The 550,883-nt window shown below is 41.5% G+C and overlaps 11 protein-coding genes across 18 annotated transcripts; 5 read left to right on the forward strand and 6 right to left on the reverse strand.

Moving 5' to 3' along the window:
* The first annotated feature begins 265 nt into the window (after positions 1–265).
* On the forward strand, positions 266–24,131 carry AMMECR1L (AMMECR1 like). Its single transcript, XM_060241925.1, has 8 exons — positions 266–708; positions 2,239–2,350; positions 4,528–4,972; positions 13,827–13,937; positions 14,791–14,905; positions 15,556–15,646; positions 16,976–17,072; positions 20,137–24,131. The coding sequence occupies exons 3-8, from the start codon at positions 4,566–4,568 to the stop codon at positions 20,246–20,248; spliced, it is 933 nt and encodes a 310-aa protein (XP_060097908.1). The 5' UTR covers positions 266–708; positions 2,239–2,350; positions 4,528–4,565; the 3' UTR covers positions 20,249–24,131.
* A 19,955-nt stretch (positions 24,132–44,086) lies between these two features.
* POLR2D (RNA polymerase II subunit D) lies at positions 44,087–49,842 on the forward strand. Its single transcript, XM_060241926.1, has 4 exons — positions 44,087–44,285; positions 46,717–46,897; positions 48,033–48,128; positions 49,129–49,842. The coding sequence occupies exons 1-4, from the start codon at positions 44,213–44,215 to the stop codon at positions 49,205–49,207; spliced, it is 429 nt and encodes a 142-aa protein (XP_060097909.1). The 5' UTR covers positions 44,087–44,212; the 3' UTR covers positions 49,208–49,842.
* A 16,063-nt stretch (positions 49,843–65,905) lies between these two features.
* WDR33 (WD repeat domain 33) lies at positions 65,906–163,329 on the forward strand. Its single transcript, XM_060241938.1, has 23 exons — positions 65,906–66,046; positions 71,021–71,129; positions 85,292–85,513; positions 86,529–86,597; positions 87,043–87,147; positions 87,439–87,534; positions 88,713–88,864; positions 90,555–90,652; positions 123,802–123,928; positions 131,438–131,592; positions 135,330–135,408; positions 136,024–136,134; positions 136,738–136,832; positions 139,074–139,160; positions 139,624–139,763; positions 142,097–142,249; positions 143,218–144,219; positions 146,053–146,155; positions 151,025–151,487; positions 157,876–158,042; positions 158,175–158,255; positions 159,427–159,615; positions 162,689–163,329. Exons 2-23 carry the CDS (start codon positions 71,043–71,045, stop codon positions 162,916–162,918), a joined length of 4,011 nt encoding a protein of 1,336 aa, XP_060097921.1. The 5' UTR covers positions 65,906–66,046; positions 71,021–71,042; the 3' UTR covers positions 162,919–163,329.
* An 8,463-nt stretch (positions 163,330–171,792) lies between these two features.
* Positions 171,793–209,056, forward strand: LIMS2 (LIM zinc finger domain containing 2). Of its 2 annotated transcripts, none has more exons than XM_060241928.1 (10): positions 171,793–171,862; positions 193,609–193,768; positions 194,402–194,468; positions 194,913–195,033; positions 203,246–203,395; positions 204,069–204,219; positions 204,659–204,751; positions 205,450–205,498; positions 205,624–205,699; positions 208,653–209,056. In XM_060241928.1, exons 1-10 carry the CDS (start codon positions 171,852–171,854, stop codon positions 208,798–208,800), a joined length of 1,026 nt encoding a protein of 341 aa, XP_060097911.1. In that variant the 5' UTR covers positions 171,793–171,851; the 3' UTR covers positions 208,801–209,056. The 2 variants fall into 2 exon arrangements, with proteins under 2 accessions (XP_060097911.1, XP_060097910.1); XM_060241927.1 differs by lacking the exon at positions 171,793–171,862 and adding an exon at positions 187,403–187,554.
* Positions 196,977–202,688, reverse strand: GPR17 (G protein-coupled receptor 17). Its single transcript, XM_060241929.1, has 2 exons — positions 201,920–202,688; positions 196,977–198,031 (listed from the first exon to the last, which is right to left on the reverse strand). Exon 2 carries the CDS (start codon positions 198,003–198,005, stop codon positions 196,986–196,988), a length of 1,020 nt encoding a protein of 339 aa, XP_060097912.1. The 5' UTR covers positions 198,006–198,031; positions 201,920–202,688; the 3' UTR covers positions 196,977–196,985.
* A 7,835-nt stretch (positions 209,057–216,891) lies between the features above and the next one.
* On the reverse strand, positions 216,892–309,977 carry MYO7B (myosin VIIB). Its single transcript, XM_060242684.1, has 47 exons — positions 309,816–309,977; positions 308,694–308,878; positions 305,838–305,959; positions 303,627–303,769; positions 303,422–303,535; positions 301,329–301,482; positions 300,575–300,651; positions 298,981–299,100; positions 295,434–295,576; positions 294,360–294,570; positions 293,297–293,432; positions 292,838–293,004; positions 283,730–283,867; positions 281,166–281,318; positions 273,520–273,618; positions 272,870–272,964; positions 270,021–270,105; positions 267,829–268,047; positions 266,592–266,690; positions 266,131–266,139; positions 264,382–264,564; positions 261,864–262,076; positions 260,781–260,942; positions 248,961–249,041; positions 246,111–246,238; positions 244,812–244,938; positions 243,707–243,826; positions 242,312–242,485; positions 239,958–240,189; positions 239,520–239,683; positions 237,781–237,898; positions 237,560–237,686; positions 236,554–236,723; positions 235,854–236,035; positions 234,669–234,796; positions 232,186–232,343; positions 231,286–231,439; positions 230,867–231,022; positions 229,388–229,493; positions 228,664–228,777; positions 228,286–228,373; positions 225,744–225,850; positions 224,590–224,772; positions 220,438–220,554; positions 219,350–219,433; positions 218,488–218,607; positions 216,892–217,328 (listed from the first exon to the last, which is right to left on the reverse strand). Exons 1-47 carry the CDS (start codon positions 309,975–309,977, stop codon positions 217,239–217,241), a joined length of 6,417 nt encoding a protein of 2,138 aa, XP_060098667.1. The 3' UTR covers positions 216,892–217,238.
* Positions 309,978–334,925: 24,948 nt separating this feature from the next.
* Positions 334,926–354,387, forward strand: IWS1 (interacts with SUPT6H, CTD assembly factor 1). Of its 5 annotated transcripts, none has more exons than XM_060241934.1 (15): positions 334,926–334,988; positions 337,146–337,194; positions 338,371–338,486; positions 340,262–341,048; positions 343,100–343,298; positions 343,482–343,539; positions 343,861–343,955; positions 344,922–345,072; positions 345,975–346,057; positions 346,964–347,093; positions 348,029–348,146; positions 348,888–348,999; positions 349,351–349,407; positions 349,565–349,676; positions 353,974–354,387. In XM_060241934.1, exons 2-15 carry the CDS (start codon positions 337,182–337,184, stop codon positions 354,103–354,105), a joined length of 2,163 nt encoding a protein of 720 aa, XP_060097917.1. In that variant the 5' UTR covers positions 334,926–334,988; positions 337,146–337,181; the 3' UTR covers positions 354,106–354,387. The 5 variants fall into 5 exon arrangements, with proteins under 5 accessions (XP_060097917.1, XP_060097918.1, XP_060097913.1 ...); XM_060241935.1 differs by having other exon boundaries at positions 334,968–334,988; positions 337,149–337,194; XM_060241931.1 differs by lacking the exon at positions 334,926–334,988 and adding an exon at positions 335,212–335,370.
* A 773-nt stretch (positions 354,388–355,160) lies between these two features.
* On the reverse strand, positions 355,161–365,999 carry LOC132573950 (coagulation factor VII-like). Its single transcript, XM_060241936.1, has 9 exons — positions 365,683–365,999; positions 365,007–365,131; positions 364,543–364,703; positions 363,734–363,758; positions 363,252–363,365; positions 360,980–361,114; positions 359,074–359,423; positions 358,014–358,131; positions 355,161–356,278 (listed from the first exon to the last, which is right to left on the reverse strand). The coding sequence occupies exons 2-9, from the start codon at positions 365,083–365,085 to the stop codon at positions 355,701–355,703; spliced, it is 1,560 nt and encodes a 519-aa protein (XP_060097919.1). The 5' UTR covers positions 365,086–365,131; positions 365,683–365,999; the 3' UTR covers positions 355,161–355,700.
* Positions 366,000–378,673: 12,674 nt separating this feature from the next.
* Positions 378,674–402,181, reverse strand: PROC (protein C, inactivator of coagulation factors Va and VIIIa). The gene is made up of 9 exons (XM_060241937.1): positions 402,114–402,181; positions 401,329–401,414; positions 398,510–398,670; positions 397,589–397,613; positions 397,010–397,120; positions 385,845–385,985; positions 383,465–383,571; positions 381,697–381,814; positions 378,674–379,333 (listed from the first exon to the last, which is right to left on the reverse strand). Exons 2-9 carry the CDS (start codon positions 401,396–401,398, stop codon positions 378,771–378,773), a joined length of 1,296 nt encoding a protein of 431 aa, XP_060097920.1. The 5' UTR covers positions 401,399–401,414; positions 402,114–402,181; the 3' UTR covers positions 378,674–378,770.
* Positions 402,182–411,144: 8,963 nt separating this feature from the next.
* Positions 411,145–509,368, reverse strand: DGKD (diacylglycerol kinase delta). Of its 3 annotated transcripts, XM_060241939.1 has the most exons (30): positions 509,171–509,367; positions 491,638–491,748; positions 489,286–489,366; positions 468,655–468,759; positions 466,654–466,786; positions 465,554–465,660; positions 459,876–460,001; positions 447,500–447,602; positions 446,434–446,596; positions 443,053–443,161; positions 441,877–442,016; positions 440,773–440,857; positions 440,267–440,361; positions 440,065–440,164; positions 439,708–439,981; positions 437,901–438,062; positions 436,240–436,368; positions 434,800–434,896; positions 433,829–433,939; positions 429,702–429,798; positions 426,999–427,106; positions 425,714–425,827; positions 425,244–425,378; positions 424,931–425,082; positions 424,717–424,828; positions 424,503–424,595; positions 415,054–415,173; positions 414,636–414,753; positions 412,731–412,861; positions 411,145–411,459 (listed from the first exon to the last, which is right to left on the reverse strand). In XM_060241939.1, the coding sequence occupies exons 1-30, from the start codon at positions 509,339–509,341 to the stop codon at positions 411,370–411,372; spliced, it is 3,672 nt and encodes a 1,223-aa protein (XP_060097922.1). In that variant the 5' UTR covers positions 509,342–509,367; the 3' UTR covers positions 411,145–411,369. The 3 variants fall into 3 exon arrangements, with proteins under 3 accessions (XP_060097922.1, XP_060097923.1, XP_060097924.1); XM_060241940.1 differs by lacking the exon at positions 412,731–412,861 and having other exon boundaries at positions 509,171–509,368; XM_060241941.1 differs by lacking the exons at positions 489,286–489,366; positions 491,638–491,748; positions 509,171–509,367 and adding an exon at positions 478,994–479,115.
* A 3,915-nt stretch (positions 509,369–513,283) lies between these two features.
* SAG (S-antigen visual arrestin) lies at positions 513,284–544,278 on the reverse strand. The gene is made up of 15 exons (XM_060240857.1): positions 544,258–544,278; positions 540,799–540,946; positions 540,114–540,174; positions 539,962–540,006; positions 536,973–537,166; positions 535,167–535,226; positions 534,720–534,787; positions 532,783–532,918; positions 532,424–532,508; positions 531,421–531,493; positions 530,940–531,077; positions 528,457–528,534; positions 527,615–527,638; positions 526,453–526,517; positions 513,284–513,444 (listed from the first exon to the last, which is right to left on the reverse strand). Exons 2-15 carry the CDS (start codon positions 540,907–540,909, stop codon positions 513,431–513,433), a joined length of 1,152 nt encoding a protein of 383 aa, XP_060096840.1. The 5' UTR covers positions 540,910–540,946; positions 544,258–544,278; the 3' UTR covers positions 513,284–513,430.
* Positions 544,279–550,883: the final 6,605 nt, after the last annotated feature.

Consider the following 550,883-nt stretch of genomic DNA (forward strand, 5'->3'; position numbering starts at 1 on the left):
CATCCTCTTTAGCTCAGCCTACTAAGGAAACCGCATCAGAAAAAGACAAAAATAAGCTAATTACCAAGAAAGCCCCTCTTCCACTAGCTTTGGTCCTGCCTCTACGAACATCCCGATAACAGGTACGCCAGAATCATGTGACGCGAAAAGCATTTCCCCCCCCCCCCGTGGAAAAAGGAGTCGCTCTTAGAGCCGTCTCTATGTCACGTGACCGCCTTCAACTACTGACGCGCGCCGGGGGGTAGGGCGGAAGTCTCGCTCTTCCGAAGATCTATGGTTTTCCTGTAGAGAGCCTGTTCTCGTTCCCAGTCTATGCTCTTCACAGGGCCGATGGGCGGTCGGTGCAAACATTCCACCTCCATTACCTCACCCTCAGCGAAGGGGCCGCTGGGATAGTGGAGGACTCGGGCTTTTCAGCCTTGCTTCAGCTCTCTATTTAGCCGGCGGCGAGGCTGGGATTGTTCGCCCGGTGTCACTGTGTAGTTTCCCTCCACAGCCTGCCTTGCTTCGCTTCGCCCCGCCCTGCTGGGTCTACTTCTTCGGTGCTCCCCCGCCCCGGCCCATGGCTCCATGAAGCGCGGGGCGGTAGAGGTGGCGGCGGCAGAGGTGGTGGCGGCGGGGAGGCAAGAGCAGAAGCGGCGGCGACGGTGGTTGGGCTGAAAAAGTGACTGGGGCAGAGAGCCGTCTCCGGGGCCAGGAAAAGAGAAGGTGGGGATTTTCTCTCTCGCTCTCCCTCCGTCTGGACAGCGGCGTCGCTGCACTGGGGGAGGGGAAGCAAATGCCCCTGCAGACCTCCCTTCCCCGCCGCTCCCCCGACCCTTCCTATCTTCAGTGCTGGAGCCTCAGCCCTAATCCTTCCACTGCCTGTCGCTTCTAGTCTCTAGGGCATGGAGCCGTTTTCTGCCCCCCTCCCACCGAAATACCCCTGTGGGTCCTCTTACCAGGCCGCCAAGTCCTCCCCGTCTACTTCCCTCCCACGCTCTCTCATGCCCCCTCACGTTTCGTTCTCCTTGTACCTACTCTTCTGGTTTCCAGTTATCTTAATTCCTGTTTTAATGTAGTGGGTTTACTTTGGATCGCAGAATTGGGGGTCGGATAAGGCACATTCTGGGCTGAAAACATACAATGAAGTAAGACCAATTGCTTCTTCATTTTACTTTTAGTGTTTTCATACAGGTTTTCTTTTTCTTTCTTTGCCATGCATTGGCTGTAGCCCTAAACAACGCTCAGCTAGCAAGTAAATTGCCCTAAACTCTGTGGTACTGACTTTAGTGGAAGCATAGTTAGAATTTCTGTGACAGACAGCCTAGTTATCTGAAATCATCTACTACAGGCTTTATTTTTTAATGCAACCTTTGTATTTCTATGCAGGCGCACTTTTTTTTCTGGAAAAAGGGGTGCCGGGACTCTCATAAGGGAAATGAAGGAGAAACCCATGTGTGCCCCTCATGAACTTTTAATTTTGTTTTTAGAATTTTGTTTCCACGAAAAGGTTCTGGAACTCCATTCCACTGCGTTCCCCTGGGGGGGCAGAGCCCTGCTTATTTAACTTGTTCAGTGCTCAAAGTGTTCCATGTGAATTATTTTAATGTATCCTTTTAAGACAGGTCAGCAATATTATTCCCATTTACTATTCTGTGTCAGCACTGATAATCCTTTGAACAATATAATCTTTGTCCACACCTGATTAGTTGTCTTCTTGTAATTGCAGCCGTCATATGTCTGAAAATATTTGGTGCCCCATTTCGCCCTCTTATCAGTGTTTCCATTTTACTTAAGCACCACCACTTCTCTGTGTGTGCATTCTCTACCATACCATAAAGTGATTTTGTGTATAGCTCAGTTACTGAGTTGAAGTTAAAATGATTGTGTAGCAGTAAGTTTTCTCTGAGTGTGTTCTAATGGGAACATTATTAGACTAGTAATATAGGAGTATATTTGCAGAATATAGGAGGGTGAAGCCCATCAAAAGAGTATCATATATAGTCAGATTTTATACATGTTTACTGGAAATTAAGTCCATAATATTCAGTATTTCACAAGCTGTTGTTTGTAATACTTATATACACTTTGTGTTGCCTAGTAAACTTTTCTGTCTGATTTACAGGTGCATTCACAAGGATGCCTTGGGTTATTTTGTCCAATGACTTGAGCATTTATTTAGTTTTATTGTTCACTTTGTTTTTGTCTAGATATGACTGTATAGTAAATTATTCCTAAAGTGCTTTTCCCCCCCAGGTTTGGGGAACAGGAATGGGCCGTGAGAAAAGAAAATTCATTCCAGATATAAAATAATTTCCCCTTCCACCTACCCACGACCCCCTTGGCAATAACAAGGTGTCTGCTTTCAGTAAGTATTACCTTAGATTTAGAAGCATGTTTGTAAAATAGAGGGAGAACAGTACAACTGAGAATGTGACCTGCTGAAGTGGAGAGATCGTCATCCAGTTATATGATTCCTGACCCTTACTGCCCTGCATGCTTCAGCTGCTTGCATGCTTTTCTCCTAGCTTCAAACCCAAGTTTGATCATTGCAACTGCCCTTTTGCTCAAATGCTGTGCTAATATGTTGACGCCTCCCTAGTACTCAAATTGAGCTTGAAAAACTAACCAAACTAGTGATGAGTAAAGCAATACAGTTTTTCAATTTAAAGCTTTAAACTGCTGCTGTTTGTAGAACCTTGTTCTTTTTTCATCTGCTGAGACTATTGCAGTTAGGTGATTGTAAGGCAGGAGCGCATTAATCCTCATTAATCCTTAGACAAAGAAGTATTGTTCTTTTCTATTTGCTGATGTCCATAAAGTTTTAGCATCTGTCATAGTTTCATCTGTGTTCACAGAGCTTTGCAAATAATCTCTTGTGTGCACATCATAAGCTTACAGTTACACTTTGATTACAATCTTGGGTATACATATTTAGGACTGATTTGTTAGATAAACCTGTGTAGAATTGGGCTGTGTGTCCCATTAATAACTTATTTTTATTTTTAATTGTACTTAATACATTCCTGCTTTCCTCCCCACTGATGGTCCAAAGTACCTTACATCATTCTCCTGTCCTTCATTTTATACTTACAACAACCCTGTGAGGTTGGTTAGGCTGAGTGTGTGACTGGCCAAAGATACACTAGGCTTCACATACACAGACACAGTTGTGCAGTCCTGCTTCACTCTTTCATTGTTGTATGGCTTTCCAAGAATGAAAGGCAATTGGTTTGAAGATTATGTTTGCCAGAAAAACTAAAGGGGAACATTTTCTTGTCTGGTGTATTTGAAATAAGCTAGTGAAATAGCATCTGTCCAGTAAGAGATTTAGATCTTGACCCTTCAGTATTGAAATTTTAATCTGTGGTATTGCTATTTGGGACAAATATCCTCACTAAAACTCTTTGGTGCATGCCTGCATCCTTGTTTCATTAGACAAATTATGCTGACTTTTGGGATAGAATGGCAATGCCCAGTCACCTTCCAGGATATCTTGAAAGGCTGCTGCTAGGAAGATTTATCTTCTTGGTCCTATCAGGTTAGGGAGGAAAGATACCTTCCCAGTCCTAAACCTTTATGACTGAGATACATTTACTAGTTCTCTTGCTCCATTGTGTTACTGTCTCCTGCTGTCTGATTGGATTTTTATGGATGAGACCTGGCTTGTGTTAGCACTTTCTTATTAGGCTTTCATTAGATACAAATGCGTGAAGCTTTTAATAAAGTAGGAGGAATCTCATGTAACTAACAATTAACTGAAGAACACTGAAATACGTACAGCCTTTTATTTTCTTTTGGAAAAAAACAAGAAGGGGCAACTTTAGTACAGGTCATATTTTCAGTGGCTGAAGATTATGAATGATCCCCATATTTTGACGCCCCCCCCTAGTACTCAAATGGAGATTAAAAAGCTGTTAATATTTTAGAAGTCCACTAAACTTCTGTTGAACCCATTTCATGAACAGTAGCATTGGTCATTGCATTATAGACTGAGACATCTAGAAAATCCCAGAATAAAATTTTACCATTATGCACAAAATTTGCTTCCACTTTCTCTGTTGAGATTAGAAAGGCTCTACTGAAATGTTGGTGTTGTGTTTCTCTAGTTGTAGTTTATTCTGCCTGAGTCCAATGAGAAAGACAGAGAGCTTAACTACATGGGTATTATCAGATAAGAGGGTAAACTGTAGATAGAATGTGCAGGTGGCATGTAGCTCTGGGATTACATGTTGATCTTGTATTGGGAAACACCTTTCTACATCCTGAAGAGTCAATGGCAGACAATACTGACTTCATAGAGAAATACTGTTCCATGAATAAAGTGCTCATGACCCGTGTAAAAGATGTAATGTCTTGATGTGTTACACATTGAAGTTTGGTTTCTATATAGTTTTTCATCAGTCTTGTATGTGAATTTTCTTCTGAAATTCACAGATGTTAACGTGACAGATGCTGCTTTCTTAGTGTGGAAAAAATGCATCCCTATAATTTGCTTTTCATGTAGTATAATGTCCTGTGTTGCATGTCATGTGTTTTTGCCAGGGTTCTACAGTGCTCCAGACAGCAAGTGCTGAATCAGGATGGGAAAAAGACGCTGTGTTCCTCCACTTGAGCCCAAGTTGGCAGCAGGCTGTTGTGGGGTAAAGAAACCCAAATTGTCTGGAAGTGGAACACACAGTCACGGGAATCAAGCCACAACTGTGCCAGTCTCTAGTTCAGGTCCTCTTCAGAACCACCAGCATGCAGATGGGGGCAATGGAAGGGAAAACGTATCAGATTTGACTTTGTGCCCTGGAAACACTCCAATTACTCGAATGAATCCCACTTCAGGAGCTTTGAGCCCACTCGCCCAGCCTAATGGAACTGCCAACAGCACCAAGAACCTAGTGGTGACAGCGGAGATGTGCTGCTACTGCTTTGATGTACTCTACTGTCATCTTTATGGTTTCCCTCAGCCACGACTTCCTCGGTTTACCAATGACCCCTAGTGAGTAAACCCATGGGCATGGGAGGGAAACTGAAAATCCATCATCCAAGGTTCTATAATTGTGGGGTAAAAGGGATAAGGTAAGGGTTGTTTGGAACACAGGTATACTTTAATGGAGGAATCTACAATATTATTCTAATGTTTGTAAGGTTGCTTAAAATTTGAAATGAAACTCTACACTGTAAAACAGTAAACTTGAATAGGTTGACTGTTATAAGGTAGAACTTTATTATTATTTGCATGTGTGTTTTTAGAAGGAGAAGGAACCATGCTTTGTGTGCAGAAAGTCTTCAGTTCAGTCTTTGCTATCTTCAGATTTCAGGTACTGAGTATTGGGAAACACCTTTCTACATCCTGAAGAGTCAATGGCAGACAATACTGACCTAGACTGACGAGGAAATTTCATGTTTGATATTTGTTCATATGCCTTAGCACTTTATGTTTAAAGGTCTGTGCTGATGTCATAAGAAATTAAGTTAGTTATGGTTTAGGAATATGTGATGTAGGCCTTAACCATTGTTAGTAGTAATTGAGCTTTGTTATTAACCAGTGGCTTGAGGTCAAACTGGTATACACCAGTTCTCAAAAGAGGAGCCAGATTCAAGAGTACTATTCTTTCAAGTGTTGTGTGTAGTTTGATAAGCTGTATCTATGCAGTGTATCTTTTTTTACTGTGAATACAAGTTTATTATCTTAACTGTAATTAGAATTTTCATGCTGCAGGAACATAACTGGCAACAGCATAAACACAACATAAGTTGTACTTGGTAAAATGTTATGCTTGGTAAGGAAGATAAAAAACAGAGGAATTAAAAATCAAGAAAACAATGTTTTTAGAAGTTTTAAATGAGGTGGTATGTTGGAAGAGAGAGGTGAAGAAATGGATAAATTTATAACTTAGTTCAGTAAGAAATATCCTTCACGCTTCTAAAATGGTGCCTAAAAGGATGTTATGAACTAAGAAGTTGCTCCTCCCGAACCTCTGATCTTGAACTATATCTTTGGTATGAGAAATACATTTGTTGAGGGAGTAATATCACTGTTCCCAACATGGGGGAAATACATTTCTAAGCTATAAGGGGCTGAAAATGAGGCATATGTATCATTTTAAAAGTTGAATTGTTGTGGGGCAGCTGGATCTTAGTGTGGTAGCCATCTCAGCATTTCTTCACACTGCTTTCAGAAATTATAGTTATGCTCTGTAGATTTCTTAAGATTTTTTTTTTTTAAAGCATGGCTTGGTACCATTTCAGGTTCAATAAACGCTTATAAGAAGGCTGTGTCAGGCAAGATTCCCTGCTTCCACAAAGACAGGATTTTGAGCTCTCAAGGACAATACAAGGTACAGGCCAGGCACAAGTGGTTCTGTGTGACCAGAGTTGGGTCAGTTCATGACTAAATCTAAGCATTTCCAGAGAAAGAGTCCTGAGATGACAAGCTGACTTGAGTTGATCCAAAATCACATCTTCAGGAAAAAAGCTTGATCATTTGGATTATATGCCAACTTTCATGTTGGAAAAATAGCATTGATTAGTCTTATTCCCTGCACTATTTTCCATATAGGCAGTGTGATTCTGAGATATCCATCTATCTAGGTGCTTGTGTGTGTTTTCATTTCCTTTAAGCTGCCTACAACTGAGGCCGAAAAGTCCTCAAATATACTGATTTGTGTTTTCTAAAATATTTCTATAAGTAGTGGCTTAGCCTGGCAACACCTGTGTGGTGATATAAGGGGAGAGACTTTCCAGCAGCCCTTAGCTGACTTGAATTAGTTCACATCCTGCCCCAGGACTACAGTGTTGTGATTCACAAATCAATAGGCACACTAGGATTAGTATATTTTACCTGTGATTTATGTGAACTAGTTCAGACAAATTGACTTGAAAAATCTGAGTCATGTAGTATTCTAAAAGTTCAGTGGTGCCCAAGGACCTTACTTCTTTATCCCTTATTTGTACTGGTCCGACATCTTAATTTTTGGATATTACTTATAGGAACTTGCAAGATTTTTCTAGACTTGTCAAAATATTAGGTTGTAGGTGTGTAAGCTGTAGAGGAAGGCAAACTAAAGATGAAGTCCTGTGCTGCCTTTAAGCATTTATTCCAGCATGAGCTTTCATGAGTCATAGCTCACTTCTCCATATCCTAGAGAGCAAAGCATTGAATTCAGGGGGGATTGCTTATGAATAAACATGCCAGGGGCCATCCGGTATGTCCTGGATTTTTGGCTAGGTGGTTCAAGTAGTATTTAGCTCTAGATTTCCCTCCCTCCCCCCCCCCCCCAGTGTTACCTGGCTAAGAAATTTGTTTCTTTGAGCCACCCCTCATGGCTCCCCTGATTTGCCCTCCCTTCTCTTCCACAGATTTTTGCCTGTGGAATTAGCACAGGAACTGAAAGTGGATGTGGCCATGCTATCTTTCATATTTACTTTCTTGTGTGCGCAGCTTAGCTGTGCATACCCTCACCTTTGGGGGAGGGAAAGCTTTGAAGTTGTGTGTCAGATAGCAACACAAGACCTAAAATGGTCGTCATGAGGAAATGGCATCTTAAAGATCAGAAATTACCACAAGGTGGGTAACAGTACTTCTTATCGGCTAATATATGCATTTACTGATAGTCAAATTGGGAGGGGGCAGTTAAGGAGGAGCTTGATAACATCTTCACATAACCTTTCTCTTATCCTTCCCAGTGTACATTTTTCTGAAAACAAAATAAATTACTCTGACCTGATTCTTGGGCAGGTTTTAAACATTTGTTAAATAGATACTGCTAGAGTGCTTTCCCCCAGACTACTGGGTAAGTAGTCTCTGAACTGACATGCTCTATCCAAAAGAAGGCATGGTCCAGTAGTGCCCTCTATTGCATCTTCTGATTAATCTAAAAACTGACTGATACAAGAGCCAATCCTTCTCCCCAAGGCAGGAATCTGAATGCAAAGCCTATCCCATGTCAACAGATTCCAGCATCCAAGGTCCAACAGAAGATGATATGCTGCTGCTGCAATGTTAAGTTGCTTTTCGTTTCATAGGCCTGGTGTCCGTTAAGGGAAAACAGTCATAGTTGTGGGTGTGCCCCTTTCTCTAGCTACAAATGAAGTTGCCTTAGTATTGACTTATATTTGACATAGTGAGTTAAGTACACTTGCAGTTCAGCTCCCCTCCCACATAAAAGAGAGTAAATGCCAAATAAAGCAACAATTGCTGTTCAGGTGTTTACCAAGCTTCCGATGTGGCAAATTGACAAGACTGTAAATTAACATGTTTAAATGGTAAATAACTAAGTCTGCCTACTTAGGTGATTACCAATGGAGGATCTTTGAAAGTACTTTATATATATTAACTAAGTCACAAGAGACTTGCGGGATAAAGATAACCAGGTTATACTCAAGAAAGTGCGGATGTCAGTAGAGAATGGAAGGTTCAGTCAGGGCTGGACTGATTTCAGTCAGGGCAAAAAAACCTGGTGGTATCAAGTTTCCAATTTTGTAATTTCTGCATTTTGTGGGAAAGTATGTATGTTTTAGTTGCTATAAGATTTAAAACATTGACTCAGTTTATTGAAAGCCAAACTAAAAAACTGTGATAGTGCAGCTCCAAGTTTCTTAGCATTGAAGAATTTTTTCTACTTAGACAAGTATGCATTTGTGAATTTAATGGATTTCATTTGGTGCACATGAAGGTTCTTCAGACTTTTTCTTTATGCCTGGAATTGTGCAGAAAGGGCTGGTGCCTGCAGAATAGTAAAGTGTTTCTGGGAATACAGTCAAAGGTAAATATCTATCTGTCTTGTTTAGTTAGCAGAATCATAAATATCATGACTCTGGCTAATTAGCAGGATATAAGACAGAAATTGACAGTCATCTTGGTGGAATAGTGAATGGTCTCTTGGATTCTGGTGCATACCAGGCTGTGAGTCCAAAAGACTCCCACAATATAAAAAATACATAATACTTTTACAGTGATTGGCCCTAAATATGGTTTGTCCCTTTATGTACAGATCAGACATTAAAGTTCAAAATTTATTTAAATACAAGATCAGTAATAATAAGGATAAAGATAAAATGTAAAATAAAATGGGTGGCACATGCAGTGCAACAGTCTCAGTAAGTGCTGATTGTGGGGGAACAGAGAAATGATGCCTTCCTCTGATGGTCATTATTAAGACTCAGTCAGCCGCTTGCGTATCCTAATACCCAAAGGCAAAATTTAGCTACTTTATTAGTTATCTGTTGGGAGGAATCTGCAAGAAGGAGGGAGACATAAAGTTGGGTTTAAATGCTCACTGTGCTGTTTACCCACAAATCAGATGTGAATTCATTTTGCTTAATAAAAGGTCAGTTTGCGATTATAGGTGTAGATTTATGGCAGGGGTGGCCAAAGTTGCTTAATGTAGGAGCTGCAAAGAATAAACGTCAGATGTTTGAGAGCCGCAAGACATGTCAGATGTTGGAGGAAGGAAGGAAGATTGGGGAGGGAGAAGGAGGGCAACTTTAAATTTAAATGAAAGCAGCTTTAACTTTAAATGCATTTTCCAAGCTGCCAACTGGCTTGACAAAGTGATTTAAAGGCCGGTAGGGCCTTCGAGAGCCATGCAATATGTGTGAAAGAGCCACATGTGGCTCCCAAGCCGCAGTTTGGCCACCTCTGGTTTATGGTGTTTATACTGTTGATTTTAAAAAACAACATTGACTATAATTGAAAATTTTATTTCAGTCATTGCTGGTATTTTCCCTGCAGCCAGTATTTTTTGTTGTTTTAAGATATGTATTTTATATGGAACATAAAAAATATTTTTTTAAATTACAGAACCAAAAATCACACACATGAGCACACAAAGCTGCCTTAAACTAAGTCAGGTTCAAACTAGAAGTTACCTCTGACATGAGTCAGGTTGAGGGTTTTTGTTCTTTTTACAGTCAGATATGATGTTGGAAAACTGTTGTGCCCAAGTGCATCGGGGATCAACTCAGCCAAGGTCAGTATTGTCTATTCTGTCCTGTTGCAGAATCTTTATTAGACATTTGTTGTAGACACTACACAATCTAAAACGCAACATAACCAGTTAGCACAAATCAGAAAACACACTGGTAAATGATTATAAAATTAAATAAAATAGAGATAAAATTATTCATAATCATTAACAACCAACCCACAGAGCCTCATAGCGGCTCAGAAATACCTAGCAATTTGATTGGTAATGTATCCAGTCAGATAAAAGGTTTAATACCAGCCACTCATCTGGGTAGCCCTGAAATCTAGATATATTTATTCCTGCAGTCTGTTGACTTTTAAGTACATCATAACTTTTTACTGCTTACCCAAATGTCTGCTGTGTCATTTGAAGTACCATGCTCAAAAGTCCTTTCTTTATTTGGAAAGATTTCCTTGAGTTGCAGCCATGGATCTCAGGTAGAAAACTTAAGTGTCCAGGTAGCCCAGTGTGCAACAACTCTTAATGGCTTAGCATACTTGATTTATCCTGGATAACAAACGGAGTTTTGCCTTTCAACACACTCAGTATTTCAGAACAATTCTTCAGTCAAAGCAGTGGGTAGATCTTGCCTTTTGGTGGTAGAGCTAGTCCCAGAGGCTTATGCCATATGAGTTTTGCAATAATCCTGTCAAGTGAAGTCAGCTGTATTTGCATATGTCAGGGCTTTTTTGGAGCAGGAATGCAGTTCTGGCTAGCTTGGTGTCAGGAGTGTGGCCTAATATGCAAATGAGTTCCTGCTGGGCTTTTTCTACAAAAAAAAACATGTGAAACAATGGTGGCATCAGGGGGTATGGCCTGATATGCAAATGAGTACCTGCTGGGCTTTTTCCTGTAAAAAAGCCCTGTATATAGTTATGTTTGTGCCTTCCCTGTGAACTATATGAATATCTGTTCTGCAAACGAAACAGCATCTGAAGCAACTATCCACTCTTTCCCTGCCTTGAATTTATTTATTTATTTATTTATTTACATTTATATCCCGCCCTCTCCGCAAGCGGAGCAGTGGGGCAAGAATACTGTACTGAGTTTATGGCTTGAATCCAGTGCAATGTTTCCATAGGTGAAACCAGGGCTTTTTTTGTGGAGAAAGCCCAGCAGGAACTCATTTGCATATTAGGCCACACCCCCTGATGCCAAGACAGCCAGAACTGTTCCTGCAAAAAAAAAAAAGCCCTGGGTGGAACAATTTCTACCCACACAATGTGACTTTCTCACCTCTACTAACTGATTCAGAACATAATTGTTCCCAGAATACTATTCCTGTATAGTCTCTGTCCTGTGAGAGAGTGGTGAGAAAGACAAGAGGCATTCCAGAAAAATTATTTAGTTTAACGAATACAGAAGGCAAGAAGAGACATTATTCCTCCCCTTCCCCTCTTGATGTGTCAATTCCTCCCCCTCTCCCAGTCTCTATTTTTCTTGTTCTTTGCTTTTCACCTTTTCTTATGGTGTAATGAGACTATGAGAATGGGATGGGAACAATTATGTTTTATGAAGATGTTTTATGAACATATTTGTATGCTAAAGTAAGAAAATCACTGAATAGGAAGGCAATGCAATGGTGTAAGTATTCTGTTATTATACCATTTGCACTTATGTTGGTTTCATGATGTTTATGGACTTTAAGTCAAAAGTGAGGAAGAAAAAATTAACTCTAAATATTAGAAAGAAAGAGGTCTGGATGAATGATCTTAGACTGAAGCTACTAGCTTGCTTGCTGTGACTTGTGGTGTGATATACTTTCTTAGATTTTCTTGCTTGCCAGTATATACTGTGGGACATTTTACTTGTTTTCTCCCCCAGTCTGTGAAACTGAAGACATGATTTGGAACACAAAAATATTTTTGGGGAAATGATCTGTGCATGTGGACAGAACTTGCTTTCCAGGGGAAAAAGTGAACATACAGGCAGTTTCATTCTGTTAATTCATGCTGGTGAATTCATCTAAGCAGTAATAACAGCAAAAAGCTGACTCCATACTCAATTGCCATGTATTTTTGAAAAATGAAACTGCCTCTATGTTCACTTTTTCCCCTGGAAAGCAAGTTCTCTCCTAGGTTTGAAAAATTATCAGAGATACAACTAGGTAACTAACAAGTGGCTTCCATAATTAGGCATTATTTAAGAATTTATGGAAAATGAATCAACTCCTGAATCAACTTTTTCTACGGACAATAGCAAATTATATAATACTGAGCCTGTTTACTGAATGATGTTATTAAAACAAATTTTAAAACAATTTGTAAACATCTGTTAGAAAATTGGATAGATGGCTTGTTAATGCAAATTAAAAACAAATCTTGTCTAGTTTTGATATGTTTAATAGGAAAGCAAAGAGAAATAGGCTGACAGGAAATCCACATGTATCTGATGAACTGGGCTCAAGTTCCTACCATAATCAACCTATCAGTCTTTAAGTTTCACATGACATATTATTTTTGGTGACCTAGAGAAATGGAGATAAAATCATTGTGCATTGCATTCAGTGGGTTCTTTTGCTGTAGTATAGGCTAATAATGTGAACTTCAAAAATGTTATTTGTGAATCAGTATGTATTCTTACCATGTAAGCTTTATGTAGTCTAGTGTCTTGAAACTCTGCCCCACATTGCTTTATAAGATTGAGTATGGTTGATGGGCCAACTACTTGCTGGGCATTCTCAGCTACCAAACTCTTACTTACGCGTCATGCCATTCTTCACGCTGCCTGCCTGTGGCCTATGCAGTTTCTGGATTGACGGAGTATTTTGATCTATCTATATAAGTTGCCTAAGGAAGATTTTAAGATGGCATATGAAGATTCATGTATTATCATAGTCAGCTAGAAAAATTTCCTGGAGATAAGGGCTGAATCCCAGAATCAGTTAATGAATTTTCCAGTCCATGATCTCCACAGTTAAGCCCAGTATATAACTTAGTGTGGTATAATGCTTGACCTCAAAAGGCAGGTACCTTTCCTGTGGCTCAATATTTCAGTTGGAAAAACACACATAACAGTGTCCATAGTCTGTCACTTCTAGGTGTAGTTAAACCAACTGAAATCTTCAAAGGCTTTAAGCACATGACAAATGCTAGATTGATAGAGGAGGAGGGATTCAGGTTGAAGAGATAATGGCATGGATTCTTTTAAAAATCCATGAATGGTAGGAATGTTTGCCACTTCCTAGCTCAAGCCATCTGAGTCCCCTGAAGATCTGTTGTTGTGAATCTGCATCTTCTGTGTGCTGAACTGGCCACCACCTTATGAGACCTTTGTTTCATTTAGGCAAGATCTCACAAGAATGGGGAGGCAATTCCACCTTCAGATATTGCCCTCCACCACTATGTCTTCCTCATTCCTGAGATTTTCCCAGTAATTAAGAACAGCTTTTTCTATTCTATTAGAAGAGAAGGGTGGAAAGTATCTTCCCTGGAGTCTCCTCAGTTCACAGCTTTTGAGATTAAAACATTAAGAATTCAATATTTTTTAATTCAGATTTCATTGTAAACAAAACTTTTTTAAAAGAGAAAGTTACTAGAATCCAGTCTGTTTAAAAATCAAGTTTAAGTTTAAAATCTGCTTTAATTGTTTTAACCACCCTGGAGGATTGTGAATGCCAAACAGACGAAAGAAACATAACTAATATTTGAGGGGTAATATATAAAAACAGTGGGAGTGTTTAATGAAGGTTAATGAAAGGTGATGTGAATGGGATCAAAAATGGTAGCTTGCAAAGGTTTAGCTAAATAAAAGGAAGCAAGTTCTGACTAGATATATTTGGCTTCTCATTATAAGTGTGTTTGTATCCTTTTCATGCTTAAATTGGCTTCTCCCACAGCATGAATTATTTGAAGCTGGAGTTTTTGTGTTATGCATTTTCAGTCCTCTCTTTGTGACGTGGAAGACAGGGCGAGACAAGCGACTTCGGGGCTGCATTGGAACTTTCTCTGCCATGAATCTTCACTCAGGACTCAGGGAATACACATTAACCAGGTAAAGACAAGAAACTGGATATAGGGGCATAAGTGTTGTAAATATATCTTATCATGAGGGGTATGCCAGAATAGTGCCCTTTGGTCTAATCACAACCCAGGAACATCCAGCTTAGCTGATCATCCAGTACATTATACTGTTGTCTGCAGGCAGACAAGTGAACTGTCATGGTCCATATGGGACTGGAAGACAATCTGCTGGAGGTTATGGCATGTATGCCAAGTAGCTAGTTTCAGCTGCAAGTACAGTATATTAGAGCTCAAAGGATCACACTGCCTTCCTAGAATCTTGCAGGCACAATATCAGGTATTGCTTATCTTGTTTTGTTTCTGTACAAAACCTGTTAATGTATTCATATATTCCTTGATTTTCTAAGAACAAAATCAGCTCTGGAGATATAGGACATTTTAAAGGGTGATCCATCTGATCTATGGTGTTTTCCTGTAGTCACAAATAATACAGTCAGACAGTATATATTTAAGAAGCCATTCACGGAACCCCCCAATACAGTGAAGGCATTTTAATGTATCCTCTGTCAGTACTTCATGGCTATCAAATACTATTTCTGTGTGGGATTACCAGAAAATGAGCACTTTGGTAAGCATTGCAGTGTCTTCCCACTTCTTCATTTTAATACTCTTGTGTAGAAATCAGTAGCACATCTGTAGCTTTGGTATATGTGGTGTTCTGTTTTGATGGTATTCCATTTTGCACATAGTACGTATGAAAGCAGTTCTAAAGTAATATTCCATAGCCTAAGCCTGTAGGATAATGTTAGTAATGTTTTACTAAATATTTGATTAAGCATCACAGGGTTTTGTTTTCAGTTGTGTTTCTTCTTTTCTCACTCCAGTGCACTTAAGGACAGCAGATTTCCACCCCTGACTCGTGAAGAGCTGCCTAAACTTTTCTGCTCTGTCTCCCTCCTCACTAATTTTGAGGATGCCACTGACTATTTGGACTGGGAGGTGAGAACAGTTGCATTTGGGAATCTGCATCACTGTTGCATATCATTTGCATATCAGTTCAGTATTTATTCTAAGCTTCATAATAAGGGCAGTTATAAGCAATGTTCCTTCTGAGCTGTGGAGTTTTGTGAGCAAAAGTTCTACTTTGTGAGCTACTAGCATTAAAGTTGTGAGCTACTGAATAAATTCGTTTGCTCTGGGCCATTTTTCCTGAGCTAAGACAAGAATGTGTGAGCCAGAGGCTAAAAAACTGTGAGCTATCTCACATTAACTCAGCTAGAGGGAACACTGGTTATAAGAAGGAGGGAAAACAGAGAAGCTGGATAAATGGGTACTTCAGTAACACTGGATCAGTGATGGTAGAAAGTTAAATGCAAGAAGAGAGGAGATTATGATTAGATTTATGATGTCATATATTTTTAGTTTTTCATTAGCAAGACTTGCTCAGACAATGGCTGATACAGTATGCCATATTTATTCCTCTTCATGGCAATACCTAATGGCATCACCACAAGAAAGGAAGCTTATGGTATACTAGTGTAAGAAAGTAAGGCAAGGTTGGCCCCCCGAGTGAATGCATGGCAATGAGAAATGTTTGGTACATTGTCGTGGAAAGTACCTCTCAGCTGGCTTTATATTTCCATTGTCAGGTGGGAATCCATGGAATCAGAATTGAGTTCATCAATGAGAAAGGTGTCAAACGCACAGCCACATACTTACCTGAGGTTGCTAAGGAACAAGGTGGGTTTGAGATAAACTGAATTTCCCCACTGAGCAAAAGTATTCTGAATGTAAAGATTTGGATTGTGGATATGGCTTTTGCAGAAGTTATGAAAGCCATCTAAAGTCGTTTATCTGTGGCTAAACCATTCAGAAATATTTCCTTTATGCTAGTTACACACTCAGTATGTTTTTTCCAAGACTGACTGTGGTCTGACTGATATCTCCCCCGTGTAACTGTTTGGGCATTGCTTCCCATCCCCCAGTAATAGAGTAAAAATGAAGCACCTAGTTAAATTCACTGATTGAATCCAAGGCTTTGCCATTCTGAAATTTTCCATCAGTCTTCAGCCTCACCTCATCACACACACACAGTTCCAGACGACCCCTTTGTCCTTCCACAGTGTAAAGCACATTACCACATATGTGTCAACAGCTTGGCCTTCTTTGAAGAGCACTGCAGCACCCATCACAGTAATCATACAAAATATTTATTCTGTTCAGGGAGGTATATTTGTTCCTTTTGGAAACAAGTCAGAGAATCAAAATACGGTGTGCTATATCAGGTCTCCAGCATGTTAACACATTGCTCTGTTACCAAGATTCTCAGGGGATTTTAATCTACATTCCATTTGTCTCTTATGTAAAATTTCAGTTTGCAACACTGGATTGGCTAAGGCTTGTGCAGGAGTGGCCAAACTGTGGCTCAGGAGCCACATGAGGCTCTTTCACACATTGTGTGGCTCTCGAAGCCCCCACCATCCCACTAGCCAGCTTGGGGAAGACATTTCTCTCTCTAAATCACTTCTCCAAGTGATTTAAATGCATTGGAGAATGCATTTAAAGTTAAAATTGTTTTCTTTCCCCCTCTCTCTCCCTCTCCCTCATCTTCCTAACTTCCTTCCTTCTTTCTCACCTTGCGGCTCTCATTTATACTTTTTGGCTCTTACATGAAGCAAATTTGACCACCCCTGATATCTAGTGGATTAAGTCCAAAGGTGCTATTCTACTAGTTGTTACATTGGGGAGATTATACTTCTCTTGGGAGACGAGGGAAGAGCAGTTTCTGTCAATGCACCCATTCCCCTCCCCCCATTCTGTTCTGAAGACCCTTGATTTAAGGAGTAGTATTTCATAGAGCTGCAGGGGAGAAGAGTGCAGGGAAATCCCTCTCTGCCAGCTTTATTTTGGTGATAGTCCTTTGTATCCACTCATTGTAAGATAGCAAATAATTAGATTCTTTTATCAGTGTTTGTGATCTTCTAGACTTGTTTATTTCCCTTCTAAGACACTATCTCTTTTTCTTTAAAATGAACGTGTATTTAGCTCTCTGCTGCTGTTTTTGAACAGATTGGGATCAGATTCAAACAATAGACTCCTTACTCAGGAAAGGTGGTTTCAAAGCTCCAATTACCAATGACTTTAGAAAAACTATTAAACTCACCAGGTAAGATGTATATTTTATTCTTGTAACATTTAGCTACTTAATTGCTACTGCTACCATTTAAATGGTAGAGCATGTTCATGAAGGTTGATACTTTTGATACTTCTGAGATTTAAAGTTAGATGGACATTTGCTCCTATTCTCTGTGTGGTATAGTCTGCTCAGGTTGAAGGCTGTTCTATCTCTGTTTTCATGTTTCAGTTTCTATCTCAGTTTTCATGCTTTTATTGTACAATACTTTGCATACTAGAGTAGAAGGTTAACTTTAGAAAATTAAATATGCATCTGCCATCAAGGCTGTTCTTAATTTTCAGGGCTTCAGACAAGAATAAGACATGGGGAGGAGGAGGGGCAGCTGAAATGGCTGGTTGGGGTTTACTTTTCTTTCTTTCCCAATTCCAGCAACAAGAGCTCAAGCTGCCATTTCTAGCTTCCTTTTTAAATTCTTCCTCTTTGGACCCAATGACTGTGAGAAGGAATGGCAGCTTGCATGTGTGTGTGCTCTCTTTCTGCCCAATGGGATTAGGGTGAACAACAGCTATGAGGAAGTGCCCACTGCCAGCCTATTAATCCCAGAGGGGGGCAGAGCACATGAACAAGGGGAGGAATGCTCTTTATAGCCGCTAGTGGAATGGGCTGAAGATAAATGGGAGAAGGTGTTTGCAGTCAGAATGTGAAACTGCTGTTGCAGAGTGTTCTGAAAAATGGTGGTGCTTATCAGTTGCCTAATGATGTTGAACTATTAGCAGTGAACCTCTCCACTCTTTGAATTGTGGCAGTCTGAGGGAAAGATTCTTTATTTGGAGTGACTCAGACCCAACCATAGAGGTGCCTACAGATATGCAAGCCTGAAAAAATTCAGGGGAGAAAGTTCTTTTGCTTTGTTTTTTATTTTCTTCTCAGCCTTTTGGCTAAGGATTTAAACATTCTCTAAGTAAATCTGCCTTGAATATGAGGAAGAAAGACAGATTGTAAGTAAAGTCAATAGAATTATAAAATGAGGACTTCTTTCATTTTTCCAGAGGGAGAATTAGGAACTTTTTGTGAAGGTTAAAAAAAATAATTAAGCATGGAAGTTATGCAAGTCAACCTGTGTATACCGTTGATGTACATATTTTTATTATATGTTTATATGTGAATAATTTTGGCAACAAATAATGGGCTGTAATGTGTTTGATAATACATTATTAGAGTTAATTGATTTCAGTGTTACGAAATTTAACTTATAACCAGATGCTGGTACTCATGTTGTGGCTGTGCATTTTTGCCAAATAATAAATTTTGTTTTGTTTACTACAAAATTTGTTTTCAATTTTATTTTTCCTGCCTTTCAGGAGGCAAAAATTTATAAATGCTAAAGTGGCATAGAGTACAGCAGTTTGCAACTATATTTAAAGTGTTTGCAGTTTTGCTTGTAAAAAAAAAAATTAAGGCATTTCTAGTTTTAAATTCCATAAAAATGCCAAATAGTACAATTTTGTATGTTATCTATGTCATAAATAAGGTATTTTTAGATCGGTATAATAAGATTAGATTAAATTTGACAGGCAAGTAAGTATTGCATACTTTTCAATTTAGCCCAGAATTTCTAGGGGTTTTTTTTTTCTCTTCTAGTGCTTCAAAATTTCTGGTAATCTTTTATTTCCCCAAAAAATTTTTTGGTAATCTTATATCATTATCTGGTGAAAGTCACTCCTAAAGTTCTTCAGAGTTTTGGAAGTAGTAGATGGTACAAGGGAACTGCTTTTTTGGAAAGTTCTAGGGATTTAGAGGTTTGACCACAAGCATAGTTCGCATTGTTCAGCATGGCCATAAAGATGTTCAGGCTCAAATAGATATACAGAATGTTGTGAAACAGTGTATTGTATCATAAATGTTGGTTGCTTTCAATCAACATGTTGCTGAACAATGCTAAATGAAGCACTACAGTTGTATGTTAAGCGTATTTGACAAATGGTTGTGGAGAGAGGGGTACAGAATTCTCCAGTTCATTGGTAGCTGCCTAGTATTGCCTATGTTGTGGTGCTTTAAAGTCTGAACAGTTAGGTGGTGTTAAAATGGGGAAGTGTCTCTGTATCTTCAAATCTGGACAGTTATTTAGAGAAAAATGCATTTACCTTTTAAAAAATTCAAAGTGTTATAATATTTGCATACCCTTTCCTTATAATTTGCAAATGGTACAGTTGTAAAAACAACTTTTCCAGAAATATGACAAAATCTAAATCAGAAGCATTTCAAATATAAGATGCTAAGGCCACCTCAGGTAGACTTTGTTAATTGTGACCTAGAAAAAAAATATATAAATAAATGTTACATATGCATTTGAACTTGCAGAGAACATTTTACTTAGGATATAATTAAATTCAGACAATAAGTTAAATGAGAGAATTTGGAACATATGCGTCCCACCATCCATTTTTGTCACTGAGACATAATAGCTTTAAAAATCTGTGCCAGTTGTACAGGCTTGTAAATAGCTACTAATTTGTTGGAGGATAGGCATTTCCTCCAGACCACTGGAGAAGGAAGCTTAACAAAAGTATTTTTTTTCTTTTTGTGCCACAATTCTTTGCATAAATATGTGGATGGATAAGCCTGTAAAAAAAAATATTGTTCAACACATTTCTATGGACATATCTCTAAAGTAGTGATAAATATCTTACGTCACTTAAGGATTGTACAGTTCTTTGATACTGGAACAGAAACTATTGGCCGGAATGTGCTTGTGTATGGCACACATGCCCCAAATTGTTGTTTTTTATTTTTATTCGTTCTTGAACTCATGGAGATAGTATATAAGTTGGACAGCTTTTAGTAGTGAATGAGTCAGACGTGGAAGACACCCATTAGTGACTTGCTTGGAACGTTTTGGGAAGCCCTTATAATGAATTATTTTAATTTGCTGAAACTGTCTCCTACCATCAAACCAAAAGGCTAAGTAACATTTAAATCATAAAACTGTGTCTTTTAATCTTAAGAGTTGTGTTGCTACAAATATTTGTCTTTACCTATAGAGCTGTGGGTAACTAGATATGTTCTTTAATATATTTTTCAATACCTTTTTTAGGTATCGCAGTGAGAAGGTGACAATCAGTTATGCAGAATACATGGCTTCTCGTCAGCATTGTTTCCAGAATGGCACTCTTCATGCCCCGCCCCTCTACAATCATTACTCCTGACACAAGGCTGCATGACCAGTCCCGCCCCCCAGCTGCCACTAACAGCTATGACATCATTGGAGCAGATGCTTCCTCTTCCTGGTCCAGTTACTTCTATTACTGCACCATTTTATGATGCTAGCTTCCGTTGCCAAGTCTGCCTTCCAGCTGACTGAGGGGTTGGGGGATACCAGTGAGTGCAACTGAACTCCTGGGGGGCCAAGCCTTACCTCTTCCTTGCTTCAGAATGAAGGTCCAGTTGGGTTGAGGCTCCAAGACTAGCAGTTGCAGTTAGGTAGAAAGAACCTTGAGGAATGGCAGTACCACTTCAGATTGCTGTCTGTGTTAAATTGCACTGTGTTTATTTGAATTGTTAATTATGACAGCCTCCTTGGATCAAGTTGGAGAGTTCTCATGGCAGTCTGGGCAACGGAGTCCAACAAAAGATTTTTAGGTTATTTTTTTTTAACCTCTGATATTTACCTACCATGAGCTGATCCTAACACATCCCAGGCAAGCAGATGACATGACATGTTGCAAGGAGGGTATGTCTGCAGGGATTCTTCCTCCTCCTTGCAGAAGATGGCAATTGCTTGACACCTTGAAGGGGAAAAACAATTTACTGCAGATAAAATAATTGTGTATACATATTCAAGAGATTTCAGTTCATGCATCTGGCTACCTTTGCTTTTGACAGTGAAGAAAAGTAGCCCTCTAGACATGGACCCATAATACATGCATGAAGGTGTACTGGTTGTTTGTGGGAGTGGCTTAGGTTTCCTTTTCTCTCTGGAGTATGATCACTTTTTTCTTTGGGGCTGCTCTGGGTTTCTAACCTAAACATTAGCAGCAGGGTCTGCAGTTGGATTGGGGCAGGTCTGTTCCCCACAAAGCCATTATTATAGTTCTAGAGGGAAAGTGTGAAAGTTGACAAAAGGAAGTATCCATTGGGGACTGTGTATAACAGGCAGCAGCTTTCTCTGTCAAAATCTGATATCCAGATAATGAAATATGATAAATACTGGCCTTTAAGTGGCTATCTAATACAGCTGTATTGGTGATTCGGCCCTAAATCCATATACCTGGAAATAAAATCGGTTTAAATTGAACTTGCTTCTAAGAAAATATGCTTAGAATTGGAATCTGAGAAATGTTTGGCTGCCAAACTAGGTCTGTTAAATCAGATTCACTTTTTACTATCTTACAGATTTGTTTCCTTTCCCATTATTGCTTAAAAATACCCAAAACACTAAGTAGTAAATGAATTCCATCCTTTTCTGTTCACCATCCCGGGTCTCTTGTATGAGTTCCTGAATGATGTCATGAATGCAGCTGGCATTATGACACTTATTAAATGAATCCACAGGAGCTATGGAATGGTAATGTCTAAATATCTTTATGATTATCTCTGATGGGCAAAGAAAATCCAGAAAAAAAGAAGCATAGTATAATGGATTTAATGCCATGTATGTAGTAAAACTGGCTTTATAGATGGCTGATTGGAAGGCATTTATTGAGAATTCTCAATATAGATACATATCTTCAATCTTTAGGTTGAATGAACATTACCCTAGGAAGGGACAAATGGCTCCTGTCTTTAAGAAAGCGTCAAGAGTTGCCTGAACAGATGTTGAATTTATTCAAGTATAAACAGACATTAATAGCCCATAATATTAAACAGTATTTGTCATTACGTGGCTTGGCTGCGCAAAGAAAAAGGGAAGACTGCAATTTGATACCATCTTATTTGCAATAGGACAGTTCACAATCTAGGAAGTCTCTAAAAGTGCCAGCCTAAGTGGAGTTGCACCCTTTTAAGCTTGTTGATGTCAGTGGACAAGAAGGATGTAATTCTGCATAGGATGGCACAGAAAATCACAACTTTTAGCACTACTGTTCCTTATGTTGCCCCAGAAGAAGATGCAACCTTGAATTTTATTTGCCAATGAAAATTTACCTAGTTTTAAAATGTGAAAAGGCACTCCTCCCAGATATCTGCAGTACCAACAGCTTTAGACTTGTACTTTGTGTGGATTGCCACTTTCCCCTTCTGATGATGTTGAACTGTGTTTGGATATGAAGGGACTGTTTCATGATTTTCTGCTTCTGAGAATAAATTAGCCTTGTTACAAATTAGAGTGATTTTTTTTGCAGTTACTCTCCCAGACGCCCTGCCTGAACTGATAGGAAACTGTAAAGGGGAGAGGTGGGTTCAGCTCTGGTCATACCATTCATCTCGGCTCTCAGTATTGAAACATAGGGCTACACTACTTAATATTCAAGTGTTCTATGTTAGAATTTAAATTGTAAAGATTTTTTTAAAAGCAAAAAGGGGAAAAAAATGGTGCTAAACTTTCACCCCTGAGCACATTCGGTGAGACTGGTCATGCAGGCATATAGTGCCAGGCTATTCAATCCTGCTTTTTCCTTTTCAGATGTTTGCCCTGTTATGTGTCTTCAGCAGTGTAATAGTGTTAATCAATTTCATTTTAATGGTGGGGGGAGGGAGTTTAGGAGCCAGGTGGGGAGGGAGTTTTGCTGCCAATCTAAAGACCAGACTTTTAGGAGTGACTTGACCTACTTGGTTTAATTTTACCATTACACCAAAGTAAGTTAAATTGGTTTTGGAGTGAGAGGTGGTCTCATTCCCTGCCCCTGTTTCCATTCCAACCTACCATCCCAGTGTCAATGGAAATGCCTCTGTTAAAGTTGGATTGTGGTGTTTTCTTGTAGTAAGCAGCACAGCAACCAGGCCATGAAGCACTAATCAGCCCTCTGAGGAAAAGGGCCTATTTAACATTGGTCTCACACAGAATCCTGTTACAGTGCAGCTGAAGAAGAGGTTAGGTGTTCCTGCAAAATGTGTAGGGAGGGAGATGGGCTGTACACAAAGAGAGCTTGCCTTCTGTATCATACATAGCAGTAATGTATGGAATGGAGCCCAAACTGAAATGCACTAATACGCGGTTTGACAATATGTGGGAACCAACAAAATAGCCAATAGAGAGCTATCTTTTCTAGAGTCCTAGTCCGTTGTTTTCCTCAGCTGAATAGTGAGTAATCCGATCATGTCAAGACCTTAGCAATAGCCTTCTGGTCTGACTGGGAACTGGCTCATCCTTAGCTACAAGTAAGTGCCTTTTGGTCTTGATGAGTTTATTTCTGGATAACTGTGGCTGGGAATTTCCCTTACTACAGAGCCATGTATGTTTAGGGCTTTTTGGGGGGTGGGGGGAGGATTTCTCAGTTACATTCCCTATTGGGAATGTCTTTGATCACTGTAGTCTATTCATTATTTGGATGTTTCCCTTGGTGGTATTTCTTTTTTACAGCCAATCTCAATAGAGGCATTTCAGTCTGAAAGATTTTAAGGCCAAACTATCATATCAGCAGATACCAGGTTGGCTCATACAGATCTATTCTGTTAACCATAGCACCTTCTTCTGCTGCAAGGTGCCTTTCTCTTATACAAGAGCCTCTTTCAGTAGCCACTTTTGTCAGAGAAAGTATTTGTGCTAGAGAAATGTGCTGCCATTAGCAGTGGTTCTGCAGGACCCAATCCATCACATCTGCTGATAAGGGCAAAGTATTCTATAAATTTTAATATTCAGGGTTTATTAGATTTCACATTTGTTTTCTCTAATTCATCTTGACATCACAGTCTTCATTTGACTGCTTTCTGTTCTGTTCTGTTTTATTTTTCAGAGGCAAAATGGTTAAGGTTTGGTTAACTTGAGTTTATTTCCTTTTAAAGCAAGGAACCTCCTTTGACCTTCATTGCAGAGATGTCAGACCAATACTTTGTTATTACACTTGGTTGCCTCCTAGCTATATAACTTCTGAGTGTAAATCATTGAACTTTACCCTCTAATGAAGTATTGTAGAAAATAAATTGTAATGGATACATTTTTATCTTGTCCCTTTTTTATTGGTGTCTGTTTGTTTTCAAGAGTAGTGGTCATTACACATTTAAATATTTTTTTTTATCATTTCTGAAAGCAACATTTGAAGTCTAAAGGCAAGCAATAAGGCAGAACCGGTACAAACTGGACATAGTGCCATATTAAAAATAAAAGATCAGAAGTAGTGAGATTAGCTTCTTAAAACAAAATAGTAATAAAAGCCTTCATTTCATAATCCTGTAGTGTTTGTCTCCTGGTCTGTATATGAGTTTAAGTGATATGTTATGCTGGACTTTTAGCATGAGATGAGTTTGTTGGTTATTTTATAAATTAATCAAAGAACTGCCTTTTCTAAATGTGGTTAATGTTGAAAGGGGAAATTGAGACAGTGGATCTGAAGTAACTACTCATCCAAAACAATGCATAAACTGCCACATAAAAAACTAAGTAACACTTTAATTTGTGCCTAATTTCAGTTTAATGTCAGTGAATGTCAAGTGTATTCAAAGAAAAATGGATAAATATGCCTGTTTATTATTCAGTGGCTAGTAAAAGCCAGCTCTGGAATTTGGGGGAAGGTATAATTCAGAGTCAGGTATAATTAGAGCCCTGTGGTGCAGAGTGGTAAAGTTGTAGTATTGCAGTCCTGAGCTCTGCTCATGACCTGAGTTCAATCCCAGCAGAAGCTGGGTTCAGGTAGTCAGCTCAAGGTTGACTCAGCCTTCTATCCTTCCAAGGTCGGTGAAATGAGTACCCAACTGGGGGGAAAGTGTAGATGACTGGAAAAGGCAATGGCAAACCACCCCATAAAAAGTCTTTCATGAAAATGTGAAAGCAATGTCATGTGAAAATGTGAAAGCAACATCTTTCATGAAAATGTGAAAGCTAATCTTACTACTTCTGATCTTTTTTTTTTAATATGGCATTATGTCCAGTTTGTACCGGTTCTGCCTTATTGCTTGCCTTTAGACTTCTAATGTTGCTTTCAGAAATGATAAAAAAAGCTGGAAACGACTGGTGCTTGCACTGGGGACATTTTCTTTCTCTCTGTGTGTGTGTGTGTGTGTGTGTGTGTGTGTATAAAATTCAGTAATAGAATGTGTACTTTGCTTACAAAACATCTCTGGATTAAACCCTTCCATCTTCATTTAAAAGTGTCTCAGGCGTCAGATGGTAAAAGGAATTCCTGGAGAGCTCACTTCCAGTCAGTGCAGATGGTATTTCAGGGTGTCCAACTTTTTTTATACTGGGCACAATAGCTGCTATGAGAGAAAGGATACTCCCAAAATGTTGGCAGTTTTCAAGCCAGGCATTCTTTTACAGTGGAGGCAATAGCATTTTCAACTGCCTCATTTGTACTACTACCACACCCAGGAGCCAGAGCACCCTAAAGCAGAGTTATGTGCAGTGCACTCATTACCTTTTGCTTGAATCATAAACCTCTATTTCTTCTTTCATCTACCCTATTGAAATGGATTAAATACAACTTTAATAAGTCTTTGTTCATTTTTTATACACTAAAGTCTTATTAAAATTGTATTTTAGTAGGATAATCATACAGCTATTTTGAAAATGGGAAACAAAACAGCTCATCTGAACCATTGTGGCAGAAAAAGAAAGGTGACAAGTTTCACTCCAGCACAAGACACATTTGTCAGTACAAGAGCAAAGGCGAAGTGAAATAGAGCTCTCTCTGCACCTGTTTGTGTTCTTATCAATCTATAAGTTTCCTAACTACCATTGATTTATATAGATAGAACACGTTCCCAAATAGGTGTGCAAAGGATAGCAGCTCTACTAGGATATTACCATCTCAGTCTCAAATAGAGTCAGGCTGCAATCCTAGGCATATGCTAAAGTTGGACGGATTTTTTTCCAGTCAGCAACAGACCTATATATTTGTCATCATGGTACATATTTCATTCTTGACTTTTGCTGACTTGTAGTTAATTTTCTCATTTTTCAATTGGATATGCATCTTGCTATGTGGCAGACCTGATATTTTGAATTAATGTGCTCCATGCTTCCCTAAGCATAGCACAGTATTAGAAGTATGTCATGGAGGTGCTTTAACTGCCTACGTTTTGTATCTCTTTGTAACATTGGTTGCCAAGTATCCCTCCTAATGCATGCACAAAGTTTCAAACACTGTCACCACTTTGGGCCTTAGTCATGGGGCAACCAGGACAGCTGCCCGGGGCTCCATGCTGGGGGGTGGGGTTGCTGGAGTGCAGCTGTCCTGCCTGGCCTCTCTGCGGCCACAGTAGGAATTTGAGAGACAAGGACAGAGGCTGGAGGTCTCCCAAATTACCATGCCCTTGCAGCTGCCCTGGCACACAGCAACTAAGTCAAGGGAAGAGTCAGTGCTATACAGCAACCATCCAATTACATGTCCATTGAGCCAAGCAGGCAAGCTGGCTGATGAGTGAGCACCATTCAGTATATCTTCTTCAGTACCACCAGAGAAGGCTGTGTTTCCAGCTGTACTCACAGATGCAGGGGAAGGAGGCAGCACACATGCATGCTTCTTATGGCTTGTACAACAGCCATCCTCACCCTGTGCACTACCTTCTGCCATAGCACCAAACAGCTCACAAGTGACTGAGGTATGCGATGGTGGAATAAAGACTGAGGGGGCATCCTTGACTTTTGCCCAGGGCTCTGAAATCACTAAGACCATCCTGACTATATCACTTCTCCCTCCACATGATACTCATTCTCTTCCCCTTACATTTGCCACATAGGAGTTGCTGTGAACTGCTGGTTTTTGGTTTGTTCAATAAAAGTTTTTGCTGATTGAGTCTTGAACCTTTCAATGCAGGGAACAGCATTCTAGACTGCATTCAACCTGCTGAATGTATGTGAAGTGCTGCACCATCAGTCGCTTAGTCCCCATGCAGTCTTCCCATACATGAGCCTTCTCCTATGATATCTTGTTCGTCATTCTAATCCAATGCTAACGAATCTGCATTTCCTCCATACCAGGCTGTACTTCTAATAAATTGATATATGTTGTTATGTGAACATATGACAGTGACCGCTGCTTTCTCTGAGCATCTAATGCACAGCTGAAGGCTCCTTTTACAATTCTGTCATTTTATCATTTCAGTTATGGTAGGTTTTTCTCCACTGGTATTAACCTCTCCATGTCCTAGGAAACAAGATAATGTATCCTGAACTGAATCTCCTACTGTAAGCAATCCAACACTCTGAACCAGTTTCAGGGAGAGTGGGTTATAAATCAAATAAATAAACTATTGCTGGGAAAAGGTGGGAAAGAAAAATATGGTAAGGACTCAGTAGAATATATGTATGCATGTTTTCTCTGCTCCCCAAAATAATGCCTTAACCTGTGTGCATTTCTGTCTTTATTAATTCTTTGTGTGTTCACTGACCTTGGTGACAGAAATTAATTGTAAACCCTTTACCCATTGGTCTATCCCTACCTGATTATATGGTATGTGTTTTTCATCTATAATAGTTATGCATTCCAACTTTAGACAATGTTCAACAGTATGGTGTTTCAGGTATGTCTATTGCATGAGGATACCTGTGATTCAACCTGCTTTTGAAAAGAGGTGGGGAGAAAGTCTTGTTATGTATATTGCTCCCTTAAAATTATTCTCTCATATACATTGGCAGCACAGTCCTGGGGAGGGAAGCCCAAAAGCACCCAGGAAAACAGCCAGTGTACCTCAGAGAGACAATAGCATATCTCCAAGACATGCTGGTGTAGCTCCCCACCACACCCGCTGCCATTGTGCCATGGCTGGGCACTCGTACAACAATTCCATACACCCCTTGCAAAGCACCATGGGTGCAAGATGTGCACTGGCAGGAGTAAGGATAGGGTGTAGCAGGTTTTAGTTCCATAGGCCTCCCCAGCCTGGGAATGCTTCCCAGAACTGATATAAAATTACATCTATAAAACTGGTTCAGCCATAGGTGCCCACATAAAGAAGGCCAAGTGCTACCCCGCAGCTGAGGTCCCACCCACAATTCGGTGTAGCTTAGGATGCCAACTAGAGTGCATCCAATCACCGCCCCCCAGCAGCTACATACATCCTCCTGCACACCCAATCATGCCCCCCCAGTGCTATGTAAACCCCAACTGGTACACTCAGAATTCAGATGTTAGAATGTGTAGCATGGGGCTTTGCCTCCAGGCCCCTGATGTGTACACCTTGATTGTGGGAAAACCACAGGAGGACACTTAACACTAACACCTAAGGGAAAGAGCAAACACTGTAGTTTGACTAATACGTTTCTCTGTCCAGAACCTGTACAGGTACCTCATCACTGCAGACATACACTGAACAAGAGGACCTAACACTACAGGTCTGACAGATGAGCAGGGGCAGAGATCTGGTAGCCTCAGATTGGGAGTCTACACCCACCATTCCCTTTCCCCACAGGCCCATAGTCATAAAATTTTAGGTGGGGGGGGGCAGGGGATAAAATTTTAGGTGGGGAGCCGTGGGGTCCAAAATGACACTTGACACATCACAGAGCCTGAAGGGTGTCCAGACAGGGACAGGAGGAATCTATGGCAGGCAGGCCAGGGAGAGAGATATGTACCACAATTACTCTCAGAATGTAAATGGGAGGAAAGTGGTTTTAATGCCATAAACTAAGCCTAACACACACACACAGGTCTCCCCATGTACGCACCATGTGTTCAGAGTGGCGGTGAGTGGTGGTGATCAAAGGAGGCAGATTGGAGGCTCTCCAATGGAAAGCCATACGGATGGAAGGGGGGTTTGAATGGAGTGGCCTGCCCCCCGGGCCCCACTGCAGCTACGGGCCTGTTTCCACACCCTATGTGCCACCCTAACAATGTGGGCTTCTGCACCTGAGGTGAACAGTGTGGAAATATGAGGGCAACCTGAGGCAGGTTACTCACCAGTATGCCCCATGACATGCAATGGAGCATACATCTAGGAAAGTCTGCCTAGGAGTGCTGTCTGTTGGAGAGGGGGCATGGCGAGGGTGCTGACAGCCCTATATCAGTCCTCAGTACTTTCTTTTGCCAGGGCACCCCCTCCAGACAGGGCACTGCCTACAGCTGGTGCCTGGGGTGATTGGCAGCTGGGCCTTGTGAAACTGCTGGCCAAACACTCATGACACTTATTTCCTTGCAGGATAGGAGCACTATGCAGTACTACCTGTGGATGGAGTAGAGACAGTTGAAGTGACACTCCATATAGGGTAAGTGTCAGTGCCACTGAAGGGGTATCCAGGCAAATGGAGCCTTCCTCCATCCTGGTGGGGGAACTGCAAGCCTTGCTGCTGTTCCACAGACATGGCTAAGTAAGGCATTATTTTATATTATTTTATGCTTAAGTCTATTGCTGTATGAGCAGTACTAGTCAGACACATAGATGAATAGATAGAGAGATATGGCTGTTGTTGGTGCCCACTGTTATCATTGCCCACGTTTCTGTTCAGCATTTATGCAGGTGGTGATTTGATAGGGAGGAGACCTGGGAGGATGATTTTCAGAGTGCTGTAGGGACTGGTGTCAGCACTGCTGCCACCATCTCATTGGTTCCAGCCCAGCTCCTGCACTGTTCAGGATGTTCAGACAGCCATCTGTCTGGCATATCCACCTCACCTATAGGCATGCTGTGATATATAGGACTCACCCTGTCTCCTTATGGCTTGCTGGAACAACTTGAAAAAGCTGCAGGGGCTGTACTGGACAGAGGGAGCACTACCTTGCTCATTGGATCTTGTTAATGTTTCCCCACAATTGTTCAATAATGTCTGGAGTGTTCAAAAGCAGTATCACTGTTTGGTGTTGGACAACTTAGGCTTGGCCTAACCTCTCCCACCCTCACCCTCTCATGCCACACTACTCTGTGACCCAGGTCTTCCCACCCTACTGGTGAATTCCCAACTGGATTTCTCCAGATAATTTCTTCTTTACACATCTGATGGAGCAGGCTTTGATTCACAAAAGGCTCATGCTGGAATGCATTTTGTTAGTCTGCATAATGCTACTGGACTTCTGTGGTATTCAGCTACAATAGGCTGGTATAGACTGAGGTGGTGGGGAAGACTCTGAGGCAACTGCTCACTGGACGGAAGAATGTCCAGTCTCCCACTCTGGCTTCTCCTATAGATTCTTTAAACCCCAGCCACCCCACAATCAAATAAAAAGTGGGACACAAGGTTTGATTAAAGGGCTGTTACTGTGCAAGCTATGTTCTCCCTAAGGGGGTCTCATTTGGGAACCTGCCGTATTTGTGAGGTAAATAGAAATAACTTTTTCCTAGATATTTAACTAGATATATAAGACTTATTTAACAGGAAATGAAATATTTAATAAGGTAAATGCTATGTATTGATTGCTTCAATATATAGTGAAATTGGCTCTCAACTTCACCTTCCAAAGTTACAACCTTTCTCCTAATGAGAGTAGCTAATTTGTAGCTGAGCCTCAAATAAAATGTATAAACCCTGAAAGGAGATTTTATTCCCTTTCTCCAGACAGATTATCTCAACAGGTTCAAGGCTGCTCTTTTACAGGTTTTTTTTCCCACAGAACATGTATGCATAAGTTAGGAATGCAGGGCCTTTAGGAGGATGCTTATTTGTTGCAATGAAACAAGCTTTCTTCCCTAAGCTGACTACCAAAACCCTAACTAAATGCCAAATAAAAGCCTGGCTAAACTGATGCTCTTATCCAGAGCTATGAAATCTCTGTCTGAGAAAATAAGTTTTTCTTCACCCTTCTTAAACCATTGTTGAGGTTACAAGTGGGAAGACATGATTACCCTCACAAATGGATGTCATGGCAGCAGCTGGCCCTTCTATATGGTACAGAGGAGTTGTGAAAGGGTTTGTCAGCCACAATGTTAATCCCAGAGGCTCATCGGCTGGATTGTCCCCTCCTCTTTTTTCTTAGCAAATGTAGGGGAGCAAAATATTTCCTGCCTTCTTCCATTGTGGGCATCAAATCAAGAGCCTTGGGCTATGTTTTTCCACTGGGTTGTACCTGTCTTTGTAATATTCCCGCTTGGCTCCAAATGGTTAGTGATGACATCACAGCTGCAGTGGAAGGCCTAATGCTTGATGGTGTTCTTCCTTTCCAGATGTCTGCTTGGTCCAGTAGTTAGGATACTCTGTCTTGTGTTTTGCTGGTAATTTGGCTATGCTGTGACCCAGATGATTGTCTGTTTACTCCATGGAGGGAAGGAGCAGCAGCATGGCATCTAGGAACTGCAGCTGCATTTGAGGATGCTGGTTGGCTGTGCCCATTTGTGTCACTCAGAGGGGCATCATTGGCTGCTGCCCCATGATAGGTAGGTATAGGGATTCTGGGCTGCTTGCTATGGGTTTGTGCCTGGTGGAGGTGGTGCCTATGTTGTTCCCCCCGCCCTGCAACACACACAGACACATAATGTCCATAAGGAGCCAACCAGTGGCACTGCTATTACACTGGCAGCTGCCCACCACTGCCATAGTAGACCTTAAGATTGCAGTATTGAATGTATCCCTTCACAAGCATCAGTGCTGGAATGGGCATTCAGGGGAATTTCCTGGTGGTATGCAGCCAGAAAGGGTGGCCAGTAGCTGAGCCCCAGTAATTCTGCCAGCACTTCAGGGACCACTTGGCCCCTTGAACACTCTTCATTCACCAATTGTCTCCTCCTGCACTTGTGGGATGAGACATAGTGTGAGCCAATGCCCGTTGTTGGCACTACTGAGTTCAGTAACCCCTGAAGTGCTGGCTTGTGGTACCTCAAGGACTTCTCATCTGGGCTTGTTTTTACTTTCCATTCTGCTCCTGATGGGCATTGTGGTTGGCAAACATCAGTTGACCACTCATACTAGCAGCACCATTGTGTACTCTGCTAGAAGAGTGACAGTGCTTAATGCTTTGTATTGTAAAGAAAGGATCAGTTCCAGCATCGTTGAGAGCTAACACGATAAAAACTACAGCTAGCCATTCTGGTCTGTTAGAGGAAAACTTTCAGAAGCAACAGCACTGTGATATCTTTTTTTTTTTTTAAGTGCAAATGATTAAAACAGCACAAGCTAGCAAGCAACATTGAATTCCCCAGTACTCTTCATGCTAGGAGTTGGGGGGGAGGCGGAAGAGAGGGGAGATGTTTTAGGCTTTTCCACAATGCCCTGACAGTCTGCAACTTGTAAACTCCTTAAGATGGAGTTAAGGAAATGCTATACTGACTTCACATCAAAGGCTAATCTGGAATTTGGCTTCCCAACCGCCCCGCCCTGGCGGAGGACCCCCATATTTGCAGCCTCCTCCCCCGTTCTCCAAAAATCCAGAAGCAAGGGGGGGGGGGAACCGCCAATTTTAGTTCCACTCTTCCCCATTGAGTTTCCCAGTTAGGTTCTTCTGCTTTCCAAGGCTGCTTCTCGCGCCCAGTCAGCTGGCCAGAGGGGGAAGCCCTGCCCCCAGAAGATCATGTGCCTTTCTACCTCTGGAGGCTTCAGTCTCCGATTGAAAGGCTTCAACTCTGGTGTGTCTGTGTTGCTGTAAAGAAGCTGGCAGCAACTTGTGAGTAGAGAGGCCAGATTCGCCAGAAACCGGGCGGGTGGGGGGGGGGGAAGGAGAGGGAAACGTCTTCATTATTCCCTATGTGGAGATTGCTTCTCATAGGGTATAATGGGGAATTGATCTGGAGGTTTCGGGGGCTCTGGGGGAGCTGTTTTTTGAGGTAGAGGCACCAGATTTTCAGTATAGTATCTAGTGCCTCTTCCCAAAGTACCCCCCAAGTTTCAAAATGATTGGACCAGGGGGTCCAATTCTATGAGCCACAAAAGAAGGTGCCCCTATCCTTCATTATTTCCTATGGAAGGAAGGCATTTAAAAAGGTGTGCTGTCCCTTTAAATGTGATGGCCAGAACTCTCTTGGAGTTCAATTATGCTTGTCATACCCTTGTTCCTGGCTCCGCCCCCAATGTCTCCTGGCTCCACCCCCAAAGTCCCCAGATATTTCTTGAATTGGACTTGGCAACCCTATCAGGAACAGAGGAACTAGAAATTGTTTGTTTTCTTTGAAAAAAGAAACACCACAAATAATTTTGGTCTACTGCTTATGATGACCCCTGTGGGAGGTATGTAATCCAAACAAAACAGTAAATTATGAGGTGGAGGAAGGAGCAGCTGCTGGGCTAGTTGTTTACCCTGGCCTTGCTGCTGCTGGTGCTGCTCGCCTGAGCCCAGGCCAGCCACATAGACCTCTCTACCAGTAGGCTTCCCAACCCCAAAGCCCTGCCGGGGGGACCCCTGGATTAGCAGCCTAATCCCCCGCTCTCTAAAAATCTGGAAGTGGGGGTGGGGTGGGGGTGGAACGGCGCTGTGTCTCTTTCCCTTCCTGGCTTCAGGCTTCTCCCTTCCTCCGGGTCACAAAGACCCGCCCACCGCTGGCCTGCTATTCGCTCCAGTCCGGCCTCCCTTCGCGAGGTGCATGCTGGGACTCGTAGTCCTTGCATCCTCTCCGGCTGCCGGGTGGCGTCTCTTCGGGGAGTCTGTGTTGGAACTCAGTCCTAAAATGGCTGACTGACTCCATCTTAGTAATAGTAATGTTGTTTCTGCAATGTCATGCTGAGTCATGCTGCATCATGATCCAGCTGTTACCTGTTACTGAGGTAAGGTGGGATGACCTCACCTGTAATTAGGCTTTGTGCTGACTCACAGAGCTGATGCAACCCTGATGATTGGTACGTGTACTTAGGGAAGCTCAGTGAGCCTGCTCAGTCTGCCTGTAAGGATTGTGGGTTCTGTGAGGCCCGCTATCTGGGTGGCAGCGATCACTGCTGGTGTTGGATCCTATGCTACTGTGCTTGGATCGTGCTGTGTATACTTACTGCTGTATACTGTTATCTACTGAAGTGTGTACTGATTACTGTGTATGACCTTGGCCTGGCAACGACTCTGAATATTGGATACTATTCCTGGTAAATATATCTACCATTGAATACAGCTGTTTCTCTTGTCTATTAATTCCTGTGTTTTGCCTGTCCCTCTCCTTCAGCTCTTCTGCTGCGTGCAAAATACTCTAACAGTCTGGCCGGCGGGAGGGGAGCTCTGCCCCCGGACGACCATGTGCGTTTCTACCTCTGGAGGCTTCAGTCGCTGATTCAAAGGCTTCCTCTTGGGATGGTGTGTCTGTGTTACTTTGAAGAAGTTGGCAGCAACTCTTGAGTAGAAAGGCCAATCCCCTTCAGAGTTGCCAGAAATGGGGGGAGACACGTCTGCTGAGCATTATTCTCTATGTGGAGATTGATTCTCATAGGGTATAATGGGGAATTGATCTGGAGGTTTCAGAGGCTCTGGGGGAGCTGTTTTTTGAGGTAGAGGCACCAAATTTTCAGTATAGTATCTAGTGACTCTCCCCAAAGTATCTCCCAAGTTTCAAAACGATTGGACCAGGGGGTCCCATTCTATGAGCCCCAAACGAAGGTGCCCCTATCCTTCATTATTTCCTATGGAAGGAAGACATTTAAAAAGGTGTGCGGTTCCTTTAAATGGGATGGCCAGAACTCCCTTGGAGTTCAGTTATGCTTGTCACACCCTTGTTCCTGGCTCCGCCCCGATGTCTCCTGGCTCCACCCCCAAAGTCCCCAGATATTTCTTGAATTGGACTTGGCAACCCTATCCACCAGTGAGTCGCAGCAGGGAGCTTGGAACTCTCCAGGGCCTGTCTTAGGTGGGGAGTGCACTGTGGCGCTTGGTGAGGCCAGACAGCACCCTGCCAAGGGTAAGGAGAGGCTGGATTGGGGCGGGGGGGGGGGAGGAGGGTAGAGGAGAAAGAGTGATCACAACCTCTCTGCAAACAGGCAAGACCCAGCACCACTTCCCCAACCAGCAGACAGGCAGGCTGACCCATCACAACAGCAGCAGCCATAACAGCAACGACAGCAAACCACCACTTGTTCCCACCTACCCGCTTTCCTGTCATGCCCACCTTTCCTTTCAATGTGAAGTGGAGAGGTGCTAGGACCCAGTGTGGCACTGGGCCTGCAATGTTTCTTCAGCACCTGCTGCTAATAGGGATGGTGGGGGGAAGTGAGAAGGTGGAGAAGCAAAGATGCCACATCAAGCGGTTTCAAGGGCACCATCGAGGAGCTTTGGTGTGTGCTGCATGTGTTCCAGCAGCCCTTGAGTGTACAGGCGGAATGGTGCTTTGCACCATCTCAGAAGCGCGCTCTGTGTTGCAGCATCACATATTTGCAGTAAGGAACTCTGGCCACGGGGGAGGGTGGGGACAAACAACAACAGTTTTTTGGAGCTAAATTAAAAACAGAGTTTAGAGACGCCTTAAAGGCTAACAACGTTTATTCCAGTAGAAAAGAGCAAGAGAAGAGCCCAGTAGCCCTTTAAAGACTAACAACATTTGTGGCAGGGAACATGTGTCAACAGCCCACCAAACTATTTTGCTTAACACCCAGGGCCAGATCTCTGCCAAAGCAGCCAATGCATTCACAGCACTACTGTGGCCAGCAGGGCAAGAGAAGGCAACTAACATGGCTTATACCATGATTGCCCATTAGACCACCACAGCCACCAACCGATTTCACCCTCACTCTCCAGCATGTCTAACCCAGCCCTAAGCACACAAACACTGTGTTGGATCCAAACTGATTCTTCTGCTAGTGGAAAGCACTTCTGTCAGCACAACAGAACTTGCCATTTATTACTGCAGTGCTTTGATCTCCCCAAAACGTTGCTCCTGGAGGTTCGGATCTTCCAGAATGGCATCAGAGGCAAACTGGGGATCTTCAATAGGATTATATAATTAGTAGAAATTACCTTCCGTTTCTGTGAGCAGAAATTTTATTTTAGATCGAACTAAATGCGTGTCAGAAACTATCAACAGGAGGTGTAGTATGGAAAAGGAGGTATATGCTATGTTCACTCCGAGACACTGTAACCAAATCTCTAGGGAAGAAGGGTGCACTACTTTTTTTTTTCTACAATTCCAAGCATTAATTTTATCCACAGTTCCTTGTTAATTGAACTTTTAAACAGATGGCAGAAGAAGTGACAGGCAGGTATATTATCCAAAAGAAGCAGAAAAAACAACCAAACCTTCCTGCAAAATCTCTCACCTAACAGACAAATGCCATATAACACCTTTTATTAAAACTGACCAAAATAGTGCCTTCAGAAATGATCAAAAGTCTTAATCAGGCTGGATGTTAAGAAACAAAAGGAGAGGGGAAGGATCTTGACTCATATTATCTTATGGCTTCTTTGTCTTTCCTGTATTTCTTTTCATTCGACCCAGCCCCCACCAGCCTGATGAAAAGTCCCAGGACATTTATAAGCTTACATTTCTTGTTGTTGTTTTAAATTGGGGAGGGGGGAACAAGCAGGTAGTCTCACCTAGGGCACCAAACAGCCTGGCACTGGCCCTGGATCCTTGCTTTGGAACCATGTTTTTGCACAGTTGTGGTACCACGAATCTGTGGAGGCATGATTTATAGGGACAGGGTAAAAGCTGGAATGGGCCGGAACGGTCATAAAACAACGTAGACTGTCACAAAAAACACTGGGATGCATTCACATATACTCCAGAACAATATTCTAGAACAGAAAAAGCGGAACTCACATGTCCTTATTATCCTGTTCTGGGCCAAAATGCCTCCGGAAGACCCTGGAACTTGCTGGAACGGGCATCAAACAACCTGGGCTGCCACAAAAAACACTGGCACTCCAGAACAGACACTCCAGAACAATATTCTAGAACAGAAAAAGGGGAACTCACATGTCCTTCTTACCACGTTTCAGGCCAAAATGCCTCTGGAACACCCTGGAACTGGCCGGAACGGGCATCAAGCAACCTGGCCTGCCACAGAAAACGCTGCGTGCATCACAGACACTCCAGAACAATATTATAGAACAGAAAAGGCGGAACTCACATGTCCTTATTACACTGTTCCGGGCCAAAATTCCTCCGGAAGACCCTGGAACTTGCCAGAACGGGCATCAAACAAACTGGGCTGCCACAAAAAATGCTGGCATGTATCACAGACACTCCAGAACAATATTCTAGAACAGAAAAAGCGGAACTCACACATCTTTATTACCGCATTCCAGGCCAAAATGTCTCTGGAACACATACAACACAAAAAACACAAAAAACACTGGCATGAATCACAGAAATGTGCAAGCAATATTCTAGAACAGAAAAGGCAGGACTCACACTTCCTTATTACCTCGTTCCAGGTCAAAATGTCTCCGGAACACATACAACAGGCCGGAACAGGCATCAAACAACCTGGGCTGCCACAAAAAACACTGGCATGAATCACAGAAAATCGCGAGCAATATTTTAGAACAGAGAAAGTGGAACTCACACATCCTTATTACTCCGTTCGGGGCCAAAATGCCTCTGGAACACCCTGGAACTGGTCGGAACAGGTACATCAAGTTACATCAAGTAACCAGGGCTGCCACAAAGAACATTGGCATGAATCACAGACACTCGAGAACAATATTCTAGAACAGAAAAAGGGGAACTCACGTGTCCTTATTACCCCGTTCCGGGCCAAAATGCTGGATCAGGCATCAAACAACCTGCACTACCACAAAAAACACTGGCATGCATCACAGACACTCGAGAACAATATTCTAAAACAGAAAAAGCAGAATTTACATGTCCTTATTGCCCCATTCCGGGCCAAAATCCCTCCAAAACACCCGGAACTGGCTGGAACGGGCATAAAACAACGTAGACTGTCACAAAAAACACTGGGATGCGTCACAGACACTCCAGAACATGTCTTTATTACCCCATCCCGGATCAAAATGCCTCCGGAATACCCTGGAACAGTCCAGAACGGGCATCAAACAACCTGGGCTGCTACAAAAAACACTGGGATGCATCACAGACACTCCAGAACAACCACTGATGGACCTCTGCTCCATATTTTTATCTAACCCCCTTTTGAAGCTGGCTATGCTTGTAGCCGCCACCACCTCCTGTGGCAGTGAATTCCACATGTTAATCACCCTTTGGGTGAAGAAGTACCTCCTTTTATCCGTTCTAACCCGACTGCTCAGCAATTTCATTGAATGCCCACGAGTTCTTGTATTGTGAGAAAGGAAGAAAAGTACTTCTTTCTCTACCTTCTCCATCCCATGCATAATCTTGTAAACCTCTATCATGTCCCCCTGCAGTTGACGTTTCTCCAAGCTAAAGAGCCCCAAGCGTTTTAACCTTTCTTCATAAGAAAAGTGTTCCAAACCTGTAATCATTCTAGTTGCCCTTTTCTGCACTTTTTCCAATGCTATAATATCCTTTTTGAGGTGCAGTGACCAGAACTGCACACAGTATTCCAAATGAGACCGCACCATCAATTTATACAGGGGCATTATGATACTGGCTGATTTGTTTTCAATTCCCTTCCTAATAATACCCAGCATGGCGTTGGCCTTTTTTATTGCAATCGCACACTGTCTTGACATTTTCAGTGAGTTATCTACCACGACCCCAAGATCTCTCTCTTGGTCAGTCTCTGCCAGTTCACACCCCATCAACTTGTATTTGCACCTGGGATTCTTGGCCCCAATGTGCATTACTTTGCACTTGGCCACATTGAACCTCATCTGCCACGTTGACGCCCACTCACCCAGCCTCAACAGATCCCTTTGGAGTTCCTCACAATCCTCTCTGGTTCTTACCACCCTGAACAATTTAGTGTCATCCGCAAACTTGGCCACTTCACTGCTTACTCTCAACTCCAAATAATTTATGAACAAGTTAAAGAGCATGGGACCCAGTACTGAGCCCTGCGGCACTCCACTGCTTACCATCCTCCACTGCGAAGACTGCCCATTTATACTCACTCTCTGCTTCCTATTACTCAGCCAGTTTTTGATCCTTTTACTCCATTGCTCTCAAGCTTACTAAAGAGCCTTTGATGAGGAACTTTATCAAAACCTTTCTGGAAGTCAAGGTAAACAATATCTATCGGGTCTCCTTTGTCCACATGTTTGTTCACCCCCTCAAAGAAATGTAACAGATTGGTGAGGCAAGATCTTACCTTACAGAACCCATGCTGAGTCTTCCTCAATAACTCGTGTTCATCAATGTGCCTACTCATTCTGTCCTTGATAATGGTTTCTACCAACTTTCCCAGTATTGAAGTCAGACTGACTGGCCTGTAGTTACCCGGATCTTCTCTGGAACCCTTTATAAAGATGGGGGGTGACATTTGCTACCTTCCAGTCCTCAGGAACGGAGGCAGATTTCAATGAAAGATTACATATTTTTGTCAAAAGATCCACAAGTTCAACTTTGAGTTCTTCAGAACTCTTTGATGTATGCCATCTGGACCTGGTGACTTATTAGTTTTTAATTCGTCCATCAGTTGTAGGACCTCCTCTCTTGTCACCTCAATCTGGCTCAGGTCTTTCAACACCCCTTCCAAAAGAAGTGGTTCCGGAGCAGGCAAACACTTCTCATCTTCCACAGTGAATGCGGAGGAAAAAAATTCATTTAGCTTCTCAGCCATTTCCCTATCTTCCTTCAGTAATCCTTTGACCCCTTGGTCATCCAAGGGCCCCACTGCCTCCCTGGCTGGTTTCCTGCTTCTAATATATTTGAAGAAATTTTTATTGTTGGTCTTTGTTTTTTGCAATATGCTCCTCATAGTTCCTTTTTGCCTGCCTGATCACAGTCTTGCATTTTATTTGCCATTGCCTGTGTTCCCTTTTATTAATTTCACTTGGACTAGCTTTCCACCGCTTAAAGGAGTCCTTCTTACCTTTTACAGCTTCCATTACTTTGTTTGTTAACCATGCAGGCCTTCTCTTATAGCTGTTTGTACCTTTCCTAACTTGTGATATATATTTTATCTGTGCTTCTAGGATTGTAGTTTTAAATAGCCTTCAAGCTTCCCCAAGGGTTTTGACTATATTTACCTTTCCTTTCAGTTTCCTCTTCACATGCCTCCACATTTCAGAGAATTTACCCCTTTTAAAGTTAAACGTGGTTGTGCTGGTCTTTTGGGGAACTTCCTATTTATACAAATAGTGAAATCAATAACGTTATGGTCACTGCTCCCAAGCGGTGCGATCACTTTTACATCTCTCACCAGGTCTTGGGCATTGCTTAGGACCAAATCCAGGATCACCCCACCCCTGGTAGGTTCTGTGACCATCTGCTCCATAGCACAGTCATTGAGAGCATCTAGAAACTCAGTCTCTTTCTCTCGACCAGAACACATATTGACCCAATCAATCTGCGGGTAGTTAAAATCACCTATGACGACACAGTCTTTTCGTCTAGCCACCATCTTTAAGCCTTCCATCATATTATAGTCGTCCTCTGTCTTTTGATTTGGTGGGCAATAACAAACTCCCATAGTTAAATTGCCTTTTGGGCCCTCTATTTCAACCCAAAGCATTTCTATAAGGGAGTCTAATTCTCTGACCTCAGTCTTACAGGACCGTATGCCCTCTCTGACATACAGAGCCACCCCACCCTTCCCTCCCTATCCTTCCGGTATAACTTATATCCAGGAATCAACGTGTCCCACAGATTCTCCTCATTCCACCAAGTTTCTGAAATTCCCACAATGTCTATGTTTTCTCTCAACACTAAACATCCCAACTCACCAATTTTACTTTGAAGACTTCTAGCATTTGCGTACAAACATCTATAATTTCCTAGGCAAGCTAGGCCCACTGCCGCCTCGAGACTCTGGCAGGCAGTCCATTCTGTTTGTCACCGTCTCAGTGGACAACTCTGTTCCATTACCTGGTAGAAAAGTATCAGCTAAACCTTCATCTCTTTGAGATGAGTCTTCCCGAACCGGAGACATTTCATCTCCTGTCGGCTTTCCCCCTAGACTTAATTTAAAAACTGCTCTGCCACCTTTTTGATTTTAAGCGCCAGCAGCCTAGTTTGATCCGGGGACAATATTCTAGAATGGAAAAAGTGGAACTCCAACGTCCTTATAACCCTGTTCCGAGCCAAAATCCCTCTGAAAACACCCAGAACAGGCCGGAGCGGGCATCAAACTACCTGGGCTGCCACAAAAAACACTGGCGTGCATCACAGTCACTCCAGAACAATATTCTAGAATTGATAAAGTGGAACTCACAAGTCTTTATTAGGACATTTAGGGCCAAAATAATTCCAGAACAGGGTGGAACAGGCATTAGAGAAATAATAGTACTGTGAAAAACAGTGAGATGTTTTGACTGCACTGTAGAGTACCACTTTGGAAATCCAGATACAAAAATATTGTTTTCCAGACCAATACACTCCTGGAGCACCCCAGATCAGGCAGAAGGGTCATTCAACAAATAACAGTATAAAAAAAAACAGTGGGATGCATTATAGGCACTTTAGAGGAATATTTTGAAAATCCAAATGCAGAAATGTCATGTACTTATTAATCTGTTTTGGGCAATAATGCCTCCAGAACACAATGGGATGGGCATTCAAGAAATAATAGCATCACTGAAAAAGGTGGGATGCATTACAGGCTCTCCATAACAAAATTTTGGGGAAAAACACAAAAAGAGTACACTATTATTAACCCTTCCTGTCTTCAGGTAACAATGCTTTATTTAACTTTCCAACCATTCAAAGCTAGCCTTTACTGGTTTTGTTCACATTAATTAATCCACAGTGCACTAGGGATATCCCCCCCCATTGCTTTACTATTTTGATCCTCTGTGTAGATTAAAATGGATTAAGGTGGTCCTGCAGAAGTGGTATAGTACAGTGGTTGAGAATACCACAGAAGGTTAACTTTTTGTCATGTTCAGTTAAAGAAGAATCTCTGCAAACCAGCCTAGAAAACTTGTTCTGTTAGAAAACCTGGGACAACCACACTAGTCTGAATAGATGCGACTGGCTATGTGGAGTGATAGCGCATAAACCGTACGACATCTCTGTTTGATTGTTAGTTGGCTAAATACTGCGCCAGGTCTTGTGGAATTCAACCACGGTACTATACCACTTCTGCAGGACCACCATAATCCATCTTAATCCAAGCAGTGTAAAGACTGGTTTTGAATGGTTGGAAAATTAAATGAGGTACTGTTACCTGAAGACAGGAAGGGTTAATAAAAGTGTACTCTTTCTGTGTTTTGTTTTCCAAAATTTTGTTCTGGAGTACCTGTAATGTGGCAGCCCAGGTAGTTTGATGCCCTTTCCGGCCTGTTCTGGGTGTTCCAGAAGCATTTTGGCCCAGAGTGGGGTAATATGGATGTGTGAGTTCTGCTTTTTGATTTCTAAAATATTGTTCTGGAGTGTGTGTGATGCGTGCCAGTGTGTTTTATGGCAGCCCAGGTTGCTTGATGCCCGTTCCGGCCTGTTCTGGGGTGTTCCAGAGGAATTTTGACCTGGAACAGTGTAATAAGGATGTGTGAGTTCTGCTTTTTCTGCTCTATAATATTGTTCTGGAGTATCTGTGATGCATCCCAGTGTTTTTTGTGACAGTCTACGTTGTTTTATGCCCATTCCGGCCTGTTCTGGGGTGTTCCTCAGGGATTTTGGCCCGGAACGGGGCAATAAGGACGTGTGAGTTCCGCTTTTTCTGTTCTAGAATATTGTTCTTGAGTGTCTGTGATGTATGCCAGTATTTTCTATGGCAGGCCAGGTTGCTTGATGCCCGTTCTGGCCAGTTCCAGGGTGTTCCGGAGACATTTTGGTCCTGAACGGGGCAATAAGGACGTATGAGTCCCACTTTTTCTGCTCTAAAATATTGTTCTCGAGTGTCTGTGATGCATCCCAGTGTTTTCTGTGGCAGCCCAGGTTGCTTGATGCCCATTCTGGCCTGTTCTGGGTGTTCCGGCAGCATTTTGGCCGGGAACAAGGCAATAAGGATGTGTGAGTTCTGCTTTTTCTGTTCTAGAATATTGTTCTTGAGTGTCTGTGATGCATGCCAGTGTTTTTTGTGGCAGCCCAGGTTGCTTGATGCCTGTTCCGGCCTATTCCATGGTGTTCCGGAGACATTTTGACCCAGGACGGGGTGATAAGGACATGTGAGTTCCGCTTTTTCTGTTCTAGAATATTGTTCTCGAGTGTCTGTGATGCATCCCAGTGGTTTTTGTGGCAGCCCAGGTTGTTTGATGCTTGCTCTGGTCTGTTCTGGGTGTTCCGGCAGTATTTTGGCCCGGAACGGGGCAATAAGGATGTGTGAGTTCTGCTTTTTCTGTTCTAGAATATTGTTCTCGGGTTTCTGTGATGCATGCCAGTGTTTTTTGTGGTAGTGCAAGTTGTTTGATGCCTGTTCTTGGGTGTTCCGGAGGCATTTTGGCCCAGAATGGGGCAATAAGGATGTGTGAGTTCTGTTTTTTTTCTGTTCTAGAATATTGTTCTGGAGTGTCTGTGATGCATCCCAGTGTTTTTTGTGACAGTCTAACTTGTTGTTTTATGCCCGTTCCGGGCTGTTCCGGTTTTTACCCTATCCCTGATTTTTATTGCGCTGCCTAAAGAGTAAGACGTCTTCTACAGTATGATGGTGGTTTTATATCGTTTCAATGTAAAATCATATAAATTCATGTTGATTCGTGTAGATCAGACTTTTACTCTCCCCTCCCCCTCCACAAGCTGCCCAGTAGCAGAGTTCTGCTTTCTGACCTAGAAATCTGCAATGTTTCTTCGGCGGTACTAAGACTGCGTGTATTTATTTGGCCCTAAACGATTGGTGGTGGCTGTTCCCAATTAAAATAGTGCACAGAATCGCTTATGTTAGAAACACGTTTCTTGTTTCGCTACATATTGCACCCTTCTTAAATCTTCGTTCGCGAAGCCAAGCCGAGAGAGACATTCCTCGGAAATGGCCAAAGACAGTGAAAAGCCCTTTCGGACTGATGCGTCCGTTTTCTTTCTGACATTTATATCCCGCTTTAGTGCCAAGTGCGCTCTCTGAAGCGGCTCACGCCGACCCAACACCGCCGGGTTTCGGAAACACCGACTAAAAGCTGACAGCGTAGCTGCAGAACGCTGACAAGTCTTTCCCGCAAGTCTACGAGGGGACCCGGGCCAAGCAGTCTCCACAAGAGGGCGCCTGTGCCATCCGCTTGGCTTTCCTTTCCGCCCTCCCTTTCCGCCCGGGTTTCCGGGACTGGGTTGAGGCGATGGCGGCAGGAGGGAGCGATCCACACACCGTGGATGTGGAAGAGGATGCTTCTCAGCTTGTCTTTCCGAAGGGTGAGCTCTGCGCCCTGCGAAGAGCGTGAGGAGTGTCGGGGAGAGAATGTCAGACATCAGTGGAGGGAACATGGAGGATGCCGTAATTGGCGGGAGGGAGCCGAAGCCGGAGATACTTCAGCTAGTCTCCTGTTGATCAAGGGCTCGTGCGTTGTCAGATCGCACGAGCAGTCTTGTGGGCCGGTGCCCGGGTGGTAGACAGCCCGGCTATCGTGCGTGGGCCTTGCACGGAGGTCCACGGAGGGAAGGAAATACATTAATATAAAGGGTCATAATAAAATTAATTTCCATGGAACAGCAAGCAAGCAATTTGTGTAGCCTCTTCTGACGAAGAGGACTGTATCTCATGAAAGTTGATAAAACGTGTTAGTCTTTACGGTGTCACAGTATTCTTGTTAAACTTCGCTGCAACAGACTACCATGGTTATTATTTTGGAAAGGCATAACATGTGGTAATGACTTTAATCCTGTTGTGACACTTCTAAATTCTCTGGTATAAATGATTTATAGATTATAATTTAATAGTTTAAAGCTAGTAAGTATCCTCTATACTTCTGTGGGGAGGTTATGTATCTCACTGGCTAGCTGAAGATAACACATCAGGCATGTGAGGAAATGAGCTCTAAGATCCAGCTCCCAAAACCTTCTACAAATCCCTGGGCCAAAAGAGGCCAGACTTAAGATAACCCGGGAGCAAGCCTTTTCACTAATGGCCCCTCGTTGGTGGAACCAACTCCCAGAGATGGTGCGAGCCCTGCGGGATCTGAATCAGTTCCGCAGGGCTTGCAAAACCCATCTTTTTCAGCTCTCATTTGGAACAGGACCTGACCAAACTGACTAACTATCGTAATTTTAGCCACTTTATGTTGAAATTGGAACTGATGTATGACAATATGTAAACTATGACCGACAGAAATATAGCACCTATTTCTACCTACTTTATATTTTTATATCTTTTAATCTCCTATTCTCTTATTTTTATATTTTTAAACTTTATTAATTCATGTAATTGTATTATTTAAACCATTGCTGTCTATTTTAACCGAATCATGCCTGTCATGTCTGTGAGCCGCCCTGAGCCCGCCTTCTGGTGGGGGAGGGCGGGATATAAAAATAAAATTTGCTTTGCTTTGCTTTGCTTAGACTATGAAAACTTATGCTACAATAAATCTGTTGGTCTGTAATGTGTACAAAGGAAAGAGTCAGGGGGAGACACCTCTGAAAACTGGAAAAGAAGTACACTGCATCAGATGTTACCAAACCCCACCCCCCACACAAAGAGCCATTTGTATTGATAATGGCTACTACAAAAAAATCCAGACAGTTTGTAAATAAAAGATGACTTGTGTGAAAAAATCCCAAAACAGAAAGTGTAAACAGACTAAATAGGTCAGTGCATAAACAATATATGCAGTCAGACAGTATAAATAATGAAACAGTCCAAAACAGTCAATGTATGAACAGTATAAGGAGTAGATGGTTTGCTGGCTGATTGTCCCTAATTGTCTTTAATATGTTTCAGGACTCTTTGAGCCAGATGCAACCTACTACCTACAGAGTAAGATGGGCTTTTCTCCTACACTACTTCTGCAGTCCTCTGAGCCATCTGAAATTCTGCTCCTGGCGGTAAAGAGACTGTCAGGAATAGTGTGGGGGGATGGCAAGTGGCATCAGCAGTGGAGGAGGTGATAAGTAAAAGTTGTATGTTCTTTTTGCTGCAACAGACTAATACAGTTATCATGCTGGAAGTTATCATTAAAATCTCATTGTCTGTTTAGCAAAAGCATTAATCTACTCACTAGTTTTGTAGCATAACTAGTATACATCCTTCAACTACTGATGCATTGCAAACATTAAATTTATCTGTGTGGCTCTGTATTCCAAGGCATTGCTGTTGCTGGGAATAATCCACATTCAGATAGTCTGAAACAATCTGGAAAACAGAAATGTGTGATCTTAACATTGTTCATCAGTGTGAAGACTGGAGATGAGAACTGTTCTATGAGATTCTATTAAGAGTGGTGAGCCTACTGCAAATGTGGTAGGGTGGCCCTGAAGACATATATTTATGCGTGATTGAAGTAAAGATGTCGTATCCCCTAAGATCTTGGGTATGCACGCCATAGAAGTGGTATAGTGTACTATATCTCTGCGAATTACATGCAGGGATAATCTTTCAAATAGTCTCCTGAGTAGTGCAAATCTGAACAGCAAAGCAAGTGCTTTCTCCTGATGTGCTTGGCAGGAGTGTTTTTAACACTGGTGGGGGCGTTTACAAATATTCTCTATCTGATTGTGATACAATCTGTTCTTAGGGTTCTGCTTTCTCTTCCTGTTTCATGGGTAGGCCAGGCCTAAGATAACACCAGTAAAGATCTATATTCTGTATATTTTGGGTTTTCTTAAAAATTGTAACCATCTGTACATACAGAATTTGAGACTGCTGAGACCCTTTTGAATTCAGAAGTACATATGCTTCTTGAGCATCGGAAACAGCAGAATGAGAGTGCAGAAGATGAACAGGAGCTCTCAGAAGTCTTCATGAAAACACTGAACTATACTGCTCGCTTCAGCCGCTTCAAAAACCGGGAGACTATAGCTAGTGTTCGTAGGTGAGTAATTTAACCAGTGGTGGAAAAAAAACTTATTTGAAAATGTGTATGCCAAAATGGAAGAGTATGCCTAACACATCTAAAATGAAAAGGAACAATTTTGCTGTATGCATTTGCGGTGTTTTATTTTTTGCAAATAAACTTTGTTTCACAATTCTAAAGAAAATTCATATAAAGAATGTAGAACATAGCTAAATAGATCACTGTGACAGCTGTTTATATGTGGTAAGCTATCTTTTTTTTTTTTGCAAACAACTGGAAAGTAGTCCACGGTGCTATAAACAATGTACCCTCTGCAGAGTCTTGTGAGCAAAAATTCTCCTTTGTGAGCTACTGGCATTAAAGTTGTGAGCTACTGGCATTAAAGTTGTGAGCTATGGTGTAAATTAGTTTGTTCTGGGGCCATTTTTCCTGAGCTAAGATAAAAATGTGTGAGCTGGGGGCTAAAAATCTGTGAGCAAGCTCACACTAACTCAGCTTAGAGGGAACACTGGCTATAAAATGTCATTCCTAATGTATGCTCATACAGTTGCTTATTAAGTAATTTCTGGATTGGAGATTCCATGGTTTATAACAAGAGTTCTCAGAAGTCTTCATGAAAACACTGAACTGTACTGCTTCTGGGAGCTTATATGAGCCATATTTAGAGACTGGTTGGATCTTGGAAAATTTGTTGAGGCACATATCCTTTTGGCTGAAGGACTAGGTACTGTGTTGGCTCTTCCTCTTTCCTGTAAAACTGATACTTGGTAAAATATTCCCGCTAAGGCCTAACAAATAGATAAAACACAACATCTAAATCTTGATACAAAGACAACTATTTTATTAATATGTTTTTATGCGTGCATTGTGATCTGGTTTCTAATGTCTTATTTCTTCCTTCAAGTGTATTTATTTTGGTATCTTAATGCTACAAAGTGTGTGTAATATTTTCCTTTCAATGTATATGATGCCTCTGTGTTGTGTGTATTAAAATGTATAAAATGAATGGCTGAGGAGACTGTATTTTTAAAAAATTGCAAAAGAAATGCATTTTTAAAGCCCCACTGAATCCTTAACATGCTTCATTAAACCTTTTGATTATTTTACTGAAGGCTTCTATTTTTCCACTATGATTTGCTTCCCACCCCTGCAGTTTGTTACTCCAGAAGAAGCTTCATAAATTTGAACTGGCATGTTTGGCTAATCTGTGTCCTGAGACAGCCGAGGAAGCCAAAGCTTTAATTCCCAGGTAAGTCATTCTTGAGGAGTCAAGGTGCTGTTTAGGATGGATGAACAACATGTATATCAGGATAGTGACATTCCCATCCATCTGGTTCTAAGTTTGGATTGGTATGATATTCTGTGATATGGTAGTACTATGTGATATGGTAGTACTACGTGGCTTCACACCCTTCCTCCAAAATTACAGGGCAAGCCTGTCATATTCATATTTTCTTCAAGAGGCAAAACTATAACTCTCACATGAAACCTCCAACATTACAAAAGCTGATTGCTTGGAGGCAGCTCTTACAGAAGATCGAGTAAGTTATCAGTTCTATCCCTGCTGTATATACAGCATCAATTAAGAACAGGAGCCTTTACTATGTTTACTTCAAATGATCAGTGGAAAGGCTAAGAGAGGACAGAATCTTAAAAACTAACTATAGCTGGTGTTCATTAACCAAGAGTGACTGGGAGATGCTGAGTAATAAGAAGATAGTTGGTATTAAACTACTGGGCCCCTCCTAACTTACCTTACAGGGTTGTTGCAAGGATAAAATGGAGGAGATGACAATTATGTAACTCACCTTGGGTCTCAATTGGAGAGAAATTTAAAACATAAAAAAAGTTTAAGAAATAAATGAAGAATATAAATGGAGAACATAATTCACTTACAAAATGCAATTATAAATCAAATATTCACAATGTTGAGCAAGCAGTAAAATCAACTAATAACAAAATACATGATAACTACAACAGTCATTATCAAAAACAAATTTAAAAACAGTTTCCGTATCTAGTAACCTAGTATGTGGACTGTGATTTGATTTGTAATGTGCTTTTTGTGGGAGGACTCATGAAGACAGAGCAGAAATTTCAACTAGTGCAGAATGCTGCTGCTTGCCTCCTGATGAATGTAATACAAATGTGCCTTTCCACCCAGCTGAGTAAGCACAGCTGACTCTCTTAGTATCTCTCCCATGTGTGTATTAATTTTTCTAAATTAACCACTACTAATTATTTTTCAGCTTAGAGGGTCGGTTTGAAGATGAAGAGTTGCAGCAGATTCTTGACGACATTCAGACCAAAAGAAGCTTTCAATATTAGACAGAATTACCAGATTCTTCTGTAATCTGAACACTGAGCAAGAAACATCATTTGTTTGTATGCAGACTTGAACCAATCCTGAAACTTACAGGATAGAGTCAAAAATATATATTTGGACTTGTTGAATATTGATGTAGTTGTAAAAATTCATGTGGTATAAATGGCAGAGTTCTTTGGAGTTTGATTTCATTAGTTTAGTACTTGTTTCTAAACTTCCTGTATTCAGGGAGGGAACAAACATTGGGGCATTTTGGGGTGTAAAATAAATGAGGGCATAGGTCCCTTTCTGAATATTTGTTATCCAAGAGAATTGTATTTTCCTATTTCTTGAAAACTAATAACAGTGGAATCAGGTCTGATAAATTTCAGTGTATTCTCAATGAGTTTGATCAAAAGAAAGTTCTTACCTCAGGACTAATTTTAAACTTTGTGTGGGAAAGCCTTTATACTAAGGGCACATGGTTTGTGAAATTATCCACTCATTTTTATGTAGCTCCTTTTGACTTAAAAAAGGAAACATGTTACTGGGGTGATGGGAAAATGGTGTAAATTGGAAAGAATTTATTAAATTGAATGTTTTTTCTATATGTTGGTGTGTTGATATAATATATTAAAAGCTGTTGTGTTTCATTATATACATATGTTGTTATAAATACCAGTTGTCTACAAGTCTGTGTTTTAGAGAGAGAAAAACTAACACTTCTGTGTTCCTGGAACTGAAAACTGATGCTAATGTTGAAAGGTCAAGCTGTGTGCTTGAGTTACCAAAAGTAGTAGTTTTTAGTTTCACGGGACTTGCTGTTCTAGAAAATTATGAAATGAGTTTTGTTAAGATTCTTGCTAGTGGTATAATGGAACTATACAACATAATGCAATCTGTGATGTATGCTGAGTAGAGTACACTACAGCTATACCAGTTTATTTATTATTTTTTTTTTTAACATTTAAATTTTTTTATTATAAAATATATATAATACACCCAACATAACCAAAACATTAACTATAATTATCGCTATCCTGCTATATTTACATCATAAAAAAAATCTCAATAATATACAAAATTAACATATTTTTCTGGTATTTTGCATAAGTCACTTTGGTATTTTTGAGTATAATTGAAGAAAGGGAACCATTTTTCTATAAAATTATTTTTGTTTTCAGCTTCTTTGGTTTCTGATTGTTGCAAATTATTTGCAATTTTATCCATGGTCATAATATCCCATATTTTTAAGAACCATTGTCTTTTAGTTGGCAAAGAATTTGATTTCCAAAGTTTTGCAATTAGAGTTTTTGCAGCCAATAAGAGCAAAGACGTGATTTCTGTTTTATATTTTGGCACTTCTTCCTTTTTCCAAAGATTTAACAGAATCGATTCAGGAGAGAATGGAATTTTGTGGTTTATAATTTGTTCAATTGTAGGTACAATAAGTTTCCAAAAATTCTGAATTGAAGGACAACTCCACCAGCAATGGATGAAAGAAGCTAAGTTGTTACAACCTCTCCAGCAATTTGCATTGTTTGATCTCTTTGCATAAAATAATTGTACTGGTGTCAAGTACCATCTTGAAAATAATTTAAAATTTTGTAGTCTTAGGTTCAATAAAGGAGTATGATACAATTTTGATGACCAAATATAAGACCAATTTTCTAACGTTATTTGTTTGCCACAACCCTTACTCCAGGCTTTTTGTTGGGAGTTTTCTATGTTTGAATTATCCTGGTTAAGTGTTTTATAGATAATAGCTGTTTTTCCCTTAATTTTAGGATTTGATTCTGTTAGTATTTCTTCTAAAGCATTTAATGGTCTATTGATTTGAGCTATGATATTAGGATTATGCAATAGGTGATAAACTTGGTTGTATTGCAACCAATTTGCAACTAATTGATATTTTCTTTCTAGATTTTTGTTTGTTCTCATTAGGTTATTAATAATTAAGTGTTTAAATCTAAAAACTCCTTTGTCTCCAGTTTTGAAAGTTAGCCTTATCTTTAGCAGCAGGAAACCAATCCTGACCTAAAAACACAGTTACAGGAGAAGGAGCTAACTTAGTTCTGTATTTATCCCACACATTCAAGGTAAGTGTTAAAAAAGGATTGAAACAAATATTAGGATTGCAAGATTTAGGAAAATTCCAAATTGTTTCATGAAGTAAATCCGTCTCAATATACGTTTCCGCTATTTGGATCCAGTCTTTTTCTCTTACAGGTGAAGAATAAAGAATAATATATTTTAACTGAGCAGCCAAATAGTATTTTTCCAGGTCTGGCAGAGCCAGTCCTCCATGATTTAAAGGTTTAGTTAGCACAGAGTAAGCTATTGTATGTTTCTTTCCTGCCCAGATATAATTTAAAATTAAAGATTTCCATTTATTAAAGGTCTCTAATTTGATTTGCACAGGAAGGTTTTGAAATAAAAATATAAACTTTGGCAAAATAAAAACTTTAGTTTGTTCAATTTTTTTCTAATAAATTTAGTGGTAACTTCCCCCACTCTTTAAAATTAGCCATTAATGAATTTATCAGAGGCTCAAAGTTAGCCTTAAATAAATTCTGTAAATTTAGAGGAATCATTATCCCTAAATGCCTAAAAGCTGTTTTTACCCATTTAAAAGGAAATTTATTTTTTATCTCAGCTTCTGAATTTGGTGACAACCAAATAGGGTAAATTTCAGATTTACTAAAGTTTATAGTGAAGCCTGCCACCTTTCCAAACTCTTTAACTAAGACCATTAATTTAGATAGGGAAGCCATAGGATTTGTACAGTATATTATAGCATCATCCGCAAATAAACTCCATTTATAGGACACTTTTGAAGGGCCAATTGTTACACCAGTAATTTGAGAATCAGAACGTATAGCCTGTGCTAGTGGTTCAAGTGATAATGCAAATAAAATTGGTGATAGTGGACATCCTTGTCTGGTTCCTCTTGTCAATGTCCAAGTTCGGGAATTACAGTTATTTATTGAGAGATGGGCTTTAGGTTCTGTGTAAATTGCTTCTATTGATCTCATAAAATTTGGACCAAATCCCATATGATTGAGTATTGCCTTAAGAAAAGGAATTTCTACCTTATCAAAGGCTTTTTCAGCATCTAAAGAGAGCATGATTGCCTCTATTTTTTTATGTCTACAGTAATTTATAATATTTAGAGACTTTCTTATATTATCCGTAATGGATCTATCTAGTATAAATCCTGCTTGGTCTTTATGTATATAATTTTGTATAATCTTATTTAATCTAGCCGCTAAAATTGACAAAAATATTTTAAAATCATGATTTAAAATAGAAATTGGTCTATATGACCCTATATTCAATTTATCTTTGTCTGGTTTTGGAAGGATTATTACTCTGGCTTCTTTCCATGACTCAGGAATTGAGCCTTTCACTAAGACTGAATTGCATGTATCCAGTAGAGGGTTTAATAAGTTGGGAAAAATCTTTTAATAAAATTCTATTACCAAACCATCGTTTCCTGGAGCTTTGTTGTTTTTCATGTTCTTAATAATTTTTTGCAGTTCAATATTACTAATCGGTTCTTCTAATAATTTTAGATGTTCTCTGAAATTTTATTTTTAAATTCAGTTTTTTTTTAAGAAATGCTTTAATATTGGCTTTTTGTGGATTACTTGATGTATATAAATTTTTAAAATGTTCTAAAAATTGAGTAATAATTTCTTTAGTTTTTAAATGAATAGAACTCTGTGGTGATCTAATGGCATGAATTAATTATGATGATTTTTTTTCATAACCCTATGTTTTAACAATTTTAAATATTTAGGAGATTTACTTACAAACTTTTGCTTTAAATAAAGAAATTGCTTCCGTATTTGGGTAGTTTCAAGAATATCTAATTTTTTATGTTCAAAATTTAATTTTCGTAGCGTTTTTTTTCCTCCAAATCTCATGCGTCTTAGTTCTAGATTTTTAATATTGTTTTACAATTCCCTTAACTTTTTGTTTTTCTTTCTTGTAGTGTGCTGACAAAGACAGGAGGTTGCCTCTAGTAACCGCTTTAAATGCATCCCAAACAATTTCCTGATTTACATCACAAGAGGCATTGTAGAGAAAATATTCATCTATCTGTTTTGCAGTTGTGTCACAAAAACTCTGATCTTGTAGCAATAAAGTATTTACCGACCAAGTATGACTACTGTCTTATAAGTTATTTAGTTCTGTAGTGGCTGAAACAGTATAATGGTCAGAAATAGATTGAGAACCTATATCAGCCTCGATTGTTTGTTATACTATATTATTAGACATGAGTATATAATCAATCCATGAGTATGTATCGTGCACCGCCCAAAAATAAGTGTATTGTCTTACCCCAGGGTTTCGCAGTCTCCAGACATCTTGGAGGCCAAATTTAGAAAATAAAGATTGTAATTTTGACCCATGGTTTTTATTTTTCATTAAGGTCTTATGTTTATATGTCTTATCTATATTAGGATCTACTATCATGTTGAAATCTCCCCCTAACACAATTTCAACTGGTTTAAATTCATTTAATTTTATCAGGACGCTTTCTATGAATTCTATTTGATTATTATTTGGGGCATATAATGTCGCTATTGTTATTGGGATACCTTCCATATCTCCTTGGATGAAAAGAAATCTACCTTGTGGATCAACTAGAGATTTTTGACATTGGAAAGGAGTACATTTTGAAATTAGAATGGCCACACCCCACACCTTGGAAGAGCCTGGGGCTTGGAAATTTTGAGAAAACCACTTTGTTTTTAGAAGAGGATCATATGTTTTTTTTAAGATGGGTTTCTTGCAAACATAGAATGTTTATTTTCTTGTACATTTGGCTTGAGATTCTTCTAACCTTTATAGGATTCCCTAACCCTCTGCAATTCCATGAAGTTATTTTAATAAGTTTAGACATTTTTATTACTAATTTTGTGTCTAATTATTTGTGAGCAATCTAGCAGGATAGTTTACTAATATCATTTAACAAATAAGATAACTTCTTTGTAAACTACTAACTATATAACAATCCTCAACTAGTGGGACACAGTTCCACTCCTCAAAAGAATAAGAGGCTTAGGAGAGATTAATTAAAATACTCTCTTTAAGGAACTATAACTAACTAACAAATTATTACAAATACCAGTATTTATGTGAGGGCCGTTTTATTAAATTTAGCTTAGTTACAATAACCACTCTTCCCTCCATCTTCAAGTTGTATTTTACTATGAATAACTCTTAGCATTATAAAGAATGTTATATTAGATTATTTCTTTGATCTACATTATATTCCATCTTTAATATCAATCGTTTCCTATATTATCATTATTGTTATTGGTTTTTTTCCTTTAAACTTAAAGATCCTATACTAGAAACAAGATCTAGTTAGGAAAAATATTTGATTGTCAAAACTGAATCTATTTCTCAAACAAAATCAATATTTAGGTTATATATCGATATGCCCTTAGAAATGGTGTGACTTTCAGGTGATTAGTCAATAAGAATCTATAAACAGAATTTAGCATTAGAAAATCAAAAGATATCTACCAAATATCACTTGTTTCACAATTAATACATATTATCTTTAAAAATAATAGGTCTATTATTCATTAACAATAAGCCTTCTGTAAGTTTGTAAACAAATATTTTCCACCTTAATATGCAGTACAACATTGTATTTAAAATTATACTCTGCCTAGTTATAGGTTAGAAATATATCTAAACATCACAATCTAAATCCTAAGCTATAATGATTCAATATCACACTATGTAAATACAAAAAAAAGTAATATTGTTTTCCTTACAATAATTACAAATAAGAACAGGCTCATTAAATTATTCCACAAAGTATTACCTACAAAACAAACACCTATTATCATAAATTAACTTTGAATTAATAATGATATATACACACACGTGTGTGTGTGTGTATATATATATATAAATATTACCAAATTTATTTTACTTTTTCCCCTCAAATTTTTTTTTCTTCTTTTCTCTTTCTCCCCCACCCTTTCCTTTGTTGGTCTTCCGTGTTTAGTGAGAGAGGTCCCTGAAGATGCAAAGGAATCCAGTCTTGTACACAGCTGCGATTAGACTAGCTATATACATTTATTTACAACTATAATACAGACTAGCAAAATGCTCCACACACAATTCCCTATCCAACCTCCAACAAGAAGCAGAGTACTACTGTACATTTATACATGTCCTCTAGGTAAGTGACCAATCAGGTTTAGTGCTGAGTCATGGTCACATCACTCTGGCTGATGCAATCTGGCTGTCTTCCAGATGCCCCTGTCAGCCAGATCATCTAATGTCAATTAGATCCTTTGCTGTCAGCAGTGGTCTGTCGCCTGCACATACACTGACATCCCTCCTCAGGTGCAGATCACTAGTTTCAGCATATTCCTTAGTGTTACAAACTTTTCCACAGTGACATTTTTAGTGAATACATCAGCAACATTACATTCAGATTTACAATGCGTCAACGTCATTCCTTTACATTTCTGTTCTCATTGTCATTGTGGTAGCCCACATGCGTAGTGCAGCAGTTTAGTTCTGTAGCAGCCAGCATTGCTTTTCTTTAAACACCATCTTCTACTAGGCAACTTAGTTTATTTGTCTTCTCATAGCCCATTACATTCATTCTTGCTGGCAGCTCTACAGGCATGAACACTTTATTGTTTATTTGAGAGTCACATCTCTTTTGCTTAACATTCTGCCTGCCAGCCATCATGCTTCCCCATAGTCTAAATCTAGTACACTCTGATAGCATCGAGGCTCCGTGGCGGGCACATAATTTATAGCTGTGTCAAACCCATACCTCTTTGGAAGCACTCCCTTCTTTATTCTGGTTGACACTCTGATTTCAGGCTGAGTGCTCTGTGAATCATCAGAGCTTTCATGTTTTACATCATCTGAACTGTCAGAGCTTTGAGTTCTCTGCCGCTCCTCTGTTGAGGAAGTCTCTTGTTTAATATTCACATGCCCCTCCTCACTCTGCTGAGGCACCGGTAACTTTACACCACTAGGCAATTCATTTGCATGTACCCTGCTCCAACTTTCGTCTTCACAGAATGAGGCAGACCTGCTAAATTGCAGCATATTATGCGAATCTGCGAATCTGTACGCCTTCATTCTGTTTTGGTATCCCAAGAATAGCAATTTCCTTGCTCTGGCACCCCCTTTTCGTCTTTTATCTAATGGTACATTGACCCAAGCCTCGGAGCCAAAGATTCTAAGGAAATCTAAGCATGGTTTCTTCCCATACAGCACCCTGTATGGAATGTCATTTATTGCTTGAGTCCATAACCTGTTTATTATAAAGCACGCTGTCTTCAGTGCTTCTCCCCAGTGAGTTATTTTTAGCTCGCTATCCTTCAACATAGCGTGAAGCATTGTCTGAAATACTCCTCCTTTTCTCTCTGTCACCCCATTTTCTGCTGGGGCAGAAACATTAGCAATCCTGTGTTGTATTCCCTGATCTCTGAGCCAGGAGGCAAATTGTTTTCATACAAACTCTCCCCCCATATCCATCTGCAAAGCACTTATCTTGCAATTTAACTGCCTTTGCACACAATTAGCCCAGTATCTGAATGTTGAACACACTTCTTACTTTTGTTTCATGGCATACACCCAAGTAAAACGACTGTGGTCGTCAACCAAGATTAAAGCATATTTGTTTTTAGATACACTGGGGGCATAAGGGCCGATCACGTCGGCATGAATTAGCTGTAGGGGCTTCTCAGAGACTCTGTTGCTTACTTTGGCCACCGGGTAGGCCTTAGATTTTGCCTGCTTACACACATTACGATCAAGATAGGCACTGCAGGACTCGACCTTTTCACCTTGTAGAATGGCCAGGGTCTTATTAATAGGGTTGTAACTTGCATCCTTCTATGCAACCTACAAATACATTTGTGATGAGGCTGCTTGTTACATACAGCTTGTGCTTTCACTCCTTTCTGATCCAGCACGTACACATTGTCTCTCAACATACCTCTGGCCAATAGTTCACATGCCTTAAATATTTTACAGTTACTTACATCAAAGGATACAGTAAAGCCTGCCTTTGCCAATGCTGAGACACTTAGTAGGCTTGTCTCTAGACTAGGCACACAAAGCACATTCACAAATTTGTGCTTTAGTTCAGGAAAGTACACAGTTCCTTGGCAGAGGACCTCAGCCTTTCTGCCATCAGCTAGACTCACGAACCGAAGACTTGCAGGCTCAGTGTCTTCTTGCAGTCTCTCCTCACAGCAGAACATCTGGGTGGCCCTGGAGTCGATAATCCACGGTGCTCTCTGCAGACCCGAGTCAGTCCTCACCAGTGTCGCTTGCTGGTTCTGCGAAGACTTCTGCCTGCCTCTCTGTAGCTCAGGGCAACTCCTCAGATGTTTTCCGCTACCACAAAAGAAATTTTTTTCTTTACTTGCAACACTCCTTCGGTGACTTCTGCCAGCTGGAGGTACCTCCCACACTCTCAGGCTCTGGCTTCTGCTGGCTTTGACAAGCGTGGGCTGCCTGCTCTCTGCACTCTTGCTGCCTTTGGTCTTCTGCCAGGAGCTTCCCAGTTATGTAACTTAAAGTAAGTTTACCAGCGTCCTGGCCCTCGAACGACATCAGCAACATATCAAATCTCTCGTGCAGAGAGCTCAGGATTATATACACCTTATCTTCTTCCGGGATTGTTTTACCTCACTGTTCTAGCTCTTGGAAGCATGCAGATAAGCTGTTGAGATGGTCTCTCACTGTCTCCCCGGCCAGCATTCTCTTCTAATACAGCTTCCTCATTAGTGCTATCAGCAAGCCAGCTGTTGTCTGCATGTAGACGGCCTTGAGCGCGTCCCAGGCTTCTTTCGCCTTCTGTTTTCCTCTGACGTGCACCAATTTAAATCCTGGAACCAAAGAAAATCTTATGAAGTTCACATCAGCATAAACACCCCTGTAGATTCAGTGGCAGCAAAGGAACTTCTCTTATCCATTCCGAATCCTTATTTGTCGCCGGTCTCTATAACGGAACGAAAGCAGATTAATATAGTATTTGTTACAGTCTAAAGATCCTCGTTGGGCACAACGTCATGAAAACATTTTAACTAAGCTAATTTTCCTGCTGAGAGTTAGACATCAGCATTTCTTCCTCTTCCTGGGTGATTGGAACGTTAAGAGCTGTCAGTAGCGCTTTGCCTGTGATACCGTCTGAAGCCTGGAAAAGCGCGCCATTTTTGAAAACCAAGATGTCTGACACCGGACTCCACCGAAATCTAATTCTCTTTTCAAAGAGTTTTGAAGATACAACTTTGAGTAAACACCTCTTCTTTAATGTCTCAGGTGATAAGTCAGTAAGGAATAAAACTTTTTTCCCTTTAAATTTAAAGTCATATTTTTGCGCCTCCCGCAGAACTGCATCTCGAAGCTCCACTGAGTCAAATTGCAAGAGGATATCTCTGGGTTTGTTTCTCCCAATAAGGGCTTTCGACCCTATTCTATATGCTTTACTAATGGCATTAGGTGAAAAACTCTCAAGATCTACAGTCTTTTCAAGCCATTCATTCATTAGTTTTGTTATTGTTTTATTATCTTCTGCGCCCTCCTCAACCCCCCTTACTTTCAGATTTCGCTCACGCCAACGATTTTCTAACACCATAATTCTCTCCGTCACCCTTATCTCAAAGCTTTGAAAGGCCTTTATTTCATCTTGCGCTGCATAAATCATCTCCGTGGCATTTTCAGCCACTTTAGAGGTTTCTTTCAATTCTACCTCAAGGGAATCAAGTTTGACGTTAACTGGTTGCAATAAGTTGGTCATCAAGTTCGTGAAGAACATACAAAGCTCATCTTTAAAAGTAGCTATGACTTTTTTTGTAATAGGAGCTCCATCATTCTCCTCATTGGAATCAGAATGGGGGGAGTTAGTAACGGGCGCCATTTTTCCACTCTGTGAAGGGCCGTTATCACCCAGGGATTTTTTGTTATAAGTAGAGGGGAAAAAAACTTTCTACCAGTTTAGCTGCCTTTTTAACTGATCCAGAATTCTTTCTTGCACCTCTCTTCATTTTTCGGAACGACTGAAGCTATTCATAGTGTCTTTAACGCAGGTAAGGAGGGAAAGAGATCAGAGCTAGTTTAAAATGCATCCGCCATTAATCAGTGACCCCCCCGCCCCCTCCCAGTTTATTTTTTAGGAGTTACTGGACATCAGCTCATTTCTAATGCCATGCTCCTCATTCTGCTTACTAAAGATAACAATGATGAGAGGGTTCTGTTTTCCTGTCCCTTTCTTTAAGTTCACTTCTAAGATGATGAAATGGCTGTCTTTTAAAATTAATATCCCTTGCAATGTCATCAATATCTCTCTGCTAGACATTAGTCCTCACTCAGAAGGTATACTGGAGGAATTATAGCATGGAAAAGTGTTAACTGATCAAACTGTAATATATAGGTACCAGTGTCTGATTAACACCTCCCCCATAATCAACAGGTGTGCAGTGAAATAAAAATGGGCCCCATACAATGTTTAATCCATCTGTAAATCATATTTTGGGGTCATTTCCTTAGAGATCATGTTTCAAAGTATGCATGCAATCCTACTGTTTAGTATTTAAGAACTGCTCTTGTGCTTTTCTAACACTGCCATTCAGTAGTCTGAATTCTATCTTAAACTAAATGTGTAGCCTTTATAAAGTTATATATGGTGTGTAGAAAGTGGGTATAATTTTTCTTCCTTGTAACATTGAAACTTCTGTTCGCCACATTTAATTGACCAATTTAGACCATACAGAAGATACTGTTTCGTGCAGTATGCAATTAAGTTATGGAACTCACTGCCCAAGTACAGTGATAACCACTGGCTAGAAGAAAATTAGACAGTTTTATGGATAATAGATCTATTAACTGCTGTAAACCATGACAGCTAAATTAAACTTCCTTGTTCAGGGGCAATATGTTTGTGGATCCTTCTAGAGCCCAAATATTTTATTATTTATTCTAAAATTTTCTGTGCCACCTTCCACTTAACTTAAGGCCACCAGGACAGTGAACAATCAAAACCACCAAGACAAACTTTTAAAAATGCAAATTATAAAAACACAATACATAAAGAAGAAGGAAGATCTGTGAGGGAACACCAAATGGAACAGATGACTTTCTGGCAGAAGACGATGAAGGGGACAGAAAAATCTCTCTTTGGTGAGATTGTCATCATTTTGGTTCCACAACCAATAAGGTCCTTTCTCAGGTTGCCACACATTTAAACTAAGATGGCCAGAGCACGCAAAAAAGGCCCTTGAAGATGACCATGGTGATTTGGCAAGTTCATGTCTAAGTAGGTGATCCTTAAGGTATGTTGGTGTCAAGCCTAATGATTTTAAAGGTTAATACAGGCAGCTTGAATTGGCCGTGGAAGCACACTGGGACCTGGTGTAGATGAAGTAAGACTGGAGTGCTGCTGCATTCTGGACCAATTGTAGCTTTCAAACACTTCAAGGGCAGCCCTGTCTAGAGCTCCTTGTCGTAATCTGATTTACGTGTTACCAGGGCATGTACCACAGTGACCAGATCTTTTTTGCCTGGGAAAAGCTGCAGTTGGCTCACCAGCCAAAGCTGATGAAAGGAGCCTCTGGCAACTGTCACTGCATGCTTAACAAAGGCTCAGGTCCAGCTGTCGGAGCGGGAGTAGCAGAGTGAGGGAGATGACTTGCCCGACACAGGGCTTCAGGAAAGAAAATCAGGCAGACACGTGCAACTAGTGCCAAAAGGTGTATTAACATATATACACGACAAGTGCTCTCTTGTGCAGTCTATACAATATCACCTCCACGGACAAAGTGCTTCGCCTAACCACCATCTCACAGGGAGAGACCTGTGTGATGCACACACAGATCATATATAGTCCAAGCAGCCAATCCTGGCCATGCTGACTCAGCAGATTGCATCACTTGGCTTCTGCCGGCTCAAGCCGGTCTGCTGATCAGGTCACTGTGACCTAGCCTGGCAGCTAGATCACCAGCTGTCATACTGTAGCTGTCAGACTGGGTTTATGTAGATTCTTGCTCCAACACACCTCCTAATCTATTTAAACCCAGTGCACCAAAACACTTTACACAGTTTACATACATGTCCACCAGCAACATTACAGTTCATATTTACGTAGCTCGGAACCCTTTCCGGAATTCGTTCAGGAACTCATCATGATTGTAAAACACATCATCGTGTTCCTGTTCAGCCAGCTCTTTCAGACGCTTGGCTTCAGCCTTCTTCTCCCTTGCCTCGCACTCTGCCACCCAGGCTTTCCATTTCTTAGCCTTTTCTTTTAACATTTCCTCAAATCCGGGTGGGTCTGGATTGACAGTCAGAGTGACATAGGGACACTTGTACCTAGCGGGACGTTGGCCTTTGGTGGACCTGGCAGACACCCGTGGCCCTGTGCTTGGACCAGCTTTGTCTTCTTCGGGTTGCTCTGTTCCCACCTCCTGGGCTGGTTGCTCTGCCCCTGTAATTGGGTGTTGAACCTCCTGACTCTCACACTTTACCTCCAGTTCCTGCATTTGAGGCTCTGCCTCCTGACTCTGCTCGTCAGGCTCTGTGCCAGCATTCGGCTCACCTTCTCCAGCCCCACTGGGTGCCACCTCCTGGGCTGGAGTTCTGGGCTGCGCTCCAACATCGTTATCGCTACTTGGCAGCAGGACAAATTGTTTCTGCAAGGAGTGCAGCCTTGGCCAGCTGCTTTCTTCATTGAACTGGGCACTCTTGCTAAGTGTTATCTTGCTTTTGCTATTGCAGAAACGATAACACCTGGCCCTTGGCTTGTAGCCCAGAAAAATTAGGCTCTCTGCCCGGACATCCCCCTCCCCGCTACTCGTGGAGTGGATGCCAACCCGAGCCCGTGACCCAAAGACTTTTAAAGAACTCAAATCTGGGGTCTTGTTCAACAGTAACCTGTAAGGCACATTTTTCACAGTATTACACCAAACCCTATTTTGCAAAAAAACAGCTGCATGTATGGTTTCTGCCCAATAGGTCATTGGCAGTTGTGCATCCTCTAACATGCAATACATCACATTCTGCAATACAGCCCCATGCCCATTTTCTCGGGGCGTTGCCGGGTTCGTCAGACGGTGGGCGATGCCCTTGTTCTCCAGCCAACGTTTCATCTGGTTAGATAAGAATTCCCCCCCTCTGTCGGTTTGTACAGCCAGGAGATTAACCCCTAATTGTCTCTCCACTGCTTTGACCCACTTGGTGAATGTCCTATACACCTCAGACTTATGCACCATGGTGAAAACCCACGCGTACCTCGTGTGGTCGTCGGTGGCCACCAAGCAGTATCTCCTCCCCGACAGACTCTTTGGCAATGGGCCAATAACGTCTAAATGGACTAGTTCCAGGGCTCGTGTGCTTTCCCTTGAGCTTTCTTTAGCAACAGCACACGCCTTGCTTTTGGTCTTCTTGCAGACCTGGCAATCCAAGTAACATTTGCAAGGATTTACTTTCAAACTAGGCACAAGCTCCAGGGTTTTCTTTAACGCCCTAAATCCGCAGTGCCCGAGTCTCCTATGGAGCAAATGTATACAATTATTGTGCACAGGCTCATTCGACACCTGAGCCACCTGGGCACAATCACTCTGGACCACATACAGTTTACCTTCCCTCTTTCCTGTCACAAGCAACTTTCCCCCACCTCCCAGGATTTTGCAGCAGGTTTTCTCAAATCTCACCTGGTATCCCTGGTCAAACAGTGTGCTAACACTCAACAGGTTAGACTGCAGTGAGGGTACATACAACACATTTTGCAACATACATTTCAGTGCAGGAAATTCCACATTGCCTGAGCAAACAGAATTGGCAGTGGTCCCATCAGCCAATCTCACATACTTATGCTCAGGACTGTCAATGTTTTTCAACAACTCCTTCTCGCAGCAGAGATGGCTCGTTGCCCCGGAGTCTAAAATCCAAGCAGACCCTGTGCTCTCTACTGCAGACGTGACCAGCCGGGTTGCTTCCTCACACGGGCTGGCGGTCCTCCGCTCTCGCCGCACACGCCCCCGCCTCTTCTCCCTCTCAGGGCAAGCTCGGAGCAGGTGCTGCGACGACCCGCATCCATAGCAGCGACGGACTGCAAACGCAGTCGGCTCCACTTCCTCCACCTTCGGACGCCTGCCAGCAGCAAAAGCTGGCTCATTCTTGGCTGTCTTCCCGGACACACCGATAACAGCACGCTGCCTGGCCGACACCCCCGGACAGCTCACGGCCGCAATTCTCTCTTGGAAGTCAAGCAGGTGGGCACAGACGTATTCCATGGTCAGGGTCGCTACGTCCACCGTCTCCAGAGAAGTTATCAGGGGAGTGTACTCAGGTGGCAACGACGACAGCAAAATGTACACTCTGTCGTCTGGAGCTACAGTCTTGCCTCTTGCCTCCAGCTCAACGAAACAGTCCGTTAGCCGTTTGATGTGATCTTTCACACACCCTCCAGCCGGCATAACGGTGCGGAACATCCTCCTTGTCAAGGCCATGAGGGAACCAGCAGTGGTGCTAACATGCACCGCACTCAACGCGTCCCAGGCAGCCTTGGGAGTGTCCTTCCCTCGCACATAAACCAGCTGGTCATCTCCTATAGATAGCACTATGTTGGCCAGTGCCTTATCCGACAACACAGTCTCGGCAGGAGATAAGTCAGCAGGGGGGTTACTCACGAACAGCCATTGCCCTTCACGCTTGAGGTAGTGTTGCATTCTCAGGCTCCACACCGCGTAGTTGGCTGAGGTGAGCTTCTCAACGGCTACTCCAAGCTGTTGCTGAGCCATCGTGCCGACTCCTCCTCACGGCTGGCTGCCGACGTCCCTCTGGCTCTCAAACAGAGAACGGTGGTGCTTCTGTGTCCTTCACCGGCGTTCCTCGCCTCCGGCTCTTTCCAAACTCACAGTCAGCTCAACTCTCAACTCTCTCCTCCGCGCAGCGGAACCGCCCTGGGCCCATAACCCTGTCGGAGCGGGAGTAGCAGAGTGAGGGAGATGACTTGCCCGACACAGGGCTTCAGGAAAGAAAATCAGGCAGACACGTGCAACTAGTGCCAAAAGGTGTATTAACATATATACACGACAAGTGCTCTCTTGTGCAGTCTATACAATATCACCTCCACGGACAAAGTGCTTCGCCTAACCACCATCTCACAGGGAGAGACCTGTGTGATGCACACACAGATCATATATAGTCCAAGCAGCCAATCCTGGCCATGCTGACTCAGCAGATTGCATCACTTGGCTTCTGCCGGCTCAAGCCGGTCTGCTGATCAGGTCACTGTGACCTAGCCTGGCAGCTAGATCACCAGCTGTCATACTGTAGCTGTCAGACTGGGTTTATGTAGATTCTTGCTCCAACACCAGCAACACCCATAAACTGCAGATCTGCTCCTTTATGGGGAGTGCAGCCCTAGTCAACATAATTTGTGGGGCAGCCCTTCCCATCCATAACACTTCCATTCTGTCAGGATGAAGTTTCAATTTGTCAGCCCTCATCCATCCCAAAATTGCCTCCAAGTACTAGTTCATAGTTGCCATAACCTCCATGAATCTGGAAGTGTCAAATAGAGCCGAGTATAAACCCAGCCCAAATCTCTTAACCATTTCCAGCTGTTTAATGTACATGTTAAAAAGCATGGGTGAAAATGTGTAGGTCCAAGCAGCAGTTCCCCAGCATCACCATCTGAAACCTACCTTCCAGGTAGGACCAAAAACACTACAGCCCTTTCTGTCCCAACCCTGAAAGGCAATCTAGAAGGATACCATGACTGATGGCACTGAAAGCTGCTGAGAGGTTCGGGAGGATCAACAGAGCTGTGCTCTCCCTGTCTTCCAGAGTAGGTCATCAAGCCAAGGCAGTTCATTCCCATGGCCAGGCCCAAACCAGAAGAAGACTCATTTGCATATTAGGCCATATCCCTCATGCCAAGCCACCCAGAATTGCATTCCTGCTCAAAAAAGCAATATCTATCCATCTATCTTCTATCATCTATCTACCTATTATCTATCTACTATCTATCATCAATCTATCTATCAATCAATCTATCCATCATCTCTCTCTCTCTCATCTTCATCTTCATCATCATGATCATTTCATCACCACCAATCCTCTGTGTATTTATTTTATGTACTTTTACAACGCTTTTCTTCTGAAATGGGATCAAAATGGTTAGCCTTTACGGTGGCACAAGATTAGTGTTAATTGCCTTTAGCAGCCTTTCACCTGAACTAATTATGTCCAAATGGGTAGCCGTGTTGGTCTAGCATAGCAAAATTACACTAGCGTTTAGTATTTTAAGGACTTTATTTCCGCAATGCACAAGTTTTCGTGGGTCAGCACTAATTTTTTCGGATGCATGAAGTGTACAGCTACAGGGGGCCTGATTTTATATACACCGTATTTGGCGGGGGTGAGGCGTTGTATAGAACTCCCCCTCATCTAAAGGCGAGTTCTTCTGACCCCAAAGCTTATGCCAAAATAAATGTCGCTAGATGATGCTTCACTCTTGTGTACTGACACTGAGCGGGAACCGGAAACCATGGCTTTGCTGACAGTCGCAACAGTTGGATCTTCTGACCCTCAAGTTCAGGAACTACCCAAAGCCTTCATTCCGAAGGCGCATGCGCACAGCGGAAAGCTTTTGCTCTCTCTCCTTCTCATAGCCTCCCTTTGGTTTTACTCCGCCGCTCGCGTGCGCGATGACGTTGATCGTGTGCACCGCCTCTGGTCGCTGGTTGGGAAGATGGCGGATGCTGGCGGCGGCGGCTCGTGAGGTAGCAGCTTCCGGGACTGGAGAGCGGTGGGCGTCGGAGCCCCACGTACGGGGCTCCGTGTGCGGCTGTTTTGTGAGTGTCTCTCATCAGGAGGGCTGGGTGGCTCGGGAGTGGTGGGAAGACGCTCGGCAAGCCGGAAGGCCGTCGCTGCTCCGCCATCTTTAGGCCTCGAGGGCAGCTCTTGGTGAGGGATTGGGGTATGCCGGCATAAGAGCACGTTGAATCTGAAAATAAGAGATGCTGGCGTGGGGTTCGACGGGAGAGGCTTGCATAGAGCGAAAAAGATCTCTTTTCTGGTCCTGTAGGCATAAGAAATGTGCCTTCAAGTCGGCAGGGGAATGAGCTGGATATATTCTTTCCGACGTGAAGATTTTTTATTACGACTAAATAAATGGCTACAGTCTGATCTTAAAGGTACCAGCGCTTTTAGCGTAGGAGAGTGGCTGTGAGTATGATCTGGGAAGTCTTCCATTCAAGCCTTACCTCAGCTGCTAACTCACCAGGTGAATCACTGACTTAGTAGGTTCTACTCCTCTAATATGAAGAAGTTGGTGATCATAATACTGGGCTCCATGACAGGAGTGTTTTGAGAATTAATAATTTATTGCTGAAATATTCCTCTATTTATATAAGAGATACATATAAGCAATCATTCTTTGGAATTAATGTGTTTGTGGAACAACGTGCAGAAATTTGTGATCCATTTGCTAGGTAGAAAATGTAGGAAACAAGGAAAAGAGTTATTAGCAATGTAAATATTTTACTGTGCAAGCCTAAGTAACAGTAGATCTTTCCAAGGCCATTGACTTCATTGCTCAGTTCTGCTTAGGATTGTGCTGTCAGTCACACATGTATATTTGGTGTAATCACAAATATGATTTCTTAGTAATGTATATATTTAAATTACTTTAATGCTGTGAATGCTTTAATGAGTCTTATTGGGAGAATATTTATACTGTAATTTTTACAGTACAATTAATATTTCAGCAGAATAGTTAGAAAGTGTGCTTAGGATCACAGCTTGTGTTGGTGAATCTTTGGCTGCTTAGTTTCAGTTTTTGTAAGACAAGAGTGCCAGTTTTAAAGTTTTATTTTTATTTTGTTAAGATATAAAGTAGTATTGTAGTTGCTGTGTGTAAGAAGACTGTATTCAGAATTTATTCTTGTTGTATAATTAACATACTGTTATAGGTTTATCTTGTACACTTTTAAGAAGCCTTGTCATTGCATAGTAGTAATGATTTATTCTTAATATCCAAATGTTTATGGCAGTATATTTTAATATGCTATATTTTTCACTAAGAGCTGTCATGTATTTAAGAATCCTTTATTGTGTTTTAAGCCATTATGGGGACCTTTCCTGAATAGGAAAGTGAGATGCAAGCATTGAAATGAACAAATGGTACATGTTCAGCAATAAGGGTTTGGTTATTTTCAAATAAAAGTTCATTGAACTGATAAAATAACATCATTTAATTTCTAATGCTTGCTTTAGAAAGTAACTTGTCTGCTTCAAAATAGCCTATAATTCTGTTTGAACTTCAGAAACCTGAAACCATAGCATCTCTATAATATGCAGTGTGAAGTATTTTCAACTTTTTAAAGGTGAAATTAGTTTCAAACAGTCACATGAAATCTCTAAATTAAAATGTTTTTTGCATAAGAAATAAATCTAGCTTCTTGTTATCTTGTGTTTTTATTTTTCTGTCTGTAATTTTGTATGTCATGCTAGTGTATATTCATTTTCTTGAATCATTCCCAGTGGTGATGTATACAGAAGCCATTTAGGAGATGAATGCACAATCTTAACTTGCTGCGATTGAAATATTCACTCCTTTATCATAACTGATTTGGGAATCTTAGTGTGTAAACATCTTTATTTAAAATGTGCACAAGAGTTAATAGCATTACTTTAAAATCTGCAAAGTAATTATAGAGACCTTATTCTAAATTTGTGAAGAGTTGCCTTCATTTTTCTAAAAACGTCATTATTGTATTTGTGCTATATTTTTCTTTCTGTGCTTTGTCTGCAGTATTACCATAAATGGAGAAATAATCTTAATAGTGTAATTTTTCTAAGAATGAACGCTGGCACACTCTCTCTCCTTAAGTGCCAGGTCCTGCTTTTTTCTGGATTTTTAAAGTGCTGCCATTCTTAAACTTCATTGTGTTGTCCACTTCTGCTCTAGTTTGCTTGGTCTTAGGAGGTCATTGCATTTTCTTACATTATGGTCGCTCGTAGGAAGACTGCTTTGAATGAAATTAAGTCCAAGTCCTCTTGCAACTTGTGGAGTGAAGGGAAGGAGGAAGGAATAGAAACAATGCATATTGTGTCAGTGAGAATTTTGCCAGCTGGGGATTGGTGCTGTTCTAAATATCATGTGAAAACCTTTACTACTGGCTTCCACCTGTACATTCAGTACAAATGCATTGGAACTGAAGGAGCAGAGTATTTATTTGGTGTTTGCTATTCTTAGCTCTGAAGAATGACTGACATCTTATTATTTGAATTGTGTTGATCACCTTAAAGTAGCCTGCAGAGGAATCACAATATTTGCTAATTATAATTCATATAATTGAAGAGTCCATTGATTACAAAGATATTTGCTTCTAAATACACATACCAGAGACATAGCCCTTGTTTAGTTAAAAAAAGGAGTTAGCTAGCAGTCGAGAAATGGTGCGTTGGATAGGGTGAATGTTTGAGATGTTCCAGTCTCCCTGAAAACCAGATGACTTTGAGATTTCTGCACTGAAAGTCTTTCACAATATTGTATAGAAAAGACAGACTAAACCAGGATGTCCACAGATAGTTTGATTTTATCATAATCATTCTATTTTTGTTGAATGCTAGGATTAAAAGAACAATATTTTTGAGCAAATTTTCTTGCTGGAATTAGTAACTACAACTATGACTTTTGTGGAGAAGCTGGCTTCCTAGTAAAACCAAAGAAGCTATGGGAGTGGCTGTCCCTAGAGACTGGGGATAGCATTGGTTCTAATTGTAAATTGTCAGTCTCTGGGGAAGCTGCTTGGTGAGCTTCATTATTTTCCATTTAGTTATGCAGATATTTTTGAGAGATTTAGCTTGCTTAATTGCAAAGTTGCTTTTTGCACCCTGGGAAGGATACATGAAGTCACATGTGTTAAAGTACATTTGGGTTATGTTTACTAGACCACAATATTTCCAAGTTTTGCAGACTTTTTAACTAAGAAGGCACAGGATTCGAACTGCATGTGTACTGTTGAGTTATTTAGCTTCTAACACTTGCCTGCAAGATACATTTAGACTCACTTCTGGACTTAATATTCTAGATAAATATGCCATAACTAGAAATGAAGGATAACTTAATTGACAAGAATTATACATGATAGTGATTGGTGGTCCTCCAGTATTGATAAAAAAAATTGCAGTGTGGAACCATCTAGAGCCAGGCTATGGGTTTCTGCAAATTGAGTTATTCCTTAGGTTTGCAAAACAGTATAACTAGTTAAAATATGTATATAAGACCTTAAAATTCCCCCTCCCCAAAAGTGTACTGCCATGTTGGTACATGTGCAGATGCTTCTTAAACATTTTGAGTGGGGGAAAAGTGGAGCATATCCAGGGGATTCAGCCTGCGAGGAGGAAGAGGAAAGAAAATGGGTGATTGGGTTGGGGGCAAAGCAAAATGTGCAATTTAGAAGAGCAGATGGGGAAGAAACATGGTTCAAAAGGGTCTGTGGATAGGTTTTCCCATCCGCCATGTTTTTGTGGTGTTTTTTTTTTTTTTTTTGCCTTGTCTAACTTGCTTTTGTGCAAAGATGTAGAATATGTTAACTTCTGGCTCAGAGAAAAGTAGCAGGCATGTGGAGTTATGTCATCTACATATGTAGCCAGGTTTCTGTGGCATATAACACACCATCCTAAGTGTTTTCATCCGTGCTCCACTTAATGTGTATGTGATTTATGTGCTATATATCTCTCACTTTTTGACCGTGAAGTCCTCAAGGAAATAAGCAAGTCTGTAAAATGGCATTCCACTCTCTGTGATCAGTTGGTTGTAGTTATCCTTTTTGAACTTGCTATTACTTGTGGTATACCTAAGCCTATATTATCCAAAATTGCAATAATGTATTCTGATGGATTTTTAAATGTGTCATTAGAATCAATTTACATCATGGTTGAAAGAGTATACTTGGTTGATTCTGCAACTGAATGAAGACATAGGCTTTAAGAAGTCAGTGTTGCCCCTTATGTACTTTTTAAAAATGAGTGTGTTCAGAACTGTTAAATATGTGATGGGAAGGTTGATTTATATTTTTAAAATAGTACTTTATTTTTTTTTCTGGAAATCTGACACATCCTTAAATTTAGTGTGTTGGCATTTTCCATCTACATTGTCAAGCTACCAGCATCCTGATGAAAGTTGTGGGAAATTGAGTGAGAAGCTGCATGGGTTGTTATTCAGAGTTCTCATTGTCATTCCAAATGATCCCGTAATCTGGGTGGGAAGGAGTAAGTGTTTTAACTGAACACTGGTCTTTGATTATGTATTTAATTTACAGGTACGTAGCCATGTGAGGAAAAGCTATCATAAATTAAGCTTTGTGGGAAATCACTGCAGTGATCAAATCAATTGGAAAACAAGTAGCTACTGTGACTTTTGGAAGTTGTTAAAGTTGATTTCATTCACATTAGAGATAAGCTAGTGTAGCCTTTTATGTCCAGTGGCTGTTCATCCTCTGCTTATTTGCCTCCCAGTCTGGCTTCCTGTGCCATGCTACTTGGTGCAGCCTATATTAATCCTTTTTTTCTGAATTACACCATTTATGATTCTGTCCTCCAGCTAACAGAGAAGCAAGTGGAACATAAGCTGGAATATTTCAGTGGCAGTGTATAAATATAAAGCCAGTGTAATATGCTCACTTATGACAATGGCTGCATTTACCATCCTGGGTGAAATGCACACTGCACCATTCAGCTAATATATTACTTCACTTTGGAAATATATTTAAATATATATTGTTTAAACAGTGAGTAACAGGCATTCTCCTCCCCCACAGACTCTAGGTGCTTCTCTGCTCCATGAATGTCTGCTGGAATTCTGAACAAAACAACTATCTGGAACAAAATTTCCATGTGTTAAAGAGACTGGAAGTTTCTGCTCTACAGGTATTTAAAATTCATTTGCATTCAATTAAATTGTGAAGCCATACCTGAATTTTGTATTTTGTTAATACATGAGAAGATTCATATATTTGCCAGTTGGAAATTGCTTTTGTGCCCTTGCTAGTCAAATGTAGAGTGGCTTCTAATAATCTCAAGCCATTGCAGAAACACTTAAAATCAGAAAACACCAGAAATCACTTTAAAATTGTTCTTTGGGCTGCTTTTTTTTTAATGAAGTATTTTTCTGAAGACCAGGCTTACTGTAAATGGTTTATGAAGGTACAGAGTGGATTTGATTTAAATCACTAGTCAGTAAGACTCAATTTAAATAATGGTTTTCTACGTAAAGGCTAATTCTTGATGATCAATATTTACAACCCGGATGAAGGGTTAATTTTAGTATAATAACTTTTCAGGTTAGTTCAGGGCTTTTTTTGTAGCAGGAACTCCTTTGCATATTAGGCTATACCCTCCATGATGTAGCCAATCCTCCAAGAACTTATAGTAGGCCCTGTAAGAAGAGCCCTGTAAGCTTTTGTAGCCAAATATCCAAAGAAGTTCTTGTAACAAAAAAGCCCTAGTTATATAGATAATTATGAAATCAGTGCAAGGTGAACTAGCTCCAGTTTAATAGGTTTACCATTCATATTTGGACAATCTTTCTGCTTACTTTATTGGAATGATAAAAATAATAATTAACAGTAAGCATCTAAATTTAAAGCCATAACGTATAGCGCATATATATTCTTGTATTTGCTTACACTTCCATGAGGATATACTCCTAAAGATCTCAAGGTTTCTGGACTATTCTACTCAAAAAGTTTCACTTTCACTTGTATTGCTCACCTCTCCCTCCTCACACTTAGCTTTTAACATCTCCTCCTTATCTCGACCTATTCCACCAAGACAATCATATTCATTGAACTTCTTGAAACTTAGCACCTAAGAGATAAGAGGCTTTCTGTGTGCATAGATTTACAGAGGACCAATAGGACTAAGGAGGAGTGGTGTAGAGTGGTAAGCTGCAGTACTGCAGTCCAAGCTCTATTCACGACCTGAGTTCAATCCTGGAGGAAGCTGTATTCAGGTAGCTGGCTCAAGGTTGACTCAGCCTTCCATTCTTCCAAGGTCTGTAAAATGAGGTAAAAGGTAAAACAAGTTGTAGTTTAAGAATGTGAACTGTAAATCTCTGCCAGTATTCTTGCATGCAGCACCATTATTTTGTGGAAGATACAGTTAAATGTTCATCATGGCTGCAGAAAAATTCCAGTGTAGCCTTTTGCTAAGTTTGGTCATTCGTAAGTTATTTTGAAGAAAGGAAGAAACGGTGCTTGCACTAACTAACCAAAGCATGTTGGAAAACAGAGCACAAGGTACACAACCCTTCACATGCGCAAACAAAGCCCTACGGCTGTAGATGAACCAGATGCACATACTATGTGCATTTGTATTACAACGCCAGGACACATGTACTTGTATGATTAGGTATGCTATAGGTGAAAAGAACTGCAATGGGAGAGAGATTCTGTGCCCTCAACCAAGCACCCATCTCTGAAAATCCCAGAAAACTTAAACACAAAGCTTGTTTTACTTGGACAACTTGAGGTAGCTGGCTGGAAAAAACAGTAAGAGCAATGGGCAGGCTGGGAGGATGAGAACTCCCCAATAATCCTTAGAAGAACCAGGTAGAAGAAGGCAGAATGGTCAGTTTTCCTGAATCCTGTGGACACTGGTTCCAGAGTGTGCTACTCTAGCTGGTTCTTTCCACTTCCTTCCAATCTTGGTAAGTAAAGAGAGCCTTGAAATGGGGATGAGGGGACATGCACAACTTGAGTGGGCCCACTCTATCTATGTCCAGTGATGCTCCATGACACCCCCCCCCCCAATAATAAGGAATGAATGTGGCCACTGATGGTACATGATTACTGTGAGTTGCCCAGTATTTTTTGCACTAAACTAGAAAGTCCTAACCATTTAAACCATTTTCATTATAGAAGTGGTTAAAATACAAATCAGTAAGCTTTAATGTATTACTGATAAATCACTATAACAAGATTCACAAATATGTGTTCACTGTGTGACTTGAAACAGCATATAATAAATCCATACATTGACTCCCTCAAGAGTAGTTTAAAGTTTATGCTAACCTTTTGTTGTAGGTAAGTACAGCTCTAGTATAGTATTATCAACTTGAGACTTGCCTCATGTGAGGTAATTATTGTATTATTTTATACATGAAGAGCTTTCCCTAGAGTGTGAGTGTGATCAATTAGAAATAATTGTAAGTGTCTCATAAGGGAGAGCAAGCCTATTATGGAAAATTATCCTATTAATTTCAGGGTTGCACTCTGAAGAACAATTTAAAGCATTAAGAATCAAGGAATGAAGTAGCACTAGATTAAACAAATGTAACGTTTTTACTGCAATATCAGATGTGTCTGTGCCTGGCCCCTCAATAGCTTTTATTAATAGAAACACGTGCTCAGATTATGCACATTTAGCCTTTTGTTTCCTCCTCCTTAGCAGTTCTTTCCAAACCTAGGAAGGTTTATTCCCAGGGTTGTAGGACCCACATGGGGCAGGAGGCTTCAGTGGAGAAGGGAACAAAATCAGTCTTTCCTTCTCTTGTTCTGTTTGTGGAAGAGGCAGGAAGGAATGATTTCACCTGCTTCATGCTCCTCCCTGCTGCAGCCTCCTGATTTGCATGGCTATTAATCTGTGTGGGTCCTGCAAAGATAACAATACATTTTCCTATAGGTGGTAAAGGGAGAGAAAAACTGGAAGGATCTGTGAGAGTGCCTAAAGCTGATTATTTCTGGATCCAGTCCCTTGATTATAAATCAGGAGATATTAAAACAACATATTCAGATTCTTACAGCTTAAATTCTATATGTGAGGTAATGGCAGAAGACTCTAATCTCAAGCTATCTTTAAGAGCCACTTATTTTGATTTTGGCATTCAGTTCGGCTGCAGGCCTAACTTAGGGTTGCCAGGTCCTACCTGTCCTCCTGCAGTCCACTCCTGGGTTCTTCCCAGGGTCTCCTTCTGCACACACTTTGTGATGACATCACCTGAAGAGATGTTGCTGTCGTCAGGGGTAACGTTCTAGTGTTTGGGCAAACTCTGCGGGTTTTTTGTCCTTCAAAACCATAGAATTTGCCCCAAAAAACTAGAGCACCCCTCCCCCAGCAGCAGTGACACAGTGATGTCACTTTTTGGTGATGTCATTGTGTTGGGGACATTCCTGGCAACATCCCTGTTTTAGCTGACTGGCAGTAAAAGCCCTGAAAAGTGGGAGGAACCCTTGCTGTGACCTGGAGATTGGGAACCCTAGCCTAACTTGGATAAAAATGTTGATAAGGTCCCCTATGCATCCCTGGAAAGGGCACACTGGGTAAAAGATGTCCCTTATCCTTCACCTCCAGATCTCTCAGTGTAGAAGTGCCAGCCATGCCTGGTTTAGGAGTGGGCCAGAGTGGGGCCTAGAAGTGTACACTGCAACCAAGATGGAGTATGGCTAAACAAAATAGTTCTGGCAGCAAAAGGACAAGTCTGACATGTTGTTTTGGGAGGTGCCTGTAGGGTATCTGTCAGTCTAATGGTTTCCCCCCCAGCTAAAAGAGACATTTTTCTGTGTTATGGAGCCCACAGGAAAGAAGAGATTCCTCTTGGTTCCTCCCTTCCTGACCATATCACCCTAATCAGCGGGCTGTTCACCCAACTGGGCATCCTTTTCTCTCTAGCCACCATGGGTCATCAGCAAACATTAACAAAACCTGCCTTCTTGGCAACAGTGCATGAAGAGACATTAAAAATTCCTGTTTACATCCAGAAACCCATCTTTTTACACAGATGCAAATATGACGTCTCTCTCTCTTTTTACTGGGAACTTCATTCAGTATTTCCCAGCAGATTGCTTTGCCTCCAGTTAATCCCATCAGTGTATTGTTTTAATGTGCAGGTACATCAGCATGCCCTCAAGTAACATTTTTGCATATATCTGGAGTAGTATTTCCCCATTTGGGGCATGACTTAGCTTCAGTGCTCAGTTTACTAACCACCCCCTCCCTCCATTCCCTGAATCTCTGTTCTCCAGGATAGATAACATATCACTCCAATTTCATCTGTTCCTATAAACCTGTTGTTGCCTTTTATCCCCAATATCTTGTATGTGTGGTCTATGCTGTATGTTTTGAACTACTGTTAATTTTAAAAATCGTTTTTAAAAACATTGGTAGCCAGATCCCCGCTAATTACCCTACCTCTCACTAAAACTCTGCCTTCTTGCTAATTCTCTCCAATAATTCAAGGCAGACTGCTTCCTTGTTGACTGAAGTTTTTGAAAAAAATAATCGAAAAATGATCTAAAGCTATCCAGAGTAACATTGGATAAATTTTTCTGTTTTAAGTAGTTGGTCTCATCAAATAATATGAGGTCAGGTACATGTCAACTGAGGTACTTGGTACAATGATTATAGTGTCAATATGATATCTGGAAAACCTTAGTTTGAATCTTGCTCAGCTGTGACATAACCATGTCCCAGACGTCAGATGCCTTAAACAGAGACTCTAATGCAATGGAAATTGGTCAGTGGGACTACAGGAATTTCTAAGTCCCTGAGCTGACCCGCGGTTCAGACAGAGGTATTGAGGCTACCGATGTGGAGAGAATTTAGCACTGTAGTATTTCTTTGAAACCAGAAGTTCAGATATCTCAAACAAGAAACCAGAATTCACATATTCATTACAGTTTCAGTTGCCACAAACTTCAGAGTCCTGGTCCCTTCCTGCAGGTTAAGATGGCATAGCTTGACACCACACAGAGTGCCAGTCTTCAAGGTGTCATTTCTTTAGAGTCTTGCTACTTTTCAGCTGGTATAGGGCTTGGACACTTGGAAGTGCCATTTCAAGGAAAACTATGCAAGCTATGGCTGACCCAAGGCCATTCCAGCAGCTGCAAGTGGAGGACTGGGGATCAAACCTGGTTCTCCTAGAGAAGAGTCTGCACACTTAACCACCACACCAAACTAATAGAAATAAAGTGCGCAATTGTATCATCCTGAAATCATCGCCTCCTCCCCCTAGTCCGTAGAAAAATTGTCTTCCACAAAACTGATCCCTGGTGCTGGTTTATAGGATATGACAACACTTGAATCTTAACATCAAAGATCCCTAGTATGACAAAATACTGTAATTAGGCTGGGATTGTAGAAGGGGGAGCAGAACAATGCATGGAAACATATATGTTTAATGCAACAAAATATGTGTAGGAAATACTTTATCCCAATTAATTCAACTTCTGGGCTGAATCATTACACTGCAGCTTTGTACCCAAAGTTGTGGTTGGATGGTTCATAGCGAAGTAGGTTTTTAGCTTTGCTTTCTCAATGCTACATAGGGCTTTAAAGACTCATACCACCCTTTGAATTCGGTATGGAATTGATTTGGGAGCCAGTGGAAGTCAGAAAAGATTGGAATTATATGGTCTCTACGTCTCACTCCAGTCAGAAATATTCTGTACTAATTGTAGTTTCTGAATACTTTGCAGGGGCAGCCCACATGAATGTATTGCAGTCATCTAATCTATGTGCTACCAGGGCATGCACCACGGTGGCAAGATCTCATTTGCCTAGGAAAGGCTGCAACTAGCCTACCAGTTGAAGTTGGTGAAAGGTGCTTCTGGCTATCGCATGCTTATCCAACAGGAGTCTCAGGTCCATCAGCACCCCTAAGTTATGCAGTTCTTTTTTAGAGGGAGTGCAATCCCATCTAGAATAAGAGTCACATCAACTTTTTCCCAACAGTAGCTTCTCCATTTTATCAATTCAGTTTCAGCTTAACCCTCATTTTCCAGGTTCTGGTTGATTATTGCATCCTCCTTGGGACCTGCTGGAAGTTTGAGATAGAGCAAAGTATAATCTGAATACTGATGACAACCCAGCCCAAATCTGTGTGACCTTTCCCAGTGGCTCTATGTGAATGTTAAAAAAATATGAGGGGACAAGATTGGCCCCTTGCCTACAAGATCCTGAAAGATTCAATCAGCAGTCCCCCAGTACCTTCTTCTGGAACTTACCTTCCAGGAAGGACTGAAAGCAGCACAGAATTGTGCCTCCCATTCTTAACCTTGAACCGGTGGTAGAGAAGGATGCCATGAGCTATGAACCAAAAGGCTCTGAGAGGTCCAGGAGAGCCACCAGAATGGTACTCCTGCTATCCATCTCCTGGCATGCAATCATAATGACCATTTCAACATGTTGTTTATATAATATATACGGGAATTATCACTATCAAAAAAGTCATGGAGTATTTTCTGTAAGGGAATGAGGTGACAGAACTTATGGTGGTCACATAATTTCTTGGCTCCTCAACACTGCTCCCTCCTGTGCTAAAATATCAGTAAGAACTACTTCATAACTCTTTGAAATATGTGCAACAACGAGGCAACTACTGCTTTATGAAAACTGGCTCCAAAAACTCCACTAGCTTTTTTCTCTTTGAAGGAACCAAGATCTGACTTGAAGGCTAGTATTCTGTACTAATTGTAGATGACTCGGGTACAGAGAAGACAATAATGGCAGATGAAGCATCCATCACACAACTATTAGAGTCTGTGCCGAGTAAACAAGATCTACCATCTTTATTTGAAAAAATGGAACTGAGTATCAGAGACCAAATGCTTCAAATAATTTAGCCAGTAGACCAACTAGAAGGAATATAAGTCTTTCTAACACAGACCTCACAAACAGCAGAGACTACTTTCAATATGGGGATGATGATGAAGGAAGATGTGAAAAACTTACAACTGATTGAAGAGCAGACCTGGTGTTGATTAACCATTTTAGAAGCTCAGAGCAAGCAATTGAATTTGAAATTTAGAGGTCTCCCTGAGGAAATGGAAGATTCTTCAAATATTGTATGCTTTCTTTCACAATGGCTTTCTGTGTCCTTGAGTCTTGAACACAAAGCAATTTTGGCCATTTTATATGCTTACAGGATTGGTCATCCAAATAATCAAAGGAGGAGAGGGCCCAGAGGCTTATTAGTGCAATTCAAGGACAGATGACTGAAACAAAAAATACTAGAGCAAGCCTCCTGGCAAATTTTATATAAGGACTTAGAAATACTAGGCTTTCCAGATGGTCCCCAGGAAGCCCTCCATATTCGAAGGGCCTTGAAGCATGTTACAGCACATCTCCAACAAGCCAACATTAGCTATAAATGCCTGCCCTCAGGAAGCTGCAAGTCTACTATTATGGAGCTACCTTCCAAGCCATGAATAAAGATTCTAGTTGATCTTCTGCAAGCCCTCAAAATCTCAGATGATTCAGAACTATTCTGACACTCGCAAAAAAGAAAAATACAATTCCCATAATCCCCTGGGAGGACGACCAAGATGGCAGCATGTAACACCTTTCCTAAATTAGAAACTGACGTGCGGTTCCCCTGATCTGCCTTGTGATCTGCTGTATAGTTTAACAATATTGCCCAGTGCATTCTTACAGGTTTTTGCTGTGACTATATAGATAAGTTAAACATTCGTAATTTCATAGCCTTTAGTGTTCAGTGGTTTATTAGGGAGGAAGGAGGGGAAAGAACTTGAGCCAGTTGGTGTAGTGGTTAAGCGTGCAGACTCTTATCTGGGAGAACCGGGTTTGATTCCCCACTCCTCTACTTGCAGTTGCTGGAATGGCCTTGGGTCAGCCATAGCTTATGTAGGAGTTTTCCTTGAAAGGACAGCTGCTGTAAGAGCTCTCTCAGCCCCTCCTACCTCACAGGGTGTCTGTTGTGTGTATGGGGGGAAGGTAAAGGAGACTGCTCTGAGATTCATAGTATAGGGCAGGATATAAATTCAAAATCATCATCTTATTGTTCATGTATTTTAGAGGCTGTACTTGGAGATCACCTAGAAAGTGACAGTGGTTATAGGAGAGAGGCTATCGCTGTTGTTCCCTTACTGCCCTTACAATTTCTGTAGTTCATAGCATATAAGTTATCTTATTAGCTAAGTTTTATTGCACATAATACATTGGACTGTTCTGTTTCCTTTTCATTGTATTTACTTGACTGTGGCATTTCACCGTATTGAAATCAATTGCCATATTTTAGGTGTTTTGGAGGGGGGAATTTTAACTGATCAACTACTGTTTTTTGTTACTGTAATTCATTGGGACATATAATACATTGTAAATTGGTTGCACTACTTGATGGAAATATTAATTCTATTTTAAACGAAGGGGGGAATAATAAAAAGGGGAAACAAAAACAAGAATGACACTTTTTATTACCTATTGTAGCCTTAGCACATTCCTCTTTGTGTATTTCACAACATTATTCAGGATTCCTAAGTGATTGATACATACTATTCAACTGCTTAATTAATTGCCTTCTGATGTGGTATTTTAAAGTAATGTTAATTAATTGCATTCCGCTTATTTAACTCCATTTTGATTTGGTATTTTAAGGTTATTCTAGCCCAAGATTATACAGTTTCAATAATACTGCCAATCTCTTGTACTTTGTTTTGATATTTTTAAGTAATTCTAATTAATTGCATTCTGCTTAAGTAATTGCACTTTGATTTAGTAGTTCAAGATAATTCTAATTCAAGGTTATACAACTTTAATAATTACTGCCAGTCTCTAATCCTTTAAAAATTGTTCTTTTGCTAACTTTCTGCTTAAGTCTACTATTTTTGTGACTTAAACATAAGGTAACTCTGTTAGATATCACAATGGTAGGGAATATTGAAGTACATTCTGTTAACATTAGGAATTTTAAATTTGGTAAAGTTAAAAAAAGTGTTAAAACATCTCAAAAAATTCTGCCCTGACATATTATTCCGCCAAGAAATGCACCTCCTTTCTGTCACCTGTCGAGTCTTCAAGACACTACTATTTCCAACACAGTTCCAAGCCCCTTACTCCTCCAAAGCCAGGGGTGTAGAATCTTGCTATCTAAAAATATAAACTTTGTGCAGGAAGGATCAGTGGTGGATCCCAGAGGATACTTTCTTTTTATTACAAGCACATGGGATAGGTGTAAAGTTACCTTGGCCTCCTTGTATGCCCCACATCAGGACCAAATACCCTTCTTTGATTATTTTTTCAACTGCAGGCCTTTCAGGAGGGAGATCTTACTGCTGGAGGTGACCTTAACTTTTAATTATCTCATCAGCCTCATTTGATTCATTCAGCCACTAAACTGTCTTAAATTATTTACTAAATATCAGTTGCATGCAATGTTCCCTCTAAGCTGCAGAGTCTTGTGAGCAAAAATTCTACTTTGTGATCTACTGGCATTACAGTTGTGAGCTACTGCATAAATTAGTGTGCTCTGGGGCCATTTTTCCTGAGCTAAGACAAAAATGTGTGAGCTGGAGGCTAAAAATCTGTGAGCTAGTTCACGCTAACTCAGTTTAGAGGGAACACTGGTTGCATGACATTTGGAGAGCTTTGCATCCTGAAGAATGGGACTTATTTTTCTACTAGGCACAATAGATTTACCAGGACTTATTGATGTCTTAGACCTTGGTTTAATCTCTTTTCTCTGCAAGCATTGGTCCTAGACATCTGATGGACCACACGTGGTTGGATTGCCAGCTACTCTTTCCCCAGATGAATATACAGGCAGGCACTGGATGATGGATAAAAATGTTTTATTACAACAATTGGTAAGAGAAAAACTGGGATTGGACAACCAGATGTTTAAAAAAGAACATTTTTCCCCCGGAACCTTTTCGTCAATGCGCTGGGATGCAATGAATTTGGTATAAGGGGATTTATGATTTTTTGTCAACATTATGCCTGAGAAAAGAGAAACAGAATCATGGAAGGGATGTTATGTAGAGGTGCACTTTTGGAGGTGAAACACAAACACAGAGAAAGTTTACACCAAATTACTAGCTGAGGGGAAACTCCTGGAAAATCTGGAGCTTTCACAGAGTAAAAAAAAAAGCACCAGGAATTGATAGAGTATTTTCAGAGTTTTATAAAACCTTTTCTCCTTTATTGGCATATCATCTTCTCTCAGTTTGTAATGATACCCTTCAGTCTGGACATTTATGTCCTTCTTGGTTAGATTCCTATATTGTATTCATCCCCAAGTAAAACAACGGTACTTTAGATCCTGCCTCATATCACCCAATAACCCTTCTTAGCAATGATGCAAAGATTTTTACCTCCATTCTGGCTAATAGGCTCAAATAAATTATACATGAGTATACATAGACCAGACTGGTTTTATTCCACATTGAAAAATCACAGGTGATATTTGTTGCACTCTTAATGTCACAAACCATGGCAGAAGTTCAGAAGATTCTCTTATTCCGACACTTGACTTTGAAAAAGCCTTTGACTCTCTGGAAACCACCTACATGCTCTCACTTGTTAAAACATTGGACTTTGGTAATAACTTTCAGAGAACATTATTATCTCTTTATGTCCGAGTCAGTGGCCACAACTCCTCTACTTTTCGTCCTTCTCGGGGCATCAAGCAAGGCTGCCTCCTTTAGCCACTTATTTGCACTCGCTATTGAGCCATTGGCTGAGGATCTTAATAGACAAAATGACTTTACAGGCATCTCCACTTGCGGTGTGGAGCATAAAGTAAACCTGTTTGTGGATGACATGACTACATGTTTTTGACCTGGTGAGATCATATCTGCCATCATGGCACACTTTCTAAATTTGGATGCATCTCAGGTTTTCGGATACAGCTGTCAGAATCAGAAATATACCCAATTCACCTTACTCCTGAAATAAGTTCTGTGTTACAACAAAATTTCCCTTTCAAATGGTCGGTTACTTTGTGGAGACGCCTGGAAGTCCATATTCCTGTGGATTTGAACAATCTGCTAGCCTGCAATTTTCATTGACTGTATAAATATGTCCAATTACAATTTCAGGACTGGAATTCTTCACAGTTATCCTTAACAGATTGGTTACATATTATTAAAAGCTTTATTTCCTCAATTTCTCCACCTCTTTCAAGCCTTCCCTATTCCTGTACAGGAAAAATACCTTGTAAAATGGCAGCTCACCCTGTCCTCTTTCATTTGGGCTTTTTAAAAGTGTAGACTGAACCACAATCTGTTGTACAGACCTCTTTCTTTAGGAGGGCTGGACCTACCACTCTTATAGGCTTATTTCCACGCTTCTATTGTCTCCAATATTTTATGGATGCAACACATGGATTCTCTTCCAAGATTGATGACTATTGAGCAATCTTACATCACCTCAGTAACTTTCCATGAGATATTCTGGCTGCCTCTTCTGTAATGTCCTAAAATCTTTTTAAAAACTGCTTTCTAACTGCTATGATGAAAATCTGGGACTGCTGGAGAAAGCTGTTGGCTCCTGGTGTATCACCTCTCTCCACTGATACACATTAGAACTGGTTTGCTCCAGGTATGGACCCTTATGATTTTGCAGACTAGACCTTGGCTGGCCTCACATGTCTTTTGGACTTGGTAAAACACAGCAAAGTAAGAGAGAAACTTTTTTTTTGCAACCTTGTGGGAAAACTCACTCTACCTACAATCTGGTACCTACAATTAAGGAGCATGGGGACTTATATCAAGTCCATACTGGCTCCCACAAAGTTTAAACTTGTCCTTACCTGGACTCCTCTGCTACAATATATGGCAGATCAGGATCTCCTACCATCTAATACCAACTGTCATAAATAACCTTTAAAGCACCCTCTGACCTGTTGACTGTTGAGACCTTTATAAGTTAACAAGTTCCCTGCACATTTTTAATTTCAATGTCCACTTTTTATTTCAATTGCATGTGTGCTTTTCTAAGGGTAATGCTTAGTCTGAATTACCTATAAAATACTTCAAAATATTAAGTTTCCTTCTCTCAAAGATAGCATAGTTCCGTGCAGGCCTCGGATTCAGTTGGACACAGCTTCTGAGCCTTTCTGAGAGTTCCTCCTCCTCCTTCTGAGAGTTCACCTCCTTGTCCATTGAATAGTATGTGCAGCTGCATAACAATCCCTGGATGAGTTCCACCACCTACTTTTCTACAAAATGACCCCTGGTTCCATGTCCCTAATCATAGAATCAAATCATGGAATTAGAAAAGACCTCCAGGGTAATCTAGTCCAGCCCTCTGCACAATGAAGAAATTCATAAATACTTCCCCCTAAATTCACAGAATCAGCATTGCAATCAAATGCCTATCTGTTTAATACCTCTGTTTAAAAATGTCCGAAGGAGGAGAGCCTGCCACCTCCGTAGAAAGCATATTACACCGAGGAAATGCTCTGTCAGGAAGTTCTTCCTAACGTTTTGCTGAAAACTCGTGATTTAATTTCAACCAGTTGGTTCTGGTCTGACCTTCTGGGGCAACAGAAAACAACACTACACCATCCTCTATATGACAGCCCTTTAAGTACTTGAAAATGGTTATCAAATCACCTCTGTCATTTCTTCTCCAGAGTAAGCATACCCAGCTCCTTTAGCCTTTCCTCATAGGTAATTTAGTTGGCAGATAAATTACTGTATCACATATGCCTTTATTACCTACTGCCTTTGTTTTTGTTTGGGTATGCCACTATAATTTCTGTATGTAATTCAATACTGCTATAATAAAATTTGGAAAATTGAAAAAGAGTATGTGAGAATCTCCATGAGACATAGTCTGAGTTACCATAACTTGGTTTTAAAAAGCATTTTTACTCATTCCAAAAGGACAAATAAAGTGCTCCCCAGTTTTTCAGTTAGAAATATGAAAAATTGTTTTTCCGGGGGGAACTGTGGTGTTCGCTCCACTTTTATGTGTGTGTGTTTTCTGGGGCTTCTCATCTCTACTATAAACAATTCTTAGTGAAATATAGTGAAATCCATAAATGCTAACAGCTTCTTAGGTGGTTGGTTTAGGACATGGGCCTGTGAGTGGAGGTGTATTCAGATTTCCCAGTTGCTTTATGATCTTGGGCCAGTCATATTTCACACTCTTTCATCCCAACTGTGAAGGTAAAATCGAGGTAAAAACCTTGTATATACCACCATGAGTTCTTTGTGAAAGGAAAGGATGCAAATGTAATAGGTTGGTTTATTAATCAATAAGCACAGCAGGTTGTTCGCTTAAATTCATGTATTTATTTTCATTTATACTCTGCCTTTCTCTGCAGCAGGCCAAAGCATTACATTGTTCTCGTCTCCATTTTATATGTTCCAATAAAAACAAGCAACTGTAGAGTTGTCCCATTTTCATATTGTTTCCGTAGTGGTAAAGTACATAATTTTGCTTTCAATGCTACTGATAACTGCTATCATAGCTGTGCAGTACTGAAGGGAAAGCTGGAGTTTGGACACTTGAAATAGTTGAATTGTTGAGACAAGTGTAACTAGGGGTGTGGGGAAAATTCTCTTTTTTTCGGTTTGGGTGCATTGAACTAAAAAAAAAATCCCATTTCCCAAAAATTCCCAGATCCCATACCGGTGCAGTTTTCAGATCCAGGATTTTTCAGAAATCCTGAATTTTTCAGGTTCAATAGACCGGAAAAGGCGGGGAAATTGCCCACCAGAAGCTATGCCTCCAGGGAGAGGTCTGCTGCCTGCAGGCACAGCTGATCCTGGCTGACTTCTCTTGCAACTGATTTCTCTGGGATTTTCTCAGGATCTCTCCCCCCCCCCCCTGTTTTCTTGAGAAAACCTTGATACATTTGTGATGCTAAAATATATCCAAAATAGGTATATATGCCCCCCCCAAGGTATTTTGGGGGTATATTTTCAGCTTAAGTGGATCTGAATGTACAACCCTAAATGTAACATTGGTTTGTAATTTTTAAAGTTTGGAGGAGACATGGAGGCAGGGTGTTTATGTAGATGCATTCAGACCAGTGCATAACAAGCGAGAGGAGGGAGGAAAGGTATAGTAGAAGGATTGGGGGGGCGGGATCCTGATCAGTTGATAGTGAGGATGATATAGATGTCAACAGCATTAGAAGCCAGTTGCCAGCTAATCACAGCATGTTAGTGGAGACTTGAAGCAAGGAAGAAAAATGGTTTTTTAGAAATTCTAAAAGATGGTAGACATATTGTTCTGAGACAAAGAAGCAAACTTTTGAATATTGCCTTATTTATACGTACTGTACAGATTTTCTTTGTTCAGCATTTCTGACTTTTTTGCTTTTGCTGTCATTTTTTCTAGAGCTTTCAAAGAAGGTCACCATGGCCACAGAGATTGGCTCACCACCACGGTTTTTCCATATGCCAAGGTTTCAGCACCAGGCACCTCGGCAACTATTCTATAAAAGGCCTGATTTTGCCCAGCAACAGGCAATGCAGCAACTTACCTTTGATGGGAAACGCATGAGAAAAGCTGTGAATCGAAAAACTATAGATTATAATCCTTCTGTAATCAAATATTTGGAGGTATGTTTGTAATCTCTATACTGAATTAAAACAAAGTTTGAGTCCAGTGGCACCTTTAAGACCAACAAAGTTATTCAAGGTATGAGCTTTCATTTGCATGCACACTTCCTCAGATCTTTGTATCTGTGCTACTGGATTCAAACTTGTTCTGCTGCTTCAAACCAACATGGCTACCCACCTGGATCTATACTTAGTTTAGAATCCAGAAGTGTACATAAGTATTTGTGTTTTGTCTTGTCTGTCTAAAATGTTACTGGTTAAAAAATACATGCAGCTCATTAGAGCTTTGAGAAGTGTTGCTTGATGTTAGATTTTAGATAAACTTTGAGGCCAAATAAGCCTGTGCTTCTAGCTTATGGGTATCTAACTAAATGCTGTTAAGGTATTTTTCAGTTCTGAGGTGGAAAAAGCCTAGCTTGTACAAGTAATACAGGTAACTGACTGTGGGAAAAGTAAGGGATTGTACTACTGAGTGAGAGCCATGTGTGACACACTCTTGTACATCTATATTTCACAGAAAAAGTACCATGGAAAGGGGGAGGGGCAACTTCTTGCTTAATGTAATAGTAGCACAGGATCAAAGCACCAGCCCTTTTCACCTCAGGCAGCTTGAAGCCGGGGGTGATATTTTTCTTTGTCTTACCAGTGAAAGGCTAAGACCAGTTTTCTTCACATACCAGTTGGATAAGAAAGACTGATAGGATAGATCAGGATTTAACTATTATTTCCTGAAGGCTCTAGTTTTTTAGTTGGAGCTTCATTTACTCAGAGCCTACATCAGAGTAGTTGGTTAGTTTGATGAGGAAAGGATTAATGGGTCTCTGAGGGCACTGTGCTTCAGCTTAGAGCTACTTGAAAGTAAAAAAACTACCAGATGATCCTTCCCTGCTTTTCTGTTTATTTGGAAAATGAAATATTGAGTTGAGTAACAGCGTAGGTACATTTGTTTTTTGTTCAAAAGTATCTAGGATTGTATAACTGATTAGTATTAATCAGGTTTTTTTTTTCTTTTCAGAATAGAGTATGGCAAAGAGACCAACGGGATATGCGGGCAATTCAACCTGATGCAGGATATTATAATGATGTGAGTACACATTTTTTGTCCTCTTGATGTTCATGGACAATAAAGCATTCTTCCTAACAGACTGAAAAATTCAGAATAAACTGCATTTCTCCATTTATAATAATAATAATAATAATAATAATAACAACAACTTTATTTTTATATCCCCCCCTCCCCCGCCGAAGCGGGCTCAGGGCGGCTGATGATTTATTGGGAGATGTTGATATTTATGTTAATCACTTATGAGACACCCCTAGGTGAAATGAAGTACTGAAACAGAGTCATTGGATCCAAGCCCTAGTATAGAATATTTAGAATTTGGATAATGTTTTGTGTGCTTGAGATCCCAAGAATACTATGCAGTGTCTCCACAAAATTAGTCTTGATTGTCTTGCTCCAGTGGGAGCAAAGTCTTGCAAATCAATTTATTAAATGCAGGAATAAAAGTACTTTTTTCCCCTTCCAGCTGGTTCCACCCATAGGAATGTTGAATAATCCTATGAATGCTGTAACAACAAAATTTGTCAGGACGTCTACCAATAAAGTAAAATGTCCAGTGTTCGTTGTTAGGGTAAGTATGGTGTTATAATTTACATGGTATTGAATATCTCAGTAACTTTGTGACCCAGTGATAGTGCAAAGGATTGTGCACAATGGGCAGAATATAAATCTCATAGTGCTCAAAGCACTGGGAGGTTATTGGCCAAAAGAAAAGACCAGCATATGTTGGGCAGGTGTGTTTGCGTACAGTTAACTACAGTTCAGCTGTATGGCAACTACTTTTTGTTCATTCCTGTATTCAGTTGTAGTACGGTAGCAAATTATGCTCTGAAAGATTATTAATGCACGTTTGCTCTTGCAGTGGACTCCTGAAGGGAGGCGTTTGGTCACTGGAGCTTCTAGTGGAGAGTTCACCTTATGGAATGGGCTTACTTTTAACTTTGAAACAATATTACAAGTAAGTATAGATAGAAACCTGTATAATTAATAGGTGTTTTAATGTTGTCTGCTTTCTGACCACAAAAAATTGACAGCAATATTGAAAACTATAAGTATCTTCAAGATATTTTCCTCTTTTAAATTTGGCTATTGAGATTTTGGGCTGTTCACTTAATCTGGTGCATGCCATAACAGTTCTACTTGCAGAACTATTGACATTCATAAAATTGTATTTGTAGACAAATCTCTAATTCATGGATAAGTAATATAATTTGATAATAGTCCCTGTCAAAAGTATACGTGAATATACAGTGTTTAGCATTTTTTTAAATGTTCCTATCATGCTGTTCGTTCTTTGTTCGATTTTAACATGGTCAACAACCAGCACAATTTACAAAAACTAAAAAACAAAGCTAAAATACTTTCAAAATATTCAAATATTGCGTAAGATAACAGTAAGAAATAGGGTATATAAAATAGCAATCAAAATTTGACTTCAGAACTTAATATATCTTTGCGAACGTTAGATGCACTTGAAAAGAACCTTGCGCAAGGATCTGTATTCTGTGGTTTCACTCCCATTAGAAACTTCCTAGTGACCTCAAAATTAGAAAGACTGGAATGGCCCTGAAATCTACTTATTAAGGGACTAATTAACCTTGCTCATATCTCCTGGTAAAATTGGCATGAGAGGAGAACATGTTCAACAGTTTCGATGACCCCTGCAACACAAGGGCAGACCCTCGCATTTGTTGGGATCTTTCTATATCTTCGCTCTAAAACTGCAGAGGGGAGTGCATGCCATCTAGCTAGGGAAAAGGCTCTACGATGAACAGGATTCCAGGGATGAGAGATACGCTGCTGGTGCTACAATGAATTTAGAATTATCTGGTGCCAGAAAATTTGGCACTTCACTGAGATCTTGTTGCCATTCAGTATCAAGCACCCTCTCTCTGATGATGGCTTTTGCATGGTCCAAACCTATATGTAGACGAGAGTGTGGGGAAAGACCTAGGTTCATCAATTTATGGTAGACCGTTGTTAATCAAGAAGATCGAAAGCCATCCTAAAGGACTAATGATGGAAATCCTTGGAGGCAATATTATGCTGTTCAGAGTTTTTAGTTTTAGTAGGTTAACTGTACATGACTGATTTGAACTTGTTAACTAGAAATCCTGTTTTTTTCTGACTCTGCAGGCTCATGACAGCCCAGTAAGGGCTATGACTTGGTCACACAATGATATGTGGATGTTGACAGCAGACCATGGGGGATATGTGAAGTACTGGCAGTCCAACATGAACAACGTCAAGATGTTCCAGGCACATAAGGAGGCGATTAGAGAGGCCAGGTTTATACACAATATACCATTTTATGTAGTTCCTATTTCCATGATTAGACTGTTCTATAAGTGTATTCTGGATGCAGGCATGCATGGGTGCTGTCAGATTCTGGGAAATGTCCTGCATCGTATAAACATATTTTCTTTTGTTTCCACGATTTCATGGATTTGCTGGCATTTCTCTGAAATAGTGTTATCCCAGTATCTGCCTCTGCAATATGTTAGAGATGTATTTGTCTGCCACATTTTGCACTGGTATTGGTATCTTTTATATATGGCTGCAATGTGTATTAGTTATTCTTTTTTATACTGTGTAAGATGACAATTTCATTCCAAATAAAGAATTCAGTATTTAATAATATAATTGAATAAAATATAATCCAGAAATAAAACAGCTGCATAGTTCTCACAACATAAAAAAACTAAATAAAGTGAAGAACTGCTTGGCTTGGGAAGGCCAAGAAGTCCAGTAGCCTGAAGGCCCCACACAGATTTCCACATCCAGAAGTCACGCTTAATGTTGAATGGGTTCTTCAGTTACAGAATCTGATGAGATAACTTTAGGACGTCTTCATGGTTCAGTATTGAGTCTCCAATTGTGCAATTGTAAATATAAAAATGCAGAGATACTCCCTTGCTAAGATGTATGTGAAGAATGTTTATAGTCTTTTGGCAAAGGATGTAAATAGAGGAAACTTACTTGATTAAAGTGTGCCTGAAGAGAAGTTGCAGAACCAAATTAAACCTACAGCAGCCGTTCCTCAGTTTTTGGTCCTGCCTGTTGGGAAAGAAGATTCACTACCACAAATGCATTTTCCATTCAGTTTGCCATTTTCTCTCACAATTTAAGATTTTCCTCACAAACTCTTTCAAGGAGTGTTTTACTGGTTATAAAGTTTTACAGTATTGTAACTGTGTGCTGGATTTCTCCAAACTAAGTTCTTGTCATATATAAAGATCCAGGAGTTTCAGGGGGACTACAGCTGAAAAGAAACTTCCTTGGTTCTTCACTGCATCAGAAAGGAAGTGGCTGCCCATCCATAACTGGAGAACGTCCAATCAAAGCATAATAGAGCTGCTGCCATGTCATTCCTCCAAATTTTATGAGGAGCTTCACAACTTCTGAAGCCTCTCTAATGGTGCTTGTATTTCATGGGAATGGCAAATCTTCTCTCATGATCTTTTTTTTTTTTTTGGATACATAGGCTATTGGTGATTTTTTAAAATAAACTACTACTTTTAGCAGTTCCCTATTTTCCCAACCAGTTTTTGCTTCCCTTATTACAAGAAGTCTGTGGATGAAGAAGGATCTATTATGGACTTTCCTGGGACTGTTATTTCCACACCTCTTTCAAAAAAAAAGTCTTCCTCTTGTCAATTTCACATTTGTACTGATATTGCAGAAAAAGGAGTAATTGTTCGCACAATAGGTGGAACAGGGCTAACAGGAAATTTTGCTGAAGCTTTCTCCATTTGATTGGAGAACAAAATTCAGAAATAAGTACTTAGGAGAATTCCATTATTCAAATTGACTGGGAATGTGAACATCTTGGGACAAGGTATGACTTCTCTGGCAGGATGTATTCAGGTGCCTTCATCAGTTTATTAGCACTTAAGTTAAATTTTGCCCTATCTGAGAAGTTTAGATAACCTGTTAAATGCTGACTTCTTTCCCCTGCTGTGTGTCTTCATGTAACAGTTTCTCACCCACGGATAATAAATTTGCTACATGCTCTGATGACGGCACTGTTAGAATCTGGGACTTTCTACGTTGCCATGAGGAGAGAATTCTTCGAGGTATGTGTACAAAAAGAACTGGTTGAGATATGTCAGAAAGGGAAAATTCTTTGTAACAATCCAAGTTAAACAAACAGTTCTCCACTTTGGCATTCTGGCCTTAATTCTTCAAGCAACTGTATCACAAAGATTTCAGAATTCTGTTGGTGGTTAGAGTTTACCTGTTTAGATTACTTACAGTATTGGAGCAGTGTACTATGATTTCCCTGCTCCTTGGAGTTACAAACATCTGTGTAGGAAGGAAAGCCAAATGCCTAATCTCACATTCTCATTCCAGCATATGATGGTTGCAACAAGTTGGGGTAGAAACACTCAAACAAAATGGGCTTTCCCCCATAAAATGTATGTTAAAGCCATTTGTATGTCAGATCATACGTTACCTGTCTACTACATTTTGTCCAGCCCTTCACCTAAGGAACTTGTATATGGTTTTCCCTACAGCTGTTCTTATAGAAATTATAACTTTTCAACAAGTAAGTACTAGTAACCACGTAAACACAGCATACTTGGAATACCTTGATTTTCCAATCTGTGGAATCACTATACAAGTTTAGGGATAATATCTTCCATTAATATCTGCTTTTATCCCACTTTTTTCCCAGACTGAGGATGCAAAGTGGCTTTACAAAGTAAAAGATACATATTCTTTTAAACAAGAACAGGCAACCCAGCAGGGCCTCAGACTAACCTAAAATAGGTAATGAGCCAGGAGGACGTCCTGGGCTGGTGCTGGTTCTGCCAGCATCTCTCAGTGCAGGGTTGCAGGATCATGCCTCTGGTAAATACCAGTCTTTAAGTCCCCTGCAAACAGACAAACTGGTTCACATGTCCACAATTCTAACCCTTCCTTGGACTACTTCTGACAACTTGGCACAATACATCTCCTATAGGTATGGTTCTTAGAACATCTTTTTAGGCTTTCAGATATATAAAATAGAAGGAGGGTTTTAGAAGCACTGTTCTCATTTTCATAATATCACATGAATGTTAGCATTGAATTAGTTTGCATTGAAAAGTATATTTGAAATAGAGCTCCCAGCCTATCTTCTGTGGCCTGATTTGACTTTTGTAAATACAGAAGGTTCTGAAAAAAACTCTGGTTTTGGGTTTTGGGTTTGATTCTTGTTGCAACATGCACCAAATAGCTTAACTGCAAAGTTAAAAATGGTATTGCTTAGGCTTCCTGAAATTACTTCCCACATTTATTTGGGTAATAGAAACCATTTTCAAGCAATGTTACTCCTGCAGCCCCTCAACATGTTTAAGTTAAGTCTGGAAAATGTTTCACAGACACACCTGTTGAAATCCAGGTGGGTAGCCATGTTGGTCTGAAGCAGAAGAACAAAGTTTGAGTCCAGTGACACGTTTAAGACCAACAAAATTTTATTCAAGGTATGAGTTTTTGGGTGTGCCAGGGCTTTTTTTGTAGCAGGAATTACTTTGCATATTAGGCCACACACTCCTGATGTAAGCAATTCTCAAAGAGCTTACAGTTTGTCCTGTAAGAAGAGCCCTGTTAGCTCTTGGAGGATTGGCTACATTGGGGGTGTAACCTAATATGCAAAGGAGTTCCTGGTACAAAAAAAGCCCTGGTGTGCACACACTTCCTTCAGATATAATGAAATGGAATAAAATGGTTCAAACTTAGACAGGCTGAACAGCAAATTAGTGTAACACGATGGAAAGGAAACTGCAAGTTATTGCAACACTCAGAATAAGCACACACACACACGAACTTAACAGGGATATTGGTTTCTTATCACATATGCTAAACTTATTCTCACCCAAAAGGACTATAAATTTTTATGCCTTTCTTTTTTTGGAATAATATATTGGAATAGTGTTTGTAATGTGATAGATTTTTCTGACATGACACATTCAAAGAACAATATATCGGTATATAGAACAACATAACACCCCACCGCAACAAAAGAAAAAAATGCTGTTTATTATCGTCACGCTTGAGAGGAGATAAATGGGGCATCACAAAGGAGTCTCAGTTAACTTCCCACATTTAGAAAGGACTCTTTTACACATTTCTCTCCTATCTTGACCTATTTATTGCTCTAACTGGTGTTCCCCCTTAATTAAATCCATACTGCTGTTGACCCTATACACTTGTTGTTCCTGTTTTGTTTCTGCATATCTTAAAATATCTTCATCATATGCTAATTTGCTGTTCAGCCTCTGTATATAAGTTTGAACATTTTTTCCCATTTCATTATATCCAAAGAAGTGTGTGTACACTTGTAAGCTCATACCTTGAATAAAACTTCATTGGTCTTAAAGGTGTCACTGGACTCTAACTTCATTCTGTTGAAATCCAGGCGCTCAGCTATGGTTTTCTGTCTACATACCACACTTGCACTGCCTTCATTTGGAGTAAACAGAGTAAGTTGAGGATATATGCTTGTCCTACTCAGTTATAGTTCTATGAAGCACTTGTTTTCATACTTGAAAACTTTAGGGCAGTATACAAAGGGATTATACAAATGGGTTTCTTAACTAACTGACATTTGAATCATAGAGTTGGAAGGGACCTCCAGGGTCATCTAGTCCAGCTCCCCCCCCCCCCGCACAGTGCAGTGCTATGCAGTGATTAATACACACACACACTTTTTTTTGAGGCTGTATTCTATTATAAACTGGATTACAAATGATCTCTAAAGGCTTGATCTGATGTATTTGTACTCACTGAAGAGATTAAGAATTGGATCATATTAAAGGTTCACTGACAGAAACAATCCTTGCTTGCCAGTGGGCACTCAGTGACCCCCTCCCCTTGTGGTAATCCTGAGGGCTGGAAAGCCAAATAGGCTGAGGGGAGGAGTTAGACCGGTACCCTTGTTTGTAAGTAGAATGTTAGTGGCATTCAGCTGTAGGGTTGGACACTTCATTTTCTATTACATGCAGCTATTTCTGTTTTTCTTACTCTTAAAAGTTATTTATGTCATTTGGCTTAAGATCCATTAAATCATGTTAGACCGCATCGAAAACCTTTTGCTTATGGGGAAAAACTTCTGGTAAAACAACCTGGATTTGTTGCAGTCTGTTCATGTTTCAGTGGGACAGAACTACTGTGTTAATTAGAATTGCGGATGCCTAGGTATTGCAACCTTAGAATTCTTTGGTATTCATGGTTTGACGTACTGATTAACACAGAGAGAGAGAGAATCATAGAGTTGGAAGGGACCATACATGTCATCTAGTTCAACCCCAGCTGAATGCAGGATCAGCCTAGAGCATTCCTGACAAGTGTTTGTCCAGCTGCTGCTTAAAGACTGCCAGTGAGGGGGAGCTCACCACCTCCCTCGATAGCTGATTCCACCATTGAACAACTCTTACTGTTAAAAAGTTTTCCCTGATATCCAGCTGGTACCTTTCAACCCTTAATTTAAATACACTATTGCAAGTCCTATTCTCTGCTGCCAACAAGAACAGCACCCTGCCCTCCTTGAAGTTACAGCCCTTCAGTTACTTAAAGAGAGCAATCATGTCCCTCTCTCAACCTCCTCTTCTCCAGACTGAACATTCCCAAGTCAATGAGCCTTTCCTCATAGGGCTTGGTGTCCGGGCCCCTGATCATCCTTGTTCTCCTCTGCACCTGCTCCATTATGTCCACATCCTTTTTGAATTGAGGCCTCCAGAACTGCACACAATACTCCAGGTGCGGCCTGACCAATGCAGCGTACAGCGGGACTATGACATCTTGTGACACACATACACACTTCATTTTTCTACTTTTCTCTTGTTGCTGGGAATTTCAGATTTTGATAAAGGTCTTAATTCTGAGAATTCAGTCCTTTAAATACTGTTTAGGAATGTTTGTGAGATTTAATTAACTGCCTTCAAACACAATCTTCCATCATCCCAACACCTTGAAAGGTACAAGTGTTAGAAGTAAAGGTTTAATTAAATGTAGATCAGACCTTAATGGGAGGGAGAACTCAACAGACATACATTTTATTATGTGAGCAGTAGCGATGTTCTGTCACAGACCTCTTTTCTAACTGTTTTAGCCAATGCTTAAGCCATTGAAATCCACCATTCTGCGTTACAGAATTTACAATACAAGGTTTTATCATAATTGGTAGTTATATTAAAATAATTTCTTGATGCCTATATCTGTTCTGTTCAGAATATAAATATTACTTGAGGTCGTTGAATGAAAAACAACAAAAACACCTCCAATTGAATCTGTTAACATAAAAGATGTATGTTACAGCTCTCTGATGTAATCCATAGGATTCTACCCAGTACTACTTGCATGAAATTCCCAGCATCTAGTTCAAGGTTCCTTTATGGATCTGGTTTGCCTGCACTTCAGAGCTAAAGAAATGGATACCTGCAAGTGAATAATCTTAAGATTTAGCCCAAGGTTACACCGGTTAGAAGGAGCACCCTTTGAAGGAATATGTTCCTTTGTTATAACTTCTGTTCTGTAGGACATGTACTAGAATGTTATGAGTTGAACATAAAGTTGAAGAATGGGAAGTTAAGGTGCATGGAAACAAGAACAAAATAAAACTGAAAGTTATAATGTTGAATGAGGTCAGAAAGTTTTGGTCATCCTGGCTTCCTCAAGGATAATACCTGTTTATGAAATTAATGCTTCAAATTAATATATTCCTGTTTTTGTCGAACTGAGATATTTTATTTTTTTAAAAAATCGTGTTTCTCCTTTTCCCTTCAAGCTATTTTTCTAGTGATACATCCTCACTCACCCCCTCACCTCCCACACCTGACTTGAATAGCCCAGCCTAGCTCAGTCTCATCAGACCTTAGACGTTAAGCAGGGTTGTCCCTGGCAAGTACTTGGCTGCAAGGAATACTGGGGTCATGACATGGAGGCAGGCATTGGCAAGGCACCTCTGAACCTCTCTTGCCTTGAAAAGCCTATAGGGTTGCCATAAGTCAGCTGTGACTTGATGGCAAAAAATAACACATATACCGCCCCTTGTAGAATATAGAATTCTCCAGTATTCCTGTTAAAAATTATCCTAGAACTTTTTTCACCTCAGCTTTGAAGAACTATTAATATTATAAAGACAGCTTAGAAAAATCAATTAAATTTAATTTTGCTTATAAGAGGAGTGAATTTCTGTGGCAATATACCTCAAGTAAATGGTGCAAATACTATATAAAAGGCCAGGGATGTTGGCAGGTTTCTTCATGTAACAAATTTCTTTACTTTGTTTGGAGATCGAAAACTGGATTGGATCCAGACTTTCATGACTGGAGCAGAGCTTAAATAAGAGATATTTTCTGCTGTCCTCTTTCTTATGGAACAGAGTGGGAAATCTGCAGAAATATGCCTCATCCTGTGTAGGAGTTTAAACAAACATATGGATAGGGGATTACACCAATGCCCCCTTCTCAGTGCAACCGTATGTTCTGTGTCATATACCGTTTGCTATGAGGGGACAAAGGGAAGGATGCAAAGATCTCTTCCACAAAATTGCATCCCTGTAATAGGAATCCCTTACTGCTGTTGATTTAAGATTTTCAAATTATACACTAAAAATGTTGGTGTTCCTCAATTAAAAGCTCAGTAGTGGTATAGAAACTTCCATGAAAGTTAGCTTATCTATTACAGGCCTGTCATGTGCTTCACATGAAGTATGGCTTCCTAAGTCTTGCCAGCACCTTGCATGAATTGAGTTTGTGCATTATTACTCAGAATCTCCTGCAACATTCACTGGTAAATGAATGTAAATAAGCTGATGTGGGATATGTTTCTTGAAGCTAAAAAAAATTCCTTTACATGCAGGAGGTCCCAGGTTTAAATCATGATATCTTCAGTTAAAGGAACTTGGATAACAGGTGTTGGGAAAGATGTTTCTCTGAATGGGGAGCCTGTTTTCAGAGTAAGCAATACGGAGCTGGACTTTATGTTGGACCTGAAAAATATTTTCGCAAAGTCTAAATTTGAAGCTAACAGAATTTGAATCAAAAATTGTACAAGATATTGGGGTATACAGTGATTCTGCTTTCATGTGCCTTCTATGATATTTACCCAGACAACTGGGGGAAGGGGGGGGGGAAATATGGTAAGCCTTGAATTATTAGTCCTTAGTCTCATCCTGTTAGCAGCTGATATGAATTCTGAGACACTGGTTTAAATATGTAACCTAGCAACTTTTTTTTTTGCTTTTAGTGGTGTCTGAAATGCTGTACAGTGAAATTGTTTCGAATGGGGAATAGTTTTGAAAACTTCATGTTGACTGTGAGATATATTCTGTGATCCACTAGTTTGAATTTGAGGAGAAAATCCCCTCATCTTTGTTCTCTGTGTGTTCCAGAGTAGATGGTGAGCATTGAGCATTATGCGCAACTTGTAGCAAGTTGGCAGTGGCAGTTAACTGGAGGATGTAGAGGCAGTTAAAAGCAATCTTCCTCTGATACAAAAAGATGCCAAGCAATCTTAAGTTTGTAATTTTCTGACTGGTGTTCAAGGAGTCATCTCCCAGCTCAGTACTCTGTATCCAGTTTGCCCTTTTACTGATATGAAATAAACTTGATTTTTTTTTTTAACATTTCTGTTTGTTTTCCAAATAGATTTGGTACGTTATTATAGCCTGCATTTGAAAGATGAAGTAGCCAATTGTATCCTATGTTGCATTGTTCTGAGCATTCAAACCCACTGATGAGAGAACAATGTGACTGCTGAATCAGGACTGTACTTTACAAGTAGTTCTTGTTTCTGGTAGGGAAATTGCAGAATGGAAGACAGGGTGCTTTCACATGGCGACTATTTGTAAGTGGATTTTGCTGTTCTTACACAGTACAAATCCAGTTGTGGTGTGTGTGAACTCACCCATACTTTCTTTGGGACCTTTTAAATAGGGTCTGTATCCTCTTCTAAACACTCAGGCTTACAACCTGAAGTACTGCTTCATTCCCAGGAATGAAGGAACACTTACCACTGTGAGAAGAAGGTTCATTTGTTGACAGGAAATGCCAGAATGGTTTAGGATAGATATGTGAACTGGCAGTTGTTCCTGCCTCCGAGGTTGATGAAATTTCTCATTCAAATTATTCTGGATGTACAAAAACCAAAGATACAAAACTGTCCCATAAGATAATTGATAATTACTCTAAACACCGAGGATAGCTTAAATTAGAAATCTAAGGGGTGACGATCTCACTTGTTATGAGGGCCAGATCTGACACAAATCAGACCTTGTCAGGCTGGACGACGTGTCATAAAATGTAATGGCAAATAGCAGAGATACAAACTTTATAAAGGACACAGACAAACACAGGGATTTAAAAAAAAACTTAAAATAAACATGCTTAAAACATTAGCACTCATTGGTCTTAAAGGTACTTTCTTTGTATCTTTCCTATGGGATCCAGGGAACTGGGAAAAGGAAGCTCTGGCTCGTTCCTGCCCCAGAGGACCAGGAGGGGGAGAAGCCTCAGCCAATAGAAGGAAGAGAGACTTGGCTCAGTAGGTCTGCTGTGTGATTGAGAGCTTGGCAGAGCAAGCTCTCTCTTCCTTCCTCCCCAAAGGTTCTAAAATAGAGGTTTTGCTCTGTAGCTGTTATGCGATTGAGAAAGCCTGGCAAAGCAAGCTGTGATGCAGAAGGAAAAAAGAGAGGGAGAAGGAAGCAAACAACGGCCAGTTGCTCAGGGGCCAGATAGAAGCCCTCCAGGGGCCTGATTTGGCCCCCAAGGCCACATGTTTGACACCCCAGATTAGTTCTCCATATATGAACATTTGGAAAAACTGGTATCAATGTGAGTACTATTTTCCCTATGCTTTCATAATCACAAAGCTGTTCTAATTAATAGAACTGCAGACATAGGAGTACTGCACCCCGAGAACTTTTTCAGTTTATCATATGCTAATCCATCTTCTTGCCAAGATATATCTTCAAATTTCATATGCCACTGATAACTGATTTGTGGAAGGGATGGACATTTTACTTGTTCTACTCAAATACTGATGGATTCATAATTGAATTGGCACAGTAACGGCAGTCCCTTATAACTGACACAAAACCAAAGTTGGATGCTTTCTGTAGCTGGTGCATTTTGGTCCAGTGATTTACTCCTGCACATTTAAAGTACAGCACTTAATATATCTAACAAGTTGATGAAACAGATTTTTAAAGCTGTTTAAAATAATGACTTCCTCTTTGTATCTGTAGAGATATGAGATCAACAAGAAGTGCCAGAGGAAATTGTTTCTTTGTTATACTTAATCACTGTACAGGTATCTTCACAATGTATGGGAAAGGACGAAGCTTCTTCCAAACATATACTGTAGTTCAGTACAAAATAGCTATATCATGAGTTTCTCTGCACTTGCTGTAAAACATAGAATCTGCAGATAACGCATTACAGGATCATGTCATATTTTAGCACTCTGCTATCCATAGGTTTGGATCCTATGGTTTTGGAAACAGAGATACTCACAAGGTAGATCTTCTTTGCTTTCTCCTTCTTTCTGACTGCTCTTCTTTAAAAAATGGCTTTCAGAAATTAAAGTAAGGGAGAAGAATCAGGTGAAATTGCCCCCACCTCACTGTTAAGCCAATGGAATATTTACTCCACTGCATTTCATCTACCAGCAGAAAAGTAACGTGGGAGCAATATCATTTAATTCCTCCTTCTCTGTAGCCCCCCTGCCTGGTGGTATGTCCATGGAGAATCTTAAAGAAGCTACAGTAAATGGCATAAAAGATCCAGCTACTGATTTGGGTGTCTCTTCTGTTCCTTTAGTCTCCAGGATGGGTGTTGGTAAAGACATTTATCATGGTAATTGATCTCTGAATGAAGTTTTGAACTATCGTTTGCCTATAAACTCCTTCATCACTTCCTCCTCTGCAGTGCTATGCTATCCTTGAATGTTCACAAACATTCTTACTGCTTGGGAATAACATGTGAGCAAAGGACTGGGATGTTGGGGCTTATATTGGCAAGATTCATTTTTCATAGTTCCCCTCTGCTTCCTCAGGTGTATGTTTGTTTGTTTTTATTATTCTCTACACTGTCTTTATTCTTCACTCCTAAAATTCAGTTGGACATGTTTTGCACAGATTCTGGAAGATGTTTAGTCATGGGTTTTAGTTAGTCTCCTTGGAAGAAAATTCCTTAATTGGGACAGAGCCACTAAGAGTGCTTCTCTGTGTTCCCTTGCACACTTGATTTGATGTCTAGATTATATACTTAGGACATGGTGAAATTTAGATGTAGTGGTGGTCTTAGATCTGTTGGGACCAGGGCAATTATCTGTACTAATTCCTACTCTGAATTACGCTTAGAAGATAATTTGAAGCCAGTGCAGACAGTGCGAGCACTGGTGTCATGTCAGTTCAACCTACCTCTTCAGAAGTCTGACTAGCATTCTGTACCAGCTGATATCTCTGAAGAGCCGTTAAAGCAACCCCATATTTAGTGCATTAATTTTTTTAGTCTTGAAGTTATGAAGGAATAAGTTAGTATTTAGAAATAAATTAGTATTTAAGTTTTCATATTGTATATGCCATAGCTTTTTCATCAAATAAGTTGGAAGATCATAACCACTGCACTCATGGAACCCAGGAATATAATTAAATTGAGTCTGAATTGCGGAAGGGGTCCGGATCTCATCCACAAGAGGAGTCCTAATGCCAATCCAGCCTGCAAGGTTGCTGTTCATTATCATGTCTCAGTTTAAGGCCACAGCCAGACACTGGAAGAGTGCAGAGATGATTGGACCTAGGCCAAATGAAAGGAGAGGAGAGTGAGACCATTGTATTATCAACATACTAATTCCATCACATACCATGTCCCTGCATGGTCTTACTTAGTAACCTCATATACATATCGAGTAGAGAAGAGGGCAAAGTAGAATTCCATTTGGGACATTCTGGTGCGATAAAGAATAGTTACCCACAATTATCCTCTATGACATTTCTATTGAGAATTTGAAAGTATTTTTTTTAAAATGTATTTGTTAACTATTTCCCCTGAAGAAAAGTAGTTTGTTCAAAATTCATTGGAAGCTAGAATTGCTTCAGTAAATTCATATTCCTAAAAAAAATGTTGTTCCGTTATAAAAGCTATCTGTTTCTTAATAGTGTTTCCCCAGTACAGTTACTTTTGAATGTAGACAGAATTGAGCAGATGATTTGGAAACCTTTCACATGTCTTTACATTTCATATAAGAAAACATAATGGTTGTCAAAGCACAAGTGAATCAAAATAGTCCAGTTCAAGAACATTTAAAAATCACTGGACTGTATTGCGTGCATATAAATTAATTTATTTTAAATTCTGGCTTAAGAACTATTTTTAGTATTCCATTTGTTGTTAGACCAATGGTAAAGAACATGCGATTGATAAAAAGTATATAAAGAAAAATCATTTGAAATGTATATTTAGATAATTAAATATGAAGGTGTAAGATTTCTTTGATAAGATGATACAAATGTTCACATCAAAGAAATCTTATTTGATTAATTTTATAGCCTTTAATCAATTAGTTTGCATGTGAAAAAGAAAATATCCTGGTTTTGTTTTAAATGATGCCCTCATGTGTCATATTGTTCATTCTAATTTGATTTTCCATATGAATCAGTTTTTCAAAAAGTACTAATTAAAAATAAGGTTTTGTTTTCATTTACTAAATTGATCTGAGGCATTTTTGAAACTTTAACCAATTGTCCTACTATTCGATTCCTAGAAAGATGACATGCCATAACTGCTGATATAATCTATGTTAAATAAGCTGTATTTTAAAACCTTGAAATTATTTTCTCAGACCAAAAGAATTATTTTATGCTACTACTAGACTACCGATATAGGAGCTAAAACTCTTTGCAAAATGTTTGTCTTGTTGAATTATTTGTTTTTGGTCAAAAGAAAAGAGATAAGGCCAATTCCTGCTGTACTTGCAGAATATTTATTTGTTTGTTTATTTGTGATCCACCCTATTCTGCAAGTGGACTCTGGGCGGCTCACAACACATAATGAAATATCAACCATTTAATTAATCCAATAAATATTTCAGTACATAATTTCTGACGGCAGCTAATAAGTGTCTGCCTATGGTGGATGCAGAAACAATATTGGGGGGGAGGCATATTTCTCTCAACTATAGGCAGTAGAGTTGAGGCAGATTATGCAGGAAAGGCCAATGTCCTGTGGAAATGGTAATTATGTCAAAAGAAAAATTAAAAAAAAAAATCAAGCTCTTTAACAAGGAAACCAAAAAATTTTGCCATTAAAATAAATTCTAAGCCAATGTGCATTTTTCTTAATTTTGAAAGTTCCATATATCTTTAAAAAGAAGAAAGACAGTTTAACTAAATATAGACCAAAGATTGTGGTGGTCAGACTTAACAGCATATGGAAGGCCATTGTCTGAACTGCTCTGATATTGCAACACACTATCTTGAATAGGTTTGTGGAGAAGAAATGGCAGCGGGCCTGAAGAATAATGGGAAATGGGAACGATGACAGAAAAAGTTGGAAGGCTTGCAGACAGTTGTGTGTTGAGGCATCAGGCCAAGGAAAACCATAGCATAAAATAGTTGTCCATGGGGATAAATGCCAAAAGGAGTGGTCCAAGGGAAGTGATTATATTTGGCCTTAGATCTGCAATGTGCTGATATTGAAAGTAGTACTGTGAATAATCATATAGTGTGGCAGTTGTATAGAACAGTGGTTTCTGGACTGTTTGAGGTAGTCTTGGAGTTCCTTGAAGAATTTCTGGAAATTATTCAATTAGATTATCAGTAACTACACACAAGTGTCCCTCAGAAGCATCTTCCACTATCTTTCCAATGCGCAACTACAGAAGACTCATGGCAGGGGGCTCACTAGTTGGCCTATATGGACCACTTGTATGCCCTAGAATATGCCAACATGTTCAGCAACATGTTGGATGTCCTGTACCAGTGGCTCCCAACCCCTTTGGCACCAGGGACTGGTTTCATGGAAGACAATTTTTGCATGGACCAATGGAGGGAGGGGTGATGCTGGTGTTTTTGCCAGCCTGGGATCGAGGTGGATGAAAGAGGCAGTGTGGCCTCACTCTGCAGGGGAGGAAGCTTTGGAGCGAGGCCACGCTGCCTCTTTTGTCTCCCTGGGTTCCAGGCCAGTAGAAGGAATGGTGGGGCTGCTTTTCCTTGCAAGGGGAGACAGCCTCGGAGCAAGACCATGCTGTCTTTTTCGTCCACCCAAATCCTGGGCCGGCAAAAGGGGCAGCGGGGATGCTCTACCTCACTCCGAGGCTGCCTCCCTTTGGAGCGAGGCCGTGCTGCCTCTTTCGGCCACCCGAACAGGTCCTGAACAGGGTGCGGTGCCTCTGCCTTACTCCACGGACCGGTTGTCCTTTACAAACCTGAAAGGATGGGAAAAGATCTTTAAAGACACGACATTCGAAAACCATTAATGCATGATAGTTATTAAAATACGGATACAGTCAAAAGTTTTGCACAAAGGAAGGCTGAGCTCTACTACATTTTCAAAGAAACTCAACTTCTATGTATGCAGATAAAGTAAGTGTGGATATGCAGAATCTATGGACTTTATTCTGAAATTGTAATAAAGACAATATGGAATTAGTAATTTTTAAACATTTGATTTTCAAGGAGTTAGAAGTTTTCTAGGAAAATAAAAGGTTAAATAGTGGGCAGTTGAGAGTTTATCAGGGAGGAGCTGGGGGTCATGCAGGGCATAGAAACCTAATTGCTATTTGGAACCATTTGTTTATAAGATTGGAATGAAATTAAATACAAACTTGATTACAATGTTCTCTCTGCCTGAAGAATTATATCTTGTCATCTAATGCATAGCAAACAAGATATTCATCCCCAGCAGAAAATCTGAAGTCCTTACATGTGCTTCACTGTGTCTTTTACTAGACTAGTTGTGCTAAATGCTTTTGACACTAATGATGGATCATGGAATTATATTCAGTTAACCTTATAGTTGCCCTGCAACCATATGTGTTGCACCAGTGTTATCTTTGTGTATCTCAGTTAACTCAAGCAAAGAGCCATTATTTCCCCTGATTCTTTTCCCATGGATTACAAGCTATCTTGAGTCCATAAGACATCCACTTTACACCAACCAATAAGGTTCTGTAACTTATACTTGGATGCTGTGTTCTGTAATTTTTCCAGCTCTTCTGGACATGGGTGACCAGAACTGCACATAATGTATTCCATAGTATACCTCTTGTCATAAATCTAGATTGATTTAATAGTAAAGCAAGAATAATGTTTCTGGCCTAAGTAAGTTTGACTCATGCAGTTCCTAAATCTACATTCAGGAAAAGTAGATGTCTTTGCACCATAGTTTGATGGAATCCTTGCAGCATGTCTGACTGAATTGAGAAGGGATGTGCATATAGGAAATACTAGCACTGGAAACCCAGACAAGCTTCTCAGACTTGCAGTTGCTCTCCAGGGTCTCAGGCTGATGTCTTTCATATCACTAACTGATCCTAATGAGATGCTGGAGATTGAACCTGGGGCCTTCTGTGTGCAAAACAGATACTCAGCCACTGAGCCACACACCTTCCCAGATGGCTGCTTTCCTTGATGAGAAATGACATAGAGCAGAGGCGGCCAACGGTAGCTCTCTCAACTCCCATCAGCCCCAGCCAGCATGGCCAATGGCTAGGGCTGATGGAAGTTGTAGGCAAAAAACATCTGGAGAGCTACCGTTGGCCACCCCTGATATAGAGATTAGGAGCTTCCCCTGATGTTGCTTCCTTATGCTGATATGCCTCTAAAGGCGAAGGTTCCCCTTAGTCATCATGGCTAATAGCCATTGATTGAGTTATCTTTGAAGAAACTGTCTAATCATCTTTTAAAGCCACTTGCGCTAGTCACTTTACACACCTCCTGGAGCTCTTTGAAATCTGCCATGGTTTTCATCATTCTGAGTAATTTGGTATCATTCTTATACTTGATGACTACTACACTACTAACTGCAGTTGTAGGTACAGGATTTTCATGGGATTGAGGTCCTTATACCTGAATTTAAAGGAATCTTGTGTAGAATTGACATTTCAGTGATGAAATGCACATTTGTGATGGCATTCTGTATACCCACTCTTAAGAAGAAGTTCAGAGCATATCCTTCCTAAAAGTTTAAACTGGTTTAATGATGTATATATCTACCAAAGCCGTGGGGATTGTTGTTCATTGCACTTGTGGTTATATCAAAGATGGTGCTGTTTGAGCAGAAGGTACAATCCAGAGGGGATACCATTTCCCCCCAGCTTGTCTATAGGGACCCACCAAAGGAAACCTGGGCTGGAGAGTTCCCCAACCTCCTGATGCTAGTTTGTCAGGTGTTGGCATGAATGGGGATCTGCAGCATCTCTTGAGTGAGAAGTCTGCAGCACAATCAGAAGGAACTGAGATTAGATACATAGCTTCATGGGCATGGTATTTAGTCTACTTTCACAAGAACATACAAGAATGTTTGGCTTGCAGTGTAATTTTTGGTGAGTAAAATGTTCAGTGCTGCCTTGAACTTTAAATTATAATTTTTCAATACAGTGACTATAAAGTTTGAATTAATTATTTCATAAGGTTCTTACTGTGATATGAACAGATGTGCTGTTTAGTATTATTGTTTAATAATTCCCATCTTTGCAACGACCATTGTATTCACCAGTGGTATGGCCAATCCCACATTATAAAAACTGGTGTGAAAGTTCTACGAAAAAAGTTAATAGCTGAACATTTGTACTTTGGTTCCCATTTGATGGGAAATTCAGAAATTGATTTGTAGTGTGAAAGTAGTTAGCAGACCCAACTCTTCAGTTGTTGCTGTGCAAGTAGAATGGTGTATTTGCAGGTTATATGGCTCCAAAATTCTTTATTACTAACAGTTGGAGGCACGATGATAGAGAGGACTATTATACAAGAAGCTGTTGGTTCTTCTTTTCTCCCAGATCTCAGAAGAGCCCCTTTGCATCACAGTTGGCTTTTTGACTAGTTATGTTTATAACTTTCACTGTATCAGAAACAGACATTCCCTATATCCTGCTGCCACCTGAAATGTCTGTTTTGGTAAAAGGAGAAGCAATTTAAGATAGCAAGCAACAACTTTTCAGAGAATTTCAGAAACTTTAAAAGCAATATTTTAGAAGCATTGTTTCAATATGTGTGGTATGCACTTTTTTGTTCATAACTCCTCCATGGGGTTTACAGTTTGATTTTTCAGGGTGTTCTGGCAGTAAGTGGAAAAGGCTAAAATGAAACCTCCCAAAAGTACATTGCTATAGCAGTAAATACAAATACAGTTATTACTGGTACTTATTGGAGCCTGTAATATAACTAACAATGTGTGGTGTTCTTCCCTCTTCCCATTTCTCTCCCATGTCTTGCTAATTTTAAAGTGCTACTGTAAAGGCATCTTTATGAGAGCCAATTTGGTGTAGTGGTTAAGTGTGTGGACTCTTATCTGGGAGAACCAGGTTTGATTCCCCACTCCTCCACTTGCACCTGCTGGAATAGCCTTAGGTCAGCCATAGCTCTCATAGGAGTTGTCCTTGAAAGGGCAGCTGCTGTTAGAGCTCTCTCAGCTCCACCTACTTCACAGGGTGCCTGTGGGGGGGGGGAAGGTAAAGGAGATTGTGACCGCTCAGATTCAGAGTATAGAGTGGGATACCAATCCAATATCTTTATCATCATCTTATAATTTAGTAGAATGCTGAGGCAAATGAACTTATTCCATAGGGTCCCCTTCCATTTGCAGGCTCCTGCAAAAGGTATGAAATAGCCAGAGGATAGAAAGGATATTTTAAGATAAGATAATACTTCCCGTTGCTTGGTATTCTGCTACGATTTATTTTATTTATTTATAGATAGACTTTTAGGCTGCCCTTCTTTGCGAGCAGGGCCCAGGGTGGCTTTCATCAAGATACAACACAACAGTTTGCATCAATTAAGTTAAATTAATGGTAAAACACAGTGCTGGAATATGTTGCTGGTTATTATGTCAATCTGTTGTCAGGGCAACCCCACAATGCTCCCTGGCTTGCCATGCTGTGTGGCAGCAGTTTCACTGCAACAGAACTTGGTAGATAGGAGGTAGTTAGGAGAGCCAGTTTGGTGTAGTGGTTAAGTGTGCGGACTCTTATCTGGGAGAACCAGGTTTGATCCCCACTCCGCCACTTGCATCTGCTGGAATGGCCTTGGGTCAGCCATAGCTCTGGCAGAGGTTGTCCTTGAAAGGGCAGCTGCTGTGAGAGCCCTCTCCAGCCCCACCCACCTCACAGAGTGTCTGTTGTGGGGGAGAAAGGTAAAGGAGATTGTGAGCCGCTCTGAGACTCTTCAGAGTGGAGCGCAGGATATAAATCCAATATCTTCTTCACCTGCTTACTTTGGTAATAGACCAGTGTGTTGTTTCTACCTAATTTCAGATTGATGGAGGTGTAAGAACCTCATTTGCTCTCTTTGCCACATAGCCAGATCTGAATGATTATATGGCCCTGTGATGATACTACTGCCGCTCTGAGCCTGCCTGTGGTGGGGGAGGGCGGGATATAAAAATAAACTTATTATTATTATTATTATACTACTGCTGCTGCTGCTGCTGCTGTTATTATTTAAACTTGATGAATCGCCCCATCTCAACTAGTGCCAGGCTCTGGGCAATGTACATTAAAATAGAGTACATATATTAATATCAAAATCAGTTACATTAAAAATACTAGTACAAAAAACCCTGCTTCAGTACAGTTAGAGATATCCACTACACCAGCTCAGACATTATCCTATCAGTTGCTATAAAACTACCTATAACATTCGTAAGTCTTCTATAACAGGGATCCCCAGCCCCCAGTCCGCAAACCGGTGGCGGACTGGGGTTTGCACAACACTGCTCCTGCCGGCCTCAGCGCCCCCCAATGATGTCCTGGCCCTCTGACTCCATTTCCCAGCGTGCATCACAGGTCAGCACAGGGTGGCAGCATGTGTGGGCTGAGGCTTGTAGTGCCCCTGCAACTCACTTTCCCAGCAGTGCTTTCGCTGGCGGCAATGCCCCCTGATAACGTCCTGGCCCTCTGGCTCCATTTCACAGCATGTGCTGTGGGTCACCGCAGGGTGGTGACGCCAGTGGGCTGGAGCTTGTAGTGCCCCTATGACTTTCCTTCCCAGCAGCGCTCCCGCTGGCCAAGGAGCCCCCTGATGACATCCTGGCCTGCTGGCTCGGCTCCAGAGAGGGCAGAGGAGTGGGCGCACGCAGCAGTTGTTTATGGTGAGAAAGTGGCCCCAAGTTGCTCTGTTCAGCTCTGGCCAGTAGTAATGAAGACAATCACAACCTTCTGCACCACCAGCAGCCAAGTCTGAGCCCTTGGCTTGGATCTGGGTGCTGCTAGAAAGGAAGGAGATGCTAGATGCGCCTACATTCTCTGTTGTTTGTATTGGACCACTTAACCACCCAGTTTGCTTGCAGCAGTAGATAAAAGTGGATCAGGCTATACTCTTCCAGATAAGATTTCCTCAGTAGTATAACAATAATGAGACTTGCACTTTCTGAATAGAGACTGCCTTTTCCCTTCGCTGTATGTGAGCTAGGTCTATCATTAGGGCAGCATTCCCTAATCTAGTTGCAGGGAAACAAGCTCAGGGCTCCCACTGATTCTGCATTATGATATAATTATTTCATTATTTATTACATTGTAATAATAGAAAGAAAGTGCACAATTGTAACCATCCCCCCCCCCCCCCCCAGCCCCAGTCTGTGGAAAAATTGTCTTCCACGAAACCAATCCCTGGTGCTAAAAAGGTTGGGGACCAATGTTCTATAAGAACAAAGTTTTGCCATCATAGGAAGATGAGACCACATCAACCACTCTTTACACTGCGTAAAACTAGTGACATCTGTGCCCCAACTCATGCTGAACCCCGCCCCCCTCAATTTCACAGTAGCTTTTCTGGAATACTGGCAGGGCAATCCACCTCAACACATATGGATGGCTCTCAGTGTTGTAACAAGAGGACATGGTTTATTTTATGCCGTAGAGTATAGGGTTTAGCTGTTTCTTTAATAGAAAATTGAGTAATTAATCCATTTTTAAAACACCAGAAAAAAGGGTTATCACCTCTGAAAATGTGTTTTCAGATCTAGAATGCACTCCAAATATCGAATATAATTTACTGTGTGATTATAACGTAGAGATAGACCTGTTAGTATAACAAACATACTGTGGAAGTATGTTACTGTGGGAGTATAAAACATGCATTTCTAATTATGGACGAGAAGAGAGAAGAATTTTCCCATGTTCCATTTACTTATGTGACACACATGAAATGTGTGAGCAATAAATGCTTTTGAAGGAATATTACTTTCCAAAAATTATACTGTTATATAGAACTAGTTGGTATAAAGAGAAATAATACTGATTTTGTAAACACTGACAGCTTATGAAGTACTTGTTTTAATCATACTAACTCCGCAGATAAAATATAACATTTCTGAAATATTGAAACAATGGGGGAAAAACCCTTTCTCCCTGGTTACTACCTCATCCTGGAAATGTTGGGGAAAATTGAAATATATGCAATACATACTTCTCTGTCTAAACTACGTTTGTTTGTTTATTTAAGTTTATATCCCGCCCTCTCCGCAAGCGGACTCAGGGCGGCTCACAACATCACATTACTTCCATTAAAAGCCAATAAAACATAATTACATATTTAAATTATTTAAAACATTTCATGGTGCTGTATTTCCAATTTAACAATATAAAATGCATCATATAACTGATCTGGCATATCAAATTGTATCATTAAGCATATTTATAGAATTTAGAATTCTGAATGTCTTTGTTTTTTAAAAAATATGGCAAGTATACCAATAGAGGAAGTTGCAAACCGCTGCACCCTAACCTGCCATAACACATGTATGTTAATTTTAGCCATTCTGGTAGGTAGGAAAAATAAAAGTTGGAAGATAGAAAACAAATTTGGTAGTAAGCAAAAGAGAGTGTGTGGTAAGCAAAAGAAAGTGTATTTGGACAAAAACATGCTCATATAGTCGCAATGCCAGCATATTTGGATGTTAAGTTAAACTTTATAATATTCAAAATACTAAACTGTTTTACACATTATGGCATATTGTTCCCAAAACTGTTGACATTTAAACAACCAAAAAAAGAAAGAAAAGAAAGTGTCTATGTCTGTGGTATACACAAGAATTATCATTACCACTAGATTAATATAAAAACTTTCATATTTTGCATAAAACTTTGTGTTTCATTTCACTCACAGGGAAAAAAATCATAGCATTTTTCAGTGTTTCCCCAAATTCTCACTTTTCTCATTGGGAAAAAATTAAAAGAAAGTTCAGGGGAGGGGAGGAATTTGTGTTTTTCTGAATTTTTCTACATTTCCCCCCCTGAGCCTTCACATTTCTTTCCATGGATCAGACTGATCGTATCTGAAGACCCACTTTATATGTTACCTTGAACAGCCTCCCTTTCCATGGATGCTCATGTGCTGCTTCAGGGTAATGTGTATCTATCTTGTCCATGTGATTAAGAGTAGATTACATAGTACTTTGGCAACGTCTGACTGACAAGCCATCCCCATCATAGCTAATGTTAAGCAGTTATGGGTTTAGATTATTAATATCTAATACATGTTTATGCTTACATCCGTGGAACTCCATACATGCTCTGCCTGTCCCCATATTATCCTCACAACAGTTGTGTCAGGTAGGCTAGGCTGAGACACCCAATGAGTTTCATGTCTGAGTAGATATTTGAAGCAAGGCCACCCAGATTTGACATGCTCATCACTGCACACTTGCTCATGGAGCAAAATGACTACTCACCTCTGTGGCCTGCCTAATTTATCTCTTACTGAAACACATAGAATATATTCATTGCCTCAGTGAGAGAGCTGGGAATCCTGTGTATACGATCTTGGGTTATTAGGTGGGGAAAAGCCAGGATATAACTGAAATAATAAATGAGGCACTTTGACTGCAAAGAAAGAAAAAAAGGAATTCAGAGTGTATTTAGCAACACTTTCATTTGCATAAGTAACTGTTAGTACTGTCCTTTGTCAGAGTAGCTCATAAAAACCAATGTCTTGCTTAAAAAAAAAAGTCCTTAATTTTTAAAAGACAGAAATATTCTGCATGGAGTAAAATATATATTCTATGTGTTTCAGTAAGAGATAAATTAGGCAGGCCACAGAGGTGAGTGGTCATTTTGCTCCATGAGCAAGGGAAGAATTCTTACTCAGGTTTTGCCCAAGCAGTAAATAGCACTCAAAATCTGTTGCTTATTATTCATACTATATATATTTTTACTGACATGAAATCATAAAGCTGTTTCAGTATTTTAGTCCTGTGAGAATGCTTAAGATATATGCTCTCTATTCTGTGTGTGTGTGTGTGTAAAATCTAGCAGAGTGTATAGGAAGTCTATTAAATGCTAAATTGCTTTATTACAGTATGCATTTTAAAACTATGAGCTTAAGTAAAAAAAATCCATCTTTTCTTTAAAATAAAATTCCTAACCAACTGAACTCAATTACAGTGTTTAGGACAAACTTTCCATTTTAAAATTAGGGATATTAGATTCTGATTTGTTAAAAGCATAAGATAGAATCCAAAGCTGCCCTTCATTCTATACAAGGCAATTTTCAGTCACTGAAAGTGTTTTATATCATGCTCTGGAATGTTTCATTGTATCTGAAGACCCAGTTTATACAGCATAAAGCTAAATCCACAAAATATGTACCAAATTACCACCATAACCTTTAGTGCTAAGCAGAGTGCATTTGGATCTTCATTTTGGTATCACTAAATTCTTTTAGCAGATAAGCAGACCATTTTGAAATGCTTTTGCTAAAGCTTTTGTCCTTTTAAAAGGTCACATTTTGCACAGATATCTATTTAGCAGTTGTGCATTTTTTTCTGCCTGATTTTTAGCAGAGGCAACTTCAATGCTTATGCTTTGGCCAACCAGCATTTTCGCATACAAGCTGTATATGTGACCATATATATTTTTTTAAAAGCACTGATATGAGTAGCATAGTTATCACATGAAGAAGTAACATATTACTGTATATTTGTATATTGCATTTCAAGTAGGTAGTTCACAAGCTGATAGTGGAAAGTGCTGTCAAGTTGTAGCTGATTTATGGCGACCCTGTGAGATTTTCAGTGCAAGAGATGTTTGGAAATAGTTTGCCATTCTCACCTCTGCATAGAACCCTGGAGTTGTCTTCCATCTAAATGCTAACAACACACTCCATTTATAGCATTACGCTTTCAGGCAATGCCAACAAAACTGCTCACTGGACATCTGTGTTTGTGGAAATTCTGTGGAAGATCTTTTTCATTATGTTATGGTCTGCCCATTGTACTCTGACCCTAAAAATAATTTTTTGACTAGGATAACAGATCAATTGTACAATTTATCTGACATACACTAATATTTTACTGTCAGATGTGGACCCCTTTGATCTTCTTCGTGGTCTCTGTGCAGTCCCACACATGGGTCTTGCCGCAGGCAATGAATCCATTCCTCGGAGTTCCAATAGCTCGCCTATAGCGCTTTTGGCGCGCTCCCCTCCCGCCCTGGGGAGCAGGCAGCGACCGCGCATGCCTGGAGCGGGGGGGGAGCGCCCATTCCACTCAGTTTCTTCCTTTCCGCCGCCCGGACAACACCTTCCTCGCTGCGCTCTTCCTTAGCTCGTCTCCTCAGCTCGTCTTCTCCTTGGCCTTACTTTCTGCTTCATCTGGTATCGTTTTCTCTTTTCTCTTCCTGTCCAACCCGTCCCCCCCCTCCCTTCCCCCCCCCCACCGTCCGGGGCGTATGGAAGGGAAGGTTACTTTCAAAAAGTGTAGGCACTGTGGGGCTAAAATCCCCACCACAGACGGCCACAGTCACTGTCTTTTCTGCCTCGGGGAAGGACATCGAGTCGACGCTTGCCCGCATTGTGCGAACTTCGGCAAGCAGGCACGCAAGAACCGCGCCGCACGACTACAGGCTTTCCTCTTAGAACGGTCCTTGCGGGCTATGCCCACTTCCGACTCGCCGCCTCCCCCACTCCGAGCGGGAGATTCGGCTTCCCAGGCCGCGCCTCAGTCTCAAAAGACGCACAAGTCCGGGAAACGACCTTCGAAGCACGCCGAAACCGGCCACAAGTCTTCGAAAAAACTGCGTCATTCCGAGTCGGAGTCGGCGCCTAAGAAGCCTCGACACTCGGATTCGGCGCCTAAGAAACCTCACCATTCCGAATCGGCCCTGCATTCCGAATCGGCGGACTCGGCGCCCATAAAGCCCCGTAACACCATGGCCTCGACTGCTCAATCGAGTTCAGCTCAACCACTCCTGCCGCCCGAATTGTCGACCCCGGTTGACGTCATCACCGACATGCCTCGGCTTACACCTCACACCTCCACGGCCGTGGAGGTGATTCCGATTCGATCTCGATCGCCCTCAGTCCACAGCGTGGTACCGTCTGAGATCCTTGAACCCGACCGTACCACCGACCCGACACAGGCCTACCTACGTTCATCTCTACGACCTGACTCCTTCCACGATGTTGCAGTCTCTCCGCTGTATCGTGAATCGGCAACTCAAGTCTCCTCCCATCGGATTCGAATCCGATCGCGCTCGCCGCGTAGCCGCCACGACTCCGGTTCCTCCGTCTATTTTGAACAGCAAGATTATTACACCAGACGGCGATATGAATACTCTCCTCTCTCCAGATCGCCCTCACCTAGACAGGGCCGGGCTCGTCACCATTCCGGTTCCCACTCCGATTGGGACGTCCATCATAGATACCAGGAGTCAGACTCTTACTTCCATCGTGATGCCGCTACTCCACGAATCCGTTATGGAGGTTCGCCTCGGCCTCGTTACGCGCGCTCAACCCGACGCGAAGACTCACCTCACCTCCATTTCGACCGCCCTTCTCGACTCCGTGACCCTCGAAGCCATTTCGAGTACTCACCCAGACTCCTTAACCGCCTCCTATCATCGGAGCAAGAGGCTGGCCCCTCGCATCAACGCCGGGAGCACCCTCGGTACCGAGACGCGGCAAAACCTCGTACTACTTCTGCCACTGTATCCGTGGCCCCGGATTCTCGACTTCGGTCTCCTCCCAAGACTTCGGAGCCTACAGCTCCCATCTCGGAACCGATCATTCATCCACCCTCTCCCTCCACGGCGGCCTCTTCTTCGGGCAGGGAGTCCCCAGACTCTTCGGATTCGGAAGACCATTCTCCATCTCTTCCTTCCGACCCTGCGCAACAGCTCCGGCTCTCTCCTTCGGATGCATCCAAGGCGTACCTCAACCTAATTACTTCTATGGCGGAGGCACTAAAAATACCGCTCCAGGCGGACTCCCCCAAGGTGTCGGACATGGTACATGACTTGGTGCAGTCAGACTTTCCGCCCGGGTCCTTGCTTCCTATGCTACCTGTGCACTTGGAGGGTCTTCAGGAGGCTTGGGACAAACCTGCCTCAGTACCCCCCACTTCAAAGAGGCTGGACTCCCTCTATCGAGTCCATGCCCCCGATGCTAAGTTCCTAGCCTCACATCCGGCTCCGAACTCTATTATTGTTCATTCGGCCATGAAGACCAAACCCTCCAGACATCCCACGCCTCCGGATCGTGAGGGAAGAAAACTAGACACATTGGCACGGAAAATCTTCACACTAGCCTCCACCAACTCGAAGCTGAACAATTACCTAGCTTACTTCGCTGCTTATACTTTTAATCTGGCGAACCAATTCACACCACTGATACCTTCGCTTCCTGATTCCTCTCAGAGAACAGCCTCAACCCTGGTTTCTGAACTCTCAAGGGTCTCCAAACAACAAATCAATTCAATTCGCCATGCGGTCTCCTGTTCCTCCCGCGTCTTCGCCTCCTCAGTTGCCTTGCGTCGTCATGCTTGGCTAAGATCCACCAATCTTCAACCCGACATCAAGCAGAAGATAGAGGATCTTCCCTTCGACGGCCTGGGCCTCTTTCATGCCTCTACTGATGAGGTCTTGTCTTCCGTTGACGACGGTCGTAAAAGGGCCAAGCGCCTAGGAGTATCCCAACCAGCTTCGCAACCGTTCATTCGCAAACAACCTTGGAAACCATCTTTCCAAAGACGCCAACGTTCTCCTAAGCAGACCGAATATTGGAAGAGAAGACCTGCACAACAAAAGCCTTCTTTCCATCAAAGGCAGCGCTCTCAACAGCCCAAAAAAGCATCCCCCCCTAACAAGCAGTCTCTTTGACTTCCCCATACAGTCACCCTACCCCACGCGTCTCTCCCCATTCTACAGGACTTGGAGTTCAATTACAACCGACTCCTGGGTACTCACCATCGTACGCCTGGGGTACGCACTCGAGTTCGCTTCACTACCTCGCCACCACTACTTTGTCACTACCCCTCCATCCCACCACCTCCATCAGGAGATTCTGGACTTGCTCCAGAAAAAGGCCATAGAACCTGTTCCCCCCCAACATCGGGGAACGGGGTTCTACTCAAGGTACTTCCTGGTCCCCAAGAGGGATGGAGGCAAGCGTCCTATTCTAGATCTTCGGAAGCTAAACAAATTTATCCAGTACAGGAAATTCAGAATGATCTCGCTGCAGTCCATCTTGCCCTTGATTCCAAAGAATTCCTGGATGGCTTCCCTAGATCTTCAGGACGCTTACTTCCATGTGACTATCCGACCTCAACATCGCAGATATCTCCGGTTTGCGATGGGCCAACATCATTACCAGTATGTTTCTCTACCATTCGGCCTCTCCACTGCACCCAGGGTTTTCACCAAGTGCATGGCGGTGGTGGCAGCTGCTCTACGGATCCGAAACATCACAGTCTTCCCTTACATAGACGACTGGCTCCTCATTGCACCAACACCAAATCAGCTCGAGTCCAATCTCCACGCAGCACTTCTCCTCCTGTCTTCTCTCGGCTTGAGGGTGAATGTCACCAAATCGCACTTCACCCCCACTCAGCATCTCAGCTTCATAGGGGCCCATCTCCACACCTCTATACACCGTGCCTTCCTCCCAGAGGACCGCGCTCTGACAATCATCAGCCTTGCCAGGCTGGTCCAGCTACAACCCATCCAACCGGCCCTAACTATTCAGCGCCTTCTAGGTCTCATGGCCGCTACTACAGCAGTCCTCCGCTTCGCAAGGTTACGAATGAGACCACTTCAGCTCTGGTTCGTACGTGCCTACCGTCCTCATGTGCAACCTCAGAGCACCCTGCTCACCGTCCCCAGGAGAGTCCTTCTCTCTCTCACTTGGTGGACCGTCCTCGACAACCTCCTCGAGGGCATGCCGTTCCTACCAACTACTCCAACGGCTACCGTGACAACAGATGCCTCCATGTGGGGATGGGGAGCCCACTTAGAAGGCAAGACTGTCAGAGGTCTCTGGACTCCTCAGGAGAGGACCTTGCACATAAACTGTTTAGAACTGATTGCTGTACACAGAGCTCTCCAATCCTTCCTCCCTCTCATCGGGGGTCGCCACATCCAGATCTCCACAGACAATATGGCAACAGTCTTCTATGTGAACAAGCAGGGAGGCACCAGATCTCTTCGACTGTGCCGCATAGCTATACTGCTCTGGGAATGGTGTATCAAACACAACATCCACATGACTGCCATCCACCTCCCAGGGGTCGAGAATGTGCTGGCCGACTCACTAAGCAGACTACGCATAGACGACCACGAATGGTCCATCAATCTGACCTACCTTCGTCGGATCTTCAGGTGCTTCGGCACTCCCAAAGTGGACGTCTTTGCCTCCAGGGACAATGCCAAATGTCATCGCTTCTACTGCAGGAAGGGCAACGATGCCTTCCTACATCTCTGGAGGGGTCCCCTCCACTACATTTTTCCACCAACCCCCCTACTGACACGGGTGTTGACAAAGGTTGCACGGGATGGCACGGACTGCATCCTTATCGCACCGTGGTGGCCGCGGCAACCGTGGTTCACCAGACTTCTGCAAATGTCACAACACACTTACCGCCGCCTCCCGATCGTGGGAGACCTCCTATCGCAGGCGAACGGCCAGATACTTCATCACAACCCTCGGGTTCTGGCCCTCACTGCCTGGAGGATACACTCGCCTGCTTTTCCACCGAAGTAACCAATATCCTTCTCAATGCAAGAAAGCCTTCCACCAGACTTTCGTACCAACGCAAATGGAAGCGCTTCTGCTCCTTCGTCGCATCCTATCATCTAACACCTGAAGTAACACCTCTAAACCTGATTCTAGATTATCTCCTATCCCTGCAGAAATCAGGCCTGTGCTACTCTTCACTTAAAGTGCACCTCTCTGCCATCTCGGCATTCCATGACACCATTGATGGCAAGACGGTTTTTTCTCACCCCTTATCCAAATCCTTCCTCAAGGGAATGCTGCACCTACATCCACCTGTTAAACCGTTCGTCCCAACGTGGAGTTTATCCCTTGTTCTTTCCTGTCTAATGAAGGCCCCCTTTGAACCCATGGCGACAATACAGCTCAACCTTCTTTCCTGGAAGACAGCATTGCTAATAGCCCTTACCTCTGGTAAGCGGGCAAGTGACTTATGTGCCTTCCGACATGACCCTCCCTACACCATCTTTCACAGGGACAAGGTTGTCTTGCGACCGGATCCTACATTCCTCCCTAAAGTTGTCTCCAAGTTTCATTTGTCTACTTCAACTTCGCTACCAACGTTTTTCCCTAACCCATCGGACCAGGGGCAGCGAGCGCTGCATTCTCTGGATGTCAGAAGGGCGTTAGCCTTCTATCTCAATCGCACACAACCTTTCCGTAAGGACCCTAACCTGTTTGTGGCCTACGGCAAACCTCGCAAGGGACACAAAATTTCTACCCAGAGACTATCCAAATGGGTAGTTAGTGCCATCAGGTTGTGTTACGAACTGGCTAAACAGCCTCCTCCCGAAGGCCTTAAGGCTCACTCTACTAGAGCGGTCTCGACGTCTTCGGCCTTTCTACAAGGCGTCTCTCTAGAGGACATCTGTGCGGCTGCATCGTGGTCCTCTCCTTCCACGTTCGTCTCCCATTATGCTTTGGACGTTCGTGCGAGACGGGACGCCTCCTTCGGCCAAGCAGTCCTCCGGTCCATCTTCCACTGAAGTATGGTGAGTGTTTTTGGCTCCTGCCTCTAGGTCTTGGATTATGATGTGTTTTCTTATGTGACTAACTATCTTCTTTTACCAGCACCCTCCTCCAGGTTACTCAGCTGGCTAGTCACCCATGTGTGGGACTGCACAGAGACCACGAAGAAGATAAACAGGTTGCTTACCTGTAACTGATGATCTTCGAGTGGTCATCTGTGCAGTCACACACGCCCACCCAGCCTTCCCCGCTGCTGGCCTCTTGTAATTGTTGCTTAACCTTGTATAGTGTCAGTGCCAACGGCGGCTGGAAGAAACTGAGTGGAATGGGCGCTCCCCCCCCGCTCCAGGCATGCGCGGTCGCTGCCTGCTCCCCAGGGCGGGAGGGGAGCGCGCCAAAAGCGCTATAGGCGAGCTATTGGAACTCCGAGGAATGGATTCATTGCCTGCGGCAAGACCCATGTGTGTGACTGCACAGATGACCACTCGAAGATCATCAGTTACAGGTAAGCAACCTGTTTTTTCTAACAAGGTGGCACTTTTTGCATTAGCAGCTAGGAAAGTCAGACCAAAGGTGGTTCTCATGAAAGCAGCTAAATGAAATGTAAAGTCCTGATGTGTAATTTCTATTTCTTGAACTTGCCTGTGAATTTCTGAAGTTGGAGATGGATGCGTGTATTTTAAAAGTTTAAGGTAACTAGTATACATGTGTGAAAGTTAATACTTAAAAATATTTTATTTTAATTTTTTAGAAATCTTTTCTAACTTTTTGGTATGTTTTGACTTGTAATAACCAATGGCCACATACAGTAAACTTGACCGCCTGACCATAAATACTGACCAGGGCTGACATTGCTTAGCTTCTGAAATCTGATGAGATCAGTCCAGGCTGCAGCATTGAGGACATTAACTATTCAGTCCACAAGTATAAAAATGCAAAAATATAAAACAAGCAAATGGAATCAATAAATGCAGTCAGCTTAATAAACAGAAATCAGAAGGTCTGAGCTACAGAGTACCTGTAAAACTTGCTAGCAGTTTATATGTTGCTGCATGCAAGGCTGTGGAGAAGCTGTGGCTTAGTGGTATTGCATGTGCTTTGCATGCAGAAATCCTTGCCATCTTCGCTTAAAAAGTATCCAGTAGTAGGTGATGTGATTTTTATCTAAGATTCTTGAGAGCTGCTTCCAGACTGGGTGGAACATGCTGACTTTGATAGACCAGTGGTCTGATTCAGTATAAGACCGCTTTATGTGCCCATGTGTTCTAAATAACATACGGGGGGGGCACCCACTAATCATTACGATACAGATTTGCCACCTAGCATGCAAGATACACTTTTCTGTTTATATTAATACCAAAGAAAGCTTCTCCTTATACATTTGTTTCCTGTTTTGGGAATTTCTTAAGAGTACAGGAGCTCCATTGGAATAAAGTTCCCCTTTCTTTAAGTAGAGCCCCACTTATTTCAACAAAGTCAACAGATCATGTATATAGTTCATCACTTCTATTTATCTGCTGTCTCCATATGCATAGGATACCTATTTATTTGTTTGTTTATATCATTGATGTCTATTTTCTATAAGGTACATCTAAGTGACTTACAATTAAAACATATTCATAAAACTGTGTTCTGAAAAATAATAAAAACATTTAACATTTAACAGGCATTATGTATTTTATAAAAATCGTCTATATATCCTTGGACACAATATGTTATTTGATTACAATCATTGTGAGTTGGAAGCCACTCATTTTTTGAGTATGCCTCTTCACTGTGATAGGCTTTGGACCTTAAAGAGCCATTTTAATTAAATCCAAGATCTTGGGCATACCAAGTGAGATTTTTTATTTCCCCCCCGCTCCCCGTCTTGAACAAAACACACATGCCATATCGTTAACTTCAGTGGCTGTCCAGTGATGTTCAAAAAAGGTGTTGCAGAGATGAACCTGCAGTAAGATTTGTTGTTATTCTTGTAGTCATGAATACTAGCATCTACAGAGAACATCATGCTGATTCAGTATCTTTACAGCGTGGATGGGGTTCTCCCTCTTCACTCATATACAGCTTTGTTGTTGCTCAAAAATGGCAGCTAGGAATTGCCATGCACATATACTGCTCTCTATATACTGCATAGAGATTCCCACTATATACTATATACATATACTGCATATAACCAAAGCAGCTTTAGTCATGTCGATGTGCAGACAAAGCTGGCCCATGTTCAGTAGTATGACTGTTCTGCTGTTGCTTGAAATGGTTGGTTGAAATGAAATGGTTGAAATATTGCTACCATTCATAATTTTTAATTATGAATGGTAGCAATATTATGACCACATGCCAAATGTTGGTAGTGAACATTTGCTTGCAAAATGATTTTTGGGTTAAACAGCAGCCATTGTCTGCATTCTGACTAAAAACACCAATCTGAACTTTAGTAGAAGTCAAAGTTTATACCATAAATAATCTAAAAGGGCAGTGTTTCTTTCTATGTTGGATGGACTGGGTGAAGGATATCCTTTAGATGGACTCTGGCAGAAGGATCAAATTGTTGGGTAGCATATGGGCTTGATTCATACATTTAATGATTTGAACCCTAAAATATTACTGCTGTGTTCTGTTAGGATGGTGTCTGCCATGCTTTTTTACATAGAGATTCCCATTTAAATACAATTCTGGGGAAGTTAATGGACAAAACTCTCCTTTTCTTCCTGCCTTCAGAACATTCTGACACGTTTGATTATTTAGTTCCCACAAAATACATAAGTGGTCATGCTTTTTGATATGCATGCATTATTTCAAAGAGCCCTCAGTTCCTTTGTTGCACTTGTAAAATATCTGAAATTGTCAAGATGCTGCATTTTACTGTACATCAGAATTTTGTTCCCTTTATTTTAAGCCTTAATCCTTCATTTTTGTGAAGTCTGCAATAGACTAAAGTTGAAAGACACAGTGCAAGAACCTTGTGATCCATGATCCTCCTGGTTCTCTCCTCTCCACAGCAGCTGTCTGATCCTGGGACAATTTGTTCCTGGGGTGTACTAACCATGTGGGTTGGAAGGTTGCAGTGGGGAGGGGGAAGGGGATAGATACTTTGCACCCTTTCAATCTTTGTGCAAGTCCTGTGATACAGGAATAAACTTTCTCAGAGTCAAAAATAGCTACAGGAAAGCCAGGAAGACCCATGGCTATCAGTACTCTCTACTGACAGACTACAGGGTCTACACCTCCCCCCCATACAAATGGGGAGTTTAAGGATTTGCTTGGTTGTGATTGGGCCTTGACCTGGATAGCCCAGGCTAGTCTTATTTTGTCAGATCTTGGAAGCTAAACAGGATCAGCACTAGCTAGTAGATGCTGGGAGACCTCCAAGGAATACCAGGGTCATGACTTGGAGGCAGGCAATGGCAAACCACCTCTGAACATCTCTTGCCTTGAAAATCCTTTGGGGTCGCCATAAGTCAGTTGTGACTAGATGGCAAACAATGACAACAACTATGGTTGCAGGCTGATTACATATAGTTCAGTGTTCTGTAGGTACTCAGTGGACATAATTTTGTTGAATGTGCAGAACAAATGTTCAAGATGGTGTTTATATTTTAAAAATGTAGCAGAAGGTAACAGTCCTTTTATCAAGGAATAGGATTGTGGTATTTTGCAACTTTTGTTGTATGTATCACTTTGATTTTACTGTATTGTCTTTTACCTTTGTGACATACTTTTTGCATAATGGTATGTCATGCTATAGACAGGTTTGTTTGTTTGCATTATTTTATGACTCTCTGTTCCTAGTACCATTGCATTATTTATTTAAGGTCTTGAAACATTTTCTTTGGTTTTGCTATCTACCCCAAAAATTTAGGAACCAGACTTATTTTTCAGCTTTCAGAGTTTTATATTCTAATGACCATACTTTCTAATTACTGACACCATAAAATCTAATCCTAAATTAATCCCATTTTCTTGTAATTTTTAAGCTATAACAGAAATGTTATATATAAATAAATATGGGGTAATGGTGGTTGTTATCATAACAAAAAGCTAACCTGTAGAAGCTTTATACTTCTACTGAGAATCATGAAGCGGCACTTACAGTATATAACTGCTGAAAATACTCGGTGCCACAATAAAATTTCTAGGTGCCATTGCACTTTGGCATCTTGGATATGTGATTCCCTGGTTTATAGGGTGTCTAATGTTGTCTGATTAAATTATTTGTATTTTGTAGTCTGCCTTACGTTTCCATGAGTAAGGCAGGCTATAAATGAAGTAAATAAATAAATAGTGTTTCCAGAAAGGATGGATTCTTTCATTCAGTGCAGTGTGGACAGCTCCATGCATGTAATTGGTCTGTGCACAAGAAGCTGTTCCCGTTATTGATCTGAATGAGGAAATATTTGAGTGCATATGAATTCCTTGTATTCTTTAGAGTCTATGTATAAGCAGTACCTTGAATAAAGGCTTATGGTTTTTGTACAGATTTTAGTAGCTTCATAATAGTTTTGAGACTAGGGTTTCTTAAAAAGCAATTCATACCTGCAAATCCATTTCAAAAACATCTTGCTAGGTTTTGCTAAAAACCTAGAAAACAAAGAGGATCTCTGTAGGAGCACCAGTGACAAGATAGGATATGCAGAACAGTTTTAGGATTCTGCCATAGCTCAAATCATGTTTTCCAGACCTGGCATTTCTCATGACAGCCAGTGTCTTTTATTAGTTTGTGTTAAAGTAGGAGTTTGGGGACCTGAGTTCAGATCCCCATTCTGCCATGAAGAGCTCACCGAATGTTTTTGGGCTAGTCACTCCATCTCAACCTCAGCGACCTCATAGGGTCATTATGAGGATAAAGTGAAGATGGGATGGGAGAGTCATGTATGTTATCCTTAGCTCTTTGTAGAGAAGGCAGCATAATAACATAACTGACAGATTTTGGGGAAGGGTGAGCACTAATCCTCCTTCCTCATTTTCTGACGAACAATCTAAGCACAAGAATTTTGGTCTACGTATTTGTTTCTTTGGATTGCCTTTACTGATTGTTAAGACTACCAAAACCCCCTCAACATAAAATAATAATTTTCAGAAACAAATTTCAAAAATTTTGATAGAAAGGAGAAAAAAATGCTCATGTCTCAGACCACACATGACTTGGTATAGTGTAGTAGCTAAGGGACTGAGCTATGATCCAGGAAGTCATCAATTCTAGTCTTATCTCAGTCACAAACTCAGTGTAATCATAAACACAGTAGCACTCTTCTAAATCCATTGAAGTCAGAGGGATTAGAAAAGTGTAGCTCTGCTTAGAATGGCTCTGGAGTTCATCTAGCTTCAGTCTGTCATGTTATATCTCCACACCCAAATAACACCAGCCTTCCCTGCCCAATCTACTTAGTCTATTAATTTGCCTCAGCTTCCTTAGGGTACTGCCTTTACCACCTGGGTGCCAGTATCAGTTGATCCTGATTACTCTGAGAGAAACATGGCGCCTCCCCTGACACTCGCAACATTTCACTTTAGTTAGGAATTTTAACCTGCCATTAGGTATTAGTGTATTCTATTTTGATGAAGTGCTATGATGTTTTTATTGACTACTGTTTATTGTTTTACTATACCACCCTGAGCTTGCTTGCAGAGTAGGGCAGGATACAAGTATAATAAAATAAACAAGATGCTTTTGTTTTAAATTTAAAATGTTTTTTTTATTATTCAAGTCTTGTTGCAGAGTTCTGATTAGTTGTGTCATTTTCTGTCAGCGTGTGCTCATATGCATTATTAGAACTGAGGATGGCCAAATACATGATCATATAGCCTTCCAGATGATTTTAAATGTAAACCAGTACACAGTGAAAATTTACTACCATAGTGGTAAAACTTTAGAAAGAATTTTTGTATGAATTTGGTAAGTTTGAAGTAAGCTATTTCAATTGGCTTCAAAGGTGCAGTATATTTAAGATGAATCATGGTGCATTTTGTGGGGGGTTTTGTATTGTTTCATAGTATGGATATATTGTTTCACTATCATTTCAATTTTTATGTAAAATAGTTTAAACAATATTTTTGTGCTTTCAACAGGCCATGGTGCTGATGTCAAGTGTGTTGACTGGCATCCAACAAAGGGGCTGGTGGTCTCTGGAAGTAAAGATAGTCAACAGCCAATCAAGTTCTGGGATCCAAAGACCGGCCAGAGTCTTGCCACACTGTAAGTGGGGTTATGGTTGTGTCTGTACTCTTATAAACAAACATTTTAATGGTTTAAACCAGTGTTTCCCAACCTGTAGGTCAGGACCCAGACATGGGCAGCAAAGCCTCCGAATGTGGGTCAGAGGCCAGCCCTCCCTGATGGCCGCTCCTTTCCTGTGCATTGCTTTATTGTATTTTGGAAGCCAAGATCTGACCCTGGAAATGGTATCTTCCATGCCACACATTAGTTACTGTTTTTTATGTACTACACATACTTGTTGATCAAGTAAAATGTGTCCTGATGGTTACTATAGTGAGTTTCCTAGAATCTTAGAGGGTATTAAAATGAGTAACAGAGAAGGTGGTCAGAGGTGGAAATCTAATCTCCATATGCTAAGGCTGTGTATATCAGAATGCCACTTGCTAGGAGTTCATAGTGGGAGCAGCTGCACACTTTCTGTGATGTGTGCTGGTTTCTCAAAAATATCTGGTTAGCCACTGTGGAAAATGGAATGCTGAACTAGATGCCAAGGGTATAGCTTGCCAAGGGTGCTATAAAACCTTAGGCAAGCCTTGGATAGTTCATCATACCAAGAAAATTTGGGCTTGTGGGTCAGCATACCAAAAAGGTAGGGAACCACTGGGTTAAACCTTTTTTGGAATTACTACGTACTGGTTTTACCCTTTAAAATTTTTTTCATCTTGATAGCAAGTCTTTAGGCAACAAAATGGTATAAGACTTCAGATAAGTTTTACTTCTGCATTATATGAAATCTGTATTTTACAGGAATTTGTTTTATTGGTTTGAGTAGGCCTAACATAGATACATAGTATGGTGCTTTGGAGATGGAGAGAAGTCCTATTTCTTGATTATTTGCTTTTCCTGTTCTTCTGCATTTGCTTAAATTGTTACAAGTTTTAAAAAGATTTAGGATTTGGTGTGAGATGTTTCAAGAATACTATTGGCTGGACATGTCCAAGGTCCAATTTTTTTAAAAAAACAGCATTTTGAAAACATGAAATGTAGCTTGAGGTATTCCATGGCATTAAAGAAAAAGATCTTTAATGCTATCATTTCCTCTTTCACTGTTTCCTAGTGCAGATAGATCTTTCTGGAGACCTAGGAAGAAATGAGGGGAAAATTTGTGGGGGAGGAGAAATCCCATCTTTACCTTATTTAATGCTTCCACCCTCTCCCCCAGCCATGGGTTCTCTTCTACCACCAGTAGACCTCCTCCTGACGCCCAACTCTGTTCTCCCCTCATTGCTACTAAACAGTGGGTTTAAAACACTGGGTTTTGCCAGTGTTCATTTCCTGGGTTGGGTTGGTACAATTCCCAAATTCTAGTTCTTTTTCAGTGATCAACACATACACAGATTTGTTACCAACCTTTGATGGTTGATTTACCCCTGCCCCCCCCCCCCCAGTTAAGGTTGGTTTGTTTATTTGTTTTTTGGATTAAATCAGGTTTTTCTGCAAACGTCGTATTTTTCCCAGATTGACAGAACTCCTATTAATATCTTTGGTTGGCCCCATTGGATAGATTTGGCTTTTGGATATAGGGACTTTGCAGAAGTGTTAAGGTCTGTAGAATGCTTGTCTGCTATTGAGAAAGGACTGCAGGTTAATGTTGACTAGTGTTGGCCGATACTGATTACCTCTAAGAAGTACTTTATATGAGAGTTTGAGTTTAGTGGCACCTTTTAGACCAACAAAGTTTTTATTCAAGGCATGAGCTTTCATGTCACGTGCACACTTTCTCAGATATATTGAAATAGAAAGTAACAGTTTACTGATATAAATAGAGGGTGAACATCGAATCAGTACACAATGCAATGACAATGTTTAGATCTTCTTCGTGGTCTCTGTGCTTCACCCTCATGGGATATAGCACCTGCGCCGATCCCCCGAATCGGTACCTAAAAATCGGCCCGGGATTTTTTCACGCTCGGCACCAGTGGGCATGCGCGGGCGTCCCAGCACGCATGCTCACTGGCGCCAGCGCGCGGATCCCGCCAGTTCCTTTTTGACCGCTGCGCGAAGAGGATCTCCTTTCATTTCTCCGGTCAGTACTGTAATCCTTTGGATTGTTTCTTATTGTTTTATATAGCCCATTTATTGTTTTCTTAGTTAGTTAGTTGTTAAGATAGTTATTGTTTAAAAAAAATTGTTGGACTTTCCCTCTCGGGGCTTTGTTTTTCCCCCTTTTCTCTCAGAAATCTTCTGTGTGGTTTTTGCTTTGACGCCTATGGAAAGGCGTTGGGGTTTTTTTAAGAGGTGCCGCTCGTGTGGTAAGAATATCGCCCCTCCTGACGGTCACTCCCTCTGCATATTGTGTCTGGGCGAGGGACACCGAGTTGATTCGTGCCTGCACTGCTTAGCCTTCTCTAAGCAAACCCGCAAAAACTGTGCAGTGAGACTATCTGCGGCACTTGTGGAATCAGCTCTTCGCCCACCAAAAATGGCAACGGGCCCGTCGGTACCAATGGAAGAGGCTGCATCGACCCTGATGGTTACATCGGTCGAGCCATCGCTCGTGCAGACCAATTTGCCGGCCGAGAGAGGCTGACCCACTAAACGACCCTCTGAAGGGTCAGTGGCGACTCCAGCCAGGAAGCGTAGGGACTATTCGGAGACCCGATCGCCCCCCCCCCCCGAAGAAGTCGAGAAGAGAAAGACCAGACTCTCCCACACTCCTACTTCTCAGGACGCTTTGGTGTTGACTCAAGCTGCTCCATCCCGAAAGATCCTGGCGTCTCCACGTCCGAGGAGTCTTTCGACATCGAGAGGCAGAGTGTCACAGCAGCTCCGTCTGTCGGGATCGGAGCACGAAATTGATCTGACCCAGCGGGACACATCGACGACCGTTGCGTTGGCTGTAACAAAAGTCATCCTACAGGCAGTGAAGGAGCCTTGGGCGAAGCCAGTGTTCACCCCTATTTCCTCGAGAAGATTGGATCATATGTATCAGGTCCAGGAGGCTGGTGCTGAGTTTCTGTTTGCGCACCCCATACCCAACTCAGTGGTATTCTCGTCATCCAAGGCCCGCAAGACCCATTCTTCGCCACCTGACAAGGAGGGCAAGAAATTGGACAGTGCTGGTCGCAAGTTTTATTCAGCGGGAGCTCTAGGAGTAAAGGTATCTAATTATGCTGCTTGCATGGCTAGATACCAATACTCAGTTTGGGAACAGCTCACCCCCTTTTGTCCTCCCTGAGCGAGGAAAAGAGATCTGCGTTCCGGAAGTTACAGAAGGAGGGCTTTGCTGTAGCCAAGCAACAACTGACTGCAGCAAAGCACATGGTTGACATATCAGCCAAAACCATCACATCTGCTGTCTCCCTGTGCTGTCACTCTTGGCTGAGGTCTACAGCTCTCCAGCCTCACACCAGGGCCTTCGTAGAAGATCTACCCTTTGAGGGTGAAGGTCTCTTCAGCTCAACCACAGACAGTGTCCTCCAGGAGATGAACAAGAGCATAAAGACCTCAAGGAACCTGGGTGTCCCGGCCTCATCTAAGACAGCTAGGCCAAAGCAGTGGCACAAATCCTGGCCTAAGCAGCCCTACCAAAAATTCTCCCCTGAGCCGCAATGGAGATCTCGATCTTCCCAACCAGAAAATAGGCCTCCTTACAGGGGAGATAACCGAAACAGGTTTGCTTCAGCACAAACCACTGGCAAATCTAAGGGTGCTCACCCACAAAAGCAGGGCCTTTGACTTTCCAGTAGCACGCATTGCTGGCCCTACTTCATCTACCATCCGCCTTCGTCCATACCTTCTGGCTTGGGAGTCCATCTCCACAGACAGGTGGGCTCTTTCCATCATAGCAGAAGGGTACAAGATAGACTTCGTTCAGGTTCCGACTCAGTCGGTGATTGTCACCACACCTCCTTCCCCACCTCTGCTGGCGGAGGTGAGCAACCTCTTACAGAAACAAGCCATAGAACCGGTCCCAGTAGAGGCCAGAATGGGAGGCTTCTACTCTCGTTATTTCCTGGTTCCCAAACGGGATGGGGGATTGAGGCCAATTATGGACCTTCGGAATCTGAACAAGTTTATCGTGTACCAGAAATTTAGAATGTCCACTCTGCAAACAATCCTTCCCCTCATCAACCAAGGGGACTGGATGGCAACGTTGGATCTCAGGGATGCCTACTTCCACGTCAGCATTCATCCTGCATACAGCCATTTCCTTCGGTTTGCAGTAGGCTCCAACCACTTCCAGTACAAAGCCCTTCTGTTCGGTCCACTGCACCTTGGGTGTTCACCAAGATGATGAGTGTGGTGGCCGCACATCTCCGGCTTCAAGGTATAGTCATCTTTTCATACATCGACGATTGGCTCCTTGTGGCAGAGCCATATTACCACCACTCTTCGTCTTCTTCACACCTTAGGTCTGCAGGTCAACATGGAAAAGTCTCATCTTACTCCATCACAGACAGTTCAGTTCATAGGGGCTTTGCTGGACACAAACCTTCACCGCGCCTTTCTGCCTCAGCAGAGAGCGATGGACATCATCAATCTTGTCAATCTTTTAGAGTCAGAAATGGGGCACAGCACAACAGCTGCAGCGGATGCTGGGGCTGATGGCGGCGACTACAAGCGTGCTGCTGTTTGCAAAATTGAGAATGAGAGGTCTTCAACTGTGGTTTCTCAGACAGTTTTGGCCTTTCAGGGACTCACCTCGGAAGAGGTTTATGATTCCACCCTTGACCCTCCAGACCCTGCAATGGTGGAAATCCAGAGGCAATATTTGTCAGGGAGCTCCCTTCCACCTACCTGCAACAACTGTGACCATCACCACAGATGTGTCTCTGTGGGGCTGGGGTGCTCACATGGACTCTGTGGGGCTGGGGTGCCCTTGGCCTCCTCGATTGACTCATTGCCACATAAACTACCTGGAACTGTTGGCAGTTCATTTCGCCCTTCTGTCCCATAGTGGCTGGGAAGGCGGTGGCCCTTTTGACGGACAACACTACAGCCCTGTGTTATATCAACAGGCAGGGCGGGACAGTCTCTCGACAATTCTGCGCACTAGCACTAGAGCTGTGGATGGAGTGCCTGGAGCACGACATCTTTGTAAGGGCTGCACACCTTTCAGGGGTGTTCAATCTGTAGGCAGACTCGTTGAGCAGAGGAGCAGCATCCCCACACGAGTGGGAGATACAGTGGCGCTTCCTTCAACATGTGTTTCAGCTCTAGGGTATCCTCAAGTGGGTGTGTTTGCCACAGCCTGGAACCAGAAGTGCCTTCTGTTTTGTTCCAGGGGGGGCACAGATCCAGAGTCATTGGGAGACGGCCTGATGTTCCCGTGGAACGATTGGTTCCTGTACCTGTTTCCGCCTCTGCCATTGCTGACAAGAGTTGTCAACAAAATTGCAAGAGAAAGGCCATGCTGCATCCTAGTGACACCATGGTGGCCTCGGCAGAACTGGTTCCCGATCTTGCTTCAACTAGCGAGGGGGGTTTTCTACCAGTTTCCGGTGGAACTGGACTTTCTGTCAGCCGAGGATGGACATGTATTCCATCACAACGTGCCTCACCTGAAGCTGACAGCGTGGTTCATCAACCCTGTGGGTTCTCCAGTAGATTCCAGCACGTCTTCCTAAATAGTAGGAAGTTGTCTACTCGTGCTTCCTATGATAGGAAGTGGCGAAAGTTTCTTCAGTTCTTAACTGAGCCTACAGTCTCACCCCAACAGGTGGGGCTATTGGTGATTTTTGATTTTTTGTTATCTCTGGTGGATGCTGGCCTTGTTTTTTCGTCAGTTAAAGTTTATTTAGCAGCGATTTCAGCGTACCATGAGCCTCTTGAGGGGCATTCAGTTTTTGCACACCCTCATTCTAAGAGGTTTCTAAAAGGTCTGCTCAGGTTTCATCCTCCATCGAGGTCACCCCCACAGCTCTGGGACTTGACTTTAGTTTTGGACAGGGTGACTCGGTGTCCCTTTGAGCCAATGGCCACATGTTCTTTACAGCTTCTGTCCTGGAAGACTACTTTTTTGATAGCAATCACATCGGCACGCCATGCAGGGGAGCTCATGGCTATGCATTGTGACTACCTATACCTAGTTTTTCAGGAGTCTGGAGTGTCGTTGGCTCCTGATGTTTCTTTTCTTCCCAAGGTGGTTCCCCAGTTTCACCTTAAGTTGGAAGTTTGGTTACCCACGTTTTATCCTATGCCTTCCTCGGATGAGGAACATAGGTGGCATGCTCTGGATGTTAAGCGTGCCTTATTGTTTTATTTGAGTCATTCTACGAGTTTTTGCCAGGACCAGCATCTTTTTGTTTCCTATGCTGCTCCTAAGTTGAGCTCCAGAATCTCATCTCAGCGACTTTCCAAGTGGCTCACTGAGACTATTAAACTGTGCTACTTGCTGGCAAAGAAGCCGTTGCCTGGGCCCATTCGTGGACACTCTACTAGAGCAATGGCGACGTCGGTAGTGTTCCTGAAAGGTGTTTCGACAGATGTGTGCAAGGCTGCCACCTGGTCCTCTCCGCATGCTTTCATGAAGCACTACGCTCTGGATGTGCAAGCTCAGCAGAGGACTCATCTTGGAGCTGTGGTGCTGCAAGCTGTCTCTTCTGGTTGACCATCTTCCCGCCTCCAGGTATGTCTTGCTTGCTAATCTCCCATGAGTGTGAAGCACAGAGACCATGAAGAAGATAGACAGGTTGCTTACCTGTAATTGTAGATCTTCGAGTGGTCATCTGTGCATTCACACTACCCGCCCTCCTTCCCCACTGCTGACGGTCTCCCTATGTTAGGGGGCTTCCAGCGGTCAAGAAGGAACTGGCAGGATCTGCGAACTGGCGCCGGTGAGCATGCGTGCTGGGACACCCACACATGCCCACTGGTGCCAAGTGTGAAAAAATCCCGGGCTTTTTAGGTACCGATTCAGGGGATCAGCACAGGCGCTATATCCCATGAGTGTGAATGCAGAGATGACCACTCGAAGATCTACAGTTACAGGTAAGCAACCTGTCTTTTTTGCATCAGTTAAAATAACAAGTTAAGTTTATATGGTATAGTCACAATTTGTTTGGATTCAATTATGGGGAACACAGTAAATATGACAAAATGGGAAACTGATTGTATAAAAGGATTCTTCTTAATTGTGGAATGTAAGAAGAATCAACTGAGAGTATGCCTCAGTGCTCCACTTGCTCCAGTGCTCCATGCCAAGCATGATGGTAATTAACAGCATCTTTTTCTTCAAGGTGGGGTGTATGTCTCCTCTGTCACCAGATCAGGGAACTACATTCCAATATACCTTGCATTATATTACAGTCACTACTCAAATATATTATTCTAAAAAAGAAATTCACTAAAAGAGAATGTAGTTCCCTTCTTGGTGAAAATACATATGTAAGAATTAAATGGCTTCTATCATTTTTTTAAAAAATGCTTTGTTTAATTCCCAGAGTCTTCTTAAGAATAGTGATAATTATATTAGGATTTCTGTTGGTTTGTTATAGTTGCTTATATATTAATTTTGTACAATTACTGTCTTTAAATCTCTCCCAGACATGCTCATAAAAACACTGTGATGGAGGTCAAATTGAACCTGAATGGCAATTGGCTACTTACAGCATCCCGTGATCATCTCTGCAAACTCTTTGATATCCGAAATCTGAAAGAAGAGCTTCAGGTCTTCCGGGGTCATAAAAAAGAGGCCACAGGTTTAAAACTAATTACTTTCCTTGTAATTTTTTCTTAGAATCATAGAGTAGGAAGGGACTTCCAGGACAATCTAGTCCACCCCCCTGCACAATTCAGGGAAGTCACAAATACCTTCCCACACAAAAATACATCCCCAGTGACCCCTGCTCCATGGCCAGAAGATGGCAAAAACCTCCAGGATCCCTTGTCAAACTAGCTTGGAGGAAAATTACTGACTGACCTAACTGTCAGGAAGTTCTTCCTAATGTTTAGCCGGAAACATTTGATTAATTTCAGCTATTGGTTCTGGTCTGACCTTCTGGGGCAACAGAAAACAATTGTGCACCATCCTCTATATGACAGCCCTTCACATACTTTGAAGATGGTGATCACACTAGGGATGTGCAAAAAAAAAAATTTGGTTTTACACGGATTCGGAAGTATACGGGGGGAAAAAATTCGGAATCCCCGTATACTCCTGAATACCGCATTCGGAATAGCCGCATATACGGTAGATGCGCGGCTATTACCGAATATACGGCCCTATTATACCCTATGGGCCATTGAAATCAGTGGCAAATAGGGTATATTTGAAGCCGCATGGAGGGGAGAGGGTTTGAGGGAGAGCCCTCAAATTTGCAGGGGACCTGCAGGGGACTCTCCCCTCCAACCCCCCCAAGTCCCAAAAAGATTGGGCCAGGGGATCCCATTCCAGGGGCACCCAAAGAGGGTGCCCCTATTCCATCATTATACCCTATGGGCCATTGAAATCAATGGCAACATAGGGCATAATTAGAGGCTACTGGGGGGCAGGGGGTTTGAAGGAGAGCCCCCAAATTTGCAGGGGACCTGCAGGGGACTCTCCCCTCCAACCCCCCCAAGTCCCAAAAAGATTGGGCCAGGGGGTCCCTGTCTTTGGGCTCCCCAAAAGGCCCATTGCCAACGATGGGGAAAGCCCAATTAGCCACTTCCTCACTGTAATTGTCGTGGGAAAAGTGGCTCTGGGGAGCAGGGGGTTTTGAGGAGAGCCCCCCGAACTGCTGTGCAGCTTCAGGGCACTGTCCCACACAAAACCCACAAGGCCAAAAAAAATTGGACCAGGGGGTCCAATTCCTGGGGCACCCAAAGCCAAACCTAACCACATCTCTCACCCAGGTGCCAGCTTCCCTGCCACAGAACACACAATCTACAGATGCCAGCTCTCCAGCCCTGCCCCAAACAACACGGGGAGAGCTGGCCAACCACAACAAGCCTGCTGGTTCTGGGTCTCTCACCCAGGTGCCAGCTTCCCTGCCACAGAACACACAATCTACAGATGCCAGCTCTCCATCCCTGCCCCAAACAACACGGGGAGAGCTGGCCAACCACAACAAGCCTGCTGGTTCTGGGTCTCTCACCCAGGTGCCAGCTTCCCTGCCACAGAACACACAATCTACTCTATAAAAACAAGAAAGTGACCCAGCCCACACACACCCTCGCCAACCCCCACACCAACCAGAGGTAATTTAAAAAAAACAAAACAAAACCAGCAGAATCACAAAAGGCCAAGTGTTAAAAAAGTGGCCTTTTCACCAACAAAAAAGCTCAGGCCAAATAAGTCAACAACACCCCCACCCCCAAACCAAGAAAAGGGACAACAGGAGAAAAGGCCAAGCAACTCAAGTGTTAAAAAATGGCCTTTTCACCAGTAAGAAAGCTCAGGCCAAATTAGTCAACAACACTCCCCCCCTAAAACCAGAACCAGGAAAAGGGGGACAAAAGTGGCCTTTTAAACAATGGAAATTAGGCCAAACAGCACCCCCCCCCCAAGAACCCGAAGATAAGAGTAACAGCAGCAGCACAACACAGCAGCAACAAATCAAACACTGAATACTTTTAAAACAGTAAAAAAATTAACTTTTAACAATACAGGAACTTTGCCAACCCCTCCCCCCCAAAAAACCCCTTCACCCTAACCCCAAGAAATCCAAGCCACCCAAATCAGGAGAAGTAAAAGGACACTGCACTTTTAAAAGTCCTCTCACTAAATTAAGATATGGGCAAATTGGCAACCCCCACCCCACCCCAGGCCCCCTCCCCAAGCAGAAACCCCTAACCCCAAATAAGCTACCCCACCACCACCCAAATCTGGATAAGTAAAGGGACTCTAAGTCTTAAAAAGTCCTTTTACCAACAATAAATAAAAACAAGAACCCCAAGACTGTCTTACCTTGTCTTCTCTAGTCCAGGGAAGTCTTGTAAGGCTGAGTGAGAGAGCAGCAGGCAGCAGCTGAAGCCAAGGGCCAGCCAGCAGCAGCACAATCTCTCACACACAGCAGCAATGGAGGAGTCCAGCCAGGAAGGAAGACTCCTTAAAAAGCCCTGCAAAGCATGCATTTGCAATGCATTTTGCAAATGCATGCTTTGGATTGGCTGCTGGGGCTCCTCTTCCCCCTCCCCCCCCTCCCTGATCCCAGGGAGGCTATGGGAGAGGCGGGAAAAAGCAACTAAAGGCGGGAAAGTAGGCAAGCAGCTCCTTTGAGGCTGCAGAAGATACTTTCCCGCCTTTTGAATTGACAGCCGTATACTTTCGAATAGCCATTCGTAAGTATACGGCGAGCCGTATTCGGCTGCTGTATAATGGGCGCCTATGGGGATCGGCTGCAGCCTATTCCGTATACAACCGAATCAGTGGTGATTCGGCTGTAAATACAGTTCGGCCGAACCGAATGCACATCCCTAGATCACACCACCTCTCAGTTGTCTCCTCTTCAGGCTAAACATACCCAGCTCTTTCAACCTTTCCTCATAGGACTTGGTCTCCAGATCCCTCACTATCTTTGTTGCCCTCCTCTGGACACATTCCAGCTTTTCTATAACCTTCTTAACTTATGGTGCCCCATACTGAACACAGTACTCTAGGTGAGGTCTAACCACATCAGAGTAAAGTGTACCATCATTTCACGTGCTCTGGACACAATACTTCTGTTGATACAGCCAAAATTGCATTTGCCTTTTTGGCCACCATGTAACACTACTGACTCATATTCAGTGTGCAATCCACTAAGACCCCTAGATCCTTTTCACACATACTACTGCCAAGTCTCCCCCATCCTATAATGATGCATTGGATTTTTCGTCCCTAAATGCAGAACTTTACATTTATCCCTATTAAAATTCATTTTGTTGGTTTTAGCCCAGTTCTCCAGCCTGTCAAGATCATCCTGTGTCCTGGCTCTGTCTCCTACTGTATTTGTGATCTCTCTTAATATCATTTGCAAATGTAATAAGCATTACCTCTATTCCTTCATCCAACTCATTTATAAAGATGTTGAACAAAACAGGTCCCAGGACAGATCCTTGAGGCGGTCCACATCACCTCACCAAGAGGATTATAGAACCATTTATGAATAAGATAACTGCTTGAAGAAATATGCAACAGCTGTCACCTGAAAAAAAATAGCTGGACCTTATGATTGACTGCTAGGGTAGCTTCTCCATTCATTAAAGCATTTTCTTCTCCTCCAAGTCCTCCTATGAGACCTCCTCCTTTAACAGGTTACTCTGAACTAGTATACCAAAGTTCCCTTTCTTGCACTGATGCTTGGCTCCCCATACTGCTAATTTTAATCCCTGACCTCTTATTTTCTTCATCTCCTGCAAGCTGTTCAGTTGAATGGAAGACTTAAGCTGTGTGTATACATTGTAGTGTGAGCCATGTTTGAGAACATGGTAAAATGTAACTGTATAGTAATAGTTTTGAATGTCTACATTACAGCTGTTGCCTGGCATCCTGTTCATGAAGGTCTTTTTGCCAGCGGAGGATCTGATGGCTCTTTGCTGTTCTGGCATGTTGGGTATGTATCTCAGTCACAGGCCTAATTGCAGATTATAGCTGAGAAGCTCCATTTTTCTCTTTAGTCGTTTTACTAATTTTTAAAATATTTTTGTCTGATACTTTATAATTATGTATTATTATCCATCTTGGGTACTTCTAGTGGGAAGAAAGATATTCATCTACATGAATTACATAAATAATCTCTCTCCTTTAGGTAATACTTGATTGTTTTCATACTAAGCTTAGTTTTTCATATACCAGTAGAGGAAATCTAAGAAAATAAGGATCAGTCAAACTCTGTGGAATAAGAGATTACTTTTTCTACATAAATTAGGGTTTTTCTTGAAAATGAAATGAAAATAAAAGTGATTTCTTTGCATTGACACACATGAAAATAACATACGTTTGATTTCTGCTGTGTGTCACTGTCCAGATGCCTTCTGGAAAGAAAAAGACTACATGTAATTTTTTTTCCTAAGATGTATTATTAAGAATTTATACTATTTATAGTGCCAGAACTGCATCCACATTATAGTAAGGAACTTACATTGACCATCATTGTAAGTCTTCTGTCATCGAAAAAGGAATGGTCCCTTGTTCATTTGTTTAATTTACTGTTTTTAATATATTTCAGGGTGGAAAAGGAGGTAGGTGGTATGGAAATGGCACATGAAGGAATGATCTGGAGTCTAGCTTGGCATCCTCTAGGACACATTCTGTGCTCAGGATCAAATGATCACACCAGGTATTTTGTTAAATAGATAATTTGGAATGTTTTAACTTAAGGAGCATTTTACTTTTATTTGGCAGTTCTAAATCTGGAGTTGTCCTCAGCATTCATGTGCATGCATCCACACAAATCCTTTCTGTAGGCGGTTGCAAGATGTGAAGTCAAGCAACTCTGTCATGACAAAAGAAATCTCAACTTTGTCTGCAAGAGAACTGGTTTTGCCACTTTCATGATTGGTGGGTGAGGGGTGGTGACCTCTTGTTACTATTGAATATCATGACACAAATTTTACATCCTGTAGTCCTGGGGTAATGATAACCTCCCATTACTGCCTTTGGTGCAGAACAAATGGCCCTTTTCTGTTGTAAAACAGCTTATGATTTAAGCCATGGTCCTATTCGTGAGTGTCCTCCCACTTCATTGACAATCATAGCTTATCAGTGCAATCCTAATGAGTTCTACACAGAATCTTACTGAATTATACTCAGTGGGGCTTACTCCCAGGAAAGTGGGAGTTATTTTACCTTTACGTAAAGTTAGAAGGTTACAAGCTCCAAAAGATCAAAGTTCAGCATACAAATCAACGAAAGATACTATCTCTTATTTTTATTCTGACAGCAAATTCTGGACCCGTAATCGTCCTGGAGATAAAATGAGAGATCGTTACAACCTGAATCTTCTTCCAGGAATGTCAGAGGATGGTGTGGAATATGGTATATATACAAGATTTATCCAATACAGCCATATATATATAAATAATGAAAGACTGATTAGACAAACCTAAGCAGGCAGTCATCTCAGAGTTCCTGTATCTTACAAATGCGTAGCTCTCTTATCAATGTGATGGTGTCTACTGTTTGTATTTTCAGTTCAGCTCGTCATTCTAATAAATACATGATTGTTTCCAAGTCAGTTAAGGGACTGAAACTGCATTACTGCACTGACTGACCAGTCACTAGAACAGAGACAGAGGGAGTGTGACCCTCCTGATACTCACTGGACCTCTCAGTGGTTTTCAGTATCATTCGCTATGGTATCCTTCTGTGCTTCCTTAACTAAAATTAACTACTGTAATCTTTGTCTAGGATCTTTAAAATGTATTCATTTGTGTTAAAAATGTATGTCCCATCTTTCAGGTACACTCTCAAGGTAATGTAGAATTTTAAAAATGAAAACAACTAGCTCTTGTCAAAATCTTAAAAGCACAAAATACATTTTTAATTACAAACTTTTGTTCTTTTATTTTTATCACTGTGAGGCCAGAGGCTACCTTTGTCATGTAGGAATTTTGATGACAAGCCATTTGTTATCACTTCTTAGTTATTAGATGAGTTTTCTTTTTTCAAATCCTTGCAGTCCAGTAAATGAGTAACTTGTAAAATAGATGGTGTTGTGAGAAATTAATATTCATATTTGCAATCAGTAGGACGCCAGGATCAGGTCGTTACTTGTGGTCTATATTAGTGCAGTTTGTTGGAGTAATGACAGTTGTTGCAGCCTGATGGACAAATTCTCTGGGCAAGTTCATCTTACCACACAATTGTTGGATCCTTGCCAGTTCAGGCTTATGATATCTTGCTGAACAGGATTGCCTGGGTGGGTTCAGAAGGAGGGAACAGCTCTTTTTAGCCCATTGAAGGAGACAGATATAAACCTCCTCCTGGAGGTATTCTTCAATCCATTTCTGTTCCTTCAAGGGGAGAGCAGCTTCATCCAAAACAGACTGACTCCTAATGATGTCAGAAGGGTACCATAGTGAATGATGCTGAAAACCACTGAGAGGTCCAGTGAGTATCAGATGGGTCGCACTCCCTCTGTCTCTGTTCTAGTGACTGGTCAGTCAGTGCAGTAATGCAGTTTCAGTTCCTTAACTGACTTGGAAACAAATGGGTCCATCTCATCCAAAAACCAGGAGTTGCAAAGCTATCACATGTTTGGCTTGTATTCATTTTTATACCTTTATATTATTTATTTATTCATTCATTCTATTTACTGAATCGCCCCATCCTGACCAAAGCTGGGCTCTGGGTGATGTACAACAAATAAAAACAGTATATTAATTAAAATAGTACAATAATACAAATTGAAATGGTAAATTTCTAAAACCATGATGGCATCCTAGCAATTTTGTCCTTCAGCCAGATCATTGGAGCATATGTTGGGGGGGGGACTTTGGGAGGGGGAGAAAAGGAGCTGGGGATATTTAGCCTGGAGAGGAGGCGGCTGAGAGGTGATATGATCACCATATTCAAGTACTTGAAGGGCTGTCATATAGAGGATGGTGTGGAATTATTTTCTGTGGACCCAGAAGGTAGGACCACAAGCAGTGGGTTGAAATTAAATCAAAAGAGGTTCTGGCTCAACATTAGGAAGATCGTGACAGCGATTCCTCAGTGGAACAGGCTTCCTTGGGAGGTGGTGGGCTCTCCTTCCTTGGAGGTTTTTAAACAGAGGCTAGATGGCCATCTGAAAGCAATGAAGATCCTGTGAATTTAGGGGGAGGTGTTTACGAGTTTCCTTCATTGTGCAGGGGGTTGGACTAGATGACCCTGGAGGTCCCTTCCAACTCTATGATTCTATGAAAAGAAAGGTGCTAGCCATTAGTATCTTGTTAGTTTTAATTAACTGACTACCTTTCATTACTTGCTCATTGCTCAAAGCATTTTCAATAAAAACAGACTGTTTAAAAATCAGCCCATAATTCTGTCATATTCAAATACTTAACACAATTGAAACCAAATCAGGAAAATCCCAGCTGAACCATACAGCCTACTCTGTCACCTGAAGTGGGTGAGAGGAACAGAAGCTCTCCTAATGTGCTTTTATCAGCATTTTAGTGATTATTTGGAAGCTGAGAGTATGTAGGGTGTAAACGTCAAGTAAAAATGTTAAATTACCCAAGAATGTCTTAAGAAATGTAGACTAGTAATCATCAGTGTATTTTCCATTTCCAGATGACCTAGAACCTAATAGTCTTGCAGTGATTCCAGGGATGGGAATACCTGAGCAACTGAAGCTAGCCATGGAACAAGAGCAAATGGGTAACAACAACATTTATATTTAGAAGTTCATTTTCATGTACTATAAAGACATTGGGTGAATTTGTCCTGTGCCTTGTGTTTTGATGTCATTTTTAGCTGCAAAAATCAATGGATTAAGGGCATTAAGACATTTGAACAAATGGCATATAGATAGCAATTGCATATGGACTTATTTTTAGATATTTGCAAGTTTCTAGAAACTTGCATGTAGTTCCACCACCACTGTTGTGATTTTTTTCTTTATGTATCTTTCTTTTATTTTCTTTTAAAATCTTATTTAGCTATTGGAGTTTAAGCTCTTTTCAGTTCTTTTTTCCTGTTTCTTGAAATAAATGTTTAAAATTACAAACTTTCTGCAAAATGTTTTTCTCTGATACAAAGTGGGAATGGAATTTTCTGATGGTTTTACTTGTGGTAGTAGTTTCTTCACTGCACTCAATAATACTGATTATTCTTGTTGAAGGGAAAGACGAGGCAAATGAAATTGAGATGACTATCCCAGGATTGGACTGGGGAATGGAAGAGGTGATGCAAAAGGACCAAAAGAAAGTACCACAAAAAAAAGTTCCCTATGCAAAGCCAATCCCAGCACAGTTTCAACAGGTTAGTAATATGTAATGGGTCTAGAAAAGAAAACTGTCCATTACATTGCCTTATTTGAATTATTATATTGCCTTACTAGAAAACAGAATGCTAAATCCATTCTCATTAATGAACTGCTGTAGATCAAAGATACACAGCTTTGAAAATATAGAGAGTCTTGTGGATTCTATTTTCATGAAGTCTCTAAATAGACAATAACAGTTGTAATGTAAACATAATTAAATTGTTATTGATCAAGAAATCAAACTGTTTAAATAGTTTAATTGTTTAAACAGGAGAAGTATCAGGGCACACTTACATGAATGAATAAATCCAGTTACTTTCAAACTTGTACTCACAACAGAACATGTTTTTAAGTAGTGTAGAAAGTAAAGGTAGTCCATACTTAAACATGTTTATGTGAATTTTATAAGCTGATAACATTTTCCTTAACTCTCAGAGGGTGCCAACTTTATTAGATACATTGGTCATCGATGAAATCAGTTTGCATGGCAAAGTGTAGAATGCACATTGCTTGCTGAGTTGTGTGACATCTAAGAGAACAGACACTGACTAGAGCACCTCCAGTGCGCATTGCAAGAGACAATGTCTTTTGGACAGATTAACTGCTATGAACATTCTTCCATCTGAGAAACTTTTAATAAACTTATGATGAACTCCCAAACATTCTGAAAAGTACAGTTTTAAACACAGAGTTGTGCCCTTCTTAACCCCCTGACTTCAGTAAATTTATAAGGGCATAATTCTGCTTAGGAATGTACTGCAAAGCTCCCTATTACAAAATTCTCTTTGGCACCCAGCAATATTTCATCAAAAGAATGGTACAGTGGGCTGGATCCAAACTACAGGGATTATTTGCTTCATATATTTATATCTGCTGTACTGTCCAACAGATCAAGATGGGTTACAAATAAAAACAAAACCAGTTAGAACAGATTATCAGATAGCACTACATGGGGCCAAAATGACAATTCTCAAATTAGGGATTGGATATATTTTTCAGATGTGTTGCTAGAACATTCTCTAATCCTAAAATCTAAAGTAGCCCCCTGATTCAAACTAATCAGATTTCATCATCTGAGATTCCCATACCTGGTTAATATCTCCAGATTTAACATCAGAACATCCTTCACAGCTCTCCGCTTTCAGACTATGCAAACAACTCTGTTAACTGGTCGATATTCCCACATTCCAACAGAACAATGTTTTTTGCATTTGTGGTTCATCTATGATAGAGAACCTCCCCCATTATATTCTATCCTGTCCACTCTACAACACCCCAGAATTTAATTTCTGTCTGGAGTACTAACCTTAAAAGCACGTTCAGAAACTGAAAAGATTATATTTCTGTTACCTGACAATGATGCTCATGTGTCCTGTAGAGTCTGTTTGTTTGCCCTTGCAGCTGAGAAGATAAAAGCAAGAATAATATCAAATGCTGTAACTTCTTGAGGTTGGCCTTTCTGGGGAACTTTTAAGGTGTTAATTGGAAACTTTGTTGTTTGGGTTCTGTTTTGTAACGGCCAATGGCTATACACAATAAATTTTTGACTGATAGCACTACATTAGGATTTAGAGAGCAACACAAAAGCATGATATTACAAGCCCACTTTTAAGCCAAAAATATCATAATGATAATCACTAGCTTCTAGTGACACCAATAAAAGCTCGTAAAAGAGCCATAATAAATTCAAAATACAATAACTGGCAGCCATAATAAAAAACATAATAGCAACAGCGGTTATTACAATTCAAAAGCTTAATCACCAATAGCAGCAAAAGATGGCGGGTTTTATTTATTTATTTATAATTTATATACTGCCCTTCCCTGAGTTCACAGGGCTCAGGATGATTAACAAGAACAAAAAGTACAATATAAAACCAGATTTTTAAAAAGTAAGTTAAAATTAAAGTGCATTGGATGGCACTAGATAATTACAGTATGGATTACTGTCCCACAAGTGGGAGGAAAGCAAAGTGGCGGTTGGGGAGGGCATGCCAGATATGGTGATACCCACTGCTGTCCTCAATCAAAAGCCTAGCAGAACATCTCTCCTTACATGCCTTGTAACTGTTTCAACCAGACTCTCTCAGTAATGCCCAGAAACATCCTCAGCACACTTTAAAACTAATAGTTTGCAAATACTTTGAACAAAAGTAATTTAGCCTGGTGTCAAAAGGTTACTAGGTTTGGTGCCAGAGGAAGGGTGTGCTTAGGAAGTTGGATCTAAATATGTTGTTTTGTCAGAGGAAAGGCTCCATCCTTGAATGGATCTATCCCATTGTATTTTGTCAATAATACTTCTGCCATATGGTTCTATTATCATCCTTAGGCTTGGATGCAGAATAAAGTTCCCATCCCTACACCTGCTGAGCCATTGAATGACAGAAAGGAAGATCTTAAACTAGAAGAGAAAAAGAAGTCACAGGCAGAGATTGAACAGGAAATGGCAGCTCTTCAGTATACTAACCCACAGCTTCTGGAGGTATGTAACAAGGCCAGCATCAGCATACCCTGACATGAGGACAGCTGCTGAGGCCCTGGGCTTCCAATGGGACCCATTGTCTCTTCTCTTAGTGCCAGCCCACGTGCCCTTCTCCACCTGCTGACATGTGAGCACACAGTGCACAGGACTGTCAGTGGAAAGTGTGCAGGTGGTGTGTGCATTAAGAGTTCTTTGGATGAAGAGCAGGTTGCGAGGTTTGTGCCATTATAGATGTATTCTAAATATAGTCATTTATAATGAATAAATGATGTCACCAAACATTGTGGAAAAGGTTTCTCTGCTTCTGATAAATCTCTAATTGACATATGTACAGTCATGATATGGTAAAAGTTCTTGATATAGAATTGTATCACTTCCTAGCCATATTTTTCAGTTGGAACTCTATAGATTAAAAATCTGAATTCACAGTCAGTGTATTTCAATTTCCAAAGTTCCTAAACAGTGTTTGTAGCCAGTTTGGTGTAGTGGTTAAGTGTGCGGACTCTTCTCTGGGAGAACCAGGTTTGATTCCCCACTCCTCCACTTGCACCTTATAGCATGGCCTTGGGTCAGCCATAGCTGTGGCGGAGGTTGTCTTTGAAAGGGCAGCTGCTGTGAGAGCCCTCTCAGCCCCACCCACCTCACAGGGTGTCTGTTGTGGCGAGGAGAAGATATAGGAGATTGTAAGCCTCTCTGATTCAGACAGAAGGGCAGGGTATAAATCTGCAGTCGTCTTCTGTTATCCAAAGGTCCACAAGTAACTGCATGGGAAGACTTTAAACTATCTCCAGATAGATTTAAACTATCTCCAGAGCTATACTAATAGTAGTAGTAGTGGTATGACTACTATTTTATTCGGCTTATTAATCACCCCATCCTAACTAGTGCCAAGCTCTGGGCAGTATATATCAGTAATAAAAATACAGAAACAATTAATAAAACACTGTCCCTGTTTGATTGTTTTGCAGCAACTGAAGATTGAGAGGCTTGCACAAAAACAAGCTGAGCAGGGTCAGCCACAGCCTCCTGCAGGAGGACCTGTTCATGGACCCCAGCATTTCCCAGGTCAAGGTCCAATGTCTCAGGTGCCTCAAGGCTTTCAGCAGGCCCATCCACCTCAGCAGATGCCAATGAATATGCCTCAAATGGGACCACCAGGGCCACAGGGACAGTTCAGACCTCCAGGACCTCAAGGACAAATGGGGCCACAAGGTCCTCCTTTGCACCAAGGAGGTAGTGGCCCACAGGGATTTGGGCCACAAGGACCTCCACAAGGACTGCCTAGGCCTCAAGAGCTTCATGGACATCAAGGAATGCAGAGACATCCTGGTCCTCATGGGCCAGTGGGGCCTCCAGGACCACCTGGTCCACAGAGTAGTTCTGGCCCTCAAGGACACTTAGGCCCACAAGGCCCACCTGGCCCTCAGAGTCATATAGGACAACAAGGACCACCAGGGCCACAAGGCCACTTAGGTCCTCAAGGACCACCTGCAGGTCAAGGACCACCTGGCCCAAGAGGGATGCAAGGTCCTCATGGAGTGCAAGGAGTTCAAGGGATGCAGGGTCCTGTATCTCAAGGGCCCTTGATGGGACTTAATCCAAGAGGCATGCAGGGACCTCCAGGGCCACGAGAGAACCAAGGGCCTGGTCCACAAGGAATGATGATGGGTCATCCATCACAAGAAATGAGAGGGCCTCATGGTTTACTGGGACATGGTCCACAGGAGATGAGGGGTCCTCCACCTCAGGGTTCAATGATGGGACCTCCACAAGAATTGCGTGGGCCACCAGGTACACAGGGACAGCAGGGACCTCCGCAAGGCACTATGGTAGGACCTCAAGCAAACATGCCAGGGCCTCAAGGACAGCAGAATCCTTCAAGGGGGCCACATCCTTCCCAGGGCCCTCCACCTTTCCCTCAGCAGAAAACTCCCTTGCTTGGTGATGGTCCTCGGACCCCATTCAATCAGGTATGATTGCTAAAGATGGATCTCCATGGTTATATGTTCCTAGCAGGACAATAATATCTTTTAAAAATACGTGATTATTTAAAGTGTATAAGCACAGAATTTCCAGAGTTGCTAATAATCCCAGTGCAAAATAGATTAGATGAAGTTTGGATTGTACAGTGTGTTGTTTGCTGTGGAATATGGCAATATGATTTATAATTAATAAAGTATTAAAGTTAATCTGAAGCCTTGAAGAATATAAAATAGCAGTACAGCATCAAAGATTACAAGAATGTTTTTAATGTAAATTTTTTTTCTGGTAGCCCCTATTAATAGACACAATTCAGAGTGCCATGAAGCAAGCTCCTGCCAGCTAGACTTGTGAGCTTTTTTTATTCCCAAGTGTATCATTTTTCCTGCATCACTACAATGGCTACTTTTTAAGGCTGGAATATTTGAAAAGCAGTTTTTGGTGTGAGGACTTTCAAGCTATCCCTTGCACTCATCTCAAGTAATATTGAGATCATAGCCCATGTGGTTCAAATGTTAAGATCACGTATATGTTGCTAGGTTTTAGTTTTACTAGGTTTTTATAACTCAGTTGTGCAACAAAATATTTTCACATTTGTTTTCATTCTGGAGTCATATCTTTATCTAGACAGATGATTGCAAAACACACGAAAACAGAATTATAGTTGCATTATATTATATTAGAGAACATTCTACTTAAGAATAGTGAGATGTTTGTTGAGAGCTGATTGAATGAGAAGTGAATGAGGAAGTTGTCAGTGGGGGAATCCATGAAGAAATAACAGATGAGTGCACTAGGCTGTAGCTCTGCCCACGTTATGTTGTGATAGTGTGTGGCATGGACTGCAGTGGGGCTGTTGCGAATGTTTCCTTGTGCACGTTCACACCTCTTGCAAGGTATTGTGGTGCGTTCCTTATTCTAACCCTTTGTAAAGTGATAGTGTCACAAGACTCCTACTACTCACTCTGATTATTGGAATTAGCAAAGTTATTGTGATTCCCTGGGTTGTTGTTTTTTTTTGAGGGAGACTGAATTCTTTTAAGTCCATGTGATTTCTTTGTCAGTCCAAGCTCTGTGGCATTGCCAGGCAGGAGTGGAGAACCACAGAATGTTCTAGGATTCTCTAGATTTGCCTTTTTGGAGTTGTGTATAGAATGACCAGATGCAAGGAAGAAAAGTGTTCCACTGCTTTTCCAGAAGTCAGAAACCTCAGATTCTCTGCAGGGCTACTTAGGGCCTATCTGTTCTGGGATCCACCCTAGGTCCTTGCTGTGGAACAGGATACAGCCTACTCTCCTCCTTCTAGATGAGAAAGACCAATTGAACTTACTGTGAATGTCCCTTCTGTCTTAACAGGTAGGCAGGCAACCAAACTCAGGAGTAGATCAGGATGTACACTTAGGGGTGAGGGGCAAGGTCCTGGATCTGTGGTTTTGTGCTAGAGTAGGCAACAACGAGGCCTGCTTAGGCTTTCCTGGATTGTTTGATTTGGAAATGGAAGTCAACTCAACTCTGGAAGGGGATACAAAATTGTTTGGCAGTGCCTTAGCCAATTTGATGTAGTGGTTAAGTGTGGACTCTTATCTGGAAGATAAGATAAGATAGGGTGTCTGTTGTGGGGAGGGGGAGAGAAAGAAGATTGCAAGTCACTCTGAGACTCATTTGGATAGTGAAGGGCAGAATATAAATCCAATCTCTTCTTCTCTTCTTAGTCCAAAGAGGACTCTTGCTATCCTTCTTGCTGTCCTACCTGCTAGGAAAGATTTTTCATGATAAGCTGAACTTTCTGTTTCATTAACTCCTCTTTTATATTGAATTTACAGGAAGGACAGAATCCAGGCCCACCTCCATTAATACCAGGTTTGGGACAGCATGGAGGGCCTGGCCGTCATGGCCCTCATAACCAAGGACCTGGTCCTAATAAAGGTAATTAAGCATGCTGCTTGCTTTGAATAAAAACCCTTAAGCTCCATGTAATTGCTGAGCAAGCCTTGTCAATAAATAAATCTTCAGAGCTGTATTGGGGAGATAGTGCATAGGTGATATAAGGTAATGTATGTGTTTGGTTTGAATTGTACGTTGTCTTTTGGCCATCAGTCATCAAAGAAGTCACATAAATATTATACAAAGGTTGGAACTAATAAAACGATAAAACACACACACAGATAACATGCTAACATCTTGCAGAAGTAAGGAATAATTTAGTTTATTAATTCCTTTGGTCTCTCAGAGCCTATAAATAAAACTCTGGCACTTGTGTTCTGAGACGCTTTGGGCCCAGGTTTGAATTGTGATAGAATCAGACCAGTAACTAATCCACACTTTCAGTAGTAGAGTTGTATATTACAGGTACATAGTTCTTACCAGTAGTCTGGGATATGAATTCTGAGCCAGCATTCTGAGCCAGCTGTAGTTCCCCAATTCATCTTCAAGCACAGCCTTTCATAAAGGGCATTATCAGAATTCTCTCTGGAAGTTATCTTGACATGTTAAGAGATGGTAGCAAAATGCTGGTCTGGTAAACTGGTAAAAAACACCCCTAGCTGAAATTTAACTTTGCAGACATCGAATGCATGCTACATTGGTTGACATAAATAGATTAATGTATGAAAAGACACCCAGATAAAATTTCAGATTTGAATAAAGAATGAAATTACATCTGCTAAAACAACAGGAAGGCAAGGAATATATACAAGGTCCAGACTGAACAGTATAATAAAAGAACAAAATGTGATTTTAAAATAGCCTTTGCTCTAACACAGGGGTGTCAGACATGTGGTCTAGGGGATGGATCAACCCCCAGAGGGGTCCTATCAGGCTCACAAGCAAATGGCTGTTGTCTGCTTCCTTTTCCCTCTCCCTTGCTTCTTTCTGCAACACAGCTTGCTTTGCTAGGCTTGCTCAATCACACGGGAGCTACAGAGCAAAGAACTGTCCTGAGTACTACTGGGTTTGCCTCCCCCTTTTCACTGTATTCGAGTCTTTATGATCCAGTCTTTCTCAGTAGGAAAGAAATGTGAACTATTTAGAAGAGAAATAATAAGTCAGTGATGTGGATGAGACTGAGAGTGTGTGTCCAAACTAAGTTCACCCAGCACATTTGCTTTGTAGAATGGGGATTTTTAACCTAGGCTTCCCAGATGAGTAGGCTGATCCTGACCACTATACATGGCTGTCTCTATTCTTGCACTGTCTCATAGGAGTTGATTTTTCTGGGAAGACTATAGTTTTGTAGACACACATAGCCCTCACTTTGTGTCATGATGCCTCCACATGTTCTTGGCCAGTACACAAAACAGTTTATGTACAAAAGCTCACAATACTCAGCCATTTCTCCTGGGTGTTAGGCTCAAAGCTTTGTCCATGAGATTTCTGTAATTAATTTCAGTAGATCAAAAGTAGGTTTGCAGCTAAAAGATACACACCTGAACAACATCTGAACAGCCTACTGAACTGCAGGCTGGGCATTGGAGCATCCTCGGCTTATAGTCCTGGGTGACTTCAGTGTCCATGCCGAGGACGCGGCTTCCACTCGGGCGATGGACCTAGAGTTTTCCATGGCAGCACTGGGACTCTCCCAATATATAACAGTGCCCACGCATCGGACCGGACACACATTAGACCTGATCTTTGCGGTGGGAGTTGTAGTGGATCAGATTTCTGCCGAGGCAGTGCCATGGTCTGACTACTATGCCCTGAGGGCCCGTGTGGATAATCCACCCCAACCCAGTTTAGGCGGTGAGCAAGTTTTAGCTCGCCCACGAAGCAAGATGGACCCTCTGCGGCTTCAAATGACTTTACGTGATATCTGGCTCTCTGGTGACTTGTTGGATGAGCTGGTAGAGATCTGGAATAACCAGCTCTCTACAGCCATCGATGAGATCCTCGACGTCCTCTTCTTCTTCGTTCACGATCTGCTCCATGGTATACCCTGGAGCTGCAATTGAGACGACTAGCGAGACAATGGTGACGCACTCGCAGCAAAGCTACGAGAACATCTTATAGGTCATTTATGCAGACCTGTGAGATGGAAGTCTGGGCCACAAATAAGACTTACTTTGCGTCCCGGATTGCATCTGCAACCTTGCACCCAGCACAATTGTTTAGTATAATTCAGTCACTAACAACTTTACTGCAAGGTAAACCAAACGTTAGAGAATTGGAAATTGGCTGTGAGGCTTTTGCGAATTTCGCAGGTAAGGTCTCATCGCTCCAACGCGACCTTTTCGCCATAATTGATACAGTGAAAGAACTTGGGGCACCAAGCACGTCTTCTGGTCCAATTCTAGATTCCTTCAATCCACTCAGCCTGGAGGAAGTCGACAGGATCCTTTTTGCTGTACGCCCTACAACCCGTGGGTTGGACCCATGCCCGTCCTGGCTTATAAAAGCTAGCCAGGCGTTGCTATGTGAGCCACTACAAGGTATTGTCAATAGATCCCTGGTAGAAGGGATTTTTCCCACACCTCTTAAAGAGGCTGTGGTCCGTCCCCTCTTGAAAAAACCATCTGCAGATTAGGGAGGGATTGTGGCTCAGTGGTGGAGCATCTGCTTGGGAAGCAGAAGGTCCCAGGTTCAATCCCTGGCATCTCCAAAAAAGGGTCCAGGCAAATATGTGTGAAAAACCTCAGCTTGAGACCCTGGAGAGCCGCTGCCAGTCTGAGAAGACAATACTGACTTTGATGGACCAAAAGGTCTGATTCAGTATAAGGCAGCTTCAAATGTTCATATATGACCATATTGGTGAACTATCGACTGGTATCAAACCTTCCCTTTTTGGGTAAGGTTATAGAGTGGGCGGTGGCAACTCAGCTACAGGGATTCCTGGATGACACTTCCGCACTGAATCCATTCCAGTCCGGCTTTCGAACAGGTCACGGGACAGAGACAGCTCTGGTCGCCCTCATACATGACCTCATGCGACATCTGGATCGGGACGGCTCAGCAGTGCTAAGATCTAAGTCAGTTGCATTTGGTATGGTTGACCATCAGCTACTGACTAGCTGCCTTGCCGATGTGGGGATTCAGGGGTCCGCCTTACAGTGGTTGGCCTCCTTTCTCCTAGATCGGGGACAAAGGGTGGTGATAGGGGAGGAATCATCCCAAAGGCACCCACTTATATGTGGTTTGCCACAGGGTGTGGTTCTGTCCCTGATGTTATTTAACATCTATATGCACCCCGTTGCCCAGATTGTCAGGAGGTATGGGCTGGGATGTCACCAATATGCAGATGACACCCAGCTCTATCTATTGATGGGTGGCCAGTCTGACTGTACCCTGGAAAATCTAGACCTGGCTCTTCAAGCTGTAGCATCTTGGCTCAGGCTGAGTCGGTTGAAGCTGAATCTGATGAAGACGGAGGTTCTCTACCTGAGCTGGGGTGGTCCAGGGGGGGAGATCCTTCTGCTGGCTGTTGACGGGGTGTCACTAATACTGGCCCCTATGGTCAAGAGCTCGGGTGTGCTCCTTGAGTCCTCTCTTAGAATGGAGGCCCAGGTAGCAGCCACTACCAGATCCGCCTTTTTTTCATCTCCGGCGGGTGCGGCAATTGGCCCCTTTCCTGGAGCATGATGACTTAGCAATGGTGATCCATGCCACAGTCACCTCAAGAATAGATCACTGTAATGCTCTCTACATGAGGCTACCCTTGTCGCTGACTCGGAAACTACAGCTAGTGCAGAATGCTGCAGAACGGCTGTTAATGGGGCTCCCCCAATGGGAGCACATTTGGCCATTGCTGAAAGAGCTGCACTGGCTACCTATTGTGTTCCAAGTCCATTTCAAGGTGTTGGTATTGACCTTTAAAGCCCTCTGTGGTCAGGAGCCTATCTGCGGGACTGCCTTTCTTCACATGTTCCCCAGAGAGCACTGTGTTCAGGAACAAAAAATCTATTGTCCATCTCTGGCCCAAAGGAGGCTAGGTTGCGTTTGATGTGAGCTAGGGCCTTCTCGGTGGCAGCACCAGAATTGTGGAATGCTCTCCCGGAGGCCATAAGGGCCCTGCGGGATCTTTCTACTCTGTAAGACCCAATTGTTCCGACAGGCCTTTGATATCTAACCAGGAGAGAACTGCCACCCTACATCATTATAGAGTACTATGTGATCACCGTCAGAAAAGAACAACTCGCTTATATTGTAGTGATACAGCGCCACGAAATGGTTTTAAAATCTTAAACTGTAATTATGTTTTATTGGTTTTTATTGGTTTTAACTTGTGAATATGAATGCTGTCAGCTGCCCTGAGTCTGCTTGCGGGGAGGGCGGGATAGAAATTTAAAGTAATAGATAAATAATAAATAAATAAAAGTCTTCCAGATTACTACAGAAGTGTCTTCAGATTTTGATGCAATAATTCAGAGGAAGAGGTGTCCGTTATCAGATTGTTAGATAAACACAGTGTTGGAAGAGTGCTAATCTTTTAAGCGTGTTTTAAAGTTTTTTTAAAAAATTGTGTTTGTGTCCTTTATAAAATTTCTATCTCTGCTACCTGGCATTGCATTTTATGACATATGACCTGGCCCAACAAGGTCTCATTTATGTCAGATCCAGTCCTCATAAATAAGTTTGACACCTCTGCTCTAATAAAGTTTTGCAGTGGAATGCAAATAAAAATCTCTCAGGGAAGCAGTGAGAATGAAAACTCAAATGATGGCCTAAATTATAATAAACTACACTATGGGAAAAAAGCTAACTTTCAATATAGACTTTATTGCAGAAAATTAGCACATTCTAAAATAGTTAATGAATTATTTTTAAATATTTTTTACTAATAGAAATTTTTGTGCATTTGTTAAGGTGATTCTCGTGGTCCACCAAACCATCACATGGGCCCTCTCTCAGAAAGAAGGCATGATCAAAACAGTGGCCCTGATCATGGCCCTGAGAGGGGTCCCTTTCGAGGTGGCCAAGACTGGGGTGAGGGTAGAGACAGCAGAGGCATGCAAGAGAGACGAGGACCTCATCCAGATTTCCATGATGATTTTGACCGACCAGATGAATTTCGTGATGACTTCCATCCAGACAAGCGATTTGGCCACCGTTTACGTGAATTTGAGGGACGGGGAGGCCCGCTCCAAGAAGACAAATGGAGACGTGGTGGTCCAGGCCCGCCTTTTCCTCCTGACCACAGAGAATTTAACGAAGGAGAGGGACGTGGCCCAAATCGTGGACCTGGACCTTGGGATGGACGAAGACCTTCAGATGAGCGATTTCCTCATGATTCTGAAGATGCACGGTACCGGGGAAGAAGAGATGAAAGGTAAGATTAGTTTTTATTAATTTAAAATTAACTAAAATTAACTAAAATATCTCTAGTTGAACATATTATAGCAAATATAATTGATTTTGGATAGATGAATATTTATATATGGAAAAAATTACTTACAAGTCTATCGAATGGCCCATTATTAAAAAAATATTTTTGAAAAACCATACTGTACAGACAACAGTTCTGTTCTCTGAGGACATAAAAAGAACAGAAAAACTCAATTAACAAGAATTGCAAATTCGGTGTGTATGTGAAGTTGCAACTGACTTCTGGCAACCCCATAGGGTTCTCAAGGCAATAGACTAACAGAAGTGGTTTGCCATTGTCTTCCCCTGTATAATGATGCTGGAATTCCTTGGTGGTCTCCCATCCAAATACTAACTAGGGTCAACTTTGCTTAGCTTCCAAAATCTGAAGACATTAGTCTAGCCTGGGCCATCCAGGTCAGGGCAAGAATGTTCAGGTTATACTGACATAGACTAGAATACCTTTTGAAGCAGGGATGTCAAACTCATTTGTTATGAGGGCTGGACCTGGGATAAATGAGACCTTGTTGGGCTGGGCTGTGTCAGGCCAGGCCATGTGTGTACCTATTTACCATTAGGTAGCAGAGATATAAACTTTTTAAAGGACACAAACATAACTAAAGATGTTTTTTAAAAAAAAAAAAATAAATAAAACATGCTTAAAACATTAGCACTTGTTGGTCTTAAAGGTGCTTTCTTTGTATTTTTCCCATGGGATCCAGAGAACTTGGAAGCTCTGTGTCTTTCTCTCCCTCCCCAAGGGACCAGGAGGGGGACAAGCCTCAACCAGTGGAGAAAATTGAGGTTTTGCTCTGTAGCTCCTATGTGATTGCAAAGCAAGTTGAGATGCAGAAGGAAGCAAGAGAGAGGGAGAAGGAAGCAGGCAACAGGCAGTTGCTTGGGGGCCTGATAGGAGCCCTCAGGGGGCCTGATTCAGCCTCCCGGCCGCATGTTTGACACCCCTGTTTTAAAGAATACATTAAAATAGATAATGAATGGGGTTTTTGTTTTGCTTAATAACGCACACAGAGAGACAGACAAGTAGCATCTGTTGAAGCACTTTAGGACTGTTACAATTTATCCAGCCAATTTGATTTGAACTTTAAATGTGGATGCTCTGTGTGTGCATGCGCACGAGAGGTGTAATGCTACAACTTTCTGTCCCTTTCTCCCATTTTCTTCTTTCTGTTATACGTGTTAGTAGGCCTGCCAATCTAAAATGTTAATTAAAGCAGCTAATAAGATTAAATTGCATTAAATGGCTGCTTGGACTAGTATAATACTTTTTACTGAAATTTGCAACATTAATAATAAGCAGCAGATCTTATTAGAGGTCAGTACACTTAATTAAATGATACTGCGTAATATCTGTTCATGAAGAGCCTCTTCACTACATATTTGGCTCATTTTGATCCTTGTAAAATACTTCTGGGTCTGTGCACAACACTTCCTTCAGCTGCTGCATATCAATCCTATAATTCTTCTCTCAACTCTTCTTTTTTATATTGCTTATGTTTTCCAGAATGGATTACAGCAATAAAGAACCACAGTTTCAGATACAGGAAAAAATAGCAAACTGTGTAGCACCATAATAGCAATTATATTGTAACAACAACAAAAACCTTAAAGGGAAACATCCATATCCAACTAGAGATACATTTCAACTTGCTGCATAAAGAGTCTCATTACAAAGGTTGTCTTCTTCTGTCACGATGTAAATAAGCCCAATAGAAGAATCAAGTCAATTCAAGGGACCGGTTTCAGTTTCAAAAACCTTCATCAGCCAAGGCTTTAGATTTGCAGTTTAGTACATCATGGCTTCAAGCCACACACACACAAAAAAGATAACTTGCTATTTGAAAAGTTTTGTTATTTTCTGGCTGGTAATTTCTCAAGAGAAGCAGTTACCAGCCAGAAAATAACAGAACTTTTGTCCTAAACAGGAAGGACTGGTGCTTCAAATAGCAAGTTATCTTTTTTTTTTTAATGTGGCGTGAAGCCATGATGTATTAAACTTCAAAGCTAAAGTCCTGGCTGATGGAGGTTTTTGAAACCGTAACCGGTCCCTTGAATTGACTTGATTCTTCTATTGGGCTTATTTACATCATGACAGAAGAAGACAACCTGTGTGCTTTTAAAGTTTTATTAAGTTTTCATATAAGCAGAAATAAGGGGCAAAGGGGCTAAAAGGGTATAGAAAAGAAATAGTACATACATAGAAAAGTTGTCCATTCTGCAAGACCATATGTTCACCATACAAAAGACTATAATATCTTTCCATGGGGGGGGCGGAGCGTCGCGATATAATGGCGGACGCAGTTTAAGCTAGCTCCGGTCGCCTCCTTCCCCAAACCCTTCAGAATTCAACAAAATAAACTCTGATGTCTACAAAAACAAAAGGAAAAGCCGTCCGAAGTAAGAAAAAGCAAGATTCTAAAAAAGAAACCTTGGTATCAGCATTCTTCTTGCCTGAAAACGCGCTAAAGGTGAGTGGCCCGGTCGCGTGCTCCCCAGACAGCCTTAACATGGCGCCCAGCCCGACTTCTCCTAAGCCTGCTGACGCTTCCCATACTGACAGCGTAGCAGAAAGACCAACCACTACGAAAGACTTAGATCTATTAAGAATGGACATTCATAAGTACTTCAATGAAGCCATTATAGACCATATTAAGCCTCTGAAAGAAAAGATTGGTGAGCTCTCAGAAGACCTCAATACTACAGCAAGCATAGCTGAACGCTCAGCGGAGCTAGGCTTGTCGTTAAAGGGGGAAGTTGCCATCTTAAAAGAAAACGAACATAAACTACAAAGCAGGCTGGCAATATTGGAACATAAATGGCGGGCCCTAAATATTAAGCTCCGCGGATTTGAGGAGGGAGCGGAAGAGAAGAAGGACCTATTGCTATTTGTGGCAGACTGGCTGCGGGAGACATTTTCCCTGCCTGACAACGTGGCTGCTAATATAGTGAGAGTTCAAAGATTGGGCGCCATTTCCTTGCAACGTCGCAATTTTCCTAGGGACATATTAGTTCAATTTACTAACTCACGACTAAAGGACCTTGTACTACAGAAATCAAGACAAATGGATGATGTCACACACAGGGGGAAGAAAATCCTGCTCCTGCTTGATCTTTCGCCAGAAACGCTTGATAAAAGAAGGAAATTAAAGATCGTTTCCAACAAGCTCCATGAAAGTAAGCTCAGATTCAGATGGAGCCCGACTTCGGATCTCTTGTTGTTTAAAAATGGCGCCTTTTACAAGATCCACGATGCGCAATCAGGAATTACGGCGTTGAATGCTCTTGCTATCAAATACACAGAAGAAGAGGAAAAAGAGCTACGAAAAAATTTCAAAACGCCTGGAGACAACCAGCCACCTGAAGATGGGGTTTAAATTCCTATAACTCTAAACAAACTCCATTTTAGCTAACAGAATACTAACTGGTCCCAGCAGCCCCGTAGGGCTTTCACCTTCAAGAAACCGTTATGAAGTTGTTATATAATATCTTTCCATATTTTCAGCATAAAACCTCAATGCTTAATGTTATATATGTATCGTTAACTCTTGCTCCAACTTTCTTAATTTGGATCATAGCCTCAATATACATACAATACCGCATAATAGTAGTAAGTGAAAAAAAAATAAGACAACCTGATTACAAATAATAGTAGTGAGTAAAAAAAATAAATAAGACAACCTCATTACAAAGACAACCTTTGTAATGAGACTCTTTATGCAGCAAGACAAAATGTATCTCTAATTGGATATGGACATTTCCCTTCAAGTGCTTTGTTGTTGTTACAATATAATTGCTATTATAGTGCTACACGGTTTGCTATTTTTTCCTGTGTTTTCCAGAAAGCAATCACCAAAGGTGTCATAAATATTGTAAAACTAAGTTTTGAAATATATTAACGTTATGATTCCTGTAAAAATAATATCTAAATTTGTAAAAAGGTAAATGATGCTACTAAATAAAAATATCTACATTTTGCTTGCAATAGGATTGCATTCTGTCTTTAATGATTTGGGAGATGTGGTGTCTCACAGAGTCCTAAACTATTCCAGCACAACCCTAGTCAGTGAGGAGACTCATTTGGAGACTAGAGAAAGTATTTGAAGTAGAAGTAGTAAATGAAAGATCAAGACGGAAATGCTTTAGGGTTCTTTTTAAAATGTTATTTGATCAGGCAATCAATTGAATTTCCCAAGACTTGTTTTGAGCAGAAACGCACAGGAACACAGTTCCGGCTGGCTTGGCCAGTGTTCTAGCTCAAAAATAGCCCTGGAAGGCAGCCACGGGCTCCTCCCTTCCCTGGCCTCTCTGCTCACAGCAGGCACGAAGTGCCAGTGAGGAAGGGAAGAAAGAAGGGAAAGAGGCAATAGCAACTGGGTGACCAGCGAGAAAGGAGGGGAAGGGTTGCTGCTGATGACATCAGTGAGTGTGGCCTAATATGCTAATGAGCTCCTGCTGGGCTTTTTCTACCAAAAAAAGCCCTGGAATTGTCTATCAGTGTCAGGAATACAAATGTGAAACTGATCTGGTATGAGAAACTTGAACATGGTATTTTGCAAATATTCAGAGTGTGTAAACCAGCACTCTAAGTATAAAAATGAGTTTGTTTAACCTTGACTTCTGGGTGCCAAAAACCTGTTGATAACATGGAGGCACTGTTCTGCAGAAGGAAATTCTGAGCTGACTTGCCTTTGGATTTATTTCAGCTGTGTTTTTCAAGTGGTCAGGATCTTTTCTTCAGCAGGAAATACAACTCATAATCTGATTATTAATAACTGAACAAGACTGAACAAAGGGAATTTGTCCCTTTGTTCAATCACAAAATGGCTGCCAAGGGGGAAAATTGCTAAATGTTGGAAGATTCTAAACCTTTCTATGATAGAGGCAGCTATTTCCAAATTTACATTCCTTGCAGGCTCAGAAGTGAAGCCTCCTAGAATCCTCCAAAGCATCTCCTGCTTCAGCAAGGTACAGGATAGCCAGGATTGGCTCTTAGGAAGAGGTATTCTGGGAAGAAATAAGTGGTTGCCAGGAAACACACTGATGGGCACCATGTCACCCAGGGGAAGCATGTTGGGGAACACAGGCCTCAAGCCTCCATTGTTTCAGTTGCTCTTTCAGCTATTGACATTTTTTCGCTGTACAATTAACCATTTTTGAGAATCTCTCTAGCCTGAGGATGCCATTTGCTAAATTTGCAAACTCTTTGGAATGATCAATACTAAGTACCAGTACTATGTAAACATAAGCCAAATTGAGTTTCAGGGACTGGAAAATGTTGTATTATTAAATTTCATTTTAGCTTGGGAAAGGTGCATTACTAAATCATGTTACCAAACATATCACATTAGAATTTAGAAGGCTGGAATTTTTTTGTTTATAAATTGGAAAAGAATATGATATAACTGTCATTCAAATGACTAAATATATGGATGTGGTCATTACAGCAGCACATTTACAGCTGTCATGGAGTCAGAACTATCACTGAATCAATCACATTTGCTGTGGGAAAGCAAGACTTCCATATGATCTGGCATTATGTTTTCAGGAGGGTTTGCGCTTTGGCATTTTTTAGAGAAGATATTTCCCCCCTATATGAATTAGCATAGTTACTGTTCTAATGGCCAGGTAGATTTCTTTTATTTACAAGTTAAAGGGCAACTCTGATTACATATAAAGGGGCCCACATTCTTTAACACCAAGTATTAGGCAGGGCCAACCCTACTAAGCTTCTGAGATCTGAAGAGATCATGCTAGCCTGGACTACCCAGGTCAGGTATATGCGACGTTAACTTGGGATCATTTGCCTCAGTACACATTGCTTTACACTTGCTTTCACTGAATTTCATTTGCTATTTTATGGACAAGATAAACCATAATTTATAGTCATGTCCAAACTGTGTGGTTTGACAAATTGCAGTTCATTCTAAACCATCTCGGTACCTATTTGAGGAGAAAGGGAGCAAACATGTGAACTCAAGAACTTCCTATTTTCATTATCAATAAACTATGACTAGTCATGGTATCTGAATGCAACAACAGTCTTCCACCTCCATGAGTCAAAAATACTAACAGTGTCTTTGTTCGTTTCTACAGTTAGTTTTTCTGTAATAATAACAGATGATTAATTTAAAAACCTGTTAACTGACTGAAAGTCCTGGGTTTTTAGTTTGACAGAGCAGACTTAATACCATCCAGTTGTAACAATTGCTAGTGTTATTTTTTAAATGGGTAAACACTATTTTTAAAGTGTTTTTTTTTTTTTAATTTGAGCCATGGCCTTCTAAGCATGGAGTTCTATATAACCTGGGTATTTGGACCTTTTTTCTTTGGTGCAGTTTCAGGAGAGGCACACCCTCAAGACATGAGAGCCGTGGACCCAGGGGGAGGGACAGTTTTCCTGGGCCTGATGATTTTGTACCAGAAGATAACTTTGACTCATCAGAGGAGAATACAAGAGGAAGAGATCATGGTGTCCGGGCACGAGGTCGGGGTACTCCAAGAGGTAAGGCAACATTGTTTCTTGCTAGAGATCTAAAATTTCATGTCCAATTGAGGTGGATGCTTCAAGTGGAATTTTTATTGGTATACCTGTGTTGCTCAAGTACCTTCACATTCTATATCTGTTGTTATGCAGGGGGTCGTAAAGGTCTGCTTCCCACTCCAGATGAGTTTCCACACTTTGAAGGAAGTCGAATGGATGGAAATCGAGACCCAGGTGAAATTTGATTGATTTATGCAAGAATGGCCATTCTCTAATGTCTAATATCAGTCATTCTCTCCCATTTGCATCTGAGTAACTGCTTTCACTTTTCAATTTGCCTTTCTAAATACACTAGATGACTTAGTGGTCATGACTGGGAAGAAAGGCAGGATATAAATGTTGTAAATAAATAAATATAAAAACAACATTTTTCTGAATACTAGATTTTTTTTAAAAGTAGCAGCAGGGGTAATTTTGTAGACAAAGAAGTGCTGGAGCTCATTAGCACAACTCATGCCATCATGATATCACCGGAAAGTGTACTAAATTATATCAGCTCAGCATCTACCTTAAAATGCTTCTTGAATTACAGTTGTCGTCATAAAACCTTACTCCCATCATACTTTTAAAATTACTTTCTCCTATGTGGTCACAGTGACATGATGAAGATTTCCATAAGAAAGAAAGAGCACAATAGAATTTAGAGGTTCCAGAGCTCCACTCCAGTGAGCTCCTGCCCAAATTGAGGCCTGAGTAGCAGTATAGACTATCATAGCCTGTGGCTCCCCTCCTTCTTGCTTTTTTTGTAACTTGTGTGTGTGTGAGAGAGAAAGAGAGAGAGAGAAACTACAGATCCTAAACCTGGCTTGCTTGTTCTGTCTTAGTCCAGCAACAGACCATCTGTGTTAGATCCCTCCAAGAAACTTCTCCAACATCCCTTCCAAGACTCTCTCAGCCCTTGTTACTGCATCCGCTTCCCTGTACCATGAGTCTGACAGCCATTTCATCCCACCTTTCTGAGAAATTGTGAGCCCTCTGTAATATGCAATATGTTTTACTCACCTTTCTCCCATCCTTGCCCAAATATTGTTAGTTTGGATTCTCAGTGCATGGTGTTTTAATACCCTTGCCATAGAAAAACATGCTCACATTCTTAATCTCCTTCCAAGATCTAGAACTTATTGCAAGCGCTGCTATTCTTTTTCCTGTCCTTTAAAAGGTATGTCTACAGTCTTTTATCTCTGATGCTTTCTAATGAAGGCAGAGAAGACAGCCTTACTTGAACAGGAGGTAGGGAATATTTGGAACAGCGTGCACTGTGAAATTTTATTTCCTCTCAAAGGATTCTGCCTGTCTAATAATATATTTTAATAGTAAATCTTTATGTGTATTGCAACACTGTCAGGTCCACGCCAGGATCACCCTCCTCATGATGGTCACTCTCCTGCAAGTCGAGAACGTTCTTCCTCAATCCAGGGAATGGACATGGCCTCATTGCCACCTCGCAAGCGTCCTTGGCATGATGGACCAGGAACCTCTGACCATCGAGATATGGACCATATCCAAGGAGGGCCTCCAGAGGAGAGAGGAAAGGGTAAGATTCATTCCTTGAAAAACAAGACAGTTTCCTCTAGAAAAATAGCCTTTCAATCATAAGAGGAAAGGTCAGTTCAAATTATATTATCTATATAATGCACCTACACTAGGCATTGTACAATGTGATGTAATGGTCAGAGTGTCAGACTAAGACCTGGGTTCATATCCCATCTCAGACATGGAGGTTACTGTGGGTGACATAACATAAGAGAAGCCATGTTGGATCAGGCTAGTGGCCCATCCAGTCCAACACTCTGTGTCACACAGTGGCCAAAAAAAAATAGGTGCCATCATGAGGTCCATCAGTGCAGCCAGGACACTAAAAGCTCTCCCACTGTTGCCTGCCCCCCCCCCCCAGCACCAAGCATACAGAACATCACTGCTGCAGACAGAGTTCCATCAATACACTGTGGCTAATAGCCACTCATGGACCTCTACTCTACTCCATATGTTTATCCAATCCCCCCTTGAGTCAGTCACTTTCTCTCTTTCAGCATCACCTGCCTTGCAGGGCTGTTAGAATAAAATGGAGAGGACAATGATGTGTGCCACACTGAGTTCTTTGGAGAAAAGATGGGATAAAATATATTAAATAAATATATATATTTGAAAGACTTGTTCTGAATGCAGTTTTAGTTTTTATCATTCATAATTGAAGCATTACTGAGTGTGGTTACTAATTTTCCCTGCTAATTTTTCTAATTTATATTTGCATTTTGCATCAAAGAACCTGCATTTTCCATCAAAGAACACTTCCTTGTTTATTGAAATGCTCATGAAACCACACTAAAGGCAATCCATTCTAATTCCCAAATTTTGACTTGTCCTGGTAGCTAGCTGCTATTTGTGGGCAGCCAGTAACCCTGCCTCTCTCCCAAATCCTTTGGCTTTCATTTACAAGAGGAATTTGTTCCCCAGCTGTGCACTCAGCTTGTGAGCATGGTCTTCTAGGAGAGGGAAACCAGAACACCAGGCAGTGGGAATGCAAGCTATTAATACCTAGGTGAAGATGTTATGAAGGTGAGTAAAATATGTTGCAGAGATCTTGCAAGAAGATTAAAAAGTTGAGAGAGAGGTTAGAACACATCTATAAACAGAAACCATCTAACCTTGGGGGGGGGGGCATAAAATATTTGACCCATGGGCCAGAACCAGCTTTAATCAGGCTCACAGCGCTTTCCCCCCTCCTGTCCTGGCCCTTTAAAGCTCCAAGGCTGCCAAAGTTCCCAAGCTCCTTCCTTGTCTTTGCTGGCTGCAGCAGGAAGCTCTTCTGGGCTTGCAAAGCTGCAAGGAAAATGTGAAAGGGTGTATCAGGACCCAGAGACCCTAATGGAAAATCCATTCCACATTTTTCTTGCAACTTTGTCTGTGCTGCAATGTATTTAAATGGAGTAGACCTCAGTTTCAATTTCCAGCGTCCCTAAAGCCAGCTGAAGCTGTTGCTTCCTGGAGTTGTGTCCTTGCAAATAAAGGGTTGATGCTTTGAGCTAGCTTCTGTCTACTGACTGGACCTGAGAACTGGTGCCCAGTAAGTACTCTTAACCTGGGAACCCAAAGCCAAAGGGGGATATTACACTGGAGAGCCATTGCCAATCTGAGCAATGTCCCATCATTTCATGTTGACCTAGACTCAGAGGATTTTTTATTTTTACTTTCTGCTGTGATCCTTGTGCTTTTTCTTCATGTTTTATTTTTAAAAATGCATTGCCAAATCCCTGTATTCTTCCACTTTTCCATATTAAACAAAATATTGCAAGAGTTTTAAGCATATTTGTATTTTAAGTAAAAACAATTACTTCTTAGGAAACAATTACAGTCAAACTTTTACTCTCAGAATTGCAATGCTTTAAATTACAATTGTAAACAATTGCTGTTCTACAAGAGGGGACCCCTCCTCAGGATACTGCTGGCTGTCAGTTTGCCTTTCCACCTCTCAGCCATCTCTCTGTGGCATGCTCCTGTACAATATCTGGCAGACAGACAGCTGGTGGTTGCAAAACTGGATATGGTTGCTCTTATAGCTTCCTTTGTAGAATCTTGTTTATTCTTTCTATCAGAATACATCATTTGGAATGTTCAGCCAATATCGTTCATTTATCAACAGTGCTTCTACTACTTTTGATTGTGATACTGTAAATATTATTTTCAAATATTAGGAAGATTTCCTCACCATATAGTAAGTTTGCACTGGTCACCTAGAGCAAATAAAAATTATATTCAGGCAACCATGAGAGTCCTGTGTACAGCTTCCAGTTTGATGCTCTCATTCCCTTCCTTGAAGAAAAAAGAAACAATCTAGCAGGCACTCCCCAGTAGAACTCTGTTTAAGGTCACTATAGTCTGAATGCAGACTACAGCACTGTTTATCTCCCTTCCTTCTTGCTGGGCTGTCTCACTGCTGCTAGGAGAAAGTGGGACATTCCCACATGCTTCCTCCAAATGAGAGCTCTGCTTTAAATGGAGTTCAGTTATAACACAGTGTATTGACTGATGAAACATAACGTTTTGCTTTGTCCTTCAGAAAGGAACAGAAAATCAGACCCACTAATTCTTCTCAATAATATAGAAAGCAAGTTCTAGTGTAATGATTTGCTGCTGTGTTTCATTCTATTTCTTATTGTGCAGTGGGTTAGAAATAAGTCAGGAGTTCCATCAGCGCTCTGTGTTTCCTCAGCTGGCGAGTACGGGCTGACTACTTCTGCCTTCTCCTGTGCAAAAGAGGGAATGAAGCTTACAGTCAGCCTCCAGAGTAATTTTATGGGAAGGCTGGGGCTGGTAGATCATGATAGGCAACCAGCCATCCCCTGCAAAACTGTAATATACAAACATAGCTATATCTTACACTCACAGTGAAAGAACCTAGCTTTTAATAGCATGTTTTGCTTCTCCAAACAGTAGGATTTGACCAAGTAACTATTATATTTTTTCTTTTCAGTAATGATTAATTGCACAAGTGTTTTTATTTGCCAGTGTGGGGACATTTCATCAAAGCTATACTTTGTATATGTCACAGTCTTTTAAGAAACTCTGCAAAGCAGAAGAAAATATAATGCCCTCTGTTTTTGTTCTAGGGCGTGGGAAATCAGGACCTTCACAGAGAATGTCAAAATCTGGGAGATCCAGTTCTTTAGATGGAGAGCACCATGATGGATACCATAGAGAAGAATCTTTTGGCGGACCTTCAGGAGTCAATAATCCTTCCAGAGGAGGGAGGAGTGGAAGTAACTGGGGAAGAGGAAGTAATATGAACTCGAGCCAGTCAAGGCGAGGAGCTTCTAGAGGTGGTGGAAGGGGTCGATAGAAGAGGTTATGACTGGGCAAGACCCAGTTTCTCTAGGACAGTATTTAAAACATCTGTTGCAGAATTACCAAGAAAGTAATTCTGCAATCCCACATACCTGGACTCTCATCGGAGATAAATGAATGTGCATTAGTTCCTAAAAAAGTCTTTTCAAAGATTAAATGCCACCTAGTAATGCTATCACAACTGGCTTTGTTTCATTCTCCTCTCCATCCTAACCCAACTCTTCCATATTTCCTGCATTGATTTTTGAAGATAAAAGCTGGAATTTTTAGTGTTGTGAGACATGGAGCACCTCCACAGATTTCAGTTCATCTCCAGAAGAACTTGTTTCTATATGTACAGTTGTCAGGAAAAAGTTAAGTTGTTTTTGTATGAATACAGAATGCAATTTGTCCAAAAATTAACAAATGAATTGAGTGTGTGATTTTTGTTTGTACTTGTTTTCATATCTCACTAGAGAAAGCATCTTTCACTTAGAATCTCCATATGGTAATATAGAATACATTAAGCCCCAGAACTAACTTTTAGTTCTGTTTAGATACAGAATCATTTCAGCCTCAGAGATCCTGTTGATATACTGAAAGATTACACAGATTTTCCTGGCCCTAGTTGACAATTTTAAAGACTGATGGAAGGAAGTTCCCTCCTGTAGAAGGATAAACAGCTAGAATTTGCATGTACAGATTCCCTCAGCATGTAAACCCATCCATTGTCTGAGTTTACATAAAGTTATGAAAGTATCTACTAGTACCTGTCAGTTCCACATACTAGTTATTACCTAATGTTTGATAAGGAGACTGTGATCACTTACAATTCATCAATATTCTGCCTTCCCTCTACCAACGATGGTTTAAGAACCAGAAAAGCAATGAAAGAACTACATTAAACCATTAAAATATGACAAAGCCTTAACAAAGACTGTTAGCAGCCAGCTTTTATTTTAGAGAAGCAATCTGTATTCTTCTAGATTGAATGGTTGCAAAAAGGTTTCTAAAACTTTGGTTTCCAAAAAGTAGTAATTTAACCAGTCATTCTAAAAGGATATTTTATAATTCGTTGTTCCTTCAGTAAAACCTTCAGTACTCACTGTCAAGAAAGTAGTGGGTAATTACAATCTGGTACATTCTTAATATTTAGCCAACAATAGAGAACTTAAAACTTTTTCCATAAGTTCAGTAGTTTCATTCCCTTTCAGTGTTTTGTCTGTTTATTACCTTTAATTTTGCAATAAAATGTTCTCAGATGAGGTGTTTGTCATCCACCATTCTACTGTTGAGACAGTTGGACTTTTCCCATCAGTGCAACTCAGTCCTTTCCATGTATATTTGGAGCTAATTCCCAAGTAAGTATGCATAGGATTGTGGCCTAAGTACTTCTAGATTGTCTCTGTGGCTACCAAATCTTAAGAGTTTATTGTTGGAATATCAAGCAGAATCACTGGTTTTCAGGAAATACTGGTTTGGAAACTAAGCATCTAGCACAGACAGAAAAGTATATTAGGGACTGTATCTTTGAATAAAGAGTAATAAATCTTTATAAAATCAGTACTCCAGGGGAACATTTAAAAAAAGGTTATTCTTTGTTTTAATTCAGTTAACATATATATAAAAACCATCCTCATTTAGTCTTTAAAGGAACAGCATAGTGTTCCTTGTGCAACATTCAATTTGAATAATATTGTAATGTTATTTTCTAACCCAAAAATAACATTTAAGGAGGGGAGATTTGATGCCAGCAGGATCTCTTTAGGAAAATATAAGTTCGCTGAAACAACAGTAGCTGGAATTTTCAGAATTAACAACAATTTTAACAAAATGTGTTTCATATGGACTTTCTGATTTAAATTTCTGCTATACCGATAAAGAGCACTGCAGCTTTACAGACTGCCACAACCCCTTGGCTCTATGCTTCCGATTAATGTATCAGATTCAGAAAGTTGTTGGGGAGACATCACTGCATATAACTATAAACCAAGACAAGTCCAGAGAAAAAAGCATTTCTACATTCCTCATTAGAGGACACTGTATCCCAATAATGAAGACAGCTAATTTTAGAGAAAAGACACTTGCCGTGAATTAACATCCAAAGGTTTATATGTTCTGCCTGAAATTTTATTAAATCTTTGTAGGCAAATTCCTCAGTTGTAGGAATAGCAGAGCTTCTTCCATTTATACAGATAGTTTTCACAGTATAACTATACAGATAGTTATCTTGCTGAGACTCGTGGTTGTTTATACATTTATAAAACAATGCAGTCAAATAGCATGAGGTATCCAATAATGCATTGGGGGTAGGATTACAGACATTAGAAACAATGCAAAAAGTATCAGAATGCAGAAAATGGAATTACAAAAGTTTAAAACAATTAAGTAAAATAAAAATAATATGTATAATTATTGCAAAAATTGAATTTAGCACATGCCAAGCTGCATGTTTAGAGACAGAATAAGAACACTTCTGAAGAGTGTAGATTAGTATTTTACTACAAAATATTTTGTACATTTACTTAAATTGGGTTCTACAAATGACAAGTGAATTAACTTTAAAATAATCCAACTAAAAGAGTGTATAGGATAGTTTTTGCTGTGCAGTAATAGTACTCATTTTGACTTGATTTACCATTGTATATATATAATGGATATTAAGAGATCTACAAATTTAAACCAATAGCAATAAAAAGTGGCTTTATATAGTCATGCATGCACGGATATTGATTTTCCCATATTCCTCTCAATTCCTGCAGCCACTTTTGACTTCGGCCACCAGCAAGATCATTTCTGGTGACCCCAAATATGCTTAAGTGACCCCAAATATGCTTAAAGGTGTTTATATATTGCTCTTGTAAAATTAATATATCTAATTTTCAACATGGCCAAGTCTGTTTTTGCTCAGATCCAGAGAGTGAAGCTGTGAACAGACAGGTCAGTACTTTCTACAGACCTAAAAAACACTTAAGGTTTGCAGACAAATCTGATATATATATATATACCTAACCCAAATAATAGAAGCAGCACCTGTAACTTTAAGAAAGAAATGCCCTAAGTAACCATTGCTAGACAACTATAATGGTATTGGTAGCCATCCATCCTTAGTTTCTGTCAGTAAAGGCCAGGAGTGGAGAAGCAGTAGGTCCTTTGCCAGGGCAATTCGGGCCTTTGAGGAAGGACTCATCAGAGCTAGGCCCACCATCAACCACCAGGCAACCTACCACACGCTTGACTCACCCAGGATTTGTTGTTTGTTCAACAGCAGTTTCCCCTCCCCCCGCCAAAGCCAGCATGCAAAGGGATTGGAGTTTGAGACTAGGATCTGTGAGATCCAGGTTTAAATCGTCACTCTGCTGTGGAAGCTCACTAGGCAGGTCCCATACTCTCAGCCTAATGTCAGCTCCTGGAGTGTCCTCAATAATCAAGCCTTTATGGTATGTAGTAAAGGTACATTTTATTGGTAGACACATTCACAGTAGTATGACTCTGTGTCATCTGGCCATTACAGTTGGAGCCAGATCTATATATCCTTCCCTGGGCTGTTGTGAGCCCACCAAAATTCACAGTAAAAAGCCTGTGCAAAGCAAAAGTGAGCCTTTCTCACTCAACCCCCCATTGGGTGTTAGCAGATGCCAAAACAGTCTGTGGAAAAGAGATAGTATGTCCTTGAAAACCAGACATAGGCCTCTCCACCAGGGTAGAACTATTACTTTGTAAGGTACAGACTGAAGCAAAGCAAGCAAGGCAAAATAGAGTATAACCCCCATACATTCCCAGTGCAGTTACAGAGATTCACAGAAACATAAAACAGCATCACTCATGGCAAGGCCCCTTGACACCTAACATACATCACTAGAGTTGTTGTGAGGATACAATGGAGGAGGGGAAAATGGGATAAGCTGCTTTGGCCCTCCACTGCAGAGAAGAATGTGATATAAATTAAGTAAATATAACCAATAATGGCAGGCAGATAAAGAGGTCAATTGATTGATGAGTAGGAAGGAGAGAAAGAAGCAGGGAAAGGTAGCACTATGGGGGTTGGCAGGAGGATGAAATGAAGGAAGCAGTGAGGATGGGGATAGAGGAGGAAGTCAAGTGAAGTCAAGTGCAGTGCAGGTTCCCCACCATGCAACGGCTTGAAGGCTGTCACTGTGAACTGGACCATACCTTTCCCAGGCAGAGGCTGCTGGAGTTACTGAAGATTGGGAGCAGAAACGAATAGGGTGGCTGATGTCTTTGTGTTCCACCTGAATCAGGAAAAGGGTCCGATTATGGGAGCTGCTAGGGAAGGGAAAGAAGAAATAGAGAGGGAAACTGAGTTATACCCTTTTAATTCCATTGAAGTCAATGAGAGGGTTTGGGATTACACTGCTAGCTAGGTTAAATGTGCTTTAAATTACCTTGCTTTCATTACTAATTCCAAAGGTATAACCATATTAGTCTGTTACAAAAACAAGCAGAAGTCGCACAGTGGAGTCCGACTGTTTGCGACCCCATGGACAAAGTCACATCAGGCCCCCCTGTCTTCCACCATCCTCCAAAGTCTGCTCAAATTTGTGTTTGTTACATCAGTAACGCTGTCCAGACATCTCACCTTTTGCCGTCCTCTTCTTCTTTTGCCATCTGGCTTTTCCAGCATCAGGATTTTCTCCAATGAGTGCTCCCTCATTTGGTGGCCAAAGTATTTCAGCTTCAGCATCTGACCTTCCAGGGAGCAGTCTGGGTTGATTTCCCTTAGGACTGACTGATTTGATCTTCTTGCAGTCCAAGGGACGCAAGAGTCTTCTCCAGCACCACATCTCAAAAGGATCTGTTCTTCTATGCTCGGCCTTCCTTATGGTCCAACTCTCACAGCCATACATTACTACTGGGAATACCATTGCTTTGACTAAACGAACTTTCGTTGGCAGGGTGATGTCTCTACTTTTTATTATACTGCCCAGGTTCACCATAGCTGTCCTCCCAAGGAGCAAATGTCTTTTAATTTCATGGCTACAGTCACCATCTGCAGTAATCTTGGATCCCAGGAATGTGCAGTTTGTCACTACTTCCATGTCTTCCCCTTCTATATGCCAAGGTGTGATGGGGCCAGGTGCCATGATCTTAGTTTTTTTTATGTTGAGTTTCATGCCTACTTTTGTGCTCTCCTCTTTCACCCTCAACAAGAGATTCTTTAGGTCCTCCTCACTTTCTGCCATTAGAGTGGGATCATCTGCATATCTGAGGTTGTTGATGTTTTTCCTGGCAATCTTAATTCCAGTTGTGCTTCATCCAGGCCAGCATTCCTCATGATGTACTCTGAATATAAATTAAATAAGCAGGGTGACAATGTACATCCTTGTCGAACTCCTTTTCGTATTCTAAACCAATCAGTTGTTCCATATCCTGTTCTGACAGTTGCTTCTTGACCCTTATACAAGTTTCTCAGGAGACATGTTAGGTGGTCTGGTACTCCTATCTCTTTAAGGACTTGCCATTTTGTTGTGATCCACACAATCAAAGGCTTTAGAGTAGTCAATGAAACAGAAATAGACATTTTTCTGATACTCCCTTCTTTTCTTCATAATCCAGTGAATGTTGGCAATTTGATCTCTAGTTCCTCTACCTCTCCAAAACCCAGCTTGAACTTCTGGTAGTTCCCAATCTACATACTGCTAAAGCCTAGCAGGAATCTGGCAGTACCTTAAATAATTAACAAACACTGTTTTCTGTGGACCAGAGTCCAGTTCTTCAGCTAGCAGACATATATGTCATAGAGAGGAAAAAGTTTTAAACAAAGATAAAGGGGGAACAAAACTCAAACTAAAATATACTAAAGATGCTACATTATGTAGTGTACACAATAGGAAAGGGCCTGAATATCTGCTGCATTAAGAATCAGATCAAGCTTTATATAAACTGCAATAATTCCCCAGACACAGTTGATGAACATTTGAGATAACCAACACCAGACCATATCCATTTCAGCCTTCCTTAGTGGTCAATGATACACACTTTTACGGAAGAAAATCAGAAAATACTATATGTCAATTCTGACCAGATGCTATCTAGAAATACAAATGGAAAAAAAAGAAATTGTGGTAGTAGGAATTGCCACTATTATACAGTATTAAACAATTTTTAAAAAAATTTCAGTCAAATATAAAAACGTTTCTACGTCAATTCAGAAGCTTCTAGAGCTAGATCTGAAGCATGACATTTTTCTCCCTTGCATTGCAGTCTTTACTTGCATGTTTGGAAGAACTGAGTGGGAAGTTACAGCTTCCTGCTCAATTCTTCCAAAAAAAGTTACACAACCTAAGAACAAAAGAGAAGCCATGTTGGATCAGGCCAATGGCCCATCCAGTCCAACACTGTGTCGCACAGTGGCCAAAAACCCCCCAAGTGCCATCAGGAGGTCCACCAGTGGGGCCAGGACACTAGAAGCCTTCCCATTGTGCCCCCCCCCCCCCAATCATCCAGAATACAGAGCATCACTGTTCCAGACAGAGAGTTCCAACGATAAGCTTTGGCTAATAGCCACTGATGGGCCTCTGCTCCATAATCTTATCCAATCCCCTCTTGAAGCTGTCTATGCTTGTAGCCGCCAACACCTCCTGTGGCAGTGAATTCCATGTGTTAATCACCCTTTGGGTGAAGAAGTACTTCCTTTTATCAGTTCTAACCCGACTGCTCAGCAATGTCCACGAGTTCTCGTATTGTGAGAAAGGGAGAAAAGTCTTTATCTACCTTCTCTATCCCATGCATAATCTTGACTTTGACATTTATAGTGTAGTACCCTGCAAAGGTGAAAAAGCTGCCCAAGTTACTGATCTGCAGAATTTAGGAAGACGGGTGCCTCTTTAAAAATTGAAGATGTGATGACTGCTCTTGTGGAATGAAGTGCCTTATGGAGCAGCTCATAGCAAACCTTCACTGTAACTGTGACATACTGACTGAACTACTGAAAAGATACTGTAACTTTCTTTGGGACTCAGTAGGCTTACATACTTTCTGGAAAAGGCAGTCCTGTCCAAATAGATAATGCCCAATACAGGGGTCCTCTCTTTATCAATTGTTGGGAAAGTTAGCAGGGAGGCATAGGTCCTGATTCAGATGAAACACAAAGACGACTTGGGCAGGAAGAGGATATCTGGAAGCAAAATTGCTTTATCTCTGAGAAGTTTAAAATCCAGCAGAGTCTGAGTGCAGAGTTCTTTGGAATTACTGAATAGACTGCAACCAGGAAGGCAACCTTGAAGGTAGATAGTCTTAAGTTTCTGGTAGCATGAAGTCTGAGGAGTTTCCCCATTTACTGGATGAGTACCAGCTATGAGTCTGATGATGATGTAATTGGACAGTGGTAAGGCCCTTCACCAGTGGCTGAATATACAGAGCAGCTCTATACTAGCAGATACATGGAAAAGACTACCGAATTCTCTCTCTTGTAAGCTGTGAGCTAAGCAAGTTGTTACAAAGGCAATGTCTCCTTGTTTACTTATGTAGTATTTTGTGGCCATGTTGTCTCTAGCTACTTGCACTACTTTTCCCTCCAGTGTGGGAAGACATGTGTGACAAGACTTGAAGGCAGCGAGGAGCTCCAGGTAGTTTAATAAGGCATTGTCTCCCCTGCATGACCAAGGCTGAATGATGGGAGGAATTGTTAAAGGGAGTTGCAAACAGTCCCATAGCCAGAAAATTTTGGGTGGAGGGGGCCTGGAGAAAAAAAGAATTGGTTTGGGGTGGGGGGGGGGGTCACAGGGTTTGGCTGCTCCTTCCCTCCAGAGGCCAGCTCACCCAGCCCCAGATTTTCTCGCACACTCTCTCTCGATGCCATTCTTCCCAAGCAGAGTTGGTTTGCCAGCCCCAGAACACTTGTGCTATTCCCAGAGGCTGGTGATCCGGTTCCAGAACACTTGTGCTGGTCCCAGGGGTTGAGCATCCAGTCCCAGAACACCTATAGTAGTCCCAGAGGCTGGCAATCCACCCTGCCCCCTGGCAATGCAGTCCCAGAACACCTGCGGCAGTCTCAGGAGCTCACAATCCAGTGCCAGAACACCTTGAGCAGTCCCAGAGGTTGGTGATCCAGTCCCAGAACACTTGTGCTGGTCCCAGGAACTGGCAAGCCACCCTGCCCCCTGGGGATCCAGTCCCAGAACACTTGTAGGTTATCTGGGCTTTGAGGCTTTCTTGGAAAATCCACCCTGCATTTTGTTAGCAACCGTTTTTGTGCTGCAATGTATTTCAGTGGAGCACATGCAAGTCAATTGACAATCTTGGCTCCTATTATATCCAAGTCAATTGACAATCTTGGCTCCTATTATATCCAATGGGAAATCCAGCCTTTCCCATTGTTTCCAATGGCCAATCCTGTCATTCGTTTTAGTATGTCCCAATTCACTTTCATGGGTTGGATTGCCCCTAACTCCATACGATCAAACTCAGATAGGGACATCTTTTGTTCCCCAAAAGCTCTTCGTTTGTTCAGGTAGCTCCCACAATGTGCTCCTCCATTCAGCAGCCGCTCAAGAGCAGTATCGGCAGGCAGAGGAAATGTCGCAGGAGCTTCATTCAGATCTGCAGAACAGCTGAGCTGACTCCCGCCTGCAATTCCATACAAGTCCGTCATCTCTTCCCCTGCAGAGTTTTGGCTTCTCCCAGCAAGGCCCACCCGCCCTCGCCATTTCATTATTTATTATTTCTTTCCCTTTCTAGGAAAAGTATGTGCTAGCTAGGCCGAGGGGCGGGAGGAGGAGGAGGCCGCCTGTCTTGAGCCATGGGGGCGGCCCGCAACCGCAGCCAGCCAACACAGGGCGGAGAAGCGAGAGCCTGGCTGGCCGGGCGCTGCCTGGACCTCGAGCGCTGGCGGATCTGTCTCTTCAGCTCCGGCTTTTAAACAGCTTGAAAGGCCCTCTGACGGTGTAGCCGCCACTGCCGCCGCCTCAGCGCGGACTAAGAGTCATCATGACGGGCAGGTAGGAAACGGAGACTGCCAGGCTATTACCTGAGATTTCGCTTGGCCGCCTGCTGGGACTGAGCAGCGGAAACCCTTGAAGTTCCGCTCCCAGGACTAGCGAGAATAGTCGCACTGCGGCCTCTACTGGAGAGAGGCGTGCAGCCTTGGTCCCACTTGGGAGGCCTCCAGGCTTCAGCCCTCTCTTGGCGCAAGGAGGACTCCTTGGCGCTCTGGGGAATGTGGGACCCTCCCGGTGGCAGGCCAGGGAGCTGGCGAATCCTCTCCTGCACACATTTCAAAATCTTTACGTTAGGACCAGGACAGCAAAGTAAAAATGCTCTAGTTTTCTAATCAAATGTTTCTAATCAAATCTTTAATTAAGGCTTTCCTAGGAGAGAAAGGAGCCACCAGGAATAACATGTGTCAGGGCTTTGATGCAAGAAACACTTGAAACAAACAAACAAAAAATCTGAGCATCTGGTTCTTGAAGTGAACGAACAAGAGACTCAAAATATCGCATTACGAATTCATTGTAGCTTGAGTTTTGTATATCACAGATTTTCCATGCCATTTTGACCCCACTGTTTACATCTTTTTTTTCTGTATGATTGATATACCAGGCAGCCTCAGTAAACACAGTGGATTCTTATCATACTAAAGTGCCACTAAACTCATCTTTTGTTTTGGAACAAGGGAATGCATGGCTATCAAGTTTTATTTCAACGAATTTGTAATTGTGACTTATTAAATGCTAGAAAATGCCTCTGAGCCCATGGATAGTAAATTTCTCTCAACAAGTGACTTCAAAACAACTATCACAAAGTGGAATGAGGGAAAGGGGGTTTTAATGGATAAATCTCCTGTGGAGTACTTAAACCCTGACATCTCTCTTTTTTATAAGCTAGGTAGTATAAATTGCTAGTGTTATGAAATACAACAGCAGCAAGTATTCAAGCAGTAAAAGTAAATGTTACTGTTGATTTCGGCTATTTTATAAAAAGAGTGAGTTATCTCTCCTGAAATTTGTGAGGCTAGTGGGAAAAATAGTCTGATTCTCTGCATGGTTACTCAGAATTTGGTTCAATAGGGCTTGTTAGCAAGCATAGAGCTGAAGCTTAACATTCTACTCTTAAACACATCTACTTAGAAGGAAACTTAATTTACTGAAATATAATATTTCCAGATAAATGTAACAGTTTTGTAAATGTTCTAACCATAGATTTATTTATTTATTTTCTATCCCACCCTCCCCACGAATGGACTCATATGATCATATTAAAACATTTAAAATACCTGTACCGATAATAGTTCTGTTTTACAGACCCTGCAGAATTGTAAAAGATCCTACAGGGCCCTGATCCCTATCCTGAGCTCATTTCACCAGGTCAGAGACAGGGTTGAAAAAAACCTTTTGGGCTGGGGATATCAAATGTAAGGCCCTTTGGGGGATAAGGGGAAAGATGGTCCCACAGCTATGTTGGTCCTTGGCAGGTATGGGTAGAAGTTGGATCTTCATGAATTCATGATTTTTACATTGAAATGAAATAAAACCAGTATTATTCTGTAGATCCTGTCTTAGACTATAAGCAGGACTACAAAAATCATGCCTCCACAAATTCATGGCGCCTCAGCAGTGCAAAAACAGGGTTCCAAAGCACGGATCCTCATGAATGATTTTTATGATGAAATGAAATCAAACCAACATCATGTTGTAGATCCTCTTAGACTATAGGCAGCACCAGAAAAATCAAACCTCCACGAATTTATGGCACCACAGCACTGAAAAAATATGTTTCCAAACCACGGATCCTAATGGATCCTCGTGATTTTTGCCTTAGATCCCCCCCAGCCTCACCATCCAATTGCATATTATGTCCATGGCCAGAGTTTGCACCATAGAAATCATGGTTCCACAGCTTTGTGGCAGCACCATGGACCAAAAACTTGGTTTTGGACCACGGATCCTCTTGGATCCACATGATTTTTCCTTTGAATCCCCCCCAAGCTCACCATCCAATCACATATCACATCCATGGGCAGAATTTGCACCACAGAGATCATGAATCCACAGCTTTGTGGCAGCGGCAGGGACCAAAAAATTGGTTTTGAACCACAGATCCTCTTGGATCCACATGATTTTTGCCTTGGATTCCCCCAAGATCACCATCCAGTCAAATGTCATGCCCATGGGCAAAGTTTGCACCACAGAAATCGTGGATCCACGGCTTCGTGGCAGTGCCATGGACCAAAAACTTGGTTTTGAAACACGGATCTTCATGGATTCACACGATTTTTGCTTCAGATCCCCCCAGCCTCACCATCTATTCTTATATCATGTCCATGGGCAGAATTTCCACCACAGAAATTGTGGATCCACAGCTTCGTGGCAGTGCCAGGGACCAAAAACTTGGTTTTGAACCACGGATCCTCTTGGATCCACATGATTTTTGCCTTGGATTCCCCCAAGATCACCATCCAGTCACATATCATGTCCATGGGCAGAGTTTCCACCACAGAAATTGTGGATCCACGGCTTCGTGGCAGCGCCAGGTACCAAAAACTTGGTTTTGAACTACGGATCCTCATTGATCCTCGTGATTTTTGCTTCAGATCCCCCAAAGCTCACCATCCAATCACATATTATGTCCATGGGCAGAGTTTCACCACAGAAATCATATATCTACGGCTTCATGGCAGCACCATGGACCAAAAACTTGGTTTTGGACCACGGATCCTCTTGGATCCACATGATTTTTTGCCTTGGATTCCCCCAAGATCACCATCCAGTCACATATCATGTCTACGAGCAGAGTTTGCACACAGAAATCGTGGATCCACATCTTCGTGTTAGCGCCAGGGACCAAAAACTTAGACCACGGATCCTCTTGCATCCACATGATTTCTGCTTTTGATTCCCCCAAGATCACCATCCAGTCACATATCATGTCCACGGGCAGAGTTTCCATGGATTTACAGCTTCGTGGCAGCACCATGGACCAAAAACTTGGTTTTGAACCACGGATCCTCATGGATTTTCATGATTTTTGCCTTGGATCCCCCCAGCCTCACCATCCAATTGCATATCATGTCCATGGGCAGAGTTTGCAGCTCAGAAATGATGGATCCACAGCTTCGTGGCAGCACCATGGACCAAAAACTTGGTTTTGGACCACGGATCCTCTTGGATCCACATGATTTTTGCCTTGGATTTCCCCAAGATCAACATTCCCTTGTGCCACCCTTTGTCCTCGTCTGTGGAGAAAAGAGGAGAGCCATTGTAAGGCCAAGCCACGTATTCCCATGTCATCAAGGTGGTGAGTTAACAAATCATAGTCGGCTGTATCAAACGCTGCTGTGAGATCCAATAATAACAGCAGTGCCAATCCGCCTTGATCCAGCTGCATTCAGAGGTTATCTGATTAGAGCAACCAGAACATCTCATTCCTGTGACCAGGGTGGAAACCCAACTGGAATGGATCTAGCACCGATGTGTCCTCCAGGAAGCCCTGGAGCTGCTCAGCTACTGCTCTCTCAATTACCTTTCCCAGAAACGATAGATTTGATACTGAGCGGTAACTGGCCAGATCCACAGGATCTAACGATGGCTTCTTTAAGAGTGGTATAACCACTACTTCCTTTAGGCCCTCTGGAAACATCCTAGTTTCTAGGGACAGGTTGATAATTTCCTTCATGGCCCTGGATCCTCACATCACCAGTCCTAACCAGCCACAAGGGACATGGGTCTAGTAAGCAAGTGGTAGGTCTAACAGCTCCCAGGACCCTGTCAACATCGGCAGAAGAGAGCAAGTTGAAAGAGTCACAAACTGAACCCAAAGACGGCCAAAGGGCCTCCAGTTCATTCACTGTATCGAAATTGGCAGGTAGGTCATTGCGGAGCAACAAGACTTTATCTGTGAAAAAGCTCATGAACACCTCAGAACTAATAGCCAAATTATTTCCTCTGTTTGAGCCTCTAGTTGTGAGGGATCTTAGTGACCAAATTATTTTAAACATTTGAGCTTGGTGTGAGTAGGTCTGCCAACCTCCCATGGGGAGCGGGGGATCCCCCAGCCTGGAAGGCCCCAACTCGGCTGCATGAAGCAGGTCGCTGGAGGGATCCCTGCACCCAAAGAGCCCTGTCATCATGTGCTGTCCCTGGCATGATGACATCACCCAGAAGTTATGTCATCAAGCCGGGGACATTGCACTAGGGACCCTCTAGGAGTCACAGTGAAAACTATAGCACCATAGTGTTTTACCGCAAATTCTAGAGCGTTTCCAGTGAGACTCTTTCTGGTTTCTGGCTGAGACTCTTTCAACTTGCTCTAGGTACCATAGAGTTTTACCACAACTCCTAGAGCGTCCCCAGAGCGACACCCCCAGCACAATGATGTCACTGCCAGCGGCAGAGTGGATACGATGGAGGCTGAATAGAACTCCCTCTTCGCAGCCTTAACTGCCATCTAATAGGACTTCACCCAACATCCTGAGTTGTTCAAGCTGTCTTGTCACCAGTACGCTGTCAAACTCACTCTAGTTGTCGGTGCTCCTGTTTCATCCCCTGGATTTCCTCTGTATACCAGGAGGATAATTTTGCACAGGAGCACAGAGAACATCGGGGTGCAGTCTCTTCGATGGCTTCAGTGAGATGGGAATTCCAGTCCCCTACCAGCTCATTTGAGGAGGTGCAGGAGGGCTGTGGATCCTGCAGAGTGTTCTGGAACCCAATAGGGTCCATAAGTCTCCACAGGCAAGCAAAAACCAGCTTGTCACCCAGCTAGGGAAGAGCAGAAATGTCCAGCCAGGCCTTCAAAACCAAATAGTCTGACCATGGCACATCTTCCTTTGACACTAGGTCCACATTCAACCCCATACTAAAGATCAAATCCAAATGTGTGGCATGCCTGATGTGTGTGGCCTGAGATGATTTTTTTGAGTCCCAGTGCTGCCATGGAAGACATTAGTTCCGTAGCTTGAACAGAAGTGGCAGGCTTTTCTGCATGGACATTGAAGTTTCCCAAGATCAATAGCCGTGGGAACTCCAAGGCCAACCCGGCCACCATCTCCAGCAGGCTCAGAAGGCTATCCGCTGGTGAGCTAGGCAATTGGTACACCACACAGATGGCCAGAATCACCTCTGACTCCCACACCAGGCCAGCACATTCAATTCCAGTGATTTTCGGGATGGGGAGTGGTTGGAAGGAAAAAACCTCATGGATGAGTAAAGCCACCTGCCCCCTGTGCTCGAGACTGATGCAAGACTGAAAAACCTGGTGGGGCAAGCTCTTTCAGGGCAACTTTTTCCCCTTCCTGAACCCAGGTCTTGGTCACACAAGCCTGGTCTACTTTCTGAGCTACAAGGTAGACTTATAGAGGTCTTCTTATTGATAGACCTGGCATTGCATAGCATCAGTGTTAAAGGGGAGTATATAACCTATGCCCTCCCACCAAAGTTTTGAGGGATGTGACAAAGGTTGGAAGGAGACGGAGCATGTCCATATCTCTGTTTCCTTCCATGCCAAGACCTTCTCCCACCGCTATACTTCCTTCTGCCCTGGATAACTGGAATCCCCAGTCCAGAGCTGGCACTTTACATGATGTTCTCAATATGCATGCTGTTCTCCATATAGTATCATAGAGTTGGAGGGGACCTCCAGGTTCAGCTAATCCAAGCCCCTGCACAATGCAGGAAATTCACAGATACCTCCCCGTAAATTCACAGGATCTTCATCGCTGTCAGCTGGCATCTAGCCTGTGTTTAAAAACCTCCAAGGAAGGAGAGGTTACTACCTCCCAAGGAAGCCTGTTCCACTGAGGAAGCGCTCTAATGGTCAGGAAGCTCTTCCTAATGTTGAGCTGAAAACTTTTCTGATTTAATTTCAACCCACTGGTTCTGGTCCTACCTTCTGGGGCCACAGAAAACAATTCCACACCATCCTCTATATGACAGCCCTTCAAGTACTTGAAGATGGTGATCATATCACCTCTCAGCTGCTGCCTCTCCAGGCTAAAAATGCCCAGCTCCTTCAACCTTTCCTCATAGGACTTGGGTCTCCAGATCCCTCACCATCTTCATCGCCCTCTCCTGGACCCGTTCCAGCTTGTCTATATCCTTCTTAAAATGTGGTGCCCAAAACTGAGGTGTTACCAGAGCAGAGTAAAGCGATATCACCTCATGTGCTCTGGACACTATACTTCTGTTGGTACAGCCCAAAATTGCATTAGCCTTTTTAGCCACCCAATCACACTGTTGACTCATGTTCTGCATATAGTCCACTAAGACCCCTAGATCATTTTCCCTCATACTACTGCTAAGACTAGTCTCCCCCATCCTATAGCCATGCATTGGATGTTTCCTACCTAAATGCAGAACTTTACATTTATCCCTGTTATAATTCATTTTATTCATTCATTTATTTATTTTATTGGATTTATATCCCGCCCTCCACACCGAAGCAGACTCAGGGCAGCTCACAAAAGTTAAAACATTTACAGATACGGTATGAAACAATAACTAATTAACAACCTTAAACAATATAACAATTAAAACATTTTAAAAACAATTTGGTGCCAATAATACATTCCAGTGATTTCAGTAATTTTATTGGTTCTAGCCCAGTTTTCCAGCCTGTCAAGGTCATCCTGTATCCTGTTTCTGTCTTCTAATGTATTTGCAACCCCTCCCAATTTAGTATCATCTGCAAATTTAATAAGCATTTCCTCGATTCCTTCATCCAAATCATTTATAAAGATGTTGAGCAAAACAGGTCCCAGGACAGATCCTTGAGGCGCTCCACTTGTCACTTCTCTCCAAGAGGATGAGGAACCACTCACAAGCACTTTTTGGGTGCAATCTGTCAACCAGTTAGAGATCCACTTAAAGGTAAAAGGATCCAAACCATATTTTACCAACTTGTCAACATGGATAGCATGTGGAACCTTATCAAAAGCCTTTCTGAAGTCAATATAAACTGTGTCTACAGCGTTCCACTGATCCAGCAAGGTAGTCACTTGTTCAACAAAGGAGATCAGGTTAGTCTGACATGACTTGTTCTTGAGAAATTCATGCTGGTTCTTAATAATCACAGCCATCCTTTCTTAATGTTCCAGGACTTACTGATCTGTTCTAAAACCTTTGCAGGTATAGACATCAAGCTGACAAGTCGGGAGGTAGCCGGATCCTCCTATTTCCTCTTCTTGAAGATGGAGACAACATTTGCTCACCTCCAATTTTCTGGCATCTCTCCAAGAATTCTCAAAAATAGTCGCCAGAGGCTCAGAAATTACATCCGCAAGCTCTTTTAGAACCCTTGGATGCAGTTCATCTGGTCCTGAGGACTTCGTTTCATTTAAAGAAACGAGGTGTTCACGTACTACCCCTATGCTGATCATAGGTTGGAACTTCATACCCTCATCATATGTTCTGTTTTTGCCATGTTGAGCACTGTTTCCCTCAGAAGAGGAGGAAAAGTAGGAATTGAGCAATTCTGCCCTCTCTTCATTACCTGTTACAATTTAACTTTCCTGCCCTCGCAATAGGCGTACCATGTCCTTGGTCTTTTTACCGTGAACATGAGAAAAGGCTCCATTTATGTTGTTTTTAGCATCTTTGGCCAGCGTAAGCGCATACTGAGCTTTAACTTGCCTAACTTTTTCTCTACAAGCACTGGTGATTTGTTTATATTCATCCTTGGTTATAGACTCCTTCTAATTCCTAAGGGAGTCTTTTTTATTTCTCAAGTCTTAAGAAAGCTGTTTATGGAGCCAGCTTGGCTTCTTCCATTTTTTCTTCTCATAAGAATCGTCTCTGATTGCGCCTTCAGTATTTCACTTTTAAGATATTCCCACCCCTCTTGAACCCCCTTCTTCAATAGTATTTCTGACCATGGGATTTTACCCAGCATAGTTCTAAGTTACACTGTTTGCCTGCAATGTTTCCTCTAAGTTGCAGAGTCTTGTGAGCAAAAATTCTACTTTGTGAGCTACTGGCCTTAAAGTTGTGAGCTACTGGCATTAAAGTTGTGAGGTACTGCATATATTAGTGTGCTCAGGGGTCATCCTTCCTGAGCTAAGACAAAAATGTGTGAGCTGGAGGCTAAAAATCTGTGAGCTAGCTCAAACTAACTCAGCTTAAAGAGAACACTGCTTGCCTGCGACATTCCAGATTCATTTTAAGGTGCTGGTCATAACCTTTAAAACCCTATATGGCCTGGGACCTATCTACCTTCAGGACTGCCTCTCCTCATATGTGCCCCAAAGAGCACAACATTCAGGGTCCCAAAATCTTCTTCAGATTCATGGACTGAAAGAAGTTTGATTTTCCATCACTAGAGCCAGAGCATTTTCGACAATAGCCCCTACTCTGTGGAATGCCGTTCCCAAAAACATCAGGAACCTCCGGGACCTGCCACAGTTCCGCCGGGCCTGTAAGATCGAAGTATAGTTTCCAGATCATGTGATGCGATGGTATCGCTTTACTCTGCTCTGGTAAGACCTCACCCGGAGTACTCTGTTCAGTTTTTGGCACCACATTTTAAGAAGGATATAGACAAGCTGGAATGGGTCCAGAAGACGGTGGTGAAGATGGTGAGGGGTCTGGAGACCAAGTCCTTTGAGGAAAGGTTGAAGGAGCTGGGGATGTTTAGCCTGGAGAGGAAGCGGCTGAGAGGGGATATGATCACCATCTTCAAGTACTTGAAGTGCTGTCTTATAGAGGATGGTGTGGAATTGTTTTCTGTGGCCCCGGAAGGTAGGACCAGAACCAATGGATTGAAATTAAATCAATAGAGTTTCCAGCTCAACATTAGGAAGAACTTCCTGACCGTTAGAGCAATTCCTCAGTGGAACAGGCTTCCTCCGGGGGGGGAAGGCCTGGATATAAATTTGATAAAATAAATACGTTTTTCAAAGTTTGCCTTTCTGAAGTCCAACCTGTAAGTCTGAGTATGTATAGCTGTTCCCTTCCCTAAGACTGTAAATTCCAAATTCACATGGTCACTACTGCCCAGGGTGGCCACTATTTCCACTTCTTCAATGGATTCTTCCTTGTTGTTGAGAATCAAGTCCCCTTGTTTCTTTCTTCACTTTCCGAAAAAGGAAGTAGACAGCAAGACAAGTCAGGAATCTATTTGACTTTTCATTTTTAGCAGAGTTGAACTTCCAACAGATGTCTGGGTAATTGAAATCTCCCATGATCACTATGTCCCTTTTCTTGGAGAACTTTGCAATCTGTTGAAGGAGTATCTCATCCAAGTCTTCTGCCTGGCTTGGTGGTCTATTGCAGACCCCCACCATAATATCACTGTTTTTTTCTTACTCTTTTTATTTTTACCCAGAGACTCTCAACTGAGCTGCCATTTCAGATTCACATATTTTCTCACAAGTATATACCTCCTTCACATATAACACTGTGTCTCTGCCCTTTCTTATTTGTCTGTCCCTTTTAAATAAGTTGTACCCCTGAATACTAATTTTCCAGTTTTGAGTGTCATCCCACCAAGTTTCAGTAAGGCCTATTATGTCAAAGTCTACTTCTTGTATTAGGTCTTCCAGTTCCTCCTGTTTGTTTCCCATGCTCTGTGCATTAGTGTAGAGACATCGGAATCCACGTTTTATGCATCCCGAGGGTTTATTTTCCATACAAACCTGCAAGTTCACATCACCTAGTGTATGCGCCACTCTCTGCAAATCTTTAATGTTCTTATCCCCAGTTTCTGGCATCATATGAGGCTTTGAATTATTGTCTCGTTCCCCCATACAATTTAGTTTAAAGCCCTCCTTATTAGGTTAGCAAGGTTGTTACCAAACAGCCTTTCCCCTATCATCGTAAGGTGCAAACCATCTCCCGATAGATGACCCTGGAGGTCCCTTTCAACTCTATGATTCTAATAGGCCAATTTGATTAATAAAAGAATAATATAAAGATAATTCAGTCAATCAATCCAAATCCATAATGTAATCAAGAGGTATTCAATTAATTAATTCACTATCTCCTATATAGAATTAAAATACAATTTGGGGGGCCACTATGTGATTTAATGGTGTATTTCTTCTGAACCAGTGCAAACATCATAAGGATCCATGAGGGTTCGTGGTCTGGAACCATGCATTTGTTCCATAGTGTTGTCGCTAAGCCGTAGAGCAAGCTATGCCCATGGTCATCATATTTTATGGCATGTTTGGGTGACTGAATGCAAAGACTTTGAGGATCCAAGAGGATTTGTGCTTTAGTACCATCTTTTGGCAGAATGGTGTCATCATGATATGTGATATGATGGGGGGGGGGGGTCATCCAACGCAAAAACCCCAAAGATCAATGAGAATCCATGGTAAAACATGTTTTTACAGCATGGCTTCTCAGTGTGGATGTATGATTTTTATGGTGCAAGTTGTGCCATGGATATGATGCGAGATTTGATGGTGATGTTGTGGTGACTCCAAGTAAAATCCCAGAGGATCCATGGGGATCCATGTTTCAAAACCATATTTTGGCTCCATGATGTTGACGAGAAGCTGTGGATCCATGAATTCTGTGGTGCAAACCCTGCCCATGGACATGATATGTGACTGGATGGTGATCCTGGGGGAATCCAAGGCAAAAATCATGTGGATCCAAGAGGATCCGTGGTTCAAAACCAAGTTTTTGGTTCCTGGTGCTGCCACGAAGCAGTGGATCCATTATTTTTGTGTGTAAACTTTGCCCATGGATATGTGATAGGATGATATGTGATAGGATGGTGAGGCTGGGGGGATCCAAAGCAAAAATCACAAGGATCCAAGAGGATCCGTGGTTCAAAACCAAACTTTGGTTCCTGGCGCTGCCATGAAGCTGTAGATCCATGATTTCTGTGGTGCACACTCTGCCCATGCACATGATATGCGATTGGATGGTGCGCTTCGTGGGATGCAAAGCAAAAATTGTGTGGATCCATGAGGATCCGTGGTCCAAAACCAAATTTTTGGTCCCTGGCGCTGCCATGAAGCCGTGGATCCATGATTTATGTGGTGCACACTCTGCCCATGCATATGATATGCGATTGGATGGTGCGCTTCGTGGGATGCAAAGCAAAAATTGTGTGGATCCATGAGGATCCGTGGTCCAAAACCAAATTTTTGGTCCCTGGCGCTGCCATGAAGCCGTGGATCCATGATTTATGTGGTGCAAACTCTGCCCATGCACATGATATGCGATTGGATGGTGAGGCTGGGAGGGATCCAAGGCAAAAATCATGAGGATCCATGGTCCAAAACCAAGTTTTTGGTTCCTGGCGCTGCCACGAAGCTGTGGATTCATGATTTCTGTGGTGCAAACTCTGCCCATGGACATGATATAAGAATAGATGGTGAGGCTGGGGGGATCCAAAGCAAAAACCATGTGGATCCATGAGGATCCGTGGTCCAAAACCAAGTTTTTGGTCCCTGGCATTGCCACGAAGCCGTGGATCCACGATTTCTGTGGTGCAAACTCTGCCCATGGCCATGATATGTGACTGGATGGTGACCTTGGGGGAATCCAAGGCAAAAATTGTGTGGATCCAAGAGGATCCGTAGTTCAAAACCAAGTTTTTGGTCCCTGGCGCTTCCACGAAGCTGTGGATCCATGATTTCTCTGGTGCAAACTGTGCCCATGGACATGATATAAGAACTGATGGTGAGCTTCGGGGGATCTCAAGCAAAAATCATGAGGATCCATGATTTGGAAACATGTTTTTTCAGTGCTGTGGCGCCACAAATTCATGGAGGCATGATTTTTCTGGTGCTGCCTATAGTCTAAGAGAGGATCTACAACATGATGTTGGTTTGATTTCATTTCACCATAAACATCATATGAATTCATGAGGATCCATGCCTTGGAACCCTGTTTTTGCACTAGTGAAACGCCACAAATCCGTGGAAGCATGATTTTTGTGGTCCTGCCTATAGTCTAAGACAGGATCTATAGAATTACAGTGGTTTGATTTCATTTCAATCTAAAAATCATATGAATTCATGAAGATCCGTGTAGATCCAACTTTTACCCTTTTCCGTCCTTGGCTGCTTAGGGCCTTAAAGGTTAAAACCAACACCTTGAAATGGATCTAGAACTCTATAGATAGCCAGTGCAGCTTGCACAGCACCGGCTGAATGCGTACTCGCAAAGGCGTTGCAGATCCAACTATGGCTATAATTTTGGTAGAGCGTTATTTTCGCAGAAACTCAAAACACTTCTAAGACAGGGGTGGCCAAACTTGCTTAACGTAAGAACCACATAGAGTAAGTGTCAGATTTTTGAGAGCCGCAAAATATGAACATCAGATGTGTAAGAGCCACAAGGAAGGAAGGAGGAAAAGCATATGGAGGAAGGGAGAGAGAGGTGGAAAGAAGGCAACTTTAACTTTAATGCATTCTCCAAGCTGCTGGTTGGCTTGGCTTGGAGAAATTATTTAAAGAGATAAGTGCCTTCTCCAAGCTGGCCAACAGTGGTGGGGGCTTCGAGAGCCACACAATATGTGTGAAAGAGCCACATGTGGTTCCCGAGCCACAGTCTGGCCACCCCTGTTCTAAGATCTCCTTTTACATTTTTGTTTAATACAACTGCACTGCTTCTTTAACCACAGAAAAAAACATTTTGGATACAATTCTAACTATGTTGTATTTATTCAGTTATCTGTTGACACCCTTTTCCTGTTTATGCCCCATAGCATGCTCTCTCCTTTCTTGCTGCACCAGAATGTCTGTCCACAGGTTTCTCTGAATGCCTGACTTTAAAAAAATTACATCCCAAAATATGCATTATCTACTTTCTGTACCACCAAAGGTCTGTGTTCCCCTTCGTTTCAGAAAAGGGATAGTGTTATTTGCTGTTATCATTTTTCAGCATCTCTCCACCTTAGGGTTGCCAAGTCTGGCTTCAGGGCTTTTTTTTTAGCAGGAATGCACAGGAACGCAGTTCCGGCTGGCTTGGTATCAGGGGGTGTGGCCTAATATGCAAATAAGTTCCTGCTGGGCCTTTTCTTTTTTAAAAAAGCCCTGTCTGGCTCAATAAATATCTGGGGACTTTGGGGGTGGAGCCAGATTACTTTGGGTGTGGAGCCAGGAGCAAGGGTGTGACAAGTACAATTGAACTCCAAAGGGAGTTCTGGCCATCACATTTAAAGGGACTACACTCCTTTTAAATGCTTTCCCTCCATTTGAAAGAATGAAGGATAGAAGCACCTTCTTTTGGAACTCATAGAAGAAGATGAAGATATTGAATTTATATCCTGCCCTCCACTCCAAATCTCAGAGCAGCTCACAGTCTCCTTTATCTTCCTCATACACAACAGACACCCTGTGAGGTGGGTGGGGCTGAGAGGGCTCTCACAGCAGCTGCTCTTTCAAGGGCAACCTCTGCCAGAGCTAAGGTTGACCCAAGGCCATTCCAGCAGGTGCAAACCCAGTTCTCCCAGATAAGAGTCAGCACACTTAACCATTACACTAAACTGGCTCTAGAACTGGACCCCCTAGTCTAATCTTTTTGAAATTTGGTATTTTGAGGAGAAGCATCAGATGCTATGCTGAACATTTGGTGCCTCTACCTCAAAAAACACACCCCCCCCCAGCCCCAGTTACCCATAGATCAATTTTCCGTTATACCCTAGGAAATGGTCTCCATAGGGAATAATGGAGTGCCCAGCAGACATTCCCCCCCCCATTTTCTGATGATCCTAAAGCAGGGGGAGGCCCTCCAAACCAGGGGATCCCCTGCCTCCACCTGGGGATTGGCAGCCCTACTCCACTTTTACTTCGGTTTCTCCTCTCTGCATCTCTCTCTGCATCCTGTGTTATTCCCCTTTTCCTTTATGTAGCCCTCAATAAACCAAAAGCAAGAAAAGTTATTGTAGAACTGGGGAGAGGAACATCTCTGCCAGCAAGTGAGATCTGGGCTGGTCTTCTGTTTCCTTTCTTGTTACAGGCATTTAAGCCTAGGGTGGCCAGTGCCTCTAGTGAGCCAGCCTGTGGATCCAGGACTAGCCCAGAATGCTGGAGTTGTGTTGGATATTTGTGTTTAATTGTCTAAATTATGTTCCTTCACAAGCTACTGCTATTTCCAGTGGGGAGAAAAGTAGGGTAGAAATAGTAAATAAAATTTTTTAAAGGAGTGCTGCGTTTATACAGAGAGATTGTAAATGTGATCATGTATCCCAAAATTACATTTTTATATCTTAGTTTAAGTTCATTGTATGCCTCTGAAGTCAGTTTAAAGTGAGGGGAGAATCCAGAAAATAAAACAATCTAGAACACTGGAGTAAATGACAGTTATGTTTATGTTCCCATCATTGCCTCTATGCCCTGAACATGCATGGGCAAGATGTGAAGTGGCTGCAAGTCCAAAGGCTTATGTGTAGGGAGTATTTGCATATGTGTGCCTGCTTGATGGGAAGTAGCCTGTAATAGTTTGGATGGGGAATGGAAGCTGTTCTTCCAGGGTTAAAGAATATTTCACAATACACTGTCCTTTCCATGTGTTTTGGGCTTCTTCCTGCCATTGCATATGAAAATGGTAGAACTAAAGGATCATATATGGGAATATGTAGATGGGAAAGAGATGGCAGCTGGGGATATCTCCCTTCCACAGCCACCTGCCTTCTGCTGTGTACTATTCCCTTTGGGATTGTAATGTTGGATTTGTAATTTCTTAAGGCACTTCTGAGCACATTGTGTGTAGTTTGGAATGCTTGGAAAGCCCTGTTGCTTCTGTGCACTTCTTATTTAAGCAATTAAATTTCTATTTGTATAAATAATGACATTAAATTATAACAAAGCTATAGAGAAAGAGAAGGGGAAAGGGCCAACATAAAAAACAGTGTGGTTCCAACTTATGTAATGTGATCCTCTTTCTAGGGTAGGCGTGGAGAGGGAGCTGTGTAAAAAGGCAGCTTGAGCCTATAACAATTGAGCTGTGCCAGAGTGAATGTAGTGGGAAATAGAATGTAAAGTATGTTTATTTGCTCAGCTTCTTAATGTTGTGATAGAATGTGACTTTTGCAGACTTTTGTGCCTTTTGGACTGAGCCTGAAAGACAGATGTTTATCAATTTTTCAGCACTTTTATAAGTGTTTCAGCATTTTTGCCTAAGTAGCATAAAGAACAGTGGAAAGCGCAGGACTATGGTGGAACTGGTGGAAGAAGACTGACATAGAGGATGTTTCTGCAAGTAGCCTGTAGATGTTTGTTTATTATTACTTCATTGCCTAAAATATATTACTAAAAGAGTTCAGTCATTTTTCCAGAGGTGCCCACTTAGGTTCACTGTTTGTGTGGTTTTAGTGAATGAGTTAAATTACCTAAAGAATAAGATTTTGACAGTCAGTTCTTGTTCAGATGTCTCTGGAAAAGTGGCACTAAATCCAAATTCACATTATTATTAACAAAAGGGCATAGCAAAGAAAAAAGTGTTTATGTTTGAAATAGCTACAGAATATAAAGTTCTGCATGAGACTTCATTCTAATTTGTGTTTCAGAAAAGTACAGTTCTCCAGAAGAAACAGAGTCTTTGGGAATTAGTATTGTTTGTGAAAAGCTCTTTGATAATCCTCATATAGTTGTCTTTCCAGAGGTAATGAGGTCCATGGCTGGTGTGAGACTTCGGGAAATGACATCTTCTAAACTTTATCAACGCCGGCAAGATCGTCTGAGTGGCACAGGGTCACTATGGAATGATGGGAAAGAGAGGGCAGCTGGTATATTTGGGTAGGTTATTTGGATAGTGCAGTCATGATCAAGGATTAATGGCAAGTTTTCCTAGGCTTCTTTTGAGGCAGGAAGTAAAGAAAACTAGACAGGTCAAAATTGCTATGTTTTAATTTCCACTCTTTGTTTGAGGAAAAAGGTTTCCTTTAATTTCTGCACAATAGCAGGAAAACAGCCATGGAAACTTTTATCTTTAGTGATACTGAGCTGACTAATACAGAGCTGTAAGCACTGTATAAACAAAATCTGGTATTATAAATTATATTCTACTCAAACTTTGATAAGCATCTGGAACTGATCAGTAGGGATTTAAAATAAGGTATTGGAATATGCATAGTTTCTAAATAAGTTATTGGTTGCCTGCTCTTCAAAGTTTTTAAAAGGGAAAATAGTCATATCCTTTTCAGAATATGATCATGTACAGTTTCGATTAAGCACACATACTCATGCCTATCTAGAGAATGCCTTATAGGATACACAACTATGTAGCAAAACTTTTAAAATCTATCACCAGATAGTAGTATCTCCTGCCTTACATGTTGTTTTGAGCTCTAAACAGGTTTTTAAAAACAGGTTTTAAAAACAGCTTGCATGCTATTTGCTAAGTGAATTTAAAAGTGCAGAAGGATTTGGAAAGCAATATGTTCATATACAATGGAGCTCAGTAGACTGGAGCAATTATAGTTAACAGCATTTGCACTGAAGTAAGCATAAAGGCAGATGGTCCTAATGTAGAAATTGGTCAGTAGGTGTTGGGAGACCTAAAGCTATCAGAGATAGTTTCAGAGTTGGTCTGCATTTGACCATAGACCATGTTGGTCTGCATTTGAACTGCATAGAATGGAGCTGATTAAAGGAGCATTGACAAAAGTTCTACCTCCCAAATCTTGTTGGTCTGTAAGGATTAAAATCTAGCTGTTCTAAAGCTACCAAAGCACAGGAGCTTGGTCTTCCTTTAATTCTGAAGAATGGGTTCCTGTACTTTGACAGCTTTATCTAATCGGCCTCCCTGAACTGACTGCATCCTGTGTCTCAACCTGTCAATGATGTTTATACCACTGAAGCTGCCTCATTTCATTTTTTATTTAATTGTTTTAACTGTTTAATTTTTAACTGTTTTATTGTGTGATTTTAATTGTTTTATTGTGTTGGAATCCGCCCTGAGTCCATCTTGGGAAAAGGTGGACTATAAATTCGCAAAAATAAAATAAATAAAAGGAATTTTGGCTACTGAAGCATCCATGAGAAGAATGGGAAAAGCTGACCCTGACAGAATTTTTTTGTTCTGTAATTGGCCAAAGAGCATGCTAGGACCAAATCCTTCAACTTCTTCCATTTAAAAGAAAAATTCCTAGATAACATGAATGTGAAGCTTGTGTAACTTGTTTTCACCAAGCTAAACACACACAACACCCTTGTACGTGGACCTTCCAAGTATTCACCAGACCTTCTGTTTGCAGTATCAGGCAAGTAGCAAAAAGTAGTTTGTCAAACTCCTGGTAGCTGAATTTAGGTCATAAATTATGCAAGTCCAATTGAAAAGCTGCTTAATCATTTGGTCAGTGTCTGCTTAAAATTTCACTAGTTTTATGTTTTTGTCTCAGAAAGTGCCTTTTCACTATTTGTAAACTGACACAAACTATTTTATTCATTTCTAGTTGAGAAACTTTGAATATCTGATGTTGGCAGTATGAGCAACAAAATGTTTACTGGAATGTTGTGGCAACAGTATTTTATGAAAGGAAACAGAGTATTTTTCCCTTTTAGAACCAATTAAGATTCAAAATTTCAGATATTGGTAACTACAGGCTACCAAAACTAGATAGTAGTTTGAAAGAATACCTGGTACCTTTTCTTTTATTCTGAGTTCATAAGGTATACTTTGATTCGATTGTAAGTTGTGTGTCTTAATCTAACTCATGCTCTTTTGGTTGTTCTGATTCGTTTAGGTCCTCTATAAAAAGCTTCATGTTGTGGGTTTTGGGAAGTATCACATAATAAGGAAAGTTATACAATGGAAACCCTGAGATAGTTTAGAACGGCAAGAATTGCTGGTAAAGTGAAAGGTGCAGAGCAGTGGTTTCAAATTGTGTTGCAATAAATTGCCTGAGGCGTTTGTATTAATTCTCAAATGCAACAGAGTCAGTAATTCTGGCTGGTTTTCCAGGCAATTTGAGAGTGAACCATATACTACAATCCAGATTCTTCTACAATTTCTTGGCAGATAAATGTTGGCCATACCTAACCGTCTTCAGAGGCTGGTCTCTGTATGCCTTCACCGCATGAACTAATAATGGACAGCCAAAGGAGATGGTCTTTCTAAGTGTGGAACTCCCTGTCAAGAGAGATTTGCCCAGCCTTTCTTTATCTGTGTTCTGCCATCTGTTGAATACTGTGGGTGTGTTCATGCTACACTAAATAATACATTTTGCAACTCAATTTTTACTGTGTAAGAATGGCAAAAATCCAGTTGCAAGATGCATTATTTAGTGTAGTGTGAATGCACCTTTTGATTTTTAAGAAAACATTTGAATTTTAAACACTGGTTTTATTTCTGTGTTTTGGTCTGGAAGTCGTTTTTGCATGAAGATGGTGACTGGTTCTTATGCTCTTGTCTTTGTTGTGCAGTTGTACAGTTCTCTTGGCATTTGTTTCTATAATTTGTTTTAATATCTGTTACAAGCACTTGCCTTGACCTGGTTAGCCCAGACTAGCCCAAGATCTTTGAAGCTAAACAGGGTGGACCCTGGTTAGTATTTGGAAGACCAACAAAGAGTACCAAGGTCGCTATGCAGAGGCAGGCAATGGCAAACCACCTGTGAACATCTCTTGCCTTTAAAAATGTATGAGTTCACCGTAACTTGATGGCAAAAAAGAGAGGGAGCACTTGGTGGTATAGAATGGAAGGGCCAAGTAGAAATGTTTTCGTAAGTAAAACAAATCAATGTCAAAAGTTTCTTGAAGTGAGGAAGTTTGGGAGCCACTGATACAGGGACAAAGTAATGAGAAGTAAAACTCCCTAAGGAATTAGAAATATTTTTGGGGGAGGAAATAAGCATTGAATAGAACAGGAACAAATATACTGTGGTCTACAATGATCGGAAAGAAAGGGAAGTGAACCCAAGCTATGGAGGTCAGAAATGTGGAACAAGAAAGCATGGGGTATACATTTTGAACATTTGGAATGCCAATGTTATTAAACAAAAAGTTGTACTTAGATACTGAATATAATAATTACTGTCAGGTTAATCCTAAGAAACTATTATTGTAACCACAGAACTCTCTTAAGTCTCCTTTTTGTTGTTGTTCTGTATAAATTCAAAATTAATCTGACACTGAACCAACAGTAGTTTATGGTAAAAGCATGGGATCTTGATGCCTCTCTTTCATACATATTGGGGTGTGCAATTATATAAATAACAATAGCAGTATTACTTCTGGAACACAGAATTTATTGACATGCAAAGTTCAATTAATGCTAGGATAGTGAGCAAGTATGTATGATTGGAAGGTTAATTTATTTATCTGTATGAAAGGGAATCTTTTTGGTGTATTTCTCAGGATTTAAGACACTTTTATGTTATTAAAAATTAATGTCAACTGATATGGCTCTACCGTCTTTAGGATTTTTTCTTCCTTCTGACAGGGATGCTTGGATAGTTGGGCTTTTGTAACTTCAGTGTTAAATATGGTAAATCTTTCACATTTGACATTTTTAGCCTTCTGTATGTGGGTAGATGGGTGGAATGAATGCATTTAAGAGCTGCTAGAATCCAGAAATATTTCTGAGGTCAAAGGGAACTACATAAAAAACCATTACCCCACAGAGAAGCAGAAAATTTGACTGTGGGAGCTAACTTCTCTAGGTTGAATCTTATGGTAACTTCAATTGAAAGAGAAAATATAAGTAGATCTTTCCCTACCTTCTCTCCCTTTAAACGCTCCGAAAAAACTATTGTAGAAATAGGGGAAATCATTGTGAACAAAATGTACCACTGCACAGGGAACTGTAATGAGAAAAGGAATTGAGTAAAATCACTTCCCATTTTCCTCTTGTATGAATTAAAAGCTCCAGCAGCTAGAGGGTGGGGACTCTGTTTTGCTCAGTTCCTCTTTCTTACTGCAGAACCTCATGCAGTGGTGCATTTTGCTTATGAGGATTCTCAACCCTGAGCAGTGGGTTTTTAGGGCATGCCATGGGAAAGCAGAGATCTGTCTTCACAACCTCCTTTGACTCAAATATTGTATACAAGTCTCTGTCAAGGCCCAGTAGCTAAGTCTTTAAATAAGCAATTCTTCAGTACTTGTTCCGCAAATAAAATCCCTATCACAAAGCTCACTGTCCTGTAATCTGTAGGAATTCATGCAGTTTTTGTTATGAAAGACGTTATTTAATGTTTAACACTCAATAGCATGATGTGACTAAGTCATTTACACTTTGTTCCTGTGCCTTCTCTCTCCCATCATGTGACATAACTGTGCCAAGGTAAAGGTATGGGTCTTCGGGTTGTGTGGAAGAAGCACTGTGTTGGCAAATGTGGGGTCAGTGTGATGGTGCTACCTCTGGGATCCTAACATCTGATCTGAGTTGTGTTCACTTCACGCCAGTGTTCCCTCTAAGCTGAGTTAATGTGAGCTAGCTCACAGTTTTTTAGCCTCTGGCTCACACATTTTTGTCTTAGCTCAGGCTGCTCAGGATGGATGGCCCCGGAGACACTAATTTATGCTGTTAGCTCACAACTTTAATGCCAGTAGCTCACAAAGCAGATTTTTTGCTCACAAGACTCCACAGCTTAGAGGGAACATTGCAAGTTCATACCATGATTTGTAGTATTGGTCTGCAAATTAATGTGCTTCTCATGAAGTCTGTTGTGGATGCACAACTCTGTTACAAATTGTATCTATACATCATTTGCATAACTAGTCATACTTAAGGTATAGCTTCGCATTTGAAAAGGCAAGAGTGTGTTTACTAGTTTGTCTGTAGAAAAATAATCAAGGGCCTCACTGAAGAGTGAGGTCCTTTTGAATTTTGATTTACAGGAGTGTTATTGACTAATAATATCCAGTTGTGCCGCTCATTTGTTTTTGTAAGTCCCGGTTGATGTGAAGCAGAGATTTAGCTGAATATGAGAATAGTAAAGTACAGGAAATTCTTCTCCTGGTATCCAGTAACCATGGACTGGTGCTGTTCATTTTTTAAGATGTAGTGCAGGAGTTCAGGAAAACTGAAGAGCTTGTTTTCTCAATGTTCCTAATTTTAATAAATATTGAAACAGATGATACTGCAAGTGGGCAACAGGTAATATCTTAATGTAATTAAGTGGTACCACTATTTCAGTTTCACATTGTGTTATAGTGAATTTTTGTGAAGTTTGATTTTTGCTGCAAAAAATATTATTTTGGGAGTGGGGAGCAAAACTATTCACAACATCCCTGCCTTTCACGTGTATAATAAACACTTGGTAGTGTGCCAGAACATAAATAAATCCATATTGGTTATAATTTGGTTATCCAAAGTTATTTTGTACTCAGGAACCTACAGAAAGCTATCATTGTAATACAAGTAATACTCATATTTTCAATAAAATGATATTCATGTTTTCTTAATCCATAAAACAACTACACAATTATTTCTTACCTTTTGCTTCTCATCTACTACTTGTCATATTTCATTATTCTATATATATTTTAATATACAGGGCTTTTTGTAGAAAAAGCCCAACAGGAACTCATTTGCATATTAGGTCACACATCCCGGATGCCACCATTGTTTTGTGCAGGGCTTTTTTGAAAGAAAAAAAAGCCCAGCAGGACCTCATTTGCATATTAGGCCACACACCCTGACACCAAGCCATCTGGAACTGTGTTCCTGTGTGTTCCTTTTCAAAAAAAGCCCTGTTAATATGTAAATTGAATCAGCATAAATAAAACATTTAAATGTGAGAAAATGTTCTCTTGATTTTGTTGATTATCCACAAAGGAATTGAAAATGAGAGCAAACTTATTCTTTACTGTGCGGTGACTATGGTGATTTTTTGTTTTGATTCCTAGTAACATGTCAGACGCTCTTGCAAATGCTGTTTGTGAGCGCTGTCATTCTCGCTTTGATCCCACTGAACGAATTGTGAACAGCAATGGAGAGCTGTATCATGAAAACTGCTTTGTCTGTGCTCAGTGCTTCCGTCAGTTTCCAGATGGACTTTTTTATGAGGTAAGATTCCTATGAGGTAATACAGAGAAAGTTACTTGGTGCTTTCCTGTGAAGATTAATGGTACTGGTTTTTTTTAATGGAGCTTCTGATGGGTGTGGATTCTTCAGGCCCTGCTTTCCTAAACAAGTGAACAGAGTAGTTTAGCTATAAAAGTTGTAAAGAAAGTCTAGGCCACCAAAAACCTTCTTAATTTGCTTTAACATTCTCATTGATTTCATGGAAGCATAGGTCAGAAACATACTTTTGGTCATGACACTCTAAACAGATTAACCAGTATTATTCAGATTAGAGAGAGTTGCAAGGCGAGTATCAGCAGAAGAGTTGCTTAGGATAAGGCATAAAGTACTAAAACAAAGGCATCCATCCCAAGTTGTGTTAGAGTTACTGTGTTTCCTATTGGGTACAGTAACATTAAGAGCCCCATGGCTATGTTTTTTACAGTAACATAGTGTAAAGTAACATTAAAAATAAAAGGAACTGAAAAATATTGTGAAATACAGTTTGCAAAAGCAGAGAGAGTTGTATGAGGCTCCCATGTACAGGAAAGAAAGATGTTGTACTGCATATACTATACGGCAGTGTAGTTTAATAGTGAGCATTATGTAAGGATATGTTCTACATCTGTCTTACAGTTTGAAGGGAGAAAGTATTGCGAACATGACTTCCAGATGCTCTTTGCACCCTGTTGTGGGGAATGTGGTAAGACCCCTGATTGCAAATAGTTCTGCCTTCTCTTTTTTGGGGGAGAGATATTGAGATGAAGCAGGATGGGGTTAATGATAGATGCTTATTTCTTGGGGTTCCTGGATGAGAGCAGAAAAATGTAATGAAGAAGCAAAGAATTGGTTACGCTGCCTTGTATTTCTATGTCATGGTTCTTGAGACTGAGAAAACTTTTGTAGTTTAGTGACACTCTTAAACCTGGCTTTGATTGCCTGGGTTGCCTTAGTTTGTCATCTAAAAAAATGGGGATAACATCAGTTGCATGGTGGTTTTGAGACTGAGCAAGCTAGTTGTAAAATACTGTGAACATTAAAAGTGCTCCGTAAATAATAAATGATGAGATTTTGAAAGAATCTTGATGGGGACAGAGATGATTTTCCTACAGTAAATGGCCTCTTTAAGTCATGTATCTTTTCTAAGGTGAGTTCATCATTGGCCGTGTTATCAAGGCAATGAACAACAACTGGCACCCAGAATGCTTTCGTTGTGAGATCTGTGATGTGGTTCTTGCTGATTTGGGCTTTGTGAAGAATGCTGGCAGGTAAGAAGGGGCAGAAGGCATGGGCATGAGAGAATTTGTAAGATGATGAAGAATGGTGTGCGATACAATTTGAGTCTGCAGTACGATGTTAATTAGATGCAAGAGCTGCTTCAATCACAGTAAGATGACATGAGGGAAGGGATCAGCAGTCATTATTTCTTAAAGATATTTATGCACTGACAAGAAGATCTGAAAATCTTTGGCACAATATTTCTTTCAAAGCAAACCATCTTCCTTGTGTTGAAGTTGTATGTGCTTAATATTATATGTCAGGAGGTTTACAGAGGAACAGCAAAGTGTCTGTAGACTCAAACTGTTACATGCCATATGTAGAGAAGAAGTAATGGGATAGGGGAGATATTGACAAATCACAAATAGTGGGATGCAGGTAAGATCAGGGAATCATCTTCAAAATTGTGGGCATATTCCTTTGGGTAAAGAGCCAAATAATACAAGGATACTTTGGATCCTCTGAACTGGATACTTACCAACAGCAAGTTGAAGAACAGAGTATTGCTCAATGTAAGACCTTCTTTTCTCTTTGAATTCTAACTTTTTTCATGTTTGACTAGTATAAACAAGTTTATAAAATAAGATAAAGGAATAAAAATAGACATACTCAGAATTCTTCAAAGGACATACCCATCTCAACCTAGTAATTAATGCATTATGCAGCAATTAAAAGAGAACTTCAGGTTTTCCTGCATCTGATATATTGGAAAATTCCCTTGAGTTCCTCAGGTGGAACTAAGTGACAACAGCTATGGAAACGTGTTTGCATAACATAACAGCCTCACGTCATATGCCAGGTGCAGTGCTTTAACATTGCAGCAGATGGATGAAATGGTGTAGTTACTCAGTACTGATGATCTCTGTGCTGCTTAAGTGGATATGATAGGTGATAAGATATGATAGTAATGGCAACTGCATCAGCATGGGTAGCATCACTTATTGTTAAAATGAACTAAGTTAGCAATTTGTATCAAGCTACTGGAAATCTTTTAGCTCCTATGCAATTCATTAATCATACACATTCAGATAGAAGCCACATAAAGCTGCATAGCATTGTTCTAATTCTGTTTTTGTAAACAGTATTCTACAAACAAGGCCCCGTCAAAAAGTATTAAGTGCTAGTGTGATATTTATAATCTGCTCATCATACTGCATAGCCAAAAGGTGGATACTGAGTACAGTATTTTTTGCACCATAAGACTCACTTTTCCCCCCCAAAAAAGTGGAGGGAAAAGTGTGTGCGTCTTAAGGAGTGAATACTGCAAAAAATTCACACAAATGCCTCTAAATTCACACAAACGGCTCTAAAAACTAGGTGCGTCTTATGCTCAGGTGCGTCTTATGGAGCGAAAAATACGGTACTTGTTTGAACTTTCTACAAATGTTCTTTCTTTGTTGAAATTGTGATAAAGTTGCAGATTTCCTTTAGTACATAATATTCCATATTTGCAGTCTTCACAAAGGTCCTAGACAGAACACCATAATGAATTTTCCCAGTTTTGAACTGGATGGCTGGCTTTTCTTTGGTCCTTTGGAGAATATTTCCAGCATGCACAGCATGAAATTGCAAGAAAAGCTGTGTGTGTCAGGTTTCTTGAAATTTAGCTGATATGTGCGACAATCCATATTAGCTTCCGTTGTCTTTTAGTGTTGTTGTTTTTTTAATGGAGTAACTGTGCTTATTAAGCATCTGCTTCTTTCCCAGATCCTCAGTTATTCAGGAATTATAATTATGTGCAGTAACACATAATTTCGATAGGTTGAAATTGCACAGGGAATTAGCTCTGCCTGGTGGCAGCTATGTGACATTGCTAGGTTTTATTCCTTGGTATTCAAGAGTGAAGCGTGAGCTGTGGCTTTGATCGTGGCGAAACGCTGCTGTGCTAGCTAGGGAATGTCACTGTAATGGTTAGGAAAATATGCAAAAGAAGTTGTTATATTTACAGCTCAGATTTAGCACTTAAAGAGCTGTCATTTGTTTTTCCATCACAACTTGAAGGTAGCCTGGCAGATTTTTTGCTGCAAAATAAACCACGTAAAGCTTCGCGGAACTTCTCTGCTACGAAGAAATACATTACTGGATCTAGGGCACCATTTAAGCTGGTGAGGCAGGAAGTGATGCGATTGCCAAGAGCCAGGATCCGTTGCATTTCACAGGAAGTCTTCATGCCATCATAACTGAGGATATAAATGTAACGGTTGATGTGATAGGGCACAAAGCAGATCAGGAAGATCATAAGAACCATGATGATCATTTTGATGGCTTTTTCCTTGAGATGTTTCTCAACCCTGTTGCCACTCTTCAGACTGCGTATAATCAATAAGTAGCAAGTAACTGTGGTAAAAAATGGAAGTGTAAATGCTACAGCTAGGGACACAAGAGCATGGCGTGATGCTTTTTCTCTGTAAAGCTGAAGGCAGACAGTAGTGTTGTTTACCTCAGCAGTCTGCACACTGATCAAAAGAGGTGCCATTGCCACAGCAACTATAACCCACAGGAAGGCACAGGCCAAATGGGCATAGAGTGACCTGCGGAGTTTGATGGACTTTACAGGGTGCACAATAGCTAGGAAGCGATCTATACTGATGCACATAAGGAAGTAGATGCTGGCATACATGTTGAGGTAGAAAAGAAAGCCTGTGAGTCGGCATGGGATCTCTCCAAATGGCCAGTGATTGCCTGAAAAGTGATATACCAGTCGAGTTGGTAAGACTAGCACAAAAGACAGGTCGGCTACAGCAAGGTGCATCAGAAAAATGTTGGCTGGTGTGTCTGACTTTTGGTCCCGGATAAAAAGCCAGAGAGCCAGAGCATTGCCGACAAAGGCTAAGATGAAATCCAGTAAATAGAAAGTAGCAAAAAGGATGTTCTCCATATGGGTCTCTTTGCCACATTGCTCTGAACGTTCCAGAGAAGTGTTGAATAGCACATCCAAATAAGAGTCTGCTAGGCTGTTCATTCCTTACTGTAGATCTTGATGTAAACCTGAAATAATAAAAAAGAAAAAAATTAGAGACTTATAATCTAAGGAAGCAATCTAGAAGCCAAACATGCTGTATTGCTTAAATTTGTACCAGTCACAGGCCAGGTACTACAGGGGCTTTTCAGATTCGTACTGTGTACAGTAGTAGCCCTTCATACCCTCTAAAAGGGCCTCCAAACAGAGCCGGACCCTCTGGTGCACAAGTTCAAGTCACTGCTTCTGATAGTAAGAATGAGCTGGCCACTGTGCACACATTGTCCTCTCTAGAGCCTGGACACTCTTTTTATAATAACCTATACATTCCTTTCATTAAAAGTATACTTGCCATTACTGTTTCACAATATATATTTTAAACATTTTTGCAGTATAATAAATTGAACACTGCACTTTTCATTTGTACAGTACACTATTCTCCCCTCATAGCCAGTTCCCCTCAAGGTAGTATTACTGTGGATTTATGTAGTATATAGTGGAAGACAGGAGGGCATGGCGTGACTTTGTCCCATGGGGTTGCAAAGAGTTGGACTTGACTGTGCGACTGAACAATAAATGTAGTATATCATCCATTTTATTTATTTATTTATTTTAATTTGTACCCCATTTATTTATTTGTTAATTTGTACCCCATCTCTCCCACAAACGGCTCAGGGCAGCTTCCAACATTGCTTGATAGTTTCACTTTCTGATTGATGATAATTTGTTTATTTACTTTATTTTGATAGTTCACCTTTCTCACTGAGACTTAGCTAGATTAGCACAAGTCAATTCAGTCAATAGGATGAGACATATAATAAGTAATTGGATTAGGATTGCACAAATCTGAAACTATGCAGACATCTGAGCAGAATATAACTATTTAACATGACATGTTAAGCAAACAGTAAATGGTAAAGTTCTTTGAATTGTATTTCACTAACAAGAAGCAAGAATTCAAGTATGAAGTTAAAATGCACAATGACCCATTAAAAAATCCAAACAGCAACAAGAGAATACCTTTTATTAGGATTAACTAAAAAGTCACAAAATAATTAACAATTTTTCAAGTTCATGGGAACTTTTTTCAAGATGATATTAAGTAAGAGGTAAAGAAAAGTGGCGTGAAAGAAAATGTTACTGAGTATAGTGAAAAGCTCAACCTACAGAAGACTTTACATGGAGTGGAGGAGACTTAATTAGATGATACCACAACTGGTCTCAAAACATTTCCGTTCACAACAAATAAATAAAGTGCAATTCTTCCATATGACCACAGAGTGGTTCCGTGCACACCATTTTACAAAGAGAAAAATGTAAGAGCTTTTCAATCTTGAGTCAACCTTTTATTTTTCTCCTGTTAATTCCAAAGGAACTTGAGAAGTCAAAACATATTATTAATTGTTTGTTTATACTTAAAGAGAACAAAGTATCAGGCTGTACAGAATCATAAAGATCAGTATGCCAAGGTTCTGTAAACAAAATCAAGTTTTTAACAGATGAGAGCTCCTTTTTCCTCTTACAAGAAGTTATTTTTTAAAGAGAATGCCATGCTCTGGATCTGGATCCTCTTACACCAGTCCATTTATAATGGTGGAGTGCTTAATTACTTCGAGACTGCAGTACATATTTTTGAAACAGGCACATTTTCTGGTGTACTGTGAAAACTGCAGATGCACAAAATTGTTTAATTTTTTAAATTCTGTTTGTATGTTAACTTAAGAGTAAAAACCTTGCAATGAATATAGGACAGTGGAATTTCAACATCAGATACAATTTTAGAAATCCAAAGTTCTGGGTTTTCTCAGCAGTGCTTCTATAGGTCTATCATGTTTCATAGGGTAAACCACACATGGCATTGGCCATCTGTGATAGTATCCCCCAATGTGCATTATGGGTACAAAAACAACTGTTGAGGGTGAGAAGATTGGAATCATGGCTATAGTGTTGGGAAGAGAAAGTTTAACTGCTTGTCTCTGGGATGTTCCCAATCAGAACTGCTAAGTCCCGGGGGGGGGGGGGGGAGAGAAAAGTACATATATTGGGCTGTCTTTTTTCTCTACTTGGGCTTAAAGCACCTGTGGGGCGAGGATAGGGGAAATTGCATGGCAGCAAATACTTCTCCCTCTCCAGCACCTTGACCATGATCTATAGTGGGGAGCCCTCACAGCTGTTTATTTTGCAACTAAAATACACATCTGTTGCTCCAGTCACAAGTCTGCATTGTCATCACATTTGACTAGTTGCCTTGAAAAGTAAGGAACAAAGTATGCAAACAAGTATGTCGTTTTAACTCAGCCACATGTAATTGATTAACATTAGACTTTTGGAATAGGATTGCTGCCTTCATGGTGTTAGTATAGCTTTATATGAAATGACTTCCGGGTAATTCACCTGTAAATATTGTTATTGTACAGGTTTGGAATCAATACATATCACTTTCTTACAGACTACATTGCTATAGACTGTTGTGAGAGATCTAGATATTGTTTAATTATGCATGTTACTTCCATTGTTCTGGAGAGCTGCTGTAATTTCCACACGAAGAATGCTGATTTTTAAAGGTATTATAAGTGCTAGTCCCATTAGAAAAATTAATCTACTGTTATGATTTCTGCAGCATACATAATTATAACAGCTTTACCAACCACCTCTCTTTCTGGCCACAGTCACATGAACCATGATCACTTCCAGAGTAGGTAATTATAATGTGCTGTGTATAGAGCTACCTTTTAAAAATTCTCAGAAAAATCAGTTGTTTCACAAACCAACCACCTAGTTGTCCAGGGCAAGTCACACTGAACATATTGCATCACTTTTGCTCAACTTCATGGGCTTGCGTTTCTAAGCTCAGTTCAAAGTCCTGGGTTTTACTTTTAAGCCAGTTAACAGATTGGTACCAGATACCTGAAGGTCTGCCTACTGTGTCCATGTACTAAGGTCATCTGACTAGGTTCTGCTTTTTGTGCCACTGCCATCAGACATTCCAAAAGTGGCCACATATTATAGGATCTTTTTGGTAGTGCCACTGATATTATAGAATTCCCTCTTTCACAAAGTGCATCCAACTTTTTTTTTTCCAGACTTAACTGACACTGAGTTGGATTTGTAGTTATTTTGACTTTGCATATTATCTGTATTCAGCTGGTTTCTGTTGAATATTTTATTCTATTTTACTCTGTTCTGTGGTTATTGGATGATTGTTCTTGTTCTCTTCATGAGTGTGATGTTAAGAAAAATTATTTTTAATCATATTGCATTTTATTGTAATCTACTTTGGGGATATTTCATATCAGGATAAATGCTGATAATAGATAAAATAAAATGAAATATCTAAATTATTTTGCAGTAAAACTCAGCTGATAAGATTTCATTATTTCCTCCTGGAACTAAGGGCATTCTTTTCTCAGAGAAAACAGAATGATTTTTAAAACCACCATGTTAGGAACACAAGAGGGTATATTAACTGTAAAAATTCTTGTGTTGAGATTATTTTACAATACTAGCTATCTGTTTTTGTGACTTGGAGAGATGCAAATACATTCAAGAAGTTTTTACGAGACTACATAGTTGTTTAAGTATAGCTTCTGGTTCTTAGACCATTTCCACACAACTTCTAAAAGTGCTTTTGAATAATCTCTTGCACTGTATGTTACATGTGAAAAGTTATTCAAGAAAGATAAAATGCAGAAGAAACATAAAATGCACATATAGGCTTTAGATTTGCTTTACAAATAAAACTCAGGTTTCTTTGTGAAAATGCCTTTGCATTATGCACAGGACTGCTTTTTGTACTTTATCTTCCAGCTCCTATAATTTGCAGACACCACAAAACTATCTATTGCTGTAAGTGGGAAACTGATGTTTTTCGCACAAAACAAAGAGATCTTCCTCCCCATTGGAACCAAAACTCTTACCTCTTGCAGCCCTGTGGAGGTGATGGACAAAGATGTGATTCAGATGCCGGCAAATGAAGGAAAGAGAACACAGCTGAAAAAACTGTGGTGATCCTGAAGACCTGCTCAGTGAGAGAGGAAGAGGGAACCCCACTATATAGAGCCTTGCTAATGATGATAGTCCATTATCATCTGGCTTGCATAAGAGTAGGGTAGATAACACATTTGCTGAAAAAGACAGTTTTTATTTCAGCAGATCTCTTAGAAGGGGGAGTTGCTGTTGCACTTATGAATATTCCAGTGTTTGTTCTTCTGTCTTTGACTCTCTCTGAACTACTGCTTTTTAGACAAAGTCTTTGGAGCCCTCTGACCATTTTTAGAGGGCTTGGAAAGAGTTACAGAAAGGGAGGGGAAATTTGGTGTTGCAGACACAACAGGACATTTCAGAAGGGGATAATTCCATAATGGTAGGAGTGGGGGAGAGTAGAACGGCTGCCATAGTAACGGCTCTGTGATTCCAAGACCTCCCTTTGCCTGCAGTGGAGGAGGGTCTATAGGGTGGCAGAGCAGGGCTCCTGAATGAGCAGGGGTGATAATGGTTTGTCAGTGGAAAGGGTTGAAGGCCCCTTATTCAGTTGAATGAGAGGGATCTCTCTTTAGGACATTTGCTATAGGGTCTTAGTGTCCTGCCCTGTATAATTAGTCTCCATTCCACAGTGTGGAATAAAATTGATGCCTTTATGCTGAGATGAACACAGCTGCACACTCCCTTTTCTAAAGGCATGCTGTCTGCTTTCTTTCTAGGGACTGTGGCTCTTGTCTGGATTTACAGTATCTTTGACTCAAGGGAGGGAGAGAGGACTTGTGAAGAGGGGGTGTTAATAACATTCCTTTCCACTTATGCTCACAGGGACTTTCTGTTTGAGGCTTGTAAAAATACAAAGCCACACAACAACTTTGTGGCATTGAGGGTTATTATTAGCTCCATTTTCTGACAGGGACCTGGAGGCTAAATGACCTGCCTGCATCTCTCAGGAAGCCTGCAAGACAGCCTGGAATAAGACCTTAGGGTTCTGGCTCATTAATATTTCTTATAAACATACTGCCAACATCTATGTTGATTGACAGATAAGCAAAGCTGGCCATATCATGAGACTTCCATATATGGGGGCAAAATTGTGTGCAGTGGGTTTGGAATTGGAATTGCACACACTTGCATGTTATGTGTACATGCAGCAGGTTACTGCATTTCTACTGCTTTTTGTCACACTAGCATTAAGAAATAAAGTATAACAAATGATGGATGATGCCTCCAAGTTTTTTGCTTTCTTTGCGTTTGCACTCTAGGCACCTCTGTAGACCTTGCCATAATCGTGAGAAAGCCAAGGGCCTGGGCAAATATATTTGCCAGAAATGCCACTTGATAATTGATGAGCAGCCTCTAATGTTCAGGAATGACTCCTATCATCCGGATCACTTCAGCTGCACTCACTGTGGGTATGTCAACCATCTCCTGTCCCAGTTACAAATAAGGAACAAGTGAAAAGGGATAGAATGGGCAATTGTGCTGTTGCGTTCAAGGATGGGTAATCTTCAGACCAAATGTGCTGCCTTTAAGCAGACTGACAAACAGTTTGTTTTATATGTGAAAGATTAAAAAGTTGTTGAACCAGAAAACCAGACGAGCTGTAGTCATTGTGCTGAACTTCCATAAACTTCCCCTTACACAATAATTTTTCCCAGTGTGATCTATTTTGATAGAGCATAAAAACTGTTTTAAAGAAGTCTGTTGAGAAAATTCTCTTTTATTGAAACATAGCTAAGTAAGGTTTCCTTGAACACCATAGTTTATAATGGTTTAGATTTCCTCTCATTCCTAACAGAGCTTAATTATCTACTGTTTGAAACTCTATTACCCAGACTCAAACTACCATTATAAAATGACTTTACACAGTGTATTTCATAATGTTATTATTAGTCATGGAGTGGAGAGGTCAAGGTAAGGACCTTTGTTTTTAATATTTTGTCTTGAGACATTTATCCTTGTTTGGCTGGAGGCTCAGAAGAATACTGGGACTTAGTCATCAAGTAACTGTTAGCTTGTAGCAAAACATAATTAAGTTGTTCTCAAAGTTCCTTATGATTTTTTTGGGGGGGGGCGTGTTTGCAGGAAGGAACTGACAGCTGATGCCAGGGAGCTGAAGGGGGAGCTCTACTGCCTGCCATGCCATGATAAGATGGGCATACCTATCTGTGGAGCCTGTCGCAGGCCAATTGAGGGTCGAGTGGTCAATGCTCTAGGGAAGCAGTGGCATGTGGAGGTGAGAATGTTTCCATTGTGCTGCTTCCTGTGGAATGCATGTTGCAGCATGGCTGCTGATAGAGGCTGTTAGGTATCAGAACTAATGGCCAACAATTCCACTGTCAGTGTGAAGTTATAAGTGCATGTCAATGATTGAATGTACGCTTATTCATATCTCTAGTGTTCCTTATTCCAAATGAACTGGGACAGGAAACAATGTTTAGAAGTTATTAACAGTAATAACATAACTAGAAATGATCAACACAAAAAAGCCCCACCTGTCTAAGCTCATTGACTGTGATGAACTTAGAATTGTATCATTCTGCTTCGGATTGCTTTAATGGTGATAAAAGATTTAATGTTGCTACATTTTCTACTGGTTTGATCCAGGCTGTTTCCTGATCTAATGTTATCTCCAAAATAGACTCCAGGACCTAACATACTCCTTAATTTTACAGCATTTTGTTTGTGCCAAGTGTGAGAAGCCATTCTTAGGACACCGGCACTATGAGAAAAAAGGTCTGGCATACTGTGAGACTCACTATAACCAGGTAAAGTCTGCAAAATTTTGTATTATGTACATTTCTTTCTGATGAAGAGCTAGAAGAAAGTTGCCAGTGGAGAATTGTTCATTTGTCATCTGAAACAGTCTGAAAGGTATAAAAATATACAATATTACAGTCACTACATGAACTAATATATGCCCTTCTCAGACCAGCAGAAAGTAGAAAGTATAACAAAATATATTTGAGATACTGTAGGAACATCCTGTAGCCTCCAGATGAGTTCTTATAAAGAAGGAAACATTCTGTGATGTTAATTATTCATGCTTGAATATGTCTGGTGAAATAACTAATCTGAATACTGTAGCTAGATTTCTGCTTTCTCCATTGGGTTATTTGCCTGTCTTTCTTGAGCAAAACAGACACAGAGCAAGACATATTTAGAAAAATTCCAGAATCCTGTCTTATTGGATCAGTTATCTAGTTTTAAAAATGATTTTTTTTGTCTTGATATTTGTTTACTGATATAAAAGGGTGTGTATTGCCTCTGTGAAAGGTACCAGAATCAACCTTCAGTGACTAACAATTTAAATGTGATTGATAGAAAACAAGTGTGTAGATGTGTGAGACAAGATGAAATGTGTTGTAGCTTGGGGCATTATTGCATTGCATATAATTAATTAGTGCTGAAGATTCCACTAGTAAAAAGCCTCTCTCTCTCTCTCTCTCTCTCTCTCTCACTACAGCTCTTTGGAGATGTCTGTTATAACTGCAGTCATGTGATTGAGGGGGATGGTAAGTTTGGGACTGTTAGTGCAGCTGTTGCAGTCCTGCACGGACAAGGCATCAGTGATTCCTTTTACATTTGGCCACACTGACTCTGCAGTTTGATACTCTCCTTGTTTGATATTTCTCACTAGTGGTATCAGCTCTCAACAAAGCTTGGTGTGTGAACTGCTTCTCCTGTTCCACCTGCAACATCAAGCTCACACTGAAGTAAGTATCAACCCAAGAGGGTTACTGCAGAGACCATGGTGATACTGCATTGTGCTGAGAGGCAGCTGGCCAATGGAACTGATTCAAATTAGGGATGTTCTTGACTTATATATGTATGGAACAGGAGAAACTCCTGGCAATCTAAGGAAGCCAACTTTTATATAAGGGTTAATCAAAACTATCAAAACCATTGTTGAACACTGTCACTTCTTAATGGTATAGCAAGATCAGCATTAGGTATGCCTTCACCAGCAGGGTCTTTCATGTTTCTTTCTGGGGCAAGGAGGTCTGAACTGAATTTCTCCTTGTCTCAGAATGTTCATGCACTGCTGTTTATGCATTTTTCGATTGCAGTGTTCTTAGGTAAGTCAGACAGCAGCATACTGTTTCAAACATTAGGGTGAGAATCTTGCTTAAAAGTAGATCTTCTTGGGAGGCAGTAAAGGTAGGGTGGGGGTTGCAGGTATATCAGCTTCTATGGATATAAATGATCCCTGGGTCAATCCCAGATTCAGTCTTTGGTATCTCCAATTAAAGGGAATAGGTAGCAGGTGATATGAAAGACCTCTGTCTGAAACCTTGGAGACCAGTTGCCAGTCAGAATAGACAATACTGTGTTCAACAGACAAATACTTTGACTCAGCATCATGTGTTAAGCAGACTACTGTATAAGAACACAGACTGGCACACCTACTCACCACCAAATCAGCTTGGGTTGGTGTACACATCCAATAGAATGAGGTAGAAATGAGGTAGTACATTATGTTGACATAATGTAAACTGTTAAGAATGTGTGTTCAGATATTTCTGCTCCAAATGTATATCTGAAAAATACATTATTGGTATTTTCCAGATATAGTCAGGTGTCCAGATGGTATTTGGGATTCTCCAGGATGCTGGTGAAGGGGTCCTGAAAAGTTCAAGAAATATTCAGGAGTAACCAGGAATATAAGGAATCAGTGTTTTAAGATTCCGAGACCTATTTTTTCTTTAATTTTGCTGTGTGTCAGTGTTCTCTAGGCAGGGCTTGGTATCAGGTTGTCAGGATGCTTTGGTTTGGTTCTGTGCTTTGAAATTAGTTCTGTGGGTCTTGCAAGTTGCAACATTGTTTTCTTTGCTCAAGTTGGTTTGGGTTGGATTTGTGTGTTTGATGTTGGTTTGGATTCTCTGGTTTGATGTTGGCAGGGATTCTCTGATTTGGCACATTGGGCTTGTAACAGCTCTCCTTAACTCGGTTTGGCATAGATTTTCCGGTTTGGCATTTGTTGTGTTAAGCTTGCCAAATTGTCCTGTACTTCTGCTGGGATTCCCTGGTTCTACATTGATTCATGGGGGGTTTTGTGTATGCTTGCTTTTGGAGGCTTTTGGTCAGTGGCTGCTTTGCTTCATCTTGAGTGGTTACTGTTTGCCCTGGAGAAAGCTTGGAATTCCCCCCCTCCCCATAGGAAACAATGAAGAATAGCTGGGGCCACCTTATTCAGTACCCAATTCACTTGAAACTTGGGAGTTGTTTAGTAGACAGGTACCAGCAGTTCTGCTGCAACTTTGGTGGATTTTGCTTAAAAACAGTCCTTCCAGCCCCCTGAATAGATTATATGTAGGAAACAATGGAGCCAAATAGTTTAAGAATCCTGGAAGAGAAATGGATCCAAATACCAAACTGCTATTGGGACCTGAATAACAACTTTTTTCAGCTTCTTGATATCTGAAGTCCATCAGATGTCAATCAGTGGCTATTAGCCACAGCGTATTGTTGGAACTCTCTGTCTGGGGCAGTGATGCCCTGTATTCTTGGTGCTTGGTGGAGCAACAGTGGGAGGACTTCTAGACCAATTTCGCACTAGACCTTTTAATCCTGGTTTAGCCTTATCCCCAAACTGACATTCTGCAGTAGAATAATAGAATCAGAGAAACTAACTCTATGACTCTATAATTTTATGATTTTATTGTAGAATGTCAGCTTGAGGACAGGGCCAAACCAAAATTAAAGGTCTAGTGCGAAATTGGTCCTAGTGTCCTGGCCTCACTGATGGACCTCTTGATGGCATCTGGTTTTTTTGGCCACTGTGTGACACAGAGTGTTGAACTGGATGATCCAACATGGCTTCTCTTATGTTCTTATGAATCTATACCATTTCAAATGAGAGATCACATTTTTAAAGTTTCCCTGCATTAATTTCCTGTAATTAGAATATTAACACTTCATGAGAGACTAACCTAGAAATTTTTCTCTGATGTGTTGCTTTTTTAATTTGCAGGGAGTATTTACATGGGGAAGCATTAAAATACCTTCTCACACCTGCAGTCTGAAATGGTACCACCCATTCTGTACCATTTTTGACGTCTCATTTGGCTTCAGGTGTACATCTGGTCCAAAGGCAAGCTGAAATGAGTAGCTAAGAGCAGGTCTCATCATGAATAAGCGCCCTTGCTTGCCTTGTCAAGTGGCAATATTCTTGTGATGTCTACATACATGTGGAAAATGCAACACAGCCCAGGACCTTAACTTAGTATTGAATTATGTGGTTTATTCTTGCAGATTTGTTTTAAAAACATATTTTTATTCAAGATTACAGTCTTCCTGGAAAGCCGTTGTAGTTAATATTCTTTTTCTTCCAAGGTAATTGTCTTGGGACTCCTTTCTTATAAGGGTCTGTATCAGACAGACATGAGAGACAGAAGTGAGAAATGTTGCACCTAACATTGTCTGTCCAGGCAAGCAGTGGCTGTTTGAGCTTCCAGGAAGAGGGCTTTCTCAGCCTCAGTCTTGTAACTAGAGATGCTGAACACTAAACATGGAACCATCTTCTTTCATAGCATGTTCTCATGAAGATGGAAAGAATTTTTATTATAGACAATAGTTTTTTAAAAAAAACCCCACTGAAGTTATACATCACTTAAATATGTAATAATTTTGTCAATGAATTTTAATGACTATATATTTCTTTGAAAGGAATAAGTTTGTGGAATTTGACATGAAGCCAGTGTGCAAGAAATGCTATGAGAAATTCCCTTTGGAGCTGAAGAAACGACTGAAAAAGCTGTCTGAGCTGGCCACTAAGAAAACTCACTCTAAAGCTCTGGATTTAAACTCTGCTTAAACATTTCAGTGGTTTTTGCTGACTACAGTTATGTTAACCAACTGCAAAAGAAAACTGTAAGAATGGCTTAAAGGATACAAGGCAAGCAAATACCTACCAGTAATATATTGCACCCTGTAATTTTTTCACATTTGAAGTATAATGTGGACACTGTGCTCTCCTTAGCAGCTGGAAGAGTTTGTACTAGCCTTTGTACAAAGTTATGTCTTAAGCTTTGCACCATTTGTCTCTTGTTTTTAATTGAGGTTCAGGTTCAAAATATTAGTTTCCTCCTCCTCTTATTTTTCCTTTCAGCCAAGAAAAATCAAGAGCAGCTTGAGCAAAATTGAGTCAGAGCAGTAAAAGGGTGGACTGAAAAAGGTATCCAGTCACCTTTCTCAAGCTGTTTTTCTTCTCACAGGGGAAAAAATACAGGATAATGTGTAGTGTTTTTCACCTGTAGGTAAAAAGCAGCTTGGGGCAAGTGGCTTAAACTGAAAATTGGATGTAGAAGGATTAACCAGCCTTTCTCTTTCCACCTTTCATTCACCAACTTTCAACTTGCCCTGGCTATTTAAAACAAACACAGAAGAAATTAATATAGAGCTCCATGCAACCATAGCTGGTTCCTTTTTATCTTAAAAATTGCGGGTGACTAATGCATAGGGCCAATGAGACTAAGTAGTAATTTCCTTAGAACATTTACAAATTAATTTATTAGAATTTTTATATTGTTCAAAACAAATTTACATTATTGACTGTTTCTACTTACTATAGCAGCTTAGCTGCTGATGATTACTTTTTTATACTAATGAAATGTCAGCTGCTGGAAAAATTAATGATGTTTAATCTTCCCTCCTCTGCTTTCTCAAATATATGAACCAGGAACAGAGGATCTGAATGGACCAAAGAAATTACCAGAAAACCTATAATTTTAGACAGAGGGAGTGAGTTATGTGATTTTTTTTTGAGCCTGCGTTTATAGTATTTGTGGGGAGAGTTGTTTTTAAGCTTTTACACATTTGCTCCTAGTTCTGCTTCTTCACTTATATTGTGGGCATCAGTGAGTGTTCTAATATGAACAAGGGATTAAGAAAATCTCTGGGATGATTTACCTTACAACTCACCTTCATTTTAGTGTTGGCTATAATGTGATCCTGCTTAGCTGCTCTAGAGCTAGAACTATGTGCTACCTTAGCAAATCCCAAACCCTAGGAAAGGTATGCTTACTTTGACTGCCCCCATTCCATAACAAGACCTCCCCCTTCCTCAGCCAATTTCCCATAAATTGGACATTTACCATCTGAGGCAGGACTGGGAGGGAGATTGTTGAAGGAAAAAGCAGTAAGTGGATGACTGATTTTTCCACCCAGTGATTTTTTTTTCAAATGTCTAGCATTACTAGGCAAACTGCCTTTAAAAAAGTAAAGGTAGTCTCCTGTGCAAGCACCAGTCGTTTTCGACTCAGGGGTGATGTTGCTTTCACAATATTTTCACGGCAGATTTTTTACGGGCTGGTTTGCCATTGCCTTCCCCAGTCATCTACACTTTCTTCCCAGCAAGCTGGGGACTCATTTTACCAACCTTGGAAGGATGGAAGGCTGAGTCAACCTGGAGCTGGCTACCTGAACCAGCTTCCGCTGGGATCGAACTCAGGTCATGAGCAGAAGGCTCTGACTGCAGTACTGCAGCTTTACCTCTGCACCACGGGGCTCTCTAAACCGCCTTTAGGAAGCTCTTATTTGCTAATTTGTGTGTAGTTTCAGCCCAAGTGGCATTGTTGTTACCAATTTCTGTGATAGTCAAACTGAACTATTTACATTCCTATGGTAGAAAGAAATAGGAGGAAAAACCAGCTACTATGTAATTGTAGTTTAAAGCATGATTTTGCCTTCACTGATACCTTTGCTATAGCAACTGAGCATTTCGCGCTGTATTGTGTTTCACAGGAAGATCCATTTTTATATGTTCCTTAGCATTTAGGCTATGGCAGCACATCTAATAGCACAAGTTGATTGTTTTTCTTGAGAATAATCTTTTGAATAGAAACACAAGGAGTAGCATACATTCCTGGGTATGTCAGGATATGCTCACTGATTTCACTGTCCTCGTTCAGAACTCTCTGTGTGCTCTGATCAACACATGGAACTTTTGTGCATTTGTGCTGTCATATTAATTTCATTTCAGTTGGGAGAACATTATGCGTATTTGTTAATTCCGTTGAAAGGAATGGGGCAGTGCTGGTGGGTGGGGAAGCTTTGTAGTAGTGCCCTAAAGCACTGGTGGATGCAACTTTCTACAGTGCAGCTGAAAGAACAAAGCACAAACACTTTTGTCCAGAATCCAAGGCTCAGTTCATGTTGAGTCTTCCATTCTTGGAAAATGTGAAGTGTACCTGTATCCTCTTCTGACAAACACAGCTCTTGTTCTGTGATCCAGTTTTATGTGAAAAACTGGTATTAATAATTAGTTAAACCAGACAGTGGATGGGCAATGCATCTTATTGAGCATCTCTTATTAAGTAATTAATGTGGGCAAACAACATACACACACAGATTTATGCCTGATATTCCAGAAAGTGATACTCATCTGCTTAACTGGATTTGGGTGTTTGCCACCAGACACTGGGATGCTTATGTCCTGCCTCACAACCCTGCCCTTCCCAGGGTGGCAAAGGCAGCCCCCTCCTACAGGTGTCGGTGGGGACTGCTGTCAGGAGAGCCATGTTGCTTGAGCAATTTTAATGTGGTGATATGTGGAATCACTGATTTTATGGTACCCTTCTTCCCTCATAACACTATACAAAGACTGGGTTCCACTTCAGACAGATTTTTCAAGCCAGCTGTAATATTTTATGAATTATGAGCTATGTTTTCAAAATAAAATAACGTACTGGGGAACTGCTGCAATAAACTATGATCAATTATTTCCTATTATAAAGAGGGTAATCTTTGAAATTTTGTATCTCATTCTGGCTTCTGTGGAATTGCAAAAGAGTAAATGGCTTGATAATTACAGTCCCGCTCTGCACAGTTTACTAATGTGAAGACTCAAACCCCTTAAAGTGCCTTCTACTGGACTTTTGTTTGCTCAGGTCTTGCAACACTATGTTAACAGTATCTTCCAAATACATAATCTCTTTGTTTGTGGGGGGGGACCCTGATAGATATACTGGAAATTAATTTTCCTTCCATGTCCCATTTCTGGAAAGAGTAAGTGGTAAACCACTACTCTTGGTCAGCTTGGCAAAAAGACCAATAGACTGGAGCCTAATCAGGTGGTGAGGCTTTGTGGACAATGAATTCAGTTATTTTGGGGATGGAGGTAAACTCAGAGATCAGTAAATGTTCATCGAAGAGGGGAGGGAACACCTCATTGTAAAGAAACCTTACCACTGTGACACAGAAAGTTAGCATGAATATGCATTAGAATATTGTATGTTGGAAATGGAACATGTTTGCATTGGAATATATGTTCCAATAAAATGTTGCTGTAGCTAGAGCCACTTATTGGTAAATTCTGATTAGTTTCATAACATCAACATGTTCAATATTGGCAGGAAATCGTGTAAGAGAAAGAAATCACATTAATAATGGTGCTGGAGGCCTGATTGGGAAACCATGGTTATGAATGTATGAGAAACAATGCAGAGAGTGGGAGGAAGGATTTTTTTGAGTGCTTTCTTTCCCCTCTTGAAGGCATGCCTTTTTTCCCTTTTAAAATGGTTGAGGTGGGTGGGAATTTAAGTGCAGCTCTGACCATAAAAACTGTTGCATCATAAAAGAAATTAAAAGCAATCTCTCAGTGTCAAAAAGAGTAGGTAAATGGCAAGTCAAATTAATATTGTTATCCTTTCACTGCATTGCACTAAATGTGGAATTATTTGCTTACAATATACTGTTAAACTATACAAGTTTAGTGTTAATGTCTTTTATGGATATACGCATCACTTAAGCTCATAGGTTACCCGTGAAAATATCAAATACTTCCAGGAAGCATTATCTTTCTAATTGCAAATCACTAACCTTTGCAATATAATTGCACTTTCTGTTATCAAGGGGGTAAGGTGCTAGAGTTGCCAAATATTGCCACATGGCTAAACCATACTGAAAATGCTTAGCTGTGAGCATAAAAGCATCTTAATGTATAAAAGAAACTGACTTATTTCATATGAAGTCACAGTAAACCATCAATATATGGTGTGCCTTTCTTTTTACTTATGGAAGTTGCTTGAAGTGCTTTGCTTTTGGAGCTTATGATGACACCCAGTTAAATTAACATATTACATTATTTCATTTTCATGTGTGTTTTTCAAATGACAGTTCACTGCCATGTATCTGTAAATTCTTCACAGTAAAGCTTGTTTTAAAAGTTGCAATGTTGAATTGCTTTTTTCTGTATTTGAATTACTTGTAAATTGCAGTTCCAACTGTTTTTTTCAGGAATAAATTACACTGGATATGTGCTGCTATGATGCAACTTCCTAAGTTAAATTTGTTTTATCTGTAATATTCAGGAGTCAACTCCATGTTTTATTATAGTTCTAGGGCTCCAGAATCTGGTGCATTTGCAGATCAGTCTTTATTGTTTTTCTACAAGCTTGTGCAAGGCATGCTGCTGTGAAGGACTTTGGTAAACCTCTCTTACATCGTGTTCCGAATATTTATCTTTAAAAAAGTCTATGCCACCGTTCTATTCAAATAGTGTCCCCAAAGTGTTTATCTGAGAAGACGCTCAGCATATTCCTGAGTGACAGCATCTTACTGTAACATTTGATTGATTCATTCACCCCATTTATAAACCACCCTCACCTGGAGGGCTCAGGGTGGTGTACAACATATGCCAGTACATCAATATATTTAAATAATTAACAGTAAAAACTGTTAAAACAGTATAATACAACATAGAAACTCATCCAAGGCATTTGATATCAGTTTTAGCTTCCTCATGGGGGGAAGGGTGAGAGATAGAGGCCAGGCTAGATGGTAAATTTACAGAGAAGGAAGGAAGGAAGGTTATCTTGTCTCCTCACTGCTGCTCTTATGGCTTTTTGTCTGTGGGTTCCTGAAGCCAGCAATAACATCTCAGGGGGCTATGGGGACTGCTGGGAGGACAGCAAAACAAGGAAAAAATTGTCATAGATACACACAACAAATTGCTAAGATACATTTAACTGGTAAAAATGTATATTTTCACAGAATATGTGCAGGGATTTGTTGCAGTAAACACTTTATAGCAGGGGTGGCCAACGGTAGCTCTCCAGATGTTTTTTGCCTGCAACTCCCATTGGCCATGCTGGCTGGGGCTGATGGGAGTTGTAGGCAAAAAACATCTGGAGAGCTACGGTTGGCCACCCCTGCTTTATAGGGAAAAATGTATAATTACCTTTGAAGAGGTCTGAATAATTACCATTGAAGAGTAAAGGTATTTGACATGGTGACTTAGATCAGACTATTGTTTCCACTGGTTCAGAGGCTTTTGCCTGCAGAATAAAGTTTTCCTGCCTTCCCCTTCTTATGGCAACCCAAAATACACCAACAGTGGATTGCTGTGTGCATATGTGTGTGTGGTGGGAATTGTCCTAGTTTTTAGATGGAAGCTCTTGTACCTGTGGAAGCTTTAGGCTTGATCCAGCCTGGTAGTTTGCAGTTTTTTAAAATCACATTTATTCATTTACATATTCTTTCATTCGTTTATTCTAAGCCTGGAATGGTCAAGAAGGTACAGCAGCCCCTCAGATCATTTGGCTGGCCCTGATGGAACATCTGAGGTTTCAGTCATAAAATATTTCCCAACAATGTATAAAAAAAATCAAAGACAGTTTTATGTTATACGAAACAGAGGTATTCTAGACTATAACATTGCATCTGTTTTTTGCATTCTATGTGGAACATGTAAATACACATATTCATCAGTAACATAAAGCCTGGGTGTACTTGCTCCATAGCTGTGAAACTTGTGAGATGTCTCTTGATTCCCTGATGCCCAGAAATGGTCACAAACTGCAAATATGCAGTTTGGTTTGTGGTTTGTAGTGTGCCTGGTTTGCAAACCACGATCCATCACAAACCAGTTCAGTTCATAACAGAGTAGAATGCCGTCCCCCCTGCATGCTAGAGACACCAGTGCCCTCCAAGTCCCCTTCCCACTGATTTGAAGTTCAGTAAACATTAAGATTGAGTGGAGTCAGTCTGTCTGGAAATGTATCAGTTCTCAAACTGGAATGAACCTCCACCAGCAGCTTGAAAGTTCTTTAAGTTTGTTGAGCTGTTATGAACTTCACTTCATAAACCACGAACTGGCCAAAATTCATTATGTACTTTAGTTTGTGAGCAGGTTCATACCCATCCCTGCTGATGGCCAACCAGCTGTGCACTGTGTCTTAGTTTATATCCCAAAATATACTTCAGCCCGCCAAGAATACAAAACTTGGCCATACTGCTTTATAGAAAATAGAATGGTTTCTTTTATCAAGTAGGAATGGAGTCACAACTGCTGTTGGTATCTTGACATATAGTAAGGATTTATTTGTGCCAGACTGCAACATTTATGCTAATCTAAGATTGTGGCTTTAAGGTTTTTCAGTTTATTGATTTATACTTTTAGTACAGTGTATACTTCTGGAAGGAAGTTAACAGCAGCACTCTGACCATTCTGCATTTTTTAAAGTGTTAATAGTTTTGATGTTATTAGTATTAGTACCATTAAGACAGCAAGCCGAATTTAAGAATTCAGGAATATACCACATTCATAGTCACCTGGATCCAATTAGTTTCAAACATTCCACTGCCAGCAGTGGCTGCTAAATGCAGAATAGCTGGCTGCTGGATTGCAAGAGGTCAAGGATTCTGAAAACTGTGGCAACTCATATAGCTGTGCAGAGACAGTGACACTAATCTCCCATCAAACACACATGCAAAAAGCCTGTTTGCAAGAACTTCACACCCTCTTCTAGGGACAACAGATAACTACTTTGGCAGATAACAGATGGGAAACTAATAGAGTTGGTTTTCTATAGCTGCTGAAAAGTCCCTAATGGAATCGCATGTAAATACACTACAGCATATGAAGTATCTGAGGCCATCTTTCCTTTTACAGTGAAATATAGCTTTCTAGTTTTTATTTATAGGAACATTTTATTATAAGAAGGATCTTGTTAACTAAAAAGTTTGTGACAAAGATAAAACCCATATACTGAGTAGATTCAAAACCTGCTGAATTGCTGAAATTATCAGACACAAAGCAAGCAGGGGAAATGTCAAATGTGTGTGTGTGTAAAGGTAGTCCCTATGCAAACACCAGTTGTTTCTGACTGTGGGGTAACATCACATCATGACATTTTCATGGCAGACTTTTTACTGGGGGGTTTGCCATTGCCTTCCCCAGTCAACTACATTTTACCCTCCAGCAAGCTGCATACCCATTTTACTGACCTCAGAAGGACCTTGTGCCGGCTACATGAACCCAGCTTCCGCAGAGCTTATGAGCAGAGCTTGGACTGCAGTACTGCAGCTTACTACTCTGCACCACAGGGTGTGAATATCTTCTCTGCATATATAAGCAGTTCTGTTAACTGCTATTGTTTTGTCTCTGATTAAATATAAAAGACTTAAGAAAATTACACTTCAAAGGATGCTTTTTCTTTAGAGAAGATATTCACACTTTATATAAGTGTGAAACTCCAGCAGAGAGGCACACATTTGGGGCCAGTTGTCTTGCTAGCCAGTTTCAAGGTGGGAAAGACAAGCTGGTAGACAAATGTACACTATTAGGTGGTGCAGAAACACTTTTGTAAACTTCAGTAAGCATATGCTAAGGCAATGTTCACAGGGAAGCCGGAAGCCTGACTTTGGGGAGTCTGCTTCTTTTCAATGTGGTTCCTCTGCAAATAAAAGGTAGCAAACCACCCTTTTTTGCTGCAGATTGGAGAGGTTCATACTGATAGAGAAGAGCAAGATGTACTTCTTACCTACTGAGGCAGTAGGGTGCATGTAAAGTTAGTAAGCCAGGATGGTATGGGTTCAAGTGCCAGACTAGGATGGCCAAGACCTGGGTTCAAATAGTCAGTAATGAAGCTTATAACATGACTTTGGACTTTGTTTCACCCTATGACATGGAGTTTATGTTAGGATAAAATACAGGAAGGGAAAACACTGTACATTTTGTAGGAGACAGATGAACCACAATAGGCTGTCATCCAGGAATGGAGAATACCATTATTGAACCCCCCTCACTCCAAGAGGCTGCTTTGGAATACAAGCCAGCTATGTTGAAATCCTTGAATTGGTACATCAAGCCAAGAGTGATTACACTGTGCAGTCAGCATAAATACACACGAGGCTGTGCTGCTTCAGCAGCATAATATGCCATTAGAGCTGACAGATGCAAACTTATTTCTTCTAGGCTATGACTGGTAATTTGGCAAAGCTGTGAAAGAGAAACTGTTGTCACTGTCATTCTCAGGCAGGAACACTGAAATTTTTCTGTTTGTTAACAGCATTCATTAACAGGTGTACATATGATGTCAACAAGTCATCCATTTTGTATCCCTAGAGGAAAAATAAAATACATATAACTATCACTCTGGGAAAGGGTTGCACAGATACAAGACAGCTTGGCAGCTCATGGAACAGTTCCTTACCACCAACTGTCCTGGCAAGCAGTCAACCTACTAATTTATTCGTCATAATAAAACATCCAGTTTCCCAAACTCACCTGTGCACTTATGTACTAATCTATCCCTTACTTGCCAGTTTCTCAGTTGCAATGATGTTCTCCTTTCCTCTCTCCTTGTCTACAATGCATCCAGGGCAAGGTGGGGAAATATAAACATCCCCTTCTAGATGATCTGGGATAAGAAAAGTCTTGACCCAAGAATGGCCAAGGAAAAATGGAGGGCAGGAACTGACATTGCAGAACTTTCTCTCACACATTCCAAAGAACTACTAACCAGATTTTTTTTGTCTGCTTGCAAGAATTGCTTTGAATGACTTCATTTGTTACTCCCACAGAGAAGCAAGTTCAGTTAAAAGTTAGACATGACTTTCTTGGGAACAGTTTCCCAAGGGCATACTTTCTTCCACAAAAAAACTGCAGTTAAAGCTACTTTTTTTTAAGCAAATGAAAGTGGCAAGAAGAACATTTTGGGCACTGTTCTTGCACAGAATTGTACCTAGAGGTGCATAGAGCCCCTCTGTGGTACAGCAGCTAAAGTTCAGTTGAAAACTGCCTCACACCAAGTAAGCACCCTCCTCCTGCTCCCTGGCCATACAGCATTAGAAGGCTTGAAACATATTTTCCTGAAAAGATAAGCAGACTTCAATAAGGGGGGAGACAGGTGAAATCTTATTGGAGCTTTCATGCCTTGGAAGAAGATCACAATCCTCCTGATCCCCTTGAGGGAAAAATCCCTTTTAGAAAGCAGGTTCGATGTTTACAAATCACTCCGTGCAGAGGAAGTTGGCCATACCATGGGCACTACTGCATCTCTGGCTGAAGCCATTTTAGTAGCAATTCCCATGCACACAGCAACACATTTATCCTCTGCCAATTTTACACAAGTAACTGCTGCATGATGGTCAAGTGTTACTTTCACAGTACAGCTGTTGGCTGCTCTCTGGGGATCAATTTGTAAATGTCTGAGATCACCCTCTGAGGATCATCTTCAATGAATAGTCTTAACCACATCTGAAATCACGTTATTCTTACCAATGATGTTTCACAAAGAAGCCGACTACCTCGTATCAGGTTCCCTATGGTCATATGGAAATATGTGCTGCCACTGCTCCAGTTGGAGATTTTATTGAAGGGGTGAACTGTCAAGATCTCCTGCAAGTCAACGTAAGCATCACATTTTCTGAATGAAAAGACCTTTATTGCACAAAACAGACAACACCAGGGGCCAATTTATACCTTTCTATACAGCTTGTGAATTTCCAGAAGACAGTTCAGTGCAGACACTAATTGGGATTAGCCTTCTCTCCATCACATATAGCCATTGGTTTAAATGGAACTGTTTTTAGTAAGGATTGCCTGAGACTCCCTTAGGTCCAGCTCTCCTCGTCCTTGAATGTTATCACATGTCATCTCTTTTCCAAAATGTATTTGAACTCTGACTGGGGGAAGTTTATTCTGGAACAAATTTTTGTTAATATTTAAGGTGCCTCTGGACTTCTGCTTTATTTTGTTATCTCTTAGCCAAGCTTTTACTGATTTGCCGTCTGACAACTTATCATCCTACCAGGAAGCTGGTACATGATGGTATTCATTTTGCAAGATGCTTTTCCCTGAGCACACAGATTTCATGCTTATCACTTTTTAATATAATTGCTTTTAATTTTTCTGATGATTATATTATTTGCAACACCAAATAGAGAAATGGCTGAAATCAGAACAAGCTGCTTTGGCCATTATGAAGACTATCAGCAACAGAAGCAGAACTGTTGCAAGTCAGGGTGATGGTGGCATCTCTTTATGTTTTTACTCTAAGGAACTTTTTACTGACCTTACTAGCATACATCAGGTTATGTGGGTGTTTTCCAGAGGCCTTGCAGCAAAAATGAACTCTTACCTTAGTCTTTGGATGTATTAAAGATACTCCTTGCTTGTTGATAGCAATCAAGACAATGTCTGGAAAACCTGGTTCTGAGGTTTGCTAGAGAAGAGAAACAAAAAAAGGGGTGGCTACTGGTAAGGAGCTATTTCTGAACACAGACATTCTCAATATCCACTAACTGTCATTCACCTCATATTAGTGCTACTTGTTATTTACACACTAAAATCTACCCTTTCTAAAATTAAAACTGACAGATAAAGCAGTGCTTAAATGCCCCTTCCCACCTGCCTTCTCTTTACTCCAAATGCCTTTGGTATCCACAGGGTTTAAAATGTACATTTGCCTTCATAAACAGGCTTGAGACCCTGCATGAGGGAAAAGTAACATAAGAGGAGTCATCTGGATCATGAAAACGGTTGTCCACAAGAGACTGAAGTGTTCTTCTCCAATTGCCTCCTGAATCAGATTTTCATAAGGTGTGGGGGAAAGATCTATCATGTCACAGGGTTGTAAGTAACACATAGTATAATGTAACACATACACAGCCTTATCTAGATTCCCTTCTGTACTGAGTTTTTTTTAATTAACAATTTTTATAAATAATGAAGTGGATCAGGTAGTCTTTCTCTATCCTACTAGACCTTCTTCCAACAGATGAACCACTCAAGGTAAAAGAAGCCTTCAAACTTAAGCCAAAAGGAAAGGTGGGGTATATATCTAAATAAATAAATTTTGCTCAGCAAAGTGTTATGATGGAGTAGGAGCCACTCTGTTAACAGCAGCAATAATATCACAGTATATGAAAAACACAAACAGAACAATAAAGGACAAGTAATGACAATAACAATCCATTTGTTTATACACTATTCTACATCAGCGAACTGTAAGCAGAAAGGCAGATAGTGACACAGAATATGGTACCTGATTCTGGAATTTAGCAAGAACAGAGGATGCCAAATCAGAATTGATCATAAGAATGAAATGGCATTTTACCAAAGAGGATAAACAAGCTTAGAAGAAACATCAAGGTGAAAGGCGCTTCCATTCTGTAGAAAGTTTTAAATATGGTGGCTGCCAGAAAATGTGAAAATTTTGAAACTTACCTTCACTTCAAAGAAGGCTGAGCCAAATGTTGGCCAATGACAGATGTACTTCAAGAAGGCAATTTTGGCCTCTTCCTCAGTTTCCTGTTCATGTTTAACGCAGGCAGAAATAATGCTCTGTATAAAACATAAACATGTGAGTCAAAACCGTAGGCAGCTTATCTCTGGTCATCGTTTTGGATTTGCTGATTGAGCAAGTTCCCTAGTATTTGCTGAGGCACTTCCCCATCCTCAGATTCAAACAAATCTGGGAGCAGCCATCCCATTATCCCTGTTTTTGCTTCCTTTCCTGTCCCCCCACTTATTCTCTCACTCTCTCTCACCATCACTATTTTTCTTGTTCTCCCCCCCACACACTTCCTGTCCACACTTTTTCTCTCTTTCTACCCCCAATACCTGTCAGTCTTTTGTCCCCAACAGCTGCTGTCACTGATTCTCTCTTTTGCTGTCTTTCTCTCTCTCCCTAGTTCATACAGTAACACTTCCTCCCTAGTTCATACAGTTACAATTCTTTCACTCTCTCTCCCTCCCTGACTACAGTAGTTCCCCGCCCCCCCCCCCCAACCTGGAGTGTTGCTGTCAGAGAAGTAGTAAATGTGGGCCTAGGTGTCACAACAATTCTGTTCTTTTCAACTCCCCAGACCACCTGTCTGGCAGCTTACGTCTCTCCCCCATCCCATCATTAACATGACACTTGGCTGTTTCTCCCCTCCCATCGCCCATGTGGTGCTCACCTGCCTTCCCCCCTCCTCTTTTGGCAGTTCCTACTTCCTGCTTTGCTCCTGCAATCTCTGCATCCCACAACACTGCTAGTTGTGTTGTCTGTACTTGCACTCTTTTTTTTTTTGGGGGGGGGGTGTTTAAACTCTCCATTGATTTTTAAAAAAGTTTTCAGATTTTTCTGCACACCCGGGGGGGGGGTCCCCCAAGTTCAAAGAAACATCTGTTTTCAGTTAGTGTGGCCCATATCCACATATTTAAGTACCCACAGATTGGGGTACGCTTGACAATTAAAAATATGATAAAGGAGGGAATGTTAAGAGTACAACAGTGACAGAACAGTCCTACTCTGGCCTGCTGGCCCTGTTTCATCCTGCCCTCTTGGATTTTCTCAACACCTGGAGGGGCTTTTCTCCTTCTCAGTTTAACTGCTGCTACCACCTGACCTTTGTAGGAATTACCTACTGGGAGAGTCAGGACTCCCAGTTTCCCTTCCATGTTCCAAGGCCTTGCCTCTGTGCCTCCCGCTAGTCATCAGGGACAGCTTGCTGCCTTATGCACCACTAGGGTCAGGGCCGGCGTGTGGGAGTAGGCGGGGTAGGTGGTGACCTGGGGTGCTACCCCGCCTGGGGGTGCCACCAGGCACCCCCTTACCCACGCAGAGCACTCCTACGACCCTGCCTTGAAGGCAGGATCAGAGGAGCGCTTTCCTCCTGCAGTAAATTCAGCGTAGGCTTCCCAATCCCCAGGTCCCAGTGGGGGATCCCTAGGCTTCCCAACCCTCCCGCCCTGGCGGGGGACCCCAGGATTTCCACCCTCTTCCCCCGCTCCCCCAAACAATGGAAGCGGGTGGAGAAGGGGGAAACGGCGCCGAGCCGCCCGATCCTGGAGCTGGCGAGGCCGCCGCGCCGCTGCCGCCTCCTCCCCGCCCACCGCAGTTGCTCCTCCGAGATGGGCCCAGGCTGAGCTCATCTCGGAGGAGCAGCCAAGAGGCGGCAGCAGCGAATCCGGGCCCTTCTAGGACCTGGACTTGTGGCTCGCCACGCTCCTGGCCCGCCTCCACCCCCACCTCTGCTTCCATCCCAGAGGCGGAGCGGGCGAGGCCGCCCCGCCGCTGCCGCCTCTTCTCTGCTCGCCGTGGCTGCTCCTCCGAGATGGGCTCAGGCTGAGCCCATCTCAGAGGAGCAGCCACGGCGAGTGGAGAAGATGCGGCAGCTGCGGGGCGGCTCGCCACGCTCCCCCGCACCATTTTCCCCCTCCCCCTAGCTCCACCCCAGTGTCTCCTGGCTCCACCCCCAAAGTCTCCTGGCTCCACCCCCAAAGTCCCCAGATATTTCTGGGGTTAGACTTGGCAACCCTAGGGATCCCCCGGTTTAACAGGCGTCTCCCCACCCCCAGCCAGCTGGCCAGTGGGGGAAGCCCCGCCCCCACAGTCACCATGTACTTCTAGAACTCCGGCAGGTTTAGAAACCTGCAAACAGGTCCATTTTTAAAATGTGTGCCTTTAAAGTTGAGCAGGAAGCAGAAAACAGGAAGCACTTCATGGGGAAGGGTTAGCAGCAGTTTTGTCAGAGCACAGACCCTCCGTTTGTTTTGCTTTCGTTTTCAGAGCAAGTAAAGTTGTGGAGGAACCAGACCCAGTAAGTGTGTGTGTGAAAGAGAGGGGGGGAGGGGGCAGGGGATTCCCCGGTTTGGAGGCCCTCCCCCTGCTTTAGAAAGTGGGGGGGGGGAGGGAAATGTCTACTGGGCACTCTATTATTTCCTATGGAGAACGATTCCCATAGGGAATAATGAGGAATTGATCCGCGGGTATCTGGGGCTCTGGGGGGGGGGATGTTCTTTATTTATTTATTTATTTATTTATTTATTTTATTCGATTTATATCCCGCCCTCCCCACCGAGGCGGGCTCAGGGCAGCTTACAACAGAAAAAAGCTAACGAAGATCAATTTAAATACATTAATAATTATACAATAAAATACATAAAAACCTAAAAATACATAAAACTCACATTGATATGCACTATGCTACGTTTCCTTAAGTCAGTCTTTCAATTTTTCCAGTATTCAATAATCTGATGTTCGAGATTTAATATTCAGGCACTCCGATCACAATTAATTATATGCCAACCGGAAGAGGGTTGTTTTACAGGCCCTGCGGAACTGTTCAAGGTTCTGCAGGGGCCTCACCTCCTCTGGGAGCTGATTCCACCAACAGGGAGCTACCTTTGAGGTAGAGGCACTAAATTTGCAGCACAGCATCTGATGCCTTTCCTCAAAACACCCTCCCAAAGAAGGTGCCCATATCCTTCATTATTTCTAATGGAGGGAAGGCATTGAAAAGGTGTGCAGTCCCTTTCAATGTGATGGCCAGAACTCCCTTTGGAATTCAATTGTACTTGTTCCAACCTTGCTCATGACAATGCAATTCCTCTGTCCCTCCCTCTATACATACTGTATCTGATGTTAAATATAAGTCGAGCTCTTTAGCCTAGAAAGTTACCAGAAGTTTACAGGATTACCATTACTTTCAAGCCTCCTTCATGCCAGCACATGGCAATGGCCACCTCATCCAGACATCAGTTAAGAGTTCTGTCTGCTTTGACCAAGAGACCTTCTCTCCTTGCTCCAAGGGGTTCCATCCTTTCTCTTTCCCCACTCACTGACCAAGTCAGGCTGGGTCAAAGAAGCTTTTCCTGAAGTCTCCAGATGTTTCCTCCTGAAGTCCTTCTAGTACTTAATATCTGCAGATCTAATTATTTTCTCAAAATGGGTCAATAAATACCCTCATACATTAGCTCAGTGGCAATCAAAACTCTGGGAGTATTTTATAATGAGCAAGCTATCATATAAGGCTTCAAATACCCCAATAGATCAATATGAATCTAAAATAATTGCAATATGGTTCTATTAAGTTATATGGCTGAAGATGACATTATACCAGAGAATCCTTACTACAAATCTATGATACACTTTTAAGCAACTGATGTAAACTACATTTAGAGAATTAAAGTATTGTTGAAATGTCTAAGAAAGCAACCAACTGTTGTATTAGAAATAACTTTGTTAATGTTAGCAATGTTAAATTCCGTGCATTTTAAATTTAAAAAAAAAAATACCTCCGAAACTATGTTCCCTGATGTGGGGTGGGAGAACGTGACCATCCTATTGTCTAGCCCTATTAGCATTTGTATGAAGGTGGGCTGAGTTAAGTCTAGAAAGCAGTGGAGCTGGCTTCCACCCTTTCCTGTCTGTTCTCTGCCCAGAGAAAGAGAGAAAACTTTTAAAACTCTTGACTGAAGGTCTTGCTCATCTCAAATCTCCAAAGAAAAAATTTATTTCTTCACACCAGCTATAGCAGACAGACAACATACACCATGATATATTCCTTGAATCTCCAGGATAGAATTCTGGACTAATCAATGGACTCTTACCCTTTTCCATTCCTCTGGAGATGTTGTTCGGATCATGTTCTCAGGCACTAGTTCCTTCAACATTTTGGGGATTATCGCCTGCATTTGAGAATTCTTAAAGTGAATTTTGAATATCAGACCACCTAGCTGGATTGCATCCTCTTTTGAGCACTTATGATAGCCTCTTAGATACTTGGGCAGTTCCTGAAAAATACAAATAAACATTCTACATTTTGAGGCAATGAACCCCCTGCAGTTTTGCTGAGGCATGTATGTATGTCAAGGAAAGTTTGCATTGGTTTCATGACATTATCACAAGCTCAATATATTTGTCCCTATAAAATCAAGCCATTGCTTATGATTTGATGAGAACAGTATTGAAGTGCCTTAGTTTTAAAGCAAAGGTCTAAGAGACCACAGGGGATCTTGAGAATCTATTTTATTGGCTTGGTGGTAGATATACCTGCAGTCACAGACAGATCAGGTTGGAGGATCTTCCATTCTCAATAATAAAGGGGAGTATCATAAACACTTAGTTCTTGGAGTATCATAAAACACTTAGTCGACATACCTGTGAATCTTCAACCCAATCTGGCTTACTGCCCTGGATGTTATTACTTGTTACAGAAAGGCAAGGCAAAAATCTCTGGTGAAAATGTGATTTCATACACCATCGCATTAGCAGCATGACCACCATGGAAAACCACCCTGGTTTGGAAGGAACCATGTTCACACAATTCCCTCTCAACTAGAATGGAGTTGTTCAACTTCTTGTTGAACCCTATTTTAGAAGGTTTCTTTTCAACTTCCAGTTTAACACAATGTGCCAAATTGGAGATAGGACAGATTTCTGTGCCAAAAGAATCTTGAGGCAGGCAGATATTTGACTGCCTCCTTAGCCTACCATACTTCCAGTAGGAATAAATGTTGCCTATAATTCAGTTACAGAATCAGCCCTGAAGTAAATTCCTTTAGTTCTAGGCACTGCCCTTATGGTAAGCCTTGCCCAGCAACATTTTTACTGCCAAATTTTAGAGCTCCTGGACTTAGTCACACATATATCCCATAGATGTCCTCCTAGTTCCCAGTAGTTGCCCTGGATAAGCAGTTCTTATACCAAGCAAAATGCCTCATCATCACCCTCGGTGGCATGCTACTGCCATCACCCCAGTTACCTGGTGATAATGAAAGATGCAGTCAGCCTTCAGGTCTTTCCCAGGAGTCACATTTAGCCATAATTTTCTCATGAAATATACCTGGTAATTCACAGTCACAGGAACCACTGAAAAAACACAGTTATAGAGATTTCAGGAGAGGACTATAGCCTTTTCATTTATTTATTTACTGAGTCAATGGGACTCAAAATTGATTACACAAAGTGAGTCAATACAACTAGAAGGATGTGACATTCACTAAACCAGGGGTATCAAACTCATTTTGTTATGAGGGACGAATCTGACATAAATGAGACCTTGTCAGGCCAGGCCATGTCAGGCCAGGCCTTGTGTGTACCTATTTAAGATCAGGTAGCAGAGATATAAACTTTATAAAGGACACAGACAAACATAATTAATTTTAAAAAAGCTTAAAAGATGCTTAAAACTTTAGCACTTATTGGTCTTAAAAGTGCTTTCTTTGTATTTATCCCATGGGATCCAGGGAACTGGGCAAAGGAAGCACTAGCTCGCTCACTTGCTCCTTCCTTCCTCCCCCCCCCCAAGGAGGGAGAGAAGGCTCAGCCAATAGAAGGAAGATAGGGTTGCTCAATAGCTCTGCAATTGAGAGAGTCTTGCAAAGCAAGCAGTAATGCAGAAGGAAGCAAGAGAGAGGGCGAAGGAAGCAGATGACAGCCAGTCATTTGGGAGCCTGATAGGAGCCCTCCGGGGGCCTGATTCGGCCCCTGGGCTGCATGTTTGACACCCCTGCACTAAAGCATGCAATAGGATTAGGACTGTAGGACTCCGGAGCCAAACAGAAACCTAAAAACAACAGAAGCTAAGCATAAGAATTAACACTACATGTTAAATGATATAAAATTACATAGTAGGACCCTACTTACTGCAAGCTACACAGTATACATGGTAATAAAGATCACAGCTCCCAATCATTTATCCAAATAACATTGTGAGCCATTTTGTAAAGTGCAATCCTATTACCTGTGCAGAAAAGCCCTCTTGAATTTCAGTTTTGCATAGTTTGTGGAAAGCCAGGAGACTCTATAAGCTTCCTGACCTCCTCAGGCAGGCCATTCCATAAGGTGGGACACAAAGGAGAAGGCATGTGTATGGGCAGTTGTTGATTTTGCCATCTGGAGAAGGTCCTGCTCATATGAGTGAAGCACAGCATAGGGGACAAGGCCATGGAAGGCTTTGTTTGTGACAGCCAGTAGTTTAAATTGAACCCAGTAACTGATGGACAGTCAATGGAGTGTCTGCAGAACTGGAGTAATATGCATGCTTCATCTGGCTCCAGTAATAGTCAAACTGCAGCATTCTGCATCAACTGCAATTTCCAAGTTGATTTGATACAGCACATTACAGTAGCCTGGACTTAACGCTACTGTGATGAATAATGTTACTTATCCTTCCCTATCATGCTTCCTCCCCAGCACTCCAAGAATGGTTATGTTTAGGGCTTTCATATTTATTTTTCAATCAAATGCAAATGTCTCTTATATAGTCCTTTGCAACCCCTGTAATTTCTCATTTCGAAGGTATGTAGAGGAACACAGCAGTTATATCCAATGAAAAACAGAGGAAGAGCTTGCCTGCATTCATCCTATCATTTATTGTTATTTAATGTTCCTTTTTCCACCCAAAAGAGAACCCTTTACCCTGTAGTGACAAGGCACAGAAATGTTTGTTGAATGTAGTCTGCCTCTATGTTAGGTCAGTGTCCAGCAAGTCTGTTCTGCCAGCATAGATTTCACTAACTCCAAATGGGGCTTAGGGCTGGTCAGAACAAAATTTAAGCTTCAGGCATTGCAAATTGTTCTCATAAATGATTGCGAGTTTTGAAAAATGACACCTCTAGCCCCATCAAGTGGTATGAAATCCAAATTTAGAACCTGACATTTACAAGTAAAGGAAGATTTTTCTAAATCCAATACACCAAGATTATGTGGCTTCAAAACCGAGTTTCACAAAATAAAGAAAAATTATGTAGAAATTTTATGACAATTGGCAAACATCTGCAAGGTTGCTACCAAAAGTAAACCAAAATGTTCACTTTGTTTAAATGTTCACCTTAGTAAATAGAACCTGTGTGGTATAGTGGTGGGTGACCTTGGGCCCGTAATTCTTTCTCAGCCTAACCTACCTCACAGGGTTGTTGTGAAGGTAAAATGGAGGATGGAAGATGGAAGAGCTCCTTGGAGGATAGGAGAGACAAAAGGAATGAAAGGATGCCATATTTAAAAGAGCAGGGGAGGATCACATTCCACATATCAATGTGGATTGCTTCCATAGAAATCGCACAACCACTTTAGAGGAGCAAATCAGCAGTAAAATATTAAGAAGGATCTCAGTCTCCTGTCAAGTATCCTAGGTGCAGAAACAGCACCTTGGCAGCAGGCCCTCAAACCAGAAGATATCAGAAAAGAGAACGTTTAAAAACAACACACCCAGAAAAAGGTGTTTAATCCTAAAGTCACAAGCAGTCACAGCTTTCCTCACAAGCCCCAGGTTAAGTTCCAGATCCACCCACTTCTAGCCATACCCTCTTTGCCAGGCTTGTTCTTCCTCATCCAGTCTGTCACTTGTCTCAAGGAGTCAAAAAAGTAATCAGCTTCATTCTGACTGATCACCTAGAAGACACAGGAATGGGAGGCCAAGTTAGAACACATAGAGTTGGGTCTCACCCCATGTATCCAACTGCAGGAATGTCCAAGCATAAAGATCTAACTTGACATGTCGGCAGCGTGATTCATGGTTTAGAACATAAATAACGCTGAACAGAAATTAAGCAAAAGCAGCAAATGGCAACATATGCCCTTAGTTAGTTAGCTGAAATGTGGTTTATGATCAGAGTAGGGATGAAGCCAAGGGAAGCTAGAAACCAAGTCTGTCTCATACTGTTGCACTCTAAGCCAATTACCTTGTCTGCTATCTTGACAAAGAGGCTGAATCCTTCCCAGGAATTCAGTTCCAGCTTGGAGGCAATTGTCTGACACAGTGTCCTTACTTTTGTGTGTGTCCCTAGTTCAAATACCTGGAACACAACAGTGGAAACCAAAGTGAGAAGGAAGGAAAACAGACTTTCATTGGTTTGATGAAGGGCTGCTAAGAGCTGATCACCTGCCTCCTTGGCAATGAGCAACAGCAGACAGTAGTGAAGCAAAAGTTGTAATTCCATATCAGAAGAAAGCTGATTGCCAGTTGCTGGGAAGAAGTAATAAGAGATGTCTATCAATATCATACTGTTTGTGCAATCCACTCAGGGACTATCCGTTTGGCTACTGGTACAGAGAAAGCTAGGGTGTTTTCGCACTCACGTTTTACTGGCGTCGCACTCACGTTTTACTGGCGTCGCTAAGCCAGCGCAAACGTTTTCCTGCATCTTTGCGATTTCCGTTTGCGCTGGCTTAGCGACGGAAGTAGCCGGCGCTTCTGGGTGCGCCGGCGCTTCTGGTGCGAAATCCATGCAGATTCGCCGGCGTGAGGAGGGTCGTGGCGCCAGTAAAACGTGAGTGCGAAAACGGCCCTAGTCTACATGGATTTTGGTTTAATCCAACAAGGCATGTCTTATGTTCACATAATATGAAAAGCAGCCTCTTACAATAAATTTAACACACAAGTGCAGATAAGAGAGCAATTCTCACCTGCTCTGTATCATTTGGAAAGTAAACCTTGTGCAACATCTTTGTGATGTTCTTCTGGATTGCCTCCACTTCCACACTGTGGGGGGCCCACTTCCGAGAACCACTCCTGGGAAAAAGTTCATCCACACAGACATCTCAGAAGTAGGCATAGCATAAGCTCACTTGGGGATGCATAGCCTTTTAAATCTGAATATCAGGTAACTTACTCTAAACCCTGCCTAATAAATAAATGCTATGCAGATATCACAGATATGAAACGCCTGACCAGATGAAACTGGGGCATCCTTGTGTTTTTATTCACTTAGTAACGCTCCATTGCTTTAAACAGTTTTTTCCTGGCCAACTTCCTAATTCGGGGAGTTGAACTGGAAGAAAAATGTTTCAAATAATGGAGCACAATGAGATAAGAAGGGACAGGGTTTTATAATTCTAACTTGTTCTTGCCATTTTACATTAAAAAATTATCCTTACACCCTGCTTTACAGGGTGAATAAAAATTGGATGTCCTCATCATGTCTAATCTAGCCCTAAAACACTGAGGAGCTGAGACTATGAATGTACTGTGTACCAGCTTCTTTATTGAATTAAAAAATAGACAAAAATGAAGATGCTGCCACAGGCCCTACAGCTAACCCCCATGCTGCCTGAGACTTGGGGAGCGATCAACTCTAGGGCAACTGGCTCCTCAGACTTCCAGCTAATCATCCTCCCACTCTGCCTAAGTGATGATGGGTCATCACCAAGATCCCCTGAATCCAAATTTCATCAAACACAGGATTTGAAATAGCTTCAAAATCAAACCATGACCAGCAGCTTGTTTTCTATTTATTAATGCATATGTTTATTCTTATGTGTTGAGTATATGAAAAGAATAGCACTGGAAATAGGGATTATACAAATTATACAAAGCTGCTTTAAAGAAGGATCTACTAGTTTTATGACCAGAACAGACAAGGAAAGAGTGATAAAGGCACATAAGTTTTAAAAATATGTTATTTATGCCTAGACAGGCATACTCATGCATGAAGCACATACAGAGGATATACAAATGAGCCTCTAGAGAAAGACTATGCTCAGTTCTCTAAATGGTGCTTCTGTAATAATGTGCTTGGAGGGAATAAATATATATTTAAATCTTATTTATCATCATGTGCTTGTACTTTCCCATCATTTTGTTTCTCAAGTAATTTTAGAAAAAATACTATTTGTTCCTGTGGCATTTTCTACACAGAAACTGCAGATAAACCTCAAGTTCGGAGGAATAGATTCTATTTAGTGCAAGTAGCACAGGGCTCAAAGTTCATGTTTAGTTTACTCCTCTTATGGAAGGAATTCCCAGGCTTTCAATTTTTTAAAAAATTATGATACACCTTATACATTAGAACTACCATTCCTATGAGTATGAACTACTGACACTGGAGTCTTACTAAACAGGGGCATGGGGAATCAAAACAGGACTAGAAAGCACATATAAAGTACCTCATCACCCTCTGGATTCTACGTCTGCAATCTAAAGCCAGGTTCTCCTTCAAACGAGTCTCTATGAACTTCTGAGCATGTTTCAGGAGAGATTTACTAGGAGGGAAAAGGCCTGTGCAGAGCCAGAGTAACTGCCAGCCGTTGTTCATGCTGTACCTGTAGTTTTGAAAATAATTTCAAAGCTTTACTGTATATACAGGATTTATGTAAAAGGCGATTTACCTATCTCAGAAGCACTTCAGACTTAGAACAAAGTAGGAGGCTAGTAGCACCTTTAAGACCAACAAAGTTTTATTCAGAATTTAAGCTTTCATATGCATGCATACTTCATCAGACAATGGAATGGGGTACAGTGAGCAGAGCTACATATAGTTGGTTGCAGTGGTTAAAAATGCAAAGTGTTTATTGTGTCTTGTTACCTGTTGCTGTTCTCTGTGAGCTGCTTCATGATCTGACAGTAGATCTCATCACGCAAAACTTCCTCCTGAATAGCCACTACAAATATCTGGTCAGTGAGCTCCACAGGAGATTTCTCTTGCTTCGAAGGGTAATCTCCCATGTATTTCATGATAGGTGAGCAAATAGATAAGGGAAAATTCATGGAGAAGGTGCACAATTAAAATCAATTCCAAGCTAATTTTAGAGGCTGCATATCCCTCCTTTTTTAATGATCAGCTAAGCCATCTGATAAATACTGTGAACATGATGTCCACTACTTACCAATTTATTCTACTCTCTGTTACTTTTACACACTCTCTCAGTTTTCTTCTTAGCATGATCTTCATCATAAAGAAATTATAGAAGCTGTCCCAATCACTATATTGATAGAGAAATGTCAGTATGTTTCTCCCCTGGAATTATTGAACATCACTGAATAGACTGGCAGGTTACCAGGAACTGGGTACATTAACCTGACACCAAATGGTGACACCCACCCCCTCTTCCTCCTGCCAAAATCAAAACTGGTCCTACTTTCAGCAAATTATAAAAGACAGCATAATCCCATTTCACTTTTTATGAGAAACATACAGAGTGTATTATAGTGATTAGAATGTTAGATAAGGACACGAGAGAACCAGGTTCAGATCCTCATTCTGCCCTGAAGCTCTCTGAGAGATCTTGGGCTGGCCAGTTTGTCTTAGGCTTGATATAAATATAAAATGGAGGGAAGAATGCCCTGAGCTGCTTAGAGGAAGGGTGGGATAAAATTGTGACAGATAGATATCTGGAAAAGTAACACAAAAGCCAGTTCTTGAGGAAGAATTCCTTTTAAGTGCTTAATAAATAAATCATCCTGAGTATAACTGCTGAAAGGATATCAATGAATGTCTGGCAAGCAGAATCCCAAAGATCTGGATTAATGTATACCTTCTTCAGTAAAGGCTGTTTCAGAGGCTCCCGAGAGTGAGCCCACAGGGGACTCCGTCCACGGGACTTATATAAGACAGCCCTGCTGACAGATTCCTTCTCAGGAACCCTGGACAAATACAGAAGAGCAGCATTGTCTCAAAGTACTGGCTCATCTCTGGCAGCAGAGTGCTCACACTTCTGCCATTCTAATCTAGATTTGCTTACAACAGAAGGAACCAACTAATTGGGTTTGACCTTGAATTCTGTGGTACCACTGCCCACCAAATTTTTAGGCGTGATTTACACACTACAGAGTTGCTAAATGGCAGGAATCAACACTGCTCTGATAACATCTGCAGGAAAGAATCTTGTGAGTTAACATTCCAGGTGATTCTATCCTATAGCTATTATTGAAGTAGTGTGCAATGTGCTAGAGTGGGGCTTGTCTCCTAGTGAACACATGTCCAAAAAGAAATCTAGGCTTACTGATCTACTAGCCTGCCTCACAGCTTGCCCAGTGAGCAAGCAACTATGACATAGTGGAGGATTAAGCCATGTGGAAGCCAGACTCTGATTATATACTACTTAGTGTTTAAAGCAGGTTGTATATTACATGTTAAGTCATATATGGCAGTGGGTACATTGAGAGAAGTCTAGGCAACTTCCCATTCTACTTTAGAGTAGGGCATCTGGCCCTTGTTCCTCCAAATCTGTAGTACTCTAGATTACAGCACACAGGTAAGTAAGCAGAATATGCAAAACTGCAGAGACTAAGCACAAAATGTTTAACAGTGCTACTTTTGCAGATATTTTAATTAAGCAGTTATTATATATTCAATATCTGAGAAGAGATAAGAATAAAAACATATAACTAAGGCATTTTAAGACCACCTTTTGGCAAGCAACAATTATCTGTATCGTATAGAAAACCTGTGTTGTCCAGGCAATCCCACTTTGTTTCCTGAAGATGATGTGCATCACATGGTAAAGAGGATTACTGAATAGAATAAAACTGCAGATCTTGACCAAGGCTAGCAAAAGATGAAAACAAGAACTGGCATAACCATCATAACAATTTGTGCTAGCGTATCTGTTGGCATACATTTTCTTCTTGGATACCCTGCAAAAAGTGTCTGCAAAGTCAATTTTAAGATAATGTCCTATGGCTTTAAGCAGAGAGAGCTGTTGAAACAGACTACACTAAGCATGTTAGAGCATTAGGACATTAGCTTTCTCCCCACTTTGTAAAGAGGAGCTTTACAGCTTGGGTGACTATAGAGAAACAACTAGCTAGAAGAGTGCAGCATACGTCTGATTTACCTATTCTGTATTCTAGGGCTGTGCATTTGGTTTGGCTGAACCAAACACAACCCCAAAAAACAGCTGATTTGACTGTAGTTTAGCCATATACAGCCGAATCAGATTCTCTCTGATCTGATTCAGCTGTTGAATACAGCAGCCATGAATAGCCACCGAAATTTAGTGGCTATTCGGCTACATTATACCTAATGGGCCATTGAAATCAATGACAAAATAGGGTAAAATGAATTGCAGCTGGGGGAGATGGGGTTTGAGATAGATGCTCCAATTTTGCAGGGCAGCTGCAGGAGCCTCTTCCACACAGAACCTTCAAGTTCCAAAATGATTGGACCAGGGGTTCCCATTTTATGGGACCCCAAAGTAGTTGCCCTTCCTTTCCCATTATCTCCTATCATGGGAAAAACTTGCAAACACAGGCAGCAGATTCTCCTAGAGAATCTCAGCAATGGAAAGTTAACTGTGTTGAGGATGCTTGTTTGCAAGTGCTATGTGCCCAGCAGGACAAGTGCTAATGCGGCAGTGCAAGGGCCATACACAGGATCTTAGTTCAAATCCAATAATCTCTCTGAATAATGAACCTAAGGGGGTGCTTTCTGCAAGGACAACAGCACAGAAACAGTGCATTGAATGCACTGGTGCTAAGCAGCAGACCCTGTGCCAATCTAACAGTGACCAGCCCAGTGGCACAACCCTCCCAACTACTGCCCAGTTGCTGAACCCAGTGCCCTTGTGGCCTGAGTATACTGAGAGATGAATGGACACAAATCTGAAATCAAGATTCACAAACTGAGCAACCTGTTTTACTGCAACATGATTCCAGAAACAGGCTGGAATCTCCTATGAACCCTGTCTTCCTCTTCAGCTCCAATCTGTTTCCTCCATTTTTTTTAGCCCAAATACCCCTGAAGCAGATTTTTTTTTTAATTCTTTTGGATACCCCTACTATATTCTACTGCTTGCAGACAGGGAATATCAATAGGGATGACATTCCACCTCAAGTGGAATTTCCATCACCTAGAAGACACAGTGAAAGCTGCAGCTAAGTTGTTAATTCATTTTCAATTATACTCAGAAAGTTGTGTATGACAAATTCTGAAAGAAACAGAGTACAAAGTTCTGCACGTATGTATACCTGAAGTGCTCATAAGAGAATTCCTCAAGAGTATATGGTTTCACCTTCAATTCCTCTTCCTCAGGCTCCTCAGTGCGAGAGTTTAATGATGCCAATCGCCGTTGTTCAGGTGACATCATCAGTAAACTCTGAAAATATATGGCAAATAATTCATGCTAATTGCCATGGAGGCGACATAATGTCAGAATTGGCCATTCATGTACTTATATGTAATGTAATGTAATGTAAAATTTTATTTATATCCCGCCCTCCCCCGCCGAAGCAGGCTCAGGGCGGCTTACAACATTTAAAATGAACAATACAATAATAAGATTCTACAATTATAGATTCTGCTCAGTAAAAACTACACGAAGTACCTAGCCTAACAATATTTCCCAAATGTATGCCAATATGGATGCATTTATGGGGAAATGCCATAAATGTAGGATCACTACAGAAAAAAATCAGATAGATGTTGAGCCTAATCTCACTTCTGAGGAAAGTGACACTGCCTTTCTCAGTATCATTACTATACCTCTTAAATCAGAAAGGTACATATGGTTCAAGGTCTCCCAGAGGAAATTGGACCAGAAACAATTTACTTCTTACTTCCTGATGTTATATGCCAATACCTGCACTATATCTGGTTGCCACATTCTAGACCAACAGAAGATTCTGAGCTGTCTTCAACGGCAGGGCACTGCAGTAGACTAGTCTAGACATTAGCATAGCATACTCAACAATGTCAAAGAAGAGATGGAGCAGGCTATTACTGTGCAGCCCTCCAGTTAAGGTTCTCATCTCAAGTATTACTTCTGGTGTTCCTGCCCACATATACGAGATAGGAAGCTTGTGATGGAAACGCCTTGCTGATAGCACCCCACCTGTGGAACTCCATCCCTTTTGAAGTTTGCCTGGTAACTATATTATTGGCATTTAGTCACCAGGCCAAAAGGTTTTTTGGGGTTTTTTACTCAGGATTTATCCAGCTGAGACATTTCCATAATTTCTGTGGTTCTATGACCACAAGCTACTCTTGTTTTTCAATGCTAGCCACAATGAACACATGAACAAGAGGACATATTGCAGCATGTCCTGAACCAAGCATTTTAATATTTTTTCTGGGTATCAATATATCAGTAATATCAAAAGAGTGAGGAATGGTAACCACTTTTTCAGTCAGAGGCTGCATCAATTGCTCCTTACCAGTATTTGACTAGAAGGTTTTGTAACAGAAGGGATGATGTAGATAGACTCTTCTGAGACAAGCCCAGATTTGTTGGTTCGTTCATTTTGAGCATGGACCCAGTCTTGACTTTCGTCTAGTCCTCTTTCTTGGTTTAGAATAAGCAAATCCCCCTTTTTAAAAGCCAGGATTGTTAAGTCCTCTGATGTGCAAAAAGACAAAGCATGATAGTCAGACCTTACTTTCAAAGATAAAAATCTAAGGAGGGAGACATCAAGATATCATCAGCTGACAAGAGCTGCGGGAGGGGTCATAATTAACCAACATTCCATCAATAATTTCTGCTGCTGACAAAGAAGAACATGAATTAACATAACCCAGCCCAAACCTATCATCCCCTGCTCACCACTATCCCCCCCCCCCCCCCCCAGCAATCAATCAGGATTCAAAATAAGAACTTCAAAGGGAAGGTATCACAGAGATGTGACAGGTTTTTTTATTGGCTTTGTATCACAAAGTTGTGTGATGTATGCTATTCGGGCCAGCAGCTATCAGCATGAGAATTGACAAAGTCAGACATACTGATGCAGAATACCTAACATGGTAAGCATCTGCTTATTATGGTACTTCCTTCTACTGGAATAGTGTCACACCAGACCTTTTGTTTTGCTTCCTGACACATTGGAGATTGTTCTACAAGAACAACCATCCTGCAGTTACCTTGCTGCCTGCTCTCCTGCACTGCTATAGCATATTGTGATCTCTTCTTCAATCCTTCCAGAAACATGACCACTAGTTCTGCAATGACAACACTGTTGACTGATGTCAAGACAAATTCTTCTGAACGCAGTGTGGTAAGAGTACAGCTTTGCCCAAATGTCTTTACTGCCCTGTGGATCACAAAACAATACAGCTTATAGAGACACAGGAATGTGAATCTCTGCATACAGCCCCCTCCCAAGAGCTTGCACTATATTCAGCTAAACACATGTGGCAGAGTGTCTTAACATACATTAGAAGCGAGAGGGTAGGAAGATATAGATCTGATGATATTTAATCTGGAAACAGAATTATCTTGTCCAGGAGGAGATCATATTTCATTTCCGCTTCTCCATGTTTCTTATAACAGTAATTCCCAGTCTGGAGGTGTATAATGCTAAACAGTGTTACTGAAGCATAAGCTGCAAGAGGATGGAGCTCCACACCTACTCTTTTGTGCAGAGGGTGCTCTCTAAACCTAGAAATTTAAAACTTCCTCCTTCTTACCTCTTCCTCCCTTTGCAGTTGTGGTGACAGGAAAATAGAGGAATGAAGTGTGGGCAATACTATAAACAGGAAATGGCTAGTCTGCTTCCAGGGATGCTTTATGTGGGGACTGCACTACTGTGCTGCATGTAATGTAAGCATAAAGTAGACACACAAAGATCAAAGTACAGTGCAGTATCTTGAATGGTGCATTGGATACCACAGGTATCATCCCACTCCTGCTACAGAAGATTTTCAGTCAGACCTCTACCACTACTGGTTTTACCATAAATAAGGAACATCTTTCCTAACTCTTTAAATGGATATCAACTAATTATTTATATAGTTTCCCCCTCATTGGAATTTGACATCAAGGTTTCCTGAATCAGTCCTATAATGAAAAGCACACACACATACAAAAATCCTTTGTTGAATTTTGGCAGAGATGCAGCCACTCTATATCTGGGCCAAGCAGACTTACCTGCTGGTATGAATGCCAGTAATTTCTGGGAAAGAAAGATCTAGAAGTCTCTTTTCTGAATCATCTAGAAAGCAAATACCTTTCCAGTTAATTGCCACTATGAAATGGTTCTTCGGCAGGCTGGGCCCTGCAAATAAAATTAAAAGTACTGTAAAAATGTACTGTTGACTCAAGTATTCCTCCCTCAGTTCTCTCACCCACATTCAACCTGTTGCCATTACCTGAAAATTTGGTAACTTCAAAGAACCTAGAAAAGAGTAGGGGCCACTGAAACCGGGCAAAATCCACCAGCTGTTCCTTCACACTCTGAGGTGAATGCCTGTCCTGCGTGTACAGGGCCTGCAATAAATTAGCAACATATTGGATTCCTTTTTGCACAATACTCTCAGGATACCAAGAGAAGGCCCTAGCCCTCCTAAAGTGTTTTTGAGGTCCTTCAGCTAACACTGACATTAAAACAAGCAAAGCTCAGCAATTTGCAGGGTAGCTTGAACCTCATCATTAAAAAATAAAATAAAGCTGATCCATGATCATGTTCCATAAAACACCCAGAAAATGTGATTTATAAATGTGATGACAACCCTGCTTATTTATTTTCAAAATTTATACCCTGCTCTAGCCCATAGCCATGGCAAAGCATCTCATAGCCATGCTCCCCAACTTTCCATCCATGTCCCACAAGTTTTCATTTGGGCCCTTGACCTGCTGGTAGAGATACCTCTTAGCTGGGAGTGGGAAGACATAAAGAGAAATGGGAATGAGATGAGAAGGGCGCTTTCCTTCAGCCTGCCCTCCCAGTCACCTCTCCACCTCTAAAGGCTTCCAGCAGGTTCCTGCCAAAAGACAAGCTGCTCTGTGAGGTGACTTAGCCACACATCCACTTGCTTCCCTGGGGCTGCTACCTAGTGGTATCTGCCGGCCAGTCCCCCCCACCTTTGTAGTGTCATCAGATGCCACCCCTCCATCCTGCCCCTCTACTTCTCAGCTCAGCTGAGGTGTGAATGTGTTTGAAGGGGAGGAACCACTTTGACTGCCTAGTGATCAACAGCTGGGAGGAGGACACTGTTGCTGCTGTGACAGCATCCATGTGTGGCGCTTGAGCCATTAGTCAGCAGGCCAGCAGCCAGCTCCTCTCCAGAGCTGGAGCACCAGTGCAATGCCCAGGAGGAGTGAGCACCTTTAACAAATTCTGTTGCTGCTCCTGTGCAGCAGGAGAGGAGGAGAATGCAGGAAGGCATTGGCATGGGAAAAGTGGCAATATGTGTGGATCTAGCACAGGAAGAGCGGCAGTTCAAAGCAGCTGGGTGAGTGAGTCCTTTTTTATTGTGTTTTTTGTGTTTTTATTGTGTTTTTTTAATGTTGTGACATCATGCCCCACCAGTTTTCCCAGTGACCCCCCACTGAAAATTGCCTGGCCATAGGCCAGGCATGATCCCTGCTTGTCAAAAATATATCCAAAGCAGCATACAATAGACAATTACAAAGCATAAAAGTTTTAAATAGCATTATAAAAGTTTTAAATAGCAATTTAAAAACAGTACAAAACATTACAAACTCTGATGTTATTTTTAAAGATGGGAATAGAAGCCTTCTCAATTTCTTCTGAATCTCCACATTTAAAAGAACATGTGGATTTAAGATATGTAAAAGCTGTTTGGGAAAGAGAGGCAGTGTTTAGTTTGAATGTAGAAAACTCAAATTCAGATCCCTTAGCTATTATACACCCCATTTATGTTTCCAAAATAATCAGAAAGTAGGGATGTGAGGAAATTCAATTCAGATGTAGCATGCTCCACCTGCAGATGCATCTATATCTCTTGGAACACCACCTTCTATTCCACAAGACAACATGGAAGGAACACATCATAAAGAAATCTAACAGAAGAAAAGCTAAGCTGATCTTTTATTTGATGAGAAGCTAAAGTTAAAGTCAGTCCCTTTACCTGCTGAGTGTGCTTACCTTGGCATGAGCATATGTGATGAGACTCACCCACTTCTCCTGGGGTTTGGACCTCAGTAGCTTTGCTGGGATACACTCCTGTAGTATGTTCCGAACCAAGTCATTCTGGATTGATTCTCCAAACTTGACATAGCAATACTTGGCTCCTATCTCCACCAAGTCTTCTTCCTGTAACAAAGAGGTTAGCAGATTTGCTGGGGAAAGTCTTAAACCTAATCTTTGTCATTTTTCAGTACTGCATTGCTGACAAGTTAGAGAGTAATCTTTTTTCATAAGGGTTGATGTGAGAATCTGTACATCACAGTGCATATGAATTGTACAAACAGCATTGAACAGGCCATTCAAATGGATGGTAAAGAAAAACTCACATGGCAAGAAGTGGGCTTTAGGAGGAATTATTATATATGCCATTCCTTTATCACTGGATAAAATACAAACCCACCTTCTCACAACGATATTCTCCAAACCGGATCCCACGTATGATTTGATGATAGATGAGCTCAGTACTGACTGGATCTTCTTTAGAGTTGTGCCAAGGAGAGAAGATCTCTTTCCTAAAGTAAAGACGCCAGGGAGTATAGCGCTCATGGCTGCCCTTCTCCCTTTCCAGTTGTTCACACTGGGAAATGGCATCCATGATGTGATCTCGTCCGCTGCCTAGTGACCAAACCTAACAACATGTCATGTGGTAAGTATAAATATGCTATTAATTGTTTGTTCATCAGCATGGGAAATTCCTCTAGAAGTCATTTTATTTATTGGGGAAATTAAGAAGGGGGATTAATAAATACACACCAGCAAAAGTAGCAGCAGAAAGAAAAGTATGTTGTATCAGGAAAATTTGCAACATGGTATTAAACTATCTACTTATGGAGTAGCTGGAGAACAGGAGTGGCCTTATTTTATACCTCGTAAGTTGTTTGTTTTTTGTTTCTTCAGCTCTGCCTGAGGAGCATGTGACAGAACCCCCAGTAAATTGTATATTACAGTCTTCACTAATATTTTACCATGTAATAGTATATAATGATATCAAACAGAATTTTGGAGAGCAGTTTTGATTTAAGGAAGTATGGACTTGGGAGTGTGTTTGTATATTTTTGTTGTGTGTTATTTCTAATTGTACTATTGAAAGTTCATTTCTTACTGTGTATTTTGATATTGCATGAGAGATGTCTGTTTGATATTATATACTATACATGGTAAAGTATTCATGAAGACTGTAATGTAATATTTACTGGGGGTTTCCTTTGCTTGAACTTGATTACCCCCAGGATCCCGTGTGTTTGCTTTTGAGGAGCATGTGAAGCACTGAATATTTTTGTACATTGTAATACATTTTGTCACAAGGCACCTAAGAATTCAGGATAAGCCAGGTATAAATTCTTAAATAAATAAAATAAATAAATGTATTGCCACATGTGAACTACACTGAAATGCAAGACAGAAGCCAACAGTCTATTTCAATATTTTGAAACCAGGAGAAATGGTATATTGAACATATGAACGTATGAAGCTGCCTTATTCTGAATCAGACCCTCAGTCCATCAAAGTCAGAATTGTCTACTCAGACTGGCAGAGGCTCTCCAGGGTCTCAAGCTGAGGTTTTTCATGCCTATTTGCCTGGACCCTTTTTAGTTGGAGATGCTGGGGATTGAACCTGGGACCTTCTGCTTACCAAGCAGATGCTCTACTACTGAGCCACCATCCCTCCCCAATGGAGCTTTCATTTGAGCTTTCATCATTTGAATATCTAACAATCAGAGTGAATATGCATATGTGAATCATGTTGGAAGTGAAGGTGCTGTCTCCTGTATCAGCCTCCAGATGTTGTGGCAACAGAGTAGATAAGCTAGATAGTCACACTGATCCTGCCTTCCTACACATATACTCTTTTGCCTCTATCCCTCTGAAGTGTAGATTGTTTTCTCAGGGAAACTTCCTTCCATCCACCCTTTCTCACACAATGTTTATGTCCTTTTCCCTGCACACACCAGGAGAGACAACATGCTGTCTGCTCCTGGCACCATGAGGCAGATGGCTCTCTTGCCATCTGCTTCCATCCTTAGCTAATAAATTAGTAATCTATCCTGTCTCTACTCTTCCTTATCCAAAGTGAACTCTCTAATAAAGAGAAGAGTTTTTTCCCCCTTTTAAACCTGCAACATGGCTCTGTGTAACTCTGTAAGCTAAGTAACCTGGTTAAGTGACACTCCTGCATTTGTAGCTTTATTTAAGCACTCTGCTAACTAGTGGGAACAGGCCTAACAATACCAGTTCATTCCAGCAAATCAGACACATGAATAGCATGCCATGACCATTAAATGAGCAGAAAGTGTGATGAACTGAGTCAGAAAACATATACATATCATGCAAAACATAAACATGAAGGCAATTCTGTTCTCACACAATACAGATAACTTGTCCAAGATAACTAGAAGCAAATTCCATCCAAGATAGAGAAAATATTTTTAAAAGCTCAGATTGTACTTCTGTGGCCTTGAGTTCCAGACTATTATTTCCTTGCTACAGTTGTAAGATGATAGGTAATTCAGGCTTGGACTCATGACATTACCAAATGAAGAGTAAAATACAGGAAATTGGATTCCACTGGATATGCTTAGTGTGCTATGATGGTTAAAGGAAGGGGAAAGCAGAGGATACTAACAGAGTGCTGTGGAAACAGAACTTTCCATCAAGGGATGGAAAAATATAGCCACCAGAAAAATCTAAATTTTAGGAGAGTTATGCAAACAGAGCTCTGGACATAGTTAATTACAAGTTATATCCTTCACCTTGTCATACAAAGCAATGTAGAGGGAGAACCCGAAGGTGTCCTTGAGCTTCATTTTATCAGCGATCATTTGACAGATCTCCTTTGCAGTAGAGGCTGAATCTGCAGAGACTGTGATGCTGCTTCCATTCATCAGGGTAACACTGAGGATGATGGGCATCTTACTCTTTGTTGCCTGCAAGGCGGAGTTAAACAAATTTAGAGTTGCACAGCATCTTTCTCCTTGCACCCTTTATCATGCAACCACAAAAAAGAGTGTCTGTAACTACAAGTATGATGCAGAAACCTGACCTATTCAAGAAGCTGGTGGCTATTTCAGTCTATAGCAAAATCCAAAACCAAAATCCATGTAACACCTTTTATTAAAACCAACAATGATAACACAACCCATTGTGTGAGCTTCTGAGTTTTCCAGAACATTTCAGCAGGCTGGATGTGTGTATTATGTGTACTATTTAAGGAGACAAATTTATAACAAGAAGCAGTTCAAAACATTATATATAAATGTATGCTAATGAGCAGTGCTTTTTTTGTAGAAAAAAACCAAGCAGGAGCTCACTTGCTCACTTGCATATAACGCCACACCACCTGGCCTGGGAGCATGCGGCTGCTGCATGGCAGGTCAGGCCAGCCTGTGGGCTCCTGCAGAAAAAAAAGCCCTGCTAATGAGGCAGAAGTAGAATAAAAATCTGTTTTAAAAGTAATATCCTGAAAATACATGTATGCAAAGAAGTGGACTTCAGGGAGAGCATCTTTGCAAAAATTAACAGCAAATTTGTAATAATGATATAGTTGCAAAATAGACACATAGTTAGGAAGTTTTAAATTTTAAGATGTTGATTATAAATGTACCCCAAAAGAAGTAAGGATGATTATATTTTACAGATAACTGAAGAAGACTGCAGATTTATACCCCGCCCTTCTCTCTGAATCAGAGACTCAGAGGGGCTTACAATCTTGTAGATCTTATACCCCCCACAACAGACAACCTGTGGTGGGGCTGAGAGGGTTCTCACAGTAGCTGCCCTTTCAAGGACAACTCCTGCGATACCTATGGCTAGCCCAAGGCCATTCCAGCAGCTGCAAATGGAGGAGTAGGGAATCAAACCCGGTTCTCCCAGATAAGAGTCCGCACACTTAACCACTACACCAAACTGGCTCTCCATAAACATAATGAAGGGGATGTTGGAGTTAAATACTTTCTGTTTCATACACACTATGAAATATTATTTTCTCAATATGCTATAATTATGTTGTACAATCCCCTTTTTCCTTTCTGTATTCCTTCTCTACTAATATTATTCTGGTGGGGGTTTTTTAAAGTAAAAATACATATTTTATAAAATGTTCTCCAGTACAAAGAGAGAAGAGAAAACAGAATATAGACAATAGCCACCTGAAGCTCCAGCCAACTAGGTGGCTCAGACCGTGCTCCGTTGATATATGTGCGCTTCAGCCTTTCAGCACAATATGCTGCATACAATAATGGTCCACTTCGGATGAAATTCAACAGGAACTGAAAGTAAAAAGCATGAAAGAGGCATAAAGACCTAACATAAAACACAGATGTTCGTTAGGATTTGGGGGTCTTCTATCTGTCTGTCTGTCTGTCTAAGATTTGATTGATCGCTCCATCCTGGCCAAGGCTGGGCTGTGAGTGATATACAACAGCAATAACAACATACCGTACATACGTTTAAAACAATAAAACATTCCAGATAAAATACATTATATCTTATGCACTTCCCAATAGCATCTTATCTAGAATTAATTAATATTTAGTATTGCTTCAACATCTCTCTGTGTATGAAAGTTTCTTCCAAGGTGGTAAAATGGTTCTAGAATATCCAATAAGATTTTTCTATGGCAGTGTCATCTCCAGGTAGCATATCTATAGTGAGGCTGATGGAAGGGAGGAGGAGGAAGATGGGAAAGGACAGTTAGGGGAACAGTAGGTATGGATTTTAGAACTGTATACTCTAAAGTTTTTATATACACTGTTCAGCTACCAACTAAGGGCTGATGGTCACTGTCCTGGTATTATGCAGTCTGCTTTATATGTTAGAATCTAAAGGTCAGCTGAAGATCTGAAAAAGCCTACGGAGAACAGGAGAGTTTTCAAATGCCAAAATTCACTATGGGAATCTATTTCTGAGAACATATAACACCAAGATCAAAATAAGATTTCTCATGATAATCTCAAGGATGTTAGTAGATAGGGAATGAACAAGGAGAAAAAGAAAGCGAGGCAGGGCAAAATAACTACCGGATTTTCCTTCCTCCATTCCTCATTATATGAATGCCTCAAGTTCTGCCATTTGGAGGTCAATCTAGCCAATATATGCAAACAACTTTGAAGCAGATATTCATGCAGCTGCACTGTACTGACTTTAAGCAAATCTGCCTCAGATGTTGACGGCATTGTTAATAAACAAGGGTACTACCCTTGTTTGGTATGGGAATGGTAAACAAGGGTACTACCACCATTGTACAATAAATACCTTCACAAATTTTTCTGAAGGAGGGAAAGAACCAAGACAGAGAGACAGCAGTATCCAGCCTCTTAGATAGCTGGTTTTATTGTTATTCTCAGTAAGCTGCTTGCAGATCTGGCAGTAAATTTCATCCCTGTGAAAAAATATAAGCAAGATGATCCTCATCCCAAGGACAGGCATGTAATTTTCCCTGCCACAAGTGGATATCACTGTGTGTCTGTGTGTCTTAATAACTGTTTTGTTTACAGTACTTTTTTGTTTTATATAAAATGTTGCACCTCAGCACCTCATACTGTGTATGCCACAGATCTACATGCTAGCTCTTTCCATACTTCAATTTTGGCACTCAAGGAGCATGCACAACCTGTGATCTTCTTGATATATGTGGTTGCCATTTAGTGTCAGTGGGTCAGAGCACGTATTTTTCATGTACGTGCAACTTCCAGTCAGTTATACCACTGGAAGCTTGGAAACTGACTTGACACTGCAGTTCTGCTCTCCTGGCCCCTGCACTTCTCTTCAGTTCCTTGTGAAACTGACTAGAAGCCTGGGGGGCAGCTGGGCAGCGCAGAGGCATCTGGTCAGTTTCACTGGAAACTGACTAGAAGTGCAGGGGGCAGGGGAGAGCAGAGTTGCTGCTCCTAGTTAGTTTCACTGGAAATTAACTAGAAGTGCACATGACGGTGCCAGGCTGCCTGGAAAAACAAAGCAAACACTAACCAAACAACACACCAAGATAAAAAGCATGTTCATTTTGTGTTCTGGTATGGCAGGATAAGATGAATCAGTTCAGAATGAACCATGAATTGGTCATTTTTAGAATGAATAATGATTCATGGTTCGGTTCATGCCCATACCTACTTGTGACAATTACTGTAGTTTGAGAACTGGGAAGCCATGATATAGCTATAACACTACCTAGATAAACAAATCTGGATTACCTAGAGAAATTAGTAACAAGAGTGTTTACCATTCAAAAATAGTTGCATTAAAAGAGCTTGTCAACTAGCACTCTTGCACTGACCACTATCACTCTCTAGAGGTGTTTGTGCAGATACATAGAGTGCTTGATTCAAATGGGGGCATGAAACTAAGCAAGGCATGTTACTGCAAAGGTGCTCCCTCTGCCATTAACATCCTTGTTCCTTCAAAAATATCTGCTAATGCATCTAAATACTGAACAAAATACATGAAATAAAACCTGAACCAAACTACTAGATAATTACACTATAATCTGGAAATAGTGATACCGGGTGTTGCACAATTCAATTACATGGAGAGCTAGCCCAGATATGGTTTTCATACCTGATGGCAGGACGCAGGATAGCATTGCCAATAATGAAGTGCACCTTTTCAAGGTTAGACATAGATCTCTCAGATGCAGTGCTCTCTTCTCGAAGTATTTCTTCCCCATTGGCAAAGTGGCTTGCCACCTAAATTATAGCAGAAGACCATTTTCCTCCTTTGAATGAAGGGATCCTAAAGATATTCTGCAGCAATGCTCCCTCTAAGCTGCAGTCTTGCAAGCAAAAATTCTATTTGGTGAGCTACTGAGATTAAAATTGTGAGCTATTGGGATTAAAGTTGTGAGCTCCTGCATAAATTATTGTGCTCTGGGGTCATCTTTCCTGAGTTAAGACAAAATGTGTGAGCTGGAGGCTAAAAATCTGTGAGCTAGCTCACGCTAACTCAGCTTAGAGGGAACACTGCTCTGGAGCAATACTGTCATGGCTGATTACTATCTTCTAAGGAACTAACTACTAACCACTTTCTAACACAAGTCTACTAGATGCAGTTCAATTCAAACTGTGTGTATGTATAAAGTGCTGTCAACTACCCAACTCATGGTGTCTCTATGGGGTTTTCAAGGCAAGTGAATAAACAGCGGGGGTTTGTCACTGCCTTCCTCTACAAAGTCTTCCTTGGTGGTCTCCCATCTAAGTCCCAACTCAGTTTAGCTTCCAAGATCTGATGAGACTGGGCTAGACTATATATAACATTCACATCTCTTTAGTTCCAATTAAGCAGTCTTAATTCTTTCAATATTTTGCTCTCAGTGCAAGTCCTAAATCCACTACCATGACTGCCTTCATTCATCTTGATACCATTTTATATTACTCTGACAATTCTTTCTGTTAATATTTAATCTGCAAGTGTAGTTTTTTTCTGCAGTTAAACTAATAGGCTTGTAATTGCCTGAAGTATTCTCTTTGTTAAACAGAAATCCAATGTTAATTAATACGCATTTGGTACCCCTTCCAGAGTGGATTGATTAAAACTGCTATTGGATATATGACTTTTAAATAATTTAGGCGGTGATTATCTGCTTCTTGATTTGCATACACTAAGAGCTTTAATATTTTATTTAAAGTAAACTGAAATGGCCTCCCTTTCCACACTATTCCATCATTAATCAGGCCTACTGATGAGTTACTGGTCTCAGCATGCAATAGTATGAAATTTAAAATCTGATTAACTGTCTTTTGCTCTATTTAATGGTTTTATTGTAATTTTATTGATTTTAATTATTTGAATTTGTTGTACTCCACCCTGAGCCTGTTTGCAGAGGAGGGCAGAATATAAAGCAACCTAAATAAATAAATATTTACAACCTTGCTTTAGGCTCTGTTAACCAACACCAGTCCACTTCTGCCTCCTCTTCCATTATATGAAGCCTTGTGCTAGAACTGGGTATTTAGGTCATGCTCAAATGACCTTTGCAGTCTAGTCAAATGCATGTCTGCTTGGAGGTTAAGTCCCACTATCCAGACAATTAGGTTGATGAATCATAATTAGCCTTGGTGGGCTTGCTCCCAGGGCTTTCAGACCCTCTGCACTTAGTTTTGTCTGTGATTGCATCCTCTTTTTGAAAATTTATTTTTAAAAAGCTTTCAAATACTACTTCTACTTATTTTATTTTAGGTATCAGTTTGGTTTATTTTGATGTGTTTTATGTCTGCTGTTTTAATTGTCTGTCTATTGTTGATGTTTTATTAATTTTTTAAACATTGTTATTTTTCCATTTGTTTTATAAGTGACCTTATATTTTAACACAAAGAAAGTCAGGGCAAAACTATTTTAAAGAAATGTGTAGAGCATTGCAACCTTGATCTCCTTTCCTTTCTAAAGATATTATTGCTCCTTCTCCCATATTTGTCCTTTCTAATAATAATATACTTCCTAATACTCATATTTCTGTTTGTCTTTTGTGTTCAGCAAGGAACTGAATTTCCACATTACTTTTTATCATAAATATTTTCTTTATAATTTGACTGCTAGTTTGGGCACTTGACTCTGGGCCAAACCAGATGTGATTATGGGAATTGCATGAATGAGCTCTTCAATAGTTTCCTCCCTCTTAAAAAGCAGGTATAGATCAGAACTGAGTCTTCCACACTGCGCAGTTTTTTGAACTTGAACTGAAATGGCCTTGTAGAGCTGCTGTTTTCTTTGTTGGGGCAATCATACAGACCCTGATTGGTTTAACCTACTGAGTAAAATGCCAGCTCTTTGGGACCATTTCAGGTTGGGTATGGGAAGGAGGTGCTGATTTGGATTAGGACCCCATGTGCCTGCTTTTTAAAAGGACAAAACACTTGAGAGCTCATTCACTTAACTCTCAGCATCACTTCTGGGTTCTATATCTTTATGGTACACTAAAGCCCATTCTGAATAGATACAGTTTTACATGAAATAGAATTTCTCATGATGCAGAAATTTATGTTAATTTGCAAGTAAAAACAAAAGGACAGAGGGGAAATAAGACTTTAAGGAGTTTAACAATTAGATGTGTTCATACATTTACTTTGTGGAAATCCTGTACAAAGAGTGGGGTTGCACCTTCTCCTAATTTGTGATGAAGATAGTACATACATACAGCCATATGTACAAAGCCTGAACTTTCATGACCCTTTCAACTATTTTTTTGAGATAGACTAACAGTGAGAATTGGAAATATACATATACATCTCAGGCTACATATTATATCATAGATGTGGTAGGGGACAAACTTGTGCAGGCTTTCTAGCCTATGACACACATGAAAAAAATTGAAGTCAGTCTGCAATAAGCTACAAATAAGGACATTTTGCCTGGGAAGTCACATTTATGGGAAAGCGACAGGATATTGAGGAAACCAAAACAACACAAACCTACCTTTCCAGTTATCTTGGAATTGAGTTTTAGCTTCACAGAGGAAGTTACCTTGGAGAGCTTGTTATCCTTCCTGTTGTCTCTCTAAAATCAACAAATACTCATTGTAAAGTTTGATCCCCCAAAAGACATGGAAATCACTGATTAAAGAAAGTGATCCAGAAAGTAAACACGGACCTAGACAAAGTGAACAACTGTGGGTTGAAGCCCCTTATCTGCAGTCTTGAGAACTTTTGCCTGTGAACTTTTTGATCCTACAGTACAGGAATATTGGCCTGCTCCCATGTTCATGTAAAACTGCATCAGTTGATGGTGGATACTGCTAACCAAGTTGAATCACATTCTACAGGAGTACATAGATGCAATTATATTCCTTGTTAAACTAACTAGTTTTGAGACATTTTGCAAATGTTCAGATTATACATTTTTATATAGCATGGGCAGTCACAACAGAAACATAAAATATAGTTTGTACCATGTCCTCCTGAGTGATGGCTCTCTGCTCCACCCATGTATCCTCAGAATAGCAAGAAGACATCATTGCACCATAGCAGCATAGCTGACTTTTGGGGATAATGGCACAGCCAAGAATATTGCTCAGCTTTCTGAATGTACAACAGGTTCCAGTAAATTCAGCACCATTCAAGATAGAATAAGAATATCCTAGATCATAAATGGGAAGGCCTTTGAAGGACTTGCAAACAAAAAAATCTGGTTGCTGCAAACCAGTTTTTTTTGGAGGTGATCTGAGACATAGTCTCTGCACCCATTCCAGAAAGCAAAGCAGGATGAGGGTCATGCTGAGAGATTAAAAACAACAACTCCAGACTATCTTTCTTCCAGTGCTATAAAATGTGTAGTGAGCAATGTAATTGGAATGTAGCACTTTCTTTTCACAGAGCCCTAATGAACTATGACCCAATTTTCTGGCAAAATCAAAATGCTTTACAACTAACAATGGTACATTTACTGACAGGCTAGACTGTCCCTATTAATTATATTGATTCAAGTTTGCCAGCACTAATTGCAGGAAGTTAAGCAACTCTCAGCTAAACCATGGCCTAATTATCTATTCATTTAATCTTCACTGATCAAATTCATAGCCCCTTGTCCATAATAGCTATGTAATATGGCCCCACTAAGTGCTAGATGAATCCCTTATTTTTGGAACCAACTCATAGACCTCAATACTTAGTGAATGTGTCATGCATCTTCAGGGTGATGTATTCAACAGATGTACTTTAATTCTAATAAATCATACTGTGTGCCTGTACAAAATAAAACGCAGACTTTTGGTTCTCCAATGACCACTGAGACATTTGCCCTGGCTGGTTGCCAATCCCCAGGTGGGGGCAGAGGATCCCCTGGTTTGGAGGCCCTCCCCCCCTCACTTCAGAATCATCAGAAAGTGGGGGGGGGGATGTCTGCTGGGCACTCTATTATTCCCTATGGAGACCGATTCCTATAGCGTATAATGGAGAATTGATCTGTGGGTACCTGGGGCTCTGGGGGAGGCTGTTTTTTGAGGCAGAGGAACCAAATTTTCAGCATAGCATCCAGCAGCTCTCCTCAAAACACCCCCCAAGTTTCAAAAAGACGGGACAAGGAGGTCCAATTTTATGAGCCCCAAAAGAAGGTGCCCCTATCCTTCATTATTTCCAATGCAGGTAAGGCATTTAAAAGGTGTGCGGTCCCTCATTTCTTGTCTGAAGAAGTGTGCATGAACACGAAAGCTTATGCTCTGAATAAAACTAAGTTGGTCTTAAGGGTGCAATTGACTCCTATTTTGGTCCCTTTAAATGTAAGAACATAAGAGAAGCCATGTTGGATCAGGCCAATGGCCCATCCAGTCCAACACTGTGTCACACAGTGGCTAAAAAAACCAGGTGTCATCAGGAGGTCCATCAGTGGGGCCAGGACACTAGAAGTCCTTCCAAGCACCAATGGAATGGAAAGGCAACAAAGGAATGGATCCTGCCCAACTCCCAGACTCTGAACCCTTCCATCAGCAGACCGGTGAGTTATCTGGAGGGGTCAGAAATTATCTCATAGAAGAGGTTGCTGAAGGAGGCCAGAAATGTGATGGCTAGAACTCTCTTTGGAGTTTAATTATGCTTGTCACAACCTTGTTCCTGGCTGCACCCCAAAGTCTCCTAGCTCTACTTCCAAAGTCCCCAGATCTTTCTTGAATTGGACATGGCACCCCTAGTCCTGGCCCCAGTAGGTAAGAGAAACAAAAGCAGTAGGAACCTTTGCCAAGTGGTTCTTTCTCCCCCACCCCCAAAATACACTGCCCTAGTTGCTTATGTATGATATACTTGTGTCCATTAGCTTATTTATCACAAATCAGTGTTACTCATAATCAGATTAATCACACATGAGCTAAACAGAATATTTTATCTGGAGCTCTTCTATCATGCTTTCAGTAGCCCAGAAGTGAAGGTTGCAGCTTCCTCAATTTTATCTGTTTTCTGCTAGTGTGAAGTTGTAGTTGTTTTCAAATTTATATAAGACACTTTGAGTCTCATTGATCAAGAGAAAGGCAGGATATAAATATTTTAAATAAATAGACAGATCACCATTAAGTTCTCATTTGTCTACATTTTCTGGAGGCAGACTTTACCATTTTAAAAGTTTTATTAGTTTCAAGGAATTAGGAATAGGGAGTAGGAAAGGATAAGAAATAAAGATTACAAATCAGTCTTAATCTGCATAAAAATACTTTCTTAAAATACAAGTCTACATCTGCAATACTTTCTTAAAATACATAAATTGTCACATATTGTCTCTAAACTATGCATTTTGATATTTTATATTAAAAATCTTTTTGTTAAAATATCTATTAAAATTGACATTTCCAATAAAGGCAATCTTGTAATACAGAATACAGGAAAAAGGAGATATAAGTTCACACCAGAGAATCTTAAGAGTCTTGAGTATTTAGCCAGGCATAACATTTCATCCAATATTTTCTTGCTTCTTCCTTAGATTTCCCAGCCAACACATGGGATAAAAAGTCCAGCTCTGCTGTTTCCGGAATTTTTCTCAAGTCCATTCTAATGGGAATTTCCTGAGATTTCCATCTCTGCTCCAATAGAATCCTGGTTGTATTGAAATGTGCCAACAAATGTCTCATTTCTTTAGAATAGTATTCAGGAAATATATTCAATAAAAATAGTTCTGGTTTGAATTGAATCTGTGTCGTCATAATCTTTTAAAGTAGTTTGTGAGCCATTTTCCAGTAGTCCTTCACCATCTCACATGTCCACCACGTATGATAAAAAGAACCAACCTGTTTAGCACATTTCCAACATTTGTTAGACATATTAGTATAAATCTTACACAATTTCTGTGGAGTCAAGTACCATCTATAAAACATCTTATACAAGTTTTCTTTAAAAGTTACTGACCTAGTTAATTTAATATTGAACTTCCACAATCTCTCCCATTCTTCTAATGTAATGTTATGACCCAAGTTTTTTGCCCTTTGGACTATACAATCTTTTACAACTTCATCTTGTGTCTTCATCTATAGTAGATATGCATATAATTTAGAGATTAGCTTTTCTTGAGGGCCTAGGAAAATTTTATCAAATGGGTATTGTTCTGTGTTAAAGCCTGTTGTCTTGTCTTTGACATACCTAGATTTGACTTGCATTCTCAATCACCAATTCATTTTAATGTCCATGTTTTCCAACTCCTCTCTGGTTTTCAGTTGATTGTCTTTTCCCAACAGGTCATCATATCTATAACTCTGATTAGGTTTTAAGAGATTTGGATGCGTAAATGCTTCCACTGGAGATACCCATCTTGGAATTTTTTGGTAAATTCTTGTTTTTAACCATGACCATATATGATACAAAGATTTCCAAAACCAATGGTTCTTAAAATAGGAATGTTCTTCAAGTCTTTGATACCATAGATATGCATGCCAACCCATTGTGAGATCATGTCCCTCTAACAGCAGTTGTCTCTTGTCATTCAATAGTATCCAGTCTCTTACCCACAAAAGCACAGAAGCTTTGCAATACAATTGCCAGTCTGGGAGGTCTATACCTGCTCTCAGTTTAGAGTCATAAGAACATAAGAGAAGCCATGTTGGATCAGGCCAACGGCCCATCAAGTCCAACACTCTGTGTCACACAGTGGCAAAAAATTCTATATACACACATACACTGTGGCTAATAGCCACTGATGGACCTGTGCTCCATATTTTTATCTAAACCCTTCTTGAAGGTGGCTATACTTGTGGCCGCCACCACCTCCTGTGGCAGTGAATTCCACATGTTAATCACCCTTTGGGTGAAGAAGTACTTCCTTTTATCCGAGTCTTGCAATATTTTTAGTTTGATTCTAGGTTTTTTGCCTTGCCAAACATACTTGGAGACCATCTTATTCAATTCGTGAAAAAAACCACTATTTAAAAATACTGGAATAGTTTGAAATAAAAATAATAACCTTGGGAAGATATTCATCTTTATTGAGGCTATTCTTCCCATTAAGGATAAATTCAAATCATGCCATTTTTCCAAATCTTTTTAAATTTAAAGTAGTTTATCATAATTGTCCATTTTTAAACTGCTGCATTTATTTGAGATAAATACACCTAGATATTTGATTTTTTTCTCATACAAAACCCCTGATTTTTGTTGAAGAGATTGGATTTGTTCCATTGTCGTATTCTTTGTCAAAAATTTTGTTTTGTGGTAATTGATCTTCAGTCGTGCCCAGTAATCAAATTGAGTGATCTTGTTTATAAGACAGTCTATTGAGTCTATTGGCTGCTCTAATATAAAAACTAGATCATCTGCGAAGGCTCTCAGTTTGTATTGTTCACCTTTTATCACCGCTCCCTTGATTTTTGTGTCTTCTCTTATTTGATAATTCAATATAGAGATAGAATAAAAAGTAGTGGTGACAGTGGACAGCCTTGTCTTGTATCCTTTTGAATATTGCTTCTGTTAATTCACCATTCACTGTCAGCCTTGCTCTTTGAAAAGAATATATTGCTTCTACTGCTCTCAAAAAATTTTCACCACATTCCATACCTTTCAGTTGCTGTAACATAAATTGCCAACGAACATTATCGAAGGCCTTCTCAGCATCCAAGCAGATTAATGCCAGTTGTTTCTCTGGATGAGTCTCATAATATTCCAAGATATTACAAACTGTTCTGACATTATCTTTCAAGTAGCTTCTAGGAAGGAATCCAGCCTGGTCTTGATGTATTGTAGACTGTAGAACTTTCTTCAGACGTTGCGCAAATATTGCAGCAAAGATTTTATAAGCCACATTTAAAAGAGAAATTGAACAATAATTTTTTATATCTTTTAAATCTGCACCTTCTTTTGGGATTAAGGATATTGTAGCTTCTTGGCAAGAAGTTGGTATTTGGCCTTCATTTTGAATCTTTTCAAGGAGACGCTTAAATGGTAACAATAAAGACTCTTCATAAGCTTTGCAGAATTCCGCAGGCAGTCCATCTGGGCCCGGGGCTTTGCCATTCTTTTGAGATGCCATTACATCTCCAAGTTCTCTTATTGTTATTGGTTCATTTAAAACTTTTTGCTGTTCTTCTGTAAATTTGTTAAGACTATTTTGGTTAATGTAATCTTCTAAATCTGTCTTGTGAACTTGTTTATCTTCATATAGTTTTTTATAAAATTGTTCCACAATTTGACATATGTCCTGTTTTTGAGCTTTCTCTTCATTATTCTCATCTTTCAAGACCGATATTATTCTTTTGGCATTCTCTTTTCTCATCCTATAGGCCAACCACCTTCCAGGTTTATTGGCATGCTCAAAACAATTTCGTCTGGCATATCTCAATTTATATCTCCAGCTCCTCCATGAATAACAAGTTCAATTGGTGTTGTATTTCTTTCACCTTATTTTGAAACTCCTGTCTTGTCAGTTGTTTTTTTAAATTCTTTTCAGCTTCTCAGCTTGTGATATTAGTTTTTGAAAATTTTCAGTTCTTTCTTACTTTTTCTTGACACTATATCTAATTGCAAGGCCCCTAAAGAATGCTTTACAGTATCCCAAACTACTTGCATCTTTACATCTTCTGTTATGTTCTGTTTGAAAAAGGATTCCATTACAACCTTAGATTCTTTAAGAAAATCTTTATATTTCAGAATTGAAATATTTAACCTCCATGATCTTCTAATTCGTGTACCTTTGAACTTTATCATTACAGGACTATGGTCTGAGATAACTCTTGTTTGAATTTCTGTCTCAACTAAATCTTTGACCAAATTTGTAGAAAGCAACATATATCAATTCTTGACCATGTTTGGTGACTAGGAGAGTAATAGGTAAAGTCTTTAGAATTTGGATATCTTGTTCTCCATATGTCAACCATATCCAATTCTTCTGCTAGCTTATTGGCAATTAGCAAAAACTTATTGGCAATTGAAGACTTTTACTTTTAATCTGTTTATGTGGTTTTTTTGTCCAGTTGTCTATCAGAAACTGCATTAAAATCTCCTATTAAATAGTATTCCACATATTCCAAATTTGATAGTTTAAGATGTAAATCTTGAAAAAATTTCTCTTGTTGATCGTTTGGGGCATAAATATTTGCCAATAGGATTTTTTTATTGTCCACTGTAATTTCTATTAATAGGGTTCTTCCAGCTTCAGAGGCATAGGGCAATTGTGGGTTGAATTTATCAATATATATTGCCACTCTCCTTTTCTTTGTATTCATATCTGTTGCTGTGAATAAGCTACCAAGTTTGTTATTTTTCAAAAGATATTGGCCTTTAGTTAAAATATGAGTTTCTTGTAAACAAATTATATCCATTTCCAATTTTGTCAAATATCTAAAGGTCTTCCTCCTTTTAACAGGAGAATTGAGTTAATTCACATTAATAGAAATTATTGAAGCCATTATGGATTTTTCTTATCATTATCCTTTTAATCTTTTTTAGGCTGCTGTCTTGTCGGGTATCTCCGTGGTTCATTTGGGTTCTCTTCACCAGAGCTTTCTTCTTCCTCTTCATTGTCCTTCTTTTTGTTCCCCTCTTTTTCCTTCACTCTATCCAGAAAGTTCTGGGCTTTGAAAATGGAGTTTATCCTATACCTATTCTCCTGATAAGTAAAAAGACGGCCTTCAGGCATTAGCCATGTATAGGTATTTCTCTTTCTCTCAGGAAGCCTGTTAAAGCTTGGTATTCTCTCCTCTTTTGTCTCATCGGCCATGGTACCTCTCTTAAAATTTTCACCATATTTCCAGCTATCATCATAGGTTTGTCTCTTGCTTGCTTCAAAATGTCATCTCTGGTCCTCTTTCTTGTAAGCTTCAAGTGGACTTCACTGGGTAGTTTATTCCAACTTGTGAACCTTGATGGCACTCGTCTAACTTGATCAAACTCTTCTTCCACCCTTTGAGGAGTCACCTGTAGAATTTCAGCCAAGGCTTCTGCAAATCTGCTGTCTGTTTACTGTTCTCCAAAAGTTTTTATTTGATCTCTGCTATCTGTTCTCCAATATTATCTACTTTACTAGTCAGCTGTGCTATGGCAGTTAATAGAGAATTTTGCATCTCTTTCATATCTTCATGCATGGTCGTAAATTTCCCTGGTCCAGATATGGAGCTAGGTGAAAGAATTGGTGGTTTTCTTTCTCCATTTTTTTTTTTTTACTATTTCTTTAAAGTCAATCGCAGCTTAATTTTCCATCCTTATTAAAGTAAATGCACTCACAACCACCAGGTCTGTATGCTGCCTCTTCAGAGTTTGTTTTGGAACTTAGTGTTCCGTTTATGACAGATAAGCTAATTTCTACCAGGCAGTGTTGTTATTATGGAATGATTTTAAAAAGAAAACAGCTTTCTAGTTTCTATCAACAATTTGCCGTACCCAAAACAATAATAAAACTAGTAATAAACAACGTTTTTTTAGGACAACATCCTTAGTACCACTTAGCCAAAACAATTCAACTCACTAAAACAAAAACAATTCATTATAGCAAGTCTTCTACCAATGGTAATTCAATTGAAATCCAAGTCACTACAGGATCATCCAACTGCTTCAAGGTATAAATTTGTAATCCAGGGCTGAATGCCCTATTTATAATCCACAGGTGAGATCAAAGATTAAAAATTAAACAAATAACCCAAGGAAAAAAAATAAAAAACACAAGTTGGACCAGATACTCCCAAAAGAAAAATAATAGCAAAAATAAGGAAGACTCCAAATTTGATAAATAGAAAGAGGAAAAGTGTGAAAATAAATCCAAAGCCAAAAATATTCAAACCATATCAAAAGCATTCAAACCATGGATAAAAAATAAATAAAAGCAAAATTAAAGGGTTATATCCATAACATCCACCATCAGAAAATTATAATCCACTTTAGAAATTGGCACAGGTATTCTTCCTTCAACCAAGAATGTTGTTTTATAATCCAATATACGATGCCCACTAGGATTCAAGAGTCTGGTTAGAGCTCATATAAATTTGTTCAGAGCACTTCAGCCTAAACTTCAAATTACTTGTTAAGCCAACTGTTCTTCACATCCATACATGCTTGCAAAATAAACATAAATACATAAAAATTTTGGTGCTATGATTTTAACCATTTCCAAATTTGTAATTCTCTGTACAACAGATCTTAGTTATCCTCTCTGCAGCTGCTGTACAGCAGATTGTTTGTGGTGGTTCATGTGTTGCATTAAGCTATAGTGGCCAGCAACCTAGTTCACAAATGCCTGGTGGAAGAGTGCCGTCTTACAGGCCCTGCGGAACTGTATGAGCTCCCGCATGGTCCTGACCTCTTCCAGCAACTCATTACACCAGTATGGGGCCACTACAGAGAAGGCTCTGGCTCTAGTTGTCATGAGCCTGGCCTCCTTGGGGCCGGGGATTATAAGTAGATTTTGCGAACCAGACCAACGTGCTCTCCGGGGAACATGTGGAGAAAGGCAGTCCCTCAGGTATGCAGGCCCCTGGCCATATAAATGCACTCACATATGCAAAGAGGTTTAAATAATAGTTTGCCCAAAAACCAGACCATCCCTCTCATGTCCTCGACACAGTGACATCACTTCCAGGTGACATTATCATGTTGGGTGAAATGTCCCTGTTTAGGGTAGGCCTTTCCCTCACTGGCCTGCTGGTCTGCAGCAGGGAGAAGCCTCCAAAACCAAGCGATTTCCAGTTGGGACCTGGGTGCTGGCAACCTCAGTTTCTCCCCCTCTTCTCTGGTATTACAAAGAGGTAAGAAATCTCTCTCTCGGCTTGACTTCGCGAACGAAGATTTAAGAAGGGTGTAGTAGTCCACGTCTGCTGCAGGCTCGCTGGTGGCTGACAAGACCAATGCGGGACAGGCAGATCCGGCCACAGTGGCTGCAGGGAAAAGTCTGATTTGGGGTTGGTGCTGTAGCAGTATGATTCTTCCTCAATCTCCTTTTGTCCTCAAGACCACCTATGCGTGCTTTCTCAAAGGAAGAAACAGCCTAGTGGATGGTGTGCCTCCATGCTTTGCGATCTGAGGCTAGGTCAGACCACTGGTGATGGTTGATGCGACAGGTGCCAAGGGATTTCTTCAAGGAGTCCTTGTACCTCTTCTTTGGTGCCCCTCTATTTCGATGGCCGGTGGAAAGTTCGCCATACAGAGCAATCTTGGGAAGGTGGTGGTTTTCCATCCTAGAAATATGCCCTGCCCAGCGCAGCTGCGTCTTCAACAGCAGTGCCTCAATGCTTGTAACCTCCGCCCTCTTGAGGACTTCAGTGTTGGTCACAAAGTCACTCCAGTGGATGTTGAGGATGGTGTGAAGGCAGCGCTGATGAAAGCGCTCAAGGAGTCGCAGGTGATGACGGTATAAAACCCACGATTCGGAGCCGTAGATGAGGGTTGTCATCACAACCGCTTTGTAAACATTGATCTTTGTGCCTTTTTTCAGATGTTTGTTGCTCCACACTCTTTTGTGCAGTCGGCCAAATGCACGGTTTGCCTTTGCCAGCCTGTTGTCAATCTCCTTGTCGATCTTGGCATCTGAGGAGATGATGCACCCCAGGTAGCTGAACTGCTGGTCTGTCTTCAGAACTGATTCACCCACAGTGATGCAGGGAGGGTGATAATCTTCCTGGGGTGCAGGCTGGTGGAGAACTTCTGTCTTCTTCAGACTAACTTCTAGGCCGAATAGCTTGGCAGTCTCTGCAAAGCAGGACGTCATATGCTGCAGAGCTGATACCGAGTGGGAGACGAGTGCAGCATCATCAGCAAACAGTAGCTCTCGGATAAGTTTTTCCATTGTCTTGGAGCGAGCCTTTAGTTGCCTCAGGTTGAACAGGCTGCCATCGGTGCGATAGCAGATGTAGACACCATCGTCATCATCTAGATCTACTGCGGCTCTTTGAAGCATCATGCTAAAGAAGATTGTAAAGAGAGTTGGCGCGAGAACGCAGCCTTGCTTTACACCTGTGCCTATTGGGAAGGGCTCCGAGAGGTCGTTGCAGTGTCTGACTTGGCCTCGCTGGTCTTCATGTAGCTGGATGATCATGCTGAGGAACCTTGGGGGACATCCTAAACGTTCCAAGATTTGCCACAGGCCTTTCCTGCTAACGGTATCAAAAGCTTTGGTAAGGTCGACAAAAGTCACATATAGACCCTTGTTCTGTTCCCTGCATTTCTCTTGGAGCTGCCTGAGAACAAATACCATGTCAGTGGTGCTCCTGTTAGCTCTGAAGCCGCACTGGCTCTCTGGGAGGAGTTCTTCTGCAATGGTGGGCACCAGTCTGTTCAGGAGTATTCTGGCAAGGATTTTGCCTGTGATGAAGAGCAGGGTTATCCCCCGGTAGTTGCAGCAGTCTGACTTTTCCCCTTTGTTCTTGTGTAGAGTGATGATGATTGCATTGCGAAAGTCCTGTGGTAGTTTGCCTTGTTCCCAGCAGGTGACAAGTACTTTGTGAAGTGTGCTATGTAGTACTGTGCCCCCATGCTTCCAGATCTCTGGTGGGATTCCATCAACTCCCGCTGCCTTGCCACTTTTCAGTTGCTTGATGGCTTTAACAGTCTCTTCTAGGGTGGGGATCTCATCCAACTCTGTTTCACTGGTTGAAGTGGGCTGAGGTGGATTGCTGAATCTTGAACTACGCGGTTGGCACTGAAGAGAACCTGAAAATACTCCGACCACCGGTTCAGTAAGAAATAAAGAAATAATAAATGCCAAAAAGTCACAGGCAAATGCACTCACATATGCAAAGGGGCAGCCCAGTTACAAAAGCGCAAACCAAACTGTAGACATAAATACATCACATATATGAAAAGTAAGTCCAGATGATGCAAAACAACTGTTCTTTAAAGAAGAAGAAGAAGAAATTGGATTTATATCCCGCCCCCCACTCCGAAGAGTCTCAGAGCGGCTCACAATCTCCTTTACCTTCCTCCCCCACAATAGACATCCTGTGAGGTGGGTGGGGCTGGAGAGGGCTCTCACAGCAGCTGCCCTTTCAAGGACAACCTCTGCCAGAGCTATGGCTGACCCAAGGCCATGCTAGCAGGTGCAAGTGGAGGAGTGGGAAATCAAACCCGCTTCTGCCAGATAAGAGTCCGCACACTTAACCACTACTCCAAACTGGCTCTCCTAAACACTTTAAACCAATGAAAACCAAAACCACACAAACCAGAGCTGGAATATCTGGTACCTCATTCACAATTTATAGTCCAATCCCATGCAATGTTATGTTAAATCTATTGTAGTCAATGGGTTTAGAAGAATGTAAATCTGCTAAGCATTGCACTATTATTACATGGAAGCAGTAAACACACTGAAGTCTGCCAATCATAGTCTTGTTTTAATATACCACTAGCTTACCAGATCGGGACTGGTGTTGATAGTGGGTGGAAGATGGCTTTTGTTGCTATGGCTGTCATAGATCTGAGTCACCTCAGAACTGCTCTTGCTGTTGATGTTCTTTGTTGGTTCTGGTAAATCACCCATGAATTGCAAGATGACAGTCCAAACAGCTAGAGATGCCTAATGAAGACAGAACACACTGTCCGATAGTTTCCAGTTATAATTAGTCAGAATCCATGTGACAGGCCCTACACAAAACACATGTAGCTGATTGGTGCTGTTTTTGGCCAAAAGGAAAGCTTTGCATTCTTGCCAGTGCCTCATTTGGTGAAATTCAAACCCATGACTTCCGTTTGCCACATGAGTGGTTTTCCCAGGTGAGCTGCTGAGGATGGTTTCTGTGAATATGTAAAAGTGTGCTCTCTTGCTGCTGCCCTAGTGCTGGTAAATGCTGGTATCTCTCACCTTCACCCATCAACACCAATACCACAATTACAGGTCTTGAACTTTCTATTAGCTAGAGAGCTGCAGAGCTATCAGGGTGTGTGGTTAAAGTAGCCAGGATTTCATGTCTGTGTGTCCACCACATAAGGACATGATTGCAGCAGAGGAATCAAACCTGCATCTGTTGAGCTCCCTGAACATTTCAAAGTTACCACTGCCAGATGCCATGGTCAGCTCTATAGTGGGGTATGTGGGTGCATGGGTGGCAGCAGAATGTCAGGAAGGCATTCTGATATTAATGTGCATTGATTGGCTGCTTTCATGTATGGTTGTCATAATGGCATCATCAACATGCTGTTCCATGATTGGTGTGTTATGGATAGTCTAGCATAATTGCTATGTTCTTAGCTCCTTGGAGTTGGGTCTTTTCGTCCCTTCTCCCTGGCAAGTATAGAACACTATCAGCACCAGCACTATAAGGTGCCAAGTCTCAGGCTCAAGTTTGTGCTCCCAGTGTTGCAGCTCTACATTTATGCTCTGCTGTGAATTTTTTTAAAATAGTAAAAAAACCCTGCTGCCTGCATGAAAACAACAACAAAAAACAACCAAGGCTGCTATCACAGTTGTCAGCACTCTTTATAAGAATATTTATATTACCAGAACATCATCCTTCTCATCATGGTAGAGCAGTGGGTGGCGCACTGTTCGCCGAATGTGTGTGTGTGTAGAGGATCCCTGGAAGTAAGTGGTTGCAAATTTGGGGAATGTGTACTCTCCTAGGTTATCGGACTCCTCTTCCTCCAACTCCATGGTCATCGGGACTGCATCCAGGTCCACCTCATTCAGCTTGGGTATTTTTGTCTCCAAGTCCTACAATACACACAGACAGGTGTTCACAGTAAGGACTCACAAATCAGAACATGCTCACAAGCACAATAAACATACAAGGGAGTCCACAGAGTGACTCCTGCAAAACTTGCTCATGCAGGCATTTCTTAAAGGTTCCACAAAGAATTATTTCAAAATACTCACATCAAGCAATTTTTTCAAAATACATCAAGCAAATATTTCAAAAGTCAGTCCTTCAATAGAACACTGGCGTGTAAAGAGAAAAGTCTATTCATACAATGCCAGTCCACATAAAACCAGTATGATGTGTTTTGTTGCCTTTCTCAAGCTCATTCTTTGTATAGATGGAAGCGGTAACAAAATTTTTAGGTAAAGTAGTAAGCAGCATTTCCCAGCGTTGTCTTTTTTGGAGTTCTACTTTAACACGGAGTTTCCTCTTCCCCCCACCACAGAATGACAATAGCTGGTGAATGACAATAGCTGGTGAATGACAATAGCAGGCATGGTTGTATTAGGTGTTATATGCAGAGGGGTGGTAGGCATGGAGATATCAGCATTGGTAATGAGATAGGAAACCTTTGGCAACACCACACTAGACCTATATATATATAGAATGCTTCTATCACTGAGCCCAAGCTGAAATAGTCAAAAAAACACAGCTCAATATTCATTCTCAGGCACTGAGAAGAATGCCATAAGCAGCCTGAAAAAGAATCCAGATATAATAAAACACGCTGACAAGGGAGTAGTCTGCCTTGTCCTCCCTTGTCATAACGACAAAATAAACTATACATGAGAAACTGAGAGACAACTCTCAAACACCAGTTTCTACAGGCCACTATCCTCAGTCCCTACACATGAGTACCAGTAACAACTCAACAAAATAATTATGAAATTACTAACTCATATACATGAACAAATTTATATGGCTACACTCTAACCAGGCACTTTCTACCTCATGCCAAAGATACATAAACCTGGTGACCCTGGATACCCCAAGCATAGGCACCATCACTGTAGAAGTATTAGGGTATAGGGACCCTGTCCTGAGGCAATATGTTATTAATATTCCCAGCTATATTGCGATACCAGACTTCCTGAGGAAACTGCAGTCCATTGACAATCTCCCAGAAAACAACATTCTAGCCACCATGGATGTTGAATCTCTGAACACCAAAATCCTTGATCAAGACAGACTACAAGCCATTACTCATTTCTCCCTGCCCACTAGCTATCTACATATCACACCTAATTCAATCACTCCTGCTGTTGTCATTGGCCTGCTATTGTCATCTGGAACAACCATATCGTCTCTTATCACAGCACTTATTGAATACCAGAAGGTTGATTTTAATTCACTGTCCTATCTGGAATATGGAAAATCTCACTCAGAACCCTCTGGAGTTCCATTTTATTTTGTCTTCGTTTTTTTGTTGAAGTCACTCTATTAGATAATGTTCAATATAGTAGTCGCTTGAGAAAATGACATTTTGAAATGAAGTAGATAGATGGAACAATAACAAACTACTTCATTACACTTTCTAGTGAGTCTTCAGAATGAGACAGCCACAAGATCATGCAGCTGCCCTAGGGGTCTATCTCTTTAAAAAACTGCCAAAGCAACAACGCATTAGCTGCAGCCAGCTCCCTACTTAGAAGGAAAAAAGAGAAACAGCCAGGAGGCATGTACAACTTGTCATGCTGCCTTTAACAGGGATGAGAAGACTGAGGTGGAATTATCTGGCTACCATCTATAGGTTCTGAAAGAGGCAGCAGGCAGGAGAAGCAAAGTACTAGCGAATCAGGGCTAACCTAACCTAACCAATGGCAATGGGGTAGGAATGGACCAGAGAATCTGGTTAAACTGCTCATGCCTGCCCCATCTCGCAAGCTTGTGGTGGGTACTCATGCCTTCCCTGTCTGGGACTTGGGCACCTCGCTTCAGTAGCAGCTACCACCCACCCACCTTGGTGAAGGCTGTCCTGTGCTTGGCCTCATCCTGGACCTCCTTTCTAATAACAAAAACAATGGGGGCACTGGGAGGTGGGCTTCAACCCTCCCTTTAGACTGATAGTCAATGGAGTGCTTATTTATACAGGATGGGTATGTTGGGAAAAGTTTGTAATTGAGATTCCAGTGAGAACTGTCCAGAAACAATGTCAAACATCAATATCAAATGCCATGACCATTAAGATATTTATATTTTACATTCCAATCTCTTTTATCAGTTCAGTTTACATTTAGTTTTTAAAAATTGTCAATTTGAATTTTAGTAACACTTCCCTGGGAATGTACAGGCTTCTAGTTTATTTATGACTGTTTTTACCTCAAAGCCCATGGGAGCTTGTCCTTCTTGGCCTCCAATTAAAGAAGGCAAGAAACCAAACACTCTGTCCACCATTTCCTGGTCACTGATAACATCATATAGTGCATGGTGTATGCTGTCACCAGCATCCTGTTTTTTTTCCTTGTCAGAGACTTTTTCAGGCTTCACAGCTTTTCGGCACTCCTGTAAATACACATTAGAAATCCACTGATCAGAAACTAGGAGCTTCACACGTGTCCACATTTCACAGAGACTAATCTTTCTGAAGACACCTCCGAAAGCTTGGATTTACTGGCAAAATCAGGGTTACTATATTAGACAATAAATACATGTAGGAAGCAGAACACAATGCAGAATCCAATAGAGAGTGTAAAGCTGAATGTCTGGAGGTAATGACATTTTATAAAACACTATGAGTGAATGGATGAGGCCATGTACACACTTTCAAACCAATAAAACTGGGTGATTGGCAGCATTCATTTTTTCAAAAAGAGAAATAAGTATACTAGCAGCTAATTGTTTAGGCAAACCATTCTGAGAATGGGTTCCAGGTGCTTGCAAAGTTGCTAAAGCTTGTCTTCTTCTATAAGCAACCCATTTCTCTAAGTAAAATTTATAATTTCTGCTCTCCAGGACTAGATTTTTAGGGGAGTTCTGTGGCTCTACCAAACTCTTGGTACCTGATATTTGGCAATAAATACAGTATGTTGAAATCAAGCTTGCTGACAGCTCACTCTTGGAATGTAGCCAATGATTAAGTTTGTACAGTCCAAGCAACAAGAAATACTCATGGTGAAATTGTTACTTGATCACTTTTGACTGAAATGTTTGGATGAAACATTTGAATCAAATGAGCCTTACTATGAGAAAATTATGGCAGTAGATACAGGGCACTGTCCACAGTATACCATGCCTTAGGCACTTTGTTGTTCATATTGCAAAGAGCAGCTATGTTAATCTCTCACAGCAAAACAGAACAAAAGTCAGTGGTATCTAAGACTAACTTTTATTTCAATATGAGCTTTTATAAGTCACAGCCCACTTCATATTGTCTTTGATTTTGTACTACTGCATTGTTTGTTATGCTTATGCTGTTCATATAGGGTTCAGGACCTATCCGGCTGCCGGCAGGGGGACTTGGAGCTCTAGAGTTTTATACAAAAATGCTAGCGTGTCACCGAGTGATGTGCCCGATGCAATCATATCACTTTCAGGTGACATCATTGCACTGAGTATGTCAGACATCTTCAGAATTCTTCAGGGGAGGGGACGTAGGTTGAAGGCCCCAAGACTGGCGGAACTCCACCCACAGGGAACCCAACTAACATTGTGCAAATATGTACTTTTTAAATCTGTAACCCACCTTTAGTGAGAAAGGCAATTATAAACAAACAAATGAAATCAAATTTGTTGTGTATTACCTCTTTTCTGAGTGCATACTTATAAATAGGGCTTTCAATCTTTTGGGGGCAGGGGGATTTAGAAACATGATGACCATTAACTGATCTCTTTGGGGAGGTATCTCCTTCCTGTATGTCACATGAGAGCTTTCCATTTATCCCCAACAAATCAGGATGTGCTGAGCAAAAGCCAACTGTGCAGAGTGCCATTTGACTGATCTTTGTGACAATTATTAAACCACTTAGTCCCCCAGTTCCTATCAGTGCAGACAGAGTGCTGATTCCTGACAATCCCAAATTGTGCCCGCTCTCCACAGCAGTGCTTAAAGTAAAAAAAAAAAAAAAGTACCTTGAAAACCTGAAAACGACTGGTGGTTGTTGTGTGTGTGTGTGTTTAAAAATGCCAAATAAATGTTTAGCCACTTTAACAGGCCAAGGACATGAAATCCTGTTTTTAAACAAAGCCAACCTGAAGCATAAGAGCATAGACAGTCCAAACAAAAGGAGGGAATCAGAACTAGGCTCAGAGTCATTAATGTCCATGGGGTAAGCCGAAACAAAGCCAGAAATTCACACCAGGCTAGGGTTGCCAAAGCTGACCTAGGAAATTCCTGGAGATTTGGGGGTGGTCCCTGGGGAGGTCTGGGGAAGAGAGAGAACTCAGCCAGGGTATAATGCCATACAGTCCATTCTCCAAAGCAGCCATTTCTCCAGGGAACGGATCTCTGTTGTCTGGAGATCACTTGTAATCCCAGGCCCCACCTGGAGGCTGACACCAGCTCATGTAAATCAGTGTATCAGAGAGCTTACCCTTCTTATTTCTTCCTTTACTTTCCTGGCTCCAGGTATTAGAATGAGATGCTTTTTGTCCTCCAAATGTAGCTTTCTGCCTCCAAGTAGGCTTTGCTGCTGCAGGTAACAGAAACTGTGGTTGCTTTCAGCCAGCTTTATCACTTTGTATTCCCTCTTTTCAACATGAATCCCACCCTGACATTCACACAACAGCTGTCAAGGCAAAGCTTGCACTGAAGACTACTGTTAAAACCAAACTGCAAATTTGTGTCCTTATATTTTTATGGTAGACAAAACCTTCAAAAATGCTAAATTCCTTCAGCATTTTGCCCTCATTAAGCCCTTAAAAATGTTTAAGAAACTGCTTCTTTCTTTTAAAATGAACCTGTGTCATTTTGAGTATGACACATATTTTATTTTTACAAGCCTTTAAGACAAATAGAATATATCTAAACATATACAATATGTCTATGCCAGTGGCTTGGGTATAAACAGCAAACTACCATTTGCTAGATCCAGGTGGGCAGCCATGTTGGTCTGAAGCAGTAGAACAGATTTGGAGACCAATAGCACCTTTAAGGCCAACAAAAGTTTATTCAAGGTATGAGCTTTCATGTGCACGCAAACTTCTCCAGACCCATAGAAATGGAAGCTGACATTTCACATATATAGGCAGATCCCTCTACATAAGTGATCAGCAAATTAGCATACAACTTAATCTTCATTAAGAAGTGTGTGTGGGGTGGGGGGAGAGTTTTCATGCTTCTAGGCTACTAGATAGACTAGGTGACCCTGGAGGTCCGATTCCATGATTCTATGATTCTACCTTTGCCTCTCATGTGTTGACTGGTAATTTTTTACTTTCATGGCAAACTGTTGTTGCCATTACATCCAAATAGGTTGGACTTGTGCATTCCCTAAAAACAGAATTCCAAAGCAGGTTTCCATGCATCATAGTCAGTTTGCTGTAGTGGTTAAGTGTGTGGACTCTTATCTGGGAGAACTGGGTTTGATTCCCCCCTCCTCCCCTTGCAGCTGCTGGAATGGATCAGCCATAGCTTTCACAGGAATTGTCCTTGAAAGGGCAACTGCTGTGAGAGCCCTCTCAGCCCCACCCACCTCACAGGGTGTCTGTTGGCGGGGGGGAGGTAAAGGAGATTGTGACCGCTCTGAGACTCTGAGATTCAGAGTATAAGGTGGGATATATAAATCCAATATCAATATCTAGTATCATGCAGTCCCTATCCAACCATACCTCTATCTTCATTCTTTGGAAACTCCTACGGGCGAACATTCCTCTGGCATAAGCCTGAATGACACATACAGCTTTCAGCTGTTCAGCTTTTTTCTGACGCATCAGGTAACCTCTACACAAGGCTTGGAACTTAATCACACTTGCCCGGGCTGTTTCGTACTGTTTGGCAAGTTGTCTACTCCGGAAAACAGCTTGAAGGCGCTCAAACCCCAGCATGATCTACCACAAAAGAGAAGAAAAAGATCAAAAGGAAGGTTCAGGCCTGATTGAAATAAAAGTGGGGATGAGTACAGCAAGACAAATGGGGTTTTGGAAAAAATAAAGGAAATGAAATATAGGAATGGAAGAAATAAAGCCAGGATATAATAAAAATGAAGGAGATTAGCTATGAAACCAATGTGCAAAGTTATAACACTGGGATAGGCAATGCACAGTATCTATGTGACATGCCAGAGTATTTTGCTTGGCATGGCAGCTCCATTAATGCACATTAATACACTGATTTACATGAGCTCCATTAATCCAAAACAGGGATATTGTTGAGTTGGGATGGACTCAAGTCATGTCTGGGAAGCTGAAGGGAAGGCTGGAAGCCAGCAGCACCCTGAGGAGGGGGTCCCCTCGTGCACAACAGCAATCATTTCCAATTATAATTTAGGATATGGTAGTTCTGAAAGTGAAAGTGTGAGTGGGAATTCTCCCACTTGCACCCCACCAGAACTCTGCTCAAAAAGCCCTTTTAGAACCAGACATTGCCTTATTATTTTCACTCACTGCAATGAATCCACACTGGAGAATAGTCCCTGTGTGGAAATAACCTTTGCTATAGTTAGAAAACAAAATCACTCAGGGTACTTTAGTTTTTCTATCAGGAACAGCTCTATCTGTTGGTGGGTAGCCAGTCTGACTCCTCCCCGGAAGATCTGTCCATGGCACTTCATGCTGTGGCAGGGTGGCTCAGGCAGAGTCAACTGAAATTGAATCCAATGAAGATGGAGGTCCTGTAAGTCACGGCGGTCTGGGATCTGAGGTCCTACTACCAACCTTCAATGGAGTGCCACTTACACCGGTGCCCAAGATTAAAAGCTTAGGGATACTCCTGGATCCCTCTTTAACTATGGAGGCTAGATCAGCCTTTTATCATCTTCAGCTGGTAAGACAGTTGGTCCCCTACCTCGAACGCAATTACTTAGCAACAGTGATCCACGCCACAGTCACCTCGAGATTGAATTACTGCAATGCCGTCTACATGGGGCTACCCTTGTCTCAAACCCAGAAGCTCCAACTAGTGCAGAATGCTGCAGCCAGGTTCTTAACGGGTCGTCCCCTACGGGAGCACATCCAACCTGTGCTGAAAGCGCTGTACTGGTTGCCCATCACATACCGGGTTTGTTTCAAGGTGCTGGTTCTTACCTTTAAAGCCCTATATGGCCAGGGACCTGCATATCTTAAGGACCGCCTTTCCCCACATGTTCCCCGGAGAGCACTTCGGTCTGGGTCTAAAAACCTGCTTTCAATCCCTGGACTTAAAGAGGCAAGGCTCACAACAACTAGAGCTAGGGCCTTTTCTGTAGTAGCCCCACACTGTTGGAATGAACTCCCTGAGGAGGTCAGGGCCCTGTAAGACGGCAGTGCCTGTAAGACGGCACTCTTTTACCAGGCATTCACAATTTAGACCGCTGGGTATTACAGTCTCCGAAAATATCTGGATCATCTCTTGCAATCTGCTCTATATAGAACATCTGGACCACTAAGATTTGCTTTGCTGAGAACACCTAGCTGGAATAGCAAGGCAACTTAATTTAAGATCATGGCATCTGAAATGTTAATTTCTATGTTCTATGTTTTAAATTGTTTTATTGTTTTTATGTTTTATTATATGTTTATACTCATGTATACGCATGAGCATATGTGAGCCGCCCTGAGCCTGCCTTGGCAGGGAAGGTGGGATACAAATCGAAAGAAAGAAAGAAAGAAAGAAAGAAAGAAAGAAAGAAAGAAAGAAAGAAAGAAAGAAAGAAAGAAAGAAAGAAAGAAAGAAAGAAAGAAAGAAAGAAAGAAAGAAAGAAAGAAAGAAAGAAAGAAAGAAAGAAAGAAAGAAAGACTGTTGCCATCTCTCACATAAGCAACCACTCTGAATGCTATACCTATCTCTGCAAAACCCTGTATAATGTTTGTGCTTTTTTTTTTACCATCTTGAAGTTCTTCCGACAGTAATAGCCCCTCCAGGCTGTCTGAATAACCACAGCACAGTGCCTCTGCTTCAGAAACTGTTTCCTACAAGTGGGAGAAATGAGGGAATAGCTTATTTTAGACAAAGTTTACAGAAATAATATACGAATACAAATTCCCCAAGCAGTATCCCCAGGGCCACCTGTTTGTTAGGGTTGCCAATCCCCAGTTAGGGGCAGAGGATCCTCCAGCTTGGAGGCCCTCCCCCTACTTCAGTGTAATCAGAAAGTTGGGGGATGGGCTGAATGTTCACTGGGCACTCCATTATGCCCTATGGAGACTGGTTCTCCATAGGGTAGAATGGAGAATTTATCTATAGGTATCTAAATATATATATATATATTTTAAAAAATGGATCAGGGGGTCCCATTTTATGAGTCCCAAAAGAAAGCGCCCCCATTGTCCTTAATTGCCAATGAAGGGAAGGCATTTAAAAGGAGTGCAGTTCTTTAATTGTGGTGATGAAGAAGAAGAGGAGGAGACTGGATTTATACCCTGCCCTTTTTACATCTCCAAAGGGGCCAAATTCTTGCCTGCAGCACTAAGGCTGCATACTGCAAAGACCAGGGTCCAGTTGCTCTATGGTGCTGAAATTGCCCCTTATTCAACCACCAAGCCATTGGAGATAGTACAAACTAAACTCTTGCGCAAGCTTCTGTCTGTTCCCAGTTGTGTGCCAAACACTGCCATCAGGTTGGAATCTGGCATCCCAAGCATCGAGACATCTATGTGGTTAAACAACCTTTGTTACTTTTTGAGGGTTCTCTCAAAGCCAGGTGGCCTTCCCCATCTGATTTTTTTCGACTCTTTTGTGGGAACTTGGGAGAAAAGGTGTCTAGATCATTTTAGACTCTGTGATCTCTCCCCTGAGTCCCTAGCAATGATGGAACTGAGGGATGCGAAAGAACTTTTGCGCCTGAGGTTGGTTGAGCTTGAACTGAGATCTGCTGGAGCTAGTCTTTCTGCGCACATTTTCTTAGGGAAGCAAGCCGAAGTACTGTCCCCAGCCAGGTATCTTTTCAACATCACTATCCCAAAATATCGGATAGCTTTCTCAAAAGCACGACTCAACGCACTTTTCTCTTCGGTGCTTTTGGGACGTTACGCTGGGTACCCATATCTGGAAAGATTGTGCCCCTGTAATTGCAATGAGGTCGAAACAACTCTCCACATCGTTTTGCGGTGCCCTAATTACAATGACTTGAGGGCAAGATTAATCTCTCCAATTCTCGGGTCCTTGGCGGGCAGGCCGGAGGATGAGCAGATTGCCTTCCTCCTGTCTGACGCTCATTCTGATGTTTCATCTAAGATTGCCCGTTTCTGTTTTGTTGCTCAGTTGGAAAGGAGGGAAATTGAGAGTGTAAATCTTGGTTATGAGTTTTAACAATATGTGCAATAGTTGGCGTCAGGAATTTTGTGTAAGAGGTGATGGGTTTGTTTTTATGATTTTGTTTTTGTTTGTATTAAGCTGGTCGGATGACCGTGAATAAAGTACTACTACTACTACCCTGCCCTTCACTACCTGAAGGGGGCTCAGAGTGGCTTACAATCTCCTTTTCCCTTCCCCTCCCCACAACAGACACCTGTGAGGTAGGTGGGGCTGAGAGAGTTCTCCCAGAACTGTTCTTGAGCAGAACAGCTCTGAGAGAGTTATGGCTGACCCAAGATCACGCCAGCAGTTGCATGTGGAGGAGTGGGGAATCAAACCCAGTTCTGCCAAATAAGAGTCCGTGTACTTAACCACTACACCAAACTGACTCTCCCTTTGGAGTTCAAAACCTTGCTCCTGGCTCCACACCCAAAGTCCCCAGATATTTCCTAAGCCAGTCTTGGCAACCCTATCTGCTTCTTCAGATTTTCCCTTCTCTTTATGTTGTAGTTGTAATGTTCAGCATTTATTGGTGATATTATACTTGCAGTCACAAATTAGGCACCCAGTTCTCTCTCTCTCTTTCCCTCCCCCCACATGTAGCACATTAATTACGCCATACAAGAAAAAAAATCAAAGAGAATTCCAGGAAGGGTTCAAGGAAAGCAGGCATTGTCAATCAGCAAGCCCCAGTGGACCTGTTATTTGTTTTAAAATTGCTATTTATTTCAGCTGTATCCCACTCTCCCTCCCCACCCTCCAGTTTTCTTTTCCCCCTTCTGCCAGCATGGCTTGTCTGTCTGTCTACTGCTAGCTACTATTTAATGTGATCAGACAGCAACTCCCATGGCTCCTGTTTATATTGTTGGTAGCAGAGGCAGTCTTAGTAATTCTGGACCTCCAGGCAAACTGCAAGAATGGGACCCTGTAATCACTTAAGCAGAGAAGAGAGCAATCAGCTGTAGGGTGGTGCCCACCAACCACTCTGCAGGTGATAGCTCTCTTCCCACCTCAATTCCAGGCAGCTCTGGCAATCAGTGTTGACTCTGCAGTAGGAGGGGCTTCAGGGCAACTGGCTACAGGCTGGTAGAGGCTCCCAGGTACAGGCAAGAATCTGAGAGACAAAGTGACTTTATTCCCACTGCTCATCCTAGATTTGGGTGAATGAGCGATGGGAAGATAGGAATTTATGTATTTATGTAACAATTTTAAATACTGTTTTAAAGTATTTGTACGTACATTAAGATTTACCAAGCAATAATACAATAAACCATGAACAATATAAAATTTATATTTTGTATCCTGCTTCTCATCCTGAAACAGTTCTCAAAGTAGCTGTTTTCTGTTTCCTTCACTCTGCCTACTCCAGCATATAAAGGAGATGGATCATCTGTTTTTGTTTACTACTTTTAAGAGCACAGCTTTTGTTTACTTCCTTACCTGTCTTTGAATCCTCTTAGCACTTTCTGAATAAGAATTGCTTTCTCTGTGAGTGCTCTGTCTCGTTGCACCTCTAGTACTGTGTCATGATAGTCCTATTGAAGAATATTAAAGAAATCCTCATGTATGGCCATAACATAACATAACCAGAGAACATGCTGCATACAGAACAGTGCTGGAGTTCATTCCTCTTTGGAATGAAGTGCATTTGTGTGTTAAGTGCCATTAAGTTGCTTTCAACTTAGGGCAACCATATGAATTAATGACCTCCCAAATGTCCTATCATTAGCAGCCTTGCTCAGGTCAGTAATGGAAGAAAACATCTGTTCTGTTATTCCGTACTTAACACCACATGACTTATGCAAGAGTTATCAAGAGCAGCAAACATGAAATCCATACATGATGAAGTGGCACAGATTCATTGACACTCTCAAGGAATTAGACTTTGTGATAAAGATGGCAGGCCACACAAGCTCTTGAGTAATTTGCAATCCTATGCAAGGTTACTGCAGTCAAAGTCAATTTATTTCTTGACCCCTCATAGGACGCTGCTATCCATACTTGTGGCGGGGTGGAATGGGCCACTTTGGTATGTATGCATGTGTTGTTTATGTACAATGCAGAACTATTAGAAGACCCTTGCAACTTACTTTCAGGAAAACTTTGCTTTTTCCAATTTTCCATTCATTGTCTTTTCCCATCACTGTCTCACATATGTAAATACAGCACTGGCAAGCATCATTCTTTACCTGGAATGCAAATTCATTTGACTTGGGCAGGAAAAACAGAGAGACTGCTTGAGAAAATTCAATACAAATGTTACTTCAAAGTAATAGTGAAATGGTCATGCTTTGGAGGTGCCTTCTTACATGAACACTATTTTGATATGCTCCTTTTTCTTAATCATTAATTGCAATCCTTAACACGGGAATTAAACAGATCACAGGCAACACTCTCATTTTAAAAATTACAAGTGAGTAGCCCTGTGTGGACCAAGATGCGCAATATGCCCAACATGAGTTAGGTCACAAGTGCACAATTAGACTCACCATTAGATGGAGCTCACCTTAAACAGTGCTCATTTGCTCAGTACTTTAAACTGGGTGAAGGACTTTCTAGTTTCCTTGTGTCATTTTTGCCAACATAAAAACACTGCATTAGTCTGATGAAAAACAGGTTTCTTACCTGTAACTGATGATCTTCGAGTGGTCACCTGTGCAGTCACACACATGGGTTATCCGCCAGGATCAATCCCGACCTTGGAGAATTCAAAGCAATCTTGGAGCATTAATTTTGGCATGCACTTCCTCTCGTCCTGGGGATGAGGCGTCCACTGCGCATGCCTAGACGAGAGGCAGAGGCTTCACCCACCCAGTTTCTTCCCGCTGCCGTATAGGAGGAAAATTTTCGAATTAGGAACAAGGAACCAGCAGCGGGGAAGGTTGGGCGGGTGTGTGTGAATGCACAGATGACCACTCGAAGATCATCAGTTACAGGTAAGAAACTTGTTTATCTTCATCGTGGTCTCTGTGGAGTCCCACACATGGGTGACTGGCAAGCTAATCTGTCCGGAGGCGGGTGCTGGATCTGTAACCAAAGGACAAAGTTAGTTATGCATATAAGAAGCAATATTGTACTTACAGTGTAGCCGACTGGAGACATCAGTCGAAAATGGATCGTAGCACAGCCTGCCCAAAGGACGCATCATGCCGAGCACGGACGTCTAAAGCGTAGTGCGAGACAAATGTAGATGGAGACGACCAGACCGCAGCGGCACAGATTTCTTCCATCAGAATGCCCTTACAGAAGGCTGATGAAGTGGCAACGGCTCTGGTAGAATGAGCTCGTAAATGTTCAGGTATAGGCTGTTTAGCCAATCGATAGCATAAAGTAATAGCAGCCACAATCCATTTTGAAAATCTCTGTGTTGAGATTTTAGTGCCTTGGTTGTGGGTTGCATATGCTACAAAGAGTATAGTGTCTTTTCGAAATGGACGTGTCCTCTCAATGTAAAAAGCAAGGGCCCTACGTACGTCCAGGTTGCATAACGTTCGTTGACCTGTGTCGGCAGGGCGTTGAAAAAAGGCAGGTAAAGTAGACGACTTTCCTAGATGAAACGGTGAGACTACTTTGGGTAAAAAGGAAGGGTCAGGCTGTAAAACAACTCTGTCATGATGGAAAATAGTGTATAGGGGGTCTGCTCTGAAAGCGCAGATGTCGCTGGCTCTTCTGCCAGAAGTAAGCGCTACCAGTAAAGCTGTCTTCCAGGACAGGAGATGCATAGGAATGGATGCCATGGGCTCAAAAGGTGGCTTCATTAATTGGCTCAGCACAAGAGACAAGCTCCAGGTGGGGTGAAGCTGACGGATTAGAGGATGAAGCTGGAGGATCCCCTTCATGAAGGCTTTGGTAGCATAGTGGGAGAAAACAGTGCACCCTTCGATGTGTGGATGGAATGCAGAGATGGCCGCTAAGTGGACCTTCAGAGAAGAGTACAACAGTCCTGCGTTAGAAAGGGATAAGGTGTAGGTCAGGATCTGAGCTATAGTGGAGAGTTCAGGCTTGAAATTATGTAGAACAGCATACGCTGAAAAACGTTTCCACTTTGAAGAATAAGATTTTCTGGTGGCAGATTTTTTGGCATTGAGTAGGACATGACGAACATCTGAAGGAAAATTCAGAAACTGATTTTCCAGGCAGTCAGTTGTAGAAGTCCCGGATTGTGGTGCAGAACCTTGCCTTCTTGTTGGGAAATCCTGAACTTGAGGAAGTGGGAGGAACATGCTGTCCGAGAGGAGGAGAAGAGTGATGAACCAGGGTTGATGGGGCCACCATGGTGTAATCAGGATGCAATTGGTCCAATCTAGCTTTATCTTTTGCAATACTCTCATGATGAAAGGGATTGGTGGAAATAGATAATGTAGTATCCCAGACCATTGATGGAGGAAGTTATCCCCCGCAGACAGTGGGGATTGAGGACCCCGGGTGTAAAAGTGCGGACACTGGGCGTTGTCTGGAGATGCAAATACATCTATTTTCAGAACTCTGAAAGTCTCGAACACTGTGTGCAGGTAACGACGGTTGAAGGCCCATTCATGGTCATTGACTAGATGTGTCTGCTTGGACGTTTTGGACTCCTGGTAGATGCATCGCTGTCAAGAAAATGCCGTGAATGAAACTCCAGTGCCATAAGTATAGGGCTCATTTGCACAAGTGAAAAGAGGCTGTGCCTCCCTGACGATTGATGTAGAAAACAGTGGCTACATTGTCAGAGGTGACCTGAATGTGGCGATTGTGAAGAGACGGTATAAAAGATCTCAGAGCTCTGTGGACCGCCAGGAGCTCTAGGCAATTGATGTGAAGGGATCTCTCGTACTCGGTCCACTGTCCCTGAACTGTCAACGTTCCCAAGTGGGCTCCCTATCACCACTTGGAGGCATCGGTCGTGACAATCACAGAGGGCGGTGTTTGTACGAATGGCATTCCTGCTAGGAGATGACAATCCATCGTCCACCATTTTAGAGATGGGATAATGTGAGATGGGACTGTAAATAAGGTCATTTGGTGTTGCCAATGTGGATGAAATGTCCGACAAACCACAATTGCAGAGGGCGCATATGAAGTCTTGCAAAACAGAGGACGGCGGTGGTGGCCGCCATGAGACCTAACATCCGCTGGAAGACGAAGGCTGTTTGGGTATGGTGCGTGATTATGGTATTGGCCAAGGACTGGATATGATGCACTCTGTCTGCTGGAAGGTAGGCCTTGTGTGATATCGTCGACAGACGTGCCCCTATAAATTGTATGTTCTGATTGGGATTCAGGTTGGATTTTGCATGATTGACCTGAAGACCTAGTGCAGACAGGAGGGACAGAGTAGACAAGATGTCCTTCTGAAGCTGTTCTTTTGTTTGAGATACGACCAGACAATCATCTATATAAGGTAAATGGAGATCTGTTGTTGCCGGAGTACGGCTGCCACCATTGCCATACATTTCGTGAAAACTCTCGGTGCTGTCGAAAGACCAAAGGGGAGAGCACGGAATTGATAGTGTTGATCTCCAATAGCAAACCTGAGGAATCTTCTGTGATGGTGATTGATGGTGAGATGGAAGTAAGCATCTTGTAGGTCTATTGACGCCATCCAGGCCTGCTTTGGAATCAGTGGTAGGATAGATTGCAGAGTAATCATGCAGAATTTTTTGTAGTGAATATGGAGATTGAGTTTTCAAAGATCCAGTATAGGGCGCTGTCCCCATCCCTTTTTGGAACCAGAAAATAGCGGGAGTAAAATCCTGTGTGATGGAACTGTGGTGGAACTGGTTCTATAGCTCCCTTTTCCAGCAAGGTGGCGATTTCTGTTTGAAGTGGAACAGATGGGGGTGTAGGTATGAATCTGTGGAGTTTTGGAGTCTAATCAAACTCTATGATGTAGCCCCTGTGGATGATCGCCAGGACCCATGAATCCGATGTTATGGATTCCCACATGGGGTAGAATGGTCGTAGTCTGGTGGTGTCTGAATGGTGCTGATTGAGAGGTAGAAGAAAGGAGTCAAAGAGATTGCTTTGGAGCCGTTGTTGTCTTCTTTGAGGTTTGTGGACATGCTCTTTGCTGAAATGGTTGTTTTGCCAGAGGAGCCTTTCGTTTCCAGAATTCAGCTTGTCAGGGGGATCGGGAACGTTTGTAGTATGACGGTTTCCAGGTTCTCTGCCGATTAGGTTGGAGAGCCAGTTTGGTGTAGTGGTTAAGTGTGCAGACTCTTATCTGGGAGAACCGAGTTTGATTCCCCACTCTTCCACTTACACCTGCTAGCATGGCCTTGGGTCAGCCATAGCTCTGGCAGAGGTTGTCCTTGAAAGGGCAGCTGCTGTGAGAGCCCTCTCCAGCCCCACCCACCTCACAGGGTGTCTGTTGTAGGGGAGGAAGGTAAAGGAGATTGTGAGCCGCTCTGAGACTCTTCGGAGTGGAGGGCAGGATATAAATCCAATATCTTCTTCTTCTAGGTTGGGACTGCTGTTGAGAAACTCCCAATCTTTTGGCCCTTTTCCTACTGTCATCAACAGTGGTTAAAATATCATCTGTGGTGGCATTAAAGAGACCCTGTCCATCAAAAGGTAAGTCCTCTATCTTGAATTCGATGTCAGGTTGCAGTGACGCGGACCTGAGCCAGGCATGACGGCAAAGAGCAATCGATGTAGCCATAGTCCTAGATGAGCATGCCACAGCATGACGTACTGTATTAATTTGCTGCTTGCTGATACGAGAGAGCTCCTGAAGGATGTGCGAAGCCTGCTTCTGTGCTGCATCCGGAAGGGAGGGGACCAAGGTGGTAAATTGGGAGGTCAGATTGAAAGTATATGCCAAAAAAATAGGCCAAATAATTGTGAATTTTGGAAGTAGCAGTGGTAAGAGAATAGATCTTTCTTCCTAAAGTGTCCAATTTCTTCCCTTTCTTTTCAGGTGGAACTGGGTGTCGTGTTTGTTTGGATTTTGAGGACGAATGCACGATCATGGAATTTGGTGCCAGATGATTGAAGAGAAATTTTGATTCAGGAGCATGAATTTTGTAGAGGGATTCAACTCATTTAGATGTCGGTGGCACTGAAGCGAGTTTGTCCCATGCCTCTTTCAAGGCTTCCAAGTGAACTGGAAGCATCGGGAGAAAAGAGCCTGCCGGTAGGTCTGCATGTACTAAATCGTGGACTACATCCGAAACTCTAGGTGCATCAGTAGTCAGTTTAATATTAAGTGAATTTGCCATGTTGGACAGCAAATCTAGGTAAGATTTAGAACCCTCTGAGGGTGATAGGTCAGCAGGTTTGATGATGTCGGAGGCTGGTGAAGGAGGAGCTGAGGCTGTAGAATGGGAGGAATTCGATTGTTCCGCTTCAGATTCTTCCTGAGTTTCAATGGGTGTATCAATGGGCTTGGTAGGCATCGATATTTGTTTGGTCAGCAGGAGAGGCTGTTCCAGCTGTTGTTTAGGGGAGACCGAGCACACTGAAGTCGATCTAGCTGGAGACAATGGTTTTGATACCATAGTGTAATGCTTAGGGCGTCGATAGGGACTCTCATGGGGTTGATAAGACACGTCCTCACAGTACCGAGGACGATCCTCATGGTATACGTGCTCCCGATGTGGATGATAAAGCACCTCACGGTATCGAGAGTCCTCACGGTACCGATGGGAATCTGAGGAAGGTGATCTGTAACATCGTTGGTACCTATGAGGAGATGGTGATCAGGACCGTGATGGGCTATAATAGTAATAGCATTCTCTATGATGACTTAAGAGATCTCTCGGCTTGGACTCGAGTGGATGGCTCTCTCGGTGTCAAGGGTTCTCTTATGAGTGGAGATGCGGGTGTCGCTATCTGTTGTTTGCTAGGCGTCTGTCTACTAGGCATCGAAACTTCCTGAAAGGAGTGTGCGCCAAGAAGGTTAGCACACTGACTTCTGTGTGAATCTGGAGATTCGGTGTCGAGGATATTTTCTGGCAAAGACCCACGAAGTGATGGGGACCGAGAATGGATATGTATGACCTAGAGAGGTACAGTATTGATGGGCGCCGAGACCTCCGATGAAGTTGGTGCTGTCTGTACCGAGGCCACGGTGTCGACAGTTGGGTGCGATGTAGAAGTCATGGTGGGAGACTTCGAATCCGAGGACCTATGGCCTGTCTTAGATTTTGTTTTCGGTGATGTCGAAATCGAAGGATCTTTAGAAGCCGATTCTGTGCGATGTTTCTTTCTAGAATCAGACTTTTCTGAGTGCTTCCTGGACTTAAGCTTGCTGGGAACCGAAGCCATGGAAGCTGCCAGTCGAGCCACTCCCTTTTGAGTAGATAGGGAAAATGGCGAGGTTTGGGATCCCGAAGTATGGAACATAGTAGGGCGCAGTGACGACTCTAACAAATGACTTCTGAGTCTAGCCACGCGTTTTTTTCTTGCTTGCTTTCCAAACTGACTACAATGCAGGCAAGTGTCAGTACGATGGGCCTCACCCAGACAAAAAAGGCATAAAGAATGTTCTTCTGTGGATGGGATTTTTGAGGCGCACCGAACACACTTCTTGAAAGTGATTTTGTCTTTCCCTTCCATCCGTCCAGGGGAGGGGGGGAGGGGGAAGAAAAGGGATGAAGGTAGAAAGAGGGTAGAAAGATAATAACATTTTTTTAATATAACGATACCGGTGAAGTTGAAGAAGGAGACGAAGACAAACGGTGAGGAGAAAGTGCAGGAAAACAGATGAAGATCGCAGTGAATAGAGGAGACTCAGCGAGGTAGGTGTATCCCGGGCAGTGGTAAAGAAGAAACTGGGTGGGTGAAGCGCCTCCCTCTCGTCTAGGCATGCGCAGTGGATGCCTCCTCCCCAGGACGAGAGGAAGTGCGCGCCAAAGTTAACGCTCCAGGATTGCTTTGAATTCTCCGAGGTCGGGATCGATCTTGGCGGATAACCCATGTGTGGGACTGCACAGAGACCACGATGAAGATGGCAGCTTTGACTCTTGAGAGCTTACATGCTGAAACGCTTGTTGGTCAGCAAGGTGCGTCTGGACTCAAATCCAACTATACCTTTTTACTCTAACCATGATGCTAAATGCTACTTCAGAGGTATTATTTACATAACAATGGCATGGGAGGAAATGTTAAACACTTCCCCCTCAGTGACTAGTCTCTGATGTCCAGTGCAGCTCCCCGTGGATGTTAATTAGCTTTCAAAAACTATAGGAGATTTTAGGTGTGGAACTGTAACATCACATGTATTTTGGCCCTAAAAACAATGTACTGAATTTTAACCTGTAGATATGCAAACAGAAAAAAAGAAATATTTTTAGATCTACGGATCAACAAATTTATTGTCACAATTAGGGCCAAACTAGACATTATGTTTAACATATAACCAATATGGGGACTTACAGTCAGATGATAGTAAGTTTCCCTTGAGAATTGAATTCCCAAGTGTATGGATCCTTGATTTGGACTAGAATCACAGTGTGTGGGAGGGAAAAGATTTCAGCCTTCTCCCCTGCATCACTTTCTCAACTTGAAACAGCTCTGGGAATTCCTATTTGTCCTTTTGGGGGTCTACATGTGTATTGATGGGCTAGATGTTACATTAAACACATGACACTTCAAAGGAGCTTGCAGTCAGATAGGAAATAGGGCAAATAGGAATTCCCAGAGCTGTTTCAGGTTGAGAAAGTGATGCAGGGGAGAAGGCTGAAACTTTTTCTCTCCCACACACTGTGATTCTAGTCCAAATTGCAATAAATCACTCTTCCTTCTTACATACCTTTTCTTGAGCAGATACTGGCTGCAGGACTCGATATCTCTCAAAAAACTCAGCAAAACTGTAACGAATTGGATAACCAGCCTTCCTAATGCGAATGGTTTCCATCATCCCAGAATAGCGCAACTGTCGGATGCAGAGTTCTCGATCAAACAACTGAAATTAAAGGAAACAGCAAAATTTACCATATAAACAAACTGTGCATGTATCACAGACAAGAGTGCTCCTGCCTGTTTTTTCATTCAATCTCTCCCCATATGTGCCCTGGAGAGCACTGTACTCTGCAGAACAACATCTCCTGGCAGTCTCCAGTCCAAAAGACGTCCGCTTAGCCTCTACCAGGGTGAGGACCTCTTCTGCTCCGACTCCAGCCTGGTAGAACATGCTCCCATTTGAAATTAGAGTCCTGCAGGACTTATTACAATTCCACAGGTTCTGTAAAATCAAGCTATTCTACCAGGCCTTTGGTTGAGGTGGCAGACGTCCAACCTTCTTGGCTTTCCCTGATCACCCAGCTCGCAGTACTTACAGTGCCTGTTAGAATTTGCCCTTCCCAACAGAAGCCAACAGAGCTTCAGCAGCAGGGTTTGAGTTCAGCAGGAGCTCACAGGAGCACAGCTCCTAAACCTCCAACCAGGGTCTACATGCAGGGGGGGAGTTCTTTCCCTGCTGCACACAGATCCTGGGGCGTATGCAAATGAGATATGCTACTGAGCTCCTGCACCTTTTTTTTCTACAAAACAACCCCTGATTGTCAGAATAACTGATTGCTATTAATTACCATCTATGTTAACACTGTATATAGAGTTGCCAGACCCCTCGTCAGGGCATGAGTTCCCCCTAATTTGGGGGTTCCAATCTGGCCAGTGGGAGAAGCCCCACCTCCAAACAGCCCCTCCCAAGTCAACGTCATCACTGCTACATCACACTGAAGTGACGTCATTACACTAAGTGCATCACGTGGCCACACTCTACCATTTTAGCCAAAACTTGCTCTGCCCTTGTGTGTGTGTAGATCTGTGATGATCTGACTGAAAACAGCCAAACCATCTTCATATGGATGTGTTATAAATTCCTACCCACATACATCATTGGTGGAAACTATCAACAGGGAAACCGTACAAGCTGTCCCTATGTGGAAAACACCTATGTATGAGCTGAATCTGATAAATATCTTCATTATGTTGCATGCTAATTTACTGCCTATATGTATGGACTGGTAAATTCCATTTCATTGGCTCTGAGGTAGTGTGTGTGTACATTAAAGCTCATATATTGAATAAAGCTTTGTTGGTCTTAAAGGTGCCACTGGACTCAAGTTTGGTACTGTTGCTGTTTCTCCAACATGCTCCTGGTATGTTCCCCCATTCTCCAGAACCAACTAAGTTAATGACATAAACTATTACTCTAAGCTTCTATGCCTGTAGGGATTATCTTCCTTGCTTCTAGCAAGATTAAAATTCAGTGACGTGTTGATTAAAACACAGACAACAATTTCAACAAGGAATGGGCCATATGCCAATCAAGCCCCAATTCAAATTATGTGACTTGAAGAAGAAGAAGATGATATTGGATTTATATCCCACCCTCCACTCCGAAGAGTCTCAGAGCGGCTCACAATCTCCTTTACCTTCCTCCCCCACAACAGACACCCTGTGAGGTGGGTGGGGCTGGAGAGGACTCTCACAGCAGCTGCCCTTTCAAGGACAACCTCTGCCAGAGCTATGGCTGACCCAAGGCCATCTCAGCAGGTGCAAGTGGAGGAGTGGGGAATCAAACCCGGTTCTCCCAGATCCGTTTGATGCCAGTGTTCCCCCTAAACTGAGTTAGTGTGAGCTAGCTCACACTTTTTTAGCTTCCGGCTCACACATTTTTGTCTTAGCTCAGGAAAAATGGCCCCAGAGCAAGCTACTGTATGCAGTAACTCACAACTTTAATGCCAGTAGCTCACAAAGCAGAATTTTTGCTCACAAGACTCCATAGCTTAGAGGGAGTACTGCTTGATGCCTATCTGCCAGTGACACCTCCAAACCCCACCCCAAACGCTAAGCATTTTTTACTTGTTGCTATAAAGTTCTTACTAAGAATGCTGGAATGGATGTTGATGGCTTGAATGTTTTTGTACATGCCAAATCCAGTATTTACATAGTTAAATTCAAGATATGGTGAGATTTTGCCACTCAATGGATCACTGATTGGCAATGAGGAGGGAGAATGGAACTAGTTGCATATACATAGTCTACGTGAACACAGCCATCTGGCATGGACAGAGGTCTCCAGAACATGCTGTGAGATGATTATTGGAAACAACCAAGCAAGGTACAAATTCAGAATGAACTAAGGGACCATTCTCATCTGTCCCTACATACTTCACTTATTTTAATTTGCTTGTTTGTTATTACATCTATGTTCATATATTTTTATATACCTGGATTGGACAAAACGTCAGAATTTAAACAAATAACATAATTAACTAATTATATGCACTCCTAAAAATGAGTCACCTCCTCCCCAAACTGGAAGACACTGCAGAAAAGAGTGGTCTACGTATTTTAATAGAATATTACCATTGGCTTCTTGTGGTCATTGGGCTTGAGACAGCGAATAAAATATGGCTGGCACATACTCAAGATTTTCATTAGCTGCTCCAGGGATTGTTTGAACTGACCTCCTAATGTAGAAAGGCGTTTGATAGTATCTGCTCCCTGTGTCAAATAAACAGAAGTGGCTTGAATACTAGTTTAACATCCATAAGTCTCTTAATAACAGTGCTATCTGGAAAGAGAAACAGAGATGGCAGCTTTCCCACATTTTTACTGCCATAATCCCCACCTTTCAGGGCGGTGGTGGTGCTGGTAGTTCGGAAGCTTTTAAAAAAATGGAAATGGACATACCATTATGCCTACACGCCCCAGCTGATTTTTAAAAAACCCTCAAAAAGCTCCCTGGTGGCATATGGGGAGGGGGAGAATTGCTATCATATGAACTGAAGCAAAGAAAACATGTAGGGACATGTTATGTAGGGACAACTGGAAAAATCCAGAAATCCTGCCCACACAACAGCCAGCCTCACATTGCTCTGATCTTTTCCAAAACAATGTATTAAAGCAGAATCGAGAAAGTTTGCAGAAAATGATGCTGCAAGAAAGCAGGAAAACCCCAGAGTTCCCAACAGAATCAAAGCTAGGAGAAATCTCCCATGAGGAAACAGCCTCTGCAACATGTAACTATTACCCCTCCTCCCATGTATATATAGAATCATATCTACAATTAAAATATTACAGCATTTACAGCATCAAAGACTTGATGGACAAATGGAAATATCAGCAACTGCATAAAGTGTAAATTAGCCTTTAGCCTTTCTCAACTGATAACTTAATATCACTAAATCTATTGGTTTGTATATGAAGTACTACTGCCCTCCTATGGCCCTGAAACACACAGAAAAATTAGATGATCCTTTTACAGGACCTGCTAATCTAATTTCATAGAGCTTGCATATATGTCTATGCTGGACTTAGTCTTGTAGTAAAGTAGATGTTTGAAATTCTTTAAACACAGAGCAGAAAGATAATCTGAGTTACAAATCAACATTTAATATAATACAGTCAACATCGTCACAGCATAACACTGAAGGCTGACAGAATTGTGGGATGTCTATCCAGTTTGTCATAAAAGTTAAAAATAACATTACATAGATGATGGTCCCCACCTCAGCTCTAAGGGAAGGAAGCTATTATTGAAGACTTCATCGGAGATAATTTTTTGTGCTAAAGATATCCTCTGAAAAATATTGTTTGTTTAATCAAAGAGAGCAGTTATATTTGTGACTGCTTCTTGTAAACAACTTCAGTTTTACATTGTCTTGCCTCTGGAGCAAGTAACAGGAGAAACCCTTTCCAGCAACACATAAATCAGCAGTTCTAATTCTGTGAATTCATGTCCCTTACTACATTTTTATAATTGTTCCATACAGTTCCTCTTTGTTCTGAAGACATTCTTTGTACATATGCATTCCTGTACATATGCATGAATGATAGGATTGTGTTTCAGGTTTAAAAATTAGACATGGATGGGCACAGTGATGTACTACTTGAGGGAAGAAAGACAGTGCTGTCCACAGACTCCAAGGGACAAATCAGTGCCCCTTGGGTCAGCCACATACTCTCAAATTGATCGAACTCACAGAGTTGTTGTGACTATAAAATGGAGGACAAGAGAATGATGTAAGATACTTTGGGTTTCCATTGGGAAGGAAGGTAGAGTATAAAGGAAGTAAGGAAGCATGCAGTACAGAATGTGTAAGCTTGCCAGAGTCCTAGGATCCTCAACTAATTTGTCTCTTAAGGGAATTCTTCTCCCTCATATTTAGGGATGCTGCCTGAAAGCGCATGCATGTTTCTCAATAACTCCACAACCACAAAAGACAACAACATGAGAGCCCTGGTTGGTAGGGGGCCACAACAGAAAATGTACATGTACAGGCAGTTCATCTTGCCCATTTGTAGGGTGGCACTCACAGAATGCCCTGCTCAGATGAGCAAAGCTATTATGATAGAACAGCACCAAAGGTGGTCTTGTAGATATAAGGGTCCAAGGCCATGAAGGACTTTGTATGGGATAACTAATACCTTAAATGGAACCTAGTAACCGATGGGCAGCCAATGGAGTGACTGCAGAACTGTACTTGTTTAGTACCTGACAATAACTAAGATGGCATTCCGTACCCACTAGAATCTCTAAGCTGACTTTGGAGGAGACTTCTGTAGCATGCATTACAGTAGTCTAGTGTCAATGTTACCATGATGTGGGTTCAGGGGACCAGATTGGCCAAGGTACAGGTCCATCTTTCAGGCTAAATTAAGTTGTAAGAAAATGGGTTTTTGGAGCTACATTAACTTCCTTCTTCAGCAGTAAGGTAAATTTATTTTTGTATCCCGCCCTCCCCCGCCAAAGGCAGGCTCAGGGCGGCTCACAGACATGGGACAACCATGATTTCAATAAAATACAATCGAGACAAAGGCAGATTAAAATACAATTAAGTTACCGTTATAGATTAAATTAAAATAGATAAAACAGTTGTTATAAGTTAATAGTTAAGGTGCTACAGTTCACGGTCATGTATAAGATGGCTAGGTGGCTACAAGTCAATTTAGCCGGGTTCTATCTTAAAAGCAAGCTGAAAGAGGATGGTTTTGCAAGCCCTGCGGAACTGATTCAAGTCCCGCAGGGCTCGCACCACCTCTGGGAGTTGATTCCACCATCAGGGGGCCATTGCTGAAAAGGCTTGCTCCCTCGTTGTTTTCAATCTAGCCTCTCTTGGCCCAGGGATTTTTAAAAGGTTTTGAGAACTAGATCTCAGTGCGCTCTGGGGAACATATGGGGAGAGGCAGTCCCTAAGGTTGGACCCCAGTAAAGTTGGACCCCTAGGCTCTTAACCAAATCAGCAGGGGTCAATTGAACCCCACTGCAGGTGAGAACCATAATATCCTTCCCAACCAGCATTACTTCTGTCTTGTCAGGATTTATTTCAATTTTTTAACATAAGAGAAGCCATGTTGGATCAGGCCAATGGCCATTCCAGTCCAACAGTCTGTATCACACAGTGTCCAAAAAAACAAGTGTCATCAGGAGGTCCACCAGTGAAGCCAGGACACTAGAAGCCCTCCCACTGTTGCCCCCTCCACCACCAAGAATACAGAGCATCACTGCCCCAGACAGAGAGTTCCATCAATATGCTGTGGTTAGTAGCCACTGATGGACCTCTGCTCCATATGTTTATCCAATCCCTCTTGAAGATGTCTATGCTGGCAGCCGTCACCACCTCCTGTGGCAGTGAATTCCACATGTTAATCACCCTTTGGGTGAAGTAGTACTTCCTTCCTTCAGTTCTAATCTGACTGCTCAGCAATTTAATTGAATGTCCACGAGTTCTCATATTGTGAGAAAGGGAGAAAAGTACTTCTTTCTCTACCTTCTCTAACTCATGCATAATCTTGTAAACATCTATCATGTCATCCCCTCAGTTGACATTTCTCCAAACTAAAGACCCCAAGAATTTTAACCTTTCTTCATAGGGAATCATTCTAGTTGCCCTTTCCTGGACTTTTTCCAAAGCTATATTATCTTTTATGAGGTGCAGTGACCAGAACTGTACACAGTACTCCAAATGAGGCTGCACCATCAATTTATACAGGGGCATTATGATACTGGCTGATTTGTTTTCAATGCCCTTAATAATTCCTAGCGTGTTGGCCTTTTTTATTGCAGTTGCACACTGTCTCGACATTTTCAGTTAGTTATCTACTACAACCCCAAGATCTCTTTCTTGGATCTACTCCCATCAACAGAAACTTGGAGACTCCTGTTGATGCAGAATATCACAGCTTGGCTATTTAATTCTAGTGAACAGGCAGCAACTCAGGACCTCTACTAAATCACCAAGAGATTTGGACAAGCAGATATAGAACTGGGTGTTATAAGAATATTGTTGACAGCCAAGTGTAAAACTATGAATGATTTGTCCTATGGGCTTTACAGAGAGATTGAATAAATTCCAGTACCTCTCCTGTTCTCCAAGAATTCTCAAAAATAATAGCCAGAGGCTCCACCCTGTGGAACTCCACAGGACAGGTCTTACACTGATAGCAACTGGTCTCCAATGGCAAGCCTTTGAGTCTGATATGTGAAGAATGATTTGAATCAGTCCATAGCTCATCCTTTGAAACCTACTTCTGTCTCCAAATGTCTCAAAAAGATGGTGCAGCCCACTGTATTAAAGGCTGCAGTTAAACTCAGTAGGAGCAACAAACAGGCATGGCCTTTGTCTATGTTCAGATGGAAGTCATCAGCTAAAGTTGTCTCTGTCCAATAGCCTAACCTGAAGACAAACAGAAAAGGGTCCAGAGCAGAGGAGTTATACAAGAAGGTCTGGAGTTGGTCTACATGAAGAAATACATTTTTCTTTGGAGGTTTGGGAGCTTGAGTCTTTAATCTGCAAGGCTCATCCTTGCCCGAGGGCTCTTGGCCTGGGGGTTCTGTATGAAGGTGGGTAGTTCCTCATGAGTAGTGTCAAGGGGCAGTTGGTGGTGGAATTTACAGAGAAGTCGATAAAGAGAATTTTGAAATGGATTGCAGCAGCATGGCTAGTGAGGGAGCAGAGGCAGTGTCTAAAAGAGCTTGTGGGTATAATTTCTGAACCTCTGGCTATTATTTTTGAGAATTCTTGGAGAACAGGAGAGGTGCCGGAAGATTGGAGGCTGGCAAATGTTGTCCCCATCTTCAAGAAGGGGAAAAAGGAGGATCTAGGTAAATACTGACCCATCAGCTTGACATCTATACCGGGAAATGTTTTAGAACAAATCATCAAACAGTCAGTCCTGGAACATTTAGAAAGGGTGGCTGTGATTACTAAGAGCTAGCATGGGTTACTCAAGAACAAGTCATGTCAGACTAACCCAATCTCTTTTTTTGAGAAAGTGACTACCTTGCTGGATCGGGGGAATGCTGTAGACATCATTTATCTTGATTTCAATAAGGCTTCTGATAAGGTTCCACATACTGTTCTTTTTGACAAGTTGGTAAAATGTGGTTTGGATCCTGTTACCATTAGGTGGATCTGTAACTGGTTGACAGATCGCACTCAAAGAGTGCTTGTGAATGGTTCCTCATCCTCTTGGAGAGGAGTGACAAGTAGAGTGCTTCAAGGATCTATCCTGGGACCTGTTTTGTTCAACATGTTTGTAAATGATTTGGATGAAGGAATAGAAGGAATGCTTATTAAATCTGCCAATGATACTAAATTGGGAGAGGTTGCAAATACAGCAGAAGACAGAAACAGGATACAGGACGACCTTGACAGGCTGGAAAACTGGGCTAAAACCAATAAAATGAATTTTAACAGGGATAAATGTAAATTTAAGCATTTAGGTAGGAAAAATCCAATGCATGGCTATAGGATGGGGGAGACTTATCTTAGCAATAGTATGTGTGAAATGGATCTAGGGGTCTTAGTGGATCATACACTGAACAGGAGTCAACAGTGTGATGTGGTGGCTCAAAAGGCAAATGCAATTTTGGGCTGCATCAACAGAAGTACAGTGTCCAGATCACATGAAGTGATGGTATCGCTTTATTTTGCTCTGGTAAGACCTTACCTGAAGAATTGTGTTCAGTTTTGGGCACCACATTTTAAGAAGGATATAGACAAGCTGGAACGGGTCCCGAGGAGGGCGATGAAAATGGTGAGGGGTCTGGAGACCAAGTCCTAGGAAGAAAGGTTGAAGGAGCTTGGCATGTTTAGCCTGGAGAGGCGGTGGCTGAGAGGTGATATGATCACCATCTTCAAGTACTTGAAGGGCTGTCATATAGAGGATGGTGTGGAATTGTTTTCTGTGGCCCCAGAAGGTAGGATCAGAACCAATGGGTGGAAATTAAATCAAAACAGTTTCTGGCTCAACATTAAGAAGAACTTCCTGACAGTTAGAGTGGTTCCTCAGTGGAACAAGCTTCCTTGGGAGGTGGTGGGCTCTCCTTCCTTGGAGGTTTTTAAACAGAGGCTAGATGGTCATCTGACAGCAACAAAAATCCTGTGGATTTAGGGGGAGGTATTTGTGAGTTTCCTGCATTGTACAGGGGGTTGGACTAGATGGCCCTGGAGGTCCCTTTCAACTCTATGATTCTATAAACCTCAGGGGAGCAAGGAGGAAGTTCTCTCCTTTGTGCTGGGCCCATGAGAGCAAACAGAACTCTTAAATGAGGCACCCATTTAATCATATGCTTGCCTGAAGAGCTGGAGCTGTAAGGCAATGATAACTCTGTAGAGATTTGTAACTTTCTATGATAAAGGAGTCTGTTTTATCCTATATTTTAACAACTGATAAGGCATGTATAGAGAGAGGAACAGAAGATTTGCTTTTCATTCATTTCTTTTAATCCCTTGCTCAATCTGGTGCCATGCTAAAAGTAGGCTTGTGAACATTTTCTTTTTAATAAATACTTTATAACTTTTGATGCTGGTAATAATTCCCTGTACCACATAGACCTCCACCATTTTGGAAATGCTATTTTAAAAAGAGAAGGCCAGTAGTTGGCAAGCGGCTATTCCTCCAGGGGTGCACAAGGAAGTAAACAGTCTGTTGAGCTGGTTCCTCTCTAGGCCACTTACCTGCCAAAAGCAGGAGGTGCTGGGCAATGGGAGACACAGAACTTGGAAGGGAAGCTGGCAGCCCTGGCCCTTCCAGTGGGTAATCCCTTACAATGGTTAGGTGGTGGTGGCAGGCTAGAAGAAAGAAATAAAAGCCTCTCCAAGAGTTTGGAAAGTTTGGAAAGTTTGAAGAGTTTGGTGGCACCCAAGAAAGAAATAAAAGCCTCTCCAAGAGTTTGGAAAACTCTGGAAAGCAGGGTGAAACAGGGCCTGCGGCCAGAGCACCTCAGTGCTCATTTCACCCCAGTCTGCTATTGCTGTCTCAATCTCTTTGCCGAGAAAGGGCAGATTACAAACTAAGCAGTAATTGGCCACACCACTTTTCTGTAGGGACTTTTAAAAATTAGTAGATGAATAATTGCTTATTTGAGTGGCTGAGGAGACGTGAGTTAGTGATTGATTTATGACAGACACCAAGAGCTCATTGATGTGCTCCTTATGGACTTCAGCAACTAGGATGGGCAAAAATCCAGGGCACAAGTAGTGGCCTTCATAGATACCAGGATCCTGACAATGTCCATCATGATAATGGGGTCAAAATGGTCTATAAACAGACCAGACAATGCATAGACATTTCTTCTGACAGATCTGTGTTACAACTGGCATCAAGATCAGAGTGTATTTACAATCTATTATTAGCAAAAAACTTAGCAAAATATTACAACTAATTATTTGTTCCTGAGACAGAAACAGGTGCGGTAGCTGTATTGGTCTGAAGCAGAAGAACAAAGTTCGAGTCCAGTGGCACCTTGAGGACCAACAAAGTTTTATTCAAGGTATAAGCTTTTGTGTGCACACACACTTCAGATTCTTAAAGGTGCCACTGGTCTCAAATTGTGTTCTGTTCCCAAGACCATCAGAGTTCAGCAGCAGCTGCACAGTTTTTTGCACTTGTGGAATGCTTACCCCCATAAATATATGTCCTTTGCTTTTGTTCAGCCTTTTTGTATTGTATCCCCACATTTTCTCTGCAGTTTACTTTAAAAGTATGTAATATTTTTGGAATATCAGATTAATACTGTTACATTTCACCAAATATATAATACACGTTCTCATATTCTCAATTTATTGTTGTTGGGTTCACCATTTTCTTTTCTATATTTTTGGTGGTATTTCCCCACCCCCGCCACTTTGTGTGTTAAAGGGACATGAACAATCTTAAGGTTGCTCCTTGGCAAGATATAAATGGTTAGAAGTTTTTCAACAGTTAGTACAACCCAACAGAAGCTGGAATATGGACACTGAAATAAATAGGAGCCACACAAAATGACAGATGTTACAGAAATAGTTAGAGCCAGTTGGTGAAAACTGTATAAAAGCCATTGCAGAAGGTCTTTAGAGGTGATCCCATGGTCTGTTGTGGTAGTACTTCCCTAGACCACTTACCTGCCCAAAAGCAGGAGGTAATGTTCTGGATTGCACAATACCACAGCGGGACAATGACTGATGGCAAAAGGATAGCAGAGGATAGGATTGTGAAAGAACAAAGAGTGAAATGAGCAAACAGATAAAAGGAAATGCAGCAAGTTAATTCTTCATGAGCTGCGCAAAAGTACAGAACATTGCTCTTACTGGTGCTGAATCAAAACTAATGCATATATGGTACTAATGGGGATTTTTTTTTAATCTGGGAAAAAAAACAGATTATGTTGTATTCACAGAACAGCATCATTTTATGTCAAATCCCAGTCCTAAACATCACACCAGTGTAACACTAGGGTAATGTCCCTACAATACCAGTTTCATTGCAATGCTACAGGGTGTTCTACCTGGCACAGTTGGAGGTGATCCCGCAGCCATCCTGTGACATTAGGCTAAGAGATGATGACTGCTTTAGGATCACCCCATAGGATTTGAAGCCAGATCTCTCTGATCCAACCCCGAACTATATTTAATATACCAAATTGGCTCAAGGTTTATATACCCTCTGTTCTGATTTGCCAGGGTTGTAGCATCTGCACTGTCTGGACCCTTCCTCCTCAGCCAATGTTTGACAGTAGTAGTCAAGAATCACACTTACCTCTCAACTATAACATCTTAGAGGTCCAGCATATACTCCCACATGGGCTAAGTGTGATGGCAATTGTCAGATAAGCTATTTATTTCCCCTTTGTATATTTATAAGCAGAGCGATGTCATTGAATTTGGCAACCCAGAGTAGTGTGCCAAGGTAGGCCAACTCGTATATTTGAATGAATAGTGCTTTTTCTGTCTTAATAATGACCCCAAAGATATATTCTTTCAGGTATCACTGTTATGAGGTAACACTGCAATCACTAACAGATGCCACCACCACCTCCAGCAACAAGGCAAAGTAGTGAACATAACCTGCTTGGGAATTATTATTATTAAAAATGTATATAGCATCTGAACTATAGTGATTTAAGATGCAGGAGACAAATTATAGCTAGAATCCGTATGAGACTGGAAAGGGATCAATTACTTTTCAAACAAGCATAAAAAGACTGACCTTGAAGGTGGGATCAACTCCAAGGTGCCTGATGCTGCCACGCCCAAAGGAAGCAACATTCGCTGCTGCATCTACCTGGAAGATTTGCCTGAGGAATTTGTTTCTGGATGAATGAACCAATTGCATTACATCAGAACTAAGCATGTCACGATTTTTTTCAAGAAATCCTATGAATAAAAAACAAGAGAAGTTAATATTTTCCACCAGATACTGACTCCAGTTTAATGCTCAGCTCATGTCCTCTCAGTTCATAATGTCACATATTCTCTTCACACCAATAACTTCCTTTTCTACTTCATGTAAATTGATAATCTACAGAATAGAGCTTTAGTTAAGTAATGGAACAGCTGTTTGTAATATATTACAAGTACATTACTAGTAATCAGCAGGGTACATAACAACCCTTGGAAAGGAACAATCTTTGAATTGAAGGATGACAAGCAGCTCTTACCACCTTACCTTTAGACTGATAATAAACAATACCAGCAAAGTGACTGATTCCAAAGACTGTGTCGTGGACATTTTTAGGTGCAATATAGATTTTGCTTCTGCCATGATGAGAGTTAATTTTGTTTAACATGGTAGTGTCAGTGCCCTGGAAACAGACACAACATGCAATGAAATAAATTTACTCTTTCTCATGTGCTCTAGGAAGTTCCAGGCACAGAATCTGGGAGACTGGTTGAGAAGACTGGGACAAATGTGGGGGACATATGGATTTTGTAATGTGTACTTATGAACGTATGGGATACAGCATGTGACTGTCACTTGAGCAGGAAATTTGTAAAAACTTAAGCAGCAAATTTGCAGAAATTTGTGGATACTTCTCCTTTGGTAGTGTAAAATCAAAGCCAATTTATGACAATTCCATAGGGTTTTCAAAGTGAGAGACATTCGGAGGTGGTTTGCCATTGCCTGTTTCTGCTTTGTGATCCTGGACTTCCTTGATGGTCTCTCATCCAAATACTATTCAGTGCCAGCCCTGCTTAGCTTCTAAGGCCTAGGCTATAAAGATCAGGGCATTCCTCTACTTATACAAGCAGAACTGCTTCTGCTCATGCAAGGGTTTCTTAGAAAAATATAAGAACAGCCTGCTGAATCAGACCAGTGGTCCATCGTCCAGCATACTGTTTCACAAAATGGCCAACCAGTTGTTCTAAAGGACCAAACAAATAGAGCACAGAGGTCAAGGCCCTCCCCTGCTGCTGCCTCCCAGCACTGGTACTGGAGATTTGCTGCCTCTATAAATGGAGGCTCCCTTCAGTCACCATGGCTAGTAGCCACTGATGGACCTCTCCTCCATTAATCTGTCTAATCCCCTTTTAAAGATACTTATACTTTTAGCCATCACTACCTCCACTGCTAGTGAATTTCATAGTTTAATTACTCATTGAGTAAACATTTAATTTTGTCCCTCCTGGACCTATTTTCCACGTCTGCCTCCAGATGGCAGTGGATTTGTAGATTCAAAGGACCCACAAAAATCCCTGTGGGAGCCCAGAAAAAAAAAGATGATGCTCACCTTAGGGAACCTGCTTTCCTCATCAATGAGTGACAGAATATTCATGGGTTTGAGTGCAATCACTTCTAAGGCTGTATAGTTATCAGTGAAATCAATGTGGTTCCAGGATATGTGCTCAGCCAAATATTCTTCCTGCTCCAACTTGAAGACATGTTGTACAAAGAACTGCTGGAGATGCTCATTGGCAAAGTTGATACACAGCTGTTCAAAACTGTAGGGAACATTGGACAATTTTTGATAATGATTAAGTTTTAGAAAAAAGAAGAATATTAATTTTTGTTTTTATTAGTTAAGGGTACCTTTAAATATTAGTATTTTAAGTAAATAACACCGGCGGGGATCAAGTAACGGGGGGAGGAGTGGGTAGAAAGTAATAAATGGGATAGATAAAAGAAGTTATTAATGCAAGAAATATAATTTGTTACCATATGTTACCAAATAAAATTGTTTTAACAGAAAAAAAAACCTGTAGGCAACCATCAACCACAAACATCGCTGTTATGTTAGTGTTATACAGGATCATTAATGTTCTCATTAAAGTCTAGATAGTGCCAGTTTGTACTCAGCTTTTCAAAATGGTATAATTTGTGACAATGACCACTGTGTAAACTAAGGCTGTGATCATTTATACTAAGTATTGCCCTTTCAATCCACTTTCAATGCACTTTCCAACTGGATTTTACTGTGTGAAATGGCAAAATCCAGTTGGAAAGTGCATTGAAAGTGGATTGAAAGAGCATTATTTGGTGTGTGTGATCACAGCCTCAAAGTGACAATGTAAGATCAAGTCAATGCTCAAAAACTAGCAATTGCTAGAGTCAAGGTAGTCTTGGCAGTTGTGGATTAATTTATTCCTTTACAGATTTTAAAGAACCACTAATGATTCCAGGAACTTGCCCAATTCAAATTTATATTTCAGTATGATGATTAATCAGTATAAATCAACATGTATCATCCTCAGTGTAGAGATTTATTCCCTGAATAATTCCTAACAATAGTAGTGGCTAAAATCTCCTGCCACTTAGAAGGATGCAGTTAACATTCCCCAGAAAAATTAACTAGGAGTGACCATACCTGTTGGTATTAAAATTTTCAAAGCCAAAAATGTCTAGTAGTCCAATGGACCTGCAGATTTTCTTGTTGTCTTGTGAGGGTGGCTTGTAGATTGCAGCATTGATCTTATTCACTATCCACAAGAAGAGGTATCCATAAATCCCCTGGAGAAGGGTTCAAAAGCTCTTTAGAAAACTAATCATTCCACTATCAATATATGAATGTCTGATATACTGGGGAGGGGGTTGTTCATTGGGCCTTGCCTGGGCTTCCAAGTTTTGGCCTCTGCTGAACAAATGGTGCCTCAGTATGGGGATAGCATAAGGGTTGGGCTGATCTACCCACAAAGCCTTCTCCTGTCCTTCTCTTAAGCTACTGCCTCTTAAACCTCAGAGATACACAGCCACCTATCTCCCACTTGCTGGTCTTTTATGGACGCAGCCTGGGATTCAACCAGGCTCACAACCCCACCCCAACTCATCACAAAGGAGGGCTGTCTTTGCAAGGAAAAACTCTACCTCCCTCTTAAAGTCCAATGGACCTGCAGATTTTCTTGTTGTCTTGTGAGGGTGGCTTGTAGATTGCAGCATTGATCTTATTCACTATCCACAAGAAGAGGTATCTATAAATCCCCTGGAGAAGGGTTCAAAAGCTCTTTAGAAAACTAATCATTCCACTATCAATATATGAATGTCTGATATACTGGGGAGGGGGTTGTTCATTGGGCCTTGCCTGGGCTTCCAAGTTTTGGCCTCTGCTGAACAAATGGTGCCTCAGTATGGGGATAGCATAAGGGTTGGGCTGATCTACCCACAAAGCCTTCTCCTGTCCTTCTCTTAAGCTACTGCCTCTTAAACCTCAGAGATACACAGCCACCTATCTCCCACTTGCTGGTCTTTTATGGACGCAGCCTGGGATTCAACCAGGCTCACAACCCCACCCCAACTCATCACAAAGGAGGGCTGTCTTTGCAAGGAAAAACTCTACCTCCCTCTTAAAGGGGCCTCCAGCCCCCTCCCACCTCACAGTGGAAACACTCATCAGGTGAAGCAATCATGGCCATCGGGCCTGGGGCAAGGTCCATTCCTGCCAATGGCCTTGGGCTTACTCCAGGGGCCATGCTATTGCTGTGGAATCCTTTGGGATGTTGTAGTAGAATCCTGCAGGCCCAGTGGTCTAGGGCAGGGTTTCCCAAACCTTTCTTTCCTGTGGCCCAGCTATTTTTACACTTCTCCTTCGTGGTCCACTAAAATTTGGGGGTGGGGCCAAGAGACTTTGGGGGTGGAGCCAGAAGACAGGAATTATATAATTTCCTGTAGTGTCAAGGGCCAAATGATGTCACTTTCGGGGCACACTGAACCAAAACTCCACCTTTTCCTGTGATGTCGCTTTCAGAGCACTCCCCCAAACCTGCCTCTTCTTCTGAAGTAATTTCATTTTCAGAAAAATCTCTCTGAAACTCATGCTGAGCCAAAATGGGGGTGGAAAGTGGACGGTCCTCTCTTTCCACTCCCACACCTGCACGCACCTATCTGTTTGTGTGTTCTTCTCCAGCTTGTAAGCACTCCTAATGCCCATGTTCAATCACCTGCACCACCTACACACCCCTTCCTCAACAGCACTGGCCAGTGTATGCAGTTGGGAGTGCTGTTGCCATTGCCATCAGGAATGAAAGCACTGTGTATCACCCACACTGGGCCCTGGCAGCTGCTCTACCTCAAAATATGCTGAAACATTTAGTAGGCTCTTCCTTCAGCTGCTACTACTGGAACCTTGACTCAAGCTATAACCAAGCTTGCTTGGTTTCAAGAAAATCTTTTGACAGCTATTTTTCATACTTTTCTTTGGTTGAAACACTGGGAAATTGCTGTGAAAGGTAGCAGAGAATTGTACTGCAATTAATGAATTAATTTCCAGTTATATGAAGTTCATACAAGCTTTTCTGTAGTTATCCCCAAAAGGATATTTATGAGGGGCCTGCAGCTTTTTACTGGCTGTGTTTCCCATGCCTTTAAAAGCAACCTTTTTTGCAGATATTTAGCCAGTGAACTTCTTTCATCCTTTTTAATATCTACAGGAAGAGTTTAAAAGCAGGACCAGTAAAATGGTGCCAAATTCATAGTACCATCACTTCCAGTGCTGTTGATATATACTGCAGTAATCTCCAATATCTTTCTGCCCCACACCTTTCATACTCACTCACTCACACAGAAATCTCATAGAAAGGCCAGCTGGCTACAACTGGGTGTGCCAACTTTTCATTGGCAGAGCTCCTATGTCTGCAAAAACAGTATGATGAACAGAAGCTTCATCCAGTAAAAATAGAAGGAAAGAAAGAAAGGGAAAGAATGAAATGGAAGGAGAGAAAAAGAAGACATGGAAAGAAAGAACATAAGAGGAGCTATGTTGGATCAGGCCAGTGGACTATCCAGTCCAAAATTCTCTCATACAATGCCCAAAAAGCACCAGAATGTCCACCAGCGGGGCCAGGGCACTAGAAGCCCTCCCACTGTTGCTTCCCCCCCTCCCACCACCAAGAATACAGACAGAGCATCACTTGCAGAGAAAGAGGGGGGGGGAGGAGGAAAAAAAGCCTTTCTCACCATCAGATGACCCCAGCCAGCAACAATTCTGCCCAGGGGTTGTTTGGTAAAAATAAATAGCTACTGGAATGCCCACTCCCCGCCCCTCCCTGCTGAAAAAAACACACACACCCTTCTTTGCTGCCCAGGCCTCCCAGGGAAATCTCCCCAAAAGAGCATACTGCAAGTCACATGAAAGTTCATACCTTGAAGAACGCTTCATGGGTCTAAAGTGCCAGTGGACTCCAGCTTTTCTCTTAAACACTGGGAGGGGGGGAGAAGGAAGGAGAGGCAGCCCAGCTCCTCTCAGCACAACACAGAGATGAGGGAAGGAAGGAAGCCAACAGAGCTCAGGCTTTGCAGTCTGTGTCAGACTTCAAGGCTAGCTTTTTTCTGCACAACAGAGACGGGGGTAGGAAGGAAGCCAATGGAGCGCAGGCTTTGCAGCCTGTGTCAGTCTTCAAGGCTATCAGAGCAGAGGTCATGCTTTGCTGGAGGTGGGGCTAGCTTTGGCTTTTCTTGTGACCCGGTAGTGAGGCTTCTGTGGCCCGGTACCAGGTCACGACCCTGCAAATGAGAAACATTGGTCTAGGGCTTCTAAACTTGGGGGAGGACCTCCACCGCTTGACAAGGAGTTGTCTAGGGGGCACTGGATGGGTGTGGGTAAATCCAGGACCACAGGGCAGGGTCCAGACACGGTATTTAAAAAGTGACATGAACTATGAAGGCCTGAGTCATGGATAGAAAGAACTAAGAAATGTATTCTTCTTGATCTTACATCCCTGTAAATAAATTACTTAAGACTTTTTTATCAGATCGAACAAAGAAGCAAATAGGACATTGTTTGCATGTTTATATCTTTAAACAACTATTACTGGTGCTAAGATTGTTATAATTAATACATTTATTAGGCTTAAAAAGCATTCACAACTCTTAGTGACCATAACTGAAAAACACACACAGAGAGAGTAGTTGAGTTCCTTTACCTTCACAAAGGCATCTCTCACATCAGCAGCTTGGGCAACATTTAAGGGCATGGAAACACTTTCCCCTCGAATGATGATGGAATGATTTGTAAGACTATTGTGGAGTTCCCTAGAAGCCACCTAAAGAAATTAATATTAAATTGGGTCACTTAACACAAGTGATGCATGGGGGGAAGGAGTGCTATCTGATTCAGAAGAACAGATATTAAGAGACAAGAGAAGGCAACAAAACAAAACTATCATCATGAGAATGATCTTTGTCAATGATAACACAACAAACCACCTATCAAAACTACTAGACATTTTTGCATTAAAGTTTTTTCATAGTCCAACATCCTATTTCCCCCCAGAGGCCAACCACATGCTCCAAGAAGGTTCATAGACAGGTCATGGATGACTATTGTGTCTCCCAGCACTGGTATTCAGAATGTTACTGTCTGTGAACATGAAGCTTCCATTTAACCATCACGGCTCTCTTCCATGAGTCTGTCTAATCCCCTAAAGTACACTAAATTAGTAGCCCTCACTACCTCCTGTAGCAGAGAATGCCACAAATTAATTATGCTTTAGATGAGTGATTATTCTATATCAATGCCTATGAATTCTAGTATTATGGGAGAGAAAGAAGTATTCTAAATGAGTCCATATCATAGATTTATAAAACAGCATTAAGATATGGGCCATTTTGCTTTTGATCTCTTTCCTAATAATCTCTAGATCAGAATTTGCTTCCCCCACCCCCCAACACATAGTGAGAACATTTTCATCAGGGTATTCATGATGACCCCTACATTTCTTTTCTGGCACCCTAAGTTAGAATCGACACCATGTAAATTAGGATTTTTTGCCAAGTCTAACTCAGAAAATATCTGGGGACTTTGGGGGTGGAGCCAGGAGACTTTCCTATTCCCAAAATAAATACATAAAAATACAGCAGTGCAGTTCCCCTGAATACAGCCTTCATTTCCTCATACCCAAGCAGCCCATATCCCTGTACACAAACTCTCTCTCTCACACACACACACAAAGAGAAAGAGAGAGCAACCAAAATAAACAGTCTACAATCCCACACTTGTGTGGTCTCACTGGGGCAATTTACTCATGAGTTGCTGAAGTTCCAAGTTCTATCAGACTAACACAGGGAAAGCAAAGGTTCTAGTTCCTCCTTTACTATGCAAACGACTTCTAAGAGGATTGTGAAACAAACGGAGGGTCTCTGGACTGCTACAGCTTCACAGCTAACTGGAAGCAGCCATCTTACTCTGCCAGCTCACCCAACCCCCATTCAACCTGGCTGGGTTCTATTTAAAGGCACAGACACATCATACAGAACACAAGCCTTTCCAAAGTTCCTCTAGTTCTAAAGTGGAAAGGCAGGTGCTGGCTGTGGGGGCAGGACTCCCCCCCCCCCGCTGGCCAGCTGACTGGGGGCGGGAAAGAGTCTGCAAAACTGGGGGATCCCCTGCTGGGACCTGGGGATTGGCAAACCTAACCAGTGTACATAATTTTACACTTATTTATCTAAACTATACACTTATTTATCTAAACTCTTGCACAGCCAGAAAACCGGTAACAAGCAGGATAAAGCCAATACCTCAAATAATTTGGTTGCAATGGAAAAGTGTGCAGAATCAAGCACAGCAGAACAGTCCAAATTATCATACACAGCAGCTACAAAAGAAAGAGTAAGCCTTAGTAAATATATGTAACATTTGAAAAATAGTATGATTTTCCTTACACTATAGCAACTGTAAAGCAAGAACAAATATGAGAATGACAATGTATCATTTTTATAAAACATCACTGTGGCCCTGCTTTAAAATAACACAATATTTCTGGTTGAAAATAGAGGACTCTTAGCATGGTACTCCAACCAAATGTAAAGAGACAGAATACACACTTTAAGAAGCAGTAGAAGTGACATAACAACAGTGGTGAATGGCATCATTAATAAGATGCTTATTTATCTCTTCCCCAGACTACAGCTCCTCATCATTATTCCAAAAATGCTGATTCCTATAAATGGCTACAATTTTATTCAGTGCTCTCCCCCATATATGGCTATGTAACCCTATTTTAATACCTCTGTGACACAAACAGCTTTGAACTACTAGATTCTGTAACAAAATGTCTTTTTATCCCATTATATATAAAAATGCACTTAGGGAAATGATGCATATAATGAGGAATATAAGTAGGTCTCTAGATGAATACCTTTTATCTACTACTGGAGCCATATTTCTGCTTCATTTACCTTTTCCAGAAAATTGTTTTCTGCTCAGGATGTAGCTTCATAGCCCCCCCAAACCCATAATTTTATCTTTCTTTTTTTTTGGACTCTAGCTCACCTTCAAACTCTATATTCCCCAGGTGCAAAACAGCTGCCAGCAGTTTGCTTATTTCCCAGTGCTCAGAACCAGAGAACATGAGGATCTTCATAGCAGAGCAGATATGAGCATATTCCTTGGCATCATTACGGCCTTCACAGGAAGTACAGTCACCCTGCAAGGCAATACAAATGCAAAGCAATCCCCAAACCAGTCCCCAAACAGCAAGTTCAGTACAAGGGTCTCTGTTGCTTTAACAACCTAGAAAACCATTAGGGAGGATTTCCCATTTCACATCCATGCTGTTTTGACCTAAAAATCCCTATTTTAATTTTACTTTTCCTTCATTTGAATGGAACCTGTACCTCTTTATTTTTGTATCATTTTTTCTTTTCTCATATATAAAAAAATCCCCATGAAATGTATGTATTTTAACGCTATTTGTGTGTCACTAAATTAGGATTATATGTCATCTATATAAATCATGCAATTGAACATATAAATACCATATATATTACCATATAAACTAGGGGTGTGCACACACACACCAGTATTTTTCAGGTTCTGGTATATTGAACCTGAAAAATACTGGCATTTCCCAATATTCCCATATCCCAATATTGGTATGTTATTCAGATTTGGTAAATATTTGAGATTTCCACATTTTTAAAAGCTTCTTTATACCCTATGGGGATCATTATAGTCAGTTATAGAATGAATCTGGGGATATCTAGAGCTTTGGTGGGGGGCTGTTTTTAGAGGTAGAGGCACCAGATTTGTAGCATAGCTGCTGATGCCTCCCCTCAGAAAACCCCACGTTTCAAAAAGATTGGACAGGGATCCAATTCTATGGGCTTCCAAAGAAGGTGCCCCATCTTCCATTGTTCTTAATGAAGAAAAAATGTTTACAGGGATCACTGTCCCTTAAAATGCTTTCTCCAAGCAGCAAGACTCCACAAGTGAACTCCAAAGGCATTTAAAGGGCTCATAGTCCCTTTAAACATCTCCAAGTGACAAGTTCACCCAGAAGGCATTTAAAGAGACTGCAATCCCCTTAAATGCCCTTTTTAACTCTGACTATTTGGCAGTCCCAAAAATATTTGGCATCTTTGGGGCTTGGCCATTACGGATAGCTGGAAAATAGCCAAATCTATGTTCAGCTGAAAGAATATATGGAAAATACCAATAAGGTATTTTTCAGATTTTTTTTTGCTCCAATTTAGCCAAATACATACCCCTATTATAAACTATAGTACATACAAATGCAATTTAAATTAATAAAAAACAAAATCACAGACAAAAATGTTAGCTATTTTTAGAAAATTTAAAAAGTAATACTACTAAAAGTCATGTGGCAGGAGGGGGAAGACACACATTTTATTATTGGTTCTATGAAACTAGGCAAAATTCCACAGCTAGCAGAAGAGTGATGAGTTCTCTCTTATTATACCAACATCCTCAAACATTAATGGGTGCTGTGAAACAGACTCAATAGGCAAGTGGATTTTACACATCCATTAAGTGTAAATAAACCACACGTTTTAATGCTTTCCTCCAGTTTGCAAAAGGATTTTCTCCCTGAAAAAAGACATCTCCATCTGTTATTCCACCTAGTTTTACCACTGACCTTTCTGCTTTTACTGTGATGAATGATTTTAGGTAGTACAATTTTAAGGATTAGTTTATGTTCTCATTGAATTGTTCCATTAGTGATTACTAATAGCCAAGCATATGGAGAGACAACATATAAATGAACAAAACAGGTGAATGCCAATGGCAAAATCAATATTCAGGTGTTTGTTTCTCATAACAGCATCATGGGTAGACACTAAGTCAAAAGAGAAGGTGCATGAAGTTCAAACTACAAATTATATAAAAATGCATGGAACTGTAGCCTGACCGCCTTGCTTTCAACTCTTTATAAGCAGTATTTGTTGATTCCTCTTCCCACTGCAAATCTCAAATCAGACCCACCATTGTTCCCAAGGAACCTCTGAATCCCAGGTGTAGCTCTTTCAGGGGCACAGCAGGTTGCACTGGAGGGGAAAGACCCACTCTGCAAGCAGAGGTTCACTGGATACAGCTCAATGAATAAACTGGTTGCAACTACTTACCATAGTGAGATAGGTGTACTCAGAAGCTGTGCCCAGATTCAGCTTCTTTTTCTGTTCTGGATTCATCCCCATTAACATGCAATAGAAGATATGATAGTTCCTTTCCTCTGGAGCCTAGAACAGTAAAAAAGATCTCACAAACATAACTGCTGGCACATTTAAATCAAGAACACTGTTAATATGTACACTAAAAATATGCCTTTACCTGGCGACAAACCCGTGACTTCTCAAGAAGGAATTGTTCTATCCTGGCTCCTTCAATCACCCCATTTTGAGTGAAGTGAATTTCAAGATATTTTCCAAAGCGGCTTGAATTGTCATTTCTAATTGTCTTGGCATTTCCAAAAGCTATAGAGAATGAGATAGTATTCTGAAACAGCCTGACCATGTAGAGTTTTTTATAAGCAGGATCATTGAAATTACTTTGCAGTTTCCTTTACAAACAGGAGGCATTTTTTTTTCACTTTGCATTAAACCAAGCTGGGACAGCCGGCATCTTTTTTTTTTGGGGGGGGGGAGGTATTTTTACATTTTTATGTGCATGTATGTGTCTATATATGTGCTATAGTGACTGGGGTCACTTATCTTGATTTGTAGTTGGCAACTTTAGACCCTGGGTTAAGTGTTTACAGCAGCCTGGCCTTCAGTTGGAGTCCCTGAAGCTAGCAGGCTATCTGTGAGCTGTTTAAGATCAGGTGTAACTGATTAAGGTTTATGGTTCCCCCCTAAAATATGGGAAGTTTCTATTATGCTGAGCTGAGGTTTTTGCTGAAGGAAATGCTGAGGCTTACCTTGGAACTTACTCTGATTGAGAAGGCTTGGATTTTAAATGTTCAGGACTGGAATGTTGTTTTGCCTAAGGGCTGACATAATCAACATACCTGCTGTACTGCATTTTTAATTTGTATTGATGGCTGGTGAGACTATCAGGGTAACTGGATTAAAGGAACTTGCATTCCAATAAATCTTAAGAAAAGACCTTTTGGATTGGTCTCTTTGTCAAGGCTTGGCAGAAGCTTCCAGTTGTCTTAGACCCTGCTTATAGAGGACTTACTGTGGGGCTTTGAATTTGGCCAAGGAGCCTGTTTACTGTTGTATTGCCAGAGAAGCAGAGTAGAATAGAATACAATTCGAGAGAGGTCACTATAATGGGTAATACAACAAAAATTGCAAGCTAGTGACCCATTTACTAAGAAATATATAGAAATCAGTCCAAATGTCCAAAACATGTATATTCAAGTCCCAAAGTAGTGTGGTGGCAAGCCAATTGATTAAGTACTTGCTTCTTTACAGTCTTCATCAGACCTGGGACCACTAACAAAAGAAAATATTATACAAAAATATCAGAAGGACATTCAGACACCACCAACCCTCTTCCAGTGAAAAAATATATCATACTTACATATTGGTCACTAGCTTGCATTTTTTGTTGTGTTATCCATTATAGTGACCTCTCTCGGATTGTATTCTATTCCATTTTGGAGAGTTATGGCACAATATGCCAGACATTGGAGATGCTAAATAGAGTTCACCACAGATTGGGGGCAGTTTTTTAATGCCCAGAAGAAAATAAGCAGATTGCAACTACATGCTCTTTTCCTTTCTGAGTACTGTAGAAATAATAGAATTCCAAGAGGCCTCAGGGTGCACAAACCTCCAGCTATGTTTGCAGAAGATGTAGATTTCAGGAATAAATGGGCTGCTATTTTGAATAAGTGCTCTACAGATTTGATGCTATTACTCATTGAAAAATCCAAAGCTGGAATGCAGACAAACAAAAGTGAAATGAAGTAAGCTAAAAGTTAGCCTGATGGTGCCACTAGACTTCAGCTGTATTTTGCTACAACAGACTAACAGAACTGACCCTCTGGAAGTGCTAATGTGCACGCATTGGATGGGTTCATCTGGTAAAACCCTTTAAAAAATTTACAGGCTCCATGTATGCTGCTCTGATTTTCTTTGAGGAAGGGCAGGATAAAAGTGTTCTAGATAGACTCACATAGGGGATCACAACAGTTAAATATAGGAGTAGCCAAACTGTGGTTCAAAAGCCACAAGTGGCTCTTCCACTCATATTGTGTGGCTCTTGAAGCCCCCACCATGCTATCGACCAGCTTGGAGAAGGCATTTCTCTCTTAAATCAATTCTCCAAGACAAGCCAGCCAGCAGTTTGGAGAATGCATTTTAAGTTGTTATCTTTCCACCTCTACCTCCCCCTCCCTCCCCATCTATTTGCTTTCCTTCCTTCCTTCCTTCCTTCCTTCCTTCCTTCCTTCCTTCCTTCCTTCCTTCCTTCCTTCCTTCCTTCCTTCCTTCCTTCCAACAGAAGCTAAGCCACTCATAGCCACCTCCAAAAAGAAAAACAAGGGAAGGAAAAGAAAAACTGCATTTTTGAGCATTGCCACTAGATACCTACCTTCTAGAATGGGATTGGCCTCTAGAATCTGCTGCTCAATCCAAGAATGTTGACCACTGACAGAAGCCAAAAACTGCAATATCAGCTTTGTGCTTTCAGTCTTCCCAGCTCCAGATTCTCCACTGTAAGAAAATTAAAAATCTGAAAACAAACCAACAATTGGCTCTTTTGACCAATCAGAATAAGAAGTGATTTCTATTTTCCTTGCTTCTGAAAAAATTTGATTAAATGTTTGAGGAAATCAATTTCACTTTCTAGAATCATACTTCCTATCAGGGTTTTTTTTTTTTTTTAAGCAGGAATGCAGTTCCGGCTGGCTTAGCATCAGGAGTGTGGCCTAATATGCAAATGAGTTCCTGCTGAACTTTTTCTACAAAAAGTCGTGTGAAACAATGGTGATGTCAGGGGGCGTGGCCTGATATTCAAATAAGTTCCTGCTGAGCTTTTCCTACAAAAAGCCCTGCTTCCCACGATTGCCCAGTATCAGAAACTGACAAGCCAAGCTTTAAGTAAGTTGACAAACAATTTTGCTAAATGGTTTCTAAACAATGGGTTAAATTCACCCCTTTCTCCCAAAAAACTGTTAGTTATCAAATCTTCTCAGTTATATAAAGTGACACATACTCTAAAGTGGGGATTACTGGGTGGAGGTGTGGAATGAAGCCTTCTCAGTCTTATATGCAGTCAGGGCCATAGCCAGAATATGGAAGGTTGGGGGGCCTCTAAATTTTTCGGGGGGGCACTCAGCAGCCCCACCCCATAGACTTCTCTCCCACTCCCTTTGCATCAACCGGCGGCTGCTTCTGCTGCCCACCCCACGTGCAGTTTGGGAAAGGGAGGGCAGCAACGACAAGAGCGCCACTCAAACAGTGTGTGGGGCTGGCAGCAGAACCAGCCCCCAACCTCCCCCTGTGAGTTGAGTGACAGGGAAGGGAGGGCAGTGGGGAGGAGAGTGGCAAGGAGAGAAAAGACTCTTGTCGCTGTTGCCCTCCCTTCCCCATCATCCAAATCCTGCAGGGTGGATGGCAGAAGCAGCCCCTGGCTGGCCAGTTAAAGGGCCTGTTGATCAGTTGATCCTCAGGCCCTTTAACTGGCATAAGAGCATAAAAAAGTTGAAGACTGACAATTTTAGCAGCTAAATGGCATTTTTTTAAAAAGACATCAAACAAGTTGCTGTAGTTTGGAGATAAACTGTCATTCCAGGGGATCCGTAAATCCCACCTTGAGAGAAAGAGTGCGTGTGAGTGTGTCTGGGGTTGGGGCTGAAGTGCGTCCCGCCCAGCCCTGCAACCCCTGCTCACATGCGCTGAGGGGGGAGGTTGGAGGGGGCGGGCTGGGGGCAGAGCCTGGGCCAGCCTGCGAGGTGGAAGTGAGGGGGGTGCTCCCAGGAAGTAGGGTGGCGGGTGGTTGGAAGGAAAGCTCCGAAGTGCCAGCCACCCAGCCAGGAGGACTAGGAGAAGTCCTCGGGGACTGGAGAGTCACCCAGGTGGGGAGGGGGAGGTGAGCTTGACCCCTTGGGGGTTGCAAAGCCCCCTCTTCTTGTGTTCTACTCAGTCCAGGGAGCAGAGGACAGCTGCCTGGGTGGGGAAAAAAAGCAAGAAAGTCTGTCTGGTTTTCTGGCAGAGGGATGCAAAAGCCGGAGCCTGCCTTCTGCCAGCGGGGAGGAGGAGGGGCCTGGTGGTGCGCAGGGGGAAGGGATCCAACAAACACCAGCCTTTCAATCTTGGCACCTTTACTTTCCCCCAAAAGTCCATGTCAAGTCCACTGGGGAAGGTGACTGCATCCAGCCTGGCAGCAGACAAAGAAACTGCTCCCCCTGTGATTTGCCCCACCCCACCCCGGTGGAGCTGGCTTCAGCTACCTGGCACTGGCTGGCCAGCAGTAAGAACAGAGGTATCCCTTTAGGTGGCGGCACAGTCCATAGTGGCCGCAGATGTGACTCCAGCCTGGGCAGCCATGTGACTGGATGTCCCTTGCCTCCCCGCGCCTGATGGCCATGCCTGGGTGAAGTATGGGCCTTGGGTGACTCTTCTGGGGGACGCTGCTGCTGCTCCTTGCCTTCTGGCTCGGAGACAGTGCCCTCCTTTCCCACCACTCAAATAGTGCGAGGGATCGGCCGGCCCGCAGCAGAAGCAGTCCCGGCCTTCCACGCCATTTAAAGGGCCTGACAATCAGCTGATCGGTGGGCCCTTTAACTGGCAGCCAGAGGCTTCTGCTGCCCACCTCAAGCAGGATTTGGGTGACAGGGAAGGGAGGGCAGTGGGAAGGAGCTGATGGGGGGCTCAAAGTCAGGGGGCCTCACCCAGAAGTCAGGGGACTATGCCCCAACAGGCCCCCTTGTAGCTATGGGCCTGCATGCAGTTGATAACACAACATGTATGTTTTCAAAGAGTAAGTGGCAGCTACTCAGAGCCATTTTAGATTGCATAGCTCAAATTCTCTTTTATGGTTGCACATCAAGGCAATGTACACTATTTCAAAATTAATTTTTTTGTTAAAATTAACCAATTAATCCCTGTTGTAAATTCACTAGAGTATACCTCCACTTTCATACCTTTTTCTCTATCAGAGGTCCTCTTTCTTTGTTTAACTTTGATCAATTTAGACTCTTAGTCCTTTGGGGCTAGGACATATTTTTATTTTAAGTCAATCTGCCATGTCTAATACTTTATACACAAACAACCTGTTAGTCTATAATTTACTGATGACGGGAATGGTTGTAGCAGAAGGTGTCACAAGAAACAGTTCTTGATCTCAGTTTTATTTAAGTCAGTCTTTAGTCATCTTTCCCAAACTATTTAAATATTTTCTCTTCAGCACAGCATCAGGCTTCCTCTGCTACTCCTTGCCCATTACCTGATGACACAGCACTGATCTCTCTTATTTCTCTTCATGTTGAAATAACAGTTGTCAGCGATGGCAAAGACATGAGGAGGCAATTCCCCAATCCTTTTATTACAGTAGAGTCTGATTTGTTCCATAGTATACAATGGTAACTCTTGGTATGGATTCACTGCTACTAAGATAGAGCCTGTATAGGTCTAAAATGTGAAGACACGGTTGGCATGAATTCTAACAAAGAACAGAAGGAAAACAAACAGCTGAAACTATAAGAGGAACTGTATATGACTCTGCCTTAAGAAGCAGTAATGAATGAACAGGAGTTAGTACTGAACATATTCACATGAAGTACAACACTGTTTGCTTAATTACTTTCATGTAATAAGGACACCAGGTTCACATTTAATTCGAGAATTATGTCATCTCCAGAATGAATACAAAACAACTGAGGTGCAGCTCATTAAATATTATAAAAATCCCATTGAATTTAATGGACTAAAGTTGTTCACTTAATTCTTTGAGTAAATATGACAAGAGGAAAACTTTTTTGACATATATATTTTTTTGAAAATGTATTCAATTAACTTTTAGGTATACCAACTTGAAAAAATGCTTATTTCTTCAAAAGTATATAATTTTTCAATCATTTAAAATGACTTAAAATATAGAGAAACTGAACAAAATAATTATGAGCATAGATTGTAAAAATAAAAAGAAGTCTAATGCTGTACACATGGATGAAATGGTTATAGTTTTAAATTATTGGAGATGCATGAAGATAAGGAATGGAAGCTAATATTTTATAGAATGTGGTGTATTTCATAAAAATGAAAAATGTGTGATTGAATTTTACTTCATTGTAGAATATAAAAATATATAGTTTTGCAGTTTCCTGAAGAAAAGCATGTAGAGGCTCAAAGTGTGTCGAACATTTTTAGAGAAAGTGTATTAAAATATTTACAATAATGGTTAAGCTGTATTGTGTTCCCTCTATGTTGCTTTGTGGAATTAACTGCAACAAAGGGGAAAGCAAAATTATATTTTCCATTATAACCTGGGGAAAAGCTCTGTCAATCCAGGAGACCTTATGATTAGACAAAACATAAGCATTTTAACAATAAAATGTAACCTCCTTACATAGATTTTATGCTCCTTATAGCGAAAAAGGAGATTGCGCACCATGCCAGCTTCATTGAGGTCTCCGAGGCATATCATGTCTTCAACTCCTTGGACAGAGGTGGGATGCATTGGCCGCACGGCACTGATGTTCCGAGGAGTGATCCAGTGTTCCTTAAACATAACTGCTTTTAACAAATCACCTTGGATTTTTATATACTACCTCAGTCCATTCAGTAGGAAAACACATTATTAAACAACATTAGATGTAGAGCCATAGATCACAGTGTTTTTAGGTGTGCATGTATTTATTTATTTATTAGATTTGATTTAGAACTGCCCTCCCCAAAGGACAGGGCTCAGGGTCATGTACAACATTATACATAAATACATCATAAATGCATCAATAAAAACCAGATTAAAATCAGCAACACAGTAAAAAACAAACAAACCTAAAGATGGCACTAAAAGTTCCAACAGTGCCACTGTCTCACAAGAAGCTCTACTCATTATTGGGCATTCCAATAATGGAGTTTTGACTGATCTACTACATCACAAAATCGTAGAGTTGGAAGGGACTCTAGGGTCATCTAGTCCAACCCCCTGAACAATGCAGGAAATTCACCTTACCCACAACCTCAGTGACACCTGCTCCATGCCCAGAAGATGGCAAAAAAACCTCCAGAATCCCTGGCCAAACTGGCCATCATACAACACGTATCTAGTTCAGAGCAGAATTATTTCCAGAGCTCTACAAATCCAAGGATATTGGAACCTTGGCTGATATTGGGACCCATTTCTAGTATAACACATCTTGACCTACTAGATAACATTTTGCATACCCTACCTTGCCTTCATCGTCCTCTATTAAAAACCGCCCTGATTCAGAAATCTTCACAACTGCCCCAATGGGCACATTGTATTCACTGCTTGAAGGTGGTTCTATCCATATGTGATCACCCTGAAGAGAGAAGAAGTGTAGCAATCAGCTTCACAGCCTCAAGCCCACATATCTAAAGGACCCTCTCCCCCCCCACAAGCACCAACTATGGTCTTCAGGCTACCACTTGTTGGCTGTTCCCCTACTTAAGACAGTCCATTTGGCATCAACCAGAACCTGAGCCTTTTCAACTGTAGCTTCTGCTTTGTGGCACTGGCTCCCTGAGAAGGTTAAGGGGTGCTGTCTTGAGAAATTTTCAGGAAGGACTGCCTGCATGGTTTTTACCAGGGCTTTTCAGGGTTTTCAAAGATGACTGCAGGCATCTTTTGCTGAGAGGGAAATTATTTTGTATGTTTTAATTGTGATGCTTTTCATTGTGTTTTGTGATCTACTTTGAATCACAAGGAAAGGCAATATTAATATTTTATTTATTAAATAAATATAACATATTTCGTTATGGGCATACTCCATTTCTTTTAGTGTTATTAGATGGGCTGCCTGTAATTACTTGATCAAGCTGTAGGAACTTTTGTTACTGATTTTTGGAGAATTTATCCTTGACATTTGTTCTTCTAATTTGTATAAAGTGGCATCAAATCACAGGCAACTGATGGTGACCCCAGCAAGGGGCTTTCAATGCAAGAGATTAAGCAGAGGTGGACTGCCATTGCCCTCCTCTGCAGAGTCCTCCTCGGTGGCCTTCCTGCCAAGTACCAACCCTGTTTAACTTCTGAGCTCTGACAAGATCAGGCTATATCATTCCACACCTCTCTTCATCTAATCTAATAATAACACATCACACCAAGATTATGTATGCAGTGACATGGATCCTCTTGACTACGGGGGAGGGGGGCATTTCACTGATTCTCCCCTCCCACAGGAGACCTCTGATTCCTCCCTTAAGCAATTCCCGGAGCCCGCCATCCTTCAGGAGCAGCATTTCAAGGGGCCTTTTGGGATGTCACAGATAGGGCAAATTGGAAACCCACACACCCTTTGTGCTCATGGATATCTAAGCAGAATACAACCCAAATGTTCTCAACCTTTAATCCAGTAGCACTCACCAAGTACTCATCATTGTCATCAAATCCCCCCAAACACAAAAAAACAGCACTCCAAACACAATAACTTTATCTATATAAGTATATTTATTATATGTGTATGATAAGCTTTCAGGCATAAATTCAATTCATTCTAGGGTTGCCAGGTCCTCCCTGGCCACCTACAAAGGATGGGAGGGTAGGTATTTGGATCTAGGTTGGGAAACTCCTGGGGATGACAGGGACCTCAGTAAGGTACAATTCCACAGAGTCCCCCCTCCAAAGAATCCATTTTATCCAGGAGAACTAATCTCTGCAGTATGGAGATGAACTGTAATTCTGGGAGATCCCCAAGTTCCATCTGGAGCTGGCATCCCTAACTAATTCTCATCTTAAGTAGAAAACTACAACTCTCACTGATCAAACATTACCTGAGCATTCTGGAATAGTAAGCCAGCAGCCTATCCCTCCCCAGTCCTGGTTTTCTTAGACATGATGAACAGTGATATGCAAGATTTGTCAGATCCCATGGGATTCTCACACACTGTTCCTATTAAAGTTTCCTGATACTGGCCCACCTGACGCTCACCTCTGTCCACCCTGGAGAGCTAGCCCATTTCATTACCACTTTATCTTTCCAGAACACTATGTCTGTCAAATATTCTCTTAATATTTTTAATATAACATTATTACCATATGACAGTTTACTAGCAGTCGTTATTTCTACACCATCTTTAAGTATCTAATTAAACTACTGTCAAATTTTGAAAAGGAAAAAAAATAGGAGCCACAATAATCACAGGAGTTCAACAAATACCACATATGAAGCTAGCTGCCTTATACTGAATCAGACCTTCAAGTCCATCAGTCCATCAAGGTCACTATTGCCTAGTCAGACTGGCAGTGCATATCCAGGGTCTTGGGTGGAAGACTTTCACATCACCTACTACAAGATCCTCTTAAATTAAAGTTCCAGTGACTGATAGGGTTGCCAATTCCCAGTTGGGGGCAGGGGATCCCCCAATTTGGAGACCCTTCCCCCACTTCAGGGTTAGCAGAAAGCTGAAGACAAATTTCCATAGGGTATAATGGAGAATTGATCTGTGGGTATCTGGGGCTCTAGGGGGCCTGAGGTAGAGGCACCATATTTTTAGCATAGCATTCAGCAGCTTTCCTCAAAACACCCAAGTTTTAAAAAGATGGGACCAGGAGGTCCAATTTTATGAGCCCTAAAAGAAGGTGCCCCTATCCTTCATTATTTCCAGTGGAGGGAAGGCATTTAAAAGGTGTGCAGTTGGGGGGGGGGCGAGGCGTCGCTGAGCAATGGTGGATGCGTTTAAGTGAAGCTCTGACTCTTCCCCTTCTAAATCTGGACGCTTCGGCTACAACGTGGACTTAGAATCGAATTTTAGATGGGAAAACCTCTCAAATCTAAAGTGAAATCTAAAACCAAGACCAAAACCAAAGGGAAAGCTGCTGCAGAAGCATCTCAATCGGTAAGAGATTTTTTCTCACCAGGATCTCCCCTTGTTCAAACGGGTCGTTCTCCCCCTACGGATCCTAAAATGGCGCCTGGGCAACACGCGCCTGGGCAACACGCTACCGGTAGCTCACAAGATGATGGGGAAGATGCTCCAATTTGTTGAAGAGATCTAAACATGTTGCATGAGGACATACATACTTATTTTACAAAAACTGTGGAGGGCTTATTGGCACCCATTAATAAACGTATTGATGAAGTGGCTAGTGACCTAGAAATCACATCTAAAATGGTGGAACGCTCTGCTGAAATACCTTTATCTTTGTAAGCAGAATTAAAACATCTAAAGGCAAAAGAATCTCTGCTCAACACTCAAATAATAACCTTGGAAAATCTCTGGAAAGCCCTGAATTTAAAATTTAGGGGGAATCAGAGAGGGCACGGAGAATATGGATATTGCTACTTTCCTATCACAATGCCCGGGTCTTTAAACAGGAAGGTGGTGCGTCTCCAGTCATTGCTAAAGCAATGAGATTTGAACCACTGGTGATTGCGCGCAAAGAAAAACCGCGGGATATACTGGCGCAGTTTATCTACCCCAAGACAACTGCCTTTGATTTAGACGTGCCTACCCCAAGACAAGAGAAACGATACTGAGGGAAGCCCGCCTGCAAGGCTCTTTTATGTTTGGTCAGAAAGTAATTGTGCTGCTGGATCTACCAAAAGAGGCATTAGAAAAACGAAAAAGCCTAGTTTTCTGTTTCAAAATTGTACCATGCTAACATAAAGTTTTGTTGGAGCCCCATCTCTGATATCTTGGGGTACAAAGGAGGCACACTGTTTAAAGCTTTGAACGTCACTACAGGGAAGTTGCTTCTTCAAAATTTGAACATAAGTCTATCAAGAAGTGAAGAAGACGAGCTGAGTGCTTATACCCCCATATCAGAAGAACCACGCATACCTGAAGCTACTTGAACTCTCAGCTTTATAATTCTGTAGTCCAGTATTACTGTTTGAACTCATGTATATGAGACTGCTGAGTTACCACAGCACTGACAACTGAGCTTATGCATTCATTGTTTAAGATCTTTTATAAGACAAGGCAGTATTACAGAAAGGGAGGGGGGAAAGGGGTGCTTAGTTGTTTGTTCTCACTCAGGTGGATTGAGCCTCCCTGGAGGTAGAGGAAGGTTTCAAATTAGGGAAAATAGCTTGGCTTCTACCTTTAAGTAAGCAGATTGGAACGTTTTTGGAACCTTAGCCCTCATTGGGGCTTGAGTGGTAGAGGTTGGTCTCTACTTTTTGTTTTGTGTTCACTTGTTAGTGTATTTTGTACTTATTTTATTTATTGGGGGTTTTTTATTTGTCTTAGTCAAAACTTGTTCTCAGGAATTCTAAGCCAATATCTCAGCAGTACAGGTTTATAACTTGGAATTGCAAAGGCCTTAGTAATCAAATTAAGTGCTGGCGTATAACCGACTTATTATATATAGAAAGAACTAACATTGTTTTTCTGCAGGAAACCCACCAAAAGTCCAAAGCCAAACAACTTTTGAAAACCTCATGGTTCACCAAACATTCCAGGCCTTAGGCACGTCTAAATCAAAGGCAGTTGCGATTCTCATCTCAAAGAATACACCATTCCAGTGCCAATCAACAAAGGTAGATCCTTTTGGACGCTACATATTCGTGCAAGGTATGCTAAATGATACCCCAGTTACACTTGCATCAATTTATGTGCCTAACAAATCCCAAACTGATTTCATCAAAGCCACTCTAGACGAATTAAATTCTTTTCAAAAAGGGGAAGTCATCGTCAGAGGTGATTTCAATATCATTTCGGACCTGGTTTACGACAAAACACACAAAAAGGGGAAGGTAAATCGCTCTATCTTGAAACCAACAGATCTACAAAATGTTCTAGATATTTACAACATGATAGATATTTGGCGTACCTTAAACCCTGGTTCCAGAGAGTACATCTATTTTTCTCCTGTACACGAAGTATACTCCAGAAGTGATTTTTTAATTACTTCAAAAAATTTAGTGGGCAAATTTTCTAATGCACAGATTGGTTCTATAAAGATCTCTGACCATGCTGTGGTCATGCTGCGATTTATTTTTTCATAACTCTGATGGAAAAGGTCTTAGATGGACATTAAATAAATTGCTACTAACAAATTCTGTCATTTCAAAAGGGATACAGCAGCACAGTAAAGAGTACTTTTCTCATAATGCCACTTGTGGGGTTTCCCAAGACTATGTCTGGGATGCTTTCAAGGTAGTGATAAGGGGTAAGTTAATTTCTATAGCTGCCAAATGTAAAAAAGAAAGACAGAAGAACATACTTGACATACAAACAAAAATATCTGCTTTGGAGAAAAGACATGAAATATGGTGGCAAAAAAACTCCTAAGAAACTAACCCAAGAGAGGAAAAAATTAGAGCTCTTGGAAGTCTCCAAGGCTCAAAAGGATATGATGCATTTGCATCAGAAATATGCAACTAGGTCATCAAAGTCACTTAAACTATTGAAACACAGAGTCTCTCGCCAAAAAGCTAGTTCTTTAATCCATGCCATTAAATCATCTGCTGGTCAGGTGGTGACTAACTCAAAAGATATCGCTGCTTCCTTTTTTCAATTCTATAAAAACTTATTCACCACATCTAATCCAAATGTGAACTTAATTTCTGACTATTTAAAATCTATTAATTTCTGTGGAGAAACGCCATCTTAGTCAATGTTGGTGCTTCTTTGGGAAGGATCACTAAACTGCCAAGCAGGCTTCGGCCTAGCCTTCCCCTCACTCCCCCCCCCTTCCAGAGCCAAACCAACAACTCTAGGAGGAAAGTCTCCTAGAGAGGCAGGAAGTGCTTTTGTTCTTTGCATGTGAGTTAAGCAGGAAGAGTTTTTCAGTTTGCAGCTGGCGCTCTGGAAGAGAGGTTGCTTGCCTGTGGGCTCCTGCCTGTGGGGGAGGCCTGCTCAGGAAAATGAGGCCTCCAGGCAGTAAGACCAAGTAAGTCATCCAAAAAGGCAGGGCGTGTCTAGATCAGGGACAGGAGGATGCGTTTATAACCCATTTTCTTTGTCATGCTGTGCGGGTGCTGTGCTGTGCTAACTTTTTAAATGCAACTGTTTTTGTTTTGTTCTTCTTTTCTTTTCTTTTTCTCTTTTAAATAAATATATTTTTACTGTTTGGAATGCTGGCAGTCAATCTCTGTACCACATAGATCCCCGACCGCTCAGACCACGCTGCGTTAAGAAGGGGGCCCCGGGGAAGGGGGAAGGCATGCAGTTGGATAAGGTGCCAATCCTCCAGGGGTGCCCCAAAGAAGTGCTGAGGTCTCTGTGAAACCCAAGTGCAGGGTGGCAGAGGACCTTGAGGCCTGGCCTCATAGCTGGAGAGGGGGATTGGGAGTCCTGTTCCTCTCAATCGGAACCCCTAGACTGAGCAGGTGGTGGCAGCGAGCCCAAGGGGCAGGAGGAGAAATAGCTCCCTCCAGGAGTTGGCGACTCAACAGGGAGCTGACGGGACCGGGTCTGAAGGCAGAATCGGGCCGGTTCCGCCACACTTTCAATACTGTCTTAACGCAGGAGCACTCTTCTTTTTTATACAAACCGATTTCTTTGTATGAATTGAATTTGGCCATTGCTAAAATTAAAAATAATAAGGTTGTTGGGAGGGATGTCTTCCCAATTGAATTTTATAAGCATTTTAAGGTGCAAATTGCAGAGCATCTTCTGAGTACCTGTAACTTTATTATGTCCTCTGGTATCCTACCTAGCACTTGGAAAGCAGCAAAGGTTATTGCAATTCATAAGGCAGGAAAAGATAAACTGAGTCTGTCCTCATACCGACCAATATCTATTTTGAATCACGATTTTAAAGGTTTTTTTCCTACTATTCTAGCTGAAAGATTAAATAAGATCATATCAGATTACATTAGTAATGACCAATCTGGCTTCATCCTGGGTCGATCTAGTAATGATAATGTTTGTAGAACTCTCAATTTAATTCACTACTGCAAGACATCTAAGATCCCCTCACTAATTCTTTCACTAGACGCTGAAAAAGCATTTGACAAATTGGAAATCCCCTTTTTGAAATCAGTATTAAATTCTATGCAATTTGGTCCCAACTTTGTGCATTCTATAGATGCCATATATAATGCGCCAAATTTCTATTAATCAATTCAGAACTGATAATTTAACTCTAAGTAGAGGCACTAGACAGGGATGCCCTTTGTCCCCAATTGTATCTGTGCTGTCATTAGAGCCGCTGGGCTATGCAGTCAGAGAAGATCCAGGAGTGGAAGGCATTGTTCTAAAGGATAGGACACATAAAATTAGTCTTTTTGCTGATACCCTTTTTTATCTTAGTAATCCTCTTGTCTCTCTAAAAAAGTTAAAAACAATAATAGACCAATAATAGACCAAATACCAAAAACAATAATAGACCAATTCTGGATTTACTGTTAATTTTTTAAAATTGGAAATGTACCCTGTGGTAATTACACCCATGGTGAAACAAAACAAAACTCACTTTACTTATAAGTGGGTGGAAAAATCTTGGCAGTATCTGGGGATTAATATACCACTGAACCGTAAAGATCTAGCACAAGTAAATTATTCTCCCCTTTTTCTTTCAGTTAAGAATTCGTTATTTGAGTGGTCCAGAGGTACTTTCTAACTGCTTGAAAAAATTGATCTTTTAAAATCTGTTTTGTTACCAAAATTTCTATATCTATTTCAGAATTTGCCTATTCCAATTGATAGAAGAGACTTACAAAGATGGCAAAAAGCCTTTTGGATTTCTTGTGGAACTATAAATGCCATAGACTCTCCCTTTCTATGGTATCAAAACCCACAGCGCTAGGAGGTTTGGGTGTCCCCCTCTTAGAAAAATACTACTTAGCTTCTCAATTAAAGTACATCCTTTTATATGCGAATCCAAACTATGATGCCTCTTGGCTTAGTATTGAAAAGGCCTCTCTAGGCGAGGCTATTTTACATGAGGTCATTTGGCTTGGGAAATTTGAAAAACCAAAAATGGTTTTAAGCAACCCATTTCTAGAACATACATTCAGGCTTTGGAATAAGTGTAGAGAGACTTTAACACCTGCCACCTCCCCTTTTATGGCTTTTCTTGGACAAACCTCGTTTTTACCAGGTAAAAGTTTGAATGATTTTAAACTATGGTGTGACAAGAATATTTTTCGACTAATAGACATTACAACCAATGGTAAAATTAGTACGATAGCTCAATTAGAAGCAAACTATAAAATCAAAATCCCCTGATGCAAAGTACATGATACTTTGCACAAAATTATACCTCTTACATGTGCAAACAGACCTTTAAACACCTTTGAAATTCGATTAAAGACTGGCTCTACAGCTGTTAGATGTGTAATTTCAAATATTTATTAGTTACTAAACTTAAAGACCTGGGTGCAATGCACTTCGTGTCATGGGTGCTGGGGACCCTGCAGAGGAAGACGAGTCTGCCAAGGAAACTGTACCCCTGCCACCTGCACCAGTACCCCTGCCTCCTGCTGAAGAAGATCCCAGCCCCCCTGCCTCGCCCTCTCGGGTGGCTCGTGTGCGTGACCGCCTCCGTCAGGACCTCAGGGATAGGAGGAGGGCGGCACGCTCACAAGCAAGACGCTCTCTGAGTCCTGAGTTTTGAGAGGATTCTGGCCCTCCTAAGAGCAAGGATGCTTGAGTTGTAACAGGATCCTGGCTGCCTCCCAGAGCCAGCAATTAGCCCAAATGGGCAACAGCCAGCAGAGGGCTATATAGCTGTGGGCTTTGGGAGGAGGCTTTGTGGAAGCAACTAGTCATCTCCCTGACGTTCTAGCATCCACTCTGGCTTGACTTTGGTTCCTGACTCCCTGACTTTGGCTTTTGACTTCTGGACTCCCTGACCTCGGCTTCTGGACCTCGGACCTGCGATACTTGCACAGCGATTTGGATTTGGCACCTCGGACGCTCCTGCTTGCTGGCTACAGACCTCGGCCTGCCTCTGGACTTTGCCTGACCCGGCCCCAGCCGTGACACTTCGCAACAAAATCATTGGCAAAAAGACTCTGAGAAGGTTTTCTCGGAAGAACAATGGAATTCAGTATGGAAAAGCTCTTTATTTAACTCAAGGTCCTCTTATATTAGAATGCAAAACTTTAAAGTCTGGCCTAGGTGGTATTACACGCCGTACAATATGTTTTGTAGTAAACTCATTCCAAATCCAAGTTGTTGGAAAGGATGTGGGGAAATAGGAACGCTAAAACGTAGTTGGTGGGATTGTCCCACAATAAAATCATTTTGGAAATCAGTGCTAAAGATTGCTATGGAAATAATTGGCTGTGATATCCCTTTCTTACCTGAGTCGATCCTTCTGAACATGTGGAATAAGAAACCGTGTTCTAATTTGAAGTTAGAACTACTCTCTATTTTATTAATGGCGGCTAAAATTAATGTGGCACAATGTTGAAAATCCTAGTATTTGTCAATGGTTTGATAAAATCTGGGATCTCTTGATTCAAGACAAATTGTCATCATGCATTAGGAAATATGAAAACCCATTATTAGCAGATACCTTTGTCGAAAAATGATTTGGTTTTTTTGCATACATAAATGAAAAACCATCGTCCAGTTCATCTATTCCAACTAAATATCTGGACTATATTCTGTATTAATTGGATCTTCAAATATGTTGTTAATATGTAACCTGAGTTAATGTTTTCTGTATGTAATTTTTGTTTCTGTTTTTGCACTTTCTCAGTATGTTTTATAACTATAAGTGATGTTATTTTTATATACTCAGTATTGGTTTTACTGTGCTAAAAATAATAAAAATGTGAGTTATAAAAAAAAAGATGTGCAGTCCCTTTAAACGTGATGGCCGTAACTCCCTTTGGAGTTCAATCATGCTTGTCACAACCTTGCTCCTGGCTCCACCCATAAAGTCTCCTGGCTCCACCCCCAAAGTCCCCAGATATTTCTTGAGTTGGACTTGGCAACCCTGACTGAACCTGCAACCTTCTGCATGCAAAGCAGGGACTCTACCACTAAGCCCTGGCCCCTTCCCATGGCCCCTATTATTAAGGTAAAGGTAAAGATAATCCCCTGTGCAAGCACCAGTAATTTCTGACTCTGGGGTGATGTTGTTTTCATGGCAGACTTTTTATGGGGTGGTTTGTCATTGCCTTCCCCAGTCATTTACATTTTACCCCCAGCAAGCTGGATACTCATTTTACCTACCTCGGAAGGATGGAAGGCTAAGTCAAACATGAGCCAGCTACTGAACCCAGCTTCCACCAGGATCGAACTCAGGTCGTGAGCAGAGCTTGGACTGCAGTACTGCAGCTTACCACTCTGCACCACAAGGCTCATCTGTATTATTAAACCACAGAACAAATTGCCAAAGTTGATTTGAACATACCTCTCACTGTTTTAAGAAACCACATAACTATTCATCAGGGATTGTTTAGGCATAATTTTTCCTGCCTTTGTAAATAGGGAAATCTGTTAAATGATGAAATGATTATGGACTGTGGGGGAAATTTGATGACGCTGACCAGATAAACTAAGGGCCACTTCACACAATACACAAAAGACACTTGCAGCAAGCTCACTGCATGTCTTCATGACAAATATTATAATACTGGAAAGGGAGATGTATGACTACAAAGCTTAGAGAATACACGTGCTTCGAACTCCCATGGCAAGCTCTTCTTTTTTAAACTGCATGAAGTGATCCTTATGAATACTGTGCCTAGCTTATGTCAAAGATGGCTTCAAGCATTTTGGATGCCTAGGCAAAGTATTCCAATCCTCCATGGTGCTAATAATTCAGTCTTCGTATCTGTACCAACTAATCAACCTTCATGATACCCCCTTGGACCTGCCAGGTCACCACTACTCAATCATCCAGTGCTCATTCTCACCAGACCCTGGCTCCCTGTCCTCCCCTTCCAGCAGACAAAATACTTAGATTTCTCCTTCTAACCTGTATTTGCCCCATTCATTTCTGAAGCAGCAGAAGCATATGCACTAAATAAGCACCAGGAAGATAACTCTGATCAGCAAATGCTCTGCCCTTCCTCAGCCTAATGCTGCTACAGACAAACACCTACAGCTTTTTAATGATAACGTTAGTCCTGGCTTCAATAGCAAGAGAACAGAAGAAGTATGTGCTTCTCAAAGGAGACAGCATCACAGTTGGGCCTGAAAATACAGAACATTTGAACAGACTATAAAAATTAACTGATCACTTTTATTGCTGACGTATTAGGCCTCATGGAGACACATGTAATTGTGTGTCATCTTTCTTCTCAAAGTTCATTTTTTAAATCTGACATAGTGTCAGGAGACTGCAAAATTAGGCAGAGGAACAATGGGGGTATATGTGTGCTAGGAAAGGAAAGGTCCCCTGTGCAAGTACCAGTCATTTCCGACTCTGGGGTGATGTTGTTTTAATGTTTTCACGGCAGACTTTTTATGCGATGGTTTGCCATTGCCTTCCCCAGTCTTTTACACTTTCCTCCCAGCAAGCTGGGTACTCATTTTACCAACATCGGAAGTATGGAAGGCTGAGTCAACCTTGGGCTGGCTACCTGAATCCAGCTTCCGCCGGAATCCAACTCAGGTCGTGAGCAGAGAGTTCAGATCACAATACTGCAGTACTGCTGCGTTACCACTCTGTGCCACAGGGCCGCTATATGTGTGCTAAGGATATGATTAATCTTTCCCCTCAATTTTTCTGCTTGTATCTTTCCTCCACAGGAACAAACTCTTCAGAGAGATTCTGCAGGAAACTGTTGAATGGCAAAGAGTAAATAAGACCTTTCTTCTGCTGGTTCCCTACTTAAATTCATAGACTCTCCAGGCTGCTATTGTTTATTTATTTTTATTTATTTTAGGCAATTTATAGTCTGCCCTTTCCCAAGGATGGGCTCAGGGCGGATCACAACATTCTAAAAACAGTATAAAAACAACAGTTAAAACCAGAGCGATGTGGACAATACACTTTGACAGATCATAACAAATTATAAATGGCGGCTCAGTTGGGCACATATTAAATGATCTGAAGACAGTAAATAAAATACGTTTATGCTATTGAATTTCTTTTAAAAATCAGAAAAAATATACAGGAGAATGAATATCTAGTTCAGGCCTTACTGTACGACTGCCTAAATGCATTTCATCAAGGCCAACAACTGGACTCACTTTTCTGAGAATCACCATCCTCCTTCAAAGCGACACACAAATCCGTGTTCTGAAAGAAACAAACACAACCGAGCAAACAAAAAGGTAATCATTTTCAACAAAATGGGTGGGGGAAATCCAATAACAGTTACAATGTTAAGAGATACGGCAGGTATAAATTCTTCATTTAGGAGACATAAGGTGGGTGTGTAAGATGGTAGGACTGAACCAAATACTAGAAAATGTAAAGCAGTTTTGGGTAGATTATCACAATAATGTTTTATATAAATGTATATGCTAACTTTAATGGCCCGCCAGAGCTGATAGAATTCTGTGAGGCTCTACTAGACTTTCCAGGCACCAAACTAGGTTTCAGCTTCCATGTTGCAAGTCATTGCCTAAACAGAATCATAGAACTGGGGCATTAAAGATAAACAGGTACAATCTGATGTTGTTCTAATGTAAGCTCAGTTTTTAATAGTAGATATAGCACAGTATAACCACACAATTGACCCAAATCTAAATACAAACTGTTTAGCATTTCTACTATATTATTAAATGTTAGACGGATTTCAATTTAAGACTCTTGGATACATAGTAATATTTTTCCTATATCATAGTGTGGCAACAGATACCTTAAAAGCTCCATGGCAAACTTCTCAACACACACTCAAAGGATAAGAATCTTTTAGACAAGAAAGCTATTATTTGCTCTATAGCACAGCTTCAAATATTGAGTAAATATCTACAAAAATAAATATTTTTGCTTGCAACTTTTAACTCTTGTACATTTCTGATATAGGAGGCATCCACTTGATCCCATCTATGTTTATTAAGAAGCTAGTCCTACTGTGTTCTATCTGACTCTTTCAAACAAATGTTATTGATTGACAAGTGAGCATTAGCATTGATACAAGGTATGAAGTAAGAGGAATAAAGACCCAGTCTCACAAGGAACAACTGCAAACTGTTCAGATGGATTTGTTATAATACATGTATTTGTCTTCATCCCAAATGAATTTATTTCTCTAATAAATTATTGTATTCCACAAAACAGAGAAAGCATATTACCTGTACAGAAGAATGGTCGTGAAATCTGGCTTCCACTTTCCTCATGCAAACAAATAGCTTAAGAAGAAAGGAGGGAGCACTGCAGAAAGTGGTAAAACAGACAGTGGTAAAACCAGTGAAGAACTCTGTCCCCTGTTCCAAGAGGAAGGAGGAAATTACTGAAGCTCCTTTCACAGTTATTTATTATAGGACTTTGGCCCCAGTTCAGAATATTCTCCATTTCTGTAGCTGGCATAGTTAGGTGAGGTCAATTACTGGCTTCGTGGTGCATAATAAATGTTCCTTAAATGTTAAAACACAGAATCCAACGGCACCTAACAACTCCATTATGACAAAAGTTTTCATGACAGGTGCATAAAGTGGTAGGCTCAGCTGGAAAATATATATATGAAGAGAAAAACCATGAACCCAAAGGAGGACACCAACAATGGCTTCTAGTTCTGTCAGGATGGATGATGAAAGAGCCATTGAGGCAGTCTTATTCTGGGGACCTCCGATAACAGCAAGGCCCTGGGTAGATCCAACGATTCATCAGTGGAAGGTGCTGATGGACAAAAATCTTTCCCACTTTGTTCTCCCCTACGCAGACCAATTCAACCCTGGGAAAGTTGGTTCAGGTCCAACTACCAGGTCTCCTTAGCCACCAGCAGGGGATGGGGATAGGATTGCCAGATCCAGGTTGGGAAACTCCTGGAGATTTGGGGATGGAGCCTGGAGAGGACAGAGACCTCAGGTGGCATACAGTCAGTGCCGTAGAGTCCAGCCTCCAAAGCATCTATTTTTTCAGGGGAACTGATCTCTGTAGCCTGGGGATAAACTGTAATTCCAAGGGGATCCCTAGGTCCTGCCTGGAGGATGGCATTCCTAGGCGTCATAGCCACGTGAGTAGGAAGCTGCAATGTGTAGGCAGAAGGAGATGAAAGTGCCCTTCTTGCCTCTTCCATCAGCAGAGTTGTGCTGAAGGAGAGATTTTGGACCTTTCCTCCTCAGCAGCCCTCACAGGAATCAACATTCCCCAGCTCAGAAAGGGCTGAAGGCCTGGGAGGAAAGAAATGTGGAAATCCTTGCACTCACAGATTGCATCATCAATCTCCTATATTTATTAATTTAAATTTTAATATCCTGCCTTCCCTCTCTATACATAGCTTAAAGAAGCTTACAATCGGCATGAACATAAGATAGGAAGGAAAGGTTCGCTGTGCAAGCATCGGTCGTTTCCGACTCTGGGGTGACGTTGCTTTCACAACGTTTTCATGGCAGACTTTTTATGGGGTGGTTTGCCATTGCCTTCCCCAGTCTTTTACACTTCCCCCCCAGCAAGCTGGGTACTCATTTTACCGACCTCGGAAGGATGGAAGGCTGAGTCAACCTTGGGCCAGTTACCTGAATCCAGCTTCTGCTGGAATCGAACTCTGGTCGTGAACAGAGAGTTCAGACCACAGTACTGCAGTACTACTGCTTTACCACTCTGCACCATGTTTTATTTATTTATTTTTATTTATTTAGAATTTATATCCCGCCCTTCCCACAAGTGGCTCAGGGCAGCTTCCAACAGTAAATAAAAATTAAACAATATTTAAATATGAAAGAATTAAACATTTAAAACAGATAAAACCTTAAAAATTAATAAATATTCTAAATATAAAAGAGGAAAACTGGCAAGTTGCATTAAATTCTCAAGCTAGGTATAAGCTAGCCGGAAGAGGGTTGTCTTACAGGCCCTGCGGAACTGAACAAGGTCCCGCAGGGCCCTCACCTCCTCCGGCAGCTGATTCCACCATGTAGGGGCCATAACAGAGAAGGCCCTTTCTCTGGTGGCTTTCAAGCGGGCTTCTTTTGGGGACGCTTACAATTGGCATGAACATAAGATAGGCACAGTACAAAAATCAATAAAAACAAACACTAGAACAACAATTTTGAACCATTTATATATCAGAAATATAAGTTGCATTCAAAGAACAATATTGTTTTGCTGAGTTTTTTTTTAAACTGCTGATTCTTTTAAATTGCTGCTTCCTGACCTCTTGCTATAATAGGCTATCGGACAAGAATGGCACCCACACTGAAAAATGCACCAAACCTAAATATGTGGCATTAATACATGGCACTTTCCCCCAGCAATATCAATGCACATATAACTCTAACCTTGTGCAGAAATACTGGAACAACAGCACTATGATTATCTACTCTCACATGGGGAAAAATCAGTCTATTTAGTGAGCAATTTTGTAGATCAGTTAGCACACAGACATATTAGAAGGTGTATGGGGGAAGGTGTAAAAGAAAGTCAATGTATGTTGCGGGCAATTTACAGGATGAACAAATGTATCAAATGTGCACCTTGATCTTTGTAATGCTAGCTGACATTAATCATGCTATTCATGTAGAGTCAAAGTCCAACATAAGAGCATACACTGACAGAATAACTCAGTAGCTTCTTAATTAACAGTCTGCCATCCAGATCAAAGGATTTAAATAGCACCTGGCTTTTGCACTGGTCTGCTTTAAGAAAATTCATAATAGTATTGTTACTTGTATGTTGTACACATTGAATACATTCACATAAATCCAAATTAACTAGACATTAGCCTATGGTTTCTGTATTCCCCAACACATCCCATAGCTGAATACTAGCTTCACAGTATATATCATATGTATCATTTGCTTTCAACTTCCTGTTAACAGCCCTAAGCAGCTTTGCATTGCTAAGTCACTGAAGGCTGCAGTTAGATTTAAAAAGCACATAGCACAGAATAAAGCCAAATGGAAAAACTGAAATACTTACCAACAACTAATCACATTATTTCCCCAAATTTCTTCAGCAAGTTAATTTTAACTAGATTTATTTCCTTCCAGTTTTTCAGAATGCAGTGAAAATAAAATCAGTATTACTCTAGGGTACATCATATTTCACCTATGCTTCTTGCTTAGTTGTTACCAGATAGGTCATTCTTCCTTGCTGTGCAATCTCATTAGGATCTACGTGTCATCCATCCTCCACTTTGGGAGCCAGCCAACTAAGTATTAAACACTGACTATTTTGTGCCAAGATCTGGTTCATCAAATACAAGTTGATGATGCATACACAACAAACATAAACAGATGCCCCAATAAAAACCATATACTTGCAACACTGGTCTCTAGAATAAAATAATTATTTTAGAATGACTATTCTGATAAATAATGATTGCAATGTAGCCTCATTAAAACAATGCATACCAATCTCACTAATTTATATGACACACATAAACCATGGTTGTACAAAGTGTAATAGTGTGGGTGTGTTGCATTCTATATATATAGGTGTGTGTGTGTATATGTATGCATGTGTATGTATGTGATGCTGAACATATAAAGAACAGGTTACTTTTAAATATTCTTCTAGGAGGTGTACAATCATGTGAATACCATGGCAAGTGTTGCACCACAAAAGGCAAATAACCACTGCCTATTAGTTTTTTATTTTATTTAAAATATTTGTAACCCACCTTTCCACCCAAATAGGGTCCCCCAAGGCAGCAAACATCAAGGGATTAAAACAGCACATCAATTGTATACATAAATATTGACCCATACAATAAAATTTACAGACATACAAACAAACACTACCAGGGAGGAAGGTCAATAAGAACTTAATGGGGGTATGCCAAATGAAACAAAAAAGTCTTTTGCTTGATCGAGGATCTAATATCAGTGTCTTATACTGGTCCAGGCCCATTGACAGAATCTTTGCAGCAATGTTGCTTTAAACATCTAGTTTGTCAGCAAAAAGTGTGTGGAAGAAGAGGTACCCTGTCTAGATTTACAGGGGTGTTGAACTCATTTGTTATGAGGGCTGAATCTGCTATAAATGAGACCTTGTTGGGCCGGGCCATGTCAGGTTGTGCCAGGCCATGTAGGGCCAGGCCATGTGTATACCTATTTAAGATTAGGTAGCAGAGATATAAAGGAAACAAACACAATAAAATATTGTTTAAAGAACTTAAAACGTTAGCACTTTTTGGTCTTAAAGGTGCTTTCTTTGTATTTCTTCCATGGGATCCTGGGAATGGGGCAAAGGAAGTTGTGGCTCTTTCCTTACTTTCCCAGGGGAGCCTCAGCCAATAGAAGGAAGAGAGACTTGTCTCAGTGGCTCCGCTGTGTGTTTGAGAGAGCGTGGAAAAACAAGCTCTGCCTTCCCCCCTCTCCCCAAGGGAGGAGGCTCAGCCAATGGAGAAAATAGAGGTTTTGCTCTGTAGCTCCTGTGCAATTGAGCAAGCTGTTATGTGCAATTGAAAAGCAAGCTGTTATGCAGAAGTAAGCAAGAGATAGGGAGAAGGAAGCAGATGACATCCAGTTGCTCAGGGGCCTGATTCAGCCCCAAGGCCACATGTTTGACATCCCTGGTCTAGAAGATACTCAGTAGGCTGTTAGATATGCATGTGCCTATGTTCCACTCCCCATGGACCGTAAGAAAGAGCAAACATTTATATATGTTTAGCAGTTGTGGTAAGAGCCCCATGGTGCAGAGTGGTAAAGCTGCAGTACTGCAGTCCAAACTCTTTGCTCACAACCTGAATTCGATCCCAGCGGAAGCTGGGTTCAAATAGCCGGCTCAAGGTTGACTCAGCCTTCCATCCTTCCGAGGTCGGTAAAATGAGTACCCAGCTTGCTGGGGGTTGGGAACCGTAGATGACTGGGGGAGGCAATGGCAAACCACTCCATAAAAAGTCTGTTGTGAAAATGTAGTGATGCGACGTCACCCCAGAGTCGGAAACGACTGGTGCTTGCACAGGGGACTACCTTTACGTTTTTTAGCAGTTGTGGTGCTTTGTCTGGCATTTGATAGGCTTATCCTAAACCTAAGTTTTAGAATGTGGCATACACATTTCAGCCTTCTTTCCCCCTACCCTCCCCATACACATCTTCAGTAAATATACTTCTAACATCAGGGCTTGGTTGCCAGTTACCTGGAGAAAAAAATGTCCTTACCCTTTCATAGAGGTTTGATAGGATATTATCTACATGCTATAAAATGTTTCATCTGCTTATTTCCATGCATTAAACATCTGATAAAGGACTGTATGTCTTTCTCCAGGTCTGTTGGCAACCCTTCCAGGGGGAAAATTGCTAAATGCTTTGTAATGCCTGTATGTACACACTGTACTAAAATTAAGAGTTGTGAGTCAGGTTTGAGGAATCTCAGAATTAACTAACTTCCATCATTTTGTTTTTATTTAAGGTTCACTGTAGTTGGCTGTAGATAATTTTTATTAATAAGGTTTCCAAAAAGAAAAAATGGTTTGTATTGTGCCAGTTTGGTGTACTGGTTAAGTGTGTGGACTCTTATCTGGGAGAACCAGGTTTGATTCCCCACTCCTCCACTTATAGCTGCTGGAATGGCCTTGGGTTAGCCATAGCTCTTGCAAGAGTTGTCCTTGAAAGGGCTTCTAGGAGAGCTCTCTCAGCCCCACCTACCTCACAGGGTGTTTGTTGTGGGGGAGGAAGATAAAGGAGATTCTGAGCTGCCCTGAGACTCTGCGGTTCAGAGTGAATGGTGGGATATAAATACAATATCATCATCTTCTTCCTTATCGCCCTTCACATATATGTGACTTTTTACTAATAACTAAAAACTTCAAATCTGGGACATGACCAGTTGTAATTACTGCATAGTAAAGCTCAGTAAGATCTGGCAGCACATTTTAAACACTTTTTTAAATAACAAGAACACTAGACTATGACAGGTATTAGGAGTAGCATTAAGTTTGGCTGTAGCAACAAAACCAAGACACTCTTGCAGCTTCTTATAGTGGCTCTTCTCTCCATATCCCCATCTTCTGAAGGGAAATGAGAGAATACAGTCAGCACTTTCTGTGTGTGGGCATGCTATCCCATGTACTCTCAGTAGCAGTTTTAAAAAGTAATATAAATCCTGAAAATAACTTAAGCCAGTACAGTACTGTTTTTAAACTACTGTATAATTTAATTGTTGTTTTAATTTACCTTATATTGTATAATTTTATTGAACTGTTGTTAGCCGCCCTGAGCCTGCCTAGGCGGGGAGGGCGGGATATAAATAAAATTTATTATTATTATTATTATTATTAATTGATGCCTAGACTGCTTTCTTTTAAGTGCCAGGGAAAATATTTTCATCTCCCTGGGTTTCTTGCAACCCCCTCCCCCTTCCTACTCTGAGAGGCGTGCTACTTTTTTACTGTACTGGCTTAAGTTATTTTCAGGATTTATATTACTTTTTAAAACTGCTATTTTCTTTCCACAGGTTTCATTTTGATTGTTATGGTTTTATTATACTGTATATTGTTTTTACAAATTATAGAAGATGCCTCAGGAATCTTTGTACAATAAAGTTGACACAGCAGCTGAAGATAAATGGTTTAAAAATTTGGTGCTTTTGCAATGCATTTTGCAGATAAAATCACTCACATCCACCTTAAATAAGATTCCACAACTGGTACAGTTCAATCTCAGGATGCCATTGGATTTTAGTCTGGTCCTAGTTATATGGATGTCAGTTGACGGCACCTGATGAAGTGGATAAGCTGCTCAGAAATGTGCAGTCCACAACATTCAAACTTTACCTTTACTCCATGTGGTTAATGAGATCAAGTTGGGCTGGGCTGGTCAAATGGGTGCAGAAAGTAATAACCACCTCTCATGAGAGGATGCAGTTCTGACTATCTTGAAAAGGGTGATTGTGCAATGCCCACTGAAGAAGACATTCCTGGAGCCTACTGATCTACCGCTTGGTGGCCAACATTTCATTTTCGGACAAAGTACTTGAGCAGGTGGTGGCCATGCAGCTTCAAGAAATTGATTGAGATCCATTTCAGTCTGGATTCAGGCCTGGGTTTGGGACAGAAACAGCATTGGTCACCCTGATGGTTGATCTTCACCAGGACAGTGACAGGGGAATTGCATTCCTGTTGCTTCTCCTGGACCTCTCTGCAGTGTTTCCTACCATCAGTCATGGCTGGTTGAGTTAGACATGGTGGGTTCCATGCTGATGGTTCTGCTCTTACTTCACTCACCATTTCTAGAAGGTGTTGCTTAGAGGACTGCTGCTTGGTTACATGTCATTTATGCTATGAAATCTCACAAGGTTATATCTTCTACCTCAAGCTGTTTAACTTATACATGAAACTACTGTGAAAGGTCATCTGGGGATTTGAATAATGTGCTACCAATATATAGATAACACCAGGGCTTTTTTTTGTAGAAGGAACTTATTTGCATATTAGGCCACATACCTATGATGTAGCCAATCCCCCAAGAAACTTACAGGACTCTTAGTATAGGACCTCCTGTAACCTCCAGGATTTGGCTACATCAGGGGTGTGTGGCCTAATATGCAAGGGAGTTCCTGCTACAAAAAAAGCCCTGGATGACACCCGGTTCTACTTCTTAACAGCTGAGTCAGGTGGGTCTGTGGAAGCATCTGAACAGGTGCCTAAAGACATTAACAGGTTAGATCAGGGGTAGCCAACGGTAGCTCTTCAGATGTTTTTTGCCTACAACTCCCATCAGCCCCAGCCATTAGCCATGCTGGCTGGGACTGATGGGAGTTGTAGGCAAAAAACATCTGGAGAGCTACTGTTGGCCACCCCTGGGTTAGATGATGGCCAACATATTAAAGTCCAATCCAGACAACAATGAGGTGGTACTGGGTCAATGACAAAGCTGCTGAAGGATTGAGGAGTCAGGATGTTCCAGCGCGAAATTAGAAAGAGGGAGACTTAGATAGAGCCAATTGGACCTAAGATTTTCCCACCAATGATACCGACCCATCAGTTTGACATCTATATCTGGAAAAGTTTTAGAACAAATCAGTCAGTCAGTCTTGGAACATTTAGAAAGGATGGCTGTGATTACTAAGAGCTAGCATGGGTTACTCAAGAACAAGTCATGTCAGACTAACCTGATCTCTTTTTTTGAGAAAGTTATCACTACCCTTCCAGGAAGCCCCACCAAACAATGGGCACATCCACAAACCAATTGCCCTTTCATCACACCCCCTCCAGCCTAGAAATAGCAGCTCTCCAGCAGCCCTGGCCCCACTCAATGCACAGCAGCCAAGAAGGTCTGAGCGCCTGCTCCGGCTGCAACGCCACTGATGTTCTCCGCAGCTGAGAATGAAACGTCTGGAAGGAAAACTTTCTCCAGTAGAACACGGCACTTGATCCCGAAAGACTCTGCAAACCCTAATGATGTTACCAGCCGTGAAAACCTGAAATTGCTGTAGATATTATCTTGATTTCAGTAAGGCTTCTGATAAGGTTCCACATACTATCCTTGTTGACAAGTTGGTAAAATGTGGTTTGGATCTTGTTACCGTTAGGTGGATCTGTAACTGGTTGGCAGATCGCACCCAGAGTGTGCTTGTGAATAGTTCCTCATCCTCTTGGAGAGAAGTGACAAGTGGAGTGCCTCAAGGATCCGTCCTGGGACCTGTTTTGTTCAACATCTTTATAAATTATTTGGATGAAGGAATAGAAGGCTTATTAAATTTGCCAATGATACTAAATTGGGAGGGGTTGCAAATACAGTAAAAGACAGAAACAGGATACAGGATGACCTTGACTGGCTGGAAAACTGGGCTAAAACCAATAAAATGAATTTTAACAGGGATAAATGTAAAGCTCTGCATTTAGGTAGGAAAATGGTTATAGGATGGGGGAGACTTATCTTAGTAGTATGTGCAAAAAGGATCTATGGGTCTTAGTGGATCATAAGCTAAACATGAGTCAACAGTGTGATGTGGTGGCTCAAAAGGCAAATGCAATTTTGGGCTGTATCAACAGAAGTATAGTGTCCAGATCACGTGAAGTGATGGTAAGACCTTACCTGGAGTATTGTGTTCAGTTTTGGGCACCACATTTGAAGAAGTATATAGACAAGCTGCAACGGGTCCAGAGGAGGGCGATGAAGATGGTGAGGGGTCTAGAGACCAAGTCCTATGAAGAAAGGTTGAAGGAGTTGGGCATGTTTAGCCTGAAGAGGAGGTGGCTGAGAGGTGATATGATCACCATCTTCAAGTACCTGAAGGGCTGTCATATAGAGGATGGTGTTTTCTGTGGCCCCAGAAGGTAGGATCAGAACCAATGGGTTGAAATTACATCAAAAGAGGTTCCAGCTCAACATTAAGAACTTCCTGACCATTAGAGTGGTTCCTCAGTGGAACAGGCTTCCTTGGGAGGTGGTGGGCTTTCCTTCCTTGGAGGTTTTTAAACAGAGGCTAGACGGCCATCTGACAGCAATGAAGATCCTGTGAATTTAGGGGGAGGTATTTGTGAGTTTCCTGCATTGTGCAGGGGGTTGGACTAGATGATCCTGGAGGTACCTTCCAACTCTATGATTCCATAATTCCAGGTTTCAGGAAAAAAGACTCCAGAGCAAATATATTTTAAAATGTTTACTATAAAAATATGTAAGAAATACAAACACATGCACACACAATACAAAACACACAATCAAGAGCTATGAAAAATAAAGAGGATTGATAGGGATTTTTAGGGATTGAAGAGTGTGATGTTACCTGTTCCAGTTGTGGAGATGTCCATTTAGACATTAAAGATGGAGACAAGCACTGCCACTGTGCTGCATCTGAGGGGCCCCTTACTTAAGAGTAATGGGGGGAACAACCCATCTATGTGTGGTCAGATTGAACAGGGAGGTGTGGTTTGCTCTCAGTTTAAATAATCTTTGGAGGGGTGGAGCCCCTTCCAGAATTATGATGGCTTTTAATGGTTGCTGATGGGTTTTTCCGTGGGTTTCTGAATAGGGTCCAAGCTCAAAACAAGAGAATGACTCTAAAGGTCTGCCAGGATGGGCCAGGTTGAACTTAATGTCTGGCACTGATTTGGTTTCAATACTAAGGAGGTGTCAGAGTGGAAAACAAAAGATTTAGCAGCATGGTCCATATTAGCATAGAAGTAAACAAAAGAGAAGCTGAGTTGTATCAGGAAGGCAGGGAGATGGGCCATTAGCATCTGGCTGGTGATTAGATTGTAATATTTTACCTGAAGACTCCATTGTTCTTATGCATTCCTTTTGGAAGAGAGAGCCAGACCAGGAGGATGCCTATGTTATAACTGCTATACAGTCAGAACAAGCTCAGACATATTTTCTCTGGCCCTTTGCAGTGAGTGGCTTCACTTGGCCTGTTTTTCAGACAAGCGTCCTCCACCTTGTGTACAGTCCTGGGGACCTCACTCATTGTGAAGTGCTCCCAAAAAGGCAGGCAGTGTCTCCTGGCTCCACAGTCTGATTACAACCAGATGTGATCACAAAAATGCACAGTATGTGGGGCTGCATCTGAAAACCATCCAAAAACTTGAGCTCATCCAAAGTGCAGCAACCCAGGTATTGCCAGGCCTCAGATACAGGGATCATATCACTCTAGTGCTAAAAGAGCTGTGCTGGCATCCCATTGGGTTGCCAACCACCAGGTGGCCCCTGGATATTTGCTGGTATTATAATTGATATTACTAATATCCTGGTAGCATAGAATGGCAGTAATAGTTCCCCTGAAGAACACTGTCAGCTTTGGCAGCAGACTTTATGGCATTATATCCTACCAAAGTCCCTAACCTCCCCAAACTCTACCCCACAAAATCTCTAGGTATTTCCCAAGCCAAGAGTCGGCAACATTAAACTTCCAAGCACAATTCAAAGTGCTTCTTACCTTTAAAGTCCTAAATAGCTTGGGGCCAGGGTTCTCCAAGGCCTCTCCCCACATTGTTCAGCAAGCTAATAAAAATCTGCTTCACAAGACGTTCTCTGCGCCCCACCCTCAGGTATACAATGCCCTTCTGCTCAAGGTTTGCCAGCACTATCTTGCTTTCGTTTAGTCGCCAGGCCAAAACATTTCTTTTCACCCAGGCTTTTAATTAAGGGATTGTTTTTTTTAACAGTACTTTATTCTGGAAACTGATATTTTAAACTGTCAATTATTCGCTTTTGTGATCCAAGTTTTAATGCTGGATTGGTTTTTAATGCTGGATTTTGAGTAATATCTTGTTTTAATTCTGTGAGCTGCCTCGGGCAGTTTTCTGGAGATACTATAAATTCTACATAAATAATAAAGCACAATGAGCTTTTAGCCTTCTGATAGCATTTTAAAAACGCCACAAAGCTATTTTTCCTCAGACTGTGCAGCAGACGCACTTGTAGCACCCACCTCCCACAGACCAGTCTGCGCAGTATCAGTGCTTGCCCTACCAAAGGCATATGAAAAGCCAGCCCATCCTCCGGAAACCATCACGGAGACGACAAAGGAAAGTGCAACAGGCCCTCCAATCCAGGCCTCGTGAGTTATTTTTTACTCTCGCGAGAACATATAACTACTTTCGTTCTCAAGTTACGCGATATTTGTTGTCATAGCCCACATTGGCCGGGAAAGATTAGAATGGCAGCGTCAGAATTTCCGATAAGCAATTGAAAGCCATGTTTCTCGGTGGGTGAAGCATGGCGTCGACCTAAGCTTTACCTCCCAGCTGAAAACTGTGTCCGTGGAGCTCTCTGTGCGAGACAGCACAGACACCGTGCTCACACCATTGCGATAATGGGAGTAATACATTGCGCATGCGTGAATGACTGAGTTCCGTGCTTGGCGTCATTTCCGATTTGCGAAAGTTCCTTGCTATGGAGCGGGGGTGCATGGGAAATTGTAGGCATTGTTGCTTCCGGTTCGGAACCTGGAAGTTGATCTCCTTCCATCTCGAGCTCTTTTCTCTCCAGTTCCCGGTGCGAAAATCCAAGCCCCGCCCCCTCTGCTCGGGCCCCGGTAGTGGGAGGCGGGGCTATGGAAACGGAGTATTACGGCGAGGAGCAATCAGGTAAAAGCGGCGCGGTTGGGAGTGTGTTCCGTTAGCCTTGCTAAAATGACAAACGGAGAGTGTTTATGAGAAAGGATGTTACGTGCAGGAGGATCACGGGATGGGCCGCTCACGTATAGAAGGCGGGGTAAACCGGCTGCCAGGAAAAGAGTGTGTCAGAAAGTTAATGCTTCTTGGGTATTAATCTTAATAAGATTGTTTCATTTTATTCAAATAGGGGTGTGTGTGTGTTACAGACTTCGATCGTTTCATGGGATGGGGAACGGAATCTTTGTGGTGTTTTCATCTTGATAGTCTTCAAATTAATACAACATGATGATGGGTTGCCTACATCTGTTACCAGCTATATGTATCTGATAGATCAAGTTCAAATTAGCCATAATACATACCTAAGGTTCCTCTAGAATCACAGCAGAAGGAGCCAAAAACTCCTTCGGATTCCTTCTGTTTGCTGTCTGTGAAATTTAGTCTGCCCTGAACAGAATGCTTAGCCCAATTTCGTCCCATCTCAGAAGCTAAGCAAAGTCACTACAGGTTATTACTCGTGTAAGAGAACTCTAAGGAAGTACAGGGTTGAGACACAGAGGCAGGCAATCACAAACTATCTCTGTTCATCTCTTGACTTAAAAACCCTATGGTAGGGGTGGTCAAACTTGTTTAATGTAAGAGCCACATAGAATAAACATCAGATGTTTGAGAGCCACAAGACATAAACATCAGGTGTTTGAGAGCTGTCAGGAAGGAAAGAAAGAAAATAAATAGTGGTGAGGGAGAGGTGGAAAGAAAGCAACTTTAATTTCAGATGCATTCTACAAGCCACCAGCTGGCTTTGAGAAATGATTTGCCTTCTCCAAGCTAGCAGACACAGGGTGGTGGAAGCTTCAAGAGCCACACAATATATGTGAAAGAGTCTCATGTGGCTCCCAACCCCTGTGGGATCAGCATAATTTGGCTGCCACTTGACAACAATTTCCACAACCACCAAGCTTAGTCAGACCTCTTTATAGCTTTTGGAGCTTGACTGTGAAAGCACTGTCTTAAGCCCAGATGCTCATCCCTTTTATTTGGCATGCTATCCCCTGTTCATCTTGGAAAGGGGCAAAACTTGTATTTGCTAACAAGGTGCAGCAGTAGTAGTATTACCACCATCACATTCTAGTACTGTTAGCTCAGTAGTTCGGCTTGTTTTCTGCTTAATCACTTTTGTTAGATGGCATAGGGTGTGGGGTTCAGTAAACATGAGTCCTAGCTGTACTTAAAATCTGAACTTGTCAGCCTCAGGTATATTTGTCTAATTTGCTTATTTGTGGTAGGATCCACTTAGCTGGGTTTTGTAAAAAAAAATCCCTCTTGTCTCCTGTTTGCATCAACACTTTTTCTTTGCTTTACAGCAGCATAAAGAACTAATTCCAACAATTTTTTTATTCATTCAGTCATTTATTCTATTTTTCTGCAAAAATTGACTCCCAAAGTGGCTCACAGGAATCAAAATATAGTATAAACTTTTGTGTTCCATGGACAGTTCTTAGCTGAACTGGCTTCAAGCATGATGGAGGGGTATCTGACTGCTGCCTCCCCTCCCTATGTGATGGCCTCAACACTGGCAGGAGAGAGGGGGCCTTCAACTGGATCTGAATCCAAGCACCGTGGAGGGGGGTACCTGCTTCCTCTTGACATATTGTTATTGGTTATTCTTTCCAAGTTAAAAAAGCATGCAAACTTCCTCAAGTGTGAATGATATATTTGCATATAAAATTTAATTCATGTCTCCTCAGAAGTAGTGACAAAGAAAGGATTGAGACCTTGCCCCTATGGATTTTAAAGGTATGTGTGCATCTCACTTCAAGCAAAATTTCTTTCTGTTGAGTGCACACTGATAGAGCCATCCTAAGCAGAGTTACATTCTTCTCAGTCCATTGGAGTTAATGGGTTTAGAAGGAAGTACCGCTATTTAGGATTGCACTGTAAGTTTCTGACAAGTATAACAGATGCTGTTGAAATAGTGATACCACATCATGTTTATTTATGGCATTGTATTTCCGCTAGTTTGTAGAGAATGATGTAGCTTACATTTTTTTAAAAAACAGTTACAAGATTACAGTCTACTGAAGTGCAATTATATTATGAAAGCAATAGTTTGTCAACAAAAAAGGTGTGGTACTTGTAGTTGATATTGTTTAATTTGACTGAAGTCTTACTTCCAAAGAAAGCAGAGCACGGGAGTTGTAGGCTCTGCAAATATCCATTTTTCAGATATCTGTGTCCAGACGTTGGTTTCATTGACATTAGATCTTAACATTTGATTATTTTGTCCGGATGGCAAATTCCAGCCAGGCAATAGAGCATAGATTTAAAAATCTACAAAAGAGAGCCTGAGACAGACAGAAGATTCCTCTAAAATCCTGAAGGAAGCTCTAGGTTTGCAGAAAAATCTGAAATCTAAAACAGTAGATTCTTTAAGGAATCTAAAACAAGAACATTCTTTAAGAAAAGAATTTCCATCGAGATTGCATTCTGAAGTCTCAGGGCCATTTTTTGGAGTTGCTAGGCAACCACAGCTGTATAGCCCAGCCTTCAAAACTTTTGTTTCTGTGATGCAAAGTTTCAGGGATAGACATGGAGGCAAAAACAGCCCTGAAAAAGTCCTTGTCTTCTCTTCCCCCCACCAAGTGGGCTGGTGGTGGCCATTGCACAATTTTGCTGGCCTTTTCTCATATTAAAGAAAGGAAAACTGAAGGGGGGAAGTTAAATGTAGATTGGCTTGTGGTTAGGAAGCAGGAAAGGGAGAAAGGCTATGGGGGTTGCAAAAAGAGGAAATAGTGGGGAGGGGATACAGTGGAAAATGAGGTGCTCCCACAGATCCTTGGGGATCCCCGCTTGTACTTTTCTAATTCTGAATCTGGATGTCTAACTTCAGCTATCTTGGCAGTCAAAATAACTAGCTGTTTCTAAGAACTGAAATAAATTTTTAAGGTTAATTCTTCTTAAACATTTTTGCAGATGATGGTGGAGCCACTCCAGTGCAGGATGAACGTGATTCAGGATCAGACATGGAAGAAAATGGAAACGAACAGCACTCTGGATCAGAAAATGAAAGCATAGGACAACATTCAGAGGTAGTTCCAGATCATCAAATGGGAAGTCACCATATGTAAAGGATGAAAGGTGTTATTGGGAATTTAGAGATGATAGATCCTGAAGAGTGAGTTTTCAGAACAGCCCTAAGCACTTTTCTTAGTTAGGTTACAGCACTTGCCTTTGTTACTTTTCTTAATAAAATGTGAAAGGAAAGGAAATATAGATAGTAACCATTCTTGATAGCTCTGCATCAGTCTCTAAAAGGCCTTCACATAGATTCTATTGTGTACTATGGTGGCAAAATGTGTGGTTTTTTTCCCTCTAAGATGACTTGGTTACTTTTGTATTTTGTTTTACATATTATCTATTGATTGTTGATTAGTTCCATAATTGAATTGTATGTGATGAATGGTCTCAGGCATCTTTCTGTGTAGCCCTCTCTTCTGGTCCTTTTCAAAATGACTCTTTCTTTTCTTTCTTTAAACAAATTTCTTTTCCACTTCCCAACACTTGTATTCAAAGCCATATTTCTTACCTTTCTATTTAGCAGAATTACTTATTTGAATTATTTGTATATTAGCTCTATACAGGCAAAAAAGTTGTTGATGTAGTGGGAAAAAATACTTCATGGCTCCTACATATTTTGTCTGTGCTTCCTTAAGGGGATCTGTAAAATATATATAAATATAGACAAGTCTCAAAAACATTGTATCTGTTGATAACGAAGAAGTATTATACATTTGAGTACAGGTAACCTGAACAGTAAGTGATGAACAGGGTTAACTCCGGAGCAGAGTATGTTTGCAAAAATTATAGTTTATACAAAGTGCAACATCTTGAATTTGGATTATATAAATTAGCATATTTGTTGCATGCTGGAAACTAAATAGGATGGGCATTGGAGATGAATGATTTAGATCCCACGTCAATTTTGGAACACTAAGATCCTGTGACTACAGTTACAGTTTGCATATTGCAATACTGTTTTTTAAAAAAAGGCTTTATGGGCATTCTTTTTAAAACCTTATCTCTCTGTTTCCTTTGGGCTGCTGATAACCAAAGTGCTATTTTAGGCAACACTGATGGCTTGAATTAGCCCAGTAGGTTTTAAAAGTTTTTGTTGTTGAACAAAAAAATCGACTGTGTTAGGGGTGTGGGTGTATAATAAACATACAACCATTATAAGAGAACTCTGGAACTATAATCTTTATTCAGAGTGTTCCTGTGCTCCAGTTGACTTTAATGCCAGTACAGTGTTCCTTGGTGCATATACAGAATATTAGTATATCTACCATACTACACTGGAAGGATATCAGTGCGTAAACATCCTATGCCGACAGTTTGTTTTTATCTTTTTGAGCCACTTGGTTGACTGTAGTACAGAAGACAATATTTGAGATTAAAAAGATAAAGGTGTGCAAGCCCTGAGTCATTACCAAAGCATGGGGTGATGTTGCATCACGACAATTTCATGGCAGACTTTTTACGGGGTGGTTTGCCATTGCCTTCCCCAGTCATCTACATTTTACCCCCAGCAAGCTGGGTACTCATTTTACCGACCTTGGAAAGATGGAAGGCTGAGTCAACCTTGAACTGGCTACGTGAACCCAGATTCTGCTGGGATCGAGCTAGATCATGAGCAGAGCTTGGACTGCAGTACTGTAGCTTACCACTCTGCACCTTGAAGCTCCTTGATATTTGAGATACCAAGAAGCTAATTCCTATTTTCTTTGTGAAGTAGTTTTAATTGTAATTCTTGATACAACTTATCTTTTTGTGCCTTGCCTGGAACTTTTCTTTTCCCTCTCCCCAGAATGAACTCAGCGATGAAGAAGATGATGGACAAACTAGGGGCCATCCTGTGACAGACTCTGAAAATGAAGATACACCAAGGCAAAAACATAGTGATTCAGAAAATGAGGATGCCCCAATTCACAACGCCAGTGACTCAGAAAATGAAGGGGCTCATGTAGGTAAAGACACTGATTCTGATAATGAGGATCACCCCATTCACCGTGCCAGTGACTCTGAGAATGAGGATGCTATAAATCCTCAAGCCAGTGATTCTGAGCATGATGAACCTCCTAAAGGCCATGACAGTGATTCTGAAAATGAGGAACCTCAAAAGCTCATGGCCAGTGACTCTGAAAATGAAGGCTCACACAAAGATCACACCAGTGACTTAGAAAATGAGGAGCCCCAGAAACACCCAACTAGTGACTCAGAGAATGAAGAGCATCCAAAAACTCAAAACAGTGATTCAGAGAATGAGGTGGTTCCAAAACCTCTTGCCAGTGACTCTGAAAACGAGGAGCCGAAGACTCAGCCGAGTGACTCTGAAACTGAAGATAACCATGAAAGCAAGCAAAGAACAGAGTCAGGTGACAATGATAAGAAGGAGGAGGAAACGGAGAATGGTGCTCACCTTTCAGACACAGATCAACCAAGCAAAAGATCTCATGGCTCTGATAGTGAGGAAGAAGAGGGCCCTAAAAAACGGAAGATAGCAGATAGTGATGAGGAAGAAGGGGGAGAGGAGGAAAAATCAGCAAAGAGGAAAACTGCTGTACTCTCTGATAGTGAAGATGAGGATAAAGCACGTAAGGAAATGCAGATTTTTACCTAGTTCATGTACATCCTTTATTTGCCACTTTATGAGCAGGATGTAACTGAATGTGTGAAATTAATTCATTGAAATGCACAGAAATAGTTTTTCTTTTGGTATTTGATCTGTAATGGCTAGAGATGTAAAATTCCTGGAAATTTTGAAGCTTGGGGAAAACCCCCAGTTTTTTTCCATTTTTTTTCCTAGAAAAAAATGGGGAAAAAATGCTATATTAGCACTTCTTTTTTCTTTTCCAGATTGAAAGTCATTCTGTTACTTTAGGAACATAAAATATGACTATGGACAATTTTACTTGATATGAAATTATCACAACTAGCATATTAAAATATAGTGTACCCAAACAATTATTACAAACAGAATATACTTTAAAAATAATATTTGTAATTGTAACAAATGGAGCAAAAATCTCCTGAACTGTTTACTAGTTTATGTGGAACAGACAAAAAAACCTCCACAAAGCAAGTTTTAAAAATCCAGAAGTAACAGTTATTCATATTTCCTCTCCATAGTATTAAATAAAAATAAAAAACTCATTGTCATAAAAATAATTGAAGAGGGGGGAAGTGTATAGAAGGGAGTGTAAAACTAAGTTTCAGTGAATGGGCATGACCTAGGACTTGCTTGTCCTCAGTGCACAGAAATTAGAAAAATCTGATACCATTCATATTTTTTAGAAATGATTTGGAAAATATTTGAACATCTTGTCTTAAAATGTTTTATTCATCATGTTAAAATAAAACATTCCATAATCATTTTTTTTCTTCAATTTTTCAGAAAAAAACAAAAGGCTTCAGTAAAAAAACAGAAAAAAACCAGGTTTTCCCCAAATTTTTCCAGTTTTTTCTTGGGCCTTCACATCTCTAGTAATGGCTCATTCACACCTGCAGATCATCATTTGCTTCTTCAAGTAGTGGGTGTGCAGATGTGCACCGACCCTCTGTTAGTATTCAGTGTTCCAGTACAGGGAACTATGATGAACTATGATTTAGTCTACAATGTCAGTTGTAGGTACCGCTTGATCAACTAGGGTGAAAGTATCAGTGTTCTTTTCTAACCTCTTAGAAAGGGTAGTTCTGAGGGCCTCACTGAAAGTCTAAACTTATATACTGTTGCCAAAACTGAATCAAGGGCAGATTGATATGTGAAATCATCTTCTGCCCCTTTTTCCTGATAGGATCAAGGAGGGTAACACCGAGCAACTGCTTTCTTGTTACAACCTGCCTTTACGTGAGAGAATCTATGACCAGCTCTATTACATCTGCAGCCAATCTAGCTTTGAATGAATTTGATCCACAGTTTTTGAATGAATTTGATCCACAGTTTTTGCACTATGACATTTTTGTGTTTTGTTTCTTATTTTCCTTTTGTACTTTGGAGCAAAAAATAAATAGGCATTGAGGGTAGTCATTTGTCTTGGTTAGTTGTTTGCCCTGCCTGAATCCAATAAGAGAGGGAAATAGGAGGGAGATACCAAGGTACATTGTGTAAGCTTCCTTGGATATTTGCATATATAATCATGTGTGCCTTAAGGTTCATCCAAAAAACTGTGCTTTGTGTTTATTTTTTAATGTCTGACTTTTCCAAGAGTGCATGAGTCTAAAACTGTTATTGGTGACTGGATTCAAAATGAACTTGCAGAAATCTTTGTTTATTATATGACTCTTTGTTAGTAGGTAACAGCTTTGTGCTGTTCCATGGGCCCAGGTCACATTAGAGTTAATGTACTGCATAACTGCTATTGTTCTTTACTGTACTAAGTGTCTTGTCATTTTTGATTGACAGTCTTATTTAGAAAATATTTAGGGAGGAATATTTAGAAATTTGTCATAATTTGATGTGAGACTTGGTGCACAAATAATTATCTTCTGCAAAGTTTAGCTGAGTAAAAGGCTATTTGATTTGTTTGTTCATGGTTTCTGTTCGTCCTCTTTGTAATGTTTATTGGAGGATCTTCTATCTAGCAGTTGTTGACTGCTTGTATCCAAGCTGACTCAGTTACTTACTGGCTCATTGGTTAATCTACAGCTGTGAAAAAGGGGCCCCTGATCTCTGATGGTGAAGAATCAGATAGTGATGCTGCATCAGAGAAGTATGAGAAGCAAAAGAAACGTATAGCATCAGATAGCGAGGATCAGGAAGATGATGACAAGGCCGATGATGCTGGGAAGAAGAAGGAAGAGAAAGATCTCTTTGGGAGTGACAGTGAATCAGGAAATGAGCAAGAGTAAGTGCTTCTCATTTAAGAAAGGTGCTAGTGTGTGGGCTGGACATGTCATTGCAATGGGGAGGAGGACATGAATTATCTGTGTTGGTGAGAAATTGCTGGCACCCCGATGTTAGACTTATAGTTCTGTTAGAAATCTGTCAGCATGTGATACTTTTCAATGTAATGTCATATTTTCTGCAGAAACCTCATTGCAGACATATTTGGAGAATCTGGAGATGAAGAGGAGGAAGAGTTCACAGTAAGTGTGTTGTGAGCCTGTTTTTTCCTTCTCTTTCCCAGTGACTTCTCTGGGGGGGGTGGGGGGTGAGGGAAAGAAAGAGAGAGAGACACTATGTATATCCTTTTTTCCTGGATTTGGATAACATTTCAGCTGGGTTTATTATGGGAGTTTCTAAATGCAGTCAGTCCCACTGTGTGGCAGATGCCTTGTAGGTATCCCTTAACAGGCTGGAAACTGGTGGCCTGGAGTCAAGGCTAGCATGAATCTTGAGGACTATTGAAAGGATGTCTATGTGCTGTGTCAGGGCTATCCATTGACTTGTGTTATCTTTACCCCAAGGGGTTCAACCAAGAGGATTTGGAAGAAGAGAAAGGAGAACAGAAGGAAACAGCAGATGATTCAGACTCTGATGATAATATCAAACGAGGAAAACAGTGAGTCTTCATTGTGATTGCTGCAACAGACCAACTTTTCTTTGAGTCAGAAACTCCTATTCTTTGACATGTTATCAGTATGCAGCTTCAGAAAATAGGCTACTCAGGAATAAGGAGTTCTTTCAGCTTTCTTCTTTTCATTCTTATTACATTTCTGTGCTTATTCCCATCCCTACAATAGTGAACACTAATTTACCGGAATTCTACCAGAGCTTGAGTGAGCCGTGCTGGTTTTAGGAGCAGACCCATAGTATGCTTTCTACTCAGCTTATTTTGTCAGCTGTTCCAGTTAAGCTAAGTGAAGTGTACTGTAAATCTTCTAAAACTGGGGAAGCTCAGCTGCAAGTATAGAGAACTGTGTTAGTCCATTGGCAGGGAATGTAATCAGGGAGATTATTCATTGCTGTAAAATGCTTTTCCTAGTTTGCTGAAAGTAGCTACCAAATCAAAAACATACAATATATTAATAAAACAAATCAAATCAACCCTGACAGCTGCATTAAAACCTCCTACTCAGATCACTCTGCCTTGGGTTCCACTTGGGTTCTTAATTTTTTTCCCTTTGGTTCTCAACATTATTTAATTTTTGCCTATTGAAGACCATTGCAGTTTGGTTTATAGTGTATTTGGCTTTAGTTTGCCAAAACAGTATTCCATGTCCAGTACAAGATGTAAAATGTCTAAAATCCAAGCATGCCTTTTTTGAATCTATCTTTTCCTTGACACAAAAGCTGGTATTGCCAAAGCAGGTTATACAGTAATTCTCAAGGCTACTGGTCTGGTCTCTCTTACAAAATATAAGGTAGTTTTCTTCTTATGAGGGTGGCTTACCATGATCATATTTGTAATTATTTTGATCAGTTCCAGTGGTTCTCAGATTTGTAACCTGACAGCAGAAATGCATTGTGCTACAAAATGGGATAGAGTTCCAGTCTGACTTTATAGAAACTTTCTTCTGCATTTCAGTTTGGACTTCATGTCAGATTTTGATATGATGCTACAACGGAAGAAGAACATGAGTGGCAAGCGCCGGCGCAACCGTGATGGTGGGACCTTTATTAGTGATGCTGATGATGTCGTCAGTGCTATGATTGTTAAGATGAATGAAGCTGCAGAGGTGTGTTTCTTGTGCCTAAAGCCTGTGCTACTTCAGTTCACTCAAAGTAATTTTTTTCATCACTAGGTTGTGTTGGGTAATTAAGTTGGTATATGTAGCAGTGAACATGTGGAGCTGAAAAAACTTTTTTTGTTTGAACAGTTGTGCTTATCTGTTAGTTAACTAACAGGGATTCTTGGGTCTTTAGGGGGGGGGAAAGCACAGCAGCATATCACCTCAAACTGCTTGCATTGTCTGTGTTCCATGGTGTGGGGGAGGGGCACACTGGAAGTACAGTAGCCAACTAACAAAACTTCCATCATCAGTACATAAGTAAGCCATATGGTAAACCAGTATATGGTGGCAGTGGAAGCAGCTGATTAGTAGGACACCTAGGTAGGTAGTCGTGGGGAAGTAGCAGGATTAAACTATCACTTAGAATCTTTATTCATAGGCAAGAAAGAAACCACAATACGTCACTTTATCCAATTTGGACATCACAAGAAATTGCTGTTAGTTGTGAATCATGAGAACCTCAGTTTCCCAGCTACACAGAAGGGAGTGGGATTGGGAACATATGATTCTTTCTCATCTCAAACAAACCAAGGTTGCTTTTTTGTAGCTTCTGAATGGAGCCTATGTCTGGTTTGTGACCAAAATAATCATATTGTATTCAATATTTTTAAATGAAAACAGATAAATCCCTAAGAATGTACTGGTGTCATTGTGCAGTTATATTGTAGAAGAGACTCTGGCATTGCCAATCATAATACCAGTGAAATTAACAGACACATGGTTCCTTTTTTCCATTTGTTCTGTGACCAAGATATTAATAATCAGTTTGCTTTGCATGTCTCCTGAAATGGGATTTTGAGTATTTTGTTGTCTTTTTGGTTATTTTTAATTAAATCTTATCCCCACAGGAGGACAGGCAGTTGAACACACAGAAGAAACCAGCACTAAAAAAGTTAACTTTGCTTCCAACTGTAGTTATGCATCTGAAAAAGTATGTAGAACTTGGTCTAATTTTCTTACGTGGTTTGGAGAGAGAAGGCCTGATGTGTTAAAAAGTGCAAAATAATACATTTCAGCTTACTCTTAAATGTTTGCTTTGCTCATTAAATGGATATAAATTAAACATCATTTCAAGGACTTAGTTTCCTAGCTAGTATGTGTGTTGTAATGGCATTATCTGCCTTGAGTTTATTAGAAAGGCAGACAATAAACACTGTAAATAAAGTTTTAAAATGTCATTTCTTTCCATAGGTTGGACATTTTAAATATTTTTATTACTTTTAGTTAGTTTGAAATGACATGACTGCTGCTGCTGATGTTCACCTAAAGTTAAATTCAAGGTGAATTTGGAGGGATTTCAAAGGAAATTAATAGGTTTCTCTATGTTTAGCAAAACATCTTGTGCCTAGTTTGGAGCAGCCACCTAACTTACCTGTTTATATAGTTTATTAATCATACATATGCAAAGGGGGCTAGAAGTCATGACTTTCAGCAATAAATAAAGCATGCAGAGGGAAAATGAGGCATACAATGGCTTGGGTCCAGAGATCTGTGCATGTACCAGGGCTATCCAGACTCTCTGTTTTCTCCCATATGATCTTGTCTTCCCCCTGAAAAAGCTGCTTCTAGAAGTCAAGAGACCCTGTAATCTGTCAGTGCAGTGCAGCATCAAGTGCTAGAACTGGAAAGGCAAATTAGTATTCACCTTTGGGGTATGCATGATGGTAACTTAAACACAAGCAAAATGTTTCCCAGCCCATAATTCACTTTTAAACACAGGTAGTTCACCCTGACTTTGCAGTGGGAATAAGAGTGCAGGACTGGGGTGTTGTTGGAAGGATTCCTCTTCCTCTTGTTCTGAGTGGAGTTGCTAATGGTTTTCCTTCTGCTTTTCCAGGCAAGATCTGAAGGAAACATTCATTGACAGTGGTGTGATGTCAGCTATCAAAGAGTGGCTTTCTCCCCTACCAGACCGGAGTCTTCCAGCACTGAAAATTCGAGAGGAGCTTCTGAAGATTCTGCAAGAGGTTAAAATCTTATACATAGCTGTTAAAGTCATTGTAACATACACCCTTCATATTAAGTTTCTGACTATAAATGAGAAGTTAGTGTGTATGTGCATGCATGTGCACCAATATGAGAATTGCAAATGATATGATTGAATAAGTGAGATGAAAACACTCTTGGGATATAGAAATAGAACTTTTCTTACAAACCTAATGGACATTACAAACAAACCTGAGCGAACACAAAGAGTCCTAGCCCCAACTTGCGTGTACAGGCTTTCAATAGATATCCATCTGTGCAGTTAAGATCCCACAGCTTACTTGGGAACGTGAACTGCTGCTCAGTTGTGGTTACTGCTAAGACCGCTATCCTCACATTTCTGTCTCATTTGAAACTTCTGTTTCTTCTAGAACAGGAGTGACCAGTGGAGCACCCATGGTACCTGCCAGTATCCTTCCTGGTACCCACTAAGAGTTTTTAGAAAGTGGGCAGGACCAGATGGAGGCTTTTCTCCAGCAGGGCTTCTGATAGGCATTTAAAATCTGTGTAGATTTTTTAAAAGTTGCTTTGGCAGCAGCTGCCACCACAGCACAAGGCCCTTCATTGTCTGATTGAAGGTATACTGAGTGTATGCAAGGAAATATTTTAAACCAACTGTACCTTTTTAAAAGGCATCCAGTTAAACAGACCCTCTGCCTTTAATAGTTACTATAAGAGTTGTGCATGACTTTACTTCTGACATTTTGTAGCTGACTCTGCCTCTCGCAGAATTCAGTTTCAGGTTTGTGCCACCTCCTGTGGCAGCCATGTTGTAGATGTACCCATCACCCTCTGTCAGAATTCCAGAGGCACCCATGGGCTCAAAAAGGCTGGGGACTCCTGTTCTAGAAAATGCAAGAAACAGTTGTTGGGTGATGGTTTCCTAAGCATGTGTCATATATATATTTTTTCCTAGTTACCTAGTGTGAGCCAAGAGACCTTAAAGCACAGTGGGATTGGGCGAGCAGTGATGTATCTCTACAAACACCCTAAGGAATCACGGCCCAACAAGGACATGGCAGGAAAACTAATTAGTAAGTAAATCTCAGCTATCACAAGGTGCACTGCTGCTCCTGGGTCCCTCTAGAGCAGTTACCACTGGCATCAGTATTTGCTCCTGTGAAGAAAATATGTGATGCAAGAATCTGTAACCTTCTGTATTACTACTTCTGATGGTATATGTTGAAGGTGTGCATAGTTCAGAAGAAAAAGTTGTATTAGAAGTTGGCTCATGTTAGTTGCTTTCCTTTTGTTTGTTAAATATTTTAGTGCATATACTTTCATGAATACAATGGGTGCTGTACTTTAACTTGGGGTGCATGCACATAACATATTTAAATGTAGCCCCACACTCATGAGGACTTGGAAGCATTTAGGAATGAAAGCCAGGATTCTTGCTCGTGTGCTGACTGCCACAAAAGTACATGGAAGCTTTCCTTATCTCCCCCCTCCCCTCCAGCTTTCTTCTTGGGATACAAAAGAGGATTAGAGTTAGGTGGCTTAGGGAGGGGCAGGACTGTTGGGGAAATGATGTTTAATGAACTGTTTAAACAAAATGCCAGTGAAATGCAAGTAATAAGAATTGCTAGGGAGGGCCTGGCTGTGACCCACCTTAAGTGGGTTTTGAATCTATGTGAAATATTAAGCAAGGCAAGCATATACCTGAGGATGGTGGCTTGTTGGGCAATAGGAGCATCACATAGTTGGAGGATATATGTGCTGTTCTGTTGCTTAAACTTCACTGATTTTTGTTTGAATTTAACAAAAAAACCCAGATGAGTGGTCTCGGCCTATTTTTGGTCTAACCTCAAACTACAAAGGAATGACAAGAGAAGAAAGAGAACAGAGGGATCTGGAACAGATGCCACAGCGAAGGCGGTTGAGCAGGTAGGATCATGTGTGTGCAGAATTTTCAGAATTGGTTGTTTTTTCCTTCCTGTGGCTGGCTGGCTTCTGTAGGCTACGCCACTTACTGCTTCCCCACCCCCCACCAGCTCCATTCCCAGGGGTGCTTTAAACATTGCCTTTTGTTTGGTGGTGAATCTTGATTTTCAGAACTGTCCTTTTCATTTTCACAGACCTGTTTTTCTGTATTGTTTCTTTCTACCATTTGTAGCATTTGCCTGTTTCAATGTGGTTCTCCTACAAGAAACTTTTGTAAATACCTACCAAATGCTTTGTAATTTTGGAAATGATTATTGTACAGCAATTCAAAATCTCTTCCTTCTTTCTTTACAGCTCTGGTGGTCAGACACCTCGCAGGGACTTGGAGAAAGTGTTGACAGGAGAGGAGAAGTAAGTGTCTCCTTCCTTCTTTCAAGAGCAGCTTTGCTTGCAAAGTTTTGTTCTATGGTTTGTGTTTTGGAAGGTGTCCAGGAAATAATTTGAGTGAGAGAATTTAACATTGAGCAAGTGTGTGTTACTTAGCAGCATCTTTGTCCTATTTCTTTAGAGCTCTTAGGCCTGGTGATCCAGGATTTTGTGCTCGTGCAAGAGTTCCCATGCCCTCCAACAAGGATTACGTGGTCAGACCGAAGTGGAATGTGGAAATGGAAACTTCCAGGGTAAGTGCACAAGAAAAAAAAGAATAAATTTGTTCTGCAAAACTGAGCATAATTAATTCAGCTTCTCCTGACTACTGCCTTGTTTTTAGGCATCATATAAGTGTTTCTTCCCAAGTATTGTATTTGCCTTACAATGTCACTATCCTATCTGATCTGAAATTCCTATAGTTCCTGTTATCAAAGGTAGCAGCAAGAAACATTATTTTGACACTACTGCTGTAATTGTGGGTAGCTGTGGATTATCTGTCTTGATGCAACACTTTTTCAGATTTTTGTTTATTGCTCCCTCCCCCATTCCCAGTAGCCTGAAGTGTATGAAATCCTTGAGAGCCAATTTGGTGTAGCGGTTCAGTGCGTGGACTCTTTTCTGGGAGAACCGGGTTTGATTCCCCACTCCTCCACTTGCACCTGCTGGAATGGCCTTGGGTTAGCCATAGCTACCGCAGGGGTTGTCCTTTGAAGGGCAGCTGCTGTGAGAGCCCTCTCAGCCCCATCCACCTCACAGGGTGTCTGTTGTGGGGGGAGAAGATATAGGAGATTGTAAGTCACTCTGAGTCTCTGATTCAGAGAGAAGGATGGGATATAAATCTACATTTCTTCTTCTTCATGTGTCCCTTATTCCTCGACCTCTATTCCTAAATCAGCACAGTGTTAATGGCATCAGATGCAATCTGTCTGTATCCAGTAATTCCTGATTTTTGTGAAGAATCCAAGCCAAAATGAAGGAGCCATCATCAAATATATTACAGTTTTCCGTTCTGATTAGTTGTCCTTCCTTTTATTAAATGAGATGTTTTTTCTAGCCTGGATCTGTTAAGAAAGGTATTAGTCGGTTGGAAAAACACAAGAGGCGGTTTGCGGAACAGAAACGACTTGGCAAAATGCATCGGGCTGTCAAATTCAGCATTGAAGGCAACAGGATGCCCTTATAGCCTTGTAATTCTGCTTGCCTCAGGTTTGAGAGGTATCCTTAAAGGAAGTGTGAACAGTGCATGTGTTTTAGTTATTGGCAGTGTGCACATTCGAAGCAGCATGACTCTACTAACTGTTCCCTAGGAAGTATTGAAAAACAGGAAAAAGACATTAATGCACACTAATAAATCAGATGCATGAAGATAAGGACATTTTGAATGTAGTTTTAACACAGTTCTATATCTGTAAATGATTTTATAATTCTAAACAAGCTCCTTATAGTAGCTGATTCATTCAGTAAATTAGCTGAGGAATAACTAGGTTTGATCTGCCTTTTTTGGGATGAGAGTTTAGCAGTTATCTGGCAACTGCCTGCCCAAGTGTTTTTATTTATTTTGCAAAAAATTTACCCCACCCTTTTATCCTTATAAAGGTCCACTGAGACAGCTAACAAATTAAAAACATACATAATAAAACCATATCTTAAAAATCATTAAAACCAACAAAAATGCGTCATTAAAACCTACAAAAACAACAGTTAAAATGTTGGGTAGGAAGGAGGGATCACTAAGGGAATGCTAAATGAAACAAAAAGTTTTTCACCTGCTGGCAGAAGATGGCAACAGGCCAAACAAGTCTCTCTTTGGGAAGAGTTCCAGGGTTTTGGTATTACAAAGGCCCTTTCCCAGGATACCACATACCAAGATGGTGACAATCAAAGACAGGCCTCCAAAGAGAACCATAATGGTCAGGTGTGTCTGGCCAAGCCCAGACCTGCTTTAGCTTTAGAAATGGAGTTGCATAAGGCTGATAGAAAGCTCAGCAAAGGCATTTGACCAATAATATTGGCTTGGATCCAAAGATCCCACTTTTTAAAAGTGAAAATAGTCTTGTACTTTCAGATTTCCTCCATCTGCAACATCCTGTGTAACCAGAACCCCCCCCCCCCCCGCCTGCTCTACAAGGTTCCCAGTCCTCTCCATCTATTTTTGTAGTGGTACAGAGGGCTGTAAATGGCTGAGGGACTTGGAATGCCCATTTGAGTGAGAGTGTCTTCTCTTCACAATGTGGCATCTTGGGATCAAAGCCATTTCTGCAAAGAAGGCCTGAGAACATTTAGTAGTATTTATTTGGCTTCATTTTAAAGTCACCCAATGACAGATCAAGATTCAGATTTGTACTTTAGCTATGACATTTGCTGAATTGGGCATGCTGGAATCTCTCAGACTAACCTACACACATATGTGAAATGAGAGATTGGCTGAGTACTATATATTAAACTTTTGTTTCAAGGAAGTCTTAAGTTGTGGCCTACGTATATGATACACAGAAGCATTAGGTTTGCTCAGGATACAAAGAATGTAAATTAATACATCATTAAGGCAAGTAAAGGATAAGTTGAAGAAACAGAATGAAATGATGATGATGTGTGTAAGACCCATTTAATAACTGTAGAAGGCTGATTTTGGGGAAAATGAGCTTTTATTAGCTAGTTTTCATTAGCTAGTGTGCATATATATACACACTGTGGCTAATAGCCACTGTTGGACCTCTGCTCCATATTTTTATCTAACCCCCTCTTGAAGCTGGCCATGCTTGTAGCTGCCACCACCTCCTGTGGTAGTGAATTCCACATGTCGATCACCCTTTGGGTGAAGAATATATAAATTTTTGGCCACTGTGTGATACAGAGTGTTGGACTGGATGGGCCAGTGGCCTGATCCAACATGGCTTCTCTTATGTTCTTTGTTGGTCTTAAAGGTGCTACTGGACTCCTGCTTTGTTTTATAAAGTGAGACTGGTTTCTTCTCCAGCTAATTATATTATGAATTTTACTTTAATCCATACCTGATTTTCTACAACAAAAGGTGCTGGGCCTGAAGGTGACATATCCTAAACGTGGTAGCTTTCTCTTTAATATCAGGCTGCGTTAGTATTACTTGGTAGTAAGGGAAATGAACGCTGCACAGGCTTAGAGGTACTCCTGTTGTTTCAGGTTTTTCTTTGAACTGCATGAAGCTGAATTCACATTTGTAAATATGATGCCTATGGAAACCTTTGGATACCACCCCTTACTTTACGCTCAACCAGTCAGCATCTACTGATTGTCCCTGGCCTAAAAGACGTCTGATTAGCCTTGATGAGGGCCAGGACTTTTTCTGCTCTGGGTCCAGCCTGGTGGAACATGTTTCCCCTTGAGATCAGGGCACTGCTGGACCGAGCTATTCCACCAGGCCTTTGGTTGAGGCCCCAGGCATCAAAATCAGTTTACCTCCCTGCTGCAGCCTTCTCTGCATGGGTCCAGTTCTCAGAAGTCTTGTGCTCAGCAGCTTCAGTCATTGACTGTATATTCCTGGCTGACGGCTATATGTTTTAGTTCTTATTTTAATTCTTAAGTCTGTTTTAATTCTTATTTTTAACTGTTTTAATATATATATGGCTTAATTAACTAGGTTATTCTTATGTTGTAATCCACCCTGAGCCCATTTGTGGGGAGGGTGGAATATAAATCAACTAAATAAATAAATAAAAAATAAAATATTCTGTGTTGCTGAGGCATGCAGATGCAGCCTGTGCTGTTGTGTGACTTTTAAAATTTTATCTTTTTATTACGGTGGTGCCTGTATTGGAACACTCAGAGGACAGCAGGAAAAAGCAACACAGCTGTTAAAGAAGAGCTGTAGCTCAGTGATAAAGCATATTCTTTGCATGCAGAAGGTGCCAGGTTAGGTCACTTGCATCTCCACTGGAAAAAGCTGTTGGACTGTAGGGCTATGGTGATATGTGAGACCTAGTGGAGTCACTGCCAGTTGGGATAAGCAACACAAAGCTAGATGGGCCAGTGATCTAGCTTGGTATAAGGCAGGTTCTGGTGTGCCTCCTTTTTGCCCTTGGTACATGTAAACTTTGTGTTGCACTGTCTGTGGTGATTTGGAGGTCTGCTACTTGCTGCTTGAGCACACACTCACTGCCTGTCTTGTATATCAGCAGTGTTTGTGGGCTTTCTCTCCTTGCCTGCTAAGCTGATGTTTTAGAATTGGTTGCAGTGTGGAATGGTTCGGTTAGTTGACATTTAATGATAAGTGCTGTGACAGCACTCATTGCCTTCCATTATAAAATGTGTAGTTTACAGTGCTGGTGGTAGATTCCAGCATGTGGTAAATAAAATGCTCAGTTTAAAAAAACAAACAGAAAAGCTTGTATTTATGTAGCTCTTGTGAGCAGTGCACTTTTTATGGTCTTCATCTGAAATTATGTTGATGAGAATATTCGGGGGGTGGTTTTAAGCCTTTAGCAGAATTAAGCATGCGGGCTTTGCCCTCTTTTTTAAAAAAAAATGATTCTTTTTTCTTTTCCTAAGGCTAATCTTAATTTTTATTTCAAGTTCCAGGCCAGCTCTAAGAAAGGAGTCAGTCGACTGGACAAACAGATGCGGAAGTTCACAGACATCAGGAAAAAAAGCAGAACGTCCCATGCTGTAAAGATCAGCATTGAAGGCAACAAAATGCCTTTGTGATGTCACACCAAATCCTCTTGGAATCCTTCTGAAAGAAGTGCACCTAGAGACTCTCTGAAGATATCTACATTTTTAAAAGAACATTGGGTGTTTTTTTTTTAAATGTGTCTTCAAATTGTTGGTTCAGCTGGTAGTAACACTGTCTGAGGCTTTTGACCCTCGCCCACCACCCAGGCTGTTGTTCATTATGATTGTATTTAACTCCAGTCTCATGTGTCCTTTGTACAGATGGAACCATGTATTGCTACAGCCCTCAGACAATAAAACCTCTTTTGGATGTTGTGGGGCTCCGTGGTGTTTGATAAGATGAATCTGTAATTCAGAAAATTCAGGACAGCATGCTAGTCCCTGAAAGTATGGGGGCGGTGGAGGAGATATGTATATATATTTTACACATCTACATGTATCTGCTGTGCATTCACAAGTGCAAATTACAAACAGTTGGCAGGATCCAGTTTTCCATGGTTTGTTTGGGACTGTTCTATCTTTGAAATCTAATCAGTACTACCTAATGGTTATGTTTTGTCATATCATATGAGGGACAATCTACTGGAAGTATTTAATTCTGTTCTTTGACTCCATTGGTTTCAATGGAACTGAGATTTACCTGACTCCCGTTGGTATGTAGTCTATATATTTTAACCTATGATTGCACTAAAAAATAAGGCCTCAACAGATATCAGTGCGTATCCCAAAACCCTCTAGAGTTAAGTGCTGTGCTGTAGTGTCCAGACACAGGATGTGTAACTGGAATGGTAGGGATGCACTTGAGCAGTAATGCTTTGGAAGGTTGCTTTGGTTTTTTTTACACCTTCAGTGTTTTTCCCCCCTTGACAACAAGTTCAGCCACCTGTAAATTTGTTTGTTGTCTGTTGTACTTGGGAATCAAAATCGGATTTGTGTGAAATCCCATATTCTGCTAGGATTAATCTGTCTGCTCTAAGGGTTCCAAAACTGGATGTATATGTTTGTCTACTGTGCAGGTAATATCAATGGTTGCTAGAAGTAATTCTGTTTAAAAAAATCAGTTGAACTGCAAAAGATTTATCAAGGTGTTTTAGTGACTAATGGGCTGTTTATTAACATTTTAGATAATGAAATGTCCATAAGAACACTAACCATCTATAAACAGGATTACTTGAGAAGATAGGGACCTAACCTCCAGCTAAATTAGCTCTTTGGAGTTTCCTAGCTCTCTTGGAACAAATTCTGTAAATCCACCTTCTGCTTAGTCATTTTTAGTAAGCTTTATATGGGTTAGGACAAGGTGAGAAAGAGAAGCTGAGGTAAAACATTTTTATAAGATCATCACAACACATAAGTTGTGTTCAAATTTTTCAGTTCTGTTTAATTCTACAGAATGTGGCTAATGCCAGACATAGTGTAGAGAGAGTTATCCTAGCTGCTCCTAGATTACATCTGTCTCTGAAGTAGCTGTTTTGGTAAACCATTCTGATGCATTTTTTTCATTGTGGAAGGTACTTAGAACAGCATATATAAAGCAGTTCTTCAATGTAATCAATAGAGTGCAAATCCCAATTTATATGATAGAAAATTAAAAATACAGATAGTATGCTTTATATTAAAAATGGCTTTCATTTCGACCCATGTAAAAGTCCTTCAGAATCAGTCACACTTTCAGTAATTTCTTTTATCCATGAAATGTAATTGGACACACGGGTGTAAGCCCCATATTTTCCTGCTGTAGCACAACCTTCCCCCCAGCTGACAACTCCCAGGAGAAACCAAGTATTGCGATAAAGTACAGCAAAAGGTCCCCCACTGTCACCTTTACAAGAATCTTGAGTTGCTTCAGGATAACCTGCACAGAACATGTTGTCGGTAATGAGTTTTTCTGTGGATTGTCTGCAAGTATCCAAGCTCACCACAGGCAGCTTGACTTTCAGGAGAAAGCGGGTTGACCGCCCCTTGACATGAGTACTGCCCCATCCACTCACTATTCCTACTGTCCCTCTTTCTGTCAGTAAAGTAGAAAGGTTTGGGTTGGGAAGACAAATCGACAGTACATGCTGGCTGAAAACAACATTGCTTGTCAGCTGAATCAAAGCAATGTCATTGTTGAAGTTGTCTGGGTCATATTGGGGGTGTTGCCAGAACTGGCGCACTCTAACTTTTTGTTCATCCCGTTCTCTCTGGTGCTTGTCAAAGTCTCCTGAGAAGCAAATGAAAGTACAACATATTAATACCTCTGTAACTAGTTATAATGAAGGGAAAGGAATGAAATACGGGTTTTTAAAAATTACCTCAAGCAGTAAAGGGGAAAAAGCTACCAAAAACACCACCAAAATGTTTACTGTTTAAATCTAGCATGTTCAACATCAAACACTCTCTGCATCATGGAATTATCTATTCTATTTTAAGAGCAAGTATTTTTTGCACATGATTCAGATCCTATTACTGTTAGGTGAATCTGTAACTGATCGACAAAGAATGCTTGTTAGTGGTTCCTTATCCTGTTGGAGAACAGTAACAAGTGAAGTACCTCAAGGATCTGCCCTGGGGCCTCTTTTGTTCAACATCTTTATAAATGATTTGGATGAAGGAATAGAAGGAATGCTTATTAAATTTGCAGATGATAAATTGGGAGGCGTCACAAATACACTAGAAGACGTTGAGGATACAGAATGATCTTGACAGGCTGGAAAACTGGGCTAAAAATATTTTTACAAGAATAAAGCTTTTCATTTAGGTAGGATAAATCAAATGCATAATTATAGGATGGGGGAGACTTGCCTTGGCAGTAGTATGTGTGAAAAGGATCTAGGGTCTTAATGTGAAGCAGTAGCTAAAAAGACAAATGTGATTTTTGGACTGTATCAACAAAAGTATAGCGTCCAGATCATCATGTGAAGTTATGGTATCACTTTACTCTGGTTTGGTGTTCAGTTTTTGGCATCATAATTTAAGAAGGATATAGTCAAGTTGGAACATGTCCGGAGGAGGATAACGAAGATGGTGAGGGGTCTGGAGACCAAGTCCTATGAGGAAAAGTTGAAGGAGCTGGATATATTTAGCCTGGAGAGGACGACTGAGGTGATATGATTACCATCTTCAAGTACTTTAAGTGCAGTCATATAGAGGATGGTGCATAACTGTCTTCTGTCGGACCAGAATCAATGGGTTAAAATTAAGTCAGTTTTTCTACTAAATCAGAAAAGCTTTTGACTAAACAATAGGAAGAACTTCCTGACAGAGCAGTTCCTCTGTGGAACAGTCTTCCTTGGGAGGTGATGGGCTCTCCTTTGGAAATTTTTAAACAGAGCTTAGATGGCCATCTGACAGCAATACTGATTCTGTGAATTTAGGGGGGGAGTATTTGTGAATTTCCTGCCTTATGGGGTTGGACTAGATGACCCTGGAGGTCCCTTCCAACTCTATGATTCTATTAGGCTTTTAATGAAACGGCACGCACTGCTGTCAAGCTTTCCTTGAAATAGGAATGGATGATTTGTTCACAAAATTGAGAACATCGGTTGATATAGGCTCAGCTACAATGATCTGCAGTGAGCTACAAAGAGCCCTGTGGCGCAGAGTGGTAAACTGCAGTAGTGCAGTCCAAGCTCTGCTCATGACCTGAGTTCGATCCCCATGGAAGCTGGGTTCAGGTAGCCAGCTCAAGGTTGACTCAGCCTTCCATTCTTCTGAGGTTGGTAAAATGAGTACACAACTTGCTGGGGGGAAAGTGTAAATGATGGGAAGGCAATGGCAAACCACCCTGTAAAAAGTCTACCATGAAAACCCCAGAGTCGGAAATGACTGGTGCTTGCAAAGGATACTACCTCTAACTTTTTACAATGATCTCAAGGATAAAAACACACTTATCTTGTAGGTGAGTGCTGTGGACATAAAGAAATGGTTAACAGTGTTTATGGCTATATGGCACTCACCAACAGTAACCTGATGAGGGGCAACGGTATCCAGGCAGTGTGCTGCAGTGAGTACCCATTGACTGCCAATTAAGCTGCCCCCGCAATAGCCATAACCTCTCTTATTTTGGATCAATACCTATGGAAGAAAAAGCAACACTGATTAAAGTCACCTAATTTTAATACAAGGAACAATTGTCTAGCAAGGGTACAAAAGCAGAAATCTAAAACAGAGGAAATAACTAACAGGTAAGCAGCTATGGGGAAAAATTTGTAGATCAGTGCCATATACTTATAGTTCAGTTGATGAAATACAAAAGGGTTTATAAAAAGATACTGTGATGTATGACAATATATGTATTGAGAGCTGTGCCCACAGTACCAGAGCAGCTCTTCGTCCTCACAATACACAAAGGTTCCAGTGCTGGCATGATGACACGTCATTGTTCCCTGGCCCACCTATAACGGCCAGTGCCAGATTAAACCCTGTGGAGGCCCCTAGGCAGTCAAAATCTTGGGGCACCCTGTGGGCACCTTCTCAAAAGCCCTTTTGACAAAGCTGCAGGGGGAGAGGCAAACAACACCAGCCACAGCCTCACCAGGCAAGTTGGGCAAAGAGTGGCTCAGTTGCTGGCTGCACTTGCAGACCGGAAGGGCTGCAAGCAGGGGTGAAACTGGCGGGGGGGGGAGAAGCTGACCCGGAGCCCCTAACGGTATGGGGACCCATAGGCCAGTGCCTACTTGGCCTAATTGTTTAATCCTGCCCTGATAATGGCCCATACCCAAGCTAGAGCCTGGTACAGCCACCATCACTCTTCTTTGAGGATAAGGCTGTGTCACTCAAGGGGAGCTCATGAAGAGTTGGCTAAGAGCATGTTTTGTTTCTTTTTAAAAATCCAGACTGATGCAGAGTTCTGGATAACTCAATAGCTCGCATGCTTTTTTATTCGTTTAAATAAAAGATATATGGCTTTTGTTTTGGGCTTTTACGTTACATCAGCAAAACTACTTACAATCTCTTGCATAAATGGAGTGTGAGCTAAGGCAATTTTGTCAGAACTTTCAAGCAAAATCTCTTTACCTGCCAAGGACAGTCTCCTGGGCGGCAGAAGGAGCCTCCAATTATCCTCGAATCATCATCTTCATCTGTGTAATTTATGTTTAGCCAACTGTGTAGATCCACTTCTGTGAAGTTCCTTTCCATCTCTTTAGCACCATCTTCCTCATATTCTTCCTCTGTTGTAGTCTGGTTCCATTCTACCAAGGCCTGAATTAAAGTCTGGTTCCAACTGGTCAAGTTCTCCTGAGACAATGTTTGGTTCATCCCATCCCTAGTAAAAGCATTAGTTTGGTTATGCCCGTAAGGTTCTTCTTCTGATCCTTCTTCAAGCGAGCGTGTAAATCCTTTAACCAATCCACATGGAAAGTGATCTTAAAGGAAGAAAAGTTACACAAATCAATTTATTTTAATGTAGGCTATGAATTCAAGGGATGTCATAAACCGAATGGCTTTTATTAGTGAATTATCTGGTTTCCTTAAATGAGAAAAGTTGTAATGAATGTAAGCATTCAGTGTAACCTAAGATATAATTTTCCCATCAGCTGATCACTGAGGAAAAAATTAAAGATTAAAACTTACATACACATTTATTTATTTTTATTATTTAGTTATGTGATTTCTATCCTGCCCTTCATGCTGAAGTAGGCTCAGGGCTGGTTACAACATAAAATCATACAATGAGGTACATATAATAATATCTAAAAGTTCATCAATTAAAAAGTAGTGAATAACATTAAGATGGCAACTATGGTTTCCCTGGGTCTGGTCAAATACTTCATAAATAGGTCTGACCAGTAACAATTAAAGCTGATGGTTTAATAGGTGCTTTAAGGCAGTTCATAGGAGCCCCGTGGTGCAGTGTTAAAGCTGCAGTACTGCAGTCCTAAGGTCTGCTCACAACCTGCTCACAAGCAGGCTTGAACAGGTTAGAGTAGGAGGAGCCTGTCCTATTGGATGTCTGCTGCCTCAACTAAAAGCCTGGTGGAACCGTAACATGTCCTGCAAGGCCCTAATCTCTATGGGGAGCTCATTCAACTAGGTCAGGGCCAAGGCCAAGAAAGCCCAGGTCCTAGTCAAGACTAGACAGACATCTTTAGGGCTTGGGATTACCAGTCAATGTTTATCAGCTGATCTGACAAAAATATGTATTCAGAAGCCTTTATATTTCCCTTATTCTTCCTTTTATCTATGAATTCAGATCATGGCTCAGTGGAAGATTGTCTGCTTGGCAGATAGAAGGTCCCAGGCTCAGTTCCTGGCATCTCCAGTTAATGAATCATCAAGGTAACATAAAAGACCTCTGGAGAGCTGCTGCCAGGCTGAGTTGGCAATTCCAACCTTGATAGTATTGAGGCCTGATTCAGTATAAGGAAGATTCATATATGTCTGTCCATATGTTCATGTGTACAGCCCTCACCTGAAATAACTGGAATAGAGGGGGACAATATCCATCCATTTAATCTGACATTTGCTTACTAGTTAGAATCACAAACTCCCCTCCATCCAATCATCAACATTTATAAATATCTATAGTCTAATAGTGCACGGCAGATAGGGAAATATGTAGGTTAAGGGTTCTGTGTAGCTGAGAGTGATTGCCTAATTATTAGTAGTCTGTTTTGGCATTTTAAAAAAAACTAGATTATTTTTTGGGGGGAACCATTATCTGTGAATAGGTAAACTATTCGTCAACCAAAAAGGAGACTGCAACCAAAAAAACAGGAGGAGATTGAGACTGGGGAGGACAGCCATGAAGGAGCCTTCAGTTTAATATCTGAATAAGGCTGTTTACAATAGAACGTTTTGGAGGACCTTAATTCATAAGGCCACAATAAGTTGGAAACGACTTAGAATCATGGAATTAGAGAATCATAGATTATGGTCTAAACAGTAGACCCACTCTCTTCTCAATAAGGATCAACCTTACCCACAGGTATGCACTGCTTCCCATCCTCATTTAGTGTATAACCCAAAGCACAGGAGCAGGTCACGAGAAGAGACTGTTCATTATCTTGGCAGTATTGGCCACAGTCGCCATTCTTGTACCAGCATTCTAACTTCTCTGCATAACAAGAACACCTTTTAACAAGTCAGTTGGAAAACAGCCACTTGCCACTGTCGACTTTTCAATGCCAACTTCATATGTCACAGCAGGAATTAAAATCACAATTCAGTCAGGACCATTATACATTTATTAATTCTATTCATTTCAAATATTTATTGGCTACTTTTATACCTTAAAAGAACTCAAGGTGGCTTACAAAGCCTAAAGCTGCCGTGTACAGAGTTTGGTCTATCAAGGTCTGCTCTGACTAGCAGCAGCTCTGTGAGGTCTCAGGTAGAGGCCCTTCACAAAACCTAATACCTGACTTTGTCTAACTAGAAATGCCTGGGAGTGAAACTTGGGCCTTCAGCAAACAAATCAGATTATCTACCCCTGAGAAGCAGTGGAAAAGAGTGGTAATTTAACTAGTTTTTTCAGTGAATGCATGAAAGAAAATTATTAGAGTTATCACTGGCTGAGCCCTCCCTGCATGCAGTACCCATATGCATAGATGGGACCCTAGAAATTCACTGTATGAACATGAGCTTGACCACATGAGCTCAAATCACAAATTACAGTGAATGTATGTACATTCATGTACATTGTTCACTTTATTCTTCTTTATATGTACCCTGAACTATTATCATGTTACTTTCAACAGATGAACATGAGATTTAAACCTCACATTTATTCAAGTACTGGTCTCTAGTTTCATTTATGAAGTGAATGTGAGTTGTCTCTCACATACAAACAGATGCATACACAGGATATACATGAGTTCACTATAATATTTCTGCAGGGATTATGAAGATTTGTGTTGGAGACAGCAGCTGTTAACCCAACTCCTCATACTTGATATATCAATGTGTAGTCTGAAAGGTGCTACAAGGTCACTAGTTTGTATAGGTAATGTTTTACTGAAGAGTCTCGTAACACTATTTATTATTTCATTTATTTCCCGTCTTCTCCCCTATGGTGACTCAAAGCTTATTACATTGTTCTCCTCTTCTTCATTTAGGCGGAGAGTGTGACTGGCCCAAGATCACCCAGCAAGTTTCCATGGCAGAGTGGTAATTCAAACCTGGGTCTCCCAGATCTTAGTCCAACATTCTGACCACTGGTTCTTATTCCTTTAGCTGAGAAAAGCAAATTGGTTTGTGTGTGTATATAAATAACAGTTTGAAACTGAGGGAGATTAAGATGCTGGGTCTCTTCTACTAGGGCAGGGATGGCCAACGGTTGCTCTCCAGATGTTTTTTGCCTACAACTTCCATCAGCCCCAGCCATTGGGCCATGCTGGCTGGGGCTGATGGGAGTTGTAGGCAAAAAACATCTGGAGAGCTACTGTTGGCCACCCCTGTTCTAGGGTAATGGATCTGGCTACCTTGTAGGAATGATGATGGTGATGATGATTATATTGGATTTATATCCCGCCCTCCACTCCGAAGAGTCTCAGAGCGGCTCACAATCTCCTTTACCTTCCTCCCCCACAACAGACACCCTGTGAGGTGGGTGGGGCTGGAGAGGGCTCTCACAGCAAGGACAACCCTTTCAAGGACAACCTCTGCCAGAGCTATGGCTGACCCAAGGCCATGCTAGCAGGTGCAAGTGGAGGAGTGGGGAATCAAACCCGGTTCTCCCAGATAAGAGTCCGCACACTTAACCACTACACCAAACTGGCTCTCTCACCATGAAACTGGAATGTCTCTTTTGCCTCTACCAATGCTTTGCTTGCATATTTGTATATAAAGCACATATTGCAAAAGAGAACAAAAAATCTCCAGTGTCATCTAATCCAAAGAAAACTATGCCTGAGTATCACTGCCCCTGAAACCCCTTGCCAAGTTGCCACTTGGGGAAACAGGACAAACAGGTTGGTGCAGTGGTTAAAGTGTCAGCCTAGGATCAAGAAAACCCAGGTACAAATCCTTTCTGCCCCATGAAGTCCACTGGGTGACCTTGGTAGATACTCTTAGCCTTCCTTACATCACAGGGTGTTTTTGAGAATAAAATAAAGGAGGGAAGGAAGGGTGAAATGTACTAGATACAAATATAAATAAGCACAGTATTGTCATAATACTGCCTTAATAACCAAGGTACAAGAGCTCCTGAAAGTCCACAATGTACTATGTAAAAATTAATCTATTCCTCTTACCTATTTCACACTCATTCCCTGCAAATCTTGGAAGACAAATGCAGGAATGTTGATAGTGCTTAACTTTGCAGACTCCACCGTTCTTACAGGGATTTGCCTTGCAGGGGTTTAAATCTGTTTGGAAGATAAAAATCAAGGCAAGAGAGAAATGACAAACTGAGTATGTGATAATGTTCTGAATGCTAGCAAATGTTATGAGAAGATAATGAAATTTCGTCACTATGGCTGTTCTTAAAATCTGAACTATTGCCATTCATTCAGTATTAGGATAATCATGAAGTAATCCTGTTAATTTGTTGTATTTTAATTTATGCTTTTTAAAATGTATTAATTTTTTTCTTAAATTCAGGAATATTTTGTTCCTCTTTATGCCTAAAAGACAGTGTGCTTTTTTGAAATAAAGAAGGAAATGGCAAATTATTTGAAAGTCACATTAGCTCTCAGTTACCCATAGCAGAAAAATATGAAGAATAATAACCTACCTTTGTATTCAAACCAAAACTCCATCTGCAAAATAATTACAAAAATATTGGTAAATTAGTCAGAGAACACTATCTGGAGACATTCTCCTTTTAAAATTAAGCTATGATGGATAAGTGATTCTGTATATGAGGTTAATTTAAGCCACACATGATCATGCCTTGAAACATTCTGCTCTTATAGACTGCCGTACACATTTTGCCTATACTAGTATCCCACCTAAAACAGTTGCCTAAACATCTTGCTCAATCCACATAGCACAATGGTATCACAGTAGCTTCCTAGTATGGGACCCCATAGGAACCATGACACTGGCGTAAAGTTGGACCAACCAACCTGCTTTATGGGGAGGAGAGGACAGTACAAAGTAACTAAAAAAAGTATCAGATATAACAGCTCAGATTTATACATCCAATGCTGCAGCTTTAATCAAGTTGGATGTCACTGAGGATGTCTTACTGGCTTCTAATTCCACATGGATAGCAGTGTTAACAAGTAGTGGTGGAATAAAACAGTGGCGTCTTAAAGACTAACAAAATTTATTCCAACATAAGCTTTTGTAAGTCACTTCATAAGATGCTAGCTTATATTACTGGCTTCTATGTATCTAATCAGTGATTTTAAAAACATTTAGTGATGACTTATATATTTTCAAATAATAACATCAATCCATATGAGTGGGGCAGTAGGCTATTGCGGTTGCTTGATCTTGTGAGTTGAAGTACTTTGGAATGCTTGGGGAAATGTCCTTCCCTGTATCTCACAGGTGCCTGCCAACTCTAGATATAGGTTTCCTGAAAAATCAGCTCACTGTTTTCTCCTGTGATTTGAAAATCTCTTTTGCCTCCTCAAAAGAACATTTTTCTTCCATGCATTCTCTTTCCAGATCTCCCGGGCGAATTTCCTCCAAGAAATTGTTGGCACGTTTATGAATCCTCAGAACCTGGCTTGCCTCTTCTGGTCTCATGAAAACTATGAAAATAGAGTGATGCCATTATGAATCCCATTTCTTGAAGAAGTGGAGGGAAGTAAACATGAAGTGATTGCTTAAAAAAAATAAAGGAACATGTCTTGCTAGCACATTTGCAAATATTTGATTGGGATTCAACCCCTGACTTACTCAGAATAGGAAAGATATATGTAAAATGGAAGCTGCAAAGTGATTTGGAATAGAATACCTAAAATGTGTGCTAGCTCTTATACAGATATATTAACATATTGACTGGTGTTTGAATCTACAATCAGAGCTCCATTTTGTGATTAATAAGTACCTACCTGAAAATGAAAATGCTAGTCTGCTGTAGAAGGAGCATATTAGTAAAAGAAAGGTCACACTCAAGGAACTTCTAGCCATTCTACAGGTCAAATGGGTAGAATCTTATAGTTTTGTAGCAGGTCACCTACACAGAGAAGAAGAGAATGAACAAGTTCCACTTGAAGCAAGTGAGATGAGGGATAGAGGGACTGAGGAGAGCGGAGAGTGAGGACAGAGGGAAACAGAAATAAAGCAATGAAAGGCTAAGTAGATTTCACAGACTTTTCTCAAACTAAGTCATTCAATGCACTGGAATAACAGCTGCACATGCAACAAAATCTGCATGTTGGGAGACAGAAGCATTGATTAGGAGAATTAATACAAAACTTTGTCTGGACTGCTAAGGGCTTGCAGCAATGCTCAGAGCAGATAGAAGCTCATTCTGTCATCTCTCCTGTTTGATGGAAAGAATCAGATTGGTTGAGTTTGTCTATTCTCCTCCTATTAGTTGCTCTATTAAAGCTGTCCAGCAACTGAAACCTGACCCCACCCCCACACACATGGAGCAGTATGGATTCTGAGGGAAAAGGTGGATGTGAAGAGTCCCAGAGATGACTTTAAGTTATCAACATTCCTTTCCTAAAGGAAACAGCCCCGGACGTTTCATTATAATATTGAAAGACTATATTATCTTACCTGATTAGGAATGACAAGGCGCCGTTTAGAACAACACCAAAGAAAACGGTGCAAATTTAACTGTTGATTATTAATCTAGTACAAATATTGACAAAGAGGCCATGGTATGTCAACTTTCCAGCCCAAATAAATTTCATTTAATTAAAATAAACACAAAAAGCAATTTTATCTTAACATTCCATTAGAATAGCTATAGCACTGTGCTTATATTGTTCATACTTCTGTGGCAAGTCTGCTGATGGGAGACTCTTTTTATCTTTGCAATACTTATTATCCTGAAGATGCTGTGAACTTTCCCACTAAACTCTCTACGCAACTACTCTATGGAAGCACAAAGACTGTTTTCCAGAAGGCAATTGTAGTTTCCTCTCCTCAACTCCAACCCCAGCCATGGTTATTCATTGACTTTCTAGACCTTCTGTTTTGCCTAGATATTTTGGATTACCAGACTACAGGAAAAAATAATATTTGGAAGGAAGGAGAAGATAATATAAATGAATTAATTTGGTGGATTTATCTTTCGTATAATGGATAGCCCTAGAATTCTTGTATATTTAAGCAAATATGAGTTTTAGTTTGCTTGTATTGTTTTTGTTCAGAGTCCTTACTACAATGCTTCCATTACATGCAAACCTTCTTACATGCAGCCTTGAATTCAACTTGAGGAAAAACATCAAGGAAGTTTACATGAATGGTCTACATGTGGAATGTTCTAGGAGGCAAGAGGTGTTCAGCAATTTAAACAAAACAAAACACCATATGTAAGCATGAAAGCCTTTTCTGTGCACATGTGGGTAATTTTAGTTCTGTATAACTTCTTGAGTCAAACCACATACAAATATTTCTTCACATCTGTAGTGGTGCTTGGGGAGGGTAGCTCAGTGGATATGTAATGCCAGAGCCTGCCTTCCAGTATTGCCATTTCCTGCAGGTGGACTGTTCTCTGTAGTCTGGAGATTCTGGGAAAACTCCAGGCTCCACCTTGAGGTTGGTAACTCTAGGTAGGATTGCCAGCTCTAGGCTGGTAAATTCCAGGAGATTTGGGAGATGGAATCTCTGGAGGTCAGAGTTTGGAGAGGAGAGGGACCTCAGAGGGGTATAATGCCATAGTGTCCAGGGGAACTGATCTCTGTAGTATGGAAATCAATGGTAATTCCAGGAGATCTCAAAAACCTCACCTGGAGGGTGGCAACTCTACTGGTGAATATGATAAGCAATCCCCAGACCAAGCTTGTGGAACTTGTGATGTACTGAGCCAAATTCAGTCTATCAGACACATATTGGAGCCTGGAAGCCACTTCACTCACCCACTTGCTCACTCCCAAAACATGTATAAGTTATAATACTCAGACTGAAGTCAGTTTCATTAGTTCAAGGGTACCAGATCTCGAGCAGTTCCTGCTCAGGTTTTACTTATGGCTCTGGGTAAGCTGGCTAGGCTTACTGTGAATGATGCCAGTAGGCATTGGGTGCCTTTGTTCCGAATATAGTTATACTTGTTTTACTCAAGATAACCTTCAACATATTCCTGAGTGATTGTAGGATTCTCTACAGTACATTTTTTTTCCATCCTAGGAAGGCAACAAAAGGGAGATGTGATTCAGCTTATGATAGGTGATCATAAATGGTTGGTTGGTTGCATGCAGTTTGGTGAGTCTAGGCTTACTGGGTCCCCTGCCTACTGTCCCTGCCACTGCTCAGCAGGGTACTTGGGGGAGGTAATAGAGAGAAGAGTTGTCATGACTTCACTATGTCAGCATGATGCTCTAGGATGCTGTGAGGCACCCTTGACTTTCCCTCTCAGGGGTTAATTTGAATGGTAATGGTCTTGTCCCCTCTGCAGGTGTTACTAATTGATCTCTCAGCCTACATAGTCCTTATCATCTTCAAGGCCAGAGTTGGAAACCTGATAATTTCTCACGAAAACTTGCAGTCACTGGATGGGAGGGGGAGGTCAGGAGTGGCAAAGTTATTTTCTAGAGGATTTCAGCAAGACTGTGTGCTGATTGGGTGTCATGATCTCCTGATACTCCTTGACCAACAAATATAATTGAGCTAAGATCCTGGAGGAAAAAAGCTAGCTTGGATTTTGATGGACTAAAAGCCTGAACCATGTCATGCTTGAATTGCAATTGCTAGCAACATATAGAACACCTGTGGTAAGGCCTTCTGACTTTTGGATTTAAGGTTTGTACTGTCTAACACAAGTTCTGGAAAGGGTTATATAGGTAAGCTGGTTTTCTTGTTTCCCCACTGTGTGATTTTGAAATAATGTATTACTTGTAGTTTGAACATTTAATTTTGCTAGAAATTAAATAAACTGTATAAACTTTTAAATACAATTTAATAAAGGTCTGATTATTTGTGTAGAACTGCTCTGGGGACCTATGGGGTTCAGCCTGGGAATCCTTGACAGACCCCTCCCTCCAAAAAAAATCTATAGTAATTTTATGGTATTCTAGATCTCAATGTGGTGACATCACTTCTGGGTTTATGCATTCTGAGGTAGGTTATCTGAACGTCACTGGGTACATGAGTGATACAGTGACAAGGGCATTGTTTAAAAAAAAAAAAGACAAGGGAATTCTCTAGATTGCCGGGCAGCCCAATCCAGACATAGGTGGCGGCTGGCCGCAGTGTAGCTGCCGCACCGCTAGTAGACTTCCTGAGGACTTTGGCACGCTGGAGTGTGGGGAGGGGAGGTGTAGCTTGCCGTGAGGGAGACGGTTGCCATGGCAATGCTGCTGTAGGCACAAGGGAAGCGGAGGCAGCTGGAGGGGAGGGACAGCCCACCCTCCCCATTGGCCAGTCTTGGCGCATGCGCCACAGCTCATGACAGTCAGGGATGGGGAGAGGCAGCCCCAGAGAGGCTGATAGCCATCCCCACCCCCCACCCCAAACAGAGAACGGAGCCAATGATGGGCAGACCATCACAGGCAAAGGAGAGACGTCCCACCAACACAGGAAGGGAACAGGAGTGAGGCTGGGCATGTGTGCACGAGAAGCTTGGCTTGGTGGTGAGGCGGGGATGGGGGCGAGACAAGGCCACACGGGACCATGGAGAAGCCGTCAATTCCCTCACACCCTCCCGCTGTCAGAGACTCTGCCAATGGCAGGCAGACAAGCAGGAAGTACCAAGTGCAGGAGTTTACTGTCATAGACAGTGGCTGGAATGTGTGTCTGGGAGTGAACAGCCCAGCAGCAGACACCCCCCCTACCCAGAGACCCCGTGTTGCCCTGATACCCCCTGCCATATGCATGGAACACCTCCCCCGGGGGCTGCGGAACTCAGAGTGCGAGCTGCAGAACTCTGAGTCCACTTCATCAGCCTCCCTTAGTGCCCTGCGCACAACAGCCCTGTGGACAGCCACGCAGGGGGCAGCGTGGTGGCTCATAGACCATTCCCCCCCCCCAACCAAGTCTGCCCACCCTCCCAGGCATTCCCTCGAAGAGGCCACTGACAGAGGGGGGGATTGCCCAGGGAACGTGCAGCAGATGCCAAGCAGGAAAGACAACAGAGGGCACAGCTCAGACTTTATTTTTTCGGAACAGAGTGCAACAGTCTCCCTGGCGCACACTAGGCAGTCTCACCGTGGGCACGGCTCCATTCCGAGCGGAGGGGCAGAAACATCTGGGGGAGTGGGGGGGGCGGTGGAGGGACACACGCAGACGCCTCTGTGTTGGAGTCCCACCTGCAAAATGAAGACAGAGATCAAGAGCACCTACAGGGACGGCAGCTGGAAGAGCAGGCTGCGTTTCACCTGGGTGCTCTCTTTTTAAATTTAAATTTTTTATTAGCATTTTTTTAAATAACATAACAATAACCAAAAACTCACCCCAACATGGGGTCCATAACATTGCTTTGCATGTGCCATCCCATTTGATATTGTCAGCATATTATTTCAAAAAAGACATCCTCAAGAAGTACATAAAAGTAACATTTCGTAAACCAGTGAATTACATCTAATTCCAGGTTAATAAATCATAAAATTCATATATTTTGCCGGCAGTTTTCCAAATATAGTATCTGCACTATTCACATAGTTAAGGAAGGAGAACCACTTTTGTAAGAACCAATCTCCTGCTTTAGTGTCATCTAGTATAGCAATAGTAGTAGTTAGTTTGTCCTGTATCAGGACATCCCACACCTTTGAGCACCAATTCTGGAGTGGAGGCGTTTCTGGTTGTTTCCAATATGAAGCCAAGGTAATTTTACCTGCAAGCAAAAGTAACGCAACCAGTTCCTGTTTTGTTGTTGAGAGCACCTGGTCGGGCCATAGATTTAGCAGTACCACTGCAGGGGTACAAGGGATACTAATCCCTATTATTTTTGATATTATTTCCAGAATAGACTTCCAGAAATCAGTTACCTTGGGACACTCCCACCAACAGTGGAAGAATGAACCTTGAAGCCCACACCCCTTCCAACAGCGAGGATCGGCCTTCACCCTTGCCTTGAAAAGGTTAAGGGGAGTTGTATACCATCTTGCAAGCACTTTATAGTTCTGTAGGCGAAAGTATAATGATTTAGACTTAAATAAAGACGATGCCCAAAGTCGATTCCATTGGTCTTCGTTAATTGAGATTGCACAGTCCTTTTGCCAGCTATTTTGATATACAGAGGGGCATTTCCAAGCTTTTTGGTTTAAAAGAATATAAATCATAGAAATAACTCCTTTAACAGAACTGATACCTTTGTTGATTAATTTCTCAACCGGGTTCAATGGCCTATTATGCATTACAATAGGTATCACCTGGTGTAGCGCATGATGTACTTGTAAATACTGGAACCACGGGATAGTGATCTTAAATTTATTTTCCAATTGGGAGTGGGAACACAATTTGCCATTTATTGTAATGTCAGTTAATTTAAATATATTGTTTTCCATCCAGATTTTAAATTGGGACCTGTCTTTACCTGGGGGAAACCAGGATTGACCAAGGAAGGCCATAACTGGGGAAGAGGCCGGTGCAATAGTATTTCTCCATTGGTCCCAAAGTTGAAGGGTAAATTTTAAAAATGGATTTGAGATATTAAACTCCCTTCTATCTGCTCTCGGGGACCAAATAAATTCATGTAGAAGTAAATTGGGCAAGTTGGCCTTTTCAATTTGGATCCATGCAGGGTGGGAGTGCGGTGATGCATACAGAACGATGACTCTCAGTTGTGCGGCCACAAAATATTTGTCCAGTAGTGGAGCTGCCAGACCTCCCATATTACCTGGTTTGGTTAATAACGACAGGGCAATTTTGGGTTTGCGATAGTTCCACAGGAAGGATGACCACTGTGACTGCCATCGAGAAAGCTCCTTCTTGGGGACAGAAATTGGTAAGTTTTGAAATAAAAACAAAAAGCGTGGTAACAAAAAGGACTTGAGCAGGTCAATTTTTTCTAGTAAAGAAAAGTTGAGTTTAGACCAGCCAGATAAAGAGGAGGTCATAGATCTTGATAGGGGGCCATAGTTGGCTTGGAATAGATCCTCCAGTTTCAGTGGAATTTGAATACCTAGATGTCTCCATGATTTGTAGACCCACTTAAAAGGTAGGGAGGATTTTATAAGTGACTGGAGACTTTCAGGAATCTTAATAGGGTATATTTCTGATTTAGTTAGATTTATAGTGAATCCTGAGTGTTTGCCGAATTCTTCCAAGTTTGCTTTAAGATGATTCAATGAGGATAGAGGATCAGTTAAATAAAACACCATGTCATCTGCGAATAGGCTTATTTTATATTCATATTCATTCACTCGGATGCCAGATATTTTAGATGAGGATCTAGTAGCGTGGGCAAGAGGCTCTACGGAGAGAGCAAACAATAACGGGGATAGAGGGCAACCTTGTCTGGTGCCTCTATGAAGGTAAAGTTCGTCGGATCTAAATGAGTTGGTAATTATCTGGGTCGAAGGGGCACTGTATATCGCAGCTATAGTTTTACAAAAGTTTGGGCCAAAATTCATGTATTGCAGTAAAGTCTTCAAGTAGTCAACCTCCACTTTGTCAAAAGCCTTTTCGGCGTCTAACGAGAAAATCAAAGAGGGGGAAGGGGCCAACTTTGCCAGGTGGATCAGATTTAAAGATTTGCGGATGTTATCTGTGATGGAACGGCCAGGCATAAAGCCTGCTTGATCAGGATGGATATAATATGTGATGATTTCTTTTAACCGTTCCACCAACATAGTAGAAAAAATTTTGAAATCATGATTTAAAACAGAAATGGGACGATAAGATGCGGGGTTAAGCTTATCCTTACCTTGTTTGGGAATAAGAATTGTTCTGGACTCCAGCCAACTAGGAGGCAATTGACCGTCCTTCAGGACAGTGTTGCAGGTCTCAAGGAGGGGGTTTAATAACAAGGATTTAAATAATTTATAAAATTCCGAAGGGAACCCATCCCTACCAGTAGCTTTATTGTTTTTGATTTTGGAAAGGGCCGCCGTTAGTTCAGTTAAATTGAATGGCCTTTCTAAGAAGTCTGCGTGTTCAATTGAGAGGCTTGAGTTAAAATTAATTGATCTTAAATAGTTTTCAATATTCTGACAAGTGGGTTTTCCAGATTCATAAAGCTTCTTATAGTAGTCAAAGAAAGTCTTTGAAATTTCTTTAGAAGACGCATGGAGGGTTCCCTTAGAGTCTCTTATCGCATGAATGGAGTTTGTGGGGCTTTTTTGGGCAATACGAAATTTCAAATATCTAATTGATTTGGAGGTTTTTGTAAGATACTTGTGCTTAAGATATATAGATGACTTCTGTATGGAGGAAGACTCCAGCAATTCTAGTTGCTTTCTAGCTTGGCCCAATTTTCTTAAAGTTCTGTTTTCCCCAAACTTTTGATGTCTATTTTGGAGTTCTGCAATACGTGAATTCAAATCAGTTATGGTTTTCCTGCGAGCTTTATTACACGCAGATGCAATAGATATGAGATTCCCTCTCATGACGGCTTTAAAAGCGTCCCATACAATCGTTTGAGGGGCCCCACAGTTAGTGTTAAATTCAAAGTACGTCTGAATTTGTTGTTCTATCTTCAGACGTATTTCTTCCCTGGATAGCAGTAGCTTATTTAAAGACCAATTAGGGCCCTTTCCATCAGAGTCCTGGGCTGACAGCTCACATTCTAGCAATGAATGGTCAGAGATACTCCTAATATCATATTCGATATTTGCTATGCAATGTATTAAAGACTGTGATACAAGTATGAAGTCTATTCTTGAATAGGAGTTATGCACCGGAGAAAAAAAAGAATAATCTCTGGTTTTAGGGTGGAGATTACGCCACGTGTCTATTAGGTGGAATTCATTGAGAATCATACCCAGATTTGAAGAAGGAGAGGTCTGGCTCCTTACCGCTCTATGTTGGTTGGATTTGTCCAAGATTGGGTCTAACACCAAATTGAGGTCTCCACCAACTAGCACATTGCCTTCCTGAAATGCTTGTAGCTCTATGAGCGTATTTTTAAGAAAGTCAGTGTGGCCAGAATTAGGGGCATAGATTGAGGCCATTGTAGTTGTTGTCCCATCTAGTGTGCCTTTGATGAATATGAATCTGCCCATAGGGTCAAGTTTTGTTTGAGAGCAGACGAAGGGAGTGTTTTTAGAGATCAGAATAGCTACCCTTCTTGCTTTGGAGGTACCAGGAGCCTGGAATGACTGGGAAAACCACCGTGATTTGAGAATGTTGATGTGTTTCTCCTTGATGTGGGTTTCCTGCAAGAATACAATATTAAGTTTTTTCCTTTCCAAATAATTGGCTATACGTTTGCGTTTTATAGGGTTATGAAACCCTCGACAATTCCATGTAGCTATTTTGATGTGATCGGCCATGCAGCAATATTACTGTTAACAGGGGCTAGTTGCCCAAATATTAAACAACAATTAATAAATAAAAAATAATATTTCAATTAACCCTTAGGAACACAAGGTAGAGCACCAATTGAAAAGGGCTCCACCCAACAGCTAAATTATATATATATATATACACACACACACACACACACATATATATATATACACACACATCAAAAGTGCCAAGAGGCTAACAGGAAATAAAACCCTGTTAGAAAAAAAAAACACCTCCCCCCCTATTTTTAACAGAGGCACCCCAGCCCCCAAGACCACACCAGCACCGATAACTAGTGCTGATGCTTGAAAACGTAGTGAGGTTATGCTAACTCTAGAAACAAAAACAAAACAAGAACAAACACTTTCCCCTCCTTCGGGGATCAGTTTCACCAACCCCCTAACTTAAGGAGAACAAGGGAGAAATACTGCAGGTACTCCCTTTAAGTGAAACCTCTTGGCTAGTTAAGGAGAGCAATTGTAGCTGTATTTTCAGATACACACACTTATTAAACCTACTCCATCACACCCCAAGATTGTAGGATATAAGATTCAACCAAACTCTTGCTCCAGTGGGACCAGAACAGGAACATCAAATATGAGTTAAAAAAGAAAATCAACTGTACAAATATAAACATTTAACTTTTGCTGGATAACTCCTAATGGATTGGTAGATAGGAAAAATAGGTCAAAGCATTTAGTAAGGCACTTAGTAAAACAAGAGTTGAGATATAATATATACAGCCTTTATAACTCAATAATACCATCCTTCATTCATTTTATCTATATGTACCCCATTGAGTAACTTTTAAATTTTATATAACAATCACACCAATCATCTAACAATCACACACTGACATCCTAATTACACCACTCTATTCCATGCGTCCAGCTCAAGAACTACCATCACTAAACAGAATTAATAAAAAACAATCACACCTTAACATCCACTCATAACCACTCAAAGCCAGTCATCAAAGTCGATTATTACCCACATAACACACTCTCATCCACACGCGCTTGCTATTACACACACTAATGGTCCACTCAGTTTCAAAACAATCCCATATCTGTGCCCAGTCACCCATAAATCAGTTTGCTCCCAAACATACACCCAACAACTCATACACCCAACAACTCATACACCCAACAACTCATACAAACCCCACCAATTCATTTATTAACACATAATATCCTTTCTAACAGCTACTAGTATGACTGAACAAAATAGCTAGAACTGTCCGCGGCTTCAGCAAGTGACGCTCCTTTTAGAAATCGCAAACCACGCACACGTCCAGGATCACAACATAGACATGACTGCAACCCAGAAGCCTCCGTCTAGCATATAGTGGTCCTTTGAAGAGCGAGATTCGCGTACGCTCCCAGGATGACAACCTATTTGCGACTGAGGATCGGATGACTCTGTAGCTTGAGGCCAATCTATGTAATCTTCGCTCGACAGCTTTCCTCTGGTGAGGTCGTCTTTCGCAGCTTGAAAAAAATCCATTAAAAAGTTTCGCGCTAACCAACAGCCTTTCCCCTTTTAGCACTTACCCACTCACATTCACTAACCAACATTCACCCCGTCACACCACTCTAACCCCTTTCAGAGTCAATCAAACATAGACCTTCACCACTCACCCACCGAACAAACACCCCCCCTTCACTAAGTCACACACACACCATCCACTTCGGTCACAGCCGCTATAACGACACCTTGTGGCTATGCTTCTCTGCAACCTTGAACATATAAAAGCACCGTGCAGATTTAAAAGCACCGTGCAGATTTTCAGGGACGCTATAGATCCAACAGGGGTTCCAATACAAATGTTTAAGGCGCCTAAAAAAAGGCAAAACTCTTCAAAATTTAACGGCTCTAAAGAAGAGCCGCGCAAATTCTCTAAGACACCATAAAACCAATAGGAGTTCAAAAACAAACGCTCATGGCTCCTAAAAAAGCAAAACCCTTTAACTTGCAGCCAGACCGTTCAAACTCCGCCCGACATATTTTCACCGGCGGCGTCTTCTTTGGAAAGTTCCTCTTCCTCCAAAGTTGTCAGAGTTAAAGCTAGCGAGTTCAGCAATGCTTTCCCTGTCTCAGTGTTAGATGCTTTGTACATGGCTCCATTTTTAAAGACTAGAATGTCCGATGCAGGGCTCCAACGAAAGAGTATGTTGGCAGAGTGTAATTTTGACACGAAGAGCCTCAGCTTTCTACGCTTCATTAGAGCTTCAGGGGGCAGATCTAGCAGAGCCAGTACTTTCTTTCCATTGTATAATAGTGCACCATTTCGCCTCACCTCTCTTAGAATCATATCTCTCATCTTAGGGAAGACAAAGCTCACCAAGACATCCCTTGGTCTCCCTCTCTTCGCCGACACCATCGTACCTAGTCTTTGAGCCTTCGCTACTGCAACCAACGACCTCTCCTCTATCTTGAGGGCTTTCACCAACCACTTTTCCATAAATAAAGATAAATTCATATCTTCTTCCTCCCCCTCCTCCAGTCCTCGAAACTTAATATTTGAAGCTCTATAGCGATGTTCTAGCATACAAATTCTATTTTCAAGTAAAGCTTCATTTTTTAAAAGACTTTACATCATCCTTAAGCCCCATCGCTGCCTCTGCTGACTGCTCTGCCAATTTGGCGGTTACTGACAGCTCCTCTGAGAGCTCCTGGATTTTGGTCTGGATGGGCTTTAGGAAATTCTCTATCGATTCTGTGAAGAACCGGTGGATATCCGTTTTTAAGACATCTAGACCCCTTTTGCATAAGGGAGCTTCCTCATCTTCTATCACTGGGGTGGGGTGGGGAGAGTTAGCAGCCATATTTGGATCCGAGCGAGTAGCGGGGCGACTGACCGTTTCTGTTTTGTCCGCCTTGAAGAATTCAGCTACCGATTTCTTTTCCTTTGAAATCGACCTCCTTTTGTTCTTTGTTTGTTGTCCCATTGAAATAGTTTCCCAAATCTGAGTTTGGTGAGAGTATATACACGACGTAATAGGGGCTGTTCAGGAGCTCCTTCAAGTTGCGTCCGCCATGTATCAGCGACGCTCCGCCCCCCACCTGGGTGCTCTCTTAAAGGGACAGTCTCTGACCCACCTCCCCGCAACAGGGCAGCTGCCACACACACACACACCCCGTGCTCTGCCAGGGGTTGGGAACGCGGCAGAGTGCAGACCAAGGGAAGGGAGCAAGCAGCAGTACAGGGGAGCGGGGTCAGCAAATGCCCCCTGCCGGAGCCCACTGCCTGGCTCAAGTGCCAGAGACGCTCACACACCAAGCGGTCAACAGCAAGGGGAGAGGGAGGCTGTGGCGGGGGGGACAGTGGAACTTACCCAGCCATGGGTGACAGTCCTCGCATGCAGAGCCTCCGGGAGCCCAGAACCTGTGGAGACCTGGAAACAAGAGCAGTTAGCCCCAGGGGAGAGACCTTGCTCTCCCCCTCGCAAGTCAAAGACACTATCAAAGCAACCACACAGTGCAAAACCTGTCACCAACATGCCTGCCTGTCCCTCACTCTAAGTCTGTATGGCTGGGAGCTCGCCAGCAGAACTTCCCACTACGCGCTCCTCTTCCTAACAACTGAGTTGTGTGAGGCCAGAGCAGAAGTATTTCTAGGAGGGAGGAGACCGCGATTGGGTGCTGGGGAGGGGGCTTGTCAGACCAAGGCGCGAGGGGATTGTTGAGGCAATCACGTCGCTCCCTAAGGGGTTTGCGAGCTTCCGCAGTGGCAGAGGCGACCTTTCTTTTTTGGTTTCAATGAGTGCCTGTGGGACACGCTGCTATTTTTGCTGGCGTAAAGTTGCACTTCTCGGGGGGGGGGGGGCGTGTCATGGGCCAAACTGCTCAGGAAGCTGCCTAAGCCTGGCCGCGCCCCCAACTCCACTCCCTCCTCTGCCTGAATGCCATGCTCTACTACATTTCCGTCCACACTCAGGCACAGCCCTCAGGTGCTGCTGTCCTCGGGCAGAGCGGTACTTGGGTGGCCCCCCACCCACGTAACTCCCCCTCTCTGTGGTGGCGCTGGTCGTACGTTGGTGCAAACCCTTCCTGCACCCACATAGTGGCTCGTGTGCTCCCAAAAGACTTTCTCCCCCCCCCCCCCGGATTGTGCTGTTAATCTTCCATTTTCATTCCCTGATGTTACCATTTTTTCATGTTTCCAGACGACTTTGCTAACATCCTCATGCTGTCCTGGCTTTCCTCATACCTCCACCCCCCAATTCTTTCATAATTTAGTTTTTTCCATTCTTCCCCCTCCCCCCCCCCATTGCAGAATGAATTCACATGATAGCCTCTTGTTCGGAATAATTCAAAGAGGTGTCAGTTATCAGAAACTGTTAAATAAACAAAATATTGCAAGAGTGCTAATATTTTAAACCTATATTTATGAGCCTGCTTTGGCGGGGAGGGAGGGATATAGATCAAATAAAATAAAAATATTTTATTTTATATTTTAAAAAATTCTTTGTGTTTGTGTTGTTTATAAAGTTTATATCTCCGCTACCTGGCATTACATTTTATGACACACATGGCTCAGCCTAACAAGGTCATTTATGTCAGATCCGGCTCTCAAAACAAATGCGTTCAACACCCCTGCTCTGGATGTACAAAGAAAGCATTCAATTACAAATGACTTTAAAGCTCTATATGACTTGGGAACAACATAACCTAAGGACACCTACTTATGAACCTACCTAACCACTGAAGTCAGCTTCAGGGGGTTCTTTTTGGTTTCCTCAGTGGTCTAAAGCTAAATGACAACAACCTGAGAAAAGGCCTTGGTCATGTCACCAAAATTACAGATTCCCTCCCCAGGTAGATCCATCTGTCCCCCTCTATCATTGTCTTCTGCCAGCAGGTGAAGTCTCCCTCACTGGCCTTCCTTCTTGTATAAATGTTTTAACTTTGTTTGTGGTCTGCTTCGGTGTTGTTTTTAATTGTGTTTATACTAGGTATTTTGCTGCTTGTTTAAATGTTTTGGACTTTGGGGGATCCTAAATAGGATGGAAAGTTGGTACAGAAATGTTTTAAATAAATACATCTCTTAAAGGATAATTAATCTATGCTGAGTCCACCTACATATGCATACTTTAAAGGCTTAAGAAGTGATTTGCTGTATCAGTCTAGCAGTCTAATTAAAGAATGAAGCACATTTTCATGTGATATACTCTGTATTTGTTAGTAGAAGACACTGGGCATATGATTGCTGGGCACATTACCAAAGTGATAATTACTTTCCTTTTTCAGACTTAAGGTTTTTGTGGTGTTTTTATTTGCTGATCAATCCATTCGAGGTAAGGGCTGACTTTTGTGTAGATTCCAAAGTTATCAAGTTTCCCACAGCCCTCTCCCCAGCTCACCAGTCCAACTAGGAACCAGGTATTCTTGAACTGAGTGACCATAGGACCACCACTGTCCCCATGACAGGAATCTCTCTTATCTCCTAAGATCCCTCCACATAGCATATTTTCTGAGACTGGATTCCGCATAGTATGGACACATGCATTCCGAGGTGCCACCGGGATTTCAATATAATTGAGGACAGAGCTGTAGTTAGTTGCAGAGTTCCCACTCTGGGTGCCCCAGCCAGTCACCACAGTTTGTGTCCCTTCTTTCATCAGCTCCTGCTCTGCCAGGTTCTTGACAGGTAGGCATATGGGCAGCACATACTTGTTGAAGAAAACTGGATGGGCCAGATGTAACAGTGCAATGTCATTATCAGAGCTACTCTTGTTGTAGTTTTCATGAGGTACAAGCTTGTCAGTGAAGATAGCTTGCTCACCATCATCTATTCGCCAGCGATGATATTTGCCTGTAAGGACAACAATAAAACAGAGAGAGGGTACTGTTCTCAGGAATCCAAACCTACTCCATACCTCTCAAAACAATTAAGAAGGACTTTTAAAAGTGATGCGTGTGTGTGTGAGGGGTGCGCTTTTGGCTGCTTTAAATTTTTAAAGCTGAATATAGATCAGAGAATCTGACTGGCTACTGGAATAACTAATCCTGAATAAAGCCAATTTTGGGCAGTGGGGTGGATATATTTGGCTGTACAGAACAGCTGGTGGTTGAGAGGTTTAAAAGGCTACAAAGTTAACTTTCAGTTCTCTACTCTAGGGCTCTTTCCTGCCTTTTGCTCTGGTTTCCAGGGCAACAGGAGGGAGAAGAAAGAGGCAGCTCTGCAGCCCAATGGCAAAAGCACCTTAGGGAGAGCTGTAGTGTCTTAGAGCCAATCATGCCAATGATGTTGCAAATGGCATTGCATTGCAGGTTTGCAACTTGCAAGGTTGTTGGCTTCAAATGTAAAGTCCAACTAAGTTACTACCTTTCTTTCCCTACCCATTTCCCAGAAACAGGAGGAAGGGGGAAAGTAGCTGTGGCAATCTGGCAAATAGGATTTCAGGTTATGAGAATACTGCTCTTTAGCCAATCACAGAAGTTGGTTCTTTTAAAAAATTATTCTGAGCATGGACAAAGAGCATAAAAGCAAGCGTTTGGCTGAGCTAGACTCCATTGCTGAGAGACGTTTGGAGAGTGGGTGCTGACTTTGGCTTCAGTTGCTGCTCTGAGTTTGACTCCTGCCTGAGAAACTCTGCTCTGGACTTTGGATCAAATACTGTCTGCCTGGAGAAGAGTGACGACAGCAACTGGTTTGACTGAACATTTAAGTTTGCTTATTTTACTGTTAGTTGTTTTTTGGGCCTGGTTGTTGTATGTGTGGGAGGGGTGTGTGTGTGAAACCAAAGGACTCAAATCTACCCTAGAATAGATTTGCCATTGATTTAAATGGTCCCTATAGTATAGGGTATAATGGATCCCCCCCCAAACTGGGATTCCTGAATATTACCAATTCTGAATACCATATCAATATTGGGATTCAGGAATATTGGGAAATTCCAATATTTTTCGGCTCCAATATACCCAACATTTTAAAAGGTTTTTTTTTCTTGAACACTCCTAATGTGTGTGTGTGTATGTATAAATATATATATATTTTTGCAGAGTAAAGTCAAAGGGCTAGTTTATATATCCAACAGAATCTTGCACTGTATTGAACTTGAGGTGGTGAAGATTGACCACAAAATCACATAACCTGAAGGGGTGGGGAGAGAGAGAGAGGGTGCTTGCATTCAGATAGGACAGCCAAGCAGAGAAGAGCCTGGTTGGGTAAGTATGAAAGCAGCAAGTAGGAGGAAAGGTTGTGTACATCAGAATTTACCAGCCAAAATGTTGCTCATGGGCCTTCATTCAAGTGTAAAAAAGACTTCACTTACTCTCTTTTTCAGACTTCAGTTTTAATGGTTGATTTGATTTGATTGCATCCTAAACTGTGTATAGAAAATCAGCAAGCTTGGAAGAACGGGTTAGCCAGGCTTTTTCTCTGGTTCACTATTTTTCTGTTTGTAGGGATTTTTTCAATCTCTCTCCAGCGTACTCACTTATTCTTTCTCATATACATCTGCATTCTAAATCCTAGTCCAGGAAAGGTTTTCTACTTAATTCAGCTAATTGTATAAACTGAGTTTTAAAAATCTGATATATTGGGACATGGCTACAGAACCTTCAAGATTAGCACAGGTTAAATGTTGCAAGCAACAATAAAGCAAGCTTGGATTTTATCACCTTTATATTAGTTCCAAGAAGTGAGGATAAATCATATACCATTTCACAAAGAGACTGTTCATTTTTGGCTCTCTTATAATTGAATTAATACCTGTCACCCTGGCTAGTTTATCTCTTTTTAGTTTTTTCACTTCAGTCTTGAATCCTGATGAGACTCCAGGGGTAGATGGGAGGAAAAATTACCCTGGAAAAGGGCCCTACCCCTACAGGTTCCTCCAGAGGAGGAGGCAAAGGGAAGAAGAACAAACTCAGCTCACGGCAGCAGCTTGCATCTGCCTCATGTATTGCTGGGGCTAAGGGCTCCCACCAACCCCTACAGGGCTGACTTCTGTGAGGATAGTCTTGCCTCAGTTGGGGCCAGAGTAGTCCCAGCAAAGGGGAGGGCCCGAGTGCATTGGCTCAGTGGAACTTTTCCTGGTGGTCTTAATGGCCTGTCTACCCTTCTGTGTCTCTATGGCCTGCCCGTTATCTTATTTTACTGGAAAGGCAAAGTCCTGATATATTGATTGAAGTGTCCCATATTACAAAGAAAGGCAGTTCTTTTTTCCATACCAAATTTCAATTTGAGTATTTCTTCTCCCTCCAAACAATGAGCAGCTGTCAGCACCCAGGCAGGGTGTATGAGAACACCCCCACACTTAAATTTCCCTACTCCATTGAAAAGCATAACCTGAAATGGAAAAGAAGAGGTACAGGGCCATTTATTCTTTTTCACATATTATTTACTTCACAGCACATGTTCAACATTGCTCTGTTGGAGGTCCCAGCATTTAATATTTTGCTTTCTGGGTCCTGTGATAAAAGCACCAATACCTTTCCGGTCAAGATATTTTTAAATGGCTTGGAATAAATTACACAGAATGTTCTCACTTTTTACGAAGTGGTGTTCCTTTGGGGGTGTGGTGTAGAAATTCGTATGGGAGGTTAAATCCACACATCAATTGGATATTGTGCTATTAAAACAATCGTTTGAAACCAAATTTTCCTGTATGGACAAACTATGAATGACTTGAACAACAGCACAATGCCTAGTAATGTATGGAAGTAGCTTTCGCTTAGGCCTGGGATAAAATCATCCTGCTGCTGGGTGACCTTCAGCCAGTCATGTGCTCTTCATTTAACCTACCACTCAGGATAAAACAGAAATGTGGAGAACCATGCCCTGAACTCCTTGGAAAAAGGACACAACAAAAATTATGTAGGTGGGTATCTGGGCATACAGACTGACATGGCAGAGCAAGTTTGCTGAACAGAAGCAAAAACTGCCTTGTTTTATTTGTGTTAAATGAAACAGAAGATAATTACCCCCAAATTTGCCATTTACCAAATATTACATGATGGTGACTCTATTGTAATTCTTATTTCCAATAAGACAAATTTCTCCAATCAGGAGTCCATCTATAAGTTCAGTAAATGTCATATCTCCTGTGTATAAACAGCCATTATGCTGTGCATAATTGTGGAATATCAGGGTGATTCCATGTGGAGTTTTAAACTTTGACAGTTCAGCTTTTTTTTTTTATAACTTGCTCCACACAGTCCACAACAGTGTATCTGAACTCTCTGAGCTGGTGATGCAGCTGAGGATCAGGATAGCAGACAGACACTATCTTTGAAGTAATTCTGTTCCCTCCCTTCACAGAAGTCAGGACCAGAGCTTAGGCACAAGCTAAGTAAGCTGTTTAGTCTATGACCAGCTTTTACTGTAGTCTGCATCACAATAGTTAGCTTAGGCTAGCTTGATTTCATTAGATCTTGGTTGGCCCTGGTTAGTGCTTGGATGGGAGACCACCAAGAAGTGCAGGGTTGCTATGCAGAGGCAGGCAATGGCAAACCACCTATGAACATTTCTTGCCTTGAAAACCCTATGGGGTCACCATAAGTCAGCTGTGACTTGATGACAAGCAAGTTTTTTTGGGGGGGACATGATGCTACTGGGGAGTGGGATAAAGGTGAAAAAAATTCTGGCCAGCTGGGTTGCTCTGGAAGTTGATGAAAGTGCCACTGGAGCACCGTACCTATTTTGCTCAAATGCCTTGCTCTTTGGAATCAGGTGGGGGGGAGGAACTAAACAGGCTGTGAGCAAGAGCAAAGTGAATCTTTGTCTAGATTCTGCATGGTGGCTCTCAACTGGACTGTCAAGTAAGATGGTTAAACAAGAAAAAAAAATTCTTTTAGCAAACAGTGGCAAGTTACATATATGGGAGGAGAGTGCCTTGAAATGCCTGAATCGGAAGTTTTGTGCCAGTTCTTACAAAAAGGGAAATCCTCCCAAAGAAGCAGATGTAGGTAGTTGAAAGTATTCCTTGAAACTCCTTACTTGCCAGGGGCTGTGTCCTTTTTTCCCAGCTTTTCCTGAAATGAGTTTAATGTTCAGCCCACTGATTGAAGTCAGGGGATCCACAATTCTCCCACAGGGGAACTCCACTGTAAAATGGTAATTGAAGCATTGTATAGAAAGATTAAAAGTTCTTTACAGTTGTCCCTATGAGTTAATATTTATGAAGATATACACTTTACTTTTCAATCAAAATGTTCAAAACCATTTTATGCTTCCCTTATTTCTGGGAATTGTGTTAATCCAATGAATAATTTATTTCTCAGATTCTCATTGGATCAATCTGAAGTCTTTTTAGCAATCATAATGACTTTTAGCAAAATATTTTGCACAGGCATTACTATTTTGTTCATTTCCTGTGCCTGTAAGATATTTCACAGTTTTGTAGTTTAATTTCCAAGGCTCAGATTCTCTATTTCTCTGTGATAAAGATGGCAATTTTATATTTCAAAGATACTGTTTTATTAATGAATCAGCATTGGTGACATATACATCTAGAGACGCAGTCTATACAATGTTAGACACAGCTAAGAGCCATTCTATATAGCTCATTTAAGCAGGAGGCTGGCAAGGCAAAATAATAGGGAGTCATGGTCCTGGATATCTCCTGGAATTACAACCGCAGGCTAAAGAGATCAGTTCTCCTGAAGGAAATGGCTGCTTTGGAGGATGGACACTATGCTGAAGTCCCTCCCCTCCCCAACGCCCCATCCCCAGGCTCCACCCCCAATATCTCCAAGAATTTCTTAGTCTGGAGTTGGCAACCCTATCTATGCAACTCTACACATCCCCAGTATGTTATTTAAACTTGAATCATTCTTGTGCAAATAGGTGACAAGTGCAAATTAGTAAAGATTCATAGCCAGGGTGGCATCCTAACGCAACATATGCAACTGTTTTGCATGGGTGACAGCCCAGTTTAAACAAGCCACTGGGCACATGTGAAGTACCCGTAAGTTCTTTCTGACAGCATCCTATTTAAATCATGTCTTCTGAATTGTACCACTATTCAAGTTGCAGGCAGAGTTTAATGTACTTGAACTTCACTCATTTAAACATTTGCATGCAGTAGACCATACATAATGAGATTTTTTTTAACATATAAAACTTTTGATGTGCTTATTTAGTATATTCAAGGACATTTTGTTTTTACAAGGAATAGATGTAAGATAAAATTATAACTCCTCTATCAGCTACAGTTGATACTGAAGTGGAAAAGCCCTAACTCATTCTACCACCTCTTTCTGAACAATGTACAGAATGCCTCTCCCATTCAGACCAGTAGGACTTATTTCTATGTATGGCTGCTTAACTCATATATTTGGGAAGCAGTACCAGTTGGATCCAGCTAGCTTTCATTTAGCCTTGCTCCATTACCTTCATTACTACAACATTTGTTCCACATTGTTTTTGTCCATGCAGTTCCCATGATCAAAAGTTTAATCTATTTGGTGGTCACTTTCCATTTTCACCTGTAGAAAAGCTGGTTGGATCTAACCCATTATGGAGCTTACCACTTTTCTCTGATTTATACCCAGTCCTGCATGCAGCAACACAACAATTCATGCCCGCTGGGTTTTATGAATCATGGCAATAATTTTAATCACTTAAAAAAAAACCCAAAACAAAATCTCTTTCCTTTGTTACTCTCCATAGTAATTATCAATATTTTCTTGTCAAGGCAACTGATGAAGCATTATAGGGAAGAATCATACTAATCATCTATTTTACGCAGAGCTTTGGATTGAGTCATTATGCAAATAATACAACTTCATATCATCTTTCCAGGGAAGCAGTGCATATGTTCAGCCAGTATCTTGTGGTAGCAAGGAATTAACTGAGGATAAGCAAACCAAAATGTAATCCAAAGTGGAAGAGCTGTGGCTTGACAGTAAAATTGATCTGGAATAAGTGTTTCAAATGCTTTTAATTTTTATTATTGCAATTATGGAGAGAGATTACTGCGTTGAGCTACCTTCAGGGGTTTCTTTAAAATGTAAAGGTGGTCTATAAATAGATAAATATGAGGAACCAATGAAAAGGGACAAAGAAAAGGTGTTTTTAAATTATGTTAAAAGGTATCTTTTAAAAAAAATCTATAAAGGGTTCTCAATGTTGGGATGGAAAATCTCTGGGGGTGGGATAGAGAACAGTGGGGTTTAGGGATAGGAGGGACCTCAGCATAGAGCCCACTCTCAAAGGTGACCATTTTCTCCAGGAGAACTGATCTCTTGTCATCCGGAGATCACTTGTAATTCCAGATCTCCAGGCAGATTTACAAGCCTTCTTCCGTAATCAGAATGCATGTTATTGGAAATGCCCTGGATTGAAACCAAGCTTGCTTGTGTGCATCCTTCCTTACCAACAGGTTGACATGAAGTATGATCATTCTTCAGCTGATACCCTGAAGCACAATTGCAGTAACGTTCGCCCTTCTCCTGATCTTCATGACAGAAATGGTCACAGCCACCATAGTCAATGGAGCAGTTGGTGTAGTTGTTCGCTGGGCAGCAAAAGCATTAAAAGATGCAATGAAAAAAGTGTTATCTGTCACAAAAAGCGTCACTTGGGTCACTTTAATGTCTGCTTTAAAGGTGTACAGAAATAAAACTATTTGAGGGCCAATTCAAATTATCTCAATCTGCTCTATCTGCAGGGTAAGGTCATCAAGAATATTGGTTGGATCCATATTAATGTTTCTGCCCACTGAATGCAGTTTTTCCCACCTCTTCCCCACCTCCTGCAGAAGCGTGAAATGCCTCCAAAATCTTTTACCCAAGGGAGAAGGGACTCCTAGGAATAGGAACAGGGGTAGGGGTGTGTGGATTTGGGGCTGCTGAAAGAGAAGAGAAAAAATTGAACTCAGTGGACAGAAGTTCTTGGATCCAAGCCCCTAATGAGGCTGCCTCAGACTGTCTTGAGTCCATCCTACCAGTTCAGTATTGTCTACCAGCTGTAGCTCTTCAGGATATAATGCAGAGGAACAGGGCTGGTTTCAGGTTTGGGAGCGTGAGGCAGGGCCCCCTTCCCACCTTCTGCCCACAACCTGGCACTGATAATGGGGATGCTATCCTTAAAGCTGATCTCCAAGCTTCAGAGATCAGTTCCCTTGGAGAAAAGGTAAGTGGAGGGTGGAATTTATGGCCTCATAACCAACTGATGAAGGGTTGCCAACCTTCTGGGGGTGGCTGGAGATCTCCCACTATTACAACTGATCTCCAGGAGTTGGAGATCAGTTCACCTGGAGAAAATGGCTGCTTTGGAAGGTGGACTCAATGGAATTATACCTCATTTAAGTCCTTCCCCTCTCCAAACTCCACCCTCCTCAGACTCCATCCCCAAATCTCCAGGTGTTTTCCAACCCAGAGCTGGCAACCCTGTACTAAGGTTTCTGTCCTCCCCAGGTTTCACCTCCAAATCTCCAGGAATTTCCCAACCCGGATCTGGCAACTTTAACCCCCCCCCCATCCCCTGCTGGTGGCCAGAGCTGAAAAACAACAAAAAGGTACATGGAAATGGCAAATGAAATAACAATAAGAGACCATGAACAAAATACTAACACAGAAAATTATATCAAAATTGTAATCATTCTTTAAAGTTCATAGAAGTTCAAATCCAATGGAAATTCAAAGTGGAATTCTTTGCTCTATGCAGTGTAATACAATACCATAAAGTGCTTGTGCAACGATCGCAGTAAAGTCCAATGAACTGATATAGTGCCAACATGGAATCAATCAAAGGATATATCTGAACCACTTGAATGGAGCTGGCTAGCTTACTGGCCCATTTCAAGAGATCTTCTTTGCAGAGGGGTTAAATATCATCCACAATATCTCATGTTCCAAGCCACTTATAAATAGGGTGGATTTAAATCACTAGTCAGTCTTGATTTAAATAATAGTTTTTTACATAAACCTTAATATTCATAATTAGATGATTTCATTTTTAGGATAACAACTGTTCATATTAGCTTTACAGTTATATAAAAATATTGATTTTTAATCCTATTAGAAACATATTATAGATAGGTAATTATGAAATTTTTGTGTGGTGAATTATCTCCAGTTTAATAATCATTCATATTTGGACAGATTTTCTGCTGTACTTTATTGGAAGGAGAAAAATAATCATTACCTTAATAATAATAATTTAAATTGTTTTATTCAACTAAATCAGTAACATTATAGCATATGTTTGCTTAAACATCCATGTTTGTTAACTGATGTGGTTAAACAAAATGTATATATTTTAAAGAACTTAAACTCTTAGCCCAGCCTACACATGAAAAACTTAAATACTGTTCTCTTTAGCTCACTCATCATCTTCATCTTCTTTTTTGTTCATAATCTGGAAAAGAAAAACAAGCTTTCCTGCTTTGTTGGGTCCCAAACGATTTCTTATTTTAGAATGAATGAGTCCAAAGGAAGAGAATATTCTTTCTATGCCTGCAGAAGAAGCTACTGCTGTTAAAAGTGAAATCATTATTTGATCTAAATCCAAGTGCTTAAGTGACTTCCACCAGTTTACTGGTGTGACTTTCTTTAAAACATCTTCAGCAAACATATATTTCTTGAATGGCTCCCCGTTAGCTCCGAAGTTTATTAAAGTTGGCATTACAGATGGATGATTGCTGGATACCCATGTCATACCTAACTCTTCCTCAGCACTTAAGTTTTGACCCTGGTACCGGATATTGACAATATTTGACTGAAAATGAGCTGGAGACAGTGCTTGTCCCATTTGGTTTTTTAATGCTTTAAATTTAATTCTGTCAATGTGTAGTTCTGTTTTTAAGTATTCACTCAGTTCCTTCCAAATTTCAACAACATCAGCAATAAAACGGCTATTTTTCTGTATTTTGTTTAAAGCTTCAGAAATGGGTTTCAGGATGCTCAGCATATGTTCAACATTTCTCTTAAGCCCAATGTTGAGGATTTTGGCCATGACAATGCCATCTATTTTATCTCTGTTTTGTTCACAAATTGTCATCAGAATAGGCCAGTTCTTGATATACTGCTCAAAACAGTCCACCACAGAGTTCCATCTAACATCTTGTGGGAGCGTTAGCTTGGTTCCACCCATTCTTTTCAGAGCTGCTGCAGCAAAATGATTGTTACGCAAGTTGTCATGACCCAGATGGGGTTGCCACCTGATGCTGCCACCACTCTGGATTTATGGTCCCCTGGGAAGGCCCAGAGTACCCTCCCAAGCCAAACCAAAAATGCCCCTTTTAGCCCAGAAACACAGGCGTGATGATCAGGCAAAGATAAAGGTTTATTAATACAGGGATGGGTATTTAAACAAGGCAAGATGCTTAATAGATATAACTGAGGATAAAGGAAAATGAAAATAAACCCTAACGCGGCTACCTGTACTCCCCCTAGCCTGTTCGTCGTCAGGGTCCACAGCCCTTTCCCCCAGGCCGACTGCCTGTGACTCACTCCACCTGCTGAGTGAGGGATCCTTCTCTCAGTCACAGACCATCCTCTCAGCCTGACTCTGTGAGAGAAAAGAACATAGTTCCACAGCCCACAAAGTTTATGTATCAATCCTCTCACACGAACCCTGGACACCGATTGGTTATAGCAGGCACCAGGCATTGTGGGGATTGTAGGCTGCATCTGCTTCCTACTCCCACACTGGTCTCCTGCACAGATCATGACACCCAGACCAAATCATGGGGTCCAGCCATCAGGAACCCCATTGATGACGGCTGCATACCAGTGATCTGTGCGGTTCTGCCATTTACAAATATTCAAACTATATACAACAGCAAAACAATATTCTGATTAACATTAAAGAGAATACAGCATCAGGTTATTTTCTTTTGCATGTCCTCAGGGACACGGCATCAGCAACCTTGTTCTTGGATCCTGCAATGTGCTCCATCCTAAAGTCAAAGTCTTGCGGTTTCTTTTCTTTCCCATTAAGTAAGTAACAGGTTTCCCAGAACCTTCTCTAGGAATTGCTTGCATGAGTCCCACCACCCATCAATCCACCTTATGTGGTTGAGCTGCCAATGCAGCATTTCGTCCTCCTGGCAAGAATAAGTCACAAAACCAAAGCCACGAGAACATTTTGTCTGTGGATCTCTCACCACAACAAAGTCAGTGAGTGTGCCCCAGGGTTCAAAATGAACCCTCAAACTGTCATAGGTAGTCTTAAAACTAGGGTTGCCAATCCCCAGGTGGGGGCAGGGGATCCCCTGGTTTGGAGGCCCTCCCCCCGCTTCAAGGTCGTCAGAAAGCAGGGGGAGGAGAGGAAAATGTCTGCTGGGAACTCTATTATTCCCTATGGAGATTTATTCCCATAGAAAATCATGGAAAATTGATCCGTGGGTATCTGGGGCTCTGGGGGGAGCTGTTTTTTGGGGTAGAGGCACCAAATTTTCAGTATAGCATCTAGTGCCTCTCCTCAAAATACCCCCCAAGTTTCAAAAAGATTGGACCAGGGGGTCCAATTCTATGAGCCTCAAAAGAAGGTGCCCCTATCCTTCCTTATTTCCTATGGAAGGAAGGAATTGAAAAGGTGTGCCGTCCCTTTAAATGTGATGGCCAGAACTCCCTTTGGAGTTCAATTATGCTTGTCACAGCCTTGATCTTGGCTCCACCTCTAATGTCTCCTGGCTCCACCCCCAAAGTCCCCAGATATTTCTTGAATTGGACTTGGCAACCCTACTTAAAACTCAGGTCACCAACAAACTGTTTCCTCAACTGCTTTGGTTCCTTAGAATGGTGTCCCTGTGAAAATCTTCTGTCCTTCCTCTGGATTGGCCTCATTTTCTGACACTGAAGCACAAATTTAGCCAAATCTTCCCCTATAAACATAGCTACAGGGGTGTGGTCATACATGGCAACCTTCCACAGTCCACTCCAGCCTTCAAAGCTGATTGGTAGCTGGGCCACAGGGAGCATTATCCCTTCTGCTTCATGCAGACGCTTCACCTGCCTCTCTTCTCCTGGGAAGAGGTACTTTGGATCAACTAGACAGCGATGCACAGTGATCAGGCACAAACCAGTATCCCGCCAGGCAGCGACTTCATGGCCATCCACCATGGCCTTCTTCCGGTGGCACTGGGGAATATATTCCGGATCAAATTCAGGAGCAGCAGCTTGGTTGGTTTCCGGCATCATGTGGTACATGCTGGTCCCATCCTTAGGACACTGCTTCCAGGTATGACCCAGCTGGTTGCAGGCAAAGCACCATGGTACTTTCTTCTCTGCTTTGGGTGACTTCACATCAGCATTTGGGGAAACAGATTGCTGTTGTTGGGGCGACTCCCCTTTTTCATCAGGCTGCTACCTGGGCCAGGGAGGGGACTTAAGAGACTCCCTCTTAGGCCAGTTCCAATGGGAGTCATACCTCTTCCTTCCATAGGCTTCAGCCAGTCGTTCGGCCCACTGTCCTGCTTCCTGGAGAGTGGAAGGGCTCTTATCCACCAGGGGGTGCCTAATATGCTCTGGAAGAAGTGTCAAGAATCTGTCGATGCACATCAGGGCCTTGATTTCATCCATTGTCTTGGCCTCGGCAGCCTCTACCCATAAGTCATAGGCTCTTCCCAGTCTATACATCAGCTATGGGAAGGGCTCTTTAATATCCAGCCTGATCTCTCTGAAGCACTTCTGGGCCCCTTCTTTGGTGAACCCCACTCTCTCATGCACTTTGTTTGAAGAATTTATAATTGGCCCTCTCTTCACCTACCACCTGGCCAGTCACGGAAGCCAGGACTCCGCATAGCTGTGGTCTCAGCTTCTCCATGTACTGTTCTTCAAGAACCTTGCAGTCTATGCAGACCTGTTCAAAGTTCTGCAGGAAGGCTTCGATATCATCCCCTTCCTTGTAGAGAAGATATTTTCTTCTATCCCCTTGGATAGCAGCATCTGGAGGAAGTGAAGGTGGTTCTTTTCCCAACTTGGCCATTTCAAGCTTGTGCGCCATCCTCATTCTCTCCAGCTCTCTCTGGCCTGCCTTGTCTCCCTATTTCTCTTCTGCTTTAATTTTAGCCATCTGTAGTTGGTGTTCTCTCTCCGCCTGTCTCTCTTCCTTCTCAAATTCCATCTGCTTAATTTGCAACTGGAGACGCAAGACATCTTCACTTGGGGTTGCCATTCCTCCATCTGATGCCTTCCTCTCAGACATCTGACCAGCAACTCCTGCTTGGCTCTTGCTTCTAAGCACAGGTGTCTGTCTCCCAGAACGGAGGCACATGCACTGCTTAACTCTAGCCTCTCTGTCCAGTTGACCCGATAGCTAGAAATAAATAAAACCCCTTTACCACACTGTTAATAGACCTTTTTCTTGGTCTTACTAGCACCTTAAAAAAAATGTGGCTTCCTTAAGCCAGACAAAGGGGAGAGAAAAAAAATTTCAGAAAAACAGACCAATTATGCTATGTCTCTCCAGGTCAAATCTGGCACGTCCCACCACTAAAAGCCACCATGTCATGACCCAGATGGGGTTGCCACCTGACGCTGCCACCACTCTGGATTTATGCTCCCTTGGGAAGGCCCAGAGTACCCTCCCAAGCCCAACCAAAAATCCCCCTTTTAGCCGAGAAACACAGGTGTGATGACCAGGCAGAGAACATTAAAAAGATAAAGGTTTATTAATACAGGGATGGGTATTTAAACAAGGCAAGGTGCTTAATAGATATAACAGTGGATAAAGGAAAATGAAAAAAAAAAAACCCCTAACGCGGCTACCTGTACTCCCCCTAGCCTGTTCGTCGTCAGGGCCCACAGCCCTTTCCCCCAGGCCGACTGCCTGTGACTCACTCTACTTGCTGAGTGAGGGATCCTTCTCTCAGTCACAGACCGTCCTCTCAGCCTGACTCTGTGAGAGAAAAGAACATAGTTCCACAGCCCACAAAGTTTATGTATCAATCCCCTCACACGATCCTTGGACAATGATTGGTTATAGCAGGCACCAGGCATTGTGGGGATTGTAGGCTGTGTCTGCTTCCTACTCCCACACTGGTCTCCATGCCTAGGCCTCCCAAGGTCTTGTCTCCCAGTCCTGCACAGATCATGACAGAAGTATTTAGCAATATCAACATTAGTCTTTATTTCTGGAACACTGAAATCTTTGCTAGGAGGTGCAGAAAATGAACACTGCAATCATATATTAGCTTTGTATTCCCTTCCTGCTCTTCTAAATTTCTTCTCATCTTGGATACATTTGCAGCATTGTCTGTGACCAAACTGCGTACTAGACGTTTGAATTTTTGTTCACATATTATAGTTTTTCCTGCCACTTCTTGTAAGTATTCTGCTGCGTTTGCGTTTCCTGACGTATCAATTGTTTGTGCAAGGAAGACTTTCCCTTCTTCTGTTGTTATACAAGCACATACAACTGGATCATTGTGGACATTACTCCACCCATCAAGACTTAGGTTAACAATTTTACCCTCCAGAGCTGTTGCACATTGCTCCATTTCTCAATCATACACTTTATCCAGCAGTTTCCCTGCAACATCTGCTCTGCTGGGTGGACTATATCCTGGTCTCAGTGATTGAACCATATTAATGAAGTGTGGGTTCTCAGTCAGATGGAAATAAGAGTTTGTTGCATAAACAAACTGGACATTTTTTTTGTCAATTAACTCTTTTTCTAATCTGCTGATTTTTATCAAAAACTTATCTATGGTGGGGTTTTTTTCCTTTAGGTGATATACTGTGGGTGTCTGATGATGATGTATATAGTGCAACTGAAACACTATCCTGGATAGAAAACTCTGAAACTGTAGAACAGGAGGATGGTGATCTTGAAGGTGGATAATTTCCATAATCCTTAGTGTTGATGATGAATTCCCCTAAACAAAAAAAAAAATCAATGCTGTTATTTTATTATTTATAGAATTTCTGCTTATTGTATTCATTGCCATGCAGCACTGCCCAAAAAGGAATATTTGCTTTTCTTCATAACTGTATCAAAATGACAGTAACGTGCAATAATAATAAAAAATATAATTTTGCTCAAACATGACAATTCAAGGCACTCTTTAAGAATATGATTAAATAAAAATGTTTACCAACCTGAAGATCCTGCCTGTTCAAACATGTTCTATGGTTAAAACAATTTTATTTGGTAACATATGGTAACAAATTATATTTCTTGCATCATTATAACTTCTTTTATCTATTCCATATATTACTTTCTACCCATACCTCCCTCTGTTACTTGACCCCCGCCGGTGTTATTTACTTAAAATACTAATATTTAAAGGTACACTTAAGTAATAAAAACAAAAATTAATATTCTTCTTTTTTCTAAAACTTAATCATTATTAAAAATTGTCCAATGTCCTTTTATTTTCCACTCTTTTTCTACATATCTTCTGAACTTTTTCCACTCCATCTTAAAAACTTCTAAATCATAGTATCTTAAAATTCTTGTTAATTTGTCCATTTCACTCCATGTCATAACTTTTACAATCCAATCCCATTTCTCTGGTATTTTTTTTGCTTCCACAACTGTGCATATAATGTCCTAGCAGCTGAAAGCAAGTACCCTGTTCAAACATGTTTCTGTTGTCATAGCCCTTCTCATGATGTTGCCTCATTTGGGCCACCAGGCCTTGCATTTCTTTGTTGCAGACTCTTTGCATTTTGCACACATGCCTGCCTTACCAATAGTAGAGGAACTTCATTAAAATATTCCCAAACTGGGTCTCTTTTATGGTCTGCTGCCATTATAGGTTTTCTCCTCCAGGGAAAGAATAATGTGATAAACCTCATGTTATACACACAAAAGATCAAAAGTCTTATGGAGTATTCTGCTCAAAAAGTTTCACTTTCATTTTTACTGCTTACCCCTCCCTCCTCACACTTAAGTTTCTTCTTGTGCAGATCTATTTCACTCCAAGCAATCTTTTTCTATTCATTGAACTTTTTGAAACTTAGCACTTAAGGGGTTGATTTCGTGTACATATGTTTGTAGAACAATGAGATTAAGGTCTTTTTCTCAACTCTGTTCATTTTATAACATTTTTGCTGTGAAGAAGAGGCATGTGATCTCTCCAGACACAAATTACAATTTTGAGAACTGCAAAACCAAGCATCTGTGTTCTGTGATAATATCTTGTAGACAGAGAAACTGCCCAGTAATCTTACAGAAACCTCTGGAAGAGCATGACATTGTGAATGGATTAATAGAATTTATTACCACAAAATTTAAACATTGCATGAATGTACAGCCTTATGCTTCAGAATTAAAAACTAATCCTTATTTCATGATGGAATAACCTTTGGATGATAATATATTTTCCTCAAAAACATTTTATTTAAAAAATCCATTTATTTATTTTTTAAATCATTGATTTTTATCCACCCTGCTTATAAAACAGTCAACGAACATCACAAGTACAGGTTTCTTTGAAGAACCCCTCCATGAAGAAAGTCTCTTGAAATGGGCCAGTAAGCTAGCCAGCTCCATTGAGGTGGTTCAGAGATGCCCTTTGATTGATTCCATGTTGGTACTATATCAGTTTATTGGACTTTATTGATATCCTTGCACAAACACTTTATGGTATTGTATTATATTGCATTGAGCAAAGAATTCCACTTCAAATTTTATTAGTCATGCTAGAGACTTGCTGTTTGCACTGAGGTTGGTTGCCTTATTCTTTTCACCTTTCCCCAGTGGGACCAGGCAGATCTTGCATAAGGGAGAATGGATGGTGGCGTGCTAGCAAATAAGTGGGCACGGGTCTGGCCAGGACCGTCCCTCCCGCTAGGCAAACTAGACGGTTGCCTAGAGCGCCGGGAGGGTGGGGGTAGCAAATTGGGCTCCCCCACCCCTCCTCTCAATGCCCCAGGCAAGCACCTAGTTTGCCTGCCTTTCCCGCCGCTACCACCTCTCGCCCCTCCCTCCCCTTCTTCTCCCCTCCCCCCCCCCGCGGCTCCGCGCTCCCCCCTCCCTGCCGCGGCTCTGCGCCCCCCCCCCGCGCCTCCTCCCCTCCCAGCCGCGGCTCCTCCTCCCTCCCTTCGGAGTTCGGACCCTTCCCCTCCCCCGTGTCATTTTCAACGCCGGAACTGGCTCCAGCACCACATCCCGGCTCTTTTAAGCGCCCCTTCCCCGGCCGAACACTCGAAACGCGGCTAAAACCGCACCGTGGGGGCGGGGCGTGCTCACCGGCTCTGCGGAAGACCCCCGCTGCTAGTGACTCCTCTCTCCCATCCAGGAAGTGGGGAGGGGAGGAATCAGTAGCAGCGGGGGTCGCCCTTTCAGGACGCTCTTCCGGAGAGCCAGTGAGCGTGCCCCGCCCCCGCAGCACGGTTTTAGCCACCTTTTGAGTGTTCGGCCGGGGTGGGGGGGCTTTAAAGAGCTAGAACGCGGCGCTAGAGCCCGTTCCGGCATTGGAAATGACACGGGGAGGGGGGTCCCAAGGGAGAGATGAGGAGGTGCGGCGGGGTTAGGGGGCGTGGCGGAGGGGCACTTGGAGGGCGCCAGGCAGCGAGTCTGCCTAGGGTGCCATGGGGTGTCAGGCCGCCCCTGAGTTTGGCAGTGGGCCCTGCTAGAAATCTTGGGTCCCCACAGCTGTCTCACTTCCCTGCAGAAGGGGCCCCCCGCAGCTGTCTCACCTCTCTGGAGAGGTCGCTAGTTCTCAATATCTGCCAAGAGATCTTTCTAGAGTGTTTTACACTATAATTTGTTGCAGTGGGTACATAATCTCATACAGCACATTTTGTCTAACATGAATGAGTCCTGAGGCAACTTCTATGGAAGACAGATTTAGGAATAATGTGGCTGAGTTTCAGGAAATGCTGGGAAATGGCAGTTTTGCCTCCAGCTACAGTAAGATATGCCCACTTTGAACACAAAAGAGTGTTAAACTACCATTTGTCAGCCTCTTCCAACAGCAGATGAGGGAAAACTTTCCAGCAGGGTTATTCCTTCACTGCTAAGTAGCAAAAAGTTTGGTTTTGCTTAGTAGAACTCTCCTGGTTGTACAGCCTGTAGCAAAGACATCTGGAAAGACCTTTGGGTCAGCATGTATTTTCTGCAATGGTTTGATTACTAGGGTTACCATATTTTGAAAAACATAAAAGAGGACATATTTCCCAACTTACTACTTCAAACAAGTGAAAGGAAAGGAAAGGTCCCCTGTGCAAGCACCAGTCATTTCCAACTCTGGGGTGACGTTGCTTTCACAACATTTTCATGGCAGACTTTTTACGGGGTGGTTTGCCATTGCCTTCCCCAATCATCTACACTTTCCCCCCAGCAAGCTGGGTACTCATTTTACTGACCTCATTTTAAATACCCTACTATTCAAACTGTGATAATTGCTACTATCTAGAATATTCCTAACCTTCCAATCCAAAAAGGGGACATTTCCATCAGTTTTTTTTAAAAAGAGCCCAAAAGAGGACAGACACCAAAAAAGAGGACATATGGTAACCTTATTAATTACTCATCTGAACCCTATTAATTACTCATCTGAACTTTAAACAGTACCCAGCACCCACTACACAGCAATAATGTTTGTGTTATCTAGAACAAGGGAGGACTAAGACATGAAATTACCATATTGACATAGGTGTCCCTCCCAACCTGCATTACAAATGCAGTAAAATCGCTCAAAGCTGTCCACACAGGTTCCATTGAAACATGTGACATTTTCACATTGATCTCCATCTGAAAACACATTTGCAGAAAAACTTAGTCCATGTGCCATTTATTTCCCCTGCAAGTTAAAGGCCAAATAACATCTCCCATAGGTTTTCCCAACCAACAAAGGAAGCTTATTTCCTTTGTTGTATTTCATCTCCCTTATGAGTATGGGATGCCCAAAGGTACAATCAGTCCCAAAAGCAGTAAGTTTGTGGGAAACAATGGAGAACTTAGGAATGCAGCCCTGGTTCAAAATTATTGAATCACTAGATGCACAGAAAGTCCATTGTTACAGCTGAGTCATGGAACATTTGTAGCTTATGTAGTAAAGACCATAGAAGTACCCACTTAATTCAATTTTTAACTCAAACCAGAGCAAGTAGGAATAGCTAACAATGCATCTTAGTGACAACAGTCGTAAAAAAATGAGTGATTAGGGAGGAAATAAAAGTACCCTCTATAAATATAAAAAGTTAACACTTCTTTACTTACCAAAATACTTTGTCCAAAAACTCAGCTGCAAAGACACAAAATCTAGGTTAAAAGGGGAAATAGGCTATTTTTCCACAAATGAACCCATATGGTATCACATCTTGTCTGGGTCATCCTCGATGGAGTCAGTATGAGAATTAACTAGTTCTGGGTGACCTGCCCAAACGTACACCACAGGAATTTGTACTCAGGATTCTTGCATACAAGAAGCACAAAGTTTTGTCAGGTTGGACACAGAAGAAGCATCCTTTTCCACATTGACTTGCATCCCAGTGCACATATTGCAATACTGGAACTAGCTAATTAATAACATCCTCAGGGTAATTCTTCTGGAAACTAGAGGCTGCAACTCTAGGTGGCATCAATCATCATAGTTCCACTGAGACAATGGACCACAGTCCAACCCAGCATCAACTAGTATATGTTGACTTCAGTGACATTCTATATATTTATCCCATCTGAAATTGGCCTGACAATTCAGTACAGTTTACACAGCCAAATCAGATGTGTCAAAAAATGGAGTTGAATAGATCAGTCATTTTCTTGCTTTACCACATGCTCATCTTATGACTAAAAAAGTATATGCAAAGACCTGAGAGCAGGTTGGGAATGAAACAGTTGGTAAATGGGATCATACAGCCACTGCACCACATAGGCAATTCTATCAGCAACTACACAGCCCCATAGATGCCCAACAGAAAAAGCAATCCAAGAGACTGCCTGGAATGACAATGCTTTTCAAGATGCCAATGAAGCAGCATCCAGTCCATGAGCATTTCCAAAATCACCTGCAACACCATAGACGGTGCTGGAATGACTAGCTACTTGGGACAACAGAATGATTTGGGTTGGCCTCACTCAAAGCATAGTACACATCAATATGGCAATGTCATTGATCCTCACCATTGTATAACAACTTACAGTTGCTTCCTTGGTTTTAAATATCTCACTGGCTTCCTCAAAGTCACATCGTTCCTCAAAACATTCTCGTTCCACTGAGCCTCCTTTGATCTCCTCCAAGAAAGTATTTGCTCTCTTCTGTATTTTCAGCACTTGATTTGCTTCCCTGCTACTATAAAACACTTTGGACAAAAATTGAAAAACCATACAAGCCACTAAGACCATTTTGCTAAGCATTAAGCTGGATGTGTTGTCTAATTTACTGTAATTGATGCAGAGAAAAGTATTTTCAAGGGTTCTGAATAGAAATCAATTAATGCTTTGGAGTGACTAAATGCTGAGCTTGGCAAAGATAAAAGGTGCAATCCTAAAGCCAGTACATACTTAGTACTTAGAACAGCAAGTAGTCGCCACACTGGAGTAACTTGGAAATATGTAACTGTATTGGAAATATGCTGGCATAGTCCCTGCTGATACACTCAAGTGTTACTGTGATGATAATACAGCCATATTGATGTAGAGTCCTGAAATGGATAGTGCAATCATACACGCCTTCTAAACTCTATATAAATTCCAGCTGAGATACACAGAGCTCAGGTGATGGCATGGGGTTCCATTTCTCTACTTTCATGTAGTGTGCACTTCAAAAGCATGTACACGGGCGGGGGGGGGGGGGGGTTTGGTTATGGGAATTCTAGAGAAATGGCAATTTGTACCAAAAATGAGCACTATACACAGTCAAGGCATAGAACAGACATTGTTATAGCATAATATTGCTAAAACTGGTACATTAAGCCTTGGAGATGCAGTTATTGGTGCACCCAGGCACATTGCATTCCTCTCTGATGGAGCTGGATGGGAACCTGCAGTCCTGCTGAGGAGAACATAAGAGAAGCCATGTTGGATCAGGCCAACGGCCCATCAAGTCCAACACTCTGTGTCACACAGTGGCAAAAAATTTTATATACACACATCCACTGTGGCTAATAGCCACTGATGGACCTGTGCTCCATATTTTTATCTAAACCCTTCTTGAAGGTGGCTATACTTGTGGCCGCCACCACCTCCTGTGGCAGTGAATTCCACATGTTAATCACCCTTTGGGTGAAGAAGTACTTCCTTTTATCCGTTTTAACCTGTCTGCTCAGCAATTTCATCGAATGCCCACGAGTTCTTGTATTGTGAGAAAGGGAGAAAAGTACTTCTTTCTCTACTTTCTCCATCCCATGCATTATCTTGTAAACCTCTATCATGTCACCCCACAGTCGACGTTTCTCCAAGCTAAAGAGTCCCAAGCGTTTCAACCTTTTTTCATAGGGAAAGTGCTCCAGCTTTCTTCATGAGAAGAGCCAATTTGGTGTAGTGGTTAAGTGTGCGGACTCTTATCTGGGAGAACCGGGTTTGATTCCCCACTCCTCCACTTGCACCTGCTGGAATGGCCTTGGGTCAGCCATAGCTCTGACAGAGGTTGTCCTTGAAAGGGCAGCTGCTGTGAGAGCCCTCTCAGCCCCACCTACCTCACAGGGTGTCTGTTGTGGGGGGAGAAGATAAAGGAGATTGTAAGGTGCTCTGAGACTCGGGGTGGAGGGCAGAATATAAATCCAATATCTTCTTCTTCATTAAGGCATAATTGCTGTGGCCCAGGTTTTTTAGCACTGCAGATTCCTCTGCCCAGTGAGTCAGGGAGATACCTGAGTAATATGGTTGAGCTGTCCATTCCTCCTTCCTGTGGGTAGGCTTGTGAAAAGATAGTTTGCAGGTACTCACAGGAAGGTGGCCGTTATAGTGCTCCTATTAGGTATGCCACAGCAGAGGGTGCTGTGCTGTCTTGCTTCCTTCCCTTGTTGTGGGCTGTGGTTGTAGGCAGGGTGACATCAAAAAGGCATGGTGGCATGACTTCCAGGTAGGCTGACCTGGCTTTAAGGTAGGCATAGCTGTTTTCCGGCCAATAGACCTGTGCTTCAGGGGGAACTGCCTCAACACAGATAAAAGTTGTTCTGACTAGCCATGCCAGAGCAATGCTGGTGATGCATCAGCACCCCAAACTAGGCTGGTGTTTCCCACTACAGAGTTTTAAGACTTTACAAATCCATGTTTAGTGGCTGAAGAATATCAGAACAACCAGAGCTATGAAAACCACCAGGCCCTGCTCACACTTTCATTCCCTCCCATCCATTTTCATGTTTCCCCACCTGTCTGTCATATTTCCTTCCCCTGCCTGCTTGTGAGACCTCCCACCTCCGATGCTCACAGCTACTGGCACAAGCTGTAATCCTTTTCCTGGTGGTACCAGAAACTATGTGCAGCGGGATCATAGGTGGTAGCAAGTGAGCCAGAGAGGAGGTTGGCAGCACTGAGCCCTCCTAGATGCCTTGGACCCTAGCAACAGCCCTGCCTGAGGGTATACTGATGCCCTGCCCTGCGTACAATTGTTTTCCATAAGTAAGTGGCATCACATTATATTTGGAATAGGCCAGTTAAATTTCCTTAAAGTTCAAGGAGCAGGAACATCTATGCTTGGCAGCATAGTGTGGGCTCCCTCCAATGTCAGGGAAGCTTTGAAACTAGCTGAAAACTTTTAAAAGTTGGTTGTATTTATCCTTGTAAGATTTAACTTAGATAGGAATTATTACGTTATATTTATATGTCCATTTTCCTCACTGAGACACAGTCAGTCTTCAAGAACCTATGAGGAAGTTGGAATGCCAACTCCTAGGTCTTCTGTTTATTTTGACGATGATTCTGTATGTGGCATGATTCTGGGTTCTTCAATGCAATGGGGATAGAATGCAGGATACAGAATTCCTCTGACAAGACCAATGCAAGAAAGAAAGATGTACCTGAGGCTTCATGTCCACTATGCAATACAAAAGTAGCTGAAAACACCCAAAGGGTAACAAGTTTCCACATCGTACCCACTTAAGACCTAAGAGATAACCACAAAAGTAGACAACAGGTTTTAAGGAAACATGCTCCTTTATCTTTTTAAATATTTATATTTTCATTCCATTATGTGTGAGCCGGCATACAAAATATGGCTTGTAGTTCAGTAGTTAGTTGTGGTTTTATATATAGCCAGGGCTTTTTTTGTAGAAAAAGCCCAGCAGGAACTTGCATATTAGGCCACACCCCCTGACATCACCATTGTTTCACACAGGGCTTTTTTTGCAGAAAAAGCCCAGCAGGAACTCATTTGCGTATTTGGCAACACCCCTGACACCAAGCCAGCCGGAACTGCGTTCCTGGGCATTCCTGCTCAAAAAAAGCCCTGTATATAGCATTGCACCACCTTACAGAAACTGGCAGTACTTTTATCCTGCTGTGGCTCCTTATAACTAATTAATTGGCATGGTTGTGTCTGTTCATGACAATAGAGTACTCTCCTTGTTCTATGGACTGTTATGTTCCTATCTGAAAAATACTCAACTGATTTTCAAGAGGGTTTGTGCTTCCAAGCCAGAGGGATATCAAAAAACCAAACATTATGCTAAACGTATCTGGTTTCCCTTTTTGCCTTTCCAGCTTCCCACAGTTATTTCCCACACACAGAACCTTTAATATATTTTAGTTAGTTTTAAAAATTAATAAGGAAAATCAGAGGCAGAAAAACTTTCAAAAGACTTACTGATTTCACCAGCTGAATCACTGTTGCCTACAGTTCTGCCATTAGATCCAGAGGACACTAGTTAATACATAACCTCAAATATTTACTCATCAGAGAGACACTCGCAGGTATTTCCTTTCAGTCAACGCCCCCCCCCCCTGCTTCTATGAGATTCAACAGGAGTGATTCCAGAAATTACTTGCTTTCATACATCTATGATTTTCTTCTTTGTTATTGATTAAGATATAACTGTGCTAAATATAGGATAATCAGACAACAGAAAGATGCAATTTACTCAATTTCTGTTTCTTGTTCGAAGTCCCATAAATAATAATTTTAAAATAATCTAAATTACTTTGCAAAACTTTGCACATTCACACCCTTGCATTGTTTCCCTACAGGTTATTCCTGCCCTCCTTCCACCACTCCACCCAACAGGGTGAACTGATAGGCAGAGCTGTTGAGGGGACTGGGGTAGAGTTGCCAATCTCCAGATGGAAGCTGAATATCTTCCAGAAAAGTGGTGGAGCTCATTCAGGGATTATTATGCAGCTGCACCTACTATTCAATGGACAAGGAGGTGGAATTCTCAGGAGGAGGAGGCGGAACTCTCAAAAAAGTTCAGGCGCTGCGGTCCTGTGAGTTCCCACTGAAACAGAGGCCTGGTGGGGAGGCAGCAGGAGTGGCCAGGGAGAATCCAGCGTGTCCTGGGGAATGTAGTGTATCACATGAACATGTGAAGCTGAGACAGCTGAGGAATCAATCATAGCTCAGCAAGAAGGAATGCATAAAAATATTAAGCTGTCTATACTAAATCAGACCATAGGTCCACCAAGGTCAGTACTGTCTACTTTGCCTGGCAGCACTTCTCCAGGGTCTTGGGTAGAGATTATTTTGCATTTCCTACAACCTAATCAATTTAACTGGAAGTACAATAGATTAAACCTAGGACCTTCTGCATGGCAAGCAGACATCCCCTTCCCCATCCAAAGAGCTGTTCAATAGCCAGGAGACCTGCACTCTGGAGGCCAGGTCTCCTGCCCATTGAAACAGTGACTTTTTAAAGTTTCAAGGGCCAGTGCACATTTCTTTTCCCTCCCTGGGTGAGGGCCAGATTTGACATAAATGAGACCTTGTTGGGCTGGACCATGTCAGGTTGGGCCGAGCCATGTTGGGCCAGGCCATGTGTATGCCTATTTAAGATTAGGTAGCAGAGATATAAATTTTATAAAGAACACAAACACAAATATATATTTTAAAAAACTTTAAACACGCTTAAAACATTATCACTCATTAGTCTTAAAGATGCTTTCTTTGTATTTCTCCCAGGGGATCCAGGGAACTGGGCAAAGGAAGCTCTGACTCTTTCCTTCTTTCACCAGGGGACTGGGGAGCAGCCTCAGCCAATAGAAGGAAGAGAGGCTCAGCTCAGTAGCTCTGCTGTGCAATTGAGAGAGCCTGGCAAAGCAAGCTATTCCCTCCTCCCCAAGGGAAGAGCCTCTGCCAGTGGAGAAAATAGAGGTTTCACTCTGTAGCTCCTGTGCAATTGAGCAAGCCTTGCAAAGCAAGCTGTTATGCAGAATGAAGCAAGATATAGGGAGAAGGAAGCAAATGATAGCCAGTTGCTTGGGGGTCTGATAGGAGCCCTTCAGGGACCTAATTTGGCCCCAAACTGCATGTTTGACACCCCTTTCTTAAACTGTTCATATTGCATTGCTCAGTTTTGTAACTCTTGTGACTCAACAATAAATGGGACAAATCTGCAACTACATGAAGGAATACTGTTTGCAGAAGTGGCTGGAGGATAGACCCTAGGAAAGCACTGCTCGTATTTATTAATCAGAAACCACATGCCTCAGGGCTACTCAAACAAGGCTCCCACCTGAGAGCCAGTTTGGTGTACTGGTTAAGTGTGCGGGCTCTTATCTGGGAGAACTGGGTTTGATTCCCCACTTCTCCACCTGCACCTGCTGGAATGGCCTTGGGTCAGCCATAGCTATCTCAGGAGTTGTCCTGGAATGGGCAGCTGCTGTGAAAGCTCTCTCAGCCCCACCCACCTCACAGGGCGTCTGTTGTGGGGGGGAGAAGATATAGGAGACTGTAAGCCACTCTAAGTCTCTGATTCAGAGACAAGAGTGGGGTATAAATCTGCAGTTGTCGTTGTCTAAGTTCAGGAACATAAACAGGAATCAGCAAAGCAGCTCTGCTGATCACCTAAGCACTGAGATCTGCCCTTATATCTTTATTTCTTCCAGTACGTGTTAAAACAAAAGATGTCCAGAACACGAAGAAGGCAGCTATGCTATCACTAGAGAGGTGAAGTCAGATATGCCTGATGACTTTCTGCTGCACAACGATTTAGGTACATGGCTCTTAGGAAACTGAACCAGTTCCATTCCCTCCTGGTCTTCTCAGCAGAGGAAAAACGGGGCTCTGCCTCAACATCATCATTGAACTAACGGAACATTAGTCCAAGATGAACCGAGACTGATTGACGAAATGTTTTAAGAGGAACAACCTTGTAACTTCTCAGCTCCACCTCCTGAGAGTTGTGACTTAACAGTACATTTTTTTTATTCACACATTTATCCCAATGGCTCAAATGAGAGGTTAACTAATTGCCATTTATCATACCGATTTGACTATGAGCACTCACCTCATTGTAAGTGCAGGATGGTTGAGAAAATGCCACCTACTAATAATGGCATCACTGGCCTATTACGTGCACACATCCTACTGCCGATTTCCAGAGCAGCAAGTCTTTCATCTTGACTTTGGATTCTGTGCCTACTTTACCAACCATTCTTTTTTCTCCAGTGTATTTATTCTGCAGCTACAATTTTAAAAACACTCTTAAAAATTGGGGTGGAATGTCACTTGTGATGGGGGTGTTCTCCAGTTTTTTTTTTAAACATTGACACAATTGCCCTATTGCAGCTGTGCAGTAGTGTCCAGCAAGCGTCTTCCATTTAAATCCCCATGGGTCAGGTTTTGCACATGCATTTTAGCATTGGTTCATTGAATCAAAATGAACAGAAAGGAATGCAGGCAAAGGGGGGAAACCTGGTGTTGAGATAGACAAAAACTTTTTTTCAAAACTGACAAGCAGCTGTGAAGCCCCATTTTCCATACTGCAGAACACTAGATTCTCTGCAGTGTTATCAGCTATTGTGAAAAATAGGAAAGTCACACAATCTTATAGTATAGGACAGGGATGGCTCAGGAGACACATGTGGCTTTTTCACACATACTAGGTGGCTCCCAGAGGTCAAGGAGGAACTTGCTGCAGGCTTACTCTCCAGTAACTGTGCTTAGCATTGGGACCTGTGAGCCTCTGAGTGCTGACCCATCAGTAGGCGACTATTTCCACTGTGTGTGAAGTGGGGAAGGAGGCAGAAACAGGCAGGCTTGCAAGCTCTTCTCCATCATAGAGGTTGCCTGGAGATTTAGAGGGAAAAGAGCGCAAGAGCTGAGGGAGCCACTGAAAGGAAGCACAAAAATTAAAGAGGGTGGCACAGGGTTCCCCCTTAGCTTCATAACTCTTCTAGGAGCTGTATTCAGTAAGCTTGGTGTCAAGGCAAAAAGAGGTGCATAATGATGCAAACAGTGGTCATTCATATGGTACATGTGTTTTCTTCTCCCACTGGTGCCCCCCAAAATTCCCTAACCTTTTCCTATGCTGGCCTTATTCCCAGCTTGTTTTTTAAAGTCTTCTTCTAGCATGGCCATGTTGTAAAGTGCATACACATTCTGTGCAAAGAAAATATTAAGAGTTTTAATAAAGATGTGTGTAACTTTTGTTCACGTCTTATGACTCTCAAACATCTGACATTTATTCTATGTGGCTTATGTTAAGCAAGTTTGGCCACCCCTGATATAGGGAGACCATGTTAAGTGTACTGAATGCACAGCAGAAGCCACTGACAAACTGTGATTGTTGGCAATGTGTATGTGTGCACCTGTACAAAGTTGACTGCAACTCCACCATGCTTTGCACAGGGCTGCGATTTGTACAGGGGAGGAGTCCTCCAGTAGAAGCTCTGGAAAGTTTTTTTAGTCTTGTGTCACTAAACTGAAAAAGAGGGGTATTTTCAGTGATGGCCTAGCCCAGCTGCAGTTATGCTAATTTCCTGTCCTTGTAAATTTTGGTTTTCTCTTTGTGATTCTCTAATTTGATTCTGCACACTGGTCATGATCTTGGCAGTTCTTTAAAGTTTGTTCTGTGTGGATTGCACTCTTTCCTCCAAATGAATAGATCCCAAATAATTCTTAAGTTTGGCAGTTTGCAGAAGGTCCACGTGTCTCAGCTTCCATATGTTAGGCTTCTAGAACCTAACAAATGGTCCCCCTCCCCCCCAACCCGCCCCCCTTTGTTCACTAAGGCATTAAAGAGAAAAATGTTTTCAAAGCTTTAGGCTTCCAATCCTGGTGTTTCTCTCTTTACAACACATGCAAATTTTCACACTGATGATTCCCCTTTGTTTGCATATAGCACTGAATTTTTTTTTTGCACTGGAGACGCTGCTGTTTGCCTTCTCTCTGATCTCCTTTTCAAGCCAATACCAGCAGTGAATTGAACCTTGCACAGCTCCTTTTAAACTCCCCCCTTGTTTTAACTTTTTTATTCAGTGATCCAAGACTAGTGACAGTCTAGTCTCATATCACTAGACTCATGCTGCTTGTAATTTAAAATAAAAATAAAAATGAGGGGGAAATGGCAGCTTGTACACTGATGAAGGTGGAGGATGGTGGAAGGTGCACAGTGGGCAGAAGGACCTTGGTGCAGGTGAAGAGTGGCCTTCAAGGGGTGGCAAAAGGGCGGGGGGAAATCCAAGGGAATCTGTAAGCTTTTGAATTACCTTTGGCTTGGAAGTGAAACAAGGGGGAAATCAGAAAACCTGGGAAAACAGTGACCAGAAAGCAAACTGAGTGCTGAAGGGAAGAATACCAATGCAGAATGAGCAAGAAAACCTGGCAGACATGCACGGTGAAAGCAAGGGAAAATACCTGTGCATAATAGGCCATTCTCTGCAAGGACTGATCTTGAAAATGACTCACTGGTACTGCCTGGAAATTTTTGTATATCTCAGCACCCCTGTTACCAAAGTTCAGTGAAAAAACATGTTTAGGAAACAGAAAATGTGCGTTTATCTCTGGATTCTAAAGATGGCTAATGCATTCAGCTTCCTTTAAGACTTCCCCCTCCCTTCTGTCCTATCCACCACTGAAGCCGTGGCATCTGGAAAAATAAGACAGCAAAAGATACCTTCCACCCAGGTGTCACTGATGACATGGAGGGTCCACAGATACCTGAGATTCTTGTAGCAACCAGGCTCATACCTTCTAAATGCCATGATCAGAGAGAGTTTAAAGCTTCTCTTTCTACACAAGATCACAATCAGAGTTTAAATATTTGTTTAAAACACTATCAATACTCCTCCTAAACTGGAGTCTGAGTCTTGTGAGCAAAAATTCTACATTGTGAGCTACAGGCATTCAAGTTGTGAGCTACTGCATAAATTAGTTTGCTTTGGGGGCATTTTTCCTGAGCTAAAACAAAAATGTGTGAATTGGAGGCTAAAAACTGTGAGCTAGCTCACACTAACTCAGCTTAGAGGGAACACTGATTACAACCCAGCCAGTAAACAGAATCAGCTGGAAGAGCCAGTGCTGTCTTGTCTAGAATTTCCATGGGCTCAGAAGGGGGGGAGGGCAACATTTGCCAATTCTGCTTCATGTGGCAACCTAGAATGCCCACACATATGTTGCTCTTGAGAGGAATGCAAGGGGGGTGGGAATCAGAGTTCTCCCAAGAGAAGAAGGATTGGCAAAAATCTCCCCCCTCCTTGTACTCAACACAAATTCTAGGCAAGCCTGTATCTCTTCAGTTTTCAGGAAGATCGGAACTGGTCTCCTTTTGACTAGCTGATATACATTATGACTTTCGCAATAAATGGAGCAACAAATTAATTCTTTATAGGGGAGCTCAGAAACAGATTTTCTTTATATACAAGAACAATGTATTTACACCAATCAGTTGCAAAATATGTACATACAAGAGGTGTTTCCATAGTAATCACTGTATAAATTAAAATAATAAATAACAGGTCCCATTCTTAAGGCACAAAACCTTCTTCTCTAGACTGTACAGGACTGAAATGCTTCCCTATGCTTTTAACAGATCACCATAATGGTTACAACACCCCTGAGGAACAACCATTGGTGGGCAACAATACAGACATCAAACGACTTATAAAAACAATGTTCTTGCTTTTCTTTTCTTTACATCACACATCCATTAAGATACAAGGAACTTTGTGTAAACAGTCTTTCAATTAGAAATAGTATATTAATTTCTAAACAAACTTGAACAATTTTAGTGTGATATAGATCGTCAGAGCTTTTCAAGACACTGGCACAATGCCTCTTTACAGTTCCTATTAGAGATGCAAGAGCTAGTGGCATTTTTTTTACTTCTTGAGCATCCACAGACTAAGATGAATATATCTACTAGAATGGAACATAATAAGTAACTTTGGCTGCAATCCTAGGCATTCTTATTTGGGAGTAAGCACCAATGAGTTCAGTGAAAACTATTTCCAATTAAACATGCATATGACTGTGCTGCAAATTCATGTATGTGTCTTATAGCTGCATTGAGCTGAAGGTGGATATTTTGGGCACTAAAAAGCTTCAGATTTAAAAGTACACAAACAATTTTTTTCCAAGGGTGTTTCGAATTACACTTTTTTGGATAAATTTCTTCTTTGAATTCACCCCCAGTGAATGCAATGGACCCAACAGAAGATACTAGCAAGTAATATTCCAGTGCAGTGCCATGCAAAAAAGGGAACAAGACATCCAAAATTGTGTTATTTTCCCCCAAGGAAAATACTGTTCTCTTTCCAACTAAAAATATCAAAGGTGTCCAGGAAACAGGTTTACTTTATACATTAAGTACTATCTTTTATAAAAATAATAAAAGATATGCTTGAAATTCTAAAGTCCTCAAGGTGCGATGTCTATGTCAGAGTTAAGTATGCCTTTCTTAACCATCATTTTAAATGACTTTTGTTTAGCAGCAGACATTTTACAGTAACACTAGACACCAGAGATACAACTCTATGGTAGCTATATGTTCACTTTGCCACAATGTTGTACTGACATCTTTTTACAAGGTATGTGGGGCTGAAAAGAGACTGGCATGTAAAATGCTTAGGATGTGCTTTAGGCCTAAATCAGCTCTTGTTATGAATCCAAAGGCTTTCAACTCAAAATGAAACTCAGTTTCATTTTCTAGGACAACAGAGAAAAGGAAAACTTTCTAATAGTAAGGTCCAAGATGTCAAGTGATCTTTATAAAGCAATATGCTGGAATGTACTACAAGAAGGGTCACATGTGCAGAAAGTTCATTGTGTGAGAGAACCTGCCATTACAGAATTCAGAACTCACTGCAGAGAGCAGATGCTACCAGATTATGTTACCCCCTCACTGCAATACAGGCAAAAAAGCCTCCTATGTATTTGAGTTGAAGGAATCTACTCCCTCTTAGGGCAAGACCAATCATGAAAAAAAATAATTCCAGGTGAGATTTTTGGGAGATGCACAAGAGCAAGCCTTTCAAGTACTTCCATAATTAAAGGACTAGAAATGCCTCCCTCACAATATTTTCCCCCAAAGTTATTACAGTGATTCTTTTCCCTGAAGTGTTCACCATGAAATGGGAGAGGCTGCCTTATGGTTAACACCAATAATAAAGTGCAGATCTTTACTATCTTCTTTTAATGGTGGTCTATTGTCAAGTCTTGCACAGAACTTTATTAGTATACTAATACATGAACACATGGAGGGTGAGCAACCTAGTTTAACAGCATGTGTCTTGAAATTTACAATCCTCCATTGTGTGCAGGGAATCCAAAACAATGTAAATAATCTGTACCTTTAAGGCTAAACATCCCTCCACACAATGATAATGGAAAAGAGCCAGAGATGTTGGGCTCAAGTTTAAGGAGTCCCCACCCCGATCTGTACATAAAATTTTATATTACAGATTTAACTGTTGTTTTTTTATAAATAAGACCATGTCATCCTCTGTTGTAAAAGAAGTGTCAGAAGGAAACAATACTAGACACAAAGCCAAAGGGTAATTTTCAACCAGGACAGATTTTGAAGAATTCAGAAAAGTTGCAGTAATAAAGAAATTGGCCAAGGTTCTCTTAAAACAGAGAAAAAAGTGTGTACATCTCAAGCAACAATGCTCTGGCTTCATAAAATTTGGGAAACAGCCACTGAAAGGAAATAAATATTATACCCTGCCTAAACCTACGCACAGAAGGACCCAAGCTTCAACAGTAGGTTATCCTCAAGAAGTATTTCCAGAAATGCCAGTGCTATTCACTTCCTTCAACCGGTTAGAATCAGAAAACCAAATGTCAACAGGAATCACAAAATTATCCCACCCTGGATGAGTTTCCAGGATATTTCAGCATTTGTAGGCACTTGATGTTCTAAGCATTTGGTGCAAGCCCCTAAAATGTAGTCCCATTCCTTTGGCATTTACGAGCATTACAGAGCAAGAAGATTACACAATTTTAGATTTTGTGATAAACTCATATCCTTGAAGATTTCCTTTGTGACAAACTTGTATCCTTTTTGCACTTATATCTCTCTCTGGCCCATGGAAAGTGCACTAGTCGAGAAGAATCAATTCCTAATGTCAATCAAGTTGGTGCTTTGTACAAAGACTGTGTATATGCACTTTCTGGTGAATTTATTCTTTAAACCACCCCATGTATTTCTCTTACATCCTTTTTTCACCCAATAATCCATTTCTGCAGTCTTGTGTGCATGTGTCATGAACAGGTGCTTTCATCTCTTAATATATGGCACAATACTCAGAATATAGGATCGTTTAAAATATTGGCTTTTGAGACTAGCTGGGATGTTAAACTGTGCACAAAATTTGCTAATCCACATGCTGTTTATTGGAATTGGCTGGAAGGAGCCCAGCATGCATGTCCTCATTCCAGTACAAAGGCAGGGAAAGGGTGGCTGGTGACAGCAAAGTAACACTGACTTTGGAATGCAAGGTGCCACTTGAGTGGATTGTGCCGTACCTCACAACAGAAAGGTAGCACCATGATGTTAGATATGAGCTCTGAACACTGGTAAATGTCTGGCAGGTCCATACAAACAATTCTGAGAAAATCTGCTTCTTGAGGTGTCAGTTTTGCAGACATCAGTGGGAATGGTATATACAGGCTCTGAAAATAGAAGTCAGGCCTCGCTGACAGGAATATTCCTGCTCAGTTCCTTGATCCCATGTAATATCCTCTTCATATGGCCCACTTTGGTCACTCCGAGGTCCTGAAAAATAACATGAAAAATAATCTGAGGCTAGCTTATCAACTGCAAACTACTTCACTCTCTTATAGGAACAAAAAAGCTGAAATTGAGAAAAAGGAAAATGTGACAAGTGGAACATTTCTAAAACCAAGCACTAAGATCAAAGCACTTGGAAAAGTAATAAATCATTAGGTTCAAATCAATGAGAAACTTGCCAATGCAAGCTAACAGAAATTCAACCCCAGCTATCAGACAGGAAGATCTGTAGAGAGCTGAGGAACCAAGATAGCACTACAAAACAGAACATGATAGATCAAGCAGCACAGAAAAACTGTTCTGTTTCTCATGTACCATATAAACAACTCAAGGAAACATATAACTTGAAGACAACTGCAAAATCAGAAAATTTCATTCTGTTTACACACACAGTTCTCATTTCATACCAGTACAGAATCACATTAAACTTCCATAACACAATGACAGTGCCAGATAAAAGCTTACCAGAGCACTGTACTATATAAACCAAACTATTCATTCAACAAGATTAGTATTCTGACTAGCAGCAGTTCTCCAGAGTCCTATGCAGTCCAACCCCACTGCCAAGATATTTTTAATTGGAGAGACCTGAGATTAAACCTGCGACCTTTAGAATATTTTACTGGATCCAGTTTTGTTTTTTTCCAAAGCTGCATGTGTACACTCTGCTGCCAATTCTTGATCAAGCCAGGACCAACTGCCCACACTGTTCCTAAAGTCACAAGAAACCTGGAACAATGATCACTCTGGAAGTTGTACGGAACTGTTACCTCAATCTTGCAACTGATATTGGTTGGTTGAGTAACAGCATACAGTCTGTAATAAATTGTCTTAAAATTTGTACAAGAAAAGTCAAAGTTTGAATACCTGCCAGCAGCATTGTCCCGTATTTCCTCAATTACCTGCCTTACCTAAAATACAGCTAATTACTCAGTTCCATTTAATAGACATTTCTACACTGTGAAAAGTGACTGCATTCAGAAGTTAAAGAAACAACATTCAGAAGTTATTCTAGAACACAGTGATAAATCGCAGAGGTGATCTACAACTTCAGTGGTGAATTTTAAAAGATTTGGATGCTGGCCCAAGAACTATGCTTATAATCTGACTCAGCTAATCTATTCCTGTACAATACTCTATTACTCTGCCTAAAGCCACCTAGAACGGAGAGTACACTGACCAGATCCAAGCATAGTCAGCACAAATGGCCATGACAATGCAGATGGCTACTCTGGATGAGTTGCTCATGAAAGTACCTTGAGGTCTCTCCGTTCGAGATGCAGGAGCTCAGAGCCCCGGACGTCATGCCGGATGAAGATATCCTTATACTCACAAAGACTGAGATGCTCAAGCCAGGCCGCAACCTCCTCCGTTCCCCAGAGGTGAACTGTCAGAGATGGAAAAGCAGGAGTGTGTTGAATACCCAAAGCCCAGAGGAACGAGAGTGAGCAAAAGGTGATCAGCAGCAAAAGCCAAAGCAGCACGTGATGAGAACTGAGAACAGTACCTTAACCTCACAGCAGAAAAAAAATGACATATGGTGCAAAAAAGCTCCAAAGCAACAGAACGGATGCAAAGGTGGAAGAAATATGCTCTTAGAAGCAGTGCACTGGAAGCTGATTTTTTAAAAACTCATGACCAAATACAACATTGCTGAGTTAGCTTTGACCACTGGAGGCTTATTATAGTATCCAAGAAGTAATTTTAATGTGATGGTCAATATATGCAAGAGCAAAACAGACACGCACAAAATTATCCAAAATGTGGATTGGCAATTATTACTCCACTCTATCACAAGAAAACTCTCACTGGCACAGTGCAAATTTCTCTCTCTAATTTAAAATGTGTGCTTTTTAAAATATGAGTCCCAGTTAAGGTAATACATGCACATACCCCTTGGAATTTCTACAGAGTGAGACCAGGAGCAGGCCTTAGGCTCACGTGGCTTCTCTCTTAGCTTTCCCTCTTAATGCACAGAGAAAAATAATACCTGGAAATACCACAGAATTACAAGATTAGGAGACTCCATGTTCCAGTAAATGTGGGACTCCAGGTATAATCTGTTACTTGTAATGAAGAAGGCCTGGGAGAAAGTACACAAATCTAAAACCTTTCCAATCTCACCGTGTAGAAAAGCTCAAAGGAAAAAAACTCCATCTTTACCCCTGTCATCCTCAGGCACTGTGTGTTTCTATGGCCCTCCTTGTAAATGGAGGAATTTGAAAAGTTCATACTTTTTTCACTTCTTTGTATTGTGAACGTTTTAATGTAAATGTTCTATGTCAGCAATATTCATTTACACTCATTCAAGAAATAAATATTTTCTAGGTACACAATGTCCTCCTCCCGCTTAGGGAAGGAGACCTGGCCATCAACACACACAGCCATGCAGCACTTCCACTGGTCTCTAAGCAAAACGAGGGATAACATTTTCAGAATGCACAGGAAAAAGATGTGCTGTAAAAAAATCAGGGGAACAGAGGATGATTCCATTAGCACTGAAGGACAAACAGCTCTTTTAGAAATCAGAGAGACAGAAATTCTTCATGAAATGGAATATAAGCCAACAAATCAACCCGGTTGCAATGAAAGTGTCCTGATACTATCTGAATTGTTGATTTAAAGATCTTATTTTTAAAATCATATTAACTAACAGAATTAAAGCATAGGATGCACCAGGGATGATGTAGGATCCACAGATAATTATGCATGAAAATTGATTAAGAACCTGAAATTAATCAATGAGAGAAAATTATTAACCGAATTAGGGAGCATTAGCAGTTGGAGAGCGGGAGTTATGCGGATGGGCCCTACAGTTCCTTTAACTTCTAAGCATCTCTCAGACCCTGAATGACGTGTTCTGGAAAATCACTGAAGACTCTCTTGGAGGGTGCAATCAGTTTTTATGTTTGGGAGCAGTCACTCAGCATGATACTATTACACAGTTTCAGAAGACATCCCAGAAAATATTATTTTGCTATGGAATATCAGATGCCTGTAAACATAAATGAAAAGGGCAAACTCAGAAGAAAGTAAGGAAAGAAGCAGATGACAGTCACAGAATAGGAAATGCATTTTGTGCAAAAAGGCAGCACACATGTGCACATGTGTGCATGCATGGGGAAAGGAAAGCAAAGGGGAAATACACAGGCAGGTGGTACCCGGCAATCCCAGACTGCTACGGGTTTCCTTGTTCTTATTGTTCTTTTCCTTTTTAAACTTTGTCACTAGACGAAATTTGCCACTCCGGCTACGTTTTGAATAGTCCAACATCTGGTTCTGCAGAAAAAAAAAATCAGCAGTCACAATTTGGGTAATTTATATATCTCTAGTCAGCAGTACATTTTCATAACAAGAAATAATTATAGGTAAAGATCCTACTAGAGTGATTAAAAATTGCCATATCAGTGAACAATTTATGACAGCACAATATACTTAATTTTATTCAAATTAGTTTAGGGACCCTGGTCAGAGCAAAGTATGAAAACTGTTCCCTACTACCTCACTGAGCTTTCTCAGTAATAGAATGTGAAGCAAGACCCTCCCTCTAGGGGACTGGCTCTTCTCTTTGTAAGTTACCTCTTCATCACTGGGCTCCATGAGCTGCCACAGCCAAGGAATATCTGCTAACTTCCTCATATGAAAGTCCATTTCTGTCAGAGCTGCTAGAAGCTGCTCTTTCTGTGGAGGATCCAACTGCTGCATCAGAGATGAAAACACACAGGCACAGTTAAGAGCTGCACAACTGAAACAAAATTGCCTAAGCTCTGCTCAGATCACCTCTGAACAAATACTTCAGCACAAATGATTCTAAAATCAAACACATATGCCAACGTAAAAATCAGCAGTAATCCTGTGGCACTTTATAGGCTAATTCTTATTCCAACATGATTTCTCATGGCCTAGAGCCTACTTCTTCAGATGCATAAGAAGGATGACCTCCGTCTTCTGTCATTTTAAAAAGGAGGTATGAAAGACATCAGTTAGTGGTGTGCATACAAACAAAAAAATTTAGTATTTCTCAGTGTACCAGTATATGCCTGAACCCCAATATCAGCAACACATCTCAGCAAGGGAAGGGAAGCTATTTAAAGAGACATACTTTCCTTTCCCTTTCTGAGCCATGTGGCTTCTGAGGTGTACCTCAGGAAAGGAAGGGAAGATATGGAGCCAAATTAATCTGGCAATACCAATTATTTCCCAAATCCAATACTGGAATGAGTCACGCTGCAGTGGCATGCATCAGCAACTAAAGGGAATGCATTTATGGAGATCATAGTCTCTTTAAATACCTTCCCTTCCCTTGCTGAGGCATGTGCTACTGCGGTGTGACTCAGGGAAGGAAGGAAAGGTATTTAAAGTTTCCCCTTCTACCTGAGTCACACCTCAGCAATGGAAAGGAATTAATTTATTAAATTCAATTTGTTGACCGCCCTACCCTAAGAATAGGATTCAGGGCAGCTTACATCAGGCTCATATACAGTGAATGATAAAATTAAAACAACATTAAAATGCAAAAAACATCAGCAGTAGATCAATATGTCTTTTAAAATACCTTCCTTTCCTTTGCTGAGGCACGCTGCCACTGCAGTGCAATTCAGGAAGGGAAGGGAAGTTATGTCTCTTTACATACATTCCTTTCCTGAGGAATGCTGCAGCATAACTTTAAATGCCTTCCTTTCACCTGCTGATGTATTCCCCTACTGTGGCATGACTTGGGGAGGAAAGGCATGTGCATGGCTTGGCAAAAGCCATTTAAATGGAACTTTCCCTTTAAATGGCTTTTGTAAAGCCAATCCACGTGACAAATCCAGAAGCAGCACAAGTTCACCTGGAAAGTGTGTGTGAACTTGTGCCATTTCAACTGAGCCTGAATAAAAGCTGAATATCACCCTTTATTTGGATCAGCTAGATTGGCAGCTGAATCAGATTAGAAAATTCAGCTGAATAAATACCTGAAATATACTGATAAAGTATTTTTCGGGTTTTTATCTCATCATGATTAAATTTATTCATTCAAACAGTCACAGTTCTCATGTTCTGATTTTATTTCATATCCCTATATGCAGGGCTTTTTTTGTAGCAGGAACTCCTTGGCATATTAGGACACACATCCCTGATGTAGCCAATCCTCCAAGAGTTTACAAGGTTCTTAGTACAGGGCCTACAGTAATCTCCAGGAAGACTGGCTACATCAGGGTTGTGTGGCCTAATATGCAAAGGAGTTCTTGCTACAAAAAAGCCCTGCCTATATGGTTACCAGTTTTAGAAATAACTGGAGCTCAGATGTCAAAAGATTGTCAAATGTCAAAAGATCAGCAACATTTGTCAAGAAGAAGGGAAAAAGAGATCAATGCAAACTACCATAGAACAAAGGTATATCATGCAATCTGGTTCTAAAGCTGTGCCAAAGTATCACCAGATCATTTGCACAGCCATGGGCAAGTGCAAGGGTGGCCAAACTGTGGCTCGGGAGCCACATGAGGCTCTTTCATACATATTGTGTGGCTCTTGATGCCCTCACCACCCCATTGGTCAGTGGCTTGGAGAATGCATTTAAAGTTAAAGTTGCTTTCTTTCCGCTTCTCCCTCCCCTATCTTTTTCCTTCCTTCCCTCCCAGCTCTCAACCATCTGATGCTCAGGTCTTGCTCAACCATCTGATGTTTATTCTTTGTGGCTCTTACATTAAGCAAGTTCGGCCACCCCCAGGCTAGTGTCAGAAATATTGTCCTAAGGTACTTTCAGTTGCTTCCTTTCTGGACTTACCCAATATAGCACAAGAAAAATATGAAAGAACAACTTATAGAGCAATCCTAAGGTGGGAGCATCAAAATAGGGACCCAACTGACCCCTATGACAGCATAATTTGGAGTTACACTGGCATAAGGGCTGTTTACACTGAGTCTCACTCATAAAGGAGCACTACAGTTACACACTGGTGGAGCAATGGCACAGAACCTTGCCACCAGCATAGATGTGGGTGTTCCAGGGGATGTGATGGCAGGTAGACGGCTTCCAAAGTGTTTTCAGCATGGGAACACTCCCTGAGCAGGTGCAAAGGTGTGCTGACAAATATAGTGTCATAGTCCATTGACAATTATAGTAACTTCAAATTCATTCCTCTTCACACACCTGTGGCCACACCCATAGCACCTGAAGCAGCTCAGGATGCTAAGTGTGCACCCCATTAGCACAGTCCCTTGCTTCAGCCATGCCCCTTTGTGGGACCCAATGATGACCCCCTGCCCTGTAAATGGTTTCAGGAGGTACACCAGGCTCTCCACCAGAGGGACAGCCATGTGTGAATAGGTAAGCAAGGCTCCCAAGTTCCCTACCCCCATACCTCCCCTGGGTCTACCATGGTGGTAGCAAGCTGCACTGGACACAGCATCCCTCCCTCCTGAACCTGGCAGCTGTGAGGATGAGCAGTGGGCCCCCAGATACCCATGGATGCCACATACAAACAGGTTTCCTACCTGTAACTGATGATCTTCGAGTGGTCATCTGTGCAGTCACACTGATGGGAGTAGGCGCCAGCGCCGATCTCGATCGGTAAACTTCAAAAGCTGCGGATTTCCGCGCCGACATCCCAATGCGCATGCCCAGAAGCCCCACTGCGCACGCTCAGTGGGACGGGAGCAGACATCCCGCCAGTTCCTTCTGACCGCCGCGTCAGCCCCTCAGGAGGGACCGTCAGCAGCGGGGAAGGAGGGCGGGTAGTGTGACTGCACAGATGACCACTCGAAGATCATCAGTTACAGGTAGGAAACCTGTTTATCTTCTTCGTGGTCTCTGTGCATCACACTGATGGGAGATTAACAAGCTCAAGGCCTACCTGGAGGAGGGTGCGACGGTCCATCACGAGGAGACAGACTGCAGCACAGCACGGCCCACGGAGGAAGCTTGTCTATGCCTCAGGTCCAGCGCATAGTGCGACACGAAGGTGTGCGCCGATGCCCACGTGGCAGCCTTGCAGATGTCCTGTAGGGGAACTCCCCTCATGAAGGCAGCCAAGGTTGCCACCGCTCGCGTCGAATGGGCCCGGAGCGGACCAGGGAGAGGGGTCTTGCAGAGAAGATAGCACAACCGGATTGTCCCCGTGATCCACTTGGACAACCGTTGAGAGGAGATCCGCTGACCCATGGAGGACGCAGCATACGAAACAAACAGCCTGGAGTCCTTCCGCGACGGGTTTGTGCGATGAAGGTAGAAAGACAATGCCCGCTTCGCGTCCAGGGCATGCAGACGACGTTCCGAGTCGTCAGCCGGCAACGGAAAGTAAACCGGCAGGAAAATCTCTGAGTTGAGATGGAAAGGCGAAATCACCTTGGGCAAAAACGTGACATCAGAACGGAGCATCACCCCGTCCACAGAGAAGATCAGGTAGGGGGCGTCACACCGTAGCGCCGCCAGCTTCCCCACCCTCCTGGCAGATGTAATGGCCACCAGGAAAGCCGTCTTCCAGGCCAGGAGGTGAGGGGAACAAGAGGCCATTGGCTCAAAAGGCTTCCCCATCAGCGCCCTAAGCACTAGAGGCAGATCCCATGCTGGGGCAGGGGCCCGCACCGCGGGGTACAGCCTTGTCATGCCCTTAAGGAACCTTTTGGTGTCCGGGTGCGTAAAGACCGAACGGCCATCAATCTGAGCATGCTTTGAGGAGACGGCCGCCAAATAAACGCGCACCGACGACTGCGCCAGACCTTTGTCAAGCAGAGCAATCAGGAAGTCGAAAATCACCGGCAGGCCCGCCATTTCAGGCCGTGATGTACGCCTCGTTGCAAACTCTACAAACTTCGCCCACTTAGAAGCATATGACTTCCTCGTAGAGAACTTCCTGGAGTTCATCATGACGAACTGAGCCCTCTCGGAGACCCTCTCCTAGCTGCCAAGCAGTCACCCGAAGATGAGGAACATCGTGGTGCAGGACCTGACCCTGATGGGAAAGCAATAGGTCCGGGACCTGAGGAAACTGATGAAACGTCCCGTTGGATAGGCGTAGGACCAAGGGAAACCAGTGCTGCCTCGGCCACCATGGCGTCACCAGGATCCCCTGGGGACGCTCCCTTAGCAGTTTCTGCACCACCTTGGTGAGCAGTGGAATGAGTGGAAAAAGGTACACTGTGTGGAAAGTCCAGGGTACCAGGATGCCGTCCCTGAGTGCCAACGAGTCCGCTCCCCCCCTGCAACAGAACAGTTCGCACTTTGCGTTGTGCCGTGTGGCGAAAACGTCCAGCACCAGGGTCCCCCACTTGTAGAAGACCGGACTCAGGAATTTCCAGTTCAGCTCCCACTCGTGGAATAGGGGCCCCCCACGACTGAGGAAGTCCGCCTGCACATTCCTCTCCCCTGGGAGATGGGCTGCACGAATGAAGACCCCCAGCGACCTGCACAACTCCCAAATTCTCAAGGCTAGGTGGCAAAGTCTGCGGGACACTGTGCCGCCTTGCCTGTTGATGTATGCCATAGCGGTGATGTTGTCGGTCATCACAGCCACCAACTTGCCCCTCAGGAGAGGCTGAAACGAATGAATGGCGTGAAAAATGGCCAGCAGCTCCAAAAAGTTTATGTGCTGCTGGGCATGTTGGCTCGGCCACCGGTCTCCCACGCACACGCCCCCCATGTGGGCTCCCTAGCCCCACAAGGATGCATCCGTCGTGATCGTGAGGGAGGGCGCTGGTCTGTGGAAAGGCGCCCCCTCCACTAAGCGCTGTTTCCGCCCCCACCAGTCCAGAGACGCCAAGACGTCCGGCGGCACCGTCAGCAGGCGAGAATGTGGTTCGAGATTGCACTTGAAACTCCGTAAGAACCAGAGCTGCATCCTCAACATCGCAAATGGAATCACCGCCGTTGTGGCTGCCATAAGCCCCAGAAGGCACTGAACCTTCCGCACGGAGACTGTAGGATTCTGCTGGAAAGCCCCGACCATCTGGACAATGGCGTCTGCCCGATCCGGAGGAAGAAACGCCCTGCACTCCCGTGTGTCCAATATCGCCCCGATGAATTGCACCCGCTGGGCAGGTTGGAGATGGGACTTCTTCAGATTGATCTGAAGTCCCAACTCATCCACCAGGGCTAGGGTGACTGCTATGTGCTGCACCAACGACTCTCTTGTCTCCGCCACCAGGAGCCAGTCGTCGATGTACGGGAAGAGTGTTATTCCCTGCAGCCGCAGGTGGGCGGTAATCACCACCATAGTCTTGGTGAACACCCTCGGAGCCGTGCACAACCTGAAAGGCAGGGCCCTGTATTGGAAGTGTTCGTCCCCGACAGTGTAGCGCAGGAACTGCCGGTGGAAGGGATGGATTGAGATGTGAAAATACACATCTTTCAGGTCGAGCGTGGCCATCCAATCTCCCTGCCCCAGAAGAGGAAGGATGTAGGGTAGAGTGGTCATCCTGAACTTGTCGCATCTTACAAACGCGTTCAGAGCCCGCAAATCCATGATGGGCTGAAGTCCCCCATCCCTCTTCGGGACTGCAAAGTACCGGGAGTAGAAACCGCATCGCAGTTGGTTCGCAGGGACCCTTTCGATGGCCTGCTTGAGGAGGAGAGAGCATACCTCCTTCTGAAGCGTCTGTGAAGGAGCGGTAGAGACGAAAGTCGGGGTGGGAGGGGGGTTGCAGAATTCTATTCCATAACCCCACTGGATTATGGACAGCACCCAATGGTCCGAGGTGGTACGGGCCCAGGCAGGGAAAAAACTGGCAAGGCGGATAAGGTCCGAGTCCACAGGGCCAACCAAAGGTGGGAGGCAGTCAAAGACCCTGTTTGTGCTGCTTGGTGCCCTTCTGCCTAGGTGTCTGGGCAGAAGGAGGAGAGTATTTGGGCTTAGCCTGGTACTGAGGTCTGGTAAACGTCGCCTGTTTCGAACGCCACTGCCTTTCCGGCGACTTCGAATAAGGCTTCTTTTGCCACGTCTTCGGCCATTGCCTCTTTGCTGGTGTACGAGGTCCCGACACTCCCAGATTCCTAGAGGTTTTAATGCTTTTATCCAGCTCTTGCAGGACTGAATCTGTATTTGAGCTGAAGAGACCCGTGCCATCGAATGGAAGGTTCTCCACATAGGCCTGCGTATCCTGCTGCAGCGCAGTGGATCGAAGCCAGGAGTGTCTACGGAGAGAGATGGCCGTGGTCAACGCTTTGGCACACATGTCCCCTGAGTGCTTGGCGGAGTTGAGTCGCTGCTTTGCCGAGATCATGCCCTCCTTCTGTAGTTTTCGTAGGGCAGTCTTGCTCTGCTCCGGAAGGGAACCCATGATGGTAGAGACTTGGTCCCACAGGGCGTATTGATACCTGCCCATGCAAGCTGCATAGTTTGCGATCTTTACCCCCAAGGAACCTGCAGAGTACAGCCTTCTGCCCATCGCATCTAGCTTCCTGCCCTACTTGTCGGGGGGCGTGGAATGGGTCTTTTTCGCCTTCGAGGACGACAACACCACTACCGAGTTTGGCTTGGGATGGACATAGAGGAACTCGGCCGATGACTCTTGGATCCTGTACATATGGTCCAGCCTGCGGGAGGACACAGGCGTGGACGCTGGCTTGTCCCAGGAGGACTTGGCAGTCTGCAGCATAACGTTGGTGAGTGGCAGCGCTACAGCAGTGGAGGTATCTTGTTGGACAATGTCAAAGACTGTGTCCGCGACAATCGGCTGTGGTTGGACCGTCGGGAGGGAAAGCGTTTGTGCCATCCGTTTGATCAGATCACCGTAAGACTTTAGGTCTTCCGACGGCGAAATGGGCTGTTCCTCCGAGGTCTTCACGGGAGGCGACGGCTCATCATGCGACGAGGTCTCTCTCTGAGGCGATGAACCCTCTAAAGACCTGGGAGACTCTCCCGGGGAGTCGGACAGCTCAGACTGCTGAAGCGGCTTCGGAGACACCGGTGCGGCCGGGGTGGACTTGACCTTTACCGACGGGGTGCTCTGATCAGACTCCCTCCGACGCACCTCCGGGGGCTTTGACACCGACGGAGCCTGCTTCAGGGTACGAAAAGACGTATGGGACCGATACGAAGTCTCCGACGCCTGGTCCCAGTCCATCTGACGTGGCGGAAGCTACGGGTAGGGTGGCTGCATGGGGTAGGCCCCGTACAAGTACTGCCACTGCCGTTGGTCCCATGGGATCTGGGCTGCAGCTCCGTGTGGCGAGCGGTCCCCTTCTCTGTAGAGAGGAGAGCGGCTGCTTGAAGAGCGATCCCGGCGTCGATCTCGCGCCCGAGCCGATGGGCTGCTCGTGCGCGGAGTAAGTCAACCGAGCGGGCTTCGATCGGTATCGACACGTTGGGCCGGTTCGATCTCCAAGTCCGAGTCCGAAATAACAAGCTGGTTCGACCTCAATTCCAGTGGGGTGCTCGGCTGGCGGACCGGAGAAGCGAAAAGCTTGAGCGGTGGAACAACTGGAGCCGTTGGATCTGATGGAGACACCGGGGCCGACTGCGTCACCGATTTGCCGTGTCTCTGCTTCTTGGCCTTCTTCCCCTTGTCTGCAGGCGCCCCTTTGTCCTCCTTATGTCGTTTAGCTGGCACTGAGGACTCCGAAGTCAAAGCTGAGCCCGATCGTTTCCGAGGGCGATCGGCATCGGAAAGGGCCTGGTCGGTATCGACCGGTTTCGATGCCGACTGGTCCGACTGACCAGTCGGCTGTTCAGCCTGCTCCGCCGACAGTCGACGCGGGGAAAGTGCCTGCTCCATCAGCGCCGCCGCAAGTCGAGCCGCCCTGTTCTTCCTGGTTTGCCGCGAAAACTTGGCACAATGGACACAGGAATCAGGCCGATGTTGCTCGCCCAGGCACAGCAAACACAAGGCGTGCCCGTCTGGAGGGGCAATTTTACTCCCGCACGAGGAGCAGCGGCAAAAAAATCCCCACCGTCTTTCCATACGAGGAAAGATAGCAGCAGGAAAAAACGAAAGTAGGGAGAAGGGGCCCTGCAGGGTGGGAAAATAAAAACCCCGCTCTCCCGCAACGAACAACTATCTATCTAACAGCTAACTATAACTATACTAACTATACTACAACTATCTAACTAACAATAGCAAAAATACAAAGTTCTCCGACCGTAGCAGAAAAGATCGACTGATCAGCGCGGCGGTCAGAAGAGAACTGGCGGGATGTCCGCTCCCGTCCCAGTGAGTGTGCGCAGTGGGGCTTCTGGGCATGCGCATGGGGACGTCGGCGCGGAAATCCTCAGCTTTTGAAGTTTACTGATCGAGATCGGCGTTGGCGCCTACTCCCATCAGTGTGATGCACAGAGACCACGAAGAAGATTAGGCAGTTAGGTGTGTCAGGGCCTGCTTGAGGCAGCTGCCAGGGGAGGGTGGCCACTATGACAGCTGTGGACCAGGCTGCTCACCTATCCAGGTGGCAACAGCCTCCAGCCAAAACCCTGTGGCAGCCGGCAAGCATCACCAACCTATCTGCTAGCTGATTTCATATGATGGTCCCACACTTTTCCCATTCAGTTGTCACATGGCTGTCTCTTGAGGAAGGCAACTAGCAGTGCCACAGTGCAGGCACAATACGGAACTGCTCTGTCCATCTGTCATCTGCGTAGAAAATGGACATACCTAGCACCAAATCATTTTTGTTTCAGACAAAATGAACACCAGAAGCATGCAAAAGGGCAGCCTTGTTAACAACTGGAGAGGAATGCGATCAGATGTCTTCATATATTTTGGAACCATTAAGGAATGCTCCTGCTAGACACCGCTCCTGAAACTATGTCACACAATTTGCAATGGCACCAACAATCCCTACGAATTCCATCAAAGGTGACATCACATTCCAGCTATCAGGTAAATCAGCTCCAATCCATTATTAATTTGGAAGACTGTTATTATTGTTATCTGAATTAAACAAGGTACATTTTAGGAATGGTACCACAATATTTACAGGCAGGATGAGGGAAGCAAAAACACTGTTAAACCTGAGTTATAGTCTTAAATGGGCAATTTATCTTCTCAATAAGGAATGAAGATGAAAAAGCAGCAGAAGTAACAAGACTCTTTTTCAGAAAACTATCCCTTACCAGGGCCATTTTGCCGGCCAGGAGCAGTTCTGTCTCATTATGCAAGGCTTTGACATTATTCATCATTTCCACAACAAGGTTGCAGTTCAGCCCCTGCGGAAAGAACACATGCATAAGGACTGAATATTACAAGCCAACCTTTAACAAAGTATGTCCGTCAGAGAGTCCACCCAATGGGAACAAGATGAGCAATCAAAGAGAAGCCAGGTAATACCTCTGCAGATTTGGATTTGGCATACACTTGGTCCATAGATTTCGAGGTAGCATTGACTGCGTGAGCAAGTTCTTGTTCCATGTCCTGGTATGACTGAGCTATTTCTCGAATGCTGTAGAGAAGGGGAGGAAATGCATGAGTTTCTGGGATTGTTATCTTACTGTGATGTCCTTTGCGCCGCTTGAATTCAGAAAACAAAGAGGATGACCCTCACCTGTGAATCAGAGCTCCTGCTGCTCGGCAAAACTGATTGATCTGAGTGGACTCTTCTTCAGATATTGTCTCTGGGTGTAGTGAGAAAGACGGAGGTCTGGGAAGCTCACATTTTTGTTTGTCCTCCCAGGACTTCAAGGTGTTCTCAAATGCCTGAAAGAACAAATCAAATTGTTTAGTGCCTTCTGTGACAATTTAAGAGAAGCTTTACACTGCATATCTTGGATGCATGCAAAGTCTATCATGATATTGTGTCACACTACTGAGGTTATCTTTTGCTGACTAGGTTCATAATGAAAGAAAACTGCTCTTACCCTATCACGGGTTAATGTCTGTGCTCTGTTTTTATGCACAATCCAAATATATCCTGGTGGCTGTATCCAGGCCTCCCCATCAACTTGCACAGGAACTCCCTCATCTCCCAGGATTGCTATCTTCACTGTCCGACACTGTGAGAAATTCATCTGTTAAATGCATTCTAAATCATAAGACAAACATGTTTTGTACATGCCAATTGTTTTCCTGTGTCCCACATAGTTTCCCCAGCCTCTTTCCTCCTGAAAAAGCATAAAATTGATTGCTGTTGCTAGTCAGAACATGAAATCACACATCTGAGCAAAATTTAGAAACCAGTCCATGCGTAATACTGCAGACTGCTGCTGCTCTGAGCCTTCAGCCTTCCATCAATTGCTGTACATTAAACTATAAGTATATATGTAACATTCAATACTTCTTGAAAAGGACCAGAGACCACCTCACGTGAAACGTGTAGAAGGATGAATACCTGGGCAATTCGATGATGCTGAAGGTTAATTACCCGGGAGACAGCCATCTGCATACTACCAAACACTGCTACCACTTCGAGAATCTTGTCATCAAAAGACGGAGCTGTAAATGTCTAGGAAAATAAAGAAGAGAAAGGAATCCAGCTTCTACTTCAAGGATGCTGGGTTTTCGCTGCATCACAATAATGTATAGGATGCCTGTATCTTAAAGGAAAAAGAACTATCTGGGGAGGCAGGAATTTGCGGAGAAGCAATCTGTCAATGTACGTGGACTTAGCAGTTTCCCCACTCATGGCTCCTCCACTCCAAATCACACTCTTGGAGTTGCTTTTCTCCCTCACAGGATTTCAAAAGGGTTGTAAATAGCTGCTGACTCTGTGTGTGTGGCTGACCCACAACAGGGTGGGAAAGCTGAAGGCTTTTGCATGGCAGGCAGTGTGGATCCTACTGCTGGCACACATTCAACCCATACCTCTATGCATGTTGTTGCCAGTGTAGTATTGAGATTGGTAGGTGGAGATGGAATTGACACTGCAGGAATGTTTTAGGGAATAGCCATGCTAGTCTGCAATAGAACAGATAAATACAAGTCCCAGAGCACCTTAGAGACCAGTAAGATTTTCAGGGTAAGAATTTTGACTCTCAAAAGCTCATATCCCCAAAATCTTGTTGGTCTCTAAGGTGCTCTGGGATTTGTATCTAGCTGTTACGCAGGAATGTTTGTTGGGATTGCTTCTGTTGGTACTGTAATAATTTTTCCTATTATGCTGGAGGCGTGTGGGACAGAAACTATGTAAACCTGCAGCAACCACTATGGCAGGGCCATGATACTTGCTTCTGCAGCCCTACCAGTGACCTGCCATTTCCTCAGGCCCTCAGCTTAAAAATCATTCAGAGACTGAGCTATCACTGCGACAGCATGTATGAAGTGTAAAAACTTTAGTACTAAAAATGAGCAGACACTGCAATTCACCAGCCCACTTATATTTTCACTTTTTTAGTGAGCAAACCCATGTCATTTTTCATGCTGCTAATGGTGGCTGCTCCCTGCATCCCTTCTGTTCTGAAAGTTGTTCTCTGCTCAAATAAGTTATTTAGTCACAAGTAAAACACGAGTTGTGAGCACAAGTGAAACAAGATCCATCACAGCATTCTTATGGTCTCAAAAGACTGCCTTGCTCTCAAGGTACACAGAAATTTGCTTCAGAAATTTTGGAACAAAGCAGAAAATACGAAACAAAAACTACAATTTTTATTCACATTTTCCCCTCCAGAAATACTCACATCATCTTCCTTGGTGCCTCCCCAGAAGTTGGTCCCTCCAGCATAACTGGGGATGTTGAGGACAGCAATTCCTTGAAGACTAGGCAAAGGGATTGGACGCCCATCACACTGCATGATACAAATACAATTTTTATACCATAAGCAATTCCAGATTTAATCAGCAGACTGACTGTCAAATGCTACAGAGACAAAACAATGGCCCAGAGTAGGATGAATATTGCATCTTCTTGTAGGAAACTCCTTGTCCCCAAACAGGGTAGATGCTAGGATGCAAAGATATTCTAAGGATACAGCAAAGTGAGGAATCCTGAAAACAGAAGGGGGAAGGCTTTAACTTATCTGTAACAAAAATTCAAGCAGACATCAGTGCTTTCTTTAAAAGGGCCACTGATCCTTCTCCGCTTTTCTCAAGATTCACAAGGAAGGTGGTTGTCCAGAACAACCAGGAATAAAAGCAAACACAGAAATTATACACTGGAATATTCGCATTTAGCTGTCAATTAGAATGCATTATTTGTGAGGCCTGACATATTTCCAAGGTGGGTGTCATGGAGAGTAAAAATAACAATATGCAGACCCTTCCCACTAACAGCATCATAGCCTATACAAAACTGTGGGACAGAACAAGCGTCATTGTTAGCACTGGCTGGTCTGTCCTTATAGTTTACACTTGGCGCTGGTACACTCTATTCTTGAAGAATATAAACAATCTGGAGAGTACAGTTTGGCTAGTTACAGGGTGTTCGTGAGATGCAGGCAGTGCCGGACTGCAATGCCTTCTGGGACAGAACCATAGTCAATTCTTACTCTATTGAGAGTATATTGAGAGGGACAGGACTTTTCATGTCTCTGCTTAAGCCAAAATTCTGCCACAGAAGTCTTTCTCAAATGATTTCAGTTACAGAATACATATCCTTTCACAGCTGAGCCCCCTCTCTGTATTCTCAACAAATGGGTACAAGCAGTACCTTCTCCAGCAGATTGCAGAAATGAGCATAGAAAGCTGATTCTCTAGAATTAGTTGTCCAGCCAACAAATATTTGTAGATGCTGTATTAAACCCAAATGACCCTGTTTAACACATAGGAATTCCACTGTTGCAGATGATCTGTATTACAAGTGGGGGACTCATGAGGACTTGTGGATGGAGTCTGTTCCTCGCTTCAGTATTTCCCACTCTTCAGTGTTTCCTGTTTCCCTCTCTCTTGCAGTCCTATGGCATCTCTTGTTCTTGACTCCGCTCTCAAGTCTTCAGCTTCCCTGTCTTCTTCTCCAGTGTACATCTTCCCCCCTTCTATTTTTCTTTTTCTTTTCTCTAGCAGCCTATTCTTTCTTTCTGCCCTGCCTCCCACCAACCCTTTTTAATCTTTACCCCTTCTCTCCTTTCCCTCCCTTTTATGTTTTTTTTTAGTTTTGTTCCCTCTCCCAGCTGATACTGACTGAAGGTCCATAGCAGTGTTTGCTGGGGGTTCCTAGCAGATCCCAAAATGGACACCAATATCCCACAGGAGGGGGGGTGCGGGAAGAATCCTTAAAAACACACAGACAAAATGAAAGTACAGAAGGGTATAACAATATAAGTGGGAAAAGTCCACTAATTGAAGTCCACTAATTGAAAATGATAAGCATATTCAAATAATATATATAATAGACTAGAGGATAACAATCCACAGTATATAAATAGTATCAGGTATACAAAACAGACATATACAAATGAATATATAATAATTGAAAGTTGATTCAAATACAGTTCATCCAAAAGTTCAGAGAGCAAAATTTTATAATGGCACACTAAGAACTCTTGTATCTAGCATTCTTCTTCAGATGTATGTACTGGTTCTTTCTTAAAATGCCATGGTTACCAATAAAAAACATAGTAGTTAATCACAAGCTTTCTTCTCATACCTAGCATACTGTTATGGAATTCTGTCATCTGACCTTTTCAATCAACTTTCATTTATTATTTATTAATTTTGTAAGTTCCTTTCGTACTTCTGATACTATTTATGTACTGTGAAAAGTGAAAATTGCCAGTCATATTTTTGAATAGATTATTTGAATATATTTATAATTTCAACTAAGGGGCTCAATGTGGTTTACTGTACTTTTTCTACCTATATGCTACACCCTTCTGTACTTCTGTTTTAGCCACTGAATTCTCACAACATAAGTCTCATGATATCTCGAAGGCATTCATTATTTAAAGGTATAGACATTACTCACATTTGGGGAGGGGGGGTAAACCACTGCATTAAAAAAATCAGATTTTCCTGCAAACATGGGGCTGTAGAAAAATTCCTATTATCTGTCCCTGGCCTCATTGTGTAGATTTTTTGATCTGCGCTCTATAACCAAGTTCAGAATTAGATATATAGATTGAGTCTTTGATGGTGTTACTATCAGCCATTAATCATCAATGAGTGGAAAGGAGCTTGTGAATACTCAAATCAAGAACAAGGTTTAAGCAAACCATTCAGTTTGACTACACAGAATCTACAATTTCTATTCTGTAAAACAGAGAAGTTTATTGGAAAATAGCAAAACATAGATTAATGGATTCAGGTTTTGCTCCTAAGGAAACTGCCAAAGCACACTGGTTAAACAAACTAGGAAAATGGGGGGATCCAACAGACATCTTTTGCCTTTGAACAGAGACTCAGACTTGAAGGACCAATGGGCTGTGGACAACTCTGGAATCCATTACCTCCAGCAAAACTTTCTGTTCCAGGTTCTTGTAAGTTCTATGTAGCAGCTCTTTAGTCCCAAGAACTCCGTACCACATCATGTTCTTTGTACGACTTCTAATAAGAGAAAGCAAAGAAACAGAATGTGATTGACTACAACAAATATACCATCCTCTCATGCTCAAAAGAAAGGAAAAGTCAGTGACAGAGATGTGCATTTGGATATATTCCAATATATAGGGGAAAAAATACCTTATTGGTATTTTCAGGTCTCTGGATGGTATCAGGGATTTTTGAGGATACCGGAAATGGGTTCAGAAAAATTCTAGAAACACTTAAGAATAACTGGAAATATTGGAAACCAGCCTTTTAAGGTGTCCAGAACTGTTTTTTCTTTATTTTTTCTGTGTCCCTGTGTTTTCCCGGCAGGGTCATCCTTGCCAGTGGGCAAACTAGGCGTTTGCCTAGGGCAGCGGTCTTGGGGGTGCCAAATTGGGTGCTCCCCACATGACTTGGAGAGGGAGCTGGCACCTCTCTGAGTCCCCACCCCCCACCCTCCGTGCCTCTCGGTGTCTCTTTCTCCTTGCTTTTGCACCCGTGAACTGCAAAAGCAGGGAGAGGATCCCCCCCCCCACGCACCTTTCAGGAGACTCCTGTGGCGGCAGGGCTTCTCCCTACATTTACATCCCTGGAGTGCAAAAGTAGGGAGAGGATCCCTCCCCCCCCCCACGCACCTTTCAGGAGACTCCTGTGGCGGCAGGGCTTCTCCCTACATTTACATCCCTGGAGTGCAAAAGCAGAGAGAGGATCCCCCCCCCACGCACCTTTCAGGAGACTCCTGTGGCGGCAGGGCTTCTCCCTACATTTACATCCCTGGAGTGCAAAAGCAGGGAGAGGATTCCCCCCCCCCCCCACGCACCTTTCAGGAGACTCCTGTGGCGGCAGGGCTTCTCCCTACATTTACATCCCTGGAGTGCAAAAGTAGGGAGAGGATCCCTCCCCAACAGGCCGCAGGGCAGCCCCTCTATTCTATCCTATGGGCCCATAGGACAAAATGGAGGGATCGGGCCACCACTGCAGAGTGATGGTAGAGAAGGGGTTTTAAACTTTAAACCCCCTCTCTGGGGTTGTGCCACAGTAGCGGCCTGATCCCTCCATTGTGTTCTATGGACCCATAGGATAGAATGGACACCTTTCTATCTTATGGGCCAGATCCAGATGGGCAGCCGTGTTGGTTTAAAGCAATAAAAGAAAGTTGGAGCCCAGTAGCACCTTTAAACAATGGTTTATTCGAAATGTAAGCCTTCCTGTGCGTCCATACTTCATCAGAAATGAAATGGACTACAGTGAGCAGTGCCACATATAGCAGCTGGTGGGCAGTGGTTAAGAATGCAAAGTAGTACAAAGTTAGAATCCAATGGCAAAACAGTGAAATTAAGAAACTGAAAGAACATTTTGTCTGCATAGCATTTCCGTGGGAAAACAACAAAGGCAGTGACATGTCAGAACTGGAGAATGATGGTGGGAGTGTCACAAGGCAATAAATGCAATCTGTTAATTGCTCTACTGCTCCTTGTGACTGGGTTAGAATGAGAACATGTTTTTCTCAAACTCCATTCTATCTTATGGCCACACAGAATAGAATGGCCTCCATTCTATCTTATGGACCTATAGGATACAATGGACTCCATTCTTCCCTATGGGCACATAGGATAGAATGGAGGTATTGGGCTGCTGCTGTGTGGTGCTACCCCAGAGAAGGGGTTTAAAGTTTTAAACCCCTTTTCTAGTGTTGCACTGCAGCAGTGGCCCAATCCGTCCATTCTATCCTATGGGATCATAGAATAGAATGGACTCTATTCTACAGAATGGACTCAATTCTGTAGAATCAGCATAGGCCCATAGGATAGAATGGAGGGATTGGACTGTTGCTGCAGCACAATACTACAGAAGGGATTTTAAACTTTAAACCCCTTCTCTGTGGTCGCACCACAGTGATGGCTGGATTTCCCCATTCTGTCCTATGGGCTCATAGGGCAGAATGGAGAGATCTGGCCGCAGTAACCGCGGGGGGGGGGGGGCACACGCAAGTAGTTAGCCTAGGGTGTCAAAGGGTTTAGGGCTGGCCCTGCTTCTTTGGGTTTAGAATCGACTTGCTTTGATTCTGTTTCTGTCATTTAAATTTCTTTTGTTGGTCTTGAAACATTGTATTCTTTGTGTGAGTTGCTTTGTGTTAAGTTTCCTTTTTGCAGTGGATTCTTGAACTCAATTTTGCCATTAATTCTTTGGTTGTATATTGGCTCAGATTCTCTGATTTTATATTTGTTGAGTTTGCAACAGCAGTTCTACTCAGGTTGGATTAGATCAGGGGTGGAGAACCTTTTATCTGCCAATGGCCATATGGATATTTTTAACATCATTCGCGGGCCATAAAAATTATCAACTTAAAAAACAGTGCTTCACCAAGGGAGAATGATTCAGGTCAGCAAAATTAATGCAAATGATTGTTTTTCTATTTGAAGTCATGTGGGGAGAGCCTAATTTCACACACACACACAGCCCGCTGCCCTAGGCAAATGCCTAGGTCCAGGGCTTTTTTGTAGAAAAAGCCCAGCAGGAACTCAGTAGCATATTAAACCACACCCCCTAATATTAGCACATCTGGTCACACACTCATTAGCATATTACGCCACACCATCTGAGATAATCAAGTGCAAACTGAACTGTGACAGTAACTTTTCCAGGCCTTTCAGCAATTCTGGCTGGCCACCCAGGCCCCAAGGAGGCTGCCACACAGTACATCTGAGCCCTGTGATCTCTGTCTGGCCCTGTGGAGGCTGCTGCACAGTGTGGCTGGGCCCCACAATCCTTGCTGGCCAGCCAGGGGGCCACTCCAAGTGACCTTGAGGGCCACATATGGCCCTCGGGACAAAGGTTCCCCATCCCTGGGTTAGATAATTATCTGGTTTGACATCAGGTTTGATTCTAAGGCTGAACATTTGTTAGGCTTGTTACATTATCCTATGGTTGAGCTAAGACTTCCTGGTTCTACATTGGTATTTTTGTTGGTTCTGTTTGCTTTTAGTTGCTTTTGGCCAGGGGTTGCTTTGGTTGATCTTGTAACTTCAGCTATTCTTTGCCCTGGAGAAAGCATGGAACCCCCTCCCCCATCACCACCATGAAGGATGGCTGGGGGCACCTTGTTCATGGACCCCTAGCATTGGACCTCTTGGACCCATTCACTTGAAATTTGATTATTTAAAGGACAGTGACCAGCAGCTCTGCTGCAGTTTTAGTGCCATTAGCTCAAAAACAGCTCCTCCAGCTCTCTGGAAATATTCTTCATAGGGAATAATGGAGCCAAATATCAGAAACCTGCCCCTTCCCCAACCCCAGATTTGAATACCAAACTGGTTGGTGGAACATATAAAACTGTGAATACTGGTATTTCTCAACTCTATGATGCCCAGATCTGAAAATACTGATTTTTTTTCAAGCTATACATCCCTAAACTCAAATCAAATTTCCTAGTGAAAGAATTTTTAAAGGAACAAGAATATTATGAACTACAGCTTGTTTCTACAGGAAAAAACAACAGCCTTAAAAAACAGAATTATTGTAGAATCCAACAATGCAAATCATCACAGTTATCCACTTAAAACATGAAGTATAAAATGGGTGTCACACTTGATGGTCCCAGTCTCCAGAGTAATGCTAAGGGCTTCAAGAATATGATTACATTATGATAGGTAGCATTAAGGAAGGCTTACCACTAAAATAGAGCTCAGAACAGGTGTTCAAATCAGTAAGAACACAGTTCACAGACAGGTGCCTTATCCACTTTGACCAGCAAGGCCTCCAAGTTCTCTAGAAGTGAAAGCAGCCCTATAAGCACATCCACCAGAGCAGTTGTAAAACAAACAGAAACTGCTGCATCCAGTTCTTATTGCTTTTTGCAAACAAGATGAAGGAATAGGTTCTCTAGTATATTCCAGTTTCTTCCTAATTAACCATGGTCACTGACCAGTGTGACTATAAGAGATCTATACAAGTAACTTGATGAGTCTAAGCAGGTTCTTAACTAAACTTCACACAGCAAGCCATACAGTTTCTAAAGAGATCTAGAGCTCTTAAATGGATAACCTACCTGCACTTTTCTGGGTGCTCATCGCGCTTGTTGTTGAAGTCCAAAGAGATCTTTGCATCCAATCCAATTCCAAAATAGTTGTTCATTACACATTTCTCTACATAACAATCACTGTGAAGTACAAAGCAGACATTGTGACTCAACATGGTAGAATGTTTCAATATCCCTCACATGCTTCCATCAGCAACAGAAATGAAATCCAGTATTTTATATGTTGCTGTAAGCAGGTTTTCTGGATAGGTGAAATAAAAACATTCTAAATAAATAAATCCAAGGAATTCCCAGAATTACACCTCCATGAGGCCAACAGACAAGAAAAATGTAGAAAAACAAAACTCAGAAGTGAAATCAGAAGGCAATTATTTATATATCTTATAAAGGAGGAGGTCTCCTAGAACTGCAGGGTAATAAATAATTTCCAATAGGAAATTTCTCCTGGCTTAAATGTCCTGTTTCAGGATACTATATAGACTTGATCCTCTCCCCTGTTTTTCTTCCTTTAACAGACACTTAGCTGTCCCCAGAATTCCATGTCTCCTTCCGCATTGTCAGTCCTCATAAGAACATTATGCGCAACCTCCCTTTTCTACCCAACTACTCCTACATGTATGCAGGAACCTCAGTTGTGTTTATGTGATTCCCAGAGTTGATTTATCTGATAAAACCTCTAATCTTAACTTGGTATCTGTCTTCACTGAAAAAATAAAAGTGTATGAGAACAGACATCAGGATAAATGGAAGCTATTCTTACTTGCATGTTCATCTGAACTCTAGAAAAAGGCATCCATGTCAGATCTGAACAATTGTCATTTTCAGTATAATCCAAATACTGTCAAGGATAAGTTTGTTAGAGAATACATATAGTCTTGTGGCAAAAGGAATATTCTCTTTTATTTGCTCTTAAAATTACTTCCTCATCAATCATACAGTGTCAGAAGGCGCTTTCCCTTCCTTTCTCTTTGAATACTCACAGATTTTCAGGTTCAGAGTTAAATGGGTCTGCATTGATCAACAACCGGCTGATAACAGATCCTCCAGGTAGAGAGCCAGACGCTCCAGCACGAATATCTACCAAACAGAAATATTGCAGGAAATTAAATGGAATTTATGATGTGCAACAGGGTAGAATGTACTGACAACTAGCAAAACAGGACCTATGTTATTTCCAAAATGAATGTCATTTCTGGAGCATGACTATTACTACATATTTTTACTGCTGCTGAACAATGGAGAAAAAAAAGAAGAGTTCAGACTATTAAAACGTTTCGAATTGTGCTACACAGCAGCAGTTTAAAATCAAAGACATCCTCACATTCTTTCTATTTATGATTCTGTGAAATACTGAGAAAATTCTGCACATTTGGGAACTTTCCATACAGTCTTTTTTATTTTAATTTAGAAAGCAGAAAGAAGGATTAATATTCTGAAATGGGACTAGCTCCTATAAGGGTGAAAAGTGTGGAAGAGCCTCAGAGTTGGTTTGCACATATCTACAAGCAAGAGTACTTCAAAACAGAAATTCAAGAGGAGAAAGTCTCAATAAAATGGCAGTTTTTTCATGGTGCTGAACAGGCAATACTCCAGAGAAGGAACAGAAACTGATTTCAAGGTTGCATTGTACAGCCTTTGGGAAACCAGGATGTTTTAACACTTCATACAATCATAGAATCATAAGAGTTGGAAGGGACCTCCAGGGTCATCTAGTTCAACCTCCTGCACAATGGAGGGAACTCACAAACACCTCCCCCTAAATTCACAGGATCTTCATTGCTGTCAGATGGCCATCTAGCCTTTGTTTAAAAACCTCCAAGGAAGCAGAGCCCACCACCTCCCGAGGAAGCCTGTTCCAATGAGGAATCGCTCTGTCAGGAAGTTCTTCCTAATGTTGAGCCGGAAACTCTTTTCATTTAATTTCAACTCACTGGTTCTGGTCCTACCTTCTGGGGCCACAGGAAACAATTCCACACCATCCTCTAAATGGCACTTGTTACTCACATGATCTGCTAGTCACTATAAAAAGTTTGAGAAATTGGTTTTGAACAGGAGCAAAACTGTATGAACAAGTGAAGACTGTTATTCAAAGCAAAGAGGCATGAACCAACTTCTGGGCAAAAGCAACTTTCATACACTGTTGATTAATCAAAACAGACTTGAACTGTGTGAATAAACCAATAGAGAAGGATCAGAACTGTCTTCCATCTTGACTCCAAAGATAATTTTTAATTCTTGGGACTTTTCTGAACTTTGTCTACAGTATACCATTGAATCTTCAATAGCAACCATATTTCACTTCCAAATATGTTATTCTGCAGCGTGAATAATATATTAATAGGAAAAAACATGTTATGGCCTGAGCAGCAACAGGATGTCATCTCTAGTTGAGCTAAATTAGATGATGGTGTTGCACTCACTGGGGTAGAGGATCTTTGCATTCAGCATTGGCAAATTGTCCCGCGTTCCTGCCTGGGGAGGAAGAGAGGCAGAGCTTCCCACTGATAAACCTCCTTTACTTATTAATCTTTCACAAGGAGACTTGATCACTGTAAGATATAAACACGAATCACAAATACCATAAATACATTACTGAAACTTTAAAACAAGCTTAAATTGGAGGATAGGGGAATGGTATCATTGTGGGTCCTCACTGGGGAGAAAGAAGCAAATAAATGAATGGGGAAGGATGGAAAACACTCTTAGTTACAAATTGCACTGTGAATGCATTTTCCAGCTGAGTGCTTATTAGAACAAGGTCTTTGTGGGCTTTCTTATTCTAGTGAAAGAAGTATCACTAATTAGCATGATACAATGGTTACTGCTAGACTAGAATCAGGGGATCCAGTTATGACCCTGACTCTACCATGGAAACTCACTGGGTGACCATGGGCTAGTCACTCCCCCTCAGCCTAAATAACCTCATAAAGTACGTGTTGTAAAGGTAAATGGTACAGGGTAGAACAGTTGTTAAATATACTGAGCAGTTATCATCCCCTAACAAATAACAGATAGCATTGCAGCTTTGGTTTATTTTGAGATTCCTTTTGTTGTAGGAATAGCGCTTCTTTCTTACATTTTTTCCCAGCCACCCAAAAATGTTCCAAAAAACCCCCTCTCCAGTCATTAAGAGACTGAAGTTTATATCTGAATATATTCAAAGTTATTAGCTTTTACAGGCTAGAGGCCTATGAGGAACTGTAGCGAGAGTGAGAGCGAGAGAGAGAGAGAGCTTTTGCGATTGACACAAGCCACCTGCTTGACTATTTGTTACATTGATAATTAAAACGCATGTGTTTTCAAGACCAAAAACTAGCATTGAAAACCCTGTTAATTATGTGTGAATCCAGGGCAAGTCCCAAGAATTAAATTATTTATTTATTTGCAAAATGAAGAGACTTGGGGGGAAAGGTGGTCTAAATATCTGGGACTTTTAGTCATAAAATGTTACAATTCCACAGCCATCATGAAGCTTGCAGTTTCTAAAAAGGAATTGATATATTCTGAGCTTTTGCAGCTTGTCCTATATGTCGACCCCTGCTCTGTCTAGCTGGTGTCCAAAACATTTTGATTTTATAACTGAAGATTACTATAAGTAAAGTAGGTCAATAATTTAAAGAACAAAATAAAGTTACATTTATGATGACTAAATTAGTTACTGTGAGTTACAGAATCAAAGAACAACTTCCACCATGCTTCTAGTGCTGCTGTTTATTTATTTATTAATTATTGTACTTCAGTCTTATATTCAACCCTCTCCGCAAGCGGACTCAGGCAAGCTGACAGTCAATTTAAAAAAAAAATTACAATTGTAATTTACTGTTGATATCTCAATCACTACTTCAAGAATTTGTGGCGATTCTTTATCTGCTGTGGATGTTGTGTACATTTAGAGATGCTTGAAGCAGCACTGCTCAACCAAGATGATGCACCAAGGAATGGTGCAACTTGAGAGAGAAATCTCTCACTTCAGATGAATGTAAAAACAAAATGTAGATGTTAGAAAAGAACTTACAGGCACACTAACTGTGGTTGGCTTTAGTTCTTATTAATACAGTCACCTGGGCCACCTAGATTTTACCTTTCCGATGGCTCCTCCCTTTTGGAAATCCATAGCTGCCAGTTAGTGAAGACTGTAAGGAGGTTTTATTCTCATTCCTCAATTCCTTCCCCTCTTCGGAGGTGGAGAGGCCCAGGATAAAGCTCTCTTGTTCTTGGGTTTGAGCATTCTGTTCATCTACAGCTGAACAATAAAATGGTGGCAGAGTCAAAGCATGCTCTTTCATAACTATCATGGCACTGAAGGAATCAGCCAGTTTAAGGTCAACAATACAGGAAAGATTCTTTTACAGTTTTTCCAGAATGCATGGGCTTGCTTACTTGTTTTCAAATGATCCAAATAACTTCAGATTAGTGAGAACATGTAAATACCAGGTTCCAGAGGAAAACAACCTGATTATGCCTTAAGGGTGAACAGGGGCAACAATACAATATGGCTGCCCAGAACCACCAATAATCTCAAGAGGCTGTAACAGATAGATCTGTCAACGCATACATCCAGAAAATGGTTATTCGTCTGTGGATTTTTCAAGAAAGATCTGTGAACTAATATCAAGTTCCCACCTATTTGTGGATCATTCCTTTACATGCCAAGAGTATGACCAATATTGATGCAATATTTGCCACTTGCATGACTCCACAAGTATTATCCCCAAAGTATTCAAATGCCAAGTAGAAGAGGCCACCCATGTGTGATGAAGTGTTTATTTGATCTGTAATGACCAAAGTAACTAGTAAGAGTCTTTTACTGATGAGCAAAGTTTAAAGACTACATTAACTACCAACATAAAACAGGTGACCACAGCAGTTCAGCTGATACACGCTATTTCCACTGAAGTTTGTGAGTACAATTTGAATCCATTTTAGAGAATGGATATAACAAGCACTACCTGCATAAGTGACAGTCCTGCTAATCAAAACTTTTCTGCCAGGGGGCAAAATTCAATATACCAGGCTCATTGTTAAGCTCCTCATAGGTAAATATACTTATAAAAGACATGGTTTTATTTGCAAGAAGTATTACTGGGAATGGGTAACCAAACAAAGGATACCAAGTTATGCAAATATGAGACATTCTTCTATTTATTTAACTCCCCAACACTGACAACAGAAAGCAATCATGTGAACTTTCCTCAAGGCTTAGAACCTAAGGAAGACTTAAATTTAATTACACTTAAAGAACGCTCACAAAAAATTACACTTATTTGGAAATCAAACATTAAAAACTAAATGTGCCCAGATTCAGATATCATACACCAAATAATTTCAAAGACTTCAAGTTGTGAAATGGTTGATCATTCGGTTGGGGGGAAAAAGCACAGAGGAATGGAGCTAGCCATCATAACACCAATTGATAAACAGAGATCCAGGGAGAACCAGGAAGTTATAATCATATTATCCTGATGTTTGCTCCAAGGAAACTGGTAGAATGGAAGAAGGAATTATTAAACATACAGAAGAGTAAGTTCTGTTGAGGTAAAAATCAGCAAGGTTTCTGCAGAGGGAAATTCTTCCTCACTAATCTTTTAGATTCTTTGAGCATGCCAATAAGGAAGTTAACAGGGGTGATTTAGCAAACATATTCTTGGGTATGCAAAAGGCTTTTTACAATTTTTCTCTATTTTTTTTTCTTATCATAAATGGATTTCTGGGTTACATATGTAACCCTCCCAACTTATCATTTACCTCTTAACAGAAACCCGAGTAAAAATCCTAATAAAAATAAGATTACAGCACTTAACTTTGATTCCAATATGTGTCTGAAATTAAGGACACTTACATACTTCCAAGCTCCCCTTGAAGTATATTCATGAATTCCAAGAGTTTACCTTTTTCTGCATGCTCTATAATCTGACGAATGGCTTTTTTCAGACTGTTTGCCCTCAGCATTAACTGCTCACGGGGCCGGAATATCTGAGGACGGGTGGTACAGGATGATCCCACCGAACGTTCACTAGAGGAATCACAAACACTGCCAGAACCTTCACCATCTTCTGTCTCCTCAGCAATGGTAGGTGGTGGGTTTGGCAGAGAAGTTGAGGCTTGAGATTCTTCATTCAATGTCTTCAAAAGAGAGTCCAACTTCTCTTTCAAAACAGAACACTACAAGAACAAAGCACAAGGGTTTGATGATAATTTAGTAACTAACCTTTCTACACATACATCATTTGAAAACCTCCAAATACCTTTCTGGCCATAACTTCTGACTCCTCGGAACTTTCTGTTGCTTTCTCATAGGCCTTCCCTACCCGAGCCACAAAATCTTTCACAGTCTCACAGAGCACCCTAGAGGAAAAAGAGATAAAGAAAAAAAGCAGTAGTTATATGCCAACCATTCAGAAAATGCAACTGGCTGTTGCATTTAATCATATCCCCCAGAATACTCACTTGGCTGATGAGATGACCACTGAGTGTTGGTCAGATGTCAAGATTTTGGATAAATGAGCAGCCACGGAATCTTCATAGAAGAGAATCTGTTGCACCTTGTGATATTCAGAAATCATTAAATGGATCATAATTTTCAGAGCTGCACACTCCAGAGCCAATGTTAACCAGTACATACCACTGTAGTATTTATTTATTTTCTATTTTAGGCTACACACAACCCACCCTTTAGTACAATCATGATTTCAGTTTATTCTACGCTGAGCCCTTAAAACATTCCATGGTAAGTTTGGTATACATATCACAGTGGTATCAGATAAGGCAAACAGCTGCTGTCTTGGGACTCTGGAAAAAATTTAGCTTTTAGGAATGTTCTTTGTTTTGTTGCCATCCCTCCCTTTACAGCTCCCCATCCCGCAGTGTGAGCTTCTTCCACTCCCATTCTATTTTCATCATCATCATCTAACTTCCCTAGTTCAGAGTTATTCAGCCTTTGTAATGCACTCTACCTCAGAGTCTTCACTGAAATCTTCAGCAACTGTAGAAGTGGATGCTTGACGAGGGAATTTTGTTTCATACACCATAATGCTCCACCTAATGAGGAAGAATCATTACACAGTTTTTTAAAAATCTGGTGCTGGTCAACACAGGGCTGGCCTTACCCATTAAAGGGACATAAAAGGCAACAGATTCCAGACGGAGAGCAGTTTTAATGCCTCCAATCTACGTCCACACTTCAGAAAACATGACCATGGGAAGTGGGGCGTTTTCACTTTTTTGGTTCAGGTGCAGAATGCCCAAATGCACTGAACTAGCATTCATGTGCACATGTTCAACCTTATTCCTTCAAACATAGCCCAAGTAGAATTAATCTGAAATGAATGAAAAAGGAGAGTGATACTCTCTAAACAGATCTCCCTCTCTATGATCAGGACACAACAGGAACATGCACAGCATGAGTCTTCTAGAGAACATGCTTTTTTGTTCAACAGTCCTATTTATTCAAGTCAATATAATGTTAGTCCCAAAAAGCAAAAAAAGAAAACACAAGCAGTATCTTTAGTCTTTCTATAGTTCACATATTGGAGAACGCTACTAGGGATGGACATGGTCCAGAAAATAAATGAAACGCAGAGGTTTGAAGTCCATGGGGTTTATGGATCCCCCTCTGGACCACAAACCTCCACATTTCACAGACTAGGTTGTGGTCCATGTGTAAATTTTAAATGGCCTTTGTGCAAAGCCCAAGTGAAGACAGTGACTTCACCCACTTATGGCTTCAAGCAGCCTGTGTGAGGAAGCGTAGCTGTGCTTTCCTAATGCACATATAGAACTGGTTGTATATTCTGAGGAATGGACAGATTTCACCACTCTAACACAGGTGCTTTCAGGCTTATGGAGATAAGAACCTTCTGGCAGCATTAGAATTTATGATATAAGGAAAAGAATGCTGCTGCTCAATAATAAATTCAAGTGAAATGTAAAAGAATATAAGCAACTCAGGGATCATGTCTGCCTTCCTCAGAAGGCACTATTTCTGAAGAAGGGATACAATGTTCAGGGTTCAAGTGAAAATCAGGTGCTTGGCTCTGGCATCTTGGAGCAACACTCACCTGTCAAGCATTTTGGTACTGGCCCTTTCAAGCTTTTCCAGTATCTGTGGGAGCTGGGTGTCATCATCACAAGCAGATCCCCAGCCCAGCACACGAGCAAGGTCATTGCCTGTGCCCAGAGGTAACACTCCTAACTGACACTACACAAAAAAGAGATTATAAACACGGGTAGTCAACAGGGATACATAATTCCCCCCCCCCCCCCCCAATTAAAGAGTCTCTAATTTGTTTCCAACAGTCAAGTCACTGTGAGAAAATAATATATCACCCAGGGTTCCAGAGGAAGTTGATATTTAGACAAAATCTGGGTCATCCAGAGGGATCTAGGGGCTGTCTATTGATGGCAGAATAGTGAAAGATGGGTCCAATGTCCCTATTGTGCCAGAAGCACAATCACATAACATATTTATTACTAAAAGCTATAATACAGTGAGAAAATCAATTCTAATCATACTTGCAATTTATCCACTGATAGCACAACTCTGTCCAAATCAATGGTGAAAGTTTCATTTTCACCACCTGGTGGTGCTATCACCCTTCTGAAGCAAGGCATCAGAAGAAATTAAATTCAATAAATGCAGTGCTTTCACTTCAAGAAAATAGCTCTTTCAAGCCTAGTCTAGGGATTATTTATGTGACCAAACAGCAGCCTCAAGGCTGCTTCAAATCTGCCTGTGTGGAAGCTGCTCAGGCAGAGGCTCACCACTGAGGCCTCTTATTCCCATTGTGAAAAAGCAAACTGCAATCAAAGCTATGAGTTAAAAGACATGGGCAAAGTTGGAAGTTTATGCATGGTAAACACCTACAGATGAAGGGCTCAATATTTTGAATAGCTTCCTCACAGCTGGATTTAAAGAGGCCACTTTGCTTCAGAACTGGGCTCTGGGAAAAATGGTCATACATGTTCACTTTCTTCACAAGACCTGATAGAAACCTAGCCAAGGGAAGCAGTTGCAGGTGAAAGAAATGGATCATGCTTAAACATCTAATCTGCTGCTTGCTCCTGACAGATTCCCCATCCCCCTTCACATCAGGTGAGAAATAAAAAATTCAAATACCACCCATTTTAAATATAATAAACATTTTGGCTTGGCTTAAGCTATACCATTATTTCAGGCAAAACTGTGACATGAAATTTTCCTGTACTATAAGCAGAAAAACTCTTTGGTAACGAACCTGCTTATGGAGACTGAGGCTGTCAATTTCAGAGAGAACCCACCCAACGCTTCCATCCCCACCACACACCAGAATTCGGAATGTGTCGAATTTCTGGAATAAACGTAAACTGCACAGAGGGGAAAAAAAGACTAGCTATGTAACATGTTTATTAAATAACCGAACAACATTAAGAATTAGAAATCCTTCTATGGGTTATGTTGGTGAGAATAATGGCCCTCCATTCGGATTTCAAATGAATCTGAATACACCTGAGCATGAAAAGTGCACAAATATATAATGATCTGTTTGCATCACTGAGAGGTAGGAATTTCTAAATGAGCAAGATCTTTACACACAACCCCACAGAGATCATGACTGTAAGATGCTGTGAAGCTTCATAAAGGAAGATATAGCCTACGGAATGCTAATGGGAAACAAAACATTAAAAATCATTTTCTCAGTTGAGGTCTATATACGGCTTGTCAACTTCTGTTGAATGGCAATATTTACAACTGCAACATTTGTTGGCATCTAAATATGCCCCTGCAATATTAAGTCTGCTTTTCTCTGGGAAACTCTAATGCAGGGGTGTCAAACTCATTTGTTATGAGGACCGAATCTGACATAAATGAGACCTTGTTGGGCCAGGTCATGTGTGTACCTATTTAAGAGTGGGTAGCAGAGACATAAACTTTATAAAGGACACAGACCACAGTTAAAGGTTTTTAACCACAATTAAAACATGCTTAAAACATTAGCACTCATTGGTCTTAAAGGTGCTTTCTTTGTAGCTCTCCCATGGGATCTAGGGAACTGGGCAAAGGAAGCTCTGGCTCTTTTCTTCCTTCCCCAAGGGATGAGGAGGGAGAGGAGCCTCAGCCAATAGAAGGAAGAGGGGCTTGGCTCAGTAGCTCTGTTGTGTGATTGAGAGAGCCTGGCAAAGCAAGCTATCCCTCCTCCCCAAGGGAGGAGCCTTATTCAATGGAGAAAATAGAGATTTTGCTCTGTAGATCCTGTGCGATTGAGCAAGTCTTGCAAAGCAAGCTGTTATGCAGAAGGAAGCAAGAGAGAGGGAGAAGGAAGCAGATGACAGTCAGTTGCTTGGGGGCCTGATAGGAGGCCTCCAGAGGCCTGATTCGGCCCATGGGATGCATGTTTGACACCCTGCTCTAATGGAACACAGACATTGAAACTTACAATATTTGTTCATAAACATTTGGTTTTGATTAACTATTATTATATGCAGATTAAATGATCACCCTATTTTGCCAAAGCAACGTGATAGGCCCTTAAAATTCTCCACCGATCTTAAATTGTGACTTACTCAGTAAAAAAAATTATGTTTAGGCAGCAACTCTTCAGCAAAGGACTGAGTAAAGTATCTAACTGCTGGAGCGGCAACTCACAGCACAATATCTCTTATACATATGCTTTGGGTGATCCGTTCATTCAGTTTTTCTGGGAAGAAGTTATTACTCATATTTTGTATTAGAATGTTCATTGATTTTTGAGGATGCTTACATACTTTTAAACTATCTGCCCATCTCTTGGAGGCTAACTGATGGTCAACAAAAATGGACACTCTGTGTCCTTACTACAGCTAAAGGATTCATATTGCAACACTGGAAGGATAACTGCCCATCTCCAGTAAATCAATGGATCAAGGTTCTTAGAACATGATCAATAGTTGAACGCATGGCATATGGACTTATTTTTAGTTATCTGGAAATGTTTTATAGAAACTTATATGTAGATCTGCCTCCACTGTTATATTTTTGTCTCCACTTTATATATATACCAGTTACTAGTTATTGAGTTCCCCCCCTTGCTCTGTTTTTGTTTTTTTTAAACAAATAAATAAAACAGAATTTAAAAACAAGTTTCAAGGGGTGTACACAGGGGGGAGATTTTACATATTTGCTAATAAGATCTGAACTAACAAGAAAGATGACTTGCAATTGTGGTAGATAGTTCAGGGTAACTGTGCGAGGCAGTGATGAAAAATGCAAATGTTGTGCTAGAGATTATAAAAAAGGAACTGAAAGTAAGAGATTACACTACACATACTGCTGGAGCTCCATGACTTTATTCTTTCACCCTGATAAGCAGCAGTGTGTGTGAGGTGTATATTTGTGTGTTGTATGGAACTGGGCCACAGAGCTCAGGGAGGGGAGGTTTAAATACTTCCACCTTCTGTCATTCCAGCCTGAAAATGGACATTGTTCTGACCTAGGAGGGCTCTTGTTTTGTCCCTGTACTGGTACTCAGTGATCCTTAGGTTTTTCTTCTCCACTCAAAAACCTCACATATTTAGTTTCTCTACCTCAGTACAACCACACCTACAAACATTGGTGTCCTATAAACACCCATTATCCACTCTGCCTACTGAAGATACTGCACAAGTGTATACTGTATCAGAGAGGCAGACAAACAAAATAAATCTATCAAAAATATAGGGTGATTGTATCTGCCTTGTTACTGAGTTGCAAGATGGAAGTGTCAACTTGTGGGCAGAGGGTCTGATCTAGATAAGCAGGTAGCACTGCAGCTGTGGCCAAGAGTGCCTTTGACCAGCTTCAACTGGCAGAAAAGATTTGGCCACTGTGGAACATGTCCTGATTACATCTAGATTAGATTACTGCAATGTGCTCTATGCAGGGCTGCCTCTGAAAAGTGTTCAGAAACTTCAGAATGCTGCAGTCAGGATGTCTACTGGAATGGGTTGATGGACTATATATCACTCCAGTCTTGACCCACCTACACTGGTTTCCAATTTGTTTCTAAGCACAATTCAAGGTGCTGGTCTTCACCTCCAAAAGTCCTGTATGGTTTGAGACCAACATACCTGAAGGACCACCGTATCCCTGATGAACCCACCTGACCATTACTGTAATCTGCAGAGGCCTTGCTTTGGGTGCCCCTGCCTTCTGAAATTAGGCAAATGACAACCCGGGAAAGGGTCTTTTCAGTCATGGCACCAAAGCTCTGGAACTCTCACCCCAGGGAGATTTGTCTGCCCCCTTCTGTTGCCACATTCCAACTGTGTGAAGACTTTTTCATTCCATTTGGCACTCCCTCAATGATCCCTCCTTTTCAACAAATGTTTTACGTTATTTTAAATGTTTCATATGTATTATAACTCTGTTTTAAAACTCTTTTAAAAGTTATTTTAATGAGGCATGTTAGGGAGAGGAGTTAAAATAAATAGTTTTATAATGAACTTCATCATCTATGCTTTAAATCATTGGCTGCCTTGTTAGCCCTTGTAAAGGCAGGAAGGCAGGATATAAATTCTGTAAATAAAACAATAATAATAATTGGTATCTTCAGGAAACAGAAAAATCTGAAGAATTTATGTATAGTTCCCAAATAGCTACACATCAAGAGAACAGCTCTTACCCGAGGTGAGGTCCTCCATTCATGAGATCAAAGACCTGTGCAGGATTCAGCAGTTGTTTGAATCTTCGAAGGAATTTTACACCCTGGTTGTCTCCACTTTTTGAGTTGACAAAGACGAGCAAAGGACTTGTGCAAGATGGGGGACAAGTGGCTTTCCAAAAACCTGTGTGGAAAACCAAGAACAGAATAAGCTATTCTGTCACAGAGTTGCTAGCAACCTAAAGCACAACAGTAACATAGGGCAGGCAAACAGTATGTTCATAGGCTGCCACCTTGTCCCATTTATTCCCAGGACATTTTATCACTGACTTCCAAGATCTTCTAAAGATATACTTAAGATGAAATACATCAAGATTATAATAAATATATAGGGTTGGAACTAAAGATACCACTGCATGAGCCAAAGGCATTTTTGCTCACTTAAGAGGGTGTGTGTCTGTGATTTCAGCAGATTTCCCACTCAAGTTACAGCCCCCTGGGCTGCATCCCATGCTGTTTACAAGAGTTCCCCAACCCTCAGGAGCAGCTTTTCAGGTGGAGCAGGAGGCTGAAGAAGACAGAGAGAAGAATGAAACATCCATTCCGCGAAAAGGACTTTGCTCATGGTCCTTTGGATCCAATGGTCAGCTTTGAGAATGGAACTGCATATGCTCAGCTGTATTATGTGGCAGGATTTTATCAAGAAGGTTACAGAGATGTCTACTATTTTACAAAGTATAACAAAATAAATGTAAGTAAAAACCATTAAACTCATTAAAAGCAAATATATTATTTCTCTGAGTGGAAAATAAGTAGATTCTCATAAAGATTATGCCTTTGCTAACCTTTTGACCTGTTAATTTGCAATCCATGTAAAGAAAATAAAATACCCCTGAAAAGGAAGGAAGGAGAGGAGAGGAGAGGAGAGGAGAGGAGAGGAGAGGAGAGGAGAAAGTAAGTTTTTGTCCAGTGTTCTTTCTCATTTTATGACAGCAGCTTTTTGTGTTATAACAACACTGCCACTGAAAAAACAGAACAAAACAGAAAGATGTGAAGCTAACACCAAGAAGCATTATCTGATACTCACCGTCTGAATCAATGCTGTTGAGAGCTGTAGGGGGTATAACGGATACCTTACAAAGGCCAAGCGGGCACTTGGTTGGTAACAAGTCTCTACATGAGGTGTGTACCTGGAACAATAAAGTTATACCAGTTAAAGTTTTTTAAAGTCTTGCTTTAACTGGTAGAATTTTTTTTGGTGATTTTCATTTGAAAGCCCAAGAAACTAAAATGGCATATGAAATAAGCAAGAACACAAAGTTATTCCTAAAGGATTAATGCCTAAAGAATTAATACCTAGAAGACTTAGAATATAACATCTGCTTCACAAACTCTTATAAGTTCTATTAATTTTGCTGTAGTGTTTGACCTGGATAGCCCAGGCTAATTTGATCTTGTCAGATCTCAGAGGCTAATCAAGGTCAGCCATGGTTAGTATGTGGATGGAGACCTCCAAGGAAGACCAGGGTTGCTGTACAAAGGAAGGCAATGCTAAACCACCTCTGAACATCTTCTGCCTTAAAAACCCTATGGAGTCACCACATCAGCTGTGACTTAATAGCAAAAAAAAGTGTTTGTTAGTAGGCTGGGGTACTGAAAACACAGGATAAAAATGAATTATGGAAACAGCTCACTTGTACACACACAGAAGATTAAAATTCCGTAGGAAGGAAGATATGGCAAAGAAGCTCGTTAATTTGGAAACATAGACAAAAATAAAGGAATAAACAGGTAATATGCCAATAAAGGTCTATGAATGAATGAATATACAGGTGATTCTGGAATCAGTTAAATTAAATACTGAGAACTGCAGTAAAAACATTTTGCAAAGAAAAACAAACTGTGGCCCTTCCTACAAGATTTTAAAAACTCTCAGCAAAGGCCATCTATAGGGATGGGGTTTGCTAGTCTTCAGCATGCTGATTAAAAACCTCTGTTCTACTTTTCATTAAATCCATAACATTAAAGTACATTCATTAAATAACATAGCAGTGGCATACCTAGCCTATCTGGCACCCATTCCAAACTTCTATAAGGCATTTTTGAGAGCTCGGAGTCTGCCTTTGTACTAACATTTACTAACAAACACCAGATAAAGCATCACAAAATAGTGAACACAAGTTTCACCAGACTGGATGTTAAGAAACACACTACCCCCCCCCACCTCCTGCAGAAGGTGGCCTCATCCTCCACTGTTTCCAAAGGACTAAAGTAAAATCAAATAAACTCTGCAGTAAAACAGAATGGGGGCATTTTTGCAAGCCCAGCAGAAATAGTGCAATGTACGGTGCCCAGCAAACTCAGTGCCACTGTGGCAATGTAAGCTGTGTCACACATATCATAGTCCAAGCAAGGAGGAGGGGTTTGGAAGACTACCAAAACCAGTGCAATGTACAGTGCCCATCAATCTCAGTGCCTTCTGATCATAACAGTAACAAAGGTTTGCTACTACACTATACTTAAATACATTCTGACACTATGCAGGATAGGGACGAGAAGGTCTTGAGACCAAGAAGTGAAAATAGGGGGGGGGGGGGGGGGGGACGACGACGACAAAAAATTAGGTGAAGGAAGATAGAAATAAATGAAAAATATGTGGAAAAGAGGGATACAAATTAAGAGAGGGAAAGGTTGTTTTATCTTGCTGCAACATCCTAACTACTGCTTTGCAAGATCTGTCTGAGCTGGGTACAAAGAAAGGAAGAGAGAAAGGCTAGACTATTGGAGAAAATGACCCGCAGGCTGGCAATTACTGTGGCAGCTATCAGCATGCTGGTGTGGTTGTACAATCTGTTAGGCAAATTTGCCTCACTCTTGGAGAAAGGGTAGCCTATCCTAGAATGGAGAAAGGGTAGCCTATCCTAGAGTGCTTTGGCTATGCTCAGACTTCCTTGAACCCCTAGTGGCTGCAGCCAGAACTACATTTTAAAAATAAAGCGGAACACATTCGGAGACACTGGCTTCAAGGGCCCTCCTTATGCACTATACCCAGAACAGAGTGCACCCCCTGCGCTTTGTACAGCACTGTGACACAGGTGTATCTGAGCATAGCACAAGGCTGGATAAATACATTTAAATTCAGTACAGCTAAGGAAGTGTTGATAATTGTGGATGTGTAAGCAAACTGTTTAGCTAGGAAAGTAATTGTCTTGGCTGGAGCCAAACTCTTCTTAAAAATTGGGTTCATAAACTGGATCTAATTTTGGATCCAGCATTATCGCAATATGGCAGATAGCAGCTAGACAATGGGATGTATTTTATTAGCTTCAGCTGATAAATCCATGGTCTCTGCTACTGAAAGGCATCATTATTGCTTTGATGAATTCCAGATTAAATTACTTTAATGTAAGCTACATGGGTCTGCTCTTGAAGATGGTCCAGAAACATCTTTGAATTATGTATTTTAATTTAACTAACTGGTTTTTATATGTTTAATTTTTTAATTGTTAAATTTAAAGTTTTATCCATTTATGTTAATGTAAGAATTGTTGTTAGCCGCCTTGAGCCGCCTAGGCGGGGAGTGCGGGATATAAATAAAATTTATTATTATTATTATTATCTTCAGCAAACAAAGAATGCTGCTATTCAAGTGAACAGGATAGAATTATTATACTTAAATGAAGGGGTCATTTTACACTAAATAGGTGGTGGAGCTTATCCAGGATGGTTATGCAGCTGCACCTACTATTCAGTGGACAAGGGGGCAAGGAGGAGGTGGAACTCTCAGAAAGATTCAGGAGCTCCTGCTGAATCCGAGGCCAGCTTAAACCTGTTTAGATCATCTGCATTCCAAAAGTGCTGGTTTAAACCTGGGCCCTGATAATCTCAGGTAGCATCTCCTGCCATATGAATCCCTCCACCCCTGATTTACCATCTTAAAAGTTTCATCGTATACAAAGGCTAGGTTGAGAAGCAGGGCTTTTCCTGTTCACTGGCTCTGGAATTTTTTTTCATGGGTACTCATTCTTCTCTCTATATTATTTTTCTGAGGGCAAGTTAAAATCTGTTTGCAGCTCTTTCAATCGCTGATGCTCAGCTGTTTTTAGTTTGTGTTTAGCTTTAGCATGTATTTATAATCCTGATTTTAACATTTTTGGACATATTATGATTTAAACATTTGTGTTAAACTGATACTTGTGTTTTTTTGTTAAACCAATTTTTATTATTTCTGCAACATATTGAAAGATATTCATCAACCATAAATTCCAAAACATTAATCAATACATTACAAAGTTTCCTTCTCCCCCCAACCCTCTTTTTCTTGACCTCCGCCAGTGTCTCAAATAATTAAAAAAGAAAAAAAGGTAAAATTCACGCTTATAGAATCTTCACTTCCAATTTACCTCAATACAAAATAAACCAAGATTATGTATTAATTATTAAAATTAACCCTCTATTTATCTCATAATCTAACCCTTTACTAAATTGTATATCAAATCAAAAATCCATTTTTGCATCTTTATCTTCCCCTTAAAAGTTCAGAAAATATTATCAAAAAGCACCAAATGTCTCTTGACTTTCCATTGTTTTTCAACATATTCTTGAAATTTCTTCCAATATTCCTTGAATTTTTCTGACTCACAGTCTTTTAAGATTCTAGTCAGTTTATCCATTTCACTCCAGTGTAACACTTTTAAGATCCAGTGCCATTTCTCTGGTATTTTATCTTGCTTCCACATTTGTGCATATAATGTCCTTGCAGCTGAAAGCAAGTACCACAACAATGTCCTATCTTGTTTCGGAAAACTTTCAATTTGTAATCCCACCAGAAAGATATCTGGTGCTCTCTTGATGTCATAATCCAAAATTTTCGAGGTCTCTTGTTGAATCATTTGCCAAAACTGTTTCGCTTTATCACAAGTCCACTACATATGGTAGAAAGAACCTTCATGTTTCTTACACTTCCAGCACCTGTCTGATATTTGATTATTCATTTTTGCTAATTTCTTAGGTGTCATATACCATCTGTACAACATTTTAAAACAGTTAGGGTGGCCATAATGTCTGAAGGCCAGCCAGGGACACCTTTTTTGGGGGGGGAAGGTAGGGGTGTGCGCGCGCGCCGCCGGAAACAGGAAGTGATGTCACTTCCGGTGATGCCATGCCACCGCCGGAAACAGGAAGTGACGTCACTTCCTGTGACATCATTTCCCCCCGCGCCACCTGCCGGAAACAGGAAGTGACGTCACTTCCGGTGATGTCATGCCACCGCCAGAAACAGGAAGTGACATCACTTCCTGTGACATCATTTCCCCCAAATGCCACTGCCGGAAACAGGAAGTGACTTCACAGCACTTCCTGTGACGTCCCCAAAAATCCCCCAAATATCACCGCCGGAAACACCAAGATTATTTATAGAGAGGGAAAGGGGGAAATAAAGTTAAATAAAACTCTTTTTTTACTTTTTTCAACGTGAGAAGACTAGAGAGAACGGGTTCCACGCTGAGAAGCCAGACAGATTCCAGTGAGATTCCAGGGGAAGTTCTCCAAGAGAGTTATGCCTACACTATTAGTACAGTGTAGTGAAGCAGAATTACAGAAATCCTGACTGTCATTTGGAATAAAAAGAGAGCCATCTCTTAGAACGGGATGGTGGTGCAAATGTAAAAAGGAGCTCCTTTGATGTATCACTACTGCATTTTTACATGCAAAACTGGTATGAACCTCTCTCTGGGTGCACACTACTTACATACAACTCTCTATCACAGATCTGTAGGAAAAACAGTATGCTAAGACACTAGGGTCAGGTTCCCTGCATAAGAACATAAGAGAAGCCACGTTGGATCAGGCCAGTGGCCCCTCCAGTCCAACACTCTATGTCACATAAGAACATAAGAGAAGCCATGTTGGATCAGGCCAGTGGAGGGAGGGAGCTCCCTCCAAGTGGGAGAAAAAATCAAGAAGGTAGGCTGGAAATGGGACCTGCAAACCAGAGCAGCACGTTCTACCACACTCTCCATTCTCTGCATGGTTCTGCCTAGAGTCACATGTCTTTACAGGTCTCTCATGTAAAAATAATTCCGTCATGCTTCCAAGCACATAGTGCCAGATTTAGCTTGTGATAGGTGCTCTTGAGATTAGTGCCCTTTAGATTGTTTTAGAAATGCTCTTTAGTTTAGGCTTCTTTCTTTCCTTTCAACTGCAACCTGAATGTGAACTGAATCTACTTTAATAAATGTAATCTTTATTTTGTAATATTCTTCTTGGGAGATTTATTTTCTTCACTCAATATCACACTTCTGTGACTGGACGAACTCTGCTGTATTAACCAAATATCACAATAATAACACCCAATGAGGCTGATGGGCAGTAGATTCAAGACAGACAAAGGAAGCAGTTTTTTTTAACTCAACAGGTGATTTAAATGTAGAATTCATGACCAGAGGATGTAGCAATGCCCACAAGCATAGATAGCTTTAAAAGGGGAGCAGTTAAATTATAAAGGCTAGGTCTATCAGTGGCTACTAGCCATCATGGCTGAAGAGCACCTCCATGTTCAGAGGCAGTAAACCTCTGCATCCCAGAGCCAGGAGGCAACTATCAGGGGAAGGCCTCAGCCTCTGTGCTCTGTCATTGGACCTCCAGAGGAACTGGTGGGCCACTGTGTGAGGCAGGATGCTGGACTAGATGGACCACTGAGCTATGGCCTCTTTCCAAATTCAATTAATTTGAGTATATTAAAAATTGTACTTGTACAAAAAAACCTGTACAAATTGTAAGAATATCAAAACTGATGACAGTAAATAAAAGAAGCCACTTCAGTCGACCATCATCCCCTCCAGCCATTAAAGAATTATGGAAATTTTAATTTCAAAACACAAACACCATTGCTTGCCTCTGCATAGCAACCCTTTCTAAATAGTCTCCTGATCCCCATCCAAGTAAAAACTGGGATAACCCTGCTTAGCTTCATGAAATCTAATAAGACCAGGCTAGCCTATCTACACAGGTCAGAAATATGAGGACTTTAAGAAACTGGTCAACATCAGCCCAAAAGCTGTTAAGACTGGTACTGCACAAATGACAACATTCTAACAGTCACATTCACTCAAAACCACTGCTTATAAATGAAATCTCAACCCTTTTATACAAAAGAGAGACCTGGGAATATAAGATTTCATTAAAAGGCACTTTTTTGCGACAAGTTAAGATATTTTACCATGCAAGTATTGATTCAGTTGAGGATTGTGTGGCAAAAATATGAGCTAGCTCTACAAAATGCAAAATACACACACTGGGGTCAGTTCCATTATAGGGCATCTGACCTCTCTAAGGACCTGCTCCATTTTTTGGAGAGTGCTGCATGACATAAAGCACAGGTCATTTGTCTGTCTTCCTCTCCTCTTCAAAGTCCATCCATTTGCAGTTTCCCTCACTTGCTAAAATTTAAAAGGAATGTCCATCTGGGAAACCCAAGAAGCCTCCCAGTCTCCAGAATCTACCTTACATCAGATGGCAAAGTTATAAATATCAAAACATTCCGTATCTAGCAGAACTCAAAACAGACAAGCTGCATGCTGTCTGTTCTGCTTAAAATACCACAATGCATTTGATAAGCAGCATTTATTTCAATTCCAGGAGATGCATGATCAAAATGCAAGCTTCAAGCCCCCACAGTGCATGCACATTGAGAATTACCAGTCCCAACACACTATTTATTTGCTGTTTTCAGCCTACTATCACATCTGAGCCTGGCTTAATGGAAATAACTTGTTTCATCTACATCCAAGCTCATGAGGAGACAACTAATGGGACAAATGAAGTCTATTTGCACTCAGTTCAGAACAGATAAATGAAAGCAGATACAGTGGAGGAAAGCTGTTGCCTTCAACAGGGCTTTTTTGTAGGGGGGGAAGCAGGAACTCATTTGCATATTATGCCACACACCCTGACAACACCATTGTTTCGTTCAGGGCTTTTTTTTTTTTTTTAAGAGAAAGCCCAGCAGGAACTCATTTGCACATTAGGCCACACTAGGGTTGCCAAGTCCAATTAAAGAAAAATCTGGGTACTTTGGGGGCGGAGCCAGGAGACTTTGGGGGTGGAGCCAGGAGACATTGGGGGTGGAGCCAGGAACAAGGATGTGACAAGCATAATTGAACTCCAAAAGAGTTCTGGCCATCACATTTAAAGGGATGGCACACCTTTTCAATGCTTTCCTTCCATAGGAAATAATGAAGGATAGGGGCACCATCTTTTGGGGCTCATAGAATTGGACCCCCTGGTCCAATCTTCTTGAAACTTGGGGGGTATTTTGGGGAGAGGCACTAGATGTTATACTAAAAATTTGGTGCCTCTACCTCAAAAAATAGCCCCCCCAGAGCCCCCAAAACCCACGGATCAATTCCCTATTATTCCCTATGGGAATCGTTCTCCATAGGGAATAATAGAGTGCCCAGTAGACATTTCCCTCCCCCCCCCACGCTTTCTAAAGCAGGGGGAGGGCCTCCAAACCAGGGAATCCCCTCCCCCCTCCCTCTCACACACACAAATACTTACCAGATTGGGGAACTCTACTTGCTGTGAAAACGAAAGGGAAAAAAAAGGGAGGGGCTGTTCTCCGAAGCTCTTCCTGCCCAGCCTTAAAGGAGCCACACATTTTACAAACGGCTCAGGATCTCAACAATATGAAGCCTACAGGTATGTTCTCCCCCCCACCCCCCCTTCCCGATTTCTGGGGGGCGGGAGATTAGGCTGCGAACCCAGAAGTCCCCCGCCAGAGCAGAGGGGGTTGGGAAGCCTAGGCCACACCGCTTTCAGCCCCCTCCCTGCCTGCCCGGGGGGGGGGGGAAGAAAACAAAAACAAACAGAACTCCCCAGAAAACAAAAAGCTTACCTTCTTGCAGGCAGGGATATAGATATAGCCAGCAGGCGGGCGAAGCGGGAAGGGAAGGGAAGGGAAAGGAAAGGCAGGCCGGAGACTGCTGGGCTGCCGCCCAGCCCAGGCAGCCACCCAGCAGGCGGGAGGGAAGGGAAGGGAAGGGAAAGGCAGGCCCGAGACCGCTGGGCCGCCGCGCGGCCCAGGCAGCCATCCAGCAGGCGGGCCGGGGTCTCCTTCCCCGTGGAGAGACCCCCTGCCCGCCCGGAAGCCCCAACAGGAAGCCACGGCTCAGCGCCGCCGCCTCCTTCTCCTCCGAGGCCGCCCCAGCATGCCCCTTGCCGCCCGCGCAGCAGAGGGGCCGGGCGCCGGGCGGAGAAGCGAAGCAGGCCCACACATGCCGCCTTTGCCCCTGCAGAGAGTGGAGGGGCGGGGCGCAAGTCCGGCCTGCTCCTGCTCCTCCAGCGTTGCTGCTCAGGGTCCTAGAAGGACCCAGATTCGGGACTTTCCACGCTTCTCCGCAGCTGCTCCTCCGAGATGGGCTCAGGAGGAGCAGCTACAGAGAAGAGGCAGCAGCAGCAGCAGCGCAGCCTCCGCCCGCTTCCGCCGGCTCCTCTCGCTGGCTGGCTAAACCGGGACTTATAATGGTCCCGGTATAGCAAGCCCGGGAGGCGGGAATTGGGGCCCAAAAGAGGGACATTCCCGGCTGACCGGGACGATCTGGCCACCCTAAAAACAGTTCTCTTTTATATTGTAACACGTCAATATTGTAACACGTCAACATTTTAAAACAGTTCTCTTTTATATTGTAACACGTCAATATTTTTCATAGAGTTCTTCCATAGGTGTTCCCATGTCTCCATTTGTATTTCTTTGTTCATGTTTATTGCCCATTTTATCATTTGAGGTTTCGCTACTTCATCTTCTGTAGACCATTTCAATAGTAACTTATAAACTTTTGAAATCAATTTTTCATTTTCGCCCAACAGCACTTTTTCCAATTCTGTTTGCTCTTGTCTTATTCCTGTATTTCTAACATCTTGCTCCACCAAGCTTTTAATTTGTTGCAGTTGACACCAATTAAGTTTGTCCTGAAATTCTTCCACCGGTTTTAGTTCCACCTTGCCTCCCTGTATTTTTAGCAGTTGTTTGTATGATAGCCATTTATCCTCCTGTGGATCTAAAGACAACTTTATGACTTCTGTTGGCACAAACCATAACGGCTTTCTCTCATCACCATATTTATTATATTTTTTCCAAGTATTCAACAGATTCCTTCTTATGTAATGATGTGAGAAAAATTCATCCATCTTCTCCTTCCCATAATACATATAAGCATGCCAACCAAAAACATTCCCTTGGCCTTCTAAGACCAATAATTTCCTGTTAAGCAAAGTTATCCAGTCCTTAATCCATACCAAACAAACTGCATCATGATATAACTTAATTTCAGGCAGCTGGAAACCACCCCTTTCTTTCGCATCCGTCAGAATTTTCATTTTAATTCTTGGCTTTTTACCCGCCCATACAAATTCTGAAATCTTTTTTTGCCAATGGTTAAATTGCCTGTTATCTTTCACTATTGGAATTGTTTGAAAAAGGAACATAATTCTTGGTAGAACATTCATTTTGATTGCAGAGATCCTACCCAGCATAGACATATTCAGTTTATTCCACTTTAACATATCTTCTTCAATTTTACGCCAAAGCTTTTCATAATTATTTTTATATAAATCAATGCTTCTCATCATAATCTCTACACCTAGAGATTACGTACTTCTCATTGCAATCTCTACACCTTCGAGGTAACTTCACATCCAGTTATACTCTGTAGTTCTTTTTGTTTGCTCAATGGCAGATTCTTACTTAGAATTTTTGATTTTTCTTTATTTACATAGAAGCCCGCCAACTCTCCATACTCTTTAATTTTATTTAACAACAAAGACATCACTTGTAATGGGTTTTCATTAATAAACATCACATCATCTGCAAATGCCCTATATTTATAAGAGAAACCTTTCAATTTCAGCCCCACTATTTCTTTATCCTCTTTGATTTGCATCAGCAATATCTCTAAAGTCATTATAAATAGCAATGGAGATAGAGGGCAACCTTGTCTTGTTCCTTTGCTAATTATTTGCTCTGTCAGGTCTGCATTCACACAAAGTTTAGCTTGTTGTTCTGTATAAATTGCCTTGACCATTCTTACAAAATCACTTCCCAATTTCAATTTCTCCATCACCGCAAACATAAAGTCCCAATTAAGATTGTCAAAAGCTTTCTCTGTTTCTTTTTCAAGAGAAACAATGCTACCTCTCTTTCTGGATGCTTTTCGTAATATTCTACAATATCTATTACTGTTCTGATGTTGTCTCTTATTTGCCTTCTGGGGAGAAAACCTGCTTGCTCCTCTTGAATAAAGGTATTTAAGTGCTGTTTGAGTCATTCTGCTAGTTTCCTAGCAAAGATTTTATAGCCATTGTTAAGTAATGAAATTGGTCTATAATTTTTAACGCTTGTGGCATCTCTGTCTTCCTTTGGTATCAATGAAACAGCTGCTTCTTTCCATGTATTTGGCACTTTCCCATCTTGTCTAATATTATTAATCAATTTTTGAAGTTTCGGTACTAATACGTCTGCCAGGACTTTGTAAAATTTTGTTGAAAAGCCGTCAAGACCCAGTGCTTTACCTAATTTCAATGAATTAATTGCTGCTTCTATTTCAACTTTTTCGATTGGTTCATTTAAAGTTTTTTCCATGGTTTCTGTTAATGGCTTTACTTTTATTCTCTGCAGGTACACTTCTATTTTCTCTTTATCTACTTATCTATCTAGTTTAGCATAGTATTTATAAAATTCCCTTTTGATTCCTGCTTGATCCATAATATCTTTACCTCCAACTATAATTCTGTTTATAAATTTATTCTCCCTTTTTTTCTTCATTTGCCACGCCAGGTACTTCCCAGGTTTGTTAGCACCTTCAAAAGATTTCTGCTGCAGTCTTTTTAAGTTCCATTCCACCTCCTTATTCAATAAATGCCTCAACTGACTCTGTAAGATTGTAATCTCCCACAAAATTTTCTTTCCCCCCGGTCTTTTCCGCAGTTCTCTTTCTTTTTTGCCGATTTCTTTTTGTAGATCCACCATTTGTTTTTCTTTATCTCTTCTATCTTTATTGTTCAATGTAATTAAAATACTCGAATTACAGCTTTATATACGTCCCACATGGTTTGATATTAAACGTCCTGATTTTCATTATTTGGAAGAAGGCTTTAGTTTCTTTTTCAAGAGAAGCCACTATTTCTGCATTTTGTAATAAATCCTCATTTAATCTCCATCTCCTCACCTTTTTCCTGTCTTTTGCCAACCACAATAATGGATTATGGTCTGCACCTATTTTCGGAAGAATCTCTATCTTATTTGTAATAAGTCCCAAATCTTCGGTAGCCCATAACGTATCAATTCTTTAGAAAGAGTTGTGCCTTGCTGAAAAGAAAGTATAATCACGTACATTAGGATTAAACTTTCTCCATACATCTTCCAGACTTTCTTGTTTTATTAGTTCAAAAAATGACTTTGGCAGTTTGCCATCTGTATTTTTTCCCCCGGACCTATCCAGAGAATTCTTAATAGTTCACTAAAGTCTCCCATTAACAATATCTGGTCATATGTCAGTTGGTCTAGTTGTTGCATAATGTCTTTAAAGAAAGCATTCTTTGCCCCATTTGGGGCATATAGTCCCAATAACAACGTTTTTTTCTCATTCATCAACACCTCCACTGCAACATATCTACCTTCACTGTCCTTAAAAATCAACTTTGGCTCCAAACTGGTACTTGTGTTAAACTGTTCTGAATGCTAGTTCAAAATTAAATTGAAAGCAGTGTGAAAATTGATTAAAACCAGTTATTGTAATTTATGTCACATTCTATCCATTAAATACTGCTGTGGACAACTCTAAAACATTTACTTTAAAAACAGAATTGCTTATCATTAGCTGTGGTTTATTTGGCCCTTTCACTTGCATTTGTTTCCAGTGAGATACAGCAAAGAAATTCAAGAACCAGTGGGGCATTCAATACAATTCAATGCTATCATATTAGGCTATCAAGCCAGGCTTTTGAACAAAAGATTACTAGATGAAAGGGGAACTTACATTTAGGTCTCAAATTTTGCCATCTGAAAGATCCAGTTCATATTTATTATTTACATTCATCTAGTCTTCCAGTAATCTAATTCTGTTAGTTAAACACAATGAGATTTTTTTGGCAGGATGCCACATGGGATACTTTCTCCCATTGCAGAATCAGTGGACAGTATTCTGCAGTTCAGAGAAGATATTATAGATTGGTTACACACTAGGGCTTTCCATTTTCTCATATCACTTAGGCTAAAAATTGATCAAAGACACCAACATTTTAAAAGTATTATATAAAGAAGCCATTTGCTAGATGAAATCCAAGTTGGAGGAGTATTCTTTTGGAGGAATTGTTCTGAAACTTTCAGTATAAATGAGTGGTACTGGCAGAAGGCATATGTAAAGCACAAAAAAAGAGAGTAAAAGTGCACAGAGTGCTTAACTCACCATGGCTTTGCACCAGAGGCAGCGCCAGTCTTGTAAGCGCAAGACACTGCCACAAGTTTTATCACACACTGTGCATTTGGCACTCACAGGGAGGTTTCCTTCAAGCCACTGGTGTGGCATTGAAATCTGCAACAAATCAAGCAAAGGACAAGTCTCTTTATATGATTATTCTAAGAAACAGTAAAGCATGAATAAATGTGATTAGCAAGGGCATCATCTAAGAGATGCTAACACAGCCAGCTAGTTCTGCATCACCATCATTGGCAGTACATTGTTCATAATGCAGTTATCTGTTCTTGAGAATGTAAGAAGAACCCTGCTGGATGAGACTGAGAAATCTTCTAACCCAGAACCCTAGCAACAGCCCATCAGATGTATCTATGCATCTTGAAGAAATCTGTCTCAATTCGCCCTTTCAACTTTGTTTTAACTAATCCCCTCATTTTGTGAGCAATTTCACTGTTACATATTAAGTACGACTATGTTGAATCCAACTTTCATTTTACATATATGTTGGACTTAACAGGATTATGGTCATTGTTTCTGTATCACATCCTGGGGCTACTAAGCAGAAAGTCAAGAATCACCTCCTCTCAGGTCAGCTATTAAGAACATAAGAACACAACAGAAGCCATGTTGGATCAGGCCAATGGAATGTCCAATTTAACACTGTGTCACACAGTGGCCAAAACCCAGGTGTCATCAGGAGGTCCACCAGTGGGGCTAGAGTTCCAAAAGTACTCCCACTGTTGCCCCCCCAAGCACCAAGAATACAGAGCACCATTGCCCCAGACATAGAGTTCCATCTATACTTTGTGGCTAATAGCCACTGATAGAGCTATGCTCCATATGTTTATCCAATCTCCCCTGGAAGCTGTCTATGCTTGTAGCCACTACTTCAAACAGCAGTGAATTCCATGGCTAAATTACTCTTTGAGTAAAGAAGTATTTCCTTTTGTAATAATAATAATAATAATAAATTTTAATTTATATCCCGCCCTCCCCGCCGAAGCAGGGTCAGGGTGGCTAACATGACATAGTACATTGTACCATGATACAACAATAAAATTCAAAGCAATTAGCAATTAAAATACAATTACATATAAACAACATCTAAAATTAATAGTTTAAAATTACAATATAACATAAGATGGTGCTATAGTCTTGATATGCATAAACATAGTTTTTATGGTGATGGTGCAATGGTTTCACCTTAAAAGGCCAGCTGAAAGAGGATGGTCTTACAAGCCCGATGGAATTGATTAAGGCTCCGTAGGGCCCGTACCTCTTCTAGTAGCTGGTTCCACCACTGGAGTGCTGTTACCGAGAAGGCCCGCTCCCTTGTCGCTTTTAGTTTGGCCTCCTTTGGCCCAGGGATTTTCAGCAGATTTTGTGAGCTAGATCTCAGTACTCTCTGGGGAACATATGGTAGGCAGGTCCTCGGCCATATAGGACTTTAAAGGTAATAACCAGCACCTTGTAATGAACTCGGTACACAATTGGCAGCTAATGCAGTTCCCGCAGCGCAGGCCGTATATGTTCCCACCTAGGGAGTCCAATTAATAGCCTGGCTGCTGCATTCTGCACTAGCTGCAGTGTCCGAGTTCGGCACAGGGGCAGCCCCATGTAGAGGGCATTACAGTAGTCTAACCTCGAGGTGACCGTTGAATGTATCACTGTTGCCAAGTCGTCACGCTCCAGGAAGGGAGCCAACTGCCTCGCCCGCCTAAGATGAAAAAAGGCGGATTTAGCAGTGGCTGCTATCTGGGCTTACATTGTCAGAGAAGACTCCAGTAGCACCCTCAAGCTCTTGACCCTGTGCACCGCTTCCAGTGGTGCACCATCAAAAGCCGGTAGGGGAATTTCCTCTCCCAGACCGCCACGGCCCAGGCAACAGACCTCTGTCTTCACTGGATTTAACTTCAACCCACTCAGCCTAAGCCAACCTGCCACAGCTTGCAGCGCCAGGTCCAGATTTTTAGGGACATCATCAGTACGGCCGTCCATCAATAGATAGAGCTGGGTGTCATCAGCATACTGGTGACAACCCAGCCCATATCTCCGGGCAATCTGGGCAAGAGGGCGCATATAGATTTTAAACAACATCGGGGAGAGGACCGCTCCCTGAGGCACCCCACAATTAAGTAGGTATCTCTAGGATAGTTCTCCCCCAATCACCACCCTTTGTCCCTGACCCTCAAGGAAAGAGGAAAGCCACTGCAAGGCCAGCCCCTGAATCCCTGCGTTGGCAAGGCGGCGGGTCAGCAACTGTTGGTCGACCATATCGAACGCAGCTAATAGGTCTAACAGCAACAGTACCGCCGAACCACCTCGATCCAGATGCCTCTGGAGATCATCCATGAGGGCGACAAGCACTGTCTCCGTCCCATGAACCGAGCGGAAGCCGGACTGGAATGGATCTAAGGTGGAAGCGTCATCCAGAAAACTGCAACGCCACTGCCTTCTCTATAATTTTGCCCAAGGAGGGCAAATTTGAGACCGGCAATGCGCCAATTCGGTCGAGTCTGATGTAGCCTTTTTCAAGAGGGGGCGGACCACAGCTTCTTTAAGGGGTGTTGGAAAAAGGCCCTCTGAGAGGGATCTATTCATGATGTCCCGTATAGGACATCTTAGCTCCCTCTGGCAAGCTTTAATTAGCCAGGAGGGACATGGGTCCAGGTCACAAGTTGTTAGACGTACACTAGAGAGGATTCTGTCAACTTCCTCCAAGCTGAGTGTGTCGAAGCGATCCAGGGTCAAACCAGAAGACAGGCATGGAGCCTCGAGTTCACATACTGTATCTAATGTGGTGGGGAAGTCATGATGGAGCAACATGACCTTGTCTGCAAAAAATTTCGCAAAAGCCTCACAGCCTGTCTCTAATTCCTTAACATTTGGCCTGCCTTGTGGCAGTGTTGTGAGATTCCGAACTGTCCTAAACAATTGTGCCAGGCACGAATTTGCAGACGCAATCTTAGCCGCAAAGTATACTTTCTTTGTGGCTTTGACTGCCATCTCATAGGACCTCATAAACTCTCTATAAGATGTTCTAGTCGCTTCGTCCCGAGTACACCGCCATTGCCTCTCTAGCCATCTGAGTCCTCATTTCCGCTGGCGCAATTCCGGGGTATACCACGGGGCCAGCTTAATGCGAGGTCGCGGTGGTGCGATCTCATCAATGGCTCTGGAGAGCCGGCCATGCCAGGCATCAACCAGGTCATCGAGAGAATCGCCAGGGGGCCAGGGATCCTGTAGAGCCATTTGGAACTGTTCCGGGTCCATCTGACTCCACGGGCGAGCCATAATGAGCTCGTCGCCTAAACGGGTTTGGAGTGGAGCATCCACACGAGCCCTGAGGGCAAAGTGGTCAGACCATGGCACCGCTTCTGCAGTTATATCATCCACCATTTATCCATTCTAAACCTACTGCTCATCAATTTCATTAAGTGCCCACAAGTTCTTGTAATGTGAGAAAGTGAGAAAAATACTTCTGCCTTCTTTATCCCGTTAATAATTTTGTAAATCTCTATCATGTCACCCCTTAGTTGTTATTTTTTCAAACTAAATAGCCTTAACCTCCTCAACCTTTTTTCATAGGGGAAATGTTCACCTTAATCATTTCAGTTGCCCCTTTCCTGCACCTTTTCCAATGTCAGAATATCTTTTTTGAGGTGCACTGACTAGAACTATATACAGTATTCTAAATGAGGCCATAGCATAGATTTATACAGGGGCATTATGATACTGGCTGATTTTGTTTCAATTCCATTCCTAGTAATCCCCAGCGTAGCATTTGCCTTTTTTTATTGCAGTCATACACTGAGCCAACATTTTCAATGAGATCTACCATGACTCCAAGATCTCTCCTGTTCAGTTACCACCAGTTCAGACCCCATAAACATGTATTTATAGTTGGGATTTTTGGTTCCAATATGCATTACTTTGCAGTTGCCCACACTGAACCTCATTTGCTATGTTGATGCCCACCCATCCAGCCTAGACAGATCCCTCTGGAGAGCCTCACAGTTCTCCCTGGTTCATAGAAGAAGAAAAAGAACTGCAGATTTATACCCCGCCCTTCTCTCTGAATCAGAGACTCAGAGGGGCTTACAATCTCCTATATCTTCTCCCCCCACAACAGACACCCTGTGAGGTGGGTGGGGCTGAGAAGGCTCTCACAACAGCTGCCCTTTCAAGGACAACTCCTGCGAGAGCTATGGCTGACCCAAGGCCATTCCAGCAGCTGCAAGTGGAGGAGTGGGGAATCAAACCCGGTTCTCCCAGATAAGGGTTTGAACTTGCTGAAGATGAGAGGGGAAAAGATCTTGGTGTGGTAGTGGATAGCTCAATGAAAGCATCCAGCCAGTGTGCTGCATCAGTGAAAAGGGCAAACTCTGTGTTAGGAATTATTAGAAAAAAGACTGAGAATAAAATGGCCAATATTATAATGCCCTTGTATAGATTTACTGTGCAGCCTCATTTGGAGTACTGTGTCCAGTTCTGGTCACCATATCTCCAAAAGGACAGTACAGAGCTGGAAAAAGCATAGAGGAGGGAACCAAGATGATTAGAGAGTTGGAGCACCTTCCCTTTTCAGTTTTGAAGAGATGACTAAGGGGTTCAAGATAGAGGTTTATAAAAGCATGCATGGAGTGGAGAGAGATGACAAAAAGAAATCTTTCCCTTTCCCAAAATACTAGAACTCAAGGACATCCAATGAAGTTGATGGATTGTAGATTCAGAATGGACTAAAGGAAATACTACTTTACACAGAGAGTGATTTGCACAGTGAACACAGAAACAAACAAAAAAATTGAGCTTCTCTGCCTTCACCCCATCTTTCTTTAGCAATCCCTTTATTCCTTTGTCATTCTTGTGTGAGCTTGAGATATTAATAGGATAGTATGCCAAAGTAGTCATAAGAACCTATACTGCTGATTTGTGAGACGTGGTGGCAAGTTGCTTTTGTGAATATATTGTACAAGCAGTGGATAAGTAGTGTATTTTTTTTGGGGGGGGGGGAGCTTGTATTGTCTTCTTTTAGGCTTGGTAGGGCCTTTCTTAACTTGTGGAATGCATTCTATCTGAGCTTCAATTAGCATAGTTTTAAATTGTTTCCAAACATCCTCTAGGGATCTGACTCTCTTGTGTTTTCCTTTCAGCTTCCTTTTTATTATTCTTATTTTTGTAAAGTTCCCTCTTTTGAAATAAAATGTTACAGTTTTGGACTTTAGGGTACCTTTCCATTGACCTGAATGCTGAACATTTTTGTTTAAAACGATTTTATTCCAGTAACATATGGTAACAATCAATTCTTGCATTATTAATTACTTCTTTTTATCTATCCCATATATTACTTTTCTAACCCCTCCTCCCCAACTGAATGCTGAACTTAATAGCACCGCGGCCACTGTTCCCGTTGGGTGTAAGTAACAACCTTCAACTCTCTCACTGAATCTTGAGACCAAATCAGAACAAATCCAAGATCACTACCTCTTCTGGTTGGCTCTGGCAACCAACTGTTCCAGTGCATAGTCATTTATGATGTCTAGGAATCTCATTTCTACAGCATATGTGATCCTCCATAAAATCACCAGCACATCTAAGCAGAGGTAAAGGCATACATAAAATTCTTTATACAGTTTCTGATATCTTTCTCAACATAATCTGACACATACCCCATCTTCATCCTCAATGATATCTTTTCCAATAGAAGCTAGCGTTGTCCACTTGCAGTTATTGGTTGCCCGTACAGCACATCGCTTGTGAGCTTTAAATTTGCACACTAGTGAAGAGGGGAAGGGGGGAAAATAGCATTTCTTACTACAGTAGACATGATGAGGAGCTTGTGTGAAAGAACTTCTTATTTAAGCCTAAAAAAAAATCCAGAGCTAATAATCTGGTTTGATCCAGATTTAGCAACACTAGACCAATCTAATTTAAAAAGATTGCTAGTTAAAGGCCATTTAAATCCTGCTGTTAATTACAAAATAATATCTGTCCTTTTCTGTGGATGTTTAAAATATCATTGCATACACATGCACTTAAATTCCTGTCTTCTGACCTATACATATTTTACCGCCCCCCCCCCCCAAAACCCCTAAAAGACAATAGTGATGGTGATGAATTACAAGGAGAAAAACAAACAAACCCGAAGTCCTTTCATAGATATCAAGTTCTATTTCTAAAAATGGCCAGCATTTGGGGGGGGGGGGGGGATTAGATATATGCTCTTCCGCCCTTCCCCATGAATTATATAAATGCATATTTATATAATCCCCAACTCCCATGAGAACAGTATCAAAGCCAAATAAATGTAGATAAAAGCCCTTTAAGAATTCACTTTGCAATGATTTTGATCCAACTTTAATTGGTAAGCATGATTTTGTGGACCTGTATTCAGCAAATTCCAGCACCCGACAATTCACATTTTAGGTTTATATCAATCTTACATGGCTGTTGACTGAAGATTAATGGTCAGGCATGACTTAGTGGTTGCCTGTTTTGAATGCATAAGATCCCAGGTTCAATCCCTAGCATCTCCACTGAAAAGGATCACATAATAGGTGACATGAAAAATCTCAGCTTGAGAGCTGCCGCCAGTCAGAACAGCCAATACTGGCCTTGATAGACCAATGTTCTGACTCAGTACAATGTGTTCCTGAAGAATAGGTCAGATGCCTTCTTGCAAATCTAACAGCTGTATGTCCCAAGCATAAAACAAACTTTAAAAAAATACTTTCTTGTGTGTAAAGGATTCTTTCTTTCTTTCTTTTACCTTCACACGACAGTCCATGAGATGTAACCCCAGATAATGCCTCCCGACACACATTGCAGTAAGTTGGTCGAGCATGAGAACAGGCGTACCAGTTATGCATCCCTGAGAAATGGTCCATACTGTACTGGGTAGACTAAAAATGAATTAATGACAAAAAAAAAGACCTAAGAAGAAATTCTTGTAAAGCACTAAAATAATAAATACTACAAATACAGAAGAGGAAACATTTACCTTGATGAGAAAGAACTTAATTTTGGTGGACTCTACCATCAACATTGTTGATTTTATGCTTAAAAGTGTTGATTTGCTATGTGTTGAGTTTTTAATTGGATTTTATTGAAGTTATGGTTTTATTATAGTTATTGTATTGTTATGTTGTTAGCTACCTAAGTATGTAAGAAATATGAACATATATACATACATGGAGGACTGCAAGGACATGAGGGGCATCTCATTTTCTCTGTATCCCCTCCCAAACATTTTCTCTTTTCCTTTCCTGGAGGCCCCCACTGCCTCACCCCCTTTCCTGTTTCCTTCTCTTCTTCCCATAGACCAGCCAACCAATGTTTATCTACCTTTTGATCTTCACCTTTCCTTCCCCTGGCAGTTCCTCCCCAGGAAAAAGACTGGCAAGTTGTATGATAGCCACTGAGCCAGGCTGAACAGTATGGAGTTGTTTCTATTATATTAAGGGGGTTAATACTTCAATGTATTTTTTAATCATTTTTTTTTTTTTATTAATTTATTTTTATATCCCGCCCTCCCCGCTAGGCGGGCTCAGGGCGGCTAACAGACACGGGAGTCTCATGATTCACATTAAACAATAATAGACATGGGAGTCCCGTGATTCATAAAACATAACAACTTAAACATTAATTACAATAAATTATTTAAAATACATAAAAACATATAAACATATAAGATATAAAAATAGGTGCTAAAATGATGTATTTAAGATGGCTGAGTGTCTATTCATTCATTAATCAGGTTCCGTCTTAGTTGCCACATGGTGACTCAAATGCTAACTGAAAAAGAAATGTTTTGCAAGCCCTGCGGAATTGGTTCAGGTCCCGCAGGGCTCGCACCATCTCTGGGAGATCGTTCCACCAGCGAGGGGCTATCACCGAGAAGGCCTGCTCCCTAGTGGCCTTCAACCTAACTTCTCTTGGCCCAGGGATTTTTTGCAAACTTGGAACTTCTTTCAGGTTTGTAGAGAAATCCTCCTTACCCTCCTCTAGCTCCATTTTGCTGATCTACACTCTATGGCCTGATTCAGAATTACACACATGCAAAAAGGTACTCATGAAATTCATGGGTAGTAGCTTGCCTGCCCTTCCTCCTGCTAGGGGTGCCACTTGCCTGCTTCTCACAGGCAGAAAGCACCCCCATCTCCTGCTTGTTGCTGAAATGAGCAGCAGGAGCAAATTGATGTGCATGTTGGGGTTTAATAATAGAGATTTTCAAAATCCTAGAGCGTTGGTGATACAACTTCTGGTTGTTGTTTTTTTTTTGCTGAAATTGATATTTATGACATCCTTTCTCCTATTGCCTGCCCAGTCACATCCCCTCCCCACAGCATTCTGTTCACCCACACAGTCATCTGGCTCATAGCAGGTGGCAGCAGCTGCCAAAGCACTGACTCTGCAGAGAGGGATGTGGTGGGGGGGGCAGTGCAGTGGAGGCTCCTGCTCCTGTTTGCCAACCCATATGCCGCCAGCTCTGGAGGGAGGGGGAAGCAGAAGCTTGCACTCCATCTGCCTCCAGCTCCTCCTTCCCTACCTGCCCACAGCAGTGGCTAGAAACAAGTTTTTTGTTTTGCCTTTTTTGTAAACTCCCCCTCCCTTTTGAGGGGGATTTTGGGATTTTCTGCAAGCCAGGAGGGTCCCTCAAATTTGGAGAATAGTCCCATTTCTCTCAATGTGGCCCCAACCTGCAGATGGGTCCATGCTGACCATTACGTGTGTGTGTATGTATAGATGTATAAATAAACTCTTAGATTACTTCAAAATGTTCCCGATTCTGCACAGTCTTCAGTGCTGCAATCCAGTCTTCCATTTCTTTTCTGTTGTCAGCACATAGGATAAGCTTCCGGCATGGAGTAATAACCTGTAAGGTAAGAAAGTCCAGGAGATAAATGAAGAAGAAGAAGATGAAGCTAGGGATCCTATGACTTGTTCCACTCATGCATTTGCACTTGGGTGAACAATTGCTGTTGATTCCTCAACCCCACTGCAGACCTCCTACCCTGTTCCTCGGGGTCTACCAACTCTCCCCCTGGATTAGAATCTCAGTATAGCTGGCTGCATCAGCAAGAGAAAGGCTGAAAAGTTTAATTCTTCAAGCACTACTGTGATCTGTTGTAGTGCACAGAATCTAACCCAAAACACGTGTCAACATCTTACAGCTGCCTATGCCTTACTGTGACTTAAGCTTGTGTAGATGTCAGACTACTTCATCAGATGCAGAAGAACCAAAATCTGCTTGAAACAATGGTATTTATCACATGAGAGTTCAGAAAACTAAGAGTTTTTCAAGGTGACTGAGCAATAAATACTTTTCTCTTAGCACTTTAGAAGCGCAAACCCAAATTCACCACCAGAGGCATGGTATCCCCCTTCACCTCTACCCATGGATTCCCTTGCAGCAATAAACAGTTTTTGGTTTTGTTTCTGTTTCTTCTTTCTCCTTTTAAATATGGAGAGAAATTTACCTCTAGAGGAAAAAAGAAATCTATGTAGGGTGCAATTTGTTATAGCACCACTACTGTGCCAGACATGTGCACGTAGAATACAATTCTCTGAGTCTTCATGTGGACAATTATGGGTGTAGTACATATCATGCATTGGTCCTTTGTGGCTTATGAAGACTAAGACACTGAAGAAGCACACCTAAGTATTCCAAATGCCCTATGAAGAAAAAAAAAAGCCTCAAGAGGAAGTCCCTAATTCCAGGAGCAGAAAAGCAAGCCAAGAACTTGCCCGGGGATGATGATGTAGCCTCTCTCAAAGTTTGCAAAGCTACCCAAGCTGAGCGCCTGTTTTTTCATGCTTATAGCTCGGAGATCCTTTCAGCACAGGAGGTGGTACTAAGTTACTTGAATAGTAAAAGCTCCAACAGTAAAATTATATTTTTATATTAGATGTAATGTTTAATTGCCTCACTACAGCAAGGAACACAGGTTTCTACCATTAATGTGGATGCCATCATGCATCTTCACGTCCACTGCAAAATTCATCCAGCTCTCAGTGAACTTTCTATACTTATTCTAAATTTACCTATGAGTAATGCCACCAAATGACCTTTTGTTCTCACTTAATGGGACAGGATTAAAAACAAGGGGCTGATTAGATAAACATCAAAGTCTCATATTACCCAAACAAAATGACACAAGAATACCTCAATAAACCCATTAAATAAATCTTGCGTACTTTCTCCAGGCTTTAGAGTTTGTAGCATTCCTACCTTACTCAGATTTATTTCAATTTTTTTTAAATGGCTATTTTTCATAAGGGGATGTCAGATGCTAAGCAGCAGATTTACACAGTCTTTGCAGAACCCTTTCAGATTTTTGATAGATTTTGCTATGCTGGAAACTTTAAAGTTTTAATTTATTATAGCTCTAAACATAGGTTAGCTTAGAACACAACCTCTATGGTCACTACAGATTTATGAAACAAGTGTCTACTGTGGCTTAATGAAGTATAGTTGGGTTCAGAATTAGCTAAGAAACTCAACTTTTGTGGTCCCCCTCTAGTCATTCTTGAGAATAGATGCTGCAGTGACCACAAGAGACAGGAAAATAACTTAAATATACATAGGGATTTAGATTATCTCAAAACGTACAAAAACATATTCAGAAATAGAGGTGGTTTAAATTTATCTGCTAAATATAGCTACCTCAAGTCAGCACGTTTCTGAAAGAAGCCAACTCTACAGGGTGATAGGGACTGATAACTATAGCTGTTTCCTTTTTACTCACATCCTGCATGAATTCAGCCCTATGTATAATCTGTCAACCTGGAGGTTCCCTAGAGACTGTCAAGTATTTTAAAACAACCAAAAACATATGGAAGCTATTTTTTTAAAAAAAATGTCCAGCACATAAACCCTATTGATCTTAATGGGGTTCAGGAGCCTGTTATGAAGGCAGGAATTTGATATAAATTTTCATGTACTTCAGTTCTCACTTTGTATACTTCCTCTGCTTCAGTTAATTCAGATTAACCACCAATGACAAATTATACTTTCCCCCCTTTAAATGTCACCCCACACACATACCTCTATTAAAGGTGGTAGAAGATAATTTTCTACCCAGAATGTTAGACTACCATGCCCTAGACTTGGACATAATGCACAACATTTGTGTATACCCTCCCTTCTTTTCTGCACCTTGCATGCCTATAATTAAAATGGCAGCATGGAGTGGTTGAGTGCAAAATACCTGAAGGCAGTCCTTTCAGGTATTCTGATCCCAAACCATAGAGAGCTTTGAAGATCAAAACCAGTACCTTGAACTGTGCCCAGAAATCAGTGACAAGCCAAGACTAGAGTAATATGACCTACTGACCCAACTCCACTCAGTGCTGCCACAGCATTCTACCAAACACATCTCACGGGCAGCCCTATGAACAATGAATTGTGGTAATCCAATATAGGTGTAACCAAGATATGCATCACAGTGGCCAGATCTTTTCTGCCAAGGAAAGGCTGCTGCTGGTTAACCAGTTGAAGCTGGTGAAAGGCACTTTTGACCACAACTGCTACTTGCTTATCCAGCAGGAGGATTGCAGTCCAAGAGCACCCTCAGTCTATGGACCTGTTCCTTCAAGGGGAGAAAAACACCATCCAGAATAGGTGACACATTAAATCCTGGGTCAGACCTTCTACTCATCAGTAGCACTTCCGTCTTGTCAAGATTAAGCTTTGGTTTAGTAGACTGTAACTACCATAAAACTGCCTCCAGGGTCTCTACAGCCTCTGGGATCAGCTGGAGCCAAAGGCCTGACTGTTATCTGCATACTAGTGACTATCCAGCTGAAATCTCACCCAACGGTTTCACATAGATATTGAAGAGCAAAGTTGGAACTTTGCAAGATCCCACAAGCCAAAGATTTCTAGACTGTGTGTCCATTAGACCGTGTCTGTGCAATGGTAGTATACTAATTTCACTGACAAACAGGAAGTCAGAAAACCTGTTTACCACAGGTCTGTCTTTAAGCTATATCTTTAACTGGTCTATCAGGTCTAATATGCAAATTTAAAAAAAAAGCAATATTAAGAGATCAGATCAATTAACTTGGGAATAAAACTGCTTGCACTGAAAGAATAAGATCCAATATACAAATTAAAGCAGATTATATAGAATCCTATTAAGTTTAAGCAGAAAAATGTATGTTCTTACTACCTATGCTAGTAATGGTTATCTGTAATATGCATGTGTAAAGAAATGCATTTTTTCTTTGGAGGTTTGAAATAAACAACAATGGTCACTCTAAGTTTTAAGGGGCTTTCCCCCCATCTCTGGGCAGAGAGCAGGCAGGAAGAAAAGTCAGTTCAACTGCTTTCTAGACTTACCTCAGTCCAACCTTCATACAAATGCTAATAGATCTAGGAGAGATGATGACTGGGTTCCCTTCTCCAAGCAGGGAACAGAGATTTGGAGGACTTTAGACTATAAAGACTCCAAGGAAGAATCACCAGGAAAAGTTTCTCTGACCTGGCATGACCTGGTCAGTGAGTGGGGAAAAGAGAAGTGATAAAACTCAGGGGAGCAAGGAGGAGGGTCTTTTTGCGCTGAGTCCATCAAAACAGATAAAACTCTTAGCTAAGGTTTGGAGGAGGAGGCCATTGTCATGTGCTGGCCTGGACAGCTGGAAGTAGCTACAACATAATGGAGATCTGTAGAGATCTATAACATTCTAAACAAAGGAGCCTGTCCTACATTTAACAATAGTTAGGGCAATAGAGGGGGACAGAGGAATTTCATGTTACCCATTTCTTTTGAATCCCTTGCTCAATCTGGTGCTGTGCTAAAAATATGCTTGTAAAATGTTTCTATTTAATAAATATTTTATAACTTTTGATCCTGGTAGTGGTTCTTTGGTACCTCCACAATCTTGGCCATGCTATTATAAAAGGAGCGCCAGGGGGAAGGAAGTCAGTTGGCAAGCAGTCTGCGCACACAAGGCAGTAAACTGTTCCCATGGTGACCAGGCACTGGGCAGCGGAAGATGCAGGGGCAAGGCCTTAGAACATGGAAGGGAAGCTAGGAATCTTGACCCTCCCAGTGGGCAATTTCTACAAAGTTCAGGTGGTAGTGGTGGATTACTGGAGAGTGAGAGAAACCTCTCCAGGTGTAGAGAAAATCTTGGAAGGCAGGGCCAATAGGCCAGAGTAGGACTGTTCTTCCACACAGAATGTAATGGGCTGAATCCAGAGCCTGAAGTGAATTTATATAGACTCCTGGTAATCACTGGACCTAACCAGTTGACTCAGGAAATTTTAAAAAATTGTATTAAATATACATACTATAATTCATACCTTAATGTTACACCTCTCTTTCGAATTTTGACTGGTATATATTCATGAATACATCTGCTGTATCTGATTGCATGAGTAACATAAATCAAATGTATTATAGAATCAATTACTTTGTTAATTAATGCTAAAAAAACCAGTCTTCAATTCAAGTGCTGATACAATACATGCTTGCCTCATCATTACTTAAGTACATTTTATATATGAAGTGAAAAAAAAGGTTTCAACCACTGAGTCAAGAATCAAAGTAATACAATATTTACTCAGAGGAAGAAAAAGCAAGGAACAACTACTACTAACCTTATGTGGAACTGTTTCCACTTATTTAATAACAATAAAAAGTGAAAAAGTCAGGCACTCTCTCACCAAATAGAGTCTGAATAAACACAAATGCAAGATTCAGAGGAAGAATCATAGCTCCTACTCCACTTCATGAATATAAAAGTATTCAGATTCAGTATTCCAGGTACAGTGAGTGATATACACTACTATCTCCCATGTCAGATATTTTAGGAACTTGTCATCCATATATTGCAATGAAATTTCTGAAAGTTTGGATCAATCCCCCCTTCCTTCCCCTTCCAAAAGCTTGGTTCTCTTAAACTCCTTCCTACTGTCCAGGGACCTGTACTTTCTCATGGAATTGTTCTAATTCTGACACCACAGCTCAGGACTTTAATGTAAACTTTGTGTATTCTGTAGATGGGGAGAGAGGCAGGAAATTCAAGCTTAAAGAGAGCTTAAAGGTATTTTGTTTTTCCTTTCCTACAGAACTTGGAAATCAGCCAGATGTTTTTGAGAAATTGCAGAAAATAGAAATTCATGTCACTTCCTGCTTGGAGAAGTCAAGCCAATCCCACTTTGGCAAACAAGGGGTGTGTATTACGCTTTGGATATGTGGTATGTATAGATGTTTGCTAGTGCAGGTGGTAGCTATGTTAGTGTTGGGGAGCTTAAGCTGAACAGAGGTGAGAATAACGAATTTAGTAATTCTGGTAGCAAGACAAGAAGGGCAGCCAGGGATGGCAATAAAATAAAAGGACTGTTAACTAGCAATGAGCCCAAACCAGACAACTTTAAAGAGATTGCACAAGAAGGCCCAAAACAGTTGAGTGGCTCAGTTGTTTTTGCAGCTTTTACGTGGAACAGAAAGAAGAGTTTACAGGGATTCCTTTAAACCCCTGCTTTCTATTCTAACCACAAACTGCCATGAACTGCTTCAAAAGTATGTGGAGGTTCCTGATGGTAGACCCATCATGAACTTTGGATTATAAACCAAAAACAGGGCAAAATTCATGACACGTTTTGCCCGTCCCCTATTGTTAACTTTCTAGAATTTGTTATTTCCCTGTCCCTTCTTCCATTTGACGCATTTGGCTGGGAGGAAATTTGATCATACAAATATATATATTTGGGCTGGGACTGGTAAATATTTCCCCTTAAACTGAGTATTTCTGGTGACAGGACAATCTACAAGGGTGAAATGCCATACAGAGAATGGCTTATCCCCCCTAACCTTCTGAGAGAGCAGTTTTCTAAACATGAGCTTGTATCTTAGCAAGTTCACTGCTGCTAAAGATAATCATTTTAGATTCAAGCATGTTTGGCAGCAATAACCTTTGTTTTTTAAGCATCTCTTTGGGTTTTCTTTCTTTCTTTCTTTACATATTCTTCCTTACCCTCAAGTCACCTGAAGAATCAAATGTGTTCCTATGTAAAACCTGTCCCAAAATAGTGAATTTTATTTATTTATTTTAGTATATTTCTATTTCACCCATTCCCCGTAGGGCTCAGGGCAGAGTACAGCATATAATAAAACAATAAAATACAATAAAAACATTTTAAAAACAGACGGCTCAACAGCACTCAGAGAAGTTACCCAGCCTGGCCATCTCACATCATGGTATCTCACAGGTGGACAGCACTGATAGGGGAGGCCAACCAGATCAAGAATAGATGCCCGCAGCCTCAACTAAAAGTCTGGTGGTACAGTTCTGTTTTACAGGCCCTACGGAAGGCTAATAAGCCAGGTAGGGCCTGGATCTCCGTAGGGAGCTGATTCCACCAAGCCGGGGCCAGGACCGAAAAAGCCCTGGCTCTAGTTGAGGTAAGGCGGGCGTCTCTTGGGCCGGGGATGGCCAACAGATGTTGGGAGGCCAAACGTAATGACCTCCTGGGCATATATGGAAGGAGACAGTCCCACAAGTATGTTGGTCCCAGGTCACGTAAGGCTTTAAACGTTAGAACCAAAATCTTGAAGCGGATCCGGTACTCAATGGGCAGACAGTGCAGACGGTGGAGCGCCGGCCGAATGCCCACCCGTAAAGGTGGTGCAGTCAGCAGGCGAGCCGCCACATTCTGCACCTGCTGCAGTTTCCAGATCAATCTCAAGGGTAAGCCAGTGTACAGCAAGTTACAGTAGTCTAGTCTGGAAGTGACCATTGCATGGATCACTGTAGCTAGGTCCTGGGGGGATAGATATGGTGCTAGCTGCCTGATCTGTTGAAGATAACAAAAGGCAGACCTAACAACCATCGTGATCTGGACCTCCATGGAAAGGGAGGCATCCAAGGTCACTCCCAAGCTCTTCACCTGTTGGGCTGGCACCAATGTGGCACCATTCAAAGCTGGGAGATGGATGCCCATATCCACCCCACTCTGACCCAGATACAGGACCTCCATCTTAGCTGGATTCAGCTTCAGCTGGCTCTGTTGTAACCACTCAGCCATGGCTCCCAATGCCTCAGACAACTGGTCAGGGGCGGCGACAGGCTGGCCACTCATCAACAGATAGAGCTGGGTGTCATCGGCATACTGGTGGCAACCCAGCCCAAAACCTCGGGCAATCTAGGCAAGGGGGTGCATATAGATATTAAATAATATTGGCAAAAGAATGGCTCCCTGCAACACTCCATATATAAGTGGATGCCGCAAGGAAGTCTGCTCGCCAAGCACCATCCTTTGTCCCCATCCCCAGAGAAAGGAAGAAAACCACTGTAAGGCCACCCCTCAAACTCCGGCGACAGCAAGGCGGTGAATCATAAGGTCATAATCCACCGAGTCAAATGCTGCTGACAGATCAAGAAGTATCAGCAGCTGGAACTGGAAGTGAATAATTTGAGAGAAGAAATTAGTATGGAGCCCCTCTCAGGAACAGCTGATGTCATCATGGACCACTCATTACATATTCTGAACCCATCTTCCACTATATTTTAATGTATTATTTTTTTCTAATGGCAAACTAAAATTATGTTTATAATGTATGTTACAACCATCAGAAAGAACTAAAGCATCATAGAAGTATTCACCTGACACATTAACTGGGACAGAAATTATGCAAATAGGATCCTACTTTGAATAAGCTATACACAGCAGTATAGACCACAGCCCCTAATAATTTATCCAAGCAAGTTTGTGAAACCATTTTGTACAGAGCAACTGTAGTGCCTACACAGAAAAGTCCCCCTGAATAATTCAGTTTTGCACAGTTTGCAAAAAGTGAGCAGAGCAGGAGTTTTTTTCCTGACCTCCTTGGGCAAAGTGTTTCATATGGTGTGAGACACTGTGGAGAAAGCATGTGCTGATTTTACCCATACGCAGGTTGGCACCTGCAGAAGCTCCTGCTGACTTGAGCAACATTGTCATGGCAGAACATAGGGAGAGATGCAGTCCCATAAATAAGAGGGACCATGAAGGGCTTTGTATGTGATAGCCAATACTTTAAAGCTGAGCTTAGTAACAGATGGACAGTCAATGGAGCATCTGCAGAATGTGAGTAATATGCATGCTCCATCTAACTCCAGTTAACAGGCTAGGCTGAGTTGACAGAAAGCCTTTTTTGCAGCTGCATTAACTTGCTTCTTCATTAATAAAGCTGGATCCAGTATGATCCCAAGGCTGAGCCCGCAAGAGTCAACTGAACTCCAACAAAAGTGAGGAAAACAATATCCTAAAAGACCTTCTCCTTCCCAACTAACATTAACTCTGTCTTTTCAAGGTTTAGTGTTGATTTGTTCACTTTTAGCACATTAACTACTATGGCCAGGCAGTGATTCACCAGAAGATTTGGATAAGGATATATACAGCTGAGTTATCACCAACATATTGATCAGCTATGAATGATCTGTCTTAAGGGCTTTACATAGAGATTGAAAAGCATGGGGGGATAGAACCGCACAAGATAGATCCCACACCAATGACAACTGGTTTCCAATAGCAACCCTTTGAGTCTGATCTGTGACAAATTATTTGAACCAGTTCAATGCACATCCCCTGATATCTACTTCCATCTCTAGGTGCCTTAACAAGATGACATGACCTGCTGTATCAAAGGCTGCAGATAAATCCAATAAGAGTAACAGAGAGGCTTGGCCTTTGTCTATACTCAGATGGACGTCATCAATCAAAGCTAGCAGAGCTGTCTGTCCCATAGCCTGGCTTGAAGCTATCATAAGGGTGTAGGGTAGATGAGTTATTCAAGATGACGTGGAGTTGGTTTGCTACTGTTCTCTCATTCTCTTTACACACAAAGGTTAGACTAGAGACTGTGGCAGGCCTAAGCTCATTCAGCAACCTGAATGGCAGAGTTGGGATCTGAATCTGAGTCTCCCAGATCCTTGTTCAGCATTCTAACTGCTACACCATGCTAGTTCATTCCTATGACTTCCCCACTGCCTGGTTCTGCCTTGAAAGGACACTGGCAACCCATTCAGTTGACTCTCAAAAACATGAAAATATGCTTAGAATTCTGAAGACAGAAATGTCTGAGGGATTGGAAGATTACCTTAGCCTCCATGATCTCCAGAGTTACCCAATCTCTGAAAATACAGTGAACAACTTCACCCGCTTTCTGAGAAACTTTCTCTTCAAACAGCAGTTTAGAGGCCCTGAACAGAATGCCCATGAGTCAGCCAGCATATATGATGTGACAGTTTGTGGAATCTCGCCAAGACAAGCAAAGCACATGGCATAATATGTACTTCCTGCCCTTACATATCTAAAACTTAGCTTCTTGGAAACAGCTTTCAACAAACATGCCTGCACTCCTTCTGGTTACGAATAGGTCACATGGGGGGGTGCTTAAAAATTCAGACCAAACAAATAATCTCTGATCCTGATTTCTTGTATACTAGCAATGTATTATGAACACACTACTATAAAATCACGGTACTTTCAGAAGACTCTGTTCAAACAGCCTGACGTACTGAGTATTCACTAGCCACCTTGGGGAAAGGAGTTGGATGGGCATACAAAGTTCTGGTCAAAGTACAGCTTCAATATCAGATAACAAAGCAGGTATTTATTCATAAGGGAGGTTTCTAACAATATAACACTGCAGCAGACATTTTTGTTTTCTATATTAAAAGTACTGTGAAGGCCACAAGAAGAAAGCAAATGAGCAGGAGTTATTCTGAGGTACTTCAAGTGAGAAAGATGAGTAACAAAAATCAGAACTTTTCACTTACTTTTTCTTCTACAGATGAGGAAATTCTTTTGCTCCTGAGTGCCCAAAATTACATACATACTATCACACACCTCTGAAACTAGAGAAACAATCTTCAACCCAGTTGTACAAGGGAAAAAATAGATCACACGATAGACCCAAACCTCAATTCCCCGCCTTTCATCTCTTCCTGTGCTGGAAAAGATGACAGCATGTCTATTTCAGGCAACAGAGAGCTTTCCTGTGTACTTTCAGCCCTATGAAATACATACTTATGTATCAACATGGAAAAGTGATGCAAGTAACAATTATTAATTTCACCACAAGCAATCAAGTAAAAAACTCCTCGGATCTACTTACTCCGAAGTATCTGAATTCCTAATAGAGTCTAGTGAAACAGCAGACGTCTTAAGAATCATCTGGTGCAGTCCACTCAGCCCACTTTTCTTTTCTTGTTTTAATACTGCACTTCACATTGTATTAACTCCAATTCACACTCCTGGACCCTCTGTCTCTCCTTTTCTACATGGCAAATGAGTTGCTGAGAGTTTGCCACAGCATTACTAAAATTAGTCCTTCACTTAGCCAGTTTCTGTGAATTCTGTTTGACTCCCTGCAAGCCGATTAGCTGTCTGCTTAAGGAGAAGCAGGGACAGATTTGCTTCTGCTGGCAGTGAACTCAGGAGACAGGCACTGACTGTGAAAACATGCCACTTCCGGTCTGCGGTAGAAGTAAGAAGTCCTTCCCAATTCAACAGGGTATGAAGGATCCAAGTCTGATCTCTGGCTGTTTAAACACCAACTTGGAGAGTGGCTCTGCAGTAAATAGCATGCTTACTGCTCAGCTGCATGCCATTAATATGCTAGCCCCAAAGAGCTTTTACAGTAGCACCAATACTAGAGGATTAAGTAAGCTGTTTTGCCCACTCACTGCCTGTCTCAGTTTACATCTGGTAACTTTCGCCTACACAGTCTCTAATGTCTGCGAAAGCAAATGGAGAATTGATGTTGAAATCTTCAAAAGGTCACGAAAATGGTGAATAAACTGGATCCCAGACAATTTTTTTGCTGGAATTTTTGTAAAGGAATCATATTTGAGAGGGACTGTCTGGAAATTAAATTACAGAACTTTTTTTTTTAAACCCCATCAAAATAAGCAAATGTCTATTTGATACAATCACTACATATAGAAGGTACATTTTTTTGGTCTTCAAAATGACACTTAGCCACCCCAACGGTTTTCTGTATTGTTTAATAAAAACTCTGACATTCTCTCACTGCTCTTCTCAGGAATTCCATTACAGAACACTCACCTCCTTTTCTTACTTCAAATCCCAGTTCAAAACCCACCCTTTTCTGTGAACATTTGGCCAAGTCCTTGTGTCCTCGTCCCTGGTTGAATTTTATTTTCTCATTTTTCAGACAATTGTCTTTCAAAGCAGATCACATCAAGCAATATACATCAGTCCCTGCTCTCTGGCTTACAAACTCAAACAAAAAGGGTCACAAAAGAAAGGGAGGGGGGTACAAGACAGTGTCAGAGAAAACTCAGCATTAATATCCAGTTAGAACAAGATGATCTTTCATCATTGCTGCTCTTCCTTGGAGGGAAAAGACATAACCACTCAGTGAGCTGGACCCATGACCAGTGGCAAAGGTCAATTATTCTTCCCTTTGCTTATGTAGTTCTTGGAAGACAGTAAGATTTCTTGGAAGATGGAAGATGGCACAGAGTGGTAAAGCTGCAGTACTGCAGTCTGAGCTCTCTGCTCATGACCTGAATTCGATCCGGTGGAAGCTGGGTTCAGGTAGCCAGCTCAAGGTAGACTCAGCCTTCCATCCTTCCAGGTTGGTAAAATGAGTACCCGGCTTGCTGGGGAGAAAGTGTAGATGACTGGGGAAGGCAATGGCAAACCACCTTGTTAAAAAGTCTGTCATGAAAATGTCGTGATGCAACATTCCCCGAGTTGGAAATGACTGGTGCTTGCACAGGGGACTACTTTTATCTTTTTAATTCTTTCTTGCAGAAAAGAAAGAAGGAAGCAAGCTCCCTATGATCACTCATTCTGGTAGATCACTAGGATCACACACAAGTGTTTAAGTATGTTTAAGATCCTTTGCTCCCATTCATTCCATGTTACCCTTAGTACTCATTTCTCCCCAACCCTATCTCATTTAGATTCAAAACTCCATCGGTCAAGGTTCTGTCTTTTGTGTCTTTTACTCTGTAATGTACTGTGAATACTGATGATATAATAACAGTAAAAATATGAGAAATAGTAAACGTTGGCTGTTCTTTTAAAATTGTTCTAATCATACAGCTTCAAAATTTAAAATAGTCTAGAGATACCCTTACTTTCTATTTTGTATCATGCACATCAGAAGGGAAGTAGAAAGCAGCACCTCCGTTTTATATTTCGTTTAAGTCTTAAAAGTTAATAAAGTCCAATAACCCTAGGATACCCTCTTTATGTCACTCTATAAGTTCTATCCAGAAATTTCAGTAAGCCTGCCTCTTTATCTAAAGAGTCTTACACGCCCTCAAAGCAACCTGATAGTGCACCATATCACACTCAGAAATCAGAAAGATCCACTGTAGCAACTTCCGAAGTCATAGTTAACCTGAAAACTTTAAGCAGAGAATTTTGAAAGAAAGTAGAGCATCTGTATATATTATCTTCAAAGCCTATAGATTTAGGCCCTGTTCACACAGTGTGTTGAGTCCATGTTAAACTGACCTGGTTCTGTTCCGAATCTCTTTGTTCCTGAGATATTATCGTTCAGACTGCCATACTACAATTCGAATCACTCCGCGGTGAAACTGTCTTCTGCCGTCCACACAACAGCACCATGTAGTTCTTTTTTTTGTTTCCCCACTATTATGCACATATGTGCATAGGTCAGAAAACATTATGTGGTTATCAAAGATTTCAGGTTTTCACGGCTGGTAACATCATTAGGGTTTGTAGAATCTTTCGGGATCAAGTGCCGTGTTCTACTGGAGAAAGTTTTCCTTCCAGACGTTTCGTTCTCAGCTGGGGAGAACGTCCTCAGAGGCGTTGCAGCCGGAGCAGGCGCTCAGACCTTCTTGGCTGCTGTGCATTGAGTGGGGCCAGGGCTGCTGGAGAGCTGCTATTTGTAGGCTGAAGGGGGTGTGATGAAAGGGCAATTGGTTTGTGGATGTGCCCATTGTTTGGTGGGGCTTTCTGGAAGGGTAGTGATAAGGAAACTGGCTGTTGAATGTGACCATTGTTCTGTGTTAATTGCTGGGAAGGTTGGAAGGGGTTTGAAGATAAGGAAGATGGTTGTTGACTGTGCTGATTGTTCTGTGGAATTTGCTGGTTGTTCTGAGACTTTCTGCAATTTATAGTCTGTAGGGTGTTTTGGAGAACTGGGTACCAAGATTGGTGGATGCAAATGCCTCCTTCCTTTCTGTTAAAATTGTGCTGGTGTTTGTAAATCTCAATAGCTTCTCTGTTCAGGCGGGTATGATAATGTGAGACCATAGAAAGGACTTCAGTTCTTTCAAAGTGGATGACGTGGTCTCCTTCTTGAACATGAACTGCCCTTTCATCACACCCCCTCCAGCCTACAAATAGCAGCTCTCCAGCAGCCCCACTCAATGCACAGCAGCCAAGAAGGTCTGAGCGCCTGCTCCGGCTGCAACGCCACTGAGGATGTTCTCCGCAGCTGAGAACGAAACGTCTGGAAGGAAAACTTTCTCCAGTAGAACACGGCACTTGATCCCGAAAGATTCTACAAACCCTAATCGTTATGTGGTTATTCGATTATGTGCATATCACTAAGTAGTAAAAAAAAATAAGAACATAAGAACATAAGAGAAGCCATGTTGGATCAGGCCAACGGCCCATCAAGTCCAACACTCTGTGTCACACAGTGGCAAAAAATTTTATATACACACATACACTGTGGCTAATAGCCACTGATGGACCTGTGCTCCATATATTTATCTAAACCCTTCTTGAAGGTGGCTATACTTGTGGCCGCCACCACCTCCTGTGGCAGTGAATTCCCCATGTTAATCACTCTTTGGGTGAAGAAGTACTTCCTTTTATCCGTTTTAACCTGTCTGCTCAGCAATTTCATCGAATGCCCACGAGTTCTTGTATTGTGAGAAAGGGAGAAAAGTACTTCTTTCTCTACTTTCTCCATCCCATGCATTATCTTGTAAACCTCTATCATGTCACCCCGCAGTCGACGTTTCTCCAAGCTAAAGAGTCCCAAGCGTTTCAACCTTTCTTCATAGGGAAAGTGCTCCAGCCCTTTAATCATTCTAGTTGCCCTTCTCTGGACTTTCTCCAATGCTATAATATCCTTTTTGAGGTGCGGCGACCAGAACTGCACACAGTACTCCAAATGAGACCGCACCATCGATTTATACAGGGGCATTATGATACTGGCTGATTTGTTTTCAATTCCCTTCCTAATAATTCCCAGCATGGCGTTGGCCTTTTTTATTGCAAAAACACACTGTCTTGACATTTTCAGTGAGTTATCTACCACGACCCCAAGATCTCTCTCTTGGTCAGTCTCTGCCAGTTCACACCCCATCAACTTGTATTTGTAGCTGGGATTCTTGGCCCCAATGTGCATTACTTTGCACTTGGCCACATTGAACTGCATCTGCCACGTTGACGCCCACTCACCCAGCCTCAATAGATCCCTTTGGAGTTCCTCACAATCCTCTCTGGTTCTCACCACCCTGAACAATTTAGTGTCATCCGCAAACTTGGCCACTTCACTGCTCACTCCCAACTCTAAATCATTTATGAACAAGTTAAAGAGCACGGGACCCAGTACCGAGCCCTGCGGCACCCCACTGCTTACCGTCCTCCACCGCGAAGACTGCCCATTTATACTCACTCTCTGCTTCCTATTACTCAGCCAGTTTTTGATCCACAAGAGGACCTGTCCTTTTACTCCATGACTCTCAAGCTTTCTAAGGAGCCTTTGATGAGGAACTTTATCAAAAGCTTTCTGGAAGTCAAGGTAAACAACATCTATCAGGTCTCCTTTGTCCACATGTTTGTTCACCCCCTTAAAGAAATGTAACAGGTTAGTGAGGCAAGATCTTCCCTTGCAGAACCCATGCTGAGTCTTCCTCAATAACCCGTGTTCATCAATGTGCCTACTCATTCTGTCCTTGATAATGGTTTCTACCAACTTTCCCGATGGCAGACATAAACCAGATGTCTGAGGCTCCTTTTGCTCTGGGACAGCCTTCAGACATCTGGAAGTTGGTTAATCTCGCAGCAGAACTATCCAGACGGAGAAAACTACGAGGTGAAACCGGACAACTAAAAAAACACTGCAAAGGAGCAGGTAACAAAATAATCTGGTTTGGAGAAGGATTGGGAGGGGGTGGTGATGATGATTGACTACTGGGAGGCAGATGTTGCTGTCTGATCAGCCACTTTTAATCCAAAAGGAAACAGCAGCGGCAACTGATTAAACTGTGCGTCTGAACAGGCCCTTAGAGTCATAAATTTTTAAATAAATAAAATGTCCTGTCCAAGTGCACATGCTTGATCCGTTTGTGTGATGATGTGCCCTGTTTGGGTAAGCTTGGAGAAGTACCGTAATTCCACTGTAGCCAGTTCTAGTATACTACACATATATTGACTGAGTTTTGAGTTACAGAGGTCTTGGTCTTCTTCTCTACTATGTACTCATCCTGTAAGATCTGAAATTACTGTGTTATTTGTGATATTTCCTTTTTAAACAATTCAGACTCTGTACACTAGGTCAAGATATGTTTGGGAGAACTGTTCAAGATGATCCTATGGATTCAGTCCCAATAATCTCACACACTATAGAGAGGAACTCTTTCATCAGTCCATCTGCTATATTATGGCATCCTAGAATCTGATGGTTTATATGCAGTGGGTATATATAAGCTGCCTTTCAGAACCACTGTCAGCAAACAAGGTAAGAGTAATATACAATAAACCAGCAGAATACAAATGCAGCAACCCTATAAATTACTTCCTATCAGTTATTGACAACCGATATCTAGCATATAACAACTAGAATAAAATCATAGTGCCATCACTGTTACCACTGAGCCTACATGATTTCTACAAGCCTCTTAAAACTCAACAAATGAGGTCAAACATACAGCCTGGGGGAGAAATTTTCAGTTTCAGTGCTGACACGGAGAAGGCCCTTTCATGGGCATCCAAACCTCCAACAAGCAGCACCCCTCCAGATTACTTAAGGTACAGTTGTGTTAAAGAAGATCCATGACTGTAAACATCTTCCCCCGGTGGATCACTGGAGCAAACCCCATTCGAAATATTAGTTGTATTTGTATCCAACTAAACTTTCCAACACAGCCCCATATATAGTACGTTAAATAGTCCAGTGCAGAACTCATCAAGATGTGTGCAACTGTGGCCATGTCATTTAGCATATGCTAAATTTAAAAATTCCTCTTCTAGTTTCCCACTTTGTTCTACTAATGCACTGCATCCTCTCCACTCTTAAATCTTACTGCTACTCATTACATGAGAATGATGGTTCTCATACACCTGTTCAACCCTTTACAAACTGTAACAGAATTCCAAATGGAACACAATCTTCTATTTTAAGCATTAGAGATAGATCCAAACAAGCAACATCCCCATCTATTAGAGACCACAATCCCAACTGGGATAAAAAGCTCAGCAACAAGTCCAAAGAGTTTAACAACACAGTTCAGAGAACAGCCAATTTCAAACTGGTGATGAATTGATACCTTGACCTAATTTAAAAAGCCATCCCATTAGTAATACAGGTAGAATTTCAGAGAGATAAGTTCCACATTAGACAAGACTAATAAATCATATCTAATAAGTCAATCCCTACACTGAAACAGGATCAGCTACATCAAAACACTTATTAAGATTAGCACACAACATTCAAATTACAGTGTGCCAAGGACAGCAAGGTGCGATGGATTTAGGTACAGCATGGGGCAAAAAAAACCTTTTGGCAAAAAGCATATTTTGAAACCTATCCAAAATTCTTACTGGGGAAAGTGAGAAAGGTGAAAAATATTAAGTACCACAATGGAAATCTAGATGTCAAATGCATCATTCTGGATGAGACATCTGTAAAGTGTACCAACACCTCTTATTGCTGCATTCCTGAAGTGACAACAAATCTCTTTAGCAAGCATTTGAGGTATGAGGCTCCCAGAGCTGTGAAAAGGCAGAAGAAAATTACATTCACAGAGAGAAAGAGAAAACTATAGGTTATGTAGAAACCAGGGAAAGGATTCCAGTGATGTGGCCAATGAAAGGGTAACAAAAATAGTCCAATCTTTTTGTTTGCTAGGCATTTTTCATACCAAGATGTTCTTTAAGCAGACAGAAGACAAAAAAAAAATGTAGCTTTTTATTACAGTTACAATTCTATTATAGAATTTAATTTAAAACAGCTGATACTGACGGCTGGCCTTGCCACTTGCACAGGTCCTTGGGGGGGGGGAACCAAACTGGGCACCCCCCACGTGACTCGGCCTTTTGCCCTGGAGCTGGTGATACAACAAAGGGAGCTGCGCTGGCCTGCCTCTGCCTGGCCCACGTGTGCACCGCCTGCCCCTCTGGCCCCAGCCTTGCTCTGGTGCTCCTCCTTCCCACCTGGCCATTCCAGAGCTGGCTGGGGAAAGAGCAGCCAACTGCTCCATTCCCTCCTCCGCCTTCTCCCTAGGCTGCACCCCAGGGCTGGATGGCTGCTACAGCCACTGGTGGCACTCCCCAGGCAGGTGGTGCTGGCTGAACTCGCCACTCCCCTCCTCCTCCGTGCTGGCATGAGCTCAGTTGGTTGGGCACCCTTTGGGCTCTTGCTGGCCCGTCAAATGAAGAGGAGGCAGAAGGGCTCCAGAGGGCTGGAGGCTCACCAACAAGCACCAGGCTGAAGGGGTCTGGTGGGGACACAGCAGCTTTTGCAGAGTCCTCCGGGCTTGCAGAGCATGGTGGGTCCTTTGGGAGCCGCCTGGTCTCCCTGGCCTGTAAGGCATGCTGAGACTTGTAGTACCCCGGAGACCCACAGGAAGGCCTGAGACTGTGCTCTGTCTCCTGGTACCACCTGTCCATCTGGGCATGTGTTGCTTAGAAAGAAATAAAGCACACACACACACCCTTCTGTCTCTTCAGGGCTTTCTGGGTGGTATGGGGATTTTGCAAGAAGAGATGGCACTCTCTAAACTGAATAAGCCTCACCATCTTGTGCTTTTCATTTTTCCCACAAGTTTTTGAAAACTGGTTATCAATGCAGGGGAGGGGGGCACCAGAACTTCTCCTTGCCCAGGGTGCCAGATAGTCTGCTGATACTCCCAATGCTTGGAATAAATGTGCTGCTATAATGACTTAAATGCTATGCATTTGGACTGCTGGCTGCAGAAAGTATGCTTCTGTTTCCTAATGACAGGAAGTTCTACAGAAGTGATGCCCATTCTCCCATGGACTCCCCTCTGGTAATATCAGTGACCTATGACAGCTCCTCCATACCCATTACGAGAAAATAATGGCAGAACAAATATGCACTCCCACAAACCTCCATAACAGGGATATGCAGAATCAGGCCTAAAGCATGAATAATTAACCCCTAAGCATTCCTGCAATATACTTTGGTATATCTCCATCATATTTGTGAATTGCCAGAATCCTTTACACCCTACAAACAGTTGCATTCATTAAGCCAAGTTTTAAAAAATTCATGCTACCATTTCCCAAAGGCTTAAGGAATATTTGGAAAAATTAAGTGAAGAAATATACAAACAGAATCAGCTTAAAACTCCCACTCCTTGTACTAGCCAACTAAACAGTAACTAGAAACTTAGTATTACCATATTTAACTGATATGTTGAATTAATGTTCCTTCTCTTTAATGGTTTGTCCTGCTTACATTTGGCTATAGTTGGATACCAAGTACGGCCAAATGGGATGCCTATGTCTATTTTTGTCTCTTGCATAACACAGTGAAGCATTTCACCCAATAATTGCAACGATATGGATTACGTTCTCCTACTTAAGTGAACATTAACTATTTCAGCAACTGATGGTTACTCTTTTAACTTCACATATCATAATCATATTGTTTGTCACTATCACACATGCATGAAGAAATAGTTACCATTACTTGGAAGCCATGACTATGAATTGTATTTAGCCAGCTCACTGAATTTCCTTTTATTAAGTCTCCATCCCACAAGGCTTTTGCCCATTCCAGACTTATTAGCCCTACCATAGCCTTTTTGGATGGAACTCTCCTTTTCACCAGCAGAAAAGCTGGTTGGATTCAACTCTATATGGCATTGTTTGTGCTACCAGCAAGTTACACTGCATCAAGCTACCCATAATGAAACTAGACACTTGGTCACAAACCTGCCATCCTGTGTTCATTTCTAACATTCAAAGCAAAGACAGAGATGGGGGACAAGTTCCTTGGGGGGACATTTACAAGGGAAAAGTGTGGGCAGGGGTGCTTAACCATCTACCACTTTTTCTTTGCAATTTCTCTGGCGATAGAAGTGACTTGAAAGAGCTGCTCTCCACCCATTATGGTACTCTGCACCATCACCCTCCCCACAAAAGCCTATCTCCAATAGGTTGTTTCCTAGTCAAGTGAAGAAAAAAAGGGACTGCTCAGTTATCCACAATTTTTTTCCTCTTCAATTTATATCCTGCCCTCCCCACAAGTGGGCTCAGGGCAACTTACAAAGTCACATAGGTATCATGACAGAATAATAAAATTCAGACAGTTAAAATTTAAAAGTTTAAACAATTTTTTTGATGGTATCATATAACAACAAGAACCAGAAATATGGTCACCTCTATGGTGACATTCAGACAGAAGCCGTGAATGGTGCTGTGAAGTATTGAGCCATTAACCACTAGGCTAGGGCTATCAGCAGAGAAGGCTGAAGATGGACTTTGGATACCCACTGCCTCAACTAAAAGCCCAGTGGAACAGCTCCATTTTACAGGCCCTGAGGAACTGTAATAGGTCCTGCAGGGCCCTGATCTCAGCTGGGAGCCAGTTTGGTGCAGTGGTTAAATGCGTGGACAAGATCTGGGAGAACCGGGTTTGATTCCCCACTCCTCCATTCTCAGCTGCTGAAGTGGCCTTGGGTCAACCATAGCTCTTGTAGGAGTCATCCTTGAAAGAGCAGCTGCTGTAAGAGCTCTCTTAGTCCCACCTACCTCACAGGGTGTCTGTTGTGTGTGGGGGCGGGGGGAAGGGGAAGGTAAAGGAGATTGTAACCACTCTGAGATTCAGAGTATAGGGCGGGATATAAATCCAGTATCTTCTTCTTCCACCAGGTTGGTTGAGACTAGCCAGATGTCCTTCAGGCCAGGGATAACCAGAAGATGCTGGGCAGTTGAGCACAGGGCTCTGCGGGGCATGTATGGGGAGAGACAGTCAATGAGATATGCAGATTTCCTGGCTGCATTTCTCTACTGTAACTCATCCCAAGTTGCACTATGGTGACAAACAGTTTAATATTTTATTTAAAGGGCCTGAAATTCACTTACTACATTTTCAAGAATGAAACTAAGAATGGAATTTCACTCCACAATGCATTTATAAGAAAAAGCTAAGCAAGGCATACAAACATACTGGGAATGTAGCATGAGAAATCTTACCGTGAAGCTGTTGTTTACATTTTTAGTGCTGGATTCTGCCACGCTGGCATCTGTCAGATCCACCTCATCAAAAATGATTGACTGGGAGGGGGGGAAATAAAAACTTCAATAAAAAATAAAATTAGACCATATCTGTAAGATTTGGGATTGAAAATACTGCTACTGGTGATTTGTGCTGACTAGTGCTAAAACTAATAGTATGAGAAAGATATACCACATGCAAGAGTCTTAGAAAAATCACAATCCCCAGGGACATGTTTAAAGAAACAAAAATTCCTTCCCATGTTGCAGAAAATGCAAGATAAAATCCTTTGCTATGCGTATACTGGAAGCAGGATGAGAAGCAATTCTCATGGAGGTCTTGCTACCCATTTAGCCATTGCTGTGGCTGCATCAGGGCAAGCTCTGCTCAGCAGCATTTGACAAAAAGAGGAGAGAGTTGCAAGAGTTCCATGGGAGCTGATCCATGCCATATTCCCCTGGAACACAGGTTGCAGGAGCATGTGGCTACTGGCGGGACTTCTGCTGAGACAACTATTAGCCCCTGGGATTGGAATCAGCTGCCTGTCACAGGAAAGAAAGCCTCTGTGCTCACCTGGGGGTGGCATCTCTCTTACTCATCCCATCACCTCCTCTTTCCTTCCCTGATGCTCCTCCAGTCACTGACATGCCTGCCTGCTTACTCATTCACAGAACTGCTAACTCCACCTGCTTGACTCACCTGGCAGTGCCTTTGTCGCCCTCTCTGCCACCTCTCCCATTTCCTATAATCCATACTGCCATAGTGCTCCTCCTCCTGATATGCCCAGCAGCAGCACCTTCCAGCCACTCCTTCTGGCTCTGACTGTGTATGTGGTTGCTAATCAACCCTCACAAGCAGCTGAGATCTTACAACACAGCATTATGAAAACTTTTTTTCTTTCTTTAAGATACTTTTTAAAAATCTTAACAATTCCTATCAACTTTATTTTTGGATTTTTGTGCTTTGCCAAAATTGTACACACAGACACACCAGTATGTGTTCTCAAAACGAGGGGTTTTTTGATCTATACTTCTTGAGCCCTGTTCAGATCTTTTATGGACTTGCAGAAGGCATCTCATTTTCTCCTCTCCTACTATTTACACTTTCCTTTCCTGAAAGCCCCCATATCCTCTTGCCTTTTCCTGCTTCCTTCTCTCATTCCATCCAACAGTCAACCTACCTTTATCTATCCTGCCTGTCCTCAGCTTTCCCTCCTTCCCTCCCTTTGGCAGCTTCTACCAAGGAAAACTATGGCCCAGTTGTGTTGTGCTAGACAATAGGCTAGGAGTAGTTTCATGGTGGGGAACTTGCAAGAACTTTCAGGGTCACCCATTTCTCCTGAATCCCCTTCCCTACACTATTTCTTCTTTCCCTCCTCCTGGCAACCCCCACATCCTCATCTTTTCCTGCTTCATTCTCTCCTTTCCATCCATCCAACCTGGGAAGAAATGCATTTGTTCCTGGGAGATTTGTAAAAAACCAAACCTCCACTTTGCATTTTAACAGTTTTTTCCCCACTTTTGGGCAGGGAACAGGCCAGGAAAGAGGAACTACCCAAAAGTGGAAGAAAATCCTCTTCAGGTTGGAATTTTCTTCCACCTTGGAAGACAGGGTGGAATAGAGTCTGCAGGCCATAGCAGGCACATTCTGCCACACATCCTTCAGCCTTTTTTTAATCTGCTCCCCCCATCTTCAACAATATTTATTATTTCATTTGTATTTATTTATTTCATTTATATTATTTAGCTATATTTATTATTTCATATACATTGTGCCCTGATGACTCGAAGGCCAAAACACCATGGAAAGAGTCCTGCAGAGGAACCATGTTGAGCATTAGATATATTCCCAAGTCGGAGTCCACAAGAATAGGGGGTGAGAATTTCCCCAAGCCACCAGTTGCCAGCTTTGCCACAGTGTCTCCCCACATCCTGCCTGACCCCAGCCTCACTGCCTCAGTGGTGTTGGCAGTGTGCAGACAACACTCCTTTGTTTTAGGGGATTTAGTTCCCCTTCCATTTTCTCCCTCAGCTTACAGATTTTTCAGCAAGTCTGTAGAAAAATCTTCCTTCTGTGCCTGATACACATATTTAAGTGTCTGCAGATGGGCCCAGGCATCAATATTAGATATAAGATTATAATTATGATTATAGAGCTCATGAAGTAAATGAGCTTCTCTTGTGAACCATAGTTTTGTAAGAGTGAACCTTTCAAGTAAGTTACCAACCTGCTGCATTGCACTCAATATAACCCAGCTGATACACATTCCAGTTTCACACCCACCCACCCACCCCCCCCCCAAAATCACAGGCTTAGTATCAGCAACATACCTTTGCTGTTTTTGCATAGTACAGAGTTCGTCCTCGTAACTTGAAGTATCGCCTCTTCCAGCGCTGAAATGAGCTAGTCTGTTTCATCAGCATGCCCTCTTTTATAACTGTCTGGAAGCCAAGAAGATGCAACTTAATTATTTTTATTTACTCACTCTCCCCCAAAACTGAAGGATTCTAATGGGAAAGGGCATTATGGCCTCAGTTCGAGATCACTTTCTTGCATGTTCTCACAGGGGAGGCAGGAAGAAAAACTGAGGATGATGGGCACTCCCTCTCATCTAGAGATAGAAAGGTCAACCTGCTTTCTACCTCCAGGGATAATGGGCAGGATTTTTCTTCCTATCCATCCCTTCCTGACTGAAAGAACTCTGCTCTGTTTGCTAGATACCAGAAGCTGCAGCGGTGAAGGGAAGAGCACTTTGGCCTCCGTCAATGGCCTGAGGACTAAAACCCACAGGACTACTGCACACCTCCATCTGAGGAAGAACAACCATTAAAAGGAGATCAGCCTGGTCTCAGTTGGATACATGTTCTGTCTGACACATTCAAACTGATTTCTTTTGGCTACCTTTTCTCTCCACCCGTTTTCCCTTGCGTGTTTTGCCTTTTTAAACTTGTACACTTGAGGGCAGGGGCCTCTGCCTCTTGATTAATGTGAGCAGCTTTGAGAGACAACTGTCTGAAAAGCAGTATGTAAATATAATAAATAAAAGATGCAGATTATTGTACTGGAAAGCAATGTAGTACTTTATTGTTAGACTGCCCTCTCCTGGAAGTAGCCAATACCAGTGTAAAGCTGAGCTGGCGATCTTATCTACATCTAAGTACAATAAGCAGCAATAAAATACCCAGTGCCGATATTCCTTTCCTGTGTTTGAGAGACGTTATAATAGTGTGGGAAAAATACAATTCTTTAAGTTTGTCAAGCTGAACTTAACCAACTTAAAAAAAATCTTTTATTGACTTTTCAAAAACCAATATTACAATAACAATGTCAATAATAGGTGGGTCAATTTAATATAATCATAGGTAGGAGAATTAATTACATAAGTAATAATGCAAATTGGATATTATAAAAAACTAAACAAAATAATAATAAATAAGTAATGATTACAAAATTGTTAATTTGGAATGATACATTTTAAATCAGAAGTATTGCTTTCATCAAACTGGATAACCAAGGTGGATTGTCCAAACCAAAAAGGAAAGTTATAAACAGCATCCAAACTGAGTCAAAATTGGTGCTGTAAGAGTCTGTTTCAGAGTCGTGTATAATAGATGCAATTTTAGCCATTAAACAAAAGTCTGTTGATTTTTTCAGCCAGGTACATGAGTGTTCTTCCAAGATCTTGTTAATGTTGCTTTTGCTGCCATGCACAGCATTGCTATTAACTCTTTACAAACTAAGGGTATTTTAAAAGTATCCCAATTATGTAATAGAACTGATTCTGTTGAAAGGGGTATAATATATTATAGATTTGCTCCTGAACCTTTTTCCAAAATCCCATGTGGACATGATCACCAGCAATGCTTATAAGAACCTATAGCTCAACAGTGTTTCCAGCACAAAGGGGATATTGATGTATTCATAAAGTTTACTTTCTGTGGTGTTAAATACCATCTCGTTAAACATTTAAAAGATTGTATACAAATATAGGTATTGCTTTGGATTGTAATGCAGGAGACTTAACCAACTTGGATGATACAAAAAGTATCAAAGTCTTCAGAAAGCACAGAAGTCTTACAGGCTGAGGTTAAGCCCTGTCCTGTCAAATCAGGATTCTGATCTCATCTGTTTGACTAAAGTTAGCACACAGCAGTAAAGTGATGCTGATCATCTGACTATCACAGGAAATGATCTGCATATTTAAGGGACAGAGGAGGGCAGTAATAAAAAGGCAAGAATAATCTTTCCAGCTTTTATATTTGGTATTATTTTCACATATTCTTGGCTCTGACTCATTGCAGACTGGCTGGCTGCCATTTCCCAAGGCTGAAGTGCCAACTCTGTCTACACACAGAATTCTCTACTTTTTTCACTACTCCATAGTTAGACACATAGACATAGCCTCCCCTCTCTACACTCATTCACATAATATGCATATCCAGGCTACACTGCTATGTTTAGCCCACATTCATTTCATCTCCCTGTACAAGACATATTTGTTAATGCAGCTGTGGAAAGATAATAAATGCCAAATGATACGTTTAAAATCATTGCAAGGTAGAACTTTTAAAAATAGGTCAAAAGCATAAATCAAAAGCAAAGGCTTCAGCATGAATTCATTACCAATGCAGAGCTTTTACTATGGGCAGGTGATATAAAATCAGCACCTTGGGTGTTCAGTTAGAAAACATTTGGGCTATGATTGCCTTTGCTTTAAGAATTTGCTAAGAGGTTTATTGCAACTTGAAGACGCTCTCTGTCAAGATGTCTATTCCAGCTTGAATAAGCTCTCTACCAAGAGGTGTATTGCAGCTTGAAGAAGCTCTATGCTAAGAGGTCTTGTTTAGCTTGGAAAAGCTTTTTGCGAAACAAGGGTATTAGTACAACGTTGTCCCTTTCCTCTTTGAAAATTGAATTATTTGGCTGCATCTATTGAGAGACATTCATCATTTGGAAGATCACACCAGGATTACATGGAAAAGATGGACTATTTTACCATATAAAGGAAAAGAACTCTTGGTGTAAATGCTTCCTTTTGTTCGAAGGACTGAGTATTATGGTTGTTTTGATGAAAGTAATATATGTGGGTTAAATACAATTATTTATATATGAATGGTTTTTCTTGTTTATGTAATTTGATATAGAAGCTGGTTTCACGTGGGGCTTTTTGCTTCCTTAATCCCCAGGTGGGGGCAGGGGATCCCCCAGTTTGGAGGCCCTCCCCCCACTTCAGGATTATTAGAAAGTGGGGGAGGAGGGAAATGTCTGGTGTACATTCTATTATTCCCTATGGAGACTGCTTCCCATAGGGTATAATGGAGAATTTATCTGGGTTTTCTGGGGCTCTGGGGGGCTGTTTTCTGAGGCAGAAGCACCAAATTTTCAGTATAACATCCAATGCCTCTCCTCAAAACACCCTCCAAGTTTCAAAAGGATTGGTCAAGGGGGTCCAATTCTATGAGCCCTAAAAGAAGGTGCCCCTATCCTTCATTATTTCTAATGGAGGGAAGGCATTTAAAAGGTGTGCAGTCTCTTTAAATGTGATGGCCGGAACTCCATTTGGATTGCAATTATGCTTGTCACAACCTTGCTCCTGGCTCCACCCTCAAAGTCCCAGGATATTTCTTGAACTGGACTTGGCAACCCTAGCTATCAGAGGCTCTCAATGTAACACAAAGTAATAAACTGACACTTGGCAGCAAATATAACAATTAAGATAAACTACTATTCTCATTACATGCTGCTGCTAACATTCCAATTCAAAGAGTTACTAATCATCCTAGATTTGAAAATTCTCTTAAAATGATTAAAAGCTGGTTTTTGAAGCAGGTAATCCAACTGTGCAAAAAAACCCCACAAAAATTACTAAGGGAATTTTCCCCCTTTTCTAACCAGACTGTCCACAAAACACTACATTTGTAATCTATCCCATATCAACCTATAGCAAGAAAAGAATAAGCAGTTTATCACCTACAAAAACTTCCCTTCTTGGTCAGCTGGACATAATTGTTGTTTACAAAGAGGCAAGAGGCTATTTACAAGCCTGGTCTAAGGCATATAAAGTTGAACTAGGGATGCCTACCCTTACCAACAGTCGCGGAATTCCAGCTTTGGCACAGCTCCCCTTGTCAAACTCAATTTTACCAGCAGCTAGTGAAAAAGTGCATTTTGAGGATCACCAATGCCAACCTCCAACAGGTAACCTGAACTAGAAAGACAGCAAAGTAATAAAAATGTGCCACAACTTTTCTTCTGTGGTATCTGATGGATTTTTTTTCATTGTCTCAATCAAATGGGCAAATGTGAAAAGAATGGACACACGTGACTTATTTATTTACATAATTATTTATTTACAGAAACCCTCTTGTGTCTCCATAGGAATCAGCATTTTGGTAACATTAAAACCAGAAATTTCAGCACTTCTAATTAAGCAAAAAAAACAACAACCAACCAAAAAAACCCCTGGAAATAATGATGCAATTCTACCCCTACAGAAACAAATCACAGGGTAGGAAAAATCAAAACAATAGCTATCTAGTACATTTTTATCCCACTCTTCCTCTGAGAAGCTCAATGTGGCATAAATTGTTCTCCTCCATTTTATCCTCACAATAACCCTTTGAGGTAGGTCACGCTGAGTATGTGTGACTGGCTCAAGATCACCCAGCAAACTTACCCGCCGACTGGGATATGAATCTGGGTCTCCAAGAGCCTAGTCTAAGAACCACTACACTACACCACCTTTAGTTACTTTATTTAAAACATGCATCAGCCACCTTTCTAACATATGACAAGGTAGCTTACAATATAAATAAGTTACAAAATACATAAAAGAAGACCGTTTAAAATTTTAGTTAAGGCTTCCAATAAATAAAAACTAAATGAGTCAAAGGTACTCCTAAATAAAATTGTCTTCAGGAGTCTCCCAACAATATGTGTGAGGGCCAGGACCACCTCCTTGGGGAGGTTTTTCCGTAATTGCGGGGCTGTCACCAAAAAGGCCTGTTCTTGCATACCCATCAGATTAGCTTCTTCTTTGGTGGAACATATGGGAGAAGACAGTCCTCAGATATCCCAGTACCAAGGGCTTTAAAGGATAAAAACAACACCTTCGATTGAGCTAAGCAGTGAATCAGTAGTCAGAGTAACTCCTGTACTATCAGGGTCACATGCTTCATACAGTTGGCCCCAACCAGCAGTCTAGCTGCAGCATTCTGCACTACCTGCAGCTTCCAAACATTCTTTAAGCGTAACCCCAAGTAGAGCTCATTGGAATAGTCCAGCATCCTTTAAATCCCTCTTCCATCTACTCATTCACCAACATGTAAGGTCATACAATCCATTCCATATCACAACCAAAGAACAAATGTTCTGCAAAAAAATTAGCCAGCAGATCGGATTGCTCCAAGATACTCAGATACTCAAGCAAGTAAGTCGAACAATATCCTTCGGGAAACAAAGCTGAAAACCAAAATCAGGTTAAAGACTGCTAGCCATGCCTACCTTGTGCTATAAGTAATGGCAAGAGCTAGAATCCTATCAAGAGCAGTACAAACCCACTTAAAAAATATAAATAAAACAATTAAGAGAACTTTTGTTGTCAAACCACTAAAAAGCAAACTGAAAGATAATCCTAGAATGGAAAAGCTTACACTGGACACAGATACCCAAAGGAATGAAAATAACTGGTCACAAGGTCTACTAGAAACCTATTGCCATTTTATGAGTTCCATAATGCATCAGATAAAAGTTAAAAAAAACACCAAGGAATATGATGCTAAGGCAAGTCTAGGGATACAGGAAAATTTGCCTCACTCTCTTCACCAAGAAGGGATGGACAATCTTCAGAGGAAGTAAATTAGGCTGCAATCTTACAAATATTTATTGGTAATGCCCGTGAATATATGGCTTCAGAAAAGGTATCTGAAGAAAGTTAAAAAGCCCCTTGTCTCAATTTTGATTTGTGGAATAAAGAAAAGGGGTATTTAAAAAAATGTATCTGGAAGACAAAAACACAAACACATCTTATCCTATAAATGAAATTCTAAAATAGCCTAAATACCTGAGTAGTAAAAATGAAATACATCAACTTGATGAGCCACTAGAAGTGTAAGCTGAATAATTCAGAGTTTCAGCAGCAATAGCAGAAACAAGGAGTTGCCTTAAAAGGATGACTGCAGATCTTAAACAACACCATGATGTTTTGTTTCCTTCAGCCTCCTTACCTATATAGCCCATTCTAAGAAACATTTCAGGCTCTACCTGCAGTATGTTAATTGGATGGCACATTTTACTAGCTTGTAGTTGAAGTTCAAATTTGTAAGATGAATAATTACTGTAAAACTCCTCCCTCACTCCCCATTCTGTTCTACTTCCTCCTCAGAGCTTTACGGTATCCCTTTTAAAAGTCCAACTGGGTGTTCAGTCACATCTACAGAATAAACTCACCTGTGCAAACGACAAGCACTCCTCCATCTCTTTTAAATACTATTCTTACATAGCAATCAATACTACCCCCAAAAAAGCTGTCCCCCCCCCCCAAGCAAAATATTTCAAGGCATTTTTCTGTAGGTACATGACTTAGACATGAAAGGCCAGAAAAAAGCCTTACATAGCTGTTATGCTGCCTCTCATACAATACAGATGCTGCCTAGGGGGAAATAAGCCTGTAGTTTACAGCTGCCCATCTCTGCAAGAGAGCTGCTGTTCTATTTATAGACAGACAGCTTAGTAAAGACTCTGGTGGGTTTGGGCGGAAAAGGCTAGAGATAAGATCAAAATGACTTTACAGCATTTTTAAAAAGACATTGCTGCTTTTATTTGGCGTGATGGTCATTTCCCAGACCAAGTATTACTAAATCATGGAGGGAAGTGCTTTTAAGCAATGATTTCTGTAGAAAGGGTAACAGTTGAAAGCAAGGTCACTTTTTTTTCCTCCTTGGCATCTGTAACCCTTCAAAAGTACCTGAAGAATCTATCTTCAATATGCAGTCAGGGATCTCTTAACAATCAACTGTTCATATGAAGCAACTTAATTTTTTAGTTATCTATATCACACCACGAATAAATGGAAATACTAAACAACACATGTTAAACAATTAAGCTCATTTGCAACAGATTTGATTCCCAAAGAAGGCAGTGATTTCTCCAAGCAGAAATAAGATGGCTGCTATCACAGACTAATCTTTCAGGCAGCAAAGAATGATAATGATTATAATTCCACAGCCTTCAAGATGACTTGTTCATTCAAGTAACAGAGGTATGCACAAATGGCAAAGGTATAATGAAAGAACTTGTAAAATCATAACTGGGAACGCAAAGAGGTTTTAAATACATAGAATAAACAAAGCTGCCTTACATTCTGTTGCATATTTACAATAATCTTTTAAACTAATCTAGGCTGAGAAGTAGCTCACCCAAGGGGATCTAGGGAATGAAAGTCTAAACTTGGGCTTGCCACATCAATGCCAAACATTTTTGGCATAACACCTGGCTAGAGCTCAATTACACAGAAAGAGGAAGACTGTGGAAACTGGCTTATAGCCAAAGGATTTGTTCTGTAGCTGTCACCAATAATGTTTCTAGCCAGCAAAAAACAATTACCGCATATTAATCCATAGTCTTTAGAGAAGATTCACAGTTGAAGCTTTGATTTGTCCATTAATAAAGAGGCTTCAAGACATGGTAGAAAAGCCCCAAACTTGCTGTTTCAAGAGTCTTAAAAGCAAACACACAGGATGAATTGCAGAGTTAATTGGATAATATTTAGTGCAAAATATATTTTAAGACTACTGGGAGAGAAAAGGGGACGAAAAAGCCCACAAGCTGGAAAGACATCTGATTAACTACTAGCTTTTATATTTTCAAAGTGATATGGGCCATTTTTATTTGCATGACCTAGAACTACCAAAGCCTTTACGTGGCCACTCAAAGAACAGCTGTTTGTTATAAGTAAAAAAGCAACATGAATCTTACTACAGCAAAAATGATTATAGAAGCAACAGCAGTTAAAAGACAAACGTACCAAAAATTAAGTCCATGGAGTCTGAGGGGACTGTTGGCAGTATTTTTTGCTTTATGCCAATTGCCTTGGCAGGAAAAGTTGTTGAGCCAGTCAGTACTAGCCTGCCCACAACACTGGCTGGAGGCTGAACACGCAGCAATGCAATCCTAAACAAAGTCACACCCTTCTAAAGCCAAAGACACTGAAGGGTGAAACTTCTTAAAATTGCACTGTAAATCAGCTGCCATGAAGTCTATCTGTTCCTTCACCCTACTGTACATGCAACAGTTCAAAACGGCTTTCAAAGCTGAAGCATCATTAGCTTTATATCAATACGCTTCACCCTCTTTCATTTTCTTTTTTCTATCCTTTTCCTGCTATACCAGCATGATGATGTTCAGTGGCTCAACCCCATGTATGATGACAGCAGTCAGATATCCAAATGCACATTATAGAAATTACAAGACCAATGAGAAAAATATATATACTACTGAAGGGGCATGCACAGCAATCTATGTAAGCTCACACCATTTAAACACACAGGTGAGGATAATTACCATCCATACATTTTACTTTTGTAAATTTAAATATGCCAAAAATCTTATGTGACTGGCAACATAAGCCTGCGTAAAAATCAATAAATGCTCTTAATGCTAGAAGAAAACACACTTGCTAATTGCATTCTTTTTCCGGTTTTAGTTCATGACCTATTAATCTAGACACTGCCAGAAAGAGAGATTGGAGGAGAAGGGGGAGCTTGACAAAATCAACAGTGACAACAAATAATAATAATAATAATAAATTTATTCTTATATCCCGCCCTCCCCCGCCAAAGGCGGGCTCAGGGCGGCTCTGGCAAGGCTCAGGCTTCTACCTGGACGTTTGCATGTCCATGTGGCTTAAAGCCAATGTGCTCTTTCCACTTTCTGATGTAGCATATAGGTGCATTTGTGTAAAACAGGAAAAGAGAAAATCTGGGGCAAGTATTGCAGCATGTCATTTTTGCACCTCAGTTCAATACCCTACATACAGCTGTGAAATCTCTCATGTATCATGCTTCTATTTCCATCTAAGTATCTAGTATTGTTAAAGTTCTTCTGTTGCTCTCGTTTCTCACGACATCCTGTTGCTATTTAACAGACTTTTATTAACAGTAAAATATGCTGTTAAAAATAAAACTGAGTAAAGATTATCTGTTTTGGATGGCCTTCTTAACTCATGAAGACATAAAGAACAATAAAACAGAAAAATATTACAGATGGCAGAACATTACTCAACACGTCAAGTTCACTGCCTTAAATAAAATAATCTTAGTCATACATCAGTTTACATACAAAGTATTTTATCATCTTTATCTTGTTTATTTTCTAACAATGCTGCAAGAGAGGGCATTGTTACTCCCACTTTCTAGACATGGCTCCATATAATACAGCACTCTGTCATCAACAACAGTCCTGGCTCCGTGACAGAGCACATGCTTTATACACAGAAGATCCCACCTCCCGTCCTCAGCATCTCAGGTACCAGAGTTAACAAACATTTGCTTTGAGACCTTGGATAGCTGCTGGTTGAAAGAGGAGATTATACTGGGCTGAACAGACCACTGGTCTTTATTCTTCTAAACTCAGGAGCCACATGTGGCTCTTTCATACATATTGTGTGGCTCTTGAACCCCCTACCATCACATCAGCCAGCTTGGAAAATGCATTTTTCACTTTAAATCACTTCTTCAAGCCAAGCCAGATGGCAGCTTGGAGAATGCATTTAAAATTAAACCTGTTTTCTTTCCACCTCTCCCTACTTGCTGTTTTCTTTCCACCTCTCCCTCCTTCCCCAATCCATCTGCCTGCCTTCCTTCCTTCCTTGTGGCTCTCAAACATCTGATGTTTTTGTCTTGCGGCTCTTAAGCATCTGGCATTGATTTTATGTGGCTCTTATGTTAGCAAGTTTGGCCACTCCTGTTCTATACTATATTATATTGCGATATGTGGTAAATAAATTAATCCTTTGAATTCCTGCTTTAAAAAAAAAGCAAATACTACAGATCAAATCATACAATCACAGAGCATGTAAGTCACCAAGCTGAACTTGCTAGTGGTTGGACAATTCCTGGTATTACTGCTGCACCTGTTCTCACTATGATTTACATAGTGCAACATTACCTCTGCCAATTGTTTTCATCTCTGACTCAGATCAAGCCCACAAGTCATACAGAAGCAGAACAAATGGTGTTAATTAATTACTATATATATCTATAAACACTATATATATCATTCATCTCAGTACGTTAGACAATGAGAGGGATTAGATGTTATCAAAGAAAATTATAGTTTTATGTCAACTCAATGGCTTCAGACAACCAAAAGACATGAATTCAAACCAATTTAGAAACGTATTAAAAGTCAAAGCCAAGGATTAGTTCAACAGATTGTGAAAGATCCTTAATATGTCATACAAAGATGAAACAGACTTAAGAAATCATGTTGATTCCTTGCAGTTTTGTGGGTCACACATAACATCCTAATACATTTCTTGAACTCTCAATTTCTGGAAGTTGCATCCTGTCTGTGTCGCAAAGCATTAAAAAATGCACTCTCTTAAACTTCCATCTTTAAGACATAGCCCTTTCATTCCAGTTTATCACACTCACTTTATACTTTGTCTTCTCAACAAGTGCTTAAGACAAAATGCAACGAGACACATTTTAATTACAGTGTCTATGTGTTACTTGCCCAAAGCCACCAATGAGAGTCATGGATGAGAATTCATTTAACCCTGGGTCTCCAACCATCATATCCAGCATTCTATTTACCAGACTACACACAGGTTCGCTGGAAAAAAATCTAAAAATAAATGGAAATTAAATTGTTACATCTATTCTGCGCTGGAACAACTATGCTATGCTAAGTTTTACAAAAGGATCTATGACAGAAAATACATATATATATAATTTGGCCTTTAAAAAGTGTGTAAGAGGAGGGATATAAAATAAGAGCCATGGTGTTGGAAAAGAGTGGAATAATCCCGCCCCACACACAATTCCCTGATCAAAAATGCCCCCTTAAGCTGTTTTAAACTGTTGCTTTGACAACAGATGCAACCATGGCATAAGCATAAGTCTTATGCTATGGTGGCATCTGTTGTCAAAGCAACAGTTTAAAACAGCTTAAGGGGGCATTTTTGATCAGGGAATTGTGTGTGGGGCGGGATTATTCCACTCTTTTCCAACACCATGGCTCTTATTTTATATCCCTCCTCTTACACACTTTTTAAAGGCCAAATTAGGTATAGTCACCAGATGGATGGCAGAAAAACCCATAACTGTGAATGATTTGTCCTAAAGGCTTTATATAAAGATTGAAAAGTATGGGGGGACAGGACTGCACATTGTGGAACATGACAGGTAGGCCCCACACTAATGATAAGGGGTTTCCAATGGCAACCTTTTGAGTTCAGTTCATGAATAATAATTTGAATCAGTCCAATACACATCCCCTGATATGTACTTGTGCCTCCAAGTCCCTCAAGAAAATTGCATGGTCCATAGTATTAAAGCCAGCAGATAAATCCTGTAGGACCAGCAAAAAGGTCAATATGCAGATAGAGTGAGAGGAGGGGCCATGGCTCAGTGGTAGACCATCTGCTTTGCATGCAGGTCCCAGGTTCAATCCCCAGCACCTCCGGTTGAAAGGACCAGGCAGTAGATGATGTGAAGGACCTCACCCTCAGACTCTGGAAACCCACTGCCAGTCTGAGCAGACAATACTGATATTTATAAACTGATTATCTGATTAAATGTAAGGCAGCTTCATGTGTTGTTAACTAATCCCAACAGGGCCATCTCCATCCTATTGCCCAACCTGACACCACACTGAAAAGAGTCCAAAGCATGTAAGTTACCCAAGAAGACCTGGAGGTCTTCTACTATTCTCTCATTTACTTTGCCTAGAAAGGACACGTTAGAGACTGGATGATAATTTGCTACATAATTTTTATTGTGGGACAGTTTTCTTAGTAGTGGATGAACAACCACTCCTTTGAGTGGCCGAGGGAAGGTGCCCAGGGTTAGTGATTGATTTATAATAGATATTTAGGACTCATTGATGTGATCTTCAAATAATTTTAGCAGACAGGATGAATCAGCAAGAAACCAGAGCAAAAATAGCAGTCTTCATACATCCACGATCTTATCAACATCAATTCCAGAAACTGGGTCAAAATGAGAAGCCATATTAAAGGAATTTTCCAGCTTGTTCTAGCTAAGTTCACTGTTCTTTGGTTCTCTGCAGGTGTCAGCTACCCTGCCAAACTGGCAGTTACTCATCAAGGCCATCTACTCAGGTCTGTTAATTAACTCACACTGTTCAGCTGTGAATTGGGGGGGGGGGGGCTCACTCTTACCCTAGAATGTTCCATGGATACTGCCCAGTCATTGGTTGGGGAGGTCAGGAGGTTATGATTTTTCTATAGGCATAATCTGTTGGAAAGAAGAATCCTTACTCTTTACCTTTTCCTCCCTACCCCTTCTTGCTGCCAGGAAAATATCTGTATTAAGCTCTGGAACTCTACGCCTTAAGAAACAAAACTGTGCTGTGTGAGACCTAGGCAGTTTTGTTATTTTTGTGCATTTACACTGCCACTGTATAATACCTTTTTTTGAAATTCTTCAATAAACCCTTATTTTGCTCTAGGGAGTTACTGAGATCAAATTCAGGTAAATCCTGCATCAAGGCAGGGTTACCCTTGACAATGGTCCATAGATAGAATAAGCAGTGTATAAGGTATTTCTTCTGAGAGCTAGGTACAACCTAGGTTTTAATTCAACCAAGACCATGCATCCGCCTTGCTTGAATCAAGACCTAGGTTTCCTGTCTCAATACTGTCTTCTCCACATGCCTATGACCTCTCTGCATATCACACCTAATTCAATCACACCTTCTACTGTCATTTGCCTGCTAATGTCATTTAGTATCTGAAATCACTCTATTTTCCAATATATAGGACAGATGGACTCACATTCTAGTTGCATCCGAAGAAGTAAGCAGTGACTCATGAAAGCTCACAACCTACCACAAATTTGGTTAGTTTTTAAGGTGCTACTAGATTGTTTTCTACTGCTATAGATATTATCTCTATAGTGTTACAACAGCCCTGTAAGGAGTGACTGTTACCCCAATTCAGCAGAAGGGAGGAGGGGTAAAGAGAGTAACTTACTTTTGACCATCAAATGGAATGTGGATAGGTGAGAAATGAACAGGAAGGGGAGCTATCACAGTTCATTCTCTTAAGCATTACACTACAATCAGCTTATATCCCAGAAAACTCTTCACTAGTCAAAGAATAGTTGCAGTAAGTATGTATACATATACTTCTTTGCCAATCTACAGTATGCTGCTGCATCCTCCTGTAGTTTAAGCAGCCAGTCTTTTAAAATTGAGTACATGAAGGAGTGAACTTTAATAATAAGTAAATATTGAGGAGGGGGGGAGAACCGTGTTCTGTACAATCCCCAACCTCAAAAGAACACATGCAGGTAAAATCAATCAATGTGCTAATCATGCTTTTGTTCTTCCCTTTTCACTTCTGTTTCTAACTAAAGCTAAAAAGGAAGCAGATGAAAAAACGCGTATATGATGAAGGCAGCAATCCACAAAATAAAGTGATTGATAAATCTGAAATATCTCAAATTGCCTTGAGAATCTGACAGCGCTTAGCTAAAGATTTTCAGCAGATTAACGCAATACAAGCTTAATAGCTATACACAATTTCTGTTTATAATCCTTGTACTTAAAATGTTTATATTCACATAGCACAAGCAGAGTGTTTAGGCTTTTTCCAGCCACATTGACGTAGGAAATGATGCAAAACATAAGTGATTAAGAAGGGATTCAGCCTTATTTGAACTACAGCAAAATTCAAAGCATTCCTAAATGTCCTGTCTCAAAGGCCAATCAGTTAAAACAAGAGATACTTCTACTCTAATGTTAGGAAAGACTGTGTCTTGCTGCTTTCATTTCCAACAATGCTTATAGTAAAATACATGAGCAAGATTGCAGCATCCTTCCTGCCTATCCTCAAGGGACTTGCTGCAATATAAGTGTAGTATCTGAACACCATTCAAGTACATGAGGAACAATTTCAAGTGCTCATCCTCAAAAAGAATGAAGTTCATAGGCTTTCTCCAGCTGCAAAAGAACAAATTACAAGCTTCGATACATAGATTAGAATATAGAATGTGTTCAACACATTCAAAAGATTTGGCTGCTTGAGTAAACAGGGTGGAAACAAAATGATAATGCACATTTTACAATATGCGAAGCATGGCCAATGACTAGGGCTGCTTCCACACCAGAATGAATTTTTTTGTGGCAGTCTGGTTGCTGATGTGATTCTATGTGAAACTGTCCTTGCAACAGAGATTCCAGACAGCCCAGGGTAACTGTCCCTTTTTAGTGGTGGTTTTCCTTTCACATGTGCCCTAAAGTGCCCTCCCCAGCTGTGTTGTAATGTGACTCAGGATTCTTCGCCCACTCTGTTTTAATCTTTTTTGTCTTCAGAGGAGCATAAGCGGTACAGCGCTGCACAGAAATAACACAATTCCTTTGTTAAAAAGTTTTTAAAATCTCCATGCATTTGCAGACACCTCTAACAATCCTATCCCTCCCTCCTTAAAGGCAGCCCAGGATGTGGGTGATTATCTTATTCTTTATAAAAAAATCATCAGTAATGCTGGACACGAACACAATACCTTCATAACACATGTAAAAAATTACAGCGCCTCCAACAACCCCTCTTCCTCTGACTAAAGAAATATAATGCTCTTTTGTTGTGCTAATAATTGCTAGGGACTGGTTCTTTGGGGTCACAGACAAATGGAAAGACTTACTGACTAGTTTTTCATCTATTTCCCTTTCAGATACAAGAAAATGCTCCTGCTGATAGCATCCTGCCCAGGAAATACCCTTTTTTTTTACAGGTTTAACATGAAGCAGCCTGCATTTTTTTTTAGGTCTGTACACAAATATAGGATGACATCATACATCACATGGAGACATGAAAACAAATCTCTACCAGATATATATGTACCAGACTGATATATGGGAAACCTTTGTTGTGGCAGCAGACCAGTATATGGAAAAAAACCAATTCAGCACTACTGCTCCAATGCCAATAACTGTTTTTACTATAACGATTGTATGAAGTTTTTTCCTCCTGCTGTAATTGAATCACCCATACTAATTCACATGGGTCTGACCTAAAATAAATAAGTAAACAAACGGTGGCCTTTTTCATGTTAACCTTAGAATAGTTTCTCAGCTTAGAATGGGGGGTAGACATGTTCAGAAACATAGGGTGGTATGGACAAGCTCCAATTTTCCCCATCCTCTTCAAACTTATACTGATAAGCCTAAAATAGATAGCAGTCTTCTTATACCTTGTGCTGAGGATTATGGTATGTATGCATGCGCCATGGGGGGGGGGGGCGGGGAAAGTGAATATAAATTCATCATCCATTATATCCTACATGGACTACACTGTCTCTATATTCAGTCTGTACTGGACCTCTGCTCAACTGCAGTGCAGATGAGAAACAATTATGTGGCCCACAAAACAAATGAACCCTGAATGACTGCAGGACTGGTGTTAAATTAGGATTCTCTTACTGCCACACTGTTCCTATGTTTTAGGGGCACCATGTCCCACACTTCTGCTTGAGGGTTAAAATGCCAGAACACTGAATGTTGCCTGTGCAGATTCTTCTGCAAAATCTCACAACAGTGGTCCATTAAGGACAGGTTTGCTTAGAAGTTTCACAGGAATCTTGAGTTGGATGTTTGGCACAAACCTGAGAATGGAGTAGTACCTGAAGAAAGAAGATACAAGTGTGGTTTTTACTTCAATTTTACACACACACACACCCCTGCTGTAGACATTTGCACAGCATGCAATTTTCTGCCTCTGCTATGTGGACAATCACAGATAACCTGCTTACAGAGACTGGATACATCCCCAGAGGGAAGTAAAATGAGATAGTTTATCTCCCTTTAAATGAGAAGGATATTTCTGACCTACAAATCACTACACCTAAGTCACCACCAGTGTCCCAGTATGTGCTGCACTGACCCTGCAGAAGATAGCAAACCCACTTCTTTTTTTCATTGGTCCCCAACAATGACTTCCAGTTCAAACTCAGATCACAGTATGTCAGAGGCACAAGTATTTGGTATGACACGTAGATGCTCAGCTTTGGGGTTGGTGTATAGTACTGCAGAATATGGTGCTTCAGTGTGGTTCAACAGCACTCATGTGCACAACCTTGATGTTCAACTCAAGACAACAGTGAGAACCATCAGCAGATGTATTAAATCTATTGGCTACCCATGTTGTGCTACATTGCTCTCCCACATCTCTAAAGACAAAATACTCTTCTTTGTGACTATGGAAAGGTAACTGAAAACAGAGAGTTGCCCATCCACAATGACATGGCTGATGCAGGTCTATCCACACTAAGATCCCAACACCCAACAATAAGATCTGCACATATCCTGCATCACAAAATTTCATTGCAGGGAATGGAATGGTTGTGAACATGGATGCAATCAGTTCCACCCAATATACATAACCTGATAAACACCAATGAGAGGCCTTCAGGATTTGACTTGCCACATAAAGTATGGAAGATGGCTAATAGAATATGAACAGATTTTGGCAGTTGTGCAGACCTGTTGTCTAAAAGAGGCAAAATACGCAAATGTGATTGTGGTGCAGCCCGCCAAACTATTTTCCATCTGTTACAGGAATGTGAGTGTCATGCTTTCCACGGAGATGTGATGGAATTCTTCAAACTCTCCTCAGCTGCAACTGAGTGAATTGAAAAAACTAGATATTAGTATTTAGGGTATTGCCCAATCGGTCTACATACCCACTGTATCAACTTGGTTACATATTTAATATTATTATATAGTTCCTGTGTGGAACTCTGGCATATGATAAATAATAAAGGTACAAGAATTTTAACTGAAGCCAGCTCAGCCTCCCAAGATACCCTTTAAGGGACTTCAGATGCCAGTTTCAAAGGCTGCAGCACATCTACTCTTTTCAAGCTCCTCAGACATGAGAGGACACTCTAACAAGACCACCACCTTTTTTCTAGCCTGACTTTTAACAGTACTATGGCATGCAGAAGTACAACAGCCACAGCTTTTCACAGCAAAGACCTGCAAGGTTTCTCCAGCTGAATTTCTGCCTATCATGCAACTGGCCAAAAGAATCCCATGAGCCATGCCAAAAAAAAAAAACAAGTGGCAACCTTATTCATGTTTGCAAGATACACACCAGGACCTCGGATCCCGGCTCCAGGACACAAAATACTACACTACTACACGTCCCCAGCTTGTTAGAGGACATCCATACAATAAGGAGGTACAGTGAAAGCAGTGCGATGTGTGACTGAAAGGCGGCCTAGGGGGTACAATCGGAGCAACTGAAACGTCCTGAAAAAAGCGGGGGGGGGGGGGGTAAACCGGCCGAAGACAGTGGCGGTGATGGGGAGGGAGAAGAAGGGCGAGACTAAGCCACGGAATGAACTAGAGAAAAGCAAAAACGAGTTCTAAGTATTAGATCTGGTGGGAGATTCAGGGTGGGAAGATTACTGCAACCGGGTGGGGGGGGGGAGTAATGGTGGGAGCAAGGAGAGCCGTATTAGAAAACTACTAGAGTATAAGGCCACACAGGGGAGGGCAGATGGCATTAGAAAAGAATACATGGGATGAAATGGAGGAAAGTAAGGCCGGGAGGGGGGAGGCAACCCCGCACACTCCCCTCCAGGCCCGACCCCCACAGGCTCTCCCTGTCCTCACCTTCTGGCGGATCTGGCCAGACGTGGAGACCTTGCGAATAAGTTTCTGCGGGGAGCCGGGCTCTTGCTCCGGCTCGCTGTCCGACGACTCCTCCGCCGCCGCCGTGGGGGCAGCGGTTACAGCGGCGGCGGCTCCGGCCTGAGGCTGCGAGGGACCCGCCGCCGCCGCCATGCTGCACCTTAAGGAGCAGGGCGGGCAGCGCCACCTAGCGCTCCGAACGCCGCTTTGCAAGCCGGTTGAGAGAACTAGGCCGCGGAACGTGAGGGGGGAGGGCAGACTCCAGCGGCGGAGACCGCCCCTTAGCGGCTGCACTGTGCATTGCTGTGGCGCGCCTCGGTGTAGGTTGAAGGCTTCGTTGCCTCAGGACCAAGATCCCAGAGAATTGTTTACTATGTGGATGCTCTGATGTGAAATGCGCGGATAAATAGCACGTGGAACGCTGCTGTAGCTCTCTTGCGACACTTCCCTTCTGATGAAGAAAAAGACTACATTCGGTCTGTTCCTGACATACAGGCGTTTAATAGACCTTGTGACAAGACTTGAGTCCAGTTGCACCTTTAAGACCAACAAAGTTTGAAGAGTAGTCCATGAAGCAGTTCATAAAGCGGACCAGCCATTCCACTGCAGTCTAATAGCAGCCCTCATACTCAAAAGCCATTTAGAAAGGGAACAGGCATAGTCCAGAATGGTTGTCAAGAGAGAAGTCATCTTAACTTCCAGAGAGCAAGTTTGGTGTAGTGGTTAAGTGTGTGGACTCTTATCTGGGAGAACCGGATTTGATTCCCCCCTCCTCCACCTGCACCTGCTGGAATGGCCCTTGGGTCAGCCATAGCTCTTGTAGGAGTTGTCCTTGAAGGGGCAGCTGCTGTTAGAGCTCTCTCAGCTCCACCTACCTCTCAGGGTGTCTGTTGTGGAGGGAAAAGATAAAGAAGGTTGTAAACCGCTCTGAGACTCTGATACAGAGAGAAGGGCAGGGTATAAATCTGCAGTCTTTTTCTTAAAGGGTCCATGTCCACATTCACTGTACTATTCTATAGAGTGATACATGTGGAGTGCTTTGACTTTTGTTTTCTCAGCTGGAAAAGTGGATTGATAGTCTCTCCTGGCCGTTTGTGTTTGGAGTTGTGACATGAGGCACCTGAACTGGAACTAGGTGTGTAATTATATTGGAGCCTTTTTACTCTTCTGATGGATGCTGAGAAGGAAGGATTAAGGGGACAAAATTACTGGTGCTTATTCATCTGGACAAGTCATGTAATGTTTGGACTTGGCTCTGGGAGGAGAGACGTAACTAATCCCAGTTTGTGCATAAACCTGATAGCTCTCAGCCAATGTTCCTTTTAAGCTGTGGAGTCTTGTGAGCAAAAATTCTACTTCATGAGCTACTGGCATTAAAGTTGTGAGCTACTACATAAATTAGTTTGCTCTGGAGCCATTTTTCCTGATCTAAGACAAAAATGTGTGAGCCAGAGGCTAAAAAACTGTGAGCTAGCTCACACTAACTCAGTTTAGAGGGAACACTGCTCTCAGCAATCTTGCCTGGTGGCAGAGCTGAGACACCGACCCAGAGGATCATGGGATTCCCTGATGGGATCAGGGCTAAGTTGTCCCCTTTTTCACTTCTTTCCTGATAAGCCCATCTCTTCCCATTTCTGTTATATCACTGTAGTTTAAAATTGTTACTCATATTTACAGCGCTGTAAATAAAGTTACCTCCCTTATACCTCCATAACTTTGACTTATGATGTTTTAAAGTACTTAGTTCTTTTCCTGTCCTCATCTGGGTGGCGTAACTTGCAGATATGATTACATTGTCAGTTCCAAAAGGGAAACAAGCAGATCTTTTACTAAACCTGCTAGGAGCTGCCTGAGTAGTAATATTTAAGTACTGGAATGGAAATGCACATCCTTCAAAAGGCTAGGTTAAGAAAAGCTTGGGACATTTTCTCAAAGTTGATACATTACATTAGAAGATTTTTTTGCACAAAATTAATATTTTATTGCATACCAGAACTCTATACACAACACAAATAATAATTTGCATAATATGCTTTTAATATCATGTGGAATTGCTTTATTTTGTCAAATCCCTACTTGCTGTCTAGCTACATTTTAGTCAAAACCATAGTGGCAGACTCTGCGTAGTCACTCATGGCAAAATTCAACAGTATTTTCACACAGCCTTTAACAGCAACAGTAAAGTAGGTCAGATGGTTTTTTTCTTTCTCTATAGACCCTTTCTGGACAAGAGCTGTACAGTCCTTTTCTTCTCTTTTATTTTACAAAACTCTACTTATAGAGCCAGTGGGGTATAGTGGTTAAGAGTGTTGGGCTAGTGTCTGGAAGACCCAGGTTCAAATTCCCATTCGTGCCATGGAAGTTGATTGAGTGAATCTGGACCAGTGATGCTCTCTTAGCTTATTCTACCTCACAGGGTTGTTGTGAGGATGAAAATGGTGGAGAGGAGAATGACGTAAGCTGCTTTGGGTCCCCACTGTGGAAAAAAGTGGGGTAAAACTGAATGAAGAGATGGATAAAATAAATAAATAAAAGCTCTCTGTTTGGATTAGAGGGGAATCAGCATCCTGCCAGGCAGACACCATTTAGAAATGGAAACTAGTCTGCTTTACTTTTCTTCCACCTACTAACAACATTAAGAACAGCCCTGCTGAATCAAACTAGTGGTCCATCAAGTTCGGCATCCCTTTTCACACAGTTAAAGACTTCCAAGACAACAAAGGCTTCATTCTTCAGTTTAAAGAGAAATCCATGCTTCACTCATCTTCTCCTTTAAAGAAGTACTTTGGATTATGTAAAATACTTCTTACTGTTGGTTGGGCAGTAGGCCCAAAACTGTTGCTTCAGAAGCCATGGGGCAGCTAATGTGAATACACACCGTGGTGGTCCTGGCTCTCTGCCATGTGCATCTCTGATGCGCGTGATCACAGATGTGCTGCTTTCCTAGTATTTCATTTTTCAAATCCAAGCAAAGTAAACTTGGAAGGAATGAAAGGGAATTTGTAACTATGTGGGAGTGTTTGCTCCATAAAGTTGCAGGCCACATGCTGCAAAACCAGTTTTTAGAGCAGTTTTAAGCAGTCTACTCAATCTATTCAATAAGGCTTACTCGCAGGAACATGTTCTTTGGATTGCACTGTTCATTTCTAAATAAAGGAATGGGATCCATTATATTAGCAAGGAAACAAACGTAATCAAAAGCAACACTACATCATCAAAACTTAACCATATTGTTTCTTTATTCTAAAAGATGATTCCTTAATTGACATAAAAGTCTTATAGTTTAATACAATTACTTTCCACTTGGAAGGAAGGCTGCACTGAAATATCACAGTACACCATGGTTGTGCAAAAAAAATAAAGCTGGTTCATCTGCTGGTCAGAAGTAACTAATCCCAGTTTGTGCATAAACCCTAATTTATCTGCTTTTTGCCTTTCCTTTCTGCTTCCCTAGCAAGGAGGCATTTCCACTATACTGCCATTTCCATGGCCAGGAGACTGCAAGGGGTAGTGTTGCTCAATAAACTGAGGCTTATGGGTTCCGAAATTACAACACATCATGATCAGTAAAACAACTGGCTACGAATCCTACTTTGAAATCCAAGTCTGATGCTGACCAGTTGTAATTTGTTGAATCATCTACACTCAGCAGTCATGACTACCCAGGGTTTGATCAAACCACGTGGATACTTTTCAGTTTGTGAAGGGGTCTTTACAGAGCCTGAACTGAACCTGTGAAGGGCAATCCATATAACTGGCTTCATTTTGCAACTTTGATAAAAGGTGATTCATAAAAAGACTGTTATTATTTCATAAAAAAAAGTCAACAGAGTATAGCTAGTGAGAAAAAAGTTCTTACCTTTCCATTTCTGTAATCAATCATTGATGTGCATTAAAAAGAAATGAGAGGCTTATTGTTGAAATTTGGGTAAAAATATTATCTGTGAAATTAAAAGAAATAAAAATTCACCTCCTAATGAGGATGACTAGTCTTTTACATTCTGGAAGCATTACGACAGAGCAGCAGAATATAAACCACTAAGTGGCACCTGATAATGTGTGTCAATGGCTAGACCCTAGCCTCTCTCTCTCTCTAGCAGGCAGGGCCATCTGCTTGGAAAGATGCCTGTGTGATCTCCTGTCAGTGCTACTGGAACACAGAGTTCCTATTAACTGGTCAATTATTAATTTAGTGAACTGATCACAACGGATATGCCCTTAGGGGTACTTAAGACCATCAAATCAAGTGCTGGGTGCTGAAAAGGAAGCAAGAGACAATATATTTCAACTTGCATCTTTATATACAGCCATTTGCCCAAATTTTGGATGGAATTTATAAGCCCCACATTTGATCATCTGGCACAGTCCAAATATGTACATGTCATGGTAGGTGCTATTAATGATCTCTGTTAAAAGCAAATAACCTACTACATTAACTTTAAGGACAAGATTGTTGGCCATTTCTGGAGAAAGAAGATGGACAATAGTGGAACTTAAAGCAGAATTTGTTACGCAGCAGTCCAGTCCTATGCATATTTACTCAAAAGCACTCTATTCAGCTTCCAGGTATTGTGCATGGGATTGCAACCTATGTTGAATTTGTTTTACTATTGAGAAAGTGTGGTGCCATCAATATGCACTCAGCTCTACCTCTTATTTAAGGAGCTATCAGCAGCCAGAATTCCAGTCTTGGTGGAATGGCTAGGTGAGAGCTGTTTGAAGCTAAATCCATCTAAAACAGAGATTATGTGGCCAGGAAAGCCCAGACCACTGGGGTGGCCACTTCTACCAACCCTTGATGGGGGTCTGTCTTTCTACAGTTGACTCAGTCAGGAATTTGGGAATATAGCTCATTTCACTGCTCTCTGTGGACAAACGTGTTCTCAGTTACAAAGAATGTGTTTTACTGTAACGTACTCGAAGCGGAGACGAGAGTAGGGCAACATAGTTTATTAGGAGCACGTTGCAAGAGAGCGAACACGCGGGCCGGGTCCCGCTTATGTACAATCTCCGGTACAGCCTACTGGACAGGTCGGACCAATCCTGACCTGTTAAACTTCCCGCCGCAGCTGTTGATTGGCGGGGATTACGCGCCCCGCGCTGGAGGCGCCTGGGACGGCCCAGTCGCCTCTGCACATGGCGCTTGTGGCTGCCGATACACTACACCCCTCCCCCCCTGGTTAATGAACATAGTCTTTAAGATACGCGGGAGGCCGGCGCTCCCTGGTGGACCGTCTGGGGAGGTCCTGTGGAGGGGGCGCGGTCTATGCCAGGTCGGCCAACTGGCTCCCAACCTGCCTCAAGAGGACCTTGCCATGGTAATTCACTCAACAGTCACCTCAAGACTGAACTGCTGTAATGCACTTTATGTAGGGCTACCATGCTTCAGAAGCTGCAGAATTGATGACAGGAGTGTCCTAGTCAGTGCATATAACACCTATTCTACAACAGCTGCATTGGCTCCCACTTGGTACCAATTCAAAGTGATGGTTGTTGTTATTCAGTCGCACAGTCGAGTCCGACTCTTTGCAACCCCATGGACAAAGTCACGCCAGGCCCTGCTGTCTTCCACCATCCTCTGAAGTCTGCTCAAATTCGTTTTTGTTACATAAGTAACACTGTCCAGTCATCTCATCTTTTGCCGTCCTCTTCTTCTTTTTGTGATGGTACTTACCTCTAAAGACCTAAATGGCCTGAGACCCTCGTACCTTTGGGACCACCTCTCCTGGCATGATCCTCCCTGTCTTCTCGATCTTTATTGAAGGTCCCAGGTCCACAAATTGCCCACCTTATATCAACAAGGGCAAGGGCCTTCTCAGTAGTGGCCCCTGTCCTGTAGAGCCAGCTGCCTGAAGAGATGCGTGCCTTGTGGGACTTCCCTAAGTTCCATAGGGCATGCAAGACTGTTCTTTTTCAGGTGATCTTTGGATGATTGTGATTCACCAGGCAGCTGGTATACTTCAGCTGTGTCCTCAGCATCCTATCGTGCTTGATAATGGATAGATTTTAATGGGGACAGATTTTTAACCATTTATATTTTAAAGATTATTCATTATATATTTGTAGTGTTTTTCTTGGTGTATTTTATATGCTGCTAGCTGCCCCGAATCCCATTCAGGGGAACAGGATATAAATCTGAATAATAAATATATATTTTGAATTTATATATATATGAAGGTCAGTTATCATGTTTCTTCCCAAGTAAAAATCTCTCAGAAGGCCAATCTGTGGAGTCATTATATGCCCATTTAATACCACATCATTTTCACTTATGTGAAATATAAGGATACCAGAGATAATTCTTTTTTTTAACTAATTTGAATCCTCATCTTTTCTGAAGAACATTTTTCTGTAGGCACAGAGACATTCTTCCCATGGGCCACTCTTGGGGTAAGCACAGATGAGACACTAGTAGATGTTACTGGATCTTTCCCAGCATTCTTAAGAGCTAAATTTAACCTAAAGCCATCACTATAATGGTCACCACACATTTGGATCTGTAGCAAGTGAGAACAGTTTTAATCCCTTTCCCCCTGCATGGTATCACCTATCAAAACCACCGTCACCAACTATTAACATTAGAAGGTGTGGGACTGCCTCATAGCTAGAAAATGTGGCTTTGGGGGGCTATGGATTTTGGGAGGGGCATTAGGAATATAATAAATAATAATAGGAAAAGACTGTTCAGAGGGCATTTAATTGCCTTCAGAAGGCAGTTCCCTTTTCTGCCAGCCCAGTTCTGCTGTATACCACCACCTAGGTCATGGTGAGTCTTTCAAAAGCATTCCTGTGAACCTTTGGGAAACATGAAAATTAATTTGCATGTTTTGCAAAGGCTCAGAGGGATGCTTTTGAAAGACTCACCATGACCTAGGTGATGTACAGACTGGACTTGAGTGCCCTTCTAAGCTTTCTTGCCCCATGGAAGGAAACCCAAAAGGCCTTTGACTGTCTTCTCGGCAGAGAGGTCTTGGAGAGACGACTCACTGGCAGCCATTCACTTGTGGAGCGTGAATGAGAAGTCAAGGGGCATGGCCACAGGATGCCCCAGTGTGGCTACAAGCCAGTGTGAGACACTTCATAGGGTGCTAGTAATAGGAGCAGGGGGGGGCAAGCAGGGAGGTTTCAGTAGGTGAAACCATGAAAAATAAAACCTCTCTACCTTCAAGCCACAATCTGAATCAAGGAGTGATTGGCCAGAAGACTAGGTTTTTAAGCCACTGGGATATTATTGATTTTAGTTTCACACATTATTGATTTAGCTTGGCGCATAGTAGCACCCACAAGAAGTCATGGTAATATTCAACATGTTCAATATGAGACCCAAGGAAATAAACATTTTTTCATTAGATTTGTTTTGTAAAGAAGATTTTGCCAAATGTATCTAAGTAGGTCTCTCGGCTTGGCTTCGCGAACGAAGATTTAAGAAGGGTGCAATAGCCCACGTTTGCTGCAGGCTCGCTGGTGGCTGACAAGACCAATGTGGGACAGGCAGGTCCGGCCACAGCGGCTGCAGGGAAAAGTCTGATTTAGGGTTGGTCCTGTAGCAGTGCGATTCTTCCTCAATCTCCTTTTGTCCTCAAGACCAGCTATGCGTGCGTTCTCAAAGGAAGAGACAGCCTGGTGGATGGTGTGCCTCCATGCTTTGCGATCTGAGGCTAGGTCAGACCACTGGTGATGGTTGATGTGACAGGTGCTAAGGGATTTCTTCAAGGAGTCCTTGTACCTCTTCTTTGGTGCCCCTCTATTTCAATGGCCGGTGGAGAGTTCGCCATACAGGGCAATCTTGGGAAGGCGGTGGTTTTCCATCCTAGAAATATGCCCTGCCCAGCGCAGCTGCGTCTTCAACAGCAGTGCCTCGATGCTGGTAACCTCCGCCCTCTTGAGGACTTCAGTGTTGGTCACAAAGTCACTCCAGTGGATGTTGAGGATGGTGCGAAGGCAGCGCTGATGAAAGCGCTCAAGGAGTCGCAGGTGATGACGGTATAAAACCCACGATTCGGAGCCGTAGATGAGGGTTGTCATCACAACCGCTTTGTAAACATTGATCTTTGTGCCTTTTTTCAGATGCTTGTTGCTCCACACTCTTTTGTGCAGTCGGCCAAAGGCACGGTTTGCCTTTGCCAGCCTGTTGTCAATCTCCTTGCCGATCTTGGCATCTGAGGAGATGATGCACCCCAGGTAGCTGAACTGCTGGACTGTCTTCAGAACTGATTCACCCACAGTGATGCAGGGAGGGTGATAATCTTCCTGGGGTGCAGGCTGGTGGAGAACTTCTGTCTTCTTCAGACTAACTTCTAGGCCGAATAGCTTGGCAGCCTCTGCAAAGCAGGACGTCATATGCTGCAGAGCTGATGCCGAGTGGGAGACGAGTGCAGCATCATCAGCAAACAGTAGCTCTCGGATGAGTTTTTCCATTGTCTTGGAGTGGGCCTTTAGTCGCCTCAGGTTGAACAGGCTGCCATCGGTGCGATAGCGGATGTATACACCATCGTCATCATCTAGATCTACTGCGGCTCTTTGAAGCATCATGCTAAAGAAGATCGTAAAGAGAGTTGGCGCGAGAACGCAGCCTTGCTTTACACCTGTGCCTATTGGGAAGGGCTCCGAGAGGTCGTTGCAGTGTCTGACTTGGCCTCGCTGGTCTTCGTGTAGCTGGATGATCATGTTGAGGAACCTTGGGGGACATCCTAAACGTTCCAAGATTTGCCACAGGCCTTTCCTGCTAACGGTATCGAAAGCTTTGGTAAGGTCGACAAAAGTCACATACAGAGCCTTGTTCTGTTCCCTGCATTTCTCTTGGAGCTGCCTGAGAACAAATACCATGTCAGTGGTGCTCCTGTTAGCTCTGAAGCCGCACTGGCTCTCTGGGAGGAGTTCTTCTGCAATGGTGGGCACCAGTCTGTTCAGGAGTATTCTGGCAAGGATTTTGCCTGCGATGGAGAGCAGGGTTATCCCCCGGTAGTTGGAGCAGTCTGACTTTTCCCCTTTGTTCTTGTATAGGGTGATGATGATTGCATCGCGAAAGTCCTGTGGTAATTTGCCTTGTTCCCAGCAGGTGACAAGTACTTTGTGAAGTGAGCTATGTAGTACTGTGCCCCCATGCTTCCAGATCTCTGGTGGAATTCCATCAACTCCCGCTGCCTTGCCACTTTTCAGTTGCTTGATGGCTTTAACAGTCTCTTCTAGGGTGGGGATCTCATCCAACTCTGTTTTCACCGGTTGAAGTGGGGTGAGGTGGACTGCTGAATCTTGAACTACGCGGTTGGCACTGAAGAGAACCTGAAAATACTCCGACCACCGGTTCAGTATGGATGCCTTGTCTGCCCACCCCCCACCCCACCCATCTAAGTAGGTAGAGAAAAAGCAATAGGACAGAAATAGTTCTGTGTTGCTGCTTTCCACAAAATCTTCTTTTAGGCTATGACATGAATTTGAACCATATATTTTAAAATTGTTTATTTAACTGCACTTATATACTGCTTTCTATAAAGGCACTCAAGGTGGTTTGAATTTTAAATTTAAGAAAGACACACAAAATACCAAATAAAACAATAGAATTCTCTCAGACTGTTGGTGGTCTCCTTAAGAGCTGATGGCTTGTGTTCCCTGCCCTGGGCCTTTTCTCTTCTGTGTTCCCCTCATGACACATCTTAAGCATCTTTATGAAAATAGATGGATTAGTGGCTATTGCAGTGGATTCTCAGGCAGTGCACTGGTGGTCTCTTCAGGAGCTGATGGCATGAGATTCCTGGTTAAGGTTTCTCTGTGCTAGTTGCTACATTGCTTTACAACAACCTTCAGGATAAGCAGTTCTCTTCTGTTCAGATTTTGACAGTTACTCATGCTTAATTTCTCAAATGAGAAGTGCTGGCATTCAAATCTTCCTGGAAGTAATGTACCCTGACCTGGAAAACCCTTTGTTCAGCCAGTGCTTAAAAGTGATGAAATACCATTACTCACATTTATCTAAAGTTCAATGTTGTGGCCTGGAACTTAGTCATACTCTTTAATCTTCAGTGCACTAAAGTAAACAGTTGTGAGGGAAATGCAATCTGCATGAACTCAGAGGTATTTTATTACCACTTTACATTTTGCAGAACTTGAAACTGAAGGGGAGCCCCTGAATAACTAATTAATACCCCCAATAATAATATTTGTCATATTGAGTAAAAATATGCTTTGTCTTCAAACTAAGGCGTCTGTTGTAAAACTGCCATTAGAAACTGACTACTGCCCAGCGGGTGTGAGCTCCAGCTGTAAGATTAGATAAGGGAACAGCCTCCTACATGTGACTTGCTGTATATAGATAAGTAAGGAAACTTAGTCATGGAATTTTACCAGGGGGAACTTAGTGGAGGTGGGACCCTTTGAAATCAGCTAAGCTTGTGTGCCTGCCTGCTGGTTTTCTGTGTGAATAAAACTGTCTGTATGTAGAATGATTTTAACTCAGTCATTTTGGGGGCCCATGCCCGACTGGGTTCTACTTATGGTACCATAAAGTAAACCTTGCTTCAAACCAGTAAGTCTGTGCAGACCTCATTATTTCTCTGCTTCAACACTGAGGAGAAGTCTTAAGATTGAGCTAACTGAGCCTTGATAATCAGAGCAATGGGCTTCTCTCCCCTCACCTCGGGTAGGAAAGTATTTTCTTCCTGGTCAAAACCAAGTGAAGTAACTTATCAACATGTTAGAAAAGCTAACTTTAACAGCATCCATAACTCTTGATACATAATTATGGCCACTGCCATTCTCTTAACATTTAAAAAGGGAATAATTTTGAAAGTATTGAAAGTATTTTAGAAATATCTATGGAGGATTAAATTACAAAAAGTGCCCATGTAATACAAGTGCTCTGTGCCCTGAGGTAAGAAAGCAGTAAAGCAGTCATAATTAAGAACAAAGCAGACTCATTGCTTTTCAGTGGAATTGCAATGCACCTCAGAATTTTCTGGCAAATACATAGTGGTCTCAAAGCCTTGGACTAGCAAGCAAAAATTGCTGAGTGGCTGCCAATCTGTGTAATTTATTTGTGTGTGTGTGTACATGAGTGCCTGAAATCATAGTGGGGCTTGGACTTTCAGAGAGGTGGCTTGCTATTGCCTGCGTCTGTGTCCTGGCCCTGGTATTCCTTGGAGGTTTCCCATCCAAGTATTTGCCAGGGTCAGCTCTGCCTAGCTCCTGAGATCTGACGAGATTGAGCTTGCCTAGGCTATCCAGATCAGGGTACAATCTGTGTAATTTCAACAATGTTTACTCTCTGTACAGTTCTTGTGCAATGGTGACATACAAAGAGTCTTTTTGTCTCATTCATGACTGCAATGCACCAGCAATGTTGCCAAAGAAACAGTATATGGGTAGAGCAACTAGGTTCCCACAGTAAGGCTGACATGGAATAGAACTATGTCATTCACCTGATTCACAGGAGGATGCAGACTATATTACACATAAATGTACCATGGTCTCGGTTGTCAAGTATGGGTTGGAAAATGCTTGGAGATTTGAAGGTGGGGCCCAGGGAGGGAGGTGTTTGGAGAAGGGAGGAGGCATAATGCCGCAGAGTATACCATTTTCTCCAGGGAAACTGATCTCCATTGTCTAGATATAAGTTGTAATTCTGGGAGATCTCCATGCCCCACCTCAAGGTTGGCAACCCTAACCATGGAGGTTTGGAAATTGCTGTCTGATCAGTGTGAATGGGTTTAGCCTAAAGAAATTCAGGCTAGAGCCTGCAATGAAAGAATGTTAAAGACTGAAGGCTTAGGCATACTTATGTGAAAGTAAACCACACTGAATAAAGAAGGAGGTACTTCTGAGTAAACTTGCATAGGATTGCACTGAAAGTTCCTTGATGACTCTGGGTGTATCCTCAATGAGAGACTGTTGTTTAGAGAATGCACACAAAGAGTCCGTTTATATACCCAGAGACTGCAGGAGGTATCTACACTGAGTGCAGAGACTGGTGTGTGTAGTAACACCAGTTTTTCTTTTGAAAGAGAAAAAAGAGGAGCAAATAGTATGCTGTGAATTAGCTGAAGCAAATGAGGAAGCTGTTCCACAATAGGAAGTACAGAAGTGAGACCCTCTTAACATCTTTGTATCATGGGTATATTCCCTATATGGGTGAGTTGCCTGAGATTCCTCCTGAAGGAACCTTTTGCTTCACATGCTTTTTTCCTTGTTTTTGTGGTTTTTCCATACCACATGAGCATTTCCAAGAACTCTGTTAAACTATATATCCAGTCACTATCTCAACAAAAATAATGCTGTTTAATCTTTCTTTGCATAGCTTCCATCACAGAATACAATAACGCTCTCAAAATAAATTGTGTAGACTAAAAATGCACATCAGAAGCAGCTCTGTGATAAACATCTTGGGCTTGGTCCAGTCAAATACAGGTATAAGTACTCCTCTGTGGGTTCAGCAGAGCCCCCCATGCTACCAATGAGATTGGATGGGCAATGCAAAGGGGCATTGCAGGGATCATGAGGTATGTGAGTGTGCACCTTCTGTATTTCCATATGCCCCCCTCTTCATGCTCTAAACAACAAGTTATTTGTGTGGAACATATAGGAAAAACTTCAAAGAGATGGGAGCTTCAGAGAGCCCGTGGAACCATCCTATTCTTTTTAGTGGTCTTTTTTGCAATATGTACACATGCCCATGTGTGTGCATTGACAGGAAGGATGGAGAAAACAGATCTCCTCTACTAATAAATGTTGTGCCTGCACTCAACTGGATAGGGCTTATTTTGTCTGGACCTAAATAATCTATTTAAAAGACCATTTGATACCTCCATCCCCACTCCCAAAGTACACCATTTGATGCAGGCTCTACCTATAGTTAGCTTGCATATTCTCAATTCATCACAGTGTTCCAGTAAAATAAGCAAGAAAAGAACTCTGATCTGCTATGTACCACTTTAAAGATATTACAAACTGAAAAATAGAAATACATTAAGCGAGAGCAGTATGAAGCAGGAGGAAAGACTTTTACCCATTCCTTTTCTTTCTCTTACTCATTTTTTGTCTTTCAAAAATTTGGTTCATTCATTTTTATTCTCTTGTGTTACTTTATTTAAAGGTGATGGCCAGAACAGTCAAGAACCACTATTGGTCCCTACACAAAGATTCCCTATGGGCTTCTCTCCTCACCTAGAGCAACTCTACAAATGTCAGTCAAGTAAATTGCTCAGCTCTATAGGCCCCCAGGGTGACCAGAGCTCCTGTAATATTGTTTCCATAGCCATCCCGCCCACCCCAATGGCTCTGTTAATGGCTCACAAATGGTGGTTTTAATAGTGCTCATGCTCAGATTATACAAAGTGCATAGAGGCCTAGTTTCAATGCTGTTTTCCTGTGCCAGGATCATTTCACTTTGTCCCCTTTATGTTGTTGTTGTTTCCTCACAGCTTCCTTAGCAATCCCTTGCTGTCCCAGTTTTTCAGTGTTCACTGTGGGGGAGGGGGAAACACAAAAATCAGAACAACAAGGGACTGCTAACAAAGATGTGTGGAGGCAACAACAACTGTCTAGAAACTGGTTTTCTTACACAGTTTCTTGTTCAAGTTTTCAACACTGGTTCAGGCTTCTTACCTTGTAAAATGGCCTGGTAAAGAGGCCACACAAAAGAAACGTTTTTCCCTTTGAAACAAAGCAAGCTGTTAGAAACTTCAGAGACACAGGCCTATTATGTACAGGTGTTTTCCCTTGCTTTCACTGTGCATGTCCATCGAGTTTTTGTTGTTGCATTGATTTTCCTTCCTTAAGTGCTCAGCACATTTGTTGTTCACGGTTTCTCCAGGTTTTCTGAGTGCTTTTGTGCCAATTTTTCCTTTGTTTCACTTCCAAGCTGAAGGTAATTAAAATGCGTATGGATTCCCTCAAATTGCACCCTCCCGCCTTTTTTGCCACCCCTTGAAGGTTATTCCCTGTCCACATCAAGGTAATTCCACCCACACTGTACTTTCCACCATCCTTTCCCCTTCATCAGTGTGCAAGCTCCATTTTTCCTTAATTTAATTTTTTTTTTAATTTTTTGGCGAGAGACATGAGTCTAGCAATATGAGACTATTGCTAGTCTCAGATTGCTGAATAAAAAGATTAAAATGATGGGGGGAAGTTTAAAAAGAGTTGTGTGAGGTTTAGTTCCCTGCTGATATTGACTTGAAAGGGGCATTGGAGATGAGGCAAATACCAGCATCCCCAGTGCAAAAAAAAAATGGGGGCGGATTTCAGCGCAGAATGAAATTGACATAAAATGTAAAGAGAGAGAGAGAGAGACTGGGATGAGAAGCCTAAAACTTGAAAACATTTCTCCCTTTAATGCTTTAGTGAACATAGTTTTTTGGAGGGAGGGGCATTTGGCATTCTCTGGAAGCCTAACATTAAAATGGCAGCTGAGCCACATGGGCCTTCTGCTAGCCTCCAAGCCGAAGAATCTCTTGGGATTGATCAATATGGAGAAAGAGGGCAATCCACACAGGACAGGCTTAAAAACTGCCAAAATTGTGTGCAGGGTCAAATTAGAAAATCACAGCTTTCAATGCCAGTGTCAGTGGGTTCCACCATGCATTCTGTACACTCAACATGTCTCCCCATATTATGAGATCATGCTACTCTTCCCCATTTTTCACAATGGCTAATAACATAGCAGAGCATCCCCTGGAACGCCCCAATATGGAAAATGAGGCATCACAGTTGCTTCTCAGTTTAAAAAAAAAAAAAAAAAGGTCTTGTCAATTTCAACATTTTAGAATTTCAACATTTTAGTCTTTTTAGAATTTTAATAGATTTTAATCCATTGTAGTTAAAATGTTATTTATTATTATTATTATTATTGTACAATGTATGCATTAAGTTCTTGTTGTTAGCCGCCCTGAGCCGCTTTGGCGGGGAGGGCGGGATAAAAATAAAATGTGACTGACTGTGACTGACTGAACATCAGGTTTTCTCTCTTTGCCTGCATTCCTTTCTGTTTCCTTTCATTCAAACGCATGAGCAAAACATGGTCCACAAGGATTTAAATGGAAGGTGCTTGCTGGATGCTATAGTGCAATTGCATAAATTAGATAAGGCAATTATGTGATTTAAAAAAACACAAACTTTGGATGCCACCCCTTCCCGCATCACAAGTGATGTTCCATCCCATTTAGAAAAGTATGGGTTTTTTTAAAATTGTAGCTGCAGAATAAATACATTGGAGGAAAAAGAATGGTGTGTAAGGCAGGCACAGAAGAATCCAAAATCAATATTAAAATCTTACTGCTCTGAAAATCTACAGTAAGATGTGTGAGCATAATGAGCCATAGATAAGAGAGATCGGAGATAACCTAGCTGCAGGTCATTCCATTAGGCCTGGTAGCTCCAAGGTCATGAGATAGGGGAGAGTGTGTTCCATCTTGTTAGCACCTGAGAGAGGTATTTGTTCATTTGAACCTGATCATCTGCAGAACATCCAGTTGACAAGCCCCTCTTATTGGTGAGATCATCACCTTAGTAACAGGTCTGGAGTTTAGGTTACTTAATTTGCCCTATATTTGATAGGTTAATTAGAATCTGCCCAACTTTAGTCCTCAAGCAAGCATGAGTTAAAAAAGTAAAGGTTTTCATTCTAGTTCTGTGCTACAGGCAGGGCTTTTTTTTGAGCAGGAATATACAGGAACGCAGTTCCAGCTGGCCTGGTGTCAGGGGTGTGGCCTAATATGCAAATGAGTTCCTGCTGTCAGGGGGTGTGGCCTAATATGCAAATGAGTTCCTGCTGGGATTTTTCTACAAAAATAGCCCTGGCTACAGGCTATGTGATGGCTACCAGCCAAGACAGCTGCATTTGGCCACTGTATGTTGGGTTACCAGCCAGGAGGGCTGTGGTAAAGCCATTACTACAAGCTATTGTGTTGACTATTGTGTTGGATCACAGGCCACTGCCTCAGGCATTTGCTGTGGCTGATCCTGTGCTTGGATTAGATTGGGTGCTGTCTTGTGTGATGGATCTTAGTGACTGGAAATCTTGTCTCAAACTTTGACGCTTGGAACCTTGAAGAGCTCAGTCTGCGGTTGGGTAATATCTGAAACTTTGAACCATTGATTGTAAAAATGCTTAGAAAGACTTTTAGCTTTGTTACTTTATCCTTACTGTTTATTGCTTTGCTTTGATTATTTCTGCACAATTTTAAATAATTATATTATTGTGGAGTTCTTGAATTCATGAGGCTTCAATCTGAATCCAGTACTTTAGCCCTCATTGGCTACAGCTACTAGAGTGATAGTTTGTGAAACTCATCTTGAAAGTGTCCTACCCTGCAAAGGTGACTTTCTTGATTTTAGTTGCAGGAGGACCTGAGACTTTGTCCCTTGGTCTCTAGCTGTCTGGTAGTAGAAGGGGAATGATGGCAGTTGTACCCTGAGGTGTGAAGATTCACACTTCAGCCATTTTTGGTTGTTTGCCTGCTTGACCAGCCCTCCCCCCACTCCTGCCCTGGTTTGGTTTTGAAGTTCATCAACAACAAAAATGCTAGTAAAGTGAAATGAAACTGGCACATTAATGATGAATGGAAAACATCCATGACTCAGACAGTATTGATAAAGTTATTGAAAGCTTGGGCTGTTCATATTCAGACTGCTCCCTTATTTATCTGACCTATGTCCTTGAACTGCAATTCCATCTCCATGTACAAGTCAGATAGTGCTTATTGCATCTCCCACTGTTGACTGGGAGGACTAGAACCCTCAGGAATTAGGGCTTCCAAGTTTCTTACCTTCCATCTCTGATCCCAAGCTGCTGCTTTACAAAGTAGTGGGGAAGGGGAAGAAGTGTCATTTGGCACTGCACCAATGTATGACATCACTTCTGCCATGAAAACATAGAGCATAATGCCAACATGACATCACATCGCATCCAATTTCATAGCAGAAGTGATGTCACATGTTGGCACAGTGCCAAATCACTTTGCCCTGAAATCTCCTGTTGGGTGCCAGTGCTGAGTTAGTAACCCTATTAGGAACACATAGGCTCTTACTTGGGGGTATGCAAAGAAAATGTACAAATGTATCCATTTTCCTTTCTGTATCACTTAAACACATTTCCCAAAGCTCTGTCTTTCAGGGCTGTATGAACAGCCTTTCTTTATATTGGCTTCTTTGCACTTCTAAGGAAGAATCTTCCTTTGAGTTCTGCGGAACCAGAAGGATATCTTTCCAAATGTTATATGCAAAGACAGGAAAGCAAGCATGAGTTGAAAAAGAACAAGTAATATCCTACTGACCTGTTGCATTTACCTCCTCTGGTTTAGGATGCATAAGACGGAAGGGCAGTTCCATGCCTACATCACTTTTCAGATACGAAAAAAAGAAGGGAATCCATCATATTTGCATACCAGAGAATCTCAGCTGCCTCCTACTCTGTCCTGCTAAAGCCATTACACTAAATACTGAATCTATAACCAAATTACTGTATGTCACCCATTATGTGAAATTTCAAGAAGTCTTAACTCTCCTTCCCACACAGGGATGAGCCAAGAAAACTTAAATGACACAACACAATTCAAGAAGGTCCAGTTCTTGAAACAATGCTTGGAAATGTCAGAGGGTACAGGGGGCATCTCTTGAAGCATGTACATTCACGTATATCACAAGAGATGTGCCCTGGCATGTATATATTTATACATATGGCATAATGGCAGCAACTGCCAGGAAAAACAGCAGCAACTCAGAGAAAAAAAGGAGATGGTTAGGGAGTGGAGTGTGTAAGCAGAACAATGAGGGCAGACAGTTTAAAAGTGCGGCAAAGTGTCCAGACTCCACAAAAAAACATGAGGGAAAGTTGGGAAGAAATCAGCAGTGCAATGACTCCATTTGCAAACATCGGGGGATATCATATAGTTAAGAAACCAAGCTGCACAAAAAACTTCATATGGAAATGACCCCACTTAGCTCATGAAGAAGGATGCTTGCTTTCAGAGCTGTCTGAAAATATCTTGTAGCTACTGGCTGACCTTTTTTCTTTTCAGTTAGGTTAATGAACAGAAAAGTTGGTTTCTATTTTGTTCAAGTACTTGTGAAAACTTTGAGAAGATTACCAGAAGGGATAGTGGGGGGGGGGAGTGAGAGGGAGAGAGAGAATGAAAAAATAGACAAATGAATGAGACTATGTAGCAGACAAAAACAACTTAAATTGGCTGAAGCATCTTGGAATACAGAATATTTATCTGGAGATTTGATGTGTGGTAGCAGATCTGCCTCTTTGTCTGCACATGTGCTTTACATGCATATTTGTAAATAAAGCAAACATTTTTTAAAAATCCATAAGTCTCCAAGTATTTTCTCATCCAAAGGGAAGCAGCTCATGCACTGCTTCTCTTGAACTTATCAACACTTGGGAAACTGGGGAAACACAGTAGTGAAAAAAATGAAAGATAACAGATTTACCTGGAAATAAAATCTCCTAGCAAGCTGGGAAATAAGCAAACACAAAATACAATACTTACAATATTTCCCAACAAATATACTAAAGCCACTTGGCCATACTTCATATTTTCTTCTTAGAAAATGCACCTCAGAGAAGATAATTTTTAATCCTTGATGTAGTATTTGCACACTATCCCATTTCAATAACCTATTTGATCCAGTTCAGTAGCTATTCTTACTTTGAGAACACTCAAACAAATACCAAAGTGGAATGTTCTTACCTGCTAACTATGGGATAATTATTTATGATAAAGCCCCAGAAGGGTATTATGCTTAGTGGATCAGAATCTACTGGTGGTCCCCAGCCTGAGAAGTGTCCAGTTGTCCTTGACCAGAGCCAGGGTGTTTTCTGCCCTGGCTCCAACCTGATGGAATTCTCTGCTGAATAACATCCATGCCCTGCAGGATTTGATGCAATTCTACAGGGCCTGTAAGGCAGAGATGTTCAGCCAGGCATTTTTGGTTGAGGACACCGACAGTTACATCCTTCTGGCTCTCCTCCCCACCCCACGAGTTAATGATACTACTGAAATTCTTAGTGCCATCTTTGCATGTAACTTCTGTGTTTTATTGTTTTTATGTTTTATTATGGATTGTATTATTTTATCATGTTGTACACCAACCTGAGCCTTGCTTTGGCAGAGGAGTGCAGCTCAGAAATCTAATAAATAAATAAATGATTGGCCATAACATGTTTGAAGGCCTAATGAGGATTCTGCATATCCTTTGTCATCCTTCATCCTGGTTTGGCAAACAAAAGAAAAGCCACTTGTGATAGGTAACTAAGATACTTCCAAGCTTACCCTGAGACAGTGAGTTTCACCTTGATCTTGTAAGCAACCAGGATCCCCATAACTGTCTTGTCTATTCCATCTTTAATGCTATTGGAGAAAAACATGTAGGATCATGATTTATTACATTGCTTTCAGGGGGAAAGATAGGCACAATATTGTTTTTTCTACCAAAGTTTAAATTTGAAGCGGGGTATTAAACAGGCCAAAGTTGCATATAAGGGCAGGATAGAAGAATGGCTTTCTCAGAATAACTTGAGACAAGCTTGGCAGGGGATTCAGCAGTTAACTAATTTCAAGGCGCTAAAGGCTAGTATGAATGGAAAGCAGGAGCTGGCAGAGGAGTTAAACACTTTCTATGCCCAGTTCGAAGTGGATCGAAAGGAAGCGGAATTACTAGTAACATCTCCGCTGGGGACCGAGAAAGGTGCTCCTTTCGTTGTGAGGGAGCACGATGTTAGGTGTATAATGAAAGCAGTAAATTCTAGAAAGGCTGCAGGTCCCGATAATATCCCTGGTTGTGTAGTAAAGGAATGTGCAGGGCAGTTAGCTGGGGTGTGGACTGAGATTTTCAATCGTTCTTTGTCACAATCTATTGTTCCCACTTGTTTGAAGGCTTCTCTTATTGTCCCAATACCAAAGAGGACGCCAGCAAAAGTTTTAAATGACTATAGGCCAGTGGCCTTGACTTCTGTGATAATGAAGTGTTTTGAGCAATTAGTTCGAAAATATATTATTTCCTGCCTTCCTGTTACTTTGAACATCAGTTTGCTTACAGGAAAAACAGATCTACTGAGGATGCTGTTAATACTGTCCTTTATACTGCCTTATCGCATTTGGATAAAAGGGGGACGTATGTTAGAATGTTGTTTGTGGATTTTAGCTCTGCTTTTAATACAATATCACCCCATAGATTGTTGTTTAAGCTTAAGGATTTGAAGCTGTCGGACTCTATATGTGAGTGGATTTTGAACTTTTTATCAGGTCGTTCACAAAGGGTTAAAATGGACGAATATACTTCTTCCGTGAAGATCTTAAACACTGGCACTCCTCAGGGATGTGTCTTGAGTCCACTTCTTTTCACTATTTACACGTCTGATTGTGTTTCTAGTAGTCTGAGTAACAACATCATTAAGTATGCAGATGATACAACATTAGTGGGACTCATCTCTGAGAATGATGAGTCTGCATATAGGAGGGAAGTTCATCAGCTGTCCCTCTGGAGTAAAGTAAATAATCTTATTTTTAATGTAAATAAGACGAAGGAAATTATAGTGGATTATAGGAAGAGTAGTCTGGACATTCAGCCGTTTATTGATGGTGTTATGGTAGAACAGGTGACAGAATGGAAGTTTTTGGGAATTACTATGAAACAGGATCTAACATGGGGGGCAAATACTTTAGCTCTAGAGAAAAAGGCCCAGCAACGACTATACTATTTAAGACTCTTAAGATTACAACAACTGTCAGGGAGTCTGCTGGTTGCCTTTTATCGTAGTTCCATTGAGAGCATTTTATCTTATTGCCTCTGCGTGTGGTTTGGGAGCTGCACGGAAGCAGAGAGAAGGGTGCTCCAAAGAGTGATGGTAAGAGCACAGAAGATTTGTGGATGTTCTCTCCCCTCATTGGTGGATCTGTATAATATGGGATGTAAAAGAAAGATACAAATGATCTTAAGGGACCCTTCACATCCAGGCCACTTGCTATTTGAGATCTTACCGTCAGGCAGGCGATATAGAGTGTTGAAGGCTAAGACAAATAGATTCAAGGGCAGCTTCTATCCAAGTGCTGTGGTTAGGCTAAATGCAGGGTTATGAAGGGTTATTTTTTTTTAGATGCATTTAAATGGTCTATGTATATGTCCTTTTTTTGGGGTGTTGATGCATTGGTATGTTTGTGGAAGAGCACCTCATTTCGTTGCTCTCATTTTCTTTTTTTGAGAACAATGACAATAAATTTATCTATCTATCTATCTAAAACACCCAAGAAGGCCATTTTCAGTTAGGGAAACAGCACATGGAGAGGTTAATTGTATCTTAAGCCTATGGAGATCTCTTTAGTCTCAGGGTTGTGGCATCAAGGGAGGGGTTCCTGCCTTCTCCCCATGCCATTTCCCTGAACTTTAAATAGTCACAGGAGATGTTATTTGCCCAATTTTGGAGCTGCACATGCACAAAATACTTCATATGCAGCTCCCAAGTTACAGAAATAACTCCCCACCCCCAACCCATTTCAGCTCAGGAAAATGGCACAGAAGGAAGGTAGTACTCTCTCCCCCATGCCATGCTCCAGAACGAAATCAAGCCCCCACTGTTGCATTGCTGTGGAAAATGCAAGTTGGGAACCTGGACCCAACTAATAAAAGCACATTGTGTAATGTAGCCCTTAGTGTGAGCCCAATTGAATGTAAATAGGGCTCTTTTGTTTAACACAAGAGAAGTTCTCTTGCAAATGCTTTCTCTTTTGCAGCTGATGACTTTTCTGATTGGACTCACATGGTACTGGATGCCAAGTTGGTGTCTTCATCTTTTAGCTTCCCATCCAGCGCTATGCCCCGTTTCTCTCGGTTGTTTGCCAGCAAAGGCAGAATTGTCATTGTCTTAGTGAAGGTGCTGTTTGGCTGTATCTTAACCCTGGAGCGCCCATGGCATGGAAAGACAGAAGGCAATTTTAGTTCCAACCTGATAGGATGAAGTTTGACTATCTACTTTCCTACTAACTTCAACAGCATCTATGTGAAGAGAATTATACTAGTTTTTGCTGTGATGCAAATCTTTCAGAGGGCATCTTTATCATAAACTATTTACCAAGATAGATATCAGTCCTGTTCCTAGAAATATATCAAAGCTTACCTTAGCCAGACTGGAATCAGGAAACAATGCAATGTATAGTTTTAAATCAATATATTCCCCAGATAAAGCAACATAACAAAATAAAACCAATAGTGCAAGGGAGGAAAACACATGGCATACTCACTCTGCTTCTTCCAGAGCTACTGTTTTGGTGTAAAAGTCACTGGAGTACAATACCACATTAGCAACCTGCACCACTAAAGAGGAGATGGGAAAATAATTTTAGTTCAATGGAAAGAAAAGTGGAAAACTACAGGCAAACAAGGAAAGCCTACTAGGTAGGCACCACCTCCCAGTACTATCCTGAATATGCAGAATGATGCTGTACATTCATCACATCTCTTTGGACTTCTCCTCCACATCTGTCTTTGGCCTCATGTATAAAATCTGTAAAACGTTTATCTTATCAGCCAGTAGCAGGAAAGAAGCATAACTTAAAGAATATGATGACATGCAAGGACTGAATGGCTTAGAGTAACCCAGTGTATGTAAATTTATAAGTCCTGCTATTGACATTGCCTCAGCACATTGACAAAGCAAAGGCTTATGTTATGGACAAGAAAACAAGAGGGCTGCACCAGAGTCAAAAGACAGCAAAACAAAATGCCAGTGGTGCAGTAGGAAAGAGAAAATTGTTATTTGCAGTCTGCAAAATGTGTAGGAAGAAGAAGAGGACTACAGATTTATACCCCGCCCTTCTCTCTGAATCAGAGACTCAGATTGGCTTACAATCTCCTAGATCTTCTCCCCCCACAACAGACACCCTGTGGGGTGGGTGGGGCTGAGAGGGCTTTCACAGCAGCTACCCTTTCAAGGACAACTCCTGTGATAGCTATGGTTAACCCAAGGCCATTCCAGCAGCTGTAATTGGAGGAGTGGGGAATCAAACCCGGTTCGCCCAGATAAGAGTCTGCACACTTAACCACTACACCAAACTGGCTACACCAAAAAGGGCCTTTTAAAGTATTTTCTCTTTCTCCTAGTTTATCTTATCAGTAGCATAACAGTAGCATAACTTAAAGAATATGATGATATGCAACGGTTGAATGGCTTGGGGTAACTCAGTGTTTGTAATGTCAGAACTGCCTTTAACAACCCCTGGTTTATAACCAAAAACCATACTGTACCTGCAACACTTATCTTCTTAACCACTTTATCTGTGTTGTTGATCACAGTCACAGTGACAGGAATTGGCTCACCGTGGTAAAACACCTGGAATAATGGGACTGGCTTAGCAGGAGGGCGAGCAGGTCAATGTAACATAACTTTATTCCAAGTAATTTGCCTGGACAGGTTTGGCATATGGGGCCCTGGGCCTCATTCACACCCTGAGAAAATCAGTGGAAACACTTATCAGAGTTCAAATATCTCCTAGCACGAACCAGTGTTGCAAACAAACTCAGACAGAATGTAGCTATGCAGAACATCTCCAGGGAACCATAAAACAAGCTCTTCAGTTTAGTTCCAAGAGAAGAAAGCACCTCACCTCTTTGCTGAGGCATGCTTTCAAGTGCAATGGTTTCTTGGAGAAGAAAAACTGCCAGGTGGTCTCTGCTTGAGGCTGAGGGCCTGACACTTCAGGGGCATGCTGCACTTTACGGACCAGTAAGCGCACAGAGTTCCTGAGGAGCAGAAAACACAATGTGCCTAAATACAATAAGACTGAGATGGTGGCAGCCATGGACAGCAATGGAAGCTGTGGAGATGGGAGTGGGGAAAGAGGTAGCAGGAGACACGCCAGGGAGCCATGATCTGAAAACACAGTGGTAAGTCATCATAGTGCAATATGAAGTGTGCATCAATTCCTTTCACAGACAAACTTTCACAAAGACTGGAGGTCTGTAGTTCTGGTAATAGGTGTCTACTTTCAAAGTTTGATCCAGTTAAACAGAAGTTCCTGGACATATTCAAGGAATTCAGGACATTTACAGTACAATCCAATCAGTCACAACTTTTTTAAGCCTAATGACTTCAGTTAACTTAAGATGCATGTAACTATGCTTAGGATTGTGCAATGCTAGAGACTACTCCTGAATGCTCATAATTTGCTCCCTCCTCTACTTTCCTGTTTTGCCTAATAAAAAGTTGTGTGACACTCAAGCTTGTGAGCTGAATCCAGACAAAATTTTGCTGTGGACTCAAGGGATTCTGCCTGCAGACCATAATTTTCTCACCTCTCCTGGGAGCCTGAAATTCCCCAGAATATGATGTTCCTGGGGATTCCCTCTCCCCCAGTAATTTTTGATGCACTTTGGGCTGCCATGGGAGGCAGGAAAAGTATGGTTTGCAGACAGTAGTCCTTGAACCCATGGAAATGTGTACTCTGGAGCCAAGTCTCTATGTAGAAACAGAGGTCAATCCAACAAAAGGCAATCTGTTAACATATTTTATACTAGAAATAAGGCCCGTTGTGCGGAAAAATACAACAGGCTCTAGAAAGAGGCTCTGGGTGAGTGCCCCCCCTTGCTGTCTTCCCACCCACCTAAGGTGGCCATTTCGGTAGGAGAATTGATCTGATTTCAGTTTTCCATCTTCTCCCCGCACCCTGCACCATATAACTAGGAAAAGCACATACTTTCTCCACAGTGGGGGGGGGGGGCAAAGCAGCTTAAATTGTTCTCCTCTCCCCCCTTTGATCTGCACAACAACCCTATGAGGTAGGTTAGGTTGAAAGTCTGTGACTGGTCTGAAATCACCCAGTCAGCTTCTACAGCAAGAATCTGGGTCTGGCAGACCCCACGCTGAAGTAACTGCTTTGGAGGGTTTAGGACTGACCCCAATGAGTTCTCCCTCAAAGGCCTTTAGTGATACCTTTCAGACCAATACTGTCTCTCTGATAATATTGTTGGTCTTAAGCACAGGACTTAATTCTCTTTCTCTCTTGCTTTCCCTCCCCCTCCCTCCCTCTCTATCTTTCTCTCTGTATCTGATCAGCTACCATGGGATTCCTCCCCCGCCCCCGCCCAGGCTGTTTCCCTTCCAGAGGAGGAGAAGGAGGAGCCCTCAGCCAATCAAGAGAAGTCCTTGAACCCATGGCTCTTTCCCTCCTTCTCCCTCCATCAGCCAATCAAGGAAAGGCTCTCCCTCTCTCTCCTCTGCGAAGCAGTGGCTCAATCCTTGTCTGTCCTGGAGATGGAGAATGAGGATTGCTCTCCATTGAGACTGAGCAACAGGCAGCTCAGTCAATGGGAGAATAGGTAAGCTGTGACCAGTCTGTCTGAAGAATTATATTGTAATGGAAATAATTCTTTTAAAATCCACTTTTTTCACACACTCAACAAGATAGACAAAAATATTATTTTGTACACCAATGGTAAAAATGCATGGAAATTTAAAATAAAATGTTCAGTAAAGGTTTTTTTTATTTAATAGTTTCTTATATTTTCCTATACTTAATCTATTGTCCATCAAACAAAATATTACCTCTTACGAATTGTCTCTTCCACATTGTTTATAGAGAAGGCTTTGACTTCAAAATCTACCCCACAGCACTGTGGAAAAAGACTAGAGTAAATGCTGAGCTGATTAAACATCTGAGTGCAAAAAGAACCCCATCAGTCAATCATTCACCTTTCCCCCCTGAATCTGCCATCTCTCACCAATATTCAGAGAGTCTTTCAATCCAAACAAATTTTTGAGATCATTTCTAAAACTTCCAGTCATCACTTCTCAGGCCCTAATATTTATTTGCTTTGAAAACTGATCTCCTACAACCAAAGTTCAGAAAAGGGCCTCGTCACATCTTTGAGAGTAAGAAAATATTTGCTTTCTGCTTTAGTTTGTGGAACTAGCAGCTCCTATTCCCTGAATTTCACTATTTTATTGCTTTCCTAATATTATTTTATATAATTTAAATTAGATTTGACATACCTTCCCGACATCATGGGGAGCTGGTTGCAGGGAGACCGAACATGGCAGGTAGTCTGGAAACTGCATAGCAAGAAAAAGAAGAAACTTGACAAAAAGACGATGGTTGTAAAGTTGGCAGTTGATGCAGTTTAGTACTCAAAAAAAGTACTACATAACCAGCGACCTAGCCTGCCTCACATTGCATTCCAGAGTGCTCACTCAAAGGACTTTTCCAGATCCCTGCATTGCAACACACTTCTGTAACTATAGTGCAGCCACATTTAGAATGTTGTGTACAACTCTGGTTGCATCATCTCAAAAAGATTTCATAAAACTAGAAAAGGTAAATAAAAAGGCAATCCTAATAATCAAGATGTTGGAACACCTTCCTAGCAAGGAAAGCCTAAAGAATTGGGGACTTTTCAGTGCATAGCAAATGACTAAGGGGAACATTCATGGGATAGAGAAAGTGAATAAAGAGGCTTTAAAATTATTTTAGACAAATTCATTGAATCAGTGGATGAGAGCTAAATGGAACATCCAGGCTGGATCCAGATTTTCTGCTAACTGAACGTCATTAGTCCAGGAACACAACTTCCTTGTCTTCCCGCCTCCTGAAACTATCCATTGATCTCTCTGAAATGCTGCTCCTAGGGGACAGGGAACCCTCAGGAATGGCATGTTGGTAAATGGGGAGTCTGCATCAGGAAGATTGAACTGGCAGAAGTTACACCTGTTAGTGGAAAATTCAGTCTGGATCCAACCCTCCATGTTCAGAGGCAAGATATTTCTGATATATGTCTAGTGACTGATGGGGTGGGAGGCGATAAAACCATGGGGTGGGTCTGTGTCCTGTTTGTAAGCCTTCTAAAGCATTCAGTAGAGCACAGTGGGAAGCATGATGCAGGACTAGATGGACGACTGATCTAATCCGGCAAGGCCTCTCTTATGCTTCACATTGCATTCCAGAGCAATGCAGCCTATTTATTTTGTCTTGTTTGCTCTGTTGGCTCTATCTGCGCCACCTTCATCACTTTCGGGGTGTGGATTCCCCAGTGGGGTGGTCTCCCGACTCCCTCCGCCGGCTGTTTCTGATAGTCCTGCGCCCCCTCTTTCATTTGATATGTGTCCCGTGCGGGTGCCACCCTCCCGCCGGGAGATGCCGCAAAATGAGCCCCCTTGAGGCTTATGGCGACAGGGCTCAGGGGAAGCGAGCTAGACTGCTGTTCTTTTGAGGGGTTATAGAGTGTTTCGAGCCCGTCCCTGTGGCATCGGTCCCATCATTGTGGGACCCATGGGGCCGGCGCAGCGGCACGCCGAAGCAGCCTGTCACTAATAACACAGGTCGAGATGCAGGACAGGAACCCGGAAGTGACCGACAGGCTGCTTCAGCGTGCCGCTGCGCCGGCCCCCTGGGCCCCACAACGATGGGACCGATGCCACAGGGACGGGCTCGAAACACTCTATAACCCCTCATTGATCTGAAGGAAGGGACCCGCGGCCGCCGTGCGCACGCGCAGGGACGCTGGCTCCCTCACTCGCCGCCTTCCCTGCCCGCGCGCGCGGCCCGCCGGCTCCCCGCTGGCTATACCGGGACTTTCTAATGGTCCCGGTATAGCCAGCCCAGGAGCCGGGAATTGGGGGCCAGAACCGGGAAAGTCCCGGGAGACCGGGACGGTCTGGCCACCCTAGGTGACATTGCATCACAACGTTTTCATGGCAGACTTTTTATGCAGTGGTTTGTCATTGCCTTCCCCAGTCATCTACACTTTCCCCCCAGCAAGTCCAATACAAAATGTAAAAAAATAATAATCTCAAAGTACTTACAGTTAAAACAAATGGATATGCATTTTCACCCAGCTTACTCAGTAGACATGTCTGCAATTCGGAAAGTGCTCTTTGTTTTTCTAGTGATGGATACACCTGTGTCCTAGAGAAATATAGGTCCTTCCGGAAAGTGAGACCCATAATATCAATATCTTCTTGCCCATATCGAAAAGCACAAGTGAGTGTCACATACACTGGGGAGAACACACATAGAATGTTACAGATTTCATGCACAATGTGCTATAAATATCGCCCTCTCATCCAGAAGGTGCACTTAGAGGTCTAAGAGTGGCCATTTGTAAGTTGTGGCTGTAATAAGAATATATATATATTTTTAAGTAACAAAGGCTTGGTCCTACACTTACCCTAGACAGTGAAAAGTATCTGGGCTATGGATAGCAACACTTCTCTTGGGGAGGACAAAAAATGCTAGGTAACTTGAAGCATATAAACTTTTGGATCCAGTTTATAATAATCTGATCCCAATAATGATGCCTCCGATAGTCTTTTGGCAGGTACTCACGCACCTACCAGCTTCATAGATTTTTTAGGAGTTTGACTTTTCAGATGGATTTCATATAGGAATTGCATAGGTGGTCTCATTAAATGATAAATAGTGCTCCACATTGCTCTTATTAAATCTGCCAACAGCCTTGGATATCACGTTGGAGTCAGGCAATTCAGCATATCTGGACCCACAGAGGAGTTTTGTTGCTCTAGATGTGCATGGGTGTATAGGTATATTTAATTAATGAATGAGATGCCTCGCTTTGTTGGATGTTCTCTCTGACTCTTCTTTCTCTTTCTGTGTCCTTTGTTTCTCTGTCTTCATGACTCTGCAAGGAGCAAGGTGCACCTACAGATCTCTCCTGTAGAAGCCATTCAATTGTACCTGCACACAGTAGCTGGCCATTTGTGATAGGGAACAATATTCTTTAGATTGGGCTTCTTTCTCTCCTGTCAACTGCAACATGGATGTGGACTGAATCTACATTTAGCTTTTTGCAATATGCTTCTTTGGAGTTTATTTACTGCTTGTAATAATACCATGCTTCCATGACTGTGCAACTCTGATGTATTAACTAAAACGTTTCCCCAGTATATCACTGATCAAGGGAGAGTTTCTGAAAAGCCGGGTAGGAGTTTACAAACACTTTGAGCCACCTTGGTGCAGTTCTGTTTATCATCTCCATCATATGACCTCATTCTAAAGAAAATTAGGAGGAAAGTCCAGTAATAAAAATCTTGTTCTGATTGCAATTTGCAACATAACTCAGATTTTTTCATACATTTTTAACAGCATATCATTTGGCTTTTTATAATTGTTAGCTTTGACCAGTTAGTTTAGTAACACTCCTAATATAGATAGATGATAGATGGATAGATGGATAGATGGATAGATGGATAGATGATAGATGATAGATGATAGATGATAGATGATAGATGATAGATGATAGATGATAGATGATAGATGATAGATGATAGATGATAGATAGATAGATAGATAGATAGATAGATAGATAGATAGATAGATAGATAGATGATAGATGATAGATGATAGATAGATAGATAGATAGATAGATAGATAGATAGATAGATAGATAGATAGATAGATAGATAGATAGATAGATAGATAGACAGATAGCTGTGTTGTATTCTGAAGGGTCATAAATCCAATTAATACATATACTTCCCAAGACTTCTCCAGTCATTCACTGTCCTGAGGCTCAAGGCCACTACGCCTAATCAACATGAGAATGTACTGGTAACATCTATGTGTGAATGTCCCCTGCACAATTTCCCTGCCCATAGGAATGCTTTTGAAGTGATCTTTATATGCAATGTATTTACTGTATGGTTTTAGTTCCTGGCTCAGGCCACAAGGATCCAGTATCAATAAACTAGTTTCTTTGTATCTACATCGACTGGTTATTGAATCTGCAGACCTGACACAAAGAGGCAGCATACCACACGTCACTTCAGAACACTATAGAGAAGTTCCTTTACAGAGGTTACATATAAAGAGTCTCACATAAAAAGAGTAAGCCATTACAGTGAGGTTCAGCCTTTCTGATTATGCAGGTTAACTGTCTCAGGATGTTTTACTGGATTAAGGTTGTCAATTTACAGGAGAAGTCTGGGGAGCTCCCAGAATTATAACTGATCTCCAGACAACACAAATAATTTCCTCTGGAAAAAATGACTGCTCCGGGAAGTGAACTCTACGGCATTACACCCTGTTGAGCTCCTTCCCTTTCCTAAATCCCACCACCCCCAAGATCCATCCCCAGATCTCCAAAAATTTCCCAACCTGGAGTTCACAACCCTACACAAGATCCATCTTTTCACCTTACATTTACATTGCAGTAGAGGCCACATTTTATGAGGCATTAGTTTACTTATGTGTGAACTAAGCATGACAGGCAAATTACTGTTTTGCCATAAGGCCCAAGCAAGTAAGAATTCTATCAACCGATATCAGAGAGCACCCAAAAGATTGGGAATTTTCTGAAGCATTTAGCCCTATTTCACTGATTGAGATAGAAGAGGAAGAGGAGGAGATTGGATTTATAGTCTGCCCTCCACTTGGAGTCTCAGAGAGGTTTACAATCTCTTTCCCCTTCCTCTCCCTACAATAGACAGAGGTAGGTGGGACTGAGAGAGCTCTCACAGAAACTGCGAGTCGCTCTACACAGCAGCTGTGTAGTAGTGAGGACTCAAACCCGGTTCTCCCAGATTAGAGTCCGTACTCTTAACCACTACACTACAAATATAGAGGGATGGAATAGCACTCCAGAAACTATTTTTTGGTTGAGGGCAGGTTGAAAATACTTAAAATAATATGTTTGATCTGATCTAAAAGAGTATGTCTCATGTCCTTATCTTGGGGGATTACTAATTTGTAAACTGTGATACATCTCTAATTGTAAAATCAGCACGTTAATACATTGAGTATTAATCTCTAACACAACCAGATAAGTTGTCTGACCTTTTTTCTCCTTGACAATTTCTGGATTCACCAATACTACACCATCTGCAGAGAATAAGCAAAGAGAAAAGAGAGAACGAACCACTCTAAGACACAGGATATTCAGCCTCTATAAACTGAAAATAAGAAGCCTGCAACCAAACTGAGCTCACCTATAGGTTCCACATCACCAACATGGTCAATGAAATCTCGCTTTCCTAGGTAGATAGTAACCTGTAAGATTTAGAAAATCATGACTGGACAAGGTGACCCCAAATGCTCACTGATCTCAGCACAAGGATGTAATGTGATTATAAACTGAAGAGGCATATCCAGGGTTGCCAGCTTTTACAGATCCGCTTTTACAACTGATCTCCAGCTGGCAGAGCAGCTCCCCTAGAAAAAATGGTTGCTTTGCAGGGTGAATTTTATGGCATTGAACTATGCTGAGGCCCCTCCCCTCTTCAAACCCTCTCCTCTCCTGGCTCCATCTCCAAGGTCTCCAGGTATTTTCCAACACAGATGTGGCAAGCCTAGGCATATCTGAGCCATTCTAGCCTGCTGAAGCCCCTGACTCAGTACTAGACCTTCACTGCTAACACGCATATAGAAGGAAGTTTTGGCAAGCATAGCTGAGAAAAACTGCAGCACTACAGTCCTGTCCACAAAGACCCCATATTCTTTGGTATGTAGTGATCCCCAAGAAAACATTTTGCTTCTACAGCAATAATACATATGAAAGCTTGTTTACATATCTGGCAAGCAAGCATCAGCAAATCTAGTTGAGTGGCTGGAGAAAAGTTTGCCATTTTTTAGGTACCGTAATTATGGATTAAGACCACGTGCTGTGCTACTTACTCCTTTGTCACGAGAGATCTTCTTGAAGATAACATGAGACTGAGCAGACATGGAGTTCTTCACAGCGATTTGGGAAACAGAGACCATCTCTGGATGTTCAGAGCAGCTCATCACTACAGTTATATGACCTGGTAAGAATAAAGCTTTCCTATATCCAGATAAGACCAGTGTCAGACAAAGATAAGCAAAGCCATGGGAGACATAAAAATAGCTATATTTAAGATGGATTAAACATTGAATAATCTTGTATAACACATAAAACACCAAACCATTAAAGTCCCAGATCAAGGGTTACAGTTATATGTTCTAGTAGGAGATCTGGTTAAAATGGGTGAGTGGCTCCCTTTGATTTAGGCTACTTCCAGATTTCCATGTCCTTCTCTTTCTTGGTCTCTCTAGTAACACTGTTTTCTTCTACTATTTTATTGGTGCTGGGCATTTAAGTGACAACTATTGGGAGACAGCTTTTCTACTGACAATTTTTTCTTTTAATTTGTAGGAAGGTGTCTATAGAGAAGGACAGATATATGACCTCCATGTTAATCTTTCCTTTAGAAAGAAAATTCAAGACAAGCCACCCTTTCCCAGTCTCTCCCTCAAAAAACATGTTTTGGGAAGACATTCAAGACCATTCGAAATGTTTTGCACTGAAGGTAAAGGCACCATTCAAAAGGTACCTCATAGCACTTGAGATGCCACTATCTTCATACTGTCTTTAATAATCTCAAAATTATTGGAATCAGGAATCACTGTTTCCTAGGAACTGCAGTAGCTATTTGTACTAGTGTTAATATTAATTGGGTAACAGCAATTTCATCGCAACATGTTTTGTAGATGGTTTAGCTGTGTTCTGTAGCCCTCTCACTATAATTCCAGTAATTTAGCCAGGCCTTATGTTTTAATTAAAGTCCATCTGAGCAGATATTAGACAGTCAATGTTTACAAGATAACATTTGGGGTTAAGCAATAAGTTATCATGCCTGATTTTGATTGATCAGTAATAATGGTAAAGATTCAAGAAGAAATAAAAGAAAAAAAAACGTGTAATGCTTTAGAATACAGCCAGTAGGAATAAGGTATTATAATGAACAACAGGGCTTTTTTTGAGCAGAAATACACAGGAAAGCAGTTCCGGTTGGCTTGGCATCAGGGGTGTGTGGTCTAATATGCAAATGAATTCCTGCTGGGGGTTTTTTCCTACAAAAAGCACCATGTGAAACAATGGTGACATCAGGGGTTTGGCTTAATATGCAAATGAATTCCTGCTGGGCTTTTTCTACCAAAAAGAAAAAGGGCCCTGGTGAACATGCTGGTTCTAATAAAAATCTAAATGATTTCAAACATACTATAACACTGGTTCCAGGCAATGTTTTGGGAAAGTGGTTTCAGTCTACATCAGATTAAATAAACTGTTCATTGGGCTGGTAATGGTAACCTGCTGCTCACAATCCCCACCCACCAAGGGTCCATTTTAAAATGCATAATTCTAATGGAATACAAAAGATGTGGCAAATAACAGATGAGAGTAGCATGTCCTAGAGTTACAAATAAGTTAAAAAGATATTCATTGCTTGCATTTGGAACAATGGCATTACCTGATATTTTACTGAAATAAGTTTAAACCATGTGAAAATATAAAACAGGAAAAATTGGCTAAGAGAAAATGTTAAATACGAGGATTGGGTTAATTTGCTTCTCTGCAGTTTTGGCTATGTAAGTTCAACATCTATTCAAAACATGTAACCCTTATACATTTTGATCACATTGAGAGTCACATTTTAATTTATAAATTAATATTAAAGTTGCTGACAATACAAACAGTTAAAATCTCACTGTTATATCTATACAACTTGGGCACATGTTTTTCCCCAAAACCAATAGCAACCCTTATTTTATACCCACAATCTCCTTCTTATGTCTTTTATTTAAGAACTCATAAAAATATAAATATTACATACATAAAAATTGCTTCTGAAATTACCAGTATTTTGAACAAGTATAGCACAATTTTTAGCAAACTAACTATAGAAATAAACTTCTAACCCTTCCCCAACTTGGTGCATGCAGCTCTAGAACAAAGTGTTTCAATATCATTGAGATTCTTTCCATATTTACAATTATACAAAAGTGAATTCTCCCTCTCCCAATGCAGAACCATGATGGCTCAAGGTCATAAACATTTCTACACTTTAAAAACTGGGAATGAAAAAAATATGGAGAAATCAAATGCATGTTTTTTTAGAAATTAAAGCCTCAATTAAATGGCCTTGCTCTGTATAATGTACTGCTACAAATGTTGCATTAAATGACCATATCTGCAATAAAGAGAAATACCTGTCAGGATTCCAAATGCCCCCAGCCAGCAGAGGAGAGAGAAAGTTCCAGGAATAAACACATCCAACAGTAAAACAAAGACACCTCCTAATTTAGTGTACAGGGCTGAATAATCCAGACACAGATGTGTTTGACTTGACTTTCCTTTCTACACAACGATGAAACATCATCCCTTTCAGAGTCTAGGGTGGCAATTTGCAGTAGATCTGAAACTGAGATTTTGGCTTTCCAACTATAAATCCAAACACAGGTATTATGCCTGGATTAGTGGATCGGAAACTGGTAAAATCAGTGGTGCTGGTGGGTATTACCTTAGGGACCTTAGTTCTACAATGTCAAGCTTCCTGATTTCATAAAGTACAGAGACAACATACAGAAGATTTAGTAATGAGGTTATTGAAAGCAGCTTTGTTTTAAATCTCCCCATCTACTTACTAGGGATGAAAATCATCCAGTCTGCTAATGAGCTAAAGATAAAGCACTGTTTGTGCACCATTGATTTTGTGAACATATCTTTTCTAGTGCACAGGCTTCATAAAGAACCATGCATGCGTCAGGGCTAGCTACTACCTTCTAACATAAAATCCATCCTATTTAGAAGATGACTTATCTAATGATGCCCCAGGCTGAATGCCTACCATTATGATAGACAGGTACAATGTTCTCTAAATCACCCTTGACATAAAGGAGACACAGAAGGGGCAAATTATACCCAGGATTGCAGGGAAATTTCAAATTGTGGGCTCATCCAACCTTAAAGAAAACACAATTAAATCAATATGGCTAACCAGTGTTTTTTAAACAGAAGGTAGCCAGGGAAATAAATGCATCAACAAAACAATTTGCCGCTGTTAAAAATCTACACTACTGTATATACTTCTATAGTGAAATTAATTTAGACCAACGTATCTGTCAGTGGAAAATTGTCTCCCTCTGCTAGTCTCTCAACTACCATTATGACAGGCAGGTGTAATAATCTCTAAACCCAAAGATGCTGTTGCAGTCTCTGCAAAAACAAAAACAAAAGCTCCAGACATCTTGTCGTTACTATGAACGATCTTGCTATTCTAGAGGTAATGTCCAGATTCTCCGCTCTTTCCACATGCCCAGCCTTTTTAGATTTACCTGTTTATCTTCTCTTCTCGTCCTTCAGTTCCACCAGTTACAATTCACTGCTCTTTTCCCCCCTCCTCGTTTCTCCAACATTCCATGCCACTCCTTTCTTGTTCCTTGATTCAACACCCCACCCCCCCACACACATTCTGAGGATACATACAAAACCAACTCAGTAACTAATAAGAAAGGTATGGCCTGTGGAAAATTTAAGAATAAAGTGCTTGCTACCAGTACATGGTGGTTTGAATACTTGTAAGCCACTTAACATGGTTAATGTGATAATTAATAAAAATGATTTTAATTCAAATTAAGACAACATAGCCTTTCTATAACACAAAGCATGCTGCAGCTGCAGATAAAAGGGTTGTAAGAAAATGTTTCAGAAAGATGCTTTGGTAAACAAACAGAGACTTCAGACTGTTATGATCCTATTGTGTAATTTCTGCTTATCATGTAAATGCTTATACTTTGTTTCAGCTATTTCAGATTTCTGCAATCAAAATCCTATTGCATTGTTTAGTGGATGTCCCATACAGTTAATTGTATTGACTTACACAGTGTAATCCGCCTTGAGTCTCAGTGACAAGGGCAGACAATAAATAACATAAATTAAAAAGATTAAATAAACCTAAAAGATGAAAAACATTAGGTCAAATCATACAAGGTCATACAAGATCTAAACATCTCCATTTTTTTTAAAACCTAGAAATACCCTTCATTATGAACAACTGGCAAAAAAGAGAAAAGGTTTTAATTAATTATTCAGTGCTGTAAAATTAAATAAAACAGGCATTTGGAGCCCTGTGTGTTGGAAGGAATCATTACAGGCCAGTCAGTCTGACTTCAATACCGGGAAAGTTGGTAGAAACCATTATCAAGGACAGAATGAATAGGCACATTGATGAACACGGGTTATTGAGGGAGACTCAGCATGGGTTCTGTAAGGGAAGATCTTGCCTCACTAACCTGTTACATTTCTTTGAGGGGGTGAACAAACATGTGGACAAAGGAGACCTGATAGATGTTGTTTACCTTGACTTCCAGAAAGCTTTTGATAAAGTTCCTCATCAAAGGCTCCTTAGAAAGCTTGAGAGTCATGGAGTAAAAGGACAGGTCCTCTTGTGGATCAAAAACTGGCTAATTAATAGGAAGCAGAGAGTGAGTATAAATGGGCAGTCTTCGCAGTGGAGGACGGTAAGCAGTGGGGTGCCGCAGGGCTCGGTACTGGGTCCCATGCTCTTTAACTTGTTCATAAATGATTTAGAGTTGGGAATGAGCAGTGAAGTGGCCAAGTTTGCGGATGACACTAAATTGTTCAGGGTGGTGAGAACCAGAGAGGATTGTGAGGAACTCCAAAGGGATCTGTTGAGGCTGGGTGAGTGGGCATCAACGTGGCAGATGCGGTTCAAGGTGGCCAAGTGCAAAGTAATGCACATTGGGGCCAAGAATCCCAGCTACAAATACAAGTTGATGGGGTGTGAACTGGCAGAGACTGACCAAGAGAGAGATCTTGGGATCGTGGTAGATAACTCACTGAAAATGTCAAGACAGTGTACGTTTGCAATAAAAAAGGCCAACGCCATGCTGGGAATTATTAGGAAGGGAACTGAAAACAAATCAGCCAGTATCATAATGCCCCTGTATAAATTGATGGTGCGGTCTCATTTGGAGTACTGTGTGCAGTTCTGGTCACTGCACCTCAAAAAGGATATTATAGCATTGGAGAAAGTCCAGAAAAGGGCAACTAGAATGATTAAAGGGCTGGAACACTTTCCCTATTAAGAAAGGTTGAAACGCTTGGAGAAACATCGACTGCGGGGTGACATGATAGAGGTTTGCAAGATAATGCATGGGATGGAGAAAGTAGAGAAAGAAGTACTTTTCTCCCTTTCTCACAATACAAGAACTCGTGGGCACTCAATGAAATTGCTGAGCAGACAGGTTAAAATGGATAAAAGGAAGTACTTCTTCACCCAAAGGGTGATTAACATGTGGAATTCACTGCCACAGGAGGTGGTGGCGGCCACAAGCATAGCCACCTTCAAGAGTGGGTTAGATAAAAATATGGAGCAGAGGTCCATCAGTGGCTATTAGCCACAGTGTGTGTATATATATATAATTTTTTTTGGCCACTGTGTGACACAGAGTGTTGGACTGGATGGGCCATTGGCCTGATCTAACATGGCTTCTCTTATGCATCTATCACATATAGGTACATTGAGACACAATGGTGATCCTACCCAAAGCACTTATAAAACTCTCAAAGCCACAAGGAATATTTCAGATAAAATGAGTAGGATATTTATATTTGACATACAATTAAAACCCTTATTTTATTGACTTGCACAAAAAAAAAATCAATATCTTAAACACAAAGAAACAGTAGCAAATATTATTGCCGTGGCCGGAATATAAGGAACCAGATGTTGGAAAGTGAACAAGGGATTGATATAAAATGTAAAGATGCCAAGAATAACAAATTACGTCCTCCTGGTAGACAAAAAAGACACTTTGGCATATTTTATCACATCATTGATTTATTGAGTTTTGTAATAACATAAAAAAGGACTATTAAAAGCAAAAATGTGTTATCAGATACAGCTGCATACAATTGACACATTCTACTGGTGTAGACATTACACTTGGTTTATGCAAACATGGGACATGTTCCATTCATAGGACCCTAGGGAAGGGGTGCAGTGCTCTCCAGACAAAGACAAATCACATCTCTTCATGAAGCTGTTGTTTGTGGAAGTTGAAAAAAACAGTATCAGCTGACTGCAAATCAAGTCTAAAGTTGTTGTTTTTTTGTAAGAGTGGATGGCAGCCACTGATTTATATGGGAAAACACTGAGATAGGGAACTAAACTTCTCTCCCACCTACAATTATAGTTAAGTATTATAGTTCAGTTACCTTTATTAGCATAAATTATAACCATAACAAGAGAAGGAAAACAAATACAATTTAAGTGTTACAAAGGGAGAAGTTCCTCAGCAGAGGATTTTACCTTATGCTTTCAAATCCTCATAGTAATTAGAAGGTACCTGTACCAGAAGGGCGCTGATCCAACAGACAATATGAAACAAGCCTCTCATTGGGATATCCATGGATGTTGTGCAGAAGACTAATTAAATAATCTTGAAGTTTAAAATAGAAGTAACAATAGAGTAAAACATAGGATAGATTCAAGATTTCTGACTGTACATGGACAGTCTTTCATGATAAGGAATATTTGCAAATCTTCCAAAAAGAACTGTTGTAGGGAGAGCATTAAACCTTGCAAGCTTAAAAGCTCGACATAATTGAGATGTTAAGTGTGAAAAATAGAATGCTAGAACTCCAAAAAGGGTCTAGGCAAATTGGTGTGAAAAATCTCAGCTTGAGACCCTGGAGAGCCGCTGCCAGTCTGAGTAGACAAAACTGACTTAGATGGACCAAGGGTCTGATTCAGTAGAAGGCAGCTTCATATGTTCATATATATGTTCATATGTTCATGATCAGGTGTGATATTAAACTCCAGCAGGGAGCATGGGTTTTTTTTTGCTAAAGAGCAGAAAATTTGTTTTTCGGTATCCAAAAGTCTGTTTCAATGATCTAAAAGCTTGAGATTATTCTAACATAAGGAGAAAATCAAGAAAACTACAATTAACCATGTCAGGGATAGGGACCAGCTGTTTCAATTTACAGCTCATATGTTGGAGGCAACAGTGAAAAAGCAAGTGTAACCCCCTACCCATTCAAAGACCCTATCACCCACCAGAACCTCTCCCACACAGGTTCAGGGTAACAGGTAGGTCAGGCTGTCACAGTTTGCCACCCATCTTGCCCCTTTTAAAATATATGGATAGCCCAACCTGTTCACATACCAGGTCCTCTGTCTCATTCACAGAGACACCACCAGACAGAGATCAGTCCGCTTTATCACATCCTACTCACTTCACAGAACTACTGGGGTTGGAACTCAAATGCTGTTTCAGGCACACGCTGCCACCATTTATTTATCAATATCTATATACAGACTGAGGTATTAGTTTCTCTGAATATGTTTCTTTCCCTTTCTTACACATCCAGCCAATAGGATTAAACAAACAAGAAATTAACATTTATTTATGGCTTAAATTTAACACTGGAGTGAATCAGGTAGATGAATACAAAGATTCTCCACACTTCCAACGTTTGAACCATAACTCTGTTCAGGCATTCAGGACTGTTACGAGTTTACTTTTTTCTCAGTCAGTGATAAGCTGCTGTGTTGGTCTGAAGCTATGCACTCCTTTCCTAAACCAGTTTTCCCACTAGCTGAACTAATGGAGTTTTAACTCTCAGCCTTTACCAACATTTCATTAGATCCATTTGTCACTCTTATGAAAACAGAATCCAAGTTGTCCATCACAACAAATCTCCCTTCACCCAACAGATATTAAAAATATGTTGAGATACCCATCTCCTTGATCTAGCTTGGTTTGCCTAGAACAGGAAACCCCAAATGTTTCCAGCCTGTAGGCACCTTTGGAATTCTGACACAGGATAGTGATTGCAACTGCAAAATAGCTGGCTCAGTCAGGAGAAAGAGCCAAACAGAAGATATTAGGGAATGAGGTTTATGCTTAACTCTTCAACATTCCAGACAGAAGCTGTTTAACAGGAAACCTTTTAAAATGAAGATTTTGTTTAAAAATATTTTCTTGCATACACTCAGTTTATTGTGTCTGACAGGAAAGATTCTTATATTGTGGTGGCAGACGTTGCCAAAGCAATTTTTTAATATGCAAAGTCAATCTGCTCTCCAGCAGGCAATCAGAAGCCCTGATTGACAAAAGTCCTGCCAGTTTTCTAAAAACAGTTTGGTGGGCGCCAGAAAAGGTGTTAGCAGCCACTGTGACACCTGTGGGCGCCAAGTTGGGGACCCCAGCCTAGACACTATGGAAACTGTACATACAGAAGTGCTGTTCCAGTATCAGTAATTCTGTGCTGGATGTTGCTGCCTGTGGGCAACAGATCAGTCATCTATATGCACATATTAGATATTGCTGTGAATAGGTATGCAGGCCTACACAGGTATCAGTATCAGAGCCAGCAAGTAGACACAAGATGTCAACATGCCTCTTCCAACAGTCTACACACTCTGGATGAAGGTTCCCACTTCCATCTATCTTGTTATTTGGTTGCGACTGTAGCCTTGTATATGTTCTTATTCATATTTGCATGGTTTTCACACAACCTTCAATAAACATATTTTTTTTCAAAAACAGTTATGTGCATTATTTCTGATGGTTACATAGATTTAAAATGTTAGCGTTTTGTAGGGACAGAAGCTAGGTCACTGCACTAAAGGTCTGGGGAAAAATGGGAAAGCATTTGATAAAGAATAATAGACAGCAATCTAATGTGTGGCTTTGGATCTAAGGTTATTTGCAAAAAAGTCCCAATACTGTGAAGGTCATGACCTTCCCCTAGAAGATAAGCCTGTCTTTCAGTATTTATGATGTATTAAACACATTTGATGGAAACTGTCCGAGCTAATTAATTCTAGCAGCTTATTTTGAAGATGAAACATTTTACTTAGAATAGGAATACCCAGAAATGTATCAGACTATTTTCCCCAAATTCTATTTTATACACTGGCATTATTAACCCAAGTGTTGCATGCTCAGTATCATCTTTTAGTTTGTACTCTCCATAACAAGACCTACAGTATCCTAGTAGGAGGTTACCCCAAACATTATGTGGAATCCTGCATTAGGCTGCTGCTATGTACAGTATTCTGGCATAATTCACTGTGAAAGACTGACCCTGCGTCTGTCTTACACAACACCTTACCTCTCCCACTCTAGCCTGCAGTTGTCCTCCTTTGGAAAACAGATATATTCCATTGATAATGCTTCATCCCAGTGACTCAGTGCTAGGAACACTCATGTGCATTTATTATATCTTGGAGGCTAGCAACACATGCAGTAAGTACGTTCTTAACTAGGATAATGCAAATGCTACATTTTTATACAGCACAAGTCATTGTGAGAGGCAAAAACACAGATACTCTTCAATGGACACCATACCAGATGGATTTTTAATTACATCTCCATGTAATAAATCACCTGAATTGAGGGATTATTCGTACAGTAGTTTGTGAGATTTAAAAATGCTGTAATTCAAATATCTTACACTGAAGGAATAGCCCACACCAGTAGAATATTAATTGCTACTGTGAAGAAATGCATTTTTTCTTTGTAGGTTTGAAATGAGCAAAATGTTCACTCTGAGTTTTAAAAGCTTCCCTGCCCCTCCCCCCTGGACTGAGACAGACAGGAAGGGGGTGGGAGAATCAATTCAACCGCTTTCCAGACTTATCTCAGCCCACCTCATACAAATGCTATAGAGCTAGACAATGGGACGGCCAAGCCTTCCCCCCCCCCACTTCAAGTAGGGAACAGAGATTTGGAGGAATTATATACTAGCTAGAGACCTCAGGAAGGAAGAAGCTGGACGTCTCCATCACAAGCCTCTTTGACCTGGCCTGACCTGGTCAGTAGGTGGGGAAAAGAGAGGTGATAAAACTCAGGGGAGCAAGGAGAAAGCTCTCTTGGGCACAGAGTCCATCAGAGCAGGTAGAACTCATCTGAGGTCTGGCAAAGGC

The sequence above is a fragment of the Heteronotia binoei genome, chromosome 6 (assembly GCF_032191835.1).
Source record: "Heteronotia binoei isolate CCM8104 ecotype False Entrance Well chromosome 6, APGP_CSIRO_Hbin_v1, whole genome shotgun sequence".
Classification (NCBI taxonomy): Eukaryota; Metazoa; Chordata; class Lepidosauria; order Squamata; family Gekkonidae; genus Heteronotia; species Heteronotia binoei.

Coding starts and splice junctions, on each gene's coding strand:
- LIMS2 (XM_060241927.1), top strand. CDS start 187,424: ATGAGGTCCATGGCTGGTGTGAGACTTCGGGAAATGACATCTTCTAAA. Junction 187,555..193,608: donor AGGGCAGCTGGTATATTTGG/GTAGGTTATTTG, acceptor TTTGATTCCTAG/TAACATGTCAGACGCTCTTG. Junction 203,396..204,068: donor TTCAGCTGCACTCACTGTGG/GTATGTCAACCA, acceptor GCGTGTTTGCAG/GAAGGAACTGACAGCTGATG.
- DGKD (XM_060241939.1), bottom strand. CDS start 509,341: ATGGCGGCGGCGGCGGGTCCCTCGCAGCCTCAGGCCGGAGCCGCCGCC. Junction 447,603..459,875: donor GCCTCTGGTGCAAAGCCATG/GTGAGTTAAGCA, acceptor TTATTGTTCCAG/GTACACACCTCATGTAGAGA. Junction 411,460..412,730: donor TCGAACGGAGAGACCTCAAG/GTACTTTCATGA, acceptor GTTATTTTTCAG/GACCTCGGAGTGACCAAAGT.
- POLR2D (XM_060241926.1), top strand. CDS start 44,213: ATGGCGGCAGGAGGGAGCGATCCACACACCGTGGATGTGGAAGAGGAT. Junction 44,286..46,716: donor TCAGCTTGTCTTTCCGAAGG/GTGAGCTCTGCG, acceptor CTGTACATACAG/AATTTGAGACTGCTGAGACC. Junction 46,898..48,032: donor ACTATAGCTAGTGTTCGTAG/GTGAGTAATTTA, acceptor CCACCCCTGCAG/TTTGTTACTCCAGAAGAAGC.
- AMMECR1L (XM_060241925.1), top strand. CDS start 4,566: ATGGGAAAAAGACGCTGTGTTCCTCCACTTGAGCCCAAGTTGGCAGCA. Junction 15,647..16,975: donor TGAGGTTGCTAAGGAACAAG/GTGGGTTTGAGA, acceptor GTTTTTGAACAG/ATTGGGATCAGATTCAAACA. Junction 17,073..20,136: donor AAAACTATTAAACTCACCAG/GTAAGATGTATA, acceptor TACCTTTTTTAG/GTATCGCAGTGAGAAGGTGA.
- IWS1 (XM_060241930.1), top strand. CDS start 335,337: ATGGAAACGGAGTATTACGGCGAGGAGCAATCAG. Junction 338,487..340,261: donor GCATAGGACAACATTCAGAG/GTAGTTCCAGAT, acceptor CCCTCTCCCCAG/AATGAACTCAGCGATGAAGA. Junction 343,540..343,860: donor AAGAGGAGGAAGAGTTCACA/GTAAGTGTGTTG, acceptor CTTTACCCCAAG/GGGTTCAACCAAGAGGATTT.
- SAG (XM_060240857.1), bottom strand. CDS start 540,909: ATGAGCTGCTCTGAACATCCAGAGATGGTCTCTGTTTCCCAAATCGCT. Junction 528,535..530,939: donor AACTTGGCATCCAGTACCAT/GTGAGTCCAATC, acceptor TTTCTCCAATAG/CATTAAAGATGGAATAGACA. Junction 527,639..528,456: donor GTGAAACTCACTGTCTCAGG/GTAAGCTTGGAA, acceptor CTTATTTCCCAG/CTTGCTAGGAGATTTTATTT.
- LOC132573950 (XM_060241936.1), bottom strand. CDS start 365,085: ATGGCTAGAAGTTCCTTGAGTGTGACCTTTCTTTTACTAATATGCTCC. Junction 361,115..363,251: donor AGGGAATGAGTGTGAAATAG/GTAAGAGGAATA, acceptor CTTGTTATGCAG/AGAAGTTAGAATGCTGGTAC. Junction 356,279..358,013: donor CCCTCATCAGGTTACTGTTG/GTGAGTGCCATA, acceptor TTTGCTTCTCAG/GAGACTTTGACAAGCACCAG.
- MYO7B (XM_060242684.1), bottom strand. CDS start 309,977: ATGTTTAAGGAACACTGGATCACTCCTCGGAACATCAGTGCCGTGCGG. Junction 293,005..293,296: donor TGTTTATTATCAGTCTAAAG/GTAAGGTGGTAA, acceptor TTTTATTCATAG/GATTTCTTGAAAAAAATCGT. Junction 228,778..229,387: donor TTCCAAATGATACAGAGCAG/GTGAGAATTGCT, acceptor GTTGTGTTCCAG/GTATTTGAACTAGGGACACA.
- GPR17 (XM_060241929.1), bottom strand. CDS start 198,005: ATGAACAGCCTAGCAGACTCTTATTTGGATGTGCTATTCAACACTTCT.
- PROC (XM_060241937.1), bottom strand. CDS start 401,398: ATGTGGAAACTTGTTACCCTTTGGGTGTTTTCAGCTACTTTTGTATTG. Junction 398,671..401,328: donor TAGTGGACATGAAGCCTCAG/GTACATCTTTCT, acceptor TTTTGTCCAAAG/TGTTTTATAGTAGCAGGGAA. Junction 379,334..381,696: donor AATACTCAAATTGAAATTTG/GTATGGAAAAAA, acceptor TTGTCCTTACAG/GCAAATATCATCGCTGGCGA.
- WDR33 (XM_060241938.1), top strand. CDS start 71,043: ATGAATGTCTGCTGGAATTCTGAACAAAACAACTATCTGGAACAAAAT. Junction 86,598..87,042: donor ATGCAGGATATTATAATGAT/GTGAGTACACAT, acceptor TTCCCCTTCCAG/CTGGTTCCACCCATAGGAAT. Junction 139,764..142,096: donor TCCCAGCACAGTTTCAACAG/GTTAGTAATATG, acceptor TATCATCCTTAG/GCTTGGATGCAGAATAAAGT.